This window comes from Epargyreus clarus, unplaced genomic scaffold (assembly GCF_041222505.1).
Source record: "Epargyreus clarus isolate Ecla_fem2 unplaced genomic scaffold, WU_Ecla_fem_2.2 ptg000016l, whole genome shotgun sequence".
In the NCBI taxonomy this organism is placed as follows: domain Eukaryota; kingdom Metazoa; phylum Arthropoda; class Insecta; order Lepidoptera; family Hesperiidae; genus Epargyreus; species Epargyreus clarus.
The window spans coordinates 7,092,468-7,524,487 of record NW_027332224.1 but is presented as its reverse complement, the minus strand read 5'-3'; the positions used below and the strand labels follow the sequence as shown (position 1 = coordinate 7,524,487).

At 36.7% G+C, this 432,020-nt stretch overlaps 18 protein-coding genes, 1 long non-coding RNA gene and 1 other non-coding gene across 35 annotated transcripts; 8 read left to right on the top strand and 12 right to left on the bottom strand.

Moving 5' to 3' along the window:
- The first annotated feature begins 542 nt into the window (after positions 1–542).
- YME1L (ATP-dependent zinc metalloprotease YME1L) lies at positions 543–22,409 on the top strand. 2 transcript variants are annotated; one of them, XM_073081275.1, is made up of 16 exons: positions 543–786; positions 878–1,394; positions 2,592–2,747; positions 5,323–5,455; positions 6,184–6,286; positions 7,126–7,336; positions 8,261–8,361; positions 9,102–9,230; positions 9,943–10,106; positions 10,903–11,068; positions 13,689–13,771; positions 14,048–14,148; positions 14,871–15,010; positions 16,152–16,258; positions 19,426–19,586; positions 22,239–22,409. In XM_073081275.1, exons 1-15 carry the CDS (start codon positions 751–753, stop codon positions 19,580–19,582), a joined length of 2,304 nt encoding a protein of 767 aa, XP_072937376.1. In that variant the 5' UTR covers positions 543–750; the 3' UTR covers positions 19,583–19,586; positions 22,239–22,409. The 2 variants fall into 2 exon arrangements, with proteins under 2 accessions (XP_072937376.1, XP_072937375.1); XM_073081274.1 differs by having other exon boundaries at positions 878–1,406.
- On the bottom strand, positions 17,566–18,000 carry LOC140748657 (uncharacterized). Its single transcript, XR_012102964.1, has 2 exons — positions 17,936–18,000; positions 17,566–17,706 (listed from the first exon to the last, which is right to left on the bottom strand). It is a non-coding gene; the product is annotated as an uncharacterized LOC140748657 (long non-coding RNA).
- A 1,031-nt stretch (positions 22,410–23,440) lies between the features above and the next one.
- On the bottom strand, positions 23,441–35,128 carry D12 (YEATS domain containing 2 homolog D12). The gene is made up of 10 exons (XM_073081448.1): positions 34,512–35,128; positions 32,467–32,608; positions 31,740–31,871; positions 30,531–30,762; positions 28,877–29,045; positions 28,173–28,321; positions 26,444–27,342; positions 25,193–25,698; positions 24,205–24,327; positions 23,441–23,587 (listed from the first exon to the last, which is right to left on the bottom strand). The coding sequence occupies exons 1-10, from the start codon at positions 34,682–34,684 to the stop codon at positions 23,464–23,466; spliced, it is 2,649 nt and encodes an 882-aa protein (XP_072937549.1). The 5' UTR covers positions 34,685–35,128; the 3' UTR covers positions 23,441–23,463.
- A 473-nt stretch (positions 35,129–35,601) lies between these two features.
- Positions 35,602–40,552, top strand: mri (BTB/POZ domain-containing protein mrityu). Its single transcript, XM_073081500.1, has 4 exons — positions 35,602–36,037; positions 38,229–38,425; positions 39,034–39,287; positions 39,814–40,552. Exons 1-4 carry the CDS (start codon positions 35,737–35,739, stop codon positions 40,148–40,150), a joined length of 1,089 nt encoding a protein of 362 aa, XP_072937601.1. The 5' UTR covers positions 35,602–35,736; the 3' UTR covers positions 40,151–40,552.
- A 9,645-nt stretch (positions 40,553–50,197) lies between these two features.
- LOC140748554 (uncharacterized) lies at positions 50,198–79,093 on the bottom strand. Its single transcript, XM_073081367.1, is given in 23 exon segments — positions 50,198–50,532; positions 51,579–51,692; positions 52,114–52,258; positions 54,322–54,449; positions 55,738–55,854; positions 56,765–56,854; positions 57,487–57,634; positions 58,602–58,703; positions 59,753–59,854; positions 60,675–60,875; positions 61,433–61,985; positions 62,797–65,891; positions 66,425–66,667; positions 66,878–67,270; positions 70,600–70,981; positions 71,070–71,075; positions 71,379–71,451; positions 71,968–73,012; positions 73,123–73,163; positions 73,656–73,781; positions 73,998–74,939; positions 75,421–78,461; positions 78,958–79,093. Coding segments are annotated over 23 exon segments (11,175 nt in total). The 5' UTR covers positions 78,981–79,093; the 3' UTR covers positions 50,198–50,467.
- Positions 79,094–80,468: 1,375 nt separating this feature from the next.
- LOC140748740 (uncharacterized) lies at positions 80,469–82,804 on the bottom strand. Its single transcript, XM_073081597.1, has 2 exons — positions 82,602–82,804; positions 80,469–80,677 (listed from the first exon to the last, which is right to left on the bottom strand). Exons 1-2 carry the CDS (start codon positions 82,779–82,781, stop codon positions 80,522–80,524), a joined length of 336 nt encoding a protein of 111 aa, XP_072937698.1. The 5' UTR covers positions 82,782–82,804; the 3' UTR covers positions 80,469–80,521.
- A 2,632-nt stretch (positions 82,805–85,436) lies between these two features.
- LOC140748735 (uncharacterized) lies at positions 85,437–88,560 on the bottom strand. Its single transcript, XM_073081592.1, has 2 exons — positions 88,368–88,560; positions 85,437–85,640 (listed from the first exon to the last, which is right to left on the bottom strand). Exons 1-2 carry the CDS (start codon positions 88,545–88,547, stop codon positions 85,485–85,487), a joined length of 336 nt encoding a protein of 111 aa, XP_072937693.1. The 5' UTR covers positions 88,548–88,560; the 3' UTR covers positions 85,437–85,484.
- A 1,178-nt stretch (positions 88,561–89,738) lies between these two features.
- Positions 89,739–92,378, bottom strand: LOC140748665 (uncharacterized). Its single transcript, XM_073081508.1, has 2 exons — positions 91,995–92,378; positions 89,739–89,944 (listed from the first exon to the last, which is right to left on the bottom strand). Exons 1-2 carry the CDS (start codon positions 92,172–92,174, stop codon positions 89,789–89,791), a joined length of 336 nt encoding a protein of 111 aa, XP_072937609.1. The 5' UTR covers positions 92,175–92,378; the 3' UTR covers positions 89,739–89,788.
- A 2,635-nt stretch (positions 92,379–95,013) lies between these two features.
- On the bottom strand, positions 95,014–99,705 carry LOC140748606 (uncharacterized). Its single transcript, XM_073081447.1, has 6 exons — positions 99,536–99,705; positions 98,556–98,949; positions 97,870–97,967; positions 97,019–97,159; positions 95,902–96,069; positions 95,014–95,250 (listed from the first exon to the last, which is right to left on the bottom strand). Exons 1-6 carry the CDS (start codon positions 99,638–99,640, stop codon positions 95,044–95,046), a joined length of 1,113 nt encoding a protein of 370 aa, XP_072937548.1. The 5' UTR covers positions 99,641–99,705; the 3' UTR covers positions 95,014–95,043.
- A 553-nt stretch (positions 99,706–100,258) lies between these two features.
- atos (atos homolog atossa) lies at positions 100,259–161,962 on the top strand. Of its 2 annotated transcripts, XM_073081272.1 has the most exons (11): positions 126,444–126,582; positions 130,895–130,947; positions 149,179–149,310; positions 151,043–151,147; positions 151,752–151,888; positions 152,806–152,943; positions 154,077–155,687; positions 156,321–156,448; positions 159,210–159,373; positions 160,597–160,835; positions 161,489–161,962. In XM_073081272.1, exons 1-11 carry the CDS (start codon positions 126,561–126,563, stop codon positions 161,853–161,855), a joined length of 3,096 nt encoding a protein of 1,031 aa, XP_072937373.1. In that variant the 5' UTR covers positions 126,444–126,560; the 3' UTR covers positions 161,856–161,962. The 2 variants fall into 2 exon arrangements, with proteins under 2 accessions (XP_072937374.1, XP_072937373.1); XM_073081273.1 differs by lacking the exons at positions 126,444–126,582; positions 130,895–130,947 and adding an exon at positions 100,259–100,598.
- Positions 161,963–163,648: 1,686 nt separating this feature from the next.
- Positions 163,649–203,665, bottom strand: LOC140748617 (uncharacterized). 2 transcript variants are annotated; one of them, XM_073081461.1, is made up of 7 exons: positions 203,339–203,665; positions 188,467–188,590; positions 179,688–179,836; positions 176,921–177,036; positions 175,362–175,454; positions 165,378–165,470; positions 163,649–164,009 (listed from the first exon to the last, which is right to left on the bottom strand). In XM_073081461.1, the coding sequence occupies exons 1-7, from the start codon at positions 203,574–203,576 to the stop codon at positions 163,905–163,907; spliced, it is 918 nt and encodes a 305-aa protein (XP_072937562.1). In that variant the 5' UTR covers positions 203,577–203,665; the 3' UTR covers positions 163,649–163,904. The 2 variants fall into 2 exon arrangements, with proteins under 2 accessions (XP_072937562.1, XP_072937561.1); XM_073081460.1 differs by having other exon boundaries at positions 179,460–179,836; positions 203,339–203,664.
- Positions 203,666–210,346: 6,681 nt separating this feature from the next.
- Positions 210,347–245,542, top strand: LOC140748733 (androgen-dependent TFPI-regulating protein). Of its 3 annotated transcripts, none has more exons than XM_073081588.1 (4): positions 210,347–211,056; positions 242,524–242,664; positions 243,100–243,320; positions 244,108–245,541. In XM_073081588.1, exons 1-4 carry the CDS (start codon positions 210,829–210,831, stop codon positions 244,553–244,555), a joined length of 1,038 nt encoding a protein of 345 aa, XP_072937689.1. In that variant the 5' UTR covers positions 210,347–210,828; the 3' UTR covers positions 244,556–245,541. The 3 variants fall into 3 exon arrangements, with proteins under 3 accessions (XP_072937689.1, XP_072937690.1, XP_072937688.1); XM_073081589.1 differs by lacking the exon at positions 210,347–211,056 and adding an exon at positions 226,297–226,571 and having other exon boundaries at positions 244,108–245,542; XM_073081587.1 differs by lacking the exon at positions 210,347–211,056 and adding an exon at positions 237,986–238,410 and having other exon boundaries at positions 244,108–245,540.
- A 1,979-nt stretch (positions 245,543–247,521) lies between these two features.
- On the bottom strand, positions 247,522–314,998 carry LOC140748782 (uncharacterized). Of its 10 annotated transcripts, XM_073081672.1 has the most exons (10): positions 314,853–314,998; positions 292,633–292,883; positions 268,170–268,223; positions 257,119–257,252; positions 254,858–255,079; positions 252,977–253,110; positions 251,776–251,955; positions 251,255–251,329; positions 249,364–250,869; positions 247,522–249,309 (listed from the first exon to the last, which is right to left on the bottom strand). In XM_073081672.1, the coding sequence occupies exons 3-10, from the start codon at positions 268,210–268,212 to the stop codon at positions 248,217–248,219; spliced, it is 3,387 nt and encodes a 1,128-aa protein (XP_072937773.1). In that variant the 5' UTR covers positions 268,213–268,223; positions 292,633–292,883; positions 314,853–314,998; the 3' UTR covers positions 247,522–248,216. The 10 variants fall into 10 exon arrangements, with proteins under 10 accessions (XP_072937773.1, XP_072937763.1, XP_072937768.1 ...); XM_073081662.1 differs by having other exon boundaries at positions 247,522–250,869; XM_073081667.1 differs by having other exon boundaries at positions 247,522–250,869; positions 292,633–292,703.
- Positions 314,999–317,330: 2,332 nt separating this feature from the next.
- On the bottom strand, positions 317,331–334,244 carry LOC140748706 (uncharacterized). Of its 2 annotated transcripts, none has more exons than XM_073081555.1 (6): positions 334,169–334,244; positions 323,967–324,071; positions 321,348–321,470; positions 320,910–321,020; positions 319,715–319,800; positions 317,331–318,343 (listed from the first exon to the last, which is right to left on the bottom strand). In XM_073081555.1, exons 2-6 carry the CDS (start codon positions 324,048–324,050, stop codon positions 318,214–318,216), a joined length of 534 nt encoding a protein of 177 aa, XP_072937656.1. In that variant the 5' UTR covers positions 324,051–324,071; positions 334,169–334,244; the 3' UTR covers positions 317,331–318,213. The 2 variants fall into 2 exon arrangements, with proteins under 2 accessions (XP_072937656.1, XP_072937657.1); XM_073081556.1 differs by lacking the exon at positions 334,169–334,244 and adding an exon at positions 331,873–331,895.
- Positions 334,245–345,149: 10,905 nt separating this feature from the next.
- LOC140748679 (low density lipoprotein receptor adapter protein 1) lies at positions 345,150–368,750 on the top strand. The gene is made up of 6 exons (XM_073081524.1): positions 345,150–345,287; positions 360,536–360,647; positions 363,814–363,916; positions 365,201–365,444; positions 367,132–367,217; positions 367,522–368,750. Exons 2-6 carry the CDS (start codon positions 360,594–360,596, stop codon positions 367,614–367,616), a joined length of 582 nt encoding a protein of 193 aa, XP_072937625.1. The 5' UTR covers positions 345,150–345,287; positions 360,536–360,593; the 3' UTR covers positions 367,617–368,750.
- Positions 368,751–378,902: 10,152 nt separating this feature from the next.
- LOC140748716 (uncharacterized) lies at positions 378,903–386,668 on the bottom strand. Its single transcript, XM_073081571.1, has 5 exons — positions 386,621–386,668; positions 384,398–384,525; positions 382,323–382,408; positions 381,328–381,475; positions 378,903–380,336 (listed from the first exon to the last, which is right to left on the bottom strand). Exons 2-5 carry the CDS (start codon positions 384,503–384,505, stop codon positions 379,785–379,787), a joined length of 894 nt encoding a protein of 297 aa, XP_072937672.1. The 5' UTR covers positions 384,506–384,525; positions 386,621–386,668; the 3' UTR covers positions 378,903–379,784.
- A 16,196-nt stretch (positions 386,669–402,864) lies between these two features.
- LOC140748787 (uncharacterized) lies at positions 402,865–404,935 on the top strand. The gene has a single exon (XM_073081679.1). It carries the CDS (start codon positions 402,974–402,976, stop codon positions 404,462–404,464), a length of 1,491 nt encoding a protein of 496 aa, XP_072937780.1. The 5' UTR covers positions 402,865–402,973; the 3' UTR covers positions 404,465–404,935.
- A 5,529-nt stretch (positions 404,936–410,464) lies between these two features.
- Positions 410,465–425,047, top strand: LOC140748784 (angiotensin-converting enzyme-like). The gene is made up of 15 exons (XM_073081675.1): positions 410,465–410,884; positions 414,459–414,535; positions 414,901–415,120; positions 415,671–416,040; positions 416,999–417,190; positions 418,404–418,518; positions 419,001–419,153; positions 419,860–419,984; positions 420,426–420,510; positions 420,880–420,973; positions 421,478–421,552; positions 422,160–422,234; positions 422,816–422,949; positions 423,307–423,405; positions 424,056–425,047. Exons 1-15 carry the CDS (start codon positions 410,804–410,806, stop codon positions 424,228–424,230), a joined length of 2,070 nt encoding a protein of 689 aa, XP_072937776.1. The 5' UTR covers positions 410,465–410,803; the 3' UTR covers positions 424,231–425,047.
- Positions 417,590–417,661, bottom strand: TRNAT-CGU (transfer RNA threonine (anticodon CGU)). Its single transcript has one exon. It is a non-coding gene; the product is annotated as a tRNA-Thr (tRNA).
- Positions 425,048–427,908: 2,861 nt separating the features above from the next.
- LOC140748795 (angiotensin-converting enzyme-like protein Ace3) lies at positions 427,909–431,723 on the top strand. The gene is made up of 6 exons (XM_073081692.1): positions 427,909–427,968; positions 428,462–428,536; positions 428,878–428,952; positions 429,533–429,666; positions 430,232–430,330; positions 431,271–431,723. The coding sequence occupies exons 1-6, from the start codon at positions 427,912–427,914 to the stop codon at positions 431,443–431,445; spliced, it is 615 nt and encodes a 204-aa protein (XP_072937793.1). The 5' UTR covers positions 427,909–427,911; the 3' UTR covers positions 431,446–431,723.
- Positions 431,724–432,020: the final 297 nt, after the last annotated feature.

Here is a 432,020-nt window from a genome sequence, read left to right as displayed (position 1 = left end):
TATCTGTGGATTTTAAATCCCGAAACGGCGACAGTGCTGCCTCAAATGTCATGTGACGTCACTACATCGAAACCTGTCGATCACATCGAAACCTGAAGTATGTGTAACGTCGAAGTTTATTTCTATATTTTCAATGTGTTGACGTCACGCTACGAAATGACACTTGACCGCCTGTTTTGGCGTAACGTTCCGTTTACCGTAATAAAAATATGTTTTTTATTAATAAATAGCCCTTTTTCGAAAAAATGATCAATGAAAGGCATATATAATACGTATATGAATTCATTAAAACAGTTTCCCAAAAAGTGTCAAGTAGCCAATTCATAAAATATGTTTTATTTTATAATTTAATCTATTGATTCCCCGAAACTCAATATTAACTTATTTCGCAACTATCATTAATTCATTATATTATTTACATAAGTAGATTTAAGAAATATTTAAAATGAAATATAAATATTTAAAATCCTATCTATTAGTCTTGCTACTTTATGGATTTTAATCTAGTTTAAGTGAGTTTGATAAAGCAATTTAAATCGGATTAACTTTAACTACGTTATCATATGTGTAATATTCACTTTCGATTTCCCGGCTCCGCAGTTTACAGTCCTTTCTCTCTTCCATAGAGGTCATAGAAAAGCGAATAATTCGCCATGTTTTGCTACACGAATTGACGTAAGAATAGTCTACCTACAAAATTTTCGAGTGCACTTGGAAAAAACAGAAACACTCACTTCATCTACATGTAACATGTTCTCACTGAATTCTATAAATAGTCAAAATCAGGTGAATTTCGCGTAAAAACACGATCGAGTTTATGAAATAGCTAAAAACGCAATGGTATTGTTTTGTCAACTCATAACCTGTTTTGTTGCAGATTCTTATTAGTTTTAGCCAGTTATCATCGCGTTACGCGAGTGTTTTTAAACAAAGGAAGCAGAGCAGCGTTAAAAGCAAACATGTGAAGGCTAACGAGGGCGCGGCGGCTGCGTACGATGCAACCATTTGTTCGGACAGCCTAGAGGAGTCTCTTCGTAATTTCGAGAAGAATGTCTTAGCTGAGATGCGCAGTATCGACATCCGAGCCGTTGCGTCGCTAGCCGGGACTCGGAACAGCTTGAGAAACATAGCAAATACATCATCAGCGAAGAAAGTCTCCTACATATCGTCGGGTTCATTTGAGAAGAACAAAAATGGTTGGTCAGAGCCTACAGTTGTAGTGGACCTGCGCGGGAGGAACACTAAGTTCAGTTTTACAGACAACTTCGTGGGTCTGTTGGCCAGGAGTGCACTGGGTAGCCAGTTCAACTACAATATACAAGTGCGTGGCTTCAAAACAGAGAGGAGTATCCACGCTGACCTCAAGAGAAACCCCAACCTCATTAATAGACTCCGTAAGTTCTTGGGTCAGTATGCTTAGCTTTTGTCCGCGTGCTTATGTTTTAATACCTGCCAATAATCAATCTATCCAATTTTACTTACCAAAGAGAAAATTTCAAATTTGATAATGTAAAGAAAATTTTTGGTAAATATAACATTGCATAGTTTGATTATTAGTAACAGACATAAAAGGGATTAGTATGGGATATGTTACAAAGTATAATTAATTGATAGATGTAGCGAATACTTAGTTTTATGTTTTCCGTTGCTTGAGTCACATCACAGTTACAGTACAGTTAGTAATTGTACATAAACTTTATAATCTTATGTTGTCTCATGCTAAATCATGGGAGCCAATGTAATTTTGAAATTTACTTAGAATACAAATATCTTTCCGAGGTCTCAAAAAGACATATTACACGACAAGACTATTAAATTGGAACATGCATGCTGTTCATGTCCATGTGTTATCTTCCATAGAATAGAATACAAAAATTTAGTGTTTCATAATCTACGTTTTAGTTCACAATAAATTTATACATTACACTAGATTTTGTCATATTTCATCATACATCATCATTGATACACACAGTATGGCTTCAATTTTGGATTAAAACAAAATCCTAGTTTTAAAACATTTAATAAATTTTCATTTAATGACAATGAATGTTTTAGTCTCTCTGGTGTAGAGGTTGTAGTACAGAACATAATTATAGTAATTTAATTAATCTAATTATCTAAGTAGGGTTTGTTTAGGGGTAGATGATTTGTGATTCTATTTTATTATGTTATATTTATTCTTGCTTTAGAATGAAAGAAACTTAGCTGTATTAGAGGGTGGTAGAACCATTTGTGGTTCGATTTAAGGAATGAAAGCTTTAATCTTAAATGGGGTTGATTACGGCAGTAGCATCATACTATTTGGTTGACTACGAAACAAAATCAAGAATAGACAGTAGTCATAGCAGAATAACAGTCATTAATAGCAATCCAACAGGTGGCGGTGCGTTCACGATACCAATCCAATGAGTAAAGGGTTCCAGGTTCAATCCCATGCCAGACAGTTATCTGAGTCATGAATTTATATATCTGTTCTGGGTCTGGGTGCTGTTCGTCCTTGTGTGTGTGTCAATGCCACCCATAGGGAATCCTAATGTGGGACTGTAAGTGTAGAAAGCATTTATTCTTAAGGGTACCTTCACTGTCCTCAGGACTCAATGTCAGCAGCGACTCGGCAGAGAAATCAGGCACTAACCTCGGGCCGGAAGTGGCCCCGAGGTTGGAGAAGCTGCTCAGCGAGGACTCCGTTCTCTCCAGCCAGCAAAAGGACAAGATTAAGATTGCGTTCGCTGAGGGATACCTTGCCGGTGAGTTTCGTACTTTTTGGTGTAATAGCACATTGGCAAGTTGAGGTATCTTGCCGGGCTAGGTGATCATGCCTGGACAGCGGCTGTGCTACGACAGTCTTAGTTCGGAACTTGTGTTTATGCATGATGTTTATAAAACTTCTATAGCGTGATTCAGAGTACTAGTGGCGCCATCTTTTGACGAGTAGCGGGAAGTCGCCACATCAACTTTCTCTCTGTAACATCACTCATAGCCCCACACTAGGATTTTTCCAGTAATGTGTGTGACATGGACACAAAATAAACACAAAATAAAGTTAAGTTGTCACAACACCCAGATTAGATATCTAAAATCATAATTTCTTCAGCTAGGGAGTAACGCGGAATCACTGTGTTTCAGACTGGACTGGTACTTTTCAGGACTCTTTTTAAATGTACATACATCTACCGCTACTTCACTAGATGTTTTGACTTAGTGCTCGTACACAAAACTGCGATGCGACGTCGCATCATAAAAATCTGCGAGCTCCCTCGACGCATCGCAAGAACTTGCGAATTAATTCGCATCGCGCATTAATGCGATGTTTCGTCACACTTGTTGACGCCATTTTTAGTTCGTTCTGAGACAGCGTGTGGAGAAGACATACAGGTCTGTATGTTTGTGTCTGTATTTGTTGGGTGGGAAGACGTATACTTTAATGTAAAAAAATGACAAAGTACGTCGTTGACTTTTTTATATTACTGATTGAGGAGCGCCCTGTTCTTTGGGAAACTAAATATAAAAAATATATATATATTATAAATGGATGAACCCAAAAAGTCTCTTTGTTACTCTTTCCTGTATCTCTTAAGCAATAACAAAAGTGCAAATTTCTTTTTACTATTCATGTCACGTCCTAATTTTCAAAATACGTTCCGTTCGGTTGACGGTTGTCGAAAGAATGGTCACCCAGGGAGACGCTATGCCGCACGATATCGCATCGCAGCAATTCGTGTCGCAATTTTCTGCGTTGCGAATTCGCATCGCGTCGCATCGCAGTTTTGTGTACGAGCCCTTAGCTAGTACTGGACTGGTGGCCACTCTGCCATATGGGATGTTAGTGTGTGAATGTTGTGAATTTGAAACCAGGAGATTATTTTTCAAACATTATTGTGTCAAATACTATTAGTTGAATATGAAATATTTTAGGTTTTATAAAATTAAATGCAAATATGAGCTACAATATGCATAGTATATATGTATTACAAATGAGGTATCCATCTTGTAACACAGAAATACTCATGGCAAATTGCCACTTGTACTAATTCATTACATACCAACAACTTTTTTGAATAGCACTGAAGTAGCATATGATATCATTCATCAGATGATAGGTAGTCACTGCTGCCCATAGATGTTGGTTTTGCAGACGAGCATACAGTCCACCTGCACAGTGCCACTGCCGCCCATGAACACCTGTAATCAACCCCAGATAGGATTAGATATTCCTACCTGAGATCGGCCACAAATGCGCCGCTACTCCTGAGGACTAAGCTGGAACGCTTCGGAAAAGTATGTCTTCCTTGCCACACCCTTCAAACCGGAACACAGCAGCGCCTAACACTGCTGTTATTAGGCAGAAATAGGTGTGGCGGTGGTGCCGCCGGAGTCGAACCACAAAGGGTTCTACCACCTTCAATCACCCTAATTAATGAGGCTTAGTGTAGAGTTGTACTTAGAGGTGGTAGAACACATTGTGGTTCGACTCCTGTGGCACCATCCTACGCCTATATCTGCTTAATAACAGCAAAGCTTAACCAGCTGTGTTCTGATTTGAATGGTATGGTAAAGAAGATAGATATATATATAACAGCAGTGTTAAACGCTGCTGTGTTCTGGTTTGAAGTGTGTGGTAAATGAGACATACTTTTCCGAGGCATTCCAGCTTAGTCAGGGGTAGCGGCGCATCTGTAGCTGACCTTAGGAATCTAATCTTATCCTGTCCGATTACAGATGTCCGTGGGCGGCACTAGCCATTTACCATCAGGTGGACTGCTTGCTCGTCTGCATCTTCTATATTGTAAAAAAATATATTAAAAAGTGCAGATGGTACTAGGTCAAACCATATTCTTGTCCCTGTAGTACCGGGACCAGAATAGAGCTACGGTATCCCCTGCCTGTCGTAAGAGGCGACTAAAAGGGGCTTTCGGTGTTGCGGGCGGCAAGAGTGGGACCTCAAACCGTCCAGCAAGCGACCCCGGGAAGGACAGCGGTTTGTGTGGTCGCATATCGCTGTAAGCACCAGGGGATGTGAGAGGAGCGTAAATTGCTCCTCCCAGGGCAGAGCCCGATAGAAGGGCATCGTTTTAGGAGGACTCCGGTTGTGTTCCGTTGGAGATCCCGGAGTTCTCCAACAAACGCTGAGGACGGCCACCGGGGGGGTTATAGTGCGGTAAAAATCGCACATAACCCGGCGTCACTCCCATGGCGTCGGGTACCGTTTGAAGGTTTCCCCCTCGTCAACAAAAGAAAAAATAAAGTTAAACCATATTAGTTTTACCACACTTATTGCTATTCAGTTAAATTATTCTACATTCTTACATTTGATGCTTCCAGGCTCTCACCCAGAGAATGCTCGTGGCACGAAGGCCTCCAAATACCTGAAGCTGGTGCAGCAACTCCTCACCATCGTGCTGTTCCTGGCCATCTTCGTGAGCCTCATGGCCTCCGTCAGCGGGACCGTCTTCCGGTAAATAGCCCTTTGGAATGTGATACGTTTCAACTTAGACACCGTAGGAAATACTGGAACACCACTAATTTTACCAGCTCTTAAATATATGTAAAGAAAATCGCTGAAAGGGTTTACTTAACTACGCTTTGCTGCGTTTGTATACAATGTGTAAATAATTTCAGGATGAAAGTATGCATCATATAATACACATCATAATATAATCTGGCATTCGATCCCTTATAGTAAGTGTTACTTTGTTGCGTGTATATAAAAAGATAATTACAAAATGTCAATAGCATGATTCAGCTTTATGTGGCGCCATCTGTTGACATGTAGCTAAAGGGAAGATGTTGCAAGAAATTTGTTTTTATAAAATAAAGTATATGAGTATGCTGTCCACCTTATGTGGAGTGGTGTCTGTCATCCATGGACATCTGTAATTAAACCTAAATATACTGTTACCACTGATAAGCATGGACGCTACAAGTGCGTTACTATCACTCAGGAGTAAGATAGGATGCATCATCATTCAAAGTGCCGGCACACCACTCTACCAAAATACAGTAGTGTTACACAGTGGCGGCCCTAGTAAAAAAATTACCTGGTTTTACACAGTAGTGATAAAGTAGGTGTAGTGGTAGTGCTGTCGAGTTTTACCGCATTTCTAGTGATGTAACAAAATGTCCCATTGTGTGTATGTAGTAGACAATCAGCGTATAATCAGTAAAGGATCACAACATGCGCAGGATCCAGCTCGGCAGCCAGGTGGAGGTGGACCCCGAAGACATCTCCGTCACCTTCGACGACGTGAAGGGAGCGGACGAGGCCAAGCAGGAGCTCAAGGATGTTGTATGTTGCATTTTGTTGTATATCGCGTGCTTAAAGGTAAAAGGGCCTATAGCTATATAAAAATTTTTATGTGCCCTTTCAGCATAAATCCCTATTAACCCTTAGCTATAGGCCCTTTTACCTTAAAGCACGCGATATTTTTAATATGATTAGTATGAAACTTGGTGATTTATTTTGTGTAGGTGTATATTATGGTATGCACATAATAATCACACACACACATAATCACACAAGTGTACGTTCATTGTTGCGTACATACATACATGCATACATGCACGGATACAATAACGTCAATAACACCGGGCACACGAATTAAAAATCACATTGATCATTCTTATTATGTAAATACTAGCTGACACTTTCATATAAAATATAGCCTATGTTACTCGTGGATAATGTAGCTTTCGAATGGTGACAGAATTTTTAAAATCGGTCCGGTAGTTTTTGAGCCTATTCATTACAATCAAACAAACGAACAAAGTTTTCCTCTTTATAATATTAGTATAGATATACTTTCTTTCATTGTGGTCGGGATTTCCATAGTGAATTCGACTCATACTTTGCAGTTTTTTGTTATACGTCGTTTGATTATACCCCTCGTACGCACGAGCGGTTAATCGAAGAGCTTCTAACCTCTTGGCTATCATCTCTCATCAGGGGGGAGGGTTCGTAATAAATAATATTCGAAAAGAACGTAAGTTGAAAGAAAATCTACTTGTCTATGCCAAGAGGGGGTACAATACCCTAAGCAGACGAGAGGGATTTGGCCTCCTAATCCTTTTAATTTCACTTTAATTACAATTTTTTCGTAATTTACTAACAAAACCCTTCAACCCCAGGTGGAGTTCCTGAAGTCCCCGGAGAAGTTCTCGTCCCTCGGCGGCAAGTTGCCCAAGGGAGTGTTGCTGGTGGGTCCTCCGGGCACCGGCAAGACCTTGCTCGCCAGGGCGGTGGCCGGGGAGGCCCGTGTGCCCTTCTTCCACGCCGCGGGGCCGGAGTTCGACGAGATCCTAGTGGGACAGGGCGCCAGGAGGGTGCGGGATCTGTTCAGTGAGTTATAGATTATATTTTTACCACGCTTTTATTAGCTTGGGTTGTATGTATGTACGTAACAGTAACGGAATCTTTGAACCCGATTTCTATCCACTTTGAACGTTCAGTTTAATTCAAAATTTTGAAAAATTATCTAAAACCGATGACAATACACGATTTTAATAATTTTGTACCATTGTCCTTATCAACATCGTCAGGTTTACGATTTTCGAGGCGAGAGAAAGCGCCTTAGGGAGAGTTCAGGCAATTACTAATAATACAGGCAATTACTAATACTAATAATTACTAGATTGATTTTTAGTTTTGAAAAATAATAATGTTATTTCCCTATAACTCCAATGTACTGAAACATATCTATAATGCCATCTTGTAGAATGATTTTTAGGATTCTGTACTCAAAGGATAAAACGAAACCCTCCGCTGTCTGTTCGTGAGTCACAGGCCTTTATCTCTTAAACCATAATAGATAGACACTTGATTTTTTACAGACGATGCATAATGATGGTCGCTATAACAACAAATACTAAATATTAATAAAATAAATATAGTTCAAAAAACTAAAAAACACGCTTTTACGATAAAATCAACTAAAAAGTACAAAATAATTTTCAATCTAGGAATCAGTTAAGGAACAGTAAATTGTATAATTGTGGAAAAAGTGTGGGGTGCTTTTCGAAAACTGATAAGTGGAGCACATTTTTGTACTGTTTAGTTGATTTTATCATAAAAGCGTGTTTTTTAGTTTTTTGAACTATATTTATTCTCAATATAATATCACCGACGCTCCAAGATGACGGGCCAATTACTTTATTATGCTCCGAAAATGATATGGATATCAAATGAAAGAGTTTTCTAAAAAGAAATCTCCGCAAACTTCTTTTTATTAGAAATTTATTTTAAATGTCAATATTTACTTTACAGAAGCTGCCAAAGAGCGTGCGCCATGCGTGATCTTCATAGACGAGATAGACTCCGTCGGGGCCAAGAGGACCAACAGTGTGTTGCACCCTTACGCTAACCAGGTAACTAAAAAAATTATATTTAGATTGTGTTATTTTACAGTATTGTTATTATGTTGAAGGTAAAGCTTCTCGGAAATTCAAAAATGCAAAATGGTACATATCAATGCCGATTTTGATCAATTTTGGAGTTATGATGCATTGTTTGGTAGAAAGTGGCAGAACCCTTTGTGGTTCGACTCAGGCAGCACCACCGCCACACGTATTTATGTCTAATAACAGCAGTGTTAAGCGCTGCTGTGTTCTGGTTTGAAGGGTGTGGTAAAGGAGACATACTTTTCCGAGATTTTCAAACTTAGTCCGATATATAATATGGGAGTAGCAGACGAGCATGCATTCCACTTGAACATCTGTAAACAACCGCAGATAGGATAAGACTCCTACCTGAGGTCGGCCTCATTCAGCTGGAATGCCTCTGAAAAGTATGTCTCCCTTACCAAATCCATCAAACCAGAATACGATAGCGTAACGCTGCAGTTATTAGGTAGAAATAGGTGTGGCGGTGATACCTTCGGAGTCTAATCACATAGTGTTCTGCCACGGTTCATTCCAACTTAGTTTTAGGGGTAGTCTAATCTTATTGGGGATTTATTACGGATATCCTTAAGCTGCAGAAGCCACCTAACATTCATGGGATTGCATACCCGTTTCCGACTTCTACCTTATAGAAAAAAAGTATAATATATAATCTACGACCATTACACAGACTATAACAATAACTAAGGTTTCTACATATGTTTCAGACGATCAACCAGCTGCTGTCGGAGATGGACGGCTTCCACCAGAACGAGGGTGTGATAGTGCTCGGCGCCACCAACCGCCGCGACGACCTCGACCTCGCGCTGCTGCGCCCCGGACGCTTCGACGTCGAGGTATGTACTCGCTGGTATCATCATCATCATCAACCCATTACCCAGTACCCACGTGCCTAGCAGTGGGACAACCACTGTTCGGCACGGGTCTCCTCTCAGAATGAGAAGGATTAGGCCATAGTCCACCGCGCTGGACAAGTGCGTATTGGTAGTTTCACATATCTTTAAGATTTTTTTATATAAATCTCTCAGGTATGCAGGTTTCCTCACGATGTTTTCCTTCACCGTTTAGCAAGTGATAATTAATTTCTAATACGCACGTAACTTTGAAAAATCAGAGGTTTGTGCCTGGGATTCGAACTTCGGACCCCTCGATCGAGAGGCCGAGTTTCTTAACAGCAGCTTCTTAGCAGGTGTAGTCAGAGAGCCAATGCGGTCGCACACAACTATAAGCGTATACTCCGTAGTAACGTAAGGGCACACTAGCGCAGCTACTTACCCGCGTACGAGAGCGCAGTCCCTCATATGTACAATTTACTGTTGTGACGCGACTCGTTTCTGTATTCGGAGCGGACTAGCAGTTTGGCGCGAACCCTACTCCTCTTAGCATGAGAGGATAACATTTAAAACACAGGCCAGTTTTGATAAAAACCATCGATTTATTTGGGTATATTTTGCATTGTATAAAATGTGTTGTGTTTAAGTTTTTGAGAATAAATGTTCTATTTATCTAACCTATCAATATAAATAACATATTTCGTTGTTTCCCCAGGTGTCAGTACCCACGCCGGACTACTCCGGCCGCCTGGAGATCCTCCGTCTCTACGTGGCGAGGATATCTGCTCACGGTGACGTTGATGTGGACGCTCTGGCCCGAGGCACCACCGGCTTCACTGGTGCTGACCTGGAGTCTATGGTTAACCAGGCCGCGCTCAAGTGAGTTTTTTTTTTTTTTTTTTTTATAATATAAGAGTAGCAGACGAGCATGCAGTCCACCTGATGGTAAGTGCCTACTGCCGCCCATGGACATCTGTAATCAACCCCAGATAGGATTAGATATTCCTACCTGAGGTCGGCCACAGATGCGCCGCTACCCCTGAGGACTAAGCTGGAACGCCTCGGAAAAGTCTGTCTCCCTTACCACACCCTTCAAACCGCAACACAGCAGCGCCTAACACTGCTGTTATTAGGTAGAAATAGGTGTGGCGGTGGTGCCGCCGGAGTCGAACCATAAAGGGTTCTACCACCTTCAAAATACTGCAGTCCATCTGACGATCAATGACCACTATCACCAATAGACGTCTGTAATCAAATCTCCAGATAAGATTAGATTCCTTCTTGAGGTTGTCCACAGATGTGCCTGAGTACTAAGCTGGAAAGCCTCGGAAAAGTATGTCTCCACTACTGTATGGCGCTTAACACTACTGTTACTAGACAGAAATAGGTGTAAATGTGACAGTGTGGCAGTGCCTTCGAAATTGAACTAGAAAGGGTTAAGGTCTACCACCTTCTGTGACCTTTTTTTTTTTTCGTAGGAAAACCCTTCACGGACTCTTACCGGCTAAAACCCCACGGTGTTCTTCTGAACGCTCTTTGTCGGGACCATGGGTACGCTAATAGCACTCGTCCGCGGTCACCACCTTCTGTGACCTGCGTTCTCTTTATTTACGTTAAGAAAGTGTATCCGTATATAAGTACCCTTATATATTTTTATGTCATTTTTGTCCCCCAGGGCAGCGATAGAAGGCGCGAAGACTGTATCGATGTGCCACCTGGAGGAGGCCCGGGACAAGGTGCTGATGGGCCCCGCGCGGCGGACGCGGCTGCCGGACGACGAGGCCAACGCCATCACCGCCTGCCACGAGGGAGGACACGCGGTCGTGGCCTACTACACCAAGGTAGGGGGGACAGGGTGCTCAGCATGGGGGTGTATGGGGACGACGAGGCCAACGCCATCACCGCCTGCCACGAGGGAGGACACGCGGTCGTGGCCTACTACACCAAGGTAGGGGGGACAGGGTGCTCAGCATGGGGGTGTATGGGGACGACGAGGCCAACGCCATCACCGCCTGCCACGAGGGAGGACACGCGGTCGTGGCCTACTACACCAAGGTAGGGGGGACAGGGTGCTCAGCATGGGGGTGTATGGGGACGACGAGGCCAACGCCATCACCGCCTGCCACGAGGGAGGACACGCGGTCGTGGCCTACTACACCAAGGTAGGGGGGACAGGGTGCTCAGCATGGGGGTGTATGGGGACGACGAGGCCAACGCCATCACCGCCTGCCACGAGGGAGGACACGCGGTCGTGGCCTACTACACCAAGGTAGGGGGGACAGGGTGCTCAGCATGGGGGTGTATGGGGACGACGAGGCCAACGCCATCACCGCCTGCCACGAGGGAGGACACGCGGTCGTGGCCTACTACACCAAGGTAGGGGGGACAGGGTGCTCAGCATGGGGGTGTATGGGGACGACGAGGCCAACGCCATCACCGCCTGCCACGAGGGAGGACACGCGGTCGTGGCCTACTACACCAAGGTAGGGGGGACAGGGTGCTCAGCATGGGGGTGTATGGGGACGACGAGGCCAACGCCATCACCGCCTGCCACGAGGGAGGACACGCGGTCGTGGCCTACTACACCAAGGTAGGGGGGACAGGGTGCTCAGCATGGGGGTGTATGGGGACGACGAGGCCAACGCCATCACCGCCTGCCACGAGGGAGGACACGCGGTCGTGGCCTACTACACCAAGGTAGGGGGGACAGGGTGCTCAGCATGGGGGTGTATGGGGACGACGAGGCCAACGCCATCACCGCCTGCCACGAGGGAGGACACGCGGTCGTGGCCTACTACACCAAGGTAGGGGGGACAGGGTGCTCAGCATGGGGGTGTATGGGGACGACGAGGCCAACGCCATCACCGCCTGCCACGAGGGAGGACACGCGGTCGTGGCCTACTACACCAAGGTAGGGGGGACAGGGTGCTCAGCATGGGGGTGTATGGGGACGACGAGGCCAACGCCATCACCGCCTGCCACGAGGGAGGACACGCGGTCGTGGCCTACTACACCAAGGTAGGGGGGACAGGGTGCTCAGCATGGGGGTGTATGGGGACGACGAGGCCAACGCCATCACCGCCTGCCACGAGGGAGGACACGCGGTCGTGGCCTACTACACCAAGGTAGGGGGGACAGGGTGCTCAGCATGGGGGTGTATGGGGACGACGAGGCCAACGCCATCACCGCCTGCCACGAGGGAGGACACGCGGTCGTGGCCTACTACACCAAGGTAGGGGGGACAGGGTGCTCAGCATGGGGGTGTATGGGGACGACGAGGCCAACGCCATCACCGCCTGCCACGAGGGAGGACACGCGGTCGTGGCCTACTACACCAAGGTAGGGGGGACAGGGTGCTCAGCATGGGGGTGTATGGGGACGACGAGGCCAACGCCATCACCGCCTGCCACGAGGGAGGACACGCGGTCGTGGCCTACTACACCAAGGTAGGGGGGACAGGGTGCTCAGCATGGGGGTGTATGGGGACGACGAGGCCAACGCCATCACCGCCTGCCACGAGGGAGGACACGCGGTCGTGGCCTACTACACCAAGGTAGGGGGGACAGGGTGCTCAGCATGGGGGTGTATGGGGACGACGAGGCCAACGCCATCACCGCCTGCCACGAGGGAGGACACGCGGTCGTGGCCTACTACACCAAGGTAGGGGGGACAGGGTGCTCAGCATGGGGGTGTATGGGGACGACGAGGCCAACGCCATCACCGCCTGCCACGAGGGAGGACACGCGGTCGTGGCCTACTACACCAAGGTAGGGGGGACAGGGTGCTCAGCATGGGGGTGTATGGGGACGACGAGGCCAACGCCATCACCGCCTGCCACGAGGGAGGACACGCGGTCGTGGCCTACTACACCAAGGTAGGGGGGACAGGGTGCTCAGCATGGGGGTGTATGGGGACGACGAGGCCAACGCCATCACCGCCTGCCACGAGGGAGGACACGCGGTCGTGGCCTACTACACCAAGGTAGGGGGGACAGGGTGCTCAGCATGGGGGTGTATGGGGACGACGAGGCCAACGCCATCACCGCCTGCCACGAGGGAGGACACGCGGTCGTGGCCTACTACACCAAGGTAGGGGGGACAGGGTGCTCAGCATGGGGGTGTATGGGGACGACGAGGGAGGAGTTCTCTTAAAATAGACAAGTGCAAAGATAGTATCAATGTGTCTAGAAGAGGCCAGAGTGACGCTGATAGGTTCGACACTGTGGGGGACACTCGATCGTGGCTTATTATACTAGGGTAGCATGAGGTATATAGGTAGGGAAGGGAATGTTTAATTTATTCGAGTATATTTTTAACTTAATTTCGAGATAATTGTATTTTTTTTTTCAAAAGAATGCCTAGCTATTATCTAGGTTTAATTTAAAATTTATATCACTAATATCAATGTAAGTATGTAAATAATTAAATATCTTGTTAAATGCTATATTTATGTGTCCTACAGGACGCCCATCCGTTACACAAAGTGACGATCATCCCGCGCGGACCATCCCTGGGACACACTGCCTACATTCCCGCGAAGGAGAGGTAACCTTACTATATTTATTTTTTCTTTTCAAGTTTTTAATTTATACGTTTTTTAATTTTTAACATATACTTAATACAGAACCCACTATATTTGACATGTACATGACCAATTACTTGTTTTGTGTTTCTATCCTCGGATATTTTCATTTCATTGTTTCTTTTTTCCAAAAAAATAACTTCAAAAGTGTTGTTACTCATCATTACATACGTTCATAATAATTAGTTTATTTAGTCTGATATCGACTAGTTTAAAATCCCGTGTCAACATAATTGCAGATACCACGTGACCAAGCAGCAACTCCTGGCCACAATGGACACCATGATGGGTGGCAGAGCTGCTGAGGAGCTGGTGTATGGGCCGGACAAGATCACATCTGGTGAGTTCCAGTGCATATTTCACGTACCTTTGAGAACTTTTTTCCTATACAGGGTGAATTTTTCAAATAGACCTTCAGGATCAAATCCGAAACTATAAGAAATAGCTAAAAATACTGAAAGGAGTTATGAGAACGAGACACTAGTCGACGGCACAATAATACAGGTGTTTATTTTTTCAAAATGAACTTATTTATTCCCGTCTAGGAAGATAGATTAAAATCCAATGGTGCAGTTTAAGTTTTTAGCAAAACCTGCCTAGTAACTCCAATCTGAAGTGATCCACAAGTGCTTTGTTTATTTTTTTATTATTATTTTTTTTTTATAACAGGCGTAGCAGACGTGTATGCAGTCCACCTGATGGTAAGTGGCTACTGCTGTATGGACATTTGTAATCAACCCTAGATAGGATTATATTCTTATTTGCGGTCGGCCATAGATGCACTGCTATCCCTGAGAACTAAAATGGAGTGCCTCGGTAAAGTATGTCTCCCTTACCAGACCCGTCAAACCAGAACACAACAGCGCTTAACACTTCTGTTTTTAGGCAGAAATAGGTGTGGCGGTGGTGCCGCCGGAGTCGAACCGTAAAGGCTTCTACCACTAGCAAACACTACGCCTCTGCTGTATGTTTGTTTGTCACAGGGTTCTTATCTTAAAGCTTTATAGATAGATAGATACTTGAAATTGGACAATTATTTATATTTATTTTGTATTTTTCCAGGTGCCTCCTCAGATCTACAGCAGGCGACGGCCATAGCGGGGCACATGGTCCGCGAGTGGGGCATGAGCGACAAGGTGGGGCTGCGCGCCCTGCCGCCGCGCGCGCCGCACGAGCCGCTGGGGCCCGCCACCAGCGAGCTGGTCAGTGGTGCCCACTGCTGGGGAACTTTGCCCACTGCTTTTTTTATAATATAGAAGTAGCAGACGAGCATGCAGTCCACCTGATGGTAAGTGGCTACTGCCGCACATGGACATCTGTAATCAACCCCAGATAGGATTAGATATTCCTACCCGAGGTCGGCCACAGATGCGCCGCTACCCCTGAGGACTAAGCTGGAACGCCTCGGAAAAGTCTGTCTCCCTTACCACACCCTTCAAACCGGAACACAGCAGCGCCTAACACTGCTGTTATTAGGTAGAAATAGGTTTTCTACCACCTTCAACCGTTAGGTGATGTTGCCCACTGATGGGGATTTTTTGTGGATTAAGACGTTTTATCGATTGGTTTCGATATTTATGATTTGGGCTGGTTAGTGTGGCCCACTGTTGGGAAACGTTGCCGACTGTTGGGTAATTTTTCCCACTGTTGAAAAACTGCCCACTGTTGGGTAATGTTGCTCACTGGTAGATTTTTTGTTTTGTTGTAATGATTTGTTTTGAGGAGTGTGTTGCTTCGTTTTTCTGTGAGATATGTGAGTTGATCAGTGTTGCCCACTGTTGGGAATTGTTGTCCACTGTTGGACAATTTTTTGTTGAATGATATGCTGTTTTAAGTTAAATTTGTTTCCTATATTAATGAGCTGCTCAGTGATGCCCACTGGTGGGAAACTTTGCCCACTGGTGGGTGATGTTGCCCACTGGTGGATTTTTTGTTTTTTTGTAATGATTTGTTTTGAGGAGTGTGTTGTTTCGTTTTTCTGTGAGATATGTGAACTGGTTAGTGATGCCCACTATTGGGTGATGTTTCCCATCGTTGGGGATTATGGATTTTGTGTTGTATGGATTTTGTATTGGTTCGATATTTATGATCCGCTCTGAATATAGAAATGAATCGCGTCGCAAACTCGCAACAGCAAATTGGTATATATTAGCGAGATGAAGACAGCGCGGGACCCCGGCATCCTCCGTCGCCCGCCTGCGGGTATATAGCGCATTTAGTGTACCCTTACTGTTGCCACAGAGTATATGCTTGTAGTTGTGTTCGACCGCATTGGCTCACTGACTACATCAGCGCGCAACAGCTACCGAGTCAACCGCGTGTAACGTTGTGATTGTGTCGCAGGTGGACGGCGAGATCAAGAAGCTGTTGGCGGAGAGCTACGAGCGCGCCAAGACCATCCTGCGCGCGCACAGCCGCGAGCACCGCGCGCTCAGCGACGCGCTGCTCAAGTGAGATACCACACGAACACTAACACGAACACACAGACACACACACACAGAGACATGGCCACGTGCGCACAGACATACACACACAGAGAGAGGGGCACCGCCACATGCGCACAGACACACATACACACACAGAGACACGGCTATGTGCGTACAGACACACACACACAGACACGACCATGTGCGCACAGACACACACACACAGAGACACGGCCACGTGCGCACAGACACACACACACACAGAGAGACACGGCCATGTGCGTACAGACACACACAGAGACGACCATGTGCGCACAGACACACACACACACAGAGACACGACCATGTGCGCACACACACACACACACAGACACGGCCACGTGCGCACAGACACACACACACACACACACACACACAGAGAGAGAGACACGGCCATGTGCGCACAGACACACACACACACACACTTGCTCGCACGCAAGTGTACACAGACACACTCACACATGCTCGCACACACACGCACGGATTTTCACAAAAATACATATGTACATGCTCACACATGTTCACACGCACGCAGACACGTGAGCACACACGCCTAAATACATACAAGAGAACTCGCATACAGATATGAACCACTTAGACACTTATGCACAGCGTATACATAAATGTCATATTAAATTACAAATATGTGTACTACTACCTATTTGAACATAGGATTGTCTATATAGACCAGGGTCGATAATTTTTGAAACCAAAAAAATTGCAATAGAATGAAACCCATTGGAAAAGGAGGGAAATATGATCAAAATGAAAGGAAAAATAAATTACGGTCGATCCGAGTTCGGGAAGTGGGAGGGGGTGAGTTTTTAAGGGTAAAAAATGGTTTATCTTGATTTCCGGCTAAACTACACGTCCTATGCGAAAAAGTTCAATGGCAAAGTTGTAGGTAATAAAAAGATCTACAACTTTTGTATTTGCAATTTTTTCACATAATCTCAAAATTTCGGTGAAAAATTCAAAAAACCAAGTTTTTGGTTTTTTATTTATATCTTATTCAAAAAAAATATTTTTTTAAGAAATTTGGTGAAAACTTACCTTATTATGTCCCAAATACACTGTAATTTATTTGATTAAAAATATTTATTTTTTCGCCTTATTTTCACTTAATATCAAAAAAGCACCCTAATTTTCAATCGAAAATTCTGACGTCAAAATATCAGCTTTTTTCAAAAAGTTTGGGGGCTTTTTGTTCGTTGAAATATCTACTTTCTGATGGTGTAAAAAAAATATACATTACTATAGGAAATGTTCTCAGAAAATGCAAAAAATTGAAAAAAACCCAATTGTATTTATTGTCGATTCTCTTCTTGCTAGACTCCACTATAACGATTCAAAGCTGATTTTTTTATTTCATACACTTGCTTGTCATCTGACTTATTGCAGATTATACAAACAGATCCATCCATACTGATAATCTGAAAAGACAAAATTAAATTAATAATGCCTTCAAAGTTTTATCATGAGTATAACTAAATTTGTTTGTATAAAATAAACGAAATTACTATTTTTTATTCTTGTACTAAAATATCATTCAATTTTAATTTTTTAGGTTATGTTATGTTAAACATACTATTTATGAAAGAAAATATTACTATTTTTATTTTAAAGTTGATTAATATAGATTAAAATACAGATTGTATTTACCTTGCTATGTAGATTCCAAACGATTTTTTGAATAAAGTAAATTTCTCACAATTCACTTAGAGTAAGTGAGCCTGCACGTGTATTTTTAAAAACGATGTTGTACACTGCTCTGTATCTCGAATACTGGCTAACGCTTTTTACAGCTGCTACGAAATAGCAGGTATGTAGTAAGGCCCAGACCCTCCTAGGTCCGTCCCCACTTCTCTATGAAATAACTTACAATGGGCTAAAATTTACCGAAGGTCACTCAGGTATATAATTTATCTTAAAACAGCAGTAAATAGACATCTACAAATATTATTTATATAAGATTCTACAACTTTTTCAAAATATTGTAGATCTCTTATTAAATATTAACTTTATTAACTTATTTGTTTGTTAATTATTGAAGTATATTTTAATTTGCAACTTTTTCATTTATCAATAAAACATGAAATCTTACGTTTTTTGAGTAATTAAAGTGTAAATTTTAATAAATACCTCAAAATTGTACATAATGATATAAATTTTTTTTTTGAATTTGGGTTTTTTTCAATTTTTTGCATTTTCTGAGAACATTTCCTATAGTTATGTATATTTTTTTTACACCATCAGAAAGTAGATATTTCAACGAACAAAAAGCCCCCAAACTTTTTGAAAAAAGCTGATATTTTGACGTCAGAATTTTCGATTGAAAATTAGGATGCTTTTTTGATATTAAGTGAATATAAGGCGAAAAAATAAATATTTTTAATCAAATAAATTACAGTGTATTTGGGACATAATAAGGTAAGTTTTCACCAAATTTCGTATAAAAAAAATTTTTTTTGAAAAAGATATAAATAAAAAACCAAAACCTTGGTTTTTTTAATTTTTCACCCAAATTTTGAGGTTATGTGAAAAAATTGCAAATACAAAAGTTGTAGATCTTTTTATTACCTACAACTTTGCCATTTAACTTTTTCGCATAGGACGTGTAGATTAGCCGGAAATCAAGATAAACCATTTTTTACCCTTAAAAGCTCACCCCCTCCCACTTCCCGAACTCGGATCGACCGTAATTTATTTTTCCTTTCATTTTGATCATATTCCCCTCCTTTTCCAATGGGTTTCATTCTATTGTATTTTTTTTTCATTTTTTACCATTTTTAAAGGCTTCGGCACTGGTCTAATATCTCAATAACTGAATACAAAACATAGCTGTTTTGTATAATATAAAATATTTTTTCCAAATTTTTAATAAGTTATTTTCACACATTTCACAGAATTTTATAATAAAATCTATTTAACATTTTAATAAATTCTGCCAAATCAGTTCTAAAATACCTACACAAATAAGAATACAAAGATGCTTTTATTTGTCAAATGTTGTTAGGACACCCCATTTTGGTAAATAACATCAAACTGCATCTATAAGTTTCAACTCCACATTCTCCATAACGAAACATCTATCGAATATCTAAAAAATAATTTTAAATAAATAAGATATCAATTTCAAAAATATCCGACAGATACGAGACCCTAGACGCAGAGGACATAAAGGCGATAATGTCTGGCGAGAAGACTAAGCTGGAACGCCAGCGAGCCAAGGAAGCCCCCGCTAGCACCCAGCCCACGCCCACCGCGCCCAGCGCTGGGCTTTTGGGTCCACAACCCCAGCCCGCGTAGATAGGTGCTTATACTAACCGTATTTTTTTTACTTCCCGACGACCCGGTCTGACGCGCAAAGGGTCCCGGGTTCGATCCCCGGCCAGACAGATATCTAAATGATGAATTTAGATTTCTGTTTCTGGGTCTGGGTGTTTGTGTATTTGTCTATGTTTGTGTTCATGGCACCCACGACACAAGGAATCCTAGTGAGGCTTTTTTTTTTTACCCGACTGCCAAGGAAGGGTTATGTTTTTCGCGCGTATCTTGTATGTTTGTCTTTCTTTATTTGATCCGATCTAACAAACGGCTGGATGAATTTCAACAGTTAAGGTGTCATTATATTTGTCTCTATGACCCGAGTGTCCTTAGATAGGTGTTAGTAAAAAAAAGTCAAAATGGCGGATTTTTGGCGCGAAATAGTAACACATTTAAAAAATAAAGTTAAGCGAACCTATCGAGTAGGGTATCAAATGAAAGGAAATTAAACGGAGATTATAAAAACATATTTGTATATACATAAAACAGGAAGGTGGCTGACTGACTGACTAACTAAATGACTTTTTCATTTTTCAGAAATCAACGTAAAGCCTAAACCAAGGACCTTACAGTTCTGAAATTTTGCACATAGGTTCTCTATATAGTGTGAATAAGTACTAAGAAAGGCCTTTTGGAAATTCTACCCTTAAGAGGGTAAATAAGGGGAAAACAGTTTTTTTGAAATCCTTTAATTTTGAAGCAACTACTATAAAATTTTGTATTTGGCTTTCTGGATAGGAACAAGGATGCACTTATTTATCCTCCTCCGAAAAATCAACCCCGTAGAGGGTAAAATAAGGGTTAAAAGTTCATTTGAACAATCGTCAATTTTGAAGCAAACACTATGAAATTTTGTATCAGGCTTGTTGGATAAAATAATGAAATTCTACCTCTAACGAGGTAAAATAATGACCAAAAGTTTCATTTACTGAAGTTAAGAAGAATAGGAACACGTTTTAAAAAAAGTTAACCAAACCTATCGAGTAGGGTGTCAAAATAAAGGAATTTAAGAGTAGATTACACATACATTATATTATATATCTTGTATATAAAATTATCGTGTTAGTTACCGTACTTCTCGAAACGGCTTCACCGATTTTCACCAAATTTTATATACATATTAGAAGGTGGTAGAACCCTTTGTGGTTCGACTCCGGCAGCACCACCGCCACACCTATTACTGCCTTATATCAGCAGTGTTAGGCGCTGCTGTGTTCCGGTTTGATAGGTGTGGTAAGGGAGACAGACTTTTCCGAGGCGTTCCAGCTTAGTCCTCAGGGGTAGCGGCGCATCTGTGGCCGACCTCAGGTAGGAATATCTAATCCTGTCTGAGGTTGATTACAGATGTCCATGGGCTGCAGTAGCCACTTACCATGAGGTGGACTGCATGCTCGTCTGCTACTCCTATATTATAAAAAAAAAAAAACATATTCAGTAGTGAAAATCGACCACTATCTATTTTTTTTACCCCTAAGTGATAAGGGTTGTTCACTTTTAACATTTTTTTATTTATATGGCAACACAACGTTTGCCGGGTCAGCTAGTACATATACACTCGTATATACACATCGAGATGACTGTCTGACTAAATGAGTGAGTTGCTGTGCCAGAGATCAACGCAAAGGGAAACTCTGAACTTAAGACACCAACTATAAAACTTTGTATTTGGCTTTCTGGATAAAAATAATGAAATGCCTATTTCACTGCTTTTGGAAATTCTACTTCAGCCTTTTTGGTGCAGTCGGGTTTTTGATTTTTTAAATTAATTACTTGTTTAGTAATATAAAAGTAGCAGACGAGCATGCAATCCACCTGATGGTAAGTGGCTATTGTCGCCTATGGACATCTGTAATCAACCCTAGATAGGACAAGAGTTCTAGCTTAGGTCGGCTACAGGTGCGTTGTTACTTCTCAAGATTAAGTTCCTTTTAAAATAGTGTAGCAGACGAGCATGTAGTCCAGCTCAGGGTAAATGGCTACTGCCGCCCATGGACATCTGTAAATCTGTAATCAACCCCAGATAGAATTAGATATGTACTTGAGGTCGGCCACAGATGCGCCGCTACCCCTGAGGACTAAGCTGGAACGCCTCGGAAAAGTATGTCATACCCTTCAAACCAGAATACAGCGACGCTTAACACTACTGTTCCATCGTTCTTATCAGGATCATTAGGATTAACGAATTTAGAGGCGGCGTTCGATGGCGATTGTGCGATATGTTCGATTTTTTGTGTGTATAAGGCTTCGATCACAAATAACTAGATACACAATCCCATACAAAAATGAACTTCAAAAGTGGCGTAAAACGTGTTTATAAAATTCTAAGCGACAGAATCTAAAATTAATGCAAAATCAACCTTATCACTATTATTTAAAGGTGTTGATAAAAACTGCTTACCAAAAGCAATAAATTTTTACGACATAAGCTAGCTGTCATAAGCTATCACTTTGACAGGTTTGTGCACCCAAATGTCTATTTGGGTGCTCTTTTCGTCGCACCGTTTTTTTGTCGCTGATTGTGCATCTAGTTTTTATTAGTGATCGAAGGTATAAGGTAACATATATGTACGATAGATTACAACTATAAAAGCTTGGTTTTTCATTTATAAATAATAATTATTTTTACATTTTATTCCAGTTCAACCCCCGGTCTTCCAAAGTAGACGCTAGCACGGACAGACAGACGCACCGCGGGATGTGTACAAATATTATTATATATAGAGAAAGTGTGTTTGGAAATTTTGCAGGCGGCCTTGTTACTAGCTCCGTAATTATATAAATTAAATTCAATAAAGATAAGTATAACTTCCGCGGTGTTTTATTTGAGTTACGTCTTCTTTTTAACTATTTTTCATGACATGATAAAGTATTGAGTATTACAAAAATTATAATAATTAATAGTTTAATTATGAAGGCAAACATACTATTGATATTAATGATTTGTCACCTTAAACAAGGTTGATTTATATATCATGGTAATATTTCATTTTATAACATTTTTTAATTCCTCTATAATACAAGCGATCCCATAGGGGCTGTTTGTTCGGGAAAGGATAAGTTAAATTTTGTGACATTCAAGTTTATATATTATTTGCAAGGATGGTACATTTATTTGCAAGAATTTCAGACATGACCTAAATTAATTTATAGTGTTTATTTTGATGTGAAACATCTATAGCCGCACGTAAAACCGATTTCTGGCGTGGCGACGCATGCCGTGGCGACGCCACGCTATACGATGGTATATATATACAGTCTATATGCAGTAGTGTGTACGGTGTGGCGATGCGTCGCCATGCGCAAAAATCGTAATATTTTATTTTATCATTATGACATATTTAGTTCCTATCACAATATGTTCTTTTCTGCATATTACTTTTACAAAATAATGTCGATGTTTCACATCTGCCAGGCGTCCCGTGACGGCTCACATAATTTTTTTAAAGTAACTAAGACTCTGGCTGCAATGCAATGCTTCTTCTCCATAACACCTTGTGAAGTGGTGGTAGTTGTATTGACATTCAAAAAGTGCTTTTTAAAGAACCTATTTTGAATTAAAAAAAAAATTATTTGATTTGAATTACTTTTTATAGTGTATGGACTAATACTTAAATATACCTTCGTATATATAGTTATTAATACAGGCTACTATACTCAAACCTAGGTAGGATTGAAATCCTATCTAAGGTCGGGCACAGCGTTATCCCTAAAAACTGAATTCTCTCGCTTAAAACAACAGCAGCGATACACTGCAATTACAATGCAGAAATAAGTGTAAAACCTTCAGAATTGAACAATGAAGGACTCCTTTCAAATATGTTTCAAAAATATGAATAAAACAAGTTATAATAAAAAATATTTTATTATAATGGTGCAGTGGTGTCCTGTCGCTCAGCGGCCAGCCCTCTGGCAGTCAGCGCGTGCAGGCGGGGGTTGTTCATCCCCAAGTACACGTGCTCTAGACTTATCACCGTTTTTGATGACGAACTGAAAACAAATATAAATACATATTGAAAAATCTGACTAGCTCATACCTATACAGCAGTATGAAGATGGTAGAACTCCTTGTTGGTCGAGTCCGGCGGCATCATCGCTACACCTATTTCTGTTATAACAGCAGTGTTAAGAGCTGCTGTGTTCTGGTTTGAAGGGTACGGTAAGGGAGACATACTTATCTGGTGCATTCCAGCTTAGTTCTCAGGGAAATAGCAACACATCTGTGACTGAGCTCAACTAGAACTCTAATCTCATCTGGGTTTGATTATGGATATTCATGGTCGGCAGTAGCCAATTAATATAAGGTGAACAGCCTGGTCGTCAGTTACTCCTATTATTGTATGAAAAGAATACAAAAACATAATGAAGAATCTGACTGGCTCTTTCTATACATATAGAAATAGGCTAATCGTGTATTGTCATCGGTTCTTGATAATTATTCGAAATTTTAAATTAATCGAACCGTTCTAAGTGGGTAAAAATCGAGTTCAAAGATTCCGTTACATACATACATACATACATACATACATACATACATACATACATACATACATACAGGTCAAGCTAATAAAAGCGTAATAAAAATGAATAATAAAATGCCTACTCACCCAACCCACACCGAGGGTAGGTATTCTAAATCTCGTTGTTCTGACAATTTCTTGGCTAGTGCACTCCGTATTAGTTCCTCCGCGAAACATTTCATTGCTGACAGGAGGACTGCGTGGACGGCGCTGAAATATATTATCCAATTATATTCATAAATACATTTCTAGCGTAGAGTTGTTGTGTTTCGGTGGAAGAGTGTTGATGCCATTTGAAAAACATGAAAAATTAGAATATTTGTGTGAATTTTGAATTGAATATGACATGACTTTGCCATCTATTGTCGAGGCATAAAGTGACTTATTGTGCCAGTACCTTAATTGAAACATTTAAAAAGCATATATTAATTAATTATATACAGTAAGCCTACTTCTTATTTTTATCACACCAAAGAAGTATTTCTCACGTGGGTTCATAAGTATTAACACTTTCTTTGTAGATTTAGAAGTACACCATTAATTATCTATACTAATATTATAAAGAGGAAAACTTTTTTTGTTTGTTTAATTGTAATGAATACAATGGCTCAAAAACTACTGGACCGATTTTAAAAATTCTTTCACCATTCGAAAGCTACATTATCCACGAGTAACATAGGCTATATTTTATATGAAATATATTTGATAAATAGATTTTGAGGCGGTACAAAGTTTGCCAGATCAGCTAGTTACTAATAAGTCAATGATAGTATAATGGTTGAAACCTGGACTTTCAAACAAAAGGTACGAAATTCGAAGCCCTATGCAAACTTCCTCAGATTTTTCAGATATGTGCGACAGTCCGTATTACAAATTATTTATCGCTTGCTTTTACGGTGAACGAAAATCATGAGAAACATGAGAGATCTTTAAAAATAAAAAATAAATCAAATGTCTTTGATGTCTACCAGCACACTCTTGGCCTAATCCCTCTCTCTAAGAGGAGACCCGTGCTCAGCAGTGGGACAGTAATGACTAAGCTCATTGACAAAGGATAAATAATACAAAAACTCACCTATAAGAACATCCATTGCCAACATCCTCATTCCTCAACTCTATACCGATATCCGCACACTTCTTCTCAACGTACAGAAACCTCAGCCTATCTTCATGACACTCCACTGGCAACACCGCCAAAGTCCCCAAATCCTTCACCTCCGGCAACACTTTCTTAACCACACTTCTCGTATCAACCACATCAATGTCTTCCTCACAATCAGTTAAATCGACACACTCTGCATTTGTGTACGGTAAGAAGTCCTTACTATCAAACACGGTTAACGTACTAACATCTGCAGGTTTGGGGAATATTTCTTTAATATTAGTTTCTTTTCTAGAACTCTCCGGGTCGTTCCAAGAAGACCATTCTTCTTTAACTGGTTGTGTGGGTATTGCTTTCGTTCGGATTGGATAGTAGCCGTGTAGTCTGGAGTATATCAGTATTTGTTTCGTCCGCCATATTTTCTCCGTTGAACCGAACTTGTCGTGTAGTATCTTGTTGATCAGCTTCGCTCTGGACCACTGGAATGATTTAATAAAGTTTAATTAACTTGTGAGATAGTTGCTAAAGCGACTTTATTGTTGCTTGAGCTACTAAACAGTTTGACGACCCACGTGGAGGACTACCATACCGGTTTGACACGCAAAAGGTCCGGTGTTCGATTCCCGGCCAGATTATCTGAATGATGAATTTGGATATTTGTTCGAAGTCTGGGCGTTTGTGTATTCATCTTTGTGTGTGTCCATAGCACCCACATCAATCCTAGTGCGCCTTACACTATGAGTGTAGAAAGCGATTTTTTAATTGTTTAAGACGCAGTTTTCGAAACACCAATTTGTTGTTTGAGAGACCCAACAGTTGGTGATCCGACATGTTTAATTCAAGTGTAAACCGACACAGATATCTAATTCGACAATATTGCAGATGTCGCTAGTTTTGCAAAAAAAGGGTACCAACAACCTAGCACCTCTGTTTTTTCAAAAATTATAAGTAGTTATCACTTGCTTTAATAGTGAAAGAAACTTCATAAGAATCATATGAAAACCTACATTCCTGAAAATCTTTAAGCAAAGCCTCTCTCTTAGACATATTAAATTTACCAATTCGCACTTAACCAGTGCTAAACAATAGTCTAAAGCTCACTGAGAGGCCCAGAGGCCCAGCAGTGGGACAGTACAAAGTCGATGACATTCAAATATTCAAAATTACGTGGGATTTGAACCCCAGACACAAGATATACTAATATGTAAATTACTATGCACTCACCTCAATATTTCTCCGTTTAGCGAAATCCAATTTCCAATACCGTTCTTCATTATCCACAACAAATGGGAAATACTTCAAATAATTCTTCTTACTCGCTTCCTCAGATATAATAGGAATCTTCTTCAACATATAATCTATTACCGTTCTAACGTTTGGCAATTTTGTAACCGCTTCTTGTATTGTCTTAACAATGTCTAGATCTTCTCCATTCTGTGATGAATCTTCTTCATAAGCTTCGTTCACTCTTTCTTCAGGACAATAATAACAATGATCATTTTCTATATGACTTAGTACACTTTGTCTATTTTGTATTTTTCTTTCTTTCTCTTTCGATTTTCGAACATATCTTAATCCGTTGGATTTAACAGGAGATATTTTAGCAGTTTTCTTCCCATCATACTCAACGGTAACTTCCTTAACCGCACTTAAATCTACATTCCTATCCATTTCTAGGTAATAAATCTTGCCTGTGGCCGGTTCTAGATATTTCACTATCCGTTTTTCTTGTGGTATATCTAAAGGCACTTTTAAATCTACACAATTCGTATCTTGTACGTCATCTTGAGATTCTATTTCAGTCTTAATTTGAACATCACTTACATTAGTCATATTTTCAAAATTATTTTTATTTGTCTTAACTAACATTTCGTCTACGTTGACTTCTGTTGTGTTTTTCGAGAAGAACTCCATCCAATTATCAGTATTTTCGTTATCAGTTGAATCCTCTATTTCCTGTTTGATGTCCATTGGTTTTATGAGGTTTGTGTTTGTGTTTGTTTGTGTGTCTGTTTGTGTGTGTGTTGTATCGTGTGTGACGTCATTGGCTGCGGGTTCCTTGTACTCGAATTCCAGCATCTCCGGTGTACTGTAGAGCCAGACGTCTACTATTGTTTCCGCACCTGAAAACATCATTCGGTTTTAAATGAATTTTATTTTCATAAATTATTATGAGGGCTTATCCTGACCACTCATCGGCTACTATAGCTTAAGCCAGTGTTCCGCAAAGTGTGTACCGCGACACACTGGTGTACCGTGATCATTAGTTGGTGTGCTGCTGAAAAATAAGGTTATCGTATAAAATTATTTTAGTAAGTAGTAAGAGGCGTTTTGTTTTGTTCATATATTTTTTTGGTTTCAATAAATGTTGATTAATATTACTTAAAAACTAATTTTTAATATGTGGTGTACCTCCAAAAAATTTAGTTTTCCTAGATGTACCTTGAACACAAAAAGTTTGCAGAACACTGGTTTAAGCAACCGGTAAATTAAGCGTTCGAGTAGAAAAAAAAATCAAGGATGTGTGAAGCCTAATAATCCGCACGTGGTCAGCAAAGTAGACTATGGTCTACACCTCCCTCACTATGAAAGCTAACCTGTGCCCAGCAATGGGTTAGTAATGGGCTCACGAAACCATTTATCGATTTTTTTAATAATAGTGAAAAAATTATCGAGCATGCAGTCCATCTGATGATACTGTTGATGATGATGATGATGGCTACTGACACCATCTGTAATCAACCCCAGATAAGATTCAGACAAGTTTTTCTCTGTTGCCTTTATTAGCCTGTGTTATTTATTTGCCTGTGTTAGAACACAGCAGCGCTTAACATTGCTGTTATAAGGCAGAAATGGTGTGGCGATGGTGCTACCAGAGTCGAACCACAAAGGACTCATATTATCTATACTAACATTATAATAAATAACCGTATATTTTTTATTGGATACTTACCTAGAGTCTGCAACCCAGTATAATTCCTATCTAGTTTGATCGTGTGTTCCACCGTAGCGGGTCTGTTTCTACTCGGTAGAGCGAAGTGGAGCTCTATCTTAGCGGGGAACTCACCCCAACCCCGTCGCGACACGTGGAAGGGTGGCTTACTGAAAAAAAATTAAAATAAAATGTAAATATAATTATGTCATTATACTAAGGAAGGCCATTAGTAAAACAATTTTGTCGCTCTTTGTTGGGATCAGTGATATATTAAGAGTACTAGCATAGCTTTGAAGGTGGTAGAATCCTCTGTGGTTGAATTCCGATGGCACCACTGTCACACCTATTTCTACTAAAATGTATTTTTCTATAATGAATTTATTCGATTCCCTGCTAGGGAAATAAATTAAAAAAAATCTATTACTGCAGTTATAATTTGAATCAAAATCGACTTCGTAACTCTTTTTGGTATTTTTCGTTAAATTTTATAGTTTCGGATTTGGTCCTGTAGGCCCATTTGAAAAATTTTAATAAACCCTGTGTACAGGGTGAATTTATTTCAGTGCCAAATTCGTAGCTATAAGGATAAGCGAAAAATAGTTAAAACCTCCTTTTAGGAGCTGAATTTAATAAAAACTAAAAGAGTAGTCTTATCTTCAGGTGGAGTCATCTGCTACTCTTATATTTTATTACAAAAAAGTAGCATCGCTAGATGTACTCACTGTAGGTGCACAGTATGGTGCGGCGCGTACGAGTGGTGCAAGCGCACCGTGGCGGCGCGGAGCACCCGCGAGGGGTCCGGGTTGGAGGCCGGGCCGCGGATGTACAGCAGCCACTTGTGCGTCGAGCGGTCCGCGCGAGAAGCACCCGGCGCGTACTTCGATGTGTTCCCTGGATGGAGGGGAAATTATGAGAATGTATGCCTTCTTACAACAAAATACAAGAGTTTGAGGCCCCATTGTAAAGTAACAATCACTAAAAAGTTAATAAAATTAACAAACAAAGTAGTCTAAAATAAAGTATGTGAGTAGATTTAATTTTTTCTTTTTATTTCAAATACAATCCAATGTTACATCTTTCTTATACTGGATTATGTTTTAAAATACTTTCTGGGTCATATAGTGTATTTCTGGGTCTCCAAAGGGGAACTCCACATGCCCTTATGATAAAGACAAGACTTCTACCTGGTAAAGATAACAGACCCAACTATGGCAGCCTTTTAGGCACCATCGCCACACCTAATTCTGCCTTTTAACAACAATGTAATCACTAAACTATGGCCTGATTTTAAGAGTGTGATAAGGGTCATACACTTATACCCAAGTATTGTCTATAACTAATAATTGAAGGTGGTAGAACCCTTTGTGGTTCGACTCCGGCGGCACCACCGTCACACCTATTTCTATCTAATATCTGCAGTGTTAGGCGCTGCTGTGTTCCGGTTTGAAGGGTGTGGTAAGGGAGAAAGACTTTTCCGAGGCATTCCAGCTTAGTCCTCAGGGGTAGCGGCGCATCTGTGGCCGACCTCAGGTAGGAATATCTAATCCTATCTGGGGTTTATTACAGATGTCCATGGGCGGCAGTAGCCACTTACCATCAGGTGGACTGCATGCTCGTCTGCTACTCTTATATTATAAAAAAAAAAACCCTCAGTGGTATCGTTGCATATATAGCCAACCTCAAATATAACTATAGGCTGATTCATAATTAGGTGTCCAAAATGTAAACAAAGGTGTTGACCTATCAAGAAAATATGTTTCACATGGTAGTTTCTTATTTTTGACAATATTAAATTAATGCGACAATAATAAAATAATAATCAAAATAAATTAAGATCAATTCACATTTTTTAATATTTATATTACCTCAATTTCGTTCCATACAGTAATAATAATAAAAAACAAGGTTTATGGTAGAAAATTAAAATGTGATAATGGTAACACAATCGGAACGCAAAAGATTTCTTGTGCCGTCATTTTTAAGTTTCGTAGCTGATGTTATTCATTTTGGTGATTGTAATCGAACTCGAATGTATTATCGTTTTCATAGCGCGCTTGTTAATTTGTGAATAAGTAATTGTAAAGTTTTCGTTTTTTGTTGAGTTTGTTAAAGTTTTTGTTTTTTGTTAATTTTGACAGTGACATTTGTTTGTTTACATTTTGGACACCTAATTTTGATTATGAATCAGACTATATATTATCTGGGAGTGAACTACACATGTTCTTCATACCTTGCAACTCAAACAACATAACTAATTTTAACATATGAGCTATTGCAGGATTCATTTAAATTATTCATTACACTTTTAAGCAATCTGGCTTTCTATTTTGATAACAATTCTCTATTTATTACAAATAATTAATATAACAAACATACCAATAATAATCCTATAGCGCTGCTTCATCTTATTCCTCGTGGCTTCGTCTATTGTGTAGACATCCACAATCTTGGGGTCTAGATGCCGGGGTACCTTCTTGGGCTTACTGGTGCCAGGGTCCTTGGGGACAGGTGGGTGGATCTGGACGTCTATACTCTCCTTAGGCTTGACTGGACGGAGGGAACCCACGTTTCCTACTGGTGTCGTGATGTTTTTTGATTTTACCATGGCCTGAAATTTTAGTAAGAATAATTTAAGCTTATATAAGAAATAGTGATTGCTGTTACGTCAGCTCATATTTATCCCACTGCTGGGCACGGATCTCCACTCAGAATCATGGGATATTTACCATAGTCCACTGCACAGGACATTTGAAGGTGGTAGAACCCTTTGTGGTTCTACTCCGGCAGCACCACCGCCACACCTATTTCTACCTAATAACAGCAGTGTTAGGCGCTGCTGTGTTCCGGTTTGAAGGGTGTGGTAAGGGAAACAGACTTTTCCGAGGCGTTCCAGCTTAGTCCTCAGGGGTAGCGGCGCATCTGTGGCCGACCTCAGGTAGGAATATCTAATCCTATCTGAGGTTGATTACAGATGTCCATGGGCGGCAGAGCCACTTACCATCAGGTGGACTGCATGCTCTTTTCTACTCCTATGTTATAAAAAAAAAAGAAAAAAAAAATGTGATTTGGTAGACGTTAATCAAAACTATTTTTATTAAATTATGTAGGATTAGTAGATGAGCATGCAGTCCACCAGATGGCTACTACCGTAATGGACATATATAATCAACCCCAGATAGGATTAGATTTGTACCCGAGGTCAGCCTCAGATGAGTCACTAACCCTGATAACTAAGCTGGAACACCCCGGAAAAGTCTTCGTTACCACACCCTTCAAACCAGAACACCGCAGCGCTTAACACTACTGTTATGAGGCAAAAATAGGTGTGGCGGTGATGCCGCCGGAGTCGAACCACGAAGGTTTTTTACCACTTTAAAAAACTAAGTATTTTAAAATCTGTAGTCAAAGGTTCGTATCTCTGGCATGCTGCTCCGATTTTTCAAAGAATGTGCATATTCGAAACTTTATATCACTTGCTAGGACTATGGCCTAAAGCTACCACATTGTGAGGAGACCCACACCCAGTCATATAACAATAACACACAACTAAAAACTACACTTACTGCTAACAAAGATAATATTTACATGATAATCCTGTCGTTTCTTCCTGGTTTCTCGAGTCTTGAAGATTTCCTCCAGGTCCACTGTCTCCTTGCCTAAGAGCTTCCTCAATGATGGATGGATTCGCCTCTGACCTTCGCGGAGTAGTGTTGACAACTGAAACAAAAAATAGGGTGTTTTTTACAGTATACGAAAAGTATAAGGAATACCGAAAAATACTACAGGGATGATGATGTCATATAAATAATAAAATTTTCTGTACCAACATAAGAAGGGCCGCGAAAAGCCAATATATTCGCTTAGGTACACAAAATATTTTAAACATGTGTTTTTAAATGTTGGTCATTCATCGGTCAGGTTTTAATTTTTCCAGATGTGAAATCTATATACGTCATCTAAATATCTGACTTAATGGGGGTTGAATCTAGAATCCATTGTGTGCGAGCGATATGGTTACCGTATGTCATGCAAAATTGTCATGAAACCTTAAACTTTATAAGCCCTTTCTAATTGAGTTCATTTTGCACATAGTTAATTCTACTTCAGTTTTATAAAAATAAATATAGCACCGTAAATTCTTAAAGAAAGAAAGAAAGAAACATTTATTTCAAAGCGGCACTACAAATATATATATATATATATATATATATATATATATATATATATATACATGCATAATATAAAATAGTGTTAGACTACTAAATTGTAACAGTATTAAATAATAATAACCATAATAAACATAGCTACACACCTCAGGTTTAGCCTGCACCTGGCTCAGAGCCTCCAGGTCATCTTGCAGGTGAGCGCTGCTCAGTTGCAGCTGTTCCTGCTTGAAGAAATTGTTCACCAGGGCATACCGCAGCTTGTGGAGGATGCGCCTGGCTGTCGTTAACCTGGAAACATGTGGTTGTACTGTTAGTGTGATAAGATGATTATCAAATAGTAGTTACATAGCATTGAATGACTGTGAAGCTGAACACTTCATAAGGAAACATTCTTGCCACATGTAAGAAACTCATGCCACAATCGTTTAAGATGTGCTTCCGAATGAGCTTCCTCCTGAGGTACTCCCGGAGCGCTATGACATGAGGCTCTTCAAAAAAGGTGCAGAAAGAGCTCTTATACAAAGCCAGAGATGCATTGGCGACTTCTCTGGTGTTGCAAATGGTCATAGGCGACGTTGACTACTTTCCATCAGGTAGCACGTCTACTTAATTGTTAGGTTAAATAATAAAAAAAGGAAATCACCTGAAATCTATACACATGAGAATTTTAAAATAAGGCTTCACAGAATTATTTTTTGTATTTCATATAGAAGTAACAGAGCAGACGAGCATGCAGTCCATCTAATGTTAAGTGGCTACTGCAGCTCATGGATATTTGCAATCAACCCCAAACATGACCAAATTCCTAACTGAGGTCGGCTACAGGTCAACCCGTCCTACATATCCGTACCATGCGTGAATATGTTGATATGTTGATCTACTGTAGATATATTTATGTACATTATTTTGTTTTAGTCATGATAAATATTAGGATTGTTTAATAATTTTAATTTATAGGGTGAATAAGTAAGTTAACGGGTCTTAATTACCGTACATACAAAACTTGTCAAATTTTAAAATAACCCTCTCACCAAAGAGTACAAATAGTTCCAATGAACATTGTGCATTTTCAACTTATTAACTTATTCACGCGTGGTACGGATATAATATCATAACCCACAAAAGTATCTTTTCGTTTTTATTGCATAAATTGCCTTATTTTAATGTGTTTTATCGACATGAGTAATGTTACAAAGCATACAATACCTAAAGATACCTGAGATACCTGAAGAAATGCAGATTTTATTCGCATTTTAGCATTTTCGAAACTTTGTAACACTCTCCTGTAAAGTTTTCATTTTGCAGTTACGATATTATACATAGGAGGGGTTGAGATGCGTGTCTACCTCTGAGGACTAAGTTGTAATACCTCAAAAAGTATGTCTAAATGTGCTGTTATTAGAAACAGCTGTGGCAGTGGTGCCATTGGAGTCAAATCATTGAGAGTTCTACCACCTTCATTTTTTTCTTCGTAATGTTATGATTTTAAAATGAAACTAGTGACACTATACCGATAGTAGATTTGTCATGGAATGTACTTAAAGGTTAGGTTTATACTATACTTTAATATTGAGATACTAGTATGTAACATTGATAAACAGATTTCTTTGCAATTCATTTAATTAATTCATTGGTACTTTATCCAGCAGTTTTACTTTTAAGTAAACAAATAAATGTCTTTTAGTTGGTCAATAAATTTTTTTTTTTTTTTTTTTAACTCCTTGTATCCTGCAATCTGCCTCTCAAGGCATTTAGCTGGAGGTTATGTGGTTACTACTAGGCATGCATGGTTTACGCCCAGTGGCGCACCCATTTATAAGTGTATCCTTGTAGGCAATTTCTAAGAAGGGAGAAGGTCCTGGGGAGCTCTCCTTTTGATGTGCTAGTTGGTCAATAAATAAAGTTAAATTATTATTGACAATTAATACTTATGCTATTGTAACCATATCTATAAGTTGTTTACATAAAGTCCAACAAAACCTTACATTAAAAAGTTTTTGAAAACTTTACTTGAAGCATTTTTTAGACAATTTTGAACTGAGTTTCTTAGGGTTTTAAGCTTTCGTTAGTCGAAGGTATCCAGGGATCCGAACATAGTAACGTCCTGGGCCGGAGATCGAACCCGGAAGCCGGAACTGTCTGACAGACAGGTGTGGTAACACTCCACGAGGTTATAAAAACACAAACATACCTCTGATCAATCAGAGTGACTTCCTTCTCCCTCACTTCCAGCTCATTCGCAAACTCACGACGTATTATTCTCTTAATTTTTTCCAAATTCTCCTCCACGGTCAGATCTGGAGCAGGTTTCTTCGACGCTGGCTCATGGTAATCCGGATCTTGGTATTCCTCCTTACTATCCATTGTATTCCACTGCTTTTAACACCTTTTAACACACACGAATAATACACGATTATACTAACTTAAGATCATAAGATCTTCGTAACTGTTTTATGTTTTACGTGAGATCTGCGCGCGAAATTACTTTTATATATTTAACCTGTCCCCTTTTCACACAACACAAATAGGCGCGGCTGTTAACAAAACAATGATTGAAAGCGAATTAAATGAAAGAAAGTTTAATAAATTTCCACGATTTGACAGTGAAAGGTCATTAACCGAGTCATTGCATTTTTTCAAGGTGGCGTTGTGGCGCTAATTTAATCAAGGTGCGGCTGTCAAAATTTTACGCCGTTACGTTATTTCTCTAGACGTAAATTTACGTTAGAGTTATGTATAATCCGTGCGTATAACACATATACTATGAGATTGTTATTTTTTAATTAATTTATTGTAAATGAAATCAGATATGACTGGTATCATAATCAGCTGATATTGGTATGTTTATTTTTTTAATAAAATTGCGGCTTACGACTTTTACGTCATTGCAGATTATTTTAAAAAAGTTCTTTATTAATGTGAACTGATAATTCCCTAACTGATAATAACGTCCAAAGAACACAAATGACGTCAATAATTAATATAACTGTATATTGGAGTATATAATTCCATGTTGACTATTATAATTTATGTTGTTTACAAATTGATAAATGCTTTATAAATAGTAATAAAGGGCAAATTGAAGGTTAAAAACTAGAATAAATAGGAATTACGTACATTATAAGATATAATGCATTTGTTCATCGTTACATTTACAATTTTCTAAAGTAAACAGACAACACTTATTATTTTTTATAATCTGTATCCAAACAGTGTTCAATAATAACTTTATACTCTGTGACGTTAAATAAAAAAGTAAAAAGCTGCTGACGAAACTGACGAAAGTGACTACTGCGAAAATTCCATTCTCTTTTGCGAAACATTAACGTATCTTTACTCTACTCTTTGTTCTGTAAACAAACGTGCCGATAGGTCAGTATCGAGCGTGATGTGAGGGCTCGGGAGAGCGAGCGCCTATGTCCGACTCACAACTGAAGGGCCAAGAGGCCATGCGTAGGTCATTCTTCTATCCGGACAGCAGTAGCGACACCGAGGAGTACAGGCGGGACAGTGAGGAGCGGCGGAAGCGGCTGTCGAAGCGTAACGTAGTGCGCCGTGTTCCTACGATGAAGCCGATGCCGTCCACGTCGCAGGACACGCCGCGGAAGGCTCTGGAGGACAGGATCACGCTCGTGGTGGACAACACTCGCTTCGTGGTCGATCCTGCACAGTTCACCGCGCATCCCAACACTATGTTGGGTAGGATGTTTAGTTCTGGTAAGTTTTTTTAATTAAAGTTGAGTTTAAGCTTTGTTTGTTTTTTTTTGTTGTTAATGCATTTCTGCCCCACTGATGGACTCGTTTGAGTTACGAGCTACTAATAGTAGCTAGCGTGTGGTCAGCATTGGACTAAGCTATTTAGATCATAGTCCTAAGCCTAGTGTAGATTGGTACACTAAACTTTGACAACTTTTTTAAGAAAAGTTTCAGGTGTGTTGATTTTCTCCCAATGTTTTCATGAGCATGTGGTAATTAATTTCTAAAACTCATTACTAAAAGTTAAAGGTGCCTTTGTTTCGGACCTCAGATCCTCTGAGAGGCTGTGTTTATATTCTGTCACTGCTTATAAATATTTAAATTTATGTCAAATTAAAGGAACATCATAAAAATGAATAAAAGAAAGCAAAAATCCCTGTGAATATTATTATAATCATAAGGAATCTAAAAGGAAGCAATATATAGAAAATACAGAGATTTTTGCTTTCTTTTATTATTTTTATTTTAGAAGTTGTCTCACTGAAAAATATGTGACTCATTTGTTAAGTGATGTTACAATGATTACTAATTGTTGTGTTATTGCTAATTATGGTGCAATTAAAAATATTTACTTAAAAACCTTATCAACAGGGTATTTTCTTCTTAATGACATTTATTAGTCATGTCCTACATTAGTCATATAAATTCCCTGATCATTACTTTTACCCCCCATTATTATTAATAATCAGTGTTCCATATTTTGCATAGTAAAGATTAAAATTTGTAATTAATAAATGTCAATATAAAAATGATAAAACAATTAAGAACTTTTGCAAACAATTTTTTTTTTTTTTAATATTTGTTTTATTTGGTAGCTTAAAAAGTTAATAATTGGGTTGATATAAGTGATGATCAATAAATATAAATGGAAAATGTATGATTATAGTAGAATTTTGACTACAAGGCAAACTTAACACAAAGAGTTTACTACTATTTTCTCTTGGTTGTCTCAATGGGTGTTTCTTTGTTTGGTATTTTTTTTTGTTTGTATAAAGTATCAAGTGAGTAGGTATAGTCTGCGTCAGACTTCCAGTCCACTCTGAAGTTGTTGCACACAACTACAAGCAAATATTCCGTAGCAACGTAAGGGCATACTAATGCAGCTATGTACCTGAGGGCGAGAGTGGGCAGCGGAAGATGCCTAGAGGGGTCCCGCGATCATCATCTTCTCGTTAATATTTAGAATTTGCTATTCAACACGACTCGTTTATATATTCAGAGTGGATTAGCAGTTTGGTGCGGACTAAACTTTATATTAATTATTATATAGACTAATTTAAGACTACTTAAACTGCTAAATAATCTTATAATGAAGGTGGTGGTGGTGTGACACTGCACTTCTTTATTTTATCACGTAAAGGGATAGACACATTGTTCTTGTGTTCTAGTTGGTATTTATTGATGAGACAAAAATAATTCTTTCTAAACTCAAAGCCCCACAATAATTGCTTTCTTCTTTCTTTGGCTTAATTCTTTGGCATGCTCTATAGCTCAATTTCTTTTTATGCAACCAAAACATACATCAAACCGGAATCGAACCCAGAAACTATTGCCTGACAGACAGGTACAGTGATTGCTTCATCGTGCAGGTCATCTCTGATATGGCAGTGTTTTCTTTTTGTTTTAATGTTTCTGAGTTTCTTTCATGAGGGTCTTTGCCAAGGGGTTTGGGTGGTTTATTATTCTCTTCTTCTTCTTATTCTCTTCTTCTTGCCTTACTGTGCTGACTTGCAGGTTGTGATGTAATTTTTCGTTTATGACGTACCATGGAGCATTGGTTATCATTCTTAGCATTTTATTTTGGAATCTTTGCAAGATTTCAATATTAGAATGAGTGGCTGTCCCCCATAACTGGATGCCATAGATCCAAGATTAGACAAAAATTTGGCAGTGGTTTTGATGAAAATCTCCAAATTGACATTATACTTTAATTTTGATATATTTTTAAGTTTTGTATTTTATTAAGTTGTAACTATATAAATTTAAAACGTGTATACCATTATTGTGTGCCCATTTGTGGGGGGAAAAGAGAGAAAATTAAGTACCTATTGTTACCTATTTTTCACAGTAAAGAATATTTGATTTGATTTGATTTTATGTTTTCTAAGCTCAATATTGTTTGTACCAGCTTAAGTTACTTTTTCTCTATCAGGCATAGAATTCACCCATCCAAACGAGAGAGGCGAGTACGAGGTCGCCGAGGGCATATCGGCCACAGTGTTCCGCGCTATACTGGAGTACTACCGCGGTGGTACCATCCGGTGTCCTCCCACTGTCTCCGTGCAGGAGCTGCACGAGGCCTGCGACTATCTGCTGGTCCCGTTTGATGCTAACACGGTCAGATGTCAGGTGGGTTTTGTGAGTCATTATTTGAAGAATATGCAAGACGTGGAATTAACTTCCTTCTCTCTTGGCGTAGAAGCGTAGAGGTATTCTCTTAGCTATGATGTGAGGCTCTTTAAAATAGGTACAAAAAGAAATCTACACAGCAATACATTGGTGACTCCTGTGATGTTGCAAATGTCCATAGGCAAACACTCGAAATTTTTACAGAGAATGCAGAATGGTCGTTGCTATAACAACAAATACTTAAAATAAAAATAGCTTTAAAATAAATAGATATTGTCATACAAGAAAAGACCTGTGCAGTTTTTTGAAGCTGTGCAGGCATAAGTTGAAAAGTCAATTCTGTTGTGTGACACCGTACAGCTCTTCATCGCCTTTAATCGATGCCAACGCGTTAGAACTGAACACCGTACGGTACACCGGAACATTCCTACACTATCAATGTCCGGGCACTGTGCAGGTTTGCCCGTACAGGTCAAACCAGCGCAGTGCCCGGTAAAATGTGCGGTATACTATAGCATGTATAGCTTACATTAAGTACATTTACAAGCCAACTTAACGTGACGATGTTAGTTATATTGGTGTTTTAATAATTCCCTCTCATTTTCCAGAATCTCCAAGGTCTACTCCACGAGCTATCCAACGAGGGTGCCCGTCGCCAGTTCGAGTGTTTCCTCGAGCGGCTCATCCTCCCCCTGATGGTAGAGTCAGCTGAGCGCGGAGACAGGGAGTGCCATGTTGTGGTGTTGCTGGACGATGACTCGGTGGAGTGGGATGAGGAGTACCCTCCTCAAATGGGCGATGAGTATAGCCAGACCGTGCTGTCGACGCCGCTGTATAGGTTCTTCAAGTATATTGAGAACAGGTATGTTTTTCTATACTCAATCTATCCATATCTATACATATATAATATTATATACATACACATTATCGATTATTATGGCCTTTTTTAAGTATTTCTAATGATTATTTCAGTATACAGAAACTAATAGAATTTAAAAATTGCTTTATGATTTTGAATTTTGAATTCTGTTTTACTTATGGCCTCAGAAAGTTAGTAAACATTGTTATAATGCATTTAATTTCATATGAATATATAAAATTATTTTGCCGACTACCGAAATGACGTCAAATTCGCTTTAAAATTATAAACAATAAAGTAGAGTTTTAAATATTCGATGGATTGACTGAAAGTAGAAAATCAAAAGTTAATTACAAAGTATGTATGAATAGAAATCAACATGCTTGTTTGCTACTACAAAATAAAAAAATAAAAATGACGATTTTGCGAGAAGTCGCTCTCATATTTCAAAAAGTATCTTATTAATTTTGTAATTTTAATTCCAATTGTTTGTCGATCTCAGTTAATCAATGGTACAAATATTTTACAGGGAGGTAGCGAAACAAGTGATGAAAGAACGCGACTTGAAAAAAATCCGCCTCGGGGTTGAAGGGTACCCCACTTACAAGGAGAAAGTCCGCAAACGCCCAGGCGGTAGGGCCGAGGTCATCTACAACTACGTCCAACGGCCCTTCATCCACATGTCCTGGGAGAAACAAGAGGCCAAGAGTCGGCATGTGGACTTTCAGTGTTTCAAGTCCAAATCGGTCACGAATTTGGCAGAGGCCACAGCTGATCCTGTGATCGAGTTGGACTCGAATAGAGTGAGGGAACCTGAGGTGGAAGCCCAAGACCCTGGGCCAGAGGTTCAGGAGGAGGAGCAGTGATTACCAGCCCGCTCGTCGAGAGCGGTCCTCAGGTTGATAATGGGAATGTTTTGTTGGTACCTTTAGACCTTCGGAGTGACAAGGGAGGTAGGGGTGAAGTGACATTGAATTTTTTTTTTTGTGTTTTTTATTTGCAGTATGTCATTTATGACGTCACGCGATATGACATGAGGAAGGTGATTGCTAATTAGTAGACAATGATAAAATCAGGAGATGTGTGTCTTTTGATTTTTTGAAAATTATTGTCAAGTTTTTACATTTTACATTATGAGTTCTGTGGCTCCATTTTCTCCATCCCTGTATTAACTTTCATGTAAAGTCCGCTATCGTTGTGTAAAAGTCCCATCTGAATCGGTTCAGTAGTTTTCAAGAATTGCTCCCATAGAAAAAACTAAGAAGTTATTAAAAAAAAATATTACTAATACGTTTTTTTTGGTTACTATTAAAGCTTATATGAGCTTTGTAAATCACAGTTAATTTGATGTTACAAACAGACAAATTTTATTCATATATATAGTGAAATGTACCTATACATATAGACAAAAATTATCATTTACTCAATTAAAAAAAAAAAATTTGGTTTTTAATAATTTAATTATGTACTTTAATTTATGAGACCGCATTGGTACTAGAATTATGTGAAAACTACTGAATCATTCTTGATGGGATTTGAATTTGTGATAGATAAACATAAAAATCGAAAATATAAGTTCTATGGGAGCATAGGTGGTTGGGTTTTTCCAAAAACTCCACAAAAGCAGTTATGAAGAGTGTGAATCTTAAAATGGATAATTTTTTTCATTTAGATAGATGAAAATATTTCTTTATATCACGGCGTGCGTAAATTGACGTTTTACGCACGCTTCGCGTGCGCAAAACCCCCATTTCCGACCCCGTAATATAAAATTTTATACAACACGCGGACGAAAAATGTTTTTCTGACTCGTGTGATTGCAGTCCTCGCCTGCGGCTCGGCCTGCAAACTCACACTTGTCAGAAATAGTACATTACAATACGAGGACGAAAAATTTTTTTCTGACAAGTGTGAGTTTGCAGGCCGAGCCGCAGGCGAGGACTGCAATCACACGAGTCAGAAAAACATTTTTCGTCCGCGTGTTGTATAAAATTTTATATTACGGGGTCGGAAATTGGGGTTTTGCGCACGCGAAGCGTGCGTAAAACGTCAATTTACGCACGCCGTGATATAATAGTACATTACAATACGAGGACGAAAAATTTTTTTCTGACAAGTGTGAGTTTGCAGGCCGAGCCGCAGGCGAGGACTGCAATCACACGAGTCAGAAAAACATTTTTCGTCCGCGTGTTGTATAAAATTTTATATTACGGGGTCGGAAATGGGGGTTTTGCGCACGCGAAGCGTGCGTAAAACGTCCATTTACGCACGCCGTGATATAAAAAATTTTTCGTCCTCGTATTGTAATGTACTATTTTGTAGTATAGAAGAAGCAGACTAGCATGCAGTTCACCTGATGGTAAGCTACTGCCCATGGACATCTGTAATCAACCCCAGATAGAATTAGATATTCCTACCTGAGGTCGGCCACAGATGCGCCGCTACCCCCGAGGACAAAGTTGCAATGCCTCGGAAAAGTATGTCTTCCTAACCACACTTCAAACCAGAACACAGCAGTGCTTAACACTGCTGTTATAACAGAAATAGACGTGGCGGTGGTGCCGCCGGAGTCGAACCACAAAGGGTTCTACCACCTTCAAATCATTATAATTCAAGTATTACGCAAGCACCAAAGATGGGTGGTATTTGATGGATTTACATGGAAGCCCAAGGTGGTTACGTCATCAATATTTATATCTTATACTAGCTGACCCGGTAAACTTTGTACCATCTCAAAATCTATTTATCAAATATATTTCATATAAAACATAGCCTATGCTATTCGTAGATAATGTGGTGAAAGAATTTTTAAACTCGGTCCAGTAGTTTTTGAGCCAATTCATTACAACCAAACAAACAAAGTTTTCCTCTTTATGATATTAGTATAAATATAAAATTCTCGTGTCACAATATTAGTTACTATACTCCTCCGAAACAGCTTTACCGATTTTCACCAAATTTTATATGCATATTCAGGAGGTCTGAGAATCGGCTACTATCTATTTTTCATACCCCTAAGTGATAAGAGTTGTTCACCCTTAACATTTTTTTTTTATATAGCAACACAACGTTTACAGGGTCAGCTAGCTTTCTCTAAATTTTTTTATAAATAAATTTAGCTTATGTGAATTACCCTCACCCCTGAGGACTAAGTTGGAAGGAAAGGAGGCTACCAAATTGTTTAAATTACCATCAGGTGGACTGTATGTTACTTTGTTACTAGAAACTAAAAAAATATGACTGAGGACTAAATTATAGTCCGCGCCAAACTGCTAGTCCGCTTTGAAGTTGCGAGCAGGTAGTCAAACAATATGCTATGGCGACGTGATTCATTTCTATATTCAGAGCGGACTAGAAGTTTTACGCGGACTATACAGCGTTGCGACTCGAGAACTAAGTTGGAACGCCTCTATGTACTTCAAACCAGAGTTCATGAAATTTTGATAGAAAATGGACATGTAATAAAATAAAATAAAATTTGTTCAGTAGATTTGTATATGGCTTTTGATACGAAAATATGTCTGTCAATATGGTTGACTATGTTTAAAAGATGTGAAATTTTTGTAAGAACTTGTAGAATTGTACTGGGAGTATACTAATGTATATTAGGCTGTTAATACACGATAATGTTAACGGAAGTCAAAAGTGCGATTTTGCGATTTTATTGCGATTATTGCTTAGTAATTTTTTATGTAATTGTAATAGTAAATATGCATGTAATTCATTTTTTAATAACTGTCGCCTATGGATGTCTGTAATCAAAATAGCAATATTAGTTTAGTATATGAGTAAAAGTCGCATAGTCGTACAAAAATTGTAGTAAAAATGTCGCTTTGGTATATTATCGTGTATTAACAGCGTAAGGGCATACACACACTAGCGTTTTTACGTTGGCGTTTGTTAAGCGTATACGCAGCGTGTACGCCGCGTTGTCACCACATCGTTTATTTCAGACCAGAAAATACTTCTGTCAGATTGTCCTATAAAAATATAATTTAAAATTTAAAGGGACTTGAACACGATTATAAACGATGTTGCGTAAACGCAGCGATTTTGCTGCGGATGCGTTTTACGGAGAAACGCTAGTGTGTACGAGCCTTAAATTGTAAGGTGTTTAACAAGGCAGTCTGTTTGGTCCACTGTTGTTGGTGTATATCAATGTTGAAGGTAGATTGAAATCGTATAGCCAAGGCCGGATTTAGAGGTCTGGGGCCCCAAGGGCACTGAAAAAGCTGAGGCCTCTAATTATTTTCCGAATTAAAGAAACCATTTTTTCGTCAAACTATAAAAAATGCCAATAAATTAAATGATTTTAACAAATAATGTAATAAATACGTTAAGTGCGAGTATTGGCGGTAAAAATACGAAAAAATACTGTTTGAAAAAGCAAAAGTTACTGATCAGTTGAAATTTGTTGAAACTTGTTGAAAATAATTTTCTATTGTGAGGGCCCCTCTTGTGGAGGCCCTGGGGCCCTACCTGGCTACCAAATCCGGCCCTGAACAACAAGGTCTAATACAATTACTCTAGTTACTTATATCAATGCTTCTGCTTATAAACGGATTCCTATAAACTCGTACATATTGTTATTCAATAGGTCGGCACAATATTCATAGTGATAAATATATTCTAAATTTACAGCTTTCCATACGTATATAAATGTAGTTTTGTTAATAGTTGACACGCGGTAATCCGGCCCTGTGTTAGTAATACCGTGAATATGTCGATAAGTATTTTAAATACATCTTATATATAAAATTCTCGTGTCACAATGTTAGTTTCCGTACTCCTCCGAATCGGCTTTGCCGATTTTCACCAAATTTTATTTGCATATTCAGTAGGTCTGAGAATCGGCTACTATCTATTTTTCATATCCCTAAGTGATAAGGGTTGTTCACTCATAACATTTTTTTTATTTATATGGCAACATAACGTTTCCCGGGTCAGCTAGTTATCTATAATAAATTGTGTTTGTTATTCTGCGTTTCAAAACAGTTACTGGGTTACCGCGGGTCAACTATACTATAATAGATATAACTTAATAGAAAATTAATTACCGTTTTTGGGAACTTAATACTACAACTAATATGGTCCATTTTAGATTATGACGTTTCGTGCGGACGAGGAAACGAGTTCTCACTATATTAAAAAGCATATATCTAAGTCTGAGTGTATTTATGTGCGAAAATACGTAAAAAGTCATACTTCTTTGGGGTATTAAATAAATCAATAATTGGCCAAGTGCAAATCGGACTCGCACATGGAGGCTTCCGTACCACCAAATTTGCGTTGGTTTTTTATTAGTATTTGTTATTATAGCAGCCATAGAAGTAGAATGCACGGGGAAAATTTTATACCATCTATCTATTACGGTTCAATAGATAAAGCGAAAAACTACGGTTTCTTGTACGGAGACTGCCGTTTTTTAAGTGTCTTTTTTTAGTATTTGTTGTTATAGCGGCCAACGTTACCTATACATACTCTGTGAAAATTTCAAGTGTCTATCTATTACGGTTTACGAGATAGAGCCCTGTGACAGACGGACAGACAGCGGTGGCTTAGTAATAGGGTTCCGTTCTTACCTTTTGGGTACGGAACCCTAAAAAGATAAGTACATATCGTATCATACTTAAAATTACTTTTTTGGTAGCCTTTAAAACATTTATGATATTTACTAGTTTGGCAATAGGAGATCGCCCTGTGGGCTAGGTGAATATGCCCGGACAGCGGCCGTGCTCCGACAGTCTCAGTCGGAGCTTGTATATGTACAAGATGTTTAGAAAACTTCGATAGCGTGATACAGAATGCTCGTGGCGCCATCGCCGTCGCCACACTAGCGAACTCTATACAACTCTAATTATAGTTTAAAAACTAAAAATCATGCTAAAATCGCACTAGAAAAATCGTAATCCTGATTCCTGATGATCCTGACGAGGAGAATGGGATAGGATTATTAAATTCGTGTATTGTCATCGGTTCTTGATGATTGTTCAAAATTTAAAATTAATCGAACCGTTCAAACGGTAAAAATCTTCGATCACAAATAAGAACTAGATACACAATCCCATACAAAAATGAACTTCAAAAGTGGCGTCAAACGTGTTTATAAAATTCTAAGCGACAGAATCTAAAATTAATGCAAAATCAACCTTATCACTATTATTTAATGGTGTTAAAAACTGCTTACCTAAAAGCAATAAATTTTTACGACATAAGCTAGCTGTCATAAGCTATCACTTTGACAGGTTTGTGCACCCAAATGTCTATTTGGGTGCTCTTTTCGTCGCCCCGTTTTTTGTCGCTGATTGTGTATCTAGTTCTTATTAGTGATCGAAGGTAAAAATCGAGTTTAATTATTCCGTTACATACATAAATATAGGTCAAGCTAATAAAAATGTGGTAAAAAGATGTATATCTGTAGAAAAACAGACTAAATTTTTATATCTATCGCGATACTATACACTCGCTTACTCGTCCGTAGTGAAACACTCTTTCAATCGAGTTGAAAATATTCTTATGATAGTTTTAACTAATAATAATATATACTTGTACTCGGTTCATATGGTTTTGTATTGCACGTTTTTGCGGAGGAAATATTATCTATATTTTTTTTTATATAACAAAGGAGTAGCAGACGAACATGCAATCCACCTGATGGTAAGTGACTACTGCCGCCCATGGACATCTGTAATCAACCCCAGATAGGATAAGATATTCCTACCTGAGGTCAGCCAGAGATGCGCCGCTACCCCTGAGGACTAAGTTGGAACGCCTCGGAAAAGTCTGTCTCCCTTACCACACCCTTCAAACCGGAACACAGCAGCGCCTAACACTGCTGTTATTCGGTAGAAATAGGTGTGGCGGTAGTGCCGCCGGAGTCGAACCCCAAAGGGTTCTACAACTTTTCGTACAAGTATTGTAATGGTGGTAGAACCATGTGGTTCGACTCCGGCGGCACCACCGCCACACCTGTCTGCCTAATAACAGCAGTGTTAAGCGCTGCTGTGTTCTTGTTTGAGGTGTGGTAGGGGAGACATACTTATCCGAGGTATTCCTTAGTCCTCAGGCCTAGCGGCGCATCTGTGGCCGAGCTCAGTTAGGACTAATTATGTGGAGTTGATAGATGTCCAAGGGCGGCAGTAGACACTTTCCATCAGGTGGACTGTATGTTCGTCTGCTACTCCTATATTATAAAAATACGCGTTCTGTGAGCCTGGACATTTAGTCTCGCAGTTATTATTTGAATGTAACCGTATTTTGTGATACAAGAAAGTTTTATCATTGAGTTAAGACATTTTCACATCAAAACGTGCAGTAGAATGCCAAGTGAACTGAGCCTTACAGTTTTAGAGCTAATGCTTTCGCTGCATTAAAATCTGGGCATTATTTAATAACATGGACGTGGTTACTGAATGGACTCCAAATGGGTAATATTTATGTTGCGATCAATTAAACGTGTATTGAGTGTGAGTAATTATAGAGTCTACTAGAGTATAAAGAGAAAGAGCCGAGGGTACGAACAGCAGGCACAGATGAGAACATCTCTAAGCGCGGTGTAGGAACAGTTAATCCAAGTTGAAATGGAAATAATTCGCTAATTTCGTTGCTTTAAAAGTAAATTTGGGCGAAATGTGATGTGAAAATTAAAAAAAAAGAGGGTAGGCTATCTACTTTTAGCAGCCGCAATCGACGATTGAGTGAACAAACACTACACACTGCAGACCAAAACCGCCTGTCGTGGCGATTTAACTTGTCTTTCGCTGTTTGTCCACGGCCACCGTCACCGAGCCGATACCGATAATTAATAACGGCGCCGAAGTAGCCTACATACATTTACTATAACATCTTGTTCACCGCACGACCGTCACCCGACCATCGTCATCCCGGCTGCCGATATTTCGAGTAGATCGGCGTGACCGCTAGATGGGCACCGAGTTTTTGTCGGGCCGATGTGCCGGCAATAAAAACACGTATATATAACTAATAAAACACGTTGGTATACATAAATAATAAAACACGTTGGAACTTTTCCATATACTGTTGTCACACATATCCGATATCGATCGAACAAAATAATCCTTCGATATCGGTCGCGGTGGACAAACTATCGCCGTCACGACATATTTAAATCGCCCCGAAATAAATCCCGTTCTCGGTATCGGCTCCGTGATGATGCAGTGGACAAACGACCTTCGACTAAGATTCGTTCCTGTGCCTTGGCATGGAGGCTCAATATATTAATTTTATTATTACTCGGAGTTTTAAGTCTGAAAGTAATTGTGTCGGTGTCTATTTAGTTACTTCATCCATGTAACTATTCCATTGTTAAACTGTATTTTAATCACTTATGTTACCTAGTGAGTTTAATAAAGACTTGATATAAAATTATAGTTTTAATTTCCTATATTTCAATAGTAACTATACAGTTATTTGAAGCTGTTAGACTATAGAAGATTCTATAGCTGCAGAAATATTATATTCAAAATAGCTGACCCAAATTTGAGAGAATCGACAGAAATACATTTTTAACCGACTTCAAAAAGGAGGTGGTTATCAATTCGGCCGGTATCTTTTTTTTTTTTATGTATGTACACGAATTACTCAGCCGTTCGTGGACCGATTTTAATAAATCTTTTTTTATTGTTTAGAGACGAGCTGGAAGTTGGTCCCATTTAATATGGTTAGGATCCATCGATGGGTTCTGGAGAAAATGAGGAGAACTCCTCCACCCATGTAAATATAACAGCCATAACTTCGCCGTTTATGAACCTATTTTAATGCCTTTAATTTCGTGTGTGTACAATTGCTACAAGTTGGTCCCATTTAAATATTATGAGGATCAGAGTGGGTTCTGGAGACAAAATATGTAACTCCTCAACCGATGGGTATAATTGAGTTTTGTTAGAAGATATTTGGTGTAGGTTCTAATGAAATTGCAAAACCAGTTTATCATTGACTATTTAACGGTCTGATAATGTGGCTCGGAGTCAAAATATGTAACTCCTCAATTGATGGGAATAATTGAGTTGTGTTTGAAGATATTTGGTGTAGGTTCTAATGAAATTGCAAAGCCAGTTCATCATTGACTATTTAGTTAGGTTAGGTTGGAACATTTAAGACAATATAAAACTAAGCGAGCAGGGCGCGGCAGCGCCCTGCGAGCGGACGGTTCCAATCAATTTAAACACAGACCTTACCTTCATTCATGATCACGTTTATACAATTTTATATTGTATTAATATAAATGTTAGTATGTCATCACTAAAAAGGGTGAAAAAAATTTTTTAACAAAAAATACAACCGACTTCTATGTCACTACAAAGTAAAAAATAATTGACATAAATGTTGGTTTAGTACATATTTCTGAAGTCGGCGCTCATATTAGACACGCTGTTTACATCGTTATCCAACTAAATATATTGAGCGCCGACTTCACAAATATGTACTAAACCAACATTTATTTCAATTATTTTTTACTTTGTAGTGACATAGAAGTCGGTTGTATTTTTTTGTTATTTTTTTTTATATTCTGATATGGTAGAGTCCCATGGCTCGACTCCGAAGGCACCGCCACACTTATTTCTGCCGAATAGCAGTACTGTAGCGCTGCTGTTCTGATTTGAAGAGACTTACGATTGTCATGTTAGTCCTCAGCTAGAAGTAGCAGCGATAGCCTAGTGGTTAAGAAACTCGGCCTCTTAATCGTGGGGTCCGAGGTTCAAAAAATTTTTGAAAATTATATGCGTATTAGAAATTCACTTGCTTAAACGGTGAAGGAAAACATCGTGAGGAAACCTGCATACCTGAGAGATTTAAAACATGTCAAAGGTATGCGAAGTTTACCAATACGCACTTGTCCAGCGCGGTGGACTATGAACTAATCCTTCTCATTCTGAGAGGAGACCCGTGCCCAGCTTTCTGTCGGGAGTTTGCAGAATCAAAAAAATCGATCACTGGACATGCTCGAGCGTGGTAAATTTTCTTTTTAATATAAAGGAAAGAATGCTAGAAAACGGGAAACATAATCTGCCAATTGTGTGGTACGTCGAAGTAGTGTAAAAGTCATTTTGAAAAAGAAATACATCCTGTATTATTATGCTATCTGATAGTGTCAATTTTTTGCATGAATCCCTGGAAAGTAATGATGCATCACAAACTAAAGGTAAAGGCTCATTTTTGGAAAATACATTAATCTTCATACATTCTCATACATTTTTTTCCAAATCGTCAGAATAAGAAAACCGCACGCTGAATCGAAAAATATCATATAACCTTTTCTTCATTCTAATGTCTATTCTACACAATTGTATAAATCCCAATGACGCTCGAGTTTCTACACATTTAGCTTCCAACACTATAATAAAAGCGTGTTAAAAACTAAAAATGACGCTAAAATGACAATTGAAATCATTTGTCCTGACGATCTTGATGAGGAGAATGAGACACATCATTAAAATCGTGTATTGTCATCGGTTTTTGATAATTGTTCAAAATTTCGAATTAATCAGACCGTTCTAAGTGGGTAAAAATCGAGTTCAAATATTACGTTACATACTGGTCAAGCTAACAAAAGCGTGGTAAAAATCTTACCAAAGATAGATAAATGCACCACACAAGAAGGCGGAAAATATGAAATAAAAGTAAATTAGTAACATTAAGTAAATTTTATTAATTAAACTTATAGAAGCAAAACTCTAGAACAACTAACAAACATTATAATTCTTAGCAAATAACAACCTGCGCCCGCTTAACAACACTATCAATAAAAGTACAGTCGACATACGCTTAGAAAAATAACATACCTAAAAATGTGAGGAAAAGAAATAATTTTACAAATCAAAAAAATATTATAATTAATTTAGTATACAGATGGGATTGTTTTTTATTATTTTCTGTATAACGAATTTTAGAAATAGGTGTAACATTAGTAGTCAGGTATCGCTGCCTGAGAAATAGAAATAAAAATGGCACATAAAATAATACAAATGCAAGCACTTTCTTGGTTTAAATTTTGTTTAACAATCAGGACATTTGAATTTTAGAATACATACAGACAAAAGACCTAATGCAATACAATACTACTATCTGAGAAATAGAAATAGAAATGATATTATCATACACATTTTTATTAGAGAAATAGAAATAGACAAGAAATATCTCCGGCACAGTTCTAACATAACGAACTAAAAGTCGATTGGCGGTAACGGTGGTGGAGTACTTTTAGCTTTCCACAATTTGTAGTCATCGTCTGAAAAAAGATAGATGTGTAATGTATGTAATAGGAGCAGAAAATGTGCACGAAGTCCTCATGATAATTATGATGGCATTGTAATTCCATTGGCAAACATTTTCAAGCAATCTTTGGAGTTCCATCCACAGTAAGTCAGGAATGGATTCTTTCCGTGGCAAAGCTTTTCTTCTTAGCAATAGTCATATAAAGCAGTTGATACGAAAATAGGTTTAATGGTTATTAATTAATTATACTCTTGATGTCGAAATCTTTATGTCACCTCAGCAGCATCAATATAATCCGCGTTTTCAGTTGTATCTACCCTGACAGCAGATGTATAATATAATGTGGCAGAATGATTTTTAATCATTAAGGCGCGGTGCGGCGTGGCGGGAGAAAGGGAGTTTTTGGCGGGAAACCAATTGTTATAATCGTCATTGTTATAAAGTATTTATGAAAATATATCATCTTCCTCCAAATGTTTCTTTTATTATGATACACTCAAGAAATATAGCTTTATAATAAGTAAGGTTAAAAATAAATAATTATATGGACATATATTATACATCAATAAATAGGTAGGACTTTTTCTTTCAGGAGTTTGTCACAAGTACATGGATGGAATCACTTGTGTGATGATGTATGAAATTATGCATATACCTACCATAGATTAGTAAAGATACTTCGCCGCCTTGAAATTGAATGAAGCCGCAAATGGCTTTTATAGTAAGTTCTTTTTTTGAATTCTTGACAAATAAAAACATTTTTAGAGAAAATTTAAACATAAATAACTAATACTGCGTAATTTTCATGATAATTAAATAATTTATAATAATAATTTCAAATATTTTAGGGACATTTTAGCACGGAGACGTGGCAAAATTTTTTTACGCAACTGTTTCAATCCTCAAAACTGGGTACATTTTCTTGTTAGGAGTGAGTAATCTTTACTAATCTATGATACCTACTAGTATCTTCGCGGTTATTTGACACGGTACATATAAAGGAGTTTACTAACCTATGTCTATACCTATACTGTCAGGATTATTTAAGTAGCTACATACCATTATAGTTAAATACCGTAGAAGATGAGCTCGCCCTCAGCAGTTCGGAGAGCAGCACCCTGGAGGGAGCGGACGCGTGGCGACGAGGGGAATGTCTCTTTTTGCTTCTCGAAACTGAGAGTAAGTAATAAAGTATAACCTAACCATACCATTTAAAAATTCAAACATTCAATACAGCTTTAACTTTCTTATTTTACATAATAGAGGAGTAGCAGAGGAGCATCTAGTCCGCAAGAATGTAAGTGGCTACTGCTGTCCATGGACATCTGTAATAAACTCCAGATAGGATTAGATATTCCTACCTTAGGTACCATAGGTGGCTTCAGGGGTAGCTGCGCATATGTAGTCTACATATGCGCAGCTACCCCTGAAGCCAAAGCTGGAACGCCTCGGAAAAGTATGTCTCCCTTACCATACCCTTCAAACCAGAACACAGCAGCGCTTAACACTACTGTTAGGTAATAGGCAGAAATAGGTGTGGCGGTGGTCGAACCATAAAGGGTTCTACCACCTGAATAGTTAACTTATAACTTACACCTTCTGGTCCCACCTCCGAAGGTAGCAGCATACCTCACGTTGGACTGTTGCCTAAGGTGGTGTCTCAGCATTATAGAAAACGCAGTAGCCAGGCAGATAGCCACACATGCCAGTGCCCCATACAGATATAGTAACCAACGCCACTGAAAATATACGAAAAACATCTTTTAGGAAGGTCGAAGAGTGTTCAACACATTGTTAAAACAGGAAGAAATCTTAAATGCCAATCATCAAAAGAACTTTTATTATTTTGTAACAGTGGCTTTTTTTTAATACTAGAAATTATTTTGTTGATTACCTAGTATTCAAGATTTATTTAATAAATAATCGTTGTTAGCTAGGATCATTAATTAGGATCAGAAAAGTGTAGATATCTCACCGCCTTGTAATTGAAGGAAGCCATTAAATGACTTAAACAGCTGTCAATTCTGTCAGCCATTTAATATCTGTCATGGTATAATTTACGCGGAACAATGCCGACATTTACAATTAAGTGGTGCAAAAACACGAAATCGAAGAAAAAGTGCGGGGAAATATCATTCATAAATGATCTAAAAACTATATTTTTTTAATATTTTTCAAACACCAAAATAGATGACAGTGCCAATTCCAATTGTCAAAACTGGTTACATTTTCTTGTTAGGAGTGAGTAATCTTTACTAATCTATGGTTAGGATAAACAATTTTAATAACTTCTTAGTTCCTGTATTTAATATTTTCATAATAATTTTGTTCATTGATGTTTGTACTTTGTTGTACCAAAAAATGATATTTAACCGAAAAAGTAATACTTAAACGAAGAGGGTAGATGGATTAATCTACTAGTGATTGACAACGGTATGTTCCTGCTACTGCAGTTTCGCCATGACTACGCTTCATGTGTCTCTCGCTGTAGTCAGTCCCTCAATGCTGAGGATCGTGACGTCTTTGCTGTATAGTGTCTTTCTAGAGATTGCGATTAGTGGCCTGGTGTATCGCCTCGCGGACCGGTATCTTTAGATGGTCCGATATCTGATCTGAGCATCATTTTGGGCTGCGTTCTCTGGGTCTCTTACCCTCCACCCTGCCTGCCACCAGTAGTTTTCCCAGGATATCATTATTATTCGGGCTTAATGACCGAAGTATTTGAGTATGCGGCGCATATACTGGAAAGACGTTGGGAACGCTCTAGCTGTAGTTCTATTCGTCCCTGTAGTTCCGTGAGTAGAATAGGACTACGGTATCCTCTGCCTGTCGTAAGAGGCGACTAAAAGGGGGCTTCCGGGGTTGCGGGTGGCAAGAGTAGGAGCTGGAACCGCCTGTCAGCGACCCCGGGAAGGGCGGCTGTATGTGTGGTCGCATACCGTTGTACACACCAGACGATGTGGCGAGCGACAAGCTCACCAGGGCGGAGCCCGACGGGGCTATGCGCTAAGAGGACTCCGGTTGCGTTCCTTTGGAGATCCCGGAGTCCTCTACATAGCGCCGAGGACGGCCACCGGGGGGGTTTTAGTGCGGTAAAAATCCCACATAACCCGGCGTCGCTCCCACGTCGTCGGGTACCTTTTGAAGGTTTCCCCCTCGTAAACAAAAAAAAAGGTGTAGTTCTTTTAAGATGGATGCGTTGATCCGGAAAGCTGTCCATGGGATAAGGAAAGGATCCGTGTAACTGTATGGAATATCGGTGACAAGGAAATTAAAACTGCGTATCGTGAGTACCCGTGCCATATAAAAATGCATTTAACTCTTATGTAAGTACCAAAAGGGCTCTCTTATTTTTGATGACATGGAGGCCGGGGGCAGTTTTGGTGATTACGTCACTAATATTTCATTACAATTTTTTTTGCAAAATTCTCGAGTCAAAAACTCGTACTAGGTATTGAAGGTTTATTATGATATTTTTGAATCTCACAGAAAAAAAGTTCAAACATGTCGTTAAACAAATGCTATGTAAAAAAGCGTACTATAAACTAAGTGATTATTTGACTGAAAAAACGGTGTGGTCTGAAGTAGTTCCAGCTCCACATGTACATGTTAAGTAAAGGTAAAACATTTTTTTTTAATGATGTGTGTTACGGATTTTCTTTCGCCGCTTCTTCTCCATAACGAAACACCTTGTGAAGTGGTGGTAGTTGTATTGACATTCAAAAAGTGCTCTGTAAAGAACCTATTTTGAATAAAAAGCAATGATAATTTGATTTATTTACTAAGATTAAATTAAGCCTACCCGGCAGCTTCGTGACAGTCGGTCTGCAGAGAAGCAGTGGCTGGCTCCAGGCTCGGACTCCGCATCATGAGGACAAGGAACGCAGGTGTTGTCGCCTTCACCAGCCCACGTATTTGCTGGGCAGATAACTGAGCAAAGTAGGCAATATAAGGTAAAGTCACCTATTTCCGCGGTATTTTCACCAAAACTAGAAAGAGCGTCAGATATTAAGCATTTACTACGGCTTAATAAGGAATTAGATAATTTTATCAGAAGCTTTATTATCTGTACTCTTGAAATAGACTCGACATTTTACGATTAAATAATGATTTAAATGTGTATTTAAAATAAATATGAACAAAGTCAGAAAACCCTAATTCCGATGTAAAAATCCTTATTCCGATGTATTTGGTTCCTAATTCCGAGTATACAAAATAAGGGAGTGAAAGAGATAGAACGACTGCTACATGGTGTATAAAAATAAATGTTATTTATTGAATTTAGTTTCAATTTTGATTTAATTTTTTTTATTATTTAAAGAGTAGCTTTATCAAAAGTGTTCGTAGCTATGATTAAAGGGAAACTTTTTTTTTTATAATATAGGAGTAGCAGACGAGCATGCAGTCCACCTGATGGTAAGTGGCTACTGCCGCCCATGGATAACTGTAATCAACCCCATATAGTTTATAAAAGTCGTTTTTGTAAATACCACGGAATTTGGTGCCAATTTCAGAACCCCTCGGCATTAGGTGACTTTACTTTAATATTTTTCTATTACATTTCAGTCATGTATCAAATTATCAGAGTTTGTCTCACACAAGCTTTTTGAGAAGGCTTTGATTTAAAGGGGCTTAAAATTTTGATGGCTGATTAGATTTAAGAATTCATACTTAATATTTAACGTTTGATATGTATCTATTTGTACTTTTGTTGTTCATTATTTTTAGACCATGCTGATGTAAAGTGACTGCTATTATCATAGATTAGTAAAGATACTTCGCCGCCTTGAAATTGAATGAAACCACAAACGGCTTATTAGTAAGTTCTTTTTTTGAATTCTTGACAAATAAAAACATTTTTAGAGAAAATTTACGAATAAATAACTAATACTGCGTAATTTACATAATAAATAAATAATTATTTCAAATATTTTAGGGACATTTTAGCACGGAGACGTGGCAAAACTTTTTTACGGAACTATTTCAATTCTCAAAGCTGGGTACATTTTCTTGTTAAGAGTGAGTAATCTTTACTAATCTATGGCTATTATACACGGAATTTACTTCTATGGCTTCTATGATAACAAATACATAAAGGTACGGAACTCCGTGTGCGAGTTCGACTTGCACTTGGCCAATTTTTATTTCGATTCTTCATAACACTTTTCATAAAACATAAGGTACTCGTACCTCGATTAGTATAGTCACGCATACTCACCACAAATCTTCTGTTCCGTAACCAGGAAGTAACCAGCTGGACAGCTTACCACCACGTCGATATCCCCTGGGCTCATCCTTGCAGCCAGGTCATGATATTTGTGGCTAACATGGGAATCTGGAAGTTAAGCAACATATAATAAGTAACTAGCTGACCCGGCAAACGTTGTGTTGCCATATAAAGAAAAAAATGTTAAGGGTGAACAACCCTTATCACTTAGGGGTATGAAAAATAGATAGTAGCCGATTCTCAGACCTAATGAATATGCATATTTAGATTTGGTGAAAATCGGTATAGCCATTTCGGAGGAGTACGTTAACTAACATTGTGACACGAGAATTTTATATATAAGATATACATAATACTTGTTTTTCTAACTGTCCCACTACTGGGCACGGGTCTCCTCTTAGAGTGAGAGAGGATTAGGCCACATTCAACCGCGCTGGCCAAGTGTTGATTAGTACAATTCACATAAATTTGAGTACTTTTTAAATAACTTTTAGGCGTGTAGGCATAGATTAGTAAAGATACTTCGCCGCCTTGAAATTGAATGAAGCCACAAACGGCTTATTTTAGTAAGTTCTTTTTTTGAATTCTTGACAAATAAAAACATTTTAGAGAAAATTTACGAATAAATAAATAATTTACGTAATAATTACGTAATTTACGTAAGAAATAAATAATTATTTCAAATATTTTAAGGATATTTTAGCACCGAGACGTGGCTAAACTTTTTTACGCAACTATTTCAATTCTCAAAACTGGGTACATTTTCTTGTCAGGTGTGAGTAATCTTTACTAATCTATGCGTGTAGGTTTCCTCTCAATGCTCTTTTTCAGCGATGAAGCATGTAATAATTAGAAAATTAGAACAGTGCATGGAATTCGAACCTCGGACCTACCGATTCAGAGGAGTTTTAACCACTAGGCTATCAGTACTTTTGTGTTTTGTGTAGTATTTAATTCAATTTGAAATTTCTATTAACATGAAGAGTAGGTATAAAATAGTATAAAAAGTAAATCTAACCTCGCCTAAGAGTGTGAGTTACCACCGTTCTTTGTGACTTAATGTTTGAAGGTCTCCACGTTTTGTTAAAGCCATCGAGCATTAGTACCACTGGAAAATAGAGCAAAAGTGGCTAAATAGGCACGTTTGTGTTAATTATGAATTTGAAATAGGAAAATAATGAGGCTTTTTTTATAATATAGGAGTAGCAGACAAGCGTGCAGCCCACCTGATGGTAAGTGGCTACTGCCGCCCATGGACATCTGTAATCAACCCCAGATAGGATTAGATATTCCTACCTGAGGTCGGCCACAGATGCGCTGCTACCCCTGAGGACTAAGCTGGAACGCCTCGGAAAAGTCTGTCTCCCTTACCACACCCTTCAAAACGGAACACAGCAGCGCCTAACACTGCTGTTATTAGGCAGAAATAGGTGTGGCGGTGGTGCCGCCGGAGTCGAACTACAAAGAGTTCTACCACCTTCAGCTGACAGTCCATTTGATGGACTATTAATTATGAGTATCAGTAAGTAAGTATAATCAACTCAAAATAATGTTTTGAGTCCTTTTAAGTGTCAGATACATCGTTACCTCTGAGGACCAATTTGCACCATCTCGTGTCCCTGGCCACACCCTTCGAAGTAAAACACAGTAGGGCTTAACACTACTTATCGTTGCAAGGTAGAAAATTAATAAGTGTACCGGGATCTACATTTCTTTGGAAGATTATACAATTTTTCTTACCTCCTATAGATTGGATAGGTGGTACCGTTGTCACAGCGAGTAGAACCAGAGAACACAATAAGTTTCGCTTGCATTCTGTTCCGCATGTAATGTTTGATGGTAATTTTATTTTTAGCGAGACCATAGATCGAATTAGTGGTTGGCCCATCTGAAATTATTTACTTTTTTTTTATAATATAGGAGTAGCAGACGAGCATACAATCCACCTGATGGTAAGTGGCTACTGCCGCCCATGGACACCTGTAATCAACCCCAGTTAGGATTAAATATTCCTACCTGAGATCGGCCACAGATGCGCCGCTACCCCTGAGGACTAAGCTGGAACGCCTCGGAAAAGTATGTCTCCCTTACCACACCCTTCAAAACGGAACACAGCAGCGCCTAACACTGCTGTTATGAGGCAGAAACAGGTGTGGCGGTGGTGCCGCTGGAGTCAAACCACAAAGTTCCACCACCTTATAATCCGTACTTAAGCTCAGACTGGTCTTGCGGCTCACAGAGGGCCCGGAAAGCCAATACATTAGCTTTCAAAGAGCAATTATTTTCTATTTTTAATTGTCTGATAATAATTTCTGTCAGCAATGTAGTGAATTCATATTTCTCATATTTTTCATCATAGTTTCTAGTTCATATCTAAATTGAAACTTAAACTGACTGAGTACACAGTGCATAGAGGGTTTTTCGAAAATTTTAAATAATTTCTTAATAATGGGACCTCAATTTTTTTGTGTGGCCAGACCAATGATAGGTACTACATTTATGGATTAGGCCATATCTTTCCCTAAGGTGGCTCTGATGCCCACTCTTGGCCAGTACGTTAGGAACTAATAAAATATCCTGGGGAGTTACTACCATCTCTTAACACAATATTATTTTAATCATAATTTTACTTTAGTTGCAGTAAGCAGCAGTGTTTAAACTTTTTAAGCAAATATGACAATTTCAGATGGTTTTATACAATGAATAAGCGAAACATTAATAAGGGTTTAAGTTTGTTAAACTGTGTATGACGGAATATTTTACTGTTTTAAGGTGGAAATAAAACTTTCCTGAACTATGATGGTTTTTAAAAGATGGTGGTAAGCCCACTGAATGTTTATTTATTGATTCATTACCTCATTTCTTAAGCACACGGGTTCAGTAGTTCTGACCGAGCAGTAGCGATCGCAAACCATCCGTGTTAGCAGTGGGCTGAGTCTACTCATCGATCGCAGATCCTGAAATATAATAAGTCAGTACGAATGGCGATTCTTTTCGGACGAGATCGATTCTTGAATCGATTCGAATCGAAGTGTGATAAATCGGTCTACAAACAAATCTAGGCCCAAAGAATCGATTCTCCAAAAATCGATCTTCGAACTTTTCAGGGGCGAAGCCTGCGAGATAGGGAATAAAAGGTTGTTGGGACATATCCGTCAGCAAAAAATGTCTATAACTAAAATGGTTAATGCTCAATTAATTACGAAAAATCGAATTTCGATTTTCTGGGTTGAAAGATAGTGATCTGTCAAAAGTTCAAAAATTCAGTGGAATCTATCCATTATTCAAAGCCAATAGACCGATTCTCCGATTAATCGATTTCAGAGCCATCCCTAATTCATAGATTAAAAACAAAAATACTTATAACTATTTCCATTTCTTTATTTTCTCGATGACAGATCGACGGCCATGTAATTTTGTGTTGTTTACGTTAAAATGTCACACAGATAATACTGTACTTCACGGACAGGTAGTGATGTGCTATACATAAAGATTACTATTTATAGGACCTATAACGATAAACGTAACACGATTTTTTTACGAAATGTAAGAAACTATACTACTGCCGGATACTTTTGTACAAAACTATTAACTATAATATTACATTACATATACTTATAATATTATATTTCATTACAATATGTTACACGTATAAATTTTTGATTGATAATGCTTACTTCTTTAAAATTTCCGAAGCTGTTGTAAAATAAGTAGGTTTTAGTCAGTAAATTGTCTTATTTTTCTTACGGTGTAAGCTTTGTTGCATTTGTCTTTGTTTAAAATATATATAATATCGATGCGATCGATATCATTGCTTATTTGGTCACAACACTACTAAGAACTGTCATCGAGAAAATAAAGAAATAGTATAGTTACCACGTAGAAAACTTTAAGGCATTTTTTAAATTAAAACATTCTTGAAAGATGTCTGAAGTCTAGATAGGAGCTAGGAAAGTCTGTTGATGTAAGATTAACTAATAAAATTATTTTTAATGAAATAACTTACTCTATAAGAACATACATCACTGGAATAGATTGATGGAAAAACCACATCAAAGTTTGGCAGAGTCATTACAATGAGACTTACATTCCGTATTGTAGCGTTGTCCTGAAAGAAATAAGTAGTTTTGAAGGTGGTAGAACCCTTTGTGGTTCGTCTCCGGCGGCACCACCGCCACACCTATTTCTACCTAATAACAGCAGTGTTAGGCGCTGCTGTGTTCCGTTTTAAAGAGTGTGGTAAGGGAGACAGACTTTTCCGAGGCGTTCCAGCTTAGTCCTCAGGGGTAGCGGCGCATCTGTGGCCGACCTCAGGTAGGAATATCTAATCCTATATGGGATAGATTACAGATGTCCATGGGCGGCAGTAGCCACTTACCATCAGGTGGACTGCATGCTCGTCTGCTACTCCTATATTAAAAAAAAGATATTTCTCCTACCTACCTCCTTAAAAATAAGTTAGCACGCCTTTTAAATCCAACAAAAGTGCATAATACTTTGATGAGGAAGAAATAGGTGTGGCGGTGGTGCCTCTGGAGTAGTACCACAGATGGATTCAACACCGTTGGAAGACAATAAATATTATGTTATATTAATAGCTGACCCGGCAAAAGTTGTGTTGCCATATAAATAAAAAAACGTTAACGGTGAACAACCCATATCACTTAGAAGTATGAAAAATAGTAGCCAATTCTCAGACCTACTGAATATGCATATAAAATTTGAAGAAAATAGGTGAAGCCGTTTCGGAGGAGTACGGTAACTAACATTGTGACACGAGAATTTTATATATAAGATATAATGTATAGTTGGAATTGAAACTTCAAATTAAAAATATAAATGTTATAAGGAAAAGAAAATTTATATCTATTCTTCCCTCTCTTTCCGCCAACATCTCTGTAATAATCTTCATCCACTCCCATACTCACCTTGCTACAAATATATCTTCCATAATTATTTGCTTCAACGTCTTTTATCGTAACTTTTGCATTATCAATAATAACGTTGTCAAAATTATCGTCCTCTTTGTCCAAATTCCATACGTAATGGTCCTCCGCAGCTTCAATTGCTGTACCAAGGGTATTACAATCAAAAGATACGGTGTCTCCAATTAATGCGTGTATTTCGTCCTGTTTTTTAATAAAGAACATGTTTTATTTTCGGAGAAGCAAAAAGTTATTGATCTTTAAAAAACTTATAAGTAGTATTGTCTATAAGTATAAATCTATATTCAAAACTAGGAATCATTAGAAATAAGTGCTTTGGAATAATTCACAAGTCAGTTCATTAACCCATTATTATACCACCTCTTCTCAGAATTAAAAAGTTATAGATCAAAGTTTATCCCATACTGGCCAAATTAATGTATTTTTTAAATAATTATAATTCAAAAAATTATAAACCACGCTAAAATCCTACAAGTAAAATCATGAATACTGACAATCCTGATGAAACAAAATTAGAATTGGACAACATTATTAAAATCATGTATTGTGATCGGTCCTTGATAAGTATTCATAATTTTAAATTAATCAGATCTTTCAAAGTGGGTAAAAATCGAGTTCAAAGATTCCGTAAAATACATACAGGTCAAGCTAATGCGTTGGTAAAAAAAAGAGTGGTAAAAATGAGAGATTAAATCCTCTATTTTTCATTATGAATTACTCAAAATATTTACTGTACTTACCATTCGAGGCTGCAACCTCGGCAAATCTCGTAAACCTCGAATAAGTTCAGAAATATCCGTGGCTCTCTTCGCTCTATATTTACACTCTCTGTAAATACCATCTTCCCCTTTGCATAATTTCTCATAATAATTTATACTGTTTCTTAAGGGACTGATTTTATTTGTTATTCGCTTCGATGCATCCTTAATTTTGAATTCACGTTTCAAATCATAAGTTTTATTGGTATTTTCTTCATCATTACTATAAATTTCATTGACATTATCAATATTATCATCAAGAGGACTGAAGTTATCAATTAAATTTGCTACTCTCTTATGGCGCACCCAATTCCATCTGACAGGTTTTTTGAAATTGTTCAAAAATTTGTGTTCCTTCCTACTTACTCTTTCAATTTCATTCGGGTGTATTACAAGGAAGTTATTTGGGACCTTTTTAAACTTGAAACATTTTATATCTTTTACGTAATTTTCAAAATCGTTTTTAGAGAGTTTTTGTTGCATTATCAAAACGTATTCGAATGTTGCTGGGAGGTCACATATTAAATCGTGGTCTCTTGAAAAAAGGAAGAGTGTTATATAACGTATAAATTAATGTCTTTATTAATTAATAATATTAACATATAACTAATAATATTAACAGTAGTAATAATACCTTTTGCATTCTGCAAACTTTTCTTGTATTTCCGAAGATTATTAATATTTCGTTGATGTTTTTTCGTTCCCGACTTTACTGCGTCAGTTGCTTTCATTACTTTGTTGTGGACTACCTTAAAATAAGTATATTAGTTTATGGTCTTGATTTAAAATATTAAGTAGTCCGCAAATGTCCGCAAAATTACAATTTGTTTAAGAATAAACGTTTTCAAACGATGTACCATATAACAAATGTTTTAATGATCTCAATTTAGATTAAACATACAATTTAGATTAAATATATTTTTCAGACTGTACAAAATAACTAATGTTTTAATAACGTGTTATATGACGTTGGTAAGATAAACGTTAAAATGGGTTTTGGTTATTACAGTTTAATCACTTAGTAATATTCCATTATATTATTTCTAGCTGACCGGGCAAACGTTGTGTTGCCATATAAATAAAAAATGTTAAGCGTGAACAACCCTTATCACTTAGGGATATGAAAAATAGATAGTAGCTGATTCTCAGACCTATTGATACGCATATAAAATTTGGTGAAAATCGGTAAAGCCGTTTCGGAGGAGTATGGTAACTAACATTGTGACACGAGAATTTTATTTATAAGCTAAAATATTCCAGTGAGATGATTGAATTTTAAGTAGAAATCCTTCGTGCTGCACTTTCATGTTTCATGACATATGTATTTGAATAAAACAGAACTTTACATTAACAATATTGTGTTGTAATTGTCTTTATCGTAAGAAGTTATTACCTTCGTTGCTGCCGTTGTAGATTTCTTCATCGATAATTTTATTAACAGTTTGTTAATTAACTTCGGAGACTTTTCAGTTTTCAAACTTAACGTTGTTATAGGAAAGGGTTTATTTATTTCAGACGATGACATATGTGTCTTATCAGAGGTAGGAACCGTGAAATCCGAATCAGTATTTTCATAATAATTATCTGAATAATCGAAAAATTCTTCAGCACGTTTCTTTTTCACATATTTATCCCATTCGTCATTTAGGTGATCAGATTCGAAATTCAAAACAGAAAGTAGAAGATCTTGATTTTCTATTTTATTTTTATTTTTGTAATCATTCCGGTCAATACAATTTCCCTTCGGTTTCGTAGCCTTATTAGAATTAACTATATCATCGATTATAAGTATTGTTGAGAACTCCTTTCCTATTTTATCAGTTGTAATTTCTTTTTTATTTGTTCCTATGTGATTATCAGGCATGTATTCAATTGTATACGTTTCAATTGGGTCTGTGGTAGGATTTCTAATAATACGATTATCTGGCTTTAATGTTATGTCATTGAGTGATATTGTGGTGCTTTCTACATTTGTGCTGGTCCCGCGGAAGTGCCAAGGAATTTTGTTCAAATATTTAGAAGTGATTGATTTTAGGCGATTGAATAGGTTTTTTTCTGTAGTATGGTATAATGGTGTTGTTTCTGTCAGGGTAGTCATTTTAGATGTTTTCATTGCTTCGGTGCTAGGCTTGGAATCGATTACTTTGGAAGATTTAGTCTTCAATTTAGGCATTTCTTTGTTCTTGGCTACCATTTTATCAGGTTTAGTGTCAGACACATTATCTTTAAATTTTGTTAGTGACGGCTTCGTTGATTTATTAAAATTACTAGATTTTGATGCAGATTTTTTATTGGTATTTAATGTTTTTGTAGAAGTCTTAAGTCTATCATTTATTCTACCTTTTTGCGGTAAATTTCTGCTTTTATTTACATTGCCAGGTCTATTATTGATTTTCTTGTTCGGAGTTTTTTCATTTTTATTAATATTTTTGAATGATTTTGGTTTATATTGATTTTTTGCAGCCTTTTTAATAGTCTTAGTCGAGGATGTAGTACTTGCTTCATGTATACTACTTAAACCCAATATGTTAGACAGTTCTTCAATGTCTTTAGTTAAAGAATCAGTTACGAATTCTTTATTTTCAAGAAGGGCGTCATCGTTATGTAGTTTTACTCCTTTCGTGGCATTTTCAGAAATTGATTGATTTAATATACTTGATTTTAGACTTAAAACTGTTGCGTTAGACTTTTCATTACTTATATTGCTTGTATTGGCTGTAGTTCTAGTATTTACTTGGTCTTTTTTCACGTCTGGAGCTTTGTGGGTTTCTCTTTTAATATAATCATTCCAAAAAGAACCCCCACTATCAGCTATCAATGGAGATTCAATCTGATTGCTGCCTATTATTTGTCTTTTCTTTACTGATTTCCTAAATATATTTGGTTTAGTGTTTACTCCATTATCAATGTTATATTCTTTTCTATTCTTATTCTTTTTCCCAAATAAACGTCTTAATCCTTTACGTTTTTTCATACTACGTCTAAGCTCTTCAGGACTGCGAAAAAAGGAAATACTATCGACATCATGTGACATATCTGTCGAAGCATATTTATTTATAACATCTTCTGTGCTAGATTCAGTTTTGCAAATGATATTCACATTTATATTGTCAAGAGAATAGATTTGTTTCACATATTTCCCATTTCTCTGATCATTCGTAGTCGATCGTTTGTTCAACAACTTTATGGGAATACATTTCGTTATTTCATTCAAACATTCTCTGCCTTTGATAAACAGTTTTCCATTACAAGTGTCATAGGTCACAGCTTTCTCTAAATCATTAGCAAGAGTCTCCAGATCGTCTACAAACGAATCACTAACAGTGTTATAACCAATATCACTTGGTTGACTGTCACGTTTGTCCATATATATAAAAGTCTTGCACGCTTGTCCTTGACATTTACCCTTTACACGTTTGTAATAATCATCTAGCGTCTTTTCTATATTATGTACAACATTTTTTAGTTTTCGCCCTCCGCTGGGGTTCATCCAGAAGAACGTTTGTATTTCTGTGCAGTGATCATTCATGTATCGAGCCATGTTCTCGAATTCGAATATAAGTTCTGACATGACAGCGTCGCTGGCAGCACACGCTCTACACATTGTCTTATTCACTTTACAATGACAATCGCACACTTTGTCATGCCCGAAATATTCTTTAACCGCCTCCCAATCAATATGCCTCAATTTAGATTTAGATTTAGATCTCAATTTAGATTGAATATTGCTAATAACGTGCTTGAGTTTACTAGATTTGGGCTTGTTCTCTGTAGCATTCACCTCACGTTTAGTTTTATTATCTTTTATTTTGCTCATATTGTTGTACATTTGCGTTAAAGTTGCGATAACATCTTTATCCATTACAACAGCGTGCGGTGTTGTAAATCTCGGTGTAACGCTGAACTCATTGTGATCCTGAAACGTTACATTCGATAACACATCACTTCTAATCGGTTTTAATAAGTAGTCTCCTTTAGGCATTGTCGTATTTTTACTATCTACCAATAAATATAGACCAGGTGATAATATACTATTAGTTGTGTACGACGGTGTATCTTCGAATGTATGTACTTGGTATTTTATATCAACTGGCGAAGACATTATAGCTGAGAAGACTCGTCTAATCCTTAAAGGGTCTAAAGATCTTTTCATATCGGTAACACTGTACGGAATAGCGATATGTACTTGTATTGCATTTGTGGCTCTGCTTGACTTATGTACTGGCGTGGTTTGTAAATACATATCATATTTGTTATTTACGTTTGGATTTGGTGCGTTCTTCATTAGATCAACGACAACTTCGAGGGCAGCTACGTCTTTCGCTGTATGTATCTCATCTACTGGTACGTCACGTTTTCCGTGCTTTATCCCATCTTCATTGGATAGTGCCTTCCCTTCTATTACGTGTTTACTGGGAGCTACAATCGGTTCGTAATATATCTGTAAAATTATAAAGGGACAATTCAGACGAAATTCATCTTTTCATTATTATTAAATGTTGTATATTACATACTTATTATTACATACTTCAACTTTTTTGGAATCTATATATAAATAAATTGCAATAATTCTACCAACCAATAAATATTAATATTAATATTTACACTATTTCTCATATATTTTCATGTATAGTATGAGCTACATAAAATAATGATATGTATCGTCCACACTACTAGTCCACTCTGAAGTTGTTACGTGCAGGTTTAGTTTGCATATACTCTGTAACGTAAGGGCACACTAACGCAGCTATGTACTCGCAGGCGAGAGCGGACAGCGGACGGGTGCCTGGAGGTTCCCGCGCTGTCATCCCGCTAATATCTGCAATTTGCTATTGCGAGGCGGCTTGTGTCTATATTCGAGCGGACTAGCAGTTTGGCGCGGACTATACCAATAAATTAGCTGTTAGTTGATAACTGGAACCTTTATATGATAATCTTTATACTAAGGGTTGCAGTAACGAAAGAGGTACTTACCTCATCATCATTAGTATATGCTTCGTCAGGAACTTTCTTTTGCATGTCCTCATATTCCATATTGGTTTTGGCTTCCAATATATTTAACGTAGCTATGGTTTTACCCTTCTCTAACTCTTCTAGAATGTTTTCATCACTCGTAACATTCATTGGAGTGACCGCGTTTTCAATTTTAGCTTTATCTTCTATTTCTTTCTTTGATTTTCGTTTTCTCTTGAATTCTATGACTGGTTCGTAGTAAATCTAAAATTTTGAAAAAAATAAGTAAGTATAGAATTTTTTTTTTGTAAAAACTTAAAGCCATTGTCTACTTTTGACATTTGTGGACATAAATGAGAGGAGATTTTATAATATTTTTAAATATTGAACTGAAACGATATAAACTTGATATATTCGATTTTATCAAATTCCAAATCATAAAACAGTCAAACAATCATTACTGACAATACTTACATCATTGTCAACACTTTCGTCTTTTAATGCACTTTCTTCATGTTTTTTCACATTAATTTTAATTTCCTTATTTGAATTTGAATTTACAGACACTTTATCATCCCTTGGAACTAGTTTCAAGCGAACAACCAAACCAGCATCTTTATCTTGAGGTTTTTCAGTATATTTCACATCTTCTGCCATCGATTTAGTGGTTTTCATTATGTTCTTTTTAATTTTTTTATCAGAAGCTCTTAATGGTTTCGTCACTGCTTTTTTAATATTTGGAGATAATTTGGGTTTCAAAAACTCTTCTTTATTACGAACTGTTAATGAAATTGGTTTCAATGTTGATAACATCTTTTTCGATGACAAGACATTTGTATTTTTAATTAGTTGCGATACAGTTGAGCCCTGTATATAGAAACATACATGAGACAAAATTTTTGTGAACACAAATTCATTGTAATAATGAGCCGTTATCAAGACACTGTTAATAAAGACATTATATATTATATTTATACTTATTATAATGTACGTACTGTAACTTCTTCTAGATCATTTCTGTTATAATCATTGTTTTCGTCTTTCTCGGTATTGTCTTTACGATCTTGTTTTTCATTTTCCAATTCTTTAAGTATATTATTAACAGCAGTCATTTCACCTGAAATCAGATGTCAGATTTTGACATGTGAAATTATATCACGAATTAGCGATGTAGAGATATATGTGGTTAAAAGATCCTCAAATTGCACCCACATTCATGGGAAAGAAATATATAAAGTTAATCTTGCGTTGAATCTGACCTGATGCAAAGAGGATAAAATATTAAATGGGCAAAGACTCAACGATTATCATAATACTATACTTACTGTGTTATACTATGTGTACTATACACAGGCAGTAATAGCTTAGTGGTTAAGAAACTCGGCCTCTCGATCGAGGGGTCCGAGGTTCAAATCCCAGGCACGCACTTCTTATTTTTCGAAATTATGTGCGTATTAGAAATTAATTATCACTTGCTAAAATGGTGAAGGAAAACATCGTGAGGAAACCTGCATACCTTAGAGATTTATAAAAAAAAATCTCAAAGGAGTGTGAAGTCTACCAATACGCACTTGTCCAGCGCGGTGGACTATGGCCTAATCCTTCTCATCAGTGAAACAGTAATGGGTTGATGATATACTTACTGTACAATTCTAGTGAACTTGATTTAGTCATTGGAGATGTAGTGTTAATAGCCAGAGTCGTGCTAAAATTCCTCATACGTTTTTTAAGTTCTTGAAGTAAACCTACAACAATAATTGATATATTTTCGAACAAAATCGAGAAGAAGATAACGGTAAATAGAAATTTTCATTCTACTAAAATATGAATAGACTATTGCAGTTCACAGACAAGTACCGAAAAACTAAAATAAAATAAGATTTTTACATAATAAACAGAATGACAGTTGCTACATATTTCATTTAGGTTTCTTCATGTACTCTAGCAAGGCTCTATCCAGAATAATGAAGGTGGTAGAACTCTTTGTGGTTCAACTCCGGCGGCACCACCGCCACACCTATTTCTGTTATATCAGCAGTGTTAGACGCTGCTGTGTTCCGTTTTGAAGGGTGTGGTAAGAGAAACATACTTTTCCGAGGCGTTCCAGCTTAGTCCTCAGGGGTATCGGCGCATCTGTGGCCGACTTCAGGTAGGAATATCTAATGCTATCTGGGGTACAGATGTTCATGGGCGGCAGTAGCCACTTACCATCAGGTGGACTGCATGCTCGTCTGTTACTCCTATATTATTAAAAGAAATACAGTAAACAACATAGAATGTTTTAATGCAGAAAGATATAATAAAGGAACCATCACATTCACATGGTAATTAATAATCTACTATAGCGATGCGCGATTGTTACTAAAAACAATCGAATTATTCGATTGTTATTGTGTTCGATTGTATTCGAATAACTATCGAAATTCTTCGATTGTATTCGAATAACTATCGAACAATCGAAATTGTTCGATTGTTGGTCGATTGTTCGATTGTTCGTCGATTGTTCGATTGTTCGATTGTTCGTCGATTGTTCGATAGTTCGATTGTTCGTCGATTGTTCGATAGTTCGATTGTTGGTCGATTGTTCGATTGTTCCTCGATTGTTCGATTGTTGGTCGATTGTTTAGTACACGCAAAGCTAGTAACAGCGCAGTCAAGCGATACGCGATTGTTACGTAAAAATGGAACTATCGAAGCTATTTGGTTGTTGGTCAACTATTTAGTATACACAAAGCTACTAGCAGCGAGGAGCCCCTAATTTCTGTGTTTAAGAAATCTGAGTCAGTCAGATATTTGGTGGGGGAAGCGCACGTGCGTCGTGCACCCTTCCGCTGCTTCGTTGCATTCCGTTATTTAATGGTGCGTCCACACATTGCTTCTCGCACTGCTCACTGCGCCTCGTGGCCACACACTCTCACACCCTACTCGCGTTGTTAACATTATTTTTCTTCAAATATATAGTATTTCACCGAGTAATTTTAATGTAACTATGAGTACATAATTTTTTGTGATAACTTTTATCTATAATATACGCTAAAAAGACATATTTTATATTTTCTGATAATCTTTTTCTATAATATGCGCCATGGAGACGTATATTATATTTTTCAGATGACCTTTTTGAAAACGTTGTCATGAAACGAACTTAGGGGATGACTACGACATCTGGATTATCGATGATAGTCCATAGTATTTGATACAAAATGATTTATGGTATAATTATTTCTCAACAATATATAATACAATTGACTAAAATGTAATACAATACTTTACATTTTCCAACCAGTGGCAAGTGGCGATAACTTTGCAACACGACGCACCTGCACATTGTCCTGAGCACACGCATGTGGCCGTGCGGTATAATTTGTATTCGGTCGTCGATTGTTATTCCAAGGTCGATTTTTATTCGTACGTCGATTGTTATTTCAAGGTCGATTTTTATTCGAACGTCGATTGTTATTCGTACGTCGATTGTTATTCGTACGTCGATTTTTATTCGAACGTCGATTGTTATTCGTACGTCGATTGTTATTCGTACGTCGATTGTTATTCGAACGTCGATTGTTATTCGAACGTCGATTGTTATTCGAACGTCGATTGTTATTCGATTGTTTTTTTGTTACTACGAATAAATCGACAATCGATTGTTGATTCCGTCGATTGTCGATTTATTCGATTGTTTTTTTTAGAACAATCGCCCATCGCTAAATTCTACTAGTACATTTAACATATAAGTTTTGTTACGTAAAATACCTACCTGATAATGATTTGAACCGCTTTTGAATTTGTTTATTTCTATTTTCTTCGCCTTTTAGATTATAAACAAATTCCCCTTTCCCAACGGGCTGTCTGCTTGGTTGAATGAAGGGCGTGGTAGTAACTGAAATGTAAGATGTACCTAAGTAACATACTCTGAAGGTGGTAGAACCCTCTGTGGTTGGACTCCGGCGGTAGTACCGCCACACCTATTTCTGTTATAACAACAGTGTTAAGCGCTGCTTTGTTCTGGTTTGAAGGGTAAGGGAGACATACTTATCCGTATTCCAGCTTAGTCTTCAGGGATAGGGCGCATTTGTGAGTGACCTCAGGTTGGAATCAAATCTTATCTGGGGTTGATTACGGATGCCCATGGGCATCCGTAATTTATTTCTGTCGATTGTTTCTGATACTTTGAACTTATTCATACCTTTACGTACAATTCGTTGCTTCACCGTATCACCAGCGCGATTCTTAGTCCCTCTACCGAGTTTCGTTTCAGGGGCATCGCTAAAAACTTATTTAGCATTAACACTCTTATCCATGCCATCCGTAAGACTCATATTTAGACCAACAGCATCAATCATTCCAAATTTATTCAACATTTCAAACAGAGCGAGTCCAGAGAGATATTTTAAGATCGTATCACTCCAAAATTGTTTTGGAACTACTTTTTCTGGTACATATTCGATTTTATCAGTATTAGGTTCGTAATAGGTTGGTAAATTAACGTATAACACGACATTAGGACGTGTGGCGTCTTCGATCGCTTCTACAACTTTCACGATATCAACCACTTCCACTATTCTGTTGAAATTTTGTGAAGTTTACGAATTGCATGGACAAAATGTGTTTATACTGAAACTGGAGACAATGGTTGTATCTGTTTAAGTAAGTAGTCTAGTCTTGCAATAATCTGAAATGATATTTACCTATAGAAGGGATTGCAAATAATGTACTTAAGTAGCATGCAAATTTTATTTGCAAAATTTTAAATTGTATTCTATGTAAAGTTTTTGAACTATCTATAAAAGTACAACCTTTATGTGAATGATTTTAATTAAATTCAATTGATAATTTAGTCAGTTTTACATTATAGTAATAGGTAAAGGTAGTATACATATTTTTCTAGTTGTTCAGGTTATCTTTGGCGAATCTTTCACAGAAAAATCAAAAAAGAAAGAAGATTAATTAAGAAGTAATGAAAAAGATAACTTACTCACGGTTAATTTCAGACTCCATGGTTTTGTAATTGAACGCCGACTTAGCAAAGTTTACTGGAGATGACAACGCTGAAAATAATGACAAATTAATTATTATTGTTGTGTTATTATTGGTGTTAATGTGTTGTATTATTGTTGTGTTGCTTTGGTATTTGTGGCGGCATCACATCCATATTTTTTTCCTTATTGCGTTATCTTGCAGTATTTTATTACGCAAAGTTCGGAGTATGTCTTATATATAAAATTCTTGCGTCACAATGTTAGTCACCGTACTCCTCCGAAACGGCTTTACCGATTTTCACCAAATTTTATATGAATATTCAGCAGGTCTGAGAGTCGGCTACTATCTATTTTTCATACCCCTAAGTGATAAAGGTTATTCACCCTTCATATTTTTTTATTTATAAGGCAACACAACGTTTGCCGGGTCAGCTAGGTATTGGATAAATATTATCGGATAATGTAAAATTGTAATTGCCATTTAAAGAATATTTCAGAACTCAGATTTGTGTGAATTAATTCTTTAAGTAATAGTTATCTGACGTAATAGTTGTCTGACTGAAGTAATTTGACGAAACTATTTACCTGTTTGATATTCCTTATTCATTTGATTTATCGGTTCATTAAAAACAATATCATATCTGTAAGTATGACTAGCGATATGCACACTCTTAGGTTCTTTATCAACTGGTAAATTATTGAAAGAGAAACTTGGTTCTATATTATCTTTGGGAGTATATGATATTATTTTAACATCTTTTGCAAGAAGAACATTAGACGGGTTTGTTATTTTCACAGTAGTTTTTTTTGTTGCTTCAGTAGTTGCGTATAAGTCATCTTTGTGTTTATGAAATAAGTTATTTTGAAAGAAATTCTTCCCTGATTCCAACCATTTTTGTTCTGTGTTAGTATTTGCTTCAGTTGTCATCTCATTTATTGAATTAGAAGTAGCTTTCTCATTTTTATTGCTTTTTAGGTTAGCTAAATTACTCTTTGCATTATTAGCCATAGCCTTATCTATATCGTCAAAGTTTATAACTGTTACCTCTACTTCTTTTTTATTAGAAATCTTTTTAGTTACTGCCTTCAAATCTTCTAAAGACAAATCATTGTTCTTAACATTTGTTAACAGTTGTTTGAGTTTATTGTACGAGATTTCATTAAATTTTCGCGATTTCAAATTGTTGTCGTAGTAACTGTTACTTTTTTTAAATCTTCGGTTTCTTACTCTTGGGTACTCCGGCTTAATTTTAGTATACAAAAGGTTTTTATTCATTTCTGTTTGGAAATTATCATTAATTTTTCCTTCTTGTTTATTATGATCATTTAATTTAGCGCTTAATTGTTTAGATTTCTGATTCATAACTAATTTTTGCGCTTTATGTTCGTAATTTGTGTTTTGCTTTAAAACTGAATCACTGCCTCCAAATATCTTAGTTGTTATCTTAGATACAAAGTCATTTCTCTCATCACAAGGTTTGATTTTTGGAAGCTGTGGCATCGGAGCGTTAACTGTGTTAACATCTAGTTGATTTTCTCTAAGAAAATTTTCAAAATCTTTATTACTCATTGGCAATGGAGTGTTGTAGTACTGTTGTGGCGCTGGGTTGATCTTAGTTAGGGTTTTAAACTAAAATTAAGTGAGAAAGAACCTTTAATTTTAATTTAGTATACTATTTTTTAATAAACTTAAAAAAGCATCAAAGATTATAGGTAACAAAAATAATCATTAGTGCATACCTCTGGATCAGGATTGTTGTCGTCTTGAGCTGAATTTTTAGCTGCAAATAAGAAATACATGTTGTTAATAACGTAAGAAAATTAAATCCATTACTATTATTTCATGCCAGAATCATATTATTTTCCGTCTGCCGAGGGCAATGTTCTGTAAGCCTTAAAGCCCAAACAACTTGACGATTTTTCACATATAAACAAGGCGCTGCTGTGTTCCGTTTTGAAGAGTGTGGTCAGGGAGACATACTTTTCCGAGGCGTTCCAGCTTAGTCCTCAGGGGTAGCGGCGCATCTGTGGCCGACCTCAGGTAGGAATATCTAATTCTATCTGGGGTTGATTACAGATGTCCATGGGCGGCAGTAGCCACTTACCAACAGGTGGACTACATGCTCGTCTGTTACTCCTATATTATAAAAAATAATAAGGTACAGCTGGTGGAATCATCTAAATTTTAAGACTTATATAATTATATAAGCCTTTCTATTAATTATTTTAAGCAGTTAACTGCACTTTTTTGTATTTGTTTTGTCAAATCTTACACATTTTCTTCGTCTCCTTGTCTTCTAGAAGCGTGAAACTATCATCATAAGCAAGAATTGTTGTGTCTACGACTAATCCGAAGTTATTTGTTTCGTCAGTATTTTCATTAATCTTTGTTAAGAAATCTGGAAAAAAAAAATTAAGTATGTTAACATTAGTCAAATTTCGAAATATATGTTACGGATTGCTATAACATTCTTAAAGCTAATTTTTTCCTGGTCAGTATGGTGCACCATAGTTCAAGGCATTTTAATTATGAAAGAAACTTGTGGCCATTAGAGTAACAGTGTATGGTTGAAGATGATCATTACTAAATGCATTAAATAAACAAAAATACATACCTATATCCTCAGTGATAGATTTGTCAAAATTTGATTCATCATTTCCAGTGCTTCTTGGTACTTTAAACAATTTGTTATCATCAACTAATTTCAAATGATTTTCAGAGGATTTATAAGACTTTCTATAAAGATCATCCTCCAGATCGACCAGTGTATAAGTTTTTGTTTCTGAATCAACTCTTAAATTATTCACATCATCCTCACTTTCATTGTTATTTGAATCACTATTTTCTGGTTTTAACATGTTATTAAAAATCGGTGACACATTCTCGTTTAGTATATCATTGTGCCAGAGGATAAGATCATTAAAATAATCAGGAAACGCTCTGAATTTAAGACCATCAATTTTTTCATCTACTTTGTCAGTACTCGCAGTTGAAGCAATATTTGCAGATTTATCTGATCTAACAAATTCTTTTTTAGCATCCATCAATGGAGGTTTCATTAATGTTGCCGCTGAATTATGACTTACTGTCAGATAGCCATTGTTATCCACAAACTCATATATTTGTGGAACTTCATTAGATGCTATATTACTTTTTCTTTGAGCTCTCATTGGGTATTTAGCCAATCTTGTTAGTTTAGTTCTCACTGATAACTCTTTAGGTATGTCTTCTTGTTGTTCTTGGTTCTCGTTTAAGTCTGTATACCTGTCAGAGGACGTATTGATTATTGTTGATGAAGTCGATGAAGTTGTTTGTTCTTTAGTCGTTAAAACTATTTGGATTTTGTCTAATTCGTCGTTAATATTCCCAATTTCGGCACGTGTTTTATCAAATTGGAGTAAATTAGTCTTAGTTGCACCTGAGTCAGATTGAATTTTTTGGACATTAACATTGAATATATTATCATTTTTTAAGTGATTTTTGGATTTTTGCGCTTTTCCTTGTGTATTTTGTACGAAACTTGTTTTCAACGGTTGCTTAGTGGTTTTATGATTATCTGTAAGTAAAACGTTTGATGCGCTCATTGTTTTGTGATGGAAAGGTATCATATGGAAGTATCTGTCAAGTTAGTTAACTGCAAGACATCTGTAACAAACCCGAGAATAGATTGAAGTACTACTATAGATGGTCTTGGTCACAAATTCATTTCAATGCTGTTTTGAGAAGCTAAAACCAGTTCTTAATAATTTATAACATATATTATACTTAGTAGCTTTACCATGTAGTATTTTATACCATTGTTTTCTTACCTATTCAGTAGCTTATCTGTTTACACAGATGCGTAAATAATTAACCATTGACAGATTTTTGAATATGTGCCACTCGTAGCTCGCTCAAATAACAAATTGAATGCCAGAGCAACGAGTTAATCGACTGCTTAGTAGTTTAAATGTCAAAATTGCGGTCTTACGCAACTATCCCTTAAGCTATAGTACCCAACGGGTCTTAATATATATGTAAATAGAATTTTTACTCACCGAAAGTGAAGGAGAAATCTTTACCAGCATCAATTTTACTCGTATGAGCGTCACCACCAAGATTATCTTCTTTAATAACATTCTTTATATATTTTTCATCATATTTCGCCAGATTGTAAGATCTATCTTCAGTTATATTAGGTATTTGATGAACCAAATCATTTATCAGCTGATGAGGATTTTTAACCGGCTTAGAACTTTTAGAATATTGCGAATTTACAAACTCGTAATCAACAATCGTTGACGACATGTCGTCGTCTTTAACACTAAAGATCTCTTTTATCTTCTTAACAGGATTGAATCTTACTATCCTCTCTTCACGTTTTTTAACTTTAGGTTTGTTTTTCTTACGCAAATGCAATTTTTCAAGGAAACCCTTAAGTCTGTATTTCTTCTTTTTAGAATCGTGTAGTTTAACTATCGCTGTTGGCTTGTGTACCATGTTAACATCAACATAGCCACACTTTTTGCTAGTAAGCGCGGATTTTGAAAGCATATTTGTATTTGGGAAGGCAGTTTTCGTTTTTTCGATTTTAACCGGATTATTTGTAACCTGTAAATCAAAAAACTTAACGTCATGTCTTGGTGTTCTTTTAAGTCTATTGGTATCTTCTAAAATATCATTATTTCCTTCATAATCTTCATAATCGTAATTAATAAGAGGTGCAGTAGCTTTATTATTTTTCAAATTTTCATTTTGTATATTTTTCATTACTTTCAGAGAGGGAGTTGTTCGAGCTTTTTCATTATCCGGTTTCTTCGCAGTTATAAAGTCAATTGTACTTGTAGTCACAAATGTCTGAGGTTTAAGTGACACAGTTTCAGATGAATGAAACTTCTTCGGCGGTTCCTTATCTATGAACACAAAGAAATGTTTCTTAAACCAAGAATCTTCAGACTTTGTTGATATCTCTTGATCTTCTAGCGTTCCCGAGTCGACAAATCTACGTTTATTTTTTGTGGACTGTACATTAGGGATTTTATTTAGAATATACTTTCCTATATCATCAACCTTGTGGTGTTTGTGTGCTTGGTATCGTACTAAATTAGAATACTTCTCTTCTTCTTGGTCTTTCTTATTTTGGAAATTCAAATAGTACCTATAACCGTTAACATAATCGTTGTAAGATATCTTATTGCTTAGTCCTTCATAGCTTGTGTCGTCTGAGGTGGCCGCAGTGTAGTAATCTTTGGAATCTTTTCCTTCTCTGTTCTTACCAGTGTCAAGGTATTCATCAGGCATTTCTTCTCCATCATTGTAAATATTCTCCACGTTTTCCTTCAAGCTCAAATCTGCAAGCGTTTCAATGTTGCGTTTGGATAGTCTCTCGTTATGGAGATGTCGTTGTGCTGGCATACTTTGTGTTGCCAGCATCTTCCATATGCTATCTCCATTCGATTTAGCCAATAATTGCTCATATAAAGAAAGCATAGCGTAATCATCTCCGACTATCGGTATTGTACGTACTGTAGATGTTTCCTGATTTTGTTGAAGCTTTTTTTTATTTTCAACGGTACTCTGGTGCCTAATTTTCCTAGTTTCAGTAGAGGTCTTCTCGGGGTAGAGGAGAATCTTGTTTGTATTTGTATGCTTGATTGGCATATGCGAGATTGGTTGGCTTGTTGTCAGTTGTGGTAATGTTGTCATAATCGTAGTACTCGGCTTTTTTAACGGTTTCCCGCTTTTCTTTTTAACGTAGTCATTAACACTAGTCTTCGTTTGATTCACTTCTTTACGAAAGTCATGCGATAGTCTGCATTTTACTTTCTTGTATATACTTTTCAATTCGCTTTGAAGTTTGTCTTCAATGCCTTGTGCGATTATCATGGTATCTTCTTTAATAGATTTAGGAGTAACTGTATGAGTGGAATCAGTGGCAAATGTGTAATCATTAACCAAATCAAAATCAAAGTCGGTACTCCGTTTTCTTTTAGAATTGTTGTTGCTAGGATTTAACACTTTCGGACCATAAAGCGTACTTAAATTAAATGTTGCCTCCGTAACAGCATTCGATATAAGATTCGTTATAAATGGGCTTTGCAATGAGATATATTCTTCTTCTTTCTGTTTTATATCACCTAGCAAAGCCTCGATTTGAGCTATTCCAGAGCTCTCGACGTAATCACGGCTAACTGTTGTACGTTTAGGAGTCTTTGTTGATAGTAGCTCTATGTACGTCGTCTTATAGTTATTAGTGTCTTTTGATGGTAGTAACTCCATAAATGAGGTTTTGTGATTGAGTCCATATATTTTTTTTAATTCAGTGACTTTATTAGTGAGTTGCGATAAGGCAGTTGTCAAGTTGTTGTTGCTTCTCAAAGGCGCATAAGTTTTCGTGGAAGGAAAGTTACCTTTCATTCTATTTAGTTGTGTATTTTGTCCTAGTTTTTCAAACTCTGCTTTCTTACCTTTATCTTTAATTTTTTTTTCTGTCGCTTTATTAATACTTGTAGCATATTTTTCTATTTGATTTTCTGCCATTTCCTTTTTTCTTCTCTCTAATTGGGAATATCCTCGACTCATATCCTCTTCTATGTATTGTGGAGTCACTTTTACATTTCTTTCCCCTTCAGTACGAACTGTGGTCATGAGAGTAGTTTTTCTGTGTCCAAATATACTCTTTTTAATGTTTCTTCCGCCTTTAGAACCCACTTTGGAGATCTTCTTGTCTGTGTTTTTCTCATTTTTATTTTTACCATGGAACTTTTTCCAAAACTTACGTGATTTGGGCGTCTTCTTTTCATTTTTTTGACTGTGTGTTACTTTTTCATGTTGCTTGTCTATCTTATATGGGTGTGTTTTTGGCGTCGTGCTGATGAATTCGAGGAACTCTTGTACTTCTTTGAATCCTCTGGTCGCGTCAGATCTGGCAAGATTGAAACCATTTCGTTTATATTTATGATGAAACTTCTCTTGTTTGTTCCTGTATCCTGTTGCATCCTGTATATTATTAGTGTCGATAATATCATCAAATGTGTAGTCGTTTTCGATACTTTTATGTATAGTGTGTCCCTTCACGAGCACCATTAGATAAAATAACCTGTAAATTAAAATTTTCATTAATATTTCTTTCAAAATGTGTTATTACATAAAATTTCTCTATAAACAAAATATTGCGACTTGATCCTTATGTAGCGTCTCTTTATTCAGCATTTAAGGTGCAGTAGCATGTGGCGTTCCAACTTAGTCTTGAGGATTGTCAGGTTATAATTTTAAACTAAGCAGTGATAGATTAATAGTATGGACTAGGCCTTATATTTAAGGTAAATATTATATCTTAAGTGATAGGTTTCGAACCGTTAACAAGCCAAGTTCTTATTCTAGCTATGAAGGATAACATCGTAAGGAAAGCTACATACTCGTACATACTACATACATGATACATACATACATCAGATATCTCAATAAAGTTTTTAAAGATGTTCAAGTCTACCAATTTAGCATTTAGCCAGTGATGAAGTGTGGGCTAAGCCTACCCCTCCCGTAGAGGCCCGTGTTCAACAGATAATAACTATTCTAGTAAAATCTCAACTCACCATAGAAAATTAACCAATAACATTTGCAAATGATTAACAAATCCAAAACTTGCATGATAATTACATACAATATCACAACAAACTCAAAAATAACACGAACTTTATAGAAATTAGAAATCGCTGAACAATATTGTCAGCTTCTATTGTTTTCTTTGAAGTTGACAAGTTTTCTTTTTTCATCAAGAATAAACTTTTTAGTTTATTTAGCGGTTTACTCCCAACCACATAGGTGCCACTTGCATCCTATAGAATCATACGAATATTGAAGAATCCTCTGTGGTGGAGCAAACAATATTGATGGTGGTAGAACTCTCTGTGGTTCGACTCCGGCGGCACCACCGTCACACTTATTTCTGTTATACTTAACAGCAGTGTTAAGCGCTGCTGTGTTCTGGTTTTAAGGGTGTGGTAAGAATTACTCGTACTTTCCAAGGTGTTCTAATTTAGTCCTCAGAGGTAGCGGTGCAACTGTGGCCGACCTCAGGTAGGAATCTAATGCTATCTGGGATTGATTACAGGGGGGTTACTAACATCTCTTAAAACAATATTATTTTAATCATACTTTGAAAATAATGTTTTAAGGAGGTCGTGGTAAGCAACAAAATAATGTTAATGCAATATTGGAATAAAACTTTCCTGAACTATGATGGTTTTAAAAGATGGTGGTAGGCCCCCAGTCCATGTGCGGAGTAGCCACTTACCATCATGTGGACTGCATACAGTTCTATGGTTTCTATGGAACGAATACTGCTTTACAAACTTACATAATTATGAAGCGACTAGCTTCGTCCTCAGGAGTTGCAAAGCATCTCTGATCGGCTTCAGGAAGAACTCGTGGCGGTCCTCCACGGGTCGGTTTGCACGGACGTGCGTGCGGACATGTAAAATGTGAAATGAGCTTCCTCGTAAGGTATTCCCGGAGCGCTAAGACATGGGGCTCTTCAAAAAAGGTGCAAAAAGAGCTATCATACAAATCCAGCGATGCATTGGCGACTCCTCTGGTGTTGCAAATGTTCATAGGCGGCGTTGACTACTTTCCATCAGGTAGCACGTCTGCCTAATCGTTAGGTTAGGTTAGAACTAAGAAAAAACCCTTTATGGAATTGGTTATAGATGTTCTTGGGTGGCGTAACCACTTACTATCAGGTGGAGTGCATTTTTTATATAACATAGGAGAAGTACACAAGCATGCAGTCCACTTGATGGTAAGTGGCTACTGCCGCCCATGGACAACTGTAATCAACCCCAGATAGGATTAGATATTCCTACCTCAGGTTCGCCACAGATTTGCCGCTACCCCTGAGGACTATGCTGTGACGCCTCGGAAAAGTATATCTCTTACCACATCCTTCAAACTAGAACACAGCAGCGCTTAACACAGGTGTGGCGGTGGTGCCGCCGGAGTCTAACCACAAACGGTTTTACCACCTTCATATAATAATTCTTTTAATCAAATTATACTTGTAATATATTTACTTTGTTAATACAGTCTTAAAATAAAACACAAAATATTTACATTACATTATTTTATTTATTTACATTACAGGGTAAAAAGTACCCCAAGCTACTGAAAGTCGGGTAGCACGTATATACCGATGTCGTATGATAACCCTTTACCGCGTTCGCTCTTCATGCGTATGTTCACGAAGGGGTACCCGAGGCCCCCGGCTGTTATGTTTGCGGTAGATTTGCAGTGCATAGTGTCCAAGGCTTGGATACCCTGGAATAATAGAAAAAAATGTTACTACAGCTTTACCTAGTAGGTAAATAAACAATGGGTTTTTACCCAGTTGCGGAGGGTAATATTTTCAAGCGCATGTTTGCAGGTGTTATTTTAGGGACGCTCTGCAACCCAAACAGCACAGTATTAACTAGTATATTATTTATATATGTATATTTCTTATGTGCGTGTGTATGTCACTGAACTCCTCCTAAACGACTGGTGGGTTATACTCGGCTGTAGAGGGTAATGTTTTTGAGCCTATTACTTATTCTTCGTCACACCCTGCAACCTAAGTGGCACAGTATTCGCTAGTATATAAACAGTGGGTTTTACTTGTTGCGGAGGGTAATGATTTTGGGCCTTTAGCTTATTATTTGGCGCGTTTTGAAGCCTAAGTGGCACAGTGTTCGCTAGAATATAAACAGTGGGTTTTACTCGGTCGTGGATGGTAATGTTTTTTGGGCCTATAGCTTATTATTTGGTGTGCCCTGCAGCCAAACAGCACTCTATTAACTAGTGAATAAACAGTGAGTTTTATCCGGTGGTGGAGGGTAATGTATTTCGAGCGTGTGTTCTGTCTTATTATTTGATACGCTCTGCAAACGAAACGTTGTTATGAAGTGTTGTTATATTCGTATAAATTGAGGTAAGTAGTCACATAGACTTTATTTTTGAATAGATTTTTGTTTAATATTAATTAAAATCTAGAATTTGTTATTGTAGCCGACATAGAAATATAACTGGGTACTATAATATAAAAAAAAAAACATTTTTCGTTGCGATTCAATGCGTACAACGGAATACGCATTTTTCCTAAATAGGAAGTTTATTTTAATACTTATTTATTGTTATAGCAGCCATTGTACTTAATACACATTTTAAATAAATCTCAAGTCAGACATTTTTTTAGTATTAGTGCCACATTATTATTGGGTATTTTTATCTATAAAAGGTTATATCGTTTGCACTTTCATTGATATCTACATATATTTACGTTATCTAAGTTACGTTAAATGACTAAATAATAATATTCTAAGTGCGTATTCAAGTTAATATTCACATGCTTTAATGGCGATCAAAATCCTGTACTGTCCCACTGCTGGGCAAGGGTCTCCTCTCAAAAATGTGGGCTTTAGGCCATAGTCCACCGCGCTAGCAAAGTGCTAATTGGTAGACTACACATTTTTGAAAACTCTCAGTGTGCCTCAGTCGTGTAGGTTTCACGATTTGAAGGTGGTAGAACCCTTTGTGGTTCGACTCCGGCGGCACCACCGCCACACCTATTTATGCCTCATAACAGCAGGGTTAGGCGCTGCTGTGTTCCGTTTTGAAGGGTGTGGTAAGGGAGAGACTTTTCCGAGGCGTTCCAGCTTAGTCCTCAGGGGTAGCGGCGCATCTGTGACCGACCACAGTTAGGAATATCTAATCCTATCTGGGGTTGATTACAGATGTCCATGGGCGGCAGTAGCCACTTACCATTACGTGGACTGCATGCTCGTCTGCTACTCCTATATTATAAAAAAATGAAGTTTTCCTTCACCGTTTAGGAAAGTGATCATTAATTTCTAATACGCAAAAAACTTGAAAAAGGAAGGTGCCTAGGACACAAACCTTGGAGCTCTTAATTGAGAGGTTAACTATTTGCTGGCGAAAAACAGTTATTTAAAAGTGTTATGTAAATGTTCATTACCAAAATAATTTCTATCATTTTATACATAACACATAACATGTCGTTCAAAAAGAGTTGTGTAAAGAGTGTGTACAGTTGTGTAAATAAAACATTTTTGATTCGATTTGATTAAACATATTTCTTTATAAAATAACTATTTTCGCTTGCAAATATAGTTTTGATTACTTTTAAGTCTTACAATTAAATTTAAATACCACTATTAAACTAATAAAATACAGACACACAACTCACCTGTATAGGCTTATTAATAGGCGACGAATAAAGGAAGTCTTTGACCCTCTTCTTAAAGGGTATAGCGTTGTACTCCACGAGCTCATGATGGGCGACCACCACCCGGTTGGCGGTGTTGCCCACGACCAGGTGTTCAGCGGAGACAGTAGCACAGGCCACTAGGACGAGCAGCGTGTACATCGTGACGGTTGGAGTGTGACTGGCAGGGGGGGCACACTTCCAAACAAAATAACTTTTTGTGTAGATACTAGCGCTACTTAACGGGTTGCCCCGGAAGCTTACTGAGTGACAGTTAACTGTCAAATAGATACAACGTATGTTTACCTAATATTAATATATACAGGTTGAATCTCCATAAAGTGCACATATTGAAACAGGTAAAATTAAACCGCATTTTGTCGACAAAAAAAATATTAAAAAAATTAAAAAAAAATTTTTTTGGGTTTTACGACCTTTTGAATTTTTTTTTGGAATTGTGCACCTGAAGTAAATAAATCGCTATAACTTTTAAACTAAGAGGGTTATCAGGTTCAAACAAAAATAACAATGATTGCCAATGATAGGCCGTATTGATCCATGAAAAAAAAAACAAAAAAAAAGTCATCTTCCCAGGAAAAAAATGTCAGATTAGTGCAAAAAAGCACTTTTTTTAAGTAAAATTTTCAGTAATCATCAATTTCCTCAAAATAATCTAGGCATTTTATTTTTTTATTATTATTTAATGCAATTCTACGTCGTATTAGCTTTCAAACACTAAAAAAACCACGCCTCTAACTCAAGTATAAAGTTTGCTAGGAACGTTTCAAAAAAGACGCGACGCACGTGCGCCCTAATAAAACTGGTATAGTCCGACCCATAATTAGATGTCCAAAATATAAACAAAGGAAACTATCAAAAATATGTTTCAATGGTAAATTCATGGTAGTTTCTTATTTTTGACGATATTAAAGTGATAAAACAGTAATAAAATAAATCTTTAATAATTAAAAAAAAACACTAGTTTGTATGAAAAATGTTATTTATTACCAACACCCTTAAGAACTGCCTTTGTTTAAGCGCTCGTAGGAAACTTTATACTTAAGTTAGAGGCATGCTTTTTTTAGTGTTTGAAAGCTAATACGACGTAGAATTGCATTAAATAATAATAAAAAAATAAAATGCCTAGATTATTTTGAGGAAATTGATGATTACTGAAAATTTTACTCAAAAAAAGTGCTTTTTTGCACTAATCTGACATTTTTTTCCTGGGAAGATGATTTTTTTTTTGTTTTTTTTTTTCATGGATCAATACGGCCTATCATTGGCAATCATTGTTATTTTTGTTTGAACCTGATAACCCTCTTAGTTTAAAAGTTATAGCGATTTATTTACTTCAGGTGCACAATTCCAAAAAAAAATCAAAAGGTCGTAAAACCCAAAAAATTTTTTTTTAAATTTTTTTAATATTTTTTTTGTCGACAAAATGCGGTTTAATTTTACCTGTTTCAATATGTGCACTTTATGGAGATTCACCCTGTATAATGAATATAGGTATAGGTAGGTATGTATATACAACCCATGAGTAGTTCTGGGGCAGGCCACTAGGGGCGCTTTAGGGGGGACAAAAAATACGTAGAGTTGCCACTCTATAACATGTATATTATAATACTCTATGGTGACTGGCAAAGGTTTTCGGATTGATAGTGGAGTAGGGTGGCTATGGTTTGTGTGCATGGGTGGCATTGGATTTTGTTTTGGTGTTGATTTCTGTTTTTTTTTTTGTTTTATTAATTATAAGTTTTACCACCATCACGTGTAAAATTTTCAGGCCAGTAAGTCCTCCGGTGAGACTTAAAGAAACCTGGTATCGGCTTATTATAGTCGTGGTATATTTGAAGGTAGAACCCTTTGTGGTCCGACTCCGGTGGTACTACCGCTACACCTATTTCTGCCTCATAACAGCAGTGTTCTGGTTTGAAGGGTGTGGTAAGGGGGACATACTTTTTCGAGGCGTTCCAGCTTTGTCCTCAGGAGTAGCGGCGCAACTGTGGCTGACCTCAGGTATATCTAATCTTATCTGGGGTTGATCACAGATGGTCATAGGCGACAGTAGCCACTTACCATCAGGTGGAATGCATGCTCGTCTGCTACTCCTATAATATAAAAAAAGGCCGAACTCCGAACGAATAAATCCATGGTCACCCTACGATAAATCCAAAACAAGCTGATAGATGACACAAATTCATTGAATACATATCTACATATAAATAAGTTCTAGGAAATATCACATCATCGGAAAATTGAGTCAGATACTCAGATATCGTAATGCGTATTAATAACATGCTTAGAGTATATAGGTACAGAGTGTTTAGCTATAGTATTACCATAGTAAAGAAAGAGTAGTAGGTTAGCTAAGGCCGCTCAGCGAGGTAATCCTACTCTTGCAGTGATGCGTAGGGTTGTCACATATATTTTTAGTTAAATATTATTTGCGTATTATGACAGCACTAGAGTTTAAATAACGTAATATAATGAAATGTTGTACCAATTGATAAATGGGTTGTAAATAAAATCTGTGAACTCTACCTCAGGTTCGCCACAGATGCGCCGCTACCCTTGAGGACTATGCTGTGACGCCTCGGAAAAGTATATCACCCTTACCACACCCTTCAAACCAGAACACAGCAACGCTTAACACTGCTGTTATGAGGCAGAAATAGGTGTGGCGGTGGTGCCGCCGGAGTCGAACTACAAAGGGTTCTACCACCTTCATATAATAATTATTTCAATCAAATTATACTTGTAATATATTTACTTTGTTAATACAGTCTTAAAATAAAACAAAAAATATTTACATTACAATTATTTTATTTATTTACATTACAGGGTAAAAAGTACCCCAAGCTACTGAAAGTCGGGTAGCACGTATATACCGATGTCGTATGATAACCCTTTACCGCGTTCGCTCTTCATGCGTATGTTCACGAAGGGGTACCCGAGGCCCCCGGCTGTTATGTTTGCGGTAGATTTGCAGTGCATAGTGTCCAAGGCTTGGATACCCTGGAATAATAGAAAAAAAAATGTTACTACACTTTTACCTAGTAGGTAAATAAAGAATGGGTTTTTACCCAGTTGCGGCGGGTAATATTTTCAAGCGCATGTTTGTAGGTGTTATTTTAGGGACGCTCTGCAACCCAAACAGCACAGTATTAACTAGTATATTCTTTATATATATATATTTCTTATGTGCGTGTGTATGTCACTGAACTCCTCCTAAACGACTGGACTGATTGTGATGAAATTTATTGTGTGTGTTCAAGGGGACTTGAGAATGGTTTAGATTCACAATTTAGTCCGTGGGAAAAGGTTTTTTAATTAATTTTTAATTCGTAAGTAGTTATAGAATCGGAAACTATGCATTTGATCAATATGATCTTTAGTAAAGTTGTTGTCCAAGAGCCCACGAGGGTTTGGGAGTTGGTAAGACCAATTTGCGACAGATGGCACCGCTGTCATTCCAATGCAGGTACAAATTTTCCGTTTTATGTATGTCATATTACTTCTTTAAAATGCGGGCGAAGTCGCGGGCACCACTAGTAAACAGTATCTTTGAGCCCATGGCTTATTCTTTGGTACGTCATGTAGTCCTAACAGCACAGTATTAGCTAGTACATAAAATAGTTTTTACCCGGTTGTAGAGGGTAATGTTTTTTGAGCTTATTATTTGGCGCGCCCTGCAGCCTGTGTCACAGTATTCGCTAGTATATAAACAGTGGGTTATACTCGGCTGTAGAGGGTAATGTTTTTGGGCCTATAGCTTATTATTTGGCGCGTTTTGAAGCCTAAGTGGCACAGTATTCGCTAGTATATAAACAGTGGGTTTTTACTCGGTTGTAGAGGGTAATGTTTTTGAGCCTATTGCTTATTCTTCGTCACACCCTGCAACCTAAGTGGCACAGTATTCGCTTGTATATAAACAGTGGGTTTTACTTGTTGCGGAGGGTAATGTTTTTGGGCCTTTAGCTTATTATTTGGCGCGTTTTGAAGCCTATGTGGCACAGTGTTCGCTAGAATATAAACAGTGGGTTTTTACTCGGTCGTGGATGGTAATGTTTTTTGGGCCTATAGCTTATTATTTGGTGTGCCCTGCAGCCTAAGTGGCACAATATTCGCTAGAATATAAACAGTGTGTTTTTACTCTGTTGAGGACGGTAATGTTCTTTGAGCCTATTGCTAATTATTTGGCGCGCCCTGCAGCCTAAGTGGCACAATATTCGCTAGAATATAAACTGAGTTTTTACTCGGTCGTGGATGGTAATGTTTTTTGGGCCTATAGCTTATTATTTGGAGTGCCCTGCAGCCAAACAGCACTCTATTAACTAGTGAATAAACAGTGAGTTTTATCCGGTGGTGGAGGGTAATGTATTTCGAGCGTGTGTTCTGTCTTATTATTTGATACGCTCTGCAAACGAAACGGCTTGCTATAGTTGTTATAAAGTGTTGTTATATTCGTATAAATTGAGGTAAGTAGTCACATAGACTTTATTTTTGAATAGATTTTTGTTTAATATAAATTAAAATCTAGAATTTGTTATTGTAGTCGACAAAGAAATATAACTACTGGGTACTATAATAAAAAAAAAAAACATTTTTTGTTGCGATTCAATGCGTAAAACGGAATACGCATTTTTCTTAAATAGGAAGTTTATTTTAATACTTATTTATTGTTATAGCAGCCATTGTACTTAATACACATTTTGAATAAATCTCAAGTCAGACATTTTTTTTAGTTTTAGTGCCACATTATTCTTGGGTATTTTTATCTATAAAAGGTTATATCATTTGCACTTTCAAAGATATCTACATATATTTATGTTATCTTAGAAATGACTAAAGAATAATATTCTAAGTGCGTATTCAAATTAATATTCACATGCTTTAATGGCGATCAAAATCCTGTACTGTCCCACTGCTGGGCAAGGGTCTCCTCTCAAAAATGTGGGCTTTAGGCCATAGTCCACCGCGCTAGCAAAGTGCTAATTGGTAGACTACACATTTTTGAAAACTCTCAGTGTGCCTCAGTCGTGTAGGTTTCACGATTTGTAGGTGGTAGAACCCTTTGTGGTTCGACTCCGGCGGCACCACCGCCACACCTATTTCTGCCTAATAACAGCAGGGTTAGGCGCTGCTGTGTTCCGTTTTGAAAGGTGGTAAGGGAGACAGACTTTTCCGAGGCGTTCCAGCTTAGTCCTCAGGGGCAGCGGCGCCTCTGTGGCCAACCACAGGTAGGAATATCTAATCCTATCCGGGGTTGATTACAGATGTCCATGGGCGGCAGTAGCCACTTACCATTACGTGGAATGCATGCTCGTCTGCTACTCCTATATTATAAAAAAATGAAGTTTTCCTCCACCGTTTAGGAAAGTGATCATTAATTTCTAATACGCAAAAAACTTGAAAAAGGAAGGTGCCTAGGACACAAACCTTGGAGCTCTTAATTGAGAGGTTAACTATTTGCTGGCGAAAAACAGTCATATAAAAGTGTTATGTAATTGTTAATAACCAAAATAATTTCTATCATTTTATACATGACACGTAACATGACGTTCAAAAAGACTTGTGTAAAGAATCTATTTTGAATAAAACATTTTTGATTCGATTTGATTAAACATATTTCTTTATAAAATAACTATTTTCGCTTGCAAATATAATTTTGATTATTTTTCAGTCTTACAATTAAATTTAAATACCACTATTAAACTAATAAAATACAGACACACAGCTCACCTGAATAGGCTTGTTAATAGGCGACGAATAAAAGAAGTTTTTGACCCTCTTCATAAAGGGTATAGCGTTGTACTCCACGAGCTCATGATGGGCTACCACCACCCGGTTGGCGGTGTTGCCCACGACCAGGTGTTCAGCGGAGACAGTAGCACACGCCACTAGGAGGAACAGCGTGTACATCGTGACGGTTGGAGTGTGACTGGCAAAGGTAATCAAAGGTTATCGGGTTGATAGTGGAGTAGGGTGGCTATGGTTTGTGTGCATGTGGATTTTGTTTTGGTATTGATTTCTGTTTTTTTTTTGTTTTATTAATTATAAGTTTTACATTCACGTGTAAAATTTTCAGGCCAGTAAGTCTAAAGTAAGACTTAAAGAAACCTGGTATCGGCTTATTATAGTCGTGGTATATTTGAAGGTAGAACCCTTTGTGGTCCGACTCCGGTGGTACTACCGCTACACCTATTTCTGCCTCATAACAGCAGTGTTCTGGTTTGAAGGGTGTGGTAAGGGGGACATACTTTTTCGAGGCGTTCCAGCTTTGTCCTCAGGAGTAGCGGCGCAACTGTGGCTGACCTCAGGTATATCTAATCTTATCTGGGGTTGATTACAGATGGTCATAGGCGACAGTAGCCACTTACCATCAGGTGGAATGCATGCTCGTCTGCTACTCCTATAATATAAAAAAAGGCCGAACTCCGAACGAATAAATCCATGGTCACCCTACGATAAATCCAAAACAAGCTGTTAGATGACACAGATTCATTGAATACATATCTACATATAAATAAGTTCTACGAAACATCACATCATAGGAAAATTGAGTCAGATACTCAGATATCGTAATGCGTATTAATAACATGCTTAGAGTATATAGGTACAGAGTGTTTAGCTATAGTATTACCATAGTAAAGAAAGAGTAGTAGGTTAGCTAAGGCCGCTCGGCGAGATAATCCTACTCTTGCAGTGATGCGTAGGGTTGTCACATATATTTTTAGTTAAATATTATTTGCGTATTATGACAGCACTAGAGTTTAAATAACGTAATATAATGAAATGTTGTACCAATTGATAAATGGGTTGTAAATAAAATCTGTGAACTCTACCTCAGGTTCGCCACAGATGCGCCGCTACCCTTGAGGACTATGCTGTGACGCCTCGGAAAAGTATATCACCCTTACCACACCCTTCAAACCAGAACACAGCAACGCTTAACACTGCTGTTATGAGGCAGAAATAGGTGTGGCGGTGGTGCCGCCGGAGTCGAACTACAAAGGGTTCTACCACCTTCATATAATAATTATTTCAATCAAATTATACTTGTAATATATTTACTTTGTTAATACAGTCTTAAAATAAAACAAAAAATATTTACATTACAATTATTTTATTTATTTACATTACAGGGTAAAAAGTACCCCAAGCTACTGAAAGTCGGGTAGCACGTATATACCGATGTCGTATGATAACCCTTTACCGCGTTCGCTCTTCATGCGTATGTTCACGAAGGGGTACCCGAGGCCCCCGGCTGTTATGTTTGCGGTAGATTTGCAGTGCATAGTGTCCAAGGCTTGGATACCCTGGAATAATAGAAAAAAAAATGTTACTACACTTTTACCTAGTAGGTAAATAAACGGTGGGTTTTTACCCAGTTGCAGAGGGTAATGTTTTTCAAGCGTATGTTTATAGGTGTTATTTTTGGGACGCTCTGCAACCCAAACGGCAAAGTATTAACTAGTATATAAACAGTATTTTTGAGCCTATAGCTTATTATTTGGTGCGTCCTGTAGTCCTAACAGCACAATATTAGCTAGTACATAAAATAGTATTTACCCGGTTGTAGAGGGTAATGTTTTTTGAGCCTATTGCTTATTATTTGGCGCGCCCTGCAGCCCGTGTCACATCATTCGTGTATAAACAGTGGGTTTTACTCGTTGCGGAGGGTAATGTTTTTGGGCCTATAGCTTATTATTTGGCGCGTTTTGAAGCCTAAGTGGCACAGTATTCGCTAGAATATAAACAGTGGGTTTTTACTCGGTTGTGGATGGTAATGTTTTTGAGCGTATTGCTTATTCTTTATCACGCCCTGCAGCCTAAGTGGCACAGTATTCGCTAGAATATAAACTGAGTTTTTACTCGGTCGTGGATGGTAATGTTTTTTGGGCCTATAGCTTATTATTTGGTGTGCCCTGCAGCCAAACAGTACTCTATTAACTAGTTAATAAACAGTGAGTTTTATCCGGTGGTGGAGGGTAATGTATTTCGAGCGTGTGTTCTGTCTTATTATTTGATACGCTCTGCAAACGAAACGGCTTGCTTTAGTTATGAAGTGTTGTTATATTCGTATAAATTGAGGTAAGTAGTCACATAGACTTTATTTATGAATAGATTTTTGTTTAATATTAATTAAAATCTAGAATTTGTTATTGTAGCCGACATAGAAATATAACTGGGTACTATACTATAAAAAAACATTTTTGTTGAGATTCAATACGTAAAACGGAATACGCATTTTTCTTAAATACGAGTAGGAAGTTTATTTTAATACTTATTTATTGTTATAGCAGCCATTGTACTTAATACACATTTTAAATAAATCTCAAGTCAGACATTTTTTTAGTATTAGTGCCACATTATTCTTGGGCATTTTATCTATAAAAGGTTATATCATTTGCACTTTAATTGATATCTACATATATTTACGTTATCTAAGTTACGTTAAATGACTAAATAATAATATTCTAAGTGCGTATTCAAATTAATATTCACATGCTTTAATGGCGATCAAAATCCTGTACTGTCCCACTGCTGGGCAAGGGTCTCCTCTCAAAAATGTGGGCTTTAGGCCATAGTCCACCGCGCTAGCCAAGTGCTAATTGGTATCTAGACTTTACACATTTTTGAGAACTCTAAGCGTGTCTCAGTCGTGTAGATTTCACGATTTGAAGGTGGTAGAACCCTTTGTGGTTCAACTCCGGCGGCACCACCGCCACACCTATTTCTGTTATAACAGCAGTGTCTGACGCTGCTGTGTTCCGTCTTGAAGGGTGTGGTAAGAGAGACATACTTTCCCGAGGCGTTCCAGCTTAGTCCTCAGGGGTAGCGGCGCATCTGTGGCCGACCTCAGGTAGGAATATCTAATCCTATCTGGGGTTGATTACAGATGTCCATGGGCGGCAGTAGCCACTTACCATTACGTGGACTGCATGCTCGTCTGCTACTCCTATATTATGAAAAAACGATGTTTTCCTTCACCGTTTAGGAAAGTGATCATTAATTTCTAATACTCATAAAACTTGAAAAAGGAAGGTGCCTAGGACGCAAACCTTGGAGCTCTTACTTGAGAGGTTAACTATTTGCTGGCGAAAAACAGTTATTTAAAAGTGTTATGTAAATGTTCATTATCAAAATAATTTCTATCATTTTATACATAACACATAACATGTCGTTCAAAAAGAGTTGTGTAAATAATCTAGTTTTGAATAAAACATTTTTGATTCGATTTGATTAAACATATTTCTTTATAAAATAACTATTTTCGCTTGCAAATATAGTTTTGATTATTTTTAAGTCTTACAATTAAATTTAAATACCACTATTAAACTAATAAAATACAGACACAAAACTCACCTGTATAGGCTTATTAATAGGCGACGAATAAAAGAAGCTTTTGACCCTCTTCATAAAGGGTATAGCGTTGTACTCCACGAGCTCATGATGGGCCACCACCACCCGGTTGGCGGTGTTGCCCACGACCAGGTGTTCAGCGGAGACAGTAGCACAGGCCACTAGGAGGAGCAGCGTGAACATCGTGACGGTTGGAGTGTGACTGGCAAAGGTTTAGAGATGTGCCGAGTCAGGTCGACTCGAGTCAGTACTCGAGTACTTACATAAACTCGCATACTCGAGTACCAATAGTGATACTCGAGTACCAGTGATACTCGAATACTGACGATACTCGTACACTACAACTACTACTCGTACAAGTAAAAACTTGTTAATTTTGTGTAGTGAGTGGCGTTTTTTTTTTTTTGCTCTGCCGTGCTACGTGTCCGTGCTTTTGGACTGTATGTTGCAAAGTACTCGAGTACTTTGTGAATACTCTGGACTCGAGTACTGACTCGATTCTTTTTTATATGAGTACTAAAGTACTCGAATACCAAAAATGGCCGACTCGGCACATCATTACTGGCAAAGGTTATCGGGTTGATAGTGGAGTAGGGTGGGTATGGTTTGTGTGTGGGTTTTGTTTAGGTGTTGATTTCTGTTTTTTTTTTGTTTTATTAATTATAAGTTTTACATTCACGTGTAAAATTTTCAGGGCTGTAAGTCCTCCGGTGAGACTTAAACAAACCTGGTATCGGCTTATTATAGTCGTGGTATATTTGAAGAACCCTTTGTGGTCCGACTCCGGTGGTACCACCGCTACACCTATTTCTGCCTCATAACAGCAGTGTTCTGGTTTGAAGGGTGTGGTAAGGGGGACATACTTTTTCGAGGCGTTCCAGCTTTGTCCTCAGGAGTAGCGGCGCAACTTTGGCTGACCTCAGGTATATCTAATCTTATCTGGGGTTGATTACAGATGGTCATAGGCGACAGTAGCCACTTACCATCAGGTGGAATGCATGCTCGTCTGCTACTCCTATAATATAAAAAAGGCCGAACTCCGAACGAATAAATCCATGGTCACCCTACGATAAATCCAAAACAAGCTGTTAGATGACACAGATTCATTGAATACATATCTACATATAAATAAGTTCTAGGAAACATCACATCATCGGAAAATTGAGTCAGATACTCAGATATCGTAATGCGTATTAATAACATGCTTAGAGTATATAGGTACATAGTGTTTAGCTAAAGTATTACCATAGTAAAGGAAGAGTAGTAGGTTAGCTAAGGCCGCTCGGCGAGGTAATCCTACTCTTGCAGTGATGCATGGGGTTGTCACATATATTTTTAGTTAAATATTATTTGCGTATTATGACAGCACTAGAGTTTAAACAACGTAATATAATGAAATGTTGTACCAATTAATAAATGGGTTGTAAATAAAATCTGTGAACTCAAATGCGATTCAGAAAACAGAATGCGCGCGATCATACGCATGGCGCAGTCTGTACTGAGGCAACTCTCCTCTATTTGATTGTGTGCGTAAAAAGTGCGTGCTTACACGGCGCCCGTTACTACGCACACATTCAAACCGGCGGAGACCGATTTGTATGAAGCTGTGCTACTACTCTTTCTTTACTATGGTATTACTCACACTCGTGCAAGCTCTTACACACATGCACACGCATTCAATTTAGTATAATTAAGATGCTTTTAATATCACTGTTATTAATTATTCTGTGAACTATGTCTCTGTTTGTATCGTATTATTCTTAAGTTTGTTTATAATTAAGTTTTTTAAAATTGCTGCTCGCATTTTCGACATTTAAAAGCAACACCATAAAACTGTACTCAACGCCATCTTTTATCGAAGCACTAGGTTACGTAAGTTACACGTTTCAATTAAAATTTTATCGTTTTTAGGGTTCTTTACCCAAAGGGTAAAAACGGAACCCTATTACTAAGATTTCGCTTTCTGTTCGTCTATCCGTCTGTCAAAGGGCTTTATCTCTGGAACCGTAATAGATAGATACATGAAATTTGTACAGAGGATGCATAACGGTGGCCGCTATACGAACAAATACTAAAAATAAAATGAAGTTGAATATTAAAGAGGGTCTCAATACAACAAACCGGAATTTTTCGGCTGTTTCAATCTAACTGTTAAACCGTACTAGGCAGACGGTTGAAATTTTTACATTCCCTTTACTACTATGACTAGTGTAATACAAATAAGAACCATAAAACATATTTTAATATAGTTACTTTAATTTTATAATACGTAGTTTACGTATTATTCATCATCACCCCAACGCCATCTATTTTTGCGTGACATAACTAAGTATTGTTGAAAATATTAAAATTAATAAAAATAGGTAAAAAATAATGAACATTTGGTGGTACGGAAGCCTCCATGTGCGAGTTCGACTCGTACTTGGCGAATTATTGTTCTTTGTTATTGTATTCAATCAGGAATTATTCTTATTTTGTCACACCAAATAACTTCTTATGGGAGTAAGTAAGTACAGAACTACACAACTTCATTGCCCACTGCTAGGCATGGGCTTCCTCGGCCATAGCTCAGTGCTGGACAAGTGCGGGTTGGTAGAATTCACACACTTTTGAGATTTTTTTTAAAGATTTCCTTGCATTGTTTTCCTTCACCGTTAAAACATCATAATTTATTTCTAAAACACACATGAGTTCTCTCGTTGCTGAGCGAGAGAGAGAGTGCGAGAGGGAGAGAGAGAGAGAGAGCGAGTGAGCGAGAGATAGCAAGCGAGGGAGAGAGAGAGAGCGAGTGAGCGAGAGGGAGAAAGAGAGAGCGAGCGAGAGCGAATTAATTTCTAAAACGCACAAAAGATCAAAAAGTTTGAGTGTCTATCTGGGTTTCAAACCTTGGACCCCTCGACTGAGAGGCCGAGTTTCAACCACTAGGATATCACTGGTGAAATAAATACACACACACATTTTTATTTTTAATTAAAAAATACAAATATTTCTTTTTAATACACATTTCTTTTTATAGTATTTATACAAAATTATTATACATTTCTCGAACAACTTATTCCCCCTCCAACAGCTTACAATACTCTTCAGTATGTGTCCTCAAAGCGCGACCAGCGCTCAGTAAGGCTCGTTGCTGCCTCAGATTCGCTACCAACTCTTGCTGCTTCGCTGCTCTCGAGTTCAATGCTGTTATTTGAGACTTTAGCTGGTTTATCGTTGACTCGTGAGAGGCTGAGAGAGATCTGGTCGAGGTTCTGTACTCCTGGAAATATAGATTTTAAATTTCATTTGTGGGTAGGTTTGTGGTTCTACTAGCGACATCTATTGTCGTGTAGTGTTATGCATTGTGAAAATATGAACTGTCTATCTATTACGGTTTAATAGATAAAGCGAAAAACATCGAAAATTAGCAGTTCCTTGTATGGCGACCCTGATTTATTTTAAATCTATTTTTATTTTTATTATTTGTTGTTATAGCAGCCACCGATATACATATTTTGTAAAAAAAAACAAATGTCTATCTATTACGGTTCGAGGGATAGAGCCCCGTGACAGACGGACAGACAGCGGAGGCTTAGTAATAGGGTTCCGTTTTAACCCTTCAGGTACGGAACCCCAAAATAGAATATTCAACGACATAAGACCAACTTACTTAAATTAAATTTACTTATCTTATATATAAAATTCTCGTGTCACAATGTTAGTTACGGTATTCCTCCGAAACGGCTTAACCGATTGTCACCAAATTTTATATGCATATTCAGTAGGTCTGAGAATCGGCTACTATCTATTTTTCATAGCCCTAAGTGATAAGGGTTGTTCACCCTTAACATTTTTTTATTTATAGTGCAACACAACGTTTGTCGGGTCAGTTAGTTAATGTCTATAAATACTAAGTTACTTATTTTTTAACCTTTTCAGATAACTTGGCAACTTCGATCTCTTGTTTAAGATTCGCTATAACCTCTTCCTGCGACGCGCACCGCGCTTCTAAAGAACAATTTTTGGTTTTATATTGTTTCAATTCCACTGTCAGTTTGTCTGTCATGCCCCGTTGTTCCTTGTAAGGTCGGTCCTTATCCTGGAAAATTTAAAATTTATCTATATATAATTGATATAAGTGTGGCGACTTCCCGCTACTCGCCAGGAGATGGCGCCACGAGTATTCTGAATCATGGTATCGAAGTTTTCTGAACATCTTGCATTTTTTTTATAATAATAAGAAGTAGCAGACGAGTATGCAATCCACCTGATGGTAAGTGACTACTGCCACTCATGGACATCTGCAATCAACCCCAGACAGGATTATATATGAGGACTAAGTTCGAAGGCCTCGGAAAAGTATGTCTCCCTTACCACACCCTTCAAACCAGAACACAGCAGCGCCTAACACTGCTGTTTTTAGGTAGAAATAGGTGTGGCGGTGGTGCCGCCGGAGTCGAACCACAAAGGGTTCTACCACTTTCAAACTATGTATACTACTACTACTACTGTAAAAACAAACAAATTATGTATAATAGCAGTTTATAGATGTCTATATGTATAACTAAATTTATTAAATGTTCATCTTTTTTCTTGTTCACGAGGGAGATACCTTCAAAAGGTACCCGACGCCGTGGAAGCGACGACGGGTTATGTGGGACTTTTACCGCACTAAAACCCCCCCGGTGGCTGTCTTCAACGTTTAGTGGAGAACTCCGGGATCTCCGGCGGAACACAACCGGAGCACGATGTCCTATCAGGCCCTGCCCTTAGGGAGCAATTTACACTCCTCCTGCACACCTACTGTTTACGACGGTATGCGACCACACATACCGCCGTCCTCCCGGAGTCACTTGCTGGACGGTTCCAGCTCCCACCCTTGTCACCCGCAACCCCGGAAGCACCCTTTTAGTCACCTCTTACGACAGGCAGAGGATACTGTAGCCCTATTCTATTCCCGGGACTACAGAATTAATACGTATTGTACACCTAACATATCATTTTAGGTCCCACAGCGCCACTAAGCCATAAGCAGCAATAAAACTTACGTTAAGTCTATTCTGTATTGCCAAGTACTTGGCCTTCATTTCGGCTGTGTCGGATTTCATGGTGTTCGCGGTGTTGAGTAGAGACAACCTTTCGCTCTCCAACTCAGCTATGTGTGTTAGGTGGGCTTCACATTGTTTATTCTGAAAATAAAAACAAAAAAAATCAAAATTAGATTTATTCTGAAAAAAAATGTGAGCCGTCACGGGACGCCTGGCAGATGTGAAACATCGACATTATTTTGTAAAAGTAATATGCAGAAAAGAACATATTGTGATAGAAACTAAATATGTCATAATGATAAAATAAAATATTACGATTTTTTTCCAGATAACGATGACTATTTATTGAATTCGATTGCGCATGGCGACGCGTCGCCACACCGTACACACTACTGCTTATAGACTGTATATATATACGATCGTATAGCGTGGTATGCGTCGCCACGCCAGAAATCGGTTTTACGTGCGCCTATAGATGTTTCACATCAAAAAAAACAAAATAAAAAAAAAACACAATTAATTACCTGCGTTGTTAGTCCATTATTGTCCCACTGCTGGACATGGATCTCCTCTCAGAGGGACAAAACCATAGTGCACCACCACACCTATTTCTGCCTAATAACAGCAGTGTTAGGCGCTGCTGTGTTCCGGTTTGAAGGGTGTGGTAAGGGAGACATACTTATCCGAGGCGTTCCAGCTTAGTCCTCAGGGGTAGCGGCGCATCTGTGGCCGACCTCGGACAGGTATCTAATCTTATGCAAGGTTGATTACAGATGTCCATGGGCGGCAGTAGCCACTTACCATCAGGTGGACTGCATGCTCGTCTGCTACTCCTATATTATTAAACATACCTTTTTATCTATAGTGCTCTGTAGTTTGTCTATCTGTTCCTGCATTAATTTTATTTTATTTGATAAGCACTTGCAAACACTCTGTACTGTGATTTTAGCTGAAAATTAAAAATTCAACGTCAATTTATGATTTTTAATAATAAAATTTCTTTTCAACAAACAAACAAATGTTTTCTTACTCAAATTAGTTAGATGTAAGTATTGTAATATCATTTTCTTCTTAAATCATTAAAAAAATGTTAGGTGATTGTTCTTATGTTATATGTACATAATATTTTCTATATCAATATTAAGAATAGCAATGCTTCTGAGGCCGATCTCAGATAAAATACCAAAACATTTTGGTATTTGTTATATGGGATCATGGGCTGCAACAGCCACTTATCATCAGGTTTTGAACCACCACACACATATTTCTGCCTCATATCAGCAGTGTTAAGCGCCGCTGTGTTTTGGTTTGAAGGGTGTGGTAAGGGAGACATATTTATCTGAGGCGTTCCAACTTACTCCTCAGAGGTAGTGGTGCATCTGTGACCGACCTCAGGTAGAAATATGTAATTGTATCTGCAGTTGATTACAGATGTCCATGGGCGGCAGTAGCCACTTAGCAACAGGTTGAGTCCATGCTCGTCTACTACTCCTATATTATATAAAAAAACTCAATATCCACATTGATAAAAAAATACCTTTTAAAAATGACTGCGGCAACACATTATCTTTAACATTGAAAGACACAAATGCATACAAGAATTCCATATTATCACTAACTTCTACTTTACAACAATCACACTCAGATCTCTTTGCACAAGAATTAGATGTAGCACAGTTATCATTGTGCAAATCTTTCTTAACACTGTCCAAATTACATTCCTTTTTTAAACTTAATTCTGTTTGTGCACAAATTTTTTCTGTGTTCCTAGTTCTTATTTCTTTTGGTTTGACATTTGTGCACAGTTTTGTGGTTCTCGGTGCACAGGAGTCGGATATCGGTGAGGATTTGGGTGAACAACTGTGTTTCCTTGTTGTGTTGTTGTAAAGGTTTAAATTCAAGTTTGGCGTTGAAAAGATGTCTGGTTTTTGCTGGAAAATAAAAGTTATATGAGTATGGTAAGGGAGACAGACTTTTCCGAGGTGTTCCAGCTTAGTCCTCAGGGGTAGCGGCGCATCTGTGGCCGACCTCAGACAGGAATATCTAATCCTGTCTGGGATTGATTACAGATGTTCATGGGCGGCAGTAGCCACTTACCATCAGGTGGACTGCATGCTCGTCTGCTTCTCCTATATTATATAAAAAAAAAAAAAAAAAATACAAGTGTGGCGGTGGTGCCTCCAGTGTTCACCACTGAATAAAATGTGTTATTAGAGGAGCAGCGGCTCCATACTCCTCCGTGAGACATAAATATATGTGGTACTGGAGCTACTACAGTATAATTACGAAGAATTCTACCATCAATCCATTTTTCTAAAAAATACTGCAATAAAATAATGTGTATGTTCCCACTAGTGAAGATGGGTTGTTACCCCTGAAAATTACGTTGTTATATCTCCCCTATACCAGTTTTGTCTATCCTACGACACAGGTTATAGCAGACCAGAACAATAATATACTGGTAATACTAGTATATGACGAAAAATATGGAATACATACTCGTTGTTGAAAACTTACCATAACTTCCTCTATTTCCTTCATCAAACTCTCAGTTTTTTTCTCCAGTTGTTTGTTCAGCTTCTTAAATTCATTTTCACGCGCTATAAGGTCAACTGAGTCCATTTTTATTTAGTTTTTTGTTAAATTTCTTTGCTATACTTCCTGCTTAGTAAATAGGCAATGACAGACGTAAGTTACGTAGTAAAATTGAAAGACCTACATATGTTATAGGTGCTGATGTGTTTAAATTACTTCCCGATTTGGTCGTATTTTACTGTGATCAAACAATTTCGTTGCTATGGTTACAAGTAGGTCAAATGAAATTCTACGTAATTTACTAGCCTGAAGTCAAAACAACATCTTTAAAGTACATTAACATTGTCACCTAGATTAAAATGAAACATCTTATAATAGAATATTGATAACGATTTAAAAAATCTATTTTGTAAACAAAGTAAAGGTCGAAGTACCGTAACTCGGTTGTTGTTGATCAGAATGTGGCGTCATCTATTGCGAGAGGACTAAACTAATCAGATGTAAAGGTTACGCGTCAAAAACAGCTGTGCGTTAACCAATCACAACTCTTGCTCTTAATGTCAATAGGCAACCCATTTGACATAATGCTTTGTCTACCATATGATCCCGAATGGAAAAACCCGGGTTATATCATAACTGAAACCGTATCAGAATGCTTTCTTTGGCAATAAAACGGAATATTCTCGTGCATTTCCCGACCAAATGTTTTGTTAAAGCGTGTAAATTAGCGAAGTTGTCATCGCGTTAGAGCGAGAGGTGGTCCGCGGGAGCGAGACGTAATGACAGTCGAGTGTCTATTTCACGGATTTTCAATCGATTTACCAATGGGAAGGCACTTGCACAGCTGTTTTTTTAGTGCTTGACGGCCACGGGTATAGTGTGGACGTATACACGTCGTTAAATCTATTTGGATAGCATTAAGCGTCCGCATAACATTTTAACAGTGCAATAATGTGTTTAAAGAGAAAAAGACACAATTCTCGGAGTGTTATATTATAGCGTCGGTGTTTCCCCACGGAGATAGATAGTATAGCTTGCTTCAAAGGTTAGTGCCATTGTCTTATTTTGTTAAACATATGTTTAGTAAAGCCATTTTGTCTACGTGGTTCGACTTCCTGCATGTATTTTTAACGTATAATGCGCTTTCGGATCTTCGTATAGCGTTTTAGTCATTTAGAAAGTTAATTGCACTAAGTGGTATTATGCGACCAGTTTACGTCGGGCGCACGACGTATGTCAATATGAAGGTGATACAAACAATTTATATTTGCAACGTTATACATGATTTATTGCATAGTTTTAAACTGGGTTTTTATGGATTAAAATGAATATAGTGGTGTTGTGGTAGCGACTTTGTTTAGTGTATTTCTATTGTAGTTTTCGGATCAGCTGATCGTGATCAGGTAGTTGTTTTTTTCGAAAACAGGTAAATTTCGAACAGTGCAAGACCCTGTTTTTTATCGAACTAACGGGTCCAACCAGTTTTCAGCTGTTTGGAACCTGTAAACGATTTTCGCCCTTATAACAGAGGGCGGATGGGTCAGAATTGGTCAAATTATGTGTATACGTTTTCTAGTGCTGCGAATATTGTATCGATAAAGTTAATCGTGTTAATACCGGATTTTAACGGTAAATATATGTACCTACGTTTAAAAATCTTCCATTTTTAAAGATGGTAGAACACTTAACTTTAACGATTATTTCTTTTTTATATCGTCCTGATACGAAAGGCTGAACTAAATACGGATTTCGTGTTCCGATCTAGTCTTTTAATTTCAATGGCGTATTTATTATTATTTTTTTAATGGTGTTTTACGGCTTTGGCTTTTTGCCTTTCAGCCTAACTTTATTGTATTATTAAATTAAGGATCGAAACATAGATTACTAATCTATGGGTCGAAGTTACATTTTTAAATGGACAAGGACACTATAGAATAATTAATTAGTAATTTACTTTAGGTACCTACTTCATTTTATAGTATGTTATGTACTTAAATTTAGTAAAGTACTTTAGAAAATTAATGAAGAAGTGCGATTCATACTCATTAGGTAATCGAAAACCGTTATTATGGATCGGAAATAGTCAAGTACCTACTTTAGATTGATAATAATTTATTATTATTATGCTAGTAGAGCCGGGTTAAATAATTCTTGCCAATGTTTGCATATTTGCGTAGTTGGTCACAACATTTGTGCCAACCTTTTGTTAATTGTATTTGTGAAATTGATATTAATTTGTTATTGTTTTGCTAGCAGAACCGGGTTAAATAATTCTTGCCAATGTTTGCATATTTGCGTAGTTGGTCACAACATTTGTGCCAACCTTTTGTTAATTGTATTAGTGAAATTGATATTAATTTATTATTATTATGCTGTAGAACCGGGTTAAACAATTATTGCCAATGTTTGCATATTTGCGTAGTTGGTCACAACATTTGTGCCAACCTTTTGTTAATTCTATTAGTGAAGTAACTATATGCTTTGCACGCGACGCTGTCTGTCATCTGACCTCAAGGTCTATTTAATATTTCGTCATTATAACTACTTCTTATTATTTCAAGCAAATTATCAATCAAACCAAAGAAATAAATGAGGTCCCCTGTCACACTATTTTAAGTTCTCCCACCTTTCAAAAATTACGAAAAAAGAGTTTGAATCTGTATTTTATAATGCGGCAATAAGCTATGATCAGCTGTTTCCACGCTGTCAAATGTTGGCCACAACTTTTGTCGTCAAATGTTTGCTAAACATAAGCCACAACGCGGATATAAGCTACTTGACTTATACTAGCTTATATATGTCGTCAAATGTTGGCTTAAAATGGTTTACCACAAACCACAACGCGGACATAAGTTACTTGACTTAACTGGCTTATATTTGTCGTCAAATGTTGCCTTAAAATGGCTGACCATAAGCCACAACGCGGATATAAGCTACTTGGCTTAAACTGACTTATTTTGGAATTACAAACGCAATTTTATTTAATTGTATAGTTAATTATTTATTTATGCGCGTAGTGTGTATGTGTGACCTTTGTTATAACATTTTAATTATTTATTACTAAGTCACGTGTTCTGAATTAATGAATCATGTAATTACTGATAACTTGAGTATGTAATGGTCCGCAAGCCCACTGTCCCACTGCTGGGCACGGGTCTGTCAGAATGAGAAGGATTAGGCCATAGTCCACCGCGCTGGCCAATTGCGTATTGGTACACTTCACATATCTTTTAGACCTTTTTAAATCTCTTTTAAAATAAAAAATGGAGGTACGGAACCCTCCTTTGATTGGCCAATTATTAAATTGATATTGTACTTACAGCAAGTCAGTCATTGTTATAGTTATAAAAACGAAGGGTTTATTATATCGATAAAATTTAATTGTCACGCAATTATGAAGGAAATCTCTACCAATTCGCACTTGGCCAGCGCGGTGGATAATGGCCTAATCCTTCTCGTTCTGACAGACCCGTGCCCAGCAGGACAGTAATGGGTTGATGATGATGATATGAAGGAAATTATCAATATCTTCAAACCGAAGTTTTCCATAATATAATGGTGGTAGAACCCTTTGTGGTTCGACTCCGGCGGCACCACCGCCACACCTATTTCTACCTAATAACAGCAGTGTTAGGCGCTGCTGTGTTCCGGTTTGAAGGGTGTGGTAAGGGAGACAGACTTTTCGGAGGCGTTCCAGCTTAGTACTCAGGGGTAGCGGCGCATCTGTGGCCGACCTCAGGTAGGAATATCTAATCCTATCTGGGGTTGATTACAGATGTCTATGGGCGGCAGTAGCCACTTACTATCAGATGGACTGCATGCTCGTCTGCTACTCTTATATTATAAAAAAAAATAATTTTATATGCAGTCCACACTTGCTTAGTGTATGACATTAGCCCATGTCACTGACAGGGCCCTTCTCGTTTTGGTAGGATATTAATGTTCATTAGTGATGTGTGAGTTGTGAGTGAGTGAGTGAGTCAATTGCTCGGTGTCGGTTGTCGACCCTCACTTCCGTTCAGACGGTCACAGATCGCTTAACGGAACCCACGGAATTAAAATTGACCCATTTTATTTTATTTTTATTTTTTTCTGTATGTTATTGTTTTCGGATGTCCTTCTGAAGGAACTGCTCAGTAGTGGGACAATATATATATATATTTTTATAATATAGGAGTAGCAGACGAGCATCCAGTCCACCTGATGGTAAGTGGCTACTGCCGCCCATGGATATCTGTTATCAACCCCAGATAGGCTTAGATATTCCTACCTGAGGTCGGCCACAGATGTGCCGCCTGAGGACTAAGCTGGAACGCCTCGGAAAAGTCTGTCTCCCTTACCACACCCTTCAAACCGGAACACAGCAGCGCTTAACACTGCTGTTATTAGGTAGAAATAGGTGTGGCGGTGGTGCCGCCGGAGTCGAACCACAAAGAGTTCTACCACCTTCAACCTTCGTGGTGTTTTTTTTATAATACAGGAGAAGCAGACGAGCATGCGGTCCAACTAATGGTAAGTGGCTACTGCCGTATGGACATCTGTAATCAACCCCAGATATTCCCAGACTAGATTCTTACCTTCGGCCACTGATGCGCCGCTACCCCTGAGGAGGCTGGAACGCCTCGGAAAAGTATGTATTTCTTTTCACACCAATGTTTTCATATATATATTTTTCACAAAAAATAGAAGAGCGTTCCACCTCTCTCTCTCTCTCTGTGTGTTTCTCTTTCTCCCTCTCTCCCTCCCTCCCTCCCTCCCTCCCTCTCTTGTCCCTCGTTTTTCAAACCCAGGTACCCTATTTTCGAAATTATATACGTATTAAAAGTTAATAACAAATCCCTTTTTCTTTATTTTTAAAACAATACAATAAGGAAGTCCCATCAAGGGATAGCATTGTTAAAATCCCTTGACAGAAAGTATCAGGTACGCAGACGAGTTTACGATCAAACGGTGTGACAATAGTACCTTTGTGCGCTATGACGTCAGTCACCTTGATACTCTGTCAGGTTTCCACTGCATTATCTGAGAATTATCGATGCATCTTATATAAGAACCGTTGTGTATTTCTAACGCGACTTTATATTATTGATAGAAACTTTAATTGAATTTTAGTTATCTATGTCTATCGAGCGGTATTTTTAACACGCTTTTATTAGCTTGGGTTGTACGTTTGTATGTATGTACGTAACAGTAACGGAATCTTTGAGCCCGATTTCTATCCACTTTGAACGTTCAGTTTAATTCAAAATTTTGAAGAATTATCAAAAACCGATGACAATACACGATTTTAATAATTTTGTACCATTGTCCTTAGTAAATTGTGTAATTGTGTAAAAAGTGTGGGGTGCTTTTCGAAAATCGATAAGTGGAGCACTCCACGCTTTTTTTACAATTATACAATTTACTGTTCCTTAATTGATTCCTAGATTGAAAATTATTTTCTACTTTTTAGTTGATTTTATCATAAAAGCGTGTTTTTTTAGTTTTTTGAACTATATTTATTTTAACATGCTTTTATTAGCTTGGGTTGTGTCTATGTATGTAACTAAATGGTTAAATGATTTTACCCACTTTGAACGGTCCGATTATATTGAAATTTTGAATTATCAAGCACTGATTGTCACACGATTTTAATAATTTTATCCCATTCTCCTCATCAGGATCGTCAGGAATCAGGTTTAACGATTTTCCTTGTGCGATCTTAGCGTGGTTTTTAGTTTTAAAACTATATTTATTTGGGGTGAAAAGTACCCCATGTCCTTTGCCGAACCTCTGACGAGGTGTGGATAAAGTTTCATGATAATCTGTTAGGTAGTTAAGGTGTAAAAGGGTAACACACAAACTTACTTTCGCATTTTTTATATTAGTGAGAATGTATGACAGATGAATTAGAGGAAAGTTATAATATTTAGACGTTCGTGTGGATAACAGAAAATGATTATTAAAAAAAGGTCCATGATTTTTTCTAAAAAAAATATGCGCCATGTACCGATTTATAAATAAGACAGACTTATATTTAGTCTTGAATTAAGAAGAGAATTTTATTTACGATTTTAAAACATACATACATAGTAGTATGATTCAATAATTATGGGAAATTAAAATAAAATAACAAAATATGACACTTTTCAGTATAAAATATCAGAAACCATTCGACACAACGCTTAGAAGGGTTTTCAGTGTTGCCATAGTTCCCCACAAACTCGCAGACCCAGCACATATAAATGTAAATTAATTATTTACACGTTTGTAATGGGTTCGAACCCGAAATGCTTCCACGTTGGTTGAATATAAACGATCTATTTAAATATATGTATATTAATGTTTCCTATTTCTGACCAATAACAGCAGTGTTATGCTGCTGTGTTAATGTTTGAAGGGTGTGGTAAGGGAGACATTTTCGAGGCATTCCAGCTTAGTAGTGCCTAATCAGTGGCCGACGGAAGGAATCTAATCTTATCTGGGGTTGATTACAGATGTCCTTGGAAAGCAGTAGCCACTTACCATCAGGTGGACTGCATGCTCGTCTGCTATTCCTATATAATAAAAAAATAAAAATATATAGGGTGAATTTTTCAAATGGGCCTTCACAGCCAAATCATAATCTATAAGGATTAGCGAAAAATGCTCAAAGGAGTTACGAGGCCGATTTTAATAAAAACTTAAACTGCATCATTCGTTTATTAACATATCTTATTTCCGTGTCGGGAATCGAACGAGTTCATTTTGAAAAAATAGCAGACTGTATTTTTCCATTATCGGATAGTGTCGCTTATAAGGATCAAATTGTTTTTAGTTTTGTGATTATTCGTGGAATCCAATGCCTAATTGTCAAATCAAATCAAATCTCTTTATTAGTGAATATAGGTCTTACAGGTGTTCATATGGTTATATAAAGTGAGCTATATTCGACCCTTTTGGGTATACAAATGACATAATTTATAAGTCCTATTACAAATCATTACCGTGGTGTAGAAAGGCTCAATAATTACTTTTTTTATTGCTATTTCTCAATTAAATCATGTTGTTTGGTTGCAAGCCCACGTTACGATAGTCACAAGTATGCCACGCCACTAGTTTCACGCTACAAACATCTACCTTCACAATCGCCTGTCTATCTAGTTGTAAACAAACGTATTAGCTGCCACTTCACACGATACGACACGATTTGTCGTTGCGACACTACATGATGACATTTCTACACGACATTATTTTGCAACGTATAAACTAAAAACAGGGACCACCATTGAAGGTGGTAGAACCCTGTGGTTCGACTCCGGCGGCACCACCGCCAGAACCTATTTCTGCCTAGTAATAGCAGTGTTAAGCGCTGCTGTGTTCTGGTTTAAAGGGTGTGGTAAGGGAGACATACTTATCCGAGGCGTTCCAACTAAGTCCTCAGGGGTAGCGATGCATTTGTGAGCGACTTCAGGTATCCGATATCTCCCGGCACTATACTGGAACGCTACGGAAAAGTATGTTTCCGTTGCCACACCCTTCTTACCATAACACAGCAGCGGTTAACACTGCTGTTATTAGGCAGAAATAGGTGTGGTGGTGATGCCGACGGAATCGAACCACAAAGGGTTCTACTACCTTTAACGTATTATACAAAAACTTACAACTTTCTAGTAGTAAGTTGATAAAGAAGATGAATGCCCCCTTTATGAAGAAAACAAAGCAAATGAACCCATTTTTAAATCATCATTTCATTCACAAGTTATGACGTGGGAGGAATGCGTTTGCGTTCAACACTCCTTTGTTCTTTGCCAAAACACCGAGCATACACGACGTGAGGCGAATATACACGAAGTCAAGCGGACGGACACGAAGAGAGCCGAGGTATCCCGAGCGCACTGACGTCATTGTTGCGTTGCTATTCTCCAATTGTCGTGCGTGAAAAGTCTGGGTCAAAAGCATATAAAATGAACTATTAACTAGGTCTCATTAGTCGTACATACATTTGAAGAGGGTAGAACCTTCTTGGTACGATTCCGGCGGGACCATTCCCACATCTATTTCTGCCTAATAACAGCAGTGTTAAGCGCTGCTGTGTTCTGGTTTGAAGGGTGTGGTAAGGGAGATGTACTTATCCGAGGCGGTCCAAATTAGGTATGGTAGCAAAGAATCTGAGACTGAATTCAGATAGGGATCTAATTTTATCTAGGATTACAGATGGCTATTTGTGGTAGTAGCTACTTACCATCAGGTGGACTGCATGCTCGTTTGTTAATGTGCAAAAATGAATGTTTGTCAGTATGTCCTTTATAGAATCGTAAACTATGCATGTGATCATGTGATGATCTTTAGCAAAGTGTAGCATGAGCCCGCAAAGGTTTCTGAGTTGGTATGACAAATTTTCGACAGATGGCGCCACTGTCATTTCAATGAAGGTACATACTTTGAGTTATACGTATGTCATGTTTTTTTTTTTTATAAAATGCGGGCAAAGCCGCGGGTACTACTAATATATTACAAGAGATACTTGAAAATGTTTTTATATAGTCGTGTAGTGTTAGTGTAGTGGAAAACTTATTGCATTAGTGTCATAATGGCATTGTTATGTGGTTCACGACCACCTGTGTCGTAGATGGTGACGTAATCTATGATCTTTTATCTAATAGAAATAGGATATGTTTCCCTTTTGTGTTTTTAATATTTTGGATGAGTAAAATACATAGACTGATCACTCCTAACATGTCCCTGTAGTTTCGGGACCAGAATAGGGCTACGGTATCCTCTGCCTGTCGTAAGAGGCGACTAAAAGGGGGCTTCCGGGGTTGCGGACGGCAAGAGTGGGAGCTCAAACCGCCCGGCCAGCGACCCCGGGAAGGACGGCGGTATGTGTGGTCGCATACCGTCGTGCACACCAGACGGTGTGGTGAGCATCGAGCTCACCTGGGCGGAGCCCGACGGGGCATAGCGCTAAGAGGACTCCGGTTGCGTTCCGTTGGAGATCCCGGAGTCCTCTACGCAGCGCCGAGGACGGCCACCGGGGGGGTTTTAGTGCGGTAAGAGTCCCACATAACCCCGTGTCGCTCCCACGGCACCGGGTACCTTCTGAAGGTTTCCCCCTCGTTAAAAAAAACAAAATGATCACTCCTAACAAGAAAGTGCAGTTGCGTAAATAAAGTTATGCCACGTCTCCGTTCTAAAATAAGCGTAAAATGTTTCAAATACTTAATTGTTATTTACTTACTACGTAGTATTAGTTATTTATACGCAAATTTTCTCTAAATGTGTTTTTTATTTGTCAAGAATTCAAATAAAAGTGATAAAATCATCCTTTTCAGGCCTTATTCATTTTCAAGGGGTGAAGTATCTTTCAAATTTACTTATCAAAGGATATCGTATATTAAATTAAATAGAGTTATAAGTTAGAAAAAAATATTGTTACATTTCCTAAACTTAATTAATTCTTTCTTCAACCTATTTTATCGATGTTGATATTTTATGAATCTACTTTCTACTTTCCTTAACGTGAAAGTATTTTTATTCTCAAAGGTATTATAAGGAAAATAATTAGTTAATCCTTTAGTGAAATTGCTTATATGCATAATTTATTTACATTTTATATTGTGTACTAATTAGTAATAGTGTCATTATCATTAGTTAGTTAGTAAGATAATTATTTTTGAACTTTAGACTTCGAGAAAAGATTTTTTAAATAAAATAAAGAAAAAGTCAAGTAGTAAATAAGCATGCTAGCAACTGATGGTGAGTGGCTACCGCCGGTCATGGATATCTACAATCAACCCTAGATAGGAGTATGTCTGAGATCGCACACAACATCTTGCTACTCCAGAAGGCTGAACCCTTGAAGCCTGAAACCAAAACACAGTATCGCTACACTGTTATTTGACAAATAGGTGGTTTCGGTGGTGCTACCGGTGTCGAACCACAGACGGTTCTAACACTTTCAAAGTACAACTTAATATTATATTTAAAATTAATTTAAAATAGATTACATACAAATTAAGTATTTCATAACGATCAGTCGAACACGATGGCATTTACCCCATAGTAAATGCCAAGGAATGGAATGACTCAGTTCCAATTACTACTACATGAGTCAGTTGATCCCATTCTTATTAAAATTTACTTCTAGTGTGAAGTGAGTCTGCGTTTTGATGGAAGTTTGTGGATGTCAGCTGACTTAATATTTTTTTTATTTTTTTTTATTTTATATAAGAGTAGCAGACGAGCATGCAGTCCACCTGATGGTAAGTGGTTACTGCCGCCCATGGACATCTGTAATCAACCCCAGATACGATAAGATATTCCTACCTGAGGTCAGCCACAGATGCGCCGCTACCCCTGAGGACTAAGCCGGAACGCCTCGGAAAAGTCTGTCTCCCTTACCACACCCTTCAAACCGGAACACAGCAGCGCCTAACACTGCTGTTATTAGGTAGAAATAGGTGTGGCGGTGGTGCCGCCGGAGTCGAACCACAAAGGGTTCTACCACCTTCAAATAACGAGGCATCTTAGTCCTAAGGAGAAGGAACGAATTTGTGATCGACTTCAGGGGGCCTACCACCATCTTTTAAAAACCATCATAGTTCAGGAAAGTTTTATTTCAATATTGCATCAACATTATTTTGTTTCATACCACGATCTCCTTAAAACAGTATTGTTTTATTCCTGCCTAGTGATGTAAAAGAATGAGTTTTTGGTCTATTCCTTATCCAAGAGGAACCGAGACATTGAAACTAGTGTCATCTCTTTCGCACCACGGTTTTGATTGTGTTTCGTCATACGCAGTTGAACAAACTTAAACCCTTATTCATTTTTCGGTTATCCATTGTATAAAACCCACTGAATTTGTCATATTTTGCTTAAAAAGTTAAATTTCCGGCAAAAAATAATGAATAATTTTGACTGACATAATACAAACCTGCTTATTGAAATATTATTAAAACAATCTTACTTTAAAGAGGTTGTGATACGAAATTTGAATGTATGATTAAAATAATATTGTTTTAAGAGATGGTAGTAACCCCCCATCTGTAGCCCCATATGTACTATATGGAGTTACAGATGTCCATGGACAGCAATCAGCTCTTACCGTCAGGAGGACTGGACGGTCCTTTTATCATCAACCCATTACCGTCCCACTGCTGGGCACGGGTCTCCTCTCAGAATGAAAAGGATTAGGTCATAGTCCACCGCGCTGGACAAGTGCGTATCGGTAGACTTCACATTTGAGATTTTTAAAGATTTTGCGACATGGTAGACGTCATAAACCTTTGACAACTTTTTTTTAAGAGCTCTCAGGTATGCAGGTTTCCTGACGATGTTTTGCTTTACCGTTTGAGCAAGTGATAATTAATTTTAATACGCATTTAACTTTGAAAATTCAGAGACCTGGGATTTGAACCTCGGATCCATCGATCGACAGGCCTCATTTAACCTACTTTCCAAAATTACATAAATTAAATGCCACTTAATTACGTCCGTATACACTATTTTTATCTACACTAATATTATAAAGAGGAAAACTTTGTTTGTTTGATTGTAATGAATAGGCTCAAAAACTACTGGACCGATTTTACAAATTCTTTCACCATTCGAAAGCTACATTATCCACGAGTAACATAGGTTACATTTTATGAAATATATTTCATAAATAGATTTTGAGGCGGTACAAAGTTTGCCGGGTCAGCTAGTTAGTCAATAACGTATAAAAAAAAGTATTTTTTTAAATGCGTGTGATTTCCGCTTAATTAAAAAATCGTTTAAACATAAACTAATTGACCTATCACAGGGTCCAGGGGGCGAAGCTCCTAATCGACCTGACATATTGACCGGTAAGCTAGGTTGGTGGGTCACCTACATAGTGACACTCAGATCTAGGTTATAAGGTCGGGCCTGAGCTGAAAATTCGAAATGGTTTTATTTGATGCTGAATGCATGTGCAGTGGTTGTAAATTGGCTTCTTAATGGGGGTCCGAGGTTTGAATCCTAGGCAGACAGCTCTGATTTTTCAAAGTTGTGTGCTTATTACAATCATTACAATGTTAGTTACCGTACTCCTCCGAAACAGTTTTACCGATTTTCACCAAATTTTATATGCATATTCAGTAGGTCTGAGAATCGGCTACTATCTATTTTTCATACCCCTAAGTGATAAGGGTTGTTCACCCTTAATTTTTTTTATTTATATGGCAACACAACGTTTGCCGGGTCAGCTAGTTTTTTTTATAATATAGGGGTAGCAGACGAGCATGCAGTCCACCTGACGGTAATTGGCTTCTGCCGGCCATGGACATCTGTAATCAACCCCAGATAACTAAGCTGGAACGTCTCGGATAAGTATGTCTCCCTTGCCACACATATTCTTTTGATATAACAACAAAATACTAGTGTTTATTTATAGTGGCATAGAAAAACTTTGTAACACATAATAAAACAATTTGCGATTTTCCATAAGGTGACAGACAGGTTCAAACAAGGACATGTCACGTAACACATGTTAATGAGGACGTTACGGAAATGTAATGTTATATGTTTGTTCTGTACGATATAGGAAACTAGCTTTTACTGGCGGCTTTGCTCGCAGTCAGAGGTTTCGATCTATCCCTCGAAAACATCAAATCTCCCTTCAAAGCAGACCACAGCAGCGCTTAACACTTTTTTTTATAATATTGCAGTAGCAGACGAGAATGCAGTGCATCTGATGGTAGGTGGCTACTGCCGCCCATGGACATCTGTAATCAACCCCGGATAGGATTAGATATTCCTACCTGAGATCGCCCACAGATGCGCCGCTACCCCTGACGACTAAGCTGGAGAGTGCCTCAGAATAGTCTGTCTCCCTTACCACACCCTTCAAACCGGAACACAGCAGCGCCTAACACTGCTGTTATTAGGTAGAAATAGGTGTGGTGGTGGTGCCGCCGGAGTCGAACCACAAAGGGTTCTACCACCTTTATCATCGTTTAATCACTGTTTAAAACTCATTTACTTTTTCCGTGTAATTCGATTACTGCAGTATCGAATGACATTACTGTGAACGGTATAAGATTCCTACGGTATATCCGCTGGTTATATCTTTGTGTGTATTGATAATTACATTTATTCTTATGTATTATCTATTTTATATAAAAAAGCTTTGCATATTACTTAAGGGTGGTAGAACCCTTTGTGATTCGACTCCGGCGGCACAACCGCCACACCTATTTCTGCCTCATAACAGCCGTGTTAAGCGCTGCTGTGTTCTGGTTTGAAGGGTGTGGTAAGCGAGACATACTTTTCCGACGCGTTCCAGCTTAGTCCTCAGGAGTAGTGGCGCATTTTTGGCCGATCTAAGGTAGGAATATCTAATCCTATCTGGAGTTGATTGCAGATGTCCATGGGCGTTAATATGAAGTGTTAGTTATGACGTTATTTCAATCTCAACTAAAATGGTGCAACGAATTAATTTTTTTAATCATTTTGACGATTGGTTAGGCTTTTGCTAATGTTAAAGATACATGATGGAACCCACCCTTAGAATTGAATTTATAAGTGTCAAAATGTGTAGGTAGCTCTACCTAGTACTCCCAGGGCAGAGCCCGATAGAAGGGCATCGCGTTAGGAGGACTCCGGTTGTGTTCCGTTGGAGATCTCGGAGGTCTCCACCAAACGCTGAGGACGGCCACCGGGGGGGTTTTAGTGCGGTAAAAATCCCACATAACCCGGCGTCACTCCCATGGCGTCGGGTACCTTTTGAAGGTTTCCTCTCGTCAACAAAAAAAAAAGGTCTACCTTCCAAAACCTTAACGGTCAGTCATCCAAACACTGACCGCGTTTGTGACGAATTGGTTTAGATAAGCCACCTTTATTAATAAATAGTGAATCATATTCATTTTGTCCTTTTCAACGGAAATTCTTATCTTAACCTACATTATTAACCGTTTTTGGAAACTACAAAAATAGCATTTGTATTGAAATTAGTCACATTTATTTTATTATTACATTAATTTTAAGGTTAATATTATAATAATCATCATAGGCTGACTCATATGATATGAGTGTGTAATTCTGTTATGGGGGACTGTATATGGGGGATCCACCTGATGGTAAGTGGCTACTGCCGCCAATGGACATATGTAATCAACCCCAGATAGAATTAGATATTCCCTGAGGTCGGCCACAGATGCGCCGCTACCCCTGAGGACTAAGTTGGAACGCCTCGGAAACATCTGTCTCCCTTACCACACCCTTCAAAACGAAACACAGCAGCGCTTTACACTGCTGTTATTAGTTAGAAATAGGTGTGACGGTGGTGCCGTCGGAGTCGAACCACAAAGGGTTCTACCTTCAAAAGGTCTGCAGATCTGTGATCGGCTTCAGGTAGGACATGTTCTATATAGAGTTGATCACGGATTTCCATGGGTGTTAGTGGTAGATAGGTAGTTAAAATGACGTAGTGACATTTAATGGGGCTTCTGACTCATGTAGTGGTCATCGGGATCAATGAGTCATTCCATACTTTAACATTTGTTATGGAGTTAATGCTATCGTATTTGACTTTTGTTCTTTAAAAAACGGTTTTTTTAAAAAGACGCTTTGTTGTTTTAAAAAGACGCTTTGTTTTTTTAAAAAGACGATTTGTTTTATAAAAGACGTTACGTTATTTTAAAAAGACGCTTTGTTTTATAAAAGACGTTGTGTTATTTTAAAAAGACGCTTTGTTTTATAAAAGACGTTATGTTATTTTAAAAAGACGCTTTGTTTTATAAAAGACGTTATGTTATTTTAAAAAGACGCTTTGTTTTATAAAAGACGTTGTTCTTTTAAAAATACGCTTTCTACACACACAGCGTCAAAGCCGCACACTAGCATTCCCTGTGACGTCGGTGCCATAGTCACAGACGAATACACAAACAGCCAGACCCAGAACACAGATCGAAATTCATCATTTAGATATCTACATGTCCGGAGATCGAACCCGGTACCCTTTGCGTATCAGACCGGTGACCGCACCGCCACGCGGGTCGGTGTACAATTCTGATAACAGTTACTTAAATAATTTATCTTAATCGATTATTAATATGCTCACCAATGTATTGATTAAATATTGTTGATGTCGTTAACCGGCTTCCTTCACCGTTATAGCGAGTTATAATGAATTTTCAAAACGCACATACTTTAAAAAATATAATGCATCCATGGGATTCGAACCTCGGACCTCTCGATGGGAAGACCGAATAAATTTAATACGTGAATACGAAATTCTATAACGCACATAATAACAGACGCGCACACCTGGGAGTCAAACCTGGACCTCTCGATTGGAAGACCGAAGGAATTTAAAAATATGAATAAGAAACGTACTTAAACTATTTTGGGTGTCATTATTATTACAACAAGTTATAGGTACTTAAACGGGTTATTCATAATTCGTACGCCGTTTTAAACAATGGAGAATAAATTGAATAATTTATTGACGTGTATCATCACTACCCTCGTTTTGGAGCGGGTTATTTAGCCCTTCGATTTTGAGTTTTTAGCTTAATTTAGAATTTTCACCCTGGATATTTTTGTGGTAAAAATATAGGTCTATCTATAGACCCTGAGTTTTTGAAGATCAATTTAAAAATATTAAAAAGGGTACTTTGATATAGCCACCCTTTATATCTATACTAATATTATAAAGAGGAAAACTTTGTTTGTTTGTTTGATTGTAATGAATAGGCTCAAAAACTACTGGACCGATTTTAAAAATTCTTTCACCATTCGAAAGCTACATTATCCACGAGTAACAAAGGCTATATTTTATATGAAATATATTTGATAAATAGATTTTGAGGCGGTACACAGTTTGCCGGGTCAGCTAGTATTTTATAAGCTGAAATAAGATGAGATGGTAATAGAATTTAATTAATGTTTGCTTAAACGGTAAAGGAAAACATCGTATAGAAATCTACAAGCATGGAAATTCCTAAAAAAGGTTTCAAAGGTTGTTGCACTTAAGGACTAAGTTGGAACGTCTCGAATAAGTGTGTCCCGTACCCTTCTCTTGTATTTACAGAACACAGGATCCCTTAACGCTGTTCTATGGCAACTGAACTTTTGAAGGTGGTAGAACCCTTTGTGGTTCGACTCCGGCGGCAACACCGCCACACCTATTTCTGCCTAATAACAGCAGTGTTAGGCGCTGCTGTGTTCGGTTTTGAAGGGTGTGGTAAGGAAGACATACTTTTCCGAGGTGTTCCAGCTTAGTCCTCAAGGGTAGCGGCGCATCTGTCCGGCCTCAGGTAGGAATATGATCTGATCCTATCTGAGGTTGATTACAGATGTCCATGGGCGGCAGTAGACACTTACCATCAGATGGACTGCATGCTCGTCTGCTACTCTAATATTATAAAAAAAGAACCTGTTCGATGTGCAATTCCCTACAAATTACCATAAGCTTCAGTAACCAGTACACCCATTTTGAATCATAGTAAAATTATAATAAGGTCAGTGGTGTGTCGATACTCGATAATATTTTATCGACTGACGCTCTCTGCCCTAAATTTAGCGTGTAGGTTCAGAGCCCTTGGCCGAGGTCCTTACCCTTCGGGCCACTTGTTATTCTTGTATTATTTATACTTAAGGCACAAAAACGTGCCCGAGGCGCTCGTGTATAAAAATGTTTAAAATATGAAATAAAATAGCTAACCCGGCAAACGTTGCCATATAAATAAAACAATGTTAAGGGTGAACAATCCTTATCACTTAGGGGTATGAAAATAGATAGTAGCCGATTCTTAGACCTACTGAATATGCATATGAAATTTTGTGAAAATCGGTAAAGCCGTTTCGGAGGAGTACGGTAACTAACATTGTGACATAAGAATTTTATATATAAGACATTTTATAATATAAAAGTAGTAAAGCATGCAGTCCACCTGATGGTAAGCTATTGTAGCCCATGGACATCTGTAATCAATCCTAGATAAGATTACATTAGATTCGTTGCTACCTTTATGCTTTTGAAGGTTTTTTGGTTCATTTGTGGTTCGACTCCGGCGGCATCACCGCGACACCTATTTCTGCCTAATAACATCAGTGTTAAGGACTGTGTTCCGGTTTGAAGGGCGTGGTAAGGGAGACATAGTTATCTGAGTGCCTATGAAGGTGGTAGAGCCCTTTGTGGTTCGACTCCAGCAGTACCAACGCTACACCTATTTCTACCTAATAACAGTAACGTTAAGCGCTGCTGTGTTCTGGTTTGAAGTGTGGTAAGAGATACATTCTTCTCCCAGGCGTTCCAGCTTAGTCCTCAGGGGTAGCGGCGCATCTGTGGCCGACCTCAGGTAGGAATTTAATCTTATAGGGCGTTGATTACAGATGTCCATGGGCGGCAGTAACCACTTACCATCAGGTGGACTGCGAACTCATTTCCTAATAAAAAGTTATATAGAAAAAGTTTGAATTTTGTTTTTTGCTAACAATGGGCCATCATGGCGCGTCATACCCCACGCCCAGCTGTTGTCTATAAATAGACAGCTGTTTCTTTGTCTACCTGTCCTGGAGTGCTAAACTGGTTCCGATGCGGTTTTGTCTTGAATAGGGTGTGTCGACGGTCGGCGCACTCTAGTAGGGTCTGTAACCCTGGTAACAAATGTATGTGTTTGTAAGTTTGTTTGTCTGTATTGTCATAGTTAAGTCTTAAGATAAAATCTTTATATATATTTCTTATGTGCGTGTGTATGTCACTGAACTCCTCCAAAACGATTGGACTGATTTTGATGAAATTTGTTGTGTGTGTTCAAGGAGACTTGAGAATGGTTTAGATTCACAATTTAGTCCGTGGGAAGAGGTTTTAATACATAAAATTCACGTGCCACAATGTTAGTTACCGTACTCCTCCGAAACGGCTTTACTGATTTTCACCAAATTTGATGTGCATATTCAGTAGGTCTGAGAATCGGCTACTATCTATTTTTCGTACACCTAAGTGATAAGGGTTGTTCACCCTTAAGATATTTTTATTTATATGGCAACACAACGTTTGCCGGATTAGCTAGTAATTCTGTAATTATCAAAATGAAACTTGCTGGAAACATGTACACGTTATCTTTTTTCTTTTTCTGCCCTTATTTTTTCTTTTATAATTTTTATTACATTTTTTTATTTATTTCTTTGTGTCTATGTTTCGCTCTTTCTTTCTTTTTAGGGTTCAATACCCAAAGGGTAAAAACGGAACCCTATTACTAACTTCCTCTGTGTGTTCGACCGTTACAAGACTCAAGACAAGAATCTCCTGAACTGTAATAGATAGACACTTGAAATGTTCACAATTTATGTACTACAATGGCTGCTATAATAACAAATACTAAAAATAAATAAATAATTGAAAATTTGGTGGAACGGAACCCTCCGTGCGAGTTCGACTCGCACTTGGCCTATTTTTTTTCTTTTCTTATCTTTCTTTTTTCTTTAACTTAAATGTCAGTTTTTCTTTAGTCAGTTATCCTTTATATATTTTTTATAGTTTCTGTTTCTCTTTCGCTCTCTGTTATTTTCTTCATATTAATGAAGAGAGGCAAGTGATAATTAGATCTTAAATTAGGACCATTTAAATATGCAATAAACCTAAAGGTAACCTTAACCTAGACATTTACAGAGGTCGCTGGTCGACCTGAGCTGTAGGACAAAGTAATATGGCCTGGTATTTTATTGTACTGTAAGTCGCAACTTTGTGTCTGTCTGTCTTGTTGTATGATGTATCCCCTTCTGTTCTCTGTAGATATGATTAAGGGATGAAATATATATCTTTACTAATATTATAAAGAGGAAAACTTTGTTTGTTTGATTGTAATGAATAGGCTGAAAAACTACTGGACCGATTTTAAAAATTCTTTCACCATTCGAAAGCTACATTATCCACGAGTAACATAGGCTATATTTTATATGAAATATATTTGATAAATAGATTTTGAGGCGGTACAAAGTATGCCGGGTCAGCTAGTGCTAAATAATAATATTTATGTGTAAAAAATTAAGTAGGTATTTATGTATAGTTTATATTATGTAGAGCTCTGTGACAAACTGACAGACGGACAGATACTGGAGGCTTAGTAATAGGGTTCCATTCTACAGTTACAGTCCGATGCTAGGATTATGTGCTGTGGGTGCCATGGGTACACGCAAAGACGAATACCCAGACCCAGAACAGATATCCAAATGTCAATCTGGCCGGGGATCGAACTCGGAACTCTTTGCGCGTCAGACCGGTATGGAACGCTCCACCACGCTGGTAGTCAAATTTTTAGGGTTCCGTACCCTTGAGTACGGAACCCTAAATTGTGAAAAACATCCATATGGTACAAGTGGAGTCGTGTGTAGATACTAGTATCATAATGATAATGTTTAAGGATCTACCCACCACCCATTTTTGTAAAACAATGCCGCACGTGACTGAGAAGTAAAATTAAATAGTTTGTCATTCAGCAAGGGTCCGGGTTTGGTCCCGGATCTCCGGTCAGGTACAGTAGCGACGTTTAATTAATCCACAAAGGTATGATTGAAGATTGTGTATAAAAAGATCGATGAAATCGACGACGGTGGAATCGATTCACAAAAAAATTGCGAATAGGACATTCTTTCTGAAAAAGATCGATTTAAAATCGATTGGAATCGAAGACAGTAGAACCGATTCACAAAAGTATCGAAGAATCGATTTCTTTAGTGTCGATTAAAATGTGTTTTATTTGGTCATATATTATACGGGTGTGACCTTTCCATTGGATGGATTTGAAGGTGGTAGAACCCTTTGTGGTTCGACCCCGGCGGCACCATCGTCAAATCTATTTCTGCCTAGTAACAGCAGTGTTAAGCGCTGCTGTGTTCTGGTTTAAAGAGTGTGGTAAAGGCGACATACTTTTCCGAGGCGTTCTAGCTTAGTCCTCAGGAGTAGCGGCGCATTTGCTGCCGATTTCAGGTTGTTCTAAGGTTAATCGTATCCGAGGTTGATTATTGTGAAAACATTGTGGGGAAACCCCAGAGATTTATAAAAAAAATAATCTCGAAAGTATGTGAAGTCTACCAATATACACTTGGCCAGCGCGGTGGACTATGGCCTAATCCTTCTCATTCTGAGAGGAGACCCGTGCCCAGCAGTGGGACAGTAATGGGTTGCTGATGATGATGTAGATGATGAATTACTCATATGCTACTCGTATTTCATTATACAAAAAACTATACAACTTCTCTACAAAAAGTAATTTAACTCTATTCAACACATGTTCCCACAAAAAACTTGTCTATAGTGATAAAACATGTATTTCTTACTGGTACCTTTGTCACACATTCTGGCAAAGTATTAGTTACCGACCTTCAAATCTTACCACGATGTAATCACAGACAGTTTTTAGTATGTATATAACAATAAGCGCGTATACTCTTTTTTTAGAGGGCAGTGACCTTCATTAGGTATTAGTAGAAATATATTTAAAGAGTTCTCCTCTGTATATACACTATACATACGAGTATTTTGAAGTTGGTAGTTTGTTGTTCGACTCCGGCGGCACCACCGCCACACTTATTTCTGTTATTACAGCAGTGTTAAGCGCTGCTGTGTTCTGTTTGAAGGGTGTGGTAAGGGATACATACTTTTCCGAGGCTTTCCAGTTTAGTCATCACTGGTAGTGGCGCAACTGTGACAGACTTGAGGTAGGAATATGTAATCTTATCTGGGGTTGATTAGAAATGTCCATGGGCGGCAGTACCCACTTACCATCAGGTAGACTGTATGCTCGTCTGTTACTCCTATATTATATTAATAGGCCAAGTGCGAATCGAACTCGCACATGGATAATTCCGTACTACAGAATTTTCATTTATTTTTTGTTTTTAGTATTTGTTATTATATATTATATAGGTTAATTTTTTATGTATGTACATACTACATACATAAAAAATTAAAGTATATTATTACGGTTCAGGAGATAGAGCCCTATGAGAGACGGACAAACGGGCAGACAGTGGAGTCTTAGTATAGCCCGCGTAAAACTGCTAGTCCGCTCTGAATATAGTAATGAATCGCGTCGCCATAGCAAATTGTATGGCTTCATCTGCTCGCAACAACTTCAGAGCGGAGTAGCAGTTTGGCGCAGACTATAATAGGGTCCTGGTTTTACCCTGTGACTACCCTAAAACGGGGTAATTCCGTAAAAGTAAATATCTGGGCATCATTGCCAAGCATGTGGGCACCACCCACTCGGTCATTGCACCAGCCCCAAGGTCGGTTGTATGTGGCGTCTTAGCTACACTTTTTGTGCACTGCTACATGTGAATAAACTTGAACTGTGTTTAAGATATGGTATATGTAAAGAAATATTGGGTATTTGTAGCTGTCTAGAAATTAATTAGAATGGTCTTATAAATTAATTATCACTTGCTTAAACGGTGAAAGTCGAAAACATCGTGAGGAAACCTGCACACCTGAGAGATTAAAAAATATCTCAAAGGTATGTGAAGTCTATCAATACGCACTTGTCCAGCGCGGTGGTTTATGGCCTAATCCTTCTCAGTCTGAGAGGAGACCCGTGCCCAGCAGTGCGAAAGTGATGGGTTGATGATGACACCTTCGAGAACTTATTTTTAACTCTCAGGCGATTCCTCACGATGTTTTCAGTCATCGTTATAGCAAGTTATCATTCGTTTCTAATACGCACATAACGTTGAAGAATCTGTGTGCAAGGATTCGAACCTAAACCCCACTGAGAAAAAATCTTTGCTCAGCAGTGGGAAAGTAATGGGATCATAAAGAAATATATAAGTTTTCCCACTCTAAAAGGAGACCTGTGCCCAGCAGTGGGACAGTAATAAGTTCATACAGACATTTATAAGTTTGCTCACTCTGTAAGAAGACTCGTGCCCAGCAGTGGAGTAAAAACATTATAAGTATAGGTTTCCAAAGAATACCACGTGAACAGTGCGTTGCACCACTTTCTTAGTACAATGCACCGAAAGGGGGCGTTGGCCTCGTATTTTTAGAGATCAACGCTACCATTTAATAATATGAAAACGGTCTTTGTTACAGTTTCGTGTTTGGACTCGTTTTATTAATGAGTTTTACTACCGTTTACTTTTTTGGAAAATTATTTGTCTTACAATTTTTTTTTGATTTGCCTTGTTAGTTCGTATTTTTTTTTAGTACACTTTATTGACCAATAAAAACAAGTGGTACAATAGGCGGACTTAATGCTAAGTAGCATTTTCTACCAGTCAACCTTAAGGATGTGCAGAAAATATAAAGGCGGCGCACAATACATTTAATATTTAAGATAATTAAAAGAAGAAAATATATATATATATATATATATATATATATATATATATATATATATATATAGAAAAAAAGAAAACAAAAGAATAGAATGATAGGAAAAGAAAGTCAAACATGAGAATATAAAGGAAAGAGAGTGAAAAAAGGACATATAAATAGATATATAGCAAATAAATAGATAACTAGGATAAGCAACGAACAAATATAAAATGCAATTACTTATTTAATATTACATTTTTTTAAAGAAATGAGCTATAGCTTTCTTTTTAAAAGTATGTATGTGTTGTTACTGTTAAATTCTACTGTAAATGTGCAATAAAGAGTATTCTATTCTATTCTATGTGAGGGTCATTTTTTAATATAATATAGGAGTAGCAGACGAGCATGCAGTCCACCTGATGGTAAGTGGCTACTGCCGCTGAACATCTGTAATCAACCCCAGATAGGATGAGATATTCCTACCTAAGGTCGGCTAGATACGCTACCTAAGGACTAAGCCGGAACGCCTCGGAAAAGTATGCCCTTACCACACCCTACAAACCAGAACACAGCAGCGCTTAACACTGCTGTTATTAGGTAGAAATAGGTGTGGCGGTGGTGCCGCCGAAGCCAAACCACAAAGGGTTCTACCATCATCAATCGTAAGAGCTACATAAAGCCAGAAATAGGTGTGACGGTGGTACCTACCTAACACCAAAAGAAGCAATGAAAAAACAAAGTAAAAACAGTTCCCTACACTTCACTTTCAGCAAAATAAAGTACTTATGCACTCGCAGGCTATCCATTAAGAAGATTAAACCGGTAACATTGTGCGAGCTCAATGGACCCTTGTAGAGGGTCTCTTATGCCCTACAGCCCTTAGTCTAGACGCTACCGGCTACACCTGCTTGTTTTTATATGTGAATGTGCATGTTATGCTGTTTTATCATCATCATCATTTTTGTCATCGCCGTCGTCGGTATCCTCATTTATCATTATCATCGTATTAGTTATTATTATCATTATCATCATTGTTGACGTCATCAGCATCATCAGTGTCCTTTTCATTACGATCGTCGTCATCATACTTGACGTCGTTTTCGTCATCGTCGCCATCGTTATCATCGTTGACATCATTGTTGTCATCTTCATCATCGTCACGATCCTCGTTGTCATCGTCATCATTATCATCGTGAACATCATCTACGTTAGCATTTCGTCACCGTCATCATAATCGTTGACGTTGATTTATGCACCCGTGGGCTATCCATTAAGAAGATTAAACCGGTAACGTGCGAGCTCAATGGACCCTTGTAACTACACCTGCTTGTTTCAGCTCATTTTGTATGTGAATGTGCATTTTATGTTATCAACGTAATCAACGTCCTCGTCATCATCATCATCATCATCATCGTTGTTGTCATAATTATTATCAACGTCGACATAATCATAATCTTCGTCATTTTCATCATCATCAAGGTCATCTTTATCACTATAGTTGTCATCATCATCATTCTTGACGTCGATGTCGTCAAAATCGTCACCCTCATCATGATCGTTATCGTTAGCATCCTTATCATTAACGTCGTAATCGTGGTCATCATAGTTGTCGTCACCGTCGTCGTGGTCGACATTATTATCAACATCTATGTCGTCGTATTCATCATGTCGCCGTTGGCATCATCAACAATGACCTCATCTTCATCATCACCAGCGTCGTCATCGTCACCATCATCAATTTTGTCATTATCATCATCGCCGTCATCATGAAAATTATCGTCATCGTCTTCGAAACCATAATCGTCACCATCATTAACGTCGTCATCATCATCATCATCGTTGTTATCGTCGTCGTTATCATCATCAATTTCTTCAAACGTTATAACATTAACATGTGATAATTTTTTTTTGCGTGCCGGGGATTTGAACCCGCGACCCCCTCTTTGAAGGAACGAGATTTATATTTGACTATCACTGCCAAGTAAAAATATAAGTACATTCGAAATCAGGTTAATTTTCATTGTTAAAACTTGAAACGGAAAATATATTCAATAGTTCTGTAAAATTAACCTGTCAATGTGTGCGAGGGGTGCATCCAGGGTGCATTCCCTCCACCCCCACCCCCAGTCTAGACGCGGGCTAACAGCTGATCGGTGGGGGCGCACAGTTTGTTGTCATACGCGGGAGAGGACGGACGTGTGTTGTCAAACGTGAACGGGGTTGACAAAAGTTGTTTGACAAAAGTCGTCTGGCAAAAGTGGTTTGACAAAATCGGTCGTTTGGTGTCAATGTGATTGAATGGGGTTTGGTTTTGTCAATTGTTTTCAAAACCTGTTCTGACAAATAGTTTGTTTTGGTTTTAAATTAATCGTGCGTTTTGGTGTTAAAAGGACGTGTTTTTTAATTTTGAATTTGATTAATGGATTTATATAAGAAAACTATTTGAAATCGAATTCCACGTTTAAATTTATTAGTTTATAAAAGATGACAAGTTAAGTGAGTTAAATTTTAAATTACGGAAGTTAAAATGAAAGTAATTAAAAAAATGAATATCTGATAATAGTGATTTTAAAATTTTAAATAATTGAACATTTATTCAATACGAGAAATAAATAATAAATAAAATATGTATAAAAAAATTGAATCCTCATGGACTAAAACTGGATGGAAAATTAAAAACATGGAAACATTTGACTAAAATATTTTAAAATTTTATATTTTAGATTAATTTTGACACAAATCAATAACAACAAATTAAAAACACAAATATAAAATAAAAATGCACATTACCTTCATTAATATTCAAACTTTTCTAGTAAATTTTGTATTCGAAAAATATAATAGGATCTCGAAAGCGTTTTCAAAATTCGATACAAAGGTACTTTCCAGGTATAAAGCACCTCTTTCTACCCTCTCCCCACCATCCCCGGTCTAGACGTCCTCTCGTGACAGCTGATCACGGTCCTCATTTCCGCTAATTTGGTATCAGAAGTGGTAGGGTAAAATTGTAATTAATTAATTATAGACCTATTTTACTCAAACCGTAATTATAATGGAGTATTGAGAAGAGTTTTGGTCTGTTAATTAAATTAAATTATTTTTTTAACAATAATTAAAAGGAGGTTTAGTTTTAAAAAAATAATGGACGATATCAACAAAGGATTCACACTGATTATATAATTTATTTGATAAATTAATAAATATTTTAATATTTTTATTATTTAACAATAACTTAAAACTTTTTCAAAAATAACACTTGTTTTTATTTTTTAATATAACGAACAATTATTGCTTTTATAAACCTATAAATTTAAAAAATCAATAAAATACATTTAATAAAATAAATCAATAACTCAAGTTAAGTTATTTTAACAACAATACATTTCTTAAAATCAACATCAAAAAATAAATTAAAAATATTTTGAAAATTGAATTTAACCGTAATATCATCTTTCTGAGACGCAGCATATTTTGTAAACAAACACATGTAAAATGCACCCCCACTTGCACCCACCCCCTCCCCCAGTCTAGACGGCCTCTTGTAACAGCTGATCTGTGTTTTTGAACCCCGCGGCAGTTTGTTGTCAACCGTCAGGGTGCATGGACGTGTACAAAGGAATATAATTATAAAAAGTGATTAAGAAATAAAATTGTCCTGTGCAAAAAAATTTTTTTTTTCAAATATATTTCGAAAGCTATTTTATTAAGTGAGCTGTGATATCACGATTTTTAAAACGAAATTCAATTAAGACAAGATAATAGATGAGTTTCTAAAGGGATAAATTAATTTTTGGAACAATTTAGATACATCAAAGATTTATGAATTAATAAACATAAAGTCCAAAAACATTTTTTTTATTATTTTACTTTTCTTAAAATCGGTATATGAAGTGATTTTACAATAAGTGTATAAGGTTTTGCCAAGAATATGCTTTCAAATTACATATTTGATATGGAAAATAATACAGAATATAATTATGAACTAGGAAGTAGGAAGGATCGTATAAAATATCATTTTCAAAATACCAGAAAAATAAAAATCTAACCATGACTACTGTCGCTTGTATAAGGGGATGGTTACACTGCATTTCTCAAAACAAAATCACAGTTATAGTTAGGCAAAGTGCACACTTGCATCCCCTGATAGGGGACGAAACAATGCAATTATAATAAGCATACCTACCCCTAGCGTGGTGAGGGGTTGAAACATTTGTCTGATGTTGCTACAGAGTTTTCATCTTAAATAATGAAGAGTTATAAAATGTGTTAAAAAAGTTAAATTTAAAAGTACATTTAAAATTTAAAAGTTAAAATAAAATTTAACTTAAATTTACTGTAAAAATTGTAAAAATATTTTTAAATGTCTGATTGTAATAAATAATAAAGTTACATAATTTAATCAAATAATAAATTAATTTAAATATATTCATAAATAATTGGGAATAGAAAAGGAATTAAAAGAATATAGTAATATTTTTTTCAATTAAAATACTTAAATCATACTATATTTTTATAATTAATTTTAATTAAAAAATAATCAACCCTTTGGCAGGCTGGTGATTTTTTTTTAAATTAACGGTTAACATTTCAGAAATCAAAAATAACGTTAAAATCAACGTTTAACATCGAATAACCATCGAAATATAAAGTGTTTTGTGCCAAATCTTTATAAAAAAATAAAAAAATGACAACTAAATTAAAAATAGCCAACAAAGTAACTCAATGCTGTGATAAGTGAAAAAAACTGTGATCTTAGTGATAATGTTTTGTTTATTTAACCCTAGTAAGTATGCATTATTATATTTTGATTAAATTTTAATATGTGCATTTTTCTACCCGATTGCGATAGGAGGGTTATGTTTTACGGCTGTGTATTTTCTGTATAATATACAAGTAGGAAACAAGCATGAGGAAAGTGGCTACTGCCGTCCATGGACATCTGCATTTAAAGGTGGTAGAACCCTTTGTTGTTCGACTCCAGCGGCACCACCGCCACACCTATTTCTACCTAATAACAGCAGTGTTAGGCGCTGCTGTGTTCCGGTTTGAAGGGTGTGGTAAGGGAGACAGACTTTTCCGAGGCGTTCCAGCTTAGTCCTCAGGGGTAGCGGCGCATCTGTGGCCGACCTCAGGTAGGAATATCTAATCCTATCTGGGGTTGATTACAGATGTCCATGGGCGGCAGTAGCCACTTACCATCAGGTGGACTGCATGCTCGTCTGCTACTCGCATACTAAAAAAAAAATAAGTCGAAGCTAATAAGTAAAGTAAATTATTTGTGTAATAAAACAATTCGTATATAAAATTGTATTCTGACAAATCCTAAAACGCTACCGGGATTTTCGTGACCAAAACTTAGTGTCAACACTCAGTGTGAGAATTCAGACAATAGTTCACCACGCTGGCCAAGTGCGAATTGGTAGGTCACGCACCTTTGAGATCTTCCTTTTCATTTTTAAAGGTCTCAGGTATGATAATGATAATTAAATTCTAATCCTTATCCTTACTAATATTATAAATCCAAAGTAACTCTGTCTGTCTGTCTGGTTATCTCTTCTTCACGCCCAAACCACTGAACCGATTTTAATGAAATTTTGTACAAAGATAGTCTGAGACCCGAGAAAGGACATAGGATGGTTTTTATCCCGAAAATCCCACGGGAGCTAGGGATGGCGATCTAAGATCGATTAATCGGAGAATCGATCTTTTGGAACCAAAATATCGATTATTTAAGGTACGAATTTTCAGTTTTATGTATGTTAGTATGTTATATTATTTTCTTTTAAACGCGGGCGAAGCCGCGGGCAAAAACTAGTACGCATATAATTTAGAAAATTCAGAGACGCGTGGGATTCGAACCTAGCGTCTCCTGTGATTCAAGAACTAGACTATCACTGCTTCATTGAAAGAGTAATAATTAATTTCGAAACAAATTCGCCACAAATATTATCGCCATCACTCAGGGTCGACTGGCAGAGAATGCCATTAGGCGTTAAGTTTACCCTTTGTAACCCTTAGTTTAAGGTGTACAAAAATAAATAAATAAATTCGAACCCTTTGCAATTTTGACTAAACAAGGAAGTAAAAATCGCAGGGCATCCACCACGCTGCCCTATAACTTCAGCCCTTCCTACGAACAGGTGAGTGAACGCATTAGCCTTTGTTGTCTGCGCTCTGAGCGTTGACCTAGGTTCGGGTCTAGACTCGGTCTAGACTACCCCCCTTGGTTGTAACGGGTTAGTTTGACGTGGACGGTGTGGTGTTAACTTATTGTATTGGGATACCGGAAAGTAATAAAAAATGTTGTTGGCGTGCGAATGTTAATGAAAAAAATAATTTCCGTTATTTTTTTAAAGTTCTCTGTCTCTGTCGTAGTTATGCAAAATGGATTTAACTCACAAAAACCGTTTTTTTAGTTACTATCACAAATGGCATCTCCACATCAACTTTCGTATATGCAAAAAATATTCAAGCTGCATGGTACATTTTTTCTTTTGAAATATACAGATATCAGTGATACTGACCATAAATTAAGCAATTTAACTTTTACTAAAAGACCTATTTTCTCAGTTTTTGTGGTTGGATCTATTTGCATAACTACGTCCAATTGATGAAGAAATTTTCTTGAAACAATTTAAATTTTCGAAAAAATAAAACATTACATTGCTTCAAATATATTATTTTATTTTATACTTGAGGTTCTTTTTTGCACAATACAGTATGAAAAAACATTATTAATAAATTTTTTTCGAAGATTATTTCGTTTTTTCGATGATTCGCTAATGAATAATGGTTCTACGCATGAAAAAAAATAATTAATTTTGTTTTTTTAGTTTATCGATGTTTCACTAATTAGTATTTGCTCTATTTCTGTACACTTTTTCTGTTATAAAATTTCGAAAAACTTACCCTAGATTCAAACTCGCGACTTATTCCAATGGTCTAGTCACGCCGCCATACGGGTTTTAAAATGAGGTTTACTAAACAATCTTGATCTCTTAATAGATTCAATTCGAAATCCGTTTCTCTTGTACTGTCTGAAGACGAATGAAGCGTATAGACACCTAATTAACAATATTTTATTTGATTATGGAATATGGATGGTCTGTGATTATGTAACGATATGAGGAGACAGACTTTTCCGAGGCGTTCCAGCTTAGTCCTCAGGGGTAGCGGCGCATCTGTGGCCGACCTCAGGTGGGAATATCTTATCCTATCTGGGGTTGATTACAGATGTCCATGGGCGGCAGTAGCCACTTATGATCAGGTGGACTGCATGCTCGTCTGCTACACCTATATTATAAAAAAAATATACTTATTCTGTTTTATACTGTTTTTTAGATTTTTACACAAGAAAATATGGTAATTTGGGGGTGAAAAGTTGCTAGTTTAGTTCCTATCGGTAATTTTTAGTTTGGGCTTCGTTCAGTCCAAGATTTATTTTCACAGACAGATGCACTTTTCAAATTGGCTTTTATGTTTCGTGTCGTGCGAAATTTGTAATCCGATTTCTAGTAAATTTTGTAAGTAAGCTATATGATATGATATGATTATTTTGAATCTCACAGAAAAGAGTTCAAACATGTCGTTAAATAAACGCTATGTAAATAAGCTAACTATCAACTATGTGATTATTTGACTGACAAAACGTGTGGTCTGAATTAGCTCCAGCTCCACATGTACCATTGGGTTAAGTTTAACATTGTAAAAAACATTTTTTTTTAAAGATGTGTGTTATGGAGGTTCTTTAGCCGCTTGTCCATAACGAAACACCTTGGGAAGTGGTGGTAGTTGTATTGACATTCAATAAATATAGTTCAAAAAACTAAAAAAACACGCTTTTATGATAAAATAACTAAAAAGTAGAAATTAATTTTCAATCTAGGAATCAATTAAGGAACAGTAAATTGTATAATTGTGAAAAAAGCGTGGAGTGCTCCACTTATCAATTTTCGAAAAGCACCCCACACTTATTCCACAATTATACAACTATACAAAATTATTAAAATCGTGTATTGTCATCGTTTTTTGATAATTTTTCAAAATTTTGAATTAAACTGAACATTCAAAGTGGATAAAAATCGGGTTCAAAGATTCCGTTACTGTTACGTACATACAACCCAAGCTAACAAAAGCGTGTTAAAAGTGCTCTATACATAACCTATTTTGAATTTACAAAATTGATTTGATTTGATACCATACGTTACTTGTCGTGTCCTGTCATATCATTTTGTAATATTTTTTTTGCATTAGTTTCATGTCTTACGCGTATGTATATGTTAATACACGCACTTTATACTTTCGAATGCGCTAAGGAAGTCTAACTTCTTACTTCCGTACATAAGCACACACTTTTTGTGTCGGCACATATTAGCACTCTATTAAATTATTCGTCGTTGTATCTATTAAACGCCCACAAAGTGCCCACGTGTAGAGTGCCCTTGGGCGTACAATCAAGGTTCCTGGTTCTTTGTTCTAAATTAATACTACTAACTACGTAGTAACACTTCTTAGTGATTGGTTGAGATTTTTTTTTATAATATAGGAGTAGCAGATGAGCATGCATTTTTATAAATATACTAAGTAGACCCAGGTGGTAGGATCCTTTGTGGTTCGACTCTGGCGGCACCACCGCCACACCTATTTCTACCTAATAACTGCAGTGTTAGGCGCTGCTGTGTTCCGGTTTGAAGGGTGTGGTAAGGAAGACAAACTTTTCAGAGGTGTGCCAGCTTAGTCCTCAGGGGTAGCGGCACATCTGTGGCCGACCTCAGGTAGGAATATCTAAACCTATCTGGGGTTGATTACAGATGTCCATGGGCAGCAGTAGCCACTTACTATCAGGTGAACTGCATACTCGTCTGCTACTCCTATATTATAAAAAAAACTTAGTATATTTATAAGTCCGCCATTTTGAAAAAACAAAAACTACTTTCGGCGGTCAGTGATAAAACAATCTATCCGAATGTTGCCTACCGAAGATCTAAATTTGAAAATTACTTCGAACAAGAAAGATTTTTTTTGTGGAAAGCAATATATTTTTCTTCCTTACTGATGTACATAAAAATTAATATAAATGTTGTTTTTTGTTACAGGTGAGTGCGTAAAAACATTTGAAGACTGCGAAAATGTCAAGGAACGAGATTCGGTAAGATTTCTAACATCTAAAGCCCGCTCCACATTCTCGCGAGAATCTTGCGACATTCTCGCGAGAATCTTGCGAGAACGCGAGAAAAATCGGTTGCGTGTAGGCTCCACATTCTCGTTTCTCGTGCTTTTCTCGCGTTCTCTCGAGATTCTCGCGAGAATGTGGAGCAGGCTTAAGATTCTAATATACGTCTCTGTCACTCCTTTGTGTCAGACGCACTAATTTGTCCAGTAAAAATTCACTCGACTTCAAAATATATAATATAGAGTTGTGAATACCACTCTTTTTTACTAAAATGTTAACATTAGGATTTATATAACAACGAGCTTTTGCCCGCGGCTTCGCTTGCGTTACGAAGTAATATTTTCATCCCGTATTTTATCCCCTTGGGGGTAGAATTGATCAAAATCCTTTCTTAGCGGATGCCTACGTCATAACATCTACCTGCATGCCAAATTTCAGCCCGATCCGTCCAGTGGTTTGGGCTGTGCGTTGATAGATCACTATGTCAGTCAGTCACCTTTGAGTTGTATATATTTAAAGATTATGCTCTAAAAACTAAAACCCACGCCAAAATCGTACAAGGAAAATCGTTAATCCTGGCGATCCAGATGAGTTAAAATTAGAATTGGACAAAATTATTAAAATCATGTATTGTATTGTCATCGGTTCTTGATCAGTTTTCAAAGATTTCGTTACATACATATATAGTATATACATACAGGTCAAACTAATAAAAGCGTGGTAATAATGTGTGTTGTAACAACTCTTAATAGATATCGAAATAAGCCGAAGCTAGCCGAGTTTTTAATGTGACTTCTACATGACTGCGTTTAATTTTCTCACCAAATTTTCCTTAACCTTTACCAAAATTAACAATAAACATAAAACTGAACATAATCTGTGGGAATAATTCGTGTAATTGAATTGTTTACACCGTAATATCGTTTTAATTGCTAAAGTTGTTACATATAACTGTTTAAAGCAGTTATTTTAGACATAAATTATAATTAAAAATTAATTGGAGGTAATTTGAAAAGTTAGTGTGTTCACATAAGTGAAATTAGAACAGTAGTTTTTATACGATTGGTATAAATACACAAACAGGCAAATATTCCAAAAATACTATAATAACAAGTCTATGCTCCATTTTTATTGAATCAATTTTTTGGAATTTCCAAAAATATAACAAGGTATCTAGCTTTTTTTTATAATATAGGAGTCCACCTGATGGTAAGTGGATATTGCCGCCCATGGACATCTGTAATCAGCCCCAGATAGGATTAGATATTCCTACCTGAGGTCGGCCACCGATGCGCCGCTACCCCGCAGGACTAAGCTGGAACGCCTCGGAAAAGTATGTCTTCCTTACCTTCAAAACGGAACACAGCAAACACTGCTTAATTAACGACAACGCTTAACACTGCTGTTATTAGGCAGAAATAGAAAGTCTCCAGAAAATAAACCGTAATTTTCAGAGGTTTTATGTTTATCTATTAATCTGTAACAGATAAGCATTTAATTTTTAGAACGCATGTATTTATAGCTGCTGCTAACAAAAAGTGAAAATTAAGAAAAATAGTTGAAAATTTGGAAAACTCGCACTTGGCCAATTTTCATTTTAATATTATTGGTAACAATTAATTTTTATTTAGGCCATTTTCAGTTAGTTTTAACCTTAGCATCAAAACTATGAAAAATCAACCATGCGAACAAAACCGCAGGAGAAAACTAGTTATGCAAAAATGATAATGACTATATCGGGGGACACTGTGCTCCGAAATACCTAACTTTTCCTATTAGCCCGATTGACAATCATGCATGCATGCATCCATGCACTCAGCATTATTGCATGTTTTCGTAACAATAAAACGATGTACCTACCAGGCTTACATAAATCTGAGTGGAGATATAAAGCGCGAATCTAGGCCGAGTCAGTGAAAGTTACACGTGACGCCGCCATTTTGTTGTGCTTACTTTTTTGCTCTTATGCAGAGAAAGGTTAAGTCGTCTTACAGCCAATGAGCATAATATGTATTGTTTTATGATGTTCTAGTACATAAAGTTTCGCAAAAAAGAGAGACAAAACATAAAGCGCCATTTTGTCAATTTAGACATTTAATGTTACGTTACTGACATTGACAACAATGACAGAACTATTCTGATACAATCCGCTAGGGGCGCTGATTGGAAATAGTATGGGCAAATACGTAAACAAATACCAAAACAGTCATATTTGTCAAAACGTAAAAACTCATGGTAACGGTACTGATCGTTTTTATTATTGGAAATGAATTTAAATCACGTCAGGACACGAGACCTGATCGAAAATTCGTAAGACGGCATAGCAAACTGCAAAAGACAATTTCATCCGGTGTCAGCATAGAAAAAATATGTCAATGGGTGTCCATAACATTTTTTATTTATTATATTTTATTATTCAGGTTACGTTTCGAAAGTTTTCACTTCTGCCGACACTCCCGGAGTGCAACCGATTGATTTTATTATAATAAGTATAGAAACAGACAAGCATGCAGTCCACCTGATGGTAAGCGGCTGCCGCGCAAGGACATTTGTAATCAACCCCAGATAGGATTAGATATTCCTACCTGGGGTCGGCCACAGATGCGCCGCTACCCCTGAGGACTAAGCTGAAATGCCTCGAATAAGTATGTCTCCCTTACCACACTCTTCAGAACGGAACACAGCAGCGCCTAACACTGATGTTATTAGGCAGAAATAGGTGAGACGGTGGTGCCGTCGGAGTCGAACCACATAGGGTTCTACCAGATTTGTAATCAATCTCAGATAAGATTAGTTTCCTACCTCAGGTTGCCTACAAATGCGCCGCTACTCCTGAGGACTAAGCCTGAAAGTCTCTGGGACGAGTAAGTATGTCTCCCTTACCACACCCTTCAAACCAGAACACAGCAGCGCTTAACACTGCTGTTATGAGGCAGAAATAGGTGTGGCGGTGGTGCCGCTGGAGTCGAACCAATGGCTCTACCATCTTCATAAGATTACTTTTATAGGAATTACGGTGGTCACCATCTACTATAAAAGATAGCAAGTTATCGCCAAACTACTAGTCCACTCTGAAGTTGTTGCGAGCAGGTGTAGTCATACAATTTGCTATGGCGACGCGATTCATTTCTATATTCAGTACTCTTACCATGAGTTTTTACGTTTAGACAAATATGACTGTTTTGGTATTTGTTTACGTATTGACCCATACAATTTCCAATTTCTGACACAATCCGCTAGGGGCGCTGTTTGGAAATTGTATGTGCAAATACGTAAACAAATACCAAAACAGTCATATTTGTCAAAACGTAAAAACTCATGGTAAGGGTACCGAGCGGACTAGCAGTTTGGCGCGGACTATACCTATCTAAATTATATATAGAAAACGGATGTAGGCCGGTAGATAGTATTTACAGTAATCAATACATATTGTGTGGTTTAGCGGTCCGCCTCTACCAGGGTATCAGTGACTGTAAGAGGTCGTAGGGCCTTCCGGTTGTGGTCTATAGTTAACTTTGTAGTATCTAAGTAGTTATTGAAATTATTAATTTTGACGCGTTATGACAGAAAAGTATTGGTGAAATGTTATGTAATTTTAAAGTTATGTTTACTATTATCTATCTATACTTCTATACTAATATTATAAAGAGGAAAACTTTGTTTGTTTGTTTGATTGTAATGAATTGGCTCAAAAACTACTGGACCGATTTAAAAAATTCTTTCACCACTCGAAAGCTACATTATCTATGAGTAACATAGGCTATATTTTATATGAAATATATTTGATAAATATATTTTGAGGCGGTACAAAGTTTGCGGGTCAGCTATGTCACAAAATGTTGTAGTATTTTTAAAAAGAAATATTTCTTTCTTTCAAATGTTTTTTGTCTCCGAAAATGTTTCGTTGGAGCGTTATCAGTTCAATACCCAAATGGTCAAAATAGAAACTATACTATGGACATATTAGGACAAACAGCGGAGTCTTAGTAATAGGGTTCCGTTTTTAACCTTTGGGTTTTGAACACTAAAAATAAATAAAATCCCTTGTGTTGGAGTTCGATTCACGTGGCCAATTGTCTGCTACGACACGTGTCTGACACGCTCCATGTCTGTACATTAAATGAACGGTTGTTAATGTACAATGTAATTAATTAGTCCAAGGTAACTTCTATTAAGATCACTCGATATTTGAACAGCTGTTTTTGGCATACAGGGTTAAAATGTACGTCACGTCTAAACATATAGTTGATATAGTACTTTATAATCCCCATGAATACACGTGAATACATACAATGAATGGTGAATACATACATATGGAGGTGGTAGAAATGTTTGTGATTCAACTCCGGCGGCACCACCGCCACAGCTATTTCTGCCTCATAACAGCACTGTTAAGCGCTGCTGTGTTCCGGTTGAAAGGGTGTGGTAAGGAAGACATACTTTTCCGAGGCGATCCAGCTTAGTCCTCAGGGGTAGCGGCGCATCTGTGGTCGACCTCAGGTAGGAATATCTAATTCTATCTGGGGTTGGTTACAGAAGTCCATGGGCGGCTGTAGCCACTTACCGGTGGACTGCATGCTCGTCTGCTACTCCTATATTATATAAAAATGTTATTATATCGGCCACAGTTATATATACTTTGTAAAAGTCTATCTAACTAGTGTCTATCTATTACGGTTCAAGAGATAGAGCACTGTGACATGGAGGCTTAGTATAGGGTTCCGTTTTTACGTACGTTACGTTTTGGGTACGGTACCCTAAAAAGAACTTTCCTATATTTTATCTGACAGGACACGTTGGCCGAAATAATAAACAAGGCCGAAGGTGTTCTCTGAAGCACAAAAGCGCGTATAACCACTAGCGGTCACCCATCCACCTACAGACTCGACTTTGCTTAGCTTTGTTACGATACGCGAACCGCGGGGATGTAATCATTTCTAATAATAAATACACAGTAATATTAATAATCATAGTTACAAGTGATAATAATTCATAATGGTATGTTTATTTATGTGTGATAAAAATGTGTAAATAAGTAATGTGAAGTTAATGTTTAATTTTTGTAATTATAACTTTTAATTTTAATTTCAAAGCCATTTCAAGGTGGTAGAAGCCTCTGTGGTTCGACTCCGGCGGCACCACCGACACACATATTTCTGATATAACAGCAGTGTTGCGCTGCTGTGTTCTGGTTTGAAGGGTGTGGTAAGGAAGACATACTTTTCCGAGGCGTTCCAGCTTAGTCCTCAGGAGTAGCGGCCCATCAGTGGCCGGATTTAGATAGGAAACTAATTTTATCTCTGACTTCCTTTTTAAAACATGATCTTATCCGTTACCCTAGATATAACTTAGCCGAGATACGAGGTTTTTGAAGGTAATAATGAACCCTTTACTTCTTCCAAATAGGAAATGGGCATATTGGCATCTTTAGTAAAGCTAGCCATTTGTTAGATCGGTGGGGATTTAGACTAAGAACATAGAAAATACCTAGTCATTGTCTTTCTTCAATGCTATTGAAGTTAATGATGAAATATCAATTATTCTGTCATAATATTAGCTAGGATTTCCTGGCATTGCGTGATTGAGAACAAAAACACACACGAGTCATCGCCCGAGTACCAGGCATCCATAACTGTGTACCGCTTACGTCATCTTGTTGGTGTAAAAATGTATGGACTATAGTTTTTATGCGGGAAACATGTGTTGTGTAGAGGGCAAAGCCGTGTCCGAGCGAGACAGATGATATTCGCAGGTGAAAAATAGAGACGGCAAATTGTTTTTCTGGTTACGCTTTTGGGGCGCTTGGACTTCTCGGAGAGGTCCAGCGAGCGAGAGGGAAAATATATTAAACAAGAAAATAGAGACAGCAACAATGAAAGGCGTTTTCGTAATTTTTAAATTTGAGCTGTAATATCTTGCGGTTATGATGATTATCTATAGGTAGGATTATCTTGGGGTATATTATTTAAAATCATGACCGGCACAGCAAAATTCGTGCCAAGGCTTTGCACACTGTTGCGTCAAATCAAAATTACTAGCACATTCGTGTCGTAGACAAAACTCGCCTAGACCACTCGACGCCTATAAACGTGTACGCTTGCATCGATTCAAACATAATCTATTATTAAACGACTGTCCGCTTGTAGCGCTGCAACGGACAATCCATACGGCGCATTCGTAAATTAGCGATGCAAGCGCTTTTATTCAGCTAACGGTTCAAAGAACGGAGTTGGCTGTAGCGCTACAAATCTATTTTCTGCCTGACAACAGTGTTTCTATGTCAGAAGGGCTCGGGGGGCAGTGACGTAACAGTGCATTCGAGTTTGGCCGAATTTAAAAACGAATTATCTTTCCTTCCTCCCGGTTGAAATTGAACCGTATCACTTGCAGATAGCTTTTTAATTACGAAGAATTGGCTACGTTTTACCTTGCCCTAGATATTAATAGCAACAGGGCGTATGTATGCTTTAAGAGCATTCGATATTGAACGTTAATAAGTTATGATAGTGAAGAAATTGTAATGAAGGGGTTATTGCGTCGTATTGGCACGAAGCGCATTACCATACAAAGGCCGACGAATCTCAAGGCACACACGAAACACTGTGTCTTATTTACTTTGTGTTAAAGTTGAACAAAGGCTTGCTATTTTCATAGTTGGAAAACGGTGTGTCGTCTTAATGATCTTTGTTCATTTCGTTGACAGCGTTGAACTTGAACTGTATGCCTCGCGAATAGAGATCACAGTACATTGTTTCGATTTGAAGGGCGATGGTAAATTAGTATGCCCGTCAGTTATGCCTTCCTGGTACATTTGCGCGATTATCGTTAAAATAATGCGTCGTAAAAACAATATCGAATAATTTAAAACTTAGAACGCTCATTATAAATAAAAAAATGTTTTAATTTTTTCAGAAACAATAAAAATGTAGGTTGTCTATGGAATAATAAAAAGTGAACATTTTTCTCGCTGAAAACTCCGCTATTATGGTTGACCTTTTTAAATTTTCCTTTACAAAAATAAAGAGGACACTTTTGCATATTCTAAATCCTTGTAATGGTTGGGTTTCTTTTGTTTTAGTTAATGTTTATATAGTCGAAAATAAATTTAGTTGTACGAGAACATAATTAATTTTGTAGATGATCTAACATTGATTTTATCGAGACAAAAACATGTTTCATTTGTGTTTTTTTACAATATTAATAAAAAAAAATAGGTTCTATGTTACTATTATAATATTGTCACGAGCCAGATAATTTGATTACTTATATAAAATTTATAAATGTAAGTTAATATTTGAAATAATATATTTCTTTGCAAAACAAAGGTTACACGTGTACTTAAATAAATAAACGTAATATTTAAAATCAAACCAGTTAATTTATTATGTTGCTTACGTCGTAATCATGCGTGTCGCGTCCGCCATGTTGGTTTCGTGTGAAAGAGATACCACATAGATAATCTCGCACGAGTGAACGATACAGCACTAATGTTTGTCAACATTCAGCGCTACTTTAATTTTAGAAGCCCAACGCGTTTCCGTGTTTTTAAATAGACATTGTGTTGCCAGATTTGAGGAAAACGTTTCCCTGAATTAAAGGAAATGAGGTAAATTTTAAAATTAGTCTGAATTCCGACAACTATCGTGACAGAGTTTCAGCGAAATATTTTTCTTATCTTGACTCTAAATGATCGGAGGTGGGGTTTTTAAATTAATTACATCTATTCTAATATTATAAAGAGGAAAACTTTGTTTGTTTTGTTGTAATGAATAGGCTCAAAAACTACTGAACCGATTTTAAAAATTATTTCACCAATCGAAAGCTACATTATCCACGAGTAACATAGGCTATATTTTATATGAAATATATTTGATAAATAGATTTTGAGGCGGTACAAAGTTTGCCGGGTCAGCTAGTTAACTATATAGAAACAAAAAAATCATGGGATAATTCATGTTGATTGTCACTCTCTTAGAGTTGATTGGTAATATTCATGGGCTGCATCCACTATTTCTTATAATTCTGACTGTACATTTCACCACAACATAACTTGTTTAAAAATACTGTCTGTCCGTTTGCCTGTTATTACGGACTAATATAAGAAACTGCTATCGAGTCCTTTAAGCAAAAATTGAGCAACTTATAAATCCGGATTATGCAAAAAAAAATAAAGGAAACCTAATTTGCTTGTATTAGTGGAAGGATTTTGAAAAGCAAATAGCGCATGATACTACTAATAGTTTTCCATAGCGTTTATTGTTTTGTACACTAAACGTGTATGGGTGTATGTTTATTAGACGTTATCACGCGTTATCAGTACGATATATGTGTCACGTGTGACATTCGCACAGATATGACAGTAGTGTGTGGTTTATATAGTTAATAATGAGTGTACCTGATGTATGTGTTTTGGAGATCGGTCAACTAAACATCACTTTACTCAAAAACCACTGACGTCCACATCACAGTAGATAACATTTTGTGGGACCCTAGCGTGACTTGATTATAGTCCGCGCCAAACTGCTAGTCCGCTCTGAAGTTGCTATGGCGACGCGATTCATTTCTATATTCGGCACTAGCGGACTAGCAGTTTTACGCGGACGCGTGACGTAAAGTTTTTAATTTCTATTTGAATAATATATAGTTCCATAATATAATTAAATTGTGGATATTTTCAAATTTTTAAATTATGGAGGACTCCATATAAGAAAATTTGCGCTTTGTCAAACGTGCCGGGGCGTAATAATGATAATATTAAGCTGTGGTACAGGACTTTAAATATGGCACGCATATCCTTCAAATACCGCTAAACAACAAGCATTCATTCAAGGCAATTTAGTTCAGTTTAGAAATTTGATGTTGTTTTTCGTTTTTAAAGATACAAGTATGCTGTTTTCAAATCTCTTGCTATTCCTTGTTCATAAGGAATCCCACCATCAAGGAATCAGTGTAGGAAGCTGGCATTTATATAACTAAAATTATTGAATTATTATGCAATAATGTTAATTTAAGTGAGATTCTCTTGATTGGCTCATTGGGTTAAGGTTTTGCGGTGTTAGCTGGCTTTGAAAACAGGCTACAACTGGGAGAGTGGTGAAACTGACGAAATTACTAGTGAAAGTCCAGTAGAAAGTCCGAAATAAGTGGTCCACGCATACATTTGCGAAACCCATAACGTTACTACACAAATTCTAGTTATTTACATAAAGGAAGTGGCAAACGAGCCTGTTCGAGATAAAGTAGCTATTAATTTGTGGACATCTTTTTATATTATAAGAGTAGCAGACGAGCATGCAGTCCAGCTGATGGTAAGTGGCTCCTGCCACCTTTGGACATTTGTAATCAACCCCAGATAGGATTGGATATTCCTACCTGAGGTCGCACTCAAATCCGCTGCTACTCTTCAGGACTAAGCTGGAATGCCTCTGATAAGTATGTCTCCCTTACCATACCATCTGTAATCAAGTTTAAATAATGAAGGAGTTCTGCTTTTACCCTTTAAGAAACTTCATTGGTCCATGTACATTAGAGTACCAGTTTTCCTTTCCTATTTTGCTCTATTGGTGCATTTTCAACAATATTTTCTAAGCATTAATAAGTTTTACGTGAGAAACTCCTTCTGTGCAATCTTGCATGCTTCTAAGCTATTGTCTATTAGTCAATCAATATTAGTTTTATTATAAGAAATATAGATGAATTTCTATACTGTTTGGACTAAAACTCTAGAACTACAGGTCTTCGGTTGATATCCTTTTCACGTCCTTCTATCTGTTCCTACCATCAAAGGTCAGGAGCATATTTACCACGATTACGACTAAACAGCTCACATTCCCATAATATTTATAATATAATAATTTACGTAACAAAGCCCTTATCACCAATATCCAATTTAGCGGATGTTATCAACAGCTTGGCTGATAAGATGTGATATGATAACAGTTATCAGCGGATACTGGGTCAGTTGTATTAAATGTAATTATCGTGTTGCTTTGTGTGTATCAATGTTGTTGATATGGAAAGGTACACAGATTGTTTACTGATATATTACGAGAATGATTTTAAATCTTATATATAAAATTCTCGTGTCACAATGTTAGTTACCGTACTCCTCCGAAACGGCTTTACCGCATATGCATATGCATATTCAGTAGGTCTGAGAACCGGCTACTATCTATTTTTCATACCCCTAAGTGATAAGGGTTGTTCACCCTTAACATTTTTTTATTTATATGGCAACAACGTTTGCCGGGTCAGCTAGTGTTCTTATAAGAATTTTAGTAGAACAAGTAAGGTTAGACCGAAGATATAACTATTTCTAGCGTGAAGCGGTTCGTTTTAGTTGAGTGGATGCCGAGTGTCTCACGTATAAGGCGATCTAAGTCCTCAGGAATGGCAACGCATTTTTGATCGGCTTCAGGTAGAACCTTTTCTATATGCAGTTGGTCAGGATGTCTATGGGCGATAGCTGGATAATATGCTTGTTGGCTATTACTATATTATAAAAAAAAATATGTCAAACTAGAAACACCTCTCTTTTTGGAGTAGTGTTTCTGGAGCCGAATCACAAAGAGCTATGTTTTCACTATGCTGTTTGATTTACTGTACAACTTGATAAGACGCTTTCTACACTTACTGCCCCACACTAGGGACCCCTGTATCGTGGGTCCTATGGACAAATATACAAACACCCAGACCCAGAAACAGAAACCTAAATTCATAATTTAGATGGTTGAGAGGCAGAGCATGCATGAGCTCTGCGCTAAGCTTTGGTGATTAATGACACAAAAATGTTGTTTTAACACAAAATAGATACGTACTGATGACTACATTTCCTGTTTGAAAGAGAATACCTTCTCTCCAACTTCCTACTAGATACAAACTTGCACTCCGTTTATCTTATCACGTGTGTGGCGACTACGTTCAGTTATTAATAGCTCCATACAGTTCATAATTGTTGTTATATTATTTACTGTTCATTGTCTTTGTTGGGATGAAACGCTTTTCTGCTTGCAGTTAGTAAATATCTATGAGTTTTCTAGTTTTCTATTCGTCTTTGAACTTATATGCAAGATAATTGTTTGAAAGAAATGAGGTTTTCAATTTAGTTTCTTGTAGATTGTTGAATTTAAATAAATTATTTGATCGTGGTATTTATTATTCTCGACGCCTTGTCAATGTTATTTGTCTCGCTGAGTGAGAAGGGTTTAGGCCATAATCGACAATGCTAGCCAAGTGGGCAATTGTGAGAACTCATTGAAGACATTTTTCAAAGTAACTTTTAAGTGTTTTCTTACGACGTTAAAGCAACTAACAGTTGATTTTCATTTTTAAAATTCAGAGCTGCCTTGAAACCTCGAGTCCTCATATTGTAAAACTGAATTTCGAGGCAACGATTACAATTCAAAAGGATTATTCCAAAAACTTTTCGTCATTTTCCAATTTATTAAAAAATTACACATGCTCTTCTGTGATAAGCCAATCTTGTCATAAATGAAGATGTCATAACATATTATGGAACATGACACATTAAATATTATGACGATTAATTATTTATAGGCATGTATTACTTTTAGTAAAGTCAGATTTAACTATTGTAAATTATGCATTATCACTTCCTTAAAACGGCGAAGGAAAACATTGTGAGGAAACCTACATGTCTGAGAGTTTGTGAAAAAATCTCAAAGCTTGTGCGGTGTCTACCAATTCGCACTTAGCCAGGGTGTTGGACTATGGCCCAAAGTTCAGTCACTTTGAAACGAGACTTGTGCCTTGCGGGGCAACAGTAATATGTCTAATCCTATGTCTACAGATGCATCTATTAATATCCTGTATGGAACTTTTATGAACAGGAAGTAATTTAGCAGGTTAAATTAAGTAGGGATCCAGAATACTTCCATGATGCTGATATTTATCACATAGTAAAGTTAAAGGCTTATTCCTAAGTGTCCCCGTAACTTTGTACAAAATAAATAATATTTTATTATTACATTAATAAACAAGTAATTAATTAAAAAATCAAAAAACCCGACTGCACTATAAAAGGTGAAGTAGAATTTCCAAAAACGGTGAAATAGGCGTTTTATGATTTTTATGCAGAAAGCCAAAAAATACAAAGTTTCATAGTAGGAATCTGCTTCAAAATCAAAAGACGTTCAAACAATATTATCCTATTTTATCCTCGTAGTGCTCATTTACGCTATATAAAGAACCTATGAGTAAAATTCCAGCACTAAAGTTCAGCGGTTTCCCTTTGCGTTGATCTTTATCACAGCAACACTACTCATTTAGTCAGACAGTCCTCTCGATGAGTTATATATATGTATATATTATATAATATATATATGTGTAATCTCTTTTAAGTTCCTTTATTTTGATATCCTACTCGATAGGTTTGGTTAACTTTTTTTAAAACGTGTTACTATTTCGCAAAAATAATTCACCATTTACGCTCCATAAAATATATAACTTCGGTAATTCAAATTTCCGGTCATTATTTTACCTCGTAATGGGTAGAATTTCATTATTTTTATCCAACAAGCCAAATACAAAATTTCATAGTGTTTGCTTCAGAATTGACGATTGTTTAAATGAACTTTTAACCCTTATTTTACCCTCTACGGGGTTAATTTTTCGGATGGGGATAAATAGGTGTGTCCTTGTTCCTATCCAGAAAGCCAAATAGTAAATTTTGTAGCAGTTGCTTTAAAATTAAAGGATTTAAAAAAAACTGTTTTCCCCTATTTTACCCTTTTAGGGGTAGAATTTCCAAAAGGCCTTTATTAGTACTTATTTACCCTATATAGCGAACCGTTGTGCAAAATTTCAGAACTCTAAATTGAGCGGTTTTGGCTGTACTTTGATTTTAAAAAAATGAAAAAGTCATTTAGTAAGTCAGTCAGTCAGTCACCTTGCTGTTTTATATATATACAAATATGTTTTTATAATTTCCGTTTAATTTTCTTTAATTTGATACCCTATTCGATAGGTTCGGTTAGCTTCTTTTTTTAAATGTGTTACTGTTTTGCGCCAAAAATCCGCCATTTTATTTATATTTATCTATCACCTATGTAAGGACACTCGGGTCATTGAGACGTATATAATGACACCTTAACTGTCGAAATTCATCCAGCCGTATGTTAGATCGGATCAAATAAAGAAAGACAAACATACAAGATACGCGCGAAAAACATAACCCTTCCTTGGCAGTCGGGTAAAAATAAAATAGTGGCGCAACTGTCGTTACTAAAACAATGCGGAAGATTTTTCAACGTACGACGTAACGTAATGAAAATCGAAGTATACTTCAATATTTCAAATTTAAATTTAATTATGTTCAATTCCATTCTACATGAATGACACTTCTTTTTTCAAATTTTAAAAGCGTAGTATTTGACCGGAAATAGCGTAGTGTATTTGAAAGTGTTGCCAGCATAAAATAATTACGACATATAATTGCTAAAAAAAATGGGTCAATGTCGATATTACGAATTGAGTGAATGAATTACCTCTTGTGTTGTAACATTGCGTTTGATTTTATCTAAATTATGAATTGGAATACTTTTACTTTCATTTTTGAGATACTCCGATGGAGACTCGTGTCCAGCAGAGGGACAATACTCGGGTTGAAGACGCCTAAAAACTGGCAGTTATTTTTCTTAGTTTCGGTCGTGTTTCGATACGGTAGTAGTTTAAGAAAAATATTGTAACCGACAATTTGTAAGTGCCGTCGTTGGCATATACAAAGAAATATATTTAATTTCACTTCATTTTATTACATTTCTCACAAACAATCACTTCGATTTTGTACAATAATTTGTAATAATTATCAAAAGCAGTATTTATTTATTGTAATAATTAACACAATCTCTATAGATGTTGATCTCAAGGTCGTGCAAAGGTCGCCTGCGCGGAAATCTGCCGAATGTCGATAAATTTACATTTTTTATAAATAAGTCGTATGTAAATAACAACGATTGTTACTTAATTTTTGTTATGAAAATAACTTATTTGGATAATAACAATATTTATAGAGGTATATTGAAAAAATATTGATTTGTTTTGGTTTACGTCAATATGTCAAAAATGTCAGCAATTCCACAGTAACAGTGGCTAGCGTACGTATAAAAATAAATTGCGTTTTCTACGTATAAAAATAAATTGTTGTCAAACATGCTTGACAAATTATCAGATAAGAATCAGATTTTAAATGCTTATTGATACAAACACGCCCAGAACTAAGCTGGAACGGCGGACGTTCTGAATTAGGTATCGCATGTTAGGTATCGTTCTGTATATCTTAGATAAACACGTGTAAACTATTTATACAATGAACTCAAATTAAAGCCGCCATTTCTATATTTATGTACCCAAACTACTAAATCTACCAATTTTAAATTTAAATCAACTTTTTTAGGTTTTATTCAATTATTTATAAGTGCGTGTATTAAGCTTTTTGAATAAAGTTATTTTATATTTATTCATGAAATAGATTAAAGTAACGCGATAAAATATAGAAATCTGTTATAAAACAGCGTCTGAAAATGCTATTTTAGTCAAAATAAAATATACATTAACAAAATTGATTTAAGATAAGACTTCACAGAAATTTCTAGAATTACTTAGATGAGATTTCTCAGAATCTGATATTCATATTTTGTTATTTATATAATAAGAGGAGTCTGATAGACCCTAGGATAAAATTTCAAATCAAATCAATTATTTTTTTTCGTGAGAGCCCTTGTTATTTCTTTAACATTTTTGCCAGTAGTTCTGCCACTGCGTGGTCAATTTTGTTTGTCTCTGGTCTGAGATAGGCCTGGTCCAAGTATGACTTGCTCTCCAACTCCACTCCATGAAACTGCTCTCCAAAAGATTAGCAAGAACGGGTCATGTACATTGCGATGATACATAAGGTTACAAAACTGGAACATCTACCTACCAATTCTGAATCACAGATTTTCTACATTCATCTGCCTGTTGTCACTGTATCTCCGGAATTATATGATTCATTAGAAAACGAGGAAGCTGATAAGAGAAATTATGCGGAAAATGCCTGGGAAATAACCTAATATCTGTTATCATGTGTACAAGTTGGGGAATATCCAGAACCATAATATATCTAAGCTGTTATACATATGAGGCAACTATACTACCTCTGTTATCAATAATCAATCCAAGTTTTACCCATCAAAGATCGAAATTTGACAATGCCTAGTATGAAGAAATTACTATTTGTTGATCTTCGGTAGGCAAAACATTGGATAGATTGATTTTTAATAACGGACGTCCTCTAAAGTGGCAACGCATCTATGTTCAACTTTAGCTAGAACGCCATCTATAAGTAACATGACTTACCACCAGGACTACATGCTCGTCAGCTACTCTAATAATATAAAAACCTTATTTTGAGTATGTTGTTGAATTGGCGAATTTGTCAAACCATGTCACGTGACCAATTGATAGCAGACCGCGACCTTGCCAAACAAGACTGCTGAGCGACCTACTTTCAATGATAGTAACAGTCATTTGGATCTTAGTTATGTTTTAAATTGCAATAAGGAAGTATTAAACAATTTGACAAGTTTAATGGTTATTGTCTTGATCTAGTTTACTAATTGACTAATCTAGGGAGAAGAGACTTGAGTTTTCATTAGAAATGTATTTTTGTATGTTATAAGTGATACGCCACAAAGCCTTCTAAAGATATCATTATTAATTGGCATTATGCAAGATCTATTTGACTAATAAATCATAAGGTAAATTGTCAATTAGAGGGTAATAAAGGTGTATCTTAATATAGTTTCTTCTGGGGTATTCCCGGAGTGACATGGGTCTCTTCAAAAAAGGTGTAAAAAGAGCTCTCCTCCAAAGCTGGCGATGCATTGGCGACTCCTCTGGTGTTGCAAATCTCCATAGGCGACGGTGACTGCTTTCCATCAGGTAGCCCGTCTGCTTCATCGTTTAGACATAATTATAAAAAAAAGTATTTTAAAAAAAATCTTTGGTTTAAAACTAACACATTTCCTTAATAGGTATTTTATGGTATATTTTTATTTGTATCAAAAACTAGTGCATGGTCTGTTAATTACGTAAGCATATGTGTTGAATTTTGTTCTACAATTAAGATGATTACCTAATTAGTTTCATCATGTCATTAAAATTGTTACGTAAAACATTTTAATTTTCATTCCATATAGAAAAAAGACTCCTTGTAAAAATAATTTCGTCAAATTTATAAAATAGTTTTGTATGACATACATGTTTAAATATTTCCAAATTATTGTGAAATAATTATCGCTATTAAACTCATAATTATTACTCACCTTTCAAATTTAATTGCTTAATCGAACGCATAAAGGAAAATATTACAAAATCATGTCCGATTTACCTTCACTTGGGTAAAACCACGCAGCATGGCAACACCGAACGCAGCAAGGCACGTTACGTTTTCGTTTACCGTACATCGATAACTCCTTTGTGTTTCAACGTGAACGCAAACGGCAGGGCGTGGTTGCATCGAGTCCTTGGCCCACTTCCCGCTGCACCCCCGCCCCAGTTAAGCGCTTGAAGCGCTAGCGAACGTTCAGTGAAAGGGGGCTACGAGGTTGCTGCAGCGCTGGACGAATGACGCGTTCTATTTTTAAAAGCGGGGCGTAGCAACAGCGCCGAACGAAATAGGGCAAGAGCGAGTTGTATACATAGTTTGTATCTATGGTTCTATGCTGCCCTAGTACTTTGATGTATAATAATTAGGTTGTTTTTATAAAAACAACGCATTCTGCTTTTGTTTCTTTTTTTGAAAATTATAGTAAAATTATTGCAAATAATTGCATAATGTCGTAATTTCAAAACATTGACATTGTAATTGAAATAATGATTACATGTCATTTTCTATGTCAGGGTCAGAGATTAATTTACTCTGACAGTTAATATGATAATAATTTAATTGATACCACAGCTTATCTTACGTAATATTGATTAACAATTTCTATTTGCATACCTTGGAACGCAACCTTTTTTTTATAATAATATAGGAATAGTAGCGAGCGTGCAGTCCACCTGATGGTAAGTGGCTACTGCCGCCCATGGACACCTGTAATCAACCGCAGATAGGATTAGATATTCCAACCTGAGGTCGGTCACAGATGCGCCGCTACCCCTGAGGACTAAGCTGGAACGCCTCGGAAAAGTCTGTCTCCCTTACCACACCTTTCAAACTAGAACACAGCAGCGCTTACCACCGCTGTTATGAGGCAGAAATAGGTGTGACGTTCCAGCTTAGTCCTCAGGAGAAGCGACGCATCTCAGGTAGGAATATCTTAACCTATCTGGGGTTGATTACAGATGTCCATGGGCGGCAGTAGCCACTTACCATCAGATGGACTGCATGCTCGTCTGCTACTCCTATATTATAAAAAAAACATCCATACACACATAAATGTCTGTGATTTTTTTTGTAAACAGGACATTTTTAAAAGAATCATTTTGAAAACTAAGCTAGGTAATCTAAAACAAGGACCGACAGTTTTGGGTCATGCGCCGTAACTCTAGTGCTGACGAGAGGTCCTCTAATTGTGGTGACCCCTTAACGAGTTCCTGCGTTTGTCTTAGACTAAAATGCGCCTCACGCTGTTATAAGGCAGAAATAATTCAAGCCACAAGGTATTAATTGTTTTATAATATAGAAGAAAGCAAACGCATGCAATCTATCTGATGGTAAGACGGTACTGTCGCCCGTGGATGTCTGTAATCGACCCCATAAATTTAGATTTTTTCTGAGTTCGACCACATATGCATTGCTAACTCTGAGGACTAAGCTGGAAATCTTCGGATGAATAAGTCTTCCTACCACACCCGTTAAAGAAGAACACAGCAGCACTTAACACTGCTGTTATTATATAGAAAATGGTGGTAATGTGGTCGGAGCCGAATGTCGAGCGAATTCAAACTAAAGGACTTTAACTTTGGGAAGAAATCATGTGTTTCCTACTGACTTTGGAAATCTGACTAGATATTTGTATAATTTTGAGCTAAATATTTTTTGACAAAACTTTATGACTTAGGTAACTTTACTGTTGACGGTTATCTTGGTAATAATATACCTAGATTTTTTTAATGAAAAACAAAGAAGCAAATGAATTCTTGTGTGCCCGGCATCCCCGGCATTCCTTATGACTGTCCAGCTAATAGCCAATCCTCCTCTTCCAGATGCACAGTAGTGAGAGCACGCCAGCGCCAGCCACGGGCCCAGCGCTGCTCCTGCAGCTCGGGAGGCTGATAGTGCGCGCCCGCAGCGCGAGCCCGGCGCGCAAGCTCCGCCGCCCCTCCACCAGCCACCAGGTAACCAGCCACTGCGCAACCAGCCACTAGGCAGCCAGCCACTAGGCAACCAGCCACTAGGTAAACACGAGTCGCCAAGCAACCAGCCACTAAATAACCACCAGCCACTAGGCAACCACGAGCCTTCAGGCAACCAACCACTAGAAATCCATCAGCCAACGGATAACTATCCGCTAGCAGGTATAGTACGCGCCAAACCGTTAGTCCGCTCTGAAGTTGTTGCGAGCAGGTGTAGTAATACAATTTGCTACGGCGACGCGATTCATTTCTATATACAGAGCGGACTGGCAGTTTTACGTGGACCATAACAGCTACCAGACAATTACTAAGCAACAATTTTTTTTTTTTTTTGTATGTATAAAGTACCGAATGAGTAATAAGGTACTTTATATTAATTACAATCTAGCCTACTATAAGACTAATGAGTAATTCTACGCTAACTTAAACTGCTAAATAATCATATAATGAAGGCGGCGTCCTCTGACACTGCACTTCTTTGTCTTATCACATAAAGGAGTAGACACATTGTTCTTGTGTTCTATAATGTTCACTTATCACTATTTCACTAACACTACACTGTGTCATGTCACTAACTCAAATGGTTTAATCCTTTTGAGTCTTCTCACTAGGCAACTATCAGTCAACAAATAACCAACGGCCATCAGGTAACCTTCCACCAGCCACTAGGCAACCACGAGCCGTAAGGCAACCTGGTAATTCATTTGTGATTGGTTTCAGCTAGAACCTTTGTTCTATATGGCATTCGGTGCTGATGTCCAAGGGCGAGAGTGACTTACCATCAGGAGGTCTGCACTCCTTTACTACTTCAGTCTATTAAAAAATCTCGTGTGCATTCATTGGTTTCAAGTGGATCTTAATGTATAGTTCAAAAGTTAGACCTTCCGTCTCACTGGGTTAAGTGGCCCTTTATTAAGGGCTCTATCAATTGGACAGAGGGCTTGTAACCTTGCATCGAGTATATTAGCTTTGTGATGTTTTTTGAGATTTCCGATTCAAACTTGACTAATTAATTCTTAGAAATTTAGATTGTTGGTTGCCGTTGCCTTTATCAATAATCAATCGGGCCAATATGTTGCCAGCAAAGAATTAAATTTGACAATGTCTGCTAACTAGTAGGTAAATAACGGATGTGTTTGTGTATTTATTCAACCCCCAGTAATCAACCCCATGTAAGTTTGAATTTTTTTGAGTTTGACCATTGATAAGTTGCTACTCTTAACGACTAAATTGGGCCGCTTCAGATAAGTATAATACACCCTTTGAACCAGAACACAGAATTGCTATATTGCTGTCAGGCAGAAATAGATTTTGCTGGAAATAGGATGGTCCGCCGAAGTTGAACCATGAAAAGATCAACTTTTGTTACCGTTAAGTTAAATGCAGTTCTTCTGGTCTTTATATAGTTGAAGGTGGTAGAACACTCTGTGGTAGACTCTGACACACCTATATCTGCCTAATAACAGTAGTGTCAAGCGCTGCTGTGTTCTGGTTTGTGGTAAGGGAGACATACTTTTCTGATCTGTTCCAGCTTAGTTCTCAGGGGTAGTGGCGTTTCTATTGTCGATCTACCGATGACCGACTACAGTCATGTCTAGGGGCAACTCTATTATAAAAAAAGTTGAAATAAATACAGCTCAACTGGCCTTTCTACCATTGAATCTAATGCAGTTCTTCTTTCTGCCGTATTTAATGCAGTTCTTCTGGTTCCCAGGTCCAAGTTCAGCCGAGAGCGGAGAGCGAGAGGCCCGGCGTGGAAGGCCAGCTCAGTGACCACGTCCATGCGTTGTGGCACGAACAGATTCCAGTTTGTATTGAGGTAGGTTTTTTTTTGTATTTGAGCCTAACGATAAAGCAGAAGTGTTACCTGCTTTGAGAGCTCTTTATGCACTTTTTTGAAGAGCCCCATGTCATAGCGCTCCGGGAATACCTCAGGAGGAAGTTCATTCCACATCTTGCACTTTCGTTTCGCAATTTCGCAATCCAAACCGTAGAGGACCGCCACGAGTACAGTTGGTGTGGATGGAACTTCATCCTTCTGTGAGTAGTGCGATAGAGGATCGTGTATTAGCTTAACCCTATTGAACACTTTGTAGGTAGATCTATATCTGGTTCGACTCTCTGCCTAATAACAGCAGTATACCGCTGCTGTGTTCTGGTTTGAAAGGTGTGGTAAAGGACACATACTTTAGGCATTCCAGCTTAGGGTTTGATTACGGATGTCAATGTAGTTTTTAGTTTTTAAACTATAATTAATTTTAGTTTATATTTTTACTAGCTTTTACCCGTGGTAACTTATGTTCTTTTATGAACCCCTGACAACGTGCGTACAAAACTTCATGACTGATGAAGATGATGAAGGGTTCTGCCACCTTATCTAATATAACCAATAATTGTCTAAACCTTTTCTATCCCGGTTCCAGGTCCTGTTAGCCCCGGAATGCCAGGAGTGCTTCGCAGCGCTGAGCCGCGTGGAAGCGGAGGGTTCTTACGACAAGCTCCACTCCCAGCAGCGAGCGCTCCTGCTCGAGCGGTGGACCATGCGAGCATTGGTCAACAAGTGAGTCACTAGGCCTCTATAACCCTGCAGTGGTAGCCCTGAAAGCAGTGATAGCCTAGTGGTTAAGAAATTCGAACTCTCGATCAAGGGGTCCGAGGTTCAAATCCCAGGCACGTACCCCTGTTTTTTTCAAAATTATGTGCGTATTAGAAATTAATTATCACTTGCTTAAACGGTGGAGGCGCAGGGGCTCATAGAAGCTCCACTCGCAGCATCGAGCACTCCTGCTCGAGCGGTGGACCATGTGATCATTGGTCAACAAGTGAGTTACAAGGCATCTTTAGCCCGGTTTAGTCCGCGCCAAACTCTAGTCGGCTCTGAAGTGTAGTTGCGCGCAAGTGTAGTTAGAGAGTCAATGCGGTCGAACACAACTACAAGCATACACTCCGTAGCAACGGTAACGGCACACTAACGCAGCCGAAGAGATGCCGCGTGGGTCAATTTCATTTTAAATTTATTACAAAACATTAGTCAAAAGAATTTAATAAATGGCGGTAGTAAAAAGTAAGTCCTACTTTTAAAATCGATGTAGTTACTAACCATATGTTTTAATATTATTTTTTTGTCAAATTTTAAAATTAACGAAAATCAGAGAGCCTAGTTAGGCTATTTATAATCACTTTTAACCAAACACCTACTGATGATACCGCACTTGATACCAAATTATGTTACTAGTAGGATTATTGTGTATAATAAATTTATCTTGCAATCATTTTTTTTTAAATCATACATCTTTAAATTTATCATCATGGACGACTTCCCCTGCCAGGCGCTTTAACTTATCTACTTACCAGGCGGCAAGTACCTTATATGCAACTTCAATATAATAAAAAAAACATTTCCGGACGCCTATAACATAATAGAGTTGAAGTTTCAAAAAAGTCTGTATCCCTATGACGTAATAAACTTGATTCCAGGTCCCATGACGCCCCGGCCTTCATAACCCCGCAGTGGTTGCTCAACGCGGTGCGCTCGCAGCTCCACTTCTCGCAGCTGTCCGCCTGGTTGGCTCGCCTCAAGGAAAGCAAGGTTGAGGAGAGTCCCACTGAGCGCAGGTATGTCTAGCAAGGTTATGTACACCTAGTAGCTGATACATGTATTTTTTTTATAATATAAGAGTAGCAGACGAGCATGCAGTCCACCTGATGGTAAGTGGCTACTCCCGCCCATGGACATCTGTAATCAACCCCAGATAGGATTAGATATTCCTACCTGAGGTGGGTCACAGATGCGCCGCTACCCCTGAGGACTAAGCTGGAGCGCCTCGGAGAAGTCTGTCTCCCTTACCACACCCTTCAAACCGGAACACAACAGCGCCTAACACTGCTGTTATTAGGTAGAAATAGGTGTGGCGGTGGTGCCGCCGGAGTCGAACCACAAAGGGTTCTACCACCTTAAAACCTTAATTAAACCTTATTGGTGGGAAGACTAAAAATTACCGTTGAAAATAAATGTCCACAACCTGTTATTGCTTATAGTCGGTAACTATCTGTAAATATGGCTTGAAGATGGTAGAACCCTCTGTGGTTCGACTCTAGCGGTACTACCACACCTGTTTGTGCCTAATAACAGCAGTGTTAAGCGTGTTCTGGTTTGAAGGGTGTGGTAAGGGAGAAATACTTTTCCAAGGCATTCTAGCTAGTTCTTAGAGGTAGCGGCGCGTCTGTGACCGTCTTCAGTTAGGAATCTAATCTTACTTGGGACTTAACATCAGGTGGACTGCATGCTCGTCTGCCATTCCTATATTTAAAAAAAATAACAATAATACCTAGGAAACGTCCATATGTGGTTGCTTGGCAACGCAATCGTTGTTTTTTAATTAAGGAACATTATTTTGGATTGCAATTATTTACCTGGATTTATTTGGTGCAATCTAATTTGTTTATTTTTATTATACAAAAAAACAAACTGTTTCCTTTCGCTAATTCGTGGCCAAATCTTAATTATATGAGGCTGTATTGTACTAAGTACAAAAAATATTTTATTATTAACCTATTTGTACCACAAAATTGAAATTTGTTGTAACAATATGAAGGGTTTAGGTTATTTACTACGTTCGTAGACTTCTAACACCTTTCAAACTATCATGTAGAACTTTTAGTGTTGTTTACGTGTAAAATTCTTACAATTCTTATTCCTAAATAGCTAAATTTACAATTAATTAACCAAGTAAAATTCTCTATTCCAGGCGCAAGCTAAGCCGCGAAACGTGCAACTACAAGAAACTAGAAGCGAACACCGACGAGGACACAGATGACCGCAAGCTTAACATTGTCTACTCCATAAAGATACCAGGCGAGAGCTACAAGATGGCAGAGTTCGCCTTGCCGCCCACTGACCACAACTTCCCTATCACCGACATAGGGAACAACGTGTACTTAAAAGTGGTTCTACAGAGCCTCCCGCGCATATCCGATATACCAACCGTCACATGTACCTGCCAAAAGAGACGCACCAGCAAGGAAACGCCACAGAACGTCCACGAGGAACTCGTCGGCAAACTGAATGATCTCACGCTGGGGCCGCGCTCTTCGAAATACTCCCCTGATGTCATCGGCCACTCCAGCCGTCGGCTCTCGATCATAAATCCACCGGAATACACAGAGAAACGAGATATAGTTGATGACAGAATGCTAACACCGTGCAGCGAGAGCGGCAAACATAAATGCAACTGCGACGAGGAATCCGACGGCAAAGATAATCATAGATCTTCCACTAGCTTAAGTCAGGAACCAAAGAAGCTAGACCAAGCGAGATTGAAGGAAATAGCGAAGTACAAGAGACGGTTGCAGAAAGAGAACAAGCTGAAAAGACTCTGCGATAGTACATCTTCGGAAGGCGAGGGTTTGAAGAGCAAGGAGACTCATACGTCCATTCCCATCCTACAGGCGGCTAGATTCGACAGATTCCGTGCAATCGGATGCTACAGGAACCAAACGTATTTGACGCTGCCTGCCAGTAGGATAGAGAGCAGATCGCCTTTCGTGGAGACAGTCAGCATACCACCGTCCGAGTTCAGGAAGACGAATACCGTGTCCACACAGACTGAGGACATTGCGTGCCAATGCGGCATGGTGCTCGAAATGCAATGTCACACTTGTTCAGACAGAGGAATGGTGCGATCCGAGGCCAATTATAACTTGGCCTCGATGAACGAGAACGGAGCTAGGCGGAAATGTGAGGAGGACGACAAAACGCTGAAGAAGCATAAATGTGATAATATTAGCAGTAATTCAACGTGTGATATAAGTTTAAATAATTTTAGTGATAGTGTTAAAGATGAGGCCTCGATTATAAAGAGGCCGAAGCTGCGGCGGTTTTTTCCAATAGTTGACAGAATCGAGAAGATTGTTGCGGATAGATTCGCACAGAAGGATTCTGGTAACGATATAAAGGAACTGAACCTTCGTGATGACGATACGGTCTTTTCGCTGCCGAAGCCTGACGCGAAACGGCAGAAGACCTTCTCGATTAGCGAAGACTACGTCATGTATGAAAAATGTGATTACGGTACGATTGATAAGTGCGATTTGGAATCTCCGAAAGACCAAGAAGAAAGGAAAGACCGGAAAGACCTCAACGGTTTCGTGTTCCCTGATCCTAAAAAGGGTTGCCCTGATGCCCAAGTGCCGTCGCCGACGGAGATGGATAGGTTCAGGTGGCGGTTCGATTCTGCTGCGTCTATGGTGTTTCATACGAAGACTGGTCTGCCCCTGACGTCCAGTCCGGCTCCGCTGCGGCGCGGCAATAATTGTTTTGATTTTGATGACTCGATTAATGGAATTTCTGGTATTAAGAGGTGAGTTGAGTTAGTAATTCTTTAGTTAATCTTACACACACACACACACATGTAAAATGTAACTAATTCCAAATTTATTTAAAATATGGCTATTGCTCAAATAATGAAAGTTTTTTAGCTTATTAAGAAAAAAGATGTTATGGAATAATAAGGAAGTAAAGTTTGGAGTAGTTTTGTTTTTTTTTAGTAAATTTTTGGTTAGTTAAGTTCAGAGAAAAATATTAACTTGAAAGTCATCGAGTCACTTTAGGGTATTTTTTGCAAAATATTTAGAATATTCCATTGAAAAAAATATTTTTAAGTTTAATTAAAAATTGATTAAAAACGTTGATATAAAATTTATATTTATTATTTCTTCACCCTTTCATTGTATATATTTTTTTTAATTTCTATTTTTTGCTATGTGCCTAAATCTCCTTCAATCCTCATATTTAAAACTTTATTATTATTTTTTGACATTCTAATATCTTTTGTAATTTAATTATAAAGACTTTTACTAAAACATTTTCTTAATTTATTCGATACAAAACACATTTATATTTATTTTTCAAAAATATTTTGAAACAATGTATAGATCGGCGTCTTTCGGTAGCCGACTTGTAGCCGGTGTAAAATGATATATTTCTTCCTCAGTGCGTTGTTCCACCCGATCTCCCCGCCGTCGCCGGCCGCTGCGGCGCCGAGCGAGCCGCGCGCGCCGCCGCCAAGACGTCGTGATCGCACACGGAAACTGCGGATCGGACCCAGCACTGGCCTACTGGGTGAGTCCAAATCAAATGAAATCATTTTTTTTATTTTAAACTAGTTATTGCCCGCGGCTTCGCCCGCGTTTCGAAGAAAATAATATGACATACTAACATACATAAAACTGAAAATTCGTACGGAATGAAAGTGGCACCATCTGGCGAAAATTGATCGTACCAACTCTGAAACCTTCGTGGGCTCATGGACAACGACTTTGCTAAAGACCATCACTTGATCGAATGCATAGTTTACGATTCATTTAATTAAAATCGGTTCAGTGGTTTAGGCATGAAGAAGAGACAACCAGACAGACAGACAGACAGAGTTACTTTCGGATTTTTAATATTAGTAAGGATAGATTCTTTACAGAACATTTTTTTAATGTCAATACAACTACCACCACTTTACAAAGTGTTTCGTTATGGAGAAGAAGCGGCGAAAGAAACTCTATAACACACATCTTCTAAAAAAATGCTTTTTACAATGTTAAACTTAGCCTAATGGTACATATGGAGCTGGAACTACTTCAGATTCCGTTTTGTCAGTCAAACAATCACTTAGTTTATAGTACACTTTTTTACATAGCGTTTGTTTAACGACATGTTTGAACTTTTTTTCTGTGAGATTCAAAATGAGGTCGGGTATTTTATTGTAGTAGCGAATACAGTTACCCATGAAAGATCTGCCACCTTACATAATCTATGTTTAGGAATTGCTAATTTTTTTCTATTTCTAGTATTAAAGTTATGGTGGTTACATTTTTTTTTCAAACATATCAGTGTGTTTTCTTACATACATAATATTTTCATAGATGTATTGACTATGTACCTTAAATATATTAACAGTGGGAAACAGTTTTCTCAGGGACTCATCACGCCGCAGACTATATATTGACCTTATTGTTCTTTTTTAACACGCTTTTATTAGCTTGGGTTGTACGTTTGTATGTATGTACGTAACAGTAACGGAATCTTTGAGCCCGATTTCTATCCACTTTGAACGTTCAGTTTAATTCAAAATTTTGAAGAATTATCAAAAACCGATGACAATACACGATTTTAATAATTTTGTACCATTGTCCTTATCAATATCCTCAGGATTAACGATTTTCGAGGCGAGAGAAAGCGCCTTATGGAGCGTTCAGGCAAAGTTACTAGATTGATTTTTAGCTTTAAAAAAATAGTAATGTTATTTCCCTAGAACTCAAATGTACTGAAACATATCTATAATGCCATCTTGTAGAATGATTTTTAGGATTCCGTACTCAAAGGATAAAACGAAACCCTCCGCTGTCTGTTCGAGAGTCACAGGACTTTATCTCTTAAACCGTAATAGATAGACCCTTGATTTTTTTACAGACGATGCATAATGATGGTTGCTATAACAACAAATACTAAAAATTAATAAAATAAATATAGTTCAAAAAACTAAAAAACACGCTTTTATGATAAAATCAACTATAAAGTAGAAAATAATTTTCAATCTAGGAATCAATTAAGGAACAGTGAATTGTATAATTGTGAAAAAAGTGTGGGGTGCTTTTCGAAAATTGATAAGTGGAGCACTCCACGCTTTTTTTACAATTATACAATTTAGTGTTCCTTAATTGATTCCTAGATTGAAAATTATTTTCTACTTTATAGTTGATTTTATCATAAAAGCGTGTTTTTTTAGTTTTTTGAACTATATTTATTGAATAGTAAAGATAGAGTCTATGTCAGCAGCACTACCCCACAGTAGAATGCCATAAGACATAATGCTGTGAAAGTAACTGAAATAGACAAGTCTGGCAGTGGGGACGTCTGTTAACTGTCTAATTCTTCTGACTAAAAAAGCTGCAGTACTAAGTCTGCTGGACAAAGCAGAGATGTGGGGACCCCACTGGAGTTTAGAATCAATGGAATAATGGTTAAAGAAAAGTTTCATTGACAGATTGCAAAGTCTCGCATTTAGAGCGACATTCATCCCCGTACTCCTTACATTTGATAGCATAAATTTAATAAATTTGGTTTTATTAGAATTCAGGTGTAGGTTATTTGCATCAAACTAGTTCTGAATCAAGCAAAGAGTTTCATTAATGTCGTTCGTATCCTGTGATTGTCGTTTTACTGTAAACACCAAGGAAGTGTCATCAGCAAACAAAACAATCTCAGATAAATCTTTTACTACATATGGCAAATCATTGATATAAACAGAAAATAGAAACGGACTAAGGATGGAGCCCTGAGGTACACCTATTTTAATATTAGAGCCTGCTGATAATGCTCCATTTAGTTGCACTCGTTGGACTCTGTTGTTTAAATAAGAGATTTGTCCACTCATGATATAACCTTTACGCTTTACTGGGCTAGGATTGACAAGGCCACTCATACTTCTCTCATAACACTAGTAAATGGTACGCTTTGTGGAGATTGGGTCCAGCACAGGTTAAGCTCACTCATGATATACCATCACGTTTTATTGAGCTACACTTGGTAAATGATCACATTTTACAGTCCCAATAGGTAAGACAACTTCTTGGCTATCCACTTGATCGTGGTCACTGCCACTCATGGACATCTGTGACCAATTCTGTACTAAAGGAATGAGGTTCTACTTGAAACCAATCACAGATGTTTTGCCGCTCCTTAGGACTAAGATGATCGTATCATATGTACGGTATATATATACTCGTAAGTCAGCCGGAAACCAGTCGATACACAAAAACTGCTTCTTACAACAATTGGTGTGATATTAGATAATATCCATCCATTAAAACAATATTTTCTCCCATTACAGGTAGCTTCGAAGAGTCAGCCCTTAAAGGTCGTTTGGAACCAGTGGCTACCGTCGCTGGCTTCACGGCGGAGTTGGGCGCCTCTGGTGCGTTCTGTCCGCCCCACGAACGTCTGCCTGTTACCGTGTTCTTCTATGCCCCTGGTGGTACCAACGCACCTTATATGGTGAGTAGTTTATTTACTTAGATGTATATTATACAGGGTGAATCTCCATAAAGTGCACATATTGAAACAGGTAAAATTAAACCGCATTTTGTCGACAAAAAAAATATAAAAAAAATTAAATTTTTTTTTTTGGGTTTTACGACCTTTTGAATTTTTTTTTTGGGAATTGCAGTAAATAAATCGCTATAACTTTTAAACTAAGAGGGTTATCAGGTTCAAACAAAGCCTAGATTATTTTGAGGAAATTCACGATTACTGAAATTTAACCTAAAAAAATTGCTTTCTTCACACTAATCTGACTATTTTTTTCTGGGAAGATAAACTTTTTTGTTTTTTTTTTCATGGATCAGTACGGCCTATAATTGGCATTCATTGTAATTTTTGTTTGAACATGATTACTCTTTTAGTTCAAAAGTTATAGCGATTAATTTACTTTAGGTGCATAATTCCAAAAAAAAAACTTCAAAAGGTCGTAAAACCCAAAAAAAAATTTTTTATATCACGGCGTGCGTAAATGGACGTTTTACGCACGCTTCGCGTGCGCAAAACACCCATTTCCGACCCCGTAATATAAAATTTTATACAACACGCGGACGAAAAATGTTTTTCTGACTCGTGTGATTGCAGTCCTCGCCTGCGGCTCGGCCTGCAAACTCACACTTGTCAGAAAAAAATTTTTCGTCCTCGTATTGTAATGTACTATTTCTTAATTTTTTTTTGTCGACAAAATGCGGTTTAATTTTGCCTGTTTCAATATGTGCACTTTATGGAGATTCACCCTTTATATATGTATAGGTATATATGACAACCCGCGCGGCGGAACAGTCAGATTGCCCGTCTGACGCGCATAGGGTCCTGGGTTCGATCTCTGGCCAGACAGATTTCTAAATGATGAATTTAGGTATCTGTTTCTGGGTCTGGGTGTTTCTGTATTTGTCTCAGTGTGCTAATAGCGCTTCCGATACAGGGAATCCTAGTGTGGGGCTATGAGTGTGGAAAGCATAATAAATCGTAAAAAATTGTTATGATGGCTCATCATAAGCTCCTAAGAATTTAAACCCCTAACCTCCTTTGGTGAGGGCTATCATTAGTTTTTTTCTTGATGACATGGGGGTCAGGGGTCTGAATGGAAATTACATTGCTAAAATAAGTTACTACCTAATTCCAATTCTTCACTCTCTTTGAAAATTCACAGTTAATCTAATATTTATTTTTGTCACCAGGGCCACATAAATCTCGGTCCAGGCGGCTACCGTGTCGCCCGCTCCGGCACCATCCAAGTCTCTCTCTTCAACCCTCATGGCACCCTGGTGAAGATGTTCGTGGTGCTGTACGACCTGACCAGCATGCCGGCGATGGCGCGCACCTTCCTCCGCCAGAGGACGCTGTACATGCCGGCCGGGGCCGACCCGCCCAAGCCCAGCCAGCTGCACAAGTGGCTGCGGTATCTCATACATCTCAGGTCAGTTCTTAGGGCTTTATGTCCATTAAAGGGTATTTAGATCCACAGGAGGGTTTTAGGGCCAAAAAAAGTATTTTAGGTCCACAAAAGGATTTTTAGCTCCACAAAAGGGTTTTTAGGTTTATTTGAGGGTTTTACGTACACAAAAGGGTTTTTAGGTCCATTGTTGGGTTTTAGGGCCACAAAAGGATTTTTAGGTCCACAAACTGGTTTTTAGGTTCACAAAAGTGTTTTTAGGTCCATTTGAGGGTTTTAGGTACACCATAGGGTTTTTAGGTCCACATAAGGGTTAGTTATACACATATCAGTTGAGTTCTTAGGTCTACTATTAGGTTTCAAAGGGATCTTAGGTAGGTTTTACAGGTTTTTAGGCCTTATATGGATTTTAAGGTGCACGAAAGGGTTAGTAGTGTGGACGTTAGGTGAAAATTTAAGAACCCTAGGGCGTGAGGTTACAAATATGTACTTTATGAGTCATTTAGCGTCCGGTGATTACAAATATATACTATATGAGTAATTTATAGGTAAAAATCAAAAATAGCCTAGCAAACGTCTGAATTATTGCCTTCTGGTTTGGATGTATAAAACTTGTATTTGTGTATATAAATGTAGCTTTGACAGTTGAATAATATGTATTTTTTCTTTCATTTCAGATTCATGACATCCAAATCGGGAAAATTGTATTTGCACACAGACATTCGTATAATAGTATCTAGGAAGGCCGATCTCGACACGGCCACGGCACATTCCGCCTTATTCCGCCCGCCGGCCAATCAGAGCGAGGTCGCGTCCACATCGACCAATCAGAAGCGAGAGAATTCCGAGAAAACTGAATCGACCAATCAGAGCGTTGCAAACTCCAATCGGACGCCGAATCGCGTCTTCGGCGGCTGTAGCGACTTCGACTCAGAAATGAAGAATGAGATGAAAGAATTCGGGTATGAGAATCAAAATGGGGTTTCCTACGAGTTGAGGAGTTTCACGTACGCGCCGGAGAATCCAAAATATTCACCCCGATAGTATTGGGGTTGTAGGGTGGTTGTCTCTCAGTGCTTGCACTTGTACGCATTGATTTCGTGTTAGAATATGTATGTACTAATAAAAGAATATATTTTTGGTTTTATAAACGATTGTTTTATTTTATTGTCATAAATAAAATTCAAAATTAATATGTAGATTCTAGTAAATTATAATTCTAGTTCTATTCTAGTAAGTATCTTGTATTCTATTCTAGTAAAGTTTAATCTTATGACCTGACATGATAAAAAATTAAGTATCAATTGAAGTAAATTTTGGTTACACTGTCTGTACATATGTAATCAATGCTAAGTAGGATTTTTGGCTTTATATATCTAGGTATGGAATAAATGTATTGCTACTACTGAGAACTAAGTTAAAAGGTTTCATCTAAGTTGTTCTACCTACTACACCCTTCAAATCAGAATATAGCGTGTTCCTTGAGATAAATGTGAAATATAAGTCCATTATTAATATTTAATCTATCCATTTTCTACGGTACGATCGAATTTGTCAATATGAAGAAATTGTCTAGTGTGGATCTTTGGTAGGAAAAGAGTATAGTCCGCGTAAAACTGCTAGTCCGCTCTGAATATAGAAATGAATCGCGTCGCCATAGCAAATTGTATGACTACACCTGCTCGCAACAACTTCAGAGCGGACTAGCAGTTTGGCGATAACTATGCAATATATTGATAATTAATAAATAATAACGGACGATGATCAAATATCTCTAAAAGTATTCGCGTAAGATTACAGAATATTTATTCATCCTAATCACTGATCCCGTCAATTAATGTGTTCCGTTACTTACCGCCAAAATGACATTTTCCAAAATGGCGGACTTGTCAAAATGTTAGATTGTTCTTGATCAATAAAATCACAATAACTTTCAAAAATAATTTATTCAATAAATAAAACGAACACAGACAATAAATAAACTCGAGCTATGGCTTCAACTTAATTCTAGTTTTAATTTAACATTTACACGGACTGTTAAAATAAATTAATAAATAAACTTAAAATTAATAATAAATATATTGATTAGTCAACAGAGGCTATTGGTATAAGTCAAAAGAAGATTTTTTTCTATTAAATTTTTTAAATGGTTATTATTGAAGTAAAACTTATTTTGGGGTGATCGGAAAATCATAAAAATGATTTCTTCAAAATGACAACCAAAAATCGACACCATAAATCTGTATGATTAACGTCAAATGTACCAGGGTGTACCGCGCCAAACTTCTAGTCCGCTCTGAAGTTGCGCACAGGTTTAGTTAGCATATACTCCGTAACGTAAGGGCACACTAACGCAGCTATGTACCCGCGTGCGAGAGCGGTTCTTGATAATTGTTCAAAGTTTTGAAGTAAACTGACCATGCAAAGTCTATTTCAAAGATTCCATTACATACATACATACATACATGTCTAGAACAATACACATACAAAGCAAGCTAATAAAAACGTAGTAAAATCAGTCACATACCATTTCTTTTCACTTATTAAGTTAAAAATAATAGCCACGTTAACTTAAAAGTTAAAATAAATTAATAATGTAAAGTAAAGCTTAATTATGAGTTATATTGACACTAATGATGATGTTTATATGAATCATTACTAATAATTTATTAAGGTTGTTTAAGTTTATAAGTTGACTTTTTAAAATATTCGATACTGACCTTTTTAAACAGTTATATGATTTAAATAGTTTCATTTGTACTTTATATTTTTTTATAATATAGGGGTAGCAGACGAGCATGCAGTCCACCTGATGGTAAGTGGCTACTGCCGGACATCTGTAATCAACCCCTGATAGGATAAGATATTCCTACTTGAGGTCGACAACAGATGCGCCGCTACCCCGGAGGACTTAGCTGGAACGCCTCGGAAAAGTATGTCTCCCTTACCACCTTTTAAACCAGAACACAGCAGTGCTTAACACTGCTGTTATGAGGCCTAATAGGTGTGATGAAAACACTTCAAATAATTTAAATATAATATTAGACTATACATGCTGTATTTGACTTATATCAGAAAGAGAAGGCATAGGTCCTATGAAAGGGTGAGTAAGGGCCGGACCGGGGAGTAGGGCTGGGTCCGTTCCTGTGCCCTGTAAGGTCCATTGCTTAGTTCTACGTGTTCATCTGCTTCTGCGTCCTGGAAATCATAAATAATTTATTATAATAACATTGACGAGGCGAAAATTTTGGATGACTTACAAATATTGCGCGCCACAGAGAAGTGTGAGATTTGGCATAGGTAAATTTTATATTCGTAAGTAGCGCAGAAAGTCAAAATTAATATTAAGTATGTGTCACAAATCATTAAATTAAATAAAACATTCATACTGTTAACATAGATTAGTAAAGATACTTCGCCGCCTTGAAATTGAATGAAGCCACAAACGGCTTATTTTAGTAAGTTCTTTTTTTGAATCCTTGACAAATAAAGACATCTTTAGAGAAAATTTACGAATAAATAACTAATTTACGTAATAATTAAGTAATTTACGTAATAAGTAAATAATTATTTCAATTATTTTAAGGACATTTTAGCACAGAGACGTGGCAAATCTTTTTTACGCAACTATTTCAATTCTCAAAACTGGGTACATTTTCTTGTTAGGAGTGAGTAATCTTTACTAATCTATGACTGTTTATTAAAAAATAGTGAAATCTTAACATAAATCCACGTATCCATGTATGTGAATACAAATCATGTTAAATAACGGGCTATTGCTTTTAAATGTAGTTTAGACAATCTCCTACATTTATCTACAATCCTTATCCTTACTCCTTACTAATATTATAAATCCGAAAGTAACTCTGTCTGTCTGTCTGTCTGTCTGTCTGGTTGTCTCTTCTTCACAAACCAGCCCAAACCACTGAACCGATTTTAATGAAGTTTTGTACAAAGATAGTCTGAGACCCGAGAAAGGACATAGGATAGTTTTTATCCCGGAAATCCCACGGGAAATAGGTATGGCGATCTAAAATCGATTAATCGGAGAATCGATCTTTTGGCCCCAAAACATCGATTAGTTTAATCGATATTAGTAAGGATTGAATCGTATACTATGCATTTGATCAAATGATAATCTTTAACAAAGTTGAAGGTACGTTTTATGTATGTTAGTATGTTATATTATTTTCTTTTAAACGCGGGCGAAGCCGTGGGCAAAGGGTAGTTTTTAATAAATCTCCAAAATTAATTTCGAGATTTAAAAAAAACGCAGAAACGCAAACATGAACATACATATAATTATGTATATATAGGTAAGCTTTGTAGTACATAAACGCTGTTTTCAAATTATTTATCAAATCAAAAATTAAATATAATTCATTAAAATTGAAAATAATTAATGTTATATTTGGTATATATTATAACTTAGATATGCGATATTTTACTTGGTATAATAAAGTAAAGTTTATTTTCTATTTGGCTTTATTTCCGTTGAATCACTGCGACGAGTTATAATACTTTTCGCATTCTGTCAACAGATGGCGTTACACGTTAAGATCTTACCTCTGGCTCCATACTCCTGGACCAGGGTCCCCAGCCAGGCTCCTCTTCATGGTCATAGTGGTGCTGATGCTGTGCATGCTCATAGTATATCACCTGGAACGAATGACGTTCTGAATTAGTTTAATTTGAAAGAAGCGCGGATTCCGACTTATGTAGTAGGGATGTTATGACATTTTGTTCTTTTTTAATATAGGAGTAGTAGACGAGCATGCAGTCCACCTGATGGTAAGTGGCTACTGCCGCCCATGGACATCTGTAATCAACCCCAGATAGGATGAGATATTCCTACCTGAGGTCGGCCACAGATGCGCCGCTACCCCTGAGGACTAAGCTGGAACGCCTCGGAAAAGTCTGTCTCCCTTACCACACCCTTCAAACCGGAACACAGAAGCGCCTAACACTGCTGTTATTAGGCAGAAATAGGTGTGGCGGTGGTGCCGCCGGAGTCGAACCACAAAAAGTTCTACCACCACTATAATGAATATGACACTTCGGATACCGATATCAAAAAATATTACATCCGTTTCTTTTATAATATACGTAATATTAAAACGCTCAGAAATACAATATATTCTTCCATAATTATTAACATTTACAATAATGCATCTTTATCCTCTTATTTATCACACTTCCATTATTAAAGGTATTGCAAAAATCAGTTGACTATTCATAACTCAAAGCATGACTGAATATTACAAAAATATAAAATAGAAAAGTATTTAAAAAGTTAAGTATAGTCCGCGTAAAACTGCTAGTCCGCTCTGAATATAGAAATGAATCGCGTCGCCATAGCAAGTTGTATGACTACACCTGCTCGCAACCACTTCAGAGCGGACTAGCAGTTTGGCGTAGACTATACCTAAATTATGATAAAAATGAATCAATGTGATGTGTCTGTAACAATAGGAATAGCATACGAGCATGCAGTCCTCACATTCGTATTTATAATATTAGGATTAGACATAAATTAATAAGTCTTCCGCGCTGCAGGGCTAAGCCCTTACAATTCTACTGTATATTTCTGATGTCAAACGTAGGTACATAAGTAATTGTTTAAGCCAAACCTGGCCACAGCTCCGGGCAATCCAACTCTATAATTTTGTAGCAATGACGAATTAACGTTTATTACTTTAAATAATAGACGCACTAGCTTTCCCTGCACAACCTGTATCTGATCAACTGTTATTGATGCCAGAAAGTTGCGTTTGACAACCGATTACTTATTGAATTGTGTACAAAGATACAACAGATATATGCAGTGATAGCCTAGTGGTTAAGAAATTTGACCTCTTAATCGAAGGGTCCGAGGTTCAAACTTCAAATCCCCGGAACCTCTGATTTTTCATAGTTATGTGCGTATTAGAATTATTTATCACTTGCTTAAACGGTGACGGAAAACATCGTGAGGAAACCTGCAACCCTAAGTCTTAAAAAAAAAACAGTTTTCGAAGGTTGTATGGTGTCTACCAATACACATTTGGGCAGCGCGGTGTACTATGTCCTAATCCTTCTCATTCTGAGAGGAGACCCGTGCCCAGCAGTGGGACAGTAATGAGTCGGTGATGATGATAATGAGCTACAACAGAACTTGCTTAATAGTGGATAAACAGCGAGGACACCTGCCTGAGTTATATTAATAATGTTTTTAAAGAGTAAGATGATAGAACCCTCTGTGGTTTCTTTGTAGCACCACTGACCCAATTCTGCCTCATAACAGCAGTGTTAAGCGCTGCTGTGTTCTGGTTTGAAGGGTTTGGTAAGGGAGACTTTGTTTTCTGAGATATTTCAACTTAGTACTCAGGGGTAGCGGCGTATCTATGGCCGACCTCAGGTAGGAATCTAATCGTATCTGGGGTTGATTACAGATGTCCAGCGGTAGTAGCCACTTACCATCAGGTGGACTGCATGATCGTTTGCTACTCCTATAAAGTAAAAAAGTCTCCAATCTTATTTCAGATATCGACTTACGATAGTGACTTACTATCAGGTGGATTGCATGTTCATATAGTATTTTATAAGCATATACTGGCGAATTATAAGTACAAAAAACCGCCTAGTTTCAAAATATAAACATTTTTCTAATATAGGAGCATCCCAGCGTGCAATCCACCTGATGGTAAGTGATTACAGCCGCCCATGGAAATCTGTAATCCCCAGATAGGATTAGATATTCCTACCCGAGGTTGGCCACAGATGCGCCGTTACCCCTGAAGATTAAGCTTGCACGCCTGGGAATAGTATGTCTCCCTTACCAGACCTTTCAAACCAGAACACAGCGCTTACCGCTACTGTTATGAGGCAGAAATAGGTGTGGCGGTGGCGCCGCCGGAGACGAACCACAAAGGGTTCTACCACCTTCTAGGCTTTAAAACTTCAATAATTAAGACGAATCCAACGACACCTCATATGTTACTAATGTTACCATCCGTTTAGGCTGTAATGCCAAAGAATAAGACATACATACACTCGACAAACATTACCCTCCGCCGCGTGTCACTGACACGCAAAGGAAGTGAGTCGTAGGTAAATATGTTTTATATATTAATATTCTCAGTACGCACGTCCGTCTGTGCTCAAACATAGTGCCTAATGAAATGCAAGTAGGTAATTAGCACGATCAAATATGTTTCTCTTGTCATAATTATGGTATGAAGGCATGCAGGCTACATATCTTTAAACTAACTAAATTTGTGTAAAATACATAGATTGATCACTCCTAACAAGAAAGTGTTACAAGTTTTTAGAATTGAATTGCGTAAAAAAGTGTTGCCACGTCTCCGTTCTAAAACGTCTCTAAATAATGAAATACTTATTATTACGTAAATTACGTAATATTAGTTATTCATGCGTAAATGTTTTTTGTCAATAATCCAAACAATAAATAATAAAATCATCCTTTTGTGGCTTCATTCAATTTCAAGGCGGTGAAGTACCTTTCTGTTTTACTTATCAAAACTAACTAATAATATAATATATATAACGGTTTGTCGTGAAGTGTTGTACACATGTTGTCAAGGGTCCACAAAAGTACCTTTAATCCCGACAAAAAGTACCTACTGTTCGCGAGGGATAGAATATCAGCAATTAAAAAATGATACGTCAGTGTGAACATCGGCCTCTCGATCGGAGAGTCCGAGGTTCAAATCCTGTCACGCACCTATCTATTCAAAGTAATATGCGTCAATGTAAATAATCACTTGCTTAAACGGCGAAGGAAAACATCGTTAGAAAACGCACCCCTTAGATTTTCAAAGTTATGTGCGTATTAGAAATTAATTATCACTTGCTTAAACGGTGAACACATCGTGAGGAAAGAGTTGTTAAAATAAGTTCTGACGTGTGTGAAATTCAATCTGAGTGAGTTTGCATCACGACCCGCGTGGCGGAGCGGCCACCATACCGGTCCGACGCGCAAAGGGTCCCGGGTTCGACCCCGGCCAGACAGATATCTAAATGATGAATTTAGATTTCTGTTTCTGGGTCTGGGTGTTTGTGTATTTGTCTATGTGTGTGTCCATGGCACCCACGACACAGAATCCTAGTGTGGGGCTGTGAGTGCAGAAAGCGTTTATTTAAAAAAAAAACTGAGTGAGTGACTTTGCATCATTTCTTTACCAAGTTCATTTCGCACTTTGCACGTAGTACAAATGTAGTAATTTTCATTCACCCTACTGACACCTCAATTCACTTTCACGGAGTGACCTCTGGTGGCCTAGTAACGCGGTCTCAATATAGATAAACTTCGCTCCCACACCATCAACTTATTCCCACTGCTGGGCACAATATGAAAGATTGACACCACAAAGTTGCCTAGTAAGTATCGCATGGCAAAAATACTGCCAATATAATAATTTTATTATTTGTTTTCGTTAAAAGGTGGCAGAACCCTTTGTGGTTCGACTCCGGCGGCCCCACCGCCACACCTATTTCTGCCTAATAACAGTGTTAAGCGCTGCTGTGTTCTGGTTTGAAGGGAGTCGTAAAGAGACATAACTTCCGAGGCGTTCCAGCTTAGTCCTCAGGGGTAGCGGCGCATCTGTAGCCGACCTCTGATAAGAATATAATTCTATCTGGCGTTGATTACAGTTGTCCATGAGCGGCAGTAGCCACTTACCATCAGGTGGAATGCATCAAATCAAATCAAATCAAATCAAAAACATCTTTATTTGCCAAATAAGGTACAAAACTCTGGTTTAATCTGTCCTAAGATACAAAAATCCTCTTATTTTACCATTACGGCGTGCAAATATGGTTATAAACTTAATTTTATGTTAACTTACTTTGTTTTGATCGTACAACACAATCATGCTCGTATATTATTAAAAAAATGATTAAAGAAAAATTTTAATGCCTTGAATGAAGCAAATCTATTCTATCTTAACGACCAATCACAACTTTGAACTAATCTTAAGATTGACACAATACCAAGATTACACTTTTCACAGTATTATAACTATGTTAGACAATTATACTTTTCACAGGCCCACAGTATGATACCTCATTGTCATGTCGTACACTGCGTGACGAATGAAAGTATAATCTTTAATAACGACACTCGACACTTATCACTGAATGTATATAAAGTGTGTCGTACACTTGCTTTCATATTAATTGCTGGTTTATTACGGTTTTGGTAGGGTTGCCAAAAGTTTGTTACAATTATTTCCTAAAAGCAAATGGATTTTTTTTTTAAAATCTGAGATTAAATATGGCAATTAAAGTAATAAAAAAATCATTGAATCAGTTAGTGTAAATCATAAAAAATGTAGTATTATAATAATTACACAATGAAGTCATAAAATAGTCCGTTTCTTCTAATTTGGATTAAAACTGCTCATAAAATAGTTCGTTTCTTCTAATTTGGATTAAAACTGCTCATAAAATAGTCCCTTTCTTCTAATTTGGATTAAAACTGCTCATAAAATAGTCTGTTTCTTCTAATTTGGATTAAAACTGCTCATAAAATAGTCTGTTTCTTCTAATTTGGATTAAAACTGCTCATAAAATAGACCGTTTCTTCTAATTTGGAATAAAACTGCTCATAAAATAGTATGTTTCTTCTAATTTGGATTAAAACTGCTCATAAAATAGTCCCTTTCTTCTAATTTGGATTAAAAATATAATTTATCTCTACAATTTCTGTAGTCGGAGCGATAAATTATTAAAAGATGGCCGCGCCCGGGACTGCATATGTATTTGCCGCCATCGTCGGGAAAAAACGGTCGTCCTATTTAACCTTTTATTGATTTTGCCGCATCCTAAACGTGCCGCCTAGAGACGAAACTGAGTTTCCTGTATAAAAAAAAGTATTAAATAATACGTAAAACCTAATTTTGCCGCCCCATGACGGGGCGCCCGGGGTGGAGTAAATTTGATAGTAAAAAACCAAATCTGTTGTGATAGAAACTAATATGATTTGCAAGGAGAGAAAATAAATGCTATGGAGTGATTATTGTCGCGATTTTATAAAAAAAAAACTTTATATTGATAATATTTCGGATTACTTAATTAGCAGTTGCATAATATATTTTTAGGTTGAATTACAACCAACAGTTAATTTGTAGTTGACACTTTTCCTCCTCACAATTTCATAAAAATCCTTTAAAAAGTAATAGAAAAGTGTTGCGTTAATTATTTTCAAAAAGCAAGTGCCAACCCTAATCAATATTGCCGAATGTTTGATACTTTCATTCGTTGGAGAAACTAACATACATGCATTAACCAATTTATATACACTGTATATAGTGAAAGTACTTAAATAGACATCATCTACATAATTTTAAATTATTTAAGCATGAAATTGATTTTCTATGGTTAAGTTAGTTATCTACTAAAATATCTATATATTTTTTATGAAATTAGTAATTGCTAAATGATAAAAACTGGTATGTTTCAACCGTGGTACCAACGTCACACCTATTTTTCATCATCATCAACGCATTACTGTCCCACTGTTGTGCACGGGTCTCCTCTCAGAATGGGAAGGATTAGGCCATAGTCCACCGCGCTGGCCAAGTGCGTATTGGTAGATTTTATTAAGGTTTAATAGATAAAGCGAAAAACGTCTAAAATAGGTTCTTGTACGACGGTCGTCATACAAACCCATTTATTCTCAACTTTTTATTTTAATATTTGGTGTAATAGCGGCCACCGTTATTCATATTCTATAAAAAAACTCGCTGACCCGACAAACGTTGTGTTGCCATATAAATAAAAAAATGTTAAGGGTGAACAACCCTTATCACTTAGGGGTATGAAAAATAGATAGTAGCCGATTCTCAGACCTACTGAATATGCATATAAAAATTGGTGAAAATCGGTAAAGCCGTTTCGGAGGAGTGCGGTAACTAACATTGTGACATGAGCATTTTATATCTATATATATAAGTTAATACGAGTATATATAAGGAAAACAGCGGTTTCTTTTGTGATGACCCCCATTTATTTTCAACTTTTTTATTTCTAGTATTTGTTGTTATACCGGCCTCCGTTATACATACTCTGTAAAAAAACAAGTGTCAATCTAATACGGTTCAAGAGATATAGCTTTGTGACAGACGGACAGCAAAGGGTTAGTAATAGGGTTCCGTTTTTACCCTTTGGGCATGGAACCCTTAGAAAAAAAAAAAGTGTGTGTGTGTCAGCTACGACGCACGATTGGAGTTTACTCCTTACGAATGATAATTATGATATATATCGAATAGAAAAAAGGGTAGGTAAATGAACGCATCTGCTAAAATGATAAGAGAAACAAACATATATCTGTAATTATTCGGATTATTTATATAACTTCAATAATGCGTATTACATAAAGTATGTTACAAAATAATATAAAATAGCGCCATCTAGTGGCAAGTTTTATAAATTGTAAGTTTGCAAGTTTATCAATCTATGTATTTTGGTTCCAAATATTATAATGGTAACTTAATATAATTGTTTATATTAAAGTAAATTTTAATATAATATAATTATATATATATTTAAAACAATGTTAAACGTTTTATAACTTAAAACTTAATAATTATAATTTCTTTGCCATCTATAAAATATCCTTGTTGCAATTTACGGATGAAATTTATATGAGACTCAATAAACATGTTATTATATGTAATTTAGATTGTTTCTGAATGTTTTATAATTCTAGATTTCATTTAAAACGTATTGCTAATTTTATATAACTTATTTTGAACATAATTCATTAGCAATAATTCTGTAATAAATATTAAATAATACTGTTTTGATTTTGCCCGTTTATCGTTGATAGATGGTGCTGATCAATAATGCATCCATTTTTATAAGTTAAATTAATATATCAGTAACTTACAAAAGCCTCTTTATGTTAAAAACTTATTTTGCTAATATTATATCTTATTCAATTGCTTATTGATTTTATATGTTACTCTTCTTTAAAAACGTTCTTAAAAGATTGTTAATCATATTATGGCGCCAATGTTCATATTTTTCACAGTGTTTATAAATGATCAAACCTATAACTTAATTTATGCAAAAATGTAAACAAATTAGTTAATGACGTTTTAATGTTTTATATATTGCTAATTATTTTTATTGTAATAATTACTTTCATATGGGATTTGAACTTACTGTATTTTAAATTAATAAAAGCACTCTTGATTCATATTTTGGTTACCGTTACGCCTCAACTTTTCGTGTTACACTTGATTTTACTCCTCATAAAATTTCCGTACCGGGCCTTATAACTCAAATCGTTTCTTAAGGAGTAAACTCCAATAAACTCCAATAAACGCAGCATGACATTTGGGAATGACAAAAAAGCAGACGTTTTCTGCTTTCTTGTCATCCCCAAAAATTTTGCTGTCGGAATCGAATCCGGATATTTGTGTTAGATAATTATAAAAACTGTTCTGGTCAATGCGTATCCAAAGATGAAAAGATAATGTTAAGTGAAAATTTTAACATCGCAATTAACATTATAAGACTGAAAACAAGATTAACATTTAATTAACATAATGTTAACACATTTTCACTCTGTAGAAACTTTGTTAATTTACAATTAACTTTAAATTTTCTAATCTAATCTAAGTAAAACGAGCATGCAGTCCACCTGATGGTAAGTTACTGCCGTTTGGACATCTGTTATCAACCCCAGATAAGATTAGATTTCTACCTATCTGAGGTCGGCCACAGATGCGCCGCTACCCCTGAGGACTTTGGAACGCCTTGGATAATTATGTCTCCCTTACAACACCCTTCAAACCAGAACACAGCAGCACTTAACACTGCTGTTATGAGGCAGAAATAGCTGCAGATGCGCCGCTACCCCTGAGGACTAAGTTGGAACGCCTCGGATAAGAATGTCTCCCTTTTTACACCATAATACGGGTTTAATAATTGCCTTCCCAATACAATTGAAACCAACTAACGTGTCCTCCGAAGCGCTTGAAAACCACCAGCGGTCACCCATCCCACTTCCAACCGGACGCAACATTGCTTAACTTTACCACCAATATTACTAAACGTATCCTCCGAAACGCCTGAAACCACTAGCGGGCACCCATCCAAATTCCGACCGCAACCGACTTTGCTTAATATTACCTTCAATATTACTAGTAAAATTTCGATTTAAGCCGTCATCCATCTAATTTGCAATATTTAAATAATGTATAATTATCACGTAATAGTATATTAAACTAATTAATTAAACAAATCTATATGGAACTTCCCGTCGGCCTAGAATGTTCAATCGTGGTCAGCAATGTCATTAAGAATTCTGTTTTCAAGTATAAATTACGGCCTACGGTCCTAGGTTCTAATCACACGCACTTAGAAGTTATAAGCGTATTAGCATAAGAAATAAATTATTACTTGATTTTTTTTATTGTCAAATGAGTGTAAAGTCGGCGATTACTCATGTAGCTAAATGAATTATGTTATGTAAATAAACTAGCTGACCCGGCAAATGTTGTATTTCCATATAAATAAAAAAATGTTAAGGGTGAACAACCCTTATCACTTAGGGGTATGAAAAATAGATAGTAGCCGATTCTCAGACCTACTGAATAGGCATCTAATATTTGGTGTAAATCGGTAAAGCCGTTTCGGAGGAGTACGGTAACTAACATTGTGACACGAGAATTTCATATATAACTGGCTAATTGCGAACCGAACATATTTTGTGAAAACTTTAAAATGTGTGTTATTTTATGGTCCAACACATAAATTGATGAATACCTGTGTTCCGTTTTTATTTTAATGTAATATTTTAGTAGTTATTGTTATAGTGGCCATAGATGTTATACACCTGGCCATAGGCCATAGATCTGTTACAAAATATTTTAAGTATCTATCTATTTAGATTCAAGACATATAATTCTGTGACAGACGGACAGACAGCGGAGTCTTAATAATAGTGTCCCGTTTTTACCCTTAGGGTACGGAACCCTAAAAAGTAGAAAAGAAGGTTTATCTTTGGATAAGAAGATATGATACTGCCCCTGAGATTTTTGAACCGCCTAAAAAATATATTTTTACCATAAAGTTAACAGTAAATAAATAACTTTACAATACAAAAGTCCACCTCAACTTTAGCAATTAAAGTGGTTTTAATTATGTGCTCTCAAGATCCAGTTTTTAATTAATACAATTATACTACTTCTTGTAATTAAAGAAGATTACGATTAAGTATTGAGATTAGATATAACATGTTTTCATAAAGATTGAAGAATCCTTTGTGGTTCGACTCCGGCAGCACAAGCCACACCTATTTCTGCCTCATAACAGCAGTGTTAAGCGCTGCTGTGTTCTGGTTTGAGGGATGTGGTAAGGGAGATACTTTTCCGAGGCATTCCAGCTTAGTCTTCAGGGATAGAAACGCATTTGAGACTAATCTCAGGTAGGAATCTAATCTTATCTGGGGTTGATTACAGATGTCCATAACCGACAATCACTTATCAGGTGGACTGCATGCTCGTCTGCTACTTCTATATTATAAAAAAGTTACCTTACCTTCTGAGGCTGTTGATGCTTGTGCTTCAGCTCCACCCAGAACCTTGCCAGGTTAATAGCAAGGCCAATCAGAGCGATGATGAAGAATTTCACCTGGAAAATAAAAATATATTATACAACTGGTAATTAGTATTTTTTTTTCTTTGTATAAAGTACCAAGTGACTAATAGGTACTTTATATTAATTACGATCTACCCTAATTTATGACTAATGAGTAATTCTACGCTAACTTAAACTGCTAAATAATCATATAATGAAGGTGGCGTCCTCTGACACTGCACTTCTTTGTTTTAACACATAAGGGAGTAGACACATTGTTCTTGCGTACTATAATATTCACTTATCACTATTTCACTAACACTACACTGTGTCATATCACAAGCTCAAAGGGTTTGGTCCAAAAATTGGTAATTAGTATAAAAAAATGGTAATTAGTATAAAAAAATATTATTTAAAAATTGCTGGATAACTGAGTTACATATGAGGCGGCCTTAGTCCTCAGTGGCAACGCATATGAACGGCTTCAGGTAGAACCTCGTGTTTATTGTCCCTGTAGTCCCAGGACTAGAATAGGGCTACGGTACACCCTACCTGTCGTAAGAGGTGACTAAAAGGGGGCTTCCGGGGTTGCGGGCGGCAAGAGTGGGAGCTCTAACCGTCCAGCAAGCGACCCCGGCAAGTTGGGCGGTATGTGTCGTCGCATAGCGTCGTGAACACCAAATGGTGTGTGAGGAGCAAAAAGTGCTCCCTAAGGGCAGAGCCCGATCGGGGCATCGCGCTTGCAGGACTTCGGTTGCGTTCCGTCGGAGATCTCGGAGTTCTCCAACAAGCGTTGAGGACCGCCACCGGGTTTTAGTGTGGTAAAAATCCCACATAACCTGCGTCGCTCCCGCATGGTCGGGTTGAAGGTTTCCCCCTCGTAAAGAAAAAAAGGGTAGAACACACACACACTTTCTACACTCACAGCCCCACACTAGGATTCCCTGTGTCATGGGTGCCATGCACACACACAAAGAATACACAAACACACAGACCCAGAAACAGAAATCTAATCATCATTTAGATATCTGTCTGGCCGGGAATCGAACTCGGGACCCTCTGCGCGTCAGACCAGTATGGTAACCGCTCCGCCACGCGGGTCGTTCACCTGGGTTCAACCCATATATTGAGTTGGTTACAGATATCTATGGGTAACAGTGCCTTACCATCAGGTGGCCTATATATTTGCTACATCTACATTTGAAGGTGGTAGAACCCTTTGTGGTTCGACTCCGGCGGCACCACCGCCACACCTATTTCTACCTAATAACTGCAGTGTTAGGTGCTGCTGTGTTCCGGTTTGAAGGGTGTGGTAAGGGAGAAAGACTTTTCCGAGGCATTCCAGCTTAGTCCTCAGGGGTAGCGGCGCATCTGTGGCCGACCTCAGGTAGGAATATCTAATCCTATCTGGGGTTTATTACAGATGTCCATGGGCGGCAGTAGCCACTTACCATCAGGTGGACTGCATGCTCGTCTGCTACTCTTTTATTATAAAAAAAAAAAAAAAGCTAAAATCTTACCTGAAGCTTAAAGGATAATATCTGGAGTAAGGTTCCGATCTTGGCTTTCAACACAGCACCCAGGATCAAGAGTTTGAGGATCGCCTTCTTCTTCTTCTTCTTTTTGCCTCTTTGTTCTAGAAATTGATTAATTAATTTTCAATATTTATATTTAAACACAGTCGAAAATAGAACCTACTACTTTTTGAAATCGGTTAATAAAAGGAAAATATACTAATAATATTTTTCTATACAATATTTTGACACATATGGTCTAATATAAATAAGTTAATACGCATAGTCTTCTATATTGAGTATCTTAACTGACACGACACGCGTCTGACACGCTCTATGCCTGTAAGTAAACCTTACCGGCATGTCTAAAACAATATTTGTTTCTCAGTAATGCCTAATATGAGTGAGGTTAAGTTGAGGTAAAAATATGAAAATTTAAATAAAAATATAAAATGTGTACATACTCGTAGTGAAGAGTTGTTTTATTCCGAAAATATTTAAAGAACCTATCAGACAGATTTTTTGAAAATACTCGCACAATAAATAAACGATAAAGCAGCAATAGGCTATAAAAATAATGGAACATGAAAAGTAATTTGAAAAACAAATAAAAAACCCTTTAAACACATTTCGAAGTACTAGCAAATTGTTTTTAAATGACTTGAAATAAAAATTCTGACCATTGACTCCCTATGAATTTACTCAAAATAAAATATGCACGTGCAATATATGTAAATCACGTGCAATATAATAAACAAACCACTTTCCATAATATTATTAAAGAAAATATTACATATGAGCACTATCTGAATGTACAAACTATTTTTACAAGTTTAGTTCAGTTTTTTTATAAAAAATCTCGAGTAAGTAATAAAAAAATGACTAGGTTTTGACATTATAACATTCAAATTTACTTAAAATGCAATATGCACGTGCAATATGAATCACCGGCAATATAATATATATCATGCAATATAATGTCTATTTACTACTCAATATAAAACATTTCTCTTTTTATAATCCTATTATATAGAAACTATTACATACAAGGACTAAAATTATTATAGAAATCACTTTCACAAATCAGTTTTTTTAATTTCGTTCAAAAAAGAAACCTAAATTAATAATTTAAAAAAAGTCTGAGTATGTTTTGACATAAATAACATTCAAATGTCTGTATGAAAAAATGGTTCTCTTAATTTTTGTGTTAAATAACTTTACTTACATTACTTGAATAATTAGTTAGTTAATACAAAAAGTAAGCCTGTGTGTACAACGTAATATTTAAATTAAAAAATAAATGAACTTATCTATCTACATTTATATATCTAAAAATCCGGCAATATCATTAACAAAAATAACTTAAAATTCAATATGAAAAAGTCAGGCAATATTCTTAAGAAATTCTTTGAAATAAAATCTATATATTTTATTAAATATTTTAAGGAATTCTTTGTAAGGCCTACTAAAAACAAGACATAAAACTTTCAAAAAGAAAATCATGCATGCTATATATGCAAACCATGCTCATGCTTAAAATTCAAGTCGTTTACCGATCACTTTCACTCCGTTCCGTGAATTGGAACTATCAATAAATATGCTAAAACGAAAACATATATTTTAAGTATCAAACATTGCGTAAATATTGCCAAAAGTATTTTAATAGCGGCGATTTGTTAGCGTTTTCGCAGCGGATACGTTGCGTGATAGCAACGAGGACGCTCCGTGTCATTTCATAGTTTTATATGCTGGAAATGGTCTTGTGCCCATAAATATTTGTAACTAAAGAAACTTCTAAAGAGTTGATGCTTTACTTTGAGGACTAAGTTGGAATGCCTCATGCTTTGTTAAAGACAAATGGCCGTGAGCCCATGAATATTTGTAACTAAAGAATCTCATAAAGAGTTGATGCTTTACTTTGAGGACTAAGTTGGAATGCCTCATGCTTTGTTTAGAGACAAATGGTCGTGTGCCCATGACTATTTGTAACTAAAGAAACTCATAAAGAGTTGATTCTTTACTTTGAGGACTAAGTTGGAATGCCTAATGATTTGTTTAGAGACAAAAACAACGCTACTGAAATTGGTATTACCGCTCATAGACATTTGTAACCAACTCAAATAAAACAAGATGTTCTCTATAGGAAGATCCGTTTCTTGTTTTGAGAACTAAATTAGATCCCCTGCTGCTTCATTTAGAGAACACAGTAACATTAGCGCTGTAAAGATAATGTTGTAATGGTGAAACTGAAAGATTTTCAATAATGACAATCAAACATATCGTTACTGGAAAGGCTAATGGTCTTGCATGCAAATGTGATTCTTTGTGTGTTAGACTTTAAGCCTTTTTAGTGACGATATTATGTCAAACTTCGTTGATTTAGGATTCCATTACTCGTTTACTTTAGGTGATGCTTAAAGTCCTTAATTACCATCTTAGTTGGTGATATATTCTTGTGTGCTAAGCAACCGCCTAACATTTAGGCCAAACACTTAGGAATAACTCAAAATCTACATCTAACTAATCATGCGAAACCACAACCAACCTTCGAAGGAACTCTTATCAGCTATCCCATTCTCCGAGTTGTCACTCTCAATCGCATGCTCTGCCACAGCATCCAGGGCCTTCTCCCCTAAATTCCACACATCTGTCAGGATCCCCCTGCCCTTCCGAGCCCCTGGAACCTTAACATCATCAGATTTAAAATTGTCATTCTCATTCTTCCCAATAACCCAAGACTGTACGTCGCTTGCGTCGGATTTGAACCCGCGACCTTTCTCCATCGGCATCATCGATGGCTGGACCAGGTGGATCCTGGGTGGCTTCTGCTTCTTTTTCTTCATCTTCTTCTTGTCAGACCCTGTGGATATCGTGATGCTGTCAATGCCTCCACCACCACTGTCGTGCTTCTTTGCTAGGGACCTGGAAAAGAAGAAACAGTTTCAGACAGGTCAGGGTATCCTAATAAAGTAGAAGTAGGATACGAGCAAGCAGTCCACCTGATTGTAAGTGGCTACTGCTGCACATGGACATTTGCAATCAACCCCAGATAAGATGATAGGAAGATTCCTACTTGATCTTGACCACCGATGCGTATCCATAAGGACTAAGTTGGAACGCCTTGGGAAAGTACGACTCCCTTACCACACCCTTCAAACCAGAACACAGCAGCGCTTAACACTGCTGCTGCTTAAATATGCTGGATTTGAATTTACTGATGTAGCCTATAATTATCTTGCAGGTTTTGTAAGATAGAGTTAGTACACCTCTATCGGGGAGGTACCACCACGACATCCATTTTTAGCGTGAAGCCGTTCTGCGTTTTGTGAAAGGGTTCGACGACCCACGTGGCGGAGCGGCCACCATACCGGTCCGACGCGCAGAGGGTCCCGGGTTCGATCCCCGGCCAGACAGATATCTAAATGATGAATTTAGATTTCTGTTTCTGGGTCTGGGTGTTTGTGTATTTGTCTATGTGTGAGTCCATGGCACCCACGACACAGGGAATCCTAGTGTGGGGCTGTGAGTGTAGAAAGCGTTTGTTTATTATTTTATAAAGGGTGGTTAACAGCTGACTTATATAAGACTCGTGATAGCCTTATGATTGAAACTTGAAACTCGACCTCTTGATCAAAGGGTCCGAGGTTCAAATCTCAGGCACCTCTGATTTTTAAAAGTTATGAGCATATTTTAAATTATTTATCACTTGCTTTAACGATGAAGGAAAACATTGTGAGGAAACCTGCGTGAACTCAAGAGATCCTAAAAAAAAGGTTCTCAAAGGTATGTTAACTCCACCAATACGCAATTGTCCAGCGCGGTGGACTATGGCCTAATCCTTCTTATTCTGAGACCCTTTCCCAGCAGTGGAAGGTGCAGCAGCTGCAGTACTAAGTCTGCTTTGTCCAGCAGACTTAGTACTGCAGCTTTTGCAGTCAGAAGAATTAGACAGTTAACAGACATCCCCACTGCCAGGCTTGTCTATTTCAGTTACTTTCACAGCATTATGTCTTATGGCATTCTGCTGTGGGGTAGTGCTGCTGACATAGACTCTATCTTTACTATTCAAAAAAGAGCAATAACCATAACTTTAATACTAGAAATAGAAATAAATTAGCAATTCCTAAACATACATTATGCAAGGTGGCTAGATCTTTCATGGGTAACTGTATTCGCTACTACAATAAAATACCCGACCACATTTTGAATCTCACAGAAAAAAAGTTCAAACATGTCGTTAAACAAACGCTATGTAAAAAAGCGTACTATAAACTAAGTGATTATTTGACTGACAAAACGGTGTGGTCTGAAGTAGTTCCAGCTCCACATGTACCATTAGGTTAAGTTTAACATTGTAAAATCCATTTTTTTTAAAATATGTGTGTTATGGAGTTTCTTTCGCCGCTTCTTCTCCATAACGAAACACCTTGTGAAGTGGTGGTAGTTTGACATTTAAAAAGTGCTCTGTAAAGAACCTATTTTGAATTTAAAAAAATTGATTTGATTTGAAGCAGTGGGTTAATGACGAACAATTGTCAATTTTCGATCTTTGGTAAGCAAAGCATTGGATAGGTTGATTTATTAATAAAGGAAAATAGTCTTCGAGTTGCAACGCATGTCTGGCTTTAAGTAGAACCTACTCCATATGTAGTTGTTACTGTAAGTTTGTTTGTTAATTGATTTCCATAAAAATGTATTACATTACGTTTTATTACTCAATTTCTCCAAAACGAGGTTGTGTTAACAAGAGAGATTATTTACTTTGTAGTGTCAAATACTCTTACTTGTGTGTTTAAGAGAGATTTCCCGAAGAGTGAGGTCACCTCTAGGTGTCTTTAGTATTAAAATCATCATTATAATCAACCCATTACTGTCCCACTGCTGGGCACGGGTCTCCTCTCAGAATGAGAAGGATTAGGTCATAATCCACCGCGCTGGACAAGTGCGTATTGGTAGACATCACATACCTTTAAGATCTTTTTTTATAAATTCTCTCAGGTGCAGGTTTCCTCACGATGGTTTCTTTCACTGTTTAAGCAAGTGCTAATTAATTTCTAATACGCACATAACATTGTGTTAAAATAACATAATCATACTTAATAAGCATATCAATATATATTATAAGTGTCCAGAAAATCTCTGCTAAACTATACCCTTCAAACCAGAACACAGCTGTTTATACTGCTGTTATAAGTTTTTTATATATAATATAGGAGTAGCAGACGAGCATGCAGTCCACCTGATGGTAAGTGTCTACTGCCGCCCATATACTTTTATAATCAACCCCAGATAAGATTAGTTTTCCACTTAAGGTCGGCCACAGATGCGCCGCTACTCCTTGAGTACTAAGCTGGAATGCCTCGTTAAAGTATGTCTCCATTACCACACCCTTCAAACCAGAACACGGCAGCGCTTAATACTGCTGTTATGAGGCAGAAATAGGTAGAGGTTTCAACATGTAGGTTTCCCCCGATTATGTGAAAAGTTGACGCTACCTAAGTAAAGGATTTTTCCCACAATTAACAGATGTCGCTACTGGTGTAGTGAAAGTGTGTGGCATGCGGACGCGGTTCGATGACCGGGTCAAGTCATGTCGGAGTCAAAGCGATCAGTAATTGATAAGGAAATAATATTACGTTTGTCTGACTCATGGATAGCTAAAACTTTGTTAAAAAGCTTTCTATATGAGCCTAATACTAGAATAATAAATCTATCTAAATTTTGCTTACCAAAGACTGAAAAATAACTAGTATGAAAAAAATAACAAATTATTGCGTGATAAAGTCGGATAGATTAATTATTAGTAAGACTATATTTGTGTGAAGGTGGTAGAACCCTTTGTGGTTCAACTCCGGCGGCACCACCACCACACCTGTTTGCCTCATAACTGCAGTGTTAAGCGCTGCTGTGTTCCGGTTTGAAGGGTGTGGTAAGGAAGACATACTTCCGAGGCGTTCCAGCTTAGTCCTCAGTATAGCAAGTATCTGTGGCCGACCTCAGGTAGGAATATCTAATCCTATCTGGGGTTGATTACAGATGTCCATGGGCGACAGTAGCCACTTACCATCAGGTGGACTGCATGCTCGTCTACTACTCCTATATTATAAAAAGTCTGTAGTTAATTACAGATGTCCAAAAGTAACTTTTTTTATGTATGTAAAATTTAAAAATATACGGTTTAATATAAATAAAAGCATAGCTTTGATATAATATGTTGTACTAACAACATATTATTATGTCAAAAGCAATGTAAGGCGCGGAAGCTCCCAGTAATTTATAATATACTAGTGGTGCCCGCGGCTTCGCCCGCATTTTAAAGAAATAATATGACATACATAAAACGGAAAATTTGTACCTGCATTGGAATGACAGTGGTGCCATCTGTCGAAAATTGGTCTTACCAACTCCCAAACCTTCGTGGGCTCTTGGACAACAACTTTGCTAAAGATCATCACTTGATCAAATGCATTGTTTCCGATTCTATAACTACTTACGAATTAAAAATTAATTAAAAAACCCTTTTCCCATGGACTAAATTGTGAATTTAAACCATTCTCAAGGCCCCTTGAACACACACAACAAATTTCATCAAAATCAGTCCAGTCGTTTAGGAGGAGTTCAGTGACATACACACGCACATAAGAAATATATATATACAGGGTGAATTTTTAAAACGGGCCTTCAGGGCCAAATCCGAAACTATAAGGATTAGCGAAAAATGCTGAAAGGAGTTACGAGGCCGATTTTGATAAAAACTAAAACTGCATCATTACTTTTTTAAAATAACTTTTGTCCCTAGCCGGGAATCGAACGAGTTCATTTTGAAAAAAAATACACCCTCTATATTATTCCACTATCTGATAGTGTTGCTTATAAGGATCAAAATCTGGGAGTAATGATAAATGTCAAACTAAAGGAAAAGCCTCAATTTTAAGAAAATACATATTTTTTATATTAATTTGGCAGTTAAGTTCCCGCCATTCATCAATTTAAACATTTCGCGTATTAACAATTTTTTGGCTCAATGTTTCAAATCATTCGAAATGGACGTTTTGTTCTTCAAGAATTTATATTTTTATGTCCGACTTAGTTAGGGTTCGTACACAAAACTGCGATGCGACGTCGCATCGCAAAAATCTGCGAGCTCCCTCGACGCATCGCAAGAACTTGCGAATTGATTCGCATCGCACAGTGGTTGTTGTTGTTGGTCACCCTGAGAGACGCTACGCCGCACGATATCGCATCGCAGCAATTCGCATCGCAATTTTCTGCGTTGCGAATTCGCATCGCGTCGCATCGCAGTTTTGTGTTCGAGGCCTTAAGGTTACTTTTAGGACCATTATAATAGATTTAACTTGCTATGGGCGGAGTTTCGTTTAATACAGATGTAAAATTGACAATTTGCGAGAATGTCTTTTTTGAGTCAAATCCGAGTGATAACTAAAGAAAGAGATATAGAAAATTATATTTACTGTTGAAACGTAGTTATAAACAACAAACAATAACAATTTACTATTTAATCACTTATCTATTTTTATTAAAAAAATAAATCCTAAAAACGGCGGTAATTTACTTGCCAAACTATTATATTCTCATACTAAGCCGTATGTCACGGTTATAACATCGAATAATTAGTTGATTAACCAACAAATTCTTCAATGGTATGACTTACATATGTTTCTAAAGAATTACACATAAATCATTTGTTACGTATAATCCTTAAGGATTAGTAAGGCAATGTATGGAAAAATATGTATTTTCTTCAAAATTTTCCTTTTCCTTTAATTTGTCACATAACATTACTTCCCAGAATTTGATCCTTATAAGCGACACTATCAGATGGTGGAATAATATAGAGGGTGTAATTTTTTAAAAAATGAACTCGTTCGATTCCCGGTTAGGGAAAAAGATATTTAAAAAAACTAATGATGCAGTTTTAGTTTTTATCAAAATCGGCCTCGTAACTCCTTTCAGCATTTTTCGCTTATCCTTATAGTTTCGGAGTTGGCCCTGAAGGCCCGTTTTAAAAATTCACCCTGTATATTAGTTTATTTATTAAAAAAATCTAGAACATTCATCATTACGAAGAAATCTAGAAACCCCATTTTACAAAAAAAAATATAAAAATATTTTTAACACAAAAAATATGTGTTACATGCTAATTTTAATTTAGCAAAATTTCATTCAAATTTAGAAGTGTCATGGGCAATAAAGCGTCATCTACATATTTTTTATTCTGTGTGAAAATAGCGGACATAAAACTTGTGAAAACCGGATATACTACTTCTAAACATAGACAATTAATAGATTAGAATAAATTAAAAACAACCACGAGCTTTATGGTTTTTAGAGTTCCGTATCCAAATGGTAAAACCGGAACTTACTAAGCCGCCGCTGTCTGTCCGTCACAAGGCTCTATCTCTTAAAGCGTAATAGATAGACACTTGAAATTTTCAGTGTGTATTGTTGAGGCCGCGATGACAAATAATAATGAGGTCCCCATAAGGGCACATTAAAACCCTGTTACCCCCTTATAAGAGATACACGTACATACAAATACATAAATATTTTATATATGTGTGTGTGTATGGCTTGTATAGGCACAAGAAATCGGTATTTTTTATTTTCTTACTAATTACTGAATGGTATAGGAAGACAGTTTAAATTTTTACACTGCATTTACTATGTCTGGCATAAGGCACATTAACCAAAATTAAAAAAAAAAAAATAATCTGTATTGTAAGTAAAATAATCTTATATATAAAATTCTCGTGTCACAATGTTAGTTACCGTACTCCTCCGAAACGGCGTTCCCGATTTAAACAAAATTTTAAATGCATATTCAGTAGGTCTGAGAATCGGCTACTGTCTTTCAATCCCCCGAAGTGATAAGGGTTGTTCACCCTTAACATTTTTTTTATTTATATGGCAACACTACGTTTGCCGGGTCATCTAGTAATAAATAAATAATAATAAAAAATAAAATTTCGTGGTACGGAACCCGAATTCTAGTTCGACTCGTGCTTAGCCTATTATTGTTTTTGTTTTACCTTGAAGCCACAAATATTATATAGGCAGCCATTTTCGCTAACCTCAGAATAATTTTATTATGCCTAATAACGGAAGTAAGAATAATAATGTAATCTTTATGTTAAAAAACAGTTTCCGTATGTTTGTACTGGTAAAAATCGAAAATTTGTCGATGGAATAACTTAATTTTCTTATATAATGTTGCATTTATATATAAGAGTGTTTTTATATATTTTTTATTCCGAAATTCTCACAGGAACAGAATTAAACTTTACTTACGACGAGCCATAGTGGTTTAACCCTCGCTAAAAATAAAGGAAACCATCGTGAGAAAATCTAAATAGTAAATGCCTGAGAGGTCTCAAAAAAGTTCTTAAAGGTGTGTGAAGTCTACTAATTTCCACTTTGTTTAGCGCGGTGGACTACGGCCTAATCCCTCTCATTCTGAGACGAGACCCGTGCCCGGCAGTGGGACAATAATGAGTAGCTGGGATGGGTTGTAGCGGAGGCTGACTGGGATAACTTATATTCCTATTACTGATTTACGAGACTTGAAAGATAATTATGTTCAAATTGACCACATACTTAAGGTACATCAACAGACGCAAAATGACCCCAATTTACTTGTCTTAACCTGACGGGGCATCAAACCCGAGACCACCTGCACAATAAACTTGCAAAAGTACATAATTACGAAAAAAGAAAATTGCCGTTCCAATAACCTTAACCAAAGCCCAAAAACTTTCCAAAACCGGTCGCCACCCAATTACCCCGCCAAAATGGCGGCCATTTTAAATTTTTAATCTGTGATCGCCTAAGATGGGTGTGAGAGTGTCTGGGTTGCGTGTGAGAGAAATCTGGCACACATAGCCATATGTGTGTACTCATCTGCTATCTTGTATGGGACATACATTAAGAAAAGGTGACTAACATATAAGTTATGACAAGTGCAGGTGGTAGAACCATCTGTGGTTCGATCCCGGCACCACCGCCACACCTATTCCTGCCTAATAACAGTGTTAAGCGCTGCTGTGTTCTGGTTTCACGAGTGTGGTAAGAGAGACATACTTTTCCGAGTCATTCCAGCTTAGTTCTCAGGGATAGCGTCGCACTTGGGGCTGACCTCGGGAAGGAATATCTAATCCTATCCGGGGTTGATTAGAGATTTGTTTTATAATATTACTAATTGGACTAGCAGACGAGTATGCAGTGCACCTGATGTTAAGTGGCTACTGCCGCCCATGGACATCGGTAATCAACACGCCCAGTACAGATGTCTATGAGCGGCCATTATTACGGTAATTTTCATTATTGCGGTAATTACCATCAGGTTGACTGCGTACGTCTGCTATATCATTACGTCCTATATTAGGTAAAAAACCACCTTCAAACCAGAACACGGCAGCGCAGCAACGCATATACACTTTGTAAAAAAAAAAATGTGAGCCGTCACGGGACGCCTGGCAGATGTGAAACATCGACATTATTTTGTAAAAGTAATATGCAGAAAAGAACATATTGTGATAGGAACTAAATATGTCATAATGATAAAATAAAATATTACGATTTTTTTCCAGATAAAGATGACTATTTATTGGATTCGATTGCGCATGGCGACGCGTCGCCACACCGTACACACTACTGCATATAGACTGTATATATATACCACTGTATAGCGTGGCGACGTCGCCACGGCATGCGTCGCCACGCCAGAAATCGGTTTTACGTGCGGCTATAGATGTTTCACATCAAAAGTGTCTTAACTATAACGGATCAAGAGATAGAGCTCTGTGACAGACGGACAGACAGCGGAGGCTTAGTAAACGTTCCCGTTTTTACCATTTAAGTACCGAACCCTAAAAATATGATATCTCCATTCAGCTTTCGAGATCAAAGTAGATTTAAAGCACTAAATCCAATAAAATCTACATTCCATCGCCTAGAGCGACGATAGATGATTTGCCGCGATATCAATCGCTCTTCAGGCATAGATTTATCTTAGGATTCGTGTCTAGATTTCAGATTCCAGAAATTCGATTCGCTTGATCGGTTATTCGAAATTGCCTTTAAGCTATGTTGCAGTGTTTCTCAAAGTGGTCGCGACCCCTGGGGATTGCTAAGTCATAAGGGGTCATGAAATCAATAACATATGAAAAAAATCGATATTAATTTTAAAATGGCATTCTTTACTTAGAACAAGTAATATATATTTTTTCATTATATAGGAGTAGCAGATAATTAAGCAGTCCACCTGATGGTAAGTAACTGGCGCCCATGGACATCTGTAATCAACCCTAGATAAGATTAAATCCCTATCTGAGGACGGCCATAGATGCGCTGCTACCCCTGAGGACTAAGCTGAAACGCCTCGGTAAAGTATTTCTCCCTTATCACATCCTTCAAACCAAAACACAGCAGCGCTTAACACTGCTGTTATTAGGTAGAAACAGGTGTGTCGATGGTGCCGCCGGAGTCAATCCACGGAGTCAAGGGTTCTACCATCTTTAAACTATGTTACTTACCTAGCCATACTGCTTTGGAGAAGATCTGCAATGGTGAACAGAGAAGATTCAACTTCTCTGCCGATCTTGGAGGGCATCTCCTCAATAGATCTTCCTGATGAGGCCACCTCTGCATCTGCCGCATCTGTAACCAAGAAAACTGGTTAATAAAATTCAGGCTGAAAATAAGACTATTTTTGCAGGAAATATGTATTTTTTCTGTAATCATCTGTAATCAACCCCCGATATGATGAGACTCCTACCTGAGGTCGGCCACAGATGCACAGCTATCCTTGAGGACTAAGTTAGAACGCCTCGGAAAATTATGTGTCCCTTACCACACCATTCAAATCAGAAAAGCAGCGCTTAACAGTGCTGTTATTAGGCAGAAATAGGTGTGGCAATGGAGCCTCCGGAGTCGAACCAGGGTTCTACTAACTTCAGATAAATAGATTTATAATAACAAAGATTTTTTTTAATTATTCATAATTTGACCACAGCAAACTGTGAGAACATGACCCTAATCTGTCCAATTTCAGAAATTACATCATTAAGCAATGCATTACCAATTATACAAATAAACATTACAAATTAATCGAAAGTAGAGAAACATAGTGTTTCACTAAAAACACTTTTCACTTTCAATTCTCACTTTCTTTACCCATTGTATTGGACGTGTGAAATTTTATGTATTCTTGTTTATGGGAAGAAATTCACTTGTTTTACAACTATTCCTACGTATACTACAGAATCACTATCAGAGCTCACTGGGTCAGAGTTTCAAATCCCAGGCTATGCTATAATCCAGGCTACCTATGATTTTTCAAAATTATGTGCGTATTGGAAATTCATTATCACTTGTCTAAACTGTGAAGGAAAACATCGTGAAACTGCATACCTGAGAGGTTTGTAAAAAAACCGCATGGTATGTGAAGTTCACCAATACGCACTTGGCCAGCAATCCTTTTCATTTTTGTCCCACTGCTGGGCACGGGTCTCCTCTCAGAATGAGAAGGGTACACGTATATTTCTGCCTCATAACAGAAGCGGCGTATCTGTAATCGACCGAGATATGAATCTTATCTGAGGTTGATTGCAGATGTCCAAGGCAGTAGTTCCTTACAATCAGGTGGACTGCATCGTCTGCTCTTAAATTATAAAAACTATGATATCACCAAACCATATAAACTTTTATTAACTTTTATAATAGATTAAAGTTCAATCCGTGTCGACCGATAAGACACGGCCTCTACCTAGTTATGACAACCGGGATCAATTGCTTCATTCATGAATTATCAATTTAACCTCTAATTATTATCATACCATTATCGTCCGGGTGGGCACGGATCTCCTGCTTTAAGATCTCGGTTGAGGTCGCGTTCCGATCCGGTAGTATAAGAACATATTGTAACTGACATTTTTTAAGTGCCTCCGTAGGCCTATACAAATAAATATATTTCATTTAATTCATAGATTAGTAAAGATACTTCGCCGCCTTGAATTGAATGAAGCCACAAACGGCTTATTAGTAAGTTCTTTTTTTGAATTCTTGACAAATAAAAACATTTTTAGAGAAAATTTACGAATAAATAACTAATACTGCGTAATTTACATAATAAATAAATAATTATTTCAAATATTTTAGGGACATTTTGACGGAGACGTGGCAAAACTTTTTTACGCAACTGTTTCAATGCTCAAAATTGGTTACATTTTCTTGTTAGGAGTGAGTAATCTTTACTAATCTATGCTTTAATTTCATTACATGTATGTAGCTAAGTTAGTTAATTTCTACCGTTAATTTAGATCTTAAAATTGACGTGTCTTTTGAAGTTTTTTTTCAAAAATAAATAAAATTCTAATACCTATCGAGATGTAATTGAAAATTGTACACGTACAGACGTACATCTTATATATATAAATTCTCGTGTCACAATGTTAGTTACCGTACTCCTCCGAAACGGCTTTTATTTACCGATTTTCAAATTTCATATTCATAAATGCATATTCAGTAGGTCTGAGAATCGGCTACTATTTATTTTTCATACCCCTAAGGGATAAGAGTTGTTCACCCTTAACATTTTCTTATTTATATGGCAACACAACGTTTGCCGGGTCAGCTAGTAAGTCTATAATTTATTCTAGGTAATGTAATCTTAGTGTAAATTCATTTTTAGCGTACGTCTCATTCTTTGCCACGGCATTACCCAAATGGCTTAACGGACTTTTACATATGAAGTAGGGATTCGTCTAATTCGTGAGAGTGACGTGGCTTTATTTTTTACTAGTCAGTTTTTATATTATTTTTACTAGTTTTATGACTTGTTTTCGCAATAATCTAGACTACAGAGTAAGATGCAGTACGGCTGGCTATCATCATACATTTTTTAGGGTTCCGTACGTATGTTAAAATGAAACCTTATTACTAAGCTTCCGCTGTCTGTCCGTCCGTCCAATTCTTCATCTCTTGAAGCGTATTACATAGACACTTGTAATTTTTACAACGTATGTATCTAAGAATAAAAAATAAATGAAATTTTGTGGTACAGAAATGAAATGAAATGAAATATATTTATTTTGTATAGGCCAACGACAGCACTTACAAATTGTCAGGTACAATATTTTTCTTAAACTACTACCGGATCGGAACGCGACCTCTACTGAGAAAATCCGGTAAAAAACTCTGGGTTTGTCTTTCTTTTTTAATAATAATCATTCTCTTTTTTAATGCCATCATTTTTACATATAATTAATAAAGCAAGCAGAGCCCTCTGTATGCGAATTCGACACACATTGGCATATGCAACGTGCTATTATGCAGATCATTTTATTTTAAATAATTATGCATACATGTTTCCTCACGATGTTTTCCATCACTTAAAGCATACATGTCTGAGAGAACCCAGGACCTCTAAAAGTAAACAGGTTCAGTTGACAGGTACATGCAAGATGCAAGGCAACTCATCCGACTGGCATCGGGAACCGGATGGTACTGTGCCACTTTACTAAAATGAAAGTTATGTACATACTTAAGGTTGCTGACTTTTTGCGAATTTATGTTTTGTGGCGGAGGGGTCTTATTGGCCTGAGGGTTCCGAGTTCGATCCCCGGTTAAGGCATCTGTATGATAGTTGTTTTTTATAATATAGGAATAGCAGACGAGCATGCAGTCCACCTCATGGTAAGTGTCTACTGCCGCCCATGGACATCTGTAATCAAACCCAGATAGGATTAGATATTCCTACCTGAGGTCGGCCACAGATGCGCCGCTACCCCTGAGGACTAAGCTAGAATTGCTCATAAAAGTATGTCTCCCTTACCACACCCTTCAAACCGGAACACAGTAGCGCCTAGCACCGCTGTTATTAGGTAGAAATAGGTGTGGCGGTGGTGCCGCCGGAGTCGAACTACAGAGGGTTCTACCACCTTGTATATTAAGATGCAAGTCATTAGAGCCGCAAGCCGCAGCCGCAGCCGCTTGTACCACCGTCATTTTTGTAAGTTTAGATTATCGCAAGCCGCAGACGCAAGCCGCAGCGTCGTGACGTCACCGTACTAGTTAGCTGCTCTGGTTTTCAAACCCAATTCTCACTTTAGATCGTGATAAACAATAATCATATGTTTTCTATTGTAATAGAATGTATACTCCGCAGTTCTAGCACCTTTAAAATTCCTTTTGCATACTTTGGACGTTTTTGAGTTCAAAATCGAAGTCTATAAATCCATGTAAAGCCCAAATGTAAATGATATCACGAAGGAAAGTTTAAACCATAACTTTCACCCAAATTCTCACGGACCGGTCGGTTTTGGTCCAAAAACTGGTTTTCTGATAATGAATTTGACCCACTCTTATCATTGTATCCTTAAAGGTTACTGAAAGTAAAAGTTCTTGTAATCGGCAGTATTCAGTATTTTTCAAAATTATAGTGTAACAATCTTTGATAAGTAAAGATACTTCGCCGCCTTGAAATTGAATGAAGCCACTAAACGGCTTATTTCTCAGCTGTTTGTCATTTGTTCTCTTGAATTCTTGGCAATTAAATAAATTAGAGAAAATTTACGAATAAATAACTAATACTCCGAATTTACATAATAAATAAATAAGGATTTCAAATAATTTAGGGACATTTTTAGCACGGAGACATAGCAAAACTTTTTCACGCAACTATTTCAATTGTCAAAACTGGTTACATTATCTTTACTAATCTATGGTCACACTATACACTATTAAGGCGTTAAATAATTAAATAAGGGGTCTGAAGTTCAAATCCCAGGCACGCACCTCTGATTTTTCAAAGTTATGTGCGTATTACAAATTAATGATCACTTGCTTAAACGGTGAAGGAAAACATCGTGAGGAAACCTGCATACCTGGGAAATTAAAAAAAAAAATGTTTTCTAAGGTATGTGAAATCTACCAATCCGCACTTGGTCCGCACGGTGGACTATGGCCTAGTCCTTCTCATTCTGAGAGGAGACCCGTGCCCAGTAGTGGGACAGTAATGGGTTGATGATGACGATGACTATGCAAGTGGAATTTATAAGTGTTTTTACAATAACGGAGTGATTTTACCATCCTAGTAGGTACTTTTAATCGATACGGTCAATGCTATTTAAACTTTCCGAAAACTCTTATTACCCGACTGCCAAGGAAGGGTTATGTTTTTCGCGCGTATCTTGTATGTTTGTCTTTCTTTATTTGATCCGATCTAACAAACGGCTGGATGAATTTCAACAGTTAAGGTGTCATTATATTTGTCTTAATGACCCGAGTGTCCTTAGATAGGTGTTAGTAAAAAAAAATCAAAATGGCGGATTTTTGGCGCGAAATAGTAACACATTTAAAAAAATAAATTAACCGAACTTATCGAGTAGGGTACCAAATGAAAGGAAATTAAACGGAGATTATAAAAACATAATTGTATATATATAAAACAGCAAAGTGACTGACTGACTGACTAACTAAATGACTTTTTCAGTTTTCAGAAATCAACATACAGCCTAAACCAAGGACCTTACAGTTCTGAAATTTTGCACATAGGTTCTCCATATAGCGTGAATAAGTACTAAGAAAGGCCTTTTGGAAATTCTACCCTTAAAAGGGTAAAATAGGGGAAAACAGTTTTTTTGAAATCCTTTAATTTTGGAGCAACTACTATAAAATTTTGTATTTGGCTTTCTGGATAGGAACAAGGACGCACTTATTTACCCCCCTCCGAAAAATCAACCTCGTAGAGGTTAAAATAAGGGTTAAAAGTTCATTTGAACATTCGTCAATTTTGAAGCAAACACTGTGAAATTTTGTATCAGGCTTGTTGGATAAAAATAATGAAATGCCTATTTCACTGCTTTTGGAAATTCTAATTCAGCCTTTTTGGTGCAGTCGGGTTTTTGATTTTTTAAATTAATTACTTGTTTTGATTGTGATCTTATTCTTAATACATTAACATTCGTCGTCGGGTAAAAAATAAATGTTCTATATGGAGTTGGTTACAGATGTCAGTACAGCAGTAATATACCATCTGGTTGAACTGCATGCTTCAATTTTAAAGGAAATAATTGGCCAAGTGCGAGTTGAACTCGCATATGGAGGTTTCCGTACCACCAAATTTTCATTTATTTTTCATTTTTAGTATTAGCAAGCATAGAAATAAATCCATTGTGAATTTGAACTGTCTTATAGTTGAACTGACCCGGCAAAAGTTGTGTTGTCATATAAATAAAGAAAATGTTAAAAGTGAAAAAAAAATACGGACAGACAGCGGAAGCTTAGTAATAGAAATCCGTTTTTACCATTTGGATACGGAATCCTAAAAAGAAGACTAAAGTATTTACGAATATTTTTTTAAAATCACATACCATTATAGCGTTTATGCGACCCAAATATATACGAATATACTCTCTACACGTATTAAATGAGCTAATCTAGTTTCGTACCATAATCACAAATATACTCAAATGCGTACATTTTACGCTCAATAAACCTAGATAAAACGTATCATTTTCATACAGTTTCATATGAAACGTTCATATAATTTTGCAATATAATTCGTATAATTTTTGCATAAAATGCACAGGTTTTTGACCGCGAGGTAAACTTTAATCACATCTGTATTAAGTGTGATTTAATTTAACATCCGGGTTCAAATTTACGTATTTTTATGATCGTTTAAAAAGCGTATATAAAAATGTGTGTACGGATGTTACTAAGTTTGAAGTTATACATAATTTTTTGAAGGCGGTGGAAGCCTTTAATCACAATCATTTATTTGCCATGAATATTACAGTCATTACAGGTCTTACAATATATACATTAGTATCATATTCAGCTATATTAATTTAATAGCATGCAAATATTACAATTCAAACAATTTCAATATAATTAAATACAATTAATTCAACAAAGATTCAACATTACGTTATATATTATTACTATATTTTTTGTGATTCGTCTCCGGCGGTACCACCGTCACAGCTATTTCTGCCTAATAACAGCAGTGTTAAGCACTCTTTTCTGGTTTGAAAGGTGTGGTAATGTCTTCTTAAAAAGTATGTCTCCCTTACCACGCCCTTCAAACCAGAACAGAGCAGCGTATAAAACTGTTACTAACTGTTATTAAGCAGACGGGACGAACCACAGAGGGTTTTACTTAAAATATAATTATAAAACAGCTAAATCTCCAAACAGAAGTTTCATCCTATTCGTTCCAGCCGTTTCCCACAAGAAATGCGAATTTAAATTCAAAAGATTTAAAATTATCATTTATGTCATTACTTACGTTTTTGCATCAAGATTAGAGAGCTGAATTAATTGGGACTGAATTTTTATGATGATGAATGATGATTTTTTATTCAAAAACTATTTTTTTTGCAATTACTGATTTTTTTATTCAAAATTCAGGGACAAAAACGCAACAGTCTTTTTTTTATTTTTTTTTTAGTCGCAGACGAGCATGCAGTCCACCTCGTAAGTGGCTACTGCCGCCCATGGACATCTGTAATCATCCCCAGATAGGATTGAATTCTTCAAACAAGAACACAGCAGCGCTTAACACGGCTGTTATGAAGCAGAAATAGATGTGGCGGCTGTGCCGCCGGAGGCGAACCACAAAGGGTTCTACCACCTTGTTGTTTGACGTACGTCTAGGAATTTTTATAAATGTACGTTTTGAATTTGTTGTCTTCTTTAAAAATTTAAGCTAAATGTTTAAGGGCGCATTAAAATTTACTGAAGGGCGCAGTGGTGCCCGCGGACGCTGCGTTGCCGGCATCTGGTGTAGAGGATTAATTTTTCTTCGGAACTATGTGTTCCCTGGTGGGATTCGAACTCACAATCTCCGGTGCCAGTAACCGGGCCTTTCCTATTAGGCCACAGGGACACTTAAATCATCTACCTACTACCTACATTTTAATACATTTTAATAAACAGAAAAACCTCTAAGAACCGTCTTTTTTAGCATATAACAGACTAGCTGACCCGGCAAACTTTGTACCGCCTCAAAATCTATTTATCAAATATATTTCATATAAAATATAGCCTATGTTACTCGTGGATAATGTAGCTTTCGAATGGTGAAAGAATTTTTAAAATCGGTCCAGTAGTTTTTGAGCCTATTCATTACAATCAAACAAACAAACAAAGTTTTCCTCTTTATAATATTAGTATAGATAATAAAAAGCAAGTAATATGTAACAGACGGATCACAACACAGTTTTATATCGAAAAACAGCCGAGAAACCTAAAAACCTAGCTATTTACCGCATTCTATTAAGTTGAAGAGCCTAACTGGAAATCTGCGGTTACACCGTGACGGTATCTCTCATACAGTGGTTGGAAAGCTATTGTTGGTGGAAAAAGCTTTTTAACTATACTCAGTTGCCATTGATACGATAATAGATTTTTGTATTGAATTAGCAAATAAGAATGCAGTCCTGAGAATGCTGGGTATGGACAATGGACTGGATTGACTGGTTTGCAGGTAGAACCCTTTGTGGTTCGACTCCGGCGGCACCACTACCACACCTATTTCTACCAATAACAGCAGTGTTAGGCGCTGCTGTTTCGTTTTGAAGGGTGTGGTAAGGGAGACAGACTTTGTCGGGGCGTTCCAGCTTAGTCCTCAGGGGTAGCGGCGCATCTGTGGCCGACCTCAGGTAGGAATATCTAATCCTATCTGCGATTGATTACAGATGTCCATGGGCGGCGGTAGCCACTTACCATCAGGTGGGATGCATGCTCGTCTGCTACTCCTATATTATAAATAAAATCTATAATCAATCAGGTAGTATTATAGTTCTTTCTGAGGACTTACATTAATGTATCCAATTTTTAAATTTGACAGTTTTTGTCATCTAGAAATTGTAAAATTTGGACATTTGGTAGCTACAGAATTATTATAAAGTCAAAAATCCTGACTGCTTAAATGAAATATATTTATTTTGTATAGGCCAACGGCGGCACTTACAAATTGTCAGTTTTCTGAAACTACTACCAGATCGGAACAGGACCTGACCAGGCAAAAGGCGGACTTAATGCTAAATAGAATTTTCTCCCAGTCAACCTTAGGGATCCTCTACTAAGAAGATCCGGTAAGAAAATCAGTGGGTTTGTCTTTTTTTAATAATAATTATTCTCTTTTTACTTTTTTTAAATGCCATGAAACATATAGCCTTACTGTTTAAATATATGTCACTGAGTCACTCCCACAATTATGTTAAAATCGGACAAAGAATGAGACATACACACGCATGGAAAACATTATCTATATCTTAACGGTCTTATTCATAAAAAATGCTTATAGAAGGTTTTAAGCACTCATTAGTTAAAGTGTTCAATAAGCTTATAAAACGTTCTATAAAATTGCTTATTCATAAACGTTCCATAAACCTTCTATAACTAATGTGTCGCTAAAGTCAACTATAAATGAAAATGTTGCCATTATAGTGAAGTTCGGCGAACAAATTGACGAATATCCATAGATAAACATCATTAAATGACATTATTTCGTACTAAAAAATATTCTGTCTTGACATTCTTGTCAATGGGTTGTCGATAAAACCAAATCACATGTCAGTGTCATTGTATTTGTAAATACCGCGAATTTAAAAATATTTTATTTGTTAAAATGGGATGTGAAGCAAAAGTTGTTAAAAGATAAAGGAGTGAAAATTGGTTGGATATTAATGTTTTATGTAATATTGATATAATTATATAAAGTTAAATTCAATTAAGTTTCGTTTTGTAAACATTCGCAATATCTTATGGCAGTAAACCCTGTATTTCAGAAGGTGTACCAGGACCTCTGCGATCTAATTTACGATCATTACGTACGAGATCAATTATAAAATTTACTGTCGATCTATTAAAGCGATAGCCGATAACGCTTCCTATAGTCTAATGAAAACAGATCACTCTTTGGTGCAATGTTCTTCGAAGTGGACGGTTTTCTAGATTTTTAATAATTTAAGCTTTGTAAAATTTGCATTGTAATTTAAAATAGTGATATAATAATGTTATTTATCGGATATTAAAATAAATTATTTCAAGTTTGTATACAAAATGGACATTGACATAATTTATTAAAAACGTATTGTCAAATTAGGTTAGTAATCACGAATCAGCTGTTGAGAGTCGGCCATCTTTGCCTTATAGCACTGTTATAGTAGGGTTCTGGCCTCTATAAGTTATAGAAGGTTTATAGAACGGTTTAGTGCCTAAAATGCGTTTATGAATAACACTTTTTGACAATCGTACTATAGCAACGTTATAAGTGTGCTATAACTTTTTATGAATAAGACCGTAAATATATAATTCTCGTGTCACAATGTTAGTTACCGTACTCCTCCGAAACGGCTTTACCGATTTTCACCACATTTTATATGCATATTCAGTAGGTCTGAGAATCGGCTACTATCTATTTTACATACCCCTAAGTGACAAGGGTGGTTCACCCTTAACTTTTTTTTTTATTTATATGGCAACACAACGTTTGCCGGGTCAGCTGGTATTATATATATATATCTCTATATTAACCTTCGCATTTAAAAAATAACATTACGTCTTCGAAACAAAAAAAAACAGATCTAAGATTATTCTGATATTTTTCTTAAAATTTGAATTCTAATTCAAATCATTTATTGCCTGAAAATGGGTAGGTACAAATGATCGACGGTAATAGAATAGGTTCGCCAAATTCCACCTGTCAAGGCATGCAATTTATAAGTACTTACAATTCATTATTATATTAATAATAGTTTACAAGATTAGTCACTAATATCTAAAATAATTGGTCAATTGTTTCTACTACATGAACTTCCAAAAAAATCTGGTAATACTGTGTGCATTTAACCCTGAATTTGCAGAAATCTGGTAATACTTTGCAATGGATGCCTTTGCAAGTCATTTTGACCATTTTTAACTTTTTTTTGTACAGCGACGGTAATATACTAATTACAGTTGTTACCATTGACCCAGTGGCCAGAACCGAATGGGCTGCTTTAATACTAACTAGTGGTCGCCCAGAGGTCGAAATTCGACCATAATTATATAAAAAAAGTTTTCAAAGTTAACATATTAAACAAAACAGACATAAACAAACGATTATATATGTGTACGCTTAATTTGCATCCATGTAGGTTGTAAATAATGTTATATGTGATATTTTTTTTATGATAAAATATAATAATGTCAATGTGTCATTTTATACGAAAAAATTTGATTACATAGTTTGTGAATTGTATTGTGTCCAATGTGCGGTAGTGTGTGTAATGTTTTTTTATTGATTTAATGTACTTTCTATGTATTATTTTAAAAAAATATTAGCCTTCTGCTCTTTTTCTCTATATAAACTATAACTGTGGCAAGTTTCATACTCGACCGTCCGCGTAATATTCGTAAAAAGGGGTACAAAGTTTTTGCTTTACGTATTTATATATATACTAGCTGACCCGGCAAACTTTGTACCGCCTCAAAATCTATTTATCAAATATATTTCATATAAAATATAGCCTATGTTACTCGTAGATAATGTAGCTTTCGAATGGTGATAGAATTTTAAAAATCGGTCCAGTAGTTTTTGAGCCTATTCATTACAACCAAACAAACAAACAAAGTTTTCCTCTTAATAATATTAGTGTAGATTTACGAAAAAAAATCCAAAATATAGTTTATTTACTTTTAGGCTTGCCATCCATTTATGGTGAATTTTGAGCGATAGCTGCTAAAGCTACAATATTGTCGCTTAGGCCACTGAGTAGTTGCTTAATCCGCTGCTGCCCAGACGATTAATTTGTTGCTTGAGCGATCAAGTAGATACTAATAACAGCAGTGTTAAGCGCTATGTTGTGAAGGGTGTGGTAAGGGGGACATACTTCTCCGAAGCGCCCCAACTTAGTCCGCAGGGGTCAACGCATCTGTTACTAATCTCAGATTAGAATTTAATCGTATCTAGGGTTGATTAAAGATGTCCTTTGTTTGTTTTAGTTGAAGACGGACCCGGCAATCTGTGGGCGGCTAATAGTTGTTACCTTTGAGTACTCAGTTAGAACGCTATGTAATTAAACTTATCCTAGAAACAATTTTTTTTTTTGAAAAATGTTATTCGCAGAACTATTTTGCAAAATTACAAAATCAATGTACGTACTGCGTTTTAATTTTTTAGCTCTAAATAAGTATTTTATTAATCTAAGTTCAAAGAGATATTTCAAATATTTTTAAGGAAAACCAAGTAAGACTACAGGTATTCTAGTTCTAGATTCCATCTAGTTATAAATGTAAATAGCCAACAATTTTCCATTCAGCGCCCAGTAAACAAGACTTGAAGATTTTATCTTGATAACTAATGCTTAGGAATTATCTTTCCGAAGTTACTCGTATGTATACCTTTTATATGCCTTAAGCATAGATTAGTAAAGATACTTCGCCGCCTTAAAATTGAATGAAGCCACAAACGACTTATTTGGATTTTTTTTAATTCTTGACAAATAAAACATTTTTACAGAAAATTTACGAATAAATAACTAATACTGCGTAATTTACATAATAAATATTTAATTATTTCAAATATTTTAGGGACATTTTAGCACGGAAACGTGGCAAAACTTTTTTACGCAACTATTTCAATTATCAAAACTGGTTACATGTTCTTGTTAGGAGTTAGTAATCTTTACTAATCTATGGCCTTAAGTGCAAAAAGATGAGTGTTTGAACATGTTATCGTCAATTTATTAATATCCCAATGCTGGGCACGGGTCTCCTCTCAGAATGAGAAGGATTAGGCCATAGTCCACCGCGCTGGCCAAGTGCGTATTGGTAGACTTCGCCCATCTTTAAGAGTTGTTTGTTGCAAAGTTGTTTGTAGCTGGTGTTGTCATACAATTTGCTATGGCGACGCGATTCATTTCTATATTCAGAGCGGACTAGCAGTTTTACGCGGTCTATAAAAAAAGTTATGTATCAGTGATTCTATATGTATCTCTTAAAAAATTAAACGCTCAATTAAACTGTATGCAAAAAATTATATTACGTAAAAAATATTATTTTATTTGTAGCTACGTCCGGTTCAGAATGGCTTTATTAACATTCTTAAATAATTATTATGAACTTTTATGGTATATATGCATATTATGGAGTTTTTATCCGACTTTATATGACGAAAAACCATGAAATTATAGACGTTTAAAATATAATTGTACAGAAAATGGGAAATGTATTAGGACTAAGTTGGAACGCCACGAATAAGTGTGTCTCTTACCACACCCTTCAAACCAGAACACAGCAGCGCTTAACACTGCTGTTATTAGGAAACAGGTGTGGCGGTGGTGCCGCCGGAGTCGAACCACTAAGCGTTCGTCTTCAAACCTTTGAGGTCGTATCGAGGAAGTCTCAGAACGACACAAATGAATCATTAGAACAATATATCTTTACCATTAGAACAACTGACAATTACTTAATTTAAATCAATTATTTCTGTCTAATAACAGCAGTGTTAGGCGCTGCTGTGTTCCGTTTTGAATGGTGTGGTAAGGGAGACAGACTTTTCCGGGGCGTTCCAGCTTAGTCCTCAGGGGTAGCGGCGCATCTGTGGCCGACCTCAGGTAGGAATATCTAATCCTATCTAGGGTTGATTACAGATTTCCATGGGCGGCAGTAGACACTTACCATCAGGTGGACTGCATGATCGTCTGCTACTTCTATATTATAAAAAAAAAAACACGAACCGTGCCCTGAGATGTCTCCCAGGCTTAACTTAAATAATACTATGGACATATTTTTTTTGTGCAGAACGCTAATTATTTTTTAAAAGTAAGCTATTCCTTATAACATCATCTTACTGTCAGTGAAAGTTCCCTCAAAATTGGTCCACCTGTTTTTGAGATTAGCCGCAACAGACAGATAAAAAACAATAATTGTTTTTTATTATATACAAATCATGTATACTTTCATATGAATCCAATAAAAAGTTTTAATAAAATTTTGTCATTACAGACACTTTAATTTATAAGTATAGATAAAGGTAAAGTATAAAGAACAGATAAATTAATAAAAATTATAGTTTAAAAACTAAAAACCACGCTAAAATCGCACAAGGAAAATCGTTAATCCTGATTCCTAACAATCCTGATGAGGTGAATGGGATAAAATTATTTAAATCGTGTATTGTCATCGGTTCTTCATAACTGTTCAAAATTTTAAATTAATCTTACCATTCAAAGTGGGTAAAAATCGAGTTCAAAGATTCCGTTACATATATACATACTGGTCAAGCTAATAAAAGCGTGGTAAAAATAATAGTACGTACTTTATAAGTACGGAAGCTTTTAAAACAAGTGATTAAATGTATTGACACAAAATAAATCTTGTTCTAAATTTAAAGATATTTTAATTCAAATATCCGTATACGTTAATGATATAAATAACACATTTTGTCGTCATTTGTCTGTTTTTGTTTTTAAAGATACATACTTAATTTAATTTAAATAGTTCATAAGTATGTTTGCATAAATATTTGACGATTTGACATTTAAATTTCGAACATTTATTTTCTTGATTCCAATCTTTAACATAACTTCGTGTTCATAGATTAGTAAAGATACTTCGCCGCCTTGAAATTGAATGAAGCCACAAACAGCTTATTATAGTAAGTACTTTTTTTGAATTCTTGACAAATAAAAACATTTTTAAAGAAAATTTACGAATAAATAAGTAATACTGCGTAATTTACATATTAAATAAATAATTTATAATAATAATTTCAAATATTTTGAAGACATTTTAGCACGGAGACGTGGCAAAACTTTTTTACGCAACTATTTCAATTGTCAAAACTGGGTACATTTTCTTGTTAGGAGTGAGTAATCTTTACTAACCTATGTTCGTGTTAATAATATTATAAATTAGAGTGTGAGTATGTTTGTTATACTTTCACGTTTTAACTACATAACCGATCGCCATGAAATTTTGTACACACGTTGTCAGTTTCAGAAAAGGACATAGAGTAGCTTTTATCAGAAAAAAGTACCGTTCCCGAGGTATAAATAAAAACGCTAAGCCGCGGGTTAAAGCTAGTTTAAAATATAAAGACAAGAAAACTTGATATTTTCAAAAACATCGACCGATAATCTTTTCTGTGTGTGTTCCAGGAACGCCAAGATATTCTTACGAATCTCTAATAGTAATGTAAAAATTATATATCTCATTGTCAAATATAATAAGATCTAGATTTTAAGACCGTAATTGCGTTAAATTACCTTAAAACTTAAAAACGTTGAGGACATTAAAAAATCTCTCATTAAGCTCGCAAAGAAAACTTTGTCTATTAAAAATTCTATTACATCTTTAATGGTTGAATGTCATGAATATTATGGCTCGTGCCTTGATGTTAAAAAAACAAACCTTGCCAACTGCGCCTCTGTTTATCGACTTCCTGCTCCCAGTTGTCAAGAATTCTTCCCGCCTTTTCTTTCGCGCACAACCACGCTTCCTTTTCCGCGAAACAGTCTAAAATAGACATGAAACTAGGCGCTAAATTCTTTCCAAAATTTAAAACATATTCGTACGATCTTTCGAATAAACTCGCACTGTGTACTGTTGTGAAGAATAATAAAAATAGAATTGCAATTGACTTCGCCATTATGACATTTGAGTTCGCGCGCTGTTTTTTTTTTAAACGCGCGAGGCCACCGCTTTCACGTTCAAGGTTACACTGAGCCCGCGTGTGAATGTATGACGGCTTTATAGACAAACTACTTTCTTTTGCCAACCAGAAAGCCCCGTTCGTCTATCCTTTTCGTTTGTAGGACGCTAGATAGGGATGGGTGGTGATTTTGGTGAATTTTAACCGTCAGCATACCAAGAGATACAGCCTTACCGTATCCGCTTCATTAATTTGTTTGGTTGTACTCATTTGTTAATGTAGGGTGTCCATGCTGACCATGCGTGTTATTTACGGCAGGACATTTCCGTTTTTAACTGCAGAAATAATTTTGTGAACAAAAAAACAGCTTCGTTTATCGCAAAAATATAATATGCGTGTGAATAATATACCTCTGTGAGCGCTGGGGCTGCAGCCGACCATACCTAGATACTAAAGCGCCGCAAATATAGTAATATATTGTATAATTATTTTTTTGCGGCGCTTGCAGTAGAGACAATGGGTCCATGGTCATCTGACATGCAGAAATTCATGTCAGATATGTCGACCAGACTTGTCCTCGCTTCTGGTGATCAAAGAGCTGGCGGCTTAGCCCAAAGACTGAGCCTTGCGGTGCAGCAAGGGAACGCCGCCAGCGTTTTGAGAACCATGCCTCACACGGCAATTTTAGATGGTTTGTTTTATTTATAATTATTTTTTGTTTTTATTCACCCTTTTTTGTATATATGTACATAAATATAGTCTTAATATATGTATTGTAATTATGTTTTTATGAATAATGTAATGTAGATTTATAAAACATTGTAAGAAAGTTAATAAATAAATAAAAAAATATGCGTGTTGCTTGCGACAACAATTCTCTTTTCACCCCTAAAAATTAAAAAAAAATGACCTAAACGTAGTGGCGGACTAAGATCATCGGAGGCCTGGGGCAGAAAGTTGAAGGGAGGCTCCCAGTGTAAAAAGTCAAGTTGATTTTACAAAATTACAAATATGTCAGATATATTCGCCAACAAATACGTATGATTCCGGTGACCTTATTTTTTTTTTGGTCGTTAGCAACTATGTTTGGGTGCCGCCAAGAACGGAGGCCCGAGGTTGATTACCCCTTCCCCCCGCCCCTTAGTCCACTATAGCCTAAACATAATATACATTTACAGCAAAAATATTTATCAAACTCAAATAAAGGATCTAACCTTAGTGGTAGCAGTTTCTGTGGCATGAGGGTAGTTATTTTTGAGTGTCTTCTATAATATTCAGGCTTGATTAAATTATCACGGGTGGCATTAACCACCTACTGTCAGGTGGAATAGATGGCTGTTTGTTAACTTTTTTTTTTTAATTGTTATTTAAAAAAAACACAAGTTGGTATTTTATCTTGAATTAAAATTCTCTTTTGCTATTTATTGTATCACTAGTGGTGCCCGCGGCTTCGCCCGCATTTTAAAGAAATAATATGACAGGTACATAAAACGGAAAATTTGTACCTGCATTGGAACGACAGTGGTGCCATCTGTCGAAAATTAGTCTTACCAATTCCCAAACCCTCGTGGGCTCTTGGTCAACAACTTTGCTAAAGATCATCACTTGATCAAATGCATAGTTTCCGATTCTGTAACTACTTACGAATTAAAAATTAATTAAAAAACCTTTTGCCACGGACTAAATTGTGAATCTAAACCATTCTCAAGTCCCCTTGAACACACACAACAAATTTCATCAAAATCAGTCCAGTCGTTTAGGAGGAGTTCAGTGACATACACACGCACATAAGAAATATATATATATATATATATATATATATATATATATATATATATATATATATATATATATATATATATAAAGATTAAATGAAATATTTTTTTTCCAATTTTTATTTATTTATAAATTCTATCAAACGGTACATTTTATATGGTAGGTATAATGATAATAATTGTTATCCCCTTTTGTGTAAGTGTCAGGCCACCCTAATGACATGAAGTAAAGTACTCGATGTATAACTGTCTTTATTTATAAATGAGCTTTCCCCGTAACTTAATTAGGATGCATCTCCCTCCACCCTTCTTCTTTCCGTGCATTTTGATTTTTCACACGGGTTTGAAATATTTTTAGGAAAAAAATGAAAAGAGTGTTAAAGAAACTTGTCTTCAATCTATTATTATATTTTAAAGGTGGTAGAACTCTCTGTGGTTCGTCTCAGGCGGCACCACCGCGTCAGCTATTTATCGCTGCTGTATTCTGGTTTGAAGGGAGACTAGGCGTTCCAACTTACTATTAGTAGCAACGCATCTGTGGCTGATCTCATAGGACTCTAATCTTATTTGCGGTTGACTATAGATGTCCATAAGCATATAGCCACGTCAATATTACAAAAAAAACTTTCAAATTTAAAAAAATGTTAATTTAATTAATTATCAATATTATTAAATAAAAATATAACGAACTGAAGGACGGATATACAATTAGACATAATGTAAAGGTCCCGTTTTTCCATTTCGCAACGGAACCCCAAAATTCTGACATCTGTAAACAAAACCAGTATTATCAACAACTCAGGTTTTTATCTCAGGCAGACATAATTAATACCTAGAAATTGTAGACCAAATGACCTTTCAACAAGTGATTTCCTGAATCTGGTATAATGTCACAGATGGCATAATTATACAGCTTTGAATAGTGGTTATGCTGTCTATAATCATCCTTTGTCTATGAAAATAGAACTGACATTTGTCTGTGGTTTTAAAAAGCGATTTTCGAAAAAAATCTTTTAAAAAGTTTGTCTAAGATTTTGAAGGTAATTTAAAAAATATGATGTTTTTTGTATTCTTCTTTCGATTTTTCATAATATAGTAGTAGCAGACGAGCATCAGTCCACCTGATGGTAAGTAGCTACTGCCGCCCATCGACATCTGTAATCAACCCCAGATAAGATTAGTTTTTTTTTCTGGTGGCGCCCACATCGTCACTACTCCTAAAGAAGCTAAAATGGCTCGGAAAAGTATGTCTCTCTTACCACAACCTTCAAACCAGAACACAGCAGCGCTTAACACTGCTGTTATTAGCCATGCAAACCATATGTATATGTAATATTCCAGCACAATCGGTTGTGGTCAACTGGTTTAAAATTCAGTTGCAATATTTGATCCTCACATACATATGGACTAAGAAGGCAAGCTAAATATTTTTGCAAATGCGTGCAAGAGCCGGTTTTGTAATTACACCAATGCACGCGATGTGACGTCATAAACCGCCCATAACTTAGTTAGCCTATTATCAAGTACTAGGTTTTATCCCCGTCTTCACTCGCGATTAGATTTGATGACAATAGTTGTTTTATCCATCCATTTACCTATTTCTGCCTCATAACAGCAGTGTTAAACGCTGCTGTGTTCTTGTTCGAAGGGTGTGGTAAGGAGGCATACTTTTCCGAGGCGTTCCAGCTTAGATCTCAGCGGCGCATCTGTGGCCGACGTCAGGTAGGAATATCTAATCCTATTTGGGGTTGATTACATATGTTCAGCGGCAGTGCCTTACACTGCTGTTATTAGGTAGAAATAGGTGTGTCGGTGGTGCTGCTAGAGTCGAACCACAAAGAGACTTATTTCTGGTTGACATTTGTCATTATCACACGCATTTTCTTGCCTTGAATTGGTATTCATCGGAATACATGGCATTTATTTACAACTATTGTCTTTAAGTTGAAAGTTTATATCGTTACACCCAACATCATTGAAGGTAAATTAAATTTGTGTTTAATTAAAATTGGAAAGATTTCCGTGGAGTGATTTAAGACAATATACCACATGCCGTATCAACAAAATCTTGATTAGTACACATACACACACATACACACACACACACACACACAAGTACATGTTAATAATGTAACTATCTTAATAATTTTTGTAAAGTATTATTTTACTCTGATATAAATAATATGTACATGTAATAGAATATTTACCTAAATTATAATTATCCGTATTGTATAGATTTTGGAACAAACTTCCTTCGTGTTCAGAGGGGGCGTAATCGGCTGCGACACAGTTCTTACTATTGCAGTTGTTTACGAATGTACAAATTGTGAAAATTTTTACTGTTTCAATAAAATCTTTAAATCTTTAATCTTTAAAGGGTTCTACCACCTTCAAAAATACACTACACATGTTCGCAACTTAAGAGCGGACTAGCAGTTTTGCGTGGACTATAACAAACAAACTCACTTTCGCATTTATATTTTATAACATTAGTTAGGAAGTTAGGATTAGAAGCCGTAGTAAGTAGGTCGTTGTCTTACTAACTTGTAAATCAATAACAATATGACTTACTTAGTTAAACTGATAGCCTACTGGTTGACTATCGGCCACAGAGTCCGAGTATTCAAGGTTCGAATCCCAGGCACCAGGCACGCACCTCTGATTTTCACTGTTTCACAATTATATGCGTATATATTATGGTATTTTAACTTAGTACTCAGAGGTAGCGACGCATCTGTGTCCGACCTCAGGTAGGAATATAACCTTATCTGGCATAGATTACAGATGTCCATGGGCGGCAGTAGCCACTTACCATCAGGTGGACTGCATGCTCGTTTGCTACTCCTATATTATTAAAAAATGTTCATCAGCCATTACAATTATAAAACAGGTTCTTGTTGAGTGAGAGAAGTATTAGAAATGAATTATCACTTGCTTAAACGGTGAAGGAAAACATCATGAGGAAAGCATACCTGAGAAATCTTAAAAACGTTTTTAAAGGTATGTGAAGCCTACCAATCCGCTTGGCAAGCGCGGTGGACTATGGCCTAATCCGTTTCATTCTGAGAGGAGACCCGTGCCCAGCAGTGGGACAGTAATGGGTTGATGATGATGGTTCTTTCTGAAGCCGATTACAAATGTGTGGATTAAGATGATTGCCTTATATTTAAATCATATGTTTTATTTTCTTAAGCGTGGTATTTAGGTCTATTCAAAGGTAAAGTAAAAGTGTGTAACAATTTAATTGCTCAAACAGTAATATATTGGCAAATAATTGTTAGAACTTTCGCTCATAACTGTTATGTGTTACGGTTTGCTCGTCCTATGCTGGTCATTTGCCCATTATTGGGGAAAGTGGGGAGAGGAAAAGCCGGTAGAAAATGCTCTAAAGAAGGATCTAATCTATTTTTCTGAAAACCACAAAGTTGATTAGAAGCAAAGTTTAGAATTTTAATAATGATGATAAAATAACGTGTTTAGTACCTGGGATGACCGACCTTTGCGCGATGTCTCACAAAAAGAAGGAACTCGAAAAAAAGAGAAAAAATAAAAGAAACAATCGGACCGAAATTTGACTTCGGGTTTTCTGCGTTTTAATGCGCCCGATTTCCCGGTCGAGCTATACTAACTTCGTATAGGTTCATTAACTTTCATTAACTTTTTTGAATGTGGTAGAACCCTTTGTGGTTCGACTCCGGCGGCACCACCGCCACACCTATTTCTACCTAATAACAGCAATGTTAGGCGCTGCTGTGTTCCGGTTTAAAGGGTGTGGTAAGGGAGACAGACTTTTCCGAGGCGGTCCAGCTTAGTCCTCAGGGGTAGCGGCGCATCAGTGGCCGACCTCAGGTAGGAATATCTAATACTATCTGGGGTTGATTACATATGTCCATGGGCGGCAGTAGCCACTTACCATCAGGTGGACTGCATGCTCGTCTGCTACTCGCATATTATAAAAAAAGGAATCTAGGCTACTGGTCGTAAAAATAAAAAAAGTTAACAAACCAGTTTTCTTCTAGGACCTCCAATCCACAAAAGGCGATCATAGTTTTGTCATTACGTCATTTTACCGAACCTTCGAATGCAAAATGTATGCTAATTTGTTTCCGGAAAAAATGTCTAGCAAAATGATTTTTTTTGCGAGATTATCTAATAATATGGCAAAAATGGGTTAAATAAAGGTAATAATATGACAAAATTAATTATTTTCATAATTTGCATTTTTTCTCATTTTTAACAGACTTCCAAAAAAATGGTTCAGTATTTACCTACCAGTCCACCGCTATGTATGTATGTGTGTATGTATGTATGTATGTATTTATGTATGTAAGCGATTTTCTCAGAATTACTAAACCAATTTGAATGAGGTTTTGGTAATTATTTTATGTATAAATATTATGTCAAACCATAAATAGCATCAAACGAGCATGTGGTCCAACTGACAGTAAGTGGCTACTACCGCCCATGGACATCTGTAATCAACCCCAGATAGGATTACTACCTTCAACGACATTAGCAACTTCGTTGCTAATGCCTTTCGGTATATTTATTGACCAGGATAGGTAGACACTAAATTTTCACAATGTATTTACTTCTATGGCTGCTATGCATAGATTAGTAAAGATTACTCACTCCTTACAAGAAAATGTACCCAGTTTTGAGAATTGAAATAGTTGCGTAAAAAAGTTTTACCACGTCTCCGTGTTTAAATGTCCCTAAAATATTTGAAATAATTATTTATTTATTATGTAAATTACGCAGTATTAGTTAATCTATGATGAATCTATGAATATATATATATATAAATTTTGACGACTTTGATTCATAATAATACTAATTCACTATTTTCTCAAAAAACCCATCATTTTTGAGAAAGGTCATTGGTATTAGCAGACATTTAGATTTTATGGCACTTTATCCCGTTCGCGAGATTCAAGGTAATTTGACCCCAAACTTGATTTTCTTACGTATTCCGATCACATAAGAGGTTATCCTCTACCGGAGCGCGCGTTCCAATTTTAAAATACGAGCGAGAAAACAATAAAAAAATATAATGACATTTTAAATATAGAATAAGTAATTTTATTGTGGATAAAATTGAGTGATATTTTTTTATTGTTATAAAATAGAACTATTGACCTGTTTAATAATTTAAATTGTTTTCGATTAACTTATAGTGAAAAAGTGATCTAATTTCGTAAATAGTGAGAGTTTATTTACTTTTAATTATTGTCACTGTGAACAATTAAAAAGAAAATATTAATCCGTGAAATTAATTAAATGAGACTGGCATTTAAAAAAAAATAAAAATAAAAATTGTGGTTTAAAATTTTTATTGTGACATTTATTTAAAAAAAAAGTTGGACTATTTTTGTAGCGTTTGTTTTCTGTGAAGCGTTCGAAAATCAAATTATCAACTGACATTTAAATTTATTGTGATAGTGACATTTATTGGTGACGTTTTTTGTTTTAAAATGGCTGAGGTCGTGTTAAATGGTTTAGGACAGCCAGGAAGTGCGAAAAAAATTTCTATAATTCTTTTTTTGAAAACTATATTTCATGGTGTGGCTTTTATCACGTGGGTTTCCGTTTTGGCATGGGGTCTATATATTTGGGCAAATATAACTGAAAAACACCAAGAAAATATAGTTTTAAGGGATTTGAAAATGCTGACGGCTTGTTTCTTCACGAACTGGAATTATGTAAGTTTATTTTTTTTATTTAAAGTAATATTTTGCGAATGTTTTATAATTTTGTGTTACCTTAATTTTTAAGTTATGTTTCTTAGTTTTTCCTGATTAGCTGAAATCATACTCTGACGTGTCAAAATGTGGTGTCTCAGTTTTATTGATGTAATTATTTTTTTTAACATATGTACCTACAAAAAATATGGTCCGATATGGTCCAGGGTTCGAATCCCAGACGCTTTGATTTTCGAAGTTATATGCATAATAGAAATTACTTTAACGGCGAATAAAAGACCGTATGAAAATCTCAACGCCTGAGAATTCTTTACAAAAATCTTAAAGGCATAACAACTATGCATCTGCACTTGGCCAGATGTACCCTATGGTTAAAAACCTCACTTTAAGACAACTATGCCCAGCTGTGGGACTATGAAGCCCTGATGAAGAAATTAATTGAGCACGGAAAATATTATAGCTTCTTTGATTTTGACGACTTATTGCAAAACCAGAAATTAGGCAGACATTGAAGCACATGGGGGTTTTTAAATGGTGCAAAAAGAGCTCTGCTCCAAAGCCGGCGATGCATTGGCGATTCCCCTGGTGTTGCAAATGTCCATAGGCGACGTTGACTTGTCCCTGTAGCTCCGGGACCAGAATAGGGCTACGGTATCTCCTGCCTGTCGTAAGAGGCGATTAATTGGGGGCTCCGGGGTTGCGGGCGGCGAGAGTGGGAGATCGAACCGTCTAGCAAGCGACCCCTGGAAGGACGGTGGTATGTGTGGTCGCATAGCGTCGTAAACACCAGACGGTGTGGCGAGCTCTGAAGCTCATCTGGGCGGAGCCCGAAGGGGCAATGCGTTCAGAGGACTCCGGTTGCGTTCCGTAGGAGATCCCGGAGTCCTCTTAATAACGCTGAGGACGGCCACCGGGGGGGTTTTAGTGCGGTAAGAATCCCACATAACCCTGTGTCGCAACAACCTCCTCGTCAACAAAAAAACAAAGGCGACGTTGACTACTTTCCATCAGGTAGCACGTCTCAAGCAGACGTTATCGGTAGCACGTCTGAAGCAGATCGTTGGGCTAAACAATAAAAACAATACAATAATTACGAGTAAATATTATACGATGATAAATGAATGAATTTTAACAATTTCTAGTATGCAGAAATTGACAAATTTCTATGAAGATAATAATTTTATAGATTTGTTTATTATTAACGGGTATATAACTATCGATTTTTAAATAGATACTAGCTGACCCGGCAAACGTTGTGTTGCCATATAAATAAAAAAAATGTTAAGGGTGAACCACCCTTATCACTTAGGGGTATGAAATAGATAGTAGCCGATTGTCAGTTTTGAATATGCATATAAAATTTGGTGAAAATCGGTAAAGCCGTTTCGGAGGGGTACGGTAACTAACATTGTGACACGAGAATTTTATATATAAGATGTGTACATTCCTACCAACATTATGAAAAAAATTTCATGGCCAGTGCGCAAAGACAAAGAAATAAATATAATGTTAAAATGTAAACAACAATTTACTCGTAGGTAATTGTCTTTGCAGGGCCGGATTTAAGGGAGGGCAACCGGGGCAGCAGCCCCGGGGCCTCCACAAAAGAGGGGCCCCCACAATAGAGACGTCGGAATTCTTTTTTCAATTCCGACTCCGAGTCCTTTTCCGAGTAAACACTAGTAAAAAGAAATAATAAGTTTTCCTTTGATATTTTGTTCGCTGTTTTACCTTTATCTACAGTACTTTGTACAAACATTAATACTAGAAGAATCTACCTTTTCACAATAAAATATTTATTGAAAAAGTCAACTGAAAATATTGTTCATTTTATTCGGAAAATAATTTGGGGCCAGGGGGCCTCCACTTCTTTGTTGCCCCAAGGCCTCTATACCTCTAAATCCGGCCCTGAGCCTTTGCAAAAAATAACTGACTACTGTTATGCGTGTATTCTTAATCATTTTCATGTCATTACGCAAGTTAAAAAAAGCTAAAAAAAATCACTAGATTTGACCCATCAAAGTCAAGGGAAATAACACCGTTTAAAATACATATAGCTGAAGGTATAACCTCCTCCTTTTTCGGAGCCCTGTTAAAAAAAAATCATCATCATCAACCCATTATCGTCCCACAGCTGGGCACGGGTTTCCTCTCATAATGGATTAGGCCATAGTCCACCGCGCTAGCCAAGTGCGTATTGGTAGACGTCACATACCTTTGAGATTTTTTTTTAAATCTCTCATGTCTGCAGGTTTCCTCACGATGTTTTCCTTCACCGTTTAGCAAGTGATAATTAATTTCTAATACGCACATAACTTTTAAAAATCAGAGGTGCCTGGGATTTGAACCTCGAACCCCTCGATCGAGAGGCCGAGTTTCTTAACCACTAGGCTATCACAGGAGCTTCAATGCAACGTGATAAATGTGAAATATTACACGACTTTGCAAGCGAGTCTCACACAATAACTAAGTTAATTTAAAACCACATTTTAATTTTCTCAGCTTCCTATTGCCGTAACTTTAATTATCTTAATCCAAACTTAGATAGCCTGGCGTAACTTTGTTTTAGGGTTCCCTACCATTTAAATGGAACAATTACTAAGCCGTCTCTCCGTCTGTCCATCTGTTTATCACAGGGATCTTCTTCACCTTAATAGATATTTGTGAAGAGAGGATTGCTATGGTCGATATAAAAATTATTACTAAAAACAAAAAAAATGTGAGCCGTCACGGGACGCCTGGCAGATGTGAAACATCGACATTATTTTGTAAAAGTAATATGCAGAAAAGAACATATTGTGATAGGAACTAAATATATCATAATGATAAAATCGCACAGTCGATTGCGCATGGCGACGCGTCGCCATACCGTACACACTACTGCATATAGACTGTATATATATACCATCGTATAGCGTGGCGTCGCCACGGTATGCGTCGCCACGCCAGAAATCGGTTTTACATGCGGTTATAGATGTTTCACATCAAAAATAAAGTTGAAAATATAAAGGCAGTTCAAAAGCTAACTATTGAACGATATAAAGACAGTTTAAACCTCCACAATGCATTTACTACTATGTCTGTCATAATAACAAAATTAAGAAATTCTAAAAAATAGGACTTTGTGGTACGGAACCCTCCATGTACGAAGATAATTCCTACTTGGCATTATTACTTAGATATTTCTGTCATTAGCGGGCATTGTACCTTGAGTTATTACACTGAAGTAATACGTGAGCATATTCTGCATCTTTATATATATTTCTTATGTGCGTGTGTATGTCACTGAACTCCTCCTAAACGACTGGACTGATTTTGATGAAATTTGTTGTGTGTGTTCAAGGGGACTTGAGAATGGTTTAGATGCACAATTTAGTCTGTGGGAAAAGGTTTTTTTAATTAATTTTTAATAAGTAAGTAAGTAAGTAGTTATAGAATCGGAAACTATGCATTTGATCAAGTGATGATCTTTGGCAAAGTTGTTGTCCAAGAGCCTACGAGGGTTTGGGAGTTGGTAAGACCAATTTTCGACAGATGGCACCACTGTCATTCCAATGCAGGTACAAGTTTTCCGTTTTATGTATGTCATATTATTTCTTTAAAATGCGGGCGAAGCCGCGGGCACCACTAGTATATAATAAGTTTTTATTATATGCAAGTAGCAAATAAGAATGCACTCTATCTGATGGTAAGTGGCTATTTGTCCCTGTAGTCCCGGGACTAGTACCCTTACCAGGAGTTTTTACGTTTCGACAAATATGACTGTTTTGGTATTTGTTTACGTATTGGCCCATACGATTTCCTAGTTCTGACATAATCCGCTAGGGGCGCTATTTGGAATTTGTATGGGCAAATTGTCTAAATTGACCGGACTATTACTTTAATCTTTAACATAATATGAGGTAGGTATCGTTGGATTCGTCTAAACAGTCTTATATAGAAATGGAACGTTGTCACAAATTTTAAGTTAATCGACGATTTTTTTTATAATATAGGAGTAGCAGGCGCATATGCTGTCCGCCTGACATGGACATCTGTAATCAACCCCAGATAAGATTAGATTCTTACCTGAGTTCGGCCATAGGTGCGCCGCTACCCCTCAGGACTAATCTGGATCGCCTCGGAAAAGTATATCTCCCTTACCACACCCTTCAAACCGGAACTAAACTCCGAAGTACTGTAAAATTTGCCGGTAAATTCTATTTTTTATTTATTTTCGTCCGAAATTATTAATCAAAAGACAATTTGGGGCATATTGATAGATAAATATGTATGTATAAACATAATCGTGAAATCAGTGTTGCGTTGAAGATCATTCCGATAATAATCATAGTCGCCATTTTAATCACATCACTTAATTATGCATTATTACCATTTTAAGTTAAATAACACGTATTTCCGCTTGTTACCATTAAAAAACTTGGTAACCTTGAAAATTTATGCCAAGTAGGTAATCTTGTATGAAGAGTGATATTATTATGGTAATTATCTATTGTAAAAACCATGGATTGATTTACATTGTTATAGTTCCAGATTTGAGCACGTGGCTACTATTATTTTTAACGAGCGTAACGTCTACTCAATTGTATGTGACTATTGCTGAAATTTGAAAATTTCATTAAAATCTGTCAAATTTCGATGTATCGTAGAAAAATATCTTTCCCTGTAGTTCCGGGACCAGAATAGGGCTACGGTATCTGCCTGTCGTAAGAGGCGACTAAAAGGGGGCTGCCGGGGTTGCGGGTGGCACGAGTCGGAGCTCTAACCACCCGACTAGCGATCCCGGGAAGAACGATCGTATGTGTGACGGCACACCGTCGTTCCACAAGAACTGGCGGTCTGCATGGTCATCTGGGCAGAGCCGACGGGCCAACGAGCTTAGAGGACTCTTGTTGTGTTCCTTTGGAGATCCTGGAGCCATAGTAGCGATTCTAGTCCTGGAGAAGCGAACCGTAGATCGGATCCCTCTTTATAAATAATTGGCCAAGTGCGATTCGAACCCGCGCGTGGATCGGTACTACCGAAGTTTCATTCCTTTTTAACACGCTTTTATTAGCTTGGGTTGTATGTATGTCTGAATGTATGTATGTAACGGAATCTTTGAGCATAATTTTCACCAACTTTCACAACTGATTAATTTGAAACTTTGCACACGTATCGAGGACCGATGACCCTGATAAAATAAATATAAATTATTGAGTAATTGATAAAAATAAATTATTGAGTTTGTCACAGATTACAAAATGAACTATAATCAATCAATCGCCTCAATAATTATATAATGAAGCGCTTCAAAATAAAATTCATTTTCTAGTTTTTAGTTCTATTAACAATGAAAGCGTGTGTTTTATCATAACTATTTATTAATCTGTGGTTTTAGTTTTTGAAAACTATTATTTATTTTAGTAGTCTACATATAACGGTTTAAGAGCTAAAAACGTCGAAAACAGGGGTTTCTTGTATGGCGTCACCCATTTATTTTCAACATATATACATACATACATAAAATATACTTTAACTACCAGTACTAAACTAAGTAATGAAAATCAAGTAATCTTATTGGTAATTAGGCTCCCATAGTTACCGATGCTAAATTTTGAAAAAAATATAATAATAATTATTACTTATTAAATCATATTCACTAACATTACAGGAGTTCCTAATTCGTTAGTAAAATAATGTAGTCATATAATATTATTAATTACTTATAACATTCACTATAATTATTTAAAAGTTGAATTGTTTAACATTTCAAACTTGAGGTATTAATAAGTGAAATCAGATTATTAGTAAAATTATTATTAGTATGTCACAGTCCAAATTTAATGTCAAGTTATCAAATTATGTCAAACAAATATACATAGAACATTACCGATTAAGATCCAATAAAATACATTCAAAAAAAATATTGAAACTAAAATTAAAATTAAAATGGTCAAATTTCGAATTTAACGAACTATGTATTAATAATTTATATTGAGCACTGTGACCGGATATTCTAGTACATAATATTTCATAACAAAATTATAAGTTGTCCTAATTTTAAAGTTCCAAGATCATTGTCACCACGTTATCTAAAATTGTATAACAATTAATTACTTATTATCTACGCTAGTAGCATAGATAAGTATAGATATCTCACCGCCTTGTAATTGAAGGAAGCCATTAAATGGCTTAAACGGCTGACAATTCTCTCAGCCGTTTAATGGCTGTCATGGTGTAATTTACGCAGAACAATGCCTACATCCGCAGTTAAGACACGGAATCAAAGGAAAAGTGCGAAGGAATATCGTTTCATTCATAAATGATCTAAAAACTATTTTTTTTATATTTTTCAAACACGAAAATAGATGACAATGACAGTTGTCAAAAGGTTACATTTTCTTGTTAGGAGCGAGTAATCTTTACTTATCTATGGTTAGTGGTGTTAAGTTGTATCATGCTGGTGCATCAGGGTTCATATCCCAGGCAGATTCAGATTTTTCGAACCATTTAAATCAACCCATTTGCAATATATTTTTGACATAAATTTATACAGGGTGTCCCGTAAGTACCACGACAAACTTGGGGAGAAGATAGGTTTGTCCCTGTAGTTCCGGGATCAGAATAGGGCTACGGTATCCCCTGCCTGTCGTAAGAGGCGACTAAAAGGGGCTTCCGGGGTTACGGGCGGCAAGAGTGGGAGCTGTAACCGCCTGGCTAGCGACCCCGGGAAGAACGATGGTATGTGTGACGTCATACCTTCGTACGCTCCACACGGAGTGGTGAGCTTCTTAAGCATCTGGGCGGAGCCAGACAACAAAAAAAAAAAAGGTTCTGACCTCTCTAGAAAAAAATACCTTTTTAAAAGTGTCACCGCTTTTGCACTATCGATTTTTTTTAATTCAGCCCTTTTCATCATCTTTCGTTAACTGCGTGTACAAAGGTGATACAGTGTTTATTTTTTTATGTTAAATACTATCAGTTAGTTGGTCTACCATATTGAAATGTAAACTTTTTTAAAATATGTTAAGGAACAATGCAAAAAGTAGGGCTATTTTTAGATTTTAATTTTTTTTTACTATTTTTTCCTCAACTTTGCCTATTGGCAGTGAAAAAAAAATGTACTGAACTGTAATATTTTTTTTTTTATAATATAAGAGTAGCAGACGAGCTTGTAGTCCACCTGATGGTAAGTGGCTACTGCCGCCCATGGCCATCTGTAATCAATCCCAGATAGGATTAGATATTCCTACCTGAGGTCGGCCACAGATGCGCCCCTACCCCTGAGGACTAAGCTGGAACGCCTCGGAAAAGTCTGTCTCCCTTACCACACCCTTCAAACCGGAACACAGCAGCGCCTAACACTGCTGTTATTAGGTAGAACTAGGTGTCGTCTGTAGGTGTAGGTGTAGGCACTAGTTCTACTAGTGCCGTCGGAGTCGAACTACAAAGGGTTCTACCACTTTCATATGGATGATGATGAAGCTGGAGATGGATGGTAGATCTCCTACCAGTTTTTAACCCTTAGTCGCTGAAGAGTTAGAGTATTGCTCTTCGCTCCATCCTCAGATCAGTTCCAAGATACCAAATTATGGCAATTAGATAATAATTATATACAAAATGTTTTACTTTATTAAAAGAAATACGGAAAAAACATCCAACGTAATTAATTTCAAGCGCCTGATAATTACCAAACGCAATAACATTAAACATAATAGTTATTATGTAGGTAAATTGAAACCACAATAATCTGCAAACAGTTATTAAAATTATCAGGCGCTGTTATTTTTTATTGTGAACCGAACAAGATCAACTTTAAATACGATAATATTTTATGTCGGCCACATATGTGTTGCTATCCCTAAGGACTAAGTTGGAACGCCTCGGAAAAGTATGTCTCCCTTACCACACCCTCCAAACCAGAACACAGCAGCGCTTAACACTTTCTTTTTACCCGACTGCCAAGGAAGGGTTATGTTTTTCGCGCGTATCTTGTATGTTTGTCTTTCTTTATTATAATATGGGAGAAGCAGACGAGCATGCAGTCCACCTGATGGTAAGCGGCTACTGCCGCACATGGACATCCGTAATCAACCCTAGATAAGTTTAGATATTCCTACCTGAGGACGGCCACGGTTGCGCCGTTACTCCTGAGAACTAAGCTGGAACGCCTCGGATATCTCTCCATTACCACACCCTTCAAACCAGAACACAGCAGCGCTTAACACTGATGTTATAAGGTAGGTGTTACAGTGGTACCTCCGGAATCGATACACGAACCACATTTGAAAGTGAGACTTATGTAAAAAGTAAAATTTGGGTTAAGGCGTATGGTATTTGGTACATAATTATAATTAAACAAAGGCTTAGAACACACAGAGCGGTTTTTTTCGAATTCGCGCAGGTGAATTCGCTGTATTTATTTTGTTTTTAAAATGACGGCGGACTAGCAGTTTGGCGTGAACTATACCTGGATAGCCCAGCTAAAAAAAAGCACATAACTAAACTTAACTAAACGCTTTCTACACTCACAGCCCCACACTAGGATTCCCTGTATCGTGGGTGCTATGGACACACACAGAGACAAATACACAAACATCCAGATCCAGAAACAGAAACCTAAATTCATCATTCAGATCTGTCTGGCCGGGGATCGAACCCGGGACACTGCGCGTCAAACCGGTATGGTGACCACTCCGCCACGCGGGTATTATAAAAATACTAGCTGACCTGGCAAACGTTGTGTTGCCATATAAATAAAAAAAATGTTACCACACAACAACAACAACCCTTGTGAACCCTTGTGAACAACCCTTATCACTTACGGGTTTGAAAAATAGAATATTTGAAACTGCGATGGTAGCAAAGTCTGTCGAATCCAATGTGAAACAATCCAAAATCAACAACTACTTACGAATTAAAGATTAATTAAAAAAACCTTTTCCTACTGACTAAATTGTGAATCTAAACCATTCTCAAGTCCCCTTGAACACACACAACAAATTTCATCAAAATCAGTCCAGTCGTTTAGGAGGAGTTCAGTGACAAACACACGCACATAAGAAATATATATATAAAGATATTTTAAAATCTTCAAAAACATTACCTTCCACGGTTAAAAAAACGCTCCGTGAGTTCTCATACAAGTTTCAACAATTATTATATTTCTAACAGGTTTTGGTATCATTATACATCTCACGGATAACCATGAAATTTTTAAATAAACTAGAAATTTAATATTAGTCACACTTTCCACTGCAAAATGTTGTTATTTTGTGACGGGCATATTCCTGTTTAGTCAGAAGAGACTAGCCCAAATCCTAGTTAAGTACACCTATTCTACCCTATAGCACCCTACCCCTACCTACCCTATACCTTATATACGAAGGTGGTAGAACCCTTTGTGGTTCGACTCCGGCGGCACCACCGCCACACCTATTTCTGCCTCATAACAGCAGTGTTAGGCGCTGCTGTGTTCCGGTTTGAAGGGTGTGGTTAGAGAGACAGACTTCCGAGGCATTCCAGCTTAGTCCTCAGGTGTAGCGGCGCATCCGTGGCCGACATAGATAGGAATATCTAATCCTATCTGGAGTTGATTACAGATGTCCATGGGCGGCAGTAGCCACTTACCATCAGGTGGACTGCATGCTCGTCTGCTACTTCTATATTATAAAAAAAAAGTCAATCACATTAATAATTGAATTATTTTTTAAAGATTAGTAATAAGTAGATTTTTTTAAGATTTTATAAGGAAATATCGTAAATAATTAAAAACCATTTTAAAAATCGCTCCATAAAAGTCGAAAATTAGACAAAAATAATTCACCAAGTACAGTCGAACTCACACGTGGATTCTTCCATACCACCAAATTAATGTTCATTATTTTTTTCTATTCATTTTATTATTTTCAACAATACTTAGTTATATGGCACAAAAATAGATGGCGTTGGGGTGATGATGAATGATACGTGAACAACGTATAATAAAATTAAAATAACTATATTCAAATTTGTTTTATGGTTCTTATTTGTACTATTATAATACCAGTTATAGTAGTAAACGGATTGTAAAAATTTCAACCGTCTTCTTAGTACGGTTTAAGAGTTAGATCGAAAAATGCCGAAAAATACTGGTTTGTAGTATGGAGACCTTAAATATTCAACTTTATTTTATTTTTAGTATGTGTTCTTATAGCGGCCACCGTTATGCATCATCTGTAAATGTGTCTATCTATTACGGTTCCGGAGATAGAGCCCTGTAACAGACGGACAGACAGCGAAGTCTTAGTAATAGGGTTCCGTTTTTACTCTTTGGGTACGGAACCCTAATAATCGATTATTTTTACATCCCTACACTGAGAGGAAGGCAGCGATAGCTTATGGTTAAGAAACTTCGCCTCTCAATCGAGGGGTCCGATGTTCAAATCCCAGGCACGCACCTCTGATTTTTCAAAGTTATGTGCGTATTAGAAATTAACTATCACTTGCTTAAAACGGTGAAGGAAAACATCGTGAGGAAACCTGTATACCTGAGAGATTTATAAAAAAAAATCTCAAAGGTATGTGAAGTCAACCAATACGCACTTGGCCAGCGCGGTGGACTATGGCCTAATCCTTCTCATTATGAGAAGAGACCCGTGCCCAGCATTGGGACTATAATGGGTTACTGAAGATGATGACACTGAGAGAGTACTTGTACTCTGTACCTCTGAACTCCATACGCTGTGACATCTACGCATCACGTGTGCCTTATATGATAGGAAAAGTATGTATGAAACGATATACCTACATTATAACATGCTAATAGACATACCGATATTATAAGAATGGAGTATTTTAGTTTAGAGTTCGTAGGAAATTTAATACAATGTTTAAGTTGTACGTAAAGAAAATGTGAGCCGTCACGGGACGCCTGGCAGATGTGAAACATCGACATTATTTTGTAAAAGTAATATGCAGAAAAGAACATATTGTGATAGGAACTAAATATGTCATAATGATACAATAAAATATTACGATTTTTTTCCAGATAACGATGACTATTTATTGAATAAACATTTATTTTCATTAAATACAAAAATTTACGAATTTATTTCAAATCGTGACTACTTAATTCGTTTAATCAGTGACTTCACAGTCGATTGCACATGGCGACGCGTCGCCACACCGTACACACTACTGCATATAGACTGTATATGCATACCATCGTATAGCGTGGCGACGCGGCATGCGTCGCCACGCCAGAAATCGGTTTTACGTGCGGCTATCGATGTTTCACATCAACAATATAATCTTATATATAACGAGATTTTGCCCGCGGCTTCGCTCGCGTTACGAAGTAATATTTTCATCCCCTTGGGGGTAGAATTGATCAAAATCCTTTTTTAGCGGATGCCTACGTCATAACATCTACCTGCATGCCAAATTTCAGCCCGATCCGTCCAGTGGTTTGGCTGTTCGTTGATAGATCACTATGTCAGTCAGTCACCTTTGAGTTATTTATATTTTGATTCTAGTGTCACAATGTTAGTTACCGTACTCCTCCGAAACTGCTTTACCGATTTTCACCAAATTTTATATGCATATTCAGTAGGTCTGAGAATCGGCTAATATCTATCTTTCATACCTCTACGTGATAAGGATTGTTCACCTTTAACATTTTTTTATTTATATGGCAACACGTCTTCCGGGTCAGCTAGTATCAATATTGCAAAGGGAGATCTCCCCCCGGACTAGGTGATCATGCTCGGGGAGCGGCCGTGCTCCGACAGTCTCAGTTCGGAGCTTGTATATATGCCAGATATTTAGAAAACTTCGATAGCGCGATTCAGAATACTTGTGGCGCCATCTCTTGTTAAGTACCGGGACGTCGCCACAATATAATATCGAAAACTTAGTTAGTTCAGGCTAAGTAAAAGAAAACATAATAATTCGCCAAGTATGAGTCGAAGTCGCTCATGGAATCTTCCGTACTACCAAATGTTCATTACTTTTGATTTTTGGTATTTGGGTTCCGTTTTACCCTTTGGGTACGGAACCCTAAATATGTATTTTCTTAAAAAATTGTTTTTTTTTTATCATTACCATAGATTAGTAAAGATACTTCGCCGCTTTGAAATTGAATGAAGCCACAAACGGCTTATTATAGTAAGTTCTTTTTTTGAATTCTTGACAAATAAAATAATTTTTAGAGAAAATTTACGAATAAATAACTAATACTGCGTAATTTACATAATAAATAAATAATTTACAATAATCATTTTAAATATTTTAGGGACATTTTAGCACGGAGACGTGGCAAAACTTTTTTACGCAACTATGTCAATTCTCAAAACTGGGTAGATTTTCTTGTTAGGAGTGAGTAATCTTTACTAATCTATGATCATTACTTACAAGAATTTGATTTTATTAAAAAAGTGAAATATGTTAGCCACCTACGCACACATCAAAAATATCCTGTATATTTGATCTCTGCGTGTATGTATGGTGCGTATGTTCGTATGTGTGTTTGTGTATGTTTTATCATCATCATCATCATCAACCCATTACTGTCCCACTGCTGGGCACGGGTCTCCTCTCAGAATGAGAAGGTTTAGGTCATAGTCCACCGCGCTGGCCAAGTGCGTATTGGTAGACTTCACATACCTTTAAGATATTTTCTTTCAATGCTTTCTTGCTTAAAGCAAGTGATAATTAATTTCTAATACGCACATAAATTTGAAAATCAGAGGTGCGTGCCTGAGATTTGAACCTCGGACCCCACGATCGAGAGGCCGCGTTTCTTAACCACTAGGCTATCACTGCTCTTGTGTATGTTTGACAACCCTAAATTAGCTGTGATCGTAGATGTTATCTGAAGTGTCGGAATTTACCAATGAGGCCCTTAAACATCATCTTGTATGTTTTTGTCTTTCTTTCTTTCTATCTCTCTCTCTATAAGTGTGTGTGTGCGTATTCGCACATATATGCCGTACACGTCTGTGTTATGTGTGTGTTTTTTTTAATATAGGAGTAGCAGACGAGCATGCGGTCCACCTGATGGTAAGTGGCTACTGCCGCCCATGGACATCTGTAATCAACCCCAGATCGGATCAGATATTCCTACCTGAGGTCGGCCACAGACGCGCCGCTACCCCTGAGGACTAAGCTGGAACGCCTCGGAAAAATATGTCTCCCTTACCACACCCTTCAAAACGGAACACAGCAGCGCTCAACACTGCTGTTATTAGGCAGAAATAGGTGTAAGTATGTGTTTCTGTATGTTTGTCAACCCTACTTACATCTGGTTGATCGTAGATCTTATCTCAGGATTACTTTAAGACGTTTTTGTTTCTTCCATTATAACAAAAACTAAAAACAAGTTTATTTACGTAATAACTTAGTTACATAACAACGTAGTTGGTTTTTCATTCAAGGTTAATTCAAAGGCGTTCTAATTTAGTTTAAATTAAATTGGAGCTCATCTACTCTTATATTCTTATAACAACAATGTTAGCCAGCAGATAAAATTAGGTAGTAAGTAGTAGTATATGGGAGGGTTCTAGTCTTCAGGTAGCAACGCATCTTGTCCCTGTAGTTCTCAGACCAGTACCCTTACCATGAATTTTTACGTATTGACAAATATGACTGTTTTGGTATTTGTTTACGTTTTGCAATTACGTTTACAAATTCCAATCAGCGCCCCTAGCGGATTGTATCAGAACTATAGTGTCAGTAACGTAACATTAAATGTCTAAATTGACAAAATGGCGCTTTATGTTTTGTCTCTCTTTTTTGCGAACATGTGAGGCAGACAAAAAGACTTGATCACTTACTTATTGTTACGTTTACTCAGTCTACTGAAGCAAGCGAAACAGAATAATGGATTGAGTAAATGTAACGTAAAATTGAAAACTCATGGTAAGGGTACAGAATAGGGCTTATTGTATCCCGTACCTGTCGTAAGAGGCGACTAAAAGGGGCTTCTGGGATCGCGTTATCTTCTTCAATTTCTTAAAAACATACATAACACACAAACCTTTTAGTATATAAGAAAGTGTACTTTTATGACTTTAAAATAAAACAATTGATGATGTATGTATCCATATACTCATGTGCGTATGTTTGTATGTGTCTAAAATTCAATTCTTATTATATACTAGCTTTTACCCGCGGCTTTGCTCGCGGTAAGAGGTTTTTATCTATCCCTCGGGAATGATAAAATTATTAGAGATAAAAAGTACCCCATGTCTTATCAATTTTTTTTAATTCAAAATAGGTTCTTTACAGATTTCTGCCAATACAACTACCACCACTTCACAAAGTGTTTCGTTATGGAGAAGAAGCGGTGAAAGAAACTCCATAACACACATCTTATTCATTTTAAAAATTTATATTTTATACAATGGCAAACTTAACCTAAGAATAACCAACGTGTGTACAAAATTTCACGACAATCGATTATATAGTTATGTGTACATGTAGCAAAAAGAGAAACAAATAAACGAACAAACAGACAAACAAAGAAACAAACAATCGTGCAAACAATCATACAAACAAACAAGCGAACAAACAAACGAAGATGTAAATAAATAAACAAACAAACACAAAAACAAACAGACAAACAAACAAACAATATAAGTTATAAAGTTACTTAGTATTAGGATTACATGATTACATAAGTGAGCAGTTATGAACGTTTCAAACAAGCGAAATAGCCACATAGATGTACTAATGATACATAAACATCTTTACAAAGTACTAGTATCACATAAAACATTTCTTGTTTAACTATTTTTTATTAGAGTTCCGTACGCAAAGGGTAAAATCGGAACCCTATTACTAAGACTTCGCTGTCTGTCTGTCTGTCACAGGGCTCTATCTCTGGAACCGTAAAAGATAGACACTTGATATTTTACAGAGGATGCATAACGGTGGCAGCTATAACAACAAATACTAAAAATAAAAAAGTTGAATACAAAAAGGGGTCCCCATACAACAAACTTTTATTCGGAACCGAAAAGTAAAAGTCGAAAAGTAACTTTTGAACCGTTATCGGTAGACAGTTCAAATTTTCACAATGTGTGTACTTTAATGGCTGCTATAATGGTAAATACTAAAAAAATGGTTGTACAGAACCCTACAGTGCGGGTTTAACTTGCACTTGGCCAATTATTAAAATTTACGAGACATAAAAACATAATGCCTTGAACTTTGCACAATACTGCAAATAATATAACAATTTGTGTTACTACAAGGTATTACTTACGAGTACTTTTATGATACCAGACGTGTATTTATTTAATAAATAATATATTAATAATTAATAATAAACAGTAATATTAATTACAATCATGTTTGAGATTAAATTATGTGTGAACTTCAGTGTTTTGTTGTTAAAGAAAACGGTTTTTCATTTATTTTATTTCATAGTTTTAATTTATACGTCAAGTTTCGGATTGAATACTATTATGCCAAGAATAAGTGATGAATCCCACCAAATTTTACAGGACAGTAAGAATTATTCGTACTGTTTTCTTACTAATTGGAATTTGGTAAGTAATCTACACTAATATTATAAAGAGGAAAACTTTGTTTGTTTGGTTGTAATGAATAGGCTCAAAAATTACTGGACCGATTTTAAAAGTCTTTCACCATTCGAAAGCTACATTATCCACGAGTAACATAGGCTATATTTTATGAATATATTTGATAAATAGATTTTGAGGCGGTACAAAGTTTGCCGGGTCAGCTAGTTAATAATAAAATCATATTTTTATATATAAGTAGTTGTGGCATCGTGGTCTAATGTCGAACTATGGAACTATGGAATGTTATAGAAAATTGAATTTATTATTAATAATTAAATTAATTAAAAATACACGTATATTAAACGAATTAAAAATAATTATAAACATAAACCCGATTGTTTAAAGTAATTAACTGAAAAAGGGAAAACCAAGGATTCAGTAATTAAAATAATATATTCGAATTGTAATTGAATGTAAAAAGTGTAAGCAAGTACAAATTGAAGGAACCCTCTGTGGTTCGACTCCGGCGGCACCACCGCCACATCTATTTCATTCTAATATCAGCAGTGTTAAGTGCTGCTGTGTTCTGGTTTGAAGGCTGTGGTAAGGGAGATATACTTTTCCGAAGCGATCCAACATAGTCCTCAGGGGTAGCGGCACATCTGTGGCCAACTTTAGGTATGAATCTAATATTATCAGGGGTTGATTATAGATGTTCATGCGCGACAGTAGACACTTACCATCAGGTGGACTGCATTCTCGTTTGTTATTACATATAAAGAAATTAATGAATACAGATAAAACTATGTTTGTGACAAAGTGAATTAAATAAATAAAAAAACACTTTCTACACTCACAGCAATATGATACAATAGGACAATAGGATTCCTTGTGTCGCGGGTGCTATGTACACACACATAGACAAATACAAAAACACCCAGACCCAGAAACAGAGGTCTAAATTCATTTAGATACCTGTTTGGCCGGGGATCGAACCCGGGACCCTCTGCGCGTCAGACCGGTATGGTGACCGCTTTTGAAACTTTTGAAGACGTACTAAGGTCACAGGAAAACGAAAGGTTCACTAACCTTTAATTTAAAGTATAATTACATGTCTGAATTAAAATAGTGATTTTATCGCTATATAAGAGATGCCCTGACTTACAATGGCGGGACTATCTTAGTCCTCAGTGGCAACTCATGTGATCGGCTTCAGGTAGAACCTGCTCTATATGGAGTTGGTCACAGTACCTACCCTTACCATAAGTTTTCAAAACATCCCACAATTATTTAATTCCGTTTGCTTCAGTAGACTGAGTTAACGTAACAATAAGTAAGTGCTGAAGTAACGATGAACTTTTTGTCTACCTCACATGTTCGCAAAATAGAGAGACAAAACATAAAGCGCCATTTTGTCAATTTAGACATTTAATGTTACGTTACTGACACTATAGTTCTGATACAATCCGCTAGGGGCGCTGATGGTATGGGCAAATACGTAAACAAATATCTAAAACAATAAGCCTACAGATGATCATACGGCAGTGGTCACTTACCATCAGGAGAGCATGATTGTATTGTATTGTATTGTTTTATTAAGAAGTTCATATTTTGCCCTCTTAAAGAATGATTTTAAATGCTTGCTTAGTTTATCTATGTTGTACTTATAAAAAACTCAAGTTAAAAATCCATGGTTCAAGTAGGGACGTGAAAAAAATATCGATTTTGTTTTAATCGATTTTTTAATAAACAATTATCGATTATTCATAAAATGATATTTTATTTAAAACAAAATAATCGGTATTTCGATTTCGATCGATAAGAATCGATTATTTATTTACATGAACGGTCGGCAACGCGACCCTCTCCTTCCTGAATTCAGTTCCAAAATCGATTATTACTAAAGACTCGATTATTATTATAAATAATCGATTTTTTACTAATCGATTTAGATTGAGATATAAAAAATCGATTTTGTTCACGTGTTGTCACATGCCTAGTTTCTAGAACTATAGATTTAATCTGTGTTGCCTGTCAGACAGTGTTATAATCGATTTTTTTAGTTATCGATTTAGATTGAGATATAAAAAATCGATTTTGTTCACGCGTTGTCACATGCCTAGTTTCTAGAACTATAGATTTAATCTGTGTTGCCTGTCAGACAGTGTTATAATCGATTTTTTTAGTTATCGATTTAGATTGAGATATAAAAAATCGATTTTGTTCACGCGTTGTCACATGCCTAGTTTCTAGAACTATAGATTTAATCTGTGTTGACTGTCAGACAGTGTTATAATCGATTTTTTTAGTTATCGATTTAGATTGAGATATAAAAAATCGATTTTGTTCACGCGTTGTCACATGCCTAGTTTCTAGAACTATAGATTTAATGTGTTGCCTGTCAGTCAGTGGTATTAAATAAATGAATAATAAGTAATTTTATATTAATATTCATGTAATCTTTTTTTATTACATAATAATAATTCATTACTTTAAGGCACGCATAGAATTATAAATTCGTATGTATTTTCACGCTTCGATAATTTAGGAATTATCACATACTAGTTATGCCGTACGGATATTGCGTTTAAAAATATAAATAACAAATAAAATCCCTTCCTTCATCGCACCACTCGCCGAAGGATGAGGTTCCATCCACATCAGCTTGACCCGTGGCGGTCCTCCACGGTTCTGTTTGCACGGTCATTTTCACCGCGTACGTGCAAAATGTGGAATGAACTTCCTCCTGAGGTATTCCCTCAGGACTATGACATGGGGCTCTTCAAGAGGGGTGTAAAAAGAACTCTCCGTCAAAGCCGGCGATGCATTGGCGACTCCTCTGGTGTTGCAAATGTCCATAGGCGACGGTGACAGCTTTCCATCAGGTAGCCCGTCTGCCTTATCGTTAGGTTAAATATAAAAAAAATAAAAAAAAATTACATAAACTTAAAAATAATTCGCCAAGTACAAGTCGAACTCGCACATGGAGGCTTCCGTACCACCAAATATTCATTGTTTTTATTCATTTTATTATTTTCAACAATACTTAGTTATACGACACAAAAATAGATGGCGTTGGGGTGATGATGAATGATACGTAAATTTTCAACAATACTTAGTTATACGACACAAAAATAGATGGCGTTGGGGTGATAATGAATGGTACGTAAACAACGTATAATAAACTACAGCCACTAACGGACAGACAGCGAAGTCTTAGTAATAGGGTTCCGTTTTTACCCTTTGGGTACGGAACTCTAAAAAAAGATAGCTTAGTGAAGAATAGAGGAATCCTGAGATGTCCTACAGAAAAGTTTTCAAAGGTATGTAAAGTCTACCAATAGTCCAATACGCACTTGTCCAGCGCGGTGGACTATAGCCTAATCCTTCTCACTCTGAGAGGAGACCCGTGCCCAGCAGTGCGACAGTAATGGGTTAATGATGATAATGAAATAAAGTTTCCCCACTCGTCCACTATACTTCCATAGCCCCACTGCTGGGCATTCTGTTCTAAGAATCGGAGGAGTTTAGGGCATAGTCCACCGTGCTAACCAAATGCGATGTGCTATGGCCTAAGCCCTTTGTAGACTTCCCACACCCTTGAGAACTGTTTTTAAGATTTCTTAGAAAATGTATGTTTCTTTCATGTTCCTTCCTATGTTTTTTTACCTTTTAAGTAAGTGATAATTATTTTTTCAAATGTATAAATAAATAACTTTGAAAAATTAGCGGTGCCTGATTGAGATTTGAACCTTGGACGGCCCGACTGATGCTAAATTTGAATCTCACAGAAAAACAGTTCAAACATGTCGCTAAACAAACGCTATGTTATAAAGCGTACTATAAACTAAGTGATTATTTGAGTGACAAAACGGTGTGGTCTGAATTAGCTCCAGCTCCACATGTTATTTGAACCCTACCTATTTTTCTATTCATCCCTACTATAACTCCTCACCTAAAGGTTGTCTGGAAGAGATCGCTGGTTAGCGATAAGACCGCCTTTTGTATTGTCTTTTAAATTAGTTGTTTATTTTTTATATGTATCTTTTTTTATTGGGTACAATAAAGAGTATTGATTTGATGTACCATTATGTTAAGTTGACATTGTAAAAAACATTTTTTTCGAAGATGTAGGTATGTTATAGAGTTTCTTTCGCCGCTTCTTCTCCATAACGAAACACCTTGTGAAGTGGTGGTAGTTGTATTGGCATTTTGAATAAAAAGAAAATTGATTTGATTTTGATTTGAAATCACTATGCTATCACTGCCTTTTTCTACTTTTCCCATATAAAAATAACTAACCTTTTTCTGACGACTTATCAAGATTACTATTTTTTTATTGTCGCTTAAAACCTTCCACAATAACAACCTATTAAGCTGGAAAATATTATTTTCCAAACTGGTTTTACCAGAGTTTTGCCTTCAAACAATCTCGTCAGCTATATACAAGTAGGTATATTATATATAATAACTTTTTTGTTAATACCAACGTCAACCTATAAGAAAGAATACGTTCGTCATTTGAATATATTTTTTTGGAAAATGATGTCGTAAATGAGCATGTAGTATACATAGATAGTAAAGTACACAAGTAAAATACATAGTATAGTAAAGATAATAAAAAAAAAATGAAAAATAAGAAAATGAATCAAGAAAATGTACCCAGTTTTGAGAATTGAAATAGTTGCGTAAAAAAGTTTTGCCACGTCTCCGTGCTAAAATGTCCCTAAAATATTTGAAATAATTACTTATTTATTATGTAAATTACGCAGTATTAGTTATTTAGTCGTAAATTTTCTCTAAAAATGTTTTTATTTGTCAAGAATTGAAAAAAATGAACTTACTATAATAAGCTGTTTGTGGCTTCATTCAATTTCAAGGCGGCGAAGTATCTTTACTAATCTATGGTAGTGTAAGTACTTATAGTAAGGTAGATGTAAAAACAAATTATTAGCCGATTTTGGTGTATTAGATATTTGTTGATACATTTTGAAATTGGTAGAATCCTTGGTTTGACTCAGAAGGTACACACTATTCACATCTATTCTGCCTCGTAACAGCGGTATTGCTGCTGTGTTCTGGTTTGAAGGGTGTGGTAAGGGAGACATTAGACTTAATTAGACATTCTAACTTAGGCATTATAACCAACAAATCTAGGCCGACGTCTGCTAGGATTCGAATCCTTTTTGAGGTAGAAAAAAAAAATTTTGATGTGATTTGATTAGATTTCTAGTTTTTAGTTCGATTAGCAATAAAAGCGTGTTTTTTGAGTTTTTTTAAAATATTATTTATTTACAAGACTATTTTTAATCTGATTTCATTATATAACATCGTGAAGTAGGTATGGACTGCCCATTAATTATAATTGGAATAGCTTCATTATTTAAGATAATTAGTTGGATTATAAAATAAATGTTCTTAACATTACATTAGAATACAATAGTCAGGGTTATAGTATTAATTACTATTACATAATTAAAATATAAATATCTATTTTAATTCTTCAGAAAATATATAGAAAACAAGCTTTTAATAAGGTCATTTTGATTCTCGCTCAGATTTTTTTTTAACGTGATAGTCATTTTTTATCTTTTTTTTGTTAATATAGGAGTAGTAGACGAGCTTGCAATCCACCTGATGGTAAGTGGCTACTGCCGCCCATGGACGTCTGTAATCAACCCCAGATAGAAATCTTGAGGACTAAGCTAGAACGCCTCGAAAAAGTATATCTCCTTTACCACACCCTTCAAACCAGAACACACCAGCGTATAACACTACTGTTATTAGGCAGAAATAGGCGTGGCGGTGATGCCGCCGGAGTCGAACCACAAAGGGGGTTCTCATTATCATCAATCCATTATCGTCCCAATGCTGGACACGGGACTCCTCTCAGAATGAGAAGGATTAGGCCATAGTCCACCGCGCTGGCCAGGTGCGTTTTGGTAGACTTCACATACCTTTGAGTTTTTTTTTTATAAAATCTCTTAGGTATGCAGGTTTCCTCACGATGTTTTCCTTCACCGTTTAGCAAGTGAAAACTAATTTCTAATACGCACATAACTTTGAAAAATCAGAGGTGCGTGCCTGGAATTTGAACCTCGGACCCTCCGATCGAGAGGTCGAGTTTCTTAACCACTAGGCTATCACTGCAGAGGGGATTCTACTGAACCCCCTCTGCAGTGATAGCATATGAAGGTTCATATTATGGGGATGCATAAAAAATTATTGGTCTGCCAACTTCAGGCGTTTGCAATATTGAATTTAAAATAACGTCACTAAGTAAATAAAAGCTTATATAAAGTTTATGGCTCGTAATATTTATATATAATCTTTATAATTTATTTATTTTTATTTCGATAATACATTATTCATAAAACATAAATACAATATATAAATTATAATTATGTACGTGTATGAAAACAATATACGCTTTAAATAAAAAAAAAACGTCTAGGCTCATAATTAAACGCTTTCTACACATTTTATACATTCAGCCCCACACTAGGAATCCCTGTATCGTGGGTACCATGAACACACAAAGATAAATACACACACCCAGACCCAGAAACAGAATTCTAAATTTAGAAATCTGTCTGGCCGGGGATCGTACCCGGAACCCTCTGCGCGTTCTAATCAATTTTGAATGCATGAGTTGAATTTATTAAAAGCAATAAACACAATAAAAAATAAATCATTTAGGATCATAATTACATTAAATATTAAATATTAATATCGTCATAGATATATTACACTTATTAAAATAGTAGGTAATTTGAAAGCGCACTCTGTTTATTCACTTACATAATTATAGATAACATTAATTGGAAGTCATTATTGATATGTAACGAATCTATGTTGGTACATCTTCCAGTGTTGCTAGTATGCGCTTGGAGATTTTACCCAATGTTTGGGAAAATTCCGAATACGGATTTTTAGATCTTATCCTTCTTCTTTCTTTTCGTTGGACGTTACCCATTTTCTAAAGCCCTTTATGTACATACTTGATACTGTATATAGTGATATAGTTTGTGTAACTGCAGCTGGGATAGACTTAAATAAAAGTAGTCGTGAAATAATTTAACTATATTCTCGGGCAGAGTTTCCTCTTACAGACCAAATATTAGAATACATCATGTCAATGAAGAGCTTCTACTTAAATATGATTTTATAATTTTGCACTACCTCCTTTATACTTATAATTGAACAAACGTTTATTAACACATATTTCCGGTAAAACATTCCATAAATTGAAAAATGATTAGGCATTTATAAAATAACATAAATTAATTAAATAACAATTTTGAAGACATAATGTCATTGGACATAAATATTTAATAATATAAAACTAAATATGTAATTTACGCAATAACTAATAAACATGACTATGACGTAAATAATTCTTATACAATAATAATCAAGAGGGACAAGAATAATCAAGAGGACACTAGACATCAGTCCTTAGGCAAGCTACTTGTTGGTTGGTAACATTTGTAAATTTATTGTTAACTAGCTGACCGGCCAAACGTTGTGTTGCCATATAAATAAAAAAAATGTTAAGGGTGAACAACCCTTATCAGTTACGGGTTTGAAAAATAGATAGAATATTTGAAACCGCGATGGTAGCGAAGTCTGTCGAATCCAATGTGAAACATTCCAAAATCAACAACTAGTTACGAATTAAAAATTAATTAAAAAACCTTTTCCCACGGACTAAAATTTTAAACCATTCTCAAGTCCCCTTGAACACACACAACAAATTTCATCAAAATCAGTCCAGTCGTTTAGGAGGAGTTCAGCGACACACGCACATAAGATATATATATATATATATAAAGATGTAATTATTATATATAAATGAATATTCTTGATACTTGAATATTGACGTTTTAGAGGAGAACAAATATTCAAGTCTTATTCCTTAAAATATTGATCATTATTATTATTTTTTTTTTAAAATGAATTTTAATAAATTACTCGTACCTACTCTAATCGGTGAAATGCATGTACCTGGAGCTGATTACAGATTCCCATGGGCGGCAATGACCACTTACCATCAGGTGGACTGCATGCTCGTCCGCTACTCTTCTAAATATATATAACTCAAAGGTGACTGACTGACATAGTGATCTATCAACGCACAGCCCAAACCACTGGACGGATCGGGCTGAAATTTGGCATGCAGGTAGATGTTATGACGTAGGCATCCGCTAAGAAAGGATTTTGATCAATTCTACCCCCAAGGGGATAAAATAGAGGATGAAAATTTTACTTCGTAACGCGAGCGAAGCCGCGGGCAAAAGCTCGTATATTTTTATCTAGATATTCTCTTATATATTATCTAGATATTCTATAATATTCTATTTATCATTAGAACAGTCTTAACTGAACTTTGAAGGTGGTAGAACCCTTTGTGGTTCGACTCCGGCGGCACCACCGCCACACCTATTTCAGCCCAATAACAGCAGTGTTAACCGCTGCTGTTTCCGTTTTGAAGGGTGTGGTAAGGGAGACATACTTTTCCGAGGCGTTCCATCTTAGTCCTCAGGGGTAGCGGCGCATCTGTGGCCAACCTTAGATAGGAATATCTAATCATATCTGGGGTTGATTACAGATGTTCATGGGCGGCAGTAGCCACTTACCATCAGGTGGGCTGCATGCTCGTCTGCTACTCCTATATTATATAAAAAAAAACTACAATATCGAAATGACGGTAAAAAATAGAACACAAAAATATAGTTTGCTTCAAGCCACACATTAAATAATTCCTTTGTTTATTTTACAACCAAAATGCATTTTGGTAGCGATTACGTGTGCTCTTTTTTAACAACAAATATTTTAGCCATTCTAAAATGTATGCAGTATTAACCTTGAAAATCGGACAAGGTTTACCAAAGTCAATGTTGTTCTGTTAGTATTAAGATTGTGATCTACCCGAAATAATTACCTGAGAACCTGTTGCTTTTGAAATGAAATGAAATATGAAATGAAATGAAATATATATTTATTTTGTATAGGCCAACGACAGCACTTACAAATTGTCAGGTACAATTTTTTTCTTAAACTACTACCGGATCGGAACGCGACCTCTACTGAGAAGATCCGGTAAGAAACTCAGCGGGTTTGTCTTTTTTTTTTAATAATAATTATTCTCTTCTTTTAATGCCATCATTTTTACATATAATTAATAAAGCATTAGCTCCAGTATCTTGCTTTACATTTATCTAAAAAAGAAGTTTGTTCAGCAAGATACGCTACACTTTGACATTTTCTTAATAATTAATAATTTTGTTATTGATCAGTCTCAAGCTGATATCATCAATATAATCAGAAATTTTATAATAGGCTTTACGACTAAGTTTGATTTTGATTATGGCTTTAAATTTATTAATTGACAAATTTCTGATTTCGGTGGGAAGTTTATTATAAAAACGTATACATTGACCATAAAAGAATTACTTATTTTCTGGAGACGAGTAACATGTGTAGAAAGATTATGTTTGTTCCTTGTATTTACATTATGCGTGTCACACCGTTTTACAAATTTATTAATATTTTTCCTTACATACATTAGATTTTCATATATGTATTGAGATATAACAGTTAGAATATTTATTTCTTTAAACAGTTCTTTTAGTGAAGCTCTTGAAGGCAGGCTGTAGATAGCTCGTATAGCTCTCTTTTGCAATATAAAAATATCATTTAGGTGTGACGAGCACCCCCATAGCAATATACCATAAGTCATAATGCTATGAAAGTAACTAAAATAAACTATTCTAGCTGTTTCTACATCAGTTAGAAGTCTAATTTTTCTAACAGCATATGCCGCCGAACTGAGTCTACCCGGCAATTTATCTATATGGGAACCCCATTGCAATTTGGCGTCAACAGTAACACCTAGGAAAACAGTTGACTCCACAGGATCCAAAACCGTTCCATTTAATAGCACATTGGTTTCAACATGCTTCACGTTGGGTAACGAGAACTTGATACATTTAGTTTTCTTCTCATTAAGAAGAAGATTATTTATATTGAACCAATAATTATTTAAATGGACAATTGTAATCAACCACAGATAAGATTTGTTCTTCCTCGATTATCTGAGGTCGGCCACAGATGCGCTGCTACCACTGAGGACTGGAATGAGGTAACTGGAACGCCTCGAAAAAGTATGTCTCCCTTACCACACCCTTCAAACACTGTTATGAGGCACAAATAGGTGTGGCGGTGATGCCACCGGAGTCGTACCACAAAGGGTTCTACCACCTTCAAAACTTGTTTTAAGTAGTAAATAGTTTAATTAAATAAGTAAATACTAAATGTTAAGGTAGCTTTATAATACAAATCAAATCAAATCAGTCTTTATTTGCAAATAAGGTTATATAACAGGTGTTCGATTAATATAATGATCTCATATTTTGCTAAAAAGCATGCAAATATAAAATTATGTTTAGTATTACAATTATTAATTATGTTTTTGTCAATTATTTTATAAAATATATTTTAGGAGTCAATTTTTAAAAATGTCAATATTCTATTTACTAATGTCACATTAAAATAATGTTATCATTTAAATATTCATTATTTGTGTAATATAATTTTCTTAATAATAATTTCTTAAGTTTATGTTTAAATTTATGTTGTACATTTTGTTTTATTTTAATATATGCAAGTTATATAAAAATGAGTTAAAAAGGCCTTCAAGGTTGGTTTTCTCACGGGTTTTTTATCTTCATTCAAGTACCTTAATTTTCGTTTTAAAAATTCAAAGGTATTTGAACCCCAGACTTCTCGATTGATTAGGTTTCAAACTACTTTTGTAGTATATAAGATATACATACCAATATCCATTTATGTATAACAGTAATCTTATATATAAAACTCTCGTGTCACAATGTTATTTACCGTACTCCTCCGAAACGGCTTTACCGATTTTCACCAAATTTTATATGCATATTCAGTAGGTCTAAGAATCGGCTAATATCTATTTTTCATACCCCTAAGTGATAAGTGATAAATGTTAAGTTCACCCTTAACATTTTTTTTATTTATATATATATTTCTTTTTATTTATACAACGTTTGCCGAGTCAGCTAGTTACAAATAAAATATTATTTGTATACCATGATATATGCTACGTATATAAATCTAGGTATTGTCCGTTAGAGTATTTATTTTTTCACATTTACAATTGTTAATTAATAAATAAAACAAACAATGACATTGAAAAATCAATAAAATTTTATTATTGTTTATTTTACTTTCAACAAAATTTACTAATTAATATTTATAGCGTTATTTATGTATACAATAAATCAATAATTGAATCAATACATAACTCATTAGCAGTATTTAAAATATCGGGGTAATTATAATGAAATCTATATCACTGGCAACACTGATTTATTTAACGTATACCGTCTATTTGACTATTTATCACAATAACCGCCCAAAGTCCTAAAGGGCGGTCATTTAGTTAAGTTATTTAATTTTAAATACTTCAAACACCGAATTCGGTTAAAAGTTTTCAATTTAGAATATTTTTAGAGTCTGTAACGGTTTTAGTTTTTGTAACAATCGAATCGAATATAAATTAAAATTCGTTAAGTTTGAAAAAATGGAGGATTTGTGGCGCGAAAACAACATATTTTATAACATACTATGTTTGGTGATTACGGAAAATGAGAAGTTATTCGATCGGAGTGATGCTGTTTTGTATTGGAGAACTGTTTTCCATACTGTTGGGATATTCCATCATGCGTACATAGCTGTCTTTGCTACAAGCTTGCCTCTGATGCTACATCACGATCCAAACATCAGATCCCTTTACACCTACAGGACGGCGTACTTAACTGGATGGAATTTTGTGAGTATTTTATCAGTGGAGGGTAAAGTTTTTCGGGGGGATATATTTTCTTTTTTTTTTGTTAACGAAGGAGAAATCTTAAAAAGGTACCTAGTGCCTTACTGACTGTTACCGCACTACCCCGGTGTCGTCCTCGACGCTGCGTAGAGGATTCCGGGATCTCAAAACGCAACCGGAGTCCTCTTAGCGCTTTGGCCCCTCGGGCTCCGCCCAGGTGAGCATGACGCTCGCCACACCGTCTGGTGTGTACGACGGTATGCAACCACACATACCGTCGTCCATCTCAGGTCGCTGGCAGGGAGACAGGCAGGGGATTCCATAGCCCTATTCTGGTCCCGGAACTAAAGGGACACGAGGGGGATGTATTATTTCATTCTTTGACTCGCCTTACAGCCCTTGACGAATTTTAAGTATCGGGTTATTATATTTAACACCATTACTAGTAATATGCAAGGTGTCATTGATTTTTCTGAATTGTGGAACTTCCATTACTATTATTAATTAATTATTTTAATCAGTCGGTTTTTTGTTTTTATAATATCTATACTAATATTATAAAGAGGAAAACTTTGTTTGTTTGATTGTAATGAAAAGGCTCAAAAACTACTGGACCGATTTTAAAAATTCTTTCACCATTCGAAAGCTACATTATCTACGAGTAACATAGGCTATATGCATATTTTATATGAAATATATTTGATAAATAGATTTTGAGGCGGTACAAAGTTTGCCGGGTCAGCTAGTAAATTATAATGTACTAATGTTCATAAAATTCGACCATAGGTTAAATTTGCAACTTAAATTTGCAACTTATTCAATTTATTACCACGCTTGTATTAGCTTGACCTGCATGTACGTATGTAACGGAATCTTTGAACTCGATTTTTACCATTTTTAACGGTCCGATTAATTTAAAATGTTGAGCAATTATCAAGAACCGATGACAATACACGATTTTAATAGTTTTATCCCATTCACCTCATCAGGATCGTTAAGAATACCTATTTTATTTGAGCGATTTTAGCGTGGTTTTTAGTTTTTAAGCTATATTTATCGAATACTTAAACTCGTTAATGCATATAATTCTATTTTATCTATTGATAAACTAAATTTTTTCTGTTATTGTGTAATATTAATTGGTGTGGAAAGAGACATACTTATCCGTAGCGTCTCAACTTACGCTCGTTATTAAAAATCAAACTATCTAAGGTTTTACTTGCCAAAGATTGTCATTTGACAAATTTCTCCTACTAAAAATTGCCCTTTATCTTAGGTATGTAAACATTAGACAGATTGAATATTAATAATGGATGTTAAAAGCATTGATAGGTTAAGAAACTCAGCCTCTTGATCGAGGAGTCCGAGGTTCAAATCCCAGGCATCTCTGAGTTTTTAAAGTTATGTGCGTATTACAAATGAATTATCACTTGCTTAAAAGGTGAATGAAAACATCGTGATGAAACCTGCATACCTGAGAAATCTTTAAAAAAAGTTTTCAAATTTATGTGAAGTCTACCAATTCCCATTTGGCCAGCGCGGTGGACTATGGCCTAATCCTTCTCATTCTGAGAGGAGACCCGTGCCCAGCAGTGAGACAGTAATGTGTTGATGATGATGATGATACTGATGATATTTGTTCTCACGAGTAGCAATGCATCTGTGGCCGATCTCAGGTACTTACTTATCTGGGGTTGGTTACAGATGTCCATGGGCGGCGGGCTACTATCGTCGCTACCCGGAAATGTCCCAATCTTAAACGGAAGTATGGTGACCCTATCATAAGTAGGTTATCTCTAAATTGGGTTGGAAACGTGACCGTTGTGTAATCAATTGTCTTCCTGTTTGTTTGTTTGTCTATTATCTATACAGGGTTACTGGAAATTCGATACATTCCCTTGGAGGGGTAAGAGTAGAGTGAAATAGGGCTATTATTTTAATAATTTGCACGACACATTCCATACATCTTTTTTATCCAAATTCACTCTGAAGTGGAAATAAAAAGTTTTTTTTTATTGAACTCTAGCAAATTGACCTCCATAACGTAAAGTTTAAGAGTACTACTACAGCGTATTGTCATTTTAAGACTGTGTTGCGATGTTAGGTATAAGATTATGCACAAAAATAGGATCAAAATAGGACATTCACTTAGGAGCATTTTATTTTTTGCCTGAAATCGGTACTTAGAAATAAAAACACAAAAACTTGAATATCTCAAAAACAAATCACTATCGGCTAGGGTACTTAATGACAAAACCTGTTGCAAATGAGCTCTACTTTAACCCCTCCAAGGGAATGTATCGAATTTCCAGTAACCCTGTATATTATAGATTGGTACATAAATATTATTATTTGTCTAAGATAGGTTAGTAAAAGCTCATATTTTGAGTCATTACAGTAGTGTTTGCTTTGGGTGTGTGTATCTGTATGTGTGTGTGGTGTGTGTGTGTGTGTGAGTGTATATGGCACCCATGTCACACGGTATTCTTGTATAAGAATAAGAGTGTAGGAATCTATTTCTGTTTTTGATGTGAAACATCTATAGCCGCACGTAAAACCGACTTCTGGCGTGGCGACGCATGCCGTGGCGACTACGCTATACGATGGTATATATATACAGTCTATATGCAGTAGTGTGTACGGTGTGGCGACGCGTCGCCATGCGCAAAAATCGTAATATTTTATTTTATCATTATGACATATTTAGTTCCTATCACAATATGTTCTTTTCTGCATATTACTTTATGTCGATGTTTCACATCTGCCAGGCGTCCCGTGACGGCTCACATTTTTTTTAACAGCAGTGTAGCGCTGCTGTGTTCTGGTTTGAAGGGTGATCAGGAGACATGCTTATCCGAGTTTGTAATTTAATCTTCAGATGTAGTTACGCATCAGTAGCCGACCTCAGGTATGATTCTAATCTTATCGAGGGTTGATTACAGATATTTTAGGTGGTAGTCACTTACCATCAGGTGGTCAGAATGCTTATTTGTTACCCTAATATTATAAAAAAGGTGATGACAATTCAATTAAATTATAAAATTTTACCCTTCACTTATATCATGAAGATATGCTTAGCATGGTCAAGCCATGCTAGAGTCATGCTGACGCCATGCTAGCGCACACCATGGTCATGTTATCAGCAAGGTCGTTGACCTGGACAAAGTGCACTCACGTGTCGATAACACAGATAAGAAATTGTCAATAGTTACAACAGATTATAGTGGGCAGTTTAAATTAGAATTTGTAATTAACGTTGTCCTGGTTCCAGTTAATTAACCTTTTAGATAAATTGAAGGATGATAACCTGAAGTGTACGGTACAAGGTTCGAATCCCAGGCAGTAATTTTTAGGGTTCCATACCCAAAGGGTAAAAACGGAACCCTGTTACTAAGACTTCGCTGCCTGTCCGTCTGTCACAGGGCTATATCTCCGGAACCGTAATAGATAGATACATGAAATTTCTACAGAGGATGCGTAACAGTGGCCGCTATAACAAAAAAACTAAAAATAAAATAAAGTTGAATATTAAAGGGGGTGTCCCTACAATAAACCGGTATTTATCGGGGTTCTGGGTTTGATTCCCTTTGATTTTTAAAGTTAAATACAAAATGAGTATCTCTTTTTTAATTAGTAAAAGAAAATCTCATAATAAAAATACTAAAAAACGTAATAAAAATTTATGATAAAAAAATAAAATTTTCAAGAGTTTCAAAAAATATGTTTTTTACTTTATCTACAGAACCGTAATAGTTTGACAGTTCAATTTTCACAATGCATTAACTTCTATGGCTGCTATGATAATAAATACTAAATATACTCTAAGTAATTATTTTAATTCATCCCCTCCTTAACTCCTCACTCTAAGGTTGTCTGGAAGAAATCACTGTTTTGTGATAAGACCGCCTTTTGTGTCGTTCAAAATTTTATGTTTTATTTTGTGTTCTTTTGGGTACAATAAAGGATATTATTATTATTATTATAAATACTATAAATTAAAAAAAAAGAAGCTACGGAACCCTCCAAGTGCGAGTTAGACTCTTACTTCGCCAGTGATTTCTACCTTCATTTTGTTCAATAAAATGTTTAATCTAGGATAAATCTTGATCTTTCCAGGTCTTCCAAACAATGTTCCTGTGTCTATCCTTGAGCCACGACATCCTGGAATGGATAGACAAGCAGAACACTTCCCTGGGTAACAGGATCCGATACTGGAAGAACGTCATCTTCAATGGAATGGTGGTGCCGTTCACATTGGTAATTATAGTTTTACTTTTAGCTGTTACATCAATATTTAATATGAAAGGTGGTAGAACTGAGGTTCTACTCCGGCGGCACCACTGACACACCTATTTTATAATAACAGCAGTGTTAAGCGCTGCTGTGTTCTGGTTTGAAGGGTGTGGTAAGGGAGACATACTTTTCCAAGGCGTTCCAGCTTAGTTCTCAGAAATAGCGGTGCATCTGCGGCTGACCTCATGTAGGAATCTAGTTCTATCTGGGGTTGATTACAGATGTCCATACGGCAGTAGCCACTTACTATCCGGTGGACTACAAGCACGTTTGCTGCAAGGTAAGTGATCATTGCGGTCCATGGACATCTGTAATCAATCCATATTAACTACCTCTGTATGCTCTGCAAACGTCCTCAGTTAATAATACACTCCCTTATAAATAAATTATTCCTTCCAGTTCGTAACAACAATGTTTTGGGTTGTCTACGCTATCGACCGCGAGCTGGTGTTCCCGAAGATCTACGACGAGGTGGTGCCCTGGTGGTTCAACCACTGTGTCCACACGAACATCACTATCATGATCGTCATTGAAACCCTACTGCAGGCCAGACGACAGCCAACTGATGAGAAGATAGAGCAGATTCTGTACTGGTTGATAGCTTTCGCGTATGCTGTTGTGTAAGTATATACTGAAAATTGAAGTTTCTAGTGTTATCTACACCGAAATTAAAGGGGGTTCGAAATTGGCCTGAACTGTTTTGAAAAAAGGATGGTATGGGCGTCCCGCTTTTTTTCTCGACTTGGCAGGGCACTGCCGTGTCCCAGATAATTTGATTCATTAATTCTATTTATATCTGTATTATAGAAGTGTTAAGCTATCTGGTTTGAAGGAGAGAAGGTATATAACAGAAGTATATTATTATTGTTTTTTATTTTTATTGTGTTGTCAGCTTTCTACACTTACATCCCCCACACTTAAATTCCTTATCTCGTGGGTGCCAATGGACACAGAATAGATATCTAAATTCTTTATTCAGATATCTGTCTAGCCTGGGATGGAACCTTTGCGCGTTAGACCCATATGATGACTGCTCCCCCATAAGGGTCGTCAGATAGGTGTTACAACGCTGCTCTGGAGACTAACGATGATAGTAGGACTTTTTAATTGTGGGAGCATAGAAAACAAGGAAGCAAAATTCTACTTTCTGTTTTATTTAGGAAATATTAGTGGCAAACAACGTAAATTATAACAGGATACTTGGTAGGCTGCATTCGAGTCTCACAGTCATAGATTCAAAAGTCTACTAGCATATGATGACCTTCTTAGTTTTTAGGAGAGGCCACGTATTTGTGATTGGCTTCAGGTAGAAGCTATTCTGTATGGAATGTATAGCGGTGACTGCGAGCCCATTTACTGCCCAAACTTATAAAATAAGTTATTTAATTTATTATTTGTCACTTCCAGGTATTACTCAATCTACTACTTCACCAGGCGTTGGCTGTACCAGGTCTTCGGAGTGATGACCTGGTGGCAGGTCTGTCTCTACCAGCTCCTCATTTGGGGAAGTTCGTACGCCTTCTACAAACTCCACTTCCCCGTAAACAGACTTATCCATGGCTCAGAAGACGAAGTACCAGGGGACAAGGAAATTGAAGAAGTTAAAGAAAATCAGAATGGTACGAATGGTGTGAATAAACCAGGTGTAAATGGAACCAATGGTGTAAGTAATGGAGAATTCTGTAATGGAAATGGTGTAGATAAAAATGGTGAAACAAAGAATGGAGTGGAGAAGAATGGAACTGGAGATAATGGCAAAGTGATCACAGATTTGAAAATACCGCCGTTTTCGACAAAATCTTGGAGTTTGAAGTACAGGTCTACTAGGAATCAGTTTGAGAACTCACATTTATGATTTTGGAAATCCAAAGAATCTTGTAAGCAAGACATAGGTGTGATTATAAGTCTTGGGTAGACGTTTACCAAATCCATTCTGAACTTTGGGTTAGTAGCTATACAATAGTGAGATCATCAAAGAGATGTGTAAAAAGTCAACGATGATCAAGCCTCCCGATTTCTACCATACCTTACAGTTAAACAGGCTAAAAGTTAGAAAATAAAATAAAATTAGAGAAAAAGCACAAAAAAATCAAGTCTGTCATCGAGTTCATCAAGAAAATAAAAAAAAAAAGTAATCAATAGATTTAAATTATTTTGAAAAGTAAATACACATCCTGTATTATTGTCCAATCAGATAGTGTCGTAAAACAATTGAATTCTGGGAAGAGATCATGTATAACAAAATTATGGAAAACGCTAATTTTAAAGAAAATAATAATAAGAAAGTTTCAGTTTCAGTTTTATTAAAAGCGTAATTTCTTTCAGCATTTTTTGTTATTCCTTATACTTAGTATCGGATTTGCCATCCACGTATTCTTAAAAAAATCACCCTGTTAATAAGGAAGCTTTTTTCTTAAGATTTAAGAAGTACTTAAGTTGACCACTGACCATGACAGGCAACAGATATATGCAGTGAAAAAATGCAACGCATTAATAATTAAAGGATTGATGCAAAAATAACCTTCGAAATTATATTTAAGTAATTTAATTATTAACACTTTAATGGAAATTGGTATAATACTTTAATTACTTCTTAAGATTTTTAATTTATGGAAATGTAAAATACAGGATGCTCAGAGAATGTTATTTTTTTATGGACAATTGTAATTTTCGTCAGAAAATATTTGAGAATTGTAATTTATAGCAATAACAAAATTTATAGGATGTTCCGAATTTTTAACATTATATTTGAAATTTTAAAAATTAAAAAATATATGTGTTACCAAAATTGCCAAAAATAAATGTTTAGATGTCATATTTATTTCCAGAAATTTCTTATTTGTATTCATTTTTAAGGTGGTAGAACTAGTCAATTATGAAAAATATGCAATTTTTAATTTCAAAACAGAATATTAAGTAGATCTGATAATTTATTAAAATCTTCATCACAGCCCATTTCTGTCCCACAGCTGGGCACGGCCTCAAATGAAAAGGGCTTAAGCCACATCTTGCCAAGTACGGGTCGATACATACTTTATAAATAATATAAAAAATAATTTGTAGTATCGAAATTTCTTGGCTAAATCCTGATCAAACATTTGATTGTTTGTTCAAATCCTAAAATATGTTACAAAGACTAGACTAGTGAAATAAAGTTTTTATAATTTGATATTTTTTAGAATTATTATAAAATATCTAATAATGAGTATGTTATATGTATGTATATTATGGATTACAAAATAAAATAATAGAGACTGTATTTTGTGTTCTTATTCTATAAAACAATGAGAGAAACATGAAATTAAGCTTGTAAAAAGCATATTTGCACACCGAAATGGTAAAATAAGAGGATTCTTGTATCTTAGGACACATTTCACCAGAGTTTTGTACCTTATTTGGCAAATAAAGAAAATGATTTGATTTGAGTTTTGCCTGTATGTTTACAATAGATAGATATAGATAAAAATAAAGATCATAAACAGGTAGATTTCTTTGATTATTCGATTTTGTTGGTACTACCGTTACATCTATGCAGTAATATACAAGCAGGGTTGGGGTGCTGTGGTCCGGTTTGAAAGATGTGGTGATTCGAAGGTGGTAGAACCCTTTGTGGTTCAACTCCGACGGCATCACCGCCACACCTATTTCTGCCTAATAACAGCAGTGATAGGCGCTGCTGTGTTCCGTTTTGAAGGGAGACTTACTTTTCTGAGGCGTTCCAGCTTAGTCCTCAGTGGTAGCGGCGCATCTGTGGCCGACAGGTAGGAATATCTAATCCTATCTGGGGTTTATTATAGATGTCGATGGGCGGCAGTAGCTACTTACGACCAGGTGGACTGCATACTCGTCTGCTACTCCTATATTATAAAAAATGTGGTAAGGGAAACATTCTGCTGAGGCGTTCCAACTTACTTCTCAAGGGTAGCAAGGCATGTTCTCAGTGAGGAATCTAATCTTACCTGGAGTAGACTACAGATATCCATTGGTAGCAATACCCATTTACCATCAGGTGCACTGCATCTTCGTAAGCTTCTTCTGTATTATAAAAAAAAACCTCAAAGGTTTGTATCTGTGATCAATTCAGGTTGTACTTGATCCTGGCTTAGATGCCCAAAGGCGACACTAGCATTTTTATAAAAAAGGTTTATGACAAGTTCTAATTTAGTAATTGTGGCAGGCATAACACCTGTTTCATTTGTTAATTATGTATAAAATAAAAAAAAAAAAACATAAATTTGTAGTTTTTTAATTAATTTTTACAGGTATTTTATAAAATTATTCCTACTAATATAATTACAATTCCGTTTATAGTTCACCAATTCAGTACATTTGTGCCGCCGAACAAAGTTTTATATACAAATAAAAAGCTTTTTAATATAACAACAAATACAACCAACAAAACTTTTATAAAAAAGTTGCAAAGAAAAATAAAAAGGAGGAGATTCTTAAATCTTAAGTCAGATGACTTAATTTAAGTAACGAATATATTTTTTTAACTTTTTAATATTTTATTCATATAATAATTTAAGTAAAGAAATATAAAATATGTTTTTTTTATTTTCTAATTCATAAAACATTTACAAAAACCATTCAAAATCGATCTTATGTGAAGACGAATATTATTTGTCTTCTTTATGTTTTGAATCAAGAAGCTCCTTCTTTTCCAAAAAAACTTTCAAAAGTATGAATAAATTTCGTAAATCAATATTTTTAACAATGTTCACAATTTATTCTTAATGTGAAATATAATAAAATTTAGTGAATCATTTTAATAATTTTCATAATTTGTTCAGTAAAATAAATTTATTTCTTACAAAACTGGAGATTTTAAACATTTTTTATAAAAAACTTTATTTACAAAAAACTTTATCCGACATCACTTGACGAGGTAACCTTTGAAAAATATTTATATAAAAACTGTTTGTCCTAACTTAAGGTAACTTAGAGTATTATACTTATGTTCTAAACAGCTTGGCAGTGTTCGAAAACTAAAATCTCTTAAATATTTATTACAAATTTAGTTTTTATGACTAATAATACGTCCTACATGTCTGGGTTCCGTGCGTGATTGTATTATTAATATTTTTAAAGATCAGTGATAATAAAAAAACTTGATTTTGGCGTCAATAAAAAACAGCTTTAAAATAAATAGAGTTATAAAAAGTTTTAGAAAAAAATATCAACAGTTAAAAAAAAATATATTAAAAAAGTTTAAAATAAACTTTTAGGTTTTTATATAAAAACATCTTAATATTTTTTTAAAATGAAAATATTGCTTTAAAAGTTAATTTCCGATAAATTTGATTTAATTAGGTTGAATAGATACGTAAAAAAAATTGGCCTACATACAAATAATAATTAAAATTGAAATGAAAAAATCGCTTTATACGAGTAACCCCCCTCTTACAACGCAAACTTCACTAATATTCCAAATTTTACAATACTTTAGACAAGACAACCAATCCGCACAGAACCCGTTAAGTCGACCAATCTCTCAAAGGTTACCTATCATCTATCTAGAAAAAATCCCCAATCCTGTACAAGAGCTGTCTCGTCGGCCTCACCGCTTTCTCCTCCTGGTACACCCGTTGTGGCTGTAGATAATACGACGATGGCGTCCGGAGACTGACTCCTGAGATCTGAGGGCGCTTCCTCACCTGATAGTTCGCTACATCCGACGCTGCGAATGCTGGATCATTTACATTACTTCTAAATCTTGTGAACGCGTAATCTCTGTCAGCTGGGATTGAGAAACCAGCTGGTACTCGTAAATTCTGAGGAATCGGCGCTAACGCTTCGTTTAGCGTTACATCGTAGTCATTTTCGATTGAATCCGCTAAGTTTTGCTTTATGGAGATATTGTCTGGTATTAGCGGCTTTCCCGTCGCTGTATAAGGTTTTGATATCTCGGGGTCTATTTTGTATGTTGTTTGTGGGTTCGTGTACGGAGTTTGGGTTGGTATCGTTGCTAGGTATGGTTTTAAGTAATCTCCGGGTGATAATGTCGATTCGAGTTGAACTTTTATAGCTTCGTAGTTATCATTGAAGTTGCGTAACACTTTGTTTGCTAGCGATTTAGCTTTCTGTTCTGTTGTTGGTTCTAGTGTTGTTGTTTCTCTGACCTCTGTTGTTGTCTCTTTTTTGTTGTTGACGTATTCCGGGTCGTCTTCGTCGTAATATTCATATTCTTCTTCATGTTTGAGTTCCTCTGCTGGTGTTGTTGTTGGTTTCTCTGTCGCGACTGTTGTTGTTATCCGCTCTGTTGTTGGTGGTTCTGGTGTAGTCGTTGTAGTAGTGGTTGTTGTTCTTGTGGTCGGGGCTTCTGTTGTTGTGGTTGTTGTAGTTGTCGTTGTCGTGGTCGTGGTGGAAGTGGTGGTGGGTTTATGGGTGGTGCTCGGTGGTACGCTTAGATTTTTTCCAGCTACAGGCTGCAGTCCTCTAGGCAGGTACGGGCTGCCACCCCTAGACGGTAAAAAAGGCCTCTTCAGTACTTTTACATTAGGCCTTAAGTCCTTAATTTTGCTTGTTATATCTTCTTCATTTTTTCTGAGGGGTCTCTCGTCTTCAAATTTTCTGATTGGCCTATCTTCTTCTACTTTTCTGATTGGCCTATCATCTTCAATCTTTCTGATTGGTTTTTCGTCCTCGAATTTCCTGATTGGCCTATCGTCCTCAACCTTTCTGATTGGTCTTTCGTCTTCAAATTTCCTGGTAGGTCTTTCTTCTTCAATTTTTCTGATTGGTCTATCATCTCCAACTTTTCTGATTGATCTGTCATCTTCAACCTTTCTGATTGGTCTATCTTCTTCAGTTTTCCTGATAGGTTTCTCAGTGGGTTTCTCTCTCTCGTCATCATAGTAGTAATCTTCAACGATCTTCGCTTTCACAGGATTATCGTCCTTAGCGCGGCTATAAGTGTGTTTTTGCTGTTTCGCAACCGGCTCATCATAGTATTCCTCTTCGTAGTCTACTGGTCTTTTGGGCTTCTTCGCTTTATACGCAGCTGGGCTGTAATGTGGTCTCGTGGGTTTAAATTTTTCTTTTTCCACCGGCTCAGTCCTCGGCTTCTGCTGCACTGTACTTGTCTTTCCAGACGGCGCCGGTCTACTCAAATCCTCGTCCTCATACTCGTCGTAATATTCGTCGTCTTTCGGCGACGCTTTCGTCGTAGCGACGGTCACATATTCATACTTATTCTTAATATTAGCTGGAACGGGGCGTTTTATTTTAGGCGGCATACGTGGTTTGCTGAAAATGCCGTGGCCATTTGGCTTGACTAATGGCAGGCCTTCAGGTGCTGTTGGTGCCTGTCTTTTCTCCTCTGGAGCTCTATCATCCCCTTCAAAGTTTCTCTCTGGTTTTAAAGACGGCCTATCATCTCTCCCTCTGTAGGGTCTATCCTCCCTGTTATATAACCTTCGACCTTCACTTGGTTGAAAGCGTTCTCTTAAAGGGCTTTCTCTAGGTTTGTCAGTAACAGGTTCATCTCTTAATGGCCGTCTTTCATCTCTTGGTCGGATCTCATCTCTGGCAGCATCATCACGGGGTCTAACGTCGTCTCTGTGTCTAGATTCATCTCTTGGACGTTTGTCATCACGACCCCTACCTTCATCTCTAGATCTTATTTCGTCTCTGGGCCTCATTTCATCTCTAGGCCTTATTTCATCTCTGGGCCTGATTTCATCTCTAGGCCTTATTTCATCTCTGGGCCTTATTTCATCTCTAGGCCGAATTTCATCTCTAGGTCGAATTTCATCTCTAGGTCGAATTTCATCTCTAGGTCTTATTTCATCCCTAGGCCTTATCTCATCTCTAGGCCTAATCTCATCTCTAGGTCTTATCTCATCTCTATCTCTGGGTCTAACTTCATCTCTAGGCCTGACATCATCTGTCGGTCTGGCATCATCTCTATTCCTCCCTTCATCCCTAGGTCTAGGTCGCTTCTGGTCTCTTAGCCCTCCTCGGGGTCTATCCTCATCATCTCTATATCTGTCTTCATCATCTTCTCTAGGTCTGGGTCTTCTACCTCCCTTGTAAGGTCTTCGCTCATCATCATCGTAAGGGCGTCTGTAGTCAGGCCTCTTTGCAGGTCTAGCCCTATCGTAGGGTCTCCTGTCTTCATAATCTTCTTCTAACTCCTCGTCACGGGGTCTTGAGCGACCTTCGTATCTGAAATTTTTAAATATCTTATTAATGTGTCTGAAAGTTATTTTTTAGGGTTTTGTTGATGTTGGTAGAGTCCTTTGTGGATTGATTGGTATTATTTCTATTTCTGTCTAATAACAGTAGTGTTAAGCGCTGCTGTGTTCTGGTTTGAAGGTTGTGGTAATGGAGACATAAGTTTTCGAAGCGTTCCAGCTTAGTCCTCAGAGGTAGCGGCGCATCTGTGGCCGCTCTCAGGCAGTAATCTAATCCTATCTGGGGTTGATTACAGATGTCCATGGGCATAGTAGCCACTTACGATTAGGTGGACTGCATGTTCGTCTGCAACTCCTGTATTATATAAAAAAGAAAATAGTCATCTATCAACTCAGTCAGTAATCTATGAACTAACCTGTCATCATAATCATCGTGAGGCCTCCTCTTGCCCGGACGACCTTGTCCTCGAGGCCTGCTCCTCCTGCCACCCCTGGAAATTATATTTACAGCATAAATTACTACAGTAATTGCTGTTTGATACAATAAGATTGTATAAAGGGTACCGAGCATTTTTGTAGCGGAATTGGTGAAATTAAAAAGTCCGCCATTTTGAAAAAACAAAAACTGTATGTATGTAACAAAAACTGTATGCCAGTGTTTTTGTCATTTTCGATTGTAATTATTTTAGATCATTTGCAATTATTAATAAACAATGTATCTAACTTTTGCCAAAATTAGTAGAAATAAAAAAAAGATTAAAGTACGTACATAAATGACGATGACGATCTTTGGTAGGCAAACCATTGTATAGATTGAATATTAATAATTACTACTATAAAACTAGTTTTTTTTTTTTGCATAAGCGACGTTTTTAAATAGAATAGCGATCCATGTAGGAAGATAAAATTTTAAATGCCCTTTTCGATTCAATCTTACCTCTCTTCATAATCATAATCATCTCTCGGATAGTAATAATCATCATCATAATAATCATATCTAGGGTGAGGCCTCCGTCGTCCCGGGCGGGGAGGCCTGGCCGTGGTCGTGGTTGTGGTGGTCGTGGTCGGCGGTGGCGGTGGCGGCTCTGTGCTGGCCGCTTTGTAGAGGGCTTCGTTTCTGGAATTATTGAATGAAAATATTAAAAAATGAATAATGAAAGATGAAAAATGAAAAAGATGAAAAAATTAAAGTCGGCGCTCATATTAGACACGCTGTTTACATCGTTATCCAACTAAATATATTGAGCGCCGACTTCACAAATATGTACTAAACCAACATTTATTTCAATTATTTTTTACTTTGAGTGACATAGAAGTCGGTTGTATTTTTTGTTAAAAAAAAATATTTATTAAACACATCAGCTTATGCGCTCGAATAGCACAAACAAGTTGTTTGAAATATGTATTTATTTATACAAGGTAATCTTGGATTTTTTTAACTAATTTTACGTTGATAACGTAACAATAGGACTTAACTTTTTTAGGGACTAATAAACCCTATTACTTGACTGTAAATTTGGAAATACATGCTCACAAAAAACATTGAAAAAGGTAAGAAAGAAATACGTGTTATAATTACTTCACAGCGACAACAGATGGCGCTGTACACATATAAACAAACTATTCACACAAGTTTCTGCAGTGCGTCACTAGATGGCGTTGTCTACATCAAAATAAATGTAACACATACCTATTAAAGTAGTTTGGCGAATTTAAACAAATTATTTATAAAACTTTCTTCAGTACGTCACCAGATGGCGTTGTCTACATCAAATCAAATTGATTTGTGAAATGCTTAATTTACATATTTTATCAATACAATACTATGAATTTGGCATCACTGACGTACAAAATTATTATATTAAGTATAATTATTATTTAAATACAAAATATTACACACAAATATCATCTTATATAAAATTCTCATGTCAAAATGTTAGTTACCGTACTCCTTCGAAACGGCTTTACCGATTTTCACCAAATTTTATATGCATATTCAGTAGGTCTGAGAATCGGCTACTATCTATTTTTCATAACCCTAAGTGATAAGGGTTGTTGACCCTTAACATTTTTTCCGGTCAGCTAGTAATTTATAAAGTTGAATAGATTATATAATGTCAAACAAATGTAACACATACCTACTAAAGTAGTTTGGCGAATTCTTGCAGTCCACTTCGGACACGAAGTGGCAGATGAAGGTCTTCTGGTCGAACGCGGTGTAGTTGGCGCAGAGGAAGTCGTACCTGGTGCCGAAGAGGCAATGGTGGTAGACCTGGAAAAAACACATACGTTTTGTGTAAAAACTAGTTTTTTTTTTTATAATATAAGAGTAGCAGACGAGCATGCAGTCCACCTGATGGTAGGTGGCTACTGCCGCCCATGGACATCTGTAATCAACCCCAGATACGATTAGATATTCCTACCTGAGGTCGGCCACAGATGCTACCCCTGAGGACTAAGCTGGAACGCCTCAGAAAAGTCTGTCTCCTTTACCACACCCTTCAAACCGGTACACAGCAGCGCCGAACACTGCTGTTATTAGGTAGAAATAGGTGTGGCGATGGTGCCGCCGAAGTCGAACCACAAAGGGTTCTACCACCTTCAAAAATATAACAAGTTCAAATAATATAACATACTAACATACATAAAACTGTAAATTCGTACCCTCAACTTTGCTAAAGATCATCACTTGATCAAATGCATAGTTTACAATTCAATCCTTACTAATATCGAATAAATAATCGATGTTTTGGGTCCAAGAGATCGTTTCTCCGATTAATCGATCTTAGATCGCCATCCCTAGTTCCCGTCGGATTTCCGGGATATAAACTATCCTATGTCCTTTCTCTGGTCTCAGATTATCTTTGTACAAAATTTCATTAAAATCGGTTCAGTGGTTTGGGCGTGAAGAAGAGACAACCAGACAGACAGACAGACATAGTTACTTTCGGATTTATAATATTAGTAAGGATTAGGCAAACGGGATTAAAAACAAATACTTTTTTGTGTGAATATTTTGTACCATGAGAGTAAATGTATTGGTGTAACAACGAAACGGATATTGTAACGCTTTAACGGTTACGTTGGAGCGTTATGAGTATCGTTAGCTATTTCATAGATATAATACTAATACGACATGTTATGAAATGACGTGATGTGTATCAATCTTTTCGTGATATTTTTTGGTTTGAAATATTTTCAAATTTATACAAACGACCAAGCAGTTCTGATGGTAAATGGCTACTGACTTTTGACCATCTGTAATCTAGCTAGGTTTTGAATTACCTAGTGTCGACCCCAGCGGTGCTACTCCTGTGGGCTAAGGAGCACCTTGTTCAAGTGTGTCTCTAACCACACCAGTACCCTTAGTATGAGTTTTTACGTTTTTACAAAAATGACTGTTTTTGTATTTGTTTAGGTATTTCCCATACATTTCCAATCAGTTCTAATACAGTCCGCTAGGGGCGCTGATTGGAAATGTATGGGCAAATACGTAAACAAATACCAAAACAGTCATTTTCAATCAGTTCTGATACAGTCCGCTGGGGGCGCTGATTGGAAATGTATGGGCAAATACGTAAACAAATACCAAAACAGTCATTTTCAATCAGTTCTGATACAGTCCGCTAGGGGGAGCTGATTGGAAATGTATGGGCAAATACGTAAACAAATACCAAAACAGTCATTTTTGTAAAACGTACCTCATACTAAGGGTACAGGACATATTAGTGCAAGGCTTGTGTGGTGGATAATTGCATTAATCACTCTGAAAGGAGACCAACGTCCTTGTCAAGATATCCTTGATCAAAGGTTTCCTTTTTATTTATTTTCTCTCATAAGGTACATTCACACATATATTATTAGTCTGCCAAACTGTGTAACAGTTTGTCGGCAGTGTTCCCGTGGATAGGGATAGTTGTACACCTTAAAAGATATAAATATATGTATACCACAAACCACTACTTGTTAACGCATTAAAAATGATACAATACATAAAATATGTATGGTTGCCGACATACCTGACACTTATGAGGAACCGACGCGTAGAACCCGTCATGCAGGCCGTCACACTTGAAGTCCATGGTCTCCGGCGGTGGAACGGCCTCGTAGAACGGGTATTCGGACAGGTTGTACCCGTTGAGCTCCCGGGGCAAGTTGGGGTCGTAGATATAGTCGATTTGTGGGATGCCCGTCAGTTTGCTCGTCACGTTTGATTCAGCGCCCTCTGCTGTGGGTTCCATCTGGAATTTAAATAAAGGATTATTTAATTTTTGGCCACCTCATTTTCATTGTACAGTATATCAAAAGACGAAAAATCTGTAGAATTTAAGGAAAATACACATAAGTTTGAAGGTGGTAGAACCCTTTGTGGTTCGACTCCGGCGGCACCACCGCCACACCTATTTCTGCCTAATAACAGCAGTGTTAAGCGCTGCTGTGTTCTGGTTTGAAGGGTGTGGTAAGGGAGACAGACTTTCACTGAGGCGTTCCAGCTTAGTCCTCAGCGGTAGCGGCGCATCTGTGGCCAACCTCAGGTAGGAATATCTTATCCTATCTGGGGTTGATTACAGATGTCCATGGGCGGCAGTAGCCACTTACCATCAGGTGGACTGTATGCTCCCTTGCTACTCCTATATTATAAAAAAAAAACTTAAAGAAAAGGACACACACATACAGACATTCTTACACTTGCTCCCAACCAAGTCACACACTCTCTCACACACACAAACATACTCCACGCTCATAAAGTTAAAACCAATCGTGCGAGCCACCTAAGGAAATGACCACCGGCGCACCTTCAATTAAATTTTAATACCGATATGTTCAACACTCATTTCCTATTTCGTTCATATTTACATCATTTCCGACAATTTTAAATCGTATTATTTTTTACGCTGTTTGTACGATTTTTTTTTAATCAGTACGGTTTAAATACATTTGTACCATTGACCAGTTAAGTGGTCAGTGCATTCAAAGACCATATTAATCTATACTAATATTATAAAGAGGAAAACTTTGTTTGTTTGATTGTAATGAATAGACTCAAAAACTACTGGACCGATTTTAAAAATTCTTTCACCATTCGAAAGCTACATTATCCACGAGTAAGATAGGCTATATTTTATATGAAATATATTTCATAAATAGATTTTGAGGCGGTACGAAGTTTGCCGGGTCAGCTAGTTCTTTAATATAGCAGCAGTAGAAAACGAGTACTGTCCACTTGATGGTAAGGAGCCACTATCGCTTATGGACATCTGTAACTAACTCCTGTACAGCAGGGGATGCTGATCATAGACCTGAAGCCGATCATTGAAGAGTTGTAACAAACTTCTACCAATTCGAAATAGAAAAGTATGATGGATTAGGTACTATTTTTCTATAATACTAGCTGACTCGGCAAACGTTGTGTTGATAAATAAAAAAATGTTAAGGATGAACAACCCTTATCATTTGGGGGTATGAAAAATAGATAGTAGCTGATTCTCAGACCAACTGAATATACATATAAAATTTAGTGAAAATCGGCAAAACCGTTTCGAAGGAGTACGGTAACTAACATTGTGCCACGAGAATCTAAATATATACAATTCAAAGGTGACTGACTGACATAGTGATCTGTCAACGCACAGCCCAAACCACTGGACGGATCGGGCTGAAATTTGGCATGCAGGTAGATGTTATGACGTAGGCTTGCGCTAAGAAAGGATTTTGATCAATTCTACCCCCAAGGGGATAAAATAGGGGATGAAAATATTACTTCGTAACGCGAGCGAAGCCGCGGGCAAGAGCTGGTTTTATATATAAGATTACACTAGCAGAGGAGCATTTGTCCACCTGATGACTACTGCCACTCATGGACACCTGTAATCCCCACATAAGACGAGATTCCCACTGGAGGTTGGCGCCGCTGCCCCTGGACTAAGCTGGAACGCCTCGGAAAAGTATGTCTCCCTTACCACACCCTTCAAACACACAGCAGCGCTTAACACTGCTGTTATTAGGCAGAAATAGGTGCGGTGTTGAACCCTCAAACCACAAAGGGTTCTACCTTCAAAAGTTTTTGAGAGACCCATGCTCAGTACTAGGGTTATTAACATACTTTTCCGAGGCGTTCCAGCTTAGTCCTCAGGGGTAGCGGCGCATCTGTGGCCGACCTCAGGTAGGAATATCTAATCCTATCTGGGGTTGATTACAGATGTCCATGGGCGGCAGCCACTTACCATCAGGTGGACTGCATGCTCGTCTGCTACTCCTACATTGACAACAAAAACCTTACCTGAGCTTCCTCATCAGGTCCTGTGGGTATGTCTTCTGGTGCTGCTGTGGTGGTGGTGGTCTTCGAGAAGATGAGGGATGTGGCTCGCACAGCTGACGCTGAGGGGATGGTGGACAGCACGGCCAGGGTTAGACCTGCAAACAGGAGAAAAGAGATCATTGACCTAAAATGTTTGTTAATGGTACAATAGAAAATGATAGGAAAAGGGAAGTTGCTACAATTTTCCATTTAAAGGGATTCTGGATACTAAAACTTGACTTAAATTAGTAGCCTTCATGTGTGAGGCTTTACCACACCCTTCAAGCCAGAACACAGTATACACTGCTATTATGTCGTCAATTAGAAAAATAAAATTATCATTAACTAGCTGACCCGGCAAACTTTGTACCGCCTCAAAATCTATTTATCAAATATATTTCATATAAAATATAGCCTATGTTACTCGTGGATGTAGCTTTCAAATGGTGAAAGAATTTTTAAAATCGGTCCAGTAGTTTTTGAGTCTATTCATTACAATCAAACAAACAAACAAACAAAGTTTTCCTCTTTATTATATTATATAGTATAGATTATACAAGTGGTAGTCTCGGGTTACAAATTCGACTCAAACAAGGGTACAGTACCCTACTATGAGTTTTTACGTTTTGACAAAAATGGCTGCTTTTGGTATTTGTTTACGTATTTCCCATATATTTCCAATCAGTTCTGATTCAATTATTATTTATTTCAATTATTGTTAATTATTTATTTATTTATTTACTCAAAACTTACATGTAACATTACAGGCCAACCTAATGCGTTAGTGTAGTGAAAAAAATATTGATAATTATATTAAATATTAATTGTTAATAAATGCAAATTACATCCAAAATTCAAATTGGTCAAAAATTCCTTAAACATCAAATATATGAAATTAAATAATATTGCAAGAATAATAATAATGTAAAAGTCCATTAAAATGTCAAATTTACAATAACATAATAAATAATAACACATAAATTAATACACATAAAAATACATGTCAAGGAAAGTAATAAATTAATAAGAACATGATATTCATTCAACTACATTAATTAATGAAACCTTACTTGAACGGTGAAAATAAATATCATGAGACCAGCGCCCAGCAGTTGGAAAGTAAAGGGCTAATCCATAGTAAAGATACTTCGCCGCCTTGAAATTGAATGAAGCCACAAACGGCTTATTTGTAAGTTAGTTTTTTGAATTCTTGACAAATAAAAACATTTTTAGAGAAAATTTACGAATAAATAACTAATACTGCGTAATTTAAATCATACATAAATAATTATTTCATATATTTTAGGGACATTTTAGCACGGAGTCGTGGCAAAACTTTTTTACGCAACTATTTCAATTCTCAAAACTGGGTAATTTTCTTGTTAGGAGTGAGTAATCTTTACTAATCTATGGGCTAATCTGACCATTCAATTGAGGTCGGGAGGAGGTAATAGTGCCTATACACAAATAAAAATGTAAAATAGTGTCGATGCCACTTTTTCAGGCAGAAATAGGCCCTTCACCAAACGTTTCGCTAGAAAATTATAGATTGTCAAATGTGAGCAATATACCAAATATGTTTGAGAACCATTGGCCGAGAATAGAACCTTGATTTGATTATTCGTTATTCAAAGAATGTCTTGAATAACACTTGGGTATTTTGCAAAAAGTTGAGGAAAACCACAATAAAAACCTTACATACTTTATTACACACACATACACATCTACACACACATGCACTCACAAATGCATGCACATGCACACACATACAAAAATCGTGACAAAACTTTATAATGTTAATTGGAATCTCTGTATATAAAAAATCAGTTTTCGTATGTTTGTAACCGCAAAGCTCGAAAATTTGACAATGGATTGATTTGAAATTTGTACACATCACCACATATTTATATAAGATTGTTTCATCATCATCATCATCACCCATTACAGTCCCACTGCTGGGCACGGGTCACCTCTAAAAATGAAAAGGATTAGGCCATAGTCCACCGCGCTGGCCAAATGCGTATTGGTAGACTTCACTTACCTTTGATTTTTTTTATAAATCTCTCAGGTATGCAAGTTTCCTCACGATGTTTTCCTTTACCGTTTTAGCAAGTGATAATTAATTTCTAATACGCACATAATTTCGAAAAATCAGAGGTGCGTGCCTGGGATTTGAACCTCGGACCCCTCGCTCGAGAGGCCGAGTTTCTTAACCACTAGGCTATCAATGCTTTTGAGAACGTTTTTATATAAGTTTTTTATAATATAAGAGTATCAGATAAGCATGCAGTTGACCTGATGGTAAGTGGCTCCTGCCACCCATGAATTTCTGTAATCAACAGAGGAGTAGCAGACGAGCATGCAGGCCAAGTGATGGTAAGTGGCTACCACAGCCCATGGACATCTGTAATCAACCCCAGATAGAATTAGATATTCCTACCTGAGGCGAGCCACAGATGCGCCGCTACCCATGAGGACTGAGCTGGAACGCCACGGAAAAGTATGTCTCCTTTAGCACACCCTTCAAAACGGAACACAGCAGCGCCTAACACTGCAGTTATTAGGCAGAAATAGGTGTGGCGGTGGTGCCGCCGGAGTCGAATCCCAAAGGTTTAAAGGGTTATAAGGGAAACTTATTTACCCGATGCCTTCCAGCTTAGTCCTCTGAAGTAGCAAGGTAGCAGCTCATCTATAGTCGAACTCACGTAGGACTCATCTTATCTGGAGTTGATGACAAATGTCCATGGGCGGCATTAGGCACTTACCACCAGATGGACACTATGTTCGTCTGCTACTTCTATATTATAAAAAATACTTACATACACACACACATACATACATACACACACACCCACATACACACATACACACATACATAGAAATACTTAACGGTGATCCCACGGGGAACAACGAAGGCAGACAAGAGAGGCGGTTTTTTAGTCGGTACAGGTCGCTACCAGGCCAAGTCCGACATACGTGGTCCAAAACATGTAGAGAAAGACTTTTCCGAGGCATTCCAGCTTAGTCCTCAGTGGTAGCGGCGCATCTGTGGCCGACCTTAGGTAGGAATATCTAATCCTATCTGGGGTTTATTACAGATGTCCATGGGCGGCAGTAGCCACTTATCATCAGGTGGACTGCATGCTCGTCTGCTACTATTATATTATAAAAAAAGACCCTATGATACGTAATAGTATTTTACCCCTCAGAAAAAAATAAAACATACACACACACATACCTATACACATTCGCATAAAAATCCTTTCGCCCTTAAATTTAATACAGTTATTCTAACGGTACAATATGGCAGTACCTAACCATATTATTTACACGATCTCAGTACAATCTCATAATTATTCCGATCCGAACATTCACGAGTGAAGGATAAATGGGACGTTCACTTGTTGACTAGCGCTACCTGCGACTCTGGTTACATACCGATGTTAATATTCAATCTATATTTTGTTTAACAAAGATCGCAATTTGTTAGTTTTGGAATCGCGCATTATTATCTTTGCCTATCAATAATTGCAAATATTGCAATAAAATAATGTCCAGTTTTTTTAGTAATTTTACCAAACGAAGATCGCAATAAGATAATTTATAGTCTCTTTTTAGTATCGCTTGTTATCAATAATCAATCTATCCAAATTTTGCATACCAAAAATAATTTAATAATTTGATAATTACTTGTCTCTTTCTAGTATCGCCTGTTATCATTATTCAATCTAGCATTTTGCCAACCGAAGATCGCAATAAGATAATTTCTAATATCTTTCTATTATCGCCTGTTGTCAATATTCAATCGATCCTTTGCCACCGACGATCGCATTAAGATTTCTAGTCTCTGTCAAGTATCGCCTGTTATAACATTCAATATATTCAAGGCAAAAATAGGTGTGACGATGGTGCCGGGGTCGAACATCAAAAAGTTTAACCTCTAAACTAACTATTAATTAATTAATTGGTAAATTTGTTTTATTACTATTTCGTCTACCATTTATATACATTTCATACAAACAAACATACCGAAATATAATATATATTTATATATTACTAGCTGACCCGGCAAACTTTGTACCGCCTCTCAGAATCTATTTATGAAATATATTTCATATTTACTCACCTTTTAAACCTTCCCTGGGCTTCCACAAATTATTGTAAACTAAAATTAGACAAATAGGTCCAGCCGTTCTCGAGTTTTAGCGAAACTAACGAACAGCAATTGATATTTATATGTATAGACAATGCACTGTTTATTCCCATCTTCAGTTTAAATTAAATATGAAGGCTTCGCGGGTGACCCAAAAACATTTCACGACTAAACGATATGGTGTTATTGTTGGAATCGTTTTTGAGAAAAACCTTCTAAAATAGCTTTGATTTAATAGTAAACGATCAATTACTAGAATATATAAAAGCAGTGATAGCCTAGTGGTTACGAAACTCGGCCTCTCAATCGAGGGGTCCGAGGTTCAAATCCCAGGCACGTCTGATTTTTCAAAGTTATGTGCGTATTAGAAATTAATTATCACTTGCTAAACGGTGAAGGAAAACATCGCGAGGAATCTTGCATACCTGTAAGATTTATAAAAAAAAATCTCAAAGGTATGTGAAGTCTACCAATACGCACTTGGCCAGCGCGGTGGACTACTGCCTAATCCTTCTCATTCTGTGAGGAGACCCGTGACCAGCAGTGGGACAGTAATGAGTTGATGATGATGATGATAGTAATGATGAATAACAAACGTTAGATTTGATACTAAAATGACGGTCAAATTTTCGAAGAAAAAGTAATTGGCCAAGTGCAAGTCGAACTTGCAACGGAGGGTTCCGTACCTCCAAAATTACCACTTTTTTTTTTAATTTTAGTTTTTTTTCGCTAATCCTTATAGATTCGGATTATTGAAGGCCCATTTGAAAAATTCACTGTGTATACCTGTAGCTATTCGCCTCTAATTTGTGTATGTACTTTCATATTCGTACTTATTCGTCTATATTCGGCCAGTATATAATAAATAAATGTTGTATAAAGGTGCAAAGTTGTATCAAAGTGCATAAATAACACTAATGAAACCAAGTCTCGATATTTGAACAATATTTGACCAAACATTCGCTTAAAATTAGGTTAAACGTATAAAAAATAACCTTTGACCGTTTGAAGAGGACAACTAGTATTTAATATAGCTATAAATGACTTTATAATGTATTTTTGATTCATCTCAAGATGTCTTATAAGTCAAGGACCTGTCTAAATGCCATATGTGCGATATGCAAATAATTATACCATTTGCAAAGTTCATAAACTTTGAAAAACTTTACTAAAAACCTGATAATGTTGACTCAATCTAAATATGCTCATTATTTTTAGGGTTCCGTACCCAAAGGGTAAAAACGGAAAGCTATTAAAGCCTCCGCTGTCCGTCCGTCAGACCGTCTGTCACAGGGCTCTATCTCTGGAACCGTAATAAATAGACATTTGAAATTTTCACTGAATATGTATAGTGGTAGTCGCCGTAATCCTCACTAATATTATAAATCCGAAAGTAACTCTGTCTGTCCGTCTGTCTGGTTGTCTCTTTTTCACGCCCAAACCACTGAACCGATTTTAATGAAATTCTGTACAAATATAGTCTGAGACCCGAGAAAGGACATAGGATAGTTTTTATTCCGGAAATCCCACGGGAACTAGGGATGGCGATCTAAGATCGATTAATCGGTGAATCGATGTTTTGGACCCAAAACATCGATTATTTTATCGATATTAGTAAGGATTGAATCGTAAACTATGCATTTGATCAAGTGATGATCTTTAGCAAAGTTGAAGGTACGAATTTTCAGTTTTATGTATGTTAGTATGTTATATTATTTTCTTTTAAACGCGGGCGAAGCCGCGGGCAAAAACTAGTAAAATACTAAAAATAAAAATAAAATCTTCTAAATAAATGGGGCCAAGCAAAAAACCGCTATTTTTCAGCGTCTTTCGCTGTTGAACTATTGAACCGTAATAGGTAGACAGTTCAAATTTTCACATTTGGTAGTACGGAACCCTGTGTGTGAGTTCGACTCGCACTTGGCATTTTATTATTATAATTTCACACGTGTGTGAAGCATGACCGGAAATTTTTTGACCTTATTGACTATTAGAGTTATATAACTTCTTTATAAAGATAATTATATAATACTTAAATAATAAGATTATATTATATAGAGGACTATATATATATATATATATATCAATATGTCTTATATTATATATCAATATGCCACCAACTAAAATAAATTTGAAGATGGCATCTGTCGAAAATTGGTCGTACCAACTCTGAAACCTTCGGGGGCTCATGCAAAACTCTGCTAAAGATCATCACATGATCAAATGCATGGTTTACGATTCTATAAAGGATATATAGACGACCCGCTGGGCGGAGCGTCACCATACTGGTCTGACGCGCAGTGGGTCCCGGGTTCGATCCCCGGCCAGACAGAAATCTAAATGATTTACGTTTCTGTTTCTGGGTTTGGGTGTTTGTGTATTTGTCTATGTGTGTCCATGGCACCCACGACTGGGAATCCTTTTTCTTTTTTTTTTGTTTACGAGGGGGAAACCTTCAAAAGGTACCCGGCGCCGTGGGAGCGACGCAGGGTTATGTGGGATTTTTACCGCACTAAAACCCCCCCGGTGGCCGTCCTCGACGCTGCGTAGAGGGCTCCGGGATCTCCAAAGGAACGCAACCGGAGTCCTCTTAGCGCGTTGCCCCGTCGGGCTCTGCCCAGGTGAGCTTGACGCTCGCCACACCGTCTGGTGCGTACGACGGTATGCGACCATACATACCGTCGTCCTTCCCGGGGTCGCTTACCGGGCGGTTCGAGCTATCCACTCTTGCCGCCCGCAACCCAGGAAGCCCCCTTTTTTGCCCCTTACGACAGGCAGGGGATACCGTAGCCCTATTCTGGTCCCGAAACTACAGGGACAGGGTTTGTGTATTTGTCTATGTGTGTGTCCATGGCACCCACGACTGGGAATCCTAGTGTGGGGCTGTGAGTGTAGAAAGCGTATTTTATAGACAAACATTCATTTATATTAGTGAATCTTATTTAGTTTAAAAGCTTTTAGAGTCACTTAAAATGTGCAATTTATTTTATTAATATGAGTAAACCAGAACCAATGATACAGCTTGACCTCGGCTTTGTTCTCGTCGCCTTATATTTGGGAGGTCAATTTAAATGGTTATTTGTTATGCTATTTCTAATAATATCTATTACTAGCTGACCCGGCAAACGTTGTGTTGCCATATGAAAAAAATCTAACATTGAGCGGTATAAAAATAATGAAATGACTGAAATGGCAATAAAAATTAGGGGTTATAAAAAGGCAAAAATTTATGACTGTACGTATTTTTTAATGCCACATCATAAAAAAATATAAGCAAAACAATTGTTCAAAAATTTAAAAAATAATGTTAAGGGTAAAGGTTAAAAACCCTTATCACTTAGGGGTATGAAAAATATATAGTAGCCGATTCTCAGACCCACTGAATATGCATATAAAATTTGGTGAAAATCGGTAAAGCCGTTTCGGAGAAGTACGGTAACTAACATTGTGACACGAGAATTTTATATACGAGTACAAGACTAGCTGACCCGGCAAACGTTGTGTTGCCATATAAATAAAAAATGTCAAGGGTGAACAACCCTTATCACTTAGGGGTATGAAAAATTGATAGTAGCCGATTCTTAGACCTACTGAATATGCAAATAAAATTTGGTGAAAATCGGTAAAGCCGTTTTGGAGGAGCACGGTAACTAACATTGTGACACGAGAATTTTATATATAAGATTACATCAAAGCTCGTATTTCATAAAAATAAGGACATATCATCTATGTTTATGGTTATTTTATGGAAATATATTTATACGATTTTTATTACTATGACATACAATACTAGAATACTAGATAAACCGGTAAAATGAATTATCAATAACAGAATAATAAATCAGACTAATTATGTACGATTTTCTTTTGTTATCGCTATTATTATATAATAAGCTAAAAGTAAAATAAGCTAAAAGTAGGTTTGTATGTTGAAAGGTCAAACGCTTCTTCATATTATTTACCGGTTTTTAAATAGTATTATTTTGTTCAATATAATTCTTTTTGACACTTTTTCTATAATTGCTTTAACTTTGGTGTCTTTCATATTTTAGTTGTAATTTTACTTTAAAGTTTAAGTTCATATAGGTAGGTTACATGGTTAAAATTGTTTTAGTGAAAATTCAGTACTTATATTCTAAGTATTAGTTTTTGTCCGCGGCTTCGTCCGCGTTTAAAAGAAAATAATATGACATAGATAAAACATACATAAAACTGAAAATTCGTACCTTCATTGGAAGGAAATTGGCACCATCTGGCGAAAACTTGTCGTACCAACTTTGAAACCTTCGTGGGCTCATGGACAACAACTTTGCTAAAGATCATCTCTTGATCAAATGCATAGTTTAGGATTCAATCCTTACTAATATCGATTAAAATAATCGACTTTTTGGCCCAAAAGATCGATTCTCCGATTAATTGATCTTAGATAGCCATCCCTAGTTCCCGTGGGATTTCTGGGATAAAAACAATCCTATGTCCTTTCTCGGGTCTCAGACTATCTTTTTACAAAATTTCATTAAAATCGGTTCTGTGGTTAAGGCGTGAAGATGAAACAAACAGACAGACAGACAGAGTTACTTTCGGATTTATAATATTAGTAAGGATAAGTCGCTATGTTGTTTAATTATAATTCCGCTTATTAATTAAGAAGGATGTTTTAAATTGGAAATGTTAAATTCTATTATGAATATAAAGGATTATTATTGAATAATTTCTGAATTAGCGATAGCTTAATGTGATATTTAATAGTTAGGAAAATAATCTAAAATTATAAATGTAATCTAATATGATTTCTTTAAATAAAATAAAAATAATGATTTTTATTAAGACTCCTGACAAAAAAATAAACGCAGACGAAACCACGGTAAAAACATAGTTAATCATAAATACATAATGAAAAACGTGTTTTTCATAATAAGTAGGTATGTTATGTAAATACTTTGTAAAGGTCTTCGCATTTAAATATCTTTTTATGCATAATCTGGCAGATGGCCGCCAAATGGATTGAGATTTTCCATGTTATATCCATAGATTAGTAAAGATTACTCACTCCTAACAAGAACCTAACAAGTTCTGACAATTGAAATTGTCACTGTCATCCATTTTCGTGTTTGAAAAACATTAAAAAATAGTTTTTAGATCATTTACGAATGAAATGATGTTTTTCTCCGCACTTTTGCTTCGATTTCTTGTTTTTGCACCACTTAACTGCGCATATCGGCATTGTTCCGTGTAAATTACATCATGACAGCCATTAAATGGGAGACAGAATTGTCAGCCGTATAAGCCATTTAATGGCTTCCTTCGATTACAAGGCGGTGAGATATCTATACTTATCTATGGTTATATCATCAACCTATTACTGTCCCACTGCTGGGCATAGGTCTTTTAGAATGACAAGTATTCAGACATTTGGCTGAATGGTGCACAAGAGGGAATTAATAGATTTCATACACCTTTTCTCAAAGAAAGAAATCATTTTTTTGTTACATTTTCTCTTAGATTTAAAACAAATTATATTAAATAATTATCGCCTGAAAATTTTCAGTAATGTCTATAAATTTAAGGTTTATAATTTTTCCTAAAAAATATTTTATAAAACCTTCTGCTTATTAGTTTATTACATTTGATTTCAAAATAAAAGTCTGATTTTACACTACTTTGTAGGGTCTAATTTTGTAAATTTGTAATATTGATAAGTATTTTACAATAAGATTAAGTAAAGTAGGTATATAATAAATCCTTTGAAAACAGACCGACGTGTTGAATCCTTAATAAAATGTTATAGATTGAATCGAAAAACAAGAAATACTTAGAAAAAAGTCGGTTAGTACAAATAATTTGACATTGTGCCAAGTTCTAACGACCACAACTGGTGACCACTCAACCTTGAATCCTAAACAAAATACAAAAATGTTATGTATTTACTTAAGAATCGAAATTTAAAAATGGATATAAATCCAAGAGAAAACAAAATGACACATGCGAGTCGAACTCGCAAACTGAGGGTTCCGTACCAAATCATTCTGTTTTATGTTGTAATGACAATAATATATTTTATTTTTTTATTTTAAGTATTTGTTATAGCAGCCGTAAAAGTAAATGAATTGTGAAAATTTGAACTGTCTACCTATTACGGTTTAATAGATAAAGAAAAACACTAAAAAAATAGCAGTTTTTGTATGGCAGATCCCACTTATTTTCAATTTTTTTTTAGTATTTGCTTTCATACCTACATACTCTGTAAAAAATCAAGTGTTTATCTATTACGGTTCAAGTCATAGAGCCCTGTGACAGACGGACAGACATTAGAGGCTTAGAAATAGAGTTCAGTTTTATGCTCTTTGAGTACGGAACCCTAAAAACGAGCGGAACCTTAGTAATAAGGTTCTGTTTATACCCTTTAGCAACGGAACCCTAAAAAGGCTTATTTTAATAACTTCGAAATAAGTTAAAACCACTTAAATAAGTTAAAACAAATATTTTGACACTGTCCTAGCAATGACCACACAACTGGTGTCATGACGGTCAAATACCACGACCTTCACTCAAATGCCGATTGAAAATAGATTTTTAGAAGTTTTTCCTTATTTGTAATCAGTGGGTTTTGATATTTGCTTATACCTATCTTATATATAAAATTCTCGTGTCACAATGTTAGTTACCGTACTCTTCCGAAACGGCTTTACAGATTTTCACCAAATTTTATATGCATATTCAGTAGATCTGAGAATTGGCTACTATCTATTTTTCATACCCCTAAGTGATAAGGGTTGTTCACCCTTAACATTTTTTTATTTATATATAAGGGTTAGTTTATTTATAAGGGTTCTACCACCTCCTGAAATCTGATTACATTTGAAAAAGTAGAAATACTTACAAAAAACGCCACACCCCAGCCATCTGTGCCGTGACCGCTTCATAACTGTGTTAACTGAAACAATACAAAAATACAATAAATACTTGAACAAAACCTTTATATAATAAACACAAAACACATCTGGAACATGGCGAACTAAATACTTTTACCTTATGTTTTACCCTTGCAAATAAATATATTTGAATTTGATATTTTTCTTTAAATATAGTCTGTCACTCCCACAATTTAGAGGAATCCAACGACACCTCATATGTTAATCCGTCAAGCCGTTTGGGCTACAAGAAGTACCAAAAAATACATCCGAAAAATATCCCCCCGTCTAGCATAGCAGCGTAATAAAATGGAAAAATCCATCTGGAATTTCAAAATGATTTTAGTTATGCTTAACTTAAGTGTATAGGATATTTTTTTATTTATATAATATAAGAGTAGCAGACGAGCATGCAGTCCACCTGATGGTAAGTGGCTATTGCCGCCCATGGACATCTGTAATTAAACCCCAGATAGGATTAGATATTCCTAACTGAGGCCGCGCACAGATGCGCCGCTACCCCTGAGGACTAAGCTGGAATGCCTCGGAAGTCTGGCTCCCTTACCACACCCTTTAAAACGGAACACAGCAGCGCCTGACACTGCTGTTATTAGGTAGAAATAGGTGTAGCGGTGGTGCCGCCGGAGTCGAACAAAGGGTTCTACCACCTTCCTAGGATATATTTTTGTCTGTGTATTCGTAATAAAATACTGAATCTATTTCTATGCGACTTGCACATAACGATTAAAAAATATACTGTGCGTACTATATTCTACTTTTAATTTCGAAAATCATCATCATCAACCCATTATTGTCCCACTGCTGGGCACGGGTCTCCCCTCATAATGAGAATTAGGCCATAGTCCACCGCTTTGGCCAAGTGAAAATTTACCAATTCTACCGAAGTCTACCGACTTCACATACCTTTGAAAACACTTATAGATTTCTCAGGTTTCCTCACGATGTTTTTCCCATAGCAAGGGATCATTAATTTATTCATTATTTTGTAATAAAAATAATTGAAAAATCAGAGATGCATGCCTGGGATTTGAACCTCGAACCGGCCGAGTTGCCATTTCGAAAATACCTACGAGGTTAGCAATGCAGTAAACAAAATTCCTTTGGAAACAGGCTTGTAGGGTCGGTCACCTTGCACAGACAAACCGACCTTGCGGACTGCTTTTACTATTACTATATACATACAATGTACATAGTTTACGAGATATGTGGACAGGAACATCAGTGTAGAATCTAAACATTAATTAATTTATTATTATATGGCCATAGATTAGTAAAGATACTTCGCCGCCTTGAAATTGAATGAAGCCACAAACGGCTTATTTTAGTAAGTTCTTTTTTTGAATTCTTGACAAATAAAAACATTTTTAGAGATAATTTACGAATAAATAACTAATACTGCGTAATTTACGTGATAAATAAATACTTATTTCAAATATTTTAGGGACATTTTAGCACGGAGACGTGACAAAACTTTTTACGCAACTATTTCATTTCTCAAAACTGGGTACATTTTCTTGTTAGGAGTGAGTAATCTTTACTTATCTATGTATATGGCTCGAAAACACATTCAAAAATGCCCAAGTGCAAGTCAAACTCTACGCTACGGATCTTTAAAAAAATCTATTACTTTTGTGTAATAATCGATTTTTAAAATGATAACGATTGATCGTTTAAAAATCGAGTATTTTTAATTAATCGATTATTTTCGATTTTTGCGCTACCCTGCCTTAATACAACTTCAAATTAGAAAGAAAATGTCATGCGTTTTTTTTTGCCATTTAATTTTAAATAGGTATTATTAAAAATGTTTTTTTTTATCCCGATTCTTATTGCCTTTAAATTCATAATTCAGTTTCATAAATCGATTATTTCAGAAAAAAAACATTTTTTATAATCGATTTATTTCGAGAAAAAAAACGATTATTTATTAATCGATTTTTCGTTCTCACATCACTATTAGCTGCTTCAAACAACATCAGTGTATGTACTTCCCATTCATTCGCGAATACACTGTTTTATAACAATTGTGAGTTACTGTTACCTTGCATTGTTGCACGGAAAGGAAATTGAATTGGTTATAAACGGCTCCACTGCGGAGTGGATTTGAAATACAGAAAATTGTTCTTGATTTTTTTTACCCGACTGCCAAGGAAGGGTTATGTTTTTCGCGCGTATCTTGTATGTTTGTCTTTCTTTATTTGATCCGATCTTACAAACGGCTGGATAAATTTCGACAGTTAATGTGTCATTATATTCATCTCAATGACCCGAGTGTCCTTAGATAGGTGTTAGAAAAAAATAATCAAAAGGGCGATTTTTTGGCGCGAAATAGTAACACATTTCAAAAAAAAAGTTAACCGAACATATCGAGTGGGGTATCAAATGAAAGTAAATTAAACGTAGATTATAAAAATATATTTGTATATATATAAAACAGCAAGATGGCTGACTGACTGACTAATTAAATGACTTTTTCATTTTTCAGAAATCAACGTACAGCCAAAACCGCTCAACTTAGAGTTCTGAAATTTTGCACATGGGTTTGCTATATAGCGTAAATAAATACTAAGAATTTTTTTTGGAAATTCCGCCCCTAAGAGGGTAAAATAGGGAAAAACAGTTTTTTTGAAATCCTTAAATTTTGAAGCAACTACTATAAAATTTAGTATTTGGCTTTCTGGATAGGAACAAGGACACACCTATTTATCCCCATCCGAAAAATTAACCTCGTAGAGGGTAAAATAAGGGTAAAAAGTTCATTTAAACAATCGTCAATTTTGAAGCAAACACTATGAAATATTGTATTTGGCTTATTGGATAAAAATAATGAAATTCTATCCATTACGAGGTAAAATAATGAACGGAACTTTGAATTACACAAGTTATATATTTTATGGAGCGTAAATGGTGGATTGTTCTTGCGAAATAGTAACACGTTTTAAAAAAAGTGAACCAAATCTATCGAGTAGGATATCAAAATAAAGGAACTTAAAAGATATTACACATACATTATATAATATATACATATATAAAACACATTGAGATGACTGTCTGGCTAAATGAGTGGTGTTGCTGTGATAAAGATCAACGCAAAGGAAAACCGCTGAACTTTAGAGTGCTCGAAATTTTACTCATAGGTACTCATATAGCGTAAATGAGCACTACGAGGATAAAATAGGATAATATTGCTTGAACATCTTTTGATTTTGAAGCAGATACCTTCAATGAATGAGTATTTGGTTTTCTGGATAAAAATAATAAAACGCCTATTTCACCGTTTTTGGAAATTCTACTTTACCTTTTATAGTGCAGTCGGGTTTTTTGATTTTTTAATTAATTACTTGTTAATATAGAAGTATTAAACGAGAATACTTTCCACTTGGAATGGAATTATAGAAAATTGTCTTTATAAGTTTTTTTTGTATAATTTAAAAATAGGATGAATCCACATGATGGTGGCTACTGCTGCCTATGGACATCTGTAATGAACCCCAGATAAGATTAGATTCCTATCTAAGATCGGCCACATGTGTGCTACCTGAGGACTAAGTTGGAAAGATTCGGAAAAGTATGTCTCCCTTACCACACCCTTCAAACCAGAACACAGCAGCGCTTGACACTGCTGTTATGAGGCATTAGGTGGTAGGACCTTCAAAACTTTCAGTTTCTACATTAGGTTGTAGACGAGTAAGTGAAATTATTACAAAAAAATGCTAAAGATAAGACACGGCACGATATGAAAGTAACGTATCGTGGCATATCATCAACAACCCATTACTGTCCCACTTAGATTAGGCCATAGTCCACCGCGCTGGACAAGTGCGTATTGGTAGACTTCACATACATTTAAGATTTTTTATAAATCTCTCAGGTATGCAGGTTTCCTCACGATGTTCTCCACCGTTTTAGCAAGTGATCATTAATTTCTAATACGCACATAATTACGAAAAATCAGGCGTGCCTGGGAGAACCTCGGACCCCTCGGTCGAGAGGCCGAGTTTCTTAACCACTAGGCTATCACTGCCTAGCTCGTGCTACAATTTAATAACAAAAGTATATTTCTTGATGTCGTTGCACTGTATCACGCGTGGCAATGGACACGCAGTGTGCCAGCTCAGTGCCCACTTTCTCTGCTAATGATTAATAACGCAGTGACGTCATTAACTTCATTATTTGTTATCATTAATGATGATAGGTACTTTGTTGATTATTATTGTAAAGTTAATCTGATAAGTGCTTAAACATTTCTAATGTAGTGTTAGGGTTCTGTAAGTCAATACGAAGAGACGTAGCCCTTGTAATTAGGTTTTGAAGTTCGACATCTGAACCCTTAGTATGAGGTTTTACATTTTTGCAAAAATGACTGTTTTTTGATTTGTTTACGTTTTTCCCATACATTTTCCAATCAGTTATGATACAGTCCGCTAATCCCTGATTGAAAATGTATGGGGAAATACGTAAACAAATACAAAAACAGTATTTTTTGTAAAAACTCATACTAAGGGTACTAAGGGTATTTAATTCCAGATAGGATTTAGACCTGAGATTAGCAATAGGTGCGTTGCTACCTTAAGGGTTGAGGGTGAAGGCCTTATGTTTTTGTCTTAGTACCTTTCAATGTGGTCAAGCTCTTTGCGGTTCGACTCCGGCGGCACCACCGCCACACCTATGTCTGCCTAATAACAGCAGTGTTAAGTGCTAATGTGTTGGAAGGATGTGGTAAGGGAGATATACTTATTTGAGCTGTTCCAACTTAGTCTGGTAGCATCGCATCTGTCGGCGACCTCAGGTAGGAATCTAACCACATCTGGTTGATTACATATGTCCGTGGGCGGCAGTAGCCACTTACCATCAGGTGGACTGCATGCTCGTCTGCTACTCCTATATTATAAATAATTGGCCAAGTGCAAGTCGAACTTTTCATTTTTTTTATTTTTAGTATTTGTTATTATAGCAGCCACTGAAGTAAATGCTTTGTGAACATTTGAACTGTCTACCTATTACGGTTCAATAGATAAAGCGAAAAACGTCGAGAAATAGCGTTTTCTTCTATGGCGACTCCCATTTATTTTCAACTTATTTTTTATTTTTAGTATTTGTTTTTATAGCGGCCTTTATACATACTCTGTAAAAAATTCAAGTGTCTATCCATAGATTAGTAAAGATACTTTGCCGCCTTGAAATTGAATGAAGCCGCAAATGGCTTATTATAGTAAGTTCTTTTTTTGAATTCTTGACAAATAAAAACATTTTTAGAGAAAATTTACGAATAAATAACTAATACTGCGTAATTTACATGATAATTAAATAATTTATAATAATAATTTCAAATACTTTAGGGATATTTTAGCACGGAGACGTGGCAAAACTTTTTTACGCAACTATTTCAATTCTCAAAACTGGGTACATTTTCTTGTTAGGAGTGAGTAATCTTTACTAATCTATGTGTCTATCAATTACGGTTCCGGAGATAGAGCCCTGTGACAGACGGACTGACAGCGAAGTCTTAGTAATAGGGTTCCGTTTTTACACTGTACGGAACCCTAATAAGTCCATATGGCCCTGACCACCTGCCATCAGATGGACTTCATGCTTGTCTGCTTTTTTTTTATAATATAAGAGTAGCAGACGAGCATGCAGTCCACCTGATGGTAAGTGGCTACTGCCGCCCATGGACGACTGTAATCAACCCCAGATAGGATTAGATATTCCTACCTGAGGTCGGCCACAGATGCGCCGCTACCCCTGAGGACTAAGCTGGAACGCCTCGGAAAAGTCTGTCTCCCTTACCACACCCTTCAAACTGGAACACAGCAGCGCCTAACACTGCTGTTATTAGGTAGAAATAGGTGTGGCGGTGGTGCCGCCGGAGTCGAACCACAAAGGGTTCTACCACCTGCTACTCCTAATTATAAAATCGTCGTAATTATTATTATCATGCAGGTGTTAATATCATACACACTTATAATTATCACGGAATCTAAATCATCTAGAACATTCCAAGACCTATTTAGCTAGATGCACGCGGATTTCTTCGCAATGCACTAGATTTTTTAAACGTTTTATAAGTAAATGAGTAGTTAATTAAGTGCCTTGTAGAATCCTAACTAATTAACTAAGTCACATAACTATATAAAATTGTAGGGAGATTTTTCAGCAGTAATAGCTTAGTGGTTAAGAAACTCGGCGTTTTGATCGAGGGGTCCGAGGTTCAAATCCCAGGCGTCTGATTTTTCAAATTCATGTGCGTATTTGAAATTAATTACCACTTGCCTAAACGGTGAATCAAAACATCGTAAGAAAACATCTTAAAATAAAAGGTTTCGAAGGTATGTGAAGTCTACCAATACGCACTTGGCCAGCGCGGTGGACTATGGCCTAATCCTTCTCATTCTGAGAGGAGACCCGTGCCCAGCAGTGGGACAATAATGGATCGATGAAGATGATGATGATGGATATAGAAGTAGCAAACGGACATTCAGTCCATCTGATGGTAAGTGACTGCTGCCATTAATTGACATATATAATTAACCCCGGATAGAATTATATATTCCTACCTGAAGTCGGCCTTAGATACGCCGCTACCCTTGAGGACTAAGCTGGAACGCCTCGGAAAAGTATGTCTCTCTTACCGCACTCTTCAAACACACAGCAGCGCTTAACACTGCTGTTATAACAGAAATAGGTGTGGCGGTGGTGCCGGAGTTTAACTACAAAGGGTTCTACCTTCGAACATGAATTTTAATTCACACATCACTGATTACGAAAAACTGATTATATATTGCAAGTAATACCCAAATATTACAACTGTCTACGCAAGTGGGTCGCGGGTTCGATTCTGGTCACGTCGCCGTCGCTACGCAACTGTATTCGTTACGTGATCAGAAAGCATTAGCTACTGAGTTAGTTTCTAGTTGACTAATTAGTTAATATTGTCTGCTTATGTTTGGAGGTCTGGAGCATATTGCCCCATGCTGATCCAGTGATGAAAACGGGTTTGTAGTATAGTCCACGCCAAGTGTACTCCGCTTTGTACCCTTACCATGAGTTTTCAAAACATCCCACAATTTTACGTTACGTTTACTCAATCCATTATTCTGTTCCGTTTGCTTAGTAGACTGAGTAAACGTTACAATAAGTGCTCAAGTATTTTTGTCTACTCACATGTTCGCAAAAAAGAGAGACAAACATAAAGCGCCATATGTCAATTTAGACATTTAATGTTACGTTACTGACACTATAGTTCTGATATAATCCGCTAGGGGCGCTGATTGGAAATTGTATGGGCAAATACGTAAACAAATACCAAAACAGTAATATTTGTCAAGACGTAAAAACTCATGGTAAGGGTACTGAATATAGTAATGAGTTGCGTTACAATAGCAAATTGTAGATATTAGCGGGTCGAAGACAGCGCGGGCCCCCCGCACCCTCCGCTGCGCCTCTCGCCCGCGGGTACATAGCTGCGTTAGTGTGCACTTACTTTTGCTACGGAGTATATGCTTGTAGTTGTGTTCGACCGCATTGACTCTCTGGCTATACCTGAGCGCAACAACTTCAGAGCGGACTGGATGTTTGGCGCGGACTTTACCAGCTAATAACCATTGTCCCACTGCTGGGCACGTGGCTCCTCTCATAGTGAAATGGGCTTAGGTTGGCTAAGTACAACGCGTTGACTAAATTTTTTTTCAATCAGTAATCAGTAATTTATTGCTAAAACAACAAGTACATAAAAATATTTTTTTTATAGGTAATATTAGATAAAGTAGCAAACGAGAATCCAGTCCACCTGATGTAAGTGGCTACTGCCGCCCATGGACATCTGTAATCAACTCCAGATAAGTTGGAATTACAAAATGTCTACCACAGATGCATCGGCATACCTATTTCTGCTTAATAACAGCAGTGTGAAGCGCTGCTGTGTTCTGGTTTGAAGGGTCTGTAAGGGAGACATTCTTTTCCGAGGCGTTCCAGCTTAGTCCTTACGGGTAGCGGTGCATCTATGGCCCACCTCAGGTAGGAATATCTAATCCTATCTGGGGTTGATTAAAGATGTCCATGGTCGGCAGTAGCCACTTACCAACATGTGGACGTCATGCTCGTTTGCTACTCCTATAATCTCTTCAAACCAGAACACAACATCGCTTACTGCTGTTATTAGGTAGAAATAGGTGTGGCGGTGGTGCCGCCGGCGTCGAACCACAAAGGGTTCTACCACCTTGCAAACTCTATTAAAAATATGTGCCTGTCTAAAGGAGTTGACAAATACGTTGTGCTTTTCATATATGGATTGGAGGACATTCGTTTCGTAAAAGGTTTTGTGGGGCAAGTGGTGGCCGTTTCGGCATCGCTATATGGGTGACCTTGTGACCATATTACCACCTGTCTGTCCGTCTGTCACCTTTGGGTCCGTTATTGCTGTTCAACCTATCATGTTTTGCCAAGGATCGACTTTTGAAAATTTCTTTATATTATACATTGTTTTTTGAACTTCGGTAAGTAAAACATGGATAGACATCAATGTAGATCAAACTATTATTAAGTACTACAACGTCTATTGTTAAGTCCAATATTCATATGATTATTATGTCCATAATGTTATTGATATTGTAGTAAATAATAGATTGATCTAGATTGTTGTCAATTGATTGTTGAAGCCTTTTGGGACGTTTGAGAAAAATTAGTACAGATTATTTTGAAAATCGACAGATAAAAACTTAAATAATTTCTTTTTTTTTAGTTTATAGTTTAATTAAATTTATTACTTTTCTTACTTTAAATTTCATGTACTTATATACTATATAACTTGCTCTTTGTACAAATAAATAAGATGTTAAATAATAATTCGTAAATAAAAACTAATACCATGAAGTTGGCTAGTTAATATTGCAAGTTTTGAAATCAAAGATGTCAGCGTCAGTCCATTAGAATCCCACTGTTGAGCACAGGTCTCTATCAGAATGAGAAGGATTAGGCCATAGTCCACCGCGCTGGACAAGTGCGTATTGGTAGACTTCACGTAACTTTGAAAATCTTTTTTTTTGATCTCTCAGGTATACAGATTTCTCACGATATTTGGCTTCACAATTAACGTGATAATTAATTTATAACAGGCACTTATTTTAGAAGATATAATGCCTGGGATATGAACCTCGGACCCCTAGATCGAGAGGCGTTTCAACTAGGCTATCTCTTAGTTGATGTAACGTCAAAAATAATGAGCATAAATTAACTTAAATCGTGACTTCGCAATTGTAATGGCAAGTAATTGCATATTATGAGAGAAAGTTGAGACATACTCGCACGTGCATTGTTGCTGTATAACTAATAAATAGTCATAACACAAGTAAACTAGTAGTGATAGCCTTTTTTTACGAGGGGGAAACCTTCAAAAGGTACCCGATGCCGTGGGAGCGACACAGGGTTATGTGGGACCCTTACTGCACTAAAATCCCGCCGGTGGCCGTCCTTAGCGCTGCGTAGAGGACTCCGGGATCTCCAAAGGAACGCAACCTTAGCCTCGTCGGGCTCCACCCAGGTGAGCATGACGCTCGCCAAACAGTCTGGTACACGACGGTATGCGACCACACATACCGCCGTCCTTCCCGGGGCCGCTGGCCGGGCGGTTCGAGCTCCCAAAAAAATAATTGAAATAAATGTTGGTTTAGTGCATATTCCTGAAGTCGGCACTCATATTGGACACGCTGTTTACGCCGTTATCAAACGAAATACATTGAGCGCCAACTTCAGATATATGTACTAAACCAACATTTATTTCAATTATTTTTTACTTTGTAGTGACGTAGAAGTCGGTTTTATTTTTTTGTTAATAAGTAGTCGCTTCTTACGACAGGCAGGAAAAACCATAGCCTTATTCTTGTTCCAAATTACGCGGTAGACTAGGGCCTAAACCCGTCTTTGAGTGGAGATCTGTGCCCAATAGTGGGATAATAATTGATTGACGACAAACATAACTAATGTTCATTACTTAAGTGTTAAATGAGCAAACACTCCACCTAATGGTAAGAAACTAGTGCCCATAAACATCTGTAATCAACTTAACGTAAGATTAGATTCCTACCTGAGATCTACCACGATTGCTACTTTAAGAACTAATTGAAAACGCCTCTAATAAGCATATATCCGTTACCACACTTCAAACCAGAACACTGCAGCGCTACACTGCTGTTATAAGGCAGAAATAGGTGTGACGGTGGCGCTTCTGGAGTAAGCCCAATTAAAATTGTACCACCTTTCTGTTTGCAGAATCCTTACTAATCCTTACTAACATTATAAATCCGAAAGTAACTCTGTCTGACTGTCTGGTTGTCTCTTCTTCACGCCTAAACCACTGAACCGATTTTAATGAAATTTTGTAGAAAGATAGTCAGAGACCCGAGAAAGGACATAGAATCGTTTTTATCCCGGAAATCCCACGGGAACTAGGGATGACGATCTTAGATCGATTAATCGGGGAATCGATCTTTTGGACCCAAAACATCGATTATTTTAATCGATATTAGTAAGGATTGAATCGTAAACTATGTATTTGATCAAGTGATGATCTTTAGAAAAGTTGATGGTAGGAATTTTCCTTACTAATATTACAATTCCGAAAGTAACTCTGTCTGTCTGTCTGTTCAGCAAAATTGATGGTAGGAATTTTCAGTTTTAGATATGTATGTTAGTATGTTATATTATTTTCTTTTAAGCGCGGGCGAAGCCGCGGGCAATAACTAGTATAGACTAAATTAGAACGCATGTAAGTCGGCATGTGCCTTTGTGCAACTTGATTTACTTTTAAACGAATCTAAACCAATAACTTACTTACAAAACCTTTTATGAACAGGTTTATTCGAAATCAGAGACAATTTAGCAATGGCCGACCTCAATACCACTTTGGCAACTGGCTAGATCAGTGTTTCTCAGAGTGTAGCCCTAAGGGCGGTGGAGTTACAGAAAGGCCCTGAAGGGCCACAGAGGAGGCCCTGCGGGGAGAAGAGTTTGGAGGTACTGAAGAAGCTTTAGAGACGATAGCTAATTTCAGTTTTTAGGGTTCCATAGCCAAAGAGTAAAAATGGAACCCTATTACTAAGGGTCTGCTGTGTTTCCCTCTGTCCGTCTGTCACAGGGCTCTATCTCTTGAACCGTATAAGACACTTCAAATTTTATAACTACTAAAACTGAAATTAAAAACCTAACTACTATCCTCCATTCATATATTATTATCTTTTTTATTTGTGTACAATTATCCAGTTGAAACATTTCGGATGCTAGAAAATTATCGATTGTTAAGGTGGGAGATAGACGTAATAAATTTGAGAACCTCTGGGCTATATATTTCAGTAAGAGGAAAAGTCAATATATTTAGTCAAAATATGTGTTATCGAAGTCGGAAGTCAACATACATCTGAAGTGGCTTACGCCATGGACATCTGTAATTAACCCCAGATAAAATCAGATTCCTACCTGAGGTCGGCGACAAATCCGCCACTACTCTAGAGGACTAACCTGGAATGCTTCGGAACAGTGTGTACTACAACCTTGAAAACCTGAACACAGCAGCGCTTAACACTGCTGTTATTAGGCAGATAAAGGTTGTTTTGGGAATATAGATCAAAATTTATTTTAACGTGGGTCGAAGTTGGGTGCGCTTACGTAACACATAATATTATTTTATTAAGTATACCAAGGCAGTGATAGCCTAGTGGTTAAGAAAAGAAGAGGTTCAAATCCCAGGCACCTCTGATTTTTCGAATTTATGTGCGTATTATAAATTAATTATCACTTGCTAAAACGGTGAAGAAAAACATCCTGAGGAAACCTTCATACCTGAGAGATGATTATTATAAAAAACTCAAAGGTATGTGAAGTCGACCAATACGCACTTGGAAAGCGCGGTGGACTATGGCCTAATCTCATTCTAAGAGGAGACCCGTGCCCAGCACTGGGACAATAATGAGATGATGATGATGAATTATACCAGTGAAGAGTAACTTCTGACGTATACAAATTTGTACCCATACGCATTTTCGTATGGTTTTTAACCAAAAAGCATTGTTTATTGCATGTGCATTTGAATATCAATTTGGTCTCCAAACAAAGAAATATTTATCAATACTTGGAATTTAAGTGGCTTGCATACAAATGAACTGAACAAAGGGTAGCTGAGAACGTGGTCAGAATGGTAACTAACCACACGTAAATACATAATAACCTTAGACACTTTTTATAAGATAGAAGTAAAGTAGTTTTGAAGGTGGTAGAACCCTTTGTTTCGACTTCGGCGGCACCACCTATTTCTGCCTCATAACAGCAGTGTTAAACGCTGCTGTGTTCTGGTTTAAAGAGTATTGTAACACGTCTTTTCCGAGGCGTTCCAGAGTAGTCCTCAGGGGTAGCGGTGCATCTGTGTCCGACTTCAGTTAAGAATATCTGATCCTATCTGGGGTTAAATACATATGTCCATGGGCGGCAGTAGCCACTTACCATTCGGTGTCTATCTATTACGGCTTAATTAGTGAAGAAAAATTGTTCGAAATATAGCGGTTTCTTGTAGGGCAATCCGCATTTTTTTTAATTTAGTATTAAGTCTTATAGCAGCGACCATTATACATACTCTGTAAAAAATTAAAGTGTCTATATATTACGGTTCAGAATATAGAGACCTGTAACAGACAGACAACGAAGGCTTGGTAATACGGTTCCGTTTTTACCCTTTGTGTACGAAACCCTAAAAAAGAAGTAGATTAAATATCCATAGTAATATAGTTCTCGCCAAACTGCTAGTCCGCTCTGAAGTTGTAGCGAGCAGGTGTAGTCATACAATTTGCTATGACGCGATTCATTTCTATATTCGTTGGACTAGCAGTTTTACGCGCACCATAACTTACAGTGGGCGAACTGCAAACCTTTACTATTTCAAGTCACTAATATCTATCTAGTAAAACGGTCACAGTTTTGTCTTGAAAACTGCGGGCAATTCGTAATAATATCATTGCAACTCGCCCGTTTAGTTGTAAAACCAGTTTAGTACCTGCCAGCCATGTTGTAATAACTGTCACAAGAATTAGAGCGACATAGTACTTTCATTTTACGAAATTCTGTACTTAGGATTGGTTTAAATTCCATCAGGATTATAGATAGATTGTATAAAATAGTCTTTCAGAAATTCTCAGCCTATAACAATTCCGTACCACCAAATTATCATTTACTTTTTATTTTTATCTGTTATGTCAACTCACATATAAGGTGACCTCAATCCTTAGTAGGCAACACGTCGATAAACGCCTCCAGGTACAGCCTGTTCTATATGGAATATCAACGAGCGACATTTATAATATAGACCAGACCTCAATCCTATCTGGGGTTAATTACAGTACGGACATCTGTAATTAACCCCAGATAGGATTGAGGTCGGCCACAGATGCACCGCTACCCGTGAGGACTAACCTAAAACGCTTCGGAAAAGTATATCTCCCTTCAAACCAGAACACAGCAGCGCTTAACACGGCTGTTATAATGCAGGAATAGGTGTGGCGGCGGTACCGCCGGAGTCGAACCACAAAGGGTACCTGCACAAACTGAAATTGTCCGGTCATGATCCCTTTGCCCAGCGAGAGATCTTCCTTTGCGAAATACATATAATTAAAAATTCACGGGGCAGCGTTTAAATAGTGTTAAATTGTTTTTTTTGTTTAAATTTACATTGATGTTAACGGATTAAATTAAAATTTAATAATTGATTAAAAAATTAAAATTAAAATCTATTCAATAGTGCTTGATTCTTGAACTAACAGACAAATAACAGTATAACACAACATTTTATCACTATTACGACGTGAAGACACCTAAACTAACCTTTTAAATTTAAATAAACACCTTTCTGAATGCCTTCTCAAATACTAGGTGTGACGCTAAGTGGAAGCCAAGGTCAGATTATCACATAGTGTCTACCTTTCACGTTTTTATAGAGTTCCGTATGAAATAACTGGCGAAGTGCAAGTCAATCTTGCATAATAAGTTCCGTAGTACCAAAATTTGATAAAACGCTAAAAAGTCTTAAAAGATGTGGTAAAACGGAATCCTCTATGTGCGAGTTCGATTCCCACTTGAATCGAACTCGCACATAGAGGATTCCGTACGCACATATTTTATTGATTGATTTATTTATTTATTAAATAATATCACTTACATACTATACATATAAACTGTAACTTAAGATATAACATTGCTCAATATTTATGTTATATTATAATATATTTTATAATAATTCTAGTAATTATAAGAACAGTGAACCAGCAAGTACAAAACGAAGGTAATTAATAATAAGTTAATTTGTTTTTTATTTTTAGTATTTGTTATGATAGCTGCGATACAAGGAAAAATTGTAAGAATTTGAACTGTCCACCTAATACCGTTCAATAGATAAAGCGAAAAACGCCGAAAAAAAGATTTCTTGTATGTCAAACCCCCATTTATTTTCAAGATATTTTTATTTTTAGTATTTGTTGTTATAATAATATACATAGATACTCTGTAAAACATTCAAATGTCTATCCATTACGGTTCAGACAGACGGCCAGACAACGGAGGCTTGGTAATATGATTCCGTTTTCACCCTTTGGATACGGAACCCTAAAAACGACAAATCCCTCGATATTGTAATGTTATGCAAAGAAACTTATATTTTCAGTTGGTGCTCATTTTCACATTGGTTCAGATTTAAAACATTATTGGGTATAGATAATCAACATACGGAACCCTCTCCACGCGTTTAACTCGTACTTGTCCGGTTTTTTATTGCAAAGCTAAGGTCATAGAACAGGATTCGAATTTTATTTACTCAAATAAGTACCATAAAAGTACCATTTTTTTATAAGCTTGAAGTAGTGATTGAGCAGTTCAATTGATTTTAAATGATCGTTTATGGTTGAAAACAGTTTTTTTTAAATATTGAACAAGTATATGAGCATACAGTCCACCTGATGGTAAGAGTTGTTTAAAAAATTTTGAACGTGCTAAAATCCTTTGTGGTTCGACTCCGGCGGCACCACCGCCACACATATTTCCGCCTAATAACAGCAGTGTTAGGCGCTGCTGTGTTCTGGTTTGAAGGGTGTGGTAAGAGAGACATAATTTTTCTTGCCATTCTAGATTAGTCCTCAGGGGTAGCGGCGCATTTGTGACCGACCTCAGGTAGAAATCTAATCTTATCTAGGATTACAGATGTCCATCAGCAGCAGTATCCACTTACCAAAGTGGGATATCGTCTGCTATTCCTATATTATAAAAAGCCAGAGGCTTCTACTATAAATTTTGTGTGTCGAACAAACAGACAAATGTCAGTTTTATATCAATATGCACAAAGTAGGCAATGAGGCCACACTAATAATAACCTACGTAATGTTTCTGTGTAATATTTACTGATTTGCAAATGTCAACATGTTACATAACATTCAAACACATGATTGCATTCGTGTTTGGTTTTTAGCATAACATTATTAAATGCATAACATTTTATACAATTTTTAATTTTGACAATTCGTTAGAAAAATGTTTCCTTATGTTTGTAACGGCAAATCTCGAAAACTAGTCGAAGGATTGATTTGTAATTTTCAGAAATATATCCATTTTGTATATAATAGTGTTTTTATATACTTTATATCCCGAAATTTTTAATTAAAAATTGAACTTTTATTAACTTCTCTAATAAATAATATAAATTTAATTGCTGCGAAGCGTACTTTAATTTAATAATTAAATACTAAAAAACTTTTTCTACGTAAAATTCCATAGAGATCTTATTCTGATTCGGTAGTACTAGTAGTAGTATGAGAGAGGGTAGTAGTATAAGAAAAATAAGAAAGAACCTGGAACTGTTCGTGTTAAACCGGTATAACCACTGCGCCATGCGAGTTGTCCCCGCAACAGTTAATTACAGTGGCAAATATACCAATTGCATACCTTACCCGGTGAAATATGATTGAACAACATCCTATGTACAACAATTGTATTGTCTTATATAACAAAATACTACAAAGTTTATTTAATTAATTTCATTGCATATTGTAAAAACATTTTCATAATACGAGCTTTTGTCCGCGGATTCGCTCGCGTTATGAAGTAATATTATTTACTAAGAAGATTTATACAAATGTTAATATCCCCTTAGGGGTAGAATTGATCAAAATCCTTTCTTAGCGGATGCCTACGTCATAACATCTACCTGCATGCCAAATTTCAGCCCGATCCGTCCAGTGGTTTGGGCTGTGCGTTGATAGATCACTATGTCAGTCACCTATGAGTTATATAGGTATATTTAGATTTTTTGTAAACAAGAATACCTCTTCAACTATGTACCAAACTAAAAATGATAAAATTTATTTTTGAAAGTTTTTTATCTGACTACTTTTGTGTTCACTCATACTAATGCAAATCTCAGCTTAGACCTCGCGGACTATAAAACATCCTATTTAATACCATATTTATGCAATACAGAATTATGATAATGATTATAATAATAGTGATTAAAAATAATTAAATTTAGGACATGAGTATCGTGAATCCCAGTGAACTTATGACAAAATTTTCTAAGAAAGGCTTAAGTTTATTAACATCGTCAACTCAACTATTTCCGCAATACAAAAGACATCAACGCGCGCATACAATACATAGATAAAATAAAATTACACAACGAATAAATAACCACTTTTCTTTGGGAAGTCGGTTAAAATACTACATATTTTGGTCAACGTATTGTTTTTCGATTGCCCAGAAGTGGGATAGTAGAGATTATGGGCCCTACAATCACAAGGAGATGATTTAAAGGAAGCTCACCACACCGACCCACTATGTTTTGAATGAAAAATAATCATTATGAAAACTCATAATGATTGTTTTTCATCATAATACGTTTTTATACTCACACGACATCAAAATCATTTTACCAAAACTTTAATATGTGTGTTTTTAAATCCAAAGAGTGTTATGTTCAAATGACAACTATTGCCTACCAAGTATAAAAAAATACAAAAAAGTTCAATATATAACGCAGATAGAACCAAAGGCGAAAGTTAATATAACAAATCAGACAATCTATCTGAGATAACCTGATTAACGGACAATACTAATTATGTAATCGACCACATTATGGTATCGGACTATAATATGAGATATCCGTATGTCCGTATGTTCTGTGTGTCTATGTGGGCTATGATTATAAACTAAATTTATGTATTTTGTGCTGTCTGTCTATTTGAAGGTGGTAGAACCCTTTGTGGTTCGACTCCGGCGGCACCACCGCCACACCTATTTATGTTATAACAGCAGTGTTAAGTGCTGCTGCGTCATAACTATTTATTAATCTGTGGCTGCGTTATGGTTAGCGGACGAGCCCATGGATCTATGGACACCTGTAATCAGCCCCAGATAAGATTAGATTCCTACCTGAAGTCGATTGTTACGTTGTTAAACCTCAGGACTAAGTTGGAACGACTTGCATAAGTAGGTCTCCTTTACCACACCCTTCAAAGTGGAACACAGCAGCGCTTGACACTTAGACAGATATAGGTGTAACGGTGGTGCCGCCGGAGTCGAACCACAGTAGTTCTTTCAAAAGTTATATAAGATCGACCACATTATATCAAACATTGTCTGTATGTCCTTTATAGAACGCATGTAAACTATGCATTTGATCATGTGATAATCTTTAGCAAAGTTGTTGTGCATGAGCCCACGAAGGTTTAGAGTTGGTACGACCAATTTTCGACAGATGGCGCCACTGTCATTCCAATGAAGGTGCAAATTTTCAGTTACATGTATGCCATGTTATTTTTTTAAACGCGGGCGAAGCCGCGGGCATTACAAGTATGAGATATATCTTTGTCTATGTGAGTAGGTCATTTACAAATCTATTTTATTTTACCTTTCAAAAAGAAAGGTCACAGGCTCTTTTGCAATTAATTAGCACTTCGACGGTTAAGGAAATATTTATATAATATTTGGCTATCTGCGTGGCGGAGTGGTCTCCATACCGGTCTGACGCGCAGGGGTCCGGGCTCGATCCCCGGCCAGACAGATATCTAAATATTGAATTAAGATATTAATCTATATATATATATAAATAAAATTGGAGTGTCTGTTTTTAATATTGAAATAACCGCTTTTTACTACATGCATATGAATATAAATACGGTACATACACCAAAATAACATTTTTTACAATTTTTGTCTGTCTGTCTGTCTGTTTGTTCTGGCTAATCTCTGAAATGGCTAAACCGATTTTGACGGGACTTCTGGCAGGTAGCTGATGTAATAAGGAGTATCTTAGGGTACTTATATTTTATGGTATGTATATATGTATATGTTAGATTTCTTTTTAACGCGGGTGAAATCGTGGGGCACAGCTAGTAAGAAATATATAGTCTGGGTCTATGTGTTCGTGTCATTTATAAATTCAACATAAAAATTAAATACCGACTGAGCAATCTTAACTGAATCATCATCATCAACCCACTGTCCCACTGCTGGGCACGGGTGTCCTTTCAGAATGAGGAGGATTAGGCTATAGTCCACCGCGCTGGACAAGTGCGTATTGGTAGACTTCACATACATTTTAAGATCTTTCATGTAAGCAGGTTTCCTCATGTTTTCCTTCACCGTTAAATGTGATATATAATTTATCTATACTAATATTATAAAGAGGAAATCTTTGTTTGTTTGTTTGATTGTAATGAATAGGCTCAAAAACTACTGGACCGATTTTGAAAATTCTTCACCATTCGAAAGCTACATTATCCACGAGTAACATAGGCTATATTTTATATGAAATATATTTGATAAATAGATTTTGAGGCAGTACAAAATTTGCCGGGTCAGCTAGTAATTAATATGCACATAACTTTGAAAAATCAGTGGTCGGATTTGAACATTGGACTTCTCAATTAAAGCCGAATGTCAAACCACTGGATTATCTGCCAGCTTATTAGAGTAAATGAGATAACACGAGTAACAAAGGCTTATGTAATTTTGTGTAATGTAACATGTTATTATACTTCCGGAGATGTGGTTACAATGGTTACGTTGGAGGCACAAAGGCTTTGTTGGTAACTTAAGGTGGCGTTTGTTAATGATGTGAATTTAAAAAGTGGAGGGGTGAAACAAACAGGGGAAAGAATTTGTGAAAAGAATTTAAATTCAATTTTTTTTATTGCTCATGCATATAGTACACAATTATGGTGTTACAAATATAATAGGGTATGCATGCACACTGCTGCATTGCAATGTAAGAGTACTCTTATTTCTGATACAGTCCGCTAGGTGCGCTAGGTGTGATTGGAAATGTATGGGCAAATACGTAAACAAATACAAACACAGTCATTTTTTCAAAACATAAAAAAACAATGTGAGCCGTCACGGGACGCCTGGCAGATGTGAAACATCGACATTATTTTGTAAAAGTAATATGCAGAAAAGAACATATTGTGATAGGAACTAAATATGTCATAATGATAAAATAAAATATTACGATTTTTTTCCAGATAACGATGACTATTTATTGAATAAACATTTATTTTCATTAAATACAAAAATTTACGAATTTATTTCAAATCGTGACTACTTAATTCGTTTAATCAGTGACTTCACAGTCGATTGCGCATGGCGACGCGTCGCCACACCGTACACACAACTGCATATAGACTGTATATATATACCATCGTATAGCGTGGCGACGCGCGCCACGGCATGCGTCGCCACGCCAGAAATCGGTTTTACGTGCGGCTATAGATGTTTCACATCAAAAACTCATCCTACGGGTACAGTTGACTTGATGGTAAGCGACTACTACCGCCCATTGACATCTGTTATCAAAACGAAGATAAATTTAGATTCCTATCCGAGGTCGACAAATACGTTGCTACCTTCGAGAACTAAGATGAAACGCCTCGATTATTCGAGACGTTTCAACTTAGTTCTACCTAGCGTGCCTATGTATGTAGGGAGACATAAATACCCCACCTTTCAAAGCAGATCACAGTACCACTGCTGTTATTAGGCAGAAATAATGTGGTCATGGTGCCTCATCGAACCACAAAGGGTTACACACGTACAAGCACACTCATATTTTTCATCAAAAATACGATGTTTAGGCTACCGACATTCGTAAACCAAACCCAGGACCTTCTGTAGCTACCACGTCATATGCCAGTGATATATTAATGACTATCATATATTACATAATTCACCACACGTCTATCCGGGTAGCGCCGTCGCGAGTGGTACAGAAGGTCAGCTGGTAAGGTGTTGTCGTAATATATAGAAGTGGCTTGATTCTTGTAGAACGTTCTAGAATATCGTGTGTTTACTGTAAGTTATGATAACCTAGTGGTTGGACCTTTCAATCGGGGTCCGAGGTTCACCAGGGTTGAATTTATCAAAGTTATGTGCATATTTGGAAATTAATTTTCATTTGTTTGGAGTTTGTGAGGATATCTGCATACCTGAGAGATTTTAAACAGAATAAGTTCAGAATTTACACTTGGTCAGGGAGGTGGAGTTTGTCCTCAAGACCACATTATGAGAGGCGAACCTTACCCAGCAGTGGGACAGTAATAGATTGTGTCGAATCAAATCAAAAGCTTAAATAATCAATTTTAGTTCCTAAACGACCACCAGAGGCGCTACATGCGAATTTGTTTAATCAATAATATCAGTGTTAAGCGCTGCTGTGTTCTGCTTTGAAGGGTGTGGTGAGGCATGGTACCCGAGGCATTCCAGCTTAGTCCTCAGGGCTAGCGGTATTTGTGGGCGACCTCAGGTAGGATATAATCTTAAAGGGAGTTGAATAGGTACAGATGTTCATGCGGCAGTAGCAACTTATCATCAGGTGGACTGCATGCTTGTCTGCTACTTCTATATTATATATTAGCTGACCCGGCAAACTTTGTACCGCCTCAAAATATTTATAAAATATAGCCTATGTTATTCGTGGATAATGTAGCTTTCGAATGGTGAAAGATTTTTTAAAATCGGATCAGTAGTTTTTAAGCCTATTCATTACAACCAAATAAACAAACAAAGTTTTCCTCTTTATAATATTAGTGTAGATAAAAAGTGGGACTTCAATCTTATTTGTAGTTGATTACAGATGTCCATGGGCGGCAGTAGCCACTTATCATCAGGTGGCCGGCTCGTTAGCTAATTCTATAAAAAAGTAATTCTAATAGAGTCTATACTCTGTTTCCTACAACTATACGATCTTGAACAGGTGACCTTTATTTTGTGACATTTCACAGAAATAAAAATAAATGTGCGGACGAATCGACAGGTTTGTATGTAAATGGCCATATGTGTTATGTTTTGTCTCTTTTGCACTATGGCTATCTCTGTCTAAAACTAAGTAATAGAGTGGTTTAAAATTCGTTTTGATGAGCCCATATATGTCTATTCTACTTAAAACCAACAGTGATAATAAAGTTGTTTAAAACGCTCATGATAATGGTTCAGCATTCGAATCCCAGGCAGTCGCGTATCTATACTGTATGAGAGCCATGGCAAATTATTGCATGGGGCCCTAAGAAAACTCATAGACATTCAAAGAAGACTTATAGACATTCTTCGCTCACGAATACGTTTAGAAATTGTTTGGTCCTGCTTTTTGTTCATGCAAATACATGTAAAAAATTCATGAGATTTTTCATTGAGTTATGTACATTTCAGAGATTGTTATGGTCCCTGTAGGGCTCGCTTTCTCTCGTGCCGGGGGCCCCTGTCAGACTAGGAGCCCCGTCAGATCGGGGGCACGTGCCATTTTGCCAGTCCTACCACCCTGTAGTTACGCCACTGACCTCAGGCTTGATTTATGGAAGTTGTATTATTACAAATAATTATTACGTGTTTGATTACTAAAAACAACGTAAAAAGTTCTCAAAGGTAACTTAGAAAGTTCTCAAAGGTATGTGAAGTCTACCAATACGCACTTGTCCAGCGCGGTGGACTATGACTAATCATTCTCATTGAAGGTCTCATTTTGAAGGTGGTAGAACCCTTTGTGGTTTGACTCCGGCGGCACCACCGCCACACCTATTTCTACCTAATAACAGCAGTGTTAAGCGCTGCTGTGTTCTGGTTTGAAGGGTGTGGCAAGGGAGACAGACTTTTCCGAGGCGTTCCAGCTTAGTCCTCAGGGGTAGCGGCGCATCTGTGGCCGACCTCAGGTAGGAATATCTAATTCTATCTGGGGTTGATTACAGATGTCCATGGGCGGCAGTAGCCACTTACCATCAGGTGGACTGCATGCTCGTCTGCTACTCATATATTATAAATGCCTTTCCCTTACCATTTTCTTTAATTTCTTCTTAAATCTTTTAAATAAAACGGAATTTAATTCTATTATTACTTATAACATTGAACATATAACATTATATGATTAACATAAATAGGTTCCACCATCTTCGAACCTTATTCTATCTATAATTTTTGGTCTTAGGTATTTATATTCGCTCGTATGAATAATTTAAGCAACTCACGATCTTGTAGAATTTATACAAACGTCGTAAATCACGCTCAGCCCTTTTACTTTATTTATTTAACCTCAGAATACATAAAGTAAGGTTGTAGAGAAATTCCTTCACGACTTCAAAAATACTTAAAAGAGACTCACCAAAAACCACTACCATAGATATAGACATCACCAAACTGCTAGTCCGCTCTGAAGTTGTTGCAAGCAGTTTGCTATGGCGACGCGATTCATTTCTATATTCAGAGCGGACTAGCAGTTTTACGCGGACTATACCACATGCGCTACCGCTGAAGACTAAGTTGAAACGCCTCGAAAAAGTATGTCTCTCTTACCACACCCTTCAAACGAGAACACAGCAGCGCTTAACACTGCTGAGATTAGCTACAAATAAATGTAGTATTGCATCTAGAGTCGAACCACAAACTGTTCTGAAAAGCTAAAGTAGAACCCTTTTTAGACAGCCTTTTTCACAACACTTCAAATAAAATCAAATCATTTTTTTTTTCAAAAAAGGTTCTTTACCGAACTCTTTTTGAATGTCAATACATCTAACGCCACTTCACAAGGTGTTTCGTTATAGAGAAGAAGCTTCAACAACCCATCACTGTCCCGCTGCTGGCACGGGTCTCCTCTCAGTATGAGAAGGATTAGGCCATAGTCCACCGCGCTGGACAAGTGCGAATTGGTAGACATCACATACCTTTGAGATTTTTTTTATAAATCTCAGGTATGCAGGTTTCCTCATAATGTTTTCCTTCGCCGTTTTAAGCAAGTGATAAATCATTTCTAATTTCTAATACACACATAACTTTGAACAATCAGAGGATTTGAACCACGGACCCCTCGATCGAGACGCCGAGTTCCTTAACCATTAGGCTTTTAATGCTTAGAAGAAGCTTAGTGCACTATTAAGGGCAAATAGAATTAATAATAAAACAAGCACTGATTTTCGTCAATAGCTGATAAAAACGAGGTTTCTCAAGCCAGACCGCTGTGAAATGTTAATCGATTGGCCATCGTTGGTCTGGTAACCGTGTCTGATTGAGCAGAGGTCGGTTACGTCAGATATTGAAATTTAAGTAAAAGTAGAAGCTGCGGCTCTAGTTTGTTTTATATAAAAAATAGAAGATATTCAACAAATTAAATAAGTTTTTTTTCATCCGTGAATTTTATAAATTTACAATTGTGTTTTAGTAAAAATAAAAAAAATATAAAAAAGAACTTATTTACAAAATTTATTTATTATTTACAAAAATGAAAAACAAAAACACTACCATAAATAAGTTTTAAATGGTTTTATTCACTTTTGGATATATTTTTGGGAGAACCCTCTGTGGCTCGACTCCGGCGGCACCACCGCCACACCTATTTTTGTCATAACAGCAGTGTTAAGCGCTGCTGTGTTCTGGTTTGAAGAGTGTGGTAAGAGAAATATAGTTTTCCGAGGCATTTCAGCTTTGTCCTCAAGAGTAATGGCGCATCTGTGGCCGATCTCAGTTAAGAATTCAATATTATCTGGAGTTGTAGACACTCGTCACTCACTATTAAATCCTATTTTTTCAGCCTAGACGCAACACTCGATATTTTTACCACGCTTTTATTAGCTTTGGTTGTATCTATCTATGTATGTATGTAACGGAAACATTGAACTCGATTTTTACCCACTTTGAACGGTCCGATTAATATAAAATTTTGAACAATTATCGAAAACTGATGACAATACACGATTTTAATATTCTCATTCCATTTTCCTCATCAGGATCGTCAGGAATCAGAATTAGCGATTTTCCTTGTGCGATTTTAGCGTGGTTTTTAGTTTTTAAACTATTAACATTATTAATTTTAAATTTTAGTCACCAGTTTTAATATAAAGTATAAAGTCAACTTACCAGGTATCCTCGACAAAGTCACTTTAAACGGTGTCACTTAATTCACTTTTCACTTCACTTCACATTTCACTCTAAAGTCAAAAAAATTAACCAAAATAATAATCGTAGTAATAAAACAGAATATATATTATAACAGCATATATAGCGAACTTAATGTATAAATATAGAAAATCTTTAACAAAATTCCAAATTGTTCGGGTTAGACCGTTTCGGTTTTCAGGATTTTGCATTTAGACCAATTGATTTTGGGGCTGAAAATTTTGAAAATGGAAAATGTGAATGGGAATGAAGTGGCAAGTTTGTCTACCACATCAATAGTCCTAAGTTCGATTCTCGTATGTGCAATATGTGCATACTATACATACATATATAATATGCGTATAGCACTCACTCACAGAATATTATGGAACAAAATTTCATTTGTCAGTTTTCGAAGTACGTTAACTAATTTTGATGGGACTTTAGCGCAAAGTTAGAGGGATTTACAGTCAGAATCATAGTCTTTATTTCTTGTGATAGAAGCGAACGGATCCTTATGGTAATTGGCCACTGCAGCCTGTGGATACCTGCCATCGATAACTAAAATAATCCTACCTGAGGTCGAACACGTATTGCTATGTCAAAGGACTAAATTAAAACGCTACATGTATCTGCAGACTAATTTAAAACGCCTAATATTAGTATCTCTATCTAACATAAAATATAGATAAACTTTACACCACAAAGCCGAAATAGGTGTGACAGTGGTACCATTACAGTGAAACTACTCCTAGGGTTAATTAACGACTAATGACGTCACTAATTACTATATTAGCAAGGAGGTTTAAAATGAATGTAATTCAATATGGCATTGCTCAATTATTAATAGATTTAGAAGTGGCCTAGACTGGTCGATTTCTATCAAGTTAAATTTACGCAATACAGCTATTTGGGTTACTTAACTGCACTGTGTGTGCGACTTTGCTTAAGAATTTAATTTAATGTTATTTATTTATTACATTGCAAAAAAATTACAATATTGGCCCTCTGCTAGGCAAGTCTCCTTTTTTTAAAGTCACCGTCAACTTATTATCGTCCCACTGCTGGGCACGGGTCTCCTCTCAGAATGAGGATTAGGACATAGTCCACCGCGCTGGCCAAGTGCGGATTATTAGATTTTACATACCTTTGTTTTTTTTTATAAATCTCTCAGGTATGCAGGTTTCACGATGTTTTCCTTCACCGTTTAAGCAAGTGATCATTAATTTCTAATACGCACATAATTTCTAGAACGGATATTTTTAGAATTATTTAATGGAAGAAAAATATAAAGAAACAGTCTGAAAGTCAATATTTTAAAGATATTTGAGAACAATAAAAACAAAATAAAATTGACAAAATAAAACCAATACGCACTTGGCCAGCGCGGTGGACTATGGCCTAATCCTTTTCATTCTGAGAGGAGACCCATGCCCAGCAGTGGGACAGTAATAGGTTGTTGATGTCTAAAAACTTGGCTAGTGGAACCTATGCCCAGCAGTGGGACTGTAGTTATGTTTACTATTCTTAAGGTTATGTTAAGTTAGTGGTATGCATTAAAAGTTCTTATAAAAATGTGTGTTTTAATTTATGATTCAATCATTTAATAAGTTCTGTTAAAAAGAAAAATAATTATTTTATTATTACGAAAGAAATTAGAACCGGAAAATGTTTATAACATTTCCTTTATAGATTTTTCCAGTAAATATAAATAAATTAAAATAAATATTTTTCCGTGAATTTTATAAATATGTTAGTAAATGAATATAAATGTTAGTATTTTTATAATTTAATTAATTTTTCATCTATTTTTAATAACTAACACCAATGTAATATAATTTATTATATTATAATACTATATATTTTTTAATTTCCGTCAAAAAACATTATTTCCGGTAATATAACAAAAATTTACAAAAACAATTTTTAAAGTTTTCTCACTTATAAATATTTTTTCTTTTCTTTTTCAAGAATAGGAAATTATAAATATTCTACTTAAAATATGATTAAAAACTTTCAATTATTTTATTCTAAATTTAATTATATTTCATATATAATTATTATAAATTTAATTATAATTCGAAATTTGATTATATTTTTTATTTAAAGAACTATTTAAAAGCTTCAATTATTTTACTCTAAATTGTTAAAACATGTCGTAAATACCACATTATTATTATCATAGAATAAATATACTTTTCACTGTAAATATCTCTCTATTAGACTATCAAAATACTGAAAAGACCATATTATTATGATCATAGAATTAATATCCTTGTCACTACAAAAATCTCATACTCTACCAAAATAAACTCTACCAGCAAACACAAGGCACAGAAATAGACACAATATACAAATAACTTACACACAAAAACTGTGACAATACGAAAAGGTATTACGACACAACACTAGCATAGGCACCACAGTCACACTTTCGAGTGTAGCGCCCGCTGCGCTCCGCTGGTAGAGTGGGGGTGTAGAGTGACTGTCATTGTAGAGTATTGGGGATAAGTTGCGAAAATCCCTTTTGTATTAACAAAAAAATGTCTTAAAAATTGCATTAGAAATTTTGCAGTAACATTTTCGGAGATAGAGTTATTCTTTTTTGAGGTAGAGTAGGAGAGTTCTTACTCTACCAATATTTGAAATGTGAACCAAAAGCCTAGCATTACGCATGGTAGATTTTTGGTTAGATTCCGAAGGCACTGCCGCCACACTTATGTTTGCCTAATAACAGCAGTGTTAAGCGCTGCTGAGTTCTGGTTTGAAGAGTGTTGGTGTGTTGACACTTAGTCCTCAGTAACAACGCAACTGTGGCTGACCTCAGGTGAGTCTCTTGTCATATCTGCCGTTGATTACAGATGTCCATGGGCGACAGTAGCCACTTACCATCAGATGGACTGCATGCTCGTCTGCTACTCCTATATTATAAACAAAAATCTCCTATACAATAAAAAAAAATACTACTGACGACTAAGTAGAAACGCGTCATGCCAGTTTCTGCCATAATACGCACTTAAAATCAATACGCGAACAAAGTCACAAGCAAAAGTTCATATCATCTACTACAATATCATTATAATTAACTCCATAAGTTTCGAATGATGTACCAAACGGCGACATTTTTTTTTCTTTTTTAACACGATGCTTTCTACTCTTACAGCCTCACACTAGGATTCCCTGTATGAGTGCCATAGACACATACATAGACAAATACACAAACACCAAGACCCAGAAACAGGAATTTAAATTTATCATTCAGATATCTGTCTGGCCGGGGATCGAACAAGGACCCTCTGCGTGTCTGACCGGCATGGTGACCACTCCGCCACGCGGGTCACATTTGTTAAACTATAAATAAAAGATTAACACACAAAACATTAAGTCAGAAATATTTGACCGTTGAATATATAAAAGTTAAAATAAAACTAAAATAAATAATAAAAATAAAGGTTTATCATACCTGTAACCGTTTTTATTTCGGTTAAAAAACGAAAACTATTTCGCTATTCAAATGCTAACATTTTGATTTTTATACCTGTTACCTATAGGTCAAATAGGACAATATAATATTGGTAAAGTTCTCACGTTAAAGGAAAACCATTTTAAAAGGAAAACCTTATTAATATACCCTAAAACCTTTTTGAAAAGGTCAAAAATGATATCGTTATTGCAAATAAAAGCAACAATAAAATTATGTTAACTATATTCAAGAAATATGACGGTAAGCATTCCATTAAAATTGAGGTAAAACTTTAGGTAGTTGAAGGTGGTAGACTTCTTCCAGTACCTTTACCGTGAGTTTTTACGTTTTGACAAATATGACCGTTTTGGTATTTGTTTACGTATTTTCCCATACATATTCCAATCAGCGCCCCTAGCGGATTGTATCAGAAGTATAGTGTCAGTAACGTAACATTAAATGTCGAAATTGACAAATATGGCGCTTTATGTTTTGTTTCTCTTTTTTGCGAGCATGTGAGGCAGACAAAAATACTTTAGCACTTACTTGTTGTTACGTTTACTCAGTCTATTGAAGCAAACGGAACAGAATAATGGATTGAGTAAACGTAACGTAAAATTGTGGGATATTTTGAAAACTCATGGTAAAGATACTGGTTTGACTCCGGCGGCACCACCGCCATACCTATTTCTACCTAATAACAGCAGCTTTAAGCCCTGTTGTGTTCTAATTTGAAGAGTGTGGTAAGGGAGATATACTTATCAGAAGCAACCTAATTTAGACCTCAGGAGTGGCGACGTATGTGTTTGCAATCTCAGATAGGCTCTAATCTTATCTGGAGTTGATCACAGATTTTCTTTTTACATATAGGAGTAGCAGACCAGCATGCAGTCCACCTGATAGTAGGTGGCTACTGCCGTTCATGGACATCTATAATCAACCTCAGATAGGATTAGTTTCGTGCATGAAGTAGGACACAGATGCGCCATTATCCCTGAGGACTAAGCTACGCCTCGAAAAAGTATGTCCCCCTTTCCACACCCTTCAAACCAGAACAGAGCAGCGCTTAACTCTGCTGTTATTAGGCAGAATAAGGCATGGTGGTGCGTAGAGTCTAACTACAAAGGGTTCTTCAAACTAATTCAGATGAAGTGATTTTTTATGGAGGCAGTAGCTACTTACCATCAAATTAAATGTAAACTCGTTTACTTATTATATAATTATAGTTTAAAAACTAAAAAACACGCTAAAATCGCACAAGGAAAATCGTTAATACTGATTTCTATCGATCCTGATGAGGAGAATGGGATAAAATTATTAAAATCGTGTATTGTCATCGGTTCTTGATAATTGTACAAAATTTTAAATAAATCGGACCGTTCAAAGTGGGTAGAAATCGAGTTCAAAGATTCCGTTACGTACATACATGAATACATACATAAGCATGATACAACCCAAGCTAATAAAAACGTGGTAAAAAAAAATGGGAAAGTCCCACCTTAAAATGACCCTATGGTCACACCACGAGCGACTCTTGCGCCGTGAAACTACAGCTCACTTTGTGGCGTAGCTTATAGCACATTACATTCTAGAATACAACATGTTGTAACGCTTAGCCCACTGCTGGGCTATGTAAGGTTGAAATAATCTTTACTGGGATTTGGGCTTGGGTAAGTCTCTTTTCTGATATTTTTTTTCATTAATTTAGCAAACGTTGAGGGGTAAGTGGAATGGTTAGTGGTAAGTGGAGTGACAAGTGGTAAGTGGAATGGTAAGTGGTAAGTGGAGTGGTAAGTGGAGTGGTAAGTGGTAAGTAGAGTGGTAAATGGTAAGTGGAGTGGTAAGTGGTGTGGTAAGTGGTAAGTGGAGTGGTAAATGTTAAGTGGAGTGGTAAGTAGTAAGTAGAGTGGTAAGTGGAGTAATAACTGGTAAGTGGAGTGAAGTGATTGGTAAGTGGTCAGTGGAGTGGTAAGTGGTAAGTGGAGTGTAATAAGTGACTTGATGGTAAGTGGATACTGCCGTATGGACATCTGTAACCAACTCCATATAGAACAGGTTCTACCTGAAGCCACATGTTTTGCCACATTTTTTGCCACTCTTAAGGGGTTTGTATTTTTGCACATATTAAACGTTGTAGAATCCTCTGTGATTCGGCTCCGACAGCACCACCGCCACACCTATTTCTGCTAATAACATCAGTGTTAGGCGCTGCTGTGTTCTGGTTTGAAGGGTGTGGTAGGAGAGACATACTTTTCCGAGCGATTTTAGCTTAGTCCTCAGGGGTAGCGGCGCATCTGTGACCGACCACAGGTAGGAAGTTAATCGTACTTAGGTTTGCTTACAGATGATAGTCGGCACTTATCATAAGATGGGCTGCATACTCGTAAACATAACCTATTGAATGGATGCAGTAAAAAGCGTAAATTCTTTAATAATATCCGCTTCACCTATTAACATACTTGTTTGGTGTCGTGTGGTTTAGTTCCTGATCTATATTTCCTTCCTGGTAGCCATTTCCTCAAGATAATTGGTCCAAAGTCACGCTACGATTCGGTCGTGAAACTTTCTTAGTGTTATGCGAGCCTGGTACTTTTCAAATTTAAAATATATTGTGTTTTATTTTATAATAGGAGTAGCAGACGAGCATGCAGACAACCCCATGGTAAGTGGCTACTGCCGCCCATGGACGTCTGTAATCAACCCCAGATAGCATTAGAATTTCCTACCTGAGGTCGGCCACAGATGCGCCGCTACCCCTGAGGACTAAGCTGGTATGCCTCGAAAAAGTATGTCTCCCTTACCACATCCTTCAAACCGGAACACAGCAGCGCCTAAAACTACTGTTATTAGGCAGGAATAAGTGTGACGGTGGTGTCGCCAGAGTCGAACCACAAAGGGTTCTTCCACCTTTTGAGATTTTTTATAAATCTCTCAGGTATGCAGTTTTCCTCGCGATATTTTCCTTTACATTAAAGCAAATGATCACTTATTTCTAATACGCTTTACTTTGAAAATCAGAGTTGTATGCCTAGGATTTGAACCTCGGACCCCTCGATCGAGAGACCGATACACTAGGCTATCACTTAATGTTTATTTATAATCCGCGTAAAACTGCTAGTCCGCTCTGAATATAGAAATAAATCGCGTCGCCATAGCAAATTGTTACACCTGCTCGCAACAACTTCAGAGCGGGCTAGCAGTTTCGCACTGACTATACCAAGCAATATTTCCGTTTGAACAAGTCACTATAATCATCAAGTAAAAAGATTCTTAGCTTCAAAATTGTCCGTAATTTCTTTGTTCATGTACACTACCTGTCAACGCCTATTAAGTAACTATTGTATATTTATCACCGAATCGTATTTATCTACGAGGAAATAAGCAACACGCGAAAATAAAGACAATACAAACGATTTAAAATGTGTCTAATACTATTTCCTTATTTCATTTACAGTTTCCCTTACGTTATTGACACCATCTGACATGCAAAGGGTCCCGGGTTCGATCCCCGGCCAGAAATTTGATTTTTCTTCTGGATCTGGGTGTGTTTGTAATTTCTATTTCTCTTGGGTCTGGGTGATTTTGTATTCATGTTGGTGTGTGTCCATAACAATTATAACACAGGGAGTATACTGTGGGACTGAGAGAAGAAAGCGTTTTTAAAGCATCTTTTTGAAAAATATTTTTTTTGGAAAATATGATTAGTATATTTTCAGAATATATTTTTGTATAATATAGAAATAGCAAACAAACATGTAGTCCACATGATGATAAGTGGCTACTGCCGCACATCTGCCACCAACCTCAGATGAGATTAGATTCCAACCTGAGATTGGTCACAGATGCGCCGCTACCCCTGAGGACTAAGCTGAAACGCCTCAGAAAGTATGTCTCCCTTACTAGTGTCTCGCTGCAAACCAGAACACAGCAGCGCCTAACACTGCTATTATTAGGACGAAATAGGTGTGACGGTGGTGCCGCCGGAGTCGAACCACAAAGGGTTCTTCCACCTTCAAAATACTATTCCCATAACATTTTCATCACTACATATTATAAAACAAAGTCGCTTCCCGCTGTCTGTCCCCATGTTCGCTTCAATCTTTAAAACTACGCATCGGATTTTGATGCAGTTTTTTTTAATTGACAGAATAATTTAACAGGAAGGTTAGTATTATTATAAAATGGTGGTATTTCAAATAGTACAGCCCTTTTTAGATGGCAGTAGCCACCAGGAGGACTATACCGCCCTTTGCGTTTTTAACCGACTTCAAAAAGGAGGTAGTTATCAATTCGGCCGGTATCTTTTTTTGTTACTGGACCGATTTCAATAATTCTTTTTTTATTGTGTAGAGACGAGCTGCAAGTTGGTCCCATTTAAATATGGTTAGGATCCATCGATTGGTTCTGGAGAAAAAGAGGGGAACTCCCCCACCCATGTAAATATAACAGCCATAACTTCGCCGTTTATGAACCTATTTTAATGCCTTTCATTTCGTGTGTGGACAATTGCTACAAGTTGGTCCCATTTAAATATGATGAGGATCAGAGTGGGTTCTGGAGACAAAATATGTAACTCCTCAACCGATGGGTATAATGGAGTTTTGTTTGAAGATATTTGGTGTAGGTTCTAATGAAATTGCAAAGCCAGTTCATCATTGACTATTTAAGGGTCTGATACACATCTCGAAGACAAAATATGTAACTCCTCAACCGATGGGAATAATTGAGTTGTGTTTGAAGATATTTGGTGTAGGTTCTATTGAAATTGTAAAGCCAGTTTATCATTGACTATTTAGTTAGGTTAGGTTGGAACATATAAGACAATATAAAATTCAATTTAGATTTCGCTCAATATATTTCGTTGGATAACGATGTAAACAGCGTGTCTAATATGAGCGCCGACTTCAGAAATATGTACTAAACCAACATTTATTTCAATTATTTTTTACTTTGCAGTGACATAGAAGTCGGTTGTATTTTTTGTAAATTTTTTTTTCTATAAAAAACAATTTATAACCGTGTGAAGTAAGTAAACCAGCGATATTTATTTATTTATTTTTTTATAATATAAGGGTAGCAGACGAGCATGCAGTCCACCTGATGGTAAGTGGCTACTGCCGCCCATGGACATCTATAATCAACCTCAGATAGGATTAGATACTCCTAACTGATGTCGGCCACAGCCCTGAGGACTAAGCTGGAACGCCTTGGAAAAGTCTGTCTCCCTTACCACACCCTTCAAACCGGAACACAGCAGCGCCTAACACTGCTGTTATTAGGTAGAAGTAGGAAAACATTAAAAAAAACATTGCAATGCATTCATTTTCTCAATCAATTGGAGCGTGGCCTACCGGAGGAGAAAATGGAAACAAAATATTTGCATTAACTGAGATATGCGTGGTGATAGATGATTACTTTCCACTGTTTTTATACTCGATTGCTACTGCCGCCCATGGACATTTGTAATCAACCCCAGATATATCTTACCTGAGGTCGGCCACAGATGCGTTGCTTTTTTTTTAATAATATAGGAGCAGACGAGCATTCTGTCCGCCTGATGGTCAGTGGTTACAGCCGCTCCTTGAAATGAAATGAAATGAAATGAAATATATTTATTTTGTATAGGCCAACGGCGGCACTTACAAATTGTCAGTTACAATATTTTCTTAAACTACTTCCGGATCGGAACGCGACCTCTACTTGAAATCTGTAATCAACCCCAGATAAGGTCCTACCTGAGGTCGGCCATAGATGCGTCGCTACCCCTGAGGACTAAGCTGCATCGCCTCGGAAAACTATGTCTCTCTTACCACCCTCTTCAAACCAGAACACAGCAGAGCTACACTGCTGTTATAAGGCAGAAATAGGTGTGGCGGTGGTGCCGCCAAAGTCGAACCACAAAGGGTTCTAGTACCTTCAATAGATAAGAAAAGAGTCCTACCTGAAGTCGGCCACAGATACAAAAAAATATGTCTCCCTTACGACACTGTTCAAACTAGACCAGAAGCGGTACACTACTGTTATAAGGCAGAAATAGGTTTGGCAGAGGTTCCGCCGGAGCCATAAAGGGTTCTACCACCTTTAAAAATGTTTTTTTACTATTATGTTATAGTTTAATACTCATAAACTTTGATTAATAAATAAATAATAATAATAAATGACAGGATTTTTTTCACTGTGAAAATATTTACGTGAAATCGAAACAAATAAACATTTTATTCTTATAAGTACAATGATAATAAGTGGATATTATCATACAATTTCGTATGAAGAATTCCTATTGTTTATATGTTATCGCGCCTTGCTGAAAGGTATGTACAGTTGTAAAGAAAAGTGTTATTAATAATGATTTTTAGGGTTCCGTAAAGGATAAAAACGGAACCCTATTACTAAGCCTCCGTCTGTCCGTCTGTCACAGGGCTCTATCTCTGGAACTGTAATAGATAGACACTTGAAAATAAATAAAAAGTCTTGGAAAAATTCGGGGTCGTCATACAAGAAACCGTTATTTTCAACGGTTTTCGTAATATCTATTGAACCGTAATAGGTAGACAGTTTTCAAAATGCATTTATTTCTATAACATTTATGGCTACAATGATAACAAATACTAAAAATAAAGCCTACATGTTCGACTCGCATTTAGCCAATTATTTATTTCATATCAAATAGTTTTTTAATTGAAATTCTTTTCCACATTACTGTCCCATTACTGTCCCATTGCTGGACACTGATCTCCTCTCGGAGTGAGAGGGATTTAAGCCCATAGTCCACTGGCGAATAAATAAAGTGAATAAGTGCGAATTGGTAGGCTCTATACACCTTTGAGAACTATTTCTTTTGTTTTTAAGATTTCTCAGGCGTATAAGTTTCCTCACGATGTTTTCCTTTACCGCTTAAACAAGTAGTAATTAATTTCTAACACGCAGTTACTTTGAAAATATCATAGATACCTTCTGTTTTATCCATTAACAATCAATTTTTAATAGTATTTGTTTTTAAATAACCTTAATTTAAAAATCAATCAAACTGATTTAATTATTTTTTAAGAGTAGTAGATGCATTATAGTTTTTTTTTATAATATAGGAGTAGCAAAAGAAAAAATATTCCACCTGATACTAAAGCTGCCGCCCATAGACATCTGTAATCACTCCCAGATAGGATTAGATTTTCCTCCTTGAGATCGACCACAGATGTGCCGCTATTCTGAGGACTAAGCCGGAACGCCTCGGAAATGTATGTCTCCCTTACCACGCCCTTCAAACCAGAACACACCAGCGCTTAACGATACTGTTATGAGGCAGAAATAGGTGCGGCGGTGGTGCCGCTGGAGTCCAACCACAAAGGGTTCTACCTTCGATATATTTACGGCATGTTTTTGAATCGATTTCGCACTAGAACCCTTCAAGTAACACTTTATTATTTTGCAGTACAATACTGGGCCATTATTTGCATACAATGAACAAACATACATAACCAGACAGTTATATAATAAACACTGTTGAAATATGTTAATATTGTCTTATAGTGTTGCTAAAAGTTGAGTCAAAGATGTATTGAAATTTGGATCCGGCGGCACCAACGCCACACCTATTTCTGCCTAATAACAGCAGTGTTAAGCGCTGCTGCGTTCTGGTTTGAAGGGTGTGATAAGAGAGACATAGACATATTCCTAGGTGTTCCAGCTTAATCCTCAGGGGTAGTAGCGCATCTGTGGTCGATCTTAAGTAGGAAACTAATCTTATGAGGGGTTGATTACAGATGTTCATGGGTGATAGTAGCCACTGACCATTAAGTGGACTACATGCTCGTCTGCTCCTCCTATATTATCTATTAAAATATGAAACAAAACAAAAACAAATGAACTAAAAAAAACTAATTTATGAATGTGTATTTTATTAATTATTAATATAGATTTGATTAAATTAATAAAGAAATATAGTCACGAAAGATCAATCTTAAAATATTTAATTAACTCAAAAAAATCAATTCAAGTTTCAAAAAAATTTTATTTCATGTCATCGATAAAAGTTTCATTTAACAATTTTAACAACCAATAATAGGTAGTAGCAAAGATTTTAAAATGAAACTTTTTTGTAGATGAACCGCTAGATGGCGTTGTGTCAATACTACTGTCACAACGCCATCTAGCGGACAAAAACTGAAGCGCGCAACAGTACTGTAGAAAGCGGTGCGCTTCGCTGCGCATGCGCATGTCACATCGTTACTAATGAACAATTATAACGATTCACTATTCGGTGTTACGGTTTATGTAATCTCAGGAAAGTAATCTGTTCCTTTAGTATGAGTTTTTGCGTTTTACAAAAATAACTGCTTTTTTGTATTTGTTTACGTATTTCATATATATTTCCAATCAGTTCTGGTGCAGTCCGCTGGGGGCGCTGATTGGAAATGTATGGGTAATACATAAATAAATACAAAAACAGTCATTTTTGTAAAAACGTAAAAACTCATACTAAGGGTACTGTTGCTTAAATATGTTTTAATGCCTTATACACAAAGATCTGGCAGTAATAGCCTAGTGGTTAAGAAACTCGGCCTCTTGATCGAGGGGCCCCAGGTTCTGATTTTTCAAAGTTATGTGCGTATTAGAAATTAATTATAACTTGCTTAAACGGTGAAGGAAAACATCGTGAGGAAACCTGCTTACCCGGAGAAATCTTTAAAAAAACGTTTTAGAAGATATGTGAATTATACAATACGCACTTGGCCAGCGCAGTGGACTATAGCCTAATCCTTCTCATTCTGAGAGGAGACCCGTGCCCAGCAGTGGGACAGTAATGGGTTGATGATGATGATCATGCTAAACTAAACAGCCACACCTATTTCTGCCTCACAACAGCAATGTTAAGCGCTGCTATGTTATGGTTTGATGACTGTGGTAAGGGAGACATACTTTTCAGAGACATTTCAGCTTCGTCCTCAGAGGTAACGGCGCATCTGTTGCCGACGTAAGGGAAAAATATTTAATCTAGGGTTGATTACAAATGTCCGTGGGCGGCAGTAGTTACAGCCCCTGAGGACTAAGCTGGAATGCCTCGCAAAAATATGTCCCTTACCAGACCCTTCAAACCAGAACACAGCAGCGCTTAACACTGCTGTTATAACAGACATAGGTGTGGCGGTGGTGCCGCCGGAGTCGAACCACAAAGGGTTCTTCGAAAACGTAAAGTAAGGCTATTACCACGTTTTCAATAATAAATAATATCGATTACAAACACCGAAGAGTTCACCAGAGCGAGTCGTTGCAAGCATTTTTTCTACGTAACGCCTCAATAATCTAATCTTGCAAATACTAATCAAGATTTATCGTAATACAGTTTGAATTTGTTATCTAATTTGAGTTCAAAGTAAACTTAATTATAACTTTCAAGCTTTGTGATTAATGTCTTAATAGAATTGTTTTTTATATAATACTAGTGGTACCCGCGGCTTCGCCCGTATTTTAAAGACATAATATGACATACACGACTGCACTGCACTGTGAGCACTGCCATGTGGACATTTGTAATCAACCCCAGATAAGATTAGGTTCGTACCTCAGGTCGGTCACAGATGCGCTACTACCCCTGAGGACTAAGCTGGAACGCCTGGGAAAGTATATCTCCCTTACCACACCCTTCAAACCAGAACACAGCAGCGCTTGACACTGCTATTAAGTGCTGCTCTGTTCTGCTTTGAAGGTACATAAATAGTGGTCGTCCCTCCGGAGTCGAACCACAGTGTTCCTATCTTATTTATTTAATGGATATTGTAGTTGAACTACCAGTTGAGCTGCCTGCAGTTCCACTACAACTTGAACACAGAGAACTAGAGAATAAACGCAAAAATCGCTTGCAAGTAGCATTAACTTTCTCTCTTACGCAAAACTGAAGCAACACAGTCGCATAGTGAATTTAAAGCGATCGGTTTCAAAATCACGTATTCTACCATAGTTCGAACAGTATCACAGTTAAGCTTTGGGTATAGATTTCTATATAATAGAAGTAGCAGACGAGCATGCAGTCCACCTGATGGTAAGTGATGCCGCCCATGGACATTTGTAAGCAACCCCAGAAAGGATTAGATCCCTACCTGAGGTCGGCCACAGCGCCACTACCCCTGAGGACTAAGCTGGAACGCCTCGGAAAAGTATGCCCTTACCACACCCTTCAAACCGGAACACAGCAGCGCCTAACACTGCTGTTATGAGGCAGAAATAGGTGTGGCGGTGGTGCCGCCGGAGTCGAACCTCAAGGGTTCTACCTTCAAGTATGTATGTATTTTAGTAACTGTAAAAACAATGATAGCTTAGTGGTTGAAACTCGATCGAGGGGTACGAGGTTTATCCCAAGTACCTGATTTTTAAGTAATGTATTAGAAATAAAGAATCACTTGGTTTAACGGTGAAGGAAAGCTATTGCAACCTGTACACCTAAGAGATTTATAAAAAAAATCTCAAAGGTTTAAAGTCTACCAATACGCCCTTGACCAGCGCGGTGGACTACGGCCTAATCCTTCTCATTCTGAGAGGAGACCCGTACCCAGCAGTGGGACAGTAATGATGATGATGACCCCCAGTGGCCGAACGAGGCCAGTAGAGGACTCGGGATCTCTAAAGGGAGTCCTCTTAGCGCGTTGCCCCGTCAGGCTCCGCCCAGGTGAGCTTGGCGCTCGCCACACCGTCTTGTGGGCACGACGGTATGAGACCACACACACCGCCGTCCCTCCCGGGGTCACTAGCCGGGTGGTTCGAGCCCCCACTCTTGCCGCCCGCAACCCCGGAAGCCCCTTTTAGTCGCCTCTTACGACAGGCAGGGGTTACCGAAGCCCTATTCTGGTCCCGGAACTATAGGGACACCAATCAGCGCCCCTAGCGGACTGTATCAGAACTGATTGAAAATACGTAAACAAATACAAAAACAATCATTTTGGTAAAAACGTAAAAACTCATACTAAGGGTACTGTAGTCAACTTTATATAGAACAGGACATCTATAATCACCGCCAGACAGGATTAGATAGTACTCAAATACCTTGGAACTTTAAGACCTAGACAGGCTGAGACCTTGGGCTAAAGGTAACCTAAAAAGGCTGTTACGTACCTCTTTCAACACTTACACAGGGTATTGCGTTGACCATTACATAACAGATTGCCGATATTAAACTGTAAGCCATAATCTTTATTAAACTTATTTTTTGAAGAGCAGTGATAGCCTAGTGGTTAAGAAACTCGGCCTCTCGATCGAGGGGTCCGAGGTTCAAATCCCAGGCACGCATCTCTGATTTAAAAAAAAAAATGTGCGTATTAGAAATTAGTTAGCACTTCCTTAAACGGTGAAGGAAAACATCGTGAGGAAACCTGCATACCTGAAAGATTTATAAAAAAAAATTCTAAAAAGTATGTGAAGTCTACCAATACGCACTTGGCCAACGCGGTGGACTATGGCCTAATCCTTCTCATTCTGAGAGGAGACCCGTGCCCAGCAGTGGGACAGCAATGGGTTGATGATGATGATGGTGATGATGATGAAACTTATTTTTTTATAATATAGGAGCAAACGAACATGCAGTTCACCTAAGTGGCTACTGCTCTCCGTGGGCATCTGTATTCAACCCCAGATAAGATTAGTTTCCTACTTGAAGTCGGCCACAGATGCGTCGCTAATCCTGAAGACTAAGCTGGAATGTCTCGGAAAAGCATGTCTCCCTTACCACACCCTTCAAACCAAAACACAGCAGCGCTCAACACCGCTGTTATTAGGCAGAAATAGGTGTGGCGGTGGTACGGGAGTTGAACCACAAAGGGTTCTACCACCTTTAAAAACTGTATAAGTTCCGTCAGACATCGACGTATCTTATAAATATCCCTATTCGTGAAAGTTCTCTCAAATTCCGCGCAGCCGTTTTCAAGGTTGAAACAAACAATGCAATTTCAAAGTCAGACATCTTATTTCTTTATAACTTAACGAAATATCAAAAGTAAAAAGTAACAATAAAATTGTTATTAAATATGTTTGCGTAACCATGTCGTAAAATTAAGATGTCTTTATAGTTATTTTAGCACTTACAAAAATCTTCATAAAAAGTTGTTGGTTAAGTTTCAGATTACTTTCGGTTAATTTGGTAAAGTTTTGAAAATATCAGATGAGTGTAAGGTAGACCTTTATGGTTCGAATCCAGCGGTACCGCCACACCTATTTCCTTATTACATTCCATCCATCCATCCATCCATCCATCAGCCTTTACTGGTCCACTGCTGGACATAGGCCTCCCCTAGTCTGCGCCACTCCGACCGGTCTTGGGCCGTCTGCATCCAGCGGTTACCCGCCGTCCGCTTCAGGTCGTCAGTCCACCTGGTCGGGGGGCGTCCTGTACTCCTTTTGCCTTATTACATTATTCATTATTTATTATATTCAGTTATAACAGCAATGTTAAGCGCTCCTGTGTTCTGGTTTGAAGTGTGGTAAGGGAGACATACTTTTCCGAGGCGTGCCAGTGTGGTATTCAGAGATAGCATATGTGGTCGATCTTAGATAGGACTGTAAACTTTTCTGGTGTTGATTATAGTACATCTTGTGGTAGGTAAGTGGTCATTGTCACCAATAGACATCTATAACCAGCTCCATATATAACAGGCTCTATATGGTTCTTAAACACCTAAGCTATTTGTAAGATCCACAAACCTTCAACTACTTTCGTAGGATCCTGAGCCCCCTTGTCCCTGTAGTTCCGGGACCAGAATAGGGCTACGGTATCTACCTGTCGTAAGAGGCGACTAAAAGGGGCTTCCGGGGTTGCGGGTGGTAAGAGTGGGAGCTCGAACCGCCCGGCCAGCGACCACGGGATGGACGGCTGTATGTGTGGTCGCATACCGTCGTGCACACCAGACGGTGTGACAAGCATCATGCCCACCAGGTGAGCATGACGATAGCCCGACGAGACAACGCGCTAGGAGGACTCTGGTTGCGTTCCTTTGGAGATCCCGGAGTCCCCTACGCAACGCCGAAAGCAGCCGCTCGGACGGTTTTAGTGCGGTAAGAATCTCATATAACTCCGCTACCCACCCATAGCACCGGGTAGATTTTGAAGGTTTCCCCCTCGTTAAAAAAGGTGTCGTTGGTACCTCCATACTAGCTCTACCTTTTCTTAAAGAAGCAACCTCAACCTCCTAAACGATTTGTAAGATTTACAAACCTTCAACTACTTTCGTAGGACCCTAAGCTCTTATAACCGATACCCTAGTAATCATGATCATCATCATCATCATCATCATCATCAACCCATTACTCTCCCTTTGCTGGGCACGGGTTTCCTCTCAGAATGAGAAGGATTAGGCCATAGTCCACCACGCTGGACAAGTGCGTATTGGTAGACTTCACATACATTTGATTTTTTTTATAAATCTCTCAGGTATACAGGTTTCCTAACGATGTTTTCTTTCACCGTTTAGCAAGTGATAATTAATTTCTATTATGCACATAACTTTGAAAAATCAGAGGTGCCTGTCTGGGATTTGAACCTCGGACCCCTCGATCAAGCCGTATTTCTTAACCACTAGGCTATCACTGCTTCTTATACCCTATTAATAGTGCTGAATAATTAATGCAAAACCTTAGTAACTCAGTCTTATAAAATGGCCTTACCAAGTGAAAGTATGTATTTGTGTGGATGCCATTAAATCTTGCACCGCTGTTTCCATTAAACTCAATACAAGGACGGCTCTTCATACACTGGTTGGTTATACGTGTCATATAACAGCTATTTTTCCTTTATGTTGTAACATAATCGATGTTTTATAAGGCTTTTATGGAAATGGAAGTCATTAATTAATTAGGAAAGACTATTTTGAGGTTTAATCAATATTTTGCCGCCTAATTCACTTTGTGACAAATAGCCGATTTTAATTAATTAATGCACAAAAAACAAACAAGAATAGTGTCAACATATATTAGTCAAATTTTAACGGAAATATCTCTTATACCGCATCTACACGCTTGGCAAACTTCAACAAATTGTCACAAATTTAAACGTGTGGACAGGGTGTTTGGGTTTTTTTGTGTACTTAACAATTTAGCGTAGCAAACCAATAAATTTTTGAAGGTGGTGAAACTCTCTATGGTTCGACTGCGGCAGCACCCCCGCCACACCTATTTCTACCTAATAACAGCAGTGTTAGGCGCTGCTGTGTTCTGGTTTGAAGGGTGTGGTAAGGGAGAGACTTTTCCGAGGCGTTCCAGCTTAGTCCTCAGGGGTAGTGACGCATCTGTGGCCGGCCTCAGGTAGGAATATCTAATCCTAACTGGGGTTGATTATAGATATTCAAAGGCAGCAGTAGCCACTTACCATCAGGTGGACTGCACGCGCGTCTGCTATTTCAATACTATGAAAAAAACTATATACAAGGTGTTTTTTTAATGTACTAGATTAAGATGAACATATTTTAAAATGGCGGCGTTTTTTTATATGTTAGAAAACTCACATAGAAAATAAAATATTTAATAGAAATGCCGTCATTTTGAACTACAATCTTTATTAAAACAAATCATATAGTAGATAGAGTATCACAGGCAGTACATTCTAAAGATTTATTCTTCAGATTAATTTATTCTCAGGCGTGATAATTCTTACCTGTCAGAGATTATTTAATCTGTTGCATATTGCTCTGGTCCCGTTTCTCTTGTTATGTCAAAGATATGTTAACATCTAGATATGGTATTTTTTACTACAGGACTAGTAGACGAGCATGCAGTCTACCTGATGTTAAATTGCTACTGCCGCATATGGACATCTGTAATCAACCCCAGATAAGATTAGATTCCTACTCGAGGTCGACCACGGATGAGCCACTACCCCTGAGGACTAACCTGGATCGCCTTGGATAAGTATGTTTCCCTTACCACACCATTCAAACCAGAACACAGCAGCGCTAACACTGGTGTTTCAAGTGATAAAAAGTATTTAAAAAGAACGGAAATTAATGAGTAAATTGGCATTTAAATTTCTAAAATAAGTAACTATTTTTAGCCTGCAAAAGAAATATCGTTTTTTCCGTTTTCCTAATAACAAATGAATAAAATCAAAAATATTTTATTCAAAATAAGGTTCTTTACAGAGCACTTTTTGGATGTCAAACTACCACCACTTCACAAGGTGTTTTTATGGAGAAGAAGCGGCGAAAGAAACTCCATAACACACATCTTTTAAAAAAAAAATGTCATCTACAATGATAAACTTAACCTAATGGTACATGTGGAGCTGGAGCTACTTCAGACTACACCGTTTTATCAGTCAAATAATCACTTAGTTTATAGTACGCTTTCTAGGGTTCCGTACCCAAAGGGTAAAATCGGAACTTCGCTGTCTGTCCGTCTGTCCGTCTGTCACAGGGCTCTATCTCTGGAACCGTAATAGATAAACACAACATTTTTACAGAGGATGCATAACGGTGACCGCTATAACAACAAATACTAAAAATAAAAATAAGGTTCGATATTTTTCCAAGTAACTTTCGAACCGTTATAGGTAGACATTTAAATTTTTCACAATGTGTGTACTTTAATGGCTGCTATAATAGTAAATACAATAGAAATTAAATAAAAAGAAAATTTTGGTCGTAGGGAACCCTCCAGGTGCGGGTTTAATATGGCCAATTATTTACAGAGTGTTTGTTTAACGACGTGTTGAAACATTTTTTCTGCGAGTTTCATGATGATGGCAGAATTCTGCAATTCTACCATCATGAAACTCGAGATTCTGCTATCTTTACAGGCGCCAAAGATTCGAACCCCGCTCTCTTTATCGACGGAAGAACGTAACACACTTAGTTTTCCAGTTTGCTCATAATAAATAAAATTAGAGACGCCGTTTCACGCCACCAACAAAGCAGCGTTTGTACAGAATATTAACTAAACTGTCTCATACTACCACGTAATACATCTGACTAAATAACTATAGAATTAAGTAACATCTTTAACCGGATGTTACTTAGATTATATTTACATTAATGAGCTATGTTGATTTTACCCGCGTTTAAATGTAACGTGATGTACGTCATTACTGTCCCATTGCTGGGCACGGGTCTCCTCAAAAAATTTTCAAACTGTGTGAATTCTACCAATACGCACTTGTCCAGCGCGGTGGACTATGGTCTAATCCTTCTCATTCTGAGAGGAGACCCGTGCCCAGCAGTGGGACAGTAATGGGTTGATGATAAAATGCTCAAGCGGACTAGAGGGGGGATTCGGAAGCGGCGGATCGCCCCCGGTCCTGGGGAGCTCTCAAAAACAGTTGTTAAAAAAAGGTCAGCAACAAAGAGTAACCTACGTCAGAACCAAACAATCTGTGAAATATGTATAAATCAGCTAAAACGAAGGTCGCCGGAATAATGTTTTTTTTTTTTATATATACATATATTTGTACCTGACGATAAAGCAGACGTGCTACCTGATGGAAAGTAGTTAACGTCGCCTATGGACATTCGCAACACCAGAGGAGTCGCCAATGCATCGCCGCTTTGAAGGAGAGCTCTTTTTGCACCTTTTTTGTATTTTTCGACGAATAAGTCTATGTCGCATTTACACTCCATTCACTTTTCCACCTCGAGCCCGGAGGCTCGGGTCGGTACCCTAGTCCGCCACTGCATAAAAGCTTTCTACACTCACAACCCCACAATAGGATTCCCTGTACCGTGGGTGCTAGACATCCAGACCCAGAAACAGAAACCCAAATTCATCATTTAGATATCTGTCTGACCGGGGATCGAACCCGGAACCCCAAGCGTCCGGTACTGTGACTGCTGCGCATAAGCATAATCCTTACTAATATTATAAATCCGAAAGTAACTCTGTCTGTCTGTCTGTCTGGTTGTCTCTTCTTCATGCCTAAACCACTAAACCGATTTTAAGGACATAGGATAGGTTTTATCCCGGAAATTTCACGGGAACTAGGGATGGCGATCTAAGATCGATTAATCGGAGAATCGATTTTTTGGACCCAAAACATCGATTATTTTAATCGATATTAGTAAGGAAAGAGTCGTAAACTATGAATTTGATCAAGTGATGATCTTTAGCAAAGTTGAAGGTTTTTTAGTTTTTTGTATGTTAGTATGTTATATTATTTTCTTTTAAACGCGGGCGAAGCCGCGGGCAAAAACTAGTTACTAAATAATTATGAAAAGATTACATCGTCTAGTCATTATGATTTAATTATAATATTGTGTCACTAGATTCCGTTGCGAATGCAAATTAATTCAGGCTTGCGAATGCAAATGTATATAAATAAAATGTAATGGCGTCCGTATGTTTGCCAAAACTATTTTTATAATATAGAAGCAGACGAGCATGCAGTCCACCTGATGGTAAGGATACTGTCGTGGACATCTGTAATCAACCCCAGATAATTGATTCCTACCTGAGGTCGGCTACAGATGCGCCGCTACCTTTGGGGACTAAGCTGGAACGCCTCGTAAAGTATGTATTAAACCACACCCTTCAAACCAGAACATAGTAACGCTTAATATTGCTGTTATTCAACGAAATGCTACAAATTTAAACGTGTGGATAGAACGTTTGACTTGGTTTGTCTAAGTTTGCAAGCGCTTGTAGCAAAATTGTAATGTTAGGTTTTTAAATCAAATGTTAGATATCAAAAGGAGTTTGCCGTTTGGGAGATAAGGCGTTTGGAATACGTCCACAGTTCCACACATTTGTGCGTTTGCAAAGATTTAGAGTTTGTGACAAACGTAAAGTGTGTGGACGTAATATTATAAATAATTAAAATAATACGTTTGACCGCGTTACAAAATAACTGCTATTTTCTAAGACGTTATTTTCTCGCAACGAATATAAAACGTTTTTGTTATATTAACGACATTTCTTTTTTATTTTGATTGTTGTGCTGGTTAATTTTGTAATATTATGACGTCATTTTTTACTCATTTTTACTCATTTTAATTTAAAAGGTATGTAGGGAAAATGATTTTTGGGAAAACAAACCTGTCAGAAAAGTATATGGGGATATTGTTTAAATTTAAATCGAGGTTGACAAGTACCAAGTTTGCCCTACCTTAAACCAGTAAAGGGTCACAAAGCAATATTCCTTATTTTATAAGATGGAATTAGCAAACGCACTTCTTTTGAAGGTGGTAGAACCCTTTGTGGTTCGACTCCGGCGGCACCACCGCCACACCTATTTCTGCCTAATAACAGCAGTGTTAGGCGCTGCTGTGTTCCGTTTTGAAGGGTGTGGTAAGGGAGACATACTTTCCCGAGGCGTTCCAGCTTAGTCCTCAAGAGCAATATTACCTTTTAAGCGACTCTTAATTTAGTTACAAGTAGGTACTTATTAGGGTAATATAGTTAAGATTTATGCGTGAAATAAGTTTGTAATAAAACGAGCGCATTATGGAACACGAAACGTTCCGACTTAGTCTTCAAGTGCAAAGATAAACTGCTTCAAGTAAGTACTAATCTTAGCTTATATCTTTGTATGTAATTTGCTTTCGACAGCTGCAGTTACTGACATCAGGTGAACTGCAATGCATGAAGACAGATGGACTGCATTCCAAAAGTGGAGACAAACGCATCGAAACAAATGACCCGATTACAAATAACTGGTTTTTATAACTGCATTACCGAAAAACGTTACGAAAACGGTTACGCAAGGCATAACATAACATAAATCATATAACTTATACAAAAACGAACGATAAAGTATAAAAATTAAAAACAAACTTGCCACATCAATTCCACAGATAATACACTGACAGTTCACTGCAGATTTTCCGAATTAAAAAGTAAATAAGTCACAGATAATAACTTTCGCGCGTAAATACGTCTAAGCGCGTGTAATGGCCGCCGAGTACTGGTTGAGTTTGACAACATTCTGCGAAGTAACAGGTAACAGATGGTAGGATTGGTTCTGATTGGTGGCACAATTTGTTGTATTATTGTTGTTGTACATACCCATTATATTTTTTAGCAAATCTCTGGATATTATAGGTATAATCTATACTAATATTATGAAGAGGAAAACTTTGTTTGTTTGTTTGTTTGATTGTAATTAGAGATGGGCAAAACACCCGGTTTAAACCCAGTACTGGGTTTAAACCCGATAAACACCCGTTTATACCCTCCCACAGGGTATTTATTTGGGTATTTAAAAATGATTTCATAAAATCTGTAGACAGTTTTTAAAATAGTTCAAACATTTATTGAATAGATATACAAGAAGTTTCTATGGTATTTTCAACGTTTTTACATTTTTTAATGTTATAGTTTTGAGGTTGTACCTACTTTTTTACCCGACTGACACAGAAAGATTATGTTTTTCACGCATATTTTGTATGTTTGTAAATCTTTTTTTTAATACATTCGGATCTGGTTAGATAAATTTTGGCAGTTAAGGTGTCATTATATTTGTCTAAAATACCAAAGTGTCATTTTTTCATAGACAGGAGGTTGAAAAAAACTGGAAGGAGTTATGACGCCAGTTGTGATATAAACTAAAACTGCATCGTTAGATTTTTTTTTAAATCCGGGAATCGAACGAGTTCATTTAAACAAAAATCACACCCTGTATTACTCCATCATCGCATAGTGTCGCTTACAAGGATCAAATTCTGGAAAGTAATGATATATGACAAACTAAAGGAACTGTCACCTATGGACATTTGCAATACCAGAAGAGTTGCCAATGCATCACCGGCGTTGGAGGAGAACTCATTTTGTAGTTTGTATCTATTTTAAATGTCTATTCTGGTTCAGGGTATTTGTGATTTCCTCTTTGTATGTGTCCATGACACTCATGACATGGAGAATTATAGTGTGGGGCTATGTGTGATGCTTGAAGGACCCCGTTACCCCTGAGAACACACATGCGCCGAGGCCCCTGAGGAATAAGCTGGAGCGCCCCGGAACTTACCACTTTCAATATAATATTTTTTTGCAGAAATTGATGCAATCGTGCTGCTAGCGACCAAAATATATTAACACTACTTTGCAACATAAAATCGCAATTTAAACGCAAAAACGCACAATCAAACACGCTCTTATGAACAAGCTCTTGCCCTCACGTAGTCTAAGGTTTTTGCACTTTTTCTAAACCCAGTATTGACCTGAGTCTAGAATAGTTTATGCACTAAAAAGTGCATTCAATGTCGCCTGTGCTAAATAATACTTAAGTAATATTACTTTTTGCAGGTTTAAACTACACTTTCTAACTATAACTACGTTGGTATTGAGGTAGGTTTTATAAAACTTATATATAAAATTCTCGTGTCACAATGTTAGTTACCGTACTCCTCCGAAACGGCTTTACCGATTTTCACCAAATTATATGCATATTCAGTAGGCCTGAGAATCGGCTATCTATTTTTCATACCCCTAAGTGATAAGGGTTGTTCACCCTTAACATTCTTTATTTATATGGCAACACAACGTTTGCCGGGTCAGCTAGTATGTCTATAATATAGGAGTAGCAGACGAGCATGCAGTCCACCTGATGGTAAGCTACTGCCATATGGACATCTGTAACCAACATCAGATAAAAGAGGCCTACCTGCGGTCGGCCACAGACGTGCTAGCAATGGACTAAGCTAGAATGCCTCGAGTAAGTATGTCTCCCTTACCACACCCTTCAAAACAGAACACAGCAGCGCTGTACACTGTTGTTGTTAGGCAGAAATTTGCATTACTTATGCCCATCGTGTATTACCTAATAACAACAATATTTAGCTTAGTCACAGTACAATTATAGATCCTTATACTGTGGCGTAGTAGTGTAGAAGTAGGTATCATAGTCCAGAGGTCCATGGACGGCGTTGACTAAAATTGCCATCAGATTTACTGCAGGCACATTACCATTACATGAACAATTTTGGAGTAAAATCTTACAAAAAAAATGGTGCAAATAAGACACCAATTAATGTCGATATAAAGTCAAAAAACACCAAAAAATAAATAAAACAAACAAATTTTAGAACACTTTAATTATAAAAATATACAAATTAACTTATTATTTACAACTATTTTACTAAACTTAACAAAGTCGGTAACTTTTTGAAGTAATTAATTAACTTTTACATACACAAATTAATTTTGAAAAATACGTAACAATTATTCACTATTTTATCACATTACACAAGATGTTATCACGTCGAAGATATTATGTCTAGATGTCGCACAGAAAAATAGAAAACCCGTTATTAAGACTCAATCTTTTTTCCTATCTTTTGTTTCCAAAGATCCAAATTTCAGAATTATTGTATGTAAAAATTGTTAAATATATGTCTATCTATAGTAGGCAAAGAATGGATAGATCGGTTATCAACAACGAGCGTATGACAGGGTATTAAGCGGAGAATCATCGGGCAGATTCGAATATTTTAACAATATATAAGTACAACACAGCAGCGCTTTTTTCAAACAAGTTACAAAAATGGTAAGTGGCAGGTTCCTTAGACATCCGTAATCAACCTTAAGGTCATGTGCTCTTAAGGACTAAGTTAGAGGCTTCATAAATGTCTCCCTTACCACACCTTTCAAATCAAAACGCAGCAGCGCTTAACACTGCTGTTAATAGACAGAAAAAGGTGCGGTGGTCATGCCTTCAATGTCGAATCATGAAGTTCTACTTTATAAAATTATATTTTTGCTATGAAAAAAGTGTAATGATGGTAGCAACTCATTTCAACCACGCTAAGACGCAAATCTGTCTTTTAAAAGATGTGAAAACTATTTGTAATGTTAAGTATTTCTTCTAAAGTCTATTGCCGATATATTTCTAATTCAAAAGTTGGTAATAAAAATATTATTGTATGCATGAAATGTCTTCCAATATAGTATAGTCCGCGTAAAACTGCTAGTCTGCTCTGAATATAGAAATGAATCGCGTTGCCATAGCAAATTGTATGACTATACCTGCGCGCAACAACTTTAGAGCGGACTAGAAGTTTGGCGCGGACTATACATAGGTAAGTATGGTTCAGTATGACAGTCCCAAAATTAGTAAAATCAGTAGAAACAATTTTAGAAAACAAATTTTGAATTGTTATCGCCAATTTGAGAACAGCGCCATCTGTTACGCCAATATGTAATGTTTAAGTCGTTTTTCTAGTTCGTCGATTCGTCGGTTCGTCTGCCCTTGTGCGTGTATGTGTACGTTCCTGTCGTTTTCGTCTCGCTGTCATTCGTCTGTTCTCGTGTATGTCCGTGTTTGTGTTATTTAGCCTGAAAAATCAAAATATTTTAAGTATTGTTTGTAAGGAGTTAGAACATAAAAATATGTAGAATATCGCCTTAAAGAGGCTATGTTTGATATAATTATGATGTCTATACTCATATTTGATAAAAATAATGTATTTTTGTTTCAGCCTTTTAGTTTGATAAGGGACAAAAAAAAATGATTTTGAAATTTATAAAAATTTTGATCAATTAAATTTCGAATTCTCTTTATATTAGCCAAAAGATGACATGAAGCTACATATTTTTATATTCTAAGATTTAATAATGTGTTTTTATTCACAACTTTGTAAGTCTATTCGATATTAGGTATATTGAACTTAAAAATTGTGACATTACTAGTAAATATTGTAAATTATCTATTATTAAACATATATGACGACAAAAGTTACATTCGAATAATATTCAAGAGGCATTTGATCTAAAATAATACGAATTAATTAAAAAAACTTCACTGATATTACAGCGCCTGGTATAAATATACTATCATTTAAAAATATGCAACAATTTCACATTTTTGCTAATACAAAATTGTAGGCGCTCAAAACATTGTAGAAAATGTGCTAAAGAGTTTTCTATGTAATAAAATAAGTTTAATAATTTAAATACATTTTTGTACATTTGAATTTATAAAATATGTTTTCATAAATTCATTTCTAAAAATCTCAGTGTGTATTTTTGTAAATATCACAATCCTAATACTTGTCTAATAATGTTATTAATAATCATAATATTTATTACTAATTTATCTAATGTTAAAATTAAATAAATTTAAGTAATTGGTAACTTTAAGTAATATTTAAAAGTCGGTAAAATAGGCACGTCATTAGACAAAATAGTTTCTTATACAAAAGTGAAAAAATATTGTACTTTGTAGAAATTATGCTACTGATAGTACGTCTGAATACGGTAATCGGAAAATGATCCAATTGAACTGATACATTGCGAAAATTATCCTATTTTATTTATTGCATAAAAAAGGAAAATTAAGCAAGGTCGAATTTTCTGTTAACTCTGTTAACTGTGATTTTACTCCCAAATAAAACCTACTTATTTTGAGATAAGTAATATTAAAATAAAAATCCTAATTCATTCGTTATTCAAATAAAAATTGATTAGATTAAGTTACTAATAAAATATGTTCAAAATATATCCAATTATATTTTATAATTTCCCACGTTTTGTAAAAAAATCTTTTTGGTTGTAATACTTTTTGAAACATTTAACAGAAACTAATTTTGTAGAATTAAAAATCAAGCTGAGATTTTTTTCTCATTTTACCAAAATATAAGCCATTTTGCAGATTACCCAAATTTTCATACTATCAGTAACATAATGAGATTATATTAGTCAAACTACTTTTTCCCTGCTATGTAGTTGCCCGCTTCATCTTTGTATAGATCTTCATTTATGGCGTAGTAAGCTGGAGCACTCTGGCAATCCACCTGTAAAAGATATAATATACAAATAAAATTTTGTTTTTTTTTGCCCGACTATAGTGCAGTTGTAATTGGAGGATATGAGTTTTAGGGTTCCGTGCCCAAAAGGTAAAAACGCTGTCTGTCCGTCTGTTCGTCTATCACGGGGCTCTATCTCCTGAACCGTAATAAATAGATACTTGAAACTTACAGAGCATGTAGAACGATGTAATAGTGAACAAAAAATACTAAAAATAAAAATCCCTTGAAAATAAATCGTGGTCGTCATACAAGAAACCACTATGTTTCGATATTTTTACAAGCTTATCGCTTAATCCGAAATAGATAGATAGTTCAAATTTTCACAATGCTTTTACTTCAATGGCTACTATAATAACGAATAGAAAAAATAAAAAAAAATGTGTACGGATCCCCCATGTGCGTGTTCGACTTGCACTTGGCCAATTATTTAAATAGTTTTGAGATTGTTTTTTTGTATGATTATGATTTAGTAACTTATGTAGTGTCTTTGGATTGTTCTTGGTAAAATAAGTTCTATGTGAGGTCGGCTACAGATGAGCTACTTCTGAATACTATCGGCACTGCTCAGGTAATTGCATTTCCTATATCACACTCTTCAAACCAGAACACAGCATCGCTACACTGTTGTTATAAGCAGAAATAGATGTAATGATGTCAGAATAGTAGCACAAAGAATTTTATCGCTTTTAAAATTATTTTTGACAAACAAAATTTATCACATTTTATTTAATAGTCTATAAGTAAAATTATTGTATTAGAAAACATTATTCATAGTCTATTTTTAATTAAGTTCTTATTAATTGTATAAAGTTGTATAATGTATATTCTTATCTTATATTTAATGTAAATTGTAGTCTTAATTTCATTATATTTAAATCTATTAGAGCGTCAATTCAGTAAATGCCGTGTTCACCTATAATTGTGGGTACACTACTTATTTATCTAACTTTCGCAATGTAATTTGTAGTGTATACTACGTTGGTGAACCTTTAATAAATAAATAAATAAATAAACACCCCATGTTACCCCCTAGGGCTTGGTAAGAGGTTGTTAAAGGGTTAATAATTATAATATTAAATGGTATAAAGTCTTACCTTAAAGAACCAATCGCAAACCCTATTCTGTTGGTTGAAGACGGTACCAGGCGCGCATATGAAAGAGTAGATCAAATTACCACCGATACTAGGTACACACCAATGCCACACCTGAAAATAAAGTAATTTTATAATATCGGAGTAGCAGACGAGCATGCAGTACTGATAGTAAGTGGCTACTGCCGCCCATGGACATCTATAATCAACCCCAGATAGGATTAAAGTCCTTCATGTAATCGAACACAGATGCGTCAGTACCCGCGTGGACTAAGTCGGAAAAGTATGTCTCCCTTACCACACCCTTCAAACCAGAACACAGCAGCGCTTAACACTGCAGTTATAACAGAAATAGGTGTGGCGGTGGTGCCACAGTCAAACCACAAAAGGGTTCTACCTTCAAACCTTGGTTGTAGCTAAATTATATATAATATTGATTACCTGGCATCTTGTTTCTGGGTCCGCATAATACCCAGGGATTTTGTCGTCACACGTGAATGACAGACCCTGGGGAACCTCCTCGAAAGCTGGATAATCTTGCCCGGGGATGTAACCGTCTAATGACTGAAAAAAATACAAAATATTTTGAGTACAATTATGTTTACCATTTATAATACAAAAACAGTCGACATTTATAGTTGACCCGACGTTAAGGGTGAACAACCCTTATCACTTAGGGGTATGAAAAATAGATACTAGCCGATTCTCAGACCTACTGAATATGCAAATAAAATTTGTTAAATCGGTAAGGCCGTTTCGGAGGAGTACGGTAACTAACATTGTGACACGAGAATTTTATATATAAGATAATAGTCTAGTGTAATCAATGTAGCTCTTATGTAGGGAACCGGAATTCGAATCCGGCAGGTTTTTTTATAATTTTACCTAAACGATGAGGCAGACAGGCTACCTGATGGAAAGCAGTCACCGTCGCCTATGGACATTTGCAACACCAGAGGAGTCGCCAATGCATCGCCGGCTTTGGAGGAGAACTCTTTTTACACCTTTTTTGAAGAGCCCCATGTCATAGCGCTCCGGGAATACCTCAGGAGGAAGTTCATTCCACATCTTGCACGTCCGTGGCAAGAATTTCCGTGCACTTCTAACTTTCGACGTTATAGAAATTAATTACAACTATAACCACAATCCATTTTTTGTATATATGTACATAAATATAGTTTTAATATATGTATTGTAAATATTTTTTTATGAATAATGTAATATAGATTTTTAAAACATAATTACAACTTGCCTTTATGATGAAGGTGAAAATCATGAAGAAACTTATACGTCTAAACGTTCTCTAACTAGCAATTATTATAATAATTCGCCAAGTACGAGTCGAACTCGCACATGGAGGCTTCCGTACCACCAGATGTTCTTTATATTTTACTTATTTGTATAAAATAATCATCTTAAAATATGTTTTATTTGTATTTATTATAATAGCAGTTATAGTAGTAAAGGGATTGTAAAAATTTCAAGTTTCTGTCTATTACGGTTCCAGAGATAGAGCCCTGTGACAGTCGGACAGACACCGAAGTCATAGTAATAGGATTCCGTTTTTACTCTTTGGGTACGAAACTCTAAAAACAAAATCTTGATTGCTTAAAAATGTAGCTTATGCTTACTCCTCCAACGACACCTCATATGTTAAAATACATCAAGCTGTTTGGGTTGCAGAGCGTGACAAAGAATGAGACATAGGTACATACATACGCTTGAAAAACATTACCCTCTGCAACTTCAACAGTTCTCAAAAATGTGTAAAATCTATCAATCCGCACTTGGCTACATTTGGCCATAGTAAAATAAAATAATTTTGAAAATTCATAAGTGCTTACCTGGGATTCAAACCTTGTACCCACAAGCAGTATTTTAAGCTAAGCATAGATTAGTAAAGATTACCCACTCCTAACAAGAAAATGTACCAAGATGTAACCAGTTTTGACAATTGAAATTCTCATTGTCATCTATTTTCGTATTTGAAAAATATTAAAAAAAATTACGAATGAAACGATATTCTCCGCACTTTTCGATTTCGTGTTTTTGCACCACTTACCTGCGCATGTCGGCACTGTTCCGCGTAAATTACACCACGACAGCCATTAGATGGCTGACACATTTGTCAGCCGTTTAAGCCATTTAATGGCTTCCTTCAATTACAAGGCGGTGAGATATCTATACTTATCTATGCCACTAAGCGAGAATTGTATCAATTCATTATACCAATTAAATCCATTCTTAGTAAATATTCTCATAATTAAACAATTATCGATTTGATCTAAGATCATAATTACATTTCCCAGTAAATTATGTGTAAATAATGTAATTACAGTTTACAATTACACTCGCTTATTGTAACAGAGTAATTATGACTGTAATTATAATTATTAAAAAGTACACTTAAAATTGATGACAGTTGTAACATTTATCGTAAATCAATTATAATGTAATTATTAGATAGAATTATGATCTAATTATATTTAATTAATGCTTATAGTATAGTGGGACTGGTGAATGGAAAACAATACGCTATGTTGGTCAAGTAAAAGGTAAAAGTCAAAGGTAGAACACTTTGTGGTTCGACTCCGGCACCATCGTCACACCTATTTCTGCATAACAGATGTGTTAAACATTGTTGTGTTCTGGTTAGAAGAGTGTGGTAAGGGAGAAATAATTTTCCGAGGCGTTCTGGCTTAGTCCGTTAGGGGTAGTGGCGCATCTGTGGCCGATCTTAAGTAGGAATATCTAATCCTACCCCTGTGGACTAAGCTGGAACGCCTCGGAAAAGTATGTCTCCCTTACCACACCCTTCAAACCAGAACACAACAACGCTTAACACTTCTGTTATAAAGCAGAATAAGACTTTCCGTGGACTGAAGAAACAATCACGTATGGATCACCACTGGCAGCGGGAAATCTCCCTGTAGGCTAGACTTCGATAGCGCGATTCAGAATACTCGTGGTGCCATCTTTTGAGTAGCGAGAAGTCACCACAATTGGTTTCTGGATGTCTAGGTTCGAACCTAGACACAAGTCATGTTTAGGTATACTTACAGCTATTGACACATCAATGAGGTACAGGAACACGGCTAAAACACCCACGGAACCCACGTGGACTCCGCACAGTTTTTGTGACATCTTGGGAACCTTTCGTTAAATCTGAAACAAGAAATAATTAATTTAATTAAGGATAAAAGTAGCTAGAGCCTGGAGAAGCTGCCTTTTAATCCTAGGGTCCAAGGTTTGGAACCCAGGAATTCACCTCTGTTTGTCAAAGTTATGTGCGTAAATTGAAGTTGAAGGTGGTAGAACCCTTTGTGGTTCGGCTCCGGCGGCACCACCGCCACACCTATTTCTGCATAATAACAGCAGTGTTAGGTGCTGCTGTGTTCCGGTTTGAAGAGTGTGGTAAGGGAGACAGACTTTTCCGAGGTGTTCCAGCTTAGTCCTCAGGGGTAGCGGCGCATCTGAGACCGACCTCAGGTAGGAATATCTAATCCTATCTGGGGTTGATTACAGATGTCCATGGGCGGCAGTAGCCACTTACCATCAGGTGGACTGTATGCTCGTCTGTACTCCTATATTATATAAAAAAAATCACTTGCTATAACGGTGACGGAAACCATCGAGAAGCCTAACCTAAAGTTATTTATAAAAATTCTCAATATCGCTATCCTTGTGGTAGAACTCTCTGTGATTCGTCTCCGGAGGCACCACCGCCACACCTATTTCTGCCTTAAAACAGCAGTGTAGGGCTACTGTGTTTTAAGGGTGTTGTAGGTAGAAATATTTATACGATTCATAAATTTAGTCCTTAGTGGTTTCAATGCATGTATGATCGACCTCAGGTTGTACTCTAATACTATCTGGGATTTATTATAGATATCCATGGGCAGCTGTAGCCACTTATCATGAGGTTCACATACTTATTTACTACTTTCATATTAAAATATTTGCGATCTAGGGTTGATTACAGATGTCCATGAGTGACAGTAGCCACTTACCATCAGGTAGACGTATCGTTTAATACTTTATACGAAAAGAAACTGTGATCTGGGGTTGATTACAGATGTCCATGAGTGACAGTAGCCACTTACCTTCAGATGAACTGCATAACTTACAACTCCTCATTAAAAAAGTTGCGTTTTAAAAAAACAAAAACACTTTTCAAAAACAACACCTTAAGCAATTGCAAATTCAACAAAATTTTTCGTGTAAAATTAGTTTCATAATTTGCGCTAACCAACCAGTTAAAAATGATGTAAAGGGTTCATTGCGGACCGTGGGACAGTGATAGCATCTCAAAACAATAGGATTACACGTTTACAAGGCTACTAACTGACCTGGTTAAACATTTTGACATAGTTAATCAATGTTATTTTGGTTTGTCTAACCACTAACCACAGTACTAAGAATTGGTAGACATTGCTTCAAAAATGTCTATTCTGTGCGTTTCTACCGAAAGTACTCAAAGTTAGTTATAGTCTAAAAACTAAAAACCACGCTAAAATCACACAAGGAAAACCGTTAATCCTGATTCCTGACGATCCTGATGAGGAGAATGGGATTAAATTATTAAAAACGTGTATTTTCATCGGTTCTTGATAATTGTTCAAAATTTTAAATTAATCGGACCGTTCAAAGTGTGTAAAAATCGTGTTCAAAGATCGCGTTACATACATACAGGTCAAATTAATAAAAGCGTGGTAAAAAGTCAGTGTTTTTATAATGCTACATTAATAATTTGTATTATGGCATTTAAAAAATAAAGAAGATTAATAATTATTTTGAAAAAAAAAGCCTACTGAGTTTCTTACCGGATTTTCTCAGTTGAGGCCGCGTTCCGATCCGGTAGTAGTTTAAGAAAAATATTGTAACTGACAATTTGTAAGTGCCGCCGTTGGCCTATACGAATAAATAAATATATTTAATTCCATTTCATTTTATACAATAAGCAAGCATGCAGTTAATCTGATGGTAAGTGGAGCTTATGACCACCTGTAATCAATACCTGATAAGATTAGAGTCCTATCTGAGGTCAGTTCCATCGTTGCTATCCCTGAAGATTAATTTGGAACGCCTTGGGTAAGTATGTGATTTACCACCCCCTTCAAACCAGAACACAGCAGCGCTTAACACTGCTGTTATAACAGAAATAGGTGTGGCGGTGGTGCCACCGAATCGAAGTACAAAGGGTTCTACCTTCAAATAGATAGATAGTTATCCCGAAAACAGTACAATATAAAGGCAATTTTATCAAATTATTGCATTGTCCTAAGGCCGTGAGCGAAGTCGCGGGTAAAAGCTAGTAATCAATGAATAACTGCAATAATTAATTTCATTTCATTGAAAAAAGTTCCAATTTACGTACATTTCAACTTAAGATAAATCTCGCAATTTTGCATAACCAAAAACAATGCGTTTCATATAATTAACCAGTTATTATCAATTGTGGTTTGTTTTTCTGTCCTTTGTTCTATTATGTACGACCAATAAGTTTTTTGTAACATTCACATAGTGTCGTGAAATTGTCGCTTGATTGAGAAAACGGAAATAATTGGGCTGTCATATTGATAATTGTAAAATATCTGAGTTGAAGTGATTGAAACTCGGCCTTGGTCGAGGGTTCCGAGGTAAATCAAATCAAATCAAAATTTTTGATTCAAAATAGATTCTTTACAGAGTACTTTTTGAATGTCAATACAACTACCACCACTTCACAAGGTGTTTCGTCGCGGCGAAAGAAACTCCATAACACACATCTTTTAAAAAAAATGTTTTTTACAATGTCAACTTAACGTAATGGTATATGTGGAGCTGGAGCTAATTCAGACCACACCGTTTTGTCAGTCAAATAATCACTTAGTTTATAGTACGCTTTTTTACATAGCGTTTGTTTAACGACATGTTTGAACTTTTTTTCTGTGAGATTCAAAATGTGGTCGGGTATTTTATTATAGTAGCGAAAACGGTACGCTAAGTACCTCTGATTTTTCAGTCATACGTATTAGAAATTAATTATCACTTGTTTAAACGGTGAAGGAAAACAACGTGAGGAAACTTGCATACCTGAGAAATCTTAAAAAATCAAAGGTATGTAAAGTCTACCAATACGCACTTGGCCAGCGCGGTGGACTATGGCCTAATCCTTCTTCTGAGAGGAGACCCGTGCCCAGCAGTGGGAAAGTCATGGGGGTTACTACTCGGGGTACGGAACCGATATCATATGGGCCCGTTACGAAAAGATACATAACTATATGGGAAGTGAGGTTTTTTATATTAATACCTATAATGTAGAAGCTGGTAGAACCCTTTTTGGTTCAAGTCCGGCGGCACCACCCTCAGACCTGTTGCTGCCTAATAACAGTAATGTTAAGCGCTACTGTGTTCTGGTTTGAAGGGTGTGCTAAGACATAGTTTTCCGTGGCATTCTAGCGTAGTTCTCAAGGGTAACGGCGCCTGTGGCCGACCTTAGGTAGGAATATCTAATCCTATCTGGGGTTGATTACAGGGCTGCAGTAGCCACTTACCATCGTGGAAGTGAAATAGGTTAGGCCACAGTCCATCGTGCTGAACATCTTAAAGAACTTTTAACGTACTTAACTTAAACGTAACGTAAGTTTAAGACTTTGTCTACAGAATAGGGCTACGGTATCCCCTGCCTGTCGTAAGAGGCGACTAAAAGGGGGCTTCCGGGGTCACGGACGGCAAGAGTGGGAGCTCGAACCGCCCAGCCAGCAACCCCGGGATGGACGGCGGTATGTGTGGTCGCATACCGTCGTGAACACCAGATGGTGTGGTGAGTTCCAAGCCCACCTGGGCGGAGCCCGACGGGGCAACGTTAAAGAAACTGATAATTAATTTGATACGCACACAACTTTGAAAAATCAGAGATTCGTGCCTGGGATTTCAACCTCGGACCCGAATGGACCGACTTTCTAACCACTAGACTATCACTGCTTCATATACAATTAAATGTCATTTAACATTTCGAAATTTAGTTCAAGGGGCACACGATGAGCTTTTAAGCTTGCGAAAGTATTTTATTTTAATGAAGTATAACAGTTTGTTCATTTAAGCTTTAATTGCAACGCAATTAGCGATGTAAACCGAAATTATGAAAATTTAATTAGTGTTTTAATTTGTTTCATTTTAATGCTGCTGTGTAAAATAATATGTAACTTTTTAATAATATCTTTTGAAGGTGGTATAATCTTTTGTGGTTGGAGTCCGACGGCACCACCGCCACACCTATTGCTGCCTAATAACTGCAGTGTTGAGCGTTGCTGTGTTCTGGATTGAAGGGTAAAGGAGACATACTTTTCTGAGGCGTCCAGTTTAGTTCCAGGAGTAGCGGCATCTGTGGCCGATCTCAGATAGGAATATCTAACCTTATCTGGGGTAGGTTACAAATGTCCATGGACGGCAGTAGTCACTTACCATCAGGTGGACTGCATGCTCGTCTGCTACTCCCATATTAAAAAAAAAGAAAACTTATAAACATTATATTTATGGAGGTAGCAAGCATGCAGTCCACTTGATGGTAAGTGGCTACTGCCCATGGACATCTGTAATCAACCCCAGATAAGATAATAGTCGTACTTATGGTCGGCCATAGATACGCTTGAGAATTAAGCTGGAATGTCTCTGAAAAGTATGTCTCTTTTACCACACATTTTAAAATAAAACACAGCAGCTTAACACTTTTGTTATAAGGCAGAAAAAGCGGGGTGTTTCTGAAGTCGAATCACAATGGATTCTACTACTTTCATATTATACAGTTGGTCTGTTCTACTTTGATCACCTTTTTTTTTGTTTACGAGGGGGAAACCTTCAAAAGGTACCCGACGACGTGGGAGCGACGCCGGGTTATGTGGGACTTTTACCGCACTAATACCCCCCGGTAGCCGTCCTCAGCGCATGGTGGAGAACTCCGGGATCTCCGATGGAACACAACCGGAGTCCTCCGAGCGCGATGCCCCCATCGGGCTCTGCCCTTGGGGGAGCAATTTACGCTCCTCCCGTACACCTGGTGTTTACGACGGTATGCGGCCACACACACCGCCGTCCTTTCCGGGGTTGCTTGTTGGACGGTTCGAGCTCCCACTCTTGCCGCCCGCAATCCCAGAAGCCCCCTTTTAGTCGCCTTTTACGACAGGCATGGGATACCGTAGCCCTATTCTAGTCCCGGGACTACAGGGACAACCACTTTGATCACCTAGATATTCATTTTCCACTCATTAGTGCACTTTTATCAACTAGCTCATGATAACCTGAGTGATCATACGACTCATAAAAAAAAATTGTATCGTTTAATCACCTACACAGGAGTATCCTTTAATCACCTACACACACGAAGCCTAAAATGGGTGACCAAAAAGGCAAAATAGGTATTTTAGTGGTATAGTCCGCGCCAAACTGCTAGTCCGCTCTGAAGTTACGAGCAGGTGTAGTCATACAATTTGCTATGGCGACGCATCATTTCTATATTCAGAGCGGACTAGCAGTTTTACGCGGACTATACCTTCGAAACCATATTTTTACCAACTTTGTTGGTACTAATGTCACAATCTGACAAAGTAAGGTTATATGCTATTAACATATATTCCCACGTGCTAAAGGAAATTGTCTATTGCCAATCGTTTTTGTACAGTTCCATAGGTTTGTTTGTCTTTTTGTCACTCACATTAGTAGAGGCATGCTTTACTCGTTGAAGTATTTTATATAGGACGAGCTTTTGCCCGCGACTTCGCTCGCGTTACGAAGTTATATTTTCATCCCTTATTTTATCCCCTTGGGGGTAGAATTGATCAAAATCCGTTCTTAGCGGATGCCTATGTCATAACATCTACCTGCATGCCAAATTTCAGACCGATCCGTCCAGTGGTTTGGGCTGTGCGTTGATAGATCACTATGTAGTCACCTTTGAGATTTAGACTAGCTGACCCGGCAAACTTTGTACCGCCTCAATTCTATTTATTAAATATATTTCATATAAATATAGCCTATGTTACTCGTGGATAATGTAGCGTTCGAATGGTGAAAGAATTTTTAAAATCGGTCCAGTAGTTTTTGAGCCTATTCATTACAATCAAACAAACAAACAAAGTTTTCCTCTTTATAATATTAGTGTAGACATAGATCTTAGTCGGCCTCTTGGTCCAAGGTTCATATCCCAGGACATCAAATTTTTCGAATCTATGTCATCATCATCAACTGCCCACTGCTGGGCACGGGTCTCCTCTCAGAATGAGGATTAGGTCATAGTCCACCGCGCTGGCCAAGTGCGTATTGGTAGACTTTATATACCTTTGAAAACCTTTTTTTTTAATTTGTCAATTATGCAGGTTTCCTCACGATGTTTTCCTTCACCGTTTAAGCAAGTGATAATTAACTTCTAAATTAGAATTTATGTACATATTATAAATTAATTAACACTTATTTTAACGGTAAACTAACGCACGAAAACTATTAATTTGAATTATTAATTTGCGCGCTTGAATTATTAATTTATTATTCATGACAATGACATGACAATTAGCTAATTTAATATAAAATCAATTAATAAATTAATTGAATTATGATGATAGCCTAGTGGTTTAAAAACTCGGCCCCTCGATCGAGGGGTCCGAGGTTTAAATCCCAGGCACGCACCTCTGACTTTTTTAAATTATGTGCGTATTAGAAATTAATTTTTCACTTGCTTACACGGTGAAGGTAAACATCGTGAGGAAACCTGCATACCTGAGAGATTTATAAAAAAAAATCAAAGGTATGTGAAGTCTACCAATACGCACTTGTCCAGCGCGGTGGACTATGGCTTAATCCTTCTCATTCTGAGAGGAGACCCGTGCCCGGCAGTGGGACGGTAATGGGTTGATGATGATGATGATGAATTATAATACTAACATAGCTTATAAGTAATCTGTTAGTAAACACTGGATCTTTAGTTGCCTGAAGTAAAAAAAATATATTTTTTTTATTTTTAAGAAAAAGCGTCTACCTCGTCAACCCATTACTGTCCCACAGCTGGGCACGGTTCTCCTCTCAGAGTAGTTTTAAGGTCATAGACCACCACGCTGACTAAGTGTGGGTTAGTAAACTTCACAGACCCTTTAGATTTTTTAGGGTTCTGTACCCAAAGGGAAAAAACGGAACCCTATTACAAAACCTCCGCTGTCTGTCCGACTGTCACAGGGCTCTATCTCCTAAACCGTAATAGATAGACACTTGATTATTTTGTGTATAATTCAGGGTAGCCGATATAACAACAAATACTACAAATAAAAAAAAAAGTTGAAAATACAAGTCGCCATCTGGATACCGCTATTTTCTGTTTTTCGCTTTATCTATTAAACCGTAATAGGTAGACAATTCAAATTTTCATACTGCATTTACTTCAATGGCTGCTTTAATGACATAAGTTAATTCATAACTTGAGCTTGAGAGGCCGCGTTTCAATCAATAAACTATCGACATCAAAATAACTTTTAATAATCTTTAACTCAAAGTTTTTGTGATCTAAAAAATATCGAAAAACAATGAATTTAATTTAAACGATCGAACAGACATACAAAAATAAATATAGTTAAAAAAAACTAAAAAACACGCTTTTATGATAAAATCAACTAAAAAGTAGAAAAGTATTCTATTTCATTCTTTCATGCATGCAGGGTAAGATAAGGATGTATGTTGATCTCTTTCTACTGAAAAACGGAGGTACTCACTGACAAACATACAAGTGAAGCTAATATAAACCGTGTAATTAGAAATTATATCAGAAGATACTAACATTGAAGGTGGTAGAACCCTCTGTCCCTCTCGACTCCGGCGGCACCACCGCCACACTTATTTATGCCTTATAGGAGCAGTGTCAAACGCTGCTGTGTTGAAAATATTTGATTGAAACGATCGAAAAGACGCACAACAAATAGAAATTATATTAAAAATACCAACTTACATTAACGGATTATATTTCCTAAAATATCACAAATACTATAACACGAAACGCGTGCAAATTCCACTATTTTTCGTCGATTACACTCATTTTCTTTGCAATCACGATTTATCATGTACGCTCGATTGGATTGTAACGAGGAAATGGTAAGGAAGTAGGTATGTGTACACGCAAGTGTAATTACCATACGGTGAGGACAGTGATGCAGTAGGACACACCTATTTCTGCCTCATAACAGCAGTGTTAAGCGCTGCTGCGTTCTGGTTTGAAGGGTGTGGTAAGGGAGACATACTTTTCCGCGGCGTTCCAACTTAGTCCTCAGAGGTAGCGACCTGTGGCCGACCTCAGGTACAAATATCTATTCCTATCTGGGGTTGATTACAGATGTCCATACGGCAGTAGCCATTTACCATCAGGTGAACTACATACTCCTATATTATGAAAAAAAAACCTCTGTAGCCCGACTCTCGTGCCACCGCCACACCTATTTCTCCCTCATAATAGCAGTGTTAAGCGCTGCTGCGTTCTTGTTTGAAGGGTGTGGTAAGGGAGACATACTTATAGAAAGGCTGACCACTTATGCGTTGCTACTTGTTAGTACTAAGTTGGAACGCTTCGGATAAGTATGCCTTTCAAACCTACTTATTATTAGACTGAGATATGCCTTCAAATATTATCTCATTGTTTCAATATCGCAATAAAAATCTTAATATTTTGTTTATTTTTTGTGTAGCAGACGAGCATGCAGTCCACCTGATGGTAAGTGGCTACTGCCGCCAATGGACATTTGTGATCAACCCCCAATAGGATCAGATTCCTACCTGATGTCGGCCACAGATGCACCGCTACCCCTGAGGCTAAGCTGGAACGCCTCGTAAAAGTATGTCTCCCTTTCCACACCCTTCAAACACACACAGCAGCGCTCAACACTGCTGTTATAACAGAAATAGATTTCAAATCTACTTTTCAAAATGACAATTTAAAAAAAAAAACGTGCTGATAGAGTCGCAAGTAATAACTAGTTAAAATGGCAAGGAAGTAAACTACAATTATGTAATTATTATGTTTCTACACAGATGTAACATTACTTTCTAAGATGACTTTACGAAAAGATGCAAAATTAGTTACCTCATTAAATACGTTTTCTATACTCATAGAAATATCAACCCATTACTGTCCCACTGCTGGGCACGGGTCTCCTCTCAGAATGAGAATAGGCCATAGTCTACCGCGCTGTCCAAGTGCGTGTTGATAGACTTCACATACTTACCTTTAAGATTTTTTTTATAAATCTCTCAGGTGTGCAGATTTTCTCGTGAAAGGAAGTGATTATTAATTTCTAATACGCACATAATTGCAAAATTAGATTTGCCTGGGATTTGAACCTCGGACCTATTGATTGAGCGGGCCAAATGACCCTAGTTTGCGTTTTAAACTTGAATGTTTTGGTCTCTCTTAATATTAGATGCCTGACTGGAGATCGGACCTGGGCACAGCTGCATGTCATATGACCAAAGTATGCCAAAATGTATATTATTTTAACCACAAATAGTTTTAATTAAATTTTTAATGGTGACTTATTTTTAACAGTTTTTTTTTAAATTTAAAATATTAAAAAAATACCGATTTATTTATATGAGGGATCACAATTAACAAATTTATAACTTGATAGGGCGTAAATTATATTTATAATTAATTTTATATAAGTAGAAAGATTGTGAATTATTTTTTCTATAAATTATCCAAAAATATTTTTTGCAAAATATATTAATAATATAAAAAATAATGAAGGTGAACTTAAACTATTTACTTTTTTATATAAGTGGTGTAGGTATAAAATATTTTTATAAAACCAAATTAAATATTCCGTTTGCTAATTTGATAACATTATCACACAATTTTATTAAATACATAGACAAAATATTTAAAACTATGTTTAAAATTTCAAATTAAAAAAACACATCCTATTTTTAAATTAATACCACAAAAATATTCCTAAATCACAAAGATTAAAATTATAAATAAAAAACAGCGTAACCTATTTAAAAATGCCACAGAAACCCAAAAACCACGATCTTAATCAAAGAAGCAAAATTAAAATCTAGATCGCAAATTTGATAAAACACTACCATAGATAATATAGATAATATTAAAATTAGAAATTAAAAAAAAACTGCGTAACCTATATAAAATGACACAGTAACCCAAAAACCACAATCAAAATTTAAATCTAGATCGCAAATTCGATAAGACTACCATAGATAATATTAATAAGCCATAGACAAAACAAATCACATACCGACACAACACACTACACACTGTAAGCGGCCCGACTGAAGCCCTGGTACATAGCCACAACTGTTTTATAAGCCAATTTTGCATTATGTGGATATGCTCATAAATATATATAACTCAAAGGGGACTGACTGACATAGTGATCTATCAACGCACAGCCCAAACCACTGGACGGATCGGGCTGAAATTTGGCATGCACGTAGATGTTATGACGTAAGCATCCGCTAAGAAAGGATTTTGATCAATTCTACCCCCAAGGGGATAATATAGGGGATGAAAATATTACTTCGTAACGCGCGCAAAAGCTCGTGTCAAATAATTTTAGATTGGTTTAATCTGAGCACAGTTTTTTCATACATTTTTAAACGGCCTGTTAAATAAAATAATTCGGTTATTTATACATTAATTTATTTATTTATCAGAAAGTTTTACAGGATATTACACCGTAGAATTAGAATAGAACGCTATCTGTACCAATTATCGCTTCCACAATTAATACATTGGTGATTTCTTGCAACTCATTAAGAGATGGCATTTCTGAATCACGCTATTGAAGTTTTCTCAACAAACTCCAAAACTCAGACTGAAATAATAAATGACCAGAAATCACCTAATTTGCGAAATCTCCTTTTGCCAAAATACGAATATACTTTCCTACGTTTGGGAAATTACTTTAAATCAAAGTAATTTAAGTAAGCGGATCAAATTAAGCCTGGATAAGAGGGTGGGGAGGGGAGGGGGGTAATAAAGCCATACTCATTCTGTAGCCAAGTTCATAGGGACCCAAGTCTTATCTGAGGTTGATTACAGATGTCCACGTACGTTGCAGGATGGTCACTTACCATCGAATGGACTGTATCTTCGTTTGTAACTTGTATAATACACAAAATCAGGTAAAATACATAAAAATACTGTTTAGTGGTACGTCATTGATTCCAACAAAAGTTCTGTAAAAAATCTTTGAATAAAATAATTTTAATCGATTTTAAAGAAAAATCTATAGGTCAGAATTAATTTTAGTGACTTGCAATAGAATTACATAACATTACATAAATTACATTACACTGTATTTTTTATGTTTTTATATTTTTGTATTTCTCATTTGTATATATGTGCATTTTGTAAATAAGTTTCTGTCAGTGTATAATTTGATTATTTTTCTTAGTTTCATTAGTATTCAGTTTCATTGTTTCGAATATTATACTGTATATAACCTTATTATTATCCAATATATATATTACATAACAGTTTAAAATAATGATATATAAATAATTTTAATAATTGTAATAAAAGTATAAGTCGTATCCATATTACCCAAGCCAGTCTCCCACGGTCTACGCGAGCTTACATACTAACATTACTACACTTTTTGAGTGTCGGTCAATGTGTAATTATCATAACACGGTAATAAAAAGACGTTTTGACCACTTGAACAATAAGAAATGTATAAGAACCCTGGGGTTCGATAACGGCACCACCGCCACACCTATTTCTGTTATAACAGCAGTGTTAAGCGCTGCTGTTTTGGTTTCAAGTGTGTTAAGACATACTTTTATGAGTAATATGTCCTGGAGGTAGCGGCGCATCTGTGACCGACCTCAGGTAGGAATCTATTTTTATCTTAGATTGATTACAGACATGTGCGCCGGCAGGGCCTTGCACGGAGTGCATTCGCATCCCCCTGGTTGGAAAGGCACATAATCGAAGAAAATGTGTATTTATTTATTAGTATGTATTATTTATTAGCGAAAAAAGATTACCTGGACCAAATCTGTGCGAAATGTGTAAATATCTGCGAAAAAATGTGTATAATAAATAGTCAAAGAAAAAAAAGCGGTCGCCAAGACTAAACAGAGAATACTTTTTCGTCAGGGAAAAATGGCTATGCACCATGAAAATAATCCTGGCGGCGCCCATGATTACAGATGTCCCTGAGCGGCAGTAGGCACTTACCATCAGGTGGACTGCATGCTCGTCTGCTACTCCTATATTATTAAAAATAGGTGTGTCTGTAGTATCGCCCCGGTCAAACTTCAAACCCATATAACGTATGATTACCAATCCATTCATTTGAATACCAGCGCAACAGTACCTAAACCTTCTCGTGTTACTAGCAAACCATTCCATTAGTTCAATGGGCCACTGTATAGGAAATATGGTAGCTGACCACACAATCTGTTGTACCGCAGACAGTATCATATACAGCTTACTTAATACTCGTAATGCTAAAACCAGTGACTACAAATATTCAATGAAAATCTATTTTTAATCTATTCAAAATGGTTATTAGGGTTCCGTATTCAAAGGGTAAAAACGGAACCCTATTACTAAGACTTCACTGTCTGTCCGTCTGTCACGGGGCTCTATCTCTGGAACCGTAATAGATAGACACTTGTTATTTTACAGAGGATGCATAACGGTGGCCGCTATAACAACAAATACTAAAAATAAAATAAAGTTGAATATAAAAGGGGGTCTCCATACAACAAACCGGTATTTGTCGGCATTTTTCGATCTAACTGTTAAACCGTACTAGGAAGACAATTGTAATTTTACAATCCGTTTATTGCTATAATTGCTATTATAATGAATACAATAAGAACAATAATAGTACATTACAATACGAGGACGAAAAATTTTTTTCTGACAAGTGTGAGTTTGCAGGCCGAGCCGCAGGCGAGGACTGCAATCACACGAGTCAGAAAAACATTTTTCGTCCGCGTGTTGTATAAAATTTTATATTACGGGGTCGGAAATGGGGGTTGTGCGCACGCGAAGCGTGCGTAAAACGTCAATTTACGCACGCCGTGATATAAAACATATTTTAATATGGCTATTTTATAAAAATAAGTAAATAATGAATATTTGATGGTACGGAAACCTTAAAGCGACATAGGGGTATTTGTGTACGCACTAAACACCCAGGTCAGACCATCCGCGCGCTGTGTAATTTTTTATAATATAGAAGTAGCAGATGAGCATGCAGTCCACTTGATAGTAAATGGCTCCTGCCGTATGGACATCTATAATCAACACCAGATAGGATTAGATATTCCTACATATCGGTCGGCCACAGATGCGCCGCTACCTCTGAGGACTAAGCTGGAATGCCTCGGAAAAGTATTTCTCCCTTACCACACCCTTCAAACCAGAACACAGTAGCGCTTAACACTGCTGTTGGGCAGAAATAGGTGTAGCGGTGGTGCCGCCGGAGTCAAACCACAAAGGGTTCTACCACGTTCAACCACTCAGTTGAACCACAGAGGGTTTTACGACCTTAAATGAATCATCATCATCATCATCAACCCATTACTGTCCCACTGGGCACGGGTCTCCTCTCAGAATGAGAAGGATTAGGCCATAGTCCACCGCGCTGACCAAGTGCGTATTGGTAGACTTCACATACCTTTAAGATTTTTTTTTTATAAAACTCTCAGGTATGAAGGTTTCCTCACGATGTTTTCCTTCACCGTTTAAGCAAGTGATAATTAATTTCTAATACGCACATAAATTTGAAAATCAGAGATGCCTGCCTGGGATTTAAACCTCGGACCCCTCGATCGAGAGGCCGGGTTTCTTAACCACTAGGCTATCACTGCTACGACGCTTACATGAATATTTACTACAATTTCTAACAATAAAACATTAACTTAAGTTAACCTTACAGTTAAGTTAATGAGACTTGCGCAGTTAATGATTATTACAAATAAAAATTACTGGTCAGGTTATGTTGAAACAAAACTCTCATAAGACTCGTCGACGTAACATAATTGTATCAGATGTACGGTACCGCGGCTGAGAGGATTTGATACTTTTATCTGTTATAACGATGGCCGCTGTAACAACAAAGTTTTCGGTTCTATTTTTCGGCGTTTCACTCTTTTTGTACGCTAAAATTTGGTACAGTAAGCGTTGTTCTCAAAGTGTAAACATCCAATATTGTAATCTTTACAGACAAATGAATGAATGATTATGTATTATGATTTCAATTGAACCGTAATAAGTAGAGTTAAAATGTTTCACAATGCATTTACTTTTATGGCTGCTATAATAACTAACACTGAAAATAAAAATAAATGAAAATTTGGTGGTACGAAACCTTCCAAGCATGAAAGTTTGACTGCACTTGGCTACTTAAAAAATCTCAAATAAAGCGAACGCCGAATAATAGCGGTTTCTTGTATGGTTGTTATAGCGGCCACCAATATACATACTCTGTAAAAAATGCAAGTGTTTATCTATTACGATTCAAGAGAGCCCTGTGGCAGACGGACAGAGTGCGGCGGCTTCGTAAAAAGGTTTTTAACCTTTAAGTACGGAACCCTAAAAAATCAGGCGCGCCTGGGATTCAAACGTCTCTTGAATTTTCTTTCAATATTTTTAATAAGATATTTTTTACAAGTATCAAGCCACTCGGTCGCGCTGCACACCCATCGTCCCCACGATTGCAAGCAAATTATTGTGGGAACTGTACTGATAGTGTTTCTTACGCCGACTGTACCTGTGACCTTGTGAGCCAATATAATTCACTTTTCGCTGATCTTTATAGAAACCTTAATTTTTTTTAGAGATGAAAAATAACATATGTATGTCATCCCCTATAAAATTATCTATGATTTTAAAAATAGTGCTGAAGAAATCGGTTCAGAAATTTTTAAGGTTACCTCAAGAGAAGTGAGAGACCCTTTTTATAATCTTCCAGCTCCACACGTACCATTAGGTTAAGTTTACCATTGTAAATAATATTCATCTTTTTAAAAGTTATGTGGAATGAAGTTTCAGTTTCTTTCGCCGCTTCTTCTCCATAACGAATCATCTCGTGAAGTGGCGGTAGTTTTTTTTTTTATAATATAGGAGTAGCAGACGAGCATGCAGTCCACCTGATGGTAAGTGGCTACTGCCGCCCATGGACATCTGTAATCAACCCCAGATAGGATTAGAATTTCCTACCTGAAGTCGGCTACAGATGCGCCGCTACCCCTGAGGACTAAAGTGGAACGCCTCGGAAAAGTATGTCTCCCTTACCACACCCTTCAAACCAGAACACAGCAGCCCTTAACACTGCTGTTATTAGGCAGCAATAGGTGTGGCGGTGGTGCCGCCGGAATCGAACCACAAAGGGTTCTTCCACCTTCCAGATGTATTGACATTCAAAAGAGCTCTGTGAAGAACCTATTTTGATTTTTTTTTTGATTTGATTTATAAATTAACTTAACAACTCGGCTTTGTGTATAACATTGTTACATAATATAATGTTTTTTACAATATGACAATTGTTTAAGTCCATTAACAACTTTTTGTTATACTATGGATTAATTGGATTAAATTATAATTGTCAAGTTTTTTTAACCTCCACGTGTCATAGACAATAGCACAGATTAAATAAACGTGATTATATGATAACATCTCTATTTTAATACGCTTTTATTAGCTTTTATTGCCACGCTTTTATTAGCTTGACCTGTATGTATGTAACGGAATCTTTGAACTCGATATGTACCTATTTTGAACGTTCCGATTAATTTAAAATTTTGAACACTTATCAAGAACCAATGACAATACACGATTTTAATAATTTTATTCCGATTTCCTCATCAGGATCGTCAGTATTAACGATTGTCCTTGTGCGTTTCTAGCATGGTAGTTTTTAAACTATAATTATTATTTTATGTAAATCCTAACTAATGTTATAAATGAGAATGTGAGTTTGTTTGTTACACTTTCACGCCTTCACTATATAACCGATTGTCGTGAAATTTTGTACACACGTTGTCAAGGGTCTAGAAAAGGACATAGGGTACCTTGTGTTCCGAATAAAATTACTTTTTCAAGAGATAGACAGGAACAATTATTGTCATCAATTTCTGAACGCAAGCAAAGTCGCGGGTAAAGGAATAGTGCAGGAATAAATTAGCATAACATAAGGCAGGGATAGATTGGTGGTTAGATATTCAGCATTCGAGGGGGCCGTGATTCAAATCCCAGACACGTCCCTCTTATTTTTCAAAGTTATATGCGTATTAGAAATTAATTATTACTTGCTTGCGTGCGTGGTAATAAATTAGAGATGTTATCATATGATCACGTTTATTTAATCTGTGCTATTGTCTATGACACGTGGAGGATATTAAAAAAACTTGACAATTATAATTTAATCCAATTAATCCATAGTATAACAAAAAGTTGTTAATGGACTTAAACAATTGTCACATTGTAAAAAACAATATATTCTGTAATAATGTTATACACAAAGCCGAGTTGTTAAGTTAATTTATAAATCAAATCAGAAAAAAAATCAAAATAGGTTCTTCACAGAGCTCTTTTTGAATGTCAATACATCTGGAAGGTGGAAGAATCCTTTGTGGTTCGACTCCGGCGGCACCACCGCCACACCTATGTCTGCCTAATAACAGCAGTGTTAGGCGCTGCTGTGATCCGGTTTGAAGGGTGTGGTAAGGGAGACAGACTTTTCCGAGGCGTTCCAGCTTAGTCCTCAGGGGTAACGGCGCATCTGTGGCCAACCTCAGGTAGGAATCTAACCCTATCTGGGGTTGATTACAGATGTCCATGGGCGGCAGTAGCCACTTACCATCAGGTGGACTGCATGCTCGTCTACTACTCCTATATTATAAAAAAAAGAGACTTATGCCTAAGCAGTGAGCCCTACTGGGTTGACGTGTGCTGAAGCGTTATTATTATAACAGACATAACAGGACACCGTGACTCATCCTGAGCATCGAACCCGTTCACATGTGACGTGAACCGTACTTAATACCCACGGTCAAAACAAAGCGGAAATATGCGCTGAAGCGATTTCAAAAGTATAGGTTTGATTGGTACTATATTTTTTTCTGTCTTGTAATAGCAGTGTTAAACGCTCAAAGTCAAGCCTTCCATCAATATTTATATCCCAGTAATTTCTTGTAAACTAAGTATACGAATAATATTCATTGGTAAAGAGGAACGAAACAAAAATAATAATTTTTAAATAATATAAGGTGGTAAACTTCTTTGTGGTTTGACTCCGGCGGCACCACCGTCACACCAACATCAGCCTCATAACAGCGCAGTGAAAAAATTCCAAGTCTATGCTCATAACAGCAGTGTAGCGCTGCTGTGTTCTGGCTTCAAGGGTGTGATAAGGAAAATTCAAACGATAGATCTTTAGCTGGATCTAAGATAGGACTCCAATCTATCTAGGTTTGATTTTTTTAAGCTTTCTACACTCATAGTCCCCCACAAGGATCCCCTCAGCCGAGTGTACCATCGACACACAAATACACAAACACCCAGACCCATACCAAAAACCTTCATTTACCTTCATTTATCATCCATGATTTACCTTTGGCTGACCAGGGATCGAACTTGAAACCTCAAACTACAAATATATATAAACAGTAATTAGCCGCGTTGCACAATCAGATGCCACCCCACAGTACCCCCCGGGGTACCGGTGAAACCCCTATACATGTGTGCAGCGGATATTGTGCGGAAGAAGTGATCCGTGGCGTCTTGTGTTTGCTCTACTTGACTTTAGTATTAATGATTTTGTATAACAATGGAGTAGTTATCGGGCATGCAGTCCACCTGATGGTAAGTGTAGTGCATGCAGTTCATCTTTAACTAAATGAAAGGGGAACAGAAATGGTATCTAAATTGAAATTCGGGTAGTGACGGATTTGTGGTCGACCTCAGAGACTTTTTCCTATTTCTGCTTTATAACAATAGTACTGTTGTGTTCCACCTTAAGATGGTAAGGAAGAAAGACACCAGACTTTCCAAAGTAGTCCTCGAAGTAGGAACACCAATCTCAGATAGAACTAGAATCCTATCTACAGTTTACAGTTCAATTAGCGATGACCATTAGAAGCGTATGCTCGTCTGCTACTCCTATATTAGAAAAAAATATATAATAAAAATATCAACAGCCGCGTTGCACAATCAGATGCCACCCCACAGTACCCCCCGGGGTACCGGTGAAACCCCTACACATGTGTGCAGCGGATATTGTGCGGAAGAAGTGATCCGTGGCTTGTGTTTGCTCTACTTGACTCTAGTATTAGTGATTTTTTATAACAATGGAGTAGTTATCGAGCATGCAGTCCACCTGATGGCAAGTGTAGTGCATGCAGTTCATCTGTAACTAAGTAAAAAGGGAACATACATTTTATCTAAAGTTAAATTTGGGTATGACACATCTGTGGTCGACCTCAGGTAGACTTTTTTCCTATTTCTGCTTTATAACAATAGCACTGTTGTGTTCCACCTTAAGATGGTAAGGAAGAAAGACACCAGACTTTCCAAAGTAGCCCCCGAAGTAGGAACAAAAATCTCAGATAGAACTAGAATCCTATCTACAGTTTACAGTGCAATTAGCAATGACCATTAGAAGCGTATGCTCGTCTGCTGCTCCTATATTAGAAAAAAAAATATAATAAAAATATCAACAGTAATTAGCCGCGTTGCACAATCAGATGCCACCCCACAGTACCCCACGGGGTACCGGTGAAACCCCTACACATGTGTGCAACGGATATTGTGCGGAAGAATTGATCCGTGGCGTCTTGTGTTTGCTCTACTTGACTATACTTGACTAGTGTTTTATAAATGGAGTAGATACCGAGCATGCAGTCCACCTGATAAGTGTTCATGTAGTTCATCATCATCGTCATCATCATTAACCCATTACTCTCCCACTGCTGGGCACGGGTCTCCTCTCAGAATGAGAAGGATTAGGCCATAGTCCACCGCGCTGACCAAGTGCGAATTGATTGACTTCACATACCTTTGAAAAGGTTTTTTTTTTTAGATTTTTAGGTATCCAGGTTGCCTCGCTATATTTTCCTTCGCCGTTTGAGCAAGTTATAATTAATTTATAATACGCACACAACTGAAAAATCAAAGGTGCCTGGGATTTGAACCTTAGACACCTCGATCAAGAGGCAGAGTTTCTTAACCAATAGGATATCACTTGCAATTTAATAAATAACTACGAATTAAACACTAACTTTGGTAAGAACCAACATACTAATTATTAGAGATGCGCCGAATAGTGGTTTCACCGAATAACCGAATACCGAATAATATTCGGTTTAACCTTTACCGAATCGAATATTCGGTCGAATTATTCGGTTTACCATTTCTTTATTGTCAATTTGCCAGTTATGTGTGTTTATTCACGCTTTAAAATGTTGATTTGAGTTTTAAAAATGATTACTGATTTTAGTTTTAAAATAAATGTTGACTATACTAACTATAGATTAAGTAATAAATGTGTTGACTTGAGATTTCAAAATAAATGTGGATTAGAAGTTTAATTACTTTATTTTTTAGTTTCATTCAACATATTCTTCATAGGATTTGAGTTTGACTTATAATATAACGTAAATCTAATAAAAGAAGTTTTGTGTTTTAGTCCTGTACCATGTCGTGTATACAAGAAAATAGAAATACTCGAACCGAATATATTCGGCACTAAAACCGAATAATTCGGCCGAATACGAATAACAAAAAAGATGCCGAATACGCTGAATACTGAATACCAAACGAATATTCGGCGCATAACTACTATTTATGTATAGTCCGCGTAAAACTGCTAGTCCGCTCTGAATATAGAAATGAATCGCGTCGCCATAGCGAATTGTATGACTACACCTGCTCGCAACAACTTCAAAGCGGACAAGCTGTTTGGCGCGGACTATAAAAATAAACAAATAAATGTAATAATAAATGTAATAAATGTAATAATAATAAATGATATAATAAAGTAGAGCACACACCTAACTCGATACGCACGAGCTATTCCACACAATATCACACAACACGCACACATGTGACGCAACAACAGGTGGCCACTCACACAGGTGTGATGTGTATACAGCGTGATTGGTTTATTATTGGGATTTAGCTAATTATAAAAAAAAATATTTATATTATGTCTCTTTTATATTATTGTTGTAATAATAATTAATTGATTATATTTTTTTCAAATAAGAATGAAGATAATATGATGTAATTAAATAGAAAGTGACTAATATAGTAAACAATAATTTTATAAGAACGGTTGTAGTTAGAATAAAAAATATAAGACATTATTTAAAAAGTAAAATACGTCCAGATTTAATTTCTTACGAAACTAAATAATAAAATTTTAATAAAGGTATTAAAAATGTGTTTATTTAAGTAGATGTCTACCACGTTTGTTTATATAAGTATTTGCTAAAATATATTAAAAAAATATATCTTGCAATTATAAAAAGTTAAGTTCTGAGGCATTTTTAAACATTTCATTTATTCATACCTACTTATATTTATAAAACTTTATTCGCAACTCTACTCAATTTTTTCTTTCTTTGTATGATTCTAACTATTCAATATATGTCTAATTATCCCTATGAAAGACTACAAAATAAATAATATGAATTTATATTTCTAATATCAGTAAGATCAAGGATTTGAATTTAACATATACATACTTATGACCTTAAATATTTGAATTTAACAGATAAGTACGTACTTATGATACAATTATTAATTATTAATTAAACATTTTAAAGGAACATTTGCATTTTTAATTACATTAAAATTATAAAAATGTTTCTTTTCTTAAAAAATAAATTTCTAATATAAATATTAAGAAACAGAACTAGAAGTTTGACGCAATAACGATTCTACAGATAATTATCTATTATAAATCTAGATTACAATATAAAACACGCTGTATATATTATCGTAGTATTGCAACGTATGAGCAATCTACCATCTTAACTTTGCACTCTGTACCACCTTAATTCATTGTAATAAAGATTATATTTGCTTAACAAGCAATTCCATTAAATTTGTAAATGAAGCCATATATCCAGTTTAAGTTGAGCTTCCCTGCCCCGCGGCGTCGTACTAAAATGTTAGCGAATTGAAGGGTGTTTATGAAGTAGCGGAGGTCAGTGTAATTGGTTATGTACGTACCAATTTTGATAATACGACTCTGTATTCAGACTTGCGTGTTGCTTGTGGCGGGCGGCGGCCATACTGTTTTCTAACTTTAAAAATCTTTTAATATTATTTGGACAGTGAATTATTGTTTTGTGAAAAATTGTGCGTTAATTTGGATTTATTTTTTATCCGTGAGTATTTTTTATAATATTACGTCATTTCACAATAGTTATAAAAATATAATTATCGTTTGTTTAATAATTTCATTTTATATTAAGTAGGTAGTGTTATGTCATTCTTTCAAATATTTTAAGTACGTAAGAAGATGTTTATGTTCGGATCCGCGGCGTTCCAAGTTAGTCTACAAGTATTTAGTATTTGTTGACCTCGGGTAGGACTTTAATCTTATCTGGGGTTGATTACAGATGTCCATGTAGCAGTAGCCACTTATCATCAGGTGGACTGCATGCGTTGGCTACTTCTGTATTGAAAAAAAAAACTAGAAAATAAGTATATTTTCTTGATGGTAACTGAAACATGACTATTGAATGGATATCTGTAATCAATCCCAGATAAGATCAGATAAGATCAGTCTTAAGGTCAGCCACAGGGTTGCTACCCCTTAAGACAGGGGTTCCCAATCTTTTGTAACCCGCGGCGCAGTTACAAGTTCGATATTTTTTCACGGCGCCCTGTTCTAGCTAACTATTAGAAGAAGACAGTCGAAAGAAATAGGTACCCACAATAATAGTAGTTACGTTAGGTTGATCGAAACGAAAATTTAAACACCACAATATAAAATTTTACCATATTTATGTTATTATATAAGACTTTAAACGGAAAACAACAAGAAATACTTGAGAAAAAACAAAAATTAAATACGATATTTATTCAGTCAAATCAATGTGAATCAAAACGCCAATATTTGTGGTGTCAAATAATTAGCGGATCGACTCACGGCGCCCCTCTTCACTTTCTACGGCGCACCAGGGCGCCGCGGCGCACACTTTGGGAACCCCTGCCTTAAGACTAAGATGGAACGCCTCCTATAATAATAATCGTCTCCTTTACCACACCCTTCAAACCAGAACCCAGCAGCGGTACACTGCTGTTATAAGGCAGAAATAGATGTGACTTTAGAGTCAAACCACAAAAGGAATAGTCCACGCCAAACTGCTAGTCCGCTCTGAATATAGAAATGAATCGCGTCGCCATAGTAAATTGTATGACTACACCTGCTCACAACTTCAGACCTTAAAATATTTATAAATAAAATATATTTATAAATAAAAATATATAATAAATAAATATTTTTTTTCTAACCTGAATGACAATGACAATGTCACGGAAAAATTGAAGCTTCATAAAAAATATTAAATTTAATAAATATTATACTATATTCGTTTAATAAATAGTGATATACACGTTAGATAAATAGTGCTATGAGTGCCTATAATAATTATTGCGGCCAATATAGTGTCCATATTACTAATTGTTATCAACTGGAAAGAAATTGACAAGGATGCATCGATATCACAAAAAGAGGAGAAAACGAAATTAAAAAATCAATACAAGTGCTTCTTCAGATCCTAAAAATATATTCAGACTATATTTCCTGTTTCTACATCTTTCGTCTGTCCAGTGTGTGAAAGCAGTTAAAGTGTTTTTTTTTGTTGTTCATTGTACCTTCCAGAAAACTGTGTCTTGCTCTATTTAGTACATAATTATAAATATTATAGTATATTTATTTTAAATAAATTATAAGTTTTAGTATAAGTATTAGTTGTATGAAGTGTTTTTATTTGTACAGGGCTTTTTTGTAGATTTTGTTCTTTATAAATTAATTGATGTCTAGTGATTCGTTATTACGATGCCCCATCTGTGCTGATAACAAATTTTATAAAGGCCAACGCGGGTTAAAAATCCATTGCAGCCGCATTCATGTCCCTCGTATAGAATCAATAAATCTACCTTTGCTCTCAAATTACATAAATAATACAGATGGGGACCGTAATGACGAACCATTACACAAGAGACTCGCAAGTCTTAAACATAACATCAGAGTGGTCAAACGTATCCCTAAGGGAGCGCGTTATGCCGTAGCTGTGTGTCTTTATGAGCACGTGGCCAGAGTAGTCGCAGAAAATAATTTCAATGCATGGAAAGATCTTTTATTATTCACATATAAAAAATTACATTTAAATAATAGATCTCACAACCAAACACTAACTAGTTTAATTAAACACAATATTACTCAAGACGTTCTTCCTGTAAATACGTCTTCTGTCAATTTCAATTCCTTACGTAATAACATTCTCAAATTAGTTGAAAACAAACTCTCCGATGGAGACGTTAAAGGTGCTGCAAAAATTTTATTTTCGGAAGACACTATGGCTACGCGCTCATCTGAAACGCTTGGGGCACTTCGCGAGAAGCATCCCACACCGATCACATCTTCGCAGCTTCCTAGCCCATTGCCCAATTCACAGCGCGACTTCTTGAGAGTCAGCGAGGAAGCCACCAAGTCCGCTATCCGTTCTTTTCCAAATGGGTCTGCTGGTGGCTTAGACGGCCTTACACCGCAACATCTAAAAGACCTTACAGATCCCTCTTTAGGTGAAGCAGGCGTAAATTTGGTGAAGGAGCTCACTGCCCTCATTAACATAATGTTGGCAGGTGCAGTTCCTCCCGAAATTACGCCTGTACTTTACGGGGCCAACCTCGTGGCTCTCAAAAAGAAGGATGGGGGCATTCGACCCATCGCTGTTGGGTGCACGCTCCGAAGATTGGCTTCGAAGTTGTGCTGCCGTAACTATAGTGAGTTATTGGCGACGCGATTTAAGCCGCGGCAGCTCGGCTTCGGAGTCAAGGGTGGCTGCGAAGCAGCAGTACACGCTGCTCGCACATTTTTAAGTAACAATGATTATGACGTTTTCCTTAAAATAGACGTTAAAAATGCTTTTAATTCGGTAGATAGGGGGGCCCTTCTTACAGAAATTCAAAAAGAAATGCCTGACATTTTCGGATATATGTGGCAATGTTATGGAACCCCCTCAAAATTATTATTTGGTGATAATGTCATTGAATCATGTGTGGGATGTCAGCAAGGCGACCCTCTTGGCCCAGTAATTTTTAGTCTGGCAATACAACCAATTATTACACAACTAAATTCAAAATTTAATGTATGGTACCTTGATGATGGTTCTTTGGGAGGAAATGCGTCAACTGTATTGGAGGACCTAAGAATCATAATCCATCATTTTAATAAAATTGGTTTGAGTTTAAATTTTAATAAATGTGAAATATTCTTTTCGGAAAAATTATCTGTTGAGCAATGCCATCATATATATGGTCAATTCGCTTCAATATCACCTAACATATCTATTTTAGAAAAAGAAAATTTGACACTTCTAGGTGCTCCAATATTTGATGATGCATTTTTACCCATTGTAAATTCAAAATTACATAATTTTGAAAATATTTCAGAGCGACTCTTTGATTTAAAACCACATATGGCTATTTACATTTTGCGCCTTTGCTTATTCGCACCAAAATTCTTGTACTTACTTCGTTGTTGTCCTTTTTGGAAATTCCCATCTGTCACTCACATATTAGATACGCTTTTACAAAATTGCTTATCCAAAATTCTAAATTTAAAATTTGATGATCGTTCCTGGATGCAGGCAACTCTTCCGGTTAGGTTTGGTGGCATAGGTGTCCGCACCACGGAAAGTTTAGCGCTTCCGGCTTTCTTGGCCTCTTGTCATAGTACGATCGCCCTCATCTCAGATATATTAAACACTAATTTGGATGATGTTCGGGTGACGTACATGCCAGAGGCTGAGGAGGCCTGGAGTGGTTGCTTTCCGGCTGAGGATATATCTTTGTCAGATAAAACCAAGCAATCCGTCTGGGACACACCGGCTCTTAAGTCTGTTTTTGCCTGTCTTCTGGAACGATGTTCTGACAACTCTGATAGGGCCCGTTTATTAGCTGTTGCCCAAAGTGAATCAGGACATTGGCTACACGCACTCCCTTCCAACAATATTGGCACCGTGCTGGATCCTATAACGTTGCGCATTTCTATAGGTCTCCGGCTCGGTGCCAAGATTTGCGAGTCTCACTTTTGTCCGTGTGGGCAGGAGGTGGACACATTGGGTCGACATGGCTTGTCCTGTATCAGGAGTGCCGGCAGGCTATATCGTCACGGGACTCTGAACAGTTTGATTCGTCGGGCTCTTGCTACCGTCTCTATACCAGCGACTTTAGAACCCCCAGGTCTTTTTAGAGACGATGGCAAGAGACCTGATGGAATCACTCTAGTTCCATGGAGTCTCGGACGACCCCTGATATGGGACGCAACGTGCGTTGATACTTTAGCCCCCTCACACCTAGCTAATACTTCAGTGAAAGCGGGGGCTGCAGCCGACCATGCCCAGACTCTCAAGCGTCGTAAATATAGTAATTTATTAGACAATTACTTGTTTGCGGCGCTTGCTTTAGAGACAATGGGTCCATGGTCATCTGACATGAAAAAATTCATGTCAGATATGTCGACCAAACTTGTCACTGCTTCCGGTGACCAAAAAGCTGGCGGCTATTTTGCACAAAGATTAAGTCTTGCCGTGCAGCAAGGAAACGCCGCCAGCGTTTTGGGAACCATGCCTCACACGGAAATTTTAGATGGCTTATTTTATTTATAATTTTCTTGTATATTTTGTAAATAAGTCCTTTTTTAGTTTATAAATAAAATAAATTTAAATTTTACGTAACGTTTTTATAAAAAACATTAAAATTTTCCATTTTATTACCTTTATTTATCACGTAAGGAAAAATGATTTAAGTATACAATTATTTATCGTTTTAACTACAAAAGATTAAATAAAAGTCAGATAACGCTATTGAAATAAACTTAACAAATTATTGTTACAGAATGTGTATATATGCCCGTTATTAATAAACAAACTATCCAATGTTTTGTCTTTCAAAGATTTTTTTTTGTTTTTTTTTTTATCTTTTTTAACCCTTTGTGGTTCGACTCCAGCGGCACCACCGCCACACATATTTCTGCCTCATAACAGCAGTGTTAAGCACTGCTATGTTGTGTTTTGAAGGGTGTGGTAAGGGACATACTTTTCCGAGGCGTTCCAGCTTAGTCCTCAGGGGTAGCGGCGCATCTGTGGCCGACCTCAGGTAATAATATCTAGTCCTACCTGGGGTTGATTACAGATGTCCATGGGCGGCAACAGCCACTTACCGTTAGATGGTCTGCGTGCTCGTCTGCTACTCCTATATTATAAAAGAGATGCAGTTGGTCAAAGATCTCCATCGGTGATTTACCATCAGGTAGACAGCACGTTTGCTAACGAGCCTAATTAGGATGCGTAAGAACCGTTGAATTATATAACGCAAGCCATAACTGTATTGAAATTATGAGCGAAAGTAGTGAAATTATAATCGTGGCAATCGTTCTCTACTTAATGCGCACGTTAACTAACGATTTAAGTTTTTAATAATTATAGTTTAAAAACAAAAGTCCACACTAAAATCGCACAAGGAAAATCGTTAATACTGATTCCTGTCGATCCTGATGAAGAGAATGGAATACAGTGATTAATACCGTGTATTGCCATCGGTTCTTGATATTTGTTCAAAATTTTAAATTAATTGGACTTGGATTGGTAAAAATCGAGTTCAAAGATTCCGTTACATACGTACAGGTCAAGCTAATAAAAGCGTGGTATTATTACGTAATGTTCACTTGGCAATCGAAATTTGGCGATAATCATTATTGAAAACTCCTCCTCATTTTTGAAAAATCCACAAATTTTTTGCTTATTTGTCAACAACTACCAAATTTTGAAATTGGTAGAAACCTCTGTGATTTGACTCCGGCGGCACCACCGCCACACCTGTTTCTGTCTAATAACAGCAGTGTTTAGCGCTGCTGTGTTTGGTTTGAAGGGTGTTGTTAGGGAGACATACTTTGAGGCATTCCAGCTTAGACTTCATGAGTAGTAACGCATCTGTTGCTAAACTCGGGTAGGGGTAACCTGTGGTCGACAGATGTCCATAGGCGGCAGTAGTCACTTACCATCAGGTGGAATGCATGCTCGTCTGCTACTTAATACTAAAATATCTTATCCAGAGATCTATCTAGATATTTCTACATATCTACGGATAGAGGGATTAGTGATGATCAGGAATACACCAAAATATAGAGATGAATGCACTCCATCTACCTTTTTTATAATCCGTGTGTTTTATCTTTTCTTTGTTCAATTATTTATGCCATCAAAAACAATGCTTGTAAAAAGATCCAAGTCTCGCCATTCAGTTCTTCTACCGTAAAAAGTTTTGAGATCTATGTAAAACCAAGCCGGTAAATGTATGCAGTCCCTACTTAAGGGACCTTCTGTCTTAAGGTATTATCTCACTATCTAACCTAACAACATCTCATGGGACCATACCAATATTAAAAATCTTTTATGTTCTAAATAAATTAACGTGGCAATCGTACTGCAAGTCACATTGTGTTTTCATCTTATCATATCGCATCACACAGGTAACATTAGTACGATTGCCACGTCGATTTATTTAGAACATAAAAGATTTTTAATATTGGTATGGTCCCATGAGATGTTGTTAGGTTAGATAGTGAGATAATACCTTAAGACAGAAGGTCCCTTAAGTAGGGACTGCATACATTTACCGGCTTGGTTTTACATAGATCTCAAAACTTTTTACGGTAGAAGAACTGAATGGCGAGACTTGGATCTTTTTACAAGCATTGTTTTTGATGGCATCTCATTCCTTTTTGTAGATATTTCTACTCTTTTCCTTTCCGGTACCTTCTACTAGTTGAATCTCAACAACAGATTTTTAAAAGCCAATTAAATTTTTGTAGTTAGTCTTTGTAGTTATGTAAATAATCTTGCCATTCATCATCACTTTCATTCGAACATGACAATAAATTAAATCTAAAAAAGTTACTATTTTGACAACTGAAATTATTCCCATTGTCCTCAGGAAAAAACATCTCTACTGATTGTGATTTATTTATTTCTTTATTTATAGTGATTTAACGTGTCTTCGTATTAAATAATCGACATCCCTTACTTTCTTCTGAATATCCGACAAAAATCATTGGTAATCTTTCACTGACTTCGTCGGACTCCGGTTTTTTATATAAACCACAGTATTTACTACTCTTGCTCAAATTCGGTTCAATTTATAATATACTTCTGACTTCTGAAATGAAATTAAATGAAATGTTTATTTAATAATGATAACATTCGTTTTAAACTTCTCGCATTTACAATAATAGTTCTGTTAGCTGTTTCAACCACAACAATTTGTTTAGGGGTATATAGCATCGCCTTCTGATGTAGAATTCCATTTGTTGATAAGAAAATATTGAAAGCTCTATTACAAAATTTCGTTCATCCATCTGATCTCATACCTACATTTGTTCGACTTGCTAGTTCCCATTTCAACACTTTATATTTTTGAAATTTCGTAAATACTCACTCTTATATTTGAGAAAATAAACATGTGTCATTCGTGAATAATAGTCGATAAATAATAACATGTACCTTGAACCGTTGAGTGAAGTAGCTTCCATGGGACCACATAAATCTGTATGTACGATCTCCAGTATATCGTTCGTTCGCGTTCAGAGGTTTGGAAATGGTTTCTTACTAGTCGTCATATCCGTCGTAATGTTCACATCATCAAGCCCGGTCATAATATTCTTATATTCCGGATTAATATGGGCTAGTCTTCTATGCCAATATTTATTTGACATTGTCAAATATCATATCGGTGATTTGACAAATTGTTTAAATTTATATATACCATGTACGTTGTGGCCAGTTGCGATGATGTTATCCATAGAGTTACTAATAGTGCAACCGTTTTTCAAGAAATTAACAGTAAATCCTTTTTCAATAAGTTTACTCACCGCTAACAAATTCATACTTAAATTATTAGTCTGCATTTGTCTTTTGCATTCAACTGTAGTTATTTTTAGAATTATTATTTGCAGAGTATATTAATAATACATATTTTCAGCTAGACTATATTTTTATTCACTTCTATTTAAAACTTAACTCACCGTACAATATAATTTTATATATAGCTATTATAGATTACAAATAATTTATATTAAAAAGGTTTCTTATAATAGTTTCCACGTTTTTTCCGGGTAGGTATTACCACAAAATAAAAACTAACAGAAGTCAATCTTCATACAAAGTGGGCTGGAGTAACGCACACATAGACACCACTTACCGACTAGTTATCTCGGGGGGACTCGACTCGACTCGTGCGCGACTGTCAGTTCATTTTTACACGCATTTGTAACTGTTTTGTACAAGCAATGGAGCAAAAAAATACCCTAATTGTGCAATGGACGGTTGTTTAAATTCAACATTAAACTGTGGATTTTCGTTTTTTTTATAGCTATCAATTATAAAGCCACTAGGAGCTGATATTTTTGGTGATCATGGCAAGAATATGTTATAAAGTGGCTATCTAAGCTCGATTTATATAACAGTTTCCTATTTCGAATCACTTGAAATGAATATAACTAAATTTTTGTAATATTGCGTTGAAATGTTAGGTACCTAATATTACGTAAGTTGAAAACATGATTTTTTGTTCGTATATATATTGGTTTGTCTTTAATGCCATTTGGTAGGTTTAGGTCTAAAACGGATAGGGCAAAAGGAATTGTGTAATTAGGGTAATCCTTTTAGAAGTTATTAGGGATTTTCCATTGTGAACATTGTAAATTTTTATATGTAAGCTTATTTTCATAGACATTTATTTATGCGCAATAAGGCCGAAATTTGCCTAAACACTTGTTTCCTTGGAAACAAACTTATTATTATTTTATAATACGGTGACAGTTGCTTTACCTCACGACAGTTATTGTATTTTGTGTATGTTGCCGTTAGATTGTAGAATACGTTAGCATACACATTAACTAGGTAGTCTTAAGATTAGCTAGAAAATATGCAGATTAACTATGTAGTTAAAATTTGAAACATCTTTTCAGACTTGTTCTTAGGACTAAAACACATGCCTTTTTACGACACGACGACGTAGTGTGATACATAGCGACATCGTGCCGCAAAGCGATATTGTTTCGTGAAAATATACAAAGTTTGTCGTAAATTCATGACACGACGACGCATCATAGCATGCATGGGTCGACGTCAAGGGGTAAAAATTGATACAATCTTCGTTTTGTACTTTAGGTAATGGACAAGCTAATCTGCGTTTTAACTGATTTAGGCACATTAGCCGTAACATCTAGTTTTCTTCTTATGACATTTGTCAGAAATTCGGAATGTTTTTGATATTATATAACTTTTTAGGGTTCCATACCCAAAGAGTAAAAACGGAACCCTATTTCTAAGCTGTCCGTTTGTCTGTCTGACATAGAGCTCTATTTCTGGATCCTTAATAGATAGAAACTTAAATTTTTTTACGGCATATTTATAATGGTGGCCGCTTTAACAACAAGTAATAAAAGTAAAAAGAAAAACTTTCAAATAAAGGAGAGTTGCCATACAAAGACCTTCTTTTTCTTTATGAAAAGGAGGAAACCTTCAAAAGGTACTCAACGACGTGGGAGTGACGCCGGGTTATGTGGGACTTTAGCCGCACTAAAATCCTTCGGTGGCCGTCCTCAACGTTTGTCGGAGAACTCCGGGATCTCCGACTGAACGCAACCGAAGTCCTCTAAGCGCGATGCCTCGATCGAGCTCTGCGTTGGGAGAACAGTTTTCGCTCCTCCTAAACTATCCGGTGTTTTTTTTTTATTTTTTTATAATGTAAGAGTAGCAGACGAGCATGCAGTCCACCTGATGGTAAGTGGCTACTGCCGCCCATGGACATCTGTAATCAACCCCAGATAAGATAAAATATTCCTACCTGAGGTCGGCCACGGATGCGCCGCTACCCCTGAGGACTAAGCTGAAACGCCTCGGAAAAGTCTGTCTCCCTTACCACACCCTTCAACCGGAACACAGCAACTCCTAACACTGCTGTTATTAGGTAGAAATAGGTGTGGCGTTGGTGCCACCGGAGTCGAACCACAAAGGGTTCTATCACCTTCAAACACTTTGTTCACGACGGTATGCGACTACACATACCGCCGTCCTTCCCGCGGACACTTATTGGACGGTTCGAGCTCCCTCTTGCCACTCCCAACTCCGGAAGCCCCCTTTTAGTCGCTTTTTACGACAGGCACGGGATATCGAAGCCCTTTTTTAGTCCAGGAACTACAGGGACAAATATATAAGGACCTGCTATTTTTTGGCGTTTTTCATTTTATCTATTGAACCGTAATAGATGTTACAGTTGAAATGTTCACAATGCATTATATGGCTGCTATAATATCAATTAGTAAAAATAAAAATAAAATAAACAAATGTTTTTGTGGTACGGAACCCTCAGTGTACGAGTTCGATTCGCACTTCACCCATTATTTGAATTGAATTTAAATTGAAGTTGGAATTGAAAACGTCTTTTGTCTCGAGAATAAAAACAATTGACGTCGCCTATAATAGTAGGGGAGCCCAAGACGGGATTTCGAGAGTGACTCGAACGCGGCAGATTAAGATATGGGAGATACCTTACATCCTATAGAGTATCTTAAACTATCCATTTGGGGGGTTCAACCAGGGAAGTCCATCAGACTATTAATAAAAAAATGTATTATCTATAGTAGCTTAATTACATTCTGAAAACAATAAATTTATAATCTGATGATTTGAGGGCGGCGTTAGGGAGTAATAAGGTTGCAAAAAAATCTATACCTGGACATACTCGAGTGCGGTAATTTTTTTAATATAAAGGAAATAATGCTAGAAAATATGCACTATCTGATAGCGCCATTTATTAGCTTGGATCCCTGGAAAGTAATGGTGTATAACAAACTAAAGGAAAAGGCAAATTTTATGGAAAATACATTATTCTTCATACATTCTCATTCTATTTTTTTTTCAAATCGTCAGTATAGAAAACCCCTCCACTAAATCGTCAGATGAAGGGTTATGATAAGTAAAACATCAGTTGGAATTTCCTGTATAATAATCTTATCCTGTATAATAATCTTCGAAGAGTCACTGACAGTCTTTCGAATCGAATCGTCAGTTTTTCGAATGGGCGACTCATCTGAGGTAGCTTCATATCCCCTTTGAAAATCTAATGCGCTGGTTACTTTTTTTTCCATTTTTACCTCTCGTATGACTATCCCAAACCAGCAGATAAACATATTTCCGGCATCAGAGATATATACTCTATCACTAACCTGCCGCGCCTTGAGTATGTCTGACTCTGCTTTTAACATCTTTCGAATCATCTAGACACTATTCCCACGGTGAATCGAAAAATATCACACAACCTTTTCTTCACTCTAACGTGTAATCTACACAATCGTATAGGACCTATCGGCGCTCGAGTTTCTACCCATTTAACATCATCGGCTCCCCTACTACTCTTACATTTCGCGGACAGAAACACAGATTCATTAACGGCAAATGTAACTTTGTCATCCTATATAACTTATATAGGATACAAAGTTATTTAATGTAGTTGGTGTATCTAGATAACTGGACAGAAATTGCAAAATATTTTAGTTTTCCCATGAGTTATATACTAAACACTAATTGTATTCTCAATTTCAACCTTCTATGTCTGCTAGAAGTGCCTTAAACTTTTGATGATCGGTCAGTCAGTGAGTGAGTGACAAAATTACGAACTTTGACTACTTGTAATTCTTAAACTACTGGTTCAAATTTAATGAAATTTGAAATATACCGTGTCTACACAATGCTTGCTTGGCTCCTGAAAATTCAGGCTTCTAGCTTCATATGCAACGAAGTTACAGGAGGTCGAAAATGGGCCGAATTGCTTCGAGAAAAGTATGCTACGGCCGTGCCGCTTTTTTTGGCTTTGGCTCGACTTGGCGGAGGCACTGCCGTGCCTCCAGATGATGTTTAGTATTAGAATAGCGGTATTAAATTCTGTTTGTTGTTGGGGTTCGATTCCGCGTGTGTATAGAAAGTAATTATCACTTGCTTACAGTTTGTGTAAATTTCGCAAAATTTGCATTCTCGTGTCACAATGTTAGTTACCGTACTCCTCCGAAACGGCTTTACCGATTTTCACCAAATTTTATATGCATATTCATTAAGTCGGAGAATCGGCTACTATCTATTTTTCATACCCCTAAGTGATAAGGGTTGTTCACCCATAACATTTTTTTTATTTATATGGCAACACAATGTTTGCCGGGTCAGCTAGTAATAAGTAGGTCCTTATTTCTATTTCTACTTAATATTATTGTAAATCTGTTATGTTCTGGTTTGAACAGTGTAAAGTATTGAAGCGTTTTATCTTAATCTTCAGACTTAATATTAGACAAGTAATAGAATGACTAAATTCTGTAACGGTAAATTCTGTTACAAATTTAAGAATTTTTTTTGGAAATAATTTTAAACAATGACGATTGTTTTAGATAATGACTTTAAAAAATAGGAAAACAAAAATCTAGTTACGACCACCGCATCAGGAAATTTTTCGAAATATATACAATTGTAACGTAATGTAAAAAATCAAGTCAATTCATAAACTACTTTTTGAGTTTTGCGGACACAAACATACAGAATTTTTTATATATAAAGATTTTCAATCAATGTAAAATTTATATAAAAACAAAAGAATTTTTTCACCGGTTTTTCCCAAGGAATTACAGTAGAATGAAGGCTCGGTTCTATTTTGATAAGTGATAATATTATCAGTGTGATAACGTTATCACTCACCGTTTTATCGCCGGCCATTGTTTTCGCGATAAATGACTTTCAGGAAAATATGTGGATGTTATACGTGGGCTGAGTCATCGAGCGATTATTGTCCCACTGTTGGGACTCTCAATGTTTCATAGTTCGCTGACCAAGTGGTGATGGTGGCCATTTTTTTATATGATTGAAATAAGTTCTCAAAGGTGCCAAAACCCACTGTGGTACGACCACCGTCAGACCTATTTCTGTAATAAAAGCAGTGTTACCGCTGCTGTGTTCTGGTTTGAAGGGTGTGGTAAGGGAGAAGTACTTTTTCGAGGCGTTCCAGCTTAGCCCTCAGGCGTAGCGGCGCACCTGTAACCGATCTCAAGTAGGAATCTTATCTCGGGTTGATTACAGATGTCCATGGGCGGCAGTAGCCACTTACCATCAGGTGGACTGCATGCTCGTCTGCTACTCCTATATTATAGAAAAACAACTCAACTATTATTAATACTATTTAATCATAATGCCTACATATTTTGGGTATTATTATTACGCGGCAGATTTTTTTTATAGATTACGATAAAATACTATTAATATCATAACTATTGATAATCTTTATTCTTAAGAAACGGTTTGATTAAGTACTTAATTTTTTAAGATAAAAAAATTAAAAGTTCATAGTATTTTCAAAAAGTAGATATAGTATGGTTGTAACATAGTTTGGTAAAGATTACTCACTCTAACAAGAAAATATAACCAGTTTTGACAATTGAAATTGTCACTGTCATCTATTTTCGTGTTTGAAAAATATTAAAAAAATGTAGTTTTTAGATCTTTTACGAATGAAACGATATTTCTCTCCACGTGTTCTTCGACTTCGTGTTTTTGCACCACTTAACTGTACATGTCGGCATTGTTCCGTGTAAATTACACCATGACAGAATTGTCAGCCGTTTAAGCCATTTAATGGCTTCCTTCAATTACAAGGCGGTGAGATATCTATACTTATCTATGGGTTGGAATCTACGGCACACTTTCTAGCTTGAAGCAGTTGCGTTTTGGTGGAAGCGGATGAAAAAGGTTTGGTTACGGTCAGCTAGGCTCTAAGTGACCACTGATCTGTATCGAGCTGGTAGCTTTGCAAACAAAAAATATGTTTGTTTTAAAAACACTCTGTATACCTGCGCGCAACAACTTCAGAGCGACTACTACTAGAAGAATACACTTCCAAAAATTTGGCCGTCATAAGCAACACTATCTGTTAGTGGAATAATACTTATAGGGTGTGTTTCTTTTTCAAAATGAACTCGTTCGATTCCCGGCTAGGGAAGAAGATATTTTGAAAAACTAGTATGCACTTTTAGTTTTTATCAAAATCGGCCTCGTAACTCCTTTAACCTTTTCGCTAATCCTTATAGTTTTGGATTTGGCCCTAAGACCCATTTGAAAAAATCACCCTGTATATCGTGTCGAATAAATAACCTCTCTCGGAAGTCGGGTAAAAACAAAAATAAAGATAAAAGTGTGTTTAATTCGTGTGTTGTTCGTAAAAAATATATTTATATTACCCCGACTCACGCTTGACTGTTCTCCGAACGCCATATCGTCTTGACATTTAACGGTAGAAATCACCCCCATGCCACGGTCTGAGGCGCACCCTACTAATAACCATTAAAAGGTTTGCGTGTACCTTCGTAGAGACCCTCGTATCGATATAAGTGGTATTTGGTAGTCCAGTCCAAATCCGTACTTTATTTGACTCACATGGCGGAGTGGTTACCGAATTTTGAAGGTAGAACCCCTTGTGGTTCGACTCCGGCGGCACCACCGCCACACCTATTTCTACCTAATAACAGCGGTGCTAGGCGCTGCTGTGTTCCAGTTTGAAAGGTGTGGTAAGGGAGACAGACTTTTCCGAGGCGTTCCAGCTTAGTCCTCAGGGGTAGCGGCGCATCTGTGGCCGACCTCAGGTGGGAATATCTAATCCTATCTGGGGTTGACTACAGATGTCCATGGGCGGCAGTAGCCACTTACCATCAGGTGGACTGCATGCTCGTCTGCTACTTCTATATTATAAAAAAAAATACCGGTCTGACGCACAGGTTAGATCCCCGGTCAGACAAATATTTAAATGATGAATTTATACTTCTGTTCTGGGTCTAGCTGTTTCTGTAATCGTCTATGTAGACCATGAGACCATGACACAGGGAATTTTAATGTGGGGTTGAGTGTAGAAAATGTATTAAAAAAATGGTTATATTAAAAAATTTCAGCTGACTTTTGAGGTGATCGTCTAGTCCTCAAGAATAACAACAGATGTGATCGACCTCAAGTAGAACCTGTTCTATATGGTATTGGTTACAGATGTCCATACGGCAGTGACTTACCATCAGGTGGACTGGATACATATAAAAAATATGCTGTGCTTAAGTTACCTGAGAATTCTCTAAAAAAAGTCCTCAAAGGTATGAAGTCTACCAATCCGCATTTAACCCCATCACGCATGATAGGTACTCTATGGTCATAAATCCTTCTCAAACTGAAAAGAGACCTGTGCCCAGCAGTGGGATAATATTGGGCTGATGATAATGCAAATGAAGAATAATAAACAAATAATAAAAATATTTTTTTCTTGACAGATAAACACTATGAACGAAACCTCAAGAAGATAAGAAATCTGTGTAGATGTAAAACAAAATGGCTGACAATGAAGGTCCAGTGACGGTAGATGACCTGCCGATATCATTTCAAGTAAGTATTAAAGCTTCTTTTATAATATGGGAGTAGCAGACGAGCATGCAGTCCACCTGATGGTAAGTGGCTACTGCCGCCCATGGACATCTCTAATAAACTCCAGATAGGATTAGATATTCCTACCTGAGGTCGGCCACAGATGCGCCGCTACCCCTGAGGGCTAAGCTGGAACGCCTCGGAAAAAATTGTCTCTTACCACACCCTTCAAACCAGAACAAAGCAGCGCTAACACAGCTGTTATAACAGAAATAGGTGTGGCGGTGGTGCCGCCGGAGTCGAACCACAAAGGGTTCTACCACCTTCTTAAAGTATTTGTATCATATTGATTTAGCATTAGTTCATATTGAAAAAGTATTAGTTGGTATTAGTTACGTATCATATTAGTTACGTAAAAGATATTATTGGGTATTTATCTATCATCCGGCACTCCTATTTTGCGGCAGTTTTTTTTATCTTATTACTGTGATAGTAATTAAACATTAGTTCATATTAGTAAAGTATTAGTTCATATTAGTTAGGTTTATTTTATATTGCTAAGGTATTATTTGTGATAAAGGTAACATAGTTTTCCGACGCATTACAGCTCAGTCCTGAGAGGTAGCGGCGCATCTGTGCATGCTCAAAATAAAATCTAAAAAATAAGAACGTAGTTCTCAAAAAGTATGAGTAGTCTACCAATGCGCGCTTGGCCAGCGCGGTGGACTGTGGCCTAATCCTCGTTCTGAGAGGAGACCCGTGCCCAGCAGTGGGACAGTAGTTGACGACGATGTATCTCGTTATTCCACTCAATTAAATTACCCTGTTCTACATAGTTATCATAAGACATACAGTAATACGAATACCTACATTATACAAGTTGTAATTATCATGGAGGTTAATTCCATTGACATTAATATTACGAGTTAAAATGCTCGTAATCGTTAGTATGGCACTACATTCTGCCTCGTTTAGTTTATACATTAAAAGGAATTTTCTACACTTTTACGTTTATATATACTCGTACGTAGCAGACGAGCATGCAGTCCACTTGATGGTAAGTGGCCACTGCTGCCCATAGACATCTGTAATCAAACCCAGATAGGATTAGATATTCCTACCTGAGGTCGGCCACAGATGCGCCGCTATCCCTGAGGACTAAGCTGGAACGCCTCGGAAAAGTCTGTCTCCCTTACCACACCCTTCAAAACGAAAGACAGCAGCGCCTAACACTGCTGAATCACAAAGGGTTCCACCACCTAATTACGCTATTTAAGAGAGACATACTTTTCCGAGGCGTTCCAGCTTAGTCCTCAGGGGTAGCGGCGCTGTGGCCGACCTCAGGTAGGAATATCTAATCCTATCTAGGGTTGATTACAGATGTCCATGGGCGGCAGTAGCCACTTACCATCAGGTGGACATAACAGGGGTTCTATCCAAAACAGTTCACAAATAATTTTACAGTTCATGTCAATTCTTTTTCTTGACGTCACATTGACTTGAAGATTGGCAATTTTACAACAAAGTTTACACTAATTTTACAGTTAGTTTACAAGAAGTTTACATGAAGATCTATCACAATTGGTTCTATATTTTACAACATTAAGTCGGGCAAGAATTTTAATGTTTTTTAATTATTTTTTTATAATAACAAAACTAATACAGACAGACTTCAATCTCATTTAACTATAGATAAAAGATAAATAACATAACCTTGCTATATACTTGTTACACCATAAAACACCATACACAACATTGTAAGTATCGATAAACTGAGTATTTATGGGTTTATGACGTCATAATTGCTATTTCGTGATCACACACCATACCATGAAGAGGTACCCATATAACAATAATTCTTAAACGAATATTTCTTATGAATATGATCGACATATTAATATTCTACGGGTATGTTTAACTGATTACATGTGGCGACCTAGCGTATCAGATGAAGGTAATAAAACCCTATGTGATTCGACTCCGGCGGCACCACCGCCACACCTATTTCTGCCTCATAACATCAGTGTTAAGCGCTGTTGTGTTCTGGATTGAAGGGTGTGGTAAGGGATACAGACTTTTCCGAGGGGTTCCAGCTTAGTCCTCAGGGGTAGCGACGCATCTGCGGCCGACCTCAGGCAGGAATATAATACTATTTGGAGTTGATTACAGATGTACATGAGCGGCAGTAGTCACTTACCAGGTGGACAGCATGTTCGTCTGCTACTCCTATATTATACTAGCTGACCCGGCAAACTGTGTACCGCCTCAAAATCTATTTATCAAATATATTTCATATAAAATATAGCCTATGTTACTCGTGGATAATGTAGCTTTCGAATGGTGAAAGAATTTTTAAAATCGGTCCAGTAGTTTTTGAGCCTATTCATTACAATCAAACAAACAAAGGTTTCCTCTTTATAATATTAGTATAGAAAAAGACTACTTTCATACGCACATTACTTTGAATCTGTGCCTGGGAGTCGAACCCCGGACTTTACATTACCCGAACACTGCTTATTACTTGCTTATTCCAAACATAAAATTATATTGCACGGCAATATTCATGGCGCCAGTGACGTCACGTCCGGTCACAAGATGGCGGCGGCCATGCTCCAGTTGCATCGAGATTAGATCTAAATAATCCTATTGTTTAAGAAAACCAGACAATATGCCAAACATTCGGAGCATTTCGCAAATTTTATTATTTTTGGCAGATTTGTAAGTTATGATACAATAATTTGGGAACCATTATAATAGAACTAGCAATTAATATGCAATTCACTTGATGGTAAGCTACTGCCGTCAATGGACATCTGTAATCAATCCCAGTTAAGATTAGAGTCCTACCTGAGGTCGGCCACAGATACGTCGCTACCCCTGAGGACTAAGCTGGAACGCCTCGGAAGAGTATGTTTCCCTTACCACACTCCTTAAACCAGAACACATCAGCGCTTAACACTGCTGTTATTAGTCAAAAATAGGCGTGGCGGTGGAGCCGCCGGAGTCGAGCCACAAAGGGTCCTACCACCAGATATTAGAAAGAAATAGTCTAGCAGTGGTTCCTCCAAAGTTGAAAAGAGCAATAAAGAAATATTTTTTGAAAATTCTTAAAACTGCTATATATTATCCGGCACATTAATAAAATTTATGACAATATTTCTATCTTATACTTTTTTTTGTTTTCCAGGTTAAATATTTGGGCCAAAGCGACGCAAGGGGGTTATGGGGGATCAAACACACGAGGAAGCCCGTGGACCTGATGGTGGCTGCAGCTAAAGCCTTACCACCAGGTCAGTTGAAGCAATTATAACATTATTTAGTTTTAGTTCATTCTACGCATCAAATACAAAGTCAAATATGATTGGTCTTACAATGAATATGTGATGTTTAAGGACCTTTAACAAGATTTTCATGGTGGTAGAAACCTTTCTAATTCGATTCCATCGACACCACCGCCTCACCTATTTCTACCTAATAACAGCAGTGTTAAGCGCTGCTGTGTTCTGGTTTGAGGGGTGTGGTAAGTCAGATATACTTATCCGAGGCGTTCCAGCTTAGTCCTTAAAGGTAGCAACGTATCTGTGGTCAACCTTACTTAGGAATTTAATATTTTCTGGGGTCGATTACAGATGATCATGGGCAGCAGTAGCTACTTATCATCAAGTGGACTGCGTGCTCGTCTGCTACTCCTATATTATTTGAAAAATATTTTTCTACCTTAGTCTTGATGGCTAGCTCATCTTGAGCTGGACCTCGAGTAGTGTCCTTTATAGGACCCTAAATCCATCTAAATTAGTCATCAAGAAACAGCAAAGCATCTTTTTTTTTTATAGGAGTAATAGACGAGCATGCAGTCCACCGGATGGTAAGTGGCTACTGCCGCCCATGGACATCTGTAATCAACCCCAGATAGGATTAGATATTCCTAACTAAGGTCGGTCACAAATGCGCCGCTACTCCTGAGGACTAAGCTGGAACGCGTCGGAAAAGTCTCTCTCCCTTACCACACCCTTCAAACCGGAACACAGCAGCGCCTAACACTGCTGTAATAATAGGTGTGGCGGTGTTGCCGCCGGAGTCGAACTACAGAGAGTTCTACCACCTTCTGCGGCCTTTGTTATAATATAGAGATAAGTGCTTACCACTGCTGTTGATAGGCAGAAATAGGTGTACTGGTGGTGCCACCGGAGTAGATCTACAGAGTGTGATCTTCAAATTTTTGTAAAGATTTTCACTGTAAGTTAAACTGCATTCATTATAATAATAATAATAACAATAATATAATACTTTATTGCCTCAATATACAATACAATACAATAAGAAAAGGGAAAGATTTACAAAAAAAGGTTTGCTGGGCAAAAGGTGGCTCAGCGTTTGCTGACACAGAGTCAGGGTTCCGTGCAGCGCTGTTTTTCAGCCACATCCCTGTCCCTCAGATTTTAAGCGGGAATAAGTGGCCGCCGCCTTTTCAAATACAGTTTCCACAAAATTTGCATTACAATATCTATTTATTTTCAATTTAATGTCAATAAAATATATATTTATTTAATTTAATTTTCATCTCCTGATTCCAGGTCAGATCCTGCCCATCGTGAAGCTGACTATAACAGTCGATGGGGTCCACTTGGAAACTGTGAACCATACTTCCAAACGAGATGAGTTCGAGCACATGGCGGTGTTCTTCAACATCGAGTCCATCTCCTATGGGGTCCAGGACCTGGTGTACACGAGGGTCTTTTCCATGATCATTGTCAAGGACACCGCTGATGTGAAGGGCCTGAATCCCTTTGAGTGTCATGCGTTTGTTTGTGACTCCAGGTAAGGGTGTGGTGTGAAGGTAGCTTTATATATTACAAGTTTTTGCCCGCGGCTTCGCCCGCGTTTAAAAGAAAATAATATGACATACTAACATACATAAAACTGAAAATTCGTAACTTCATTGGAATGACAGTGGCGCCTTCTGGCGAAAATTGCTCATACCAACTCTGAAACTTTAATGGGCTCATGGATAACAACTTTACTAAAGATCACTTGATCAAATGCATAGTTTACGATTCAATCCTTACTAATATCGATTAAAATAATCGATGTTTTGGGTCCAAAAGATCGTTTCTCCGATTGATCGATCTTAGATCGCCATCCCTAGTTCCTGTGGGATTTCCGGGATAAAAACTATCCTATGTCCTTTCTCGGGTATTTATTAAAATCGGTTCAGTGGTTTAAGCGTGAAGAAGAGACAACCAGATAGACAGACAGACAGAGTTACTTTCGGATTTATAATATTAGTAAGGATAAGTTGGAAAGTAGAACCTACAGGTTCAAGCGAAGAGGAACCACCGTCACACCAATTTCTAGTGTAATGAAGTTTTGTGTGTCAGTGTGGGGATGTGTATACACTTACATATGAGGCGATCTTAGCCCTACGGGGACACGCATCTGTGATCGGTTTTAGGTAGAAAATATGAGTTGAATATTGAACTCCATGGTCGGTTACCATACCATGAAGTTCATACTCTAATCTTATAAAGAAATCTTAAATGCTAATCAATTAAATGATTCTTATTATTTCGTAACACTTTTTATCACTGTGAGAAAATGATGGAAATTATTTTGTTTTAAAACTTTTTGTCAGAGTTTTGCCAATTTATTTATTTAGCCATAAAATTTTTGATTTATTTCGGTTTTCCTAAAACTTAGGAATTTACGAAAATATTTTTCTTAATTTTTATTTTTCATAAAAATAGTATATTTGTCGTAAATTTTATTCCAAGATTAGTTATCTTATCCCTAGGTATATCTTATCTTTTATCTTATGGGAAACAGATAAATTGATACAATGACCCGTTTTACAATAAAATGAAGAAAACGATATTTATTGATACACAAAATTTCGAAAGATCTTAAGATATCGTTCTCAGAATCTCTACTAGATTGTAACTTATCTTTTACAATGATATGATATAGGTATTGCTACTCACAGATAAACTTACTAATATTAAAAAATCTAGTTAGAATAACCAAAATTGGATTAGGCCTTAGTCCTACGCTGAACAAGTAATTGATAAACGTCATTGTCTCATGATTCATTCATACATGAAGGTGGTAGAACCCTTTGTGGTTCGACTCCGGCGGCACCACCGCCACAACTATTTCTGCCAAATAACAGCAGTGTTAGGCGTCGCTGTGTTCCGTTTTGAAGGGTGTGGTAAGGGAGACATACTTTTCCCAGGCGTTCCAGCTTAGTCCTCAGGGGTAGCGGCGCATCTGCAGCCGACCGGTAGGAATATCTAATCCTATCTGTGTTTGATTACAGATGTCCATGGGCGGCAGTAGCCACTTACCATCAGGTGGACTGCATGCTCGTCTGCTACTTCTATATTATAAAAAAAAGACTTAGAATGTCAGAGACTGAATTTCAAACCATTTCACTATAACTACACAACATTTAATTACTAAATATTAAATGAAGGATACTAATTAATATAATATTTTTTCTTATCTTCAGAAATGCAGCCAGACGCCTTACATATTCATTGGCGGCGGCATTCCAAGATTATTCTAGAAGAGTTAAGGAAATGCAGACCACACCAGGTAAGAAGATAATCTTTTTAAGAATTAAATTTAGTTCTGCGTGAAAGGTGGTAGAATGTGGTTGGACTCTGGCGATACCACCGCCACGCCTATTTCCGCCTTCTGATTTGAATGAAGTGTTAAGGGAGACATACTTTTTTGAGACATTCCAGCATAGTCCTCAGCAGCGCATCTGTTGCTCAAGTAGGAAACTAAACTGGGATTGATTATAAATTTCTATGGGCGACAGTAACCAATTAGAATTAAGTAAATTGAAAATCTTCTGTGGGTCCTATATTATAAAAAAATATTTATTCCATTTCAGAACTAGATGACAGACCACCAAGTATGAAGAAACGGTTTGCAATCGACTTACGAACACCAGAGGAGATAGAAGCAGACTTTGAAACAGAGGCTTAGTACTTAGAAAGTGTACGATATATTTCTTAAAGTCAACTTAATTGTTAACTCTCTTCGCGGCTGTTTGAGACAGAAATAGAGACTTAGAACATATATTATGAATGAAGAAAGGAGAAATTACAACTCCACTACAAAGTACTTACCCCTGTGTCTACTCGTAAGTGACTTAGAAATAGAGGCTTATTGCGTGGTTAACTATAACACAGTCGTTTTTAACAGAAATAAGTACTTAAAAAATATATTTTTGGATTTTACAGAGTCAAATTTACAATCAGTAATTTACAATACCGTAATTTACAATCAGTAAAAACAAGGAACATAACATTTAAGCAAGCAGAATATTTGTGAACAGCAGAGGAAATAGAAGCAGACTTTGAAACAAAATTGCTTAGAAAGTTACTACGATATATTTCTTTAAGTCAAATGCTAACTAACTTCTCTAGACAGCTGACACTTAGAAATAGACTTAGGCAGCCACTAATGTAGTGGGAGTGAGGATTGTTTTTACCCAAACCCCTTATTTACTTAGAACTTAATTTCAAAGTACTTATTTCTGTGGCTCATACGTGACTTAGAAATAGAGGCTTATTTAAGTTATTCCGGAGTTTTTCACGCAATCGATTTAACACAGAATTAGTACTTTTAAAATAGTAAACTTTCGCATATTTAATTGGTGTTTATAATATTGGCAAGTATGTTTTCAAATGATGTATTACTTTGTATACCATCATTTGTAAAAGCAAGTCACAGAATATCGAAATTGAAAAAAAATACTATTCTTAATGTATTAAATACAAGGTAATTTCAAAATCAAAAACCTAAATTCCATCGATGATGATTTCAAAACGTCATAACTTTAATTTCACATGTTTGAGAAACAAAATGTTTTGAAAAAAACACTTACATAATGTTGTGTATTGTTACCAAAATAAAATAGTTCTAAGTCTGAAAGTCTATAAATTAAACTTTCAGACTTAGTTAAGCTTAAGTTAAGTTAAAATGTAGTAAAAACAAATTTGTATGTGCATAATAACTTCCATATTGCGATTGTATTTGACGTATATTTCATCGATTTCCTAACGTCTAATCAACGTGATATATATTGCATGTGCAATATGAATTACATTAAAAAAAATGAAAACTGACCGTAAGGCTGTTTTTCCACCGCATCGTCACCAAGCCGATACCGAGAACGAGATTATTTTGGGGCCGATTTTAATATATCGTGACGGCGATAGTTTGTCCACCGCGACCGATATCGGCGGTTTATTTTGTTCCAGCTGCCGTGTGGGATTACGGTGCTCGGGTAACAGGCATGTGGTCAACAAGCTGCTATAGTAAATGTATGCTACTTCGGCGCCGTCATTACCGGTATCGGCTCGGTGACGGTTGCGGTGGACAAACAGCGTTAGAATGCTTTTGTTGGCTATGATTATTTTAATATTCATATTGTATTTGCATATTGTATAAATAATGTATTGGGGAGTAATTTTAAGAACTTTTGATTTCATATGCTACTACTGTTCTTCTATTTTTGTTAAGTAGTGCAATATGCTCATATTGCACTACATATTGCGTTTGTATATTGCACTTGTTTTATTTTTTATTTAAATAATTAGTATGCATTTTACAATGTACCACTTAATCATTCCTTTTATAAAACTACTGTATTTTCGTCCAAAGATATTTAACGTATTTTGTGAGAATTTTACCATATATACAATTGTATAGCGTAGGATTTACTGTATATTTGTGACTTAAAGGTTGTATATAAACTTTAATATACTTTTAATCTTCACACATACTTATAAGATAGCTTATGTAGTATTTATTTATTCTTTATTTATTAGACTGCTTATTTGCATATTTTTTGATTGAAACAGACTGAAGAACTTCACATCCTGAAGTTAAGTTGGTATAATTATTTATTATGTTCTGGTTTGAAGGGTGTGGTAAGTGAGACATACTTTTCCTAGACGTTCCAGCTTAGTCCTCAGGGGTAGCAGCGCATCTGTGACCAACCTCAGATAGGAATATCTAATCCTGTCTGGGGTTGATTACAGATGTCCATGGGCGGCACTAACCACTTACCACCAGGTGGACTGTCTGCTCGTCTGCTACTCCTATATTATTTATTTATTTATTTGAAGCTCGACTGCAACTACGTCATATCTATTTCAGCCTTAAAAGTTATATTTTGTATGGAGTTTTATGTATTTGACGGCGCCTAGCTTGGTTGCCATGGTGACGTTACGAAATGAATTATTATGTCGTGATTTTATGCCGGAAAAAGTGATAATTTGTAAAATTATTTAAGAAATTAATTAACTGTACTTTTGATTAAAAATAAGTGAAGAACCCAAAGTGAATTTTATTATATTAAACAAAGTATGTCGGACACCGAGCCGATATCAGAAGCGGGATCTCCGCCTCCACTGCCGCCATCCAGTTGTGCCGCTAATAATGTGATGATGGAACAAACGTCATTGTTTTCTTCCGGCATGGAAGCTATATTCCAAAGAATCGCTGAAAATATGACATCTCATCACACTGTTGAGAATGGACCTATCAGATTGACAACAAAGAAAGCCCCGCCGAAGCTGGCATGCGACTATGGCAGCTCATAGAAAAGATTCCTGGTGCTAATATGCCGGAGAAAGTAGCCACCGGATTTGCTATCTCTGTATTGTCGCAGTGTGATGACAAAATTCGTCGAGAGTTAAATTCTGTCGTCATAAACAGCAAAACTCAGTTGTTTCGTACGTTACGTGGCTTTACACTCAAACGAAAGAACGACGACCTTATTATGAGCGATAGTGATCCAAAACGTTCGCGCACTGCAATACCATTTCGTGGCACTTGCAACTTCTGCGGAAGAATCGGACATCGTGGCTTTGAGTGCCGCGACCAACAGCGACAGTTACCCTCAAAAATACCTACCGTTACAACGAGATCTGAATCACCTCATACGTGGGCAGGGGCACCAAGTGCCCGCCCGCGGACGAACTGCTACGTGTGTGGCGATGCCAGCCACATAGCCACAGCGTGCCCTATGCGCTACAAAATGAAAGAAAACGTCGGGTGCAATGGCGGAGCCTAAGCGTGTCAACACGTGTTCCAGAGCTTCGCATGGTGTTTTACAGATAAGTGGTGTTGACTTACCTTTTATGTTTGATTCAGGATCAGAGTGTAGCCTCATAAAGCAAAGTCATTGTAATTTACTGATTGGTGAGCGGTTTCATGAAGAAGTTATTCTGAAAGGTGTAGGATCTAATAACGTTACGTCAGTATTACAAATTAAATGCCCAACTATAGGGCAAAACATGTCATTCGACGTTTTGTACCACGTTTTGCCAGACGAACACCTTAGTGAAAGCGTTTTATTAGGTCGTGATATTTTAGAAACAGGTTTGTCTGTGGACATTAGTAAAGACAAATTAACTTTTACAAGTTTTCTCATGAAAATTTGCGGGAAGGGCCTCGTATACGCCACGAGGCCAGGCCTACTGGAAATTGCTGAAAATTACGATGACGTGACGGCGGTAGACATAGACGAAAATAACATTGTTGATGAAACTGATCGCAATCATCCTAATCTATTTGTATGTGATAATAATAGTAACACTATATCAGTCAATAGTGGTACGTTGACTGCAAACTCTGTGACATTGAGGCTCACTTTGATTGATGTGGTATTCCCAATGTTAATTCAGATTAAGGTAAAGTGTGGTGCATTACCAAAATCAGATTTGTGGTGGATGATGGTCAACTTGTTAAAAAAAGGAAATAACAAAAAAAAAAGAGAAAAAAAATAATAAAAGAATGATGGTTTAAAAAAAAAGAGAAAACTAAATAAATAAAAAAAAAATAAAAAAAGAACAAAAAAAAAAGAAAAAAAAATCAGAAAAATGATGTCACTGAAGGGATTACCGGTCCAGTGACATGGCTAAAGGGATATCTATCCGGACTAGCCCAATCAGCTAAAGGGATTTCGATCCGGTCTAGCACTATCCGGTCCAGTTTTATACTGAAGGGATAAAGTACCTACCTGAAGGGTCTAAATAGACCGGACCAGGCTTAGGTAATCTGAAGGGTTTTGAGAACCGGACCAGATTGTAATAACTATCATAAATTTTACCTTAAGTTTAAATGTTGTAACTGTCAGGATGAACGAACATGTTTTGTTGGCAGATGATCAATGAGCGCCCGAGGACGTGCGCGCGTCAGTATGGCCGTGACGGCGCCTAGCTTGGTTGCCATGGTGACGTTACGAAATGAATTATTATGTCGTGATTTTATGCCGGAAAAAGTGATAATTTGTAAAATTATTTAAGAAATTAATTAACTGTACTTTTGATTAAAAATAAGTGAAGAACCCAAAGTGAATTTTATTATATTAAACAAAGTATGTCGGACACCGAGCCGATATATTCATATGTATATTCACTTAACTTTATGATGTTCCAACTTAGTTTTTCAATAAAGTTCCAGTGAAGATGATTAAATACTCTTTGGCGGCTCGAAAATGTATAAATTAGGTCAACTATATATTAAGTTACATTTGAAAAAAATATAAATAAATAAATATGAGTATGTATGAACTGCGCAGTTTCTGTCAGCATTTTTTTCTTAAACTATATAAATAGGCTTTCAATGTGATACCTATATTTTTATAAATATTTTTATTCAAAGTGTTTATAAAGGAACTAGCTCGCAATATCAATATCAGTAAATAATATTCTGTAGCCAGATACTAGGAAATAATTGCATATTTGTTGCAATCGTAACATACAACTTAACTTTCTTGAACCAAAATTACGTACTCCATATTGCTCGGATTGTACTATAAGATATTGTACAATATCATTTATAATATTATCCCATTCATATTGATATTGCCAGAGAGATTAATCTTTTTTGCTTGATATTGCAAATAACTTGTTCGTTTATGAACGCCGTTTTAACTTATAATAATTATTTTGATGTTCGTAGTGTTTGAAAACATTCCAAGGTATTTTTAGAAAATAGATTTAAACATATTATAGTACTTACTTCACACTTTATTTGTTATATACAAACATATTTGTTTTGAATTAAAAGTTTTCGTGAATATGTTTTTATTTATTGGCCTCTTTTTACAAAATGTGTTATTTGTATCAACCAATTTCATATTTTCCGTTATTTACGATTTTTGTTTATTTCTGTATATTTTTATTTATTTCTGTCTCACAGGTGAGCACAGAAATAAATAAAAAATATTCTTTATACTCAAAATGTCTTGGAAAGCTTGATTCTTGCCAAAAATGGCTAAGAACTAACGTCCATTATTAATAATTAATCTATCCTTTTTAACCTACCAAAAGATCAAAATTTAACGATGTTAAGTGAAGAAATTGTCAACTGTCAATCTTTGGATAGATTCATTATTAATAACGGGTCAAATTTAGGAAGAAGGATAGATCAAGGATCATGGATTGCACTACAAAAGGTAAACCATACATTATACATAATCTACGTATTATTTTCTAAAAAAACAATTCCTTCTACTCTATTCTACATTCTTCTAAAAAACGCTCACTTATTTCACCATTCATTACTTCTAGAACTCTCAACACAAAGACGAAATCTTCTTGTATTCTTCTCGTATCTTCTTTATTATTCTTTACGTAAGCTTCTCTCTTCATCCTCTTCTCTATGCTGTTTACTAATTTAGAAGTACCTAAATGTAAAATCACTTGCAGTAATCGTTTCCTTGGGGCCAATTTTAGGAAGATGTTTTTTAAATCTTGATACCAATTTTGGTTTTTGTATGTTGTTATAACTGCTATTCGGTTTAGGGCGTTATGGAGCTGAAAATATAAAACAATTAACCCACAAATTGTCGCTTATTATTACTCCTTACGATAAATATGGTGATTAGAGACATTAAAAGGGCTGCAATACAGGAACTAAACCATCAAATTATATTGTAAATATCAATAATTTCGGTCCATGGAACTGTTTGATACAACGCCATCTATTGGACCCTAATGTAGCTATGTACCATCGTCTCGATGAGACAAATATATTGTGTGAATATGAAACCGAATTTCTATTGATTGAAAAAAAATTTTAGCATGGCCAGCCCAAATGGTTTGATGGATTGAATTTATAACACATGAGATTACTTTGGATCCATCTAAATTATGTGTATGTGACATATTATTATGCTATATTTTGCTTTAATCAGGGTTTTTGATTTTTTTTTATTTATTTAGTTATTTCGATATTATTTAATCTTACCTCATACAAATTATCCTGTAGGTCTATTAAGAAATCCTTGAAATCATTCAATACATTATTATCCGGGGTATTGTCTCCATCTAGAACCCGGTTATAATACTTTTTCCACGTGTGCCACAAATTGAGAGGATTCTTGATCTTCTCACCCAATTTCTTTTTTTTGGTTTTTGGCAAGGTTCTCATTCTTGCTAGCAAGCAAGCGATTGTCTTCGAAACGTTCGTATTTAGTTTGTTTTTTACTAATTTTGAGTTTGAATTTTTTATGTTTAGTCTTGAATTTTTCAGGATGTCATTTGATGAGTTGTAAAGATTTATAACGTAGTTCAAAAGCTCCAAATCTAGTGGATGAATGTGGTTGCCATTTTGGGCATTATCTCTGAAAAAAATCATAGCAGATTTTATCCTCGTCATCAATCCATTACTGTCCCACTACTGGTCACGAATCTCTTCTCAGAATGAGAAGTATTAGGCCATAGTCCACCGCTCTAGTACTACTTTGGACTTTCCGTGATTGATGTCACCTCTTGGCGATTATATTGGGGTACTGCATCACGTCTTCTCAACTATATTTCTATTGCATTAAAGATAATTTTATCCATAGCATCTGTGGCCGACCTCAGGTAGGAATATCTAACCCTATCTGGGGTTGCAGATGTCCCCTGGCGGCAGTAGCCACTTACCATCAAGTAGACTGTATGCACGTCTGTTACTCCTATATTATAATAAAAAAAACTTACGTGAGATCCAGTAACTTCTTAATAGCACCGTTTATTTCAACGGCTGTTTGTAACCAGGTATACGATACCAAATATCGGTGATCTCTGCGTATCATATCACTTAAAACTTTAACAAGAGCGTCTATAGATAGATCAATGCTTGCTATTTTAAAATCGTCTCTTTCAGTACGAGTATCCGATATTTCTTTGGGAAGATATCCTTTTGGTGTAAATTGATTTCTATTCTTAACTTTCCGAGTTTGTACCGTTTTATCTTCATTATCATCGAAATCGTTCGTGAAATTTAATTTTTTACGACCCCAATAATAATCCCATGCGATGTTATTAGTAGTGGGATTAAAACCTCCTTTTTCGATATTATTATGAATATCTATCAGACGCTTATCATTTATGTTTAAATCTCTATCATTCCCCATCATTCTTTTGTATCTCGGTTCAGTTTGTATAGCGTAGGGTGTTGGTGCCATATATCCAAACTTCTTTTGCTTGTAAAGTAGTTTTTTAACTGCGCGAACGTGATCGTTTATATTACTCTTATGGATACTGTAATAAGGATGATCTTCCTCACTAGAATTCGGTAGTTCACGCACACTAAACTTCTTTTTCTTACGGCCCCTCCGTTTCATCTCTTTTCCTCGTCTTCGTGAGCCGTAAACAAGTTTTTCTATGTTTCTATCCATAGTAAAATCAGGCAAATCTTTAACATTAGAACCTGTGAATTGCTGGCCTTGCATGTATATATTCCATCGGTCATCTTCACCATGAAAACCTCCATCTTGTCGTCTACCCTTTTCAATATCAAAATAGTAATCATTATCAAAATATTTATTATGATTTGCCCCTACTTCTCCTAGATTTGGAGTCATTCTGTAAATATGTTCACGGGGGCTAGGTGCTATTTTTCCTGATGGATATTTATACTTTTTTTTGCCTTTAGATCTCAAGTCTATTTCAAAGCCATTCCGTGTAAACAGTTCTTCATTAAATACATCGTTATTATTATCTATCTCTATTTCTAAGTCTTCATTATCATTAGGTCCTAAGTTATTATGAGGATTATAATATGCGTTGTATGGTGCAAAATTGTATATAGGTATGTAATAAGGTTGTTCATATAGCGTCGAATCTGCCTGTTGTATGTACGTTGGTTTGTCGTCAGCTGAAAATATTTATAGACTATCATTGAATTGTATTTATATGTATAACAGTTAATAGTTTATACTTAATAGTTTTATTGCACACATAAAACAACTGAAATTTCAAAAAATTAAGATGATTGAACTCTATGTTTACATTTGATAGCTGTCTAATAACAGCAGTTAATACTGCTATGTTACGTTTTAAAGGGTGCGGTAAAAGACATACTTATTCGATTCTTTGCAACTTAATCCTCAGGGTTAGTGACACATCTGTGGCCACCCTCAGGTAGGAATCTAATCTTATCTGGTATTGATTACAGATGTTCATGGGTGGCAGTAGCCATTTACCATCAAGTGGGCTGTATGCTCGTTCGCTACTTCTATACTATAAAAGCAATCAGGTAAAATAAAGACTAATTTTGGTATAAACGCAATGAAATAAAGCTCAAGCCTTATATCACGGTAAGAGTAGGTGTAGCGATAGCTCCCGTAGCTCAACTGTATCTTTTAAATTACATAATAAATAATATCCAAGTGGGAGTGGAAATCGCGTACAACGAGATCCGTACCAGCAAATTTTCATTTATTTTTACCCCGCTTTTATTAGCTTGGGTTGTATCTATGTATGTAACGGAATCTTTTAACCTTATTTTTATACCCACTTCGAACGGTCGGATTAATTTAAAATTTTGAACAATTATCAAGAGCGATGACAATACACGATTTTAATAATTTTATGCCATTCTCCTCATTAGGATCGTCAGGAATCAGTATTAACGTTTTTCCTTGTGCGATTTTAGCGTGTTTTTTAGTTTTTAAACATGTAGAACTACTTAAATGCATTCTGACATGAACTGTCTACTTATTGCGGTTCAATTGATAGAGCCGTGTAACAGACGGACAGGAGGCTTAGTAATAAGGTATCGTTATTACTCTGTGGATATGGAGCCCTAGACATAAATAAATCACCATAAATTTGTACATACCTATTTCATATACAAAGTATTGATTCTTATGACCATTTTGCCCTTGAATATCTTTGGATGGCTCAATTTCTTCAATCGTATAATCTTCTGAAAGGATTTTTAACTTTTTACGATAATATTTCTTTGGTTTTTCATTTTCTGTATTTCCACTTATCATACCTTTATTATGTTTTTTAATTGGATTCTTTGTTAAACCTTCAATAGTTGTGGTGCTGTCAACTTTCTCAGAATTTTCAACATTATCTGAATCAGACAAAGTGCTAAGGTCTGTAGTTAAAGGCATAACGTTATACTGATCAGTAACTTCAGTATCAATATCTTTTGAACGAATATTTAGTTTTTTTGAATAACTATCAGTTTTAACAGAACTTTCAGTATTTATGGAATCATTAAACTTTGTATTTTCTTCACTAATGTCTGTAACTGGCACCATAGTCGTGACGTCATCGATTCCTTCTGTATTATCTATTTCTATTTTAGTTGTTTCCTCCTCATTATCAATCGTAGACTGTTCTGTTGATACTTGAAAATTTTTGTCATCTGTTTGAATATTTTCTGCTTCTACAGTACTAGTTATATACATCACTGTCTCTGTTTCAGTATTTGGGAGTGGTGTAGACAAATCTTCTGTCTCATCAGTATCTTTACTTTGATCTGGTCGTGGTATATCTTCAACACTACTGTTAGGTTTATATTCATTGACATTTGATTTAGTTTCTTCACTTTTTGAATTATTAAGCTGTTGATCAAAGCTTTTAAGAGTTCTTTTTTCATTTTGTTCGTGACTCTCATTGGAGGAAACACTTCCATATGTCGTCGTTTCATCTTGCTTATTATTTTCATCATAAACTACTTGTACTGGTATAACACTGTACGAATTGCCATTATTAGTGTCCATATTATCATTCAAATTTTGACCTTGATCTAATCTTCTATCAGGGTTAAACGTTTTCTCATCGCGCAATGTTAAATCTATATGTGGTTTCTCACGATTCTCATAATCATATTTTGAACTTCTATCATCATTAGAATTAGGGTCCTCATTGATATCGTCTTTGGCCTTTTCACTTATCTCTCGTTTTTCATTTCTAAGATTATCAGACTCTTCTTTAAGTATATCTTGGACATACGCCTCATGAGCGTTTAGCTGGTCATCTGTTACGTCTACGTGGGATTCCTCTGGAGAATCCTGACTCTGTATCTCTTCTAAAATCCTTCTCGCTATTCGATTGAGAAACTCTTGCTTCTCCGCTTCTGGTAACAGATCTATATACTTCGCTTCATCACTATCAAACGCCATGGCTTCAAAAATGCACAAAAATAAGAATATTCTGTACATTATGAGGTTTATTCTAAGTCATGGTCAGCCGCCATGAGTTCACCATTAATTTGTACATCAGCTATTGATTGGATAGTCGTATTTTCTGTTTTAATTGTGCATGTCAAACCATAATTGGATATGCTGATAAGAGGAAGGTGTAATGAAATGATTGAATGGAGGAATGAGTAATAGAATATTCAATGCAATTTTGAAAAATGTTTTTAAGCGAGACTACTTGATATGGTATATTAATGTTATTATCTTTTTTAATTACTTTTGGATTAAAATAGCGTTAAATTATTAAATCACATGAAATGGCAGTGATTTGTGTAGATCATAGTGAAAGTACATCGGGTGGTGTGGAGAAGGATGGGTGACCACTAGTGGCTAAATTTGCTTTGTCGTTTATCTTTAGATAGCTGTCATTTTACATTATCTGAATCTTTATACATATTTTGAAAACATCTGATACAGATAAGCCATAGGTTAAGGGATTAGATAAGTCATCTTCAGGTAAACCGAACTCCCCGAATTCTAATGCAAATAATTATAGTTTAAAAACTACGCTAAAATCGCACAAGGAAAATCGTTAATCCTGATTCCTGACCATCCTGGTGATAAGAATGGGAATAAAGTTATTAAAATCGTATATTGTCATCGATTCTTGATGACTGTTCAAAATTTTAAATTAATCGGACCGTTCAAAGTGGATAAAAATTGAGTTCAAAGATTCCGTTACATACATACATACATACATTACAAGGTCATACTAATAATGGCGTGGAAATGAAATTACGACTCAATAAAATAAAACACGATAATAAAGCACGCCACACATTTATTGTTTTGCAATCCGCCTTAATCTAATGAATACAATAATATATTTACAGTACAGTATAACTAGTATTGCTTCACATTAGAGTACGATATTCTTTTTGAACATTATAGAACACAAGAACAATGTGTCTACTTCCTTATATGTTAAAACAAAGAAGTGCAGTGTCAGAGGATGCTACCTCATTATACGATTATTTAGCAGTTTAAGTTAGCGTAGAATTACTCAGTAGTCTTAAATTAGGCTAGATCTTAATCAATATAAAGTACCTATTACTCCCTTGGTACTTTATACAAAAAAAATGTTTTAGTATACTTATATTAATAAATGCGAAAGAGATGCTCTGTTTGTTACGCTCTCACGCCTAAACCACTGAACCTATTTAGATAAAATATATTTTTCAGATAGTTTAGGTACTGAAGAACAACATAGGCTATTTTTTCAAAAACCAATATTTAAAGGGAAAAAGTAGGGTTGAAATACTGTGTAAATGTCCCATGTTTTTGAGGTTACAAATATAAAAATTTAAAGTACACAATACTTCAGGGATAGCATCTTCAGGCGCTTCTGCCTGACCTGAGGTAGGAATATCTATCCTACCCTGGGTTGATTACAGATATCCATGTGGCAGTAGCCACTTACCATCAGGTGGATAGCACGCTCGTCTGCTACTCCTATATTATAAAAAAAAAGTTCTCTTAGACCTGCTACATCCCAAGTCTAACTTTAAAACTACATAATCGTGCAAAGGTCAAAATCATAAGCTTAATATAGATCTCATATTTAACATGCATATTCTAAGATCATCAAATATGGCAGTTTCTCACTCAATATGGCATTCGCAAGCTCTTAAACATAAATCTTTAATCTACAATCGACTGTCACTTTTAAATTTAATCGCTCCTCTATATTGCCTTCCCGTTCTCATACTCCTCTCTCTTGCTATCCTAGTATTAAGCATCGCTTCATCTGTTTCTAAAACAACTGGTATGTTCATCTCACTCGCACTTATCACCACTGGTGTAACTTCCTCTCTTTCTGGCATTGGTTTGACATCTGTTTTGTCATCGAGATTAATTTTGTCCCACGATATAACTCCAACGTCATTATTTTCGTCAATTTCTTCCGTGTTTTCGAAATTGACGTCTTGACTTTCAACTATTTCATCATTGATAACTTCCATTTGTTCCATAGCTTCCTTCATTAGTTCTTCAACTATTATATTCTGTTTCTTATTCCCTGGTCGTCTTTGGTTCTTGACAGGAAACCGTTCAACGTGTCTATTGGGTGCTTGGTTCGTGTTTTCTGCTTTCTCGCCATCAGGTTCATCTATTTTGCCGATTTCAAGGTTTAGGTCATAGTAGAGAGACGAGTCTTCGCACGGAATAGATTCTCGGGGTCTGGTGCAGACGAGGACCTCCTGTAAATACGTTTTTATATGAGCTCAAGTAACAAATGAGTTTGGTAGTATACTTGATGCTGTTATAGTCGCTTTTGTCACACTTTTGGACATCTGTAATCAACTTCAAGTAAGATCGGATTATTCTAAACTCGGTTACAACACCATTCAAACCAGAAAATAACAGTGTATCTGGTTCATCAATAACGGTCATAACAAGACAGAAATGGATTTAAATATTCAATTAAAATTTTCATTTTCGCAAATGAAGATGAATCTGAATGAATAACATAGATCTTACGAAGTGGAAATTATGTACTTTAAAATAACAGATTTACACTTTCACTTCATTTCATTTGTTTTAAATTAATAGGTACGAAAAAGCTATGGAAAAATATATTGAAATTGAATATTGAATTTTGAAGATATTTTTATAAGAAATGATAGATATCCAGTACTTAAGTATATAGACTTATATTTCTGTCTGTGTGTATATTTATATTCGTGCACCACGCAAAAACTTCTTAGCGTGGAAACTTCAGGACATGATAAAAAATTTGTTTCCTACCTTTAAATATGATATAATCATTATTGAGTACTTTTCAAGTGTTAGGTACAGAACAGACACGAACGATGCCTACCGATAATGCCATTCAGGTAACATAATTTAATTAGTAACAAATTTTAATTTATAACAATTTTGTTGTATTCTGCAAACATCATACAGGTAGAACACACTAAAAAACACATAATACATAATATCTGTGTAATAACTGTTCTAGCAAATAAACAATTTGAATTTTAATTTGAATCTGAACGACAGGAAGACAACTATTATGTTTTTTTATCGATTGAAGTATCATGGAGCATGGAGGCCATTTGATGGTAAATCTACGCCCATGGTCATCTATAAACAACTCCACTAGGTTCTACCAGAAGACAATCACATAGTCACAAATAGTTGCCTTTTAACTCATTCTTCTAAACTTCTCTTCTCTTCTAAGCCACTAACCTGATTAAACACAGTCTCCTTCGGGCAGATGAAGCTCCATTTGTAAGTGGTGTTACGTCCTCTAGCTCCTTTGGAGGTCAGGCAGACGTGGAAAATCTGGCAGTCGTTGTCAACATCAGCATAATACCCATAGGTGCGGTTCTCACAACTGGAAAAACAAAGTGGTGTTGAATCACGAAATTAATAATATAAAGAGTAAATTGACCACAAAGCGTTCTACCACCTTCCCGAAGAACCTTTATGAAGAATACTGCATCACGCGCCTCAAAATGTTTTTATCTAACTGCATTTTTTGGTACTTTTTTGAATAACTTTTGTAATAAATAAAAAAAGTAATTTTGAGTATTAGAAATCTTTACCGGGACCTGTAACTTTTTTTTTGCTAATTAGAAAATATGATATCTGCCAAGTACAAAAGTTATTCAAAAACAAAATAGGGTGATTAATTTTGCGCTACCCTGTACTTTACAGTAAAATGGGGTTCTACAAAAAGGTGCTAAAAAGCTCTTCTTCAAAGCCGGCGATGCATTGACGGCTCCTCATGTATTGCAAATGTTCATAGGCGATATGGACTAGGTACTTTCCACCAGGTAGCACGTCTGCTTTATCGTTAGGCTCAAATATATATATAAAATGTTAGCTACGATTGAAAAGACATCGACTGGAGTGTAATCATAGATTAGTAAAGATACTTCGCCGCCTTGAAATTGAATAATGCCACAAACGGCTTATTATCGTAAGTTCTTTTTTTGAATTCTTGACAAATAAAAACATTTTTAGAGAAAATTTACGAATAAATAACTAAAACTGCGTAATTTACATAATAAATAAATAATTTATAATAATAATTTCAAATATTTTAGGGACATTTTAGCACGGAGACGTGGCAAAACTTTTTTACGCAACTATTTCAATTCTCAAAACTGGGTACATTTTCTTGTTAGGAGTGAGTAATCTTTACTAATCTATGAGTGTAATTAAAATGCTTATCTTACCTAAATGTATCGGTAATATTTTCTCTAATCGATGTTGCATTCGCCGGTAAATTCAATGTGTCTGCTTTGGTTTGATTTACCATTTCCTGTGAATTAGAAAAATAACATTAAGAACATATAATAGTTAATGTAGAGAGACTAACGACACTTGAGCGTTTGTCCACCGCCGCCGTCACCGGACCGTCACGGAGAACGAGATGACGGCGCCGAAATAGCGGCACATACATTTTTTTTTTCAAATCAAATCAAATTTATATTGTAAAATGCTTCATGCACATATTTTATCAATATAATACTATGCATTTTGTCATCACTGACGTACAAAATTGTTATAAAATTACAGGATCAATTATTGTTATTTAAATATAAAATAATACACACAAATATCATAATTAATAAATTAGAATTGATTATAATTATAATGTCAAGACTTTTCGCCGTTTATACAAAAATAAAATATCAATTTAATATAACTTAATATTACATACTGAATAAAATAATCATTTTATGTCAAGAAATTCTTGCACATTGTAAAAATATTTGTCAATAAGCCACAATCTTAATTTATGTTTGAATTTTGTTAGTGGCAAGTCTTTTATGTCCGTAGGAACAGCATTGAATATTCTTCCACACATAGCGACACAATTTCGGTGATAGAAAGCTGTTCTAGATTTCTAGGAAGTACTAATCGGTCTGGATTTTTAGAGTTCCTAGAGTATATATCACTTGCCTTTACAAATACATTTTGATTAGCTCTAGTAAAGCATGCTACTTCCAAAATATACATACAGGGTAAAGTAAGGAGTCCTAGTTTTCTAAAAAGTGATCTACATGATTTACTATAGCCGCGTGTCCACCGCACGTCCGTCACTTCATATTGAAGTCGGCCCGAAATTATCTCGTTCTCGGTGACGGTCCGGTGACGGCAGCGGTGGACAAACGCCCTTAGAGGCATTCTAGCTTGTGCCTTAGATAACAAAGTACCCTGAACGTCGTAGAATAATAAGTGGTGAATTAAGGGAGGGAATCGCAAGTCTACACCCCCAAATAAGACATCTAATTCGCAAACAAGTGTTGGTTTGGTACGCAACAAGAAAGTAGCATACATTTTGAAATAGGACAACCAATCCCCTCAAAATCTAAAAATATTGATATACGTAAGTCAAGTGACGTTTTATGGAACGACAGTTTTTAAAAGGGCCCTTTTTCATCGAACTTTGACTACATCACATACATCTACTAACTGTAGGTCCAAAACCTCAAGGTTAAGGTACAAAAATAGAATTTTCGCGACGGATATACAAAAAACAAGAATTCAAAATGGCGGACAGGAAACAATGCTCAGATTAACAATGATCTGTATCTGTCCGGAATATTTATTAGAATAAAGGTATTTGCAAGTTAAAAATATGTCACAGTGACAGACAGACAGACATATTTCACTTTGTATGTATATCTCGGAACCGTCAAAATGAAAATGATAAATCCCTTCGGTAGATAACTACCGCCACAAGTATTTCAATCCGTACACAACCCCAGATATGATTAGATTCCTACCTGAGCTCGGCCACAGATGCGCGGTTACCCTTGAGGACTAAACTGGAATGACTCGAAAAGTATGTCTTCCTTACCACACCCTTCAAACCACAACATAGCATCGCTTATCACTGCTGTTGTTAGGCAGAAATAGTTATGTCCCTGTGGTACCGGGACCAGAATAGGGCTACGGTATCCGCTACCTGTCGTAAGAGGCGACTAAAAGGGGCTGCCAGGGTTGCGGGTGGGAAGAGTGGGAGCTCAAACCGTCCAGCAAGCGACCCCGGGAAGGACAGCGGTTTTTGTGGTCGCATATTGCTGTAATCAGCAAGGGATGTGAACGGCCACCGGTAGGGTTTTAGTGCGGTAAAAGTCCCACAAAATCCGGCGTCACTCCCATGGCGTCGGGATACCTTTTGAAGGTTTCCCCCTCGTCAAAAAAAAGCAGAAATAGTTCTACCATCTTTAAATTTGCCACCAACCATAACATGAACTGCATATACCACTGGAATTTCAAAAAAATATGAAAAATAACTCACCCTTAACATTTTCATAACAGCTCCTGTTCTAACCCCTCTGTCAATTGGATCGGCGTATGCGCATGTCGTTATTATTAAAAACAATATACTTCTTATTATTGTCTGCATTGTGGCTTAATTATTTAAATCTGAAACAATATATTAAATACATCTTATATATAAAATTCTCGTGTCACAATGTTAGTTACCGTACTCCTCCGAAACGGCTTTACTGATTTTCACCAAATTTTATATGCATATTCAGTAGGTCTGAGAATCGGCTACTATCTATTTTTCATACCCCTAAGTGTGTGATTGTTAACCCTTAATATTATTTTATTTACATAGCAACACATCGTTTGCCGGTTCAGCTAGTTTTTATTTAAAATTACGATATTACAATAGTAAACTATATTTTTTGTCGTCAACCAATTACTGTCCCACTGTTGGGCACGGATCTCCTTTAAGAGTGAGAGGAATTTAAGCCATAGTCCACCGCGCTGGTCAAGTGCGAATTGGTAGACTTGACACACCTTTGAGAACTATTTTTTAACTCTCAGACGTGTAAATTTACGTTTTTCTTTCACCGTGAAAACAAGTAATAAACAAGAAAAAAGATAATTCACTTCTTGGCGCACAGAAATTTGAATTTTAAATCTGGGATTAAAACCTCGGAACTCCCGTTTGAGAGGCAAAGTTTTAACCACTAACTATCACTGTCTTCAATTTACCAAATCAATTTCATAAGATTTTTTTGTTATATCTGAGTAAGTATATGATTTTTATATATTTTTTATATATATGAAAAACTTTCATAAACACACTTTTTACAGTAACGAAGATTTTTTATTTTATTTTACGTGAAACCACTTAAACGACTTAAAAAGATACTATTTTAACACGCTTTTATTAGCTTCAGACGTATGTATGTTGGTATGTTGGTATGTTGGTATGTTAGTATGTTAGTATGTAACGGAATCTTTCAACATGATTTTAACCCCCTTCAAAACGTCGGATTAACCCGAAATTTGGCATACTTATTAAGGACCGATGACAATTCAATATTTTAAACATTAATAGTTTTGTACCATTGTCCTTATCAACATCCTCTGGATTAACGATTTTCGAGGCGAGATTTTTCAAACACCTTCAGCAAAGTTCATCGCAACTTTAGATTGTAAATAATAATTATTGCTATTTAGTTTCAATAGGCGTAACTTTTATATCGTGATTTTTAGTTTAGAAAATAATAATGTTATTTCCCTATAACTCAAATGTTCTGAAACATATCTATAATGCCCTCTTGTAGAATGGTTTTTAGGATTCCGTACTCAAAGGTTAAAACGAAACCCTCTGCGGTCTGTTCGTCTGTCGTTGGGCTTTATCTCTTAAATCGTAATAGATAGACACTTGATTTTTTTACAAACGATGAATAATGGTAGTCGCTATAACGAGAAATACTAAAAATTAATAAATAATTATAGTTCAAAAAACTAAAAAACACGCTTTTATGATAAAATCAACTAAAAAGTAGAAAATAATTTTCAATCTAAGAATCAATTAAGGAACAGTAAATAGTATAATTGTGGAAAAAGTGTGGGGCTCCATTTATCAGGTTCGAAAAGCACCCCACACTTTTTCCACAATTATACTATTTACTGTTCCTTAATTGATTCTTAGATTGAAAATTATTTTCTACTTTTTAGTTGATTTTATCATAAAAGCGTGTTTTTTAGTTTTTTGAACTATAATTATTTTAATAAAAAGAAGATTCTTAACAATTTCTAAAAACTTAAATATTTATTAAAATATTTAATTTTACTGAGTTTAAGAGTTATTTCTTATAGCTTTTATAATTGTTAAAAGCGATATTTTTCTTTACTCTAATGCACGTTTTAAATTTTTGGCTAGTAGGTTTCCTTACAATATTTTCCTTCACCTTAAGTTAGAAAAATCTAGGATTTGAACCTGGGACCCCTCTATTAAATATACCTTATTTATGGCTAACACAGGTATCACCACATTTATCCACTACAGATTTTTGAAGAAATTCTAAAATCTTCAGACTAGACTAAAAACTACTTAACTAAAACCAAAAAAATCTAGATATTCTTTCACGTAAATCTACAAAATGAGAAATTCTGATTATTATGAATTGTAACAAATAAAGCACATTGCAGCAAAAAAAATATTTCCTTCCATTTAATTTCCAAAAATAGTAATTTTGTTTTTTGACTAACTTACCATAAACAACTTTTTAATCCAACACTGTCACATGTAAACATCACAATAAGAATGTGAATATTATAGTATCTGTGCCTTATATAAACTGTGAGGTACAGTGCTCGGAATTGCCAATTAAGTACCGTTAGCAAAAAATCAGAACAGCATTTTGCAAAAAAAAAAGAAAAACAATTTTCATCATCAACCCACTACTGTCCCACTGCTGGGCACGGGACTCCTCTCAGAATGAAAAGGATTGGGCCATAGTCCACCGCGCTCGCCAAGTGCGTATTGGTAGACTTCACATACCTGTGACATATTTTTTTATAAATCTCTCAGGTGTGCAGGTTTCCGCACGATGTTCTCCTTCACCGATTAAAAAGTGATAATTACGAGTAAGTTTTAATAATAAAACAACTTTAATTATGTCTAAATACCTACTTAGTCCTAACTAATATTACAACTGTTAATATGTTTGTTTTCTACACTTTCAAGCCTAACATAATCGACTGTCATGAAATTTTGTTAGCAAAAAAATCAACGGGTTGAACTCCGGGAAAGCCGGCAGAAGTAAACATTTCGAAACCTAACCTGTACCCTTAGTATGAGTTTTACGGTTTTACAAAAATGAATGTTTTGGTATTTGTTTACGTATTTGCCCAATATTTCCAATTAGCGCCCCTAGCGGATTGTATCGGAACTGATTGGAAATGTATGGGAAATAGGTAAACAAAAAAAAATAGTCATTTTTGTCAAAACGTAAAAACTCATACTAAGGGTATTGAATAATAAAATATAATAAATAAGAAATGAAACTGACACCCATTGACATATTTTTCTATGCTGACACCAGATGACATGACATTTGCAGTTTGCTTTGCCGTCTTACGAATTTTTGATCAGGACACGTGTCCTGACGCGAGTCTAACATTTTTTACACATCACAAAAAGTACACAACGCCGCTAAAGAAGTTTTCACTTCAATAAAAAATCCATACAAATAATTATAAAAAAAACTTTATAAATATAAAGTTTTGACTTTGCTTCTGCGTATTTCCTGGATTAGTTCTTAAACTATCCTCTACGAAAACTTCGACATTTAGAATTATTTCGTACCTAAAAGAAGTTATTTATCTCAAAAATAAAATGTATATATAAAAAAACTCCTAAAGTGAATAAAATAATTTTCAAAAATTTTTTTTTGCTATCGCTACTTTTGTGCTAAGATGTGATCAGCACTACAAGTAGATACTGTTAAGTTTTGGGATTTTGTAGATTCGCTGCTACTCTAATATTCGAGGCTGTTATATTAAAAAAACACCCAAAAATCCTTTTTTTTTCAAAATAACACGGGTATAGGGCAGGAACTAGGTCTTTGGCTTGTAGACGTCTGTAGCTAACACCATTGATTGATTTATTTAATTAATTTATTAGAACGGTTTCTCATTAATACGAATTAATAAAAAGAATTAAATTAATCATAAAAAATAATACTATGCCATCAAAAACAATGCTTGTAAAAAGATCCAAGTCTCGCCATTCAGTTCTTCTACCGTAAAAAGTTTTGAGATCTATGTAAAACCAAGCCGGTAAATGTATGCAGTCCCTACTTAAGGGACCTTCTGTCTTAAGGTATTATCTCACTATCTAACCTAACAACATCTCATGGGACCATACCAATATTAAAAATCTTTTATGTTCTAAATAAATTAACGTGGCAATCGTACTGCAAGTCACATTGTGTTTTCATCTTATCATATCGCATCACACAGGTAACATTAGTACGATTGCCACGTCGATTTATTTAGAACATAAAAGATTTTTAATATTGGTATGGTCCCATGAGATGTTGTTAGGTTAGATAGTGAGATAATACCTTAAGACAGAAGGTCCCTTAAGTAGGGACTGCATACATTTACCGGCTTGGTTTTACATAGATCTCAAAACTTTTTACGGTAGAAGAACTGAATGGCGAGACTTGGATCTTTTTACAAGCATTGTTTTTGATGGCATCTCATTCCTTTTTGTAGATATTTCTACTCTTTTCCTTTCCGGTACCTTCTACTAGTTGAATCTCAACAACAGATTTTTTAAAGCCAATTAAATTTTTGTAGTTAGTCTTTGTAGTTATGTAAATAATCTTGCCATTCATCATCACTTTCATTCGAACATGACAATAAATTAAATCAAAAAAAGTTACTATTTTGACAACTGAAATTATTCCCATTGTCCTCAGGAAAAAACATCTCTACTGATTGTGATTTATTTATTTATTTATTTATAGTGATTTAACGTGTCTTCGTATTAAATAATCGACATCCCTTACTTTCTTCTGAATATCCGACAAAAATCATTGGTAATCTTTCACTGACTTCGTCGGACTCCGGTTTTTTATATAAACCACAGTATTTACTGCTCTTGCTCAAATTCGGTTCAATTTATAATATACTTCTGACTTCTGAAATGAAATTAAATGAAATGTTTATTTAATAATGATAACATTCGTTTTAAACTTCTCGCATTTACAATAATAGTTCTGTTAGCTGTTTCAACCACAACAATTTGTTTAGGGGTATATAGCATCGCCTTCTGATGTAGAATTCCATTTGTTGATAAGAAAATATTGAAAGCTCTATTACAAAATTTCGTTCATCCATCTGATCTCATACCTACATTTGTTCGACTTGCTAGTTCCCATTTCAACACTTTATATTTTTGAAATTTCGTAAATACTCACTCTTATATTTGAGAAAATAAACATGTGTCATTCGTGAATAATAGTCGATAAATAATAACATGTACCTTGAACCGTTGAGTGAAGTAGCTTCCATGGGACCACATGAATCTGTATGTACGATCTCCAGTATATCGTTCGTTCGCGTTCAGAGGTTTGGAAATGGTTTCTTACTAGTCGTCATATCCGTCGTAATGTTCACATCATCAAGCCCGGTCATAATATTCTTATATTCCGGATTAATATGGGCTAGTCTTCTATGCCAATATTTATTTGACATTGTCAAATATCATATCGGTGATTTGACAAATTGTTTAAATTTATATATACCATGTACGTTGTGGCCAGTTGCGATGATGTTATCCATAGAGTTACTAATAGTGCAACCGTTTTTCAAGAAATTAACAGTAAATCCTTTTTCAATAAGTTTACTCACCGCTAACAAATTCATACTAAAATTATTAGTCTGCATTTGTCTTTTGCATTCAACTGTAGTTATTTTTAGAATTATTATTTGCAGAGTATATTAATAATACATATTTTCAGCTAGACTATATTTTTATTCACTTCTATTTAAAACTTAACTCACCGTACAATATAATTTTATATATAGCTATTATAGATTACAAATAATTTATATTAAAAAGGTTTCTTATAATAGTTTCCACGTTTTTTCCGGGTAGGTATTACCACAAAATAAAAACTAACAGAAGTCAATCTTCATACAAAGTGGGCTGGAGTAACGCACACATAGACACCACTTACCGACTAGTTATCTCGGGGGGACTCGACTCGACTCGTCAGTTCATTTTTACACGCATTTGTAACTGTTTTGTGCAAGCAATGGAGCAAAAAAATACCCTAATTGTGCAATGGACGGTTGTTTAAATTCAACATTAAACTGTGGATTTTCGTTTTTTTTATAGCTATCAATTATCAAGCCACTAGGAGCTGATATTTTTGGTGATCATGGCAAGAATATGTTATAAAGTGGCTATCTAAGCTCGATTTATATAACAGTTTCCTATTTCGAATCACTTGAAATGAATATAACTAAATTTTTGTAATATTGCGTTGAAATGTTAGGTACCTAATATTACGTAAGTTGAAAACATGATTTTTTGTTCGTATATATATTGGTTTGTCTTTAATGCCATTTGGTAGGTTTAGGTCTAAAACGGATAGGGCAAAAGGAATTGTGTAATTAGGGTAATCCTTTTAGAAGTTATTAGGGATTTTCCATTGTGAACATTGTAAATTTTTATATGTAAGCTTATTTTCATAGACATTTATTTATGCGCAATAAGGCCGAAATTTGCCTAAACACTTGTTTCCTTGGAAACAAACTTATTATTATTTTATAATACGGTGACAGTTGCTTTACCTCACGACAGTTATTGTATTTTGTGTATGTTGCCGTTAGATTGTAGAATACGTTAGCATACACATTAACTAGGCAGTCTTAAGATTAGCTAGAAAATATGCAGATTAACTATGTAGTTAAAATTTGAAACATCTTTTCAGACTTGTTCTTAGGACTAAAACACATGCCTTTTTACGACACGACGACGTAGTGTGATACATAGCGACATCGTGCCGCAAAGCGATATTGTTTCGTGAAAATATACAAAGTTTGTCGTAAATTCATGACACGACGACGCATCATAGCATGCATGGGTCGACGTCAAGGGGTAAAAATTGATACAATCTTCGTTTTGTACTTTAGGTAATGGACAAGCTAATCTGCGTTTTAACTGATTTAGGCACATTAGCCGTAACATCTAGTTTTCTTCTTATGACATTTGTCAGAAATTCGGAATGTTTTTGATATTATATAACTTTTTAGGGTTCCATACCCAAAGAGTAAAAACGGAACCCTATTTCTAAGCTGTCCGTTTGTCTGTCTGACATAGAGCTCTATTTCTGGATCCTTAATAGATAGAAACTTAAATTTTTTTACGGCATATTTATAATGGTGGCCGCTTTAACAACAAGTAATAAAAGTAAAAAGAAAAACTTTCAAATAAAGGAGAGTTGCCATACAAAGACCTTCTTTTTCTTTATGAAGAGGAGGAAACCTTCAAAAGGTACTCAACGACGTGGGAGTGACGCCGGGTTATGTGGGACTTTAGCCGCACTAAAATCCTTCGGTGGCCGTCCTCAACGTTTGTCGGAGAACTCCGGGATCTCCGACTGAACGCAACCGAAGTCCTCTAAGCGCGATGCCTCGATCGAGCTCTGCGTTGGGAGAACAGTTTTCGCTCCTCCTAAACTATCCGGTGTTTTTTTTTTTTTTTATAATGTAAGAGTAGCAGACGAGCATGCAGTCCACCTGATGGTAAGTGGCTACTGCCGCCCATGGACATCTGTAATCAACCCCAGATAAGATAAAATATTCCTACCTGAGGTCGGCCACGGATGCGCCGCTACCCCTGAGGACTAAGCTGAAACGCCTCAGAAAAGTCTGTCTCCCTTACCACACCCTTCAACCGGAACACAGCAACTCCTAACACTGCTGTTATTAGGTAGAAATAGGTGTGGCGTTGGTGCCACCGGAGTCGAACCACAAAGGGTTCTATCACCTTCAAACACTTTGTTCACGACGGTATGCGACTACACATACCGCCGTCCTTCCCGCGGACACTTATTGGACGGTTCGAGCTCCCTCTTGCCACTCCCAACTCCGGAAGCCCCCTTTTAGTCGCTTTTTACGACAGGCACGGGATATCGAAGCCCTTTTTTAGTCCAGGAACTACAGGGACAAATATATAAGGACCTGCTATTTTTTGGCGTTTTTCATTTTATCTATTGAACCGTAATAGATGTTACAGTTGAAATGTTCACAATGCATTATATGGCTGCTATAATATCAATTAGTAAAAATAAAAATAAAATAAACAAATGTTTTTGTGGTACGGAACCCTCAGTGTACGAGTTCGATTCGCACTTCACCCATTATTTGAATTGAATTTAAATTGAAGTTGGAATTGAAAACGTCTTTTGTCTCGAGAATAAAAACAATTGACGTCGCCTATAATAGTAGGGGAGCCCAAGACGGGATTTCGAGAGTGACTCGAACGCGGCAGATTAAGATATGGGAGATACCTTACATCCTATAGAGTATCTTAAACTATCCATTTGGGGGGTTCAACCAGGGAAGTCCATCAGACTATTAATAAAAAAATGTATTATCTATAGTAACTTAATTACATTCTGAAAACAATAAATTTATAATCTGATGATTTGAGGGCGGCGTTAGGGAGTAATAAGGTTGCAAAAAAATCTATACCTGGACATACTCGAGTGCGGTAATTTTTTTAATATAAAGGAAATAATGCTAGAAAATATGCACTATCTGATAGCGCCATTTATTAGCTTGGATCCCTGGAAAGTAATGGTGTATAACAAACTAAAGGAAAAGGCAAATTTTATGGAAAATACATTATTCTTCATACATTCTCATTCTATTTTTTTTTCAAATCGTCAGTATAGAAAACCCCTCCACTAAATCGTCAGATGAAGGGTTATGATAAGTAAAACATCAGTTGGAATTTCCTGTATAATAATCTTATCCTGTATAATAATCTTCGAAGAGTCACTGACAGTCTTTCGAATCGAATCGTCAGTTTTTCGAATGGGCGACTCATCTGAGGTAGCTTCATATCCCCTTTGAAAATCTAATGCGCTGGTTACTTTTTTTTCCATTTTTACCTCTCGTATGACTATCCCAAACCAGCAGATAAACATATTTCCGGCATCAGAGATATATACTCTATCACTAACCTGCCGCGCCTTGAGTATGTCTGACTCTGCTTTTAACATCTTTCGAATCATCTAGACACTATTCCCACGGTGAATCGAAAAATATCACACAACCTTTTCTTCACTCTAACGTGTAATCTACACAATCGTATAGGACCTATCGGCGCTCGAGTTTCTACCCATTTAACATCATCGGCTCCCCTACTACTCTTACATTTCGCGGACAGAAACACAGATTCATTAACGGCAAATGTAACTTTGTCATCCTATATAACTTATATAGGATACAAAGTTATTTAATGTAGTTGGTGTATCTAGATAACTGGACAGAAATTGCAAAATATTTTAGTTTTCCCATGAGTTATATACTAAACACTAATTGTATTCTCAATTTCAACCTTCTATGTCTGCTAGAAGTGCCTTAAAGTTTTGATGATCGGTCAGTCAGTCAGTGAGTGAGTGACAAAATTACGAACTTTGACTACTTGTAATTCTTAAACTACTGGTTCAAATTTAATGAAATTTGAAATATACCGTGTCTACACAATGCTTGCTTGGCTCCTGAAAATTCAAGCTTCTAGCTTCATATGCAACGAAGTTACAGGGGGTCGAAAATGGGCCGAATTGCTTCGAGAAAAGTATGCTACGGCCGTGCCGCTTTTTTTGGCTTTGGCTCGACTTGGCGGAGGCACTGCCGTGCCTCCAGATAATGACATAAAATAAGCTTTTGAGGTATAAATAAAACACGCTAATCTTCAATTCTTCAATTTTAAAATAAAATTTATTTACTAATTCCTATATCACCTGCATACCTGAGAGATTTATAAAATAAAATCTCAAAGGTATGTGAATACCAATACGCACTTGTCCAGCGCAGTGGACTATGGCCTAATCCATCTCATTATGAGAAGAGACCCGTGCGCAGCCATGGGACAGTAATGGGTTGATGATGATACCATAAAACTGTCTTCATAGTGCTCCAGCATTCCTCACCTTTTTTTATAATATAGGAGTAGCAGACAAGCATACAGTCCACCTGATGGTAAGTGGCTTCTGCCGCCCATGTACATCTATAATCAACCCCAGATAGGATTAGATATTCCCACCTGAAGTCGGCCACAGATGCACCGCCTCTGAGGACTAAGCTGGAACGCCTCGGAAAAACCTGTCTCCCTTACCACACCCTTCAAACCGGAACACAGCAGCGCTTAACACTGCTTTTATTAGGAAGAAATAAGTAATCCCCTGTCGCCCACAACACAAATACTTGGAATACAATCACGACTGTTTAGGCAATCGATAGAATTCACAAATTATCTGGTAATTAGAAACAAAATCACGTTTTACTTGTCACTTGCTGTAATCATTTTTATTCGCACGGAGGTAATGACCTCTGGAACAAAATGGAATGGAGTCGCTTGTGTTATTTAATTTTAGCGATTTTTTTTATAAGAAACTTTTGTTGTGGGTGCCATGACCACACACAGAGAATACGTAAACACCCAGACCCAGAACAGATATCTAAATTTATTATTTAGGTATATATGTTTGGGGATCGAACCCGGAACCCTCCGCGGGACCAAACTAGTATGATAGCCAATCTTTAATTAATGACTAATACGCGCTTAACTTTAAAGAATTATAAGTAAATGTCTGAGACATAGATTAGTAAAGATTACTCACTCCTAACAAGAAAATGTACCCAGTTTTGAGAATTAAAATAGTTGCGTAAAAAAGTTTTGCCACGTCTCCGTTCTAAAATGTCCCTAAAATATTTGAAATAATTATTTATTTATTACGTAAATTACGCAGTATTAGTTATTTATTCGTAAATTTTCTGTAAAAATGTTTTTATTTGTCAAGAATTAAAAAAAAACTTACTAATAAGCCGTTTGTGGCATCATTCAATTTCAAAGCGGCGAAGTATCTTTACTAATCTATGGTCTGAGATTTCAACCCCAAACTCTTAGTATGAGAGGTCAAAATTAGCACCACTAATCTATTACTACTTTCTTTAAAAAATAGCAATATTACTTCCTGAAAAAAAAATTGTCATAGATCAAAATACGTTAGCAGGGAGTTCCCCATTCAAAAACCCCGGGCTACGTCCGAAAAAAAAAATAACACAATTCCACTTTAAAAACCCTAGCATAAGTAGGTAAAACATTTTTAGAACTAATTCCTCTCTTTGCCATTTTTGTGCTAGATAAAACATCATAATAGTCTTACCGACTGTACCTCAAACATTTGAGATTTTTTGCTATTTTATATTTTAGGGCACCGTAGCCATATTGAAATAAAACTTAACGGTTCTAGAACCCTTTGTGGTTCGACTCCGGCGGCACCAACGCCACTCCTATTTCTGCCTCATAACAGCAACGTTAAGCGCTGCCGTGTTCTGGTTTGAAAGGTGTGGTAAGGGAGACATACTCTTCCGAGGCGTTCCAGCTTAATCCTCAGGAGCAGTGGCGCATCTGTGGCCGACCTCAGGTAGGTATATCTAATCCTATCCGGGTTTGATAACAAATGTCCATGAGTGGCAATAACTACTTACAATCAGGTGGACAGCATGCTCGTCTGCTAATATAGGAGATATTATAAAAAAAATCCTAACACAGCTATTGTCGTACACTACAGAACCCATTACATTTTTGTCAAATTCGCAACATATTTCATTCTAATCACGTGTATCGCGAAAATTTCGGGTCAGTTTAACAGTTAGCGACCTTAGTACTGTTAGGATTAAGGTATTTTGGTTTCACAGAAATAAAAATGGTCAAAAGTTATGTGATCTGAATTTGGCGTGTGACATACTTTTTGGGGATGAGTCATCTGTTTCAGTTACTGATCTGTCGTCTCTGTGACACTGCTGGGCACGGGTCTGCTCTCAGAGTGAGATGGATTAGGCCATAGTCCACCGCGCTGGACATGCGTATTGGTAGACTTCACATACTTTTGAGATATTTTTTTTATAAATCTTTTAGGTATGCAGATTTCCTCACGATGTTTTCCTTCACCGTTTAGCCAGTGATAATTAATTTATAAAGTATAGATATCTCACCGCCTTATAATTGAAGGAAGCCATTAAATGGCTGACACACACGTAAAATGGGTGACTGTTTTCCTATTACTTCTCCGACCGTCATGATGTAATTAATGCGGAACAATGCCGAGATGTGCAGTAAAGTGGCGCAAAAACACGAAATCGAAAAAAAGTGCGGAGAAATATCGTTTCATACGTAAATGATCTAAAAACTACATTTTTGAAATATTTTTCAAGCACAAAAATAGATGACAGTGACAATTTCTTTGTCAAAACTGATTACATTTTCTTGTTAGGAGTGAGTATTCTTTACTAATCTATGTTTTAATGATGACCGATGGATAGTTTTACAATGGACCACACAGCACATTATCTAATATCAGCTAAACAACATTATAATAATGATCTATGCATCGTACTAACGCTATACGTGGCTACGCGTGACTCAAATACCAACAGAAATGATAACTGACCACCATACCGGCCTAACGCGCAAAGGGACCTGGGTTCGATCCCTGGCCGGACAGATGACTGATTAATTTAGATACCATTTCTGGGTCTGGGTGTTTGTGTGTCCATGGCACCCACGACACAGGAAATTTTAGTGTAAACAACTCCACAACTACACAAGTAGAATGCATCAAATTTAGTATGACTAGTGTATTTTTATTAAAAGTAGAACCGCCTGTGGTTCGACTCCGGCGGCATCACCGCCACACCTATTTCTGTTATAACAGCAGTGTTAAGCTGCTGTGTTCTGGTTTGAAGGGTGTGGTAAGGGAGACAGACTTTTCCGAGCCGTTCCTTTACTTAGTCCTTACGGGCAGCAATACATCTGTGGTCAACCTCTCCTGAGATGAATGTCATCTTATTTGTAGTTATTACAGATGTCTATGGGCGGCAGTATAGTCCGCGTAAAACTGCTAGTCCGCTCTGAATATAGAAATGAATCGCGTCGCCATAGCAAATTGTATGATTACACCTGCTCGCAACAAGTTCGGAGCGGACTAGCAGTTTGGCGCAGACTATACCCACTTACCATCAGGTGGACTGCACACTCGCCTTTTTTTTTCTTAACGGGGGGAAACCTTCAAAAGGTACCCGACGACGTGGGAGCGACGCCGGGTTATGTGGGATTCTTACCGCACTAAAACCCCCCCGGTGGCCGTCCTCAACGCTTGTTGGAGAACTCCGGGATCTCCGACGGAACGCAACCGGAGTCCTCCAAGCGCGATGCCCCGATCGGGCTCTGCCCTGGGGGAGCAGTTTTCGCTCCTCCCGCACCATTTGGTGTACACGACGCTATGCGACCACACATACCGCCGTCCTTCCCGGGATCGCTTACTGGACGACTAGAGCTCCCACTCTTGCCGTCCGCAACCCCGGAAGCCCCCTTTTAGTCGCCTCTTACGACAGGCTGGAGTTACCGTAGCCCTATTCTAGTCCCGGAACTACAGGGACATGCACGCTCGCCTGCTACTCCTATATTATAAAAAGCTCGTTTTTTATTTCGCTTTTATAAAATAAGAAATATGAACTAGGTATTTGGAAGTTAACACATAGTGTTACATGGTGTTAGGGTTTTTCAGGGTACTGTCCCACTGCTGGGCATAGATCTACTCACAATGGTACAAGCCATAGTCCACATCTAATCACATGCGAGTTAGTAAATTTCATACGCCTTTAAGAACATTTTTTTATTTTCACAACACTCATAAATGTAAGTTTCCTCGCAATATTGTGCCTTACTTTTTAAGCAAGTTTATTTATATCTAATACGCATATAATTTTTAAAAATTGAATTGAGATCTAGTCCCTTTGTTACTAGATCTAAGTAAATAAAATATCTGGGACGATAAAACTTGAAAGGAAATGATAAAAATAGTTGATAAAACACAACAGTACTCAGCGACAGACAGACATGATAAAATACTTGTTCAAATCTTCTACGAAATCTAAAAGTAAAATGGCGTCTCCTGTCTTTGAACTTAGACTAAGTTTGAACTTGTTTTAATACTTTTTAGGTGGAGTAATACAATATAGGAAGGCTACAGAGCCTCTACAGTGGGAATTGAGAGATAGTTTTATTCCCAGCAGTGGGATATGTAAGGCATTGCAATCACCACAAAAATCATAAAGGTGGTAGAACCCTTTGTGGTTTGACTACAGTGGCATCACCGCCATACCTATTTCTGCCTCATAGCAGCAGTGTTAAGCGCTGTTGTGTTCTGGTTTGAAGGGTGTGGTACGGGAGACATACTTGTCCGAGGCGTGCCAGCTTGGTCATCAGGGTTAGCGTATATGTGGTCGACGTCAGGTTGGAATATCTAATCCTATCTGGGGTTGATTACATATGTCAATGGGTGGCAGTAGTCACTCATCAGATGGACTGCATGCTCATCTACTACTTCTATATTATATATAAAACAAATTGACCAAGTGCAAGTCTAACTCGCACTGATAGTTCCGTACCGTCAGATTTTCATTTATTTTTTGTTTTTAGTATTTGATATTATAGCAGCCATAGAAGTACATGCATTGTGAAATTTTCAATTTTTTACCTATTATGGTTTAATAAATAAAGCGAAAATCGCCCAAGAATAGTAGTTTCATGTATGGGGAATTGGGGACCCTTATTTATTCTAAAACTTTTTTATATTTAGTATTTTTTGTTATAGCGGCCGCCGTCACGACAAGTAGGAGTTACCGTAGCCCTATTCTAGTCCCGGAACTACAGGTAAAAGAGCCCTGTAACCTACAGACAGACGGACGGCCAAGACTAAGTGTTAGGGTTCCGTTTTTACCCTTAGTTACGGATCCCTAAAAATGTTATACCGACTAAATTTTAAATGTACACTATTGTAATTTATTGCGCAATTATTCATAATTGTATTAATTGTCAATAGATGTCACTACGTTGCCGCCATAATCGAACCACAGATAAAACAAACTAAATTCTTAGCCTAAAAAGGTAGATGAGTAATAAAATAAGGATGTATTGTAAATCTACAACGTAGTATAAAAACAATTTGGATTCCTTTCGAATAGTTATCTATGAACACATCTAGAATATAAATGACTTCTTGAAGTAATGCCATCGACCTAGGCAGTTTACGTAACTCAGCCAATAACCTCATGTTTTCATTGAAAATCTATTTATTGCTAGTTTTAGATAATATTTTCACCACAAAAATACTTTTCCTGAATTATTCATTCAACATAAAAAAGTTGTAATTACTGGCTGAATAAATGGCATTATTATGCATGTTATGCAAGTATTTTAAGAAAAAAATATAAGTGTTGCTATGTCATACATAAATATAAGTGCCATTTTTTTGGCATCAGATATTAAAATAAATACACATAATTTTAATTTATTTTTCAGGTATTTTCATTCTTTAATTTTAAAATGGATTTTGTAAGGTCGATATACTTTCAGAACATAGGAACTTATGAGACGGTCCGTTTTAGCTCATCTATGTTATTATGTGAAAGTTTTATTTCACAGAATATAGTAAAAACTTCACGCTATATAAACAGCAAGCATTTAAAAAATAAATAACTATATTTACCCTCAACTTATTTTCAAAAGTTAACAGAATAAAAGTCAATCTTAAAGAAAGAAAGTAGGTACTAAATAAGTGTTATTCAAAGTAGAACGGTGATTGTACAACACTTATGATAATTGAGACACTTATATATGTCTATACCTATATTTTATCTAAATAGATTTGTATTTTAAATTACTTTTGGCGCCATTTCAAGTTCTATCTTGACGGTAAAATCTTCATCCGCGTCCTTGAATAGATCGTTCACCTTGACCTCTGTATGTATCATTTCATTATATAATATAATCATAATAATTCTTCATGAAGAGAGCAGTAATAGACTTGTGGTTAAGAATCTCGGCCTCTTAATCGAGGGAAACGAGGGGTACGCATCTCTGACTTTTCAAAGTTATGTGCGTATTATAAATTAATTATCAGTTGCGTAAACGGTGAATGAAAACTTCGTCAGGGAAACCTGCATAATCTTAAAAAAAGGTTTTCAAAGTGGAGTGTACTAATTCCTACTTGGCCAGCGCGGTGGACTATGGCCTAATCCTTCTCATTCTGAAAGACCCGTGCCCAGCAGTGGGATAGTAACGGGTATGATGATGAATTCTTCATTTACTTTATAATATATTTTTAAATAAAAGTAAGTCCCTAGAACCTCCCTTTAAGCTTGTAGTTGGAGCCTCCAATCTTTGATTATATGATATATTTGAAATTATAGTTTCTTTGGCTGGTTATGAAAATATAATGAGTGTGAATTGTTCTAAACAAAACAAAAGTTGCACGCTGGCCCACATGATGAAGTTAACGGTGAATTTTCGACATTTCATTACAGATGGCGTTATAAGTCCTATATTTTAATATTTTAACAGGATGAAGTTAACGGCGAGGTAAATAATATGTTTATGCCAGTTTTACACATAATATGATAAGAGACGAGGAGCAGAGGTATTCCACTTTATTTGGCGATAAAACGCTGTGTGAGTCATCTCCAGCATCACCACCGCCACACCTATTTCTGCCTCATAACAGCAGTGTTAAGCGCTGCTGTGTTCTGGTTTGATGGGTGTGGTAAGGGAGACAGACTTTTCCGAGGAATTCCAGCTTAGTCTTTAGGGATAGCGGTGCATCTGTGGCCGTTCTCAGGTAGGAAACTAATCTTATCTGAGTTGATTAAAGAGGTCCATGAGCAGCAGTAGCCACTTATAACCTTGAAACCAAACAGCAGCCCTGCTGTCTATTTCTCAACATCAATATAACTTCAAGCTACGATTCTAGCACCAAAACTTAGCACCAAACCTAAAAATAAGCAAATTTGCGACAACAAATCTCAAAATTCAAATTACTAACCATCTCACGTCCGCTTCAGAAAAACATCTGGTCGGCGAAGCAGATAGTGGGAAATTTATTCAAAACGCGATCAAACTTATGTGTGAACGTGAAGCTTATTTCAAATCCTCTATCGCTGCATCAGGGTCCTACCACCATCTTTTAAAACCATCATAGTTCAGGAAAGTTTTATTTCAATATTGCATCAATATTATTTAGTTTCGTACCACGACCTCCTTAAAACAATATTGTTTTATGCCTGCTGAGTGATGTAAAAGAATTAGTAATTTGTCTATTCCTTATCCAAGAGGAAACGAGACATCAACACTAGTATATATCTTTCTACTGTCTGGATTGTGTTCCGTCATACGCAGTTGAACAAACTTAAACCCTTGTTCATTTTTCGCTTATCCATTGTATAAAACCAACTGAAATTGTCATATTTTGCTTTAAAAAATCCTACAAAAAAAATGAATGATTTCGACCGACATCTACAAAACTGCTTATTGTAATATTATAAAATCAATACTTTAACTATTATATGATTAAAATAATATTGTTTTAAGAGATGGTAGTAGGCCCCTAGGTAATTTCCAACATTATACACGTCTAGGGCGTCTGTCTGTGCTGTCATGTCAGGTTTATCGACTAGCCCTTAACTAAGTTCCGGGTGTTAAAAGAAAACAAGGTTTTGTTTTGTTAAATACTATATTATATTATACTTGGATATTTATATAAAATCCAGTTATATTTTAAATCCTTACCGAGATTGAAACTTCCCACCCAACAAATCAATTTAATGTTAAATAGTAATTTCAATTGTTTAATTTTTTAATGATTTACTAAACTAAGTCATCATTATTATTATGTGAGGATGGAAAGTCTCTGGTTTTGCTTAGGAGGTATCACCTCGCCACCCGCGGCCCAGTGCTATTAGCGTACCCATGGTCCTGCCAAGGGCCGAGGTATACCGTGGGGTCAGAGGTACGACCGCCACAACTATATTAATGGAAAGCCGTTCTTGAATTTTGGTAGAACGATGTGGGTAGGAGTGATGTACATAATATGAGGCAACCATCTTAGACCTCAGAAGTGGTCAACCTATGTGTGATCCACTTCCCCATTCTTCTTCACGGCAGTGATTACTTACCATAAGGTGAATTACAGGTTTGATAGCTACTTGAATAAAAAAATGTATACTGAGGTTTATTACATTTTCATTTGTAATTCTTAGTTCCGGCCATAAATTTATTGTACACTGGTAAGCGGTTGTCTGGATAATTATTACCATTATATATTAAACACCTTTTAGAAGCCGTCATCCGCGATGAAAGAATACATTTTTTTTAATCTGCTGTGATCTACATCTAGATTTAGATCAGAAAAGATCGGTGAGGCTCATTTACACGAGTTGTTGCAATGTAGTTCTATGGGCTTATTTTGGCTTCTGATGATCAATAAAAATGACCATTGTCTATTTTCTATATTTAGAAGATGGTAAATGCTACTTCTCCCTTCCAAAAGAATTGAAAAAAAAAACTTAATAATCTGATTTATTACATTTACATTTATTTTGACTGTTAATAACTTACCAATTAAAATTAAAACTACAATTACAACTTTACTCTGAAAGGTAGATTTTTTTACAGTTTGAGAACCAATTAAGGCAACATTGATTGTAACCGTGTTTTTAAACATTGCCGTTTATTTTCTTTATATACAAATCAAATATATAACAAAGTACGTAAAACTTTATAATACAAAAACAACACATAAATTACAACAGTTAAAAAGAAATTACGCAGTGTTGATAATGGCAACACCATCGCGTCCACACGTCATAAACATACGTCAAACCTATTTGATAGCTGCATCTTTTGTTTATCGAAACAAAATTCGTCTAAAACATCCAAATTGGATGTAAACTCACATTATTTGGAATTAAAATAACAATGTCGGCGGAAGAGGACACGTATTGCCGCCTATGTGCGGACAAAACGCCGAAAATACAACTAATATCGCCCGACGAAGATGTAGCTATTACTTCAAAGATCGCCACAAAGTTGTTATTCATAAATATTGATATTACTTCTAATTCACTTCCGAACACAATATGCTTCTCTTGCTTCGATTCTTTGGAGCGTACGTGGTCTTTCCTGCACAATGTACGCGACGCACAAAAAAAATTATCGGAGATATTATCGAAAACAAACGAAACGAAGATCGTCAATCCCAGCGCTGGGAAACCGAACTGGGAGTTAAAGACTGAAGTCAAAGAGGAGTCAGTTGAAAATGAAGTTAGCGACTTATTGAAGGTGCATTATGAAGTGAAGTTGGAGAAACGTGATGATTACCTAGAGTTAGACTTGGATTACGTTGGTTTCAACTCCTCTGACAGTGATGTACCCTTAGGAGAGACAGTGCGTACAAGAGTGAAGCACAAAAAACATAAAAAGAGTTACTCTGACAACATAACGACATGGGATAGTGTTATATGCCGATGTGGTCGTTGTGATGCTCAATGTAAGAACGTAACCGCGCTTCAACTCCACTCCCTCCAAATCCACAACCGCTGCTGCATTTTCAAATGTCTTGAATGTAGCAAAAAATTCTTAACTTACAAACCCTTCGTTACACACACCAGAACACACATAAAGGAACTCCGTTATGTGTGTGAGTTCTGCAATAGTGTGTTCAACCGGTCATCACATTTGAAACGACATCGCAACGACGAACACAGCTGTGTTTACTTAACGAAGTGTCGCAACTGTGGCACGTCATTTGAAACACCAGATCAGTTAAAAGACCATAAAACTACCTACAGTACAGAACTTAAACGACCGAAACGAGAAAGTAAGGATATTGTATTGAAATGTGAGTTTTGCGACAAGGAATTCAAATCTAAGAGTAACTTACAACAGCATAAATTAGTTCACACGGAACGAAGCAGAGATTTCTCATGCCATATATGTGGGAAGATGTTTTTCACGAAAGGCACATTAGGTACACACTTGATGACTCACGAAGAAACGAAGCCCTACAAGTGTGAGTACTGTCCGTTAGCGTTCCGTGCTCGTGGGAACCTCCAATCACATCTGAGCAGGCACTCGGGCACGAAGCCATTTGTGTGCGAGCAGTGTGGTAAGAGTTTTCGGGTCAAACGTCATTTGAAATCCCACTCGATCGTCCATACGGACCTAATGCCCTTCAGTTGTGAGTATTGCGACAAAACCTTTAGGTTTAAGACTCGTTTGAACCTACATTTACGACAGCATACTGGAGCAAAGCCTTATAAATGTAAATACTGCCAGCGTGACTTTACGAACGGTTCAAACTTTAAAAAGCACATGAAAAGAAGACATGGTATTGATACGTCGAGACAGAAATTTGATAATGTTGTTCTAGATATTAAATGTAATGGGACATCAGAAACTGACGCTTAAGGGTTTGTTAACAGGCATAGAGTGTCAGACGATCTGTCACTAGTCTGAGGGGCAACAGACATAGAGCGTTTCAGACGCGTGTCGTGCCAGACGATTTGTGTGGTGAGGGGTCACCATACCGGTCTGAGGTGCAGAGGGTCCTGGGTTCAATCCATACTCGGTAATTGATGTAAACATGATAAATTTAGATCTGTTTATGGGTCTGGGTGTTAATGTATGTGTGTCCATGGCACCCACAGGGAATCCTAGTGTGCAATAGTAAATGTAGGAAACTCAAAAGCAATAAGAACTGTTGTGATGTAAGACAAATTGTACACAATATTTTTTCATGACTTTTTCAATAACTTTTCTTCATAATTTGATTGCATGAAAGACCATTTTTTATACAGCAGTAAGAGCAGAAGCGCTGCTGTGTTCTGGTTTGAAGGGTATGGTAAGGGATACATATTTTTCCGGTGCTCTCCAGCTTAGTTCTCATCTGTGGCCGACCTCAGCTAGGAATCTAATCCTTTCTGAAGTTGATTACAGATGTCCATAGGCAGCAGCCACTTACCATCAGGTGGACTGCATGCTCGTCTGCTAATCCTGTATTTAAAAAAAATGCTGGAGATATATATGCACCTTAAATTTTAGTAAAGGTTACTTACCTACTTTGTAGACATCTTAAATAGATAAATTATATACATCCAAACATTTATTTTAAATTTATGATTGTATTTAATAAACTCAAATTAAAGCAATTAAAAGTTATTAAATTGTACATAATATATTCATTATTTTATTACATAAAAAGCTTTTTTCATAGCTGAGGTCTGTCGATGCAAATAGGAAGTTTTCGACCATTGTAGCTCTATTTTCTACTGAAGTATATAAATCTAATTCAGATGTTTTACATATTTTAACTACTCATATTATGTTTGAATTATGTTAATAAACTTATATTATATGTAAATTGTATATAGTTAGATATAATAATAGAAAAGTCTGATTATAATTGTAATTTAGTGATAATATTAGCTTATTTTCAAGGTAGCGGAATCCTTTATGACTCGACTCCGACGGCACCACCGTCACACCTATTTCTGATTAGCAGTGTAGCGCTGCTGTGTTTTGGTTTGAAGGGTGTGGTAAGGGAGACTTACTTTTCCGAAGCATTCCAGCTTAGTCCTCAGGGGTAGCGACTCATCTGTGGCCGACCTCAGGTAGGATGTTAATCTTATCTGGGGTTGATTATGAATGTCCATGGGCAGCAGTAGCCACTTACCATCAGGTGAACTGCATGGTCATTCTTCCTTTATGTAAGATTTGTATAAAATTATTATCTATCAGTATTAAAATAACTTTTTTGACTCAATCACAACTTTGTTTTATCTAAAATATTTATTTTTGTTTTAAGAACATGATAATGTATAAGTTAATTAACAAATTAAGTTATTTTTATTTAAATTTGTATTTAGTACTTTATATCAACTAATTACTGTCCCACTGCTGGACACGAACCATCAAAAATAAGTTTGAATATTTGTCATTATATTTTATGTAGTACGTAGGTAAATAATTATAATTAAATGTTAATTTTGTAGTATTATTAATAATTATCTATTTTAATCTAATTCGAATGTATATAATGTAAATTTGTAAATAAAAAGATAGGTACAATATATTTTTACTATCTGAGACTGTTTTTTTATTTACAGAAACTTTATTTCTATGATATTAAGGATCCCAACATCTGTCCCAAGGTCCCAACGAATATGTCGCGCCAAAAAAAAAGGATTTCGAATTTTTTAAATTTTGATATACAGTGGACCCCCGATAATCCGGCGCCCCCTGTAATCCAACATGACTGAATATGTATTACACATGTATTTGACAATCTTGGTACATATGTATGTGCATTTATGCTTAATTTTATAATAAATAGGGGGTCTAAGGCAGTGCTCTATAATCCGACAAATTCGATAGTCCGAAACTGCCCTGCATAATGTTTGTCGGATTACCGGAGGTCCACTATATTCAGTAATTCATGTTATGAAGAGTAATCTAACCACACCTCATTGAAATGTAAGGAAAGTCAAAAGTATAACATGCAAAGAGACCACTGCATGTTAGACTTTTAGCCCTTGAAGGTGCAGGCTTAACATTGAAGGTGGTAGAACCCTTTGTGTTTCAACTCTGGCGGCTGCACCACCCCACCTATTTCTGCCTCATAACAGCAGCATCAAACGCTGCTGTGATCTGGTTTGAAGGGTATGGTAAGGGAGACATACTTTTCCGAGGCTTTCCAGCTTAGTCTCATAATAAACGTAATATCTCATCCTATCTGAGGTTAATTATAGATGTCCGTGGGCGGCAGTAGCCACCAACCATCAGAAGGACTTCATGCTCGTCTGCTACTCCTATTATAACAAAAGACTTTCCGGTGACGATATAATTTATTTTAAATTAAAATAACTCTCCCATTTTTTCTATGGGACGAATTGTTTCATAGAGCTTGAAAACGGTGAACCCCATTTTCAAAATGGCGGCCGAAGGACATGAGTTTCAACCCTAAAATTAGGATTTAAAGCTTCCAATTCCAAAAAAGTAAAATTGTGTCCTCTGATTTTTACACGCTAAGGATCAAAAACTTTAACATTTCATTGTTGTATGTTTCTGAAAACATTGTATTAATCAGATCTATTGTAATTAAAAAGTAAGCTGATAAAATCTAATCCAATTTAGACTTAAATAATAATAAAAAATATTGCTATTACTTTTTTACAGGCGTTCTTTAAATAATTTATTTCCTTTTCCTTCACCAAATCAAGTGTTATGTCAGATATTTGTAGTATTTAAATCATAAACTCCTAACTTAGAGAAATTAATACAGTTAGTACTCAAACCGTAATCCTAGTATTTTTGAAAAGGTAGGTACATCAGACGACGTCCAGTCGCCAGCTAAGTCCTAGGCGACAATAGAAACACGAGATGTTACGGTCCAGATGCTGTGTTTTGTTAGGATACCTTTGTTTAAGGTAGCAACTCTGTACTTATTATAATTCTACATTACACGTTAGAGTAGTATAACGTAGTGTAAGCCTCACATTATATGCCTGGGTTCGAATCCCAGACATGTACGAGTACCTACTGTATTTTTTAGGGTAAAAATCCCTAATGTATTTTACTAAAACCTTCCTTGTGAGATGTGCTTTCGAATAACCAAAACTCCATACAAATTGGATCTGTAGTATATATGCAATGCATAGGGATCGAATAAACACTTTCTACACTCACAGCCCCACACGAGGATTCCCTGTGTCGTGGGTGCCATGGACACACACATAGACAAATACACAAACACCCAGACCCAGAAACAGAAATCTAAATTCATCATTTAGATATCTGTCTGGCCGGGGATCGAACCCGGGACCCTTTGCGCGTCAGACCGGTATGGTGATCGCTCCGCCACGCGGGTCGTCAATCGAATACAGGATCTCCTTTGTGAAGTCGGTTGAAAACGGAACCCTATTACTAAGCCTCCATTGCCTGTCCGTCTGTCACAGGGCTATAGAGCCCTGAACAGATAGAGGGGATAGCCCCTGAACTGACATTACATTTTTACAAAGTATGTAATAGACACTTAAATTTTTTACAAAGTATGTATTAGTAAATAAAACGAAGTTAAAAATAAATGGGAGTCGCCATGCAAGAAACCGCTATATTTCGAAGTTTCTCGCTTAATCTATTGAAACGTAATAGGTAGACAGTTCAGATTTTCGCAATGTATTTACTTTAATGGTTGTTATAATAACAAATACTAAAAAAAAATGAAATTTTGGTGTAACGGAGCCCTCCGTGTGCGAGTTAGACTTGCACTTGGCCAATTATTTAATTAGCTACAGATCTATGTCCCACTGCTGGGCACGGGTCTCCCCTCAAAACCGCTAACTTGACCACGTACCTATGGAGTTTCTTTCACCATGCGAAGTGGTAGTAGATTTATTGAGGTTCAAAAAGAAGTCTTTAAAGTATCTACTTTGAATAAAATATTTTAATTTGATTTGATTTTAATTAAGAAGGATTTTACTCCAGCGGCACAACCGCCACACCTATTTCTGCCGCATAACAGCAGTGTTAAGCGCTGCTGTGTTTTGGTTTGTAGGGTGTGGTAAAGGAGACATACTATTCCGAGGCGTTCCAGCATAGTCCTCAGAGTTAGCGGCGCTTTTGCGGCCGACGTCAGGTAGAAAACTAATCTTATCTGGGGTTGATTGCAGATGTCCATGAGCAGTAACCACTTACCACCAGGTGGACTGCTCATCTGCTACTCCTATATTATAAAAACACATTTATCATCTCTAGAAAATTCTATGTCACAAAATCTATGTGACAGATATAACATAAGGCGTTAGGAGTCTGTCTATTATACGTTTTCGAACGACAAGTCAAAATGCTACTGTATTTAATGGTAGTATTGTTACACATAAGTTCTAAGAGACCTACATAACCATCATAGATTAAGTTAGGGGCGGATGTAATCAAACTCGACACTGTTAATGCCTACGCATACATTAGATTTTAGAGGCACATCTATATAACACTATCTATGACGTACAAAACACAAAAACATAAAAAAAACATGCTCATTTTTTTCCTTTTATTATAATATAGTAGCAGACGAGCATGCAGTCCACCTGATGGTAAATGGCTACTGCCGCACATTAATATCTGTAATCAACCCCAGATAAGATTATATTCCTATCTGAGATCGGCCACAGATACACCGCTACTCCTGAGGACTAAGCTTGAACGTCTCGGAAAAGTATGCCCCCCTTACCACACCCTTCAAACCAGAACACAGCAGCGCTTACTTATTAGGCAGAAATAGGTGTGACGGTGGTGCCGCCGGAGTCGAACCACAAAGCGTTCTACCACCGTCAAAATACACATGGAGGGTTGTGTTCCAACAAACTTTTATATTTTTAATATTTGTTTGTTTTACCACCTTCAAATTAGATGTTAAGGTACATCTTTAAAATTATTCTTTGCCCGCGTGTCGCAGTATGGCGCGCGATGGCGCGTTACTGAGATGCGCGTACGCACACGAGAATATGGTGTTGAGATTTGAGTAAGTATTATCATTAGTGTCATTATTGGTATTTTATTAGTTATTTACAAAGATTAGTAAAGATTACTCACTCCTAACAAGAAAATGTACCCAGTTTTGAGAATTGAAATAGTTGCGTAAAAAAGTTTTGACACGTCTCCGTGCTAAAATGTCCCTAAAATATTTGAAATATTATTTATTTATTACGTAAATTACGTAATTATTACGTAAATTAGTTATTTATTTGTAAATTTTCTCTAAAAATGTTTTTATTTGTCAAGGATTCAAAAAAAGAACTTACTAAAATAAGCCGTTTGTGGCTTCATTCAATTTCAAGGCGGCGAAGTATCTTTACTAATCTATGGTTATTTATTTAAAAAAAATAAAAACCAAGAAACATTGTACGAGATATTTTTGAAATTGGCTGAATCGATATTGACAGGATTATCACACAATATCGACTCGTTTCTATATTCAGAGCGGACTAGCAATTTGGCGCGGACTATACATACATATTCGTATAACAAACAAAGGCTACATTTTGTTTCGAAAAAAATTAATACTTGTGTAGTTATTACAAAACTGCATGAAGTGGACAGGATTACATTTTTTGTTATTCAATTTTAAAAATCTAAAATGGAATTTAAACTTTATCATGTTATCGTTCACATAATATGTTCATATTCTCATGTTCTCAATAATTGAAATGTAAGCTCGGAATACAAGTATTTCTTTTTTACAGCTTTATGGAATCACTTATAAAATACGGCCAGTTACAATTTTCATTGTTACAAGTACTACTACCAGCTCGAAACATGAAATCTAAAACATATCGCAAGACACACAAATCTTGACGCGTGCCCCCCCTGTGCATTGTGCCGTGCTCATCAAAGCATGCAGAAAACAAAAGCCGCGGATACACTCCTCCAGTCGGCGACAAGAAATGCCGCGGGACAGTTTTATAAAACAAATTCTCATTTAAATAATTGTAACAACTCGGCCGAATAAAATAGGTCATCTGGCAACGCGATTAAAAAAGCAACTGTCAAAATTTACGCGCGAACGCAAATGGAAGCAATTTCGTAACTTTTTTAAAACAAATTTATTTATTTGTCGTCAAAGTGTTCGCGTTTTACCGCAATAAATCGATTTTCTGTTTTAATTATGCGCTCGTGTTATCATTGAGCTAAAAAAAGGCGTATGGGAGTTAAATGATCGTGTTTCGACTACATTAGCTGTTGCTTTTTAAAATGGACAAGCGCAAGGTGATTTCGCACATACTGCTTGCTTTCTTTATAAAGTATGCAAGTTGTAACGATTACTTCAGAATGGTGAGTTGCTCAATTATATAAATTATTAGACGTATCAGATTATGAGTGAGGAGAATTGATAAACATTTGTAAACACCAGCCGGTTGGAACGCCTAGAAAGTTAGGAAAAATGCTCGTTGAGTTTTCACACTTCTTTGAACCTAAGTGATATTAATTAAGTGTAGAAAAATATATTAGCTCTCTCTTCATCAGAAATTTTATACTTATAGTTACCGACATGCATTCCCGTATACGGATTCAACCAAAATATTTTTCTGTATGGCTGTCTGTTTGTATGTAATATGTATACATGATAACTCCCAAACGAATTAAAAATATTGATTCGCATATCGCGCTTATAATATATAACAGCCTTCTTTAAAATTATATTTCTCATACTAAAGGTCTGAGGTTCAAATCCAAGGCACCTAAAATAACATCTTCAACGGTAAAGGAAAACATCGTGAATTTAAAAAAATAAATCCACTAAAAAGGCCAAAGAAAAATTATTTTTAAACAGAAAGCCAAATACATTTCATACTGTTTTACTTTCATGGTCCTCACTTGCTCTATATAAAGAACCTATGTATGTGCAAAATTCTAAATTTAATTTAAAGTAATTGAAGTAACTTTAACCGACTTCTCAATAAAAAGAAAATATCTTCATCGTGTATTTTTTAAATCTAGCTTTGGGTGTTTTCACAGCACCCACGAAACGTAACCCGCTACGAATGTAGAAAGCGTAATCATTTATTGTTTGTTAAACTTGCTCGTCCCGGACTCGAACCCGTCACGGTGGTTACCTGTAGATCTTTTGCTTTTTGTTAATGACACTACCTTCACGCTAGGTGGATGGTGTGGATTTTCCAGGTATCAGAAACTATTCGTCTTTTTTATTATATATTTAGGAGGTGGAAACAAGCATGCAGTCCACCTAAAGGTACAGTCCGCGCCAAACTACTAGTCCGCTCTGAAGTTGTTGCGACTACACCTAGCGTATCATACAATTTGCTATGGCGCCGCGATTAATTTCTATATTCAGAACGGACTAGCAGTTTTACGTGAACTGTAAGTGCCTACTGCCCATCGACATCTATAATTAATAATTAACCCCCACATAAAATAATCCCGCCTAAGGTAGACTAAGCTGGAATGCCTCGGAAAAATATCCTCCCTTACCACACCCTTCAAACCAGAACGCAGCAGCGCGTAACACTACTATTATTAGGCAAAAATAGGTGTGGCGGTGGTGCCGCCAGAGTCGAACCACATATGGTTCTACCACCCTCAAAAACCATGACACATATTTTTAAACGTTTCATATGGAGATCATATGGAGTATTATAGAGTTTGAACTAATTTAGAACAGACAATTTTATCAGTCAAATAGTAATTTTGACCCCACGCTTTTTACTCTGAATTGAATTATTATTTAAATAACCTCGATTTTATTATGATTTTATTTTGAGGCGATTAATTATGATTGTTCGATATTCTACTACTGTAATATTAAACTCTTTGTCATTAAAAATATTTTCTAGTTTTTAGTTCGATTAGCAATAAAAGCGTGGTTTTTATTTAGCAAATCAAATTAAATCGTTTGTAGCTTCCATTTTGTAGTTTGAAGTTTGTAGTTTCTGCCAAGTTCCAAGCGTGTGGATGCAGGTGGAAGAACCCTTTGTGTTTCGAGTCCGGCGGCACCGCCGCCACACCTATTTCTGCCTTATAACAGCAGTGTTAGGTGCTGCTGTGTTCCGGTTTGAAGGGTGTGGTACGGGAGACATACTTGTCCGAGGCGTTCCAGCTTAGTCCTCAGGGGTAGCGGCGCATCTGTGGCCGACTTTAGGTAGGAATATCTAATCCTATCTAGGGTTGATTACAGCTGTCCATGGGCGGCAGTAGCCACTTACCATCAGGTGGACTGCATGCTCATCTGCTACTCCTATATTATAAAAAAAAAAAAAGTCAAAAGGCCTTTTTTGGCTTCCTTGGCATCCAGTGACACCAATGACGAAACGTAAAACTTATGGCCGTCATCTATTCTGACAGATTCCGGTGATTGTTTTATTACGTTTTACGGACAATGGCTATTATACACCAACTTTCGCTGGTGACCTGCTACGAAGTATTTTGTAGTAAAAGTTAATTGTCTTTTACTTTACCTTTAATTTTTTATAATATAGGACTAGTAAACGAGCACGCAGTGCACTTGATGCTGTGTCACCCATGGTAATCAAAATCGAAATTTTTTAATAAAATTTTACAGAATTCTTTCTTGTCATAGCTTAGTGGTTGCAAATCGGCCTCTCCATCGAGGGATCTAGGGTTCGACTGATTGTTCACAGATTTTTCAAAAGATACATATAATTGCATTTTAGAAATTAATTAACTCTTGCATACCTGAGAGATCTTCAAAAAAAGTTCGCAAGTATGTAAAGTCTACCAATACGCACTTGGCCAGCGCGGTGGACTATGGCCTAATCCTTCTCACTCTGAAAGCAGACCCATGCCGAGCATTAGGACAATAATCCTGCATACCTGAGAGATCTTTAAAAAAAAGGTTTCAACGGTATGTGAAGTCTACCAATACGCAATTACCCAGCGCGGTGGACTATGGCCTAATCCTTCTCATTCTGAGAGAAGACCCTTTCAGTGGGACAGTAATGGTTTGATGGAGACCTCTTTGGTAGGTAATCTAATGCAATTTTATTATACAAATGACCTCGACCGATGAGCACAGGATGTTATGTTACAGAAAATGATATAAATTGCAACAATCTTGGCTAATGACATGTTTTGTGACCTTCCTGGCACACGAGCGTGACCATCTTCGTGACATCATGGCTGTGACTTCCCCTATTAAATATTATAGTACCTAAACAAAATATTATAAAAATCATTTATTTGGAAGTAGAACCCTCTTTGGTTCGACTTCGGCAGTACCACCGCCACATCTATTTCTGCCTCATAACAGCAGCGATAAGTGCTGCTTTGTTCTGGTTTGGGAGTGTGGTAAGGCAGACATACTTTTCCGATGCATATGCTTAATCCTCAGGGGTAGCGACGCATTTGTGGCCGACCTCAGGTAAGAAACTAATCTTACCTGAGGTTGATTACAGATGTCCATAGGCGACAGTAGCCACTTACCATAAGGTGGACTTCTATATTAAAAAAAATACAAGTACTTCTTTAATATTTAATCGTATGATGCTTTATCTCATTGCAGTTGGACTTCCACTGTAACACTTAATTTAAAATAAATTTAAAAAGATTTGGAGACGATTTTATAAGATTAGGGTACCAAATGCGCTTGCTTTTTGCTTGTTCATTAACTCCATATAGATCAGATTCTACCTGAAATCGATCACACTACTTCTGCTACTAAATAAAACCTTTTGTTATTACAACTTAACGATATTTGATTGATCTTTAATCTGATGATTAGAAACTCGATCGGGAAGGCTCAGGGTTCTCTTATTTTTCAAGGTTCATCGTGAGAACGTCATCTAAGTGATCTTAAACAAAGTTCTAATCCCTATATATAGAAAACATTATGAGGAATATAAATGGAATTGATTCTTGTCCTTTCTTCCAGGGTGCCAACACAAATATGGCGGAAGCAACGCAGTTCCTGCGGGAATATGACAGGGAAGCATCTGGAATGTGTTACAGGTAATCATTTGCCGAAGTTTTTAAGGTCTTTCATCTAGAATCTCGTAATAGAAGCAGACCAGCATGCAGTCCGCCTACGTAAGACGCTACTGCCGCCCGTAGCCATCTAATCAAACCTAGATAAGATTAGATTCCAACCTGAGTTGGGACACAGATGCGCCGCTAGTCTGAGGAATAAGCTGGAATATTTCGGAAAAGTATATCTCCCTTACCACACCCTTCAAACCAGAACGCAGCAGTATTTAACACTGCTTTTAAAATGTACAGATATGTGGCGGTTGTGCCGCCGGAGTCGAACCACAAAGAGTTCTACCACCTTCAAAACCTTTTTGCCTTTACAATAAATTCCAAATCTTAAATTCCAGAGTAACAATGTCCCAATGGAAATTCGTGACCAACATCACAGAATACAACCGCCGACGTATGTTAGAAGAACTGGCTCTCAGCTCCAAGTTCGAGAGGCTCTCCTGGAGGAAGGCGGCCGCGTTCGACGGCTCCAGGATGTCAGACCCTCAGAACAGGAGGCAGTTGGCCAGGATAGTCCAGGCCAGCCGTGCTTCGTTGAGCGATGATAAGTTTGCGGAGGTAACTTAAGTGTTTCTTATGAATTTCCAGAACAGGCAGTGGATTGCCTATTTTCTTAAGTATGCGAGGTAACTTACATCTTGCTTGAGAATTTTTAACCTCGGCGTTGATAGCCCATTTTTATAAGATTAAAGTGGCAAATGAGCATGCATCCGCCAGATGGTAAGTGATCACTGCCACCAATGGACTTCTATAACCAACTTCACATAGAACACCCAACCGCAGAAGTATCAGTCTTGAAGACCAAGACCACCAATATGTAAGTCAGCTGATTCAAAAGTATAATGGTTTTAAATGATTTTTACAATCTGACGCGACCCTGCACAAAGATGTACGGTGTTTTACATGTGACTTCACACTTTGTATTTCTATGGCATCATAGCTCCTAAAAGGCTAAACCAAATTTTTATGTGATTTTTTTTTAATTTTAAACGAGACTTGATCGAGTTTATTTAGTTATGATTAAAGAAAATTAGTTTAGCTAGATATCAGCTCTCTTCTAATTTGAAGATTCTATTTCAAAGCTTTTCTGTGTAACTCTTCTTTTCAGATCCAACAGCTGATAAACGAAATGAAGGAAGTTTACAACTCAGCCAAGATCTGCCCTTTTGGCCAAAAGCCCTACGACCCTCACGTACCCAGGGTCCCTTACCCTTCAGAGTACCAAGAAACCCGTTACCAACCGTACCACCTGACCAACCAACCATACCAACACTACCAACCGTATCAGGAGAGTTCAGACTTCCCGAACTACTGTGATATGCAGCTCGATCCAGAGATATCCAGGATTCTAGCGCATTCCAGGATTGAGAGTGAATTGCTGTACGTGTGGAGGAGTTTCCGGGATCAAACGGGACCGAAGCTGAAGAATCGGTTTATGAGATATGTGCAATTGGCTAATCAGGCTGCAGTTGACACAGGTAGGAGCAAAACTGTATATAAGTTCAATCTAAGTACTAACGGAGCAATTAATAGTGTTAGAACCCTTTGGTTTCACTCCGGAAGCGTAACCGCCTCGCCTACTCGTTTTATGGCTAATAACAGCATTGTTAAGCGATACTATGTTTTAGTTTGAAAGAATGGTAAAGAAAACATTTATTGTAGGCATTCCTAGTTTGTATCATGGATAGCAATGCATCTGTGGCCTCCTTCAGATCAAGTCTAATCCTACTTAGGGTGGGTTACAGATGTCCAAGGGCAGCAGATGGACTGTTAATTATTTATTATATTGACATAAAAAATTGGCTAAGATAAGATTGAAATCTTGAGGTTGAGAACAGTGGTATTGCCGACCCGCGTTGCGGAGCGGTCACCATACCGGTCTGACGCGCAAAGGATCCCGGGTTCGATCCCCGGCCAGACAGATATCTGAATGATGAATTTAGATTTCTGTTCCTGGGTCTGGGTGTTTGTGTATATTGTCTATGTGTGTGTCCATGGCACCCACGACACAGGGCATCCTAGTGTGGGGCTGTGAGTGTAGAAAGCGTTTAGCGTTTGTTTGTTTAAGGACCAAATTATAATACCTTTTATAAGTGCCTCACTTCAAACCAGTACCCTTAGTATGAATGTTTACGTTTTTACAAAAACTACTATTTTTGTATTTGTTTACGTATTTCCCATTTCTAATCAGTTCTGATACAGTCCGCTAGGGGCGCTGATTGGAAATGTATGGGCAAATACGTAAACAAATACAAAAACAGTCATTTTTGTAAAAACGTAAAAACTCATACTAAGGGTACAGAACACAGCAAACTTGACATCGTTTTTCTTCCAAAAATCTCTTTTTTTGGTGCAAATACCTAATCTTCATCAAAACTTTTTGAATTTCTCTTTTCTTGAAAATACTTTTCCCAAATTACTTGTCATTGTCATCAGGTTACAGAGACGCTGGTGACCAGATGCGAGCAGCGTACGAAGACCCGTCCTTCAGAGCCAGTGTTGAAGAGATCTACAACCAGGTGGCGCCACTGTATAAGCAGCTGTTCGCGTATGTACGGAGACGGCTCGTTCAGCGGTATGGAGAGACCACTGTGAGACCTGATGGGCCTATACCAGCGCACTTGTTGGGTAAGTCCATACTTACATACCTTACATACATACATACTTACATACATACCCATGTATTGTGTAGAGGCACCACTGTCACATTTCTATCTATTAACAGCAGTGTTAAGCGCTGCAGAGTGTGGTAAAGGAGACCTCCGTATCTCGAAGATCGGTTTCGAAGGAACTCAGGTAGGCATCATATCTTATTGGGAGTTGCTTCAACCTTATGAAAAAATATTAAATACAAGTATAGCAATATTTTTGGTCTAAGTCTTCGATCACTAATAAGAACGCCTAAGTACAAAAAAAGGATTGAAAAGTGTTTAAAAAAAAGTCGAAACAAATGGCAAAATTATTGTTATAGGGACATTTAATAAAGTACTTAGGAGGAAATCTAAAATAATTTTGTTTAAAAAAAATTGCCTCCTGTGAAGTTTGAACTCACGACCCCTGGTTTACGAGACCAGTGCTCTACCACTGAGCTAAAGAGGCTTGTGCACTGTCAACAACTTTTATGATATAAGTTAGACCCACAAGGGTTTGTAACCTTTCAAAAACAAAATGTTCAGCTGTCAAATTTATTTAAAATTACTAAAACAAAAATTATAAAAGAAACTTTGTTCACAAATTTGAATCTATTGTCTTAACATTCTTAATTTTTGTTCTACAACAGAAAGTATGTAACCAAAATTCTAGATAATTCAATTTAAGACCATTATTGTTCTACCATTTTTTCTTTGCGACAAAAAATAAACATAATACTTACGGCGTGAAAACGATTTGTACCCCTTTTCCAAGATGTCGACTGAGAGACAAGAGTTGCGACCCCATAAACTTGGATTTAGCTTCACACAAGTTTTCGAGGGTGGTAGAACCTTCTGTGACTCGATTCCGGCGGCACCACCGCCACACCAATTTCTGTCTAATAACAGCAGTGTTAAGCGCTGCTGTGTTTCGTTTTGAAGGGTGTGGTAAGGGAGACATACTTCTGCGAGGCTTTCGCGCTTAATTCTTCGGGGTAGCAGCGCATCTGTGACCAACCTCAGGTAGGAATATAATCTTACTGGGGGTTGGTAACAGATGTTCAATGTTCATGGGCAGCAGTAGCCTTACCATCACGTGGAGTGCATGCACGTCTGCTACTCCTATATTATAAAACAAAACCCCTAAGGGTTTATCCCTCAAACACTCAAAAACTATTCCACGGTAAAAATAATTGTATTATGTCTTTCAGGTAACATGTGGGCTCAGAACTGGAAATCAATAATGGATTTGGTGATGCCCTTCCCACAGTCCCCCAATGTGGATGTGACCTCAGAGATGCTTAGACAGGGCTTCACTCCACTACGGTAAGTGTCCCACTGCTGGGCACGGGCTCCTTTCAGAGTGAGGCTTTAGACCATAGTCAATATCTGGACAAGTGTATTGGTAGATTTTACATACCTTTAAAACTCTTTTTAAGGTTCCGTACGCAAACAATGGAACACTAGTACTAAGCCTTTGCTGTCTGTCCGTCTGTCACAGGTCTCTATCTCCTGAACCGTAATAGATAGACTCTTGAAATTTGTACAAATTATGTATAACGGTGGCCACTATAACAACACATACTAAAATAAAAATAAAAAAATCTTGAAAACTAGGGGTCGGTATACAAGAAACCACTATTTATCTCTGGAACAACAGCTAAACAGTTCAAATTTTCACAATACATTTACATCGATGGCTGCTATTATACCAAATGATAAAAATGATTTTTTTTTTATGGTACGGAACCCTTCATATGCAAGTAGACTCGAACTTGTCCAATTTTTAACTCAACCTTATCTTCCAGGATGTTCCAAATGGCTGAGGAGTTCTACACATCCATGGGGCTGAAGCCAGTTCCTCCGGAGTTCTGGCGAGGGTCCATGCTGATCAGGCCAGCGGAGAGGAGTGTTCAGTGTACTGCCAGTGCTTGGGACTTTTGTAATAGGATTGATTATAGGTACTAGATATTTAATGATAATGAAAAATAATTTTTCTATTTTATTGAAGTGCTTATTTGCATGCAGTCCACCTGATGATAGGTTGCTACTGCCGCCTATAGACATCTGTAGTCAACACTAGATAAGATTAAATTCCCACCTGAGGTCAGCCGCTACCCTGAGGACTAAGCTGGAACGCCTCTAAAAAGTATGTTTCCCTTACCACATCTTAAACCAGAACACAGCTGTGCTTAACACTGCTGTTATTAAGCAGAAATAGGTGTGGCGGTGGTGCCGCCGGAGTCGAACCACAAAGGGCTCTACCACCTATTACATCTGATAGTAAGTTGTCACTGTATAGATATGTGCAATGAACCCCACATAATATTTGATTCCTACTGTTCCTTCATTGTATATGTCTGCCTTAGGATACCCTTTAAGCTAGAACACAAACCTTAAAACTGAAGTTAAAAGGTAGATATAAATTTGACAAAAGTTGGAGTTCAACTTCAAAGGATTCTACCACTTCATAATTTTAAATCTTCATTATTTATATCGCATTTTGCATATTATTTTAGTTAAATGTCTTTCTATTTTTACAATTAAATAATGTATTTGTATTGTATTCTAACGTATTAGAATTACATCGTATTTCATTGCATTATATCGCATATTCACCCCATTGCATGACATCACATTGCGTATTATCACTATATAATATTTCAGAATTAAGCAATGTACAGAGGTAACGATGCAGGATCTGATATCTACCCACCACGAGATGGCCCACATACAGTACTACTTACAATACTCTGAACAGCCCCAACTCTTCAGGGATGGGGCTAACCCGGGTGAGTTTTAATATTTGTAGCCCCAAAGGGGTAGACCACTAACGAGTAGGCCCCCTAAGTGGATGGAGCCTCCATATAGTTACAGCCCTAAACATGTTATAACCCCTAAGTGGATAGAGTATTATGTGGTTACGGCCCCTAAGGGGTTAAGACCTAATAAAGGTGAGGTAATAATGGCAAATTGTAATTACTACATGAATCACCGATGTGTTGCAACTCCTGAAAACTAAGATAGTCGTCTCATTTTAACCCGTATATATATATATATATATATATGTATGTTTGTGATAATTACTGATCGATCAGTAATTATCACAAAACTTACATAATATAATTGAAAATAACAAAAATTAAATTAAAATAACTATTTTTTCCAGCTTTACATTCTTGAAATAATTGAAAATATTAAAAAGTGAATCAAAAATCGAATGTTTTTTCCAGCTTTCCACGAGGCAGTCGCTAATGCAGCTACTCTATCGGTGTACAACCTGCAGCATCTACAACGCGTTGGGTTATACCAAAATAAGTGAGTCCATCTGCACTGATTTTCACGTTTAAGAATCTTTATTTCTCATAAGACTTTTACATCACATAGAATGAGAAACTTAAAAATAATTATATTCGTGTCCGGTATGCCTATGTGCATGAGCGTGGTTCCGCGCGTGTGTGTGTGTATGTGTGTGTGTGCGTGTGTGTGTGTGTGTGTTTGTGTGTGTGTGTGTGTGTGTATGTTATTGTGTGGGTGTCTATTTCCAAAATAAATAAGAATATCTATATATGAATTTAAGGAATATAATAAAGTGCATGAAATATTACTTGGACAGATGTGGACTAAAGCCGTCTCACTCTTACACATAAAAAAATGTAAAGGACTAACAAAAGATGTTTTTTTCAGAACCCATGACCCTTACGAAGTGAGCATGAATTTCTTGATGTCAATGGCGCTGGAGAAGGTGGCATATCTACCATTCGCGTTCATGGTCGATCAGGTATGTAACAGGAGTAGCAAACGACCATACAATCCACCTGTACCCTTACCAAGGGTTTTACGTTTTGACAAGTATGACTGTTTTGGTATTTGTTTACGTATTTGCCCATACTATTTCAAATAGCGCCCCCAGCGGATTCTGTCAGAACTTGAAAATTGTATAGGCCAATACGTAAACAAATACCAAAACAATCATATTTGTCAAAACGTAAAAACTCATGATAAGGGTACTGATGGTAAGTTGCCGCTCCCGCCTATGGACATCTGTAACCAATTTGATAACCTTGAAGTTCTTTTGGATACCGAGCCATTTTAAGGGACACTAATATTTACATAAACTACCAAAACGGAAAATACCAAGGAATTACATTTTTCTCTATTTTCATAAACACAACATTTTACATTTTACATTTTTATATTATGTAGATGTACACATAAGTGTTTTTATATTCGGCCCCTTAGGGGCTAAAGAGAAAAGTATTAAATAACGAATTATTAATTACAGTGGCGCTGGTCAGTTTTCGAAGATGGAGTCCAAAACATGAACACTCGATGGTGGCAGATGAAACTTCGGTATCAAGTAAGATTTCATTTATTTATTGTTAATTAGAACGACACATGAATCACTTACACTAATTAACATGTCAAATTCAATGTCATAATACAGGAGACTTCATTATTAAATAGAATAAAACATTTATATAATAGCTGAAAGTAAAATTGTAACATTTAAGAATTAATAAGAAAAACAATAATTAAATTAACTATATCAGTACGAAATTTAATATTACATAGAAAAGCAACTGAGAATGTAGGAGTTTAGAATTTATCCGTAAACTTAACTTCCTGCCATCTGTATATTCTCACTTCTCTTAAATTAATAATTTATGAAACATAATTTAAAGTATCTTCTTTCTAATACTTTAAGTGACAAGTTAACTTAGCAACAAATTAAAATAAGGTTAATGAAACAATGTTAAGCGTCAAGTTTTAATAAATTGCAACCCTTGGGGGGCTCTGATTTTAGGCTTTCAAACTATGATTTTATTCCAAATTTAGATTTTTTTATTTTTCTTTAATTAAAATAGTTTATAAAAATATATTAACTATACAAAAAAATATTAATAAAATTCAAATGAGATTAATTAGGATTTTTGTATAATATTCTGTTATTTATGATGTTCCAGGGTGTAACTCCTCCAATAATAAGGACTGAAGCTGACTTCGATCCTGGTTCCAAATACCACGTCATTTCTGATCAGGTAATAACTTATTTATGTAATGGCTAAACAGACACCTAAATGAATGATGTTTTGAGTTCTGGGTCCAGACCCACACCCATTATTAACCAAGTTTGTTTTATTTTTAAAATCATCTTCGCCTAATATTATCTTTAGCTTTAAATTTATCTTATGTTTATCTTATCAGCATCCTTAAAATTATCATCATCATTAGCACCATTAAATTTATCACCTGATATATATCCTATAAAATCCTTCTCACTTAAATTTATCATAACCTTTTATCATCATTTTTTAAAATTGTCATAAGCTTGAAAATTGTATCACTTTTCAAATTATCATCACCATTACATTGAAAATTATCATCAACCTTGCAAAGATCGACACTTTAAATAATCATCAACCTTACAATTGTCCTTTTAAAACCATAGACAAATTTAAACTTATTATCATCCTAAAAATTGTCATCATCTTTAAATTTATTATCACATTTAAAATTATTATCATCACCTTTTAAGCTCACTTTAAAAATTTACGTCACTATCACCACCATTTATCATCTTACAAAATCATCATAAAAATAAAAATTTGTATCCTTCCAGGAGTACATAAAGTACTTCCTAGCCACAATCCTGGAGTTCCAGATCTTCGAGCAGCTGTGTGTCGCGGCGGGACATGTGGGACATCTGCACGAGTGTGACGTGTATAGGAGTCGGGATGCTGGGAGGCTGCTCAGGTATACCTTAGGATGCTGGAGGAATCTTAGGACTGGATAAAATAATTTTAGGCCTGGTTGAAGGGTCTTTGACCTTTAAATAACCTTAGTTGAAGTATTTTTTATATTTTATTTATTTATTTTTATTTACTAAACACTTGATTATAAGGGGCCACTGCTGCGATAGACATTTCTGACTGTATTGGGACGATTGTACTGTATGGGATTGTAGTGCTTCATGAGGTCGGTCGTTGGTTAAGTGCTGAGGAGTAAGTCGGAATGCCTCCGAAATGGTGCACCAGAAATCGAATCAATCACCATGCAGTTTAAGTAATAAAATATTACACCAATGAAAATGATGTTTTCTTTTATTTTTAGTGAAATAATGCAACCAGGGGCATCAAAATCAGCGTCAGACATCATCAGAAGCATGACCCGAGGACGAACTAACAGGATCTCACCGGAATCGCTTGTTAAGTAATGCATTTTTATTATCATCATCAAATATACTATTTAGGCGCTGGGAAAAAGCGCTGGGTGGCGTTTCAGAGGATATTGTTTCTTAATCTAGAGTTTTGATCCCTAAGGGGTTGCGTTAGTTATCAAATAAAGCATGTAAAAGGGGTCGCTTTAAAAAATAATAATGATATTCGAAAGATTACAGCAATTGACAATTATGATAGTTTAGTTTGATTAGTTCTCAACTTTTAATAAAATAACCTGTTTGTCTGCCTGTCTCTCTGTCTATCTATCTGCCTGTATGTCTGTTTGCCTGTCTGTCTGCTTATCTGCCTGTATGTCTGTTTGCCTGCCTGTCTGTCTGTCTGTATGTCAGTTTACCTATCTGTCTGTCTGTCTATCAGCCTGTCTGTTAGCCTGTCTGCTTGTCTGCCTGTATGTCTCTGTTTACCCGTATGTTTGTCTGTCTAACTGTCTGTATCTCTGTTTGTCTGTCTGTTTGTCTGCCTGTCTGTTTCATTGTCTGTCTGTTTACCTGTCTATCTATCTGTCTGTCTCTCTGTTTGCCTATATGTCTGTCCGGCTGTCTCTCTGTTTATTTGTATGTCTGTCTCTCGGCCTGTTTATCTGTTTGCCTGTTTATCAGTCAACTGAACATAAATCCTCAGGTACTTCAGACCGCTAGAACTCTGGCTCCGCGTCCAGAACCGCGACGAGCACTTGATCGGTTGGAACTCCAACTACAGAGACGTGTCTTTGTTCGCTCCGCAGCGCGCTGGCAACACTCACCATCCGCTGTCACTGTCACTAACTGTCATTGTGTTGACGTATTATGTTTTGTAGTTGTATGGTTGTTGGAGATTAGAATCAAAATGGCGGCTTAGTAAAGTATTGTCAGAAAAAAATATTTTTAATGACAAAAAGTTTAAGAGTAAAGAGTTTCAATTCAGAGTAAAAAGCGTGGAGTGCTTGATATTTTAAATGTTACAATAATTCTATTGGCAATTATCTATGAGAGAATAGTTATGAACCGCAGTAAAATATAAACTGTTATCAAATTATTACTTTGTTATCGGTCCTTGATACGTGTGCAAAGTTTCAAATTAATCAGAGTTGTGAAAATTGGTGAAAATTCAGCTCCGTTACATACATACAAACATTCATACATAAATACATACATACATACAACAACCCAAGCAAATAAAAGCGTGTTAACAATAGTATACAAATATTTTTTGGTGTTAATGTATTTGGTATTTAAAGAAGCTGAAATGACTGGTTTAGTAAAGTTCGTAGCACAAAAATATTTAAATATTTGTTTGAGATGAAATAAAATAATTTTGAAAATCTTATTTTCTATTTCATTTGAGAAGCATGTACCTAATAATAAAATATGTAATGGTATTGAACCAAAAGTTTTTAGTTTAAATAATTCTTTAGATTTGTGTTTTTTACTGTCCCTCTAGGGGTCGAAAAGTCTAAGGGCCCAAGGGGTCGCGAAATGTCATTAAAATATTTATTAGAACATGCTACATAGCCTCGTATTTCGATCAATTTTAGCAAGCGAGATAGCACGAGTAGCCATTTAGGATTCTAATCTTTAATAATTCGTATAATGTTTATTAATGTAAAGTTTAATAAAATTATGTAGTGTTATGTTTATTTGTGTTTTATTACCCTTTTCGAGATTCTGTAACTGTAAACACGAGCATGCAGTCCAGCTGATGGTAAGTGGCTACTGCCGCCCATGGACATCAGTAGTCAACCCTAGATAGGATTGGAGTCATACCAGAGATCAGTTACATTTGCATTGGTCGACCTCAAGATTAAGTTGGAACCAGGGTTGTTGCTGATGCAGGTTTTTAATAGATCAGCGGATGCTGATGCTGATGCTGATTTTTTCAGAATAATATCAGCTGATGCTGATGCTGATATTTAAAAATACTAAATAAAAATATATTTTATACTGAGGTATTTGTACGTCCCTTACGAGAATAGTCTTTTTTGACCAACTTCACAAAATGAGGCGGTTTCTCAATTCTACCGTATATAAAATATGTTTTTTTTTATGTTTGTTCGCGGATAACTTCGTCGTTTATGAACCGAACTGGATGATTTTTATTTTGTTGGAAAAAAAGATATTTCCAAAGTAGTTCCATTATAAGAAAATAAGGGTCGGATGATGGCAGACCAGAGAAATCGAGGGGAACTTTCAAAAATCGTAAGGGCGACTAGTGCATTTGTAAGATTTTTAGTATGTCATCACTAAAGGAGGTGAAAAAAAAATTTTGGCTCAGCACATATCTCGGAAGCCGGCGGTCATATTGAACACGCTGTTTACGCCGTTATCCAACGAAATATATTTAGCACCAACTTCAGAACCATGTACCAAACCAACATCCACTTCAGCTACCCTCCACTCTGCAGTGACACATAAGTCGGCATTTATTTGTTATTTTTTTTACAAAAACTACACTGTGCCGTATCTTTGTTCAATAACGAAATATTTGGTCATATTGCACTTTTCACTGGATGTGGCATTATGAATTGAATACATGATTCTGTTATTGATTGATTGAACTATGATCGAAAGTTATTGATGTCTGACCAAATTACGTTGTCAATACAATCGAATGATTGTTTGATGACAACTTGTGTTTATAAACTTCTGTGATTGGCTAAAACTCCACGTGATTTAAGCTCGGTCCCGCCTACAACGAACACGTTACAATTTCAATATCAGCATTAAATATCAGCATCTTTTGTTGCGGATGCGGATGCTGATGCTGATATTTAAAAGAAAGCTGATAATCAGCGGATGCTGATGCTGATGCTGATATTCGCAACAACCCTAGTTGGAACGCCTGGGATAAGTATGTTTTTACCACATCCTTCAAACCAGACCACAGCAGCGCTTACTACTGCTGTTATAACAGAAATAGGTGTGGCAGTAGTGCCGTTGGAGTCAAACCACAGAGTATTCGAGACCTTTAAAAATATATGTATCAAACCTAAATAGCAGCAATCACAATCAAATAATTATGATATTAGACAGAGGTATATTAGACATTAAAATAAAGTGATAACCAAATATAGATTCAGATAGCGAAAGCTTTTTTCGTGTCTAAAATAAAATGCGATCATATCACGAAATCAAAAAAAGTTGAAACACATCGTTAGACAAATGCTGTGTAAAAAACGTATTACAAATTGACTAAGTGCGAGTCTAACACATGCTGAGGGTTCCGTAGCATTAAATTTTTTATTTATTTTCATATTAGCTTTAGTATTTGTTATCATAGTAGCCATAGAAGTAAACGCATTGTGAAAATGTGAACTGTATAATTACGTTTCAATACATAAAGCGAAAAACGTTGAAAAATAGCAGTTTCTTGTATACCTACTTATGGCGATTCCCATTTTCATTGTTTTTTTGTATTTAGTATTTGTTGTTATAATGGCCACCGGCCATTTATTTATTAATTTAATTGATCTAATTAGAACGACTGAGGCCAGTAACACCAACTAGACAGATCTAACATACATACATCTCACATAACTCTAAGCATTTTTTTATCATATAAGAGTAGCAGACGAGCATGCAGTCCACTTGATGTTAAGTGGCTACTGCCGCCCATGGACATCTGTAATCAATCCCAGATAGGATTAGATATTCCTACCTAAGGTCGGACACAGATGCGCCGCTACCCCTGAGGACTAAGCTGCAACGCCTTGGAAAAGTCTGTCTCCCTTACCACACCGTTCAAACCGGAACACAGCAGCTGCTAACCTAACACTGCTGTTATTAGGTAGAAATAGATGTGGCAGTGGTGCCGCCGGAGTCGAACCACAAAGGGTTCTACCACCTTCAAAATACAGACTCTCAGCTTCCAATCATCAGCAAGCATATCACAATTTGGATAATGATCCATGAGTGCATTTAATGTCGCAAGGTCATAACATACTCTGTAAAATTTCAAGAGTCTATCTATTACGGTTCAAGAGATAGAACCCTGTGACAGACGGACAGACGGAGGCTTAGTAATAGGGTTCCGTTTTTACTTTTTGGCTACGGAACCCTGAAAGATCATTAGATACACAATAAAAACGTATAAGTAGTCTAAAATAACTCCATTTACATTTGTTCCATTATTTTAAATTCGTTGTAAAACGGATTTCCTCTCAAGAGTGTAATAAGTAGGTTTTTTTTTTATAATATAGGAGTATCAGACGAGCATCCAGTCCACCTGATGGTAAGTGACTACTGCCGCCGATGGACATCGGTAATCAACCCCAGATAAGATTAGATATTCCTACCTGAGATCGGTCACAGATGCGCCGCTACACCTGAGGCCTAAGCTGGAACGCCTCGAAAAAGTACCTACCTATGTCTCCCTTACCAAGATATAGTCCGCGCCAAACTACTAGTCCGCTCTGAAGTTGTTGCAAGCAGCTGTAGTCATACAATTTGCTTGCAACAACTTCAGAGCGGACTAGTAATTGAGCGGACTAGTAAACTTTCTGATGTCAATGGCGTTAGAGAAGGTGGCATATCAACCATTTGCTTTCATGGTCGATCAGGTATGTAACAGGAGTAGCAAACGACCATACAATCCACCTGTACCCTTACCAAGAGTTTTACGTTTTGACAAGTATGACTGTTTTGGTATTTATTTCCGTATTTGTCCATATTATTTCCAATCAGCGCCCCTAGCGGGTTGTGTCAGAACTTGAAAATTGTATAGGCCAATACGTAAACAAATACCAAAACAATCATATTTGTCAAAACGTAAAAACTCATGATAAGGGTACTGATGGTAAGTTGCCGCTCCCGCCTATGGACATCTGTAACCAATCTGATAACCTTGAAGTTCTTCTGGAAGCCGAGCCCTTTTAAGGGACAGTAATATTTACATAAGCTACTAAAACCAAAGAATTATGTTATTCTCTATTTTTATAATCATAACATTTTACATAGGAGTTTCTTATATTATGTAGATGTACGCTAAATGTTTTATATTCGGCCCCTTAGGGGCTAAATAGAAAAGTATTAATAACGAATTATTAATTACAGTGGCGCTGGTCAGTTTTCGAAGATGGAGTCCAAAATATGAACACCCGATGGTGGCAGATGAAACTTCGGTATCAAGTAAGATTTCATATGTATATTCTCACTTCTCTTTAATAATTTATAAAACATAATTTATAGTATCTCTTTTCTAATATTTTAAGTGATAAGTTAACTTAGCAACAAATTAAAATAAGCTCAATTAAACATTGTTAACGGTTAAATTTTAATAAATTGCAACCCTTGGGGGTCTCTGAGTTTTAGGGTTTTTAGGGTGAAACTACGATTTTATTCCAAACTTAGATTTTAAAATTAAAATAGTTTATAAAAATATATTAACTATACAAAAAAAATATTAATAAAATTCAAATGAGATTAATTAGGATTTTTTGTATAATATTCTGTTATTTATGATATTCCAGGGTGTAACTCCTCCAATAATAAGGACTGAAGCTGACTTCGATCCTGGTTCCAAATACCACGTCATTTCTGATCAGGTAATACTCGTAGCTTATGTTTGTGTAATGCCTTGACACATACCTGAATGAATGATTATTTTTGTTCTGGGTCCAGACCCACACCCATTATTAACCAAGTTTGTTTTATTTTTAAAATCATCTTCGCCTAATATTATCTTTAGCTTTAAATTTATCTTATGTTATAATCAGCATTCTTAAAATTATCATCACCATTAGCACCATTAAATTTATCACCTATAAAATCCTTCTCACTTAAATTTATCATAACCTTTTATCGTCATTTTTTAAAATTATCATTAAGTATAAAAACTGTATCACTTACAAATTATCATCACCATTACATTAAAAATTATCATCAACCTTGGAATGATCACTTTAAATCATCATCAACCTCACAATTGTCCTTTTAAAACCATAAACAAATTTAAACTTATTATCACCCTAAAATTGTCATCATCTTTAAATTTATTATCACATTTAAAATTATTATCATCACCTCTTAAACTCACTTTAAGAATTTACGTCACCCTTTAAAATTATCATCACCATTTATCATCCTACAAAATCATCATAAAAATAAATATTTTTATTCTTCCAGGAGTACATAAAGTACTTCCTAGCAACCATCCTGGAGTTCCAGATCTTCGAGCAGCTGTGTGTCGCGGCGGGACATGTGGGACATCTGCACGAGTGTGACGTGTACAGGAGTAGAGATGCTGGGAGGCTGCTCAGGTATTAGATTCGATAGGTTAAGGATGCTAAAAATGTTAAATGTAAAACTTAGATTAAAAAAAATTTCATATAAGACTGAAGTAGCATACGAGCATGCAGTCCACCTGATATATTATTAATTATTATTTTCTTAATAATATTAATTTATGATTTTCTTACGACTCCTTTTAGAGATTAAACTTTTTTAAACAAGTACTAAAATTACCTTTATATTACTATTTTTGCATTTAAAATCAACCATGAATACAATAAGAGACCTGACGTCAGCCACAGATCCATCTCTCCCTTGAAAACAAAGCTGGTACGCCTCGGAAAAGTATGTCTCCCTTACCACACCCTTCAAACCAGAACACAGCAGCGCTTAACACTGCTGTTATAAGGCAGAAATAGATGTGTCACTGCTGTTATAAGACATACATTAATGTATCACTACCATTATACGATAAAAAAATTGACTCTGGATATGAACTACGAAAGATTTATTCACTTTCAGATACCACTAGGCCACCAAGATTGAAGTAATTGAGGAATCTATAAATAAATATGATGTTTCCTTTGTTTTTAGTGAAATAATGCAACCAGGAGCATCGAAGTCAGCGTCAGACATCATCAGAAGCATGACCCGAGGACGAACTAACAGGATCTCACCGGAATCGCTTGTTAAGTAATACATTATTATTATCATCATCAAATATACTACTACTTTCACTTTCACTACTGGGAATAGGTGGCGACTCAGAGTGAGAAGAATTTAGGCGATCGTTTCTTAATCTGAGCTCTTGGCCCCTAAGGGGTTCAGTTCTTAAAATAAATTATCTACATATAAATAAATAAAATTATTTTGATAATTCAAAATGGCGGCTTAAAATGTATGGATAGCATGAAAACTGGTTTGTTGAATCATCTAAAAATGTTTTTAAACCTAGTCTACTTGTCTGTCTGTCTATCTGTTTGCATATCTGTTTCTATATTGCCCGTCTGTTTATATGTTTGCCTGTCTGTCTGTCTGTTTACCTGTCTAACTGTCTGTTTGCTTGTTTGTCTTTCTCTGTTTATCTTTCTATGTGTATTTGTCTGCTTGTCCGTGTATTGGGTTGTCTCTCTGCCTGTTTTTAGTAAACTCAATCCTCATATATGTTTGCCTGCCTACTTGTGTGCCTGCCTGTTTATCAGTCTAGCAATAAAATCAATCCCCAGGTACTTCAGACCCCTAGAGCTCTGGCTGCGTGTTCAGAACCGTCAGAACACTGTCACTAGCTATCACTGTGTTGTTGTTTGTCTGTCCCTCTGCCTGTCTTTTTGTCTGTCTGTCTGTCTGCCTGTCTTTCCGTCTATCTATATTTTTATCTATCTGCCTGTCTGTCTGTCTGTGTGTCTGTCGTTCTGTCTCTCTACCTATCTGTTTCACTGTCTGTCTGTTGCCTGGTCCCCGTCTGTCGGCCTGTTGTCTGTCTGTCTGTCTATCTGTCTATTTGCCTGTCTGTGTGTCACTCTGTCTGTCTGTTTGCCCATATGTTTGGCTGCTTGCTTGTCCATCTGCCAGCCTGTTTGTGTTTATGTTTATATTTGTGTGTCTATCTCTAGTAAACACCCTCAATTCCCAGGTACTTCAGACCGCTAGAGCTCTGGCTGCGTGTTCAGAACCGCGACGAGCACTTGATCGGTTGGAACTCCAACTACAGAGACGTGTCGCTGTTCGCTCCGCAGCGCGCTGGCAACACTCACCATCCGCTGTCACTGTCACTAGCTGTCATTGTGTTGACGTATTATGTTTTGTAGTGTATATTTGTTGTTGGAGATTAGAATCAAAATGGCGGCTTTGTATTGTCAGCACAAAAAATAGTATACAATTATTGTTAGTGTTAATGTATTTAGTATTTAGAAGCTAAAATGACTGGTTTAGTAAAGATCGTAGCACAAAAATGTTTAACTAATTTTTTGAGATAAAATAAAATAATTTTGAAAATCTTATTTTCTTGTCCATTTGAGAATCATGTGCCTAATAATAAAATATGTATTGAACCAAAAGTTTTTAGTTTAAATAATTCTTTAGATTTGTTTTTCATATTATTATTATTCCTCTAGGGGTCGAAAAGACTAAGAGCCTAAGAGGTCGCAAAATCTCATTAAAAATTTTTTTTTACTTAGAAGATAGCATCGTATTTCGATCAATTTTAGCAAGCGAGATAGCACGAGTAACCATTTATGATTCTAATCTTTATCAATTCGAATAATGTTTATGAATGTAAAGTTTAATAAAATTATGTAGTGTTATGTTTATTTGTGTTTTATTACCCTTTTCGAGATTTTGTGCGTAAACATGAGCATGCAGTCCACCTGATGGTAAGTGGCTT

Excerpts from the sequence above, each read along its gene's own strand:
- YME1L (XM_073081274.1), top strand. The coding sequence starts at position 751 with ATGTTCTCACTGAATTCTATAAATAGTCAAAATCAG. Across the intron at positions 6,287-7,125 it reads AGCAGGAGCTCAAGGATGTT|GTGGAGTTCCTGAAGTCCCC; the intron begins GTATGTTGCATT and ends CTTCAACCCCAG. Across the intron at positions 16,259-19,425 it reads CTCAGCGACGCGCTGCTCAA|ATACGAGACCCTAGACGCAG; the intron begins GTGAGATACCAC and ends AATATCCGACAG.
- D12 (XM_073081448.1), bottom strand. The coding sequence starts at position 34,684 with ATGGATAGTAAGGAGGAATACCAAGATCCGGATTACCATGAGCCAGCG. Across the intron at positions 25,699-26,443 it reads CTAAACGGAGAAATATTGAG|TGGTCCAGAGCGAAGCTGAT; the intron begins GTGAGTGCATAG and ends AAATCATTCCAG. Across the intron at positions 24,328-25,192 it reads GGCAATGGATGTTCTTATAG|CGCCGTCCACGCAGTCCTCC; the intron begins GTGAGTTTTTGT and ends AATATATTTCAG.
- mri (XM_073081500.1), top strand. The coding sequence starts at position 35,737 with ATGTCCGACTCACAACTGAAGGGCCAAGAGGCCATGCGTAGGTCATTC. Across the intron at positions 36,038-38,228 it reads GGGTAGGATGTTTAGTTCTG|GCATAGAATTCACCCATCCA; the intron begins GTAAGTTTTTTT and ends TTTCTCTATCAG. Across the intron at positions 39,288-39,813 it reads TTCAAGTATATTGAGAACAG|GGAGGTAGCGAAACAAGTGA; the intron begins GTATGTTTTTCT and ends AATATTTTACAG.
- LOC140748740 (XM_073081597.1), bottom strand. The coding sequence starts at position 82,781 with ATGTACACGCTGCTCGTCCTAGTGGCCTGTGCTACTGTCTCCGCTGAA. Across the intron at positions 80,678-82,601 it reads CTATTAATAAGCCTATACAG|GGTATCCAAGCCTTGGACAC; the intron begins GTGAGTTGTGTG and ends CTATTATTCCAG.
- LOC140748735 (XM_073081592.1), bottom strand. The coding sequence starts at position 88,547 with ATGTACACGCTGTTCCTCCTAGTGGCGTGTGCTACTGTCTCCGCTGAA. Across the intron at positions 85,641-88,367 it reads CTATTAACAAGCCTATTCAG|GGTATCCAAGCCTTGGACAC; the intron begins GTGAGCTGTGTG and ends CTATTATTCCAG.
- LOC140748665 (XM_073081508.1), bottom strand. The coding sequence starts at position 92,174 with ATGTTCACGCTGCTCCTCCTAGTGGCCTGTGCTACTGTCTCCGCTGAA. Across the intron at positions 89,945-91,994 it reads CTATTAATAAGCCTATACAG|GGTATCCAAGCCTTGGACAC; the intron begins GTGAGTTTTGTG and ends CTATTATTCCAG.
- LOC140748606 (XM_073081447.1), bottom strand. The coding sequence starts at position 99,640 with ATGGACTCAGTTGACCTTATAGCGCGTGAAAATGAATTTAAGAAGCTG. Across the intron at positions 96,070-97,018 it reads CAATACAGAATAGACTTAAC|GATAAGGACCGACCTTACAA; the intron begins GTAAGTTTTATT and ends TAAATTTTCCAG. Across the intron at positions 95,251-95,901 it reads TTGCCAAGTTATCTGAAAAG|GAGTACAGAACCTCGACCAG; the intron begins GTTAAAAAATAA and ends CTATATTTCCAG.
- atos (XM_073081272.1), top strand. The coding sequence starts at position 126,561 with ATGTTTTGTTTATTTAACCCTA. Across the intron at positions 155,688-156,320 it reads GGAATTTCTGGTATTAAGAG|TGCGTTGTTCCACCCGATCT; the intron begins GTGAGTTGAGTT and ends TTTCTTCCTCAG. Across the intron at positions 160,836-161,488 it reads CGGTATCTCATACATCTCAG|ATTCATGACATCCAAATCGG; the intron begins GTCAGTTCTTAG and ends CTTTCATTTCAG.
- LOC140748617 (XM_073081460.1), bottom strand. The coding sequence starts at position 203,576 with ATGGCGAAGTCAATTGCAATTCTATTTTTATTATTCTTCACAACAGTA. Across the intron at positions 177,037-179,459 it reads TGATAAGAGTTCCTTCGAAG|AACAAAGAGGCAAAAAGAAG; the intron begins GTTGGTTGTGGT and ends ATCAATTTCTAG. Across the intron at positions 175,455-176,920 it reads TATTATCCTTTAAGCTTCAG|GTGAAATTCTTCATCATCGC; the intron begins GTAAGATTTTAG and ends TTTATTTTCCAG.
- LOC140748733 (XM_073081587.1), top strand. The coding sequence starts at position 238,162 with ATGGAGGATTTGTGGCGCGAAAACAACATATTTTATAACATACTATGT. Across the intron at positions 238,411-242,523 it reads ACTTAACTGGATGGAATTTT|GTCTTCCAAACAATGTTCCT; the intron begins GTGAGTATTTTA and ends TGATCTTTCCAG. Across the intron at positions 242,665-243,099 it reads TGGTGGTGCCGTTCACATTG|TTCGTAACAACAATGTTTTG; the intron begins GTAATTATAGTT and ends TATTCCTTCCAG.
- LOC140748782 (XM_073081662.1), bottom strand. The coding sequence starts at position 268,212 with ATGAAGCGGTCACGGCACAGATGGCTGGGGTGTGGCGTTTTTT. Across the intron at positions 255,080-257,118 it reads GACCTGATGAGGAAGCTCAG|ATGGAACCCACAGCAGAGGG; the intron begins GTAAGGTTTTTG and ends TTTAAATTCCAG. Across the intron at positions 253,111-254,857 it reads CGGTTCCTCATAAGTGTCAG|GTCTACCACCATTGCCTCTT; the intron begins GTATGTCGGCAA and ends TGTTTTTTCCAG.
- LOC140748706 (XM_073081555.1), bottom strand. The coding sequence starts at position 324,050 with ATGTCACAAAAACTGTGCGGAGTCCACGTGGGTTCCGTGGGTGTTTTA. Across the intron at positions 321,471-323,966 it reads TCATTGATGTGTCAATAGCT|TCATTAGACGGTTACATCCC; the intron begins GTAAGTATACCT and ends TATTTTTTTCAG. Across the intron at positions 321,021-321,347 it reads ACCCAGAAACAAGATGCCAG|GTGTGGCATTGGTGTGTACC; the intron begins GTAATCAATATT and ends CTTTATTTTCAG.
- LOC140748679 (XM_073081524.1), top strand. The coding sequence starts at position 360,594 with ATGGCTGACAATGAAGGTCCAGTGACGGTAGATGACCTGCCGATATCA. Across the intron at positions 360,648-363,813 it reads ACCTGCCGATATCATTTCAA|GTTAAATATTTGGGCCAAAG; the intron begins GTAAGTATTAAA and ends TTTGTTTTCCAG. Across the intron at positions 365,445-367,131 it reads GCGTTTGTTTGTGACTCCAG|AAATGCAGCCAGACGCCTTA; the intron begins GTAAGGGTGTGG and ends TCTTATCTTCAG.
- LOC140748716 (XM_073081571.1), bottom strand. The coding sequence starts at position 384,505 with ATGCAGACAATAATAAGAAGTATATTGTTTTTAATAATAACGACATGC. Across the intron at positions 382,409-384,397 it reads CTGTTATGAAAATGTTAAGG|GAAATGGTAAATCAAACCAA; the intron begins GTGAGTTATTTT and ends TCTAATTCACAG. Across the intron at positions 380,337-381,327 it reads AGGAGACTGTGTTTAATCAG|GAGGTCCTCGTCTGCACCAG; the intron begins GTTAGTGGCTTA and ends ACGTATTTACAG.
- LOC140748787 (XM_073081679.1), top strand. The coding sequence starts at position 402,974 with ATGTCGGCGGAAGAGGACACGTATTGCCGCCTATGTGCGGACAAAACG.
- LOC140748784 (XM_073081675.1), top strand. The coding sequence starts at position 410,804 with ATGGACAAGCGCAAGGTGATTTCGCACATACTGCTTGCTTTCTTTATA. Across the intron at positions 410,885-414,458 it reads GTAACGATTACTTCAGAATG|GGTGCCAACACAAATATGGC; the intron begins GTGAGTTGCTCA and ends CCTTTCTTCCAG. Across the intron at positions 414,536-414,900 it reads GCATCTGGAATGTGTTACAG|AGTAACAATGTCCCAATGGA; the intron begins GTAATCATTTGC and ends CTTAAATTCCAG.
- LOC140748795 (XM_073081692.1), top strand. The coding sequence starts at position 427,912 with ATGTCAATGGCGTTAGAGAAGGTGGCATATCAACCATTTGCTTTCATG. Across the intron at positions 428,537-428,877 it reads AGATGAAACTTCGGTATCAA|GGTGTAACTCCTCCAATAAT; the intron begins GTAAGATTTCAT and ends ATGATATTCCAG. Across the intron at positions 429,667-430,231 it reads GATGCTGGGAGGCTGCTCAG|TGAAATAATGCAACCAGGAG; the intron begins GTATTAGATTCG and ends CTTTGTTTTTAG.